Source organism: Ahaetulla prasina, chromosome 3 (genome assembly GCF_028640845.1).
Source record: "Ahaetulla prasina isolate Xishuangbanna chromosome 3, ASM2864084v1, whole genome shotgun sequence".
Classification (NCBI taxonomy): domain Eukaryota; kingdom Metazoa; phylum Chordata; class Lepidosauria; order Squamata; family Colubridae; genus Ahaetulla; species Ahaetulla prasina.
The window spans coordinates 110093823-110637438 of record NC_080541.1 but is presented as its reverse complement, the minus strand read 5'-3'; the positions used below and the strand labels follow the sequence as shown (position 1 = coordinate 110637438).

The following is a 543616-nucleotide window of genomic DNA, read 5'->3' as shown; positions in this document are numbered from 1 at the left end:
TGAAGGCAGCAATGTAATAACAGATAATGCACTTATCAAAAAGTCTTTTCATAATTTTATTCTAACTTGTATAAAAGATAGGAGTTAGATATGTCAAAAATAGATGAATATCTTTCAAGACAATAGCTGCCTAAATTATCACAAACTCAGAGACAACTTATGAATGATCTAAAAGCTGCCTTTGACATATCAGAAGCCGTTAAAAAAAGGAAATCTGGTAAAGCTCCAGGCCCAGATGGCCTTACAAGCCAACAGTATAAGTGCTTTGAGTCAGTGGTGGGATTCAGCTGGTTCAATAGACTGGTTGTTAACTTTCTGAGCAGTTTGACAAACTGGCTGTTGGAAGAAATCTCCTTCCAACAGCCTTTTGTTTTTCCCCTTAAGGGGTTAATCCTGTCAGAAGGCAGGAAAGAGAATTCTAGTGTGCCTCTGTGTGTTTTTTCTAGCCTAATCCTGCTTATCTTTATTGCCATGCTTAAGTGTTTTCAGGAACTGCCTCTTCAGTTAAGCATTCTTACTTTGTAACAGTTGTTAAAGGTTCTTGGCAGTACACCCAGACTTTCTGTAGCCTGAGTGGCTTCTATGGAGTTTTTCTTCCTTTGCTGGTACTTTTATTCCAGGGCTTGACCGTTTTTTAAAGGAAAAGGGTTGTTTTAAGCTTTTTACACTGCTTTAGTGGTTCTTGGCACTGTCCTTTTGGAGTGTACTTCCAATATGGCTGAATCCTCTCCCAGCCACTCTTTGCCTCCTCCATCCCCAATTAAGGGTGGGAGGGGGCGATGGGAGGCCTCTTTCTTCCCTGGATCCATAATCTTCTCTAAATGGAGCGATCTGGCTAGTCTTTGGCTTTTTTGTTTGTTTGTTAGTTACAAAAAAATAGGGCTTTGGGAAGACTCCCTCCCCCCACTGATGGGAAAGCGATGAGGTAATCTTTTCAGACCACCGCTCCTGCTTGATCGAGTTAAGCAATGCTGCCTAAAAAAAAAAAATTTTTCAAGCTGTGTCTTTCCCTCTTCCCTCCAACACAATCTTTCCTTAAATCTGGATGATTTCCTTAAGATATCTTGTGAGGTGAGTGAGACCAGCTGGTATTTTTAAGTGGTGCAAATGGATCTAAGGATTGCTTCTCCTGGGTGGAAAAGGGTGCTTTGTTAGTTCACTGAGGACAGGAGTCTCTTGTCTATAGGGTTTCTCCAGTCATCCAGGTCATGGTTGTCCCAAAGGTGCTTTTTTCAAGAGGCAACTGAACTTTCTTGGTTTCCAGAAAGTCCAGTTGCCTCTTGAAAAAACACTTTTGGGATAGGAGTCTTTTGTATTGCTTCGGAGTGGCCAAGGCACATGATTGCTCACTGATAGTAAGATTAAAAGAAATAGGAGGTAGGGGTATGGATCCTCCTTCCAATTTGTTTTAATTTTCTCTCATGATAATAAGACTTAGTAACATGGCACCAGGCTTGAAGTTCATTTAGATATCTGTGGCATGTACTAATTTTATTTTGATCCTGACAAACTTGGGAGGGCAGAGACTTGAACCTAGGTCCCCTATATACTTTATTAATTTGTCTCTAGCTCAATTTTGTAGCCCAAGTATGCCCACCCATTTTCTGGAGAGCTTAAATGACCTTTCTGCTAAAGGGTTTCACTTTATGAGCAAGAGTTGGCTGTTGATAGCTATTCATTTTAACTATTTTAATTCCTCAAGGTGCTCTGGCACCTTGCCTGATTTGTAACTCTGGGTTGCAGGTATTGCTGATGAAAAGGAAAGTATTCAGACAGAATGGTTTAGGTTTCCATTATGGCTGTGACTCATTGATCTTTAGTATGTATTCCCCCATTTCTAATCTAATGATTGGTATTTAGGGCAGCTCTTTGCAAACAAAGAAGCTATTTGTATTTTTGTACAGATAATCCTTGACTTACAACAGTTCATTTAGGGACCATTCAAAGTTACAATGGCACTAGAAAAAGTGATTTATGATTGTTTTTCACACTTATGACTGTTGCAGCATCCCCACAATTTTTATGTGATAAAAATTCAGATGGTTGACAACTGTCTCACATTTAGGATGGTTGTAGCCTCCCAGGGTCATGTGATCCCCTTTTGCAACCTTCTGGCAAGCAAAGTCAATGGGGAAGCCAGATTCATTCAACAGCCATGTTACTAACTTAACAACTGCAGTGATTCACTTAACAAATATGGCAAGAAAAGTTGTGAAATGGGGTAAAATTCACATAATAAATTTCTCACTTAGCAACATAAATTTTGGGCTCAGTTCTGGTCATAAGTCAAGGTGAGGTGTGACAAGGAGTGATTGGGAGGGGAGGGGAGGTTGAGGCAGAGCTAGGCCGGGCATGGCGAGGAGAGGAGAGGCCAGGCAAGGCAGGGCACCCCTCGACATGAGTGATGTGGAGTTGGTCACGCCTACCGAGATCATATGACCATCCAGCCATGCCTTTCCAGATGGACATCGGGGCAGACAACCAGGTATTCAATTATTTGAATCCCACCACTGCTTTGAGGATGAACTTATTCAAGCATCAAAAGATACAATGAATGATATATTACAGAGGGGAAAGATACCTCAAATGTGGAAGGAAGCTAATATTGTGTTGTTACCAAAGGTGGGTCAAAGAATTACAGACCAATTTAATTATTAAATAAGAACTATAAACTCTTTGCTGAAGTTTTGGCAGAAAGACTAAAGAAGATTTTACAAGCATATATATATATACGAAGATCTATCTGGCTTCCTGTCAAAAAAACAACTAAGAGATAATGTGAGGACAGTATTGAATAATATTGAATATTTACAATATCATAATGAGAAACAGGCAGCTTTAATAATTTTAGATGCAGAGAAGGCCTTTAACAATTTAAATTGGGCTTTTATATTTAAAATGCTGGAAAATCTGCTTATTTTAGGGGGAAGGGTAATGTCTGTTTGAGAGAGTGAACCATGTGACTGCAGGGAAGAAGGTGCTCCAGCTCTCCTCATTAGTAAATCTGCTTATTTTAGGGGGAAGGAGAGTGTCTGTTTGAGTGAGTGAATCATGTGAATGCAGGGAGGAAGGTGCTTCAGTTCACCACATGAATGAATCTGCTTGTTTCTAGTAGGAGGGGAGAGTGGCTGTTTGATTGAATGTAAGTGGGAACTCTTGTTTGCTATGTGTGTGGGAAAAACCAGTTAAATAGTGTCTGTCAGCCTTGGAAGGTAACTCATGTAGGAGAAGGAAAACTCTGATCTCAAACCTCCACTGCCTTCAGTCTTCAGGAGTCAACCTCAAGGCAAAACCTGGAGCAGGAGTCCTGGAGTGAGGAGGAGTGCTAGAGCAGTAATACTTCTCTAAAAAACCTTGGTCCAGCTGGCCTGGCTGGTAGCACCTCATAAGGGCCCCTTTCCAAGGTTACAGGAGAAGATGGTCAACTGTTTTGAAGGCAGAAGAGGGCTTTATGCCCCAATGGCAGATAAAATGATAGAACCATCTTCTAGGAGAAGGGAAACTCTGATTACAAACCTCCACTGCCTTATGGCTATATCTATTACTGGAAAAGGCTTCAGGAGTCAACGTTGAGGCAAAATCTGGAGCCAGCGTCCTGGAATCAGTTCATGACTGTGTACAATCACATTCTGGTAACTCCTGCGATGCAGCTGGAACTAATCATATCAGCTTTGCTGTTCCATTGGACTATTTCAGCAACATGGAGAGGGGGGATCTGCTGCTTGGGTAACAGTCTATCCTCCATATTAGAATAGAATAGAATAGAATAGAATAGAATAGAATAGAATAGAATAGAATAGAATAGAATAGAATAGAATAGAATAGAATTTTTTATTGGCCAAGTGTGATTGGACACACAAGGAATTTGTCTTGGTGCATATGCTCTCAGTGTACATAAAAGAAAAGATACGTTCATCAAGGTACAACATTTACAACACAATTGATGGTCAATATATCAATATAAATCATAAGGATTGCCAGCAACAAGTTACAGTCATACAGTCATAAATGGAAAGAGATTGGTGATGGGAACTATGAGAAGATTAATAGTAGTGCAGATTCAGTAAATAGTTTGACAGTGTTAATGGAATTATTTGTTTAGCAGAGTGATGGCCTTCGGGAAAAAACTGTTCTTGTGTCTAGTTGTTCTGGTGTGCAGTGCTCTATAGCATCATTTTGAGGGTAGGAGTTGAAACAGTTTAAGTCCAGGATGTGAGGGGTCTGTAAATATTTTCACGGCCCTCTTCTTGATTCGTGCAGTATACAGGTCCTCAATGGAAGGCAGGTTGGTAGTAATTATTTTTTCTGCAGTTCTAATTATCCTCTGAAGTCTGTGTTTTTCTTGTTGGGTTGCAGAACTGAACCAGACAGTTATAGAGGTGCAAATGACAGACTCAATAATTCCTCTGTATTAATCTACGAGACCTCATGCTCTGGAGAGGACACTCCAGCTTTGCATACAGCATTGAAACAACATGGGACATGACAGTTACCGGTTATAAGTCTTTGCTTGATTGGTGTAGAGTGTGATGCCAGGGGCCACTTTTGTCAGTGAGAGAGTTCATTGTACCTCATTGGGCAGATACCACCTGCCTTACGCTGGGCAGCCCCCAGCCAGTAAGGTGCTGCCCCGCCACAGTCTGTTAACCTCAGAGGGTGGGTGGGGTTTAGGGTCAAAGCCAACAAGCAGATCGATAACTTTGCACCATGCAACAAACATAAGAAAACTTTAGTCCTAAAGTTTGGCACCTGGAATGTTCGGACACTGACCTCTGGCCTTTCTGATGATTTACAAGAGATAGATGACGTACGTAAGACAGCTGCCATTGACATGGAGTTGAGCAGACTGCAGATGGACATCATTGCCCTTCAAGAGACAAGACTGGTAGACTCGGGATCTGTTAAGGAGAGAAACTTCTCATTCTTCTGGCAGGGAAAACCATCAAACGAGTCTAGGGAATATGGGGCTGGCTTTGTGGTCAGAAACACCCTACTAGGATCCATTACTCCACCTGCTGCAGGAAGTGAAAGAATTCTGTCCTTACAGCTCCACTCATCTTATTAGCGCAAATGCACTGACATTATTATCTTCAGTAGAATCCAAAGACAAATTCTATGACGATCTGGCTGCTACTATTAAGAAAATCCCTGAGAAAGAACCACTATTTATCCATGGTGATTTTAATGCCAGAGTTGGAGCTGATTATAGTCCTTGGCCTGCTTGTTTAGGTCAATTCGGCATCGGGAAGATGAACGAAAATGGCCAATGCCTGCTTGAGTTTTGCTGCTACTATGATTCTTGCGTTAGCAATACCTACTTTAAAACAAAGCCTCAACACAGAGTCTCTTGGAGACATCCAGGATCAAAGCACTGGCACCAGCTCAACTTGATTCTTACCAGGCACTCCAACCTCCCCAATATTACAATCACACGCAGCTATCAGGGTGATGATTGCGATACAGACCAGTCCTTGGTGTGCAGCAGAATAAAACTGCAAACAAAGAGATTGCATCACTCAAAGAAGGAAGGAAGACCACGAATTGACATCAGCAAGATGTCAATTTTGTCAAGATGTCAAGATGTCAATCAGGGCAAAGTGGAGAAATTTGCATAAGCACTCAAGGAAACTCTCCTAGGCCTGGCTGAAGTAAATGTATCTGAACGATGGGAATACTTCAAGAATGCTGTTTATAAAACCACCTTGTCAGTATTTGGTAAGGAGATCAGAAAGACAGCAGATTGGTTTGAAGCCCATTCGGAGGAGTTGATACCAGCCATCAAGGAAAAAAGGAGAGCTCTAATTGCATATAAAGCCTGTTCCAGTTAGCGCAACCTACAGGTTCTGCAAGCTGCTTGTAGCAAAGTCCAACAGACCGCCAGGAGATGTGCTAATGATTATTGGCTGCAGCTTTGCTCTCGCATCCAGCTAGCAGCTGACACAGGCAACATCAAGGGGATGTATGATGGCATCAAGCAAGCCTTAGGTCCAACACAGAAGAAATCTGCCCCTCTGAAGTCTGCTACAGGTGAGGTTATTCAGGACCGAGCACAACAGATGGCACGCTGGGTGCAGCACTATTCTGAGCTATATTCCAGAGAAAATGTGGTAACTGAAGAAGCATTAAATAACATTAATGTGTGCCTAATGAGTGCCTGCCTGTCTTGGAGGAGCTTGACAGTGAAACAACTTTAGAAGAATTAAATGCGGCCCTGGATTCCCTTGCCTCTGGCAAGGCACCCGGGAAAGATAACATCCCTGCCGAAATTCTGAAGTGCTACAAAGAGAACATCCCCACTGAACTACATGAAATCTTCTGTTTTTGTTGGAGGGAAGGTGGAATACCACAGGACATGAAGGATGCAAATATCGTCACACTGTACAAGAACAAAGGTGACAGGGGTGACTGTAACAACTACCGTGGCATCTCTCTTCTTAGTGTTGTAGGGAAGCTGCTTGCCCGTGTCATACTGAAGAGGCTCCAGGTGCTTGCAGAGAGAGTCTATCCAGAATCACAGTGTGGATTTCGAGCCAATAGGTCCACTACTGACATGGTATTTTCCCCTAGACAGTTGCAGGAGAAATGCAGGGAACAAAGAAACCCACTTTTTGTAGCCTTCATAGATCTTACGAAGGCTTTTGACTTGGTTAGCAGGGACGGCCTTTATAAAATTCTCCCCAAGAATGTCTGTTAACCTCACAGGTGGGGTTTAGGTTCAAAGCCGACAAGTGGTTTGATAACTTTGTACAATGCAACAAACACAAGAAAACTTTAGCCCTAAAGTTGGGCACCTGGAATGTTCGGACAATGACCCCTTGCCTTTCTGACAATTTACAACAGATAGATGACGTACATAAGACAGCTGCCACTGACATGGAGTTGAGCAGACTGCAGATGGACATCATTGCCCTTCAAGAGACAAGACTGGTAGACTCGGGATCTGTTAAGGAGAGAAACTTCTCATTCTTCTGGCAGGGAAAACCATCAAACGAGTCTAGGGAATATGGGGCTGGCTTTGTGGTCAGAAACACCCTACTAGGATCCATTACTCCACCTGCTGCAGGAAGTGAAAGAATTCTGTCCTTACAGCTCCTCAACATCATCAGGTCCTTTCATGAGGAAATGAAGGGCACTGTAGTTTTTGACAGCTTAACATCAGATTCTTTGATATTTGAAGCGGAGTGAAGCAGGGCTGTGTCCTTGCGTCAACTTTATTCAGGATCTTTTTTGCTGTCATGCTGAAACATGCTTTTGGAACTGCAACAGAGGGTATTTACCTCCAGACCAGATCAGACGGAAAACTCTTTAATCTCTCTAGATTGAGAGCAAAGTCTAAAGTCCAGCTGAAATGCTTACAGGATTTCCTCTTTGATGACGATGCTGCAATCACTGCTCACTCTGCTGAAGACCTTCAACAACTTATGGATAGTTTTAGCAAGGCCTGCCAAGACTTTGGACTAACAATCAGCTTGAAAAAAAACACAAGTCATGGGTCAGGACGTGGATTCACCTCCCTGTATTACAATATCTGCACAAGAACTGGAGGTCGTCCATTACTTTGTGTACCTCGGCTCAACTATCTCTGACACTCTCTCATTAGATACTGAGCTGAATAAACGTATTGGTAAAGTGGCCACCACATTTTCCAGACTTACAAAGAGAGTATGGCTTAATAAGAAGCTGACAGAACATACAAAAATTCAGGTCTATAGAGCCTGCATCCTGAGCACACTCTTGTACTGCAGTGAGTCTTTGACCCTTTATGCATGGCAGGAGAAAAAGTTGACTCCTTTCATATGCACTGTCTCCGACATATTTTTGGCATCACCTGGCAGGACGAAGTTCCAAATAGCTCAGTCTTGGAATGTGCTGGAATTTCTACCATGTATACAGTACTAAAACTGTGATGTCTATGCTGGCTTGGGCATGTCGTGAGAATGGCTGATGGTCGGATTCCAAAAGTTCTCCTGTTTGGAGAATTAGTGCAAGGAAAGTGCCTCAGAGGGAGACCAGAGTTGTGATATAAGGATATCTGCAAGAAGGACCTAAAGGCACTGGGAATGGACATTAATAACTGGGAAACTTTGCTCTCCGGTTCTTCAGCTTGGAGGCTAAAGATGCAGCATGGCCTTCTCCAATTTGAAGAGACACTTGTTTGGCAGGCTGAGGCAAAGAGGCAGTCCCAGAACCAGTGAAATCTGGGGACTAGGCAGGGGACAGAATGTATCTGTCCTCAGTGTGGAAAGGATTGCCACTCTCGAATTGGCCTTTTTAGTCACACTAGATGCTGTTTTAGGATCTCTTTCCAGAGCACGATACCATATTCTTTGAGACTGAAGGATGCCAATGATGCTGGAAAAAATGGACTTTGGAGAGAACTTTATTCAAGGAGTTAAACCTGTTTACACATCCCAGAAAGCAAAAATTGTTATTAATGGTGATTTAATTAACTCATATGAAATTAAAAAGGGTACGAGACAAGGATGCCCTTTGTTTCCTTTACTGTTCATCTTAGTGTTGGAAGTTTTGAATAGAGATAGGCAAGATGAGAAAATAATAGATATAACTATCAAGAGAGAATCCCAAAGGTGCTTTTTCAAGAGGCAACTGGACTTTCTGGTTTCTCTTTGAAGACATTTCAGTTATCATCCAAGAAGCTTCTTCAGCTCAAGAGAGATCAAGAGAGAAGTTTAAAAATTGAGGGCATTTGCTGATGATATAGTTATATTTTTGCAAGACCCCAAAAATAATATAGAATATTTGTTGAGGAAATTAAATGAGTTTGAGGCTTTGGTGGGTTTTAAAATAAGCAAACAGAAAACAACATTGATCAAGAATATGTCATCTCAGGACCGTGATACATTGACTAAAAAGTCTAGTTTTAAGGTTGAGAAAAATGTGAAATACTTGGGGGTTATATTGACAAACACAAATATAAAATTGTTTCAAAATAATCATGGGCCTCTTTGGAATGATATTAAAAAGGACTTACAAAGGTGGGACAAATTGCATTCATCACTATTGGGTAGAATCTCTGTAATTAAGATGACTGCTTTGCCAAAGATGCTTTTTCTGTTTCAGACATTACCAGTACTTGCAACTGATAAACCATTTAAACAATGGCAGAGGGACATTTCTAATTTTGTATGGCAAGGGGGGAAAAACTAGAATTAAATACAAGTTAGTGCAAGATGCTAAGGAAATAGGGGGGTTGGGTTTACCAGATTTGAAATTGTATTTTGGTGCATGTTGTGGGTAAACCTCCAGAACAAGAGGCTACTTGATTTAGAGGGCCATGAATTAAGATTTGAATGGCACTGTTATCTATGGTATGACAAAGTCAAAGTTAATGTTGAGTTTGGAATAAATATATAATAAGGTTTTTTATGAAGTTGCCTCTGGGTGTCTCTCCAGGAAGCCTTTTTTAGAAAAGAAAAGGTGGCGAAGTCAGACTGGTGGGCTTATGGTAAAATAATATCTTTCAACTCTTGTGATCCTAAAGTCGAGGGAAGAGCTAGAATCAGAATGTTATGTTTGCCATTGGTTCACATATCAATCATTGAAAGAAAGATTTGAATTTGATAAAAAGAGTTATGGATTTGATTTTGTTAAAAATGAATTGGAAATCTTACTATGCAGCAGCAATAAACATATTATTGCTAAGGTTTATAAAACGCTACTGAAACTGAATTTGGAAAATGAACATGTAAAGCATTGTATGATTCAGTAGGCAAAAAACTTTGGATATAATGTGATGCTTGAGCAATGGGAAAATATGTAGATGAAAGGTTTAAAATCCACATTAAACTATAATTTAAAAGAATAATTTTATAAGATGATGTATTGTTGGTATTTAACACCAGATAAGTTATCTAGAATGTATAAAGGTATTTCAAATGAATGTTGGAAATGTCATAGTAAAGAAGGGACCTTTTATCATTTATGGTGGACATGTGATAAAGCAAAGAAATTTTGGAATAAGATTCATATTTTAATACAGAGAATTCTTAAAATGAAGATGGAGATGAAGCCAGAGACTTTTCTTTTGGGGTTTAATGGAAAAAGACTTGGGGAAAAATTTGGAACTTTTTTCTTATATATGTTGACGGCAGCAAGACTATTGTATGCACAAAAATGGAAGGACACTTTGATTCCCACCATAGACGAATGGCTACAGAAGTTGATGGAGTTTGCAGAAATGGCTAAATTGACTGTTTTGATTAAAGAAAAGAATATAGATATTTTTTTGCTACATGGAGACCACTTCTGGACTTTGTGCTAGAGTTGAGAAAAAATGAAACTTTGATTTTGGGTTTTACTGATTAGATTGATTTGTTATTATAGAAATGGCTAGTTTATATTATTTTGGAAAAGTAAAAAGTTGAGGTTTGACGTTAATGTTTTATTCTACTGCAACAGAGGGAGTCGGAAGTCAACACTTTTTTTTTCTTCCTCCCCTCCTCACTTTTCTTTCCCCATTTCCTCCCCATTGTGTCCTATTATTTGCTTTCTATTTTTGTATTTTATTCTATAATCTAATATAAATGTTTTTTTTAAAAAAAGATGAGGTGACCTTTAACTGAACTGAGTACTGTCTCTCTTTTACAGAATAAAACTGATACAATAAACAGTAGGTCAGTAGGAATCTTATCTGCATGCAGCTGTGTATGTGTAGTGAGTGGTTCTTGCAAAATGGAAAGGGAAATGATAAAAAGAAGTTAGTTAGGGGCGTGACAGATTCATTCCCTCATCTATTGGAAGAATGAACGTGTACAGAAGTTATAAAATGGATTTGCAAGAATATATTTTATTATCTATTTCATATAGATAATAAAATACCTGTTAAAAGATAATAAAATACCTGCTAAGCAAGATCACATCAAATACCTGTACAATTAGCACAGGGGCCCCCCCAAGGCTGTGTGCTCTCCCCACTTCTCTTCTCTCTGTATACCAATGACTGCATCTCCAATGATCCATCAGTTAAGCTACTGAAGTTCGCAGATGACACAACAGTGATTGGTCTCATTCGAGACAATGACGAATCCGCATATAGACGAGAGGTCGAACGACTAGCCTTGTGGTGCAACCAAAACAATCTGGAACTGAACACACTCAAAACCGTAGAAATGGTGGTAGACTTTAGGAAAAACCCTTCCATACTTCCACCTCTCACAATACTTGACAACACAGTATCAACAGTAGAAACCTTCAAATTTCTGGGTTCTATCATATCGCAAGATCTCAAATGGACAGCTAACATCAAAAACATCAAAAAAGGACAACAAAGAATGTTCTTTCTGCGCCAACTCAGTAAGCTCAAACTGCCCAAGGAGCTGCTGATCCAATTCTACAGAGGAATTATTGAGTCTGTCATTTGCACCTCTATAACTGTCTGGTTCGGTTCTGCAACCCAACAAGAAAAACACAGACTTCAGAGGATAATTAGAACTGCAGAAAAAATAATTGCTACCATCTTGCCTTCCATTGAGGACCTGTATACTGCACGAATCAAGAAGAGGGCCGTGAAAATATTTGCAGATCCCTCGCATCCTGGACATAAACTGTTTCAACTCCTACCCTCAAAACGACGCTTATAGAGCACTGCACACCAGAACAACTAGACACAAGAACAGTTTTTTCCCGAAGGCCATCACTCTGCTAAACAAATAATTCCATCAACACTGTCAAACTATTTACTGAATCTGCACTACTATTAATCGTTTCATAGTTCCCATCACCAATCTCTTTCCACTTATGACTGTATGACTATAACTTGTTGCTGGCAATCCTTATGATTTATATTGATATATTGATCATCAATTGTGTTGTAAATGTTGTACCTTGATGAACGTATCTTTTCTTTTATGTACACTGAGAGCATATGCACCAAGACAAATTCCTTGTGTGTCCAATCACACTTGGCCAATAAAATTCTATTCTATTCTATTCTATTCTATTCTATTCTATTCTATTCTATATGTTGAATAGATTTTTGTTTTCTATTATATTTAATCAAACCAACTGAGTACATTTCACAGATTATACAGACTAAAGGTCAAAGAATGTCATTAGTTTTGGTGTAAAATTCAGAATAAGAGAAGAGAGTTTGGAAGTCTTCTATTCCAACCCCCTGCTCAAGCAGGAGACCCTATACCATTTCAGACAAATGACTCTCCAACCGCTATTTAAAAGCCCCCAGAGATGGAACATTGACAACTTCTGAAGACAAGCCATTCATTGTTCTCACCATCAGGAAATTAGTTCTAGGTTGCTTAGTGTCCATCCATTGCTTCTTGTCTTGCCTTCTGGTGCTTTGGAAAATAGGTTGATCACTTGTTCTTTGTGGCAGCCCCTCAAATATTTGAACACTGCTATCATGTCACCCCTAGCACTTTTTTTCACTACATACCCAATTCCTGCAACTGTTCTTCATATATTTTAATCTCCCTCTCTTAATGCAGCCGAAAATGGCATTGGCTTTTTTGGTGGCTGCACCACACTGTTGCTTCATATTTAAGTGATTGTTCACTAGAACTCCAAGATCCCGCTCGCAGTTACTGCTGTTGACCAAAATGTCATCTATCTGTATTGTACATTTAGGGCTTTTTTGCCTAAGTGTAAAATCTTACTTTTCTTTTCCTTGCAGACAGCTAGTCATTTGCATCCCTTTAGAGCACGGGTGTCAAACTTGCTGCGTCATGTTGCCATCACATGCTGTTTCATGACATTTTCCCCATTCGTGGAGCTGGGGTGGATATGGCCTGTGCATGATGCATTCAGCCCATGGAAATCCATTCCTACTTCCACACCATTCAAAGGGTGTTCATCCCAAATTCTATTGGGGCAACCATGACTGAGAATCTCTATAGACTTTTAGCTATACAATTTGGGATGAACACCCTTTGAATGGTGTGGGAGTAGGAATGCATTTCCAGAGAAAATATTGCAGCCTACAGGAGCCAGGAACACCACTCAGGTTTCCCTGAGGACAAGTGCTTCAGATTAGAACCTCCAAGTGCTTCAGATTAGATTAGATTAAAAGAGTTGGAAGGCACCTTGTAGATCATCTAGTCCAATCCCCTGCCCAAGAAGGGGATCCTACATCATTTCTGACAAATGGCAGTCCAATCTCTTCTTCAAAGCCTCCAGTGATAAAGCTCCCACAACTTCCAAAGGCAAGCTGTTCCATTGATTGATTCCATTGATCCCAAGAGGTGGCATGCAGCAAAGAGGAATCTTAGGAGTTTTTTAAATAAGTCTTTTAAAGGGGAGGCAGGGTTAGGATGGGTCGAGGGGGAGACCCATCTGGGATGGGACCAGACCCTGCGAGGGTTCGCGATACAGAGGGTATAGGTTCGGAGGCTGAATTGGGGGAGGGGGCTAGAGCCCGAGTCCATGGGGGCTATTCCATCGGCACGGTAAATGGGAGGGGCAGGTATGGCGGAAGCAGGGGCCTGTATCATGTTCGGGGAGTGCGCCCTCTGTCTTTTCCCGTTCCCCGAGTGGTTGGAATCCCCGGAGCCTGGACCTTCAGCTGATGTTGTGCAATACCAGGTCCGTGATGAATAAAGCCCCCCACCTCTTGTATAAGAGGGGGGTGCGGGCCTGATGGGCATTACGGAGACCTGGTTGGGCATGGAAGGGGGGGTTCCCCTTGTTGAAATGTGCCCACCGGGCTTCCGTGCATTTCATCAGCCGAGGGCCCAAGGTAGGGGTGGGGGGTGGCGGTTATTATCAACAAGAGTCTGGAGCCAAGGGAGGTCACTGTCCCGCAGATAGCCGGGTGTGAATCTCTCTTTGTGAAGTGGAGCCTTGGGATGCACTTGGGCTTGTTGGTCACGTACCTGGCTCCTTGCTACGTGTCGAGCTGCTCGATGTGATAGCCGAGATGGCGGTTGATACCCCCAGACTTATAGTTATGGGGGATTTCAACCTGCCGTCGGTAGGCGAAACATCAGCGAAGGCTCAGGAGTTCATGGCTTCCATGACGGCCTTGGACCTGACCCAGTTAGTGAATGGTCCCACTCACATAGGGGGTAACACTCTGGACTTGATTTTTGTCTGCGGACAGTGGCTGAATGATTTCGAATTAGGGGACTTAGTTATCGAACCCTTGTCATGGTCAGATCATTCGCTCCTTCATCTCGACTTTCGAACCACAAACCCACACCGCAGGGAGATGGAACCAACTCGTTGGTTTCGTCCCAGGCACCTGATGGACCTGGAGAGGTTCCTGACAGAGCTTGGGCTGTTTCTGGAGGATCTAGCCCACAGCTCAGCTGAAGAACTGGTCGCCGCCTGGGAAAGAGTGGCGCCAGGGGCTTTGGACCGTGTCGTGCCTTTACGGCCTCTGACCCGGCGCTGTTCTCAACTGGCTCCCTGGTTTTCTGAGGAGCTGAGAGAGATGAAGCACCGGAAAAGACGCCTAGAGAGCGACTGGAGGGCCAGCCGTTCCGAATCCGACCGAACGCTAGTAAGGTCGCATATTCAGACCTACCTAGTGGTGATAGGAGTGGCGAAACGTGAGTATTTTTCCACTCTTATCGCATTGGCAGATAATCGCCCAGCCGCTTTGTTTAGGGTGACCCGCTCCCTTCTCTCTCAGGGAGCTCAGGAGGACCCCTTGCAAGGGCGTGCTGAGGACTTTGGATTATATCTGCATGATAAAATCTCTCGGATCCGGGACGGGCTGGACACTGATTGGGTAGTGCCAGGCGAGATGACGGAGGTGGTTCTTGAGAATGTTGTTTGGGGAGAGTTCGACTCTGTGACTCCCGAAGACAATGACAGGATACTGGGGAGGCTGAATGTGACCACATGTTTACTGGACCCGTGTCCCTCCTGGTTGGTACTGGCCACATGGGAGGTTACACGAGGCTGGCTTCAGGGAATTATCAACGCTTCTTTAGTGGAGGGTGTCTTCCCAGCCGCCTTGAAAGAGGTGGTGGTGAGGCCCCTCCTTAAGAAGCCCTCCCTGGATCCAACTGTGTTAGCTACTTATCGTCCTGTCTCCAACCTTCGTTTCGTGGCTAAGGTTGTTGAGAGTGTGGTGGCATGGCAGCTTCCCCGATACCTGGAGGAAACTGTCTATCTAGACCTGTGCCAGTCCAGCTTCCGGCCTGGGTACAGCACGGAGACGACTTTGGTAGCGTTGGTTGATAATCTCTGGAGGGCTCGGGACAGGGGTTGTTCCTCTGTCCTGGTCCTATTAGATCTGTCAGAGGCTTTTGATACCATTGACCGTGGTATCCTTCTGCAGCGGTGGGGGGGTGTCTGGGAGTGGGGGGCACCATTTTTCGGTGATTCTCCTCCAACCTCTCTGACCGTTCGCAGACTGTGTTGGCAGGGGGGCAGAGATCGACTGTGAGACAGCTCACTTGTGGGGTGCCACAGGGGTCGGTCCTCTCGCCGCTCCTGTTCAACATTTATATGAAGCCGCTGGGGGAGATCATCTGTGGTTTTGGGGTGAGTTGCCATCTATATGCTGATGATACTCAGCTGTATATCTCCACCCCGAACCACCCCAATGAAGCCGTCGAAGTAATGTCCTGGTGCCTCGAAGCCATACGGGTCTGGATGGGGAAGAACAGACTTCGACTCAACCCATCCAAGACTGAGTGTCTGTGGATGCCAGCATCCCAGCACAGTCAGCTAGCTCCATTGCTGACTGTGGGGGGTGAGGCATTGCTCCCCAGGGAGGCAGTTCACAACTTAGGCGTTCTCCTGGATGTACGATTGTCGCTGGAAGAGCATTTGACAGCTGTCGCCAGGGGAGCTTTTTATCAGGTGCGCCTGATATGCCAGTTGTGTCCCTTCCTGGACCGGGATTTGTTATGCGCAGTCACTCACACCCTCGTCACCTCCCGCCTGGACTACTGCAATGCTCTCTACATGGGGCTCCCCTTGAAGAGCACCAGGAGGATTCAACTGGTCCAGAATGCGGCTGCGTGGGGGATAGAGGGAGCGTCTCGTAGCTCCCATATAACACCTCTCCTCCGCAGGCTGCACTGGTTACCGGTGGTCTTCCGGGTGCAAATCAAGGTGTTGGTTCTCACCTTTAAAGCACTCCATGGCTTGGGACCGGGTTACTTACGGGACCGCCTTCTGCCACCAATAGCCTCCCATTGACCTGTGCGTTCCCATAGGGAGGGCCTCCTCAGGGTGCCGTCAGCCAAACAATGCCGACTGGCGGCTCCCAGGGGGAGGGCCTTCTCTGTGGGGGCTCCTGCCCTGTGGAATGAGTTACCCCTGGGGCTATGCCAACTCCCTGACCTCCGGACCTTTAAGCGCGAGCTTAAGACTTTCTTATTACATCGTGCAGGGTTGGCCTAATTGCAATTTTAATATGGATGGTTTTATTAGGGTTTATTTTATATTTTATTAGTTTTAAATTATTGGGCCAAATTTTGAATTAGATTTTTAATAATGTTCTTAACGTTTGTTTCTGTGCGATTTTATCTTGGCTGTAAACTGCCCTTAGTCTTCGGAGAAGGGTGGTATAGAAATGCGATAAATAAATAAATAAATAAATAAATAAATAAATAAATTGTTCTCATGGTCAGAAAATTTCCTCTTATTTCTAGGTTGAATCTCTTCTTGATCAGTTTCCATCCATTATTCCTTGTCTGGCCTTTGGGTGCCTTGGAAAAGCACTTGACCCCTTCCTCTGTGGCAGCCCCACAAATATTGGACCACTGCTATCATGTCTCCCCTGGTCCTTCTCTTTACTAAACTAGCCATGCCCAGTTCCTGTAACCTTTTTTCATATGTTTTAGTCTCCAGTCCCCTAATCATCCTGGTTGCTCTTCTTTGCACTTTTTCTAGAGTCTCAACATCTTTTTTACAGAGTGGTGACGAAAACTGGATGCAGTATTCTAGGTGTGGACTTACTAGGGCTTTATAGAGTAGTATTAGTACCTCACTTGATTTTGATTGTATCCCTCTGATAATGCAATTTAGGATTGTGTTGGCTTTTTTGTCTGCCACTGCACACTGCTAACTCATATTTAACTGGTTGTCCACTAAGACTCCAAGGTCCCCACACAGTTAGTATTATTAAGCCTGGTTTCATCAGTCTATATGTTTTTTGTTGTTAGTTGCGAAGTTGTGTCTAACCCATTGCAACCCCATGGACAACTTTCCTCCAGGCCTTCCTGTCCTCTGCCATCCTCTGAAGTTCATTTAAACTCATGCCTACTGCTTCAGTGACTCCATCCAGCCACCTCGTTCTCTGTCGTCCCGTTCTTCTTTTGCTCTCAATCTTTCCCAGCATTAGGCTCTTCTCCAGTGAGTCCTTCTTTCTCATTAGGTGGCCAAAGTATTTCAGTTTCATCTTCAGGATCTGGCCTTCTAAAGAGCAGTCAGGGTTGATCTCCTCTAGGACTGACTTGTTAGTTTGCCTTGCAGTCCAAGGGACTCAAAGGAGTCTTCTCTAGCACCAGAGTTCAAAGGCCTCAATTCTTTGGTGCTCAGTCTTTCTTATGATCCAACCTTCACAGCCATACATTGCAACTGGGAAAACCATAGCCTTGACTATACGCACTTTTGTTGGCAGGGGGATGTCTCTACTTTTTAGTATGCTGTCTAGATTTGCCATAGCTTTCCTCCCCAGGAGCAAGCGTCTTTTAATTTCTTGGCTGCAGTCCCCATCTGCGGTGATCTTGGAGCCCAGGAAAATAAAATCTGTCACTACCTCCATTTCTTCCCCATCTATCTGCCAGGAATTGAGAAGGCCAGATGCCATGATTTTAGTTTTCTTAATGTTGAGTTTCAAGCCAACTTTTGCACTCTCCTTCTTCACCTGCATCAAGAGGTTCTTTAGTTCCTCTTCGCTTTCTGCCATTAGAGTGGTATCATCTGCATATCTGAGGTTGTTGATATTTCTCCCAGCAATCTTAATTCCAACTTTTGATTCATCCAGCCCCGCCTTTCTCATGATGTGTTCTGCCTATAAGTTAAATAGGCAGGGTGATAGTATACAGCCTTGCCGGACTCCTTTCCCAATTTTGAACCAATCAGTGGGTCCGTGTCCAGTTCTCACTGTTTACTTTTGGTTTTTCTTGCCTAAGTGTAAGATTTTACTTTTCTCTACATTGAATTTTATTTTGTTAGATAGGGCCCAGTGTTCAAATCTGTCAAAATCCATCTGGATCTTGAGCCTATCTTCTATGATATTAGCTATTCCTACCAGCATAGTATCATCTGCAAATTTGGTACATTCCCCTTCTATTCCCTCATCTAAGTTGTTTCTGAAGATATTGAAGAGTACTGGGCCCATGATGGAAGCTTGTGGTACCCCACTGCTTACTTCCCTCCATGTAGACGTAAACTCATTAAGGACTACTCGTTGAGTGCCGTTTGTCAGCCAGTTATGAATCCATCTGGTGGTGATGCTATCTATCCCACATTTTTCAAGCTTACCAAGAAGTAGATTTTGGTCTATTTTGTCAAATGCGTTGCTGAAGTCTAAGTATATTATGTCCACAGTATTTCGCTGGTCTACTAATTTAGTCACTACGTTGAAGAATTAAATAATTCTTGGCATGATCTGTTTGTCAGGTCTGGAAGCCATCTTTGCATTGGATCTTCAGACCTGCCACATTTAGTGCTGTAGGAAACTGGGAGGGGGAATTGTATGGAGCAGGGAAGATATATAGTCATAATAACATTCCTTTCTCTGAGAATCAAGGACATCTTGCCCTGCACCTGGAGAGGTGTGACTGGGAGGCATCTCCAGTTGGGACAGTGAATTGATTGGGCCATGTGATGGACATGTGGGTGCTGGGCAGGGACTTGGACTTTTCTGTGGGTGGGGAAAACCTGGAAGCTTTCAGATTCGGGTTTTCCCAGATGTGCCAAAATAACATCTCTAATAAAATGGAACTTTGAGGAACTTCTAGCCTCGGAGTCTTCTTTCGTTGAGGGTGTTACTTGGAACCCTGACATTGTTTTTAACAAACCCGTGCTGACTGCTAGTTATTATTTTACTTGTTTTTAGATGTTGGCAGATCTTTTTATTATTATTATTATCTTTTCCAGTATCCAGTATCTTTCTGGGTATTGATGTTAGGCTGATTGGTGTGTAGTTTCCTGGATCTGTTTTTTCCCCTTTTTTGAAGATGGGAACCACATCAGCTCTTTTCCAGTCCTCTGGTAGTTCCCCAGTGCTCCAGGATTTTTGAAAGATGTGATACAGTGGTTCTAGGATGACATCTGCCACCTCCTTTAGAACTCTGCAATATAATCTGTCAGGTCGTAGTGACTTCCCGATGATCAGACAGGTGTTCTCTTACCTTTTTTTTTTTTTTTTGCTTTTTTAGCTTTTATTTCTAGTCTGTCTTTTACAATTATGTTTTTGGTACATTGGGCGATAATTTCTTTTTGCGTGAAGACTGATGCAAAGAATGAGTTAAGCAGCTCTGCTTTCTCCCTACTGCCTGTTACTTCATTGCCATTTTCTCTTGTTTCCTTGACTTTTTTCTTGTTATTAATATGTTGGAAGAAACTTTTTTTAAATTATCTTTGACTTTTGTTGCAAGTCTTTGTTCATTTTGAGCCTTTGCTTTCCTGACTTAATCTTTGCAGATTCTGGCTATCTGCTGATAATCAGCCTTAGTTAAGCATCCATCATTGTTGCCAATAAAATGTTCAAATCCAGTCATTCTATATTTTAAAAATTATATCCTCTCTTAGGTTTCATTTTCTTTTGGATCTATAGTTGCTTTAAACATTCTGAAGAATTGTGTTTTCAGAGTTTCTTTTCTTTGGGGTTTAATCCCTAGTAAAGAAGTTGAAGATCATCTCACCCAGCACCAGTCCACTATTCAAACACCGCTCCAGTACATTTCTTTCTTCAGTTGTTCCAGCTTCCCAGTGGCCATAATGGCTGTCTCTCCTTCCTTGTTGTTGGATAGGAGAGTGAGCCTCGGATCAAGCAGGAGAGTTGCCACTCTCCATGATCTGCAAGGCGTCCCTTCTTTCTTCGTCACCCCTAAAAGGTGACTTTAGCCCTTTAAGGGCCCCCCAGGAAGGAGAGTTCAACCTAGGTTCACGGAGTCCCACTCCCTATGACTGTGTCCAGAAGTCTTTTTTTTCCAATTCAAGTTTTTTTTATTTTATATTGTTTATACATATCAATGCATGAATGGTGTGATACCTGGGTATCATACATCTCAACACAATTAAACATAATATGTTTAGTTATTACATTACATAGTTATGTCCTAGTTATTACATTTCATTTTCATTGTTTCATATTATTTACCCATATCTTTTATTATCGCCCTTCAGTTCTAAACCTTCTTTTTGTTCTTTCATATATCTTAACACACACACATACACACACACACACACACACACACACACACACACACACACGCATATATATACATACTATTCTTCCCCTCTTATTTCTTTCTATTTTAACTTTTTTTCCCGTTCCCATATTGTTATAATATTCAAAGATATATTTTTTATTCATACTTCCCTTAATTAACTCTTCACATCGGTTTATATCAAAATTTCATCCTTCATTCTTTCATTATTCAATGTCTCAGTAGACACTTCTAGTACCAGTCATAATCATTTATACATTTAAAGTACATCTATTCATATTCTTTCCAAGCCTTCAATCCATATAATACACATATTTACATTAAAATATATTCTTTAATTATCTAATCACCCACTGTTTCATTCTAGCATTTCACTGCTAATCATATTTTTATGCATATTTAATAGTACCATCATTCAAATTCTAATTTTCCAATTGTTACTTAATTCTTATTCCCCTCTCTCACGCTTCATATCTGTTTATATTAAAATATTAACCTAATATTTATCACACTACATATAAAATAATTATCCAACCTATATAATTCTAATTCTATTTTTTTCCCCTTATCCATTATTTCTTGCCCATATCTGAACTTTTGATCTTATTTTCTTTTTGGCTTGCCAACCATATTCTTCTTTTAAGTCTTTTACTCCATCTACGTCTATATTCTGACTATGCAATCTAACTTTTTCTCCCCTCTCTACCCTTTCCCAGTGTCTAGTTTCAGAATGGGCAAAGACCAGGACAATGAGGAAAGAATGGAGTCATCAGAAGGAATGGAGGGGAAAGCAGAACTGAGAAACCAGCGAGAAGAAAACAACAAGGAGATTACTAAAATTAACAGTGATGAAGGAACTAAAACAGGAGGAACATACTGTAAAAGACTTAAAAAAGGAATGGGAGAAGCAGGAAGAGAACTGGGGAAAAGAGATGGGGCAAAACCAGAAGTCTTGATGATGCTACTTTTTAAGGGACATTTGATGATGCTTCTTTTCTAGGTGTCTGCACGTTTTCTTCCAGGGAGAATCTATGAAATTGATTGCTCAGCATTAGTGGGGCTGCATCAGAGTGGGTTGGGTGAGACAGGGTTTTTGTACTAGGTTTGTGGTTTTTTTCTCTGAATGACTGGCATGCATGCCGGAGGTTCACCATAATGGCTCTAGACCCTTTACATTTTCTTCTAGTAACTCAATTAGTTTACATTTGGTACATGTATAGTTTGGATCTTCTATGGGCATAAGCGTACATGGAACACATTTTGCAAATCATAATAGTATCAGTTTCTTTTTCCATTATATTTCCAAGATTAAATTTTTTTGTGAAAATGTAGAAGGTTTTATCAGATTTTTAAAAGGGAAAAATGTCCAGTTTAGAAATTTGATATTTAACAAATCATTTAAAAATTTAGGGGGAAATGTTTTTTTTAAAATTTTAAAGTTCTAGCAGTTCATTTAAAACATCAAATTTAAAATTTTTCAGTGTTGAGTGGGCTTAAATGCAAGGTTTGTTCTTATCCTGTAATGGAATATTCTATAATGATCCCTTTCCTCCCTGCCTTTTTGTGATCCTTTCCCTCTCTGCCTTCTTATGAACCGTATATAAATAACTTTATTTATTCTTCTCTACCTTTATATGTTCCGACCTTGCTATTGTCTTCTCAGCTTTGATTTTTTTTGTCTTCTGTTTTGTAGTTGTTGATATTTTATCCTCTCTTCCTGCTTGCTTTTCACCTGCTACTACTGGATATTCAGCTATCCCTGTTTTTCTCAATTCATGTAACTGCCACCCCCATGTCTGTTTGTCTGCCACACTGCTCCATTTCCATTTGCAATCACCAGCAGCGAACTGTGCTGCAATGCTCCAGCGCCAATGACAGCCTCCAATTCATTGCTTTCCATGCTGCTCTCTGCACTGCTCTCAGGGTCTAATTCATTATACTGCCCCTTGCTGCTGGGTCTCCCTGCTATGCTGCTGCTGCTGCTCTTTACTCTGCGGCCACGTGGCTCCCATTTGCTGGTCCATCATGCCAGTATGCTGCTTCCACCAGCAAATAGGACCACATAGGTGGTCCACATTAAGCTCTCCTCTCCTCTTTGTAGCTAGCTCTCCTCCTCCCTGTTCTGCTATCTCATCAGCTTACCTCTTTGTTCTCTGCCAGTCATTGTGCTGCCCTCAGTCAGCTTGCCTCTCTGCCCCACAACTGATTCTCCTTTCTGTTCCACAGCTGGTCCCACTTGTTCACCAGCTTGCTTCTTTGTTCTCCACTGGTGTGTTTTGCTGCCTGCAGTCGGCTCAACTCTCCACTCACCTCACTTCAATGGGCCTCTGGTCTCTTGGGTAGGCCTCTTGGTATAGTTGGGCTTCTCTCAGCAGGCAAAGTTCACTGTGGGTTGCTGCACTTGGTTGCATTTTCCTCCTAATTTCTCCTCTCCTTTTCTTTTCTCCAGTCTTTTTTCCTTTTCTATGACTTATCTTTCCCTCTCCACCTCTCCTCCTACTATTTTATCTTAGTTTAATAGCAATTTTTCTCCATGCAATATAACAATGCTTTCTCTGTTGTTGCCATCTTGGCTACTATATTTCCCATCTTGACTACTATATTTGATTTATCATGGAAGACAAAATTTGTGCATTCTACAAGAAAATTTCTCTGTGGATAGGCCAAGTAAAGAAAGGAAATATTGCATCATTTCATCATGTGTCAGATGTTATTGAACTAAATTCTGTTGTTGACACTGAAGACATTGAAACTGCCATCAAAAATCACTTGGAAAAATTGCACACTGAGTTTGCATTGTATTTTCCATTTGTGTCAAGAGGATATTGACACAAATGCTATTTGTGCTATTAGAATTCACTGGGTTGCATTGTCTTCATTATGGACAAAGCTGTGAACTATGACCTTTCCTCTCAAGAGCAAAAAACACTTCTGGAATTGACATCAGACCACAATTTGAAGGAACTTTTTAATGAATAAAGACTGATCAAGTTCTGGAGCTACATTGCAAAACTGTACCTGGAAGTGGGAGAAAAAGCTATCATAGTGTAACTGCCATTTGGTTCCACATACTTGTGCAAGAAGGTGTTTTCTTTATTGACTTGTTTAAAAACTAAGGAAAGGAATTGTCTTCAGCTGGAATCTGACTTAATTCTATCAGTAAGCACTCTCCAGTCACAATACCCCTGGTATCATTGCCAGCCTGATTTAAAATGCAGATGCTCCATTCCTTTCATGACTTTATTTTTACTTTCTTTTAACTAAAGTTTATTTTTAAATAGTAAAAAAAAGCATCCAGACTTTGCTGCATAACAACATGCAATTATTGCAGCTGATTTCCTCTATCTTCAAATAACTTCCATGCCCCTAATCATTGAAGCTTGAAAAATTAACAGAATACTTCTTTCAGATCAGCTCTACTATGCATTTCCTTTTTTAAAATGCCATTAAGTATCCTGAATAAATAACTCCTTTACTTCATCTCTAATTAGAAAACAATTAGTGAAAAAGATAATAGGAACACTGAAAAGGATGGTAGTGGTACACAGAGCAAAAACTCAATTTAGAATAAGGAATATTTTTCTACACACATGATGGCTAAGTTTATACAATATACTAAATTCTTAACCGACTAAACTACAAATAAGTGCTATGTTCACTCAAATGACTATACTCAAATATGGCTTAATATAATGATCTGATTCACAAAACACAGTGATGATGATTGGTTCCTATTTTATGTTGAATTCAAATTATTTTATTGCATGTTACCTTAATTTATCAAGTTGTGCAAACCAAATCTTACAGTACTGAAATGAAATCTGCAGAAAGAAATGCTTTGAAATAGTTCAGTTGACCTTTGAAATGGATTAGTTCATCTACTGAACTAGTCTAATCACAGACAATAGAAATGGGGTAAGCAGAATACTCATTGTCTAGAGTTGGGCTTCATGCGGACAATGTCAGTGCCAGGGGTTTGCAAGTAACATTCATAATATTTACTAGGACTGCAGATTATTATTGGGCAAGCCATATCTTTTTCATAAATGAACTTTGGAGCAAAAGTAACATCAGTAAAAGATTGTAGCTAATTTATAGGATGACTATATTCATATAATATTAGGGACACGGTGGCTCAGGGGCTAGGACGTTGAGCTTGTCGATCGAAAGGTCAGCAGCTCAGCGGTTCAAATCCCTAGTGCTGCCGTGTAATGGGGTGAGCTCCCATTACTTGTCCCAGCTTCTGCCAACCTAGCAGTTTCAAAAGCACATAAAAATGCAAGTAGAAAAAATAGGGACCACCTTTGGTGGGAAGGTAACAGTGTTCCGTGCGCCTTTGGCGTTGAGTCATGCCGACCACATGACCACGGAGACGTCTTCGGACAGCGCTGGCTCTTCGGCTTTGAAACGGAGATGAGCACCGCCCCCTAGAGTCGGTAACGACTAGCACATATGTGCGAGGGAAACCTTTACCTTTACCTTTTTATGTTCATATAATATGTTCAGAAATTAACTAAATTGTTACAATGCTCTAAATTACAAATTACTGAATGACATTTTATTCCAATTCAGCACATTGGCAAAACCCAGCCTCCAAATTAGTTTTCAAAAGCAGAGAATAGAATCTTGGTGAAATAATATGAAAAAAAATATAAATACTTAAAGGTAACTCAGCTGTTCATGTAATTGGTTATATGCACCCTGCTGAGAGATATCTTCACAACCAGAATTCTTGTGGTACCTGCGAATATTTAACCACTCCCACTGAAAAGACTGGAAAGAGAGGCCTGAGAAATCGGAATTTGCTACTTAAGGATCCACCAGTCAAACAAGCATAATAACGGTAAGTCTTCGAAAGCGACCCAGTCTGTGGATCAGCACAGTTCTCTGAGATATCAGAATTGGCAGGTGGGAAGTGAGGATGAGTAGCAGGAAATTGGCTTTGGGGAATCCTTCTTGAGGATTTGGACCACAATAAACACAACAATACAGACCAGGAACACAAAGGAGACTGCAGCCAAGCAGATCACCAAATACTTGGTCAAGGTTTTATTTTCTTCCGGTTCTTGCACACTGACATCCACCCTCCTCAGGAAGGGATCTGAAAAACCATCCACAAGAAAATCTTAAGCAACTCCGTTGGAGGAAGACCATTGTCTCTGACCAGTATCACCAGCCTCTGCTTGTTTGTGTCTCGCTCATTCAGGGCTCTCCTGGTTTTCACTTCCCCATTCTGTGCTCCTATGCTGAAAAGGGCTGGGTCCGTGGCCTTCAGCAATTCATAGGAAAGCCAGGAGTTTTGGCCAGAATCTGCATCCACTGCAACCACCTTGGTGACCAGATAGCCAGCCTTGGCTGATTTGGGAAGCAGCTCATTGCATGGAGATGTGTTGTTCTGGAGGGGATACAGGAAGAAGGGAGCATTGTCGTTCTCATCTATGATGTGGATTCGGACAATCACTTCTGAGCTCAGGGAAGGAGAACCTCCATCAGATGCCCTCACAGTAACTCTGAAGCCTCTTATCTGCTCATAGTCCAGGGATCGGAGGGCATACATGTTTCCAGTTTCAGAATTGATTGAGATGTAAGAGGGCACAAGGCCATCACTCTTCCCAGACAAAAGTGAGAAAGTCACTTTAGCATTCAGCTTTGTGTCTAGATCCAGAGCATGGACTGAGCCGATGAGCAAGCCTGGAATATTATTCTCCCTGATCTGCATGTCATATGAAGACTTTTCAAAAAGGGGAGGGTTATCATTGACATCGGAGATCTGAACATTAATCAGTCTTGTTGAAGTGAGCCTAGGAGATCCCCAGTCAATGGCAGTGATGGTGATGTTGTACTCAGAGACTCTCTCTCTGTCTAGGGGACTTTGGAGCACAAGCTGATAAAAGTTGTTTGTGATGGGTTTCAGCACAAAAGGGAGATTCATCTGCACGGAGCAGACCGTTTTGCTGTTGTCTCCAGAGTCTGGGTCTCTAAGACTGAAGAGGGCCACCACCTTCTCCAAAGCCAAATCCTCCTTTAAGCTGCTGCTCAGAGATATGATGGACACTTCTGGGGCATTATCATTGACATCTTCAACCTCTATAAGTATCTTGCAGTGCCCTGAAAGTCCTCCTCCATCTGTTCCTCTGATATTTATGCTATAGCTCCTTTCTTTTTCATAATCAATCTGTCCCCTAAGAGTGATTTCTCCAGATCTTTCATTTAAAAAGAACAAACTGTTTATTCTTTCAGGCGTTCTATGGAATGAGTAGGTGACTTGTGCATTTTGTAAGGTCTTGCCTCTCCAAACTTCCCAGGAAAGCAGGACTCTTGAAACTAAAAGTTCCAAAAGGAACTTTTATTGAAAGGCTTGTGATAGCAAGAGGTCTAGGCAGGAACTAAATTTTCCCACTTAAAAACAGCAATTTAAAGCAGTGCAAATGAAACCCCTCCCATTCTACAGCAATGCAGGAAACAGAAACTCACAGCCCAGCAATGCAGGAAACAGAAACAAAATCTTGTATAGAGATCTCTCCAAGCAGGAAATAGAAATAGAAACTTCATACAGAGATCCTTCCAATCCTCCCCCCTCCCACCAGAATACCAGTGTCCCAATAGAAATATATGGGCCTCGACATGCCACCCCCACCCTCAGAAAAGGGCCCAGGGCCCAGCTATTTAGACTGCTGCAAAGATTTTAGAAAATTAGTGGAAAGGTAAACTTTGTCTCCCACTTTGTAAGGTCTAGGTTGTATATGTTTCTTGTCTGCTTGTGCAGCTTTGGCTTTATCCAAGACTTTGTGGACCATTGGCCAAATGGTTTGCAAAGGACTGATCCACTGTTTCAAGGAGGGAGTTCTGGTTCATATGAGAGTAACTCAGGCATAGCATTAAATTCTTGCCCTGTGGCCACTCCGAATGGGGTAAAACTTGTGCTAGTGTGAACTGCATTATTATAGGCCACTTCTGCAATAGGCAATAGCTCAGTCCAGTTTTCCTGCTGATAATTAATAAAACACTGCAGGTACTGACCTCTCAAGAAAAGGGAGGAAACTTCTCACAGGTTTCAAGCAGCTGTGAAAGGAACTGATAGCTGTCAAGGTCAACTGTTCTGGCATACCAGAGAGATGGGGCCCGTCTGAAAAAGAGCCCCACATGACGCCTTGGGGAGATGTGGATTGGACACTTAACCTGGTTCCTTGGGGGGAGGGATTTGGGATTGCTTTCAATATCTAATTTTCACGCCTATTGCCTCAGACCTTGTTTTTCTTTTGTTGCATTCAGTTCATACTCAGTAAAAGTACCTTTCTCTATAAACATGGAGTGTTGGAGTTTTTCTTTCTTGAGTTTTGAACAGAAGCATGCCTGACAGTACTGTTCATTCTATGGCTTTGGTTTGCGGATGATGACTAGAACTAAGTCCCTGTTCTGTTCCAAGTAGGTCCAAAAAGGCTTTCCAGAACTTGGGTTTGAATTGGACCCCTCTGTCTGAAATAATATGTTGTGGGGTCCTTGCAAGCAGTGTACGTGGACCAAAAACAGCTTAGCCAAGGCTTTGGGCCTAGGAATCTTTTGGCATGGGATGAAGTGAACCTGCTTTGAGAAAAGGTCTGTGACAACCCAGATCACTGTGTTTCCAGAACTCTTGGGCAATTCTAAAATGAAATCCATGGAGCTCTCTCTCCATGATGCTGAAGGGTTGGCTATTGGCTACAATAGACCAGGGGTTTTCCCTTGCCTGTGTTTAGCAACAGCACAAATGGGGCAACTTGTTACATAGCTTTCTATGTCTTTTTTCAATGAGAGCCACCAGAATTGCCATTTCAGTAAAAGTAATGTTTTTACAAAACCAAAGTGACCAGCCAATTTGGAGTCATGACAAGCTTACATAGTTTCCCTAGCTGGGATATACAGCTTATTTCCCACTCAAGCTAACCCATCTTTTATTATGTAAGTATTTTATGAGCACTAAGCCACTTATCTGTTTCCAAGGCCTTTTTGAATTCTGTGGTGGTGGCATTGTCTAAGGTGGAGGGGTCATTCTTTGCCTGAGAATGTGTGACAACCTTAGCCACTAATTGGGAGGCTGGGAGCATGGGCTTAATTACTTCTGCCTTGACATTGTTGTATTGTGGTAGTCTGGACAAAGCATCTTCCAAAAAGATTTTCCTTCTCGGTAAATAGTTCAAAGTGAAATTAAAGCATTAGAAGTACTGTGCCCAGTGGACCTGTTTTGGAGACATTTTCTGTGGGGTTTTGAGTGCTTCCAGGTTCTTGTGGTTGGTCCATACTTGGAAAGATATTTTGCTTCCTTCTAAGAAATGTCTCCAAGTTTGGAATGCCCACCTGACTGCAGAAGCCTCTTTTTCCCATATTGCCCATCTCTGTTCAGTTTTAGTTAATTTCCTAGAGGTATATGCACATGGTTGTAATTTGCCTTCTTCATTCTTTTGGAGTAAAACGGCACTGACTGCCACATCACTGGCATTGGCCTGGATTACAAATGATTTCTCTGGGTCTGGGTGTTTTAACACAGATTCGGCTGAAAAGAGTCTTTTCAGTTTCTCAAATGTCGCTTGGCAATCCATAGTCCACTTCAGTGGTTGGCTAGGTTTTGGTTTATATACCTCCTTGGTTTTTAACAGATTTGTAATCGGCAACACTATTTAAGCAAAAGAGGGGATAAACTGCCAATAAAAATTAGTGAACCCCAGGAAGCTCTGCAATTGCTTGCAAGTGCCAGGGGTTTCCCACTCGAGGGTTGCTCTGACTTTTGTGGGGTCCATTTACACCCCCGGTGAGAGATTCCGTACCCTAGATAATCTATTTTATCTTAGCAAAACTCACATTTGGAAAGTTTGGCAAACAACTTAGCTGCCCTTAGTTTCTTCAAGACCTCCAGCACCAATTTAACATGTTCAGTCTTAATTTCATTATAAATTAATATATCATCAAGATAAACCAAAACTCTCTTATACAAGTGCTCATGCAGCACCTCATAATCAGCCACATGAACACAGCAGGAGCCCAAATGGTAAAACCTTGAATTGAAAACATTCCAATGGACAATTAAATGCTGTTTTCTGTTCATCCCCTTCCTGGATCTGGATCTAGTAATAAGCCTCCCTTAAATCTGATTTGGAAAAAATTCTCCCCTTTGCCAGTTGGGCCAGCATGTTCTTCATTAGGGGTAGGGGATAAAGATTTTCCTAGCAAATAGCTTTAAAATTTTTATAATCCACACATAAGCATTATAAACCATCCTTCTCCAGGAACAGGACTGGGGTGGCCACCTTGGGTCTCACTGGTTTGATGAGCCCATTCTCAAAGCTTTTGTCTATAAATTGTCACAGTTCACCCAGTTCCTGGGGAGACATAGCATAAAATTTTGACTTAGGTAGTTTGGCCTCTAGTAAAATCTCAATGGCACAGTCTCTAGACCTATGGAGGGAAAGTTCATTTGAGGCTGCTTCGCTGAAAACATCCATCAAGTCTTGATATTCCCTGTGGATGCCCAGTAGGGGTCCATTCACTGCAGTTCGCAACTACCTCCTCACTCTGCAATATTCCAGTCTGGTGGGGTTTCTCACTCTGGATTAATTCATTACTAGGGAATTGGAGGGTCCCCTCCATCCAGTCCACTCTTGGGTTCCACTTCTTTAACTAGGTTAGTCCCATTGTGACACCAGGGGCCAGTCCAACCCTGGTATCACAATGAAAGCAATGTTTCAGAGTGATTTGCCATTGTTAGTTGGAGTGGTTCAGTGGCAAATGTGGCTAGGGTGCCCCCTGCAATGGACTCATCAAGTTGGCAGAACAAGACTGGGGTATTTAGTGGCCTTAGTTGAATGCCCAGTTCCATGACCAGAGTCAGGCTTATTAGGCTTCTCGTGCACTCCAAATCCAGCAATGCTTTAAGTCTCACTTTTCTCCCCATTAATGGAATTAACAGTTCTATAGGGTTGTAGGGAGCCAACAACCCCACTTACCAAAGGGTCTTCATAGTCACTCTCTTACTGATCAGGTTCCTCCACCAGAGAGGTCAGAGTTCCTTACACCATAATTAATTTCAGCAGGAACTCAACGACCGCATGGGTCTATAGGGCGGTGTCTCTGGAATGCGGTGGTGCTTTGAGGGTTTCCCTCTGACCTGCTTATCTCCCTTCTGGGTGGGCATCCTCACATGGCATTCGGCTGTGTGGAGGCCTTCTTTTCTGCAATTAAAGCAGGCAGTTGAGCACGTCGGGGTAGAGCAAAGCTGGGTTTCTTCCCATCTCCCTTCTGGGTGGGCATCCTCACATGGCATTCGGCTGTGTGGAGGCCTTCTTTTCTGCAATTAAAGCAGGCAGTTGAGCACGTCGGGGTAGAGCAAAGCTGGGTTTCTTCCCATCTCCCTTCTGCTGGGGATCACTTCCAGGAGTGGCTTGCGCAGTACTGGTTTCAAGTTTGGTCGATTTCAGCTTCCCAGGTGGACTGGGGCTCCACAGGCCGCCCCCGGTGTTGTACAGGTCATCATTTAAGCCATCTTTGAACTAACTCACAAGTATTTCCTCTGGCCATTCTACATGGCAAGTCAGGTCACAAAATTCTTTGATATACTCGGCGACTGTCAAACTTGCCTTATGCGGTCTCTAGCCTTGAGATCAGCTAGGGGGTCCTCAAATCTCTGTCTCAGAGATGTCATGAAGCAATTGAAGTTGCGGAGCTCCAGTGCATCTGCATTATGGAAGCTCACTATCCAACATTTAGCTGATCCTTGTTGAGCCAGTGTGACAACCCTGACTGTGGCCCAGTGGTGAAGTCTGAACTGGTTTATCACCGGTTTGTTGGCTGAGCATGTGTGCTGCACACCAAATGTGTGCTGCACGTGCATGCGCAGTGCACACCACACACCAAATGAGGTGCCTGTGCACGCACAGTGCACGCCAAAACGAGGCATGGGGTAAGTAGAACAGCATGTGGGAGTGTGTGATCAGCTGTGGCACGTGATCTTCAGAGCCTTTTTTTAACTTTTAAAAGCATTTTTACAGCGTATTTGGCCAAATAGGTTATTTAAAAAATGCTTTTAAAAATTTAAAAAAGGCTCTGACAATCGCACACTACAACTGTGATCATCAGAGCCTTTTTTTTACCTTTTAAAAGGTAAAAAAAAATTTTACAACCTATTCCGCCAAATAGGTTGTAAAAAATGCTTTTAAAAATAAAAAAAGGCTCTGATGATTGCGCACCACAGCTGTGATCATTGGAGCCTCTTTTTTTACTTTTTAAAAGCATTTTTACTATCAATTCCAGAGAACTGGTAGTAAAAAAATGTTTTAAAAGTTTTTTTAAAAAATTCCAACGATCGTGTGTCGCTCACCTGATCATTGGAACTTTTTTTTTTTACATTTTTACTATCAGTTTGGCGAACCAGTAGCCTTTTTTACTACCAGTTCAGGCAAATCAGACCGAATTGGGAGCATTTCACCCCTTCTTTGGCCCCATCTGTAGGGATGTCCCTCCCATACTCCTGCATGTAGGTCAGCATGTGTGTAAGGAAAAATCCCAGTTGCTGGGAATTCCCATCAAACTTGACACCAAGAGTGGGCACCTTCCGTTCTAAGGGTGGAAGGCTCCTCCCATTGAGTCGCAGCCCTTGCTTTGCATTGAGATGTCCCCTGGGTGCATCTTCCATGGTGGCAATGGATTCGCCAGTAGCCCCTGTGATTTCAATAGATGTCCCTGGGGCTGGGGATCCCCTTCGTTCATCTGTAGCCTCTTTTTCCACTCCTGCCTCGCTCACAGTGCAAACCAGGGAGCCCTGGATCCACCTGCCATGGATGGCCTCCCTCATGAGGTTCATAGCTTCCCTCAGGAGCTTTTTCGGCCAGTCTGGGGCTTTTTCCAGTTCTCTGTCATCATAGAGCTTTTCCATCTCCTGCTTCCGGCTGGATTGGTCCTGCCATTCCAGCCTTCCTTCTTCTGAATGCCAATGGACCACCTCGTTTTGGCAGGGGTGCTTGAGGCAATGTTCTCCTTGATCCAGGCATTGAGGGCCTCCTTTGCTTAGGTTTTTTTAGGGGGGGGTTCTCCCCTAGCATTCAGCCTCTTCATGGTTGCCGCCCTGCGCAGACATACTGTGCACAGTCCCCACGGTAGGGCTGTTACCTCTCCAGCTTGACCAGTTTGCAGTTCCAGCCTAATGCAAGGTCTTGTCCCTCAAATCTTCCCAAGAAAGCAGGACTCTTGAAACTGAAGTTGTTCCAAAAGGAGCTTTTGTTGAAAGGCTTGTGATAACAAGAGATTTAGGTGGGAATTAATTTTCCCCACTTAAAAACAAAAATTTAAAGCAGTGCAAACAAAACCCCTCCCACAGTCCAGCAATACAGGAAACATAAACAGAAATTTATATAGAGATCCTTCAATCCTCCCCCTGCCACCAGAATGCCAGTGTTCCAATAGAAATATATAGGACCTGACACATTTAAACCCCAATCAAGATCTGTAGCTTCTACTTTACCCACTGCAGTGCCTGCAGGAAGGTTTTCCTTTATTTTTACCTTATATTCAGATTGGGAAAATTGAGGAGGGTTATTGTTAGGTTTGGGTATTGACGAGGCAGGAGACCAGGTTAGTGACAACAGCTCTTTAATATAGTGTGACCCAGCAAACCTTCTGGAGAAAAACCTCTCCTTATATACACTTCAGCCAGAGGCTGCATCCAATCAGAAGCGAGATACTTCCCGCCTAAAACTCCCGCCAAAACTTACAGTAATACATTACACTCCTTCCCTCCCAGAAGGCACTTTGCCAATATTTACATATTACTTCTCTACGTAGTCCCGCAGGTACGTGGGGCGTCTCCTGACTCTCCCGGACCTGCGCAATTCACTTTCTGGAGTTGAGTCGAGCTTGCCGGAGGGGCTTTTCGTTCCTCTGAGCTCCTCCTCCCGGCCATCCGGCCCTGGATTATTCGCCGGCTCGGACCTGCTGTCCTCTAGAGGGACCGGAGGGTGTCGCTGGACTTCGCCTGACTCAGATAAGTCTCTGTTTGGTTCTACGCTTTCTGTTTGTTCTCGGCTCCAGTCAGCTGTGGGGTTAATTAAATCATAGTCAGGGCTGGTCTCGCCTAATTCTGCCTTATCGCTCAATCTGTTTCTTAATTGATCTATGTGGCGCCCCCAAACTCTGCCATCGTCTATTTCCACTAGGTAAGATTTGGGGCCCGTTTTGTCTATGACTATCCCCCTCTTCCAGCTTGGGCCGTCGCTGTAATTATGTGCCCACACTGAGTCTCCTATGTTTAATTCCCGGATTCTATCTGGTTTTGTTTTGAACCCGCCCTGCACGTAGTTCGGGTGTAGCCGGTCTAGCGGGCACCGTAGCTTCCGCCCCATTAATAGCTCGGCTGGGCTGCGGCCGGTGGCCACACAGGGGGTCCTGTGTTGGACGGTTAGGAATGCGTCGATCTGTGCCTGCCAATCGCCCGGGCCGCTTCGTGATAGCGCTTCTTCGCACTCCGAACAAAGCGTTCAGCAAGGCCGTTCGACGCAGGGTGGAACGGCGCTGAGAGGGCATGTCGGATGCCCTCTTCAGCCAGGTACCCTTCAAATAATGCTGCGGTGAACTGTGGGCGTTATCGGACACGAGGGTGTCCGGTAGCCCGTCGTGGCGAAAAGGTGTTTTAGTGCTGCAATGACAGCTCCAGCGTTGTGGATTTCATTAAGATGATCTCCAGCCATTTGGAGAATGCATCCACCACAATTAGAAATGTTTGGCCGTGGAAGGGCCGCAAAATCAATGTGTATGCGGGACCAAGGGCCTTGGGGTTTCTCCCACTCCAACACTGGGGCCGTGGGTGGTAGTGGTCTGGATTCCTGACATACCTGGCATCGGCCAACCCTGTCACCGATTTCCCTGTCCATTAGGGGCCACCAGACATAGCTCCTGGCTAGCCCTTCATCCTTACAATTCCTGGGTGACCCTCATGCAGTAGTTCCAGGACTTTTTCTCAGCTTCTCTGGAACTACCACCCTATCCCCCAGAGCAGGCACCCCTTGCACAGACAATTCCCTCTTTTCTTTACAAATTCTCTAAAACGGTCGCCGCGCAGCGGCCATCCCTTTGAACCCAACCGATTACAGTTCTTAAAACAATGTCCCGGTAGGAGGCCCGAGCCACTTCCTCATGTGACTGGGCCAGAGTCCCAAGAGTCAATTAGTAGAACGGGGTGCCCGGAGTAGGGTCCTCGATTTCCCGGCAATGGGCATCTGCTCAATGCGTCCGCATGCCCCAGCTCTTTCCAGGTCGATGCTGCAGTTTGTAAGAGTAGGCGGCCAGAAAAATAGTCCATCTGGTCAGCCGGGTGATAGTGCCACTGGCGTTGGGCGGTCGCCAGCCAGTAATCCCAATAGCGGTCTGTGGTCAGTGATAATTTCAAAGTCTCTCCCAAAACGTATTCATGAAATTTTTCACCCTGACACTATTGCGAGAGCCTCCTATCTAGCTGGCTGTAATTCCTCTCAGCCGGGACATCGTCGTGAATAGAACGCTATAGGGGCTTCAGTGCCGTTTGGGAGTCTGTGGCTAAGTACAGCTCCTACTCCATAGGGGACGATCACAAACCAATACTAACGGCAGTCTGTTGTTGTATTGTATTAACAGGCTATCGCTTGATAGCAAACTTTTACTGCCTCAAATGCCCTATTCTCTGACTTCCCCACGACCAAGCAGTGTTTTTCCAAGCAACTTATGCAGCGGTTCAGCAACGGTTGCCTTGTCTTTTAAAAACACGGCGTAAAGTTTACCAGACCCAGGAAAGCCTGGAGTTCTGTCTTGTTTTTGGGTGCTGGGGCTCTCTTTATCGCCTTGACTTTGCTCTCAGTGGGTGAATCCTTTTGTCTATTCTATAGCCCAAAAATTCAACAGATTCGACCCTATCTGACACTTGCTTGCTTTGACTTTTAATCCTGCCGCCCTAAAATTGCCAAAACTTTCCTTAATCGCTTCCCCAGTTCTCTTAAATCTTCCCTGATACCAACACATCATCGAAATAGGGTACGACTCCGGTAACCCTTGTAGGAGCCGCTCCATCAAATTTTGAATAGCCCGGGCCACACTCACCCGAACTGTAACCGGTGCACTTAAAGGCACCCGGTGCTATAATGGTCTGGGCTTCAGCTGTGCTAGCATCTACGGGTAGCTGTTGGTACGCTTGTGCCAAGTCTAATTTGGCGAAAACTTGTCCGTGCCCTAGTGAGTGCAATAAGTGTTGCACTACTGGAACTGGGTAGGCGCTCTTTTGCAATGCTTTGTTCAAGGTAGCCTTGTAATCAGCGCAAATTCTTACGGACCCGTCTGGTTTTATAGGGTGACGATTGGCGCCTCCCATTTGGCATGGTCAACTGGCACTAGTATCCCCTGGCTGACTAATTTATCTAACTCTTTGTCGATTTTAGGTTTGAGTGCAAAAGGAACCCTCCTTGCCTTTAACCTAATGGGAGCTATTTGGGGGTCTAAATTGAAGGAGATAGGGGTCCCTTGTACTTGCCTAAACGGTCCTCGAATACGCCTGCGAATTCCTCCATTAGGGCGTTTTGCAGGTTGCATCCGCTCCGTGGACGCCAGTCACCCCATTCCCAACGCCTGAACCAGTCTAACCCCAGCAAGCTTGGCAAGGTTCCCTCGACTAACGTGATGGGCAGGGTCTTTTCGTATGTCCCAGATTTGACCTCGACGGTCGTTGTCCTCGAACAGGGATGCGGTTGCCCTGGTAATCCTGCACCCGGAGCCGTTGTTTCTGTAGCTTGCGCTGCGATGTGCGGCAAGGCTTTCACAAAAGTGTCCCAGGACATGATTGTGATAGCTGATCCTGTGTCTACTTCCAGTCGGCACGGTACGCCTTCAATTGTCGGGTTTGTGAAGATCTTTTCTTCGATGCGGTAGCTGCGTGGTCTATGGTAACAGTCATTCGGTTTGACTTCGCGCTCTTTCTTTCCTGGCCAATCGCTGGTCGCCTCGCCGATCTCGCTCTGATTGGCTGGTTTGAAATTTCGCGGAATGTGGGGTTTGCATCTCTGACTCAGAGCCGCTCTGATTGGCCGATTTGAATTTTCGTGGAAGGTTGGGGTGCTCGGCAGACTTGAGCCAGGTGCCCTTCCTTTCACACCGCCGCAAATGGCGTCCCTGAACTTACATCTTTGGCGCTGATGTCGCCCGCAACTTCCGCATTCCTCCGGGTCTTCCTTGTCGATTTTCCGTGTAGTGGACTTCTTCCTCCTCTTCGCTGGTTGACTCACGATAGGTTTCTTCGTGGTGGACTGTGCTCGCTTTGCGCCCGCCATCGGCGTGAGTCGCTTTGTAATGTGTCTGCTGCATGGTTGGACATCTCATGGGCTCTGGCTTCGTCCAGAGCGTTTGCCAATGTCAGGTTGCTCTTGGCTAGCAACCGTCTCCTCAAACGGATGTCTCTGACCCCCCGTATAAGTTGTTCCAGCAGCTCTTCGTCCAGATCGCGGTACTGCAATGCTTGGAGGCTTGTCTCAGGGCTGCCATGTAGTCGCTGATAGACTCGCCTTCTTGTTGCCTCGCTCCCAAACTCGTACCGTCGAGCGTATTTGGACGGGCTGGTGCGTAGTGATTCTTCAGGAGGGTCTGAAGGGTCTGCCACGATACGGAGTGTAGCGGTGTTGGCTCCGCTAGAGCTTCTGCGACGGCGATGACTGCGGACCCACAGTGGCTTATGAAGTAAGCCCGTTTGCGGTTGTCGGAGACTCCCTGTAGCTCGTTTGCCTCCAGGAAACTTTCGAAACGGGTCATATATATTCCCCATGTCTCCTGGGCAGGGTCAAACGGAGTGGGTGGCGTGTAGCCGGTCATCGCTGCATTCGCTATCACCTTGCTGGGTTTGATTCTCGTAGTGAGTTCAGCTCTGTTCTGGTGCTCTGCCTCAAGATCCCACCTTCGTCGCCAATGTTAGGTTTGGGTATTGACGAGGCAGGAGACCAGGTTAGTGACAACAGCTCTTTAATATAGTGTGACCCAGCAAACCTTCTGGAGAAAAACCTCTCCTTATATACACTTCAGCCAGAGGCTGCATCCAATCAGAAGCGAGATACTTCCCGCCTAAAACTCCCGCCAAAACTTACAGTAATACATTACAGTTATCATTTATGTCCAGAATATCAATGTTAATTTGAACAGTGCCTGTTTTCTGTGGTACCCCACCATCAACAGCCATGAGGGTGATATTGAGATGTGGCACCTTTTCTCTATCTAGTGATCTCTTTAGAACAAGATCCACGTTGTTAATTCCACCTTTGTTCCTTTGCACATGAAGCCAAAAATATTCATTGGTGCTGAGCGTATAGTTTTGGATGCTGTTTTCTCCTAGGTCCTCATCCTCTGCAGATTCTAAGGGAAGTGCCATATTTGTAGGAACATTCTCAGGAATTTCTATCTCAAATTCATTTTTAGAGAATTTGGGAGCATTATCATTTATGTCGTCTATTATTATTTCAATATTGTATGATTCCAAAGGGTTGTCAAGCACAATTTGAGATAAAAGTATGCAAGTATCTGTCTGGCTACACAGAATGTCCTTGTCTACTTTATCATTTATCAATATATCCCCAGTATGAATATCAAGGGAGAAATACTGCTTTGTGCTTTCAGAAATGAGATGGGCTTTGCGATCAACGAATTCCCGTTCTTCCAGTTTCAAATCCTTCAACACATTAGCTACTTTAGAACCACTTTTGGTTTCTTCTGGTATAGAATAGTAGACTGAAATACATAATGCTCCAGGAAGACAAAGTAACCAAAAAAGATACATACCTTGTTTCCTCCTGATGCATTGTTCCATGATTCAGGACTCTCCCTAATTCTTTAAGAGAATATACATCTCCTTACTTTCATCCAGTTTTTGTCTCTCACAAAGAACTAATTTCCTGCTGCTTTACCTCACAGCTTTCATCTTTCATTAATTAAAATCTTCTTGTCTTCTTGCAGAACCCTAGTCATAACGTTTTGTTCTTTTCGGATCACACCAAAATTCCAAGTTCCCAATAATGTTGGCCTATTCTGCCACCATGTGGCTGCCTGCTTTCATGAATCTCTTCTGAAGGCAGTAAAGGCCTTTACTGTTAAAGGCAATAAACCATAGTTTTGAAGGGTCTCTACTATTCAAAATATGAAGATTGCACAGGAAATGATGGCTCTTAAGGCTGGTGAGATTCCAGTTACCTCATCCACAAAAAATATTATTGTTCAACAGCACATTGAGAGAGAGGGATACAACTCTAGCATTACAATATAATTTTCCCTGAGAGTGCCCAGAAATAAATTGTTTAAATTATATCAGAATAGAACGACAAGAGGAAAGGATCTATGTTAATAGATTTAACATAGATCACATTTTATATTTAGATTTAACTAATTTCAGTCACAGAAAAAGTCCCTATATGTAACTATAAACGTAAAGCTAAAGGTTCCCCTTGCACATATATGCTAGTCATTCTCGACTCTAGGGGGCGGTGCTCATCTCTGTTTCAAAGCCGAAGAGCCAGCACTGTCCAAAGACATCTCTGTGGTCATGTGGCCGGCATGACTAATTGCCAAAGGCGCAAGGAACGCTGTTACATTCCCACCAAAGGTGGTCCCTATTTTTGTACTTGCATTTTTTATGTGCTTTCGAACTGCTGGGTTGGCAGAAGCTGGGACAAGCACTAGGGATTCAAACTGCAAACTGCCGACTTTTCAATCAACAAGCTCAGCATCACCATGTCCCTCTAAAATAGTGTTAGATCTAGTCTAACTTAGGAAGAGAAGATAAGAGGGATAAGAGGGATTCTTTCTGAAGTAAGAGCTACTTTATTCAAAGCCTCTATACTCCCTATCTGTTGCATTTTTCTTTCAAAGTAATTTTTCAAATGCAAAGAATCACATGGAATATGATTGTGACTTCCTCAAAATGGACAGGAATGAAGATTACAAAAGCAAAGTATAAAGAAACAGTGTGAAAGGAAAACAAAAGAAAAAGGTAGCAAGGCAAAGCAAAGAGATTTATTAAGAAGTGCATACCAAACAAAGCAATCTTTTCTAGAATTAATCACAAGACAACTGTTCTATAGTTGGCAACATATTCAAATAATAAAATATTATAAATTAAAATGTAAAACTGTTTGAAATCTTTTAATACTATTCCCATTTTGGACAACAGTTTATCTTCCTTAATATGAGTTTTGGTTTTATGGGAATCTGTTGAATTTCTTGTATGCATTTAGATACAAACAGGATCCATTAAAAAAACAACAACGAGGAAACAGGCCTCATCAAAAATCAACCAGTGCAACCTACCTCATAATTGTATAAGAACTAGGACCGTCACCGTTTGCAAATTATGTTCCAAAATTACATTAGATACAGAATTAGTGCTGCCCATGGATTTCTACCATTTCTGAAATTAGATTACCGCTCCGAATCTGACTGAACACGGTCACATATTCAGACCTATCTAGTGGCAATAAGGACGGCAAAGCAAGTATACTTGGCCGCCCTTATAGCATCGGCAGATAACCGCCCAGCTGCCTTGTTTAGAGCGACCCGCTCCCTTCTGTTTCAGGGGGCTCAGGAGGACCCCTTGCAAGGTCGGGCTGAGGAATTTGGAAGTTATCTGCACGATAAAATCGCTCAGATCTGGGATGGGTTGGACACAGATTGGGTAGATCCGGACAGGATGACGCGGATGCGTCTTGAGAACATTGTTTGGGCTGAGTTTGATCCTGTGACTCCTGATGACATGGACAGGATACTGGGGAGGTTGAATGCCACCACATGTTTATTGGACCCGTGTCCCTCCTGGTTAGTACTGGCCACCCAGGAGATTATACGAGGCTGGCTCCAGGGAATTATCAGCGCTTCTCTGAGGGAGGGAGTTTTCCCAGCCGCCTTGAAAGAGGTGGTGGTGAGGCCCCTCCTTAAGAAGCCTTCCCTGGACCCAGCTATTTTAGCTAATTATCGTCCAGTCTCCAATCTTCACTTTCTGGCAAAGGTTGTAGAGAGTGTGGTGGCTTGGCAACTCCCCCAGTACCTGGAGGAAACTGTTTATCTAGACCGTGCCAGTCTGGCTTCAGGCCTGGGTACAGCACAGAGACGGCTTTGGTCGCGTTGGTTGATGATCTCTGGAGGGCACGGGACAGAGGTTGTTCCTCTGTTCTTGTCCTGTTAGATCTATCAGCAGCGTTCGATACCATCGACCATGGTATCCGGCGGTTGGAGGGCTTGGGGGTGGGAGGCACCGTTTTACGGTGGTTCTCCTTCTACCTCCCCGACCACTCGCAGACGGTGTTGACAGGGGGGCAGAGATCGACCCCTAGGCAACTCACTTGTGGGGTTCCACAGGGGACAATTCTCTCGCCCGTCTTGTTCAACATCTATATGAAGCCGCTGGGAGAGATCATCCGTGGTTTCGGGATGAGCTGTCAGCTGTATGCTGATGACACTCAATTGTACATCTCCACCCCGAATCACCCCAATGAAGCCGTCGATGTGATGACTCGGTGTCTTGAGGCCGTTCGGGTCTGGATGGGGATGAACAGGCTCCGACTCAACCCATCCAAGACGGAGTGGCTGTGGATGCCGGCATCCCGGCACAGTCAGCTTACTCCATTGCTGACTGTGGGGAGGCGAATCGTTAGCCCCCAGGGAATCGGTGTGCAGTTTAGGCATTCTCCTGGATGCACGGCTGTCTTTAGAAGACCACTTGACAGCCCTCGCCAGGGGAGCTTTTCATCAGGTTCGCCTGATTCGCCAATTGTGCCCTTTCCTGGACCAGGACGCATTATGCACGGTCACTCATGCCCTCGTCACTTCCCGTCTGGATTACTGCAATGCTCTCTACATGGGGCTCCCCTTGAGGAGCACCCGGAGGCTCCAACTGGTGCAGAATGCGGCCGCGCGGGGGATTGAGGGAGCTCCTCGTAGCTCCCATGTAACACCTCTCCTGCGCAGGCTGCATTGGTTGCTGGTGGTCTTCCGTGTGTGCTTCAAGGTGTTGGTTATCACCTTTAAAGCGCTCCATGGCATTGGACCGGGATATTTACGGGACCGCCTGCTGCCGACAGTTACCTCCCATTGTCCGATACATCCAGTGCGCACCCATAGGGAGGGTCTTCTTAGGGTGCCGTTGGCTAGTCAATGTCGGCTGGTGGCTCCCAGGGGAAGGGCGTTCTCTGTGGGGGCCCCGGCTTTATGGAATGAGCTGCCGGTGGGACTCCGTCTCCTCCCTGATCTCCGGACCTTTAAGCGCGAGCTCAAGACTTTCTTTTTTCACCAAGCGGGGCTGGCCTGACTGATTTTAGTATGGGGGTTTTAGTGGGTTTTAATAGGGTTTTTACCAAGGTTTTAGTTTTGATAAATTTTAGCTAATATTTTAAGTTACAGTGATTGAATCAGTTTTTTAAATTTGATAATGTATTTTAAATTTGTTGGGATTTTTGTTGTTTTATTGGCTGTACACCGCCCTGAGTCTTTGGAGAAGGGCGGTATAAAAATACGAATAAATAAATAAATAAATAAATAAATAAATTACAATAAACACTATGACAGAAAGCAGAAAAATGGATGAGATGGCAACCAAGCAGATAATCAAATACAGTGTTAGAGTGTGATCTCCTTCCTACAGGACTTCACTTTTAGGATTATCCATAATTTTCATGTAAGGATCAGAGAACGTCCATTAGAAAAATTCTTAGGATCACAGAGGCAGACTGAGGAGGATGCCCATTATCCCTAATTGCCATAATAAGAGTGTGTTTGAAACTGCCTTGGATGTTCACGGCCTGATGGTTTTCACCTCACCATTCTGTGACCCAATACTGTAGAGACTCAGATCTGTATGTCTTCATCATCCATAGATCTAATGCCATACAGATTCCCATTTTCACAATTGATGGAGATGTAAGATGATACAGAACCATCCCCAATCTTCAAAGGCAAAACCAAATGCATAAATTTTGGCATTATGTTTTGTGTCCACCTTCACAGCATGGACTGATCCAATGAATTGACCTTGAATATTGTTTGCTCATAAGTACAAATCATAGAAGCCTCTTTCAAACATTGGAGGGTTATCAGTGAAATTTGAAAATTAAATATTGTCATTAAAGAGAGTCTGGGAGAATCTTGATCAGCAGTTGTATGTTACCATATTTTTCGGAGTATAAGATGCACCGGAGAAAAATAGGAAAAAAAATTCTGCCTACCAGATATTCATCTGGCTAGTGTCTTTAGTCTGGTCAGCTTCAGCATATTAGTTCACTGGTTTTGAGTGTGTGCACTTTTTATCCTCTTGTGGGGATAAAAACCAGCTTCTAAAGCACAGCTGATCGTTGGAGAGAGAAGCAATGAGAAAAGCAGGCGAAGTGCAGAAGATTGCTTCACTTGCTAGCGCCTCGTTAGGGCTGAAAAAATCTTCAAAAAAGCTACATTCGGAGTATAAGATGCACCCAAATTTTCAACCTCTTTTTTGGGGGGGAAGTGCGTCTTATACTCTAAAAAATACGGTATATTTGAGAACATTTGTTTTCTGTCCAATAGCTATTGTGTCACAAACTGGTAATATTTTTCTTTGTGGATTTCAGCTGAAAAGGTAGGTTTCCATCTATGTTGCAGGAAGTTAGGCCATTGTCTCCAGAGTCACCATCTGTGACACTGAAGAAAGTCAGCATTCAGGAGAGTCTTCTGGTAAAAGGTTGGCCGAAGATGATATGATCATGTGTGGAGAATTATTCTCATCCTCAATTTTCACAAGGATCTTACAGTAAGCAGAGTCCTCCTCCAACTATGGTTTTGATGTTCAGTTTATAATTACTGTATTTTTCATATTAATTGTTCCTGCAAGAATAAGTTCTCCATATTTCTGTGTAACTGAAATGATCTGAGTACTCTTTCTGATATTTGGCGAAAAGAATATGTAATATGAGCATTGGTTTTGATGTCTCTGTCACCGGCTTCCACTTTAACAACAAAGGTATCCAACTGTTTTCTCTTAATTTCACTTAGTAAACTGATTGTTCAACATAAGGACAATTATCATTAATGTCTAAAACATCAATAGCTATGTTGTACCAGTTTTAAGTGGAAAGCCTCCATCTACAGCATTAAAATCAACTGTGAAATATTCTCACGATCTAATGATTTGTCTAGTATCAATTCTGCATATTTACTATCATCACTGTTATTTTATGCTTCTAGCCTAAAATATTCATTTTTACCCAAGTCTGTAGTTCTGAACAGAATTTTCTCCTTTTCTGAGAGCAAACAGGTGTTGGTGGAAATTAGCTCAGGTAACTAAAAAAAGAATTCTTTTGGGGTGAATTTGGGATAGTTATCCTTCACACTATCTGTTTCAACATCAATTCTGTAGCTGCAATGGACAACAATTTCAGAGAGTAGAATACAAGGGTCAATCTACCACATAGAATCTCCCAATTAATGTTATTCTTTATAATCACATTTCTTGTATGAGGATCCAGATGAAAATACTGTTTGGAACACTTAGATCTCAGTTGGTTTTTCTGAGAAAAAGGTTCCTTAACATCCACTTTAAAATCTTTTAATATGTTAGCTATCATAGAATAACAGAGTTGGAAGCACTTGGAGGTCTTCTAGTCCAATCCCCTTTTCAAGTAGGAGACCCTATACCATTTCAGACAAGTGGCTCTCAAGGCTCTTCTTAAAAGTGATGGAGTACCCACAAGTTCTGAAAACAAGCCATTCCACTGATTAATTATCCTTACCATTAGGAAATTTCTCCTTAGTTTTAGATTGCTTCTTTCCTTGATTACTTTCCATCCATTGTTTCTTGTCTTGCCTTCTGGCTCTTTGGAAAATCAGTTGAAACCCCCCCCCCCACCCTTCTTTGTGGCAGCCTCTCAAACATTGAAACACTGCTATCATGTCTCTCTAGTCCTTCTTTTCAGTAAACTAGACAAACCCAGTTCCTGCTACTGTTCTTCATATGTTTTAGTCTCCAGTCCCCTAATCATTTTTGCCGCTTTTCTCTGCACTCTTTCCAGAATCTCAACATCTTTTTTTATATTCTGGTGCCCAAAACTGGATGCAGTATTCCAAGTGTGGTCTTCCTAATCAAGAATCCTGTTTTTGTTTCCTCAGGTACTGAATACATAATGGATTCACACATGGCTGAATACATGCAAAGATAAAGAAAAAAAACCCTGCTAAAACTTGCCTGCTGCTGAGATACATTTCCATTGTTTCAGGCTCACCGCAGAGCAGATGGTTGAAAGAACAGGTTTCTAGGTTGTCCTTTTGACATTTTTGACATTTTATAATAGGATTTTCCTCCTCTTATCAGTGTAGATTTTTTGAAACTAAATTCAGCTGTCTTTTTGTGGTTGTTGTCTTATGCCACTCCTTTTGCCATCTGGCTACAGTTCCCTAAGAGGGCAGGTACTCTGTTATTCTGCATTATGACAGCACCACCTTGTGCTTGATTTGGGTACAACTTCCATTAATACTGATCTACACAGAAATATATGTCTTTTGCAATAAATGTTTTTATAATTTAAATGTTACAATGTAAACTTTCAATAATTAAGTATCAAACTACATTTCTCAGTTTAGCTTATTTAATATACAAACTCACTAGCATGATATCTAATATGGCCTCTAGAAGGAACCAAATTAGTTGTTTAAATATAACAAAATTCATAGCATTAACTTGATAAATATTTATTAATATACATCCCATCTCTCAATTATATTTGCCTGACTGAAACAATCAGTTCTGTTAATGCATAAAACTGTCATCAATGCTAAGCTTGTCTCCACAACCCAGATTCTAAAAAGCAGCATAAAAAAGTAGCTGCTGACAGCATTGGCTCCTGTAGCATCTTAGGCATTGTTGACCATAGGTGAGATTGCCATTTGCCATGCTTCATATGATGAAGTAGTAGTATTACCTAATTGTAATTCAGGAGCTTTAATCTATTGTCAATGCCCATAAAGTTCCTAGTTCCATGCTTGGAGGGGTGGGGGAACATAATGAGTAGGTAGTGATATTACGAACTCCTGACTCTGCAATGAGACAGGAAGATCACAGTAGCTGTTATTACAACTGAAGCAATGAGAACCCCCAAACTCCTTCAAAGGAAGTATAAACTCATCCAAAACAGGTAGAAGGTTATCCAAAGAAGAAATGAATTTTAAAAGTTACTTTCCCATCATTACTATTTCTGAAAATGCTGCATTTAATTAGGAAAAATACTGCCAATCTTTACCATTTTTCCATGCCTCGCAAGCATAAAGTAAGGGAGACAAATGGTCCTATGACAAAATATTGTATTTTGCAGAGCTCCTTTTCAGAAACTCAAGTCAGTTCCAAATTGTTCTGTTCCCTTGCTTCCTGTTTCTCAGCCCACCGACCCCTTTCAAAAACCAATCAGAATTCATACACCAGTTAAAATGTCATTCATTTGAATAAGGAACAGCTGATATAGAATCATAGGGCTGGAAGGGATTTTAGAGTTCTAATCCAACCCCCAAGGCAGGAGACCTTACTTCATCCTGGACAAATGGTTGTCCAATCTTTTCTTGAAAACCTCCAGTGATTGAGCACCCATAACTTTCACAGGCAAGCTGTGCCATTGATTAATTGTTCTCACTGTCAGGATATTTCTCCTTAGTCTAGGTTGGAACTGTTTTTAATAAGTTTCCACTCATTGCTTCTTGTCCTACCCTTATATTCCCTATGGACAAGATATATTCCCTATGGAGAATAAGTCAACCCTACATATTCCCTATGGAGAATAAGTCAACCCTCTCTACTCTGTGACAGTCTGTCAAGTGCTGTCAAGCAGTGGGGTAGCACAAGGTTCCATCTTAGGCCCAGTACTCTTCAATATCTTTATAAACGATTTAGATGAGGAAATACAAGGGAAATTTATCAAATGTGCAGATGATACTAAGATGGCAGGAATATCCAACACCCTAGACAATATACTCAAGATCTAGATGGATTCTAACAGACTTGAACACTGGGCTTTATCTAACAAAATGAAATTCAATGTAAGGTAAAGTTAAAGTCTTACACTTAGGCAAGAAAAATCAAAAGTACATATATAGAGTGAGTGAAATCAGGCTTAATAGCAGTAACTGTGAGAGGGATCTTGGAGTCTTAGTGGACAGCCAGTTAAATATGAGCCAGCAGTGTGTGATTGCAGCCAAAAAAGCCAGCACAATCCTAAATTGCATTAACAGAAGGATACAATCAAGATCAAGTGAGGTATTAATACCACTCTATAAAGCTTTAGTAAGACTATACCTAGAATACTGCATACAGTTTTGGTCACCACATTTTAAAAAAGATGTTGAGACTCTAGAAAAAGTGCAGAGAGGAGCAACCAGGATGTTTAGGGGACTGGAGACTAAAATGTATGATGAACGGTTACAGGAACCGTTGTTCCTGGGCATGACTAGTCTAATGAAGAGAAGGATCAGGGGAGACATGATAGCAGTGTTCCAATATTTGTGGGACTGCCACAGAGAGAAAGGGGTCAAGCTATTTTCCAAGGCACCCGAAGGTCAGACAAGGAATAATGGATGGAAACTGATCAAGAAGAGATTCAACCTAGAAATAAGGGGAAATTTTCTGACCATGAGAACAATCAACCAATGGAACAGCTTGCCTTCAGAAGTTGTGGGAGCTTCATCACTGGAGGCTTTGAAGAAGAGATTGGACTGCCATTTGTCAGAAATGATGTTGGGTCTCCTGCTTGGGTGGATGGTTGGATTAGATGACCTACAAGATCCTTCCAACTCTGTTAACCTGTTAACATCAGCCATTGCCAGTGCAAAGGCTGAACCAACAAAAGTATGAGCAGCTTTTGCTGAACAAGAAATAGAAATAAAAAGAGAAAGAGCACAGTTATAAGCTGAAAGAATGCAGCAAGACGCGTCCCTGGAAATGCAGAAAGCATGGTTAGAAGCGAGTCTAGAACTGGTTGCCATAGAGAAAGAAGTGGCAGTTACTACAGCCAAAGTCAAAGCTGTATATTCTGATGCCGAATGCAGTAAACACAGCAATGTGCTTGGGCCAGAAGCTGAAACCCAAGATCCTCTGCAACACACTTCAGAGTACATCTATCAGCACTCTAGGGCAAGCAGCAATGCTCACCTCAATAGGAAAAGCAACCTACAAGAAACAAGCCAAAGATGCTACTCAGCACCACTACAGGCTAACAGCAGACCTCCCACCCAATGTACCTGAGGCTGCAAATCATCTTACAAGATCAGTCTTCATGTCAGAGCAGCATAGAAAGGATCAGCTGAAACCAGAGTCTCCTAAAAGGTATGACTGCACAATACTTTTTCACCACAGCAATGCACAATCTGCTAATCAAGCCACCATAGACCTTGCCAAGTTCCTTGCACAACATGAGCTAGTCACACAAGGACTTGAAAAGTTTAATAATTGTCCTGAAAGCTACAGAGCCTGCCGACCTTCCTTCCAAAATGCCACCAGAAGCTTAGATTTGTCATATAATGAGGAGATAGATTTAATAATTAAATGGCTCGGAACTGAATCTGCTAAGCATGCAAACAAATCAGGACAATAAACTACCCTGAAACAGGTCATAAATCTGTGTCAGATTTTTTTTATATAAAAAACTTTTATTTTTACATTCATATCCAACAACTCATCCAATGTACAGTCATATACAATTAGTCAGGCTTGCCCAGTCACCACCCCCTCCTTTTAACTTTCTTCCCTCTTCTATCTTCTTCTACTTTCCAGACCTTCCTCCCCTTCTCTTATCTACATCCTCTCCTCCCTCCACCCTATACCTTCCTTCTTCCTCTTCTACCCCTCTTCTCCTCTTTCCTACCTCCTACTCTCTCCTCCTTTCTCCCTCCCCATCATTCTAAAATGGTAGCTGGGCAGAACCGACCCTACATTAATTATATTTATACATCTTCAATAATCCCTGTACATGAGAAATGCTTACTAACAGCTAGTGTCGAAATAGAAGATATATAGGAAGATACTGACTAAATGGAAGAAACGAGAATTTTATGATTTATATTTTTTCTTCTTCTTTGGGATTATAGTGATTTAGAAGAAAAGTTTTTTGAATTTTTCTTTTCTAATTTTTTTTTCTTTTTCTTGGTCCGTTATTAAGTTATATTTTTTTTAAAAATGGCTTTTAAGCAAATAGTGCCAAAAGTCATTAAAAACTTTGAAATTTCTTCAGTTCAGATTCAAAAATTAAAAGAAGAAATCAAAAAGGGATTAAGAAATTCTTTACAGGAGTTTTTGGAGAGTCATTTTTTAGAAATAGATCAAAAATTTGATGAAATAGAGAAAGAGATGTTGGATTTTAAGGAAGTGGTGGAAGAGCAGAAGAGGGAAATGAAAATGGTAAAGGATGCAATTGTGCAAATATTAAGCTCTTGTATTCAGATGGAGGATGATCTTGCAGAAATTAATAAAGCTAATTTAGAGTTGCAAAGAAAAATAGAGGAAATTCAAAAAAATCAAAACAATTGGAGCTTAGATAATAAGATGGAAGATATACAGGCAAAGGTAGATAGGACAGATGAAGAAAGAGTAATATTACAATATAGATTAATGGAATATGCTATAAGGGTGAGGGGTTTGAAGCAAAATAGGAAGAAAAATTTAAAAGAGATTTTTACACAAGCCTTTGCTCAGATAAAGGGTGTAGAGCCGGAAGATTTTGAGATTAATATTGAAATAATTTATCGTGTTAATTCTTGGTGGGCAAGACAAAATAGAGTACCGAGGGATGTGGTTATTTATTTTACAACTAAAAAGGTTAGGTATGAAATTTTGCAAGCCTTTTATAAAAATAAATTTCAAATATTGGGACAAGATATAAAAATGATGAAGGAAATTCCTCCTAAAATACCATGGTATCCTGCTGCGCCGGTTGGAGGGATTGGGAGTGGGAGGCACCGTTTATCGGTGGTTCTCCTCCTATCTCTCCGACCGGTCGCAGTCGGTGTTGACGGGGGGGCAGAGGTCGGCCCCGAGGCGCCTCACTTGTGGGGTGCCGCAGGGGTCGATCCTCGCCTCCTGTTCAACATCTACATGAAGCCGCTGGGTGAGATCATCAGTGGTTTCGGTGTGAAGTACCAGCTGTATGCGGATGACACCCAGCTGTACTACACCGACCACTAGCAACTTTCGAAGTGCTGTCCCGGTGCCTGGAGGCCGTGCGGGTCTGGATGGGAGAAATAGGCTCAAGCTCAATCCCTCCAAGACAGAGTGGCTGTGGATGCCGGCATCCCGGTACAGTCAGCTAAATCCGGCTGACCATCGGTGGCGAGTCATTGGCCCGATGGAAAGGGTCGCAACAGGCGTCCTCCTGGATGAACGGCTGTCTCTAGAAGATCATTTGACGGCCGTCTCCAGGGGAGCGTTCACCAGGTTCGCCTGGTACGCCAGTTGCGCCTTTCTGGACCGGGATGCCCTATGCACGGTCACTCACGCACTCGTGACGCCGCGCCTGGATTACTGCAATGCTCTCTACATGGGGCTCCCTTGAAGGGCATCCGGAGGCTGCAGTTAGTCCAGAATGCGGCTGCGCGGGTGATAGATGGAGCCCCGTGGCTCCGTATAACACCATCCTCGCAGGCTGCACTGGCTACCTGTGGCTTTCGGGTGCGCTTCAAGGTGCTGGTGACCACCTTTAAAGCGCTCCATGGCATTGGGCCGGGTTACCTACGGGACCGCCTACTGCTACGAATATCTCTCACCGACCGTGCGCTCTCACAGAGAGGGTCTCCTCAGGGTGCCGTCAGCGCAATGTCGTCTGCGGCGCCCAGGAAGGGCCTTCTCTGTGGGGCCCCACCCTCTGGAATGAACTACCCCCCGGTCTCCGTCAGCTTTCGGACCTCCGGACCTTCCGCCGCGGGCTTAAAACACATTTATTTAATTGTGCAGGGCTGAGCTAAATTTTAAATTTTAAATTACTGGTTTTTAAATTGGCTTTTATTCTATATTTTTAATTTTAAATTAATAGGCGTTTAGAATAAGTTTTTTAACTGTTTTTATATTTCTTACATTGTATTTATGTGTTTTAAATGCCTGTACACCGCCCTGAGTCCTTCGGGAGATAGGGCGGTATATAAATTTGATAAATAAATAAATAAATAAATAAAATAAATAAAATGTTAAGAAAAAGAAGAGAATTTGCTTTTTTAGTGGATGAGTTTAAGAAACATCAGATATATTTTAGATGGGAAGTTCCAATGGGTTTGTCAGTGAATTTTAGAGGCAGAAAGTATTTTCTTAATTCAGTTATGAAAGCGAGACATTTTTATATTAATGTTTTAAAGAGTGGGAATCCTTTGTTGTTAGATGCTAAGTTAATTGGTTTGGAAATGATGGAAAATAGAATGGGAGAGGGGAGGAATGTTTAAGATGTGAATATGATGATTATGGTTAATTTTTGGAATTGATTTGTTTAGGATATAAATTATAGGATTTTTATTATTTGCTATTTGTATGGTATAAATCTATGGGATGATATTATTTAATTGTGACAGATGGAAAGTGAAATATATGAATTTAGATAATGTGGATGTAATGATTTTAACTGTTTACTGTCATATTGTGGATGTAGTTTAAATGATTATTTGTTTTAATTGAGTAGTATTGGAAGATTGGATATTAAATGTTATGACAATTGAAGAAATATATAAGTGATGAAAATTTGAATTTGAGAAGCTGGATTGTAATTTAAGAAATGGACTTATGAAATTTGAAGGAATATACAAATGGGTGGAAAAAAAATTTGAATTTTAGAAGATGGACTAATTTTTAAAATGGACTCTAAGAAGAACGGACATTAAATGTTATGGCAACTGAAGAAATATATAAGTGATGAAAATTTGAGTTCGAGAAGATGGACTGTAATTTGAGAAATGGACTTATGAAATTTGAAGGAATATACAAGTGGAAAAAAATTGAATTTGAGAAGATGGATTAATTTTAAAAATGGACTGTAAGAAGAAGTAATATGTGAAGTTGGTATTGCTTCTTTTCTTCTTTTCTTTTTATTATTCTTTCCTATTTCTTTATTTTTATTGTGAGGGGATCTAAAGTTTTAAATTTTTAAAGGTGGGAGGTTATGTATATTTTGTATACTTTAGCTTGTGATTGTTGGTCATAATACCCGGTATTTGCTCTGGGAAGTCTGGGGGAAGGGGAGGGGGGAAAGGGAAATGATACATGGATTGATTATTAATGTACAGTAATTTTTGAAGATATGAAAATAAAATTTAAAATGATATTGGGGATGCTCGACTGCCATTTCAGAAAGAAAAGGAGAGAGAAGTAGAAGGAGGGAAAAAAGTAGGTAGGAAAGAGTAGAGAAGGAGGAGGGGAATAAGAAGGTTAGATAGGGTAAGAAGGGAGGAGTGGAGAAGGAGGAGAGGAAGTAGTAAAGCAAAGGAGATGAAGGATGTGAAAGTAGTAGAGGGTAGAGAGGGAGGTTGTGAAGAAAGGAAGTGGCAATCGGGCAGGCCTGAATCAGTAATAAATGAAAATTAATGATTAATGATGGATAATAGTTTGCACATAAATATGATGTTGGAAAATGGAAATAAAAATTATTTATATATAAAAATAATAATAATAATAATCCCTGCACATGAACCATCATTCCATCCTCTACCCTCAACCCCACCCAGTTCCCCTCCCCCTTACACCTCCCCCCCCAACTTCCCAGAACAAAATGCAGGGTATCAAAACTAACAATCATAATCCAAAATAAATCTTAATAATAATAATAATAATAATAATAATAATAATAATAATAATAATAATAATAATAATATTTTAATTTTTTGTACGCCTTCCCAAGGACTCAGGAGTTCACAGCCACAATAAAAATACAAGAAAACAACACATACAATGATAAAAACAACCATTAAAAAACTTATTCAAATAGGCCCCATTTAAAATATAATATCAACCCTGTAAAATTTATAAAATTTAAAACCCATAAAATCAATTAAAAAATTTAAAAATTCAAGCCAGTCCAGCAAGATGAAATAGATAAGTTTTAAGTTCGCGGCGAAAGGTCTGAAGGTCAGGTATTTGACAAAGTCCAGGGGGAAGTTCGTTCCACAGGGTAGGAGCCCCAACAGAGAAGGCCCTCCCCCTGGGGGCCGCCAGTCGACATTGCTTGGCTGACGGCACCCTAAGGAGTCCCTCTCTGTGAGAACGCACTGGTCGCTGGGAGATAGAAGATGGCAGTAGATGGTCCCGTAAATAACCCGGTCCTAAGCCATGGAGCGCTTTGAAGGTAGTCACCAATACCTTGAAGCGCACCCGGAAGACAACAGGCAGCCAGTGCAGTCTGCGTAGGATGGGTGTTACATGGGAGCTCTGAACTGCTCCCTCAATCACCCCGCAGCCGCATTCTGGACTAACTAGAGTCTCAGGGTGCTCTTCAAGGGGAGCCCCATGTAGAGAGCATTGCAATAATCCAAGCGAGAGGTAATGAGAGCATGAGTGACCGTGCATAGGGCATCCCGGTCCAGGAAGGGGCGCAACCGGTGGATCAGGTGAACCTGATAAAAAGCTCTCCTGGAGACGGTCGCCAAATGGTCTTCAAAGGACAACCGCCCATCCAGGAGAACGCCCAAGTTGCGCACCCTTTCCATCGGGGCCAATGACTCGCCCCCAACAGACAGCCGCAACTGCAGCTGACTGTACCGGGGTGCCGGCATCCACAGCCACTCCATCTTGGAGGGATTAAGCTTGAGCCTGTTCCTCCCCATCCAGACCCGTACGGCTTCCAGACACCGGGACAGTACTTCGATAGCTTCGTTGGGGTGGCCCAGGGTGGAAAAGTACAGCTGCGTGTCATCAGCCTACAGTTGGTACCTCACCCCAAAACCACTGATGATCTCGCCCAGCGGCTTCATATAGATGTTGAACAGGAGAGGCGAGAGAATCGATCCCTGTGGCACCCCACACATGAGGTGCCTCAGGGTCGATCTCTGCCCCACTGTCAACACCGTCTGCGTCCGGTCAGAGAGGTAGGAGGAGAACCACCGATAAATGGTGCCTCCCACTCCCAAACCCTCTAACCGGCGCAGCAGGATACCATGGTCGATGGTATCAAAAGCTGCTGAGAGGTCTAATAGGACCAGGACAGAGGAGTAACCCTTATCCCTGGCCCTCCAGAGATCATCCACCAACGCGACCAAAGCCGTCTCCGTACTGTATCTGGGCCGAAAGCCGGACTGGAACGGGTCTAGATAGACAGTTTCATCCAGGTACTGGGGTAGTTGACATGCCACCGCACTCTCTACAACCTTCGCCGTAAAGCAAATATTGGAGACTGGATGGTAATTTCCTAAAACAGCTGGGTCCAGGGAAGGCTGATTCCGTCCCAGGCGCCTGATGGACCCGGAGGGGTTCCGGACGGAGCTTGGGCCATTTCCTGAGGGTCTGGCTCACGGCTCGGCTGAGGAACTTGTTGCGGCCTGGGAACGGGCCGCGGCGGGGGCCTTAGACCGGGTCGTGCCTTTGCGGCCTCTGACCCGGCGCAGGTCCCAACCGGCTCCTTGGTTCTCCGAGGAGCTGAGGGGGATGAAGCGCCGGAGAAGACGCCTAGAGAGTTCCTGGAGGTCCAGCCGTTCAGAAGCTGATCGGACACTAGTGAAGTCCTATACTATACTAGGGCTTACCTAGTGGCATTGAGGGAAGCGTAGCTCGCCTCCTCCTCATTGCATCGGCAGATAACCGCCCAGCCGCCCTGTTTGGGTGACCCGCTCCCTCCTACACCAGGGGCGGGATGACCCGTGCAGGGACGTGCTGAGGAGTTTAACGTTATCTATACGATAAAATCGTTCAACCGGGATGGTTTGGACCAAGATTGTGATATGGGTGAGACTGAGGTGGTCTTGGTGACATTTATGAGATGAGTTTGACCCTGTCGCTCCGAGGACATGGACAGGTTGCTGGGAGGCTGAATGCCACCACATGTTTACTGGACCCTGCCTCCTGGTTGGTGCTGGCCACACAGGAGGTGACAGAGGCTGGCTCCAGGCGATTCTGGCCTTGGTGGAGGGTGTCTTCCGCCGCCTTGAAAGAGGCGGTGGTGAGGCCCTCCTCAAGCCTTCCCTGGACCCGGCTGTTTTAGGTAATTATCGTCGGTCTCCAACCTTCGCTTCACGGCAAGGTTGTAGAAATATGGTGGCATATCAGTTTCCCTTGCACCTGGATGAAACTGTCTATCTAGACCCGTTCCAGTCCGGTTTCCGGTTACAGCACGGAGACGGCTTTGGTCGCGTTGGTGGATGATCTCTGAGGGCCAGGGATAGGGTTGTTCCTCTGCCCTGGTCCTATTAGACCTCTCAGCGCTTTGATACCATCGACCATGGTATCCTGCCGCGTTGGAGGGATTGGGAGTGGGAGGCACCGTTTATCGGTGGTTCTCCATCTCCGACCCGGTATCCAGGACAGGTGAGGTCGGCCCAGGCGCCTCACTTGTGAGTGCCGCGAGATCGATCCTCTCGCCTTCTGTTCAACATCTATAAACCGCTGGGTGAGATCATCAGTGGGTTTGGTGTGAGGTACCAGCTGTACGCGGATGACACCCAGCTGTACTTGACCACCAGCGGCTGCGTGCTGTCCCGGTGTCTGGAGGCCGACGGGTCTGGATGGGGAGAAACAGGCTCAAGCTCAATCCTCCAAGACAGAGTGGCTGTGGATGCCGGCGCCGGTACAGTCAGCTAACCGCGGCTGACCATCGGTGGCGAGTCATTGGCCCGGAGAGGGTGCAACTTAGGCGCCCTCCTGGATGAACGGCTGTCTCTAGAAGATCATTTGACGGCCGCTCCAGGAGAGCGTTCTACCAGGTTCGCCTGGTACGCCAGTTGCGCCTTCTGGACCGGGAGGCTATGCACGTCACCACGCCTCGTGACGCCTCACCTGGATTACTGCAACGCCTCTACATGGGGCTTCCTTGAAGGGCATCCGAGGCTACAGTTAGTCCAGAATGCGCTGCTGGTGATAGATGGAGCCCGTGGCTCCCCGTGATAACACCCATCCTGCAGGCTGCACTGGCTCCTGCGCGCTTCAAGGTTTTGTAACCACCTTTAAAGCGCTCCATGGCATAGGGCCGGGTTATCACGGGACCGCCTACTGCGACCAGATACCTCTCACCGACCCGCGCCTCACAGAGAGGGACTCCTCAGGGTGCCGCCAGCTAGGCAGTGTCGTCTGGCGGCGCCCAGGAAGGGCCTTCTCTGTGGGGCTCCCGCCTCTGGAACAAACTCCCCCCAGGACTCCGTCAACTTCCGGATCTTCGAACCTTCCGTCGCGAGCTCAAGACACATTTATTCATCTGTGCAGGACTGGCTTAGATTTTAAATTGAGAGGGGTTTTAAATTGATTTTAATATTTATATTTCTGTTTTTTAATAATTGGGCATTATAATAAGTTTTTTAATGATTATTTTAATTTGTATATTGATGTTTTTATATGCCTGTAAACCGCCCTGAGTCCTTTGGGAGATAGGGCGGTATATAAGTTTGAATAATAAATAAATAAATAAATAAATAAGGCTTCTTGAGGAGAGGTCTCACCACCGCCTCTTTCAAGGCAGCGGGGAAGACCTCCTCCTGCAAAGAAGCATTTGTAATCCCCCGGAGCCAGCCTCGTGTCACCTCCTGCGTGGCCGGCACCAACCAAGAGGGGCACGGGTCCAGTAAACATGTGGTGGCATTCAACCTTCCCAGCAACCTGTCCATGTCCTCGGGAGTCACAGGGTCAAAACTATCCCAAACAGTCTCAACAAGACGAGTCTCGAAACTCTCGCCTGGATCTATCCAATTTTGATCCAATCCGTCCCAAAGCTGAACGATTTTATCGTATAGATAACCGTTAAACTCCTCGGCACTCCCTTGTAATGGGTCCTCCGCCCCTCCTGTTGAAGGAGAGAGCGGGTCACCCAAAACAGGGCGGCCGGGTGGTTATCTGCCGATGCAATGAGGGAGGAAACGTAAGAAAGCTTCGCATCCATCAATGCCACTAGGTAGGTCCTGCTAAAGGACCTAACTAGTGTCTGGTCAGCCTCAGAACGACTGGATCTCCAGGCACTCTCTAGGCATCTTCTCCGGAATTTCATCTCCCTCAGCTCCTCGGAGAACCAAGGAGCTGGTTGAGACCTGCGCTGGGTCAGAGGCCGCAAAGGCACTACACGATCCAAAGCTCCAGCCTGTTCCCAAGCTGTGACTAGTTCTTCAGTCGTGCCGCGGGCCAGATTCTCGGGAAACGGCCCAAGCTCCATCAGGAACCTCACAGGGTCCATCAGGCACCTGGGATGGAACCAACGCATTGGTTCTGTCTCCCTGCAGTGGTGGGTAGCGGTCCGAAAGTCCAGACGAAGGAGAAAATGATCTGACCATGACAAGGGCTCGACAACTAAATCCTTTAAAACCAGATCATTGAACCACTGGCCAGAGATAAAAATCAAATCTAGGGTGCCTCCCCCGATGTGGGTAGGGCCATCAACTAATTGAGTCAGGTCCATGGCCGTCATGGAAGCCATGAACTCCCGGGCCATCGAGGATGCCGCACCAGTTGATGGCAGATTGAAACCCCCCATGATCAACAGTCTAGGGGTTTCAACTGCCAACCCAGCCAGCAACTCCAACAGCTCGGGAAGGGCTGTTGTCACGCAGCAAGGAGCCAGGTACGTGATTAACAAGCCCACCTGAGTCCTACGACCCCACTTCACATAGAGGGATTCACAACCAGCTATCTGAGGCACAGTGGTCTCCCTCGGTTCCAGACTCTCCTTAATAATAACCGCCACCCCACCACCCCTACCTTGGACCCTTGGCTGATGGAATGCTCAGAAACCTGGTGGGCACATCTCTACTAGGGGGACCCCCCCTTCGGTGCCCAACCAGGTTTCTGTAATGCCCATAACGTCCGTGGTCCCCTCCTGAATTAGATCTGAAATCAGGAGGGCTTTGTTAAGCACGGACCTTTCATTACATAACATCAGCCGAAGGCCCAAGTCCCGAGTACTCCGGCCACTCGGGGAATGGGAAAATTCTAGGGGGCCGGAGCACGCGATCGCTCTTAAATAGTGAGGGCGTACCCCCGAAACCTGATGTGCCCCCCCTTCCATCATATCTGCCTCTCCCACTTACCGTATTGATAAGGGCGGTCTATAAATTAAAATATTATTATTATTATTATTATTATTATTATTATTATTATTATTATTATTATTATTATTATTATTATTATAACACAACCCTGATAGACTGGAACGAGACCCTCCCCCGCCACCTTCGGACCTGTTAAATTACTGCCGCGAACCCACATTGGACTTGGCTCCCTCCCCGACGGGTTCCCCCCCACCCATCCTCCCCCACAACCCAGACCCGTCAATTCCCACCCTCCCCTTAAAATTCCCATTAAAACTCCCCTTAAAAAAACGATTAAAACAATTTGTTAAAAATCCCCTAAGCCTCCTAGATTTAGCATGCCACCTCTCAGGTTCCAAAACCCGTCCTCAAGATGGGCCCTCGATAATCTGGAGGGCCAAACCTGCGAGAGAGGGGAGTCTCGCAGGGCAAGAAGGTCCGCAGTTGAAAATGTCCGCATGACAAAAGTTCGGTTAGTGGCCCCATCCTGGCCAGTCAAGATGTCACCACTGGCTCTCCAAATGAGAAGATGATGTTCTCTCCTCCGCCAGCACTAGGACTTAGGTGGCAGGAATGTCAAGATCTAAAGATGGAAACTGACCCAGGATGGCCAACAGTTCTGTGACCATCATTAAATCCGACCATCTAAGTCTCCAAGGGCCCCTAACAGGAAGCCTTTGCCGCCACAGATATACATAGCGGCTACGGCTCCTTCACGGTCTCAAAGGGGGGTCCTTGGCAGAGTCTCATCACAGCAGAACGAGGCTCCCCGGCTGGCAGAATAGACCGTGGACTTCCAGGACTTAAGTTATAATCTCTAGTCACTCCACCCATTATCACACTCTCAATTCCCCTCTCCTTCAAAAATATATCTAATACAAAATATTTCCTAAATTTACTCATATGCTATTCGATATTTTTGCCATTTCTGCCAGATTTGAAACTTTGAGTGTCCATTCTTCAATTGTAGGTAATTCTTCTTCTTTTTTTTTTTAACATTACAAACAAACAAACAAACAAAAAAGAAAAGAAAATACATTTTTCCACCCTTGTGCTATACATAAAAAAAAAAAGGAAGATTTGGGTCTTCGGATATATCCTCATGATTGCCAAAATCCACGTTCTCGAGGTACAGGTACCGAGGCGTCCAATGTTCCAAGCGCATAGTCCACAAATGGTTTCCAAGTCTTCCAGAAAATATCTTCTTTATACACACCACTTCTAATTTTAATATCACATGTCATTTTATCATTTAAGGCTAATTTCCACATTTCAGAATTCCACTCTTCTATTCTAAAAATCACATCTAATTTCCAATATCTAGCTATTATAATTCTACCTATTATAATCATAATTCTAATCAATTCTTTTTCATATTTTGTTAATTCTATTTCCTTAAATACCAACAATAATATAGTTTCCACTTTCAATATTATTACTTTCCCCATCATTTCAAATATCATTTTCTCCAATTGTTGCCAAAACTTTTTAACCTTATCACATTTATACCACATATGTTCATAAGTCCCCGATTCCATCTCACATCTCCAACATTTTTTACTAAATTTTTATCCATTTGTAACAATCTTACTGGAGTCAAATACCATTTCCAAACAACTTTATAATTATGCTCTTTAATCCTTATAGATAAAGTTCTCATAATTCTACTATTCCAATTCACATTCCAATCTGACTCTGGTATTTCAATATTAAGATCTTTTTCCCAATTTGTCCTCATCACTCTTTGTAATTTTTCATCAGAATTTATAATCTTATAAACCCTGCTAACGAGTCCCTTTAGCCCAATTTCATCTTTCATAATCCGAGATACTAAATATTCAAATTCAGTTTCACATCTATTTATCGAATAGTTTTCCCTTAATTTTTTTGTCCATTTTTCTATCTGTATTTTTTCAAACCAGCTTAACCCTAATTTTTCAGTAATTTCTTTGTTCCTCCTTTGATTTTCCAAAACTTTTATCCAATCTCTAATAGTTTCTATATTTTCTTCTTTAATCACTTCATTACGTCTTATATTATTTTTAATCGGCCAATTTCCAGTTGTCTTCCCCAAAAAGATTATATCCGGAATTAAAATTTTAACAAATTTATTCCATATTTTACTTAATCCCTTTAACCAATAACTTCTAATTACACATTTTAAGTTTGCTTTATCTAAAAACCACCTTGATCCAAATTTCTCTATATCCCTTAACTCTAAGTCTCTCCAATAGTTATCCTCACCTTTAAGTATTTTTACCACTATCCGGATACCATATGCACAGTAATAATTAAATAATTTGGGGATTCCTAATCCACCTTCCTTTTGATTTTGATACGTCCCCTCTCCCCCATTCTCTTTATAGAGGCGAAACCGACGAGGATGTAGGAGAAGAAGATTGTTTGTATTTTATTGTTTGTTTTGTCTTTTGTCTTTTTCTGCTTTTTTTATTGTTTTCTTTATGCTAAATGTTGGTTATATGGGAGTTTAATGTTGGGTTTTGGGCACAGAAAGGAAGAGGCGGGGATAGGATTGAAAAATTTACAGTTTAAATGGGAGTCATAAAAATAATGTCATGGAATGTGAAGGGTACAGGGAATCAGATCAAAAGAAGAAGATTGGAATTTAAGATTAAAAGAGATTTACCAGATATTTTATTTCTACAAGAAACCCATCAGAAATCTGAAGATTCAAATAGAATGTATATAAAAGGTATGCAAATATATGAAAAAGCATTTGGAACTTCAAAAGCCAGAGGAGTCGCAACATTGATATCAGATAGGGTGTATTTTGAAAAACATCAGGTAATTTTGGATGAGGATGGAAGATATGTAATAATTGTGGGAAATCTTAATGAGGAAAAAGTGACACTTGTTAATTTATATTTACCGAATGAGAAACAAAGAGAATTTCTTGAAAAAATAACAAAAATTTTGGAGAATGAAAGTGTAGGGAAAGTAATTGTGGCTGGGGATTTTAATTTAATCAGAGATAAAATAGATAGTACTAACCCCACTCGTTGTGGAGGAGCAAATAAAATGGGGATTTTAAATACGTGGGTGCTTCGAAACGGCGTGGTGGATGTGTGGAGAGAGGTCAAAGGAATTGAAAGAGTATATACTTTTTTCTCTAAGATATATAATACATATTCTAGAATTGATTATATTTTTCTTTCTAAAGATTTGCTGAACAATGTGGATAAGGTAGATGTAGGAATTTTTAAAGATTCTGATCATGCAGAAGTTATAGTGGATTTAGATTTTAATTTTGAGAAAAAAAGAAGTTATTGGAGATATGAGGAGAAACTGCATAAAAATGAAAAGGATAAAAAATGGATACTTAAAAAATTGGAGGAAAGTTGGAGACTAAATGATAATGGGGAGGTTAAATTTGAAATTGTTTGGGATGCGATGAAAGCGGTGTTTAGAGGGGAGATATTAAATTATCAAGTAGGAAATATAAAAATTATAAAATTAAAATGGAAAGGGATAAAAATCAGATTAAAGAATTGGAAAATCAATTTTTGTTTACTAAAAAAAAAAAATTCTTCAGGAGCTTAATATGTTAAGAAATAAAATGATAGAAGAGGATACAGAGTTGGTAAAAAGAAATTTGAGATATTTAAATAGGAATTTTTTTGAATTTAGTAACAGAAACTCTAAGTTATTGGCAAAGATGGCGAAAAATAAAAGAGAGAAGAGAGAAATTGGAGCTTTGATAGATGATAGAGGTATAAGATGTTACAAAAAATTAGAGAAATGTGAAGTGGTTAGAAACTTTTTTCAGAATCTATATTCAAAGAAACCAGTTAATCGGGGAAAATTGCAAAGTTATTTAGAAAAATATGTGGTGAAAATTGATCAAACATATAAGGAATTGATGGAAGAAGATATAACACAAGATGAGATTAATGGAGTTATACAAAAAATAAAATTAGGGAAAGCTCCAGGTGAGGATGGATTACCTGCTGAGTTTTATAAAGAATTTAAAGAATTAATAATACCAAGATTGCAAAAATTATTTAATGGAATATTACATGGTGGAGAAGTACCCTCGTCATGGAATAGAACGGTGATATCCCTAATTCCTAAGCCAGATAAAGATTTAGAAAGGATTGAGTCCTATCGGCCCATTTCTTTAATTAATCAGGATGCAAAGATATTTACTGCTATTATAAGTAATAGATTAAGTAGATTTATAGATAGATATATAAGTTACAACCAAGTAGGTTTCGTGAAGGGCAGATATATTTTTTATTTTTTTTTATTGTTCACATTTATATACCGCCCTATCTCCCTAGGGACTCAGGGCGGTTCACAGGCACTTAAAAATACATATAAATACAAACTAAAATAACAAGTAAAAAACTTATTCCATAGCCGAATTGTTAAAACCATATAAATAATAAAACCCATTTAAAACCATAAATTTAAAATCTAATCCAGTCCCGCGCAGATAAATAAGTGTGTTTTTAGCTCGCGACGGAAGGTTCGGAGGTCCGGAAGTTGACAAAGTCCTGGAGGGAGTTCGTTCCAGAGGATGGGAGCCCCCACAGAGAAGGCCCTTCCCCTGGGTGTTGCCAGACGGCACTGCCTAGCTGACAGTGAGGAGGAGTCCCTCTCTGTGAGAGCGCACGGGTCGGTGAGAGGTATTCGGTAGCAGTGGGTGGTCCCGTAAATAGCCCGGCCCTATGCCATGAGTGATATTGTTAGAAGAATATTAAATATTATAGATGTAGCTGAACATAATGGTGATAAAATTGGTATAGTATCATTGGACATTTTTAAAGCTTTTGATTCCGTACAATGGGAAGCTATTAAAGTAATTGTGGAGGCTTTAGGCTTTGGTAACAAGTTTATACATGTTATTTCAAAATTGTATCAAAAAAGTAGTACAAGAGTGAAGGTGAATGGAATATTAACTGAAGAGATAAAATTAGAAGCAGGTACGAGACAAGGATGTCCCTTGTCCCCAACATTATTTTTATTGGCTATGGAAATCCTGACAAAAATGATAGAAAAAGATGAAGAATTAGAAGGATATAAGGGGTATAAGATAAATTTGTATGCGGATGATACTTTAATTATTTTGAAAAATATAGAGAAAGACCTGAAAAAGATATATAAGCATTTGAAAGAATTTGAGGAAATGACAGGTCTGAAAGTAAATTGGTCAAAATCAGAATTATTGATGGATAGTAATGGTAATGAGCGCGAGAATATGCAAGAGCAATTTGGGATAAGGATTAAAAATACATTGAAATATTTGGGTATAGTGCTTTCACTCAAGGTTAAAGAATTGAAAAAACTTAATTATGATGTGGTGATCAATGAAATTGAGAAGAAGATAGATAAATATAAAATGTTAAAGTTGTCTTGGTTTGGTAGAATTGCAATGTGTAAGATGATGTTGCTGCCCAAGTTTAACTTTTTATTCGAGATGCTACCGCTAAATTTGACAGAGAAAGATATTGAAGGATATCAGAAAAAATTGGACAAATTTTGCAATGGTGGGAAAAGACCTAGATTAGTGAAAAAAAATGTAGGTAATTCTTCTTTCTTCCAATATTGAACAATCAAAAGTCTTGCGGCTGTTGTTAAATTCAAAATCAATTTAGTCTCTATAGCTGTACAATCCATAATTATTCCTAGTAGAAAGAACTGTGGAGTAAACTTAATCTTCTTTTTCAGAATGTTCTGCATAATCCACCATACTTTAATCAAAATGCTTTAACTTTTTTACAAGTCCACCATATATGGTAATGTGGCATCTTCACAATCACATCTCCAACATTTAGCCTGTACATTAGGATACATACATGACAACTTTTTGGGGTCTAAATGCCATCTATAACACATCTTATAAAAGTTTTCTCTCATATTTTGCGCTTGTGTAAATTTAACATTCCTCACCCAAATTCTTTCCCAAGTTTCCAACATTATTGGTTGCTGAAAATTTTGTGCCCACTTAATAAATCTGTGTCAGAATTGATGGGTGCTATGGCTCAACAGAAGCATTGGAAAATGCACCGTTCAAAAGACTTTCTCTAAATACCTAACAGAGCCTGTCAGAAATTTATTTATTTATTTATTTATTTATTTATTTATTTATTTAATTTTATTAATTCAATTTATATACCACCCTTCTCTCGAAGGAGTCAGGGCGGTTCACAGCCAAATAAAAACAGATTACTCAAAAGCCGGACTGGAACAGGTCTAGATAGACAGTTTCATCCAGGTACTGGGGGAGCTGTCGCGCCACCACACTCTCAACAACCTTCGCCACAAAACGAAGGCTGGAGACGGGACGATAGTTCGATAAAACAGCTGGATCCAGGGAGGGCTTCTTGAGGAGGGGCCTCACCACCGCCTCTTTCAAGGCGGTAGAGAAGACACCCTCCATCAAAGAAGCGTTGACAATTCCCTGAAGCCAGACTCGTGTAACCTCCTATGTGGCCAGTACCAGCCAGGAGGCACACGGGTCCAATAAACATGTGGTCGCATTCAGCCTCCCCAGGATCCTGTCCATGTCCTTGGGAGCCACAGTATCGAACTCTTCCCAGATAATATCCTCAAGACCTACCTCCGTCATCCCATCCGAATCTACCAAGTCTGAGTCCAGACCATCCCGGATCTGAGCGATTTTATCGTGCAGATATTGTCTGAAATCCTCAGCACACCCTTGCAAGGGGTCCTCCCGAGCTCCCTGATGAAGGAGGGAGCGAGTCACCCTAAACAGGGTGGCTGGGCGGTTAGCTGCCGATGCAATAAGAGCCGAAAAATACTCACGTTTTGCCGTTCTTATCGCCACTAGGTAGGTCTGAATATAAAACCTTACTAGTGTTCTGTCGGATTCAGAACGGCTGGCCCTCCATCCACTCTCTAGGCATCTTTTTCGGCGCTTCATCTCTTTCAGCTCCTCAGAATACCAAGGAGCCAGTCGAGATCGGCGCTGGGTCAGAGGCCGCAAAGGCACGACGCGGTCCAAAGCCCCTGCCACCGCCCTTTCCCAGGCAGTGACTAGTTCTTCAGCCGAGCCGTGAGCTAGATCCTCAGGAAATGGCCCAAGCTCTATCAGAAACCTCTCCGGGTCCATCAGATGCCTGGGATGGAACCAACAAATTGGCCCCGTCTCCCTGCGGTGTGGATGGCGTTCAGAAGTCAAGTTGAAGGAGCGAATGATCAGACCATGACAGGGGTTTGATAACTAAATCCCCTAATTCTAGATCATTCAACCACTGTCCAGAGACAAAAATCAGATCCAGAGGAGGCTCCAGTGACGTCACCCTCCTGCTGGGTGCTCAAACAGAGCACTCCGTGTTAGAAGATTGTAAAAGTCAGTGAAACAGAAAATAAATCACTGTTCACTGAGCTTAGCATAATCTCTGGGTGAAAGAGATTATCAGAATTGTGGAAGAGTGGCAGGTCTGACAGGGGGTTTGCTCTTAAGAGCGAATTTTCCTGGATTTATGACCCCACCGAATTCCACTCCTTCCAACTTCAGCACGCCCCTGTTTTTATCAGGGAAAAGGAGAGGAATGTTGCTTCTGCTCTAGAGAACTTATTAAATTGATTGATATTCCAAGCAGACGGAATTTCACAAGCGTCGAACTTTGATGTAGAATCAGCACGGCAAGTACCGACTCCTTTTGAAATTTGAAACCTTTCTTTGTCTTTGATTAATTGACTTTTAAAATGGCGTCTAAAAGTGAAAGTAAAATTTTTAGTACGATGAAGCAGCGTTACTTGTGGATTGTTACAAACGGAGTTTTTATACTGAAAGGAGGGAAGGAGAGTTATTAAGTTTGAATTCCTGATTCTTTTGAAGACAGAATGGCAGCTAAACCTTTAAAGCCTTCTGGAAGAAGGATCTGAACCAAGTCTTGAGGAAATATTGAAAGAACAATTAAAACTTTCTGAAGATAGGCAAAAGAGATGATGGAGAATTTTAATGCAAAATAAGAGAAGATATTCTTATGGCAGTTCAAGGACTGAGTAAAAAATTGAAGGATTGGAAGTGGAAATGCAACAGATCTCTCAGTCAAATAAGTATTTAGAAGATGAAATGAAAGGTGTTCAGAAAAAGTGGATCAAAATGAAGATCAGGTTGTGATATTACAATATAAACTTATGGAAGGAGCTCTTAGAATTGTGGTATGCGAGAAGAGCGTGGAGAAGACTTAAGAAAAATTATATCAGAAGCATTGGCTGAATTTATTGAAGCGGACCCCAAGAGGTAGCTTACCAAATTGATAAAATATATAGAGTTAATTCTTGGATTGCAAGACAGAGAAAGCTTCCTCGGGACATTGTGGTTTATTTTGTGAAAAGGACTATGAGAAATCAAATTCTGCAAGTTTCATATCAGACAACTTTAAAATTGGAGAACAGGAGTTGAAGGTGTTGAAAGAGATTCCTTCAAAGATGTTAAGAGACAGGAAGCAATTTGCTTTTTACACAAGAACTTAAAAAACATCAGATTCAATTCAGATGGGAGGTGCCAGTTGGACTGACACTATTCTATCAAGGAAGGAGATATAGAATTGACACGGTTTTAAAGGCAAAGGATTTTCTTTCTACAGTTTTGAAAGTCGAAATAGAAGTGATAGAAAAACTCCAAGAGACTCAAGAAGGCGTGGTGACCCAAGAGCCTTTATTGCTGCCAGTATTAGAGGAACCACAAGAGCAAAGGGTGACAAGAGGAGCCCTTAAGCGTAAAGAAGAGCAACAGTCTCAAAGTAAAAGTCAGGATCCCATTATGGAAGCTGTGGGAGGAGCTAGACGGAAGATACCGGAGGAGGAGCTTCCGTTGTCTGCTTCAAAGCTTCAGGAGGCCAGTAATGGCAAATAGAATCTTGTCATGGAATGTTAATGGCTTGAATTCAGCTCAGAAAAGAAGGAAAATATTTCACTACTTGAAACAATTAAAAATGATGTGATTTGTTTGCAAGAGACACATATAAAATTATCAGACCAAAATATTTAATTAATTCAAAATTGGGTAACCATTTTGTTGCATCAGCTTTGGAAAAGAAGCATGGAATTGTTGTATATATCAGGAAGGATATACCAGCTAAGCTAATTGAGGCAGATATTCAAGGAAGATTTATTGCTATTGAACTGGTGATAGATGCAAAAGACTTTGTTGATAGGTATTTATGCACCTAATCAGCAACAAGAAAAGTTTTACAAAATGTTACATGAGAGGTTGACCCTCTGGGATTATAGTTCGTTTATTTTATTAGGAGACTGGAATGGAGTAATTGATACAAGAAGGATAAGAGAACTTCCTCCAAGAAGATACCTATACATGCAAAATTACCAAAATCCTTTTTGAAATGATGGAAGACTTTGAGTTTAGAGATATATGGAGGTTACGGAATCCAGATGAGAGAGATTTTACTTTTTTTCTGATAGGCATCAATCTTTTCACGCATTGATTTTATTTTAATTTCTAATGACTTGCTTTCTAGGGTGAAGAAAACGAAGATATTTCGAGGTGTTTAACTGACCATAGCCCAGTATGGATGGAATTATTACAAGGGAAAAAAGGTGGTAGAACATGGAGGTTGAATGAAAATCTGTTTAGATATGAGGATAATGTAACTTATTGTAAGAAACAGTTAAAAGAATTTTTTGATTTTAATATGTACAAAGGGACACCTATAGGAACTGTGTGGGAAGCGAGCAAAGCGGTTATTAGAGGATATTGATTTTATTTGGACAACAGGCAAAGGAATAATAAACAAAAGCAGCGTAGATATTTGGAAGAAGAAATTCAAAGGAAGCAACAGTTATTAATTCAAAACCCACAAGATCATAAACTTAAAGAGGCTATAAAAATATTACAGAGTCAATTTAATATGTTAATGGCAGACCAGGTGGCAACGAATATACAATATACTAAACATAATACTTTTGTAATGCAAATAAACCTGGGAGATGGTTGGCATATAATTTAAGGAAGAAACAGAAAGCACGTGTCATACAAAAATAGAATATAAAGGTAAAGAGATATATCAACAGGATAAAATTAAAAGGCATTCTCAGAATTTTATACTGCACTATATGCAAAAGACAAAATATTGGATAGGGATATTTATGATTATTTGAAAGATTATAAGGTGAATATTCTAACATTAGAACAGAGGAGGAGCTGAACCGGCCGATAGCTACTGGAGAAATAGTGGAGGCAATTAAACAATTAAAATGGGAAAACCCTGGTACAGATGGTCTTACAGCAACTTATTATAAAAAACACAGGATGAAATATTAGGCCCACTTAAAGAATTATTTAATCAGATACAATTAGGGTGGGAATACCCCGTCATGGAAAACATCTTTTATTTCACTGATACCGAAGAGGAGCAAGACTGCTCTAAACCTGGTAACTATAGGCCGATTTCACTTTTAAATAATGATTATAAGATTTTGTAAAAATAATAGCAAATAGATTAATGTTAGTTTTACAACAAAGAATTCATACTGATCAATCTGGTTTTATAAAAGGGAGGCAGATGAGGAATAATGTTAGACAGATTATTAATATATTGGAATATTTGGAAAAGAAGAATACTTCAGCGGCACTTATTTTTTGGATGCAGAGAAAGCCTTTGATGGATTGCATTGGTATTTTTTTTTAAATTTAAAAGAGAAAATGCAATTTGGAGACTGTTTTATTAGAATAATTAAAGCGATTTATGGAGAGCAAACAGCACAGATTATAGTAAATGGTAGTTTGACAGAAGTTATTAAGATTGCGAAGGAACAAGACAGGGATGTCCTTATCACCATTATTGTTTGTTTTGACTCTGGAACCATTATTAGATAAAATACGAGAATTAATGAAAATAGAGGAATTAAGATTAGACAATATGAGTACAAAGTTAGAGCTTTTGCAGATGATGTAGTGGTTACGTTAATGAATCCTATAAATTCAAGTAGATTTTTGTTGGAAGTAATTGATAAATATGGAAAGGTATCAGGATTTAAAATAAATCAGAAAAAAACAAAAGTGATAATTAAAAATATGTCTATACAACAGAAACAAAAACTAGAGGAAATGACAGGATTTGAGGTAGTAAAAAAGGTTAAATATTTAGGGTCTATATTAGCTCATCGAACAAGAAACTTTATAAGAATAATTATGACTTGCTATGGCAAAAAGTTCAGAATGATATGAATGGCTGGAAGAAATTGCAGTTATCCCTATTGGGAAGGATTGCGGCTATTAAAATGAATGTGTTACCTAGATTTTTGTTTCTGTTCCAGATGATACCTATAATTAAAAAGGATAAAAATTTGGAAGATTGGCAGAGTGGGATTAATAAATTTATATGGCAGGGTAAAAGGCGAGGTTAAAATGAAAATAATACAGGATTCACGGAAAGAGGTGGTTTAAGAATGCCTAATTTTAAACTATATTATGAAGCAGTAACCCTTTCAGTAATAAGTGACTGGTTTAACTTAACAGAGGAAAGAATTTTGAATATAGAAGGTTATGACTTGTTATATGGATGGCATGCGTACTTATTTTATGGAAAAAGTGGATAGGGCTTTTAAGAATCATGTGTTGAGAAGTGCTCTTTATGGTCTGGAATAAATATTCCTATAAATTAGATTAGAAGATTCCTACATGGGCGAGCCCTCGACATGCAATAGAGAATATAAATATAGAACAGAAACAGGAAATGTTTACATATAAAGAACTTTTGTATGCTGAAGGAGGTAGAATGCAATTAAAATCATTACAGGTATTAAATGAAGAAGCGAGGAATTATACTTGGTTTCAATATGGGCAAATAAGTGCTAGATGGAAAGAAGATCAAAAATTGGTATAATGCAAAGGAGGAAAATTTAATAAGGCAATTTAGAAATCAGACGCAGGACCATATAAAGAGAGGGTATAATGTGTTGCTACAAATAGATTCGGAAAAAGATTTGGTAAAGAATTGTATGATAAAATGGCCACAGAATATTGAGGAACCAATAATGTTGGAAACATGGGAGAAAATTTGGGTTAGAAATGTTAAGTTTACACAAGCACAGAATTTAAGGAAAATTTTTATAAGATGTTTTATAGATGGCATTTAGATCCCAAAAAATTATCATGTATGTATCCTAATATCCAAGCGAAATGTTGGAGGTGTGATTGTGATGATGCTACATATTTTCATATTTGGTGGACTTGCAAGAAAATTAAGGTCTTTTGGATAAGAATTTGGTGGATTATTCAAAATGTACTGAAGAAGAAGATAAAGTTCCTGCCACAATTTTTCCTTTTGGGAATTATAATGGATTGTACAGGGATTGAGACTAAACTGATTTTGAACTTAATAACAGCAGCAAGACTGTTGATTGGACAATACTGGAAGAAAGAAGAGATACCTACAATAGAAGAATGGATATTGAAAGTTATTAATTTGGCTGAGATGGCTAAAATCTCAGCGTTTTTAAAAGACAATACGCAGGAAAGATATTTAATTGAATGGAAAAATGGATTGATTATCTACAAAACAGATATCAGATTAAGAAATATCAGATTGCCTTTGAATAATTAGAAAGTTATTTTATGTAATGGGGAGGGGGTTGGGAGACGAAAAGCTTTGGATGTGGTTATTTGGATTGGACTTTACCTTGTGATTGACCCGGGAAGCCGGGGTGGGGAGGAGGGGTGTTTTGTTTTGTTTTTTTTTTTGGGAGGGAGGGGGAAAAAAGGGGGAAAATGTTTTTGTTTTTTTTAAAACTCTTTCAATAAAAAAAAAAAAAAAAAAAAAAAATCAGATCCAGAGTGTTTCCCCCGATGTGAGTGGGACCATTAACTAACTGGGTCAGGTCCAAGGCCGTCATGGAAGCCATGAACTCCCGAGCCAACGCTGATGCTTCACCGACCGACGGGAGGTTGAAATCCCCCATAACCATAAGTCTGGGGGTATCAACCGCCATCCCGGCTATCACATCCAGCAGCTCGGGCAGGGCTGCTGTCACGCCGCAAGGAGCCAGGTACATAATCAGCAAGCCCACCTGCATCCCCTGACCCCACTTAGGGAACTTATTGACTTATTTTTTTATAAAAGTTTTTTATTTTTTTCAAACACACATGCAAACAAACAAACAGTACATTTTTTCTGAACAGAATATTGGCCGAGTCAAAATTTGTACCGCTTTTAGCTTTCTCCAACACCATTTTATATATTTCACTTTTCGCCATAAAATTCTTTCTCTCTAATTTTTGTTTTATTTTCCTTCTATTTCTTCTAATATATAAACAATATTACCATTTGCCCTAATCGCTAATCTTAATCAATTTTTCTTTTTCCACTCCTCCCTTTACTTTTTTCAAATTGAAACCTTTTAAATTGAAATCAGTCATTTTTCTAAAATCTAAATCTAACTCTAAATTATCTTATTCAAATGTTCTCCCATTACTCCCTTTTCACAATATAATATAATTTCACATATTTCCCCTATATTCCATCATTCCAATTATAAATATTTAGTATTCAGCAGTTTTACATATATCCCACTTTTTTTCAGTTTAGTCAAATGGTACAATACTATAAATCCAATTTTCCATTCCTTTTTTATATATTTCCACATATTTTCCCTAAATTCCATTATTCCAGTTATAAATCTTAATTTTCATACACTTTTACATGTAAAACCCATTTCCTTCCTTTTTTCCATTTCTTTTTTTCCAATTTGACCATAATATAATTTCAAATATTTCCCCTAAATTCAATTATTCAAATTATAAATATTTCATATTCATACAATTTTACATATATAATCCATTTCCTTCCCTATTTTCCATTTCTTTTTTTATCAGGTTAACCGAATAATACAATACTACAATTTACTTAAGTATATAAACCCAATTTTCCATTCCTTTTTTTATATATTTCCACATATTTTCCCTAAATACCAATATTCCAATTATAAATCTTGATATTCATACCCTTTTACATGTATAACCCATTTCCTTCCCACTTTTTTCAGTTTAGTCAAATGGTACAATACTATAAATCCAATTTTCCATTCCTTTTTATATATTTCACATATTTTCCCTAAATTCCATTATTCCAGTTATAAATCTTAATTTTCATACACTTTTACATGTAAAACCCATTTCCTTCCTTTTTTCCATTTCTTTTTTTCCAATTTGACCATAATATAATTTCAAATATTTCCCCTAAATTCAATTATTCAAATTATAAATATTTCATATTCATACAATTTTACATATATAATCCATTTCCTTCCCTATTTTCCATTTCTTTTTTTATCAGGTTAACCGAATAATACAATACTACAATTTACTTAAGTATATAAACCCAATTTTCCATTCCTTTTTTTATATATTCCCACATATTTTCCCTGAATACCAATATTCCAATTATAAATCTTGATATTCATACCCTTTTACATGTATAACCCATTTCCTTCCCACTTTTTTCAGTTTAGTCAAATGGTACAATACTATAAATCCAATTTTCCATTCCTTTTTATATATTTCACATATTTTCCCTAAATTCCATTATTCCAGTTATAAATCTTAATTTTCATACACTTTTACATGTAAAACCCATTTCCTTCCTTTTTTCCATTTCTTTTTTTCCAATTTGACCATAATATAATTTCAAATATTTCCCCTAAATTCAATTATTCAAATTATAAATATTTCATATTCATACAATTTTACATATATAACCCATTTCCTTCCCTATTTTCCATTTCTTTTTTTATCAGGTTAACCGAATAATACAATACTACAATTTACTTAAGTATATAAACCCAATTTTCCATTCCTTTTTTTATATATTTCCACATATTTTCCCTAAATACCAATATTCCAATTATAAATCTTGATATTCATACCCTTTTACATGTATAACCCATTTCCTTCCCACTTTTTCAGTTTAGTCAAATGGTACAATACTATAAATCCAATTTTCCATTCCTTTTTATATATTTCCACATATTTTCCTAAATTCCATTATTCCAGTTATAAATCTTAATTTTCATACACTTTTACATGTAAAACCCATTTCCTTCCTTTTTTCCATTTCTTTTTTTCCAATTTGACCATAATATAATTTCAAATATTTCCCCTAAATTCAATTATTCAAATTATAAATATTTCATATTCATACAATTTTACATATATAACCCATTTCCTTCCCTATTTTCCATTTCTTTTTTTATCAGGTTAACCGAATAATACAATACTACAATTTACTTAAGTATATAAACCCAATTTTCCATTCCTTTTTTTATATATTTCCACATATTTTCCCTAAATACCAATATTCCAATTATAAATCTTGATATTCATACCCTTTTACATGTATAACCCATTTCCTTCCCACTTTTTCATTTCTTTCCCCCCCCCCAATTTATCCAAGTACTGCATTCAAATATATTACCACAATTCACTTTAAAGTCATTCCTTTCCACGTCCCTCTAATAATTTCAGTTATTATTGACAGTGTCTTAATCTCTTCATACACTAAACAAATTCAATTTTCATTCTCTCGATACAATATAATTTCAAATGCTTTAGCTGAATTCCATTATTACAATTAAAAAGATTCCAAATATTATAATCACATCTATTAAACTTACTACCATTCATTTATAGTTATAAATCTTACTATCCTTTATCCCATCCTTTTATTTTCTTCTTTTTCCCTTTCCCCCCAATTTTAAAGTCCCTTGCTCTCCTAGTTCGCCCTGTATTTCCAACTGCTTTTCTCCTTTTTCCCCTATTCCCCTTTCTTGCTTTATTACTGTTAATCCCAGCGTAATCATTTGAATTTTTATATTTTGTCTCTTCCCGTCTTCTTTCTCTCCTTGTTTCTTTCCAACCCCTCTATTTTTGTTATTGTTAATCCCAATGTAATCTTTAAAGTTCATCTTCATTTCTAACCTTTTCCCCTTTCCTTTTCTTCCCCTTATTTGTTTCCTTTTTCCAATTAATTTTCTCCTAAATCCCCTCTTTTTTTTATTGTTACTTCCACCATAATCATTTAATTTCATAATCAATGTCAATTCATAATCAATTTTTCATAATCAATTTTTAATATTACTTTCTTGCTTCTCGTTCCTGGTTTCTCCCACTTGGGTATGTTACAGCACAGTCTCTAGTTCATCCAGTTTAGGTTTTCCACGCATCATTGTAATCATTTCATTTATTTCTAATTTGAATGATATGCACATCGTTTTAATCATTTCAATTAGCTCCTGTGTCATCTTGTTGTTTCTGAGTTGTCTTTATTCCAATTTTAAGATTTGTTATGTTCCACTTTCTTTGAATGTCGAAATCAAATAGCTTAAACAAAAACAAATCCTACTCAAAAGTTCCATTGTTCTTATCACTTTAAGAATTTTTTTTCAAAATACAAATTAACAGACTGCATCTCCAATGATCCATCTGTTAAGCTACTGAAGTTCGCAGATGACACAACAGTGATTGGTCTCATTCGAGACAATGATGAATCCGCATATAGACGAGAGGTCGAACGACTAGCCTTATGGTGCAACCAAAACAATCTGGAACTGAACACACTGAAAACCGTAGAAATGGTGGTAGACTTTAGGAGAAACCCTTCCATACTTCCACTTCTCACAATACTAGACAACACAGTATCAACAGTAGAAACCTTCAAATTTCTAGGTTCTATCATATTGCAAGATCTAAAATGGACAGCTAACATCAAAAACATCATTAAAAAAGGACAGCAAAGAATGTTCTTTCTGCGCCAACTCAGTAAGCTCAAACTGCCCAAGGAGCTGCTGATTCAGTTCTACAGAGGAATTATTGAGTCTGTCATTTGCACCTTTATAACTGTCTGGTTCGGTTCTGCAACCCAACAAGAAAAACACAGACTTCAGAGGATAATTAGAACTGCAGAAAAAATAATTGCTACCAACCTGCCTTCCATTGAGGACCTGTATACTGCACGAATTAAGAAGAGGGCCGTGAAAATATTTACAGACCCCTCGCATCCTGGACATAAACTGTTTCAACTCCTACCCTCAAAACGACGCTATAGAGCACTGCACACCAGAACAACTAGACACAAGAACAGTTTTTTCCCGAAGGCCATCACTCTGCTAAACAAATAATTCCCTCAACACTGTCAGACTATTTACTGAATCTGTACTACTATTAATCTTTTCATAGTTCCCATCACCAATCTCTTTCCATTTATGACTGTATGACTATAACTTGTTGCTGGCAATCCTTATGATTTATATTGATATATATATATATATATTTATATTATATTATATTATATTATATTATATTATATTATATTATATTATATTATATTATATTATATTATATTATATTATATTATATTATATTATATTATATTATATTATATTATATTTATATTGATATATATATATATTGACCATCAATTTATATTGATATATATCAATTTATATTGATATATATATATATTGACCATCAATTGTGTTGTAAATGTTGTACCTTGATGAACGTATCTTTTCTTTTATGTACACTGAGAGCATATGCACCAAGACAAATTCCTTGTGTGTCCAATCACACTTGGCCAATAAAAATTCTATTCTATTCTATTCTATTCTATTCTATTCTATTCTATTCTATTCTATTCTATTCTATTCTATTCTATTCTATTCTATTCTATTCTATTCTAACAGTTGTAATGTTTCTTTCTGCCTGTAGATGTCTCTCTCCAAACCTCCAATCAACACGTTAAAAAAATATCCAATTTATTTATTAAATCCACATTGCCAATATTTGCCAATTTCAATCTTCTTATTATTATTTTAATGTTCCCCAAGTTCCAATTTTAAAATCCAGATCCAAATCCAGTTTTTTAAAAAAAAACTCTGTTGCAGGGCCTTTAATTTTAAACTTTTCTTTGTTCTTCCTTCAATGTTCAAAAGTTTTAAAATTATTTCCAATCCTCTTCACCACTACTTTGGGTTTCTTCTTCTAAAGATTTAAATATCTCCAGACAAATTCTAAACCAAAACTCAAGTTCCGTTTCGGACTTTGACACTTTCAACTTCTGCTTTGTTCTTCTCTCTCCATTAACATTTCCCCACCACCCATTAGCTGCTGTTTCTTCACTGGGGCATCTTTTAACAATTTAATTTTTTTTTTACCTGTGAGCTGGCCAATCACTAACCTGGTACCAGTACTCCATTCAAATCACCACTCCTGCTCAAAACTTTAGTCCAGTTGCCCCAGCTTAGTGACCGCCGCCCTGCTGCCAAGTCAAAGAGTTTCCTCCAACCTCTGAGGAACTTACCTGTTCCTCTTGGTCATCTGAGGTGCCTCTCCTTCTTCTCTGTCCCTACAGGACAGATCTGGTCTAAAGACCCTGCCCCCCTGACAGCAGTTTGTCAGCCCGGGTTTTCTCAAGGCTCATCAGAGCCCACTATTTCCCAACTGTATCAGCACAATGCTTCTAGTCGAATCCTAATGCTAATTTCTTGATCATTGCAGAAACTTATTGACTTATTAATGGAACTTCAAGTAGCTAAGTCAGAAGGGGACTTGCAAGGACTTGCATTCTTTGACACAGCTAGAGGTGTCAACCCCATTGTCAAAACAGAATACAATGTTCCATTTCCCCCTTCTCTGTTTATGTGGACTTTGTTTGCCAACAAGCTAAAACAAGAAATGATCCTAGCTTTGACTTCACATTGCCATGTGCTGCTCCTTCAGAATATAATCCTCGTAAGCCTCAAATAGAAGTCCACAGAACTAATGTGTCTCCTCCAGATTCCCTTCACAGGTCTGTCAGCTCCTCTCACATAAGAACTGAGATCAGAGATCCTGGTGAGCAGTGTTGTCTACACCAGAAGCCACATCATCTCCTAAAATGCAGAGCCTTCAGGGAGAAGTCCATAGAAGACTGCAAAACTTTCCTGAAAGCAAACAACATTTGCTACAAGTGCTGCTCATCAGTCCCTCACTTTGCCAACAACTATAAGGTCAGTGTAAAATGTAAATGGAATGTGGCAGCATATGCCACAATACAGCTTTACACCCAGGGTCAGCACCATGGACTTTACAACACAACAATGGCAGTAAACACAGCAGGGAGGAAGAACACACTGCTACAACCACAACAGAAATCAATAAAAAGTGCAGAGAAGTCTGCAAAGAGGTTGCACATGGCAAATCCTGTTCTAAAATTTGTTTAGTTAGAGTCTATTTGGCAGGCCAAAGAGACAAAGCCATTAAGCTTTATGCCATTCTAGATGACCAAAGTAACAGATCTTTAGCCAGCTTAGCCTACTTTGATGCCTTTGCCATTAAAGACCCCAGCACTCCATCCTCCTTAAAAACTGCAGGAATTGTGGAGATGGTGGGGAGAAGAGCATCTGGTTACCAAGTCAAGTCATTAGATGGGAAAACATGCTGACTTTACCAACTCTTACTGAATGCAACCAGATCCCTGACCATAGATCTGAAATCCCTACACCAGATGCAGCAATTCATCACCCACATTTGAACAGCATAGGGCACCTGATACCAGAGCTTGATCCTCAGGCTCAGATAGTCTTGCTCCTAGAAAGAGATATTTAACGAGTCTACAAGGCAAGATCTCAGATCAATGGTCCTCACAATGCTCTGTATGCTCAGAAATTAGACCTAGGATGGGTCATTGTAGGAGATGTCTGTTTAGGAACTGTGCACAAACCAACCTCTGTTAACAGCATGCCTACAAGCATATTAGAGAATGGACATCCTTCTATTTTTCAGCCACAACCAATTCCTCTTAAAGGAACCACCGCACGTTACCCTTGTCCCTTCACAGGCTCCCTTAGTCACAACCTCATCTGTGACAGTGACCAATGTCATTTAAGGTGCACAGTCTTCCAAAAGATGGAAGATGACAATCAGGTGGCAACATCTACTGAGGACAAACTCCCTTTAGGAACTTTAAGAAAGACAGAGCAAGGATTAGTCAAAGAAGATAGTGACAAACAGGTCACCCCTCTCCCCCATAGACCACAGAAACAATGCCTATCTAACAAAAAAGAGCAAACTATAGCATGTTGCCTACCACAGCATCCAGAGTCTGTCTATGCTACTTATACCACAGAACCTGTGGAGAATACTACAGCTCAAAGAGTGCAGCAGCCTACAGCCACATCACAAGCATCAGCAAAGGTCAAAGACAAATTGGACCATTCTTCTGCAGTGTCTTGCATGGTATTTGTTCAAAAGGAACCTCCATTCAGTCAGTCGCAGGAGGATAGAATAGAATAGATAGAATAGAATTTTTTATTGGCCAAGTGTGATTGGACACACAAGGAATTTGTCTTGGTGCATATGCTCTCAGTGTACATAAAAGAAAAGATAGCTTCATCAAGGTACAACACTTACAACACTTAATTATAGTCATAGGGTACAAATTTAACACTTAATGATACAACACTTAATGATAGTCATAGGCTACAAATAAGCAATCAGGAAACAATCAATATAAGTATAAATTGTAAGGATACAAGCAACAAAGTTACAGTCATAAGTGGAAGGAGATGGGTGATGGGAACCATGCTGAGATTAATAGTAGTGCAGGTTTAGTAAATAGTTTGACAGTGTTGAGGGAATTATTTGTTTAGGAGAGTGATGGCTTTCGGAGAAAAATGTTCTTGTGTCTAGTTGTTCTGCTGTGCAGTGCTGTATAGCATCATTTTGAGGGTAGGAGTTGAAACAGTTTATGTCCAGGATGTGAGAGGTCTGTAAATATTTTCACAGCCCTCTTTTTGACTCGTGCAGTATACAGGTCCTCAATGGAAGGCAGGTTGGTAGCAATTGTTTTTTCTGCAGTTCTAATTATCCTCTGAAGTCTGTGTCTGTCTTGTTGGGTTGCAGAACCAAACCAGACAGTTATAGAGGTGCAGATGACAGACTCAATAATTCCTCTGTAGAACTGGATCAGTAGCTCCTTGGGCAGTTTGAGTTTTCTGAGTTGGCACAGAAAGAACATTCTTTGTTGTGGTTTTTTGATGACTTTTTGATGTTAGCTGTCCATTTTGCAATATGGTAGAACCTAGAAATTTGAAGGTTTCTACTGTTGATACTATGTTGTCTAGTATTGTGAGTGGTGGAAGTATGGAAGGGTTTCTCCTAAAGTCTACCACCATTTCTATGGTTTTGAGTGTGTTCCGTTCCAGATTGTTCCGGTCGCACCACGAGGTTAGAAGTTCAACCTCCTGTCTGTATGCGGATTCATCATTGTCTCAAATGAGACCGATCACTGTTGTGTCATCTGCGAACTTCAGTAGATGCAGATTCAAGAGATGCAGTCATTTGTATACAGAGAGAAGAGAACTGGGGAGAGCACACAGCCTTGGGGGTCCCTGTGCTAATTGTACAGGTATCTGATGTGATCTTGCTTAGCTTCACCTGCTGCTTTCTGTTTGTTAGGAAGCTTGTTATCCACGTACAAATCTGTTCAGGTACCTGTAGCTGGTTTAGCTTAGTTATAAGAGTGTCTGGAATGATGGTATTAAATGCTGAATTAAAGTCTAAAAGAGAACCCTTGCATAGGTCTTTGGAGATTCAAAATGTTGTAGGATGTAGTGCAGAGCCATATTAACAGCATCATCTGTTGATCTATTTGCTCAGTATGCAAATTGCAAGGGGTCTAACAGCAGATCCATGATGGTTTTCAAGTGGGACAGCACTAGCCTTTCAATGGTTTTCATGACTACAGATGTTAGAGCCACTGGTCTGTAGTCATTCAGTTCTTTAATGATGGGCTTCTTCAGCACTGGGATGATAATAGAGCATTTGAAGCAGGAAGGAACATAGCCATCCATCATCTTTTCTTTAGTAATTTCTAATGCTTCTGCTAAAATTTCTGTCATTTTTTCTGCCAAGTTTTCTCCCTTCTCTTCTTCTATATTTTGGTATCTAAGGTAAAATTCTGATCTGTCCATCTCCCATCCCAATATTCCAGTCCTGTCTCATTCAACCTCATCTAATCTATTGTCAATATCTCTGATTTTTTTATCTCTTTGTTATTCCTTTTCCTCAATTTTTGGAGTCTATCCTCATATTTCTTCATCATTTGATGTGTGTTCTCCACCTTTTCATCTGTTTTTTCTGTTCTTTGTTCAATGTTTTCTGTTCTCTGTTCAATATTCTCCACTCTTGTTTGTATTTTTTGGATTCCTTGCTAAATCATCTGCAATGTCACTTCTTTGTCCTTTTCTCATTCCTTTTCCTTATCCTGTTGTAACATCATCTGTATTGATCATTGTCCTCCAGATGGAGAAGAGGAAGGAGTTGATGTAGAAGAACCAATAGCTGTTGCCTTTCTACTCATTTCTGTGACGTGAACAAAAATTCAAACAATTTAAAAAAAAAAAGAATCTTCAGGTTCTTCTATACTTTAATCCACATATACAGGACAAATATTCTCCCAAGTAACAGTAAGAAAAGGAAAAAAAGGGGAAAAGAAAAAATCTTCAGACTCTTGTATGCCTTAATCCAATTAACCTGAGGGATATTGACCACATTCACAGTCTCCAATCAAGGAGAAAGAAAAATGCTGAAAAGGAAAAGGAAAACGTTTATTTTGTTAAATCTCAAATAATATTTACAGCTCTCTTTCCAGAGTCACTGCAATCTTCTATTTTCCAATCTCAGACTCCTGCCACTGATAGTTTCCCAGAAGAGCACCTGAATAAACAATCCTGCAGACAGTCTTTGATGCTCTCTCCACTATCTTATCTAAGAATAGGCTCAGAGTCCTTGAAATGTGCGCAAAAAGAAAAAAAAGGCAACAATATTTCCAATCCACTAGAAGGCAATGTTACTTATTTTCTCCACTTTCCTTCCTTTTTATATCCAATACACAATACACAGTAGAATAAAAAAAAAATAGACAAAAAGCAAAACCAGAGAAAAATTGTACTAAAAAGGCACTAAGAGTTTAAAGATTAAATAAATAAAATGGAAATCTTCAATCCAGTCCTGTCCAAGTTAAAAAGTAAAAATGCCCATAGACATCCACATATAAAAATAGGTTAAAAAGTAGGGGAAACTGCCTTGAGTTCAAGCTTAATTCCACCACTTAACTTCTTCTGTCATCAATTTTAATTTTCTTTTAGTCTCAGGGTGTTCTCTCTAATAATCTATTTAAAAGTTCTCTCACCAAACCGACACACTTTCTCTTGATCTCTGCTGTTCCGGAGCTGTCCCAACTTCAGCTTAATGGCTGCCTCTCCGCTGCAGGAAAAAAGGGCTTCTCCTGGATCAACCAAGGACTTTGCGATGTCCCTGGGATCAACAGGATGTGCCCTCCTCTATCATCATCTCTATGGGATGGTGAGGTCCAAAACGGACCGTCCAGTGGTGAAGAAATCGACGGCGATCTTGGAGCTTCAAGATTGCCCATCATACCATTGCAACACCAGCTTCACCCCCCTATGGCATAGACGAGATATTTCGAGTCTATACAAGATACACAATGAGAAATAAGCTACCAAGAGAAGTCCACATAAGGTTTATTAAAAAGTCGATTAAAACGCAAATACTCCAGATTACAAGAGAGAAAACATTGAAATATAAGGATAAGGAAATTATGGTTCTGAAGCAAATATTGAGAAGAGTGAGGGAGATGAGAAGAGAATATCACTTCTTGACTAAAATATTACTTCAGAAAGGTGTGAACTACAGATGGCTGATACCAGAAGGTCTGGTGTTTACATGGCAACAACAAAAATATAGAATAGACTCAATTAAGGGGCATGCATAAGAGCACCAGCATGCCTACCGTTCCTGTCCTAATGTTCCCTTTGGTTGTATCCAATTCATATGGTTATTTCATGCTTATACTTATATATATTGTTGTGTTTGACAAATAAATAAATAAATTGATAAAGCCAAAGCATTCTGTGCAGAATACCTCAGAGAGAAAGAAATGGAGACAAGAAGAAAAGACTCACTGATTGAACTACAAGAAAAATATTTAGAGGCATGACCAGCATTGCGACAAGACAGATGCAAACACTGGGAGCTCCAGGGGGAGCGCCGTAAATCCCATCGTTATGGGGGTCTGTCATGGACCATAGCTGTCCTGCAGGGAAAGCAAAGAAAAAAGGAGCCACCGGAGCAAACAGGGAAGTTGCAAATTCCCTGCAGCACCGGCTTTTTATCCTTTGACTCAGCGATGAGGACTGCAGCCATTACAAGCTGCCAAAGTCAGGACGGCCACAAAAGATTGTGCAGGAGGTTGAAGCGGTGAATTGGACAAATATTGAAGCTGGGTGAGTGAACATCAACTCATGGGGAGGCATTCTCAAAATTGACTTTTGCAACAAATTTACAAAACCTTTGAATAGTGGCTAAATTGACTGATTGTTAACATAATTGATTAAAATGGCTGTACACTGCCCTGAGTCCTTCGGGAGAAGGGCAGTCTAGAAATTTAATAAATAAATAAATAAAATAAATAAATAAATAAAAGAAATGAAAACAGCACCCAAGGACCTGACAAAAATTTGGCTTTGAAATTGAAGTCTAGAGCCTTTAAACAAAAACAGAAAAATAGAATCTATAACTAAAATTGGAACCTGGATAATCTAGAAGTTTTTAACAATTGATCAATGAATATAAAGAAGAGAAAAAGTGGGGTGGGGGGAGAAACTGAGGATTTAAAATTGGACTTGGATGAAACATCTCCGATTTCTTCTACGCTTTATGGATTTGAATTAAGCAAATTATTAAATTGAAGTCATGGATTTTAAATGGGACAAACTGGAAAAAAGGAATATTAAGCTGAGATAAAGCAGGGTGCAGCTCTAAGCAAAGGAAACAAAATGGATACTTTTGCTAATTGTGGATTGGAACTGTGAACTACAAAGCGACATCTAAAGGCAGAAGAAGAATTATAAGTACTTGCTCTTTGTTGTAAACCTTTTATGACTGAGATAAGAATGGTGAGAATTTTGAGGCTCCAGTGACGTCACCCTCCTGCTGGGTGCTCTAACAGAGCACTCCGTGTTAGAAGATTGTAAAAGTCAGTGAAACAGAAAAAAAAATCACTGTTCACTGAGCTTAGCATACCCTCTGGGCGAAAGAGGTTATCAGAGTTGTGGAAGAGTGGCAGGTCTGACAGGGGGTTTGCTCTTAAGAGCGAATTTTCCTGGATTTATGACCCCATCGAATTCCACTCCCTCCAACTTCAACACGCTCCTGTTTTTATCAGGAAAAAGGAGTGGGAATGTCGCTTCTGCTCAAAAGGACTTATTAAATTGATTGATTTTCTAAGCAGACGGGAATTTCACAAGCATTCGATCTTTGATGTAGAATCAGCACGGCAAGTACCGACTCCCTTTTTGAAACTTGAAACCTTTCTTTGTCTTTGATTAATTGACTTTTAAAATGGCGTCTGAAAGTGAAAGTAAAATTTTTTTAGTACGATGAAGTAGCGTTATTTGTGGATTGTTACAAACGGAGTTTTTTTATACTGAAAGGAGGGAAGGAAAGTTATTAAGTTTGAATTCCTGATTCTTTTGAAGACAGAATGGCAGCTAAACCTTTAAAGCCTTCTGGAAGAAGGGGATCTGAACCAAGTCTTGAGGAAATATTGAAAGAACAATTAAAACTTTCTGAAGATAGGCAAAAAGAGATGATGGAGAATTTTAATGCAAAAATAAGAGAAGATATTCTCATGGCAGTTCAAGGACTGAGTAAAAAAATTGAGGGACTGGAAGTGGAAATGCAACAGATCTCTCAGTCAAATAAGCATTTAGAAGACAAAATGAAAGGTGTTCAGAAAAAAGTGGATCAAAATGAAGATCAGGTTGTGATATTACAATATAAACTTATGGAAGGAGCTCTTAGAATTCGTGGTATGCAAGAAGAGCGAGGAGAAGACTTAAGAAAAATTATATCAGAAGCATTGGCTGAATTTATTGAAGTGGACCCCCAAGAGGTAGCATACCAAATTGATAAAATATATAGAGTTAATTCCTGGATTGCAAGACAGAGAAAGCTTCCTCGGGACATTGTGGTTTATTTTGTGAAAAGGACTATGAGAAATCAAATTCTGCAAGTTTCATATCAGACAACTTTAAAAATTGGAGAACAGGAGTTGAAGGTGTTGAAAGAGATTCCTTCAAAGATGTTAAGAGACAGGAAAGAATTTGCTTTTTTTACACAAGAACTTAAAAAACATCAGATTCAATTCAGATGGGAGGTGCCAGTTGGACTGACAGTATTCTATCAAGGAAGGAGACATAGAATTGACACTGTTTTAAAGGCAAAGGATTTTCTTTCTACAGTTTTGAAAGTCGAAACAGAAGTGATAGAAAAATTTCAAGAGACTCAAGAAGGCGTGGTGACCCAAGAGCCTTTATTGCTGCCAGTATTAGAGGAACCACAAGAGCAAAGGGTGACAAGAGGAGCCCTTAAGTGTAAAGAAGAGCAACAGTCTCAAAGTAAAAGTCAGGATCCCATTATGGAAGCTGTGGGAGGAGCTAGACGGAAGATACCGGAGGAGGAGCTTCCGTTGTCTGCTTCAAAGCTTCAGGAGGCCAGTAATGGCAAATAGAATCTTGTCATGGAATGTTAATGGCTTGAATTCAGCTCAGAAAAGAAGGAAAATATTTCACTACTTGAAACAATTTAAAATGATGTGATTTGTTTGCAAGAGACACATATAAAATTATCAGACCAAAAATATTTAATTAATTCAAAATTGGGTAACCATTTTGTTGCATCAGCTTTGGAAAAGAAGCATGGAATTGTTGTATATATCAGGAAGGATATACCAGCTAAGTTAATTGAGGCAGATATTCAAGGAAGATTTATTGCTATTGAACTGGTGATAGATGCAAAAAAGACTTTGCTGATAGGTATTTATGCACCTAATCAGCAACAAGAAAAGTTTTACAAAATGTTACACGAGAGGTTGACCCTCTGGGATTATAGTTCGTTTATTTTATTAGGAGACTGGAATGGAGTAATTGATACAAGAAGAGATAAGAGAACCTCCTCCAAGAAGATACCTATACATGCAAAATTACCAAAATCCTTTTTTGAAATGATGGAAGACTTTGAGTTTAGAGATATATGGAGGTTACGGAATCCAGATGAGAGAGATTTTACTTTTTTTTCTGATAGGCATCAATCTTTTTCACGTATTGATTTTATTTTAATTTCTAATGACTTGCTTTCTAGGGTGAAGAAAACGAAGATATTTCCGAGGTGTTTAACTGACCATAGCCCAGTATGGATGGAATTATTACAAGGGAAAAAAGGTGGTAGAACATGGAGGTTGAATGAAAATCTGTTTAGATATGAGGATAATGTAACTTATTGTAAGAAACAGTTGAAAGAATTTTTTGATTTTAATATGTACAAAGGGACACCTATAGGAACTGTGTGGGAGGCGAGCAAAGCGTTTATTAGAGGGATATTGATTTACTTGGACAATAGGCAAAGGAATAATAAACAAAGGCAGCGTAGGTACTTGGAAGAAGAAATTCAAAGGAAGCAACAGTTATTAATTCAAAACCCACAAGATCATAAACTTAAAGAGGCTATAAAAATATTACAGAGTCAATTTAATATGTTAATGGCAGACCAGGTGGCAACGAATATACAATATGCTAAACATAATACCTTTTGTAATGCAAATAAACCTGGGAGATGGTTGGCATATAATTTAAGGAAGAAACAGAAAGCACGTGTCATACAAAAAATAGAATATAAAGGTAAAGAGATATACCAACAGGATAAAATTAAAAGGCATTCTCAGAATTTTATACTGCACTATATGCAAAAGACAAAATATTGAATAGGGACATTTATGATTATTTGAAAGATTATAAGGTTAATATTCTAACATTAGAACAGAGGAGGAGTTGAATCGGCCGATAGCTACTGGAGAAATAGTGGAGGCAATTAAACAATTAAAATGGGAAAACCCTGGTACAGATGGTCTTACAGCAACTTATTATAAAAACACAGGATGAAATATTAGGCCCACTTAAAGAATTATTTAATCAGATACAATTAGGAGTGGAATACCCCCATCATGGAAAACATCTTTTATTTCACTGATACCAAAAGAGGAGCAAGACTGCTCTAAACCTGGTAACTACAGGCCGATTTCACTTTTAAATAATGATTATAAGATTTTTGTAAAAATAATAGCAAATAGATTAATGTTAGTTTTACAACAAAGAATTCATACTGATCAATCTGGTTTTATAAAAGGGAGGCAGATGAGGAATAATGTTAGACAGATTATTAATATATTGGAATATTTGGAAAAGAAGAATACTTCAGCAGCACTTATTTTTTTGGATGCAGAGAAAGCCTTTGATCGATTGCATTGGGATTTTTTATTTAAATTAATAGAGAAAATGCAATTTGGAGACTGTTTTATTAGAATAACTAAAGCGATTTATGGAGAGCAAACAGCACAGATTATAGTAAATGGTAGCTTGACAGAAGTTATTAAGATTGCGAAAGGAACGAGACAGGGATGTCCCTTATCACCATTATTGTTTGTTTTGACTCTGGAACCATTATTAGATAAAATACGAGAATTAATGAAAATAGAGGGAATTAAGATTAGACAATATGAGTATAAAGTTAGAGCTTTTGCAGATGATGTAGTGGTTACGTTAATCTAATCCTATAAATTCAAGTAGATTTTGTTGGAAGTAATTGATAAATATGGAAAGGTATCAGGATTTAAAATAAATCAGAATAAAACAAAAGTGATAATTAAAAATATGTCTATACAACAGAAACAAAAACTAGAGGAAATGACAGGATTTGAGGTAGTAAAAAAGGTTAAATACTTAGGGGTTTATATTAGCTCATCGAACAAGAAACTTTATAAGAATAATTATGACTTGCTATGGCAAAAAGTTCAGAATGATATGAGTGGCTGGAAGAAATTGCAGTTATCCCTATTGGGAAGGATTGCAATTAAAATGAATGTGTTACCTAGATTTTGTTTCTGTTCCAGATGATACCAATAATTAAAAAGGATAAAAATTTGGAAGATTGGCAGATTGGGATTAATAAATTTATATGGCAGGGTAAAAAGGCGAGGTTAAAATGAAAATAATCCAGGACTCACGGGAAAGAGGTGGTTTAAGAATGCCTAACTTTAAACTATATTATGAAGCAGTAGCCCTTTCAGTAATAAGTGACTGGTTTAACTTAACAGAGGAAAGAATTTTGAATATAGAAGGTTATGACTTGTTATATGGATGGCATGCATATTTATTTTATGAAAAAAAAGTGGATAGGGCTTTTAAGAATCATGTGTTGAGAAGTGCTCTTTATGGTCTGGAAAAATATTCCTATAAATTAGAATACAAGATTCCTATATGGGCGAGCCCTAGACATGCAATAGAGAATATAAATATAGAACAGAAACAGGAAATGATTACTTATAAAGAACTTTTGTATGCTGAAGGAGGTAGATTGCAATTAAAATCATTACAGGTATTAAAATGAAGAAGGAGGAATTATACTTGGTTTCAATATGGGCAAATAAGTGCTAGATGGAAAGAAGATCAAAAAATTGGTATAATGCAAAGGGAGGAAAATTTAATAAAGCAAATTAGAAATCAGACCCAGGAGCATATAAAGAGATTGTATAATGTGTTGCTTGAAATAGATTCGGAAAAGGATTTGGTAAAGGATTGTATGATAAAATGGGCACAGAATATTCAGGAACCAATAATGTTGGAAACATGGGAGAAAATTTGGGTTAGAAATGTTAAGTTTACACAAGCACAGAATTTAAGGGAAAATTTTTATAAGATGTTTTATAGATGGCACTTAGATCCCAAAAAATTATCATGTATGTATCCTAATATCCAAGCAAAATGTTGGAGGTGTGATTGTGATGACGCTACATATTTTCATATTTGGTGGACTTGCAAGAAAATTAAGGTCTTTTGGATAAGAATTTGGTGGATTATTCAAAATGTACTGAAGAAGAAGATAAAGTTCCTGCCACAATTTTTCCTTTTGGGAATTATAACGGATTGTACAGGGATTGAGACTAAATTGATTCTGAATTTAATAACAGCAGCAAGACTGTTGATTGGACAATACTGGAAGAAAGAAGAGATACCTACAATAGAAGAATGGATACTGAAAGTTATTAATTTGGCTGAGATGGCTAAAATCTCAGCGTTTTTAAAAGACAATACGCAGGAAAGATATTTAATTGAATGGAAAAAATGGATTGATTATCTACAAAACAGATATCAGATTAAGAAATATCAGATTGCCTTTGAATAATTAGAAAGTTATTTTATGTAATGGGGAGGGGGTTGGGAGATGAAAAGCTTTGGATGTGGTTATTTGGATTGGAAGGGAAAATTTTATTCTATGTTTGGTTTATGTATAACAATACCTTGTGATTGACCCGGGAAGCCGGGGGGGGGGGAGGGGTTTTTTTGGGAGGGAGGGGGGAAAAAGGGGGAAAATGTTTTTGTTTTTTAAAACTCTTTCAATATAAAAAAAAAAAAAAGAATGGTGAGAATTTAAAGGGAGCTTTTTATCAACAAGCTGCTTGACCTTCATAAGAATAAGAGCTACAACTTCAAAGAATGAAGCAGAGAACGACTTAAAACAAGAGAACACAAATGATCTTCAAGCAAGCAATATGAGAAATAATTATAAGACTGCAGGGAAAATAATGATTTAGGAAAAACTAGAGCTGTTTTTAGCAGTGACAGTGAACAGAGAATATATGATGTTAAAATATAAATTTAAATGACTAAACAGAGGTTGTTAAAGAGATATAAAGAAGAGGGGAAGAGGGAAAAGGAGATTAAACAGAAATATATGATAAGCTAAGAAAATATGGAATTTTAAGCAAATAAATGTTGAATTGAATTAATTTGAGATTAAAACTTCTAATAGATCAGAATATATAAGTATAAACATGAAACTTTTTGAAATAAGAGAAATGTTTACTCCTTCTTAATTTTGCTTTTACATACATAAGCTTGAGCATGATAAATTTTTGAATCTGTATTGATAAAGAAATGATTGATATTTGAACTATGGAAATAAGTAGGATTTATTGAAATATAAGACATATTTTGTTAAAGCAAGGAATTTTAAAGAAAAACAAGAAGGAACTAACACAGGTTAAGATTGAAATATAAAAGAGATGAGAATTAAATGTACAAGAGATTCTTCGGAAATATCAAAGAGATGAGAATTAAATATATAAGAGATCTTCTGAAATAATGAATGGTAGTATTATTTTGTCTTTTTCCTTTGTTTTTGTTTTTGTTTTGATAAAATTAAGATAAATTGTTTTTTTGAAAAAATGTGTTTAAGGATGGAATTATAGATGTTGATGATATAAAGATTGAAAAGAAAACTTCTAATTGGAAATATAGAGTTTTAATTTAGATGGGAGAGACAAGAAGGGGGGAAGGGGGGGCTAGACTTGACTAAAGAGTTAAATTCAGGACAGAGGATTAGATTGAACCTTGTATTAAAGATATGCAAATAGTGAAATTAAAATGGGGGAAGGGAAATACATTTTGAAAAGTATACAAGAGGGTGGTGGAAAATTGAATTGGGTTTGATTATGTACTTGGCTGATATTTTTGTTCAAAAAATATACTGTATTGGTTTGTTCTAAAAAAATAAAAAAACATTCTAAAAAAAAGAAGAATGTTTAGTAATGACTGAAAAAGGAGAAGGTGCAGTGGGTGGTAACATGGAATATAGAGAACAACGTGAACCGAGATTGACGAGAGCAATAAACCCTTCTTATAAAATATGAACATGGAAGAGAAAAAATTGATTACAATAAACATAATTGGACTTAATTTAGCTACCAAAAGAAGGAAAATATTCCATAAATTAGAGAAATTAAAATTTGATATAATCTGTTTACAAGAAGTATATATCAAAAAGCAACATGAACAGTTACTGGTACAGCCAAAGTTAGGGAAAATATTTACTTCATTGCCACAATGCAAGAAAAGAGGAGTAGTTCTATATATTAGAGATATACAGATGAAGATGGCAGAATTTTGATGGTGGAAATAACAGACAATAACAGGAAAATACTTTTAATAGCAATATATGCTCCAAATGACAATCAAGAAGATTTTATAGAAAATTACATATGAAAATAATTGACTTGGACTATGATAATATTTGCATGATGGGAGACTTCAGTGATATAGTGGACGAGAAATTAGATTACAATACACAGAAGACAACAAAGCAAAGTTGAAAGACTCTTCTGAAATCTTTTTTTAAAATGATAGAGGAGATAAATTTAAAAGATGCATGGAAAGAAAGAAATGCAAAAAATAGACAATATACTTTTTATTTAAATAGACATTAATCATAGTCTAGAATAGACATGATATGGATGACAATGGAATTGACTGCTAATATAGGAGAAATTGATATAGAAGCTAATACCTGGGCAGATCATAACCCAATGATGATGACATGGAAAAGACAAAGGAGAAGATCTAGATGGACCCTAAATAATACAGTATTAAAAGAAAAGGAATTTGTACAGAAAATGGAGAAAGAATTGGCTTTCTTTTTTAAAGAAAATAGAAAAGAGGACACATCAATACAAAATCTTTGGGATACAATGAAGGCCTTATGCTAGAGGTCTGATAATAGATTATACAAGGAAAAGAAATATTAAGAAAAGACAAGCTTATAAAACATTAGAGGATGATTACAAGGAACTCGAGAAAGAATTACAGAAATTTTAATAAAAAAGGATATTAAAATAAAATGGACCCAACTAAACATAAAATGGGATTAATAGAAAAAGAGGATTTAACGCAAAAAATTAGAAGTGTTAAACAGAACTATTTTGAACATGCTAATAAACCAGGTAGATGGTTAGCATACAAATTGAAAAAAGAGAGAGAATCAAGGAACATAACACAACTAGTGGACGACCAAGGACAAATTAGATATGGGAATGAAGAGAAGAAAAAAATTATACAAAATTATAGAAAATTGTATGAGCAAGAGAATACAGAGGAGGAAAGTGTTAAACAATAACTGCAAAAAGCGAATCTACCCGAGATTCCTAAAGACACTGAAATGATGTTAGAAGGAAATATAACGATAATGGAATTAACTGAAGCACTTGAAAAACAAAAGAATGGAAAGGCACCAGGCCCAGATGGACTACCAGCGGAATATTACAAGACACTACAGGAGTCGTTGAGTCTCCCATTGTTAGAAGTCATGAATGAAGTTATGTTAAAGATGAAACTACCTAAGTCATGGTCAGAAGCTTATATTACACTTGTTCCAAAGGAGGATACCAACCCACAACAAATCAAGAATTATAGGCCTATATCCTTGCTAAATTCAGATTATAAAATTTTCGCCTCAATATTAACAGAAAGACTTAAAAGATATTTAAATAATTGTATACACTCTGATAAAAATGGGTTTCTGCCAAAAAGACAGATTAAAGATAATATGAGGATAATTCTGGACACTTTGGAATATTATGAGGCACATCCCGAAAAGCAAATGGCTTTGATATTTCTGGATGTGGAGAAAGCCTTTGATAATGTGAATTGGCAATTTATGTTATTACGGTTGGAACAGATGGGCTTTGGTAGAAAGTTTTTTCAAGCAATAGAAGCCATATACCACAAACAAACAGCAAAAGTAATGATAAATGGAGAATTGACAGAGTCTATTGAAATAAAAAAGGAACAACACAGGGTTGTCCACTGTCACCCCTGTTGTTTGTGTTAACATTAGAAGTGTTAAACAGAAATATTAGAGAAGAAAAAGATATAAAAGGTATGAAAATTCAAAAGGAAGAATACAAATTGCAAGCGTTTGCAGATGAACTGGTTTTTATTCTTGAAGAGCCATTAGAATCAATAACTAAATTGATAGACAAGATAGGAGAATATGGAAAAATAGCAGGTTTGAAAATAAATAAAGACAAAACGAAAATTTTGACAAAAATATATTAATAAAACAAAAAGAAGAATTGGCAGAAGTATCAAAGATGCAGGTCACAAATAAGGTTAAGTATTTTGGAATGTATTTGACAGCAAGATGTAGTACACTTAAATAGAATAACTATAGCAAACTCAAACAACAGATAGTGACAGATTTGATAAAGTGGGAAAATTTACAATTATCATTGATACAATTATCAACGATTAAAATGAATACATTGCCTAGAATGCTATATTTGTTCCAGACAATTCCAATTAGGTTGGGGAAAGAATATTTTGAAGAATTGAATAAAATAGTGTTGAAATATATTTGGCAGGGCAAAAAAGCGAGGATAAAATTAAAATTGTTGCAAGATGCTAGAATACAAGGAGGTTTTGGATTGCCTAATTGGGAATTATACTATCAAGCGGCAAATTTGATGTGGATCAAGGAATGGATAATGCTAAGAAATACTAGAATATTGACTTTAGAAGGACATGATTTTTTGTTGAGATGGCATGCCTTCTTATGGTACAAGGAAGCAAAAACACAGGGGTACTTCAGAAGACATTTTATACAAGAGGCTTTGCTGTTAAATTGGGAGAAGAATAAAATACAATATTATTTTAAAATTCCAGACTGGTTATCAACTACTGAAGCATTCTCATATTCAACAACATTTAGAAAGGAACAAATAGTTAGATATAGTGAACTATTGAATGAAAAGGGTGAACTTAAATCTATGCAAGAATTAGAAGTACAAGGTATAAAGATGAATTGGTTTTCTTATTTGCAAATACATTCTAGATATGATAAAGATTTTAAGATAGAAGGTTTTTATAATAATTTGACTAATTTAGATAAAATTTTAACAGGTACTGATGAAAACGTAATTAAAAAATTATACAGATTTGTTAATAATTAGAGGTTAATAAGTAGAAGAACAAGTTAAAGAAACAATGATTGCTGGGTGGAAAATTTTGGACATGGGATTGACTTAGAGAAATGGCAAAAATTGTGGTTGCAAAATTATAAAATGACAATGTAAACTGCATATAAAGAGAATTTGTATAAGATGCTTTACACGTGGCATCTACCTCCAATGAGAATAGCCAGAATACTCAAGAATAAATCCGAAAAATGTTGGAAATGCCATCAAATACCGGGCTCATATTACCATATGTGGTGGATGTGTGTAGAAGCTAAAAGATACTGAACTAAAATCCACACATGGTTGGAAAAAATGATAAAAAAGCACATAGATTTTAAACCAGAGGTTTTTTTATTGGGGATTATACCTGAAACATATAATAGAGAATTGAGATATTTGATTGTGAATGTAGCAACAGCAGCTAGAATTGTGTTTGCTAAAAATTGGAAAAATGAGAAAATACCAACTCAAGATGAAGTTATTAAGAAAATAATGGAATGCGCCAAAATTAGCAAATTGACATTTGAAATTAGAGAACCGGAAGATAAACAATATTATAAGATATGGGACTTACTTTATCAATGGTTAGATAAGAAAATATGGTAACGAAGTTTGGTAGAGATCCTTATAATACAAGAATTGTAGAAATATACAAAATATAACATAAAGATGTACTAATATTGAATTGATTCAGTATGATGAAATGAATGGACAATATAAGTTAGCCTAAATTTTAGAATATTTTGTATGATGTGAGGGAAGAAATAGTTATAATTAAATAAATGATTAATGAAGACAAAAATATTGGATATATATTAGATTGATAAAATGTGAAATTAGGTAATCTACAAGTTATGATTATGGTGAAAATGCACAAAAGATTTGTAACCAACTGACACACTGTTTGTATTTGTAATTGAAGATGGTATTATGCTTTCATGTATTTGTTTAAAAATAAAAAATCCTTTTTTTTTTGGTATGTATTTGTTTAAAAATAAAAAATCCTTTTTTTAGAAAAGAAAGAAGGAACATAGCACATCTCTAGTGATTTATTGAAGATATGGGTGAAGATGGAGGCCAATTGGTCAGCACAGACTTTTCAGCAAGGAGTTATCTTGTCTGGGCCTGGAGCTTTTCCTGGCTTTTGTCTGTGAAATAGGTCTTGCACTTCCTTTTCTGTGATCACTAGGGGTTGTGAACCCAATGGGATGGGATCAGTTGTAGAAGGCTTGGCTGTTGTTAGTGTGGGGGTTGGGGAGATAGGTGGCTGTAGTTTCTTTTCTTTTCTTTTTTTTTTTAAATAGATTTTTTTTTAACAAAAAACCATATACAAATCATTTTTGAACAGGATATCAGTCAGGTACATAGTTAAAAATAATTCAAATTTCACCCCCCCCCCATTGTATTATATCCAATGTATTTCCTTCTCTCTCTTAAAATTTTTATTCTTTGCACATATCTGTCATAAAATCTGCTCCATCCCCCTATCCTGAAATCAATACCATATCAAGTCTATTCCCCATATTTCCCCCCTTTTTGCTCTTCCCTCCTTCATTGCAAAAATAATTACCCCTAATTATGTAATCCAATACCCACATAAAGAACATAAAAGTAAACTAATGAAAACAAAGTAAGATCTTAAAAAAAGAAGAATTCTCTCTTACATTCCATTTCAATTTCAATCTCAAAAAGATTAACATCACCAATAGGAATATTATCAATTCTCAAAGAAGGTGCGGGGGGGGGGGGGACAAAATACAAAGGAGTAAAAATTTCTTATTTCTCAAAAAATTCCATGCTTATATTCACATATTTCATTGGAAGATTTATCAGAAATTATTTCAATTTCATTAAAGGTAAAGGTAAAGGTTCCCCTCGCACATACATGCTAGTCGTTGCCGACCCTAGGGGGTGGTGCTCATCTCCGTTTCAAAGCCGAAGAGCCAGCGCTGTCCGAAGATGTCTCCATGGTCATGTGGCCAGCATGACTCAATGCCAAAGGCGCACAGAACACTGTTACCTTCCCACCAAAGATGGTCCCTATTTTTTTCTACTTGCATTTTTACGTGCTTTTGAAACTGCTAGGTTGGCAGAAGCTGGGACAAGTAACTGGAGCTCACCCCGTTACCCGGCAGCACTAGGAATTCGAACTGTCGAGCTGCCGACCTTTCGATCAACAAGCTCAACGTCCTAGCCCCTGAGCCACCACGTCCCTATAATTTCATTACCTATTTTTAAAAGTTCCTTAATTACTTAACTCAAATTCTTTAACATTCCTTTCCCTCTCTTCTCACTGCTTTTATAATTTTTTTTAAAGTCTTTAATACAGGTTTTAATTTTATTTTAAATCTCATACATTTTATATTCTTCACTATAGTTACTACATGCTTCTCTTAGTTCAGCTATCAAAAATTCCTGCTTATTCTTTAATGTTTTTAAATCAGAGGTCAGCCATCTGGTTATAGGGTCCTTTCTTAAAGCTGTCTTGCACTTGCATAGACATATCCATCTTTCTTGAAACTGTCCTGAGATCACAAAGATATTTGCATCTTGTTTTTCTTCCTCTGCCTCTTAGCATTACTCTTTAATCAACAATTGCAGGTCACAAATCAAAATTTTCTGCTTATTCTTTAATGTTTTTAAATCAGGGGTCAGCCATCTAGTTGCAGGGTCCTTTCTTGAAGCTGTCTTGCACTCACATAGACATATCCATCTTTCTTGGAACTGTTCTGAAATCACTAAGCATTTCCATCTTGTATTTCTTCCTCTGCCTCTTGATATTACTCTTTAATCAACAATTGCAGATCACAAAAAGCAAAGTATCCATTGTATTTCAATTTTGCTTAGGTGTCAATTAGATCTCTTATTGTTCTTAGGTGTTTAAATCTTAAAGGTCAGCTTTCTTATTACACATTCCCCTCTCGAAGATGTCCTGCAGTCGCACTGACATACCCATCTTTCTTGAAACTGTCCTGAAATCACTAAGACAGTTCCTTCTTGTATTTCTTCCTCTGCCTTTAGATGTTACTCTTTAGTTTATAGTTACAGACTGCAAGTAATGAAGTCTCCATTTTGGTTCTGTAGGAACCACACCTTTTCTTTGTTTCCATTTGTTACCTTTTTCCAATTTTTGTCCTGTTTTAAAAATTTCTTTATATTCCTTTAGGTCCAAATTTACAGAGAGTAGAGAGACTTGAAGTGTTCCATTAAAGTCAATTTAAAATTTTCTTAGGGTCCTTTCTCTTTTCCTCTTCTTTTCCCTTTCATCTTGCATATACTTTAAACAGTTGATAAAAACTTTGTTTTCTCAAATAGTCATATAATTGAAAACTTATTCTCCTTTATTTAATTAGGGCTCCAGACTTCAATTCCAAGCCCTCTTTTTCAGAATTTAGGTATCTTTTAAATTATTTCTTTCCGTTTTCACTTTCCATTAAATTTAGCCGCTATTTCAGTATTTCTTCTAAGCTTGTGCCTATTTTCAAAAAGCGCTTCTTCATGAGCTGGTGTCAACTCACCCGACTTCTATAGTCTGTTCAGAAATTGTGCTTTATCCTCCTGTCCGTTCTTGTGGCCGTCCCGACTTTGGAGCAGCTGATGACGGCTGCAGTTCCTCCCCACTGGGTTGGGGGGGGAAAGCCGGAGCTGCCGGGAGTTTGCAACCTCCCTATTTGCTCTGGTGGCTCCCCCATTCTTCGCTGCCTCTGCGGGGCAGCTCTGCTCCAAAATGGACCCCTATATTGGGGCAATTACGGAGCTCACCCCGGAGCTATCGGGGTGCGCATCCGTTTCATCGTGATGCTGGCCACGCCTCTTGGCTGTAGTTTCCTTTCAAACCTGCAGTAAAACACATTCAGGTAATCTGCCAGTTGTTGATTTTCTTCAGCATGGGAAGGAGGTTAGCTGTAGCCAGTGATATTTTTAAAAGTTTTCCACATGTTTGCTGGTTTATTTGTTGAGAACTGATTCTTTAGCTTTCACAGTAGCCTATTTTTGCTGCTCTGATGTCCCTTGTTAATACATTTCTGGCCTGATTGTACAGCATTTTATCACCTTTTCTGTAGGCTTTCTCTTTGGAATGACATAGCTGCTTAAGTTTAGCTGTGAACCAAGGTTTATTGTTACTATATTTGCAAATTCCTTGTCAGTACATATAGGTCTTCACAGAAGCTGATATATGATGTTACAGTATCTGTGAGTTCATCCAGGTCTGCAGAGGTATCTTCAAAAATATTCCAATCAGTGCAGTCAAAGCAAGCCTCTGGCTTTAATTTTGCCTCCTCAGTCTAGGTCTTCATTGATTTAATTGTTGGTTTTGTGGTTTTAAGTCTTTGCCTGTAAGCCGGTACATCAGAGACAATTTCATCCTCAGAAGAAACTGGTTTCCTCATTTCAGAGGAATGATGCCAAAGATTCAGTTTCATCGATCCAAACCAAATGCAAAGAAAGAAAGAGCAGTTCACAGAGGGGCAAATTTCCTGATCTGCATCTGCTAGTGGACGTGTTGTGGCTCCAGCCCCCTCCCCCAGGCCTGGCCCCCTGCCAGAGAGTGACTCAGAGAGTGAAGGGGAAGGGCCATCAGGGCTCCCCTCCACAGGGCCGGCCTCTCTGGCTCAGCTCCAGGAGCCAGAGGCAGGCCAGGTGGAGGAAGTAATGAGGCCTCTTTCTCCTGTATCTCCCCCCGCCCAGGCAATGCTTCCAGACCCAACTGTGAACAATCAATTCTGGTTAGATCCCAGGTTTCATAGACAAGAGAGGCAGGAACAACAGAAGCAGGGGTGGGACTGAGTCACGGAGCCACACCCCACAGGGTATAAAAGCAGGAGGGGCTGCTATATTACTTCATGACGAACAAATCAAACTGCCTGGAGAAAACTTGAGCTAAAGTGCTGTTTGTTCCTGACTTCCTGGTTGACACGCCGGCATCAAGAAAGATAACAAAAAACCTTGGCAGATACTCGCTGGTCCGCTGCCAGAGCTGATAGCTGCCGTGGACTAAATGGCCGGCTAATTGAGTCATTTCTCGTGCCTCTTGGACTGAGGAGTGGGGACAGAACAGGGCGTGGTTTGCAAGCAAGAACATTTTCTTTCTTTCTTTCGTTCTTGTAATTTTTTTTATTTTTTAAACACAGACAACACAAAAACCATTTTTTTCTGAACAAAATATCTGCCAGGTACATATCAAATCAAATTTGTTATTTTCCAACCCTCCCCATGCCTTCATCAATATATTTTTCTCATTTTCCCTTTCCTTGTTTACAATCATCTTAAAAATCTAATCGTCTTTTGGCCCCATCTTTAATCTTTATCTCTAATAATACTTCTTTTCCCCCTTTTACTCTATTGCCATTTATATCAAACCCTTTTATTCCCTCTTGTCTTATGTTCTATTACATCTTCCAGTCAAACATCATCATAAATCATATCTTATGTTACAATAACATTTTTTTGGTTGTGTATCATTAAGAGAAGAGAAAATGGAGAAGAAAACAAACATGAATTCACTTCATAAAGTTTTACAGAATAATTTTTTCAGTATCATTATAACAAAAAATCTATCTTAACCTTCAATTAACTTTTCTCATATTAAACTCCACACTCATAAATAGTATTTTGTTTTGTTTTTGTTTTTCTTCTTTTCCCCTCTTCTTTTTTTCTCCTTCCTCCTCTTAAATTTCTTCAATTCCTTTATTTGCCCTATATTTCCCTCCACTCTCCTTTTCTTCCCTTCCCCCATTTTTTCTTTTCTCCACTGATCTGAATTTTCCACAGTAAAATGTTAGTCAATGTAGTTTCCCCTTCTGCCTGAAGGTGTCTTTTTGGAATCCACAGCCTAATCAACAATTAGCAGAAGTATCCATTTTGTTTCTTTTGTTTAAAATCTCCCTTTGTCCAAGTTCAACTTTTATATATATTCCACTTCGTTCCTAATTGCTTCAATTTAAAATCAATGTTCAAATTTATTTAGGTCCAATTTATAATAGAAGAGAAAGGTCAGAAACATTCCACTTCTTTTTCAAATGTCCCATCTTCTTCTACCCTTCTTCCCCCTTTCTTGTGTTCCAATACTAAATTAAAGTCCCAAATTTTTCCAGCTTTTTTTAAAAAGGTTTCTTTCTAACCCCCCTTTTTTTGAGGTCTCCGCTTTGATTTAAAAAGTTCCAGATTTCCTCCGTTCTTGGGGTAGTGCTTCTATTTCTTTCAGTTCTTTAGTTCTGTATTCCTTCTTAATTTAGCCACTGTTCCACCACCATAAAATTTTTCCTTAATTATCAGATGAATTTATTTTTATTTGAGTTGGTGTTGCTCACTCACCCAGCTTTGACACTTTCGAGTCACTGCTCCTGTTCAAATTCTTTTCCATTGCCCCAGCTTATTGATGGCTGCTGTAGCCCCCGCCCCCGCCACTGAGTCGGAGAGCTTTCCTCTGACCTTCGAGGAACTTGCCAGTTCCTCTTGGTCAAAAAAGATGCCTCTCCCTCTTCACCATCCCTACAGGACGGTTCCGGTCCAAAGACCCCTCAGCAGCGATTCGTCGGCCTGGGGAATTCACCAAGCTCAGTGGAGCTCGCTCTTCCCCATCCGTCCTGCCGTGACACTTCCAGTTTCTCAAAAGAACATTTTCTGAAGGAAGAATGTTCAACACCTCACAGATCCTGGATGAATCTGAGGGAAGCCTCACAGTAACAGAAGCAGTGATGTGTCTCAAAGTCAAGCCACTGTCCAGAAACCTTCTGACATGACTCAGGTCCCATTGCTACAGAATGGTGCTGGATATATATCAGAGGACCTCAGCAATCCTAAGAGAGAAGCTAGCAATGGGATATTATATTCCAGACTTAGATCACTGTCAAGTTCCCAGAAGCCTCATTGGACACTGCAATGGCACCACCTCATTGATCACCATATCAGCAAAAAAGCAATGGCAGCTCACCTAATGCTATCATCTCAGAACTCAAACAATGGTATCAAATGATAACAGGCAGGGAGTGTCATTCCCCAGCATATAACCTTTATATACTGTTGTTGCTCTCTAGTCCCATCTAGTGGCCGGAGAGATAAATACCAAGTGTATTGTTTGAAATGTCAGCCCACACTCTCAAAACAAGTGCATGCTTGGAAGCCAGACTCCATTTTCCTTTAGCATTTGGAGAAGGCAGAAGCACAAAGAAGAATCCACCTTAATCTGTGGCACATGGTCATTCAAGGACAAACTCACAACACACATACAGAGCATTGCTCGTGAGATTGCTTGTATTTATTAATTGTTTTGTTCAGCAGTAACTCAATACTGTCTATCTTGTCTGTACAATATTCTTATTGTATGTATTCCTATTTTCCCCAGTTTCACCATATCCTGTTCTTTCAATAAAGCATTCAGATCTGTTTTATTGGAGGATAGGTGGGTTTAGTTGCACGTCGAGCTGCACACAGACTAATGTGTAGTGAGGACAGAATAGCTTGCTTCAACCTGACTCATAGAAAGTGACATCAAACGTCTAAAAAGGAATTAGCACAAAATATTGGATACTATAGATTTCCTTTTTACCTTCACTGGCTGAAAGTTCTCCTTTTGGGAGCCATTGCCATAATGATCGTGGGACTACTTCTCTGCTTCCTCCACCAGTGCATTTCTATTGCTCTAGTAGTCTGCAAAATCACCTCCCATCTCAACAAAAACCCAAGTAAGGATGCTAACCAAATATCCCTCATGATGCGTGAGGTAGACAAGAAGTACCATTAGGATAGTGGATAGGTTGGACAATATATGTAAATATATATAGCTCAAAAGGGAGGAATTGTGGGAAGCCCCCCTCAGATAATGAAATATTTGGGGGGGGATATTAAAAGAGACAGAATATTATACTTCCCCCAAAAAAGAAGAGAAGAAACATGTTCTTAAAGGCAGAAGGCAGCCCCAGTCTTCCTGCTATAGGAAAACAGCCTCAAGCAGAAGCCTGAAATCTTTAGAAATGGACATTTTGTATCCATTAAGAAAGCCAGGCCACCCTATTCATAAACAAAAAGCCTTCAGTCACAGCTCCCAAAGAAGGCTCAAGATAATGGGATTAAAAAATAGAAAAACAAACTCTCCTAAAATCTACATTCCCCACCCAGCTCCAAGGACAGGGCATGACCTCCCAGCCACAATGGAAGTCAGGCAACAATAATTAGAATACTAAAAAGGCACACTCAAGCACAGGTCAAAGTACATTTCACAATGAACAGATTTCTCAATCAGGAAGCCCCAAAGAATGTGTAAAAGCCTACCTATTTCAACCCCATTTTGTTGGCCACCCCAGAAACATACTGCTGTCACTGAAGTTTTTGGCTACCAAATAAATGGGGACCTTCTTTCCTGCAGCCTGCTTCCATTTTATTTCCAGAGTCTTTCTCCCAGCTTAGAACCAGACCAGATTTTTCTTCCAACATCACTGATCTCTTGTAACTTTTGCTTTCCTGACAAGATTCTACAGCTTTGGGCTACCTGTCTGTACAGTATATATGTATCTTTCCCATTTTTAAATCTTCACTATTTTTTTAGCTTCTTCTGCTGTTCCCCATTTTCCTCCTCATGGAAGCTGTTTACAGTTGGACTTTTAAGAATTTTCTTCTTTAAGAAATTCTCCTCCCCCTGCCATTTCATTAGCTTTTCTTGTCTGCCCTAGGTTAGTATTCATTGTTGTTCTGAGTTCATTACAAGCAGTATTTCAATTTTATTTTCCTCTAATAGTTCTCCTACTACTGCTTCTGCAGCTAATCTTCTCTATTAATTAACAATTGATTAATATCCAGGATAGTTGATTCTCAGTATTCCTCATTGTCAGCAAGCTGAGTCAGAATTTCCTGGAAAGGACTATCTGTGAATATGGCTGATGGTTGACAAGCCCAGAAAATCTTCTCTTTCTGGATTATTGTTTTTTTCAATTTACTAACAGAAGGAATAGGCTTTACTTTCATTTATATGACTTTCCTAGGTTAGAGAGAACTATCTTTAGTCACAGCCTATTACTCCTTTTTGAAGCTCTGAGCCATTTGTATAGTTAAAGGACAAGGAAAAAGGTTGCTGGAGGCAAGCTAAAATAAGGAAGTGTGGTGTATCTTTTCTTCTTAATTCTAACGGGGAAAACATAAGGATAGAAAGATGTGGTTCTATTTCACTATATTTAAATGTAGCCCTGGACTGCTTTATTGTGGGTGACCTATAATTCCCTGATTTTTATGAACTCTGATTGGCAAATAAACAAACAAACAAATATGCCTTTTGACCACTAGAGGGTGCTACAAAGATGCTTAAACCTGAGCTTGAGTTTGTTATTAGGGAAGCCCTTGAAAATTCTTTACAGAGAATTACTCATTTTGTAAACTGAATAGGTACTAAATATATAGATGATATATAAAAAGAGCAAGAGGTGCAATTAGGTGTAGAAAATTGTCAACTCACTGAGACAACTTCACAAATATCTGACAATGCAAATAACTCAACTGCAACTTTGAAATAAAAATCTGACACTTTCTATTACGATGATGGTTTGAATACAATCCTCTCAGTTCAATTGAAACAAGAGTTTCAAGTAAATTCACAACTCTTAAGAAGACAAGTTTGGAATGTTTTCTTCATGGATACTAACAAGGTTGACAATTTGAAAAAAAGAGATCTGATAGACATCTCAGAGAAGATTATTTTATTCTTTGAGGAAGAGCTCCAAGTTAAAGTACAAGTAGAACAACTTTGGGATTTTTTTTTCATGGTTATTAACAAAATCGAAAATTTCTTGAGAAAAGGGACTTGGTAGATATTCTTGAGAAGAAGAAGAGTTTATCCTATGAGGGTAAGCTGGAGGGGGTCACTTAAATTTAATGAGTTAATCAGAGTTATCATAGCTTTTTATAAATCTGACATATTTATTGAAAGAAAACTTTGGTGTAGTTTGGTGTAGTTGTCTAAAAAATGGGTTTGTATACAATGTGTTAGATCGTGGGAGGCAATGAAGAGGCAGGACAACAGACAGTAATTTCAGCTCTTTATTTAAGTAAGTGACTTCTGCAAAGGCTTAACCGGCAGTGCTCCCTTTTAAAGGGAGCTGTCCCACCGATTCAGCTACTGACAATGCTTTACTGTTCCCTCTGTTTGAATCCACCAATCAGCAGTGGGCATGCAAATGTCCAGCTAAAGCTGGACCTGAGTGAATCCTACATCCCTGGCTTCATTCACTATTTACATATGTAACATCCCTCCCCACTGGAATAGTCTTACCCAGTCATTGGGGTCTACAACACGCAGTCAGGTAAGTAGGCAGGGCATTGATGGTTCCTACCTGACCTGCACAGTTCATCCGAGTTAGTGGCAGCAGCTTGGGTAGTCAGGCCTGCTGCTCCTCCAGCTCCCTGGTGTGGAATCGCTCAGAAACTTTCTGTGGGTGTGGCGGACCCAGCCTGGTTTATTTCCCCAGAGTCTCATCGCTGGACGTTTGGCCCTACAGGTGGGTGTGTGGTTTCCCTCAGGCTTGAGAGTAGGTCCCCTGGGTCTGGGTAGTATAGGCTGCAAACTATATTTGTTTTGTATCCTGCTTGTGGCAAAGCACTGTCTATTCCTATGGTTGTTTCACAGTTCGTTTGGGGCTGATTATTTCCGAACTGTCTTAGGCTCGAGTTCCCTATTCGTCCCCAGAGTTGGTCTATGTGCCTTCTCCAAACTTTTCCATCCCCTAGTTCTACCTGGTATGACTTTGACCCCTTAATATTAATTATTTTTGCCTTTAACCAGGCAGGGGTCCCTACATAATTGTGAGCATATACTAGCTCCCCTGCCTGGAAGTTCCTGACCTTACTGGTAGAATTGATGGGGGTGTCTGTGCTATAATTGGGGTGCAGTCTGTCTAACGAGGATCTTAGCTTTCTTCCCATGAGTAGTTCAGCTGGACTCCTATTCGTGGTCGTGCTAGGGGTTATATGTTGCATTAATAGGAATTTATCTATTTTGATTTGCAATCCCCAGGGCCCTAATGCTCTAACCATTTGTTCGGCCTGCCCATTACTGGCCGGTGAATATGGCGCAACCAATGCGAGCCGTATGCCTGTTCAGCTAAAAACACCTCGAATTGTCTGGCAGTGAATTGTGCCCCATTATCTGATATCAAGACATTGGGTAACCCATGAGTGGAAAATACCTTCCTTAACACCCTAACTACTGCCTCGGCATCATATGCTGGGCATCAAATTGACTTCTAACCATTTTGAGTATGCATCTACAATGATCAAGAATGTTTGGCCTTGGACTGGTCCCACTAGATCTATGTGCAATCTCAACCATGGGCCCCTTGGCTTGTCCCACTCTCTTATGGGTGCCTGGGGTGGCACTGGTCTAGATTCCTGACACTGGGTGGACATTGCCACCCACTCCGTAACATCCCCATCCATGTTGGACCACCACACACAACTCCTAGCCAGAGCCTTCATGCATACTATCCCCGGGTGACCCACATGCAGTGCTTCTAACACCTGTTCCCTTAGCTTTTGTGGAATTACCACCCTGTCTCCCCACAATAGGCACCCCTTCTGTACCGACAATTCCAATTTCTTATTTAAAAATGGTTTATGTTCTTCCTCCCATGGTTCCTGTGGCCAACCTCTCAACAACCAGTTCAAAACCCTTGACAGGACTCTGTCCTTAGTCAAATGACTTGCTATGTCCGTTGCTGTTAATGGGATGTCTGTGGAGCCCTTGATAAGTAGAACGGGTACTACTGGTGCTGGATCTTCGATGAGGTGCAGAAGGGGGCACCAGCTGAGAGTGTGTGCATGTCCAGTGTCCTTGCCCGATTGATGTATTAACTAGTAATTGTAAGCCGCTAAGAAAATTGTCCACCTTGTCATCCTTAGTGATAATGTGTTTGGTGTTGGCTGGTCTCCCGCAATAAGTCCCAGTAGTGGTTTATGATCAGTGACCCCAATAAAATCCCTTCCATACAAATATTTGTGAAAATGCTTAACCCCTGCTACCACGGCCAGCACTTCCTTATCTAATTGACCATAGTTCCTTTCTGCTGATGACAGTGTCTTTGAGTAGAACACAATAGGTACTTCTGTTCCGTTTGGCATCTTTTGGATGAGCACTGCCCCTACTTTGAATGGTGATGCGTCACATGCTAGTATTAGGGGCAATGTTTCCAGTCTTCTGAATTGCTGCTGCTGTTCGATCTTTGGCTTCAGCTGCCCGCGCTTCTTCTAAAGCAATTTTGAATGTGAGGTTTGGCCTGGATAGTAATCGCCTTTGCAATTGCAGATCTCTGAATCTGAAAACCAATCTATCCATCACGGCCTCCTCTATGTAATAATAATAATAATAATAATAATAATAATAATAATAATAATAATAATAATAATAATAATAATAATAATAATAACAACAACAACAACAACAACAACAACAACAACAACAACAACAACAATAACAACAACAGTTGGAAGGGACCTTGGAGGCTTGAACCATGTCCAACCCCCTGCCCAGGCAAGAGACCTACACCATTTCAGAAAAATGGTTATCCAACATTTTCTTAAAAATTTCCAGTGTTGGAGCATTCACAATTTCTGCAGGCAAGTTGTTCCATTTATTAATTGTTCTGACTGTCAGGAAATTTCTCCTTAGTTGTTAGTTTATGTTGCTGAATTCACAGTGCACCGCAGTCTTCCTTAGAGCTGCAACATATTGATTGATGGTCTCACCTTCCTCTTGGTTCTGATGGTAAAACATGCTTTTAAACCATCGGAAAGGGTACGGGAGCATAGTGAGCCTGGAGTGCTTCTTACAACATCAGCCATAGCATGGTCTGCAGGTCAGCGGGTTCTGAAATGGCTTTGGCCATGTCAAGGACTTCGGGTCCACAGTTGCTCAGGAAAAGTGCCCTTTTTCTGTTGTCCGAGAGGCCTAGCAGGTCGTTGGCTTCCTGGAAACAATGGAATTGAAGCATGTATTTCTTCCATGTTTCCTTAGCCAAATTGAATGGAGCTGGTGGAGCGTAAGACATCATCCTGGAATCGATGCAGTGGTTCAGCTGCTGGATAATGGCGGATGCCACGTGTTGCTCCTTCTGTTCAGCCTGAGTCATTCGTCCTCTTCAATCCCACCTTCATCGCCAGTGTTAGATCATGGGAGGCAATGAAGAGGCAATATGACAGACAGTAACTTCAGCTCTTTATTTAAGTAAGTGACTTCTGCAAAGGCTTAACCTGCAGCGCTCCCTTTTAAAGGGAGCTGTCCCACCGATTCAGCCACTGACAACGCTTTACTGTTCCCTCTGTTTGAATCCACCAATCAACGGCGGGCCCCGTTTGAATCCACCAATCAGCAGTGGGCATGCAAATGTCCAGTTAAAGCTGGACCTGAGTGAAGCCTACATCCCTGGCTTCACTCACTATTTACATATGTAACACAATGTTTGAATAATTCCCAAAGTTTGTAAAATATTATTGAAATCATATTCAAAAATATGAATGGTTAGAAATATTTTTAAAGAGAACAAAAAAGATAAATTGGAGGGAGAGACTTAAATTTAATGAGCTAATGGGAGTTAGTTGGAATTTTATTGATGTGATATACATAATTGAAAGACAGCTTTAAATCAATTTTGGGGTTTGGGTTTATAAAGTTTGAAAATGAAGTTTTCATGAAAATGAAAAAGTTTGAAAATGAAGGTTTCTTTCCTTTATATAATGTTTCAGTAATTGTTAAATTGTAAAATATTATTAAAAGAAAAAGATGTATTAGAACTTACTGATTTTAAAAATATTTTTAAAGAAAAGTTAACTTTTAAAATTTAGAAAAAGTGGTTTTTTTTACCCTTTATGGTTAAACATTTGAAAAATATAGAAGTCTATTATTTAAGAAGTCTATCCATAAATTATGACAGTATATAAAGATTGAGCAAACAGAAATATATCGTATTTCCCACAGCAAGGAAAAGTAGAGATGGTTAAATTTATTTCTTTATCCAAAGAAGAGAATATATTTAATTTTGTTTCTATTTGGAAATTGCTTCTAGATTTTGTGCTTGTGATGGGGGAAAATGAAAATTTGCTTTTGGTTTTGCTGATTAGATAGGTTTCTTGTTATAGAAGTAGCTAGTTCATTCTATTGTGTACAAGTAAAAAGTTGAGGTTGTAAATGGTATTATGTAGTTGGAAGTCAAAGCTTTTTTTTTCTTTTTCCCTTTCTATTCCACATCTCTTCTTTCCTTTTTCCTTCTCCTGGTTTTCCATTACTTTTTATTTTCCTTTGTATTTTATATTTTGATAAACTAATAAAATTTGTAAACCTCAGGAAATTCCTAGAAATACCAGGATGACTAATTAAAATGTCCTATTTCTATGATTTCATCTCTCTGAATAATCTGCTATTTGTTTAGGAAAGGTATCATCCAAAGTCATCATCCTGTTGTTGTTCTTTGACAACACCAGCATGGTTTTTGTTTCTCTACAGTTTAAGTCAGAATCCCTCTACAGCATTATCAAGTTCTTTTATTTGGATTTTGAGCCAGAATCCACTTTTGTAACATAAAATGCAACTTATCTTCCTTTTCCATTATTTTTGCTTCTTTGTAGTTTAATTACTATATTCCAATCAATGGAAGTGTCAGGCTACCTCCGACGGTAAATAGGAAAGAAATCACCTTGACTCCATTTGGAATGAAAACAAGTACTTTTACTTTTACAGTCTTGGTGGCAGCCAAGCAAAGCTGGAACTGAGACAAAATATGGCTAACATATCATATCCCCCCAATTGTCCCTCCTCCTCCAGGAGGTCAGGCTGGTCTGGTCCAATGCCAACTCCTTCACGGCCCCTCGTGGTAATCTTCTTCCACAGGTCTCTGGATGTCAGTCAACTTAGGAATGAAGTGTCGGTTAGAAAAGCGCGCGCTGATAACACTCAATAGTTAATCATCCCTCCCCCCTGTTATGTCAGCCGACACACATAATAGGCTCCTTTCCCTCACCCTGGACGGAGGCATGATACATCTCATTTCCTTAACAGTTTATAATACAGAAATAAACATTTTACATTCTATCTACTGATATAATCATTCAAAACTATATGAAGATTGGAGTGGAGGCTGACATTCGGCCCTCCTGCAACAAGGACGTCAGTCCTAGAAAGAAAAAAGAGAAGTTAGGGTTTGTCAGGATATTTTTTATAGAATTGTGCTATCTTTTCCGATGCACGAACATCTTCTTTGTTCACCCATTCAGCTTGGGATAACGGGAAATGTTTCCAGGAAATAAGATATTGAATTTTATTTCTATGTTTTCTTGAATCTAAAATTTCTTTTATTTCAAAGTGTTGTTCTCCCTCTATGAGAATTGGTATAGGAGGGGGTGTACGGTTAGGACGGAAAGTAGACGTGTGTTCAGGTTTCAGCAAACTGACATGGAAAACGGGGTGGATTCTTCTAAGTGTTTTTGGTAAATCTAGTTGTACCGTCACGGGGTTGATGATTTTTACTATGGGGAAAGGTCCCACATATTTGGGTCCAAGTTTCTTAGATTTCTGAGTGGTTTGAAGATATTTGGTGGAAAGATAAACCTTATCGCCCACTTGATATTTATTCTCAGGGGACCTTTTTTTATCTGCTTGCTTTTTATGCGCACGGTGAGCGTCGTCGGTCGCTTAAGTAGTCATTTTCCATGTGCTTTGTATTTGATCTATCCATTCTGACAAAGAGGAAACAGTAGTTTCTTCCTTTGGGAGTTCCGAGATAGGAACAAAATCTTGACCTGAAGCTATTTTAAAGGGAGTAAATCCTGTGCTACTATGAATTGAGTTGTTGTAGGCAACTTCAGCAAAAGGTAAGAGATCAGACCAATTGTCTTGCTGGTAGTTAACATAACATCGCAGATATTGTTCTAGTACAGAGTTCGAACGTTCACAGCTTCCATTAGTTTGAGGATGATGGGAGGAGCTTAATCCTTGGGCGGAGCCAATGAGTCGTAAAAATTCTTTCCAAAATTGAGAAGTGAATTGAACTCCTCGATCTGAAATGATGCGATCAGGAACTCCGTGAAGTCTATAAATGTGTTGTACAAACAACTTTGCTAGAGTCTTTGAGGAGGGTATTTTCGAACATGGAATAAAATGGACTTGTTTGGAGAAAAGGTCAGTCACAACCCATATAACAGTATTGCCTGAACTTTCAGGTAATTCCACTATGAAATCCATGGATATTTCTTTCCATGGGGTTCCTGGCCTGGCTACAGTTTGAAGTAGTCCAGGAGGTTTTCCTGGAGGCCTTTTGGATGATGCACAAATAGGGCAACTTGCTACATATGCTTGAATGTCTTTTTTAAGACTTGGCCACCAAAACTGTCTTTTAAGAAGATGCAAAGTTTTCACAAATCCAAAATGCCCTGCCATTTTGGCATCATGGCATCGTTGTAGGATGGTTTCTCTGAGTGATAGAGGAACATATAGTTTTGTTCCAATCCAAGCTAGTCCATCACGGAGTGTGCATTCATGGAATGGGTTAAGTACCAGTCATCGGTGTTTAAAGCTTCTTTAAACGACTTGGTTAGTTCATCTGGGAGTGAGGGGTCAGCTTTGGAGTGGCTTCTAGTTATTGCTGGGGCCGCCAACTGTTGTACGGGAAGTATTGGTTGAACCACCTCGGAGCGAGTGCAATTGTATTGGGGTAAACGTGAGAGAGCATCTGCTAAGAAGTTTTTTCCCCCAGGAATATAATGTAAAGTAAAATTAAAGCGGTTAAAATATTGAGCCCAGCGGGCTTGTTTAGGTGAAAGTTTTCTAGGAGTCTTTAGAGCTTCTAGATTTTTGTGATCAGTCCAAACTTCAAAAGGATGATTTGAACCTTCTAAGAATTGTCTCCATGTGCGTAGAGCCCAATGAACTGCAAATGCTTCCTTTTCCCAAATAGCCCATCGTCTTTCAGTTTCAGTCAATTTTCGAGAAGTGAAAGCACAGGGTTGTAAATTACCATCAGCATTGTTTTGGAGCAGGACGGCTCCGACCGCTACATCACTTGCATCAGCTTGTATTACGAAAGGAACATCCATGTCAGGGTGCTTTAAAATAGGTTCAGCGGCAAAAAGTCGTTTCAATTTTTCAAATGCTGCCTGACATTCCATTGTCCATTCGAGGGGTAATGATGGTTTGGGTTTCGTGTCTCCTTTAGTTTTTAAGAGGTTAGTTATTGGTAAAGCAATTTGAGCAAAGGAGGGGATGAATTGACGATAGAAATTTGCGAATCCCAAAAAACTTTGGAGTTGTTTGCGTGTGCGTGGGGGGGCCCATTCCAAGACAGCTTTCACTTTTTCTGGATCCATTTCTAACCCATCAGCGAAATGCGATACCCTAAGTAGTCTATTTTGGTTTGATGGAAATCACATTTGGATAGCTTGCAATATAGTTCTGCAGATAATAACTTTTTGAGTACAGCTCTTACTAGTTTAATATGTTCTTCCATTGTTTCTGTATAGATAAGTATGTCGTCAAGGTAGACAAGAACCCCTTTGAATAAATGCTGATGGAGTATTTCATTTATTAGTTGCATAAAAACTGCGGGCGCCCCCTGCAGTCCAAATGGCAGTACTCGAAACTGGAAACATCCTAGTGGACAGTTGAAAGCGGTTTTCCATTCATCCCCCTCTTTTATACGAACTCTGTAGTAGGCTTCTCGCAGGTCCAGTTTGGTGAAGAATTTTCCCTTCGCTAAATGTGCTAACATATCTTTCATGAGTGGCATGGGATATATGTTTTCGGCGCACACTGCGTTTAGGTTCCTATAGTCAACTATAAGACGAAAGGAGCCATCTTTCTTTTCCCGGAACATCACTGGCGCGCCACACACGAGGCCTAGCCGGTTGGATAAAGCCCGCTCTAGGTTTTTGTCTATGAATTTACGTAGTTCTCCCAATTCCTTTTGGGTCATGGGATAAGCTTTTGGCTTTGGAAGCTTTACCCCCGGAAGGATGTCTATGGCACAGTCAATAGGCCTATGGGGAGGAAGTACGTCTGATGCTTTCTCACTAAAGACTTCTCGCAAGTCCCAGTATTCCTTGGGTATTCTCTCTTCCCCGTCTATCCGTTCAATCATTGCCCCTAACTTATCCTGGTGCAAGGTCACGGTAGGTCCCTTCTTGGGTTTCCCCTTTTCCCCTTTTAAGGTTTTGGAACGGAAACGTAGGACTCCCGTTCTCCAGTTAATATGGGGGTTCCATTTCCGCAACCATGACAAGCCTAACAACAGGGGTTGGTCCATTCCTGGGGCTACTATGAAGTTCAGAATTTCGCGGTGGTCTCCTATTATCATTTCTATGGGTTCCGTTACGAAATGGGCGGGCCCTCCCCCTGCCACAGAGCCATCTAACTGTGCAAACGCTATGGGCCTACTTAAGGTTCTCAACCTTAGTTCCATTTTTTCTACTAGTTCGGGACTGACCATACATCTAGTGCATCCAGAATCGAGTAGTGCTAGCAGTTCCCCCTTATTACCCGAAGAGGGTACGTGTAGATTAACTGGAATGTCCAAAGGGCCCCGTGCCCAACTCACCAGAAGGTCTTCATCGGACTCTGACGTGGTTTTGCTGTCATCAGTATCGGTCGACACTTCGCCCTCCTCCTTGATGGGCGTGCCCTTCTTGGCAACGGCCTCCCCCACTTTTGCTGGTTTACGCGCCTTAGCCGCTGGCTTCACTGGTTCCATTTCACCACCAGAGGTCGCTCTTGGCATCAACTTAACCCTACAGTCGGCTGCTCGGTGGCCTTCTTTTCCACATCTGTAGCACGCAGACGAACGTGGTCTTCCTCCCTCCAATCTAGGGACGTCCCTATAAGTTCCTTCTGGAAAACGGCCAAGGGATGGCCCTCCAATGCGCTGTCTTCTGCCGCGGTCCTTCACTAACTCGATTTCCATCTCTGCTGCCAGGGTGTACCAGCCATACAGCGTAGTTGGAGAGGCTCGTGCTCGACACAGTTCATAGAGATCTCCATTCAGACCATCTTTGAAAATGTCTACAAGGGTCACCTCCGACCACCCTCTCATCAAGGGAACTAAATCACTGAACTCCTGGTTATAATCAGCCACCGGCCTCCTCCCTTACCTGATGGTTTTCATCCGACCTTTGGCCTTTTGCTCTGCCAGGGGGTCCTCAAACCTCCTCCTCAGTGCAGTCATAAAATGCTCGTAGTTTTGCAGTAAGGGGGAGTGGTTTGTATGTAACGACACATACCACGCAGCTGCTCTTCCGGTCAAATTATGAGTCACAGCTCTCACTTGTGCTGCCTGTGACCAATAATCTTCCCCCCAGTCTATCATGTGGTCATTCACTTTCGCCAGGAACAGTCCCAACTCCTTCGCATTTCCATCAAATTTCTCTGATATGGGGGGAATTTTTGGGTTTTTCCTTCCCCTGCGTGGCCTTGCTTGGTCAGCAGGTGGCGCCCGGCCCTCATCCAATTCAGCCTCCTCTGGGGAAAGAGTTTCCAGCCCTGGCTCTTCCGAAATCTCACCACCCTTAGCTGGCCCCTTTGTATTCTCTTCCTCCTCTTCTCCCTCCCACCTGGAGGACCGAATAGGGGATTCATACCTTTGGCGAGCTGCTTGCCTCACTTTCACTTCACGGAACAGACGTAAGGCTTCCTCCAACTGGAGCTTGTCCCTTATCTCTTGTTCTGTTTCCGAAAGTTTTTCTTTTCCTTTTTTCTTTTTCCTTTTAGTTACTCCAGAGGGAAGCTTTTCGGTGCTTGGTTTCCACCCTTCCTCTTCCAGTTTTAGTTGCTCTGCCCACCGAGCTCTGCAATCTTCCAGCTCAGGGTCGAAAGTGTCAGCAGAAATTCCTCCGGACGCCTCCCCCAGCTCAGCCGGCAGCAGGCCTTCCATCACATTTGGGTTTTCTCCCCCCTCGGTATTGCGATTGCAATCCTGGTTGGTAGACATGATGGGAGTTCCAGCTTAATGTCAGGCTACCTCCGACGGTAAATAGGAAAGAAATCACCTTGACTCCATTTGGAATGAAAACAAGTACTTTTACTTTTACAGTCTTGGTGGCAGCCAAGCAAAGCTGGAACTGAGACAAAATATGGCTAACATATCATATCCCCCCAATTGTCCCTCCTCCTCCAGGAGGTCAGGCTGGTCTGGTCCAATGCCAACTCCTTCACGGCCCCTCGTGGTAATCTTCTTCCACAGGTCTCTGGATGTCAGTCAACTTAGGAATGAAGTGTCGGTTAGAAAAGCGCGCGCTGATAACACTCAATAGTTAATCATCCCTCCCCCCTGTTATGTCAGCCGACACACATAATAGGCTCCTTTCCCTCACCCTGGACGGAGGCATGATACATCTCATTTCCTTAACAGTTTATAATACAGAAATAAACATTTTACATTCTATCTACTGATATAATCATTCAAAACTATATGAAGATTGGAGTGGAGGCTGACAGGAAGTCATCCTGCTAGGATTCCATAATATCTAATCACCACACTATATATGCTTTTCTACAGTAAGAGCTCAAGCTTGTTTATTCTCAGTATACTGGACTTATCTGCATATTTCATAAAAGTTATGAATTCACCCGATAATGTTTTCTTCCTTTCTACTTGCTTTTCATGTTGGTGCCACAAAGGATTCAGTGTATGAATGGTTACAGAACAGAACAGCTCTGAGGATTAAAATATGGTTTCTAGGCTCACGTCAGCATGCATATTTTCCAGTGAAACAAATTGAGACAAGAACATAATTTTATTATGATTTATTCAGAACTTTCTGATTAAAAAGGATTAAAAAGCTTTCGATCCCTTTTATAGTTAACACATCAAAAGAAATTACAAGAGAAAAGTTGATTTTGAAAAGTTGATCCCAGATGGTCAGGACCCTCAGGGCCTGGATCTTCGATTGATGTGCAATGCCCAATCCGTGGTTAATAAGGCTCCCTTGATTTGTGATCTGATTCAGAGGGAGTCCGTGGACTTTGCAGGCATTACAGAGACCTGGTTGGGCACAGAGGTGGGTGTACCCCTGGTCGAACTGTGCCCTCCAGGTTTCCATGCATTCCATCAGCCGAGGGCCCAAGGTAGGGGTGGGGGGGTGGCGGTTGTGATTAAAGAGAGCCTAGAGCCAAGGGAGTCCACTGTGCCTCAGATAGCTGGTTGTGAATCCCTCCTTGTGAAGTGGGGCCATAGGAATCAGATGGGTCTGTTGATCACGTACCTGGCTCCTTGCTGCGTGACTACAGCCCTGCCTGAACTACTAGAGGTGCTTGCCGGGATGGCGGTTGAGATCCCTAGACTTTTGGTCAGGGGGGATTTCAACTTGCCATCGGCCGGCTTGTCATCAACGGTGGTCCAGGAGTTCCAGGCTTCCATGACGGCCTTGGACCTGGTTCAAGTAAATGATGGCCCTACACACACTGGGGGAGGCACACTAGACTTGATTTTTATCTCTGGACAGTGGTTTAATGATCTGGAATTAGGAGATTTAGTGACGGAACCGGTGTCATGGTCAGATCATTTTCTCCTTCGCCTAGACTTTCGGACCGCCGCTCACCATCGCAGGGAGACGGAGCCAATGCGTTGGTTCCATCCCAGGCGCCTGATGGACCCTGAGAGGTTCCAGACGGAGCTTGGGCCGTTCCCTGAGGATCTTGCCCACGGCATGACTGAATAACTAGTCGCGGCCTGGGAACGGGCCGCGGCTGGGGCTTTGGACCGTGTCGTGCCTTTGCGGCCTCTGACCTGGCGTAGGTCTCAATTGGCTCCTTGGTTCTCCGAGGAGCTGAGGGAGATGAAACGCCGGAAAAGACACCTAGAGAGCACCTGGAGGTCTAGCCGTTCCGAGGCTGATCGGACACTAGTGAGGTCTTTTACCAGGACCTATCTAGTGGCAATGAGGGAGGCGAAACGTTCTTACGTTTCCACCCTCATTGCATCGGCAGATAACCGCCTGGCCGCTCTGTTTCGGGTGGTCCGTTCCCTCCTTCATCAGGAGGGATGGGATGACCCCTTACAGGGATGTGCCGAGGAGTTTAACGGTTATCTATACGATAAAATCGTTCAGCTCCGGGATAGTCTGGACCAAAATTGCAATGATCCAAGCGGGATGACGGAGCCTCGTCTTGTTGAGGTTATTTGGGATGAGTTTGATTCTGTGGCTCTCAAGGATGTGGACAGGTTGCTGGGGAGGTTACATGCAACCACATGTTTACTGGACCCGTGTCCCTCCTGGTTAGTAATGGCTACTCGGGAGGTGACACAAGGCTGGCTCCAGGGAATTATAAATGCTTCTTTGGTGGAAGGGGTTTTCCCCGCTGCCTTGAAAGAGGCGGTGGTGAGACCCCTCCTCAAGAAGCCTTCCCTGGATCCAGCTATTTTGGGGAATTACCATCCAGTCTCCAACCTTCGCTTTATGGCGAAGGTTGTAGAGAGTGTGGTTGCATGGCAGCTTCCCCAGTACCTGGATGAAGCCGTCTATCTAGACCAGTTCCAGTCCGGTTTCCGGCCCGGTCATAGTACAGAGACAGCTTTGGTCGTGTTGGTGGATGACCTCTGAAGGGCCAGGGATAGGGGTTGTTCCTCTGCCCTAGTCCTATTAGATCTCTCAGCGGCTTTCGATACCATCAACCATGGTATCTTGCTGCACCGGTTGGAGGGCTTGGGAGTGGGAGGCACCGTTTATCGGTGGTTCTCCTCCTATCTCTCCGACCGGTCGCAGACGGTGTTGACAGGGGGGCAGAGATCGACCGCGAGGTGCCTCACAGGCAACTTTATTATAAAGCAGCAATTTCAGTTTGGTTTAAAGAGTGGATAAATTTGATAAATAAAAGATTACTTACACTGGAAGGACATGATTTAAAAAAGGGGTGGCATGCCTTTTATTTATTTATTTATTTTATTTATTTATTCGATTTGTATACCGCCCTTCTCCCGAAGGACTCAGGGTGGTTCACAGCCAATAAAAATAAAAAAAATACATATAACACAGGTTAAAAACAATATAAAAAACTAATTCAATATATGGCCTAAAATTGGAATAAAATTTAAAACCCCATTTAAAAACCCTATTTAAAAACCTGTTCCTGTCAAGAGTGGTGTTCCTCAAGGTAGCGTTCTTGTACCTACTCTCTTTATAATATACATAAATGATCTTTGTAATCATATCTCAAGTAACTGTGTTCTCTTTGCTGATGATGTCAAACTTTTCAACACCACTGACAATACATCCACAATTCAAAAGGACCTTGATCATCTAACTGCTTGGTCTAAAATTTGGCAACTACAAATCTCAACCAGTAAATGCTCAGTCTTGCATATTGGAAGAAAGAACCCAATCACAAAGTACATGCTTGATGGACATTGCCTCGCAGTTGACCCCCACCCTGTCAAAGGCCTTGGAGTTTTTACATCTAACGATTTAAGTGCCAAAGCCCACTGCAACTATATAGCTAAGAAGGCTCTAAGAGTTGTTAACTTAATTTTATGTAGCTTCTTTTCAAAAAACACCACGCTACTGACCAGAGCATATAAAACATTTGTTAGGGCTCCAGTGACGTCACCGCTCCTGCCGGGTGCTCTAACAGGGCACTCCGCGTTAGAAGATCGTAAAAGTCAGTGAAACAGTATAAATCACTGTTCACTGAGCTTTGCATACCCTTTGGGCATAAGAGGGTTATGCAGAGTTGTGGAAAAGTGGTAGATCTAGACAGGGGGTTTGCTCTTAAGAGCGAATTTTCCTGGATTTATGATCCCACTGAACTCCACTATCTCCAACTTCAAACGCGCTCCTGTTTTTTTTCAGGAAAAAGGAGTAGGGGGTCATTTCTGCTCAAAAGAACTTATTAAATTGATTGATTTTCTAAGCAGACGGGAATTTCACAAGCGTTCGATCTTTGATGTAGAATCAACACTGCAAGTATACCGACTCCCTTTTTGAAACGTGAAACCTTTCTTTGTCTCTGATTAATTGACTTTTAAAATGGCGTCTGAAAGTGAAAGTAAATTTTTTTAGTACAACAAAGTAGCGTTATTTGTGGATTGTTACAAACGGAGTTCTCTTATACTGAAAGGAGTAAAGGAAAGTTGTTAAGTTTAAATTCCTGATTCTTTTGAAGACAGAATGGCAGCTAAACCTTTAAAGCCTTCTGGAAGAAGGGGATCTGAACCAAGTCTTGAGGATATATTGAAAGTACAATTAAAACTTTCTGAAGATAGGCAAAAAGAGATGATGGAGAATTTTAATGCAAAAATAAGAGAAGATATTCTCATGGCAGTTCAAGGATTGAGTAAAAAAATTGAGGGATTGGAAGAGGAAATGCAACAGATCTCTCAGTCAAATAAGCATTTAGAAGACAAAATGAAAGGTGTTCAGAAAAAAGTGGATCAAAATGAAGATCAGGTTGTGATATTACAATATAAACTTATGGAAGGAGCTCTTAGAATTGTGGTATGCAAGAACAGCGAGGAGAAGACTTAAGAAAAATTATATCAGAAGCATTGGCTGAATTTATTGAAGTGGAACCCCAAGAGGTAGCTTACCAAATTGATAAAATATATAGAGTTAACTCCTGGATCGCAAGACAGAGAAAGCTTCCTCGGGACATTGTGGTTTATTTTGTGAAAAGGACTATGAGAAATCAGATTCTGCAAGTTTCATATCAGACAACTTTAAAAATTGGAGAACAGGAGCTGAAGGTGCTGAAAGAGATTCCTTCCAAGATGTTAAGAGATAGGAAGGAATTTGTTTTTTTTACACAAGAACTTAAAAAACATCAGATTCAATTCAGATGGGAGGTGCCAGTTGGACTGACAGTATTCTATCAAGGAAGGAGATATAGAATTGACACTGTTTTAAAGGCAAAGGATTTTCTTTCTACAGTTTTGAAAGTCGAAATAGAAGTGATAGAAAAACTTCAAGAGATTCAAGAAGGCATGGTGATCCAAGAGCCTTCATTGCTGCCAGCATCAGAGGAACCACAAGAGCAAAGGGTGACAAGAGGAGCTCTTAAGCGTAAAGAAGAGCAACAGTCTCAAAGTAAAAGTCAGGATCCCAGTATGGAAGCTGTGGGAGGAGCTAGACGGAAGATACCAGAGGAGGATCTTCCGTTGTTTGCTTCAAAGTTTCAGGAGGCCAGTAATGGCAAATAGAATTTTGTCATGGAATGTTAATGGCTTGAATTCAGCGCAGAAAAGAAGGAAAATATTTCACTACTTGAAACAATTTAAAAATGATGTGATTTGTTTGCAAGAGACACATATAAAATTATCAGACCAAAAATATTTAATTAATTCAAAATTGGGTAACCATTTTGTTGCATCAGCTTTGGAAAAGAAGCATGGAATTGTTGTATATATCAGGAAGGATATACCAGCTAAGTTAATTGAGGCAGATATTCAAGGAAGATTTATTGCTATTGAACTGGTGATAGATGCAAAAAAGACTTTGCTGATAGGTATTTATGCACCTAATCAGCAACAAGAAAAGTTTTATAAAATGTTACATGAGAGGCTGATCATTTGGGATTATAGTTCGTTTATTTTATTAGGAGACTGGAATGGAGTAATTGATACAAGAAGTGATAAGAGAACCTCTTCCAAGAAGATACCTATACATGCAAAACTACCAAAATCCTTTTTTGAAATGATGGAAGACTTTGAGTTTAGAGATATATGGAGGTTACGGAATCCAGATGAGAGAGATTTTACTTTTTTTCCCGATAGGCATCAATCTTTCTCACGTATTGATTTTATTTTAATTTCTAATGACTTGCTTTCTAGGGTGAAGAAAATGAAGATATTTCCGAGGTGTTTAACTGACCATAGCCCAGTATGGATGGAATTATTACAAGGGAAAAAAGGTGGTAGAACATGGAGGTTGAATGAAAATCTGTTTAGATATGAGGATAATGTAAATTATTGTAAGAAACAGTTGAAAGAATTTTTTGATTTTAATATGCACAAAGAGACACCTATAGGAACTGTGTGGGAAGCGAGTAAAGCTTTTATTAGAGGGATATTGATTTACTTGGACAATAGGCAAAGGAATAATAAACAAAGGCAGCGTAGGTACTTGGAAGAAGAAATTCAAAGGAAGCAACAGTTATTAATTCAAAACCCACAAGATCACAAACTTAAAGAGGCTATAAAAATATTACAGAGTCAATTTAATATGTTAATGGCAGACCAGGTGGCAACGAATATACAATATGCTAAACATAATACCTTTTGTAATGCAAATAAACCTGGGAGATGGTTGGCATATAACTTAAGGAAAAAACAGAAAGCACGTGTCATACAAAAAATAGAATATAAAGGCAAAGAGATATATCAACAGGATAAAATTAAAAAGGCATTCTCAGAATTTTACACTGCTCTATATGCAAAAGACAAAATATTGAATAGGGACATTTATGATTATTTGAAAGATTATAAGGTTAATATTCTAACATTAGAACAGAGGGAGGAGCTGAATCGGCCGATAGCTACTGGAGAAATAGTGGAGGCAATTAAACAATTAAAATGGGAAAACCCTGGTACAGATGGTCTTACAGCAAGTTATTATAAAAAATACAGGATGAAATATTAGGCCCACTTAAAGAATTATTTAATCAGATACAATTAGGAGTGGAATACCCCGTCATGGAAAACATCTTTTATTTCACTGATACCAAAAGAGGAGCAAGATTGCTCTAAACCCAGTAACTACAGGCCGATTTCACTTTTAAATAATGATTATAAGATTTTGTAAAATAATAGCAAATAGATTAATGTTAGTTTTACAACAAAGAATTCATACTGATCAATCTGGTTTTATAAAAGGGAGGCAGATGAGGAATAATGTTAGACAGATTATTAATATATTGGAATATTTGGAAAAGAAGAATACTTCAGCAGCACTTATTTTTTTGGATGCAGAGAAAGCCTTTGATCGATTGCATTGGGATTTTTTATTTAAATTAATAGAGAAAATGCAATTTGGAGATTGTTTTGTTAGAATAATTAAAGCGATTTATGGAGAGCAAACAGCACAGATTATAATAAATGGTAGTTTGACAGAAGTTATTAAGATTGCGAAAGGAACGAGACAGGGATGTCCCTTATCACCATTATTGTTTGTTTTGACTCTGGAACCATTATTAGATAAAATACGAGAATTAATGAAAATAGAGGAATTAAGATTAGACAATATGAGTACAAAGTTAGAGCTTTTGCAGATGATGTAGTGGTTACTTTAACAAATCCTATAAATTCAAGTAGATTTTTGTTGGAAGTAATTGATAAATATGGAAAGGTATCAGGATTTAAAATAAATCAGAATAAAACAAAAGTGATAATTAAAAATATGTCTATACAACAGAAACAAAAACTAGAGGAAATGACAGGATTTGAGGTGGTAAAAAAGGTTAAATACTTAGGGGTTTATATTAGCTCATCGAACAAGAAACTTTATAAGAATAATTATGACTTGCTATGGCAAAAAGTTCAGAATGATATGAGTGTCTGGAAAAATTGCAGTTATCGCTATTGGGAAGGATTGCGGCTATTAAAATGAATGTGTTACCTAGATTTTTGTTTCTGTTCCAGATGATACCAATAATTAAAAAGGATAAAAATTTGGAAGATTGGCAGATTGGGATTAATAAATTTATATGGCAGGGTAAAAAGGCGAGGTTAAAATGAAAATAATACAGGACTCACGGAAAGAGGTGGTTTAAGAATGCCTAATTTTAAACTATATTATGAAGCAGTAGCCCTTTCAGTAATAAGTGACTGGTTTAATTTAACGGAGGAAAGAATTTTGAATATAGAAGGTTATGACTTGTTATATGGATGGCATGCGTATTTATTTTATGAAAAAAAAGTGGATAGGGCTTTTAAGAATCATATGTTGAGAAGTGCTCTTTATGGTCTGGAAAAATATTCTTATAAATTAGATTACAAGATTCCTATATGGGCGAGCCCCAGACATGCAATAGAGAATATAAATATAGAACAGAAACAGGAAATGATTACTTATAAAGAACTTTTGTATGCTGAAGGAGGTAGATTGCAATTAAAATCATTAGAGGTATTAAAATGAAGAAGGAGGAATTATACTTGGTTTCAATATGGGCAAATAAGTGCTAGATGGAAAGAAGATCAAAAATTGGTATAATGCAAAGGAGGAAAATTTAATAAAGCAAATTAGAAATCAGACCCAGGAGCATATAAAGAGATTGTATAATGTGTTGCTTGAAATAGATTCGGAAAAGGATTTGGTAAAGGACTGTATGATAAAATGGGCACAGAATATTCAGGAACCAATAATGTTGGAAACATGGGAGAAAATCTGGGTTAGAAATGTTAAGTTTACACAAGCACAGAATTTAAAGGAAAATTTTTATAAGATGTTTTATAGATGGCACTTAGATCCCCAAAAATTATCATGTATGTATCCTAATATCCAAGCGAAATGTTGGAGGTGTGATTGTGATGACGCTACATATTTTCATATTTGGTGGACTTGCAAGAAAATTAAGGTCTTTTGGATAAGAATTTGGTGGATTATTCAAAATGTACTGAAGAAGAAGATAAAGTTCCTGCCACAATTTTTCCTTTTGGGAATTATAACGGATTGTACAGGGATTGAGACTAAATTGATTCTGAATTTAATAACAGCAGCAAGACTGTTGATTGGACAATACTGGAAGAAAGAAGAGGTACCTACAATAGAAGAATGGATACTGAAAGTCATTAATTTGGCTGAGATGGCTAAAATCTCAGCTTTTTTAAAAGACAATACGCAGGAAAGATATTTAATTGAATGGAAAAAATGGATTGATTATCTACAAAACAGATATCAGATTAAGAAATATCAGATTGCCTTTGAATAATTAGAAAGTTATTTTATGTAATGGGGAGGGGGTTGGGAGGTGAAAAGCTTTGGATGTGGTTAATTGGATTGGAAGGGAAAATTTTATTCTATGTTTGGTTTATGTATAACAATACCTTGTGATTGACCTGGGAAGCCGGGGGGGGGGGAAGGGAGGGGGGAAGGGGTTTTTTTGGGAGGGAGGGGGAAAAAAAGGGGGGGAAATGTCTTTGTTTTTTTTAAAACTCTTTCAATAAAAAAATAAAAAATAAAACATTTGTTAGGCCAATTCTTGATTACTGCTCTCCTGTCTGGAACCCATACCATATATCTGACATCAACACAGTTGAGCGTGTCCAAAGGTATTTTATGAGAAGAATTCTCCACTCCTCTGAAACCAATAAAATACCTTATTCCACCAGACTTGATATCCTGGGTCTAGAAAACTTGGAACTTCGTCGCCTTCGACAGGATCTGGGTTTAGCATATAAAATCATCCATTGTAATGTCCTTCCTGTCAATGACTTTTTCAGTTTCAATAACAATATCACAAGAGCTACCAACAGATTTAAACTCAATGTCAACCGCTCCAGTTTAGATTGCAGAAAACACGATTTCTGTAACAGAATTGTATATGCTTGGAATGCATTACCTGACTCTGTGGTTTCTTCTCATAACCCCAAAGGCTTTACTCAAAAACTGTCCACGGTTGACCTCACCACTTTCCTTAGAGGACTCTAAGGGGCGTGCATAAGAGCACAAACGTGCCTACCGTTCCTGTCCTATTGTTTCTTCCCCTATGTATATATATGTTTATAGTACCTCGTTTCTCCTCATATATACGTTCATATATTATATAACCCTTTATGCAACGCTTGTATATATTGTTACGATAAATAAATAAATAAATAAATAAATAAATAAATAAATAAAAAAAAAAAAAACTACATTTAAGCTAACCCTGCGCGCTGAAACAAAAGCGTCTTCAGCTCGCGGCGAAAGGTCCGGAGGTCGGGGAGTTGACGATGTCCTGGAGGCAGCTCATTCCAAAGAGCAGGAGCCCCCACAGAGAAGCCCCCCCCCTGGGGGTCACCAGCCGACATTGTTTGGCCAATGGTACCTGGAGGAGGCCCTCTCTGTGGGAGCGCACAGGTCAATGGGAGGCTACTGGTGGGAGTAGGCGGTCCCATAAGTAACCTGGTCCTAAGCCATGGAGCGCTTTAAAGGTGGTGACCAACACCTTGAATTGGACCCGGAAGACCACTGGGAGCCAGTGCAGGCTGCGCAGGAGACGTGTCACATGGGAACCACGAGGTGCTCCCTCTATCACCCGCGCAGCTGCATTCTGGACCAGTTGGAGCTTCCGGGTGCCCTTCAGGGGGAGCCCCATGTAGAGAGCATTGCAGTAGTCCAGGCGGGATGTAACAAGGGCGGGATGAGTGACCGTGCAAAGGGAAACCCGGTCCAGAAAGAGATGCAACTGGCGTATCAGGCGAACCTGATAAAAAGCTCCCCTGGCGATGGCCGTCATATGTTCTTCTAAAGACAGCCGTGCATCCAGGAGGACGTCCAGATTGCGAACCCTCTCCGTGGGGGCCAACGACTCGCCCCCAACAGTCAGCAATGGAATCAGCTGACTGTACTGGGCTGCCAGCATCCACAGCCACTCGGTCTTGGAGGGATTGAGTTGGAGCCTGTTTCTGCCCATCCAGACCCGTACGGCTTCCAGACACTGGGACATCACTTTGACAGCCTCGTTGGGGTGGTTAGGGATGGAGATGTACAGCTGAGTGTCATCGGCGTACAGATGACAACTCACCCGAAAACCACGGATGATCTCACCCAGCGGCTTCATATAGATGTTGAACAGAAGAGGCGAAAGGACTGACCCTTGCAGCACCCCACACAAGAGGCGCCTCGGGGCCGATCTCTGCCCTCCTGCCAACACCGTCTGCGACTGGTCTGAGAGGTAGGAGGAGAACCACCGAAAAATGGTGCCCCCCACTCAAAGTCCCCCGAGCCGCCGCAGCAGGATACCATTGTCAATGATATCAAAAGCCGCTGAGAGTTCTAATAGGACCAGAGCAGAGGAATAACCCCTGTCCCGAGCCCTCCAGAGATCATCTACCAACGCGACCAATGCCGTCTCTGTGCTGTACCCAGGCCGGAAGCCGGACTGGAACGGGTCTAGATAGACAGTTTCATCCAGGTACTGGGGGAGCTGTCGCGCCACCACACTCTCAACAATCTTCACCACAAAAGGAAGGTTGGAGATGGGATGATAGTTTGATAAAACAGCTGGATCCAGGGAGGGTTTCTTGAGGAGGGGCCTCACCACCGCCTCTTTCAAAGTGGTAGGGAAGACATCCTCCGTCAAAGAAACATTGACAATTCCCTGAAGCCAGCCTCGTGTAACCTCCTGTGTGGCCAGTACCAGCCAGGAGGGACATGAGTTCAATAAACATGTAGTCGCATTCAGCCTCCCCAGGATCCTGTCCATGTCCTCAGGAGCCACAGTATCGAACTCTTCCCAGATAATATCCTCAAGACCTACCTCTGTCATCCCGTCCGAATCTACCCAGTCTGAGTCCAGACCATCTCGGATCTGAGCGATTTTATCGTGCAGATATTGTCCGAAATCCTCAGCACGCCCTTGCAAGGGGTCCTCCCGAGCTCCCTGATGAAGGAGGGAGCGGCGGTTATCTGCCGATGCAATAAGAGCGGAAAAAGGTTCCAGAAAAACCTCTTCTGCATAAAGAAAACTCAGAAGCCATTGTCTTTAAGAGTTCTTTACTAGCATGAGGAAACTGGCACATGATGAGTGAAATTCCAAAACTGAACTTCTGGATTCTTTTCCCAGTTATACAAACCCCAAGAGTCCCACCCCCCTGACCCCTTTGATGGTCACATGGTCCCACGTTCTCCCAGTTCATTCGAATATCTTCTTGCCACTCTTCCTGCAGATGTGAACACCATCCAACCTTGACCGCCTGAAGAATGTTACCATACCCCTCAGCCCCCCTTCTTCCCCTCAGGGGGAAAAATGTGGCAGCGTCTGGAAACCTAAAGTCTAGTATGGTTTCCAGGCCTGACAGGCGTCCCCCCTTGGAAAAGAAGCTGTATCCTAGGAAAGAAAACAAAGAGTTGATAAAGAAGATTGTCAGTGATCCACACTTCCCTTCTACCCCCCCTCCCCTCTCCAAGAGGTTTTTTAGGTTTGTCAGGGAAAGTGTCGTGAAATTGTTTAATCAAATTGTCCGCATTTACTTTTCAACTTTTGACCCAAGTAGATTCAGATAATGGATATCCCTTCCAGTGGATTAAATATTGTAATTGACCTCTGTATAGTCTAGAGTCAAGGATTTTCTTGATTTCATAGTGGGTTTCACCTTGGATTATCAAGGGTGGTGGGGGAGCGGCAGGTTGAGGTCTCAGACCAGACTGTCTAGCAGGTTATAATAAGCTGGTATGGAATACCGGGTATACTTTCCCCAACATTCGAGGGAGCTTGAGTTGGACGGTAACGGGATTAATAATTTTTACAATGGGGAAAGGACCCAAAAATTTTGGACCGAATTTCCTGCTGGGTATTCTCAACCTCAGATACTTCGTAGATAAAAAGACTTTATCTCCAATGCGAAAAGGGGGTTGAGGGGAACGGTGTCTGTCAGCTTGGGCTTTGTAATTCCGAGCTGTTACAGCTAAGGCCTTTTTTGTATTTTCCCAACCTTTTTTTAACAAATTCATCCAGTCCATTAGGGAAACGGAAGTGGGGGGTTGCACAGGGAGTTCAGGCATTGGAACGAAGTCCATGCCAGAGGTTACTTGAAAAGGGGTTAACCCCGTGCTGCTGTGTACAGCATTATTATATGCGACTTCTGCAAATGGTAACAAATCTGACCAGTTTTCTTGTTGGTAATTTACATAACACCGTATGTATTGTTCCACCATCAAGTTCAATTTTTCAGCCGCTCCATTGGTCTCCGGATGAAACCCAGACTAAGTCCTTGAGACGACCCAATGGACCTGTAGGAACTCCCTCCAGAACTTGGCTGTGAATTGAACACCCCTGTCGGATATTATCCTTTTAGGAACTCCATGCAGTCTGTAGATGTGTTTGACGAAGAGCTTTGCTAATTTTCTCGCCGATGGCAACCCGTTGCATGCAGTGAAATGGGCCTGTTTAGAGAACAAGTCCACTACGGTCCATATCACTGTATTTCCCCCACTAGATGGGAGTTCAACAATAAAATCTATGGCAATCTCTTCCCAGAGTCTGGTGGGTTCGGCTACGGGTTGTAGGAGTCCAGGGGGTTTCCCTGGTCTGGACTTCATGGTGGCGCAGGTAGCACAGCTCCGGACATAGTCTTCGACATCTGATTTCATTTTTGGCCACCAGAATTGTCTTCTAGCTAAATGGAGAGTCTTTAAAAATCCAAAGTGACCTCCTAGGCGAGAGTCATGGCTTCTCTGTAGTACAGGCAGCCGCATAGCGACGGGTACATAAATCTTGGTTCCCATCCAGGGTATCCCATCCTTTAAGGTGAGGTGTGGCAAGTTTTCTTTAAACCAAGCATCGTCAGTGAGTGCTGATTTTAATTCCGCTAGTAGTTTATTTGGTGGGATGTTAGTACTACGGCGTGAATGCGGTCGAGTAAGTGCTTGGCTGGCTGGTTCACTATCGGGAATCATCGCATGTATTACCTCTTCGCGTTGGCTGTCAAATTGTAGTTTTCTAGATAGGGCGTCAGCCAGGAGATTTTGGTCGCCGAGGATGTATTTGAGGGTGAAATGGAACTGGTTGAAAAACTGAGCCCATCGAACTTGTTTGGGAGAAAGCTTTCGAGGGGTTTTTAAGTATTCGAGGGGTTTTTGTGGTCGGTCCACACCTCGAATGGTTCTTTTCCCCCTTCAAGGAAGTGTCTCCAGGAGAGGAGTGCCCAGCGCACTGCAAAGGCTTCCTTTTCCCAAACTGCCCATCTGCGTTCAGTGTCTGTCAGTTTTTTAGACACGTACGCGCAGGGCATTAGATTGTTGTCGGTATTTCGTTGTAATAAGACAGCAGCTACTGCTACATCAGCTGGTTGCTGAGTTGTGAAGGGGGGTGGGATTCCCCCTGGCTGCTGAGAAGGAAGTCCTTGAAATGCTTCAGCTGCCGGGGCAAATATCGGCCTGGGGCCCCCAGGAAAGAAAGGTGCTGAACTGGCTGGTTGCCATTGGTATTGGATCCATCCTTGTCCAGGATAAAATGCCCAACCAGGAGGAATAGAAGCAGCTGGAGGCAGCGTAGGCCTCTGTTGGCGGGAAAAGTCAATTGGAGGGGGGAGTTGCGATTCCCCCCAAGTCCCTGGTGCTGCCTGAACTCCCTGCTGTCTGAAGGAGGGAAGGGAGGTCCTCCTGCGTTCATCGGAATGGCTTTGAGCTTCAGTAATTTCTCCCTCTCTGGTGGGAGGGAAGGTGAATTTAGGCTGAGCTAAAGGCTCTCGAGGTGGGTGAGCCGAGCTTATACGAGGCCTCACTTCCAAACGCTCAAAAGTTTCAGGGAGGTCTAATAGGGACTGGGATTTCAGGGGGTTTCTCAGGTCCCAATCCAGTGACTCTCCCGATTCTCCGGGTTTTACTGTCCTCCAGTGAGGTTGAGAAGAGGGAGGGGGCTCTCCATTCCGCCCCGGGGAAATGTTTTCTCCCGAACGACAGCTTACCGATGAATCAGAGTCTTTGGGCCGTGCTCCAAGCTGACAAGCAGGCTCTACCACTTCAGGTTTTGGAGTCATATCTTCCGATGGGAAGTAGGTGATTTCAACTAAATTGTCAGATTCAAGCTTCTCTGCTACTTCTACGTTTTCAGCTTGCTGCCCTTCCATCTTCGCTGGGTCTTTGCACCGCTGTGGAGGTTGCGGAGGCTGGGGCCCAGCACCCCCCTAACGGGCCCCCTCTGAGTGGAGGAGAGGGTACCGTTAGCAAAAGAAAATTATGAGTTTTGGAATAATGTCAAGGTTCCAGAAAAACCTCTTCTGCATAAAGAAAACTCAGAAGCCATTGTCTTTAAGAGTTCTTTACTAGCATGAGGAAACTGGCACACGATGAGTGAAATTCCAAAACTGAACTTCCGGATTCTTTTCCCAGTTATACAAACCCCAAGAGTCCCACCCCCCTGACCCCTTTGATGGTCACATGGTCCCACGTTCTCCCAGTTCATTCGAATATTTCTCGCCACTCTTCCTGCAGATGTGAACACCATCCGACCTTGACCGCCTGAAGAATGTTACCATACCCCTCAGCCCCCCTTCTTCCCCTCAGGGGGAAAAATGTGGCAGCGTCTGGAAACCTAAAGTCTAGTATGGTTTCCAGGCCTGACACTCACGTTTTGCTGTTCTTATCACCACTAGGTAGGTCTAGATATAAAACCTTACTAGTGTTCAGTCAGATTCAGAACGGCTGGCCCACCATCCACTCTCTAGGCATCTTTTTCAGCAACCTCTGTCCCAAGCCCTCCAGAGATCATCAACCAACGCGACCAAGGCCGTCTCCGTGCTGTAACCAGGCCGGAAACCGGACTGGAATGGGTCCAGATAGACAGTTTCATCCAGGTACTGAGGGAACTGTCGTGCAACCACACTCTCAACAACCTTCCCCACAAAACGAAGATTGGAGACAGGACAGTAATTTGCTAAAACAGCTGGATCCAGGGAGGGCTTCTTGAGGAGGGGCCTCACCACCGCCTCTTTCAAGGCAGTAGGGAAAACACCCTCCACCAAGGAGGCATTGACAATTCCCTGGAGTCAGCCTCGTGTAACCTCCCAAGTGGCCAGTACCAGCCAGGAGGGACACGGGTCCAATAAACATGTGGTCGCATTCAGTCTCCCCAGTATCCTGTCCATGTCCCCGGGAGCCACAGTCTCAAACTCCTCCCAGGTAGCAACCCCAAGACCTGTCTCTTCCACCCCACCCAGCTCTACCCAATCTGAGTCCAAACCTTCCCGAATCTGAGCGATTTTATCGAACTGATATTGTCCAAACTCCTCAGCACGCCCATGTAAGGGGTCCTCCACTGCTCCCTGATGAAGGAACGAGCAGGTCACCCCAAACAGGGCGGCTGGGCGATTATCTGCCGATGCAATGAGAGTGGAAAAATACTCCTGTTTTGCCACTCTCATCGCCACTAGATAGGTCTGAATTTGAGACCTTACTAGTGTCCGGTCAGCTTCGGAACGGCTGGCCCTCCAATTACTCTCTAGGCATCTTCTCCAGCGCTTCATCTCTCTCAGCTCCTCGGAGTACCAAGGGGCTAGTTGAGATCGGCACCGGGTCAGAGGCTGCAAAGGCACGACGCGATCTAGAGCTCCAGCAGCCGCCCTATCCCAGGCGGCGACTAGATCTCCAGTCAAGCCGTGGGCTGAATCCTCAGGGAATGGCCCAAGCTCCCTTTGGAACCTCTCTGGGTCCATCAGGCGCCTGGGACGGAACCAGCGAGTCAGTTCTGTCTCCCTGCGGTGAGGACTGGTGGTTCAAAAGTCGAGCTGAAGGAGCGAATGATCTGACCATGACAAGGGTCTAGTAACTAAATCCCCTAACTCCAGATCATTCAACCACTGTCCAGAGACAAAAATCAAGTCCAGAGTGTTTCACCCGATGTGGGTGGGACCATTCACTAACTGGGTCAGGTCCAAGGCTGTCATGGAAGCCATGAACTCCCGAGCCGACGTGGATGCCATCCCAACCGACGGTAAATTGAAGTCCCCCATGACCATAAGTCTGGGGGTTTCAACTGCCGTCCCGGCGATCACATCCAGCAGCTTGGGCAGGGTTTCTGTCACGCAGCAAGGAGCCAGGTACGTGATCAGCAAACCCACCTGCTTCCCCAGGCCCCACTTCACACGGAGGGACTCACATCCGGCTATCTGTGGCACAGTGATTTTTTGTTGTTGTTGTTGTTGTTTTGTTTACATTTATACCCCGCCCTTCTCCGAAGACTCAGGGCGGCTTACAATGTATAAGGCAATAGTCTCATTCTATTTGTATATTTTTTTACAAAGTCAACTTATTGCCCCCCCAACAATCTGGGTCCTCATTTTACCTACCTTATAAAGGGTGGAAGGCTGAGTCAACCTTGGGCCGGGCTCGAACCTGCAGTAATTGCAGGCTCTGTGTTCTAATAACAGGCTTCTCTACTGCCTGAGCTATCTCCCTCGGCTCTAAACTCTTGTTAATAATAACCGCCACCCCCCCCATCCCTACCCTGGGCCCTCGGCCGATGGAATGTACGGAAACCCGGTGGGCACATTTCTACCAGGGGAAACCCCCTCCCGTGCCCAACCAGGTCTCTGAGATGCCCATCAGATCTGTGCCCCCCTCCTGTATAAGATCACAAATGAGGGGGGCTTTATTTACCATGGACCTGGCATTGCACAACATCAGCTGAAGGCCCAGCCTCTGGGGATTCAAGCCACTCGGGGAACGGGAAAAGTCCGGGGGACTGGAGTGCGCGATCGCTCGCAAACAGTGAGTACGAACTCCCCGAACATGATACGGGTCCCCAATTCTGCCATATCTGCCCCTCCCAATTACCATGCAGATGGAACAGCCCTCATGGTTTCGAGTTCTAGCCTCCTCTTCTACCTCCGAACCGATAATGTCCATTCCGTGAGCCTTTGCAGGGTCTAGCAACGGCCCTGATAGGTTTCTCCCAAGACCTATCTTAGCCTTCCCACCCCTACCTGTATTTAAATTATTTAAAAAATTCTTATAAGACAAATTTAAAAAGTCCCTAAGCCTCTTCTTGGCCGCATGCCACCTCTTGGGATTCCAAAATCTGTCATCGAGCTAGGCCCTCGATAGAGGGGAGGGCCATATCTGCGAGAGGGGGGAATCTCCCAGATCAAGGAGTTGCGATTGTGAGTACATCACTGAGTTTTATGAAGAATGGCGGATGGTATAAACCTTAACCTAGTCAGTCAAGATGGTAAACATGATGTCACAGCAGGATTCCGGATGGAAAGTGGGGTTTAACTGCCCGGGTGGAAAACGATGACACCGGGTGACAGTGATGATGCAGGATGGCAGGTCATCACCACCATCGCCGCCATCGTAGACAAGTCCAACCACCATCGGGAAACACCGGCACCATCATCATCATCGTCATCACCCAAGTTCAACCACTCGGGCCTCAGGCCTCATGGAGGGAAGGATAACTACTGCTACCGTCAAAGGGACGGTATGACTTTTTATGGGACAGAGAGAATAAATCTCATTTATTTACTTTTTCAACCTAAAGTTCGAGAAGCTCTAATGCAAATTTGGCAAGAAATTAAAAAAAACTTTATATGAAAATTCCTAGCTGGGTCTCAATGATGGAAGCAATGATTCATCCCAATACCCTGGATATAAGCAAAATGGCCAAATACAATGAAATCCTAGATAGTCAGGGGAATCTAAAAAATAGGCAAGAATTGGAAGAACAGGGAATAAATATAGACTGGTGGCCTTACTTGCAATTAAAATCATAATATATAAAAGATAAAGATGAATATGGAATTGAAATGCTGCCACAACAACTGGATAAAATACTGATTGGCCCAGATGAAAAATTAATAACCAAAATTTACAACTATTTACTAGAATTCAATAGAGCTGAAGTCATAGTAAAGGGAGCTATGATAGCTTGGGCAAAAAATGTTGGGCACAGTATTGAATTAGAGGATTGGGAAACAATTTGGAATAGAAATTACAAACTAACCAGATCGGCAAAATATAAAGAGAATCAATATAAAATGTTTTACTGTTGGTATTTGGCACCTTCTAGACTGGCAAAAATATATCCAAATTTAAATCCCAATTGTTGGAAATGTGGACAAAAGCAAGGTACCTTCTTTCATACATGGTGGTTATACTCTGAAACAAAAAAATATTGGATGAAAATACATAGTTGGATACAGGAAGTAACAGGCTTCCAGATAGAACACACACCAGAATTGGCCTTCATGCAATGCTGGAGAAGCTCAAATATACCCTCTGAAGATTTAATAATTAAAAAAGTATTGGATTGCGCCGAGATGGACAAAATGACACTTGAATTGAAAGGATTGATGGACTCAGATTTTTACGTAATATGGGAGAAAAGGTACAATTGGATCGAAAATAGAAAAAAAAAGAAAATAATAGAACGTAGATTTAGTAAAAACAAATATAGGTGAATGCTAGTGTGATATGTAAATGGTCACAGTCATGCACAAGAGTTGAATAAGAATTGTTTAATTGTAAAAACTCAATAAAACAATTTTTTTTAAAAAAAGACAAAAGTAATCCTTCCTTAGCATAGAAGATCAGTGTCAGGTCTGCCTCCATTCAAAATTCAAGAAGGAAAACCCCCAATTCCATTGAATTAGAGAAGAAGTACTTTTACTAAGTTTGAAAATGACACTTGAATTGGCCGGTTTAGCTCTGCCTGGTAAGGCCTGTTATTAAGAACACAAAGCCTGCAATTACTGCAGGTTCGAGCCCGGCCCAAGGTTGACTCAGCCTTCCATCCTTTATAAGGTAGGTAAAATGAGGACCCAGATTGTTGGGGGGGCAATAAGTTGACTTTGTAAATATATACAAATAGAATGAGACTATTGCCCTATACATTGTAAGCCGCCCTGAGTCTTCGGAGAAGGGCGGGGTATAAATGTAAACAAAAAAAAAAAAAAATGACAGCAGCAAAAGAAAGGCAAGATCTGATTCAAAATGCATGAAGGTTACACACTGAAAGTCATCCCAAATCCCTCTCACCAGGGTCCAGCACAGAGAATCCAATCAATGTCCAGTATGATGTTATGGGAAAGCTCCTCTTCAGGTATTTCTCGCATCTGAAGTCTCAGGATGGTCAGCCTTGATGGAGTATAAACAATTCCACTCAGCAGCGCCATAATTCATGAGTACAAACGTCCCTTCCAGTTCTCATGAGACTACTACACACCAGCTTGCTTCCCCATCTCAAATGCCCATGCCCCCCCTCCCCACTTCTATGGCAGCCAATAGCAAGCACACTGCAGAAATCCATGCTGGAAATTCAGTTGACAACCAGTTACATGGGGTTAAACATATGAGACCACACATAAGTCCATTTACATGAAGTCTAATAAAAGCAGGGGAGTGAAATTTAAGATGTTAAAGAGGGGAAAAAGTCATGTTAATAGAAGACGAACCAGATACCAATTAGCACTGACAAGTTTTCTCTTATAAGGGGACAAACTCCAGATATTCCATCCTATCCTAACCTGGAAAACAAAGACAATTTTTATTTGAAATTTAGGAATGTTAGAAGTTATCAATAAAACCATTAGCATCATGTAAAAAGAAAAAAAAGTCAAATCAAAATAACTGTTTGCAAATACAATAATACTACAAAGTCCAAGTTGTTGGTACTACAAAGTCCATCCTTTGTGACCTCAGCTCTCAATATACCATGTCCCTAGATTTGGGGAGAAGGGGTTGAAAGTCAAAATGGTGGCTACACAAAAAAGGGGCTGGGCTTCGATCAAGAAGTCATAGATAACACCTTGACTTCTTGACACACATACCCCAGAGATAATGGTGAGGACCATTCCACAGTAGGTTATCAGTTGAGCACAGGATCAGTCAGCTGGGTAAGAGAACTCCTACACCTTATCTCCAAAATACTTCCATACCACCATGCTGATAAAAAGGAAAGGAAAATGTTTGTCATTTTTCAAAGTTATGGGAGAATAAAGTTTTGGATATTTAGTTCTTGCCTAAAAACATCTTAGGATTTACTGAGTTTTGATTTAGCTAATTTCATAGTTATAGGTTGGCTTCTGAATAGCTCTACTTTCTACAATATACTTTGAGGAAATAAAACTAATAGCAGGGAAAGCAGAGGAAGAAACAAATGTTTATGAAAGCTGCCTATGCCCAGAAAGTTTCTGTTGTGAAAATATGCATAAAACAGTGTAATAAAATAATACAATAAGTAAATATGTTTTTAAAAAATAAATAATACACTATAATGATATATCATTATAATGATATAAGTATGATTGTAATAATCACATATACTGTAAAATGTAATGTAAATGTAGAATGAGATGTTATGTAATAGACTGTGGTGTTATAATTTAAATATAAACCAAACACTTTATGAATGGATGAATGAGGGGAAATAGTTGCCTCTTGACAAATATATAATTGTACACAAATATAGGCAAATATGAAGATTATGATCAGATTTTATCAAGACTGCCTTATGAACAAAAGCCATTACCTCTACTGAATTTGGAGTCTGATTGCTGCATAGAGTAGAATCCAGTAGTGAGCCACAAGGTGGCAGGCATCCCTCTTGCCTTCTTTCCTGACTTCACAAGTAATATAATAATAATAATAATAATAATAATAATAATAATAATAATAATAATAATAATAATAATAATAATAATAAAATAATAATAATAATAATAATAATAATAATAATAATAATAATAATAATAATAATATAATATAATAATATAATAATACAACCTGAGGTTTACACTAATTGTAAAAAATGTCATTCCTGTCTAATTTATATAAAAGTATTAAAGATAATCAACATTTAAAAATAATAACCAGGAAAGTATTTTAAAGATGATTACCATTCTAGCTCTGAATTTGTGCTTGTATTTTCCTAATATGTAGTTTCCTAGTATGATTTGATTGCTTATTTAGTATCCTATGACTATCACTAAGTATTGTATCTTATGATTCTTGATGAATGTATTTTTATGTACACTGAGAGCTTATGCACCAAAGACAAATTTCTTGTATGTCCAATCACACTTGGCCAATATAGAATTCTATTCTATTCTATTCTATTCTATTCTATTCTATTCTATTCTATTCTATTCTATTCTATAAAAATAAGTTATGAGGGAACAACATGCATTTATTTCTACTTTCTACAATTATATTATTTATTTATTTATTTATTTATTTTGTCACAACAGTATACACAAACATAATATATCAGCAAAAGTATATTAATTTGATATAATGAAAGGGAACAATAGGACAGGAACGGTAGGCACTTTTGTGCTCTTATGCACGCCCCTTATAGTCCTTTTAGGAATGGGGTGAGGTCAATAGTAGACAGTTTTTGGTTGAAGTTTTTGGGATTTTGAGAAGAGACCATAGAGTCAGGTAGTGCATTCCAAGCGTTAACAACTCTGTTACAAAAGTCATATTTTCTGCAATCAAGATTGAAACAGTTAACATTAAATTTGAATCTATTATTTACTCTTATATTATTGCGATAGAAGCTGAAGTAGTCTTTAACAGGAAGGACATTGCAATAGATGATTCTCTGTGTTAAACACAGATCTTGTCAGTTGGCGGAGTTCTAAGTTTTCTAATCCCAGGATTTCAAGTCTGGTGGTATAAGGTATTTTGTTGTTTTCAGAGGAGTGGAGAACTCTTCTTGTAAAATATTTCTGGACACATTCAATTGTATTAATGTCAGAGATGTGGTATGGGTTCCAGACAGATGAGTTGTAGTCAAGAATAGGTCTAGCAAATGTTTTGTATGCTCTGGTTAGTAGTGTAGAGTTTTTGGAAAAGAAGCTGCATAAAATTAGGTTTACAATTCTTACAGCCTTTTTTGCTATGTAGTTGCAGTGGGCTTTGGCACTTAGATCATTTGATATGAAAACTCCAAGGTCTTTAACAGGATGGGGGGTCATCTGTAAGGTAATGTCCATCAAGCTTGTACTTAGTGTTAGGGTTCTTTTTCCCAATATGTAAAACTGAGCATTTGCTGGTTGAGATTTGGAGTTGCCAAGTTTTAGACCAATCGGATACAAAGTCAAGGTCTTTTTGAAGGGTAGAAGTATTTATTTAAAAAGTATTTATTTATTTATTTTATTATTTATTTATTTATTTTATATTTATTTATTTTATTATTATTTTATTATATTATTATTTTATTATATTTATTTATTTATTAAAAAAGTATTTATTAAAAACTTCAGTTCCTTTAAGGAAAAACAGAAAAATAAAATTACAAAGTTAGAACAAAGGGAAGGTGAGGGAAAGGTACAGCTACTTTGGAAGGGACAGAAAGGAGACCACTCAGTGGAGATGAAGTGAGATAACATTCCCCTGCTTTGGCATGACTACTTTGGCAACACCATTGTTTCTGCCCAGATACATCACAGTTATGAGCAATACACAAGAAATGTATTTTGTGATACAGATTGTGAGCTTGATGTAGTACAAGCAATTGATTGATACAGAGAACACACATACACACATACACAGAGAGAGAGGTAGACACAAAGACAGAGACAAAGACAGAAATATACAACAAATATACAACAATAACAATTTATTATTATAGTCTTAGACCAGAGACCAGAACAAATAAAAGCACTCAGTATATATACAACTAAAAATTCTACTGTAAAATAATAAATAACAACTAAAATCTATAATAAAATTCAGTCTGTCAATTATACATGGTCTGACTATATGATAGTTGCAATCCATAAACTGTATGGCCCATTTTAGATTCAATGCTAAAAGGGAAATGACTAAGCAGTGCAAAGGGTTTGCCACAATTATTATATAACATCGCAGAGAAGACACATGTTTGTAATGAATCCCCAGTGTTGCTGTGCAGAATCTGGCCACCTACGCTGTAGTTATTATGGACTGTTCATCCTTAAGCCACCACTGAAGATAGGTAGTGTTGGAAGAGCCAGGATACCTAGCAGTTATTGGCAGAATTTTTTTTCCTAATCTCCATATAAAAGGAACATCTAAGGAGCATGTGACCCACAGTCTCCATCTCTCCTGAGCCGCAGGGACAGAGTCTTTCCATCAATGGTATCCTTTTATACTTGCCATACAGGATGGGCCGATGGAAGCGCATGGCACCATGTGAGTGAAAATGCTTTCCCGTGGTTTGCTGACTCCAACTGATTAAGATAGCTGGCAGGAGCAACAACACATTTAATGGTATCTGGAGCCAGAAACAGCGGAACTTTCCCTAAGTCCACCTGCCTCTCAATGTCCTCCATCCTTCGTCACAAGGTTTGTCTTGCAAGGTCATAGTCCATCTTGAGTATTAAAACTAGGTAGAAGCTTAATTTGGCAAGGTTGGACTTGACAGCCTTGATTCATGATAAAGAGAATTTGTCTTGGAGGATTAATGGAGCAAGACCTTGCGGAAAGAAGTTTTAAGTTTTTTAGCTTTAGCCACAGATTTAAGGACACTATACAGATTCTTGCTTTGACTTTTGTCAATCCTGTCTCCAGGCACAGAAGTGCATTTGAGATATAATTTGGCATCTGGAGAATTTGGATTGAACTATTTCTAATGATGTAAAACACGAAGCTGTTGTTCCAAGCAAGGACCCATAAAGAAGCTGTGCTACCGACTTGGCCACAAAAAACTTAATTGCAGCAGGGACATAATAGCCTCTCTTTGTGCAGAAAAAATTAAGAATGGTGCTCTCTGATCTTTGGCCCAAGGAAGTTGCCTATTCTCCATGTGCTTTTCTTGAACCATTGGCCTGAATGACCACCCCCAGGTATTTGAAGTGGTTAACCGCTCAATTTTGTGGCTGTTAGATTCGGGCAATAACGAGGCAGGAGACCAGGATAGTGACAACAGCTCTTTACTATATGGTGAACCCAGCAGCTCGGGCTGGGAAAACCCTCTCTTTATATACAGTTTAGCCAGAGGCTTCATCCAATCAGCAACGTGCTTTTTCCCGCTCAGTTTTCCCTCCAAACTCTTAAAGATACATTACACTCCTTCCCTCCCAGAGAACACTTTACCAATATTTACATAGAATTAACATCTTATTTCTCTACGTAATCACGCAAGTAGACTGGGCGTCTCCTGACTCTTTCGGACCTGCGCAATTCATTTTCTGGGAGTGAGTCGAGCTGACCGGAGGGACTGTTTGTTCCTCTCAGCTCCTCCTCTAGGCCATCCGGCCCTGGATTATTTGCAGAGTCGTCCCTGCTGTTTTCAGGAGGAACCGGTTGGCATCGCTGGACCTCCTGGAATTCAGATAAGTCCCGCGTTTGCCCCGGGTTTGAGTCAGTTGTGGATTCAAACATTGTATAGTCAGGGCCTGTTTCGTCTGATTCTGATTTACCGGTTATGCGTTTCCTTATTTGGTCTATGTGGCGCTTCCATACCCGGCCATCCTCTATCTCTACTAGATATGATTTTGGTCCTGTTATCTCTAGGATTTTTCCTGCTAACCAGGTCGGGCCCTCGCTGTAGTTGTGTGCCCACACTAGGTCGCCTACTGCCATCCCTCTTGTTTTACCGTGTGCCCCTTTGTAACCGTCTGGTGTGTAGTTTGGGTTTAAACGGTCTAGTGGGCACCTAAGCTTCCGACCCATTAATAGCTCTGCCGGGCTGCGGCCAGTTGTTACACAGGGGGTTCTGTGTTGGACTGCTAGGAATGTATCGATTTTTGTTTGCCAATCACCTGGCCTGATTCTGGACAATGCTTCCTTTGCGCTCCGAACGAAACGTTCTGCAAGGCCGTTCGTCGCAGGGTGGAAAGGCGCCGAGAGGACATGTCGGATGCCCTCCTCTGCCAAGTACCCCTCAAACTGGGTTGCCGTGAATTGCGGGCCGTTATCGGAGACTAAAGTGTCGGGCAACCCGTGGGTTACAAATAGGTGCCGTAGGACTGAAATCACGGCCTCGGCTGTCATGGATCTCATGAGAATGATTTCCAGCCATTTGGAGTAGGCATCGACTACTACCAGAAAGGTTTGGCCGTGGAAGGGGCCGGCAAAATCGATATGGATCCTAGACCAAGGGCCCTGGGGTCTCTCCCATTCCCGAATCGGGGCCGTTGGGGGTAGCGGTCTGGACTCCTGGCAGGCCTGGCATTTCCCTACCCTTTCAGCAATTTCCGTGTCCATTAAGGGCCACCACACATAGCTTCTCGCTAGACCCTTCATTCTCACGATCCCTGGGTGGCCTTCGTGAAGGAGCTCCAATACCTTTCCCCTCAATTTCTCCGGGATCACCACTCGATCCCCCCATAGCAGGCACCCCCCTTGAGCTGAGAGTTCCCCACGTTTTTTCACAAATTCTTTAAAACGCTCGCCCGGCGCAGCGGGCCAACCTCTTTGTACCCAACCCATTACAGTCCTTATTGTAATGTCCTTGTACGAAGCCCGAGCCACCTCTTTGGATGTGACTGGGCCAGAGTCCAAAGAGTCAATTAGCAGAACTGGTGTCCCCGGAGTGGGGTCTTCGATAGTCTCTGGTAACGGGCATCTGCTCAGGGCGTCCGCATGCCCTAATTCCTTCCCTGGCCGGTGTAGTAGTTTGTAGGAATACGCCGCTAGGAAGATAGTCCATCTGGTCAGTCTGGGCGAAAGTGCCACGGGCGTTGGGCGGTCGCCTGCCAACAGGCCTAGCAAAGGTCTATGGTCCGTGATGATTTCGAAATCACGACCAAATACATATTCATGGAATTTCTTTACTCCGGAGACTATAGCCAAGGCTTCCTTATCTAGCTGGCTATAATTCCTTTCAGCTGATGACATTGTTCGGGAGTAATATGCAATAGGGGCTTCTGTGCCATTTGGCAACCTGTGGCTGAGCACAGCCCCCACCCCATAGGGAGATGCATCGCAGCTTAACACTAATGGCAGCGTGCCATTGTATTGGATAAGGAGGCTATCACCGATAGGAGATTCTTTACCCTTGAATGCCCTAGCTTCCGCCTTTCCCCAAGACCATGCAGCCGTCTTTGCTAGTAATTTATGAAGCGGCTCGGCTACTGTTGCCTTATTTCTTAAAAATACCGCGTAGAAATTGACCAGACCTAAGAATGCCTGCAACTCCGTTTTGTTCTTTGGAACCGGGGCCTTCCTGATGGCCCGTACCTTGCTTTCAGTGGGGTGAATCCCCTTCCTGTCTATCCGTAGCCCAGGAATTCCACAGATTCAACCCCGATCTGGCATTTGTTCAGTTTAACTTTGAGACCGGCAGACCGGAAAATGCCCAAAACTTTTCGCAGCCTTACCCCTAATTCCTCTAGATTCTCAGCGGATATCAGTACATCGTCAAAGTATGGTACCACCCCTGGTAGTCCCTGCAATAGCCGCTCCATTAGGTTCTGAAATAACCCTGGAGCCACACTAACCCCAAACTGTAATCGGGTACACTTAAAAGCCCCTCTGTGAGTCACAATTGTCTGCGCTTCGGCTGTGCTGCTGTCTACAGGCAGCTGTTGATAGGCTTGGGCCAAGTCTAGCTTGGCAAAAACCTGCCCTTGCCCCATTGAGTGCAGTAAGTGCTGTACCACCGGGATGGGGTAAGCACTCTTTTGCAACGCTTTGTTAAGCGTTGCCTTATAGTCAGCGCAAATCCGGACCGACCCGTCCGGTTTGACTGGGGTGACTATAGGGGTCTCCCACTTAGCATGGTCAACTGGCACTAGAATTCCCTGGTTTACTAGCTTGTCCAGTTCCCGGTCAATCCTGGGCTTTAGGGCGAACGGGACCCCCCTAGCCTTTAAATGAATAGGGGCAACTTGTGGGTCTAAGTTAAAAGAGATAGGGGTCCCCGTGTACTTGCCCAGGCAGTCTCTGAAAACGTCCCCAAATTCTTTCATGAGTGCGTCTTTGAGGTTGACTTCGTTTCTGAAGATTCCAGTCACTCCCATGCCCAATGCTCGGAACCAGTCCAGTCCCAACAAGCTTGGCAGGGTCCCATCGACTATGGTGATGGGCAGAGTTTTCTTGTATTGTCCATACTCGACGTGGACGGACGTTACCCCTCGAACAGGGATGCGATTCCCTTAGTAGTCTTGTACCTTTAATTTCTGCGGTTTCAGCTTGCGCTTTGCGATGGCGGGTAAGGCTTTCACGAGAGTGTCCCAGGACATGATCGTGATCGCTGAGCCGGTGTCCACCTCCAATCGGCACGGCACCCCCTCAATCTTTGTTTTCGTAAAGATTTTTTTCTCTAGGCGTGTTGCTGCGTGACCCACTCTCACGACAGTCTGATTCAACTTCGCGCCTTTTTTTAATTGACCAATCACGGGCCGCTTCGCCGTTCCTGCGCTCTGGTTGGTCAGTTTGAATTTTTGGCGGGAAGGTTGGGGTGCTCGACAGACCTGTGCTATGTGCCCCTTCCTTTCGCACCGCCGACAAGTCGCATCCTTAAATTTGCATTGTTGTCGTTGGTGTTGCCCTCCACAACTCACGCAGTCACCCCGGTCTTCTTTCTCCGGCCTCCCGGTGTGGAAGACTCCTTCCTCCTCCTCACCGTCCGACTCGGCCTGGACCTCTTCATTGTGGACCGGGGTTGATTTCGCACCAGCCGTTGGTGCGACCTGCTTTTGTAGGGTTTCCGCCGCTTGGGTAGACATCTCATGAGCCCTGGCTTCATCCAAGGCGTTTGCCAGCTGTTGCTTTTGGACAGCAGCCGCCGCAAACGGATGTCCCTGACCCCACGAATGAGTTGCTCCAGCAATGCCTCTTCCAAGTCTCGGTACTCGCAATGGTTCGTGGCTTTCCTCAGGGCTGCCATGTATACGCTGATGGACTCGCCCTCTTGCTGCCTACGCTCCCTGAATTCGTACCGTTGCACATACTTGGATGGCGTTGGTGCATAATGGGCTTTCAATACGGTCTGTAGAGTTTGCCACGGCACCGATTGTACCGGCGTTGGCTCCGCCAACGATTCTGCGGTGTCGAAAACCTCTGGACCGCAGTGGCTCAGGAAATACGCTCGCTTCCTGTTGTCTGAGACTCCTTGGAGTTCGTTCGCCTCGAGGAAACACTCGAAACGAGCCATGTATGACCCCCATTTTTCCTTAGCTGGGTCGAATGGCGCTGGCGGTGTGTAGCTGGACATCGCTGCTTTCCGCCCCTTGTTTGCTGGGTTCGCGTCTTCCTGGTGAATTCAGCTTTTTTCCTGGCGCTCTTAGCCTCGAGATCCCACCCTCGTCGCCAGTGTTAGATTCGGGCAATAACGAGGCAGGAGACCAGGATAGTGACAACAGCTCTTTACTATATGGTGAACCCAGCAGCTCGGGCTGGGAAAACCCTCTCTTTATATACAGTTTAGCCAGAGGCTTCATCCAATCAGCAACGTGCTTTTTCCCGCTCAGTTTTCCCTCCAAACTCTTAAAGATACATTACAGTGGCCATTTAGAAACCATGAATAAAGTTTTGGCCTTTTTGCAAAGGCCATGATCTTTGTTTTCTCATAATTTATGTTCAGTTTATTATAATTACAATACTGGACAAGGGCTCGCAAGGCTCTTTTAAGGCCTACTAGTGTCCTGGAGAGGATCACAGTGTCATCTGCATAGAGCAGGAGGCCGATGCTTTGGTCACCTATTTTTTTTTGGGGGGGGGGGAGTGATTTAATTTGCTTAGCCATTTTACTGTCATTTATGTAAAAGTTGAAAAGCAGGGGGGCAAAGTGCACCCCTGTTTAACCTACTTTTGAGTTTTAACTGACTTCAAGACGGCCCCTTGCATATTACACCTCAGCTTGAGGGCTGTTTTAGTATGTAGGGCATATAATAGATGAAGACGCTGTGGTCAATTGAGGCAGCTTCCAGCTTAACCCTGGTAACCATATCAAAGGCTGCCTTGAGATCTATAAAACCAGCGTATACTGATACAGGTCTATTTGATATGTGTTTTTCAATCAGATGATGAAGAACTAAGCACTGATCTGTGGTGCCTCTCCCCTCTCTAAACCCAGCTTGCTCTTCAGCGATCAAATTCTCAAGATCCAGCCACTCTTTTAGTTTATCTTGGAGGTGTTTGGGGTAGAGTTTGCTGATTTTGTTTAGCAGATTTATTGGTCTGTTATTGTAAGAGTCATCTCTCTTTCCCTTTTAAAAAATTGGAACAATTGCCAAGCCCCAATCTCCTGGTACATAGCCAGTGGAGTTGATACAAGTGAATAGCGCAGCCAGAATTGGCATCCGCCACTCCAAATAGGTATTTAGTAATTCAGCAGTAATGAAGTCAGCTCCTGGGGCCTTCCCAGTCCTGAGTTGGCCAATGAGCAATTTGATTTTGGACTCTAAAACAGTGTGCCATTCAGGTAAGTCCTTCATTGTATACTTTATATTCTCACTGGAGGAGTCTTCATACATTCTCTGAAAGTGAAGTTCCCAGGTTGTAGGAGGTATACGGACATTTAATGGGGTATGAATTCTGTCAAAATGACTAGCTATTAGATGCCAGAATAGTTATTTTGCTTTGCTGCCACAATAAACTTTACAAGGAGAACCTTTTATCATCTCTCTTCTTAAGACCAATCAGTTGCTTAAATTGTTTTTTGAGAGTAATAAGATGTTTAAGACTTTTTTATTACCATTCCCAGTCTTGCATTTGTACATCTTAAAAGTCAAGGTGAAAGCTTTCTTGGCTTCTGCACAATCCTTGTCAAACCATGGTTTGGAGGGGATACTGGCATGCCAAGAATAGGAGACTTAGGGGATTTTTAATTAACTGTTTTAACCGATTTTTAAAGGGGAGTTTTAATGGGAATTTTACGGGGAGGGTGGAAATTGACGGGCTTGGGTTGGGGAGGGAGGGGGAAGAATGGGTGGGGAGGGAAACCCGTTGGGGAGGGAGCCAAGTCCAGTGTGTGTTCGGCATTAAGTTAGGTCCAAGGGAGGTGGGGGAGGGTTTCGTTCCAGCTTATCAGGGTTGTGCTATTGACACGGTAAGTGGGAGAGGCAGATATGATGGAAGGGGGGGGGCACATCAGGTTTTGGGAGTACGCCCTCGCTATTTAAGAGCAATTGCATGCTCCGGCCCCCCTGCTTCTTCCCGTTCCCCTGGTGGCCAGAGTACTCGGGACTTGGGCCTCCGGCTGATGTTATGCAATGCAAGGCCCGTGGTTAACAAAGCCCCCCTGATCTCAGATCTAATTCAGGAGGTGACCACGGACGTTATGGGCATTACGGAGACCTGTCTGGGCACGGAAGGGGGGGTTCCCCTAGTGGAGATGTGCCCACCAGGTTTCCAACCATTCCATCAGCCGAGGGCCCAAGGTAGGGGTGGCGGGGTGGCGGTTATTATTAAGGAAAGTCTGGAACCGAGGAAGACCACTGTGCCTCAGATAGCTGGTTGTGAATCCCTCTATGTGAAGTGGGGTCGTAGGACTCAGGTGGGCTTGTTGATCACGTACCTGGCTCCTTGCTGCGTGACAACAGCCCTGCCCGAGCTGTTGGAGTTGCTAGCTGGGTTGGCAGTTGAAACCCCTAGACTGTTGGTCATAGGGGATTTCAACTTGCCATCAACTGGCACGGCATCCTCGACCGCTCGGGAGTTCATGGCTTCCATGACGGCCATGGACCTGACTCAATTAATTGATGGCCCTACTCACATTGGGGGAGGCACCCTAGACTTGGTTTTTATCTCTGGCCAGTGGTTGAATGATCTGATTTTAAATGATTTAGTTATCGACCCTTTGTCATGGTCAGATCATTTTCTTCTTCGTCTAGACTTTCAGACCGCTACCCACCGCCGCAGGGAGACAGAACCAATGCGATGGTTCCGTCCCAGGTGCCTGATGGACCCTGAGAGGTTCCTGACGGAGCTTGGGCTGTTTCCTGAGAACCTGGCCCACGGCATGACTGAAGAGCTAATCGTGGCCTGGGAACAAGCCGTGGCTGGAGCTTTGGACCATGTCGTGCCTTTGCGGCCTCTGACCCGGTGTTTACATTACCAATAAAACATTACCAATAAAAGTGGAAAAGACTTATTTTGAACACCTTAATAAAATAATAAGAAAATTTATATGGCAAAGAAAGAAAGCGAGAATCAACATAAAAATGCTACATGATGCGAGATTGCATGGAGGATTTGGACTGCCACATTGGGAACTATATTATCAGGCAGCAGCATTGACTTGGATGAGAGCATGGATTGAATTAAGAAATACAAGGCTATTAACCTTGGAAGGACATGACTTACAATTGGGATGGCATGCATTTTGATGGTATGGCAGAAGCAAGATGCATATGAGCTTTCAGAGACACTACGTAAGAAATGCATTGTTATTGGTGTGGGAGAAGGTTACAGACAAATATTATTTAAAAATACCAATATGGTTATCAACAATGGAAGCGCTAATATACCCAAATATTATTATTATTATTTTTAATTAAAAAAGTTTTACAACAATTAAATTTTCCCCCCTCCCCCCCTCCCTCCTAAACCCCCCTCCCCCCCCCCCGGACTTCCCGGAGCAAACACAAGGTATAGTTCCTTAAACAAAACAGTCATACATTAAACTTTTTAAAATCTAACACAATTATAATCTTTCTCTCTCACATAACCTGACTTCTTCCATTAAAATCAAAAATAACATCCTTCATTCAAAAGCAATCCGAAATTTCTTAATCTGATATCTATTTTGAATATAATCAATCCAGTTCTTCCATTCATTTAAATATTTTTCTTGAGTACTGTCTTTCAAGAAGGCTGAGATTTTAGCCATCTCAGCCAAATTGGAAACTTTCAATATCCATTCTTCTATTGTGGGTAATTCTTTTTTCTTCCAATATTGTCCAATCAACAGTCGTGCTGCTGTTATTAAGTTCAAAATCAACTTAGTCTCAATCACTGTACAGTCCGTTGTTATTCCCAAAAGGAAAAATTGCGGTAGGAACTTTATCTTCTTCTTCAGAACATTCTGCATAATCCACCAGATTCTTATCCAGAAAGACTTAATTTTCTTACAAGTCCACCATACATGAAAATATGTAGCATCATCACAATTACATCTCCAACATTTCGCTTGCATATCTGGATACATACATGATAATTTCTTAGGATCTAAATGCCATCTATAAAACATCTTATAAAAATTTTCCCTTAAATTCTGCGCTATGTAAATTTAACATTTCTAACCCAAATTTTTCCCATGTTTCCAACATTATTGGTTCTTGAATATTCTGTGCCCATTTTATCATACAATCCTTTATTAAATCTCTTTCAGAATCTATTTCTATCAACACAGTATACAATCTCTTTATATGCCCCTGAGTTTGATTTCTAATTTGTTTAACCAGATTTTCTTCATTTTGAATGATACCAATTTTCTGATCTTCTTTCCATCTAGCCTTTAACTGTCCATATTGAAACCAAGTATAATTCCTCCCTTCTTCTTTTAATGTATCCAAAGATTTTAGTTGTAAATTTCCCCTCTCATTGTATAACAGATCTTTATAAGTAATCATTTCTTGTTCCTGTTCTATATTTATATTCTCTACTGCGTGCCGAGGACATACCCATATAGGAATTTTATAATTTAACTTATAATAATATTTTTTCCAGACACGCAGAAGAGAAATTCTCAACACATGATTCTTAAAAGCTTTATCTATTTTCTTATCATACAATAAATATGCATGCCAACCATATAATAAATCATAACCTTCTATATTCAAAATCCTTTCCTCCGTCAAATTAAACCAATCACTTATTACCAAAAGAACAACTGCTTCATAATACAGTTTTAAATTAGGCATTTTTAATCCTCCTCTTTCCCGTGTATCTTGCATTATTTTCATTTTGACTCTCGCTTTTTTCCCTTCCCATATAAATTTATTAATTCCAATCTGCCATTCATCCAAATTTTTATCTTTCTTAATTATTGGTATCATCTGAAACAAGAACAAGAATTTAGGCAGAACATTCATTTTTATAGCTGCTATTCTCCCTAACAAAGATAATTGTAATTTTTTCCAAGTATTCATTTCCTTCTGAATTTTTTTCCATAACACATCATAATTATTCTTATACAATTTCCATTTGATGAAGTAAGAAAGACTCCTAAATATTTAACCTTTTTTACAATTTCAAATCCTGTTATTTCCTCTAGTTTTTCTTTCTGGTTCTTAATCATATTTTTGGTTAACACTTTTGTTTTATTTTGATTCACTTTAAACCCTGAGACCCTTCCATATTGATTAATTACTTCCAACAAATACACACTCGAATTTATAGGCTGAGTCAACATAACAACCAAATCATCTGCAAATGCTCTAACTTTATATTCATATCTTCTAATTCTAATACCCTTTATCTCCTTAACTCTCTTATCTTATCCAATAAAGGTTCCAAAGATAAAATAAACAATAAAGGTGATAAAGGACACCCTGCCTTGTTCCTTTCGCAATTTTAAAACTATCTGTCAAACTACCATTAATTATTATCTGAGCTGTTTGCTCTCCATAAATTGCCCTAAGTATTCGTGTAAAACCATTTCCAAATTGCATTTTGTCTGATAATTTAAATAAAAATTCCCAATGCAAACGATCAAAAGCTTTCTCTGCATCCAAGAATATAAACGCTGCCGGAATCTGATTTTTCTTTTCCAAATATTCCAATAAATTCACTATCTGCCTAACATTATTCCTCATTTGTCTCCCTTTTATGAAACCAGACTGATCAGTGTGAATCCTTTGTTGTACAATTTCCATTAACCTATTTGCCATTATTTTTGCAAAAATCTTATAATCATTATTCAAGAGTGAAATCGGTCTATAATTCCCAGGCTTAGTACAATCCTGATCCTCTTTTGGTATCAATGAAATAAAAGTAGTCCTCCATGATGGTGGTACTCCTCCTCCCATCAATATCTGATTAAATAACTCCATAAGTGGACCAACTATCTCATCCTGTAACTTTTTATAATATATTGCTGTAAGTCCATCTGTGCCTGGGGATTTCCCTATTTTTAATTGCTTTATTACCAAAATAATTTCCTCAGAAGTTATAGGCCGATTCAACTCTTCCCTTTGTTCATTAGTTAAACCTTTAACTTTATATTCTTTCAAATATTTATCAATATCCATATTCAATATTGTATCTCTGGCATATAAATTTGTATAATATTCCAAGAAAGCTTTTTTAATTTTATCCTGTTGAAATCGCAGTTTACCCTTGTATTCAATTCCTTCAATAGTACGTGCTTTCTGTCTTTTCCTTAACGTATAAGCCAACCACCTCCCTGATTTATTGGCATTACAAAAAGTATTATGTTTAACATATTGTATATTGGTTGCCACCTGATCTGCCATTAACATATTAAATTGACTCTGTAATATCTTTATCGCTTCAGTAGTTTTTAAATCATGTGGATTATATACCAATAATTGTTGTTTCCTCTGAATTTCCTCTTCTAAATCCCTACGCTGTTTTTGTAGTTTTTTCCTCTGTCTACTATTAATATATATCAAATTTCCTCTCATAAAGGCCTTGCTCGCGTCCCACACCATTTCTATCGAAGTTCCCTTTCCCAAATTATAATCAAAAAATTCTTTCATTTGTTTTTTACATTGATTTACATTATCCTCATATCTAAACAAATTTTCATTTATTCTCCATGATCTTCTTCCACCTTCATATTGCAACTCCATCCATACCGGACTATGATCAGTTAAACACCTTGGAAATATCTTTGTTTTCCTAACCCTAGAAAGCAAATCATTGGTAATTAATATAAAATCAATACGTGAAAAAGATTGATGCCTGTCCGAAAAATAAGTATAATCTCTATCATCAAAATTCTGCCTTCTCCATATATCTTTCAACTCAAAATCTTCCATCAAATCAAAAAAAGATTTAGGCAATTTTGCATGCATAGGAATTTTCTTAGAAAGAGTTCTTTTATCTCTTCTAGTGTCCATTACACCATTCCAATCCCTAATATAATAAATGTTTTATAGTCCCAAAAGTCAATTTTTCATGTAACAGTTTATAAAATTTTTCTTGTTGTTGATTAGGTGCATATATGCCAATCACAAGTGTCTTTTTTCCTTCTAAAATCAATTCAATAGCAATATATCTTCCTTGAATATCCGTTTCAATTAATTTACTTGATATATTTTTCTTCAAATATATAACTATACCATTTTTCTTATTCGGAGCAGAAGAAACAAAATGTTTACCTAATTTGAATTAATCAAATATTTCTGATCTGATAATTTTATATGTGTCTCTTGCAAACATATCACATCATTTTAAATTGTTTCAAATAATGGAATATTTTTCTTCTTTTCTGTGCTGAGTTTAAACCATTAACATTCCATGTCAAAAATTTATTTGCCATCTCTGGCCTCTTGAAGCTTCTGAGCAATTAGCTGAAGACCCTCACTCTTCGGCTTGGCTCCTCCCACAGCTTCAGTAGTAGAATCTCGTTCCTGTCTTTGAAGTCGTTCCTCCATCTCCTTACGCCTAATAGCTCCCCTTGTCACTCTTTGTTCTTGAGATTGTTCTTGAGGTACTGATATCACAGGTGCAGTTTCAGCTTCCCCACTCTGTTTCTCTTGAAGACTTTTATCCACTGTTTCTACATCCACTTTCAATACATTAAAAAGAAAATCTTTTGCTTTCAATTCAGTATCAATTCGATATCTCCTGCCTTGAAAAAATACTGTTAAACCAATTGGAACCTCCCATCTATATTGAATCTGATGCTTCTTAAGCTCTTGTGTAAAAACCTAAAATCCTTCTATCCTTTAACATTTTAGCAGGGATCTCTTTCAAAACCAACACCTCCTGTTCTGCTATTTGCAATTTCTTTTGGTATGTAGCTTGCAAAATCTGATTTCTTATTGTAGAAGTTAAAAGTAAATTACAATATCTCTTGGGAGCTTTTTCTGCCTCGCTACCCAAGAATTAACCCTATATGCCTTATCAATTTGAAAATCAACTTCGAGGGTCCATGCCTAACATTTCAGCTAAGGCTTCTGATATAACTTTTTAAGATCTTCTTCCTTCCGGTCTTGAAGACCCCTAATTCTCAAAGCCTTCTCCAACGCACTATATTGCAATACCACCACATGATCCTCATTTTATCCACTTTATTTTGAAGCTCTCCAACTTTATTATCCAAATACTGATTTGCTTGACTAATTACTTCCACTTTATCCTCCATTACTTCCAAATTTTTGCCAAACCTTGAAAACCATCAATAAATCTTCTCTAATTTTTTATTAGTCTCTTTAATTTCTTCCCTAAGTTGATCCTTCACACCATGAATATTATTCATAATTTCTTTAAATCGCTCTTCAGAAACTCTATTCTGTTCCTTTAATATATCTTCTAAATTAGTTTCAGACCCCCTTCTCGTCATGGGAACTTTTGGTGGCTTAGAAGCCATTTTAATTTAAGTAAAGTCTCTAATTAGAATTATAAAATCTCGAAGTCTCAAAAAGTCTCCAATTAAAGTTGTAAAATAAAAACTTTCACCTTGCCTCCTCTGGAAAGCTTCTATTCAGCTAAAATCCACAAAGACGAACTTCACTTTCTCTCACAAGCAGCCTCCAATCCACTTCCTCTCAGACGCCATTTCTTCCTTCACTAAGTTCAAGTGAGAAAAAGTTTTCCCCTTTTAAAAAGGAGTAGAAGTCAGCTCTCTTCTTGCTTCCCCAGTAATCGATCACTTGTATTTGTCCCCGTCTGCTTTAAGTTATTCAAAACGGAATCAATTGAGCAGAGGTGGGCGTTTTCCTCTTGTCCTGCTTAATTAACAGGATCGAGCCGAGTCTGGAGTGAGGCTGGGTTATGCAGGCAGCCCTCCGAGACTCTGCATAAGAAAGCAGAGCCCCTGGGGCAATCTACCGCTCTCCAGCCGCTCTGGCTAATCTCTTTCACCCAGAGAAAAGCTTTGAAGCTGGCTAACAGCCGATCTCCCGCTGTTTCACCAGCTTTTACAGAATCTCAGTTCGGGACGCCATTCCAGGCGTCCTCCTCGGGGAAAACGAAACCACCGGAAGTCATACCCAAATATTATTAATTTTAGAAATATTCTTAGATATAAGGATATATTAACAGATAAAGGGGAATTGAAAGGCAAACAAGAAATAGAAGAACAAGGGATTGAGATGGATTGGTATACACATATGCAAATACAAACAAGATGTGAATTATATGGTTTTGCAAATTATATGGTTTTTATTTAGAAATGACAGATCTGGATAGGATACTGTTGTGTCTGCGCCCCCCGAGCCGGGCCCCCTGCCAGAAAGTGACTCGGAAAGTGAGGGGGAAGGGCCATCAGGACTTACCTCTGGAACACTGGCTTCCCTGGCTCAGCTCCAGGAGCCAGAGGCAGGCCAGGTGGAGGAGATAATGAGGTCTCCATCCGCTGACTCTTTCCCTCCACAGGCCATGCCTCCAGACCTGGCTGATGGCAATCAGGCCTGGCTGGACCCTAGGTTTCGTAGGCAGGAGAGGCGGGAACAACAGAAGCAGGGGTGGGGCAGGCCTAGGAAGTGCTGAGTCATGGAGCCACACCCCACAGGATATAAAAGCAGCAAGGGCTGCTATACCACTTCGTGGCAAGCAAATCAACTGCTTAGAGGGAGAATTAGAGCTGAAGTCCTGTTTGTTCCTGGTTTCCTGGCCACCTCATTGGCATCAGGAAAGATAACAAGATGTTATCTTGTTAGACACTTGGCATACACTCGCTAGTTTGCTGCCAGAGCTGATAGTTGCCGGCTAATTAAGTCATCGCTCGTGTCTCCCGGACTGCGGAGGGGTACAGAACAGATACTTAAGGAAGAGATGATAAAATAATTTAAAAAATATATAATCACTTACTTAGTAAGAAGAACAGGTAAAAGAAACAATGATAGTTTGGATGAAAAATTTTGGATATTCAATTGAGCTAGACAAATGGCAGCAACTATGAGAAAGGAATTACAAATTAATATTGTCCACATCATATAAAGAGAACCAATATAAAATGTTTTATAGGTGGCATATGCCACTGGAAAAATTGGCGAAGATGTTTAAAGATAAATCAGCTTAATGTTGGAAATGCCATCAGATATCAGGATTGTAATATCATATGTGGTGGACTTGTCTAGAAGCGAGAAATTATTGGACTAGAATTAAAGCATGGTTAGAAGAAAGGCTACAACATTGAGCGAAGGCCATTCTAGCAGCAGTTAATATGTGTAGTATTAAATATTTTAAACTCTTCATATATTTTTTTTGAAAATCCCCAATAAAAAGATTTCTGGTTCTAGATCCAATTGTTCATTCGTGATTTCCTGTAGCCACTCTTTAATTTTTAACCAATATTTACAGGATTCGGGGCAGGACCACCACATATGGTAATATGTTCCCTCTTTATTTTTACATTTCCAGCATATGGGGCTCATTTTAGGATACATTTTCGCTAATCTTGAAGGGGGTAGGTGCCACCTGTAGAACATTTTATATGCATTTTCTTTCTATGCTGCTGATTTTGTTAATTTATAATTTCGGTTCCATATGTTCTCCCAGTCAGATAAATTTATATTATGTCCCATATTTTGACCCCATGCAATCATTCATTCTTTTACTACTTCTTCTTCCAATTCTACTCCCAGCAAATATTTATAAATTTGAGTAATATTTTTTTGTCTGGCCCTAGTAAAATTTTATCTAATTGTTGTAGTTTAAGATATATTCCATATTTTTTTATATCTTGTTTGTATCGATTTTGTAATTAAAGTTAAGCCCACCAGTCAACTCATAGTCCTTGTTCTTGGAGGTCCTGTAACGTTTTTAATTTTCCATGAATATCTAATAGATCTTTGTATTTTAGCATTTTATTCAAATCTAAATTATTTGGGTGAATCATCGCTTCCATTGTGGATAGCCAGATTGGGATTTTTATATAGTGTTTCTTTTTAGCTTTAATCCAATTGTTTATTAGGGAATCTCTAATCAGATGTCTGGGGAAATATTGTTGTTTCGTGTGGCCTGTTTCCCACAGGAAGGCATGCCATCCTCTCTGTAGGTTGTGGCTGTCTATGGCTAATATTCTTTTATTCTTTAAATTGATCCAATCTTTTAACCAAACTAGTGTTGCTGCACTGTAATATAGTTCCCAATTTGGCAATCCAAATCCTCCTCTGCTCTTCATATCTTGTAGATATTTCATTTTTATTCTAGGTTTTTTCCCCTGCCAAATAAATTTTCCAACTGTTTTATTAAGGTTGTTAAAAAAAGGTCTTTTCTAATTTGACTGGGATAGTCTGAAACAAATATAGGAATTTTGGTAGTATAGACATCTTTATGGCTGCTATTATTCCTAATAGTGACAGCTGCATCTTCATCCACAATTCTAAATCTTTTTTTGTTTCTTGTAATAATTTGTTGTAATTATTCTCCTTTATCGCTTTGAAATGCGCTGTCAACCATATCCCTAAGTATTTGATTTTTCTTGTTGTTTGGAGTCCAAGTGATCTTTCCAGTTCTATTGTTTGTGGTTCTGTTAAATTTTTCGGTAGAAGTTTCATTTTCTGTCTATTAATTTTCAATCCTGCTACAGTTCCATATCTTTCTAATTCCTTAATTAGTGCTTGTCCTCTCTCTAGTGGTTCTTCAATGATAAAAGCCAAATCATCTGCAAATGCTTGCAGTTTATATTCTTCACTTCTGGTTTTCAATTCTTTTATTTTTGGGTTTTGTCTAATTAGTTCTAATAATACTTCTAATAGAATAGAATAGAATAGAATAGAATAGAATAGAATAGAATAGAATAGAATAGAATAGAATAGAATAGAATAGAATAGAATTTTTTATTGGCCAAGTGTGATTGGACACACAAGGAATTTGTCTTGGTGCATATGCTCTCAGTGTACATAATGAAAGTATAAAGAGCAGAGGAGATAGGGGACAGCCTTGTCGAACTCCTTTCTCTATTTAAGGTTTGGGTATTTTCTCCATTAATTATAATTTTTGCTTTTTGTATAGAATATATTGCTGTTATGGTATTCTCAAATTTGGTGCCAAAATTCATATCATACACTTGTTGAATCATAAATTTCCAATTGAGATTGTCAAATGCTTTTTGGGCGTCCAAAAAACAAAGGTTACTTGCTTCTCCGGGTGAGCTTCGTAGTATTCTAAACTATCCATTATTATTCTTTTTTTTTAATTGAAAAAGTTTTACAAAGAACAAATTTTTAAACCATTGTTACCCCCCACTTCCCCCTCCCTCCTCCCTCCTCCCTCCTCCCTCTCCCCCCAACCCCCTCAACCTCCTCCCGAGGCTTCCCAGAACAAAATGCAGGGTATAACATTTATCAGTCATAAGCTAAAATGCCACAAAAATCTTAACTCATATTTTTATTTATTTATTTTATTTATTTTGTCACAACATCATACAAAAAGATTATATAGTATATAAACATATAAACATATATAGGAAGAAGAAAAGAAAAACAATAGGACAGGAACGGTAGGCACATTTTGTGCGCTTATGCACGCCCCTTATGGTCCCCTTAGGACTGGGGTGAGGTCAATAGTAGAAAGTTTTTGGTTAAAGCTTTTAGGATTATGGGAAGAGACCACAGAGTCAGGTAAAGTATTCCAAGCACTGATGATTCTGTTGCAGAAGTCATATTTTCTGCAATCTAGATTAAAGCGGTTAACATTAAGTTTAAATCTATTGGTTGCCCTTGTATTATTGCAATTAAAGCTGAAGTAGTCTTTGACAGAAAGGACATTACAACTACATATCAACTCTCTTCCAACACCCCCTTAACTCCCCTTTCCCATTTAAACATATACATTAATATACGCCATTCATAATGTTATTCATAAACTATTTGATACTTTTTAGTCCGATATTTATTTTGAACATAATCAATCCACCTTTTCCACTCCAATACATATTTTTCTTGTGAATGTTCTTTCAAATACACAGAAATTTTTGCCATTTATGCTAAGTTTGATACTTTAAGTGTCCATTCTTCAATTGTAGGTAAATCTTCTCTCTTCCAGTATTGTGCAACCATCCTTCTCTTCCGTATTACGTTCATGCCAAACATCTCTTAATTCCAAGTCTTCCATCATATCAAAAAAAGCCTTTGGCAATTTTGCACGACTTGAAATATTCTGTAATCTTTTTTTATCTTTCCGGGTATCCATCACTCCATTCCAATCACCCATTAATATATATGATTCATAATCCCATTGTACTATTTTATTATGTAAAAATTTTTTAAAAAATCTTGTTATTGATTAGGAGCATAAATTCCAATTAAAAGTGACTTTTTCCCTTCCAGTAACAATTCAATTGCAATATATCTTCCTTGATTATCTGTCTCAATTAACTTCACTATTAAGTCCTTCTTTATATAAACGACTATACCATTCTTTTTCTCTGAAGCTGAAGCAACTAAATCTGTACCCAACCTTGAATTAATCAAATATTTTTGGTCCAAAGATCTAATATGTGTTTCTTGCAAACAAACTATATCATTTTTAAATTGTTTCAAATAATGAAATATTTTTCTTGTTTTCTGTGGTGAATTTAAACCATTAACATTCCAGGATAAAAAACTAGTTGCCATTTTTGGCAGTCGGAAGCGGGAATACCCAATGTAGCTCTGCTTTTTCTTTGGGTCTTGCTCGTCCCACAGCTTCTGTTTTAGTAGCCTCTGCCACTTGAATTTGTTGGAGCTTAACTTCCTGTTCCTTGCGTTTAGTAGCTGCTCTCATCATCCTTTGTTCTTTTACTCCTTCTTTTGGTACTTCTCCCCTTTTAGATATGTCCAGCACTTGTAAAGAATCTTCTTCCATAACTATAACTGCAGCTTGGTCTTGCGACTGCTTCATTGCTTCCCTTTTTCTTATTTCTTTGACATCCCTTATTCTACATTGTGGTGATGATGGATTTCCAGCTTTCAATACACTAACATAAAAGTCTCTTGCTTTCCAAATTGTATTAAGATGATATGGTTTTCCTGCATATTACACAATTATCCCCACTGGGATATCCCATCTATACTCAGTCTGCCTTTTTTTAAGCTCCTCCACCAGAAATGCATATTCTTTTCTGCTTCTCAGCATTTTAGGGGGGAATTTCTTTCAAAATTAATATTTCTTGTCCAGCTGCCTGAATCCCCCCCCCCCTTATATGATGCTTGTAGAATTGCATTTCTCATTCTTCGAGTTATAAAATAGATAACCACATCTCTTGGCAACTGCTTTTGTCTGGCAATCCAAGAATTCACACGGTAAATTTTGTCAATATGATATGCCACTTCATCTGGTTACACTCCTATTTTCTCTGCAAATACTTCAGAAAAAAAATCTTTCAAATCCTCCTTCTTATTTTTCTGGAGTCCCCTAATTCTTAAAGCAAATTCCATAGCCCTATATTGGACCAATACAATTTCATCATCTGTTTTTTCCACTTTAGCCTGAACCTCTTCCATCTTATTTTCCAACTTTAAGTTAGGTTGCTTTATTTCTTCCACATTTTCTTCGAACAAATTCAAATTGGTTGCCAAACCTTGAACTGCTAGCACAAGACTGTCCCTAATCTCTTTGTTCCCTTCTTGAATTTCTAACATCTGTTCTGTCATCTGTTTCAGTTTCTCTTCAATAAGAGAACTTTGCAAATTTATAGAATCCTTTACAAAATCTTTCAGATTTTCCTGTAGTGCTTCTAGATTTAATGCTTTTGTATCGACAGTATGAGCTGGAGAAACTCCTGCGCTCCTAGAGGTTGGTAATTTTGTTTGTTTGGCTGCCATCTTTTAAACTTTCGTTTCACTTTAATCCAAATTAACAAAAGACCTTTTTGTATTTTCTGGGAATACAGTCTTAAAATCTCTTCCTTTTTTATTTAATGACTTCTAACAGCCTCTGGCAGCACTATACACAAAACAATAGCAATTTTCTCACTTTCGCTTTCCACTCGTAAAGTCATTAGGTTAATGGCATCTTTATCAGTCTTGCCTTCAAGTTGCAACAAAACCACAGGGAGTTAAGAAAATTGTTACTAGCATTTACAGACCTCCTGCTTCTGTTCTGTCCGGTATAAAATAAGTTTGTAATCCAATATAGGTCCCAGAGCTTGGACACGGTGATTATTTCTGCCAGAGCAGAAGAGCCTTGGATACAGAGCTTTGCTTCGGGCTAATAGGAAGCTTAGCCATTCAAACCCCTGAAGTCATTTCAGAAGTTTTAGGAACCTTTGCCCGTCTGCTCACCTCCCCCTCTTCTCCCGAGGGGGAGATTTTCCGAATCGCTAGGCTGCTGATTTACGCTGCCTTAGCGATTCTACTTGATCCAAAGGCTGGTGGTTTAAAAGACCGTTGCCATCACCAATGGCGCCAAGTGGAAGTCTCCATTATTATTCTTAAGTTATTTCCAATTTGTCTGTCTGGGAGGAATCCATTTTGGTCTGAGTGTATATAATTGTTCAATGTTTTCTTTAGTCTGTTGTCAATAACAGTGGCAAATATTTTATAATCTACATTTAACAGAGAGATTGGTCTATAGTTTTGTATCAGTCTGATATCCATATCCCCCTTTGGGATTAGCGAAATTAGTGTTTCCCTCCATGTATCTGGCATTTTAGCTGATGTTAATACCTCATTAAATGAATCAACCATTATTGGTCCTATTTGTTCTTCTATTATCTTATAGAATTCTGATGGAAAACCATCGGGGCCTGGTGTTTTATTACTTTTCTGGGATCTAATTGCTTGATTTAGTTCCATCATAGTTATACCCTTAGTCAGCATTTGTTTCAATTCATCTTTTATTTCTCGAGTTCTTTTTTCCCTTAGATAGTCCCTAAACTGATCCTCATTTATTTTTTCTTTCTTATAGAGATCTTCAAAATATTTATGTGCAATCTCTTTTTTTTTCCTATGTTGGTTTTCTCCATTTTCATCTTGTAATTGATAGATGATTCTTTTCTCTCTCTCTCTCTTTTGAGTTTATAAGAGAGCCATCTTCCTGATTTATTTCCTTGTTCAAAGTGTATTTGTTTGGTTGCTTTCAAGTTTCTGACCAGTTCTTCCTGCTCAACTAAATTGAGTTTGTGTTTATAGAGAATCAGTTGTTCTTGCAGTTGGGAGTTTAATGGGCTATTCTGTAGATTAGTCTCTAATTTTTTGATTATTTGAAGTAGATTATTTTGTTGGGCATATTTTTCTTTTCTTTCTTTCTTTTTTTTTTTTTTTTTTGCAGCAAAGGATATTATAACTCCCCGTATCACAGCTTTCATAGTATCCCATAGATTTTGGGTCGATGTATATTGATTATTATTTTCTTTAAAATAAAAATTTAGTTCTTTCTTGATTTTCTTAGTAAATTCCTCATCTTTCAATAATTGGGTATTTAGTGTCCATCTTCTTGTTTTTTTTTTACCCTTCCAGCTACTTCTAAGCAGGTTGTGGTCTGCCCATGAATTCAGTAAGATTTCTACTTCTGTCACTTCTTTTACTAGCTCTCCACATATCCATGCCATATCAATGCGTGACCAAGACTTATGGGGGTTCAAATAAAAGGTGAATTGTCTCTTTTCTGAACACTCTTTAGTGTTCTTCATATATCTATTAAATTTAATTCTTAAGTTGTTTCTACAAATATTTTTGGTAATTCCCTTTTTTCCCCACTTTCTTATTCCCCCCATTGTAGTCTTTTTCATTGTTATCGCATTGAAATCACCTATAATGCAAATATTTTCCTTTTCTAATTCAATAATTTTGTTATATAGGGCTTTGTAAGATTCACTTTGATTGTTATTGGGGGCATAAATTACTACTAGTAGGATTTTTTTGGAATTTATCTGTATTTCTATTGCTAAAATTCTTCCTTTGGGGTCTTCAAATTTTAAATTTGCTTCTATCTCTTCCTTAATGTATTCCTTTCTTTTTCTCCTGATCTGCAGAAGCCATAAAACAGCATCCCTAATTTGGGGCAATTTAAATATTTTTCATCAATTTTTAGAATATGTGTTTCCTGTAAATATATAATATCTACATTTTGTTTTATTAAATTTGCAAAAATCCTTTTCCTTTTTGTCATTGAATTTAGTCCATTTATGTTGATAGATAAGCGTTTCACCTCCTTTTTCATAGCCCTAATTAGCTTTCACTTTTTGTCTTCTAATTGCTCTTATATCCCTTTCTGTTTGTTGTTGATTAGTATCTATTACTTCTTGTTCTTTGTGTTTATTTTTTAGTTGGTCTTGTCTTCTTTGGGGGTTTAGATTTAAATCTTCCTTGCTACTTTGGTCTTCTGACCCCACCAGTTGTTCAAAAAAGTCCTGAGCTTTTTCGAGCATATCTATTTTAATTGTCCTTTCCTCCCAAGTAACCAACATCCCTTCTGGAATCAGCCATCGAAATAGAATGTCTCGTTTATTCAACTGCTTGGCCAGAAATTTATAATCCTTCTCTGCTCTCTCACTCTTCTCAGGATTCGCTTGAGAATCTGAATTTCTTTACCTTTATATGTTATTATTTCTTCTCTGGATATTTTGTATATGATATCTCGCACCTTCCTTCTTGTAAATCGGATATGGACCTCTTTTGGGAGTTTGTTCCTTCGCTCATCGAGGAGGCTGCCAACTACGCAAAGACCCCACCTTGCTCGGCTCCATAGCAATTTTTTTTTAATTTGAATTTATATCCCGCCCTTCTCCGAAGACTCAGGGCGGCTTACATCGTGTAAGGCAATAGTCTTATCCTATTTGTATATTTATATACAAAGTCAACTTATTGCCCCCCCAACAATCTGGGTCCTCATTTTACCTACCTTATAAAGGATGGAAGGCTGAGTCAACCTTGGGCCTGGTGGGACTCAAGCCTGCAGTAATTGTAATTGCAGACAGCTGTGTGTTAATAACAGGCTGCATTAGCCTGGTGAGCCACTTCCCAGCCCAGCAATGCCCTCGGGAGATTGCTTCCCAGCAATGCCCTCAGGAGAGATGCGATGCCCCAGGAACTCGATGGTGGACTGGAAAAACTGAGATTTTTCCAGTTTCGCATACAGATGATTCTCCCGGAGATGTTGCAGGACCTGGCAGAAGTGCTGTTGATGGCTCTCCTGGGAGGGGGAGTAAATCAGAATGTCATCGAGATAAATGATGACAAACTTATCTAAGAGGTCCCTAAAAATGCCATTCATGAAATGTTGGAAGATGGCAGGGGCATTGGTCAGCCCAAATGGCATGACTATATACGCAAAGTGTCCATAACGGGTGACGAATGCTGTCTTCCATTCATCCCTGGGACGGATCCAAACAAGATTATAGGCCCCTCGCAAGTCCAATTTAGTGAACACAGTAGCCTCCCGAAACTGTTCAAGAGTTCAGGAATAAGGGGCAGAGGATACCGATTGCACACCGTGATGGTGTTTAACTTGCAGTAGTAGTAACAAAGCTGCAAGTCTCTGGTCTTTCTTTTTCAACAGGACCGGGGCGGACAATGGCAACGATGACGGTTGGATAAAGCCCCGAGCCAGGTTTTTGTCCACAAAGTCCAATAATGCAGCCAACTCAGGGTCTGACATTAAATACAAACGCCCCATTGGGAATGGCGTGTCCATGATGAAATCAATGGGGCAGTCATATGGCCAGTGCAAGGGCAATTGGTCTGCCTCCTTCTCACTGAAAACATCCGCAAAGTCCTCAAGGTCGGAAGGCAAGTACACTCCAGTTTATTATTTATTTATTTATTTATTCATATTTTTATACCGCCCTTCTCCGAAGACTCAGGGCGGTGTACAGCCAATAAAACGACAAGAATCCTAACAAATTAAAATACAATATCAAGTTTAAAAAACTGATTCAATCACTGTATACTTAAAATATTAGCTAAAATTTATCAAAACTAAAACCTTAATAAAACCCTATTAAAACCCACTAAAACCGACTTCTGGTTGGTGAGGCTCAGACAAACAGAGGTTTGGAGGAGCTAGCTCTGCTCTTCATCCCTGTTTTTTGGTGCTGGAGCAAAACCCAAAAGGGTACACGAAGCCTGTAGGGAAGCGTGTTGAAGTGGGGAGATTCGAGGAGCAGTTTGGTGACAGGCAATCATCAACGCGATGGAGGAAAACCCCGTGGAGCCCAGCAAGCAAAAAGATGGCATTTTTTAATGCTGGCTCCGTAGTCTGACAGCCAACAAAGTGGGAAGCAAGATTATTGACAGCTTGTGGTGAGGAGCAAGGAGAGGTCAGTGCTAAAGAATTTGTGTAACAGAAGATCAACAAAAAAAGAGGTTCGCATTTCATTGTGAAGATTGATTGATCGTAACCCGAGAAGGCAGCTAAGAAGCTGGTGAGAAAGAACGGAGAGTGACTGGGAGTGATTGATAGCCTGAAAAAGGCAGGATGTTTAACAAATAAAATAGGAGAAGATAGTACTCCGGGATATCTTTTGAACATTTGAACATTGAATTTCAGACTCTAAACTTTGAACTTTGAAAAACAGAGAACTGAACACTAGTTACGAGGCTGTGAGCTTTGTTTTTGTTTTTTCATTAGAAGCAGCTGAAGTAACGGAAGTGGAGAGCGACCATAGCAAAGAGCATTACTCAGCAACTTATCAGCATAATAAGGAAGACTGAGTTGATTTTGAGAGACCAATACATTAATAAGAAACTGAGGAATTGGTGACTCCTTTACTTTTTGCCTACTTTTGTTTACTGAATTTGCCAACTGATTTTTTCTCTTACTTTTCTCTTTTTCTACTGGATATAATGATTTGAACGCTTTTTGGAAATCACTATCATTATTTAATCCACTTAAACTATTAATTTATTTGTTAGAAGGCTAACTAACCCAGCCAAAGAATTGATTATAGCTAAATATTCTAATTTAAACATTATATATTAACTGACTGAAAGTGTTATACATTGATACTCCTTTCATGTTTGTTTCTACTCTTTCTTTTTTGTATTCTTTCAACCTATATATATAATTATATATATACCGATTTATAACTTAGATTTATAGATTACCCCATATTTTGATTAATATATCAATATTTATATATACTTGTTAAGATTCATATTTATAACTCAAACTATAAGTTACTGTTATAATTAGTTATAGTCAGATTTGGAAAAAAAACTTTCATATAGATATTTATAGTAAGACACCTCAACCCTCTAATTAATTATGCATTCTATGATTTCTGAATATTGATGTGAATATTGAGATCTATACAAATAATATAATAACATAAAAGTTTATAGTAAGGACTAAATTATACTAATAACAAACTTTCAAAGTAAAGAATTTGAAGGTGTTTAATGCCAATTTGGGACAACGTGTACAATATTCTTAAAAAGCAGAAAGAGATATTAGAAGAGATGACTTCCACAAACATCACACTAACTAAGGCAGGAAAGAAAACTACACTACCTCTAACACCCTCAACAACAACACCTTCAGCAATAACACAAAAAACAACAGAGGGTATGCTGAAAGCCGAGGAACAAAATACTGCCTCCAATATAAATATTCAAATCTCGCTATCTATGTTACAAGAATCAATGGCAAAACTCCAGGAAATAATGGTAAAGAACCATTCAGAGACAAGAGCGGATATTAACGAACTGAAAGAGGAAATGGGGAAATTAAAACTGGAAATGAGATCAGACATATCGAAACTCGATGAAAAAATAGGATCAATCCAACAAGCATTAGAGAAGAATGAACATACAATAAAGGAAGTAGAGAAAAGAACGGAACAAACAGAGAAGGAACTGGAAAAGATGGACAAATAAAAATGGTGAGCAAAGAAATGGGAAATTCCCTGACCTTCATAGAGATGAATAAGGCTGCGTCATATTTAAGATTTCAAAATGTAGTGCAAGAAAAAGATGAAGATTTGGCAGAAATCTTAGCTGAAGTATTAGATAGAGACAAGGAGGAAATGTTAAAGGAGATGGACGATGTTTACACGGTCAGCACGAGTTACGCGAGAAGAAACAAACTCCCAAAAGAGGTCCACATACGATTTACAAGAAGGAAAGTGCGAGATATTATATACAAAATATCCAGAGAAGAAATAATAACACATAAAGGTAAAGAAATTCAGATTCTCAAGCAAATCCCGAGAAGAGTAAGAGAGCAGAGAAAAGATTATAAATTTCTGGCTAAGGAGTTGAATAAACGAAACATTTTATTTCGATGGCTGATTCCAGAAGGGATGTTGGTTACTTGGGAGGAAAGGACAATTAAAATAGATACACTTGAAAAAGCTCAGGACTTTTTTGAACAACTGGTGGGGTCAGAAGACCAAAGTAGCAAAGAAGATTTAGAGCTAAATCCCAAAGAAGACAAGACCAACTAAAAAATAAACACAAAGAACAAGAAGAAATAGATACTAATCAACAACAAACAGAAAGGGATATAAGAGCAATTAGAAGACAAAAAGCGAAAGATAATTAGGGCTATGGAAAAGGAGGTGAAACTCTTATCCATCAACATAAATGGACTAAATTCAATGACAAAAAGGAAAAGGATTTTTGCAAATTTAATAAAACAAAATGTAGATATCATATGCTTACAGGAAACACATATTCTAAAAACTGATGAAAAATATTTAAATTGCCCCAAATTAGGGACGCTGTTTACTGCTTCTGCAGATCAGGAGAAAAAGAAAGGAATAGCGGTGTACATTAAGGAAGAAATAGAGGCAAATTTAATATTTGAAGATCCTAAAGGAAGAATTTTGGCAATAGAAATACAGATAAATTTTTTAAAAATTCTATTAGTGGTAATTTATGCCCCCAACGACAATCAAAGTGAATTTTACAAAGCCCTATATGACAAAATTATTGAATTAGAAAAGGAAAACATTTGTATCATAGGCGATTTTAATGCGATATCAAATTATCAAAAAGATTATAATGGGGAGAATAAGAAAGTGGAAAAAAAAAGAGAACTGCCAAAAATATTTGTAGAAATGACTAAAGAACTAAATTTAATAGATATATGGAGAATACTAAACTCAGAAAAAAGACAATTTACCTTTTATTCGAACCCTCATAAATCTTGGTCACGCATTGATATGGCATGGATGAGTGGAGACCTAGTAGAAGTGGCAGAAGTAGAAATCTTATTGAATTCATGGGCAGACCACAACCCGCTTAAAATTAGCTGGAAGGGGGGAAAAAAACCAAGGAGAAGATGGACACTAAATACTCAATTATTGAAAGATGAGGAATTTACTAAAAAAATTAAGGAAGAACTAAATTTTTACTTTAAAGAAAACAATAATCAATATACATCGACCCAAAACTTATGGGATACTATGAAAGCTGTGATTCGGGGAGTTATAATATCCTTTACTGCAAAAAAGAATAAAGAAAAATATGCTCAACAAAATAATCTACTTCAAACAATCAAAAAATTAGAGACTAATCTACAGAATAACCCATTAAACTCTCAACTACAAGAACAACTGATTCTCTATAAACACAAACTCAATTTAGTTGAGCAAGAAGAACTGGTCAGAAATTTGAAAGCAACCAAACAAATACACTTTGAACAAGCAAATAAACCAGGAAGATGGCTCTCTTATAAACTCAAAAAAGAGAGAGAGAAAAGAATAATTTACCAATTACAAGATGAAAATGGAGAAAACCAATATACAATAGAAAAGAAAAAAGAGATTGCACATAAATATTTTGAAGATCTCTATAAGAAAGAAAAAATAGATGAGGAGCAGATTAGGAACTATCTAAGGGAAAAAAGAACTCGAGAAATAAAAGATGAACTGAAAGAAATGCTGACTAAGGATATAACTATGATGGAATTAAATCAAGCAATTAGATCCCAGAAAAGTAGTAAAACACCAGGCCCTGATGGTTTTCCAGCAGAATTCTATAAGATAATAGAAGAACAAATAGGACCAATAATGGTTGATTTATTTAATGAGGTATTAACATCAGCTAAAATGCCGGATACATGGAGGGAAACACTAATTTCGCTAATTCGGAGGAAGGATGCGGATCCTAGGCTGATACAAAATTATAGACCAATCTCTCTGTTAAATGTAGATTATAAAATATTTGCTACTATTATCGCCAACAGACTAAAGAAAATTTTGAATGATTATATACACTCAGACCAAAATGGATTCCTTCCAGACAGACAAATTAGAAACAATTTAAGAATAATAATGGATAGTTTAGAATACTATGAAGCTCACCCAGAGAAACAGGTAGCCCTTGTTTTCTTGGATGCCCAAAAAGCATTTGACAATCTCAATTGGCAATTTATGATTCAACAAGTATACGATATGAACTTTGGCACCAAATTTGAGAATATTATAACAGCAATTTATTCGATACAAAAAGCAAAAATTATAATCAATGGAGAAAATACCCAAACTTTAAATATAGAAAAAGGAGTTCGACAAGGCTGCCCCCTATCCCCTCTGCTCTTTATACTTTCATTAGAGGTATTACTAGAACGAATTAGACAAAATCCAGAAATAAAAGGATTGAAAATTAGAAGTGAAGAATATAAACTGCAAGCGTTTGCAAATGATTTGGCTTTTATCATTGAAGAACCACTAGAGAGAGGACAAGCACTAATTAAGGAATTAGAAAGATATGGAACTGTAGCAGGGCTGAAAATTAATAGACAGAAAACGAAACTTCTACCGAAAAATTTAACAGAACCACAAACAATAGAACTGGAAAGATCACTTGGACTCCAAACAACAAGAAAAATCAAATACTTAGGGATATGGTTGACAGCGCATTGCAAAGCGATAAAGGAGAATAACTACAACAAATTACTACAAGAAACAAAAAAAGATTTAGAATTGTGGAAGAAGATGCAGCTGTCACTATTATGAAAAATAGCAGCTGTAAAGATGTCTATACTACCAAAATTCCTATATTTGTTTCAGACTGTTCCAGTCAAATTAGAAAGGACTTTTTAAAATGACCTTAATAAAACAATTGGAAAATTTATTTGTCAGGGGAAAAAACCTAGAATAAAAATGAAATATCTACAAGATATGAAGAGCAGAGGAGGATTTGGATTACCAAATTGGGAATTATATTATAGTGCAGCAACACTAGTTTGGTTAAAAGACTGGATCAATTTAAAGAATAAAAGAATACTAGCTATAGAAGGCCACGACCTACAGAGAGGATGGCATGCCTTCCTGTGGGAAACAGGCCATACGAAACAAAAGTATTTCCACAGACATTTGATTAGAGATTCCCTAATAAACAATTGGATTAAAGTTAAAAAGAAACACTATATAAAAATCCCAATTTGGCTATCCACAATGGAAGCGATGATTCACCCAAATAATTTAGATTTGAATAAAATGCTAAAATATAAAGATCTATTAGATATTCATGGAAAATTAAAAACACTACAGGACCTCCAAGAACAAGGACTACGGGTTGACTGGTGGGCCTATCTTCAGTTACAAAATCGATACAAACAAGATATAAAAGAATATGGAATATATCTTAAACCACAGCAATTAGATAAAATTTTACTAGGGCCAGACAAAAAAAATATTACCCAAATTTATAAATACTTGCTAGAAGTAGAATTGGAAGAAGAAGTAGTGAAAGGATGTATGATTGCATGGGGTCAAAATATTGGACATAATATAAATTTATCAGATTGGGAGAAAATATGGAACAGAAATTATAAATTAACAAAATCAGCAGCATACAAAGAAAATGCATATAAAATGTTCTACAGGTGGCATCTGCCCCCTTCGAGACTAGCGAAAATGTATCCCAAAATGTCTCCCATATCCTGGAAATGTAAAAATAAAGATGGAACATATTACCATATGTGGTGGTCCTGCCCCGAATCACGTAAATATTGGTTAAAAATTAAAAAGTGGCTACAAGAAATTACGAATGAACAATTGGATCTAGAACCTGAACTTTTTTTATTGGGGATTTTTTAAAAAAAATATTTGAAGAGTATAAAATATTTAATACTACATATATTAACTGCTGCTAGGATGGCCTTTGCTCAATGTTGGAAACAGCCATGTATGCCTTCAGAGAGACTTATTATACAAAAGATTATGAATCGCGCTGAAATGGACAAACTAACTCTGAGTCTGAAGGGTAAAGAGACATCAGTATTTTATGGTATATGGGAACGGTGGTATGAATGGATGGAAAGGAGATAGGAATATTTAGTTACTAAGCATAATCAATAGATAAAATAAGAATATAAATATGTAGAATTTAATGTTTGTCATTATTGCACGGATTATTGTCAGATGAAAAACACCACAAATAGCTGTTAAATATAAGCTTTTCTTTTTCCTTTTTTTATGCTTTTAATGTAAAAAAGTTCAATAAAGTATATTTTAAAAAAAACAAAAACCCCACTAAAACCCCCCATGCTAAAATCAATCAGGCCAGCCCCGCTTGGTAAAAAAAGAAAGTCTTGAGCTCGCGTTTAAAGATCCGGAGATCAGGGAGGAGACGGAGTCCCACCGGCAGCTCATTCCATAGAGCCGGGGCCCCCACAGAGAATGCCCTTCCCCTGGGGGCCGCCAGCCGACACTGACTAGCCGACGGCACCCTAAGAAGACCCTCCCTGTGGGCGCGCACTGGACGTACCGGACAATGGGAGGTAACTGTCGGCAGCAGGCGGTCCCGTAAATATCCCGGTCCAATGCCATGGCGCGCTTTAAAGGTGATAACCAACACCTTGAAGTGCACCCGGAAGACCACCGGCAACCAATGCAACCTGCGCAGGAGAGGTGTTACATGGGAGCTTCAAGGAGCTCCCTCAATCCCCCACGCAGCCGCATTCTGCACCAGTTGGAGCCTCCTCAAGGGGAGCCCCATGTAGAGAGCATTGCAGTAATCCAGACGGGAAGTGACGAGGGCATGAGTGACCATGTATAACACGTCCCGGTCCAGGAAAGGGCGCAATTGGTGAATCAGGCAAACCTGATGAAAAGCTCCCCTGGCGACAGCTGTCAAATGGTCATCTAAAGACAGCCGTGCATCCAGGAGAACGCCTAAATTGCGCACCGATTCCCTGGGGGCTAACGATTCACCCCCCACAGTCAGCAATGGGGTAAGCTGACTGTGCTGGGACGCTGGCATCCACAGCCACTCCGTCTTGGATGGGTTGAGTCGGAGCCTGTTCGTCCCCATCCAGACCCAAATGGCCTCAAGACACCGAGTCATCAGTTTGACCCTGCAGCTGGCCTGCGCAGACTTGGGAGCATGGGAGAATACAACAGACACTGAGGGACTGAATATTTGGCTGCAAACGCTGTGTCCATAAAGTTAGTTGTAGCTCTGGAGTCCACCAAGTCGCTTTTGACTATTGGACAAGAAGATTTTTGCCGCCAAAATCAGGTGCCGGGGCTCCATGTCCGCTGGGCGTTCCTTAGTTTTGGTGTGTGCCCGATCCAGGGTCTCCCCTAGATCGGGTTTAGAGCATTTCCTGCCAAGGTTTTCTGTGGCTTTGGGGCAGTCACAGGAGCTGGCTCCCCTCGTTGCTTCTTTGGGCAAGAGGCAGCCATGTGCCCAGGTTCCCCACAATACAAGCACAACCCCCTTGATCATCGTCTATGTTTCTCAGCCACCGACAGATGGGGTCTGGCTGCGCCTATTTCCATGGGCTTCTCCCATGGAGCCGGGGTCACACGCCTGACTGGCACCACATGGGTCTCCTGATGGGCACGGTGACTGGTCCATATCTGCAACCAGGCATCAATCCTAAGGCACAGATGTACCAGCGCATTGAGGGTCAGAGGGATATCACCCTGAACCAGCTCATCCTGCAACTCCTCCGATAAGCTACTCTGGAACACATCCATAAGGGCTGCCTCATTCCCGGCTGAATCCTGGCTAAGCTGCCAAAACTCACTGATATATTCCTGCAGTGGTTTCTGGCCCTGCTTCAGGGTCTTCAGTCATCTGGTGGCAGTCTGTGTTTTGATGGGGTCCTCATAGATCAGTCGGAGTTGATCACAAAACCCCCTGAAATCATCCAACAGAGGACTACCCTGCACCAGCAGGGGTGTGGCCCAGCGAGCTGCAGAGCCTGAAAGCAGGCTGAGTACAAACACCACTTTATCCCCGGTCAGTGGGAAAGTCCTCCCACTTTTCAGGCTGATAAAAAGCTGGCATTGTCCAGAAGTTACCAAAACACGGAGCAGAAACATGGAGCTACAATGTTGTTTTCCGGCAAGCTGAAACACCGGTGCTGGTCTGTTATTAAGCCTTATGGGAGGGGCCAATTATTTATTGGCCCTACTCCCGAGTTGTCCTCTCTGCTTGAGCTGCTCTTGCCTTTTGGTAGCTCTTCTCATGTATGCATTAGGAACAGGGTCCTCCAGTTCCTCTTCCTCACTATTATCAGTCTCTGGAGGCTCTGGAGTCCACACCTCACTTCCTGATGGCCCTGGCTGCACCTCAGCCTCATTGCTCTCTGACTCCATTGCTAGCACCGTAGGCTGCTGACGGACCACAACAGGGAGAGAGAGGAGAGAGGGGGAGAAAGAGAGAGAGAAAGAGAGAGGAGGGAGAGTGCCTGAAGGACCCCATCCCGTCAGTGTGTTGTGACCCAGGTTCCCAGACTCGGACTCCTGGAGGAGGATGATTCAGAGAGTGAGGAGGAGAAGCTGGCAAGGCCTGCTTCCCTTGGGCCCTCTCCCTCCCTGGCACCCACCCAGGAGGTGAAGGAGGGGCTGGCAAGGCCTGATTCCCCCAGGCCTTCTACTGATTTGGCAACGCCCCAAGAACAATCTTGGCTTGATGCGAGACTGCACAGATGTGACCGGTGCGTGCAGCAGAGGAGGCGTTGGGACAAGGTCAAAGAATGATGAGTCACGGAGTGACACCCACAGGGGCTATAAAGCAGGAGGCGGAACTTCCTGGCTTTTTGTCTTGGACAAAGCAGTGAATTTGCGCGGGCAAACTGTTTCAATGGAGGGAAGAATATATTTGTGAGTGACTCTTGCCTTATCTATAATTTCCTAGTTATCTCCAGAGACTTGGCAGGTGCATGGGTAGACGTGGCTAGAACATCTCTGTGCCAGAAGGAATCCAGACAAATGTAAATAAACTTGAAAAGAAGGCGTTTGACTGACTTTTTGCTGGGAGTATTGGGAGAGGGGAACAGAACACAGTGGGAGTCCAGGCACTTCAGCAAGTGACACGTTGGATTCGTATTAGTGGTCCACGGGATTTAAAATTATGAACTTGGTGGTCCCTGAGGTCCAAAAGGTTGGGGACCCTGATCTAGATCATTGATGAAGATGTTGAAGAGCATTTGGCCTAAAACAGAACCTTGAGATACCCGACTGCATGCTTCCTGCTATGTGGATGTAGTTCCTCTGAGGACTACTGGTACCTACTGTGTGAGGTTGGTCAGCCAAATGCAAATCCTTCTGGTGGTGGTACTGTCTATGTTGTATCTTTCCAAGAACTAGGTTATAGTCTACTTTATCAAATGCATGCTATAAATCATTCCAGGATGCCTCATATTTTTGAATCGTGACCCCAGCATGTATGGCACATAAAAGCTCTTTCAGAATAAGAGGGAACCAGAAATGAAATATATATCTGTATATAAATCAGTTTTCCCCTCTTATTTTTCCTAATTCAGGAATCTTAATCCAGATTGACTTTACCTGTCCATTTGTGGCATTCAGTTGGTGGAACAGAAATGTGAATCCAAATGATTTTTAAATATGTATATCAATCCTGACCCCCAATTTGCACTCCAGGTTTTCTGACTGCTTCTCTCTGTGTGTTATAAATAGAATCAGATAATATTTGCAAATAATCCCTTGCCCTCATGCTGCTATTCATACACAGAAATGGAATTTGTTTAGTTATTAAACAATTAGAACACCCTATAACTGAAGTTCTCTGAACAGGTTATAAAATATATATGAAAATGATCACATTATTTAATTCCAAATATATGTTTGCCTGCATTGCATTCCTTTGTTGAGGAATACTGTCATTGGTAATTGTATATATTGTTAAAAGAAATGTATACCTTTATTTAGAAGTGTTAAATTTATATTTACCAACAAAGAAATAAAAGGAGACTAGAATAGATTCAAACCCAGGCTACTTACATATTAAGTAGATGTATTAACCTCTAAGCCACAGGCTGTCCTGGTTTTGTAGGCTATGTCAACTATACCAGGGGAGAGATTAAGTGTTTTTTATCAGGGCAACCTATCCAAATATGTTTAGAACTTAGAGTACTGTACTTCCTTTTCAAACTCTGCATATGTGCCATGTGTGTCTGTGTGAAGTCAAAAAATGTCTCTCTTCCACCTACATTGGATTAATATGATAAATTACACTTCATAGCCTTCATTGCCAGCATCTTTGGGCTAACAACAACATGACCAATACTGTAACAACATCCAAGGAAATATTTATAGTAATAAAAATGGCAACAATTCAAAAGAGATTTTTTTAAAAAAATGGTAAGCTGATAAACATTGTGCCCTTATTAAACTAGAAATGACTATATGTCTATGGAGATTCTCAGTCATCCAGGTTATGGTTGTCCCAAAAGTGCTTTTTCAAAAGGCAACTAAACTTTCTTGGTTTTTTCTCTTGAAGTCATTCCCTTCTCATCAATTAAAGATGCTTCTTGGATAAGAAATGAAACATATTCAAGAAAAAAAAAGCACCTTTGGCACAGAAATGACTGTAGTTAAAAAGAAGCCAGCATAGATACATTGCAATAGCTGAAAATAAAAGGGCCAATGAGAAAGAAGTAGAAAAAAAAGAGAACTATAAAGTCTTTCAAATACAGCTTGAGAGATGTGTAACAAGAAACTTTTGATGCTGCCAGACCAAAAGATCTGGAGAAACACTTGGGCACAGTAAAAGTAGATACCGTCTCAAGTTATAAATTATAAAAGCTGCATTTTTGGAACAGAGCATATATTACAATACCTTTAATGGTGCTAAATTCCTGGGAAGGATCCAATAGTCAAATGTAGCAAAATCCTGTCAAGACTACTACACCATGGGTACAGAACAGCAACAGCAAAAATAGTAACCTTTGAAAACCTTTGAAAGGCTAGTGCTTTCCTACCTGAAAACCATCACGGATCCGCTGTTATACCCCTTGCAATTTGCATACCGAGCAAATAGATCAACAGATGATGCTGTTAATATGGCTCTGCACTACATCCTACAACATCTTGAGTCTCCAAAGACCTATGCAAGGGTCCTTTTTGTAGACTTTAGTTCAGCATTCAATACCATCATTCCAGACATTCTTCTAACTAAGCTAAACCAGCTACAGGTACCGGAACAGGCTTGTAAGTGGATCACAAGCTTCCTAACAAACAGGAAGCAGCAGGTGAAGCTAAGCAAGATCACATCAAATACCTGTACAATTAGCACAGGGGCCCCCCAAGGCTGTGTGCTCTCCCCACTTCTCTTCTCTCTGTATACCAATGACTGCATCTCCAATGATCCATCTGTTAAGCTACTGAAGTTCGCAGATGACACAACAGTGATTGGTCTCATTCAAGACAATGATGAATCCGCATATAGACGAGAGGTCGAACGACTAGCCTTGTGGTGCAACCAAAACAATCTGGAACTGAACACACTCAAAACCGTAGAAATGGTGGTAGACTTTAGGAAAAACCCTTCCATACTTCCACCTCTCACAATACTTGACAACACAGTATCAACAGTAGAAACCTTCAAATTTCTGGGTTCTATCATATCCCAAGATCTCAAATGGACAGCTAACATCAAAAACATCATTAAAAAAGGACAACAAAGACTGTTCTTTCTGCGCCAACTCAGTAAGCTCAAACTGCCCAAGGAGCTGCTGATCCAATTCTACAGAGGAATTATTGAGTCTGTCATTTGCACCTCTATAACTGTCTGGTTCGGTTCTGCAACCCAACAAGAAAAACACAGACTTCAGAGGATAATTAGAACTACAGAAAAAATAATTGCTACCAACCTGCCTTCCATTGAGGACCTGTATACTGCACGAATCAAGAAGAGGGCCGTGAAAATATTTGCAGATCCCTCGCATCCTGGACATAAACTGTTTCAACTCCTACCCTCAAAACGACGCTATAGAGCACTGCACACCAGAACAACTAGACACAAGAACAGTTTTTTCCCGAAGGCCATCACTCTGCTAAACAAATAATTCCCTCAACACTGTCAGACTATTTACTGAATCTGCACTACTATTAATTGTTTCATAGTTCCCATCACCAATCTCTTTCCACTTATGACTGTATGACTATAACTTGTTGCTGGCATTTCTTATGATTTATATTGATATATTGATCATCAATTGTGTTGTAAATGTTGTACCTTGAGGAACGTATCTTTTCTTTTATGTACACTGAGAGCATATGCACCAAGACAAATTCCTTGTGCGTCCAATCACACTTGGCCAATAAAAAATTCTATTCTATTCTATTCTAAGCCCACAATCATACATACAAACAGGAAGGTCTATTTTTTTTGTTTTTTAAAGACTTTTTCAGCAAGTTTCCAAGTGTTCTATTCCATGTGTTAGACCAGGGGTAGTCAACCTTTTTATACCTACCGCCCACTTTTGTATCTCTGTTAATAGTAAAATTTTCTAACCGCCCACCGGTTCCACAGTATTTATTTATTTATTTATTTATTTATTTATCGTATTTGTATACCGCCCTATCTCCCTAGGGACTCAGGGCGGTTCACAGGCAAATAAAAAGGTACGTATAAATACAAAGTAAAATAACAGTTAAAAAGCTTATTCTACATGGCCCAATTTTTTAAAAACAATATAAATAATAAAACCCATTAAAACCAATATAAAATTTAAAATCTAATCCAGTCCTGCACAGATGAATAGATGTGTTTTAAGCTCGCGATGGAAGGTTCGGAGGTCCGGAAGTTGACGAAGTCCTGGGGGGAGTTCATTCCAGAGGGTGGGAGCCCCCACAGAGAAGGCCCTTCCCCTGGGTGTCGCCAGACGGCACTGCCTAGCTGACGGCACTCTGAGGAGTCCCTCTCTGTGAGAGCGCACGGGTCGGTGGGAGGTATTCGGTCGCAGCAGGCGGTCCCGTAAATAACCCGGCCCTATGCCATGGAGCGCTTTAAAGGTGGCTACCAAGACCTTGAAGCGCACCCGGAATATGCCATGTATCGTCATCTGTGCATGCCTCTCACGCATCGTGGATTGGGTTTGGGGGTGGGGGCGCTGGCTACCAGCTCTGCTTGTCTGTTACAGCTGGGTGGTATGGGGGGAGATGCGTGAGCTATTCTGGGACGAGGCTCTTTTGTTTGCGGTCGCACTATAGCGCCATTTAGTTTTACTTACATAACATGAAGTAAACTTATCCGCAGGTGATACAAATAGTATATTTTCAAAAATTTAAATTGTCACAGGGAATTTTATGAAAACCTAATGAAAATGTTTTTAAATAATGCTATGATTTTTTTTTAAGTCAATTGAATTTAAAAAAAGGAAAGTGCTTCAGTATTGGACAAAACCCCTACCGCCCACCATGAAAGCTGGAACGCCCACTAGTGGGTGGTAGGGACCAGGTTGACTACCACTGTGTTAGACAGTATTTTTCATTAAGATGGCCAAATCATCCTCTTCATATTGGCTAAATATTTTTTGGATCATAGAACCTGGATGATTTCTGTCCACCAGAAGGGATGATAGAAAACTAGCCACCATCACCCTTAACTTCACCTATAGAAGCTGCCTTTGAAACTAAGCCAAAAGCTACAGCTGGTACTAAATGCAATTATCCATTTTTTGGCTGGTGAAACCCCTTTGATCATTTTATTACCTATCTTGGAGAAGGTGCATTGACTGTTACAGGCTTCCAAGTGCAAATTCAGGTTGCTGGTAAAGACCTGTATAGTTTGGGCCTTGTTACCTTTAGGACCATGATCTCCAGGTGAAAACATTTCTCCTGAAGGGATGTTCCAACTACTCCTTCCAACACCTCCCTAAAGTCAGAAGGATGATTTTTTTAATGACAGCCCCCTCACTGTGTAACAGCTAAAACCCCTAAATCAGATTATTCCCCACTTTAGAAAAATGATGAAAACTGTTTCCTTCTCGTGGGCTTTTGGCTTTACCTAGAGCACGGGTGTCAAACTCGCGGCGTCATGGCAGTGTCACGTAATGTATCGGGACTTTTTTTTCCTTTTGCTAAACCAGGTGAGGTGGATGCATGATGCATCTGGCCCATGGGCCGTGAGTTTGACACCCTTGACCTAAAGTGATGTTTCCTTTACTCCTCCAGCTCCAACCACAGATGATTTTCAATTGCCAGCTTCTACCATTCTTGCCTGCCTTTCTACCCTTGTTGCTTGTTCAGTATCTGATCCACTTCATCAAGCTACTTTGCATAGGGGGTGCTTATGCTGACAGGGTGTGATAAGAAAAGAGGACATTTTTTTCACTGCCATTTTGGGAAGCATATATCAAGAAGACCAGATGACTATTTCCAGAGGTACTGGAGTGTTTTTGAAAAGGAAGCAGATTACCAATTTTCAAGTGGTATATATTCCAGTTAGTATATATTTTCAGTGCAGATATACTACTTCTCATCATAATGGATATTTTAAAATTATTTAAAGAATAAATTAAAAAAACTAAATACACAAACATATATTGATTATAAATTATAGTATAGCTGCCTAGAGACAAACTGGTGATTGAAAAAAAAATCAAGGGGCTCGTACTAGCTTTTCCAACTAAAAAATGTTTTGTTTTGTTTTGTTTTTATAAAAAGTTTTTTTTATTTTAAACACATTAAAACATAAGACAAACATACAACATCTATATACATATCACTGTTTCTTATCAGCTATTCAAAGCGGTCCTTTCTTACTATTTATACATATTTTAATTCTATCTTATTCTACTTTTATATTATCTATCTTCCTTTATTTCATCTACATTCATCTACATTTTCTTTATTTCATCTACATACAGCTTTTACCCTGTTGTTCAATTTTCATTATCTTTCCTATTTTCCAACCATTCATACCATCTACACCAGACCTTATAATATTCTGTATCCTCTTTTTCTTTAATTTCTTTTGTGAGTTTATCCATCTCTGCACATTCTAGGATTTTCTTAATTAAATCTTCTTCTGTTGGTGGGTTCTCCTTCTTCCAATTTTGTGCGTAAGCTATACATGCTGCTGTTAATATGTGTAGTATTAAGTATTGTGTATCATTTGTATAGTTTTCTGTTGGAATCCCTAATAAGAATTATTCTGGCTCTCCCTTTATTGATTCCTGTATTATCTCCTCTATCCACTTTTTGATTTTAGCCCAGAATTGTTTTGCCACCAGACAGGTCCACCAGAGATGATAATATGTTCCATACTTACATTTCCAACACTTTGCTAAGTTACTAGGGAACATCTTTGCTATTCTAGCTGATGGAAGATGCCACCTGTGAAACATCTTCATCTGGTTTTCCTTGTATGCTGTTGATATTGTCAATTTAATGTTTGTTCTCCACATCTTTTCTCACTTCTGTAGTTCTATTGTATGATTAAAGTTTCTTGCCATTTGATCATAGTATCTTTCACTATTTCCTCTTCCATTTTATACCGGAACAGGAAATTATATGTTTTATTAATTAATTTTTGGTCCTTCCCATACATTATTTTATCCAATTCATTTTGCTCCAATATTATCTGATTAGTCTTTGTATCTTCTATATATTTTGATCTAATTTGGAAGTATGTCCACCATTCGACTTCCCTATTCAAATCCTGTTCCAATTCTTGTTTTTTTTTAATTTTCCCAATACATTTTATATATCCCTGTATCTAATTATTTTGGTCCAGTCTATTAAATTTGGATGTGTTAGTGTTTCATTGGGGGAAATCCAAGATGGTATATTCATATAGTGTTGGTTTTTAATTTTATTCCAAATTATTAATAATGATTTCCTAATTATGTGTCTTCTAAAATACCCATGGGTTTTGTACTTTTCACCCCACAAGAATGCATGCCATCCTATCTGTAGATCGTGGCCTTCTATTGTTAAAATTCTTTTGTTTCCCAACTCCATCCATTCCTTTAACCATGTCAGGCATGCTGCTTGGTAATACATTTCCCAATCTGGTAGGGCTACTCTTCCCCTATCTTTGGTATCCTGTAGGGTTTTTAATCTAATTCTAGACTTTCTTCCTTGCCATATAAATTTTGAGGTCAATCTATTTAATAAATCAAAGTATTTTTTTCCTATTCTTATCTGTATAACCTGGAAGAGGAACAAGATTTTGGGCAAGATATTCATTTTTATTGTTGCCACTCTTCCCATCCATGAAATTTGTAAATTTTTCCAATTTTCCAAATCTTTCCCAATTTGCAGTATTAATTTGCCTTAATTATCTTTTTTAATTGAGGAACCGCTTGCTGTTAGCCAAATCCCTAGATTTTATTATTATTATTATTTTTGATGTTGTCTGAATGTTCATGCTATTTTCTAATTCTGTTTCTTGTTTTTTTGTAAGTTTTTTTGTTAGTAATTTGGATTCCTTCCTATTAATTTTCAAGCCTGCCACTATGCCAAATTCTTCTATTTTTTTAATCAGTTTGGGGCCTGATTTTAAGGGTTCCTCAATTATAAAAACCATATCATCTGCGAAGGCTTGCAGTTTATACTCCTCATTTTTTATTTTCAATCCTTTTATCTCCCGATCCTCCCTAATTTTTTTTAAGAGTGGCTCTGATTGTAGTATAAAGAGAAGTGGGGAAAGTGGGCATCCTTGTTGTACTCCTTTTGTTATTTCAAATCTATGTGTCATGTCTTGGTTAATAAGCACCATTGCAGTTTGCTTTGAATCTATTTTTTCAATCATCTTTTCAAATTTGGATCCAAATTCCATTTTTTTAATTTGTTGTATCATGAATCTCCAATTCAAATTATCAAAAGCTTTTTGGGCATCAAGGAAAACCAGTGAAGCTTGTTTCTCTGGGTGTACTTCATAATACTCTAATATGTCAATTATGATCCAGGTATTATTTTTGATTTGTCGACCAGGCAGGAAACCATTTTGATCTGGATGTATATAGTTATCTAAAATTGTTTTTAACTTTTCTGCAATAATTGACATATATATTTTATGGTCAGAATTCAATAAAGAGATAGGCCTGTAGTTTTGTACTAATTGCTGGTCTGTGTCTTCCTTAGATGTAAGTGTAATTAATGCTTCTGTCCATGTTTGGGGTATGTTTGTATGTTGTAACACTTCACTGAATATTTCCAGCATTAATCCTCCTGTTTGTTTTTGAATACTCGTATATAGTTCAACTGGTATTCCATCTGGGCCCACTGTTTTATTGTTTGTTTGTTTTTTGTCTTTTTATTGCCATTCCGAATTCTGTTTCAGAGATTGGCCGGTGTAATACTTCTTTTTGTTCTTCCATCAATTTGCATACATTCATTTCCTCTAAATAATTTTGAATTTCTGCTTCTGTCGTTTCTTCCTGTGTATATAATTTTGAAAAAATAGTAGGTACTATTTGTTTCTTATCTTCTCTTTTGTATTGGATTTTCCCTTCCTCGTCTTTCAAATGTTGAATCGTTCTTTTATCTTTTATCTTTTTTAATTTATAGCTAACCATCTGCTCACCTTTTTTGCATGCTCAAAATAATTTTGTTTGGCCATCTTTATTTTCAATGACGCTTCCTCTTGAATTATCAGATTTAATTTATGTTTAATTATTCTCCTTTCCTCTTTTTTTATTTTATTTTGGGGATCCTTTTCCAGTTCTTCTGCTTTTTTAAGCTCTTCCTGTAGTTTGTTTTGGTGGGACCTTTTCTCTTTTCTTTTTTGTCATATATGCAATCGTCACCCCTCTAATATATGCTTTTAATGTGTCCCAAAGATTTTGGATTGACGGAGGGGCGGATTATAGTAAAGAGGCATCTGGAGACCAAGAGCAAGAAAGTCGATCCCCTGGGACCTCAGATTACAATAGAGGCCAAAGGCCCTCTGCTGGTCAGGCGTTGCCACGCAGGCAGAAGAAACCCAAAATACCCCCCTCCCTGGAAAATTCAATGGAGACCCAAAAGAACTTGGACATTTCTTAGCCCTAGTGTGCAGTCACATGGAGGACTGGGGAGAGGACTTTTTGTCTGCTGCAGCCCGCGTGAGATGTGTGACTAAAGTCCTGGAGGGAATGGCAACTGATTGGTATGTGACCCTTTACAATGAGAACTCTCCACTACTGAGAGATTATGACCACTTCATGGCGGCCCTAAGAGCGAGATTTGAGGATCCTCTGGCTGAGCAGAAAGCCAGGATCCGGATGAAATACATCAAGCAGGGGAGAAGACCAGTAGCCAAATACAACCAAGAATTCCGTGAACTGGTGCCCCACATGAGAGGGTGGTCAAAAGTAGCTTTATTGGAAAATTACAAAGATGGCCTGAATGGGAATGTATATGCACTATGCCGGGCACAAGCGTCCCCCACTACCCTGTATGGTTGGTTTACCCTGGCAGCGGAGATGGAGATCAAGTTGGCCAAGGACCGCATCCCAGGCAGCCATACCTGGAAGCAGACCCCATTCGAGCCCCAGAGAGGGCCTCTGAAGGGCCCTGGTGCAACTGTAAGCGGTAAGCAGAGATCCACGGCGTGCTTCAGAAGTGGAAAATAAGGCCATCGGGCAGTCAACTGTGTGGTCAAGCTGAACCCAAAGACAACCCCTGGTGGTGGAAAATGAGCTGTGAAGCCGATTGCAAAGACTTGAGAGGTCACAAAAAGGAGAGCGGATGTCATCAAGGCTGCTCCTCCCACCAAGGAGGATCTGGGAAGCCCAACTAGCTCTGATGACAGCGGATCTGGATCCGAATCCAATGAAGACCTTTTGGTGAGTTGGAAAAAGGAGCCCCTGACCATCCCAGTTAAATTGCATGTCCCTTTCACTGGAGCCCAGGGGGAGATGTTAGCTCTCTTGGACTTGGGGTGCACAAGGTTGTCATCAGCCCCAAGGTGGTGAAGAAAATGGAACTCAAATTGAAAACTCTAAGTAGGCCCATAGCCTTTTGCCAGCTAGATGGGTCACTGGCAGGGGGAGGTCCTGCCCATTTTATAACTGAACCAATAGAAATTATCATAGGAGATCACCGAGAAACCCTGAACTTTATTGTGACACTGGGGATGGACCAGCCTGTCCTGTTAGGATTGTCCTGGCTCTGGAAATGGAACCCACAGATAAATTGGAGAACGGGAGTATTACGATTCCACTCCAAGCCATAGAGGGTGGAGAAAGTAGTTGCCAAAGGAGAGGAAGCTGTACCCGCCGAACTATTGGGGTCAGTGACAGAATGTTTGGATGGGGAGGAAAAGATTCTGAAGGAGTACTGAGACCTTCAGGAGGTATTTAGTGAGAAGGCCTCTGATGTGTTACCCCCACATAGGCCTACAGACTGTAGCATTGAAATTCTTCCAGGGGTGAAGCTCCCAAAACCGAAAGCTTACCCCATGACACAGAAAGAACTGGGGGAATTGCGGAACTTTATAGATAAAAACTTAGAGTGAGGATTCATTCAACCGGCTAGGCCATGGGTTGCGGCCCTGGTAATGTTCCGAGAAAAGAAGGATGGGTCTTTTCGTCTAATTGTGGACTACAGAAACCTTAATACTGTGTGTGTAGAAAATGTGTATCCTATGCCACTCATGAAGGATATGTTAGTCCATCTGTCAAAAGGGAAGTATTTCACCAAATTGGACTTGCGAGAAGCGTACTACAGAGTGTGCATTAAGGAAGGGGATGAGTGGAAAACTCCTCCAGTGCCAATTCTCATTGAAGGAGAACAACATTTTGAAGTTAAAGAAAGACTTCTGGGTTGGCTCCGTTGGCAATGGAGGTGATCTGTTTGATAACCAATCTCTGGATTGTGTTGGACTGCTAAGACAGCGACAATCAGCTGCCCAGTGGTTCGAAATTCCCCCTCTTTGGGTGAAGAAGAGGAGGTGAGCGAAAGAGGCAGAGGTAGAGCTTCCCTAAAACTCCTGGAAGACACCAGGGGGCTCGAAGGTTTAAGCCCCCTCAGAACTTCAAAGTGCTCCAGATCTGAGGCTTTTTTTCTGCTTTGGCAGACCTAATTGTCACGATCAACTGCCGGGATCGATTTTAGCTTAAAGAAGAAAATACCAGACTGAACAGAAACGGGAGAGCTCTAACTATAAAAGCAAGTAATTAAATCAATTCCCTGTTATTTTTTTTTTTAAGTTTTGGAGCTGACTTCAAAGCGAAAATGGCGGCTGTTCTTTAATGAGTTAATCAGTTGAAAACAAAAGTGTTACAATTCTCACTGTTTGCTGTTTATTGCTGAAGAACTGCTGGAGATTTTTAAAAACATTGTAAAGAGAGGGGGGAAGAGACATTGAGACTGTTTCTTTAAAAGACTTAGAAGATTTATACGTAACATTAAGTTAAAGAGAAATTTTAAGAGATGGCAGCAAAACAATTAAAGATAACTGTAACAAAAACCTCAGGAACATTAACACTGGGAGTTTCTCCAGCACATACAGCAGATACAAAATCACTAAATTTGGAAGCACTTCAGAATAATTTGAAAGATTTTATGAAATAATCTCTTAATGATGCTATGAATTTGCAAACCTCTCAGATAGAAGATAAGTTTAAATTAATTACAGAAGAAATGTCAGAGATGAAAAAACAGATGTTAGAAATTCAAATTGGAAATAAAGAAGTCAATGAAGGTCTGGTGTCAGCAGTACAGGGTTTGGCATCAAATGTGATTTTATTGGAGCAGGAAGTAGAAGAAATAAAGAAAGTTAATTTAAAATTGGAAAATAAGATTGAGGTAGCTCAAAGTAAAATGGATAAAGCTGATGATGAAATTGTTTTGGTACAATATAGAGCTATGGAATTTGCTTTAAGAACACGCGGTCTAAAAGAGAATAGACAAGAGAATTTGAAGCAAATTTTTTCTGAGGCCTTTGCGGAGATTTTGGCAGTTCAGCCAGCAGATGTGGCTTTTTATATTGACAACATTTATCGTGTGAATTCCTGGATAGCAAGACAAAGAAATCTTCCGAGAGACATTGTCATTTATTTTACTACTAGAACAGTGAGAAATGAGATTTTACAAGCTTCTTTTAAAGGAGACAAGATTCAAGCGGCTGGCCAAGATATTGTAATACTAAAGGAAATTCCCCCAAAAATGTTGAGAGGTAGGAAGGAATTTGCTTTTTTGGTGAACGAACTTAAAAAACGTCAGATTGAGTACAGATGGGACATCCCAACTGGTATAATAGTTTACTATGAAGGGAAAGCACATCATCTTAATACAGTCAGTAAAGCACGAGAGTTTTATGCTTATGTGCTTAAAGCTGGAAGTCCACCATCTCCGGATGGTAGCAGAAAGGAAGGCGAAATTAAAGAAAAAGAAGTGATAGTAATGGAAGAAGACCTTTTACAAGTGTTGGATGTGTCTAAGATAGGATCAGAGATTCCAAAAGAGCCAAGGATGACAAGAGCGGATGTCAAACGCAAGGAACAAGAAGAAAAGGCTCAACAGGCTCAATCTCTACTACCAAGACAGAAACAGTGGGAGGAGCAAGGCCCAAAGAAAGATATGATTTGCGGCTGGTGCTTCAAAAGTTTCCGATTGCTGATAATGGCAATTAGACTTTTATCTTGGAATGTTAATGGATTAAACTCACCACAAAAGAGAAGAAAGATATTTCATTATTTGAAGCAATTTAAAAATGACATTGTATGTTTACAAGAAACACATATTAGAACGTTAGACCAGAAAGATTTGATAAATTCAAAATTGGGAATACATTTTGTTGCATCTGCTACAGAAAAGAAGAATGGACTAGTTGTTTATATAAAGAGTAATTTATCTGCAACATTAATTGAGGCGGATAATCAAGGAAGATATATTGCCATTGAACTTTTATTGGAGGGGAGAAAGATACTTTTAATAGGAGTTTATTCACCAAATCAACAACAAGAAAAATTTTATAAGTTTTTACATAAAAGAATAACATCTTGGGATTATAAAACTCATATATTAATGGGTGATTGGAATGGAGTGATGGATATCCAGAAAGATAAAAGAAGTCTTAGAAATATTTCCAATCGTGTAAAATTGCCAAAGGCCTTCTTTGATTTGATGAAAGATTTAGAACTGAGAGATGTATGGCGAGAACGCAATGAAAAAGAGAGAGATTTTACATTTTTTTCTGATAGACATCAATCATTTTCTAGGATCAATTTTATTTTAATTACTAATCATTTGTTTTTCAGAGTGAAGAAGACAAAAATTTGTTCTAGAACTTTGTCTGATCATAGCCCGGTTTGGATTGAGCTAGATCGGGAAAAGGAGGCCAGGAGGTCATGGAGGATGAATGAGAATTTGTTTAAATATGAACAAAATGTAAATGAATGTAAAACTCAAATGAAGGAATTTTTTTCTTTGAATATGAATAAGGGGACACCTATAGAGATAGTTTGGGACTCCAGCAAGGCTTATATGAGGGGAATTTTATTGGATATGAATAATAAATATAGAAATAGATTGCAGAAAAAGCGAAAAGAATTAGAAGAGGAAATTAAAAGGAAGGAGCAGTTATTGGTATGTAATCCAGGAGATAATAAAATAAAAGAGTCAATAAATATATTAAGAGGTCAATTTAATATGTTAATGGCAGATCAGGTGGCAACTAATTTACAATATGCAAAGCATAATTTGTTTAATAATACTAATAAACCTGGAAGGTGGTTAGCATATTTATTAAGAAAGAAACAGAAACGACGTATAATTGATAAAATAGAATATAGAGGTAAGGAAGTATATCAGTAAAACTTGATTAAAAAAGCTTTTTTAGAATATTATACTAAGTTATATTCTAGAGATGTGATTAATGATAAAGATATAGATATATATTTACAGGACCAAGGTATCTTAGAAATTACAGTAGATCAAAGGGAAGAGTTGAATCAATTAATTTCTTCAGAGGAAATAGTGTTTGCAATTAAGCAGCTTAAAGCGAATAAAGCACCAGGTACAGATGGTTTGACAACTACTTATTATAAAAATTTACAAAATGAGATGATTGTACCACTTAAGGAGTTATTTAACAGAATACAAAGGGGAGGAGAAGCTCCTCCTTCATGGAGGACAGCTTTTATTTCATTAATACTAAAGAAGATCGAGATGATGTTAAACTAGAGAATTATAGGCCAATATCGCTTTTAAATACTGATTATAAGATATTTGCTAAGATATTAGCGAATAGATTGATGCCACTGATGACTCAATTAATACATAATGATCAAACAGGATTTATTAAGGGGAGACAGATAAGATATTATTATTATTATTATTATTATTATTTATTAAATTTTTATACCGCCCTTCTCCCAAAGGACTCAGGGCAGTGTACAGCCAGAATAAAAACAAAGATATATACAATTTAAAACAACATTAAAAAGAGCAAATTTTAAAGGCTGATTATTAAAATTTAAGTTAAAAAGTTAAAAGTATTAAAAAACCCAATTAAAATACATCACTAATTATGCCAGTCCCGCTTTAATGAATAAATATGTTTTGAGCTCACGACAGAAGGTCCGAAGATCAGGCACTTGACGCAGGCCGGGGGGAAGTTCGTTCCAGAGCGTCACTGCCCCCACAGAGAAGGCCCTACTCCTGGGGGCCGCCAGCCGACACTGTTTGGCGGACGGCACCCTGAGGAGACCCTCTCTGTGCGAGCGTACGGGTCAGTGGGAGGCAAAGGGTAACAGCAGGCGGTCTCGTAAGTACCCGGGTCCTAAGCCATGGAGCGCTTTAAAGATAGTTACTAAAATCTTGAAGCGCACCCGAAAGACCACAGGAAGCCAGTGCAAGCTACGGAGCAGCGATGTCACGTGGGAGCCACGAGCGGCTCCTGTTACTACTCGCGCAGCCGCATTCTGGACTAACTGCAGCCTCCGGGTGCACCTCAAGGGCAGCCCCATGTAGAGAGCATTGCAATAATCCAGCCTAGACGTAACCAGAGCGTGAGTGACGGTGCATAAGGCATCCCGGTCAAGGAAGGGACGCAACTGGCGAACCAGGCGAACCTGGTAAAAGGCCCTCCTGGCGACGGCCGCCAGGTGTTCATCAAAAGACAGCCGTCCATCCAGGAGGATGCCCAAGTTGCGAACCACCTCCTTTGGGGCCACTAACTCGCCCCCAACAGTCAGCTGTGGGTGCAGCTGACTGTACCGGGATGCCGGCATCCACAGCCACTCCGTCTTGGAGGGATTGAGCTTGAGTCTGTTTCTCCCCATCCAGACCCGTACAGCTTCCAGGCACCGGGACAGCACTTCGACCGCTTCGTTGGGGTGGTCCGGGGTGGAAAAGTACAGCTGAGTATCATCAGCGTACAGATGATAACTCACCCCGAAACCACTGATGACCTCACCCAGCGGCTTCATATAGATGTTGAACAGGGTAGGCGAGAGAATCGACCCCTGAGGCACCCCACAGGTGAGGCGCCTCGAGGACGACCTCTGCCCCCCTGTCAACACCGTCTGCGACCGGTCAGAGAGATAGGAGGAGAACCACCGATAAACGGTGCCCCCCACTCCCAATCCCTCCAACCAGCGCAGCAGGATACCATGGTCGATGGTATCGAAAGCCGCTGAGAGATCTAATAGGACCAAGGCAGAGGAGCAACCCCTGGCCCTGGCCCTCCAGAGGTCATCCACCAATGCGACCAAAGCCGTCTCCGTGCTATAACCGGGTCGGAAGCCGGACTGGAACGGGTCTAGATAGACAGTTTCCTCCAGGTGCCGGGGGAGCTGCCATGCAACCACACTCTCTACAACCTTCGCCACAAAGCGAAGGTTGGAGACTGGACGATAATTACCCAAAATAGCTGGGTCCAGGGAAGGCTTCTTGAGGAGAGGTCTCACCACCGCCTCCTTCAAGGCGGCGGGGAAAACCCCTTCCATCAAAGAAGCATTTATAATCCCCTGGAGCCAGCCTCGTGTCACTTCCTGAGCAGCCAGCACTAATCAGGAAGGGCATGGGTCCAGTAAACATGTAGTTGCATGTAACCGCCCCAGCAACCTGTCCATGTCCTCGGGAGCCACAGAATCAAACTCATCCCAAATAACCTCAACAAGACGTGTCTCTGTCATCTCAGCTGGGTCCTCGCAATCTTGGTCCAAACTATCCCGAAGTTGAACGATTTTATCGTATAGATAACCGTATAATATATATAATATGAGACAAACCGTAAATTTACTTGAATATTTGGAAAGAAACAGCCAGGTCTCAGCAGCACTCTTCTTTTTGGATGCGGAAAAAGCTTTTGATAGATTGGATTGGCAGTTTTTGTTTAAAGTAATAGAAAAAATGCAATTTGGGGGTTATTTTATTCAAGCAATTAAGGCTATATATCGAAAGCAAACAGCTCAAATAATAGTAAATGGTGGATTAACAGAATCATTCAAGATTGAGAAAGGGACTAGACAAGGATGTCCCTTGTCACCGTTATTATTCATTCTAACTTTGGAAATATTATTGAGTAATATACGTGGTTCAGATCGAATAAAAGGAATTAGAATTAAAAATCAAGATTATAAGTTAAGAGCGTTTGCAGATGATCTGGTTGTTACTTTATCTTAACCAATACATTCAGCTGTATATCTAAAGGAGACAATTGATCAGTATAGTAAGGTATCTGGGTTTAAAGTGAATCAACAGAAGACAAAAATGATAATTAAAAATATGAATACACATCAGAGAGAAGAATTAGAAAGAATAACTGGATATGAAGTAGTTAAAAAGGTCAAATACCTAGGAGTATATATTACAGCATCGAATGTAAAGTTATATAAAATAATTATGAAATATTTTGGGGAAAAGTAATTAAAGAAATGGAGAATTGGAAGAAGTTACAATTATCATTGTTGGGAAGAGTGGCAGCTATAAAAATGAATGTTTTGCCTAGATTTTTATTTTTGTTTCAAATGATTCCAATATTGAAGAAAGATGCAAATTTACAGGAATGGCAAAAAGGGATTAGTAATTTTGTATGGAAGGGTAAAAAACCGAGAATAAAGTTAAAAATAATGCAAGACGTTAGGGAAAGAGGGGGTTTAAAAATGCCTAACTTGAAATTGTACTATGATGCAGTTGCTTTAGCTTTAATTTCTGATTGGATTAATTTAACAGAGGAAAGGGTTTTGAATATAGAAGGTTATGGTTTGTTATATGGTTGGCATGCATATGTATTATATGACAAGAAAATTGATAAGATATTTAAGAATAATATGGTCAGAAGTGCTTTGTTGAGGGTTTGGAAAAAATATCAATATAAGTTAGATGGAAAGATACCAATATGGACTATCCCCAGACATATGATAGAGAAAATAAATATATTACAAAAAATGGAGGTTATCACTTACAAAGAGCTTTTGATTATGGAAAAAGGGGAATTACAGTTAAAATGAAGGGAGGGATGAAGGGAGAAATTATACGTGGTTCCAGTATGGACAATTGCAATCTAGATGGAAAATAGATCAGAAAATTGGTATTAGGCAAAGTGATGATAACTTGGTAAAACAAATAAAAGATCAAGGTCAACAGCATATAAAGAGATTATATAATGTATTGGTTGAAATTGATTCAGAAATGGAGTTGGTTAAAGATTGTATGGTAAAATGGGCACAAAATTTTCAACAACCTATAATGTTAGAAACATGGGGAAAAATTTGGGTGAGGAATGTTAAATTTACGCAAGCACAAAATTTAAGAGAAAATTTTTATAAAATGTTTTATAGATGGCATTTAGATCCTAAAAAACTGTCATGTATGTATCCAAATGTGAAAGCAAAATGTTGGAGATGTGATTGTGAGGATGCTACTTATTATCATATATGGTGGACTTGCAAAAAAGTTAAAGCTTTTTGGATTAAAATATGGTGGATTATGCAGAACATTTTGAAAAAGAAGATCAAGTTTGTTCCACAGTTCTTTTTATTAGGAATAATTCCAGATTGCACTGTTATAGAGACAAAACTGATTTTGAATTTAATAACTGCTGCAAGACTATTGATTGCACAATATTGGAAGAAAGAAGACTTACCTACAATTGGAGAATGGATTAGTAAAGTATCAAATTTAGCAGAAATGGCAAAAATTTCTGCCTACTTGAAAGACTATACACAAGAAAAATATATTTTGGAATGGAGGAAGTGGATTGATTATATTCAAAATAAGTATCAGATTAAAAAATATCAATTAGTTTTTGAGTGAAGTTAGGAATTGCTATGTATTAGAGTTTAAGAAAGAAGGGAATTGATAGTGTGATGGTGTGAAATGGAATATGTTTTATGTTATATTTTAGATTAAGTTTGTTAGTTACTATACCCTGTATTCTGTTCTGGGAAGTCTTGGGGAGGGAGGGGGGAAATGGGGGGTGGAAAGGGGAAGATTATAAATTGATTGATTGCCATTGTACATGAATAATGGTAGAATTAAACAAGTTGGAATGGTGTAAAGTCGGGACTGCTCGGTAACCGCTCCGGAAGGGAAAGGGTAAGGAAAGAGGAGTAAAGAAGGAAGAAAGTAGGTAGGCAGGTAGGTAGGTAGGAAAGAAGAGAGGGAGAAGAAAGGATAGGAGGAGAAGAAGGAGTGGAAGATAGAGGGTTAGAAAGGATGGAAGTGAGAAGTGGGAAAGAGGAGGGGAAGTAGGAAAGCGAGGAGAAGGATGGTGGGGAAAGTAGAAGAAGGATGAGAAGGGTAGAAAGGATTAAGGAAGGGAGTGGCGGCCGAGCAGGCCTGATTGAGCATAATCTGAGTATAGGATCGATTGTTGGATAAGTGATTGTATTGTACACTGGTCAAATTGTGGGAATTATTATGGAACATAAAAATTTTTGCAAAAAAAGAAAAAAAAAACCATTTTGAAGTTAAAGAGATTCTAGACTCTAGAAAACACAGGGGTAAAGTCCAATACCTAGTGGCCTGGAAACATTTCTCTTTGTCCCAAGCGGAATGGGTTAACAAGGAGCATGTGCGGGCCCTCAGAAAACTAGCACTATTCTATGAGAAGTATCCTGACAAACCTTAACTGATCTCTCTTTTCCTTCTAGGACTAACGTCCTTTCTGCAGGAGGGCTGAATGTCAGCCTCCACGTGCTACTATTGTTTTATTACTTAGTTAATTGTTTTACTGCTTAGTTAATTGTTATATTGCTTTCTTTAGTGTTAAGTATTGGGAATGAAATAATGTTCCTTTAAAGCTGCTTTGGCTGCCATAAGGGGAAGGGAGGAGTTTTTATCTTGAAACAAAACCCATTAATTCAAATTCCAAGAGCGGGCTCATGCCAACGGATTCTGCATACCAGACAAGTGAAAACCATCGGAAGAAGAACACCACGTGATACCTGAGGAGAAATGGATTGGACCTGGCTGTTTGACCGTTGGAGGGAGGAGGGATGAAGGAGGGATATGCATGTGTAAGACACTCAGAACTTTCAGAACTTGCTTTACTTTCGTTGCTATCAGTTCATGCTCAGTAAAAGATACCTTTCTCTACAAATCATGGAGTTGGGGTTTTTCTTTCTTGAGTTTTGAAAGGAGGCACGCCTGACAAATAGTGAAATTAAAAAGGGGGAAAGGAAATATATCTGATAAAATATGAAAGATAGTGGTGGAAAATTGAATTGGCTTTGACTATGTACCTAACTGATACTTTGCTCAAAAAGTATACTATATGTGGTTTGTTTTGAAAAAAATTAAAAAAAACTTTTTCCAAAAAAGAAAGAAAGAGGCCCAACTAAAGGGAAATTCCTTAATGCCAAGGCAGTAGAGATAAGGAAGAGCTACGCTTCCAAAATATTTTTTTTTTATTAGAAAAGTTTTACAAAAATTTTGACAAACATTCCCCCCCTCCTCCCTCCACCCTCCACCCTCTTCCTTCCCTCCTCCCATTCACCCTTCCCCTCCGCCCCCTGGAACCTCCCAAAGCAAAATACAGGGTATTACATCTAACAATCATAAGCTAGAATACACTAATTAATCATAAACTCCCATCCCCCCTTTGGAACCTTAACTCCCCTTTTCCATAAAAAAACAACAAAGAAGAAAAAAAATTAACTAATACAATACATTCCCTCCTTCATTCATAAACTATTTGATACTTCTCGATCTGATATTTTTATTATTATTATTATTATTATTATTATTATTATTATTATTATTATTATTATTATTATTATTATTATTATTATTTAATTTGCATACCGCCCTTCTCCTGAAGGACTCAGGGTGGTTTACAGCCAGATAAAAATAGCATACATAAATACAATACAATAGAATCAGAATTAAAAAAACTTATTCAAATTGGCTGATAATTCAAATATAAAATACATAACAACATAAAACCCCATTAAAATCCTAATAAAACCCATTTTATGCCAGTCCCGCGTGGAAGAATAGATACGTCTTCAGCTCGCGGCGGAAGGTCCGGAGGTCAGGAAGTTGATGAAGTCCTGCGGGAAGCTCATTCCAGAGGGCAGGTGCCCCCACAGAGAAGGCTCTCGCCCTGGGGGCCGCCAGCTGGCATTGTTTGGCTGACAGCACCCTGAGGAGACCCTCTCTATGGGAGCGCACCAGTCGGTGGGAGGCATGTGGTAGCAGAAGACAGTCCCGTAAGTATCCTGGTCCTAAGCCATGGAGCGCTTTAAAGGTGGTAACCAACACCTTGAAGTGCACCCGGAAGACCACAGGCAGCCAGTGCAGCTTGCGCAGGATAGGTGTTATATGAGAGCCACGAGTGGCTCCCTCTATCACCCGCGCAGCTGCATTCTGGACCAACTGGAGCCTCCGGGTGCTCTTCAAGGGAAGCCCCATGTAGAGAGCATTGCAGTAGTCCAGGCGAGAAGTGACGAGGGCATGAGTGACTGTGCATAGGGCATCCTGGTCTAGGAAGGGGCGCAACTGGCGAACCACGCGAACCTGGTAAAAAGCTCTCCTGGAGACGGTCGTCAGGTGTTCCTCAAAAGACAACCGCCCATCCAGGAGGACACCTAAATTGCGCACCCTCTCCATTGGGGCCAGTGACTCGCCCCCAACAGTCAGCCGTGGTTGCAACTGACAGTACCGGGATGCCGGCATCCACAGCCACTCCGTCTTGGAGGGGTTGAGCTTGAGCCTGTTTCTCCCCATCCAGACCCGCACAGCCTCCAGACACCGGGACAGCACTTCGGCAGCTTCGTTGGGGTGGTCAGGGGTGGAAATGTACAGCTGGGTGTCATCAGCGTACAGCTGGTAACTCACCCCAAAACCACTGATGACCTCACCCAGCGGCTTCATATAGATGTTGAACAGGAGAGGTGAGAGAACCGACCCCTGTGGCACCCCACACATGAGGCGCCTTGCGGTTGATCTCTGCCCCCCTGCCAACACCGTCTGCGATCGGTCGGAGAAATAGGATGTGAACCACCGAAGAACGGTGCCCCCCACTCCTAAGCTCCCCAACCGTTGCAGCAGGATACCATGGTCGATGGTATCAAAAGCCACTGAGAGATCTAAGAGGACCAGGGCAGAGGAATAACCCCTGTCCCGAGCCCTCCAGAGATCATCCACCAACGTGACCAAAGCCATCTCCGTGCTGTACCCAGGCCGAAAGCCAGACTGGAATGGGTCTAGATAGACAGTTTCATCCAGGTACTGAGGTAACTGATGTGCCACCACACTCTCAACAACCTTCGCTACAAAGCGAAGGTTGGAGACTGGATGATAGTTTCCCAAAACAGCTGAGTCCAGGGAGGGCTTCTTGAGGAGGGGTCTCACCACCGCCTCTTTCAAGGCGGTGGGAACAACACCCTCCATCAAGGAAGCATTAACAATCCCCTGGAGCCAGTCTCGTGTAACCTCCTGTGTGGCCAGCACCAACCAGGAGGGACAAGGGTCCAATAAACATGTGGTGGCATTCAGCAGCCTGTCCATGTCCTCAGGAGTCACAGTATCAAACTCGCCCCAGATGATCTCCACAAGACCAGCCTCCGTCATCTCACCTGAATCTACCCAATTTTGGTCCAAACCGTCCCGAAGCTGAGCAATTTTATCGTACAGATACTTACTAAAATCCTCAGCACATCCTTGTAAAGGATCATCCCGCACCTCCTGATGTAGGAGAGAGCAGGTCACCCTAAACAGAGAGGCCGGGCGGTTATCTGCCAACCGCAATGAGGGTGGAAATGTAGACCCGCTTCACCTCCCTCAATGCCACTAGGTAGGTCTGAATGTAAGACCTAACAAGTGTCCGGTCAGCTTCCGAACGGCTGGACCTCCAGGCACTCTCTAGGCGTCTTTTCTGGCGTTTCATCTCCCTCAGCTCCTCGGAGAACCAAGGAGCTGTTTGAGATCTATGCCGGGTCAGAGGCCACAAAGGCACGACACGGTCCAAAGCACCAGCCGCGGCCCATTCCCAGGCCGTGACGAGCTCCTCGGCCGAGTCGTGGGCCAGATCACCAGGGAACGGCCCAAGCTCCGTCAAGAACCTCTCCGGGTCCATCAGGCGCCTGGGATGGAACCAACGCATTGGTCCCGTCTCCCTGCGATGGTGAGTGGCGGTCCGAAAGTCCAGGCGAAGAAGAGAATGATCTGACCATGTCAAAAGTTCAGTGGCTAATTTCCCTAATTCCAGATCATTCAACCACTGTCCAGAGACAAAAATCAGATCCAGCGTGCTTTCCCCGACGTGCGTTGTTTGTTTTGAATATAGTCAATCCACCTTTTCCATTCCAATATATATTTTTCTTGTGAATAGTCTTTCAAATATGCTGAAATTTTTGCCATTTCCACTAAGTTTGATACTTTTAATGTCCATTCTTCAATTGTAGGCAAATACTCCTTCTTCCAATATTGCGCAACCAGTAGTCTTGCTGCTGATATTAAGTTTAAAATCAATTTCGTCTCTATTACTGTACAGCCCATAATTATACCCAATAGAAACAGCTGTGGAGTAAACTTTATCTTCTTTTTCAAAATATTTTGCATAATCCACCAAATTTTTATCCAGAAAGCTTTGATTTTTTTACAAGTCCATCATATATGATAATAAGTAGCATCATCACAATCACATCTCCAACATTTAGCTTGCATATTCAGATACATACATGCCAAATTTTTGGGATCTAAATGCCATCTATAAAACATTTTATAAAAATTTTCTCTTAAACTCTGTGCTTGTGTAAAATTAACATTTCTAACCCAAATTTTTCCCCACGTTTCCATCATTATAGGTTGCTGGATATTTTGTGCCCATTTTATCATACAATCCTTAACTAATTCCATTTCTGAATCTATTTCTATCAATGTATATAACCTCTTGATATGGAATTGACTTTGATCTCTAATTTGTTTTACCAAGTTTTCCTCATTTTGTATAATACCAATTTTCTGGTCTTCTCTCCATCTGGCTTGCAGCTGTCCATACTGAAACCAAGTATAATTTATCCCTTCTTCTCTCATTATATTTAAAGATTTCAATTGTAATTTACCCTTTTCTATAAAAAGAAGTTCTTTATAAGTAACCACCTCCTGTTTTTGTTCTATATTTATATCTCTATTGCATTTCTAGGAATTACCCATATAGGTATTTTATAATCTAATTTATATTGGTACTTCTTCCAAACCTTCAACAAAGCATTTCTAAATATATGGCTTTTAAAAATCTTATCCACTTTCTTATCATATAATAAATAGGCATGCCATCCATATAACAAATCATAACCTTCTATATTCAATATTCTTTGCTCTGTTAAATTAAACCAATCATTGATTAATGACAAAACAGCTGCTTTGTAATATAATTTCAAATTAGACATTTTTAGACCCCCTCTTTCACATGTGTCCTGTAATATTTATTCTCGGTCTTTTACCCATCCAAATAAAATTACTAATCCCTTTTTGCCACTCCTGCAAATTTGCATCTTTTTTAAGTATTGGTATCATTTGGAACAGAAATAAAAACCTAGGCAAAACATTCATTTTTATTACTGCTATTCTTCCCAGCAAAGATAATTGTAACTTCTTCCAATTCTCCATTTCCTTCTGTACTTTCTGCCACAACACTTCATAATTATTTTTATATAGTTTCACATTTGAGGCTGTAATATTAACTCCTAAATATTTAACCTTTTTTACTATTTCATATCCAGTTACTCTTTCTAATTCTTCTTTTTGATGTATAGTCATATTTTTAGTTATCTTTGTCTTTTGTTGATTCATTTTAAATCCAGACACCTTCCCATATTGATCAATTATATTCTTTAAATGTATTGGTTGAGATAAGATAACAACCAAATCATCTGCAAACGCTCAACCTATAATCTTGATTCCTAATTTTTATTCCCTTTATTTGATTTGAACCACGTATTTTATTCAATAAAATTTCTAAAGTTAAAATAAACAATAATGGAGACAAAGGGCATCCTTGCCTTGTCCCTTTTTCAATTCTAAAAGCTTCTTTTAGACTACCATTAACTATTATTTGTGCTGTTTGTCTCTGATATATTGCTTTAATTGCTTGTATACAATAATCCCCAAACTGCATCTTTTCTATTATTTTAAATAGAAATTGCCAATTCAATCTGTCAAATGCTTTCTCAGCATCTAGAAAGAAGAGCACTGCCGGGATTTGGTTATTTCTTTCCAGATATTCCAATAAATTTGCAATTTGTCTCATGTTATTTCTCATATATCTCCCTCTTATAAATCCTGATTGATCACTATGGATCATTTGCCTCATAACTGGCATTAATCTATTTGCTAATATCTTGGTAAAAATCTTGTAATTAGTATTTAAGGGTGATATTGGTCTATAATTTTCTGGTTTACCACAATCTTGTTCCTCCTTTGGTATCAATGAGATAAAAGCCATTCTCCATGAAGGAGGCACTTCTCCTCCAGATTGAATTCTATTAAATAATTCCTTAAGCGAGTCTACCATTTCAGATTGTAGGTTTTTATAATAAATAGCCGTTAATCCATCTGTTCCTGGGGATTTACCTGTTTTCAACTGTTTAATTGCTAAGATAATTTCCTCTGAAGTAATGAGTTGATTCAACTCCTCCCTTTGCTCTAATGTAAGTTCAGAAATACCTTCCTCCTGTAAATATCTATCTATATCTATGTCTGTAATTAGGTTTCTAGCATATAACTTTGTATAAAATTCTAAAGAGGCTTTTTTGATCAAATTCTGTTGATATACTTCTTTTCCTCTATATTCTATCTTGCCAATGGTACGTGATTTCTGTTTCTTCCTTATTACATAGGCTAACCACCTACCAGGTTTATTAGCATTACTAAATGTATTATGCTTAACATATTGCAAATTGGTTGCCACCTGATCTGCCATCAACATATTAAACTGCCCTCATAATATACTTATTGATTCTTTTGCTTTCTTATCTCCTGGATTAGTTATAAGTAATTGCTCTTTCTTTCTTATTTCCTCCTCTAGTTCCATTCACTTTTTCTGCAGTCTATTTCTATGTTTATTATTCATATGTATTAAAACTCCCTCATATAAGCTCTACTTGCATCCCAAACCATCTCTATTGATGTGCTATGCATATTCATAACAAAAAATTCTTTCATTTATTTTTTACATTCTTTTACATTTTCTTCATATATAAACAGATTTTCATTCAACCTCCATGATCTCCGATCTCCCTTTTCCTGATCAAATTCTATCCAGACTGGGCTATGGTCAGTTTCAAGGTTCTTGGGCATATCTTAGTCTTTTTCACCCTAGAGAGAAAATCATTAGTAATTAATATAAAATCAATCCTAGAAAAAGATTGATGTCTATCAGAAAAGAAAGTAAAATCTTTTCTGATATTCCGTTCTCGCCAAATGTCTCTTAATTCTAGGTCTTCCATCATATCAAAAAAAGCTTTAGGTAATTTCGCACGACTTGAAATATTTTGAGATCAGCCTTTTTTATCTTTTCGAGTAGCCAATACTCCATTCCAGTCACCCATTAATATAGACAATTTATAATCCCAATGTATTATTTTATTATGCAAAAACTTAAAAAAATTTCTTGTTGCTGGTTGGGCACATATACTCCAATTAAAAGTATCTTCTTCCCCTCCATTAACAGTTCAATCGCAATATATCTTCCTTGAGTATCAGTCTCAATTAATTTAGCTATTAGTTCCTTCTTTAAATATATAACTATACCATTCTTCTTCTCTGGAGCCGATGCAACAAAATGTGTCCCAAGTCTTGAGTTCATCAAATATTTTTGATCTGAAGTTCTAATATGTGTTTCCTGTAAGCAAATTATATCATTTTTAAATTGTTTGCATTGGCACTTGGGTGAAGAGGGATATGACATCAAAGCTCACAAGTAGGTCGCTGGGCTGTAAGTTTTGTTTCTTTATGATCTCTATGAACTGGAATGAGTTTTTTACGTGTGAGGTGATGGATTCTGCATAGGACTGTAGTTGTTTGGCGAGAAATTTGGCTAAGTTTTGTAGAGGTGAGCCTATGGAGCTGACTATGGATCTAAGTGGGGTTCCTTCTTTGTGTATCTTGGGGAGACCATAGAGCTTAGGGCATCTGAATGATTTCTCTCTGGGAATGATTCTTTGCTGGATTTCTTCGCTGATGGGGGAGGCTTTTATTTTGGATCTAGTGGTTTTTTCTAGGTAGGTGGTGGGGTCTGTGTTTAGGGGTTTGTATGAGGAGTCTTGGAGTAGATTGATTAATTTGGTTTGGTAGTCAGATGTGTTCATAACCACCGTGGTGTTGCCCTTGTCTGCTGTTAAGATTATTATACTAGTGTCTTTTTTCAGGTTAAGTAGTGCTGTCTACTTAAGAAATCCAGCAAAGAATCATTCCCAAAGAGAAATCATCCAGATGCCCTAAGCTCTATGGTATCCCCAAGATACACAAAGAAGGAACTTCATCTATAACAGACAAAAATAGAAACAAATAGAAGGACCACCCATGGGATCACCCCTCTCACCTGTCATTGCTAACCTCTACATGGAACACTTTGAAACCCAAGCATTAGAAAAATCTGATCACAAACCCAAACTCTGGCTCAGATACGTAGATGACACCTTCATAATCTGGCCACACGGGAAAGAAAAACTTGACAAGGAAGTTGTCCTTGTCCTCACACACCTCAAAAGCCTACACCCCAAAATACAGTTCACCATGGAAATGGAAGCTAACAACCAACTTCCCTTCCTGAATGTTTTAGTCTACAGGAAACCCAATGGCTCCATAGGACACACCATCTACCAGAAGAAAACACACACAAACCGCTATCTGCATGCACTCTCACATCACCACCCAGCACAGATCAACTCCGTAGCCAAAACACTCATCTCCAGAACAAAACGCTTAGCTGACGAACAACACCTAAAAACCGAACTACACACTCTCACTAATGTACTCCAATGGATTCCAAAGAAATAAGATTACCAAACTAATCCATAAAGAAACCCCCACTAAAATCCAACACAGAGAACAAGAAAATAGCAAAGCCCTCCTCCCATATATAAAAGGCACCATAGTCAGAATCAGCAAGATCCTCCACAAACACAACATCAAGACAGCATTCTGCACAAATCGAAAAATATCCACCATCCTAAGAAACCCCAAAGACAAAATTGAGTTAGAAAATCAAGGAGTATATGAAATCCCATGTACCGCCTGCAGCAACACATACATCGGACAAACCAACAGAAGAATAAGTGCACACATTGAAGAACACAAGAACTCAGTCAAAAAAGAGGAACCAACTTCTTCCCTGGTCCAACACCTTAAAGCCACAGGACATAAAATTGACTTTAAAAATACCAGAACTGGGCTTCCGGTGGCTCCGCTTCGTTAATGGCGGGCTATTTTAGTCCGCCAGTTCTGTGTGATTCTGTAGAGCTGTTTAGACAGCGTTAATCTGCTGTCAGCAGCTTGTAAATCTCTAACATTAGGCAAAGAGGGGGAGGTGAGCATTCGGGCTGAAGTAGAGCCCCCAAGGAAAGCCCCAGGAAGATTTCTGGTGGTTTGTTGGGAACGCTCCTTCTATAGCTCGAAAAAAGCTCCAGAAGCCAGAACGCTTCTGCAAATGGCAGAACAAAATGCAGCGTCCATCTCCGTGACTGATGGATTACTGAAGGATTGCTAACACGGACAGAGCTGAAAACAGAAGTGCTGGCATTTGATTGTAAGATGATTTTAACTCCCTGACAGAGAAGGTATTCATATTCAAGAGTGGAGATGATGAAAGATGGTGTTTTGTGTATTGAAAGTGAAAGCTAAGCTAAGCGAAAGCTAAAGAAATTGTTCTGTTTCCCTCCCCCCAATACTCCCAGCAAAGAGTCAGTCAGAGGCCTTCTTTTCTAATTTATTTACATAGATAAATGTCCTGGCCATGTCTACCCACGGGCCTGCCAAGTTTCTGGAGATAACGAGGAAATTATAGATAAGGCCAGAATTACTCACGAATATATTCTTCCCTCCATTGATACAGTTTGCCCGCGCAAATTCATTGGTTTGTCCAAGACAAAAAACCAGGAAGTCCCGCCTCCTATTTATAGTCTCTGCAGATGTCACTGCATGACAATCATTACTTGGCTTTATCCCAACGCTGCTTCTGCGCAGTCTTGCATCACTCCAAAACTGTTCTTGGGGCGTTGCCAAATCAGAAGAAGACTCCAGAGAATCAGGCGTTGCCGGCCCCTCCTCCTCCCTTTGAGTGGGTGCCAGGGAGGGAGAGGGCTCAAGAGAAGCAGGGCTTGCCAGGTCTTCTCCCTCACTTTCTGAATCATCCGAGTCCAGGAGTCCGGGTCCAGGAACCTGGGTTACAACAGAAATGTTTATTACAATTGCTGGCGTGGAACCTTTAAGAAGAATATAACAAGATTTTTTTTTTTTTAAAAATGGAATTTTTTTTTAAATCTCTTTTTTTTATTATCTTTTTCTTACAGTGTTTAAGAAGAAAAGCTTATTGAAATTTTTTTTCTTTTCTTTTCTTTTTTTCCTCTCTCCTTTTTTTCTTCTTGGTATTACTTAGTTTTAAAATGGCCTTCAAGCAAAGAGATTTAACCACTTCTAAAATATTGGAAATTTCCTCACTTCAGATACGGAAATTGAAAGAAGATATTAAAGACAGTCTAAGGAATTTTTTACAGGAGCTTATGGAGGCTCATCTTTCAGAAATAGATCAAAAATTTAATGAAATGGAGAAAGAAATACTGGATTTTAAAGATATGGTGGAAGAGCAGTGGAGGGAGATGAAAAAATTAAAGGAATCAATTACCCCATTATTGTTATCTAGTATTCAGACAGAAGAAAGACTGGATGAAGTTAACCAAATTAATTTAGATTTGCAAAGGAAAATAGATGAAGTTCAAATTAATTTGAATTTAGAAAATAAAATAGATGATATTCAGGTTAAGGTAAATAAGGCAGATGAAGAAAGGGTTATATTACAATATAAATTAATGGAATATGCTATAAGGGTAAGGGGCTTAAGAGAATCTAAAGAGGAAAATTTGAAAGAGATTTTTATTCAGGCCTTTGCTCAGATAGGGGGAGTGGAACCAGAAGATTTTGAAGTTAATATTGAAAAAATTTATCGTGTTAATTCTTGGTTGGCAAGGCAGAAGTGTTTACCGAGAGATGTGGTTATTTATTTTACAAATAAGAAGATTAGGTATGGAATTTTGCAAGCATTTTATAAAAATAAATTTCAAATATTAGGACAAGATATAATAATGATGAAGGAAATTCCTCCTAAAATGTTAAGAGAAAAGAACTTGCCTTTTTAGTGGATGAGCTTAAGAAACATCAGATATATTTTAGATGGGAGGTTCCAGCTGGTTTAACAGTGAATTATAAAGGAAGAAAGTATTTTCTCAATACAGTTTGTAAAGCACGAGATTTCTACACTAATGTATTAAAGATTGGGAACTCTTTATTAATAGATGTTAAGTTGAATGGTGAATAGATGATGGAAAAAGTGTAAGACAGAAAAAGGGAAGGGAGAATGTTTAATTCTATTATATATGATTATGATTAATTTTTGTAAATGATTTATTTTGGATATAAATGTGTAATTTTAGGGGTACTATTTGATATATTTCAGGTATAAAGGAATAGGAAGATGGAATATTGTTTAACTTTGGAGAATAGATAGTAAAATTTAGGAATTTGGATTAAATATTATATTTAAGAGATGGATGTAATGTTGTTATATGGCTAATTAGAATTTAATTGTTATAATAGATATATTTTGGATAAGTTATAGGTATAATTTTAATAATGTTATTTGATATAAGCAAGGTAAAGTGAAGATTTTAATTATTACAATTGATATATTGGATATTTGCAATATTATTTGATGTATATAAACGTCAAAGATGTGAAAAGATGGACTATTGTTTACCCTTGAAGGTTGGATAGAAAAATTTAAGAAATTAAGTTGGAAATATGAACTATTTTTGAGAGACTGCTTAAGGAAGAAAGACATTTTAGAAGAACATGGTGAATATTGGAAGATGGAACGTTGTTTTGATATTGATTGATGAAGGTTGGATATTAAAAACTATGTACTTTATTCAAGAACAAACATTAACTCAATCAGAAATTTCTGAGAACTCTAGGAATGGAATGGTCTGATATATAATGGATTGGAAGAAATGTATTTTCTTTGTTTCTGGAAGGGGAGTTGAGGTTTTAGGGGGTGACTATTGATTATGATTTGTGTTATATTTTAATTTTTGTGTTAGTTTTATACCCTGTATTCGGTTCTGGGAAGTGCCGGGGGGTAGGGGGAGGAAGGGGAAGTGAGGGGAGGGGGATGAGGGTAGAAAATGAATTGATGGTCAATGTACAAAGATGATCGAAGATGTATAATTAATGTACGATCGGAGCTGCCTGGCTACCACTTCAGAATGATGGGAAAGAAGGAAGTAGAAGAGAGAAGGAGGTAGGAAAGAGAAGAGGAGGAAGAGGAAAGGAAGGAAGAGGGATAGAAGAGGGAGAAGAGAGGAGTAGGGAGGAAGGAGGAGAGGATGTAGATAAGAGAGGGGGAGGATGGTTGTGGAAAGTAGAAGAAGGTAGAGAAGGGAAGAGAGTTAAAGGAAGGGGGTGGTGACCGGGCAGGTCCAATTATTTGTTTATGATGGTACATTAAATATGTTATTGGATATGAATGTTAAAATAAAACTTTTTTAATTAAAAAAACAAATACCAGAACTATCGCCAAAACTGAACACTTTAACAACAGAATAATCAGAGAAGCCATCGCGATAGAAAAATGGCCACACAGCATGAATAAACGAGATGATACCTCCCACCTACCAGCCATTTGGAAACCCTCCCTTATCGACAAATGAGTCCCTAACATGAAGAATGATGCAAGATCCACACTCACAAGTGCCACACAACATGTCACCACCACACATCCACGCGGAAAGCAAACTCAAACCCACACCGATGATGAAGCACGACCACGGACCAGAAGCCAGACTGTAGCTGCATCATTAGCCATTTCAAACCCCTCCAATCCATACATATAGCAGACTGACACCCACCATGAAGATGTAGCACGACCACGAACATGAAGCCAAACAACAGCAATGCAGCTCACCAACTCAAATCCCCCTGCAACTCAGACTAACCTGAGCACAACCAAGCCCCCCCATCCAAACAGAACACCCCCCCATCCAAACAGAGCACAGCCAACCCCACCATCTAATCAGAGCACAGCCAAACCCCCACCCAATCAGAACACACCTCCACCTAATCAGAACACAGCCAAGCTCCCAACCAATCAGTTCAAACCCCCACTATCAGTTAAAAGGAAGAAACAGCTGCAATCACACATTGCTTCCAGAAGCACGAAGCTGTAAACACCAGCCTGAAGATGACGAATGTGACTTCGTCGAAATGTCGCCAAGACACTTCCAATTTTACGTAGGAGAAAACCCGAATAACCAAAGACATATATATATACACATGCATACATATATACATATACATATATATATATAAGAAAGGTGTACTGTTTTCCTTCACCATAAATCTCCCATTTAAGAAGGGTCCACAAATTCTCAATATAGTTTCGGTCAGGTGAGGAAAGGGGTTTGTCATTATTCTTTCATCTTTAAGGCCTTCACTGGCTAGCCATGCAGTGGAGCACTTCGATGCATGCAATGGAGCATTGTCCTGTATAAAAATCATGGTCTTCTTGAAAGATGCAGACTTTTTCTTGTACTACTCTTGAAGAAAATGTCTTCTAAAAACTGGCAGTAGGTTTGGGAGTTGATTTTGAGTCCATCTTCAACCTGAAAAAGTCCATCCAGCTCATTTTTCATAATACCATCCCATACCAGTACCCCGCCTCCACCTTGCTGGCATCTGAGTCAAAGTGGAGCTCTGTGCCCATTACTGATCCAACCATGGGCCCATCCATCTGGTCTGGCAAGAGTCACTCTCATCTCATCAGTCCATGAAACCTTTGAAAAATCTGTCTTCAGATAATTCTTGGCCCAGTCTTCCCATTTCAACTTATGTGTCTTGTTCAGTTGTGGTCAGGTTTCAGCCTTCCTTACCTTAGCCATGTCTCTGAGCACTGAACACCTTGTACTACTGGGCACTCCAGGTAGGTTGTAGTTCTGGAATATGACAGCACTGGAGAATAATGGATTCCCAGTAGCTTCATGTTTAATTCTTCTCAAATCTTTGGCAGTTAAGGTTTTTTTCTCAATACATTTCTTGCGACCATGATGACTATTTGCAACACAATGCTTGATGGTTCTGTGATCACGTCCCAATATCTTAGCAATTTCAAGAGTGCTGCATCCTTCTGAAAGACTTTTTACAATTTTTGACTTTTCAGAGTCAGTTAAATGTCTTTTTTAGCCTATTTTGCTTGAGGAAAAGAAACTGCCTAATAATTATGCACACCTTGATATAGGGTGTTAATCTCCTTAGGCCACATCCTCCTCATTACACAAATACACATCACCTGATCTGATTATATCTACTAAGCATTTAAGTTTATACAGCTTGGAGGTAGAAAATATACATACAAAGGATGATATGGTCAAAATACTCACTTGCCTAAAAATTGTGCACACGGTGTAATACTCCACTTATGAAGGGTGGTTCAGGGTTCCAAGTAATGTATCCATAACAATAAAAACTCCAAGGCAATTGGATTCCTCAAAGAATCAATTTATTGGATATGTAATATTGGCACGAACTGGTGAAAACCAAGTCTAAATGTTCCCACAGATTTTAATTAATTAAAAATAAATGTTCTTTCACTTTCTCCAAACAATCAGTCACATGGTCCAATCAGGATACAGTCCAGTTGCTAGATGACTCCAGTCCCCTCCTTCTGGACCCCTGGTGGGAATGTCCTTGGTTCCCAGGAGAAAGTATTTTATTTTGGCTACAGCACCCCAGGTATCTCTACTCCCCCCTCCCTTTCCCACAGCTCCAATTATTACAGCACTGAAGCCCCAAAATGCCCATAGCCAGGTCAGCTTCAGGATTGACAGATGCCCTCCCTTAATTGAAAAGGACTTCCTGCAAGAGAAGAATTCAGAGAGTGATTAGTCAAAACCCATCCTAACCACCCCTTCCCTCTGCAGGAGGACTCTAGGCTTTGGGAGAAACTTGACATGAAACTGATTGACCAATCTGTCTACCTTCACATCCCAGCTCTTAACCCAAGTGGCCTCTGAGAGAGGGTATCCATTCCAATGAACTAGATACTGTAATCAACCTCTGTGCAATGTAGAGTCTAAAATCTTTTTTACCTTGGGAGAGGCGTGGCCAGCATCGCAACAAGATGGTCACGAACCCTGGGAGCTCCGGGGGGAGCACCGATATCCCCATCATTATGAGGGTCTGTAACGGATCATAGCTGTCCTGCAGGGACAGCAAAGAAAGAAGGAACTGCCAGAGCAAACAGGGAAGTTGCAAATTCCCTGTAGCACTGGCCGTTTAGCCTTCGACCCAGCAATGAGGACCACAGCCATTACAAGCTGCCAGACTCGGGATGGCCACATAAGATCATGCAGGAGAGTTGAAGTGGTGAATTGGACAAGATATTGAAGCTGGGTGAGTGAACACCAACTCACGGAGAGGCACTTTAAAATTGATAATTGCAGCAAATTTAAAAAACCCTGGAATTGTGCTAAATTGACAAGGACAGTTAATACAATAGAACAAGAGAAACAGAAACAGTACCCAAAGACCTGTCAAAATTTGACTCTTGAAATTAACGCTTAGATCCCTCAAATAAAAAGGGGGAAATGGAACCCTTAACTAAAGCTGGAATTTGGATAATTTGTAGCTTCTAATAACTGGTTACAGTTATTACAGAAAGGAAAAAAGGGAAAAAAACCTGAGGATTTAAAAGTTGATTTTGATGGAATATCTCCAACTTCCCTTTTCCTTTATGGACTGGAACTAAGTAAATTTTAAATTTAAATCTATGGATTTCAAATGGGACTAATTGGAGAAAGTAAAAATAAGCTGAAACAAAATAAGGCGCGGCTCTAAGTAAAGGAAACAAAATGGATACTTTTTGCTAATTGTGGATTGGATTTGTGGACTGCAAAGTGACACCTAAAGGCGGAAGAGGAACTACAAGGATTTTGGTCATTCTTGAAAACCTTTTATAGCAGTGATAAGACTGGTGAGAATTCTAAGGGAGGTTTTTACCAACAAGCTGCTTGACCTTGACAAGAACAAAAGCTACAACTTCAAAGAATGAAGCAGAGAACAACTGAAAATAAGAGAAATGCATATATAATTTTTTAAGCATGGAACACAAGAAATAACTACAAAATTGGACAGAAAATAAGACTTAGAAAAAATAAGAGCTGTTTTAGAATTGGCATGATTTTATGATGTTAAGAATTTATGATGTTAAAGAATTTATGATGTTAAAATATAAACTTAAAGGATTACACAAAGGTTAAATAGAGAGAAATAAAGAAGTGGGGAAGAGGGGGAAAGAAAAAAACAATAGAAATATATGCTAAACTAAGAAAGCATGGAACTTTAAGAGAAAATAAAAATGGAATTGAAATAGATTGAGACTAAAATTTTAAAGAGATAAGAATATATGTATAAGCATGAAACTTTTTGAAATAAGAGAAATGTTTGCTTTTTCTACCTTCTTCTACAAGATAAAGAATAATAATTTTTAAATATTCATTGTTAAGCTAAGAAAATAAGAGCTGTTTTAGAAGTGACAGTGAATAAAGAATATATGATGTTAAAATATAAATTCAAAGGATTACACAGAGGTTAATAGAGAAAAATAAAGGGGGGAAGAGGGAAAAAGGAGACTTAATAGCAATATAAGATAAGCTAAGAAAGCATGGAATTTTAAGCGAAAATAAAAATGGAACTGAATACAGATTAAGATTAAAACTTTCAAGAGATGAGAATATATATAATATAAGTACAAATTTTTTTTGAAATAAGAGAAATGTTTGCTCTTTTTTACTTCTTTTTATAAGATTAAGAATAACAATTTTTAAACCTTTATTGAAAAAGAAATGATTGATATTGATGTTATGGAGATGGGCATAATTGATAGAAACATAAAACATATTGTTGTAAAGCAAGGAATTTAAAAAAAAACAGAAAGGGAATTAACATAGATTAAGAATGAAATATTAAAGAGATGAGAATTAATGCATGAGATTTTTTTGAAATAATGAACTAATAGTTTGTATTATTTTTTCTTTTTTTGTCTTTGTTTTTCTTTTTATAAGATTAAGAATAATGTTCTTAAAAATGTTTATGCAAACTTAATGAGATTATAGATGTTGATGTGACAAAGATTGAAAAGAAAGAAATTAGTAAATGGGAATACAGGGTTCTAATATCGATGGAAGAGATAAGAAAGGGGGTAAAAAGAGGGGGATAGATTTGATTAAGAGCTAAATTCAGGACAGAGGGTCAGATTAGAATGTTATGTTAGAGATGTGCAAATAGTGAAATTAAAAAGGGGGGAAGGGAAATATATTGACAAAATATACAAGAGAGTTGGGGGTAACTGAATTGGATTTGATTGTGTACCTGAATGATATTTTGTTCAAAAAACATACTGAATGTGGTTTATTTTAAAAAAAAATTAAAAAATCCCCCCCCCAAAAAATATATATTTTTTACCTCATAGTGTGTCTCACCCTGCATTACAATTGGCTTGGGGGCTGCCCGATCTAATGGTCTGATCTGGGAGCCTACCACCGGCTTTAGCAGGCTGCTGTGAAAGATCAGATGCATTTTCCCTAGTAAGTGGGGGAGTTTAAATTGCAACATAACAGGGTTAATTACTTTCACTATGGGGAAGGGTCCTATGAACTTAGGACCCAGCTTCTTGCAACACAGACTTAATTTTAAGTATTTTGTGGAGAAGTAAACCTTGCTGCTCACTTGAAACGGCAACTGGGGGAGTGGCATTTGTCAGCTTGGACTTTGGGGTTTTGCCACTTCCCGCAAAGCCCGCTTGGTGTTCTCCCAGGTTTCTTTTAGTGACTCCATCCACTCACTTAATGACATGTATGGGGAGGTTCCCTAGGCAGTTCAGACATGGGGACGAACTCCATGCCACTGGTGACCTGGAAAGAGGTCAGGCTAGTGCTACTATGCACCACATTATTTTATGCCACCTCGGTGAATGGCAGCAGTTCAGACCAGTCGGACTGCTGGAAGTTAACATAACACCTTAAATATTGTTCCACCATGGCATTCGCTCTTTCAACCACAAAATTTGTACTTGGATGAAAAGCCAAGCTAACTCCTTGTAAGGACCCTATGTGTTGTGCCTCGTCTGCTTTCCCCGCAGCCGGGGCCTTCTTATCTCCTTCCGGACACTGAGGAATGTCCTAGCATGCCTCCCGGCCCCAGCCCTGGCTCCATGCCCAGACAGGCCGAGGAAGAAGAAATCTTCCAGCCCCCAGCCCTGGCTCCATGCCCAGGCAAACGGAGCAACTAGACCCCTCCCCCTCCCCCACAGCATGTGAGCCTGAGGAAGGTCAATTACCAACAGCTGCAGACTGGAGTGACCCTCGCTTCAGGAGAATTGATAAGCGGCGTCAACAGAAGGAAGGGAGGGCAGGCCTGGATAAGTGCTGAGTCATGGAGCCACACCTCATGGCCTATATAAAGGATCTGCTTTCTGGCATTCTCTGAGTCAGGCAAAGTCTACCTTATCTTGCTGAAGTCACTTTCTGGTCTCCTGCCTGCCTTGAGAACTTTGCTAGGACTTTGGCAGAGCTGCAGAGGCACGCCTGATTCGGATTTCCCTGACCCGGCCGTCAGCGGAGGAGTGGGACACGACACTATGGCCCACACAAACTCCCTCCAGAATTTAACAGTAAAGTGGACACACACACCCCGTCAGAGATGATTCTATGGGGAACGCCATGCAATCTATAAATCTGCTTTATGAACAATTTAGCAAGCTTCTTTGTGGATGGGAGCCTTGAACAGGAAATGAAATGGGCATGCTTAGAAAACAAATCTATCATGGTCCAAATGACTGTATTCCCGCCACTCTCAGGGAACTCAACTATAAAATCCATGGCAATCTCCTCCCAGGGTTGGAAGGGGTCTGCCACCTGCTGAAGGAACCCTGGAGGCTTTCTAGGTGTTATGGTCCATCAGCAGTCTACGGAGCTGGCAATGGAGTCAGACAGTGATAAGGCTGAGGTGAGGCCAGGGCCATCAGGAAGTGAGGTGTGGACTCCAGAACCTCCAGAGACTGATAGTAGTTTTTTTTTGTTTTGTATTTATATCCCGCCCTTCTCTAAAGACTCAGGGCAGCTTACACTATGTCAAGCAATAGTCTTCATCCATTTGTATATAATATACAAAGTCAACTAATTGCCCCCAATAATCTGGGTCCTCATTTTACCTACCTTATAAAGGATGGAAGGCTGAGTCAACCTTGGGCCTGGTGGGGCTTGAACCCGCAGTAATTGCAAGCAGCTGCTGTTAATAACAGACTGTCTTAGCAGTCTGAGCCACTCAAGGACACTCAGTAGTGAGGCAGAGGAGCAGGAGAAGCCTAATGCAAGCATCAGAAGAGCTGTCAGAAGGCAAGAGCAGCTCAAGCAGAGAGGACAACTCGGGAGTAGGGCCAAGAGATGATTGGCCCCTCCCATAAGGCTTAAAACAGACCAGCACCGGTGTTTCAGCTTTGCTGGAAAACAACGTTGTAGCTGTATCTTCTGCTTCGTCTTCTGCTTCGTATATGTCTTTGTTTTTGTGGCTTCTGGATGTTTGCCAGGAAAGGCCTTTGGCAGTTTGCCTAATTGGATTAAGGCTTGTGAAGAATTTGTGTTGGGAGGCATATGTTTTACTTTGAATTGAACGACACTGGAAATGAAGTAATTCTGTTAGATGATTTCAGGGGGTTTTGTGAGCATCTCAGACTTATGTATGAGGACCCCATCAAAATACAGACTGCCACCAGACGACTGAAGACCCTGAAGCAGGGCCAGAAACCACTGCAGAAATATATCAGTGAGTTTCAGCTGCTTAGCCTGGATTCAGCCGGGAAGAGGCAGCCCTTATGGATGCGTTCCAGGATGGCTTATCAGAGGAGTTGCAGGATGAGCTGGTTTGGATTGAAATCCCTCTGATGCTCGTGCTGGTACATCTGTGCCTTAGGATTGATGCCCGGTTGCAGATACAGACCAGTCACAGTTCCCGCCAGGAGACCCATGTGGTTCTAGTCAGGCGTGAGACCCCGGCTCCACGGGAGGAGCCCATGGACATAGGTGCAGCCAGACCCCATCTGTCGATGGCTGAGAAAAATAGATGATGATCAGGGAGGTTGTGCTTGTATTGTGGGGAACCTGGGCACATGGCCGCCTCTTGACCAAAGAAGCAATGAGGGGAGCTGGCTCCTGTGCCTGCCCCAAAGCCACAGAAAACGTTGTCGGGAAATGCCCTGACCCTGGATCAGGCGTGCACTAATACTAAGGAACGCCTTGGAGCGCCTTAGACATGGAGCCCAAATCCCCCTGGCACCTGATTTTGGCAGCAAAAGTCTTCTTGTCCAATAGTCAGCAGGGGATTCTGGCACACGCCTTGGTGGACTCCAGAGCCACAACTAATTTTATGGATGCGGCATTTGCAGCTATATATTCCATCCCTCAGTGTCTGGTGGGTCCTTCCATGCTTGTGGAGACCATTGATGTCCGGGTGCTTCTGTCTGGGCCTATTACGGCCACCATGCAACCCTTGCGCCTTACCATTGGGTCTCATGAGGAGGCCATTCAGTTTTATATTATCTCCAGCCTGCATTTTCCCATGGTTTTGGGCTTGGCTTGGCTCCTTACACATGACCCGCAGATCTGTTGGTCCCAGAACGTCATCGCTTTTCCGAGCCTGCAGTGTGTAGACCACACCCACCAAGTCTGCACAGGCCAGCTGCAGGGTCCAACTGGGGTGTCCTTGCCTTCCCACCTCGAAGACTTTGAGGATGTTTTCAGTGAGAAGGAGGCAGACCAATTGCCCTTGCACTGGCCATATGACTGCCCCATTGATTTGATCCCAGACATGCCACTCCCAGTGGGGTGTTTGTATTCGATGCCAGACCCTGAGTTAGCCACGTTACAGGACTTTGTGTACAAAAACCTGGCTCTGGGCTTTATCCGGCCTCATAGTCGCCATTGTCCGCCCCAGTCCTGTTCGTGAAAAAGAAAACCGGAGACTTGCGGCTTTGTTACTACTACCGCAAGTTAAACATCATCATGGTGCACAAACAGTATCCTCTGTCCCTTATTCCCAAACACTTTGGGAGGCTACCGTGTTCACTAAATTGGACTTGCGAGGGGCCTATAATCTTGTTTGGATCCGTCCCAGGGATGAATGGAAGATGCGAGGGGCCTATAATCTTGTTTGGATCCGTCCCAGGGATGAATGGAAGACAGCGTTCAGCACCCGTTATGGACATTTTGAGTATACTGTCATGCCATTTGGGCTGACCAATGCTCCTGCCATCTTCCAACATTTCATGAATGACATTTTTAGGGAACTCTTAGACAAGTTTGTTGTCATTTATCTAGATGACATTCTGATCTACTCCCCCTCCCAGGAGAGCCATCAACAGCACCTCTGTCAGGTCCTGCAACACCTTCGGAAGCATCATCTGTATGAAAAACTGGAGAAATGCCAGTTTTTCCAGTCCACCATCGAGTTCCTGGGGCATCGCATCTCTCCCGAGGGCATTGCTATGGAGCCGAGCAAGGTGGAGTCTTTGTGTAGTTGGTAGCCTCCTCGACGAGTGAAGGATGTCCAGCGCCTTCTTGGGTTCACCAACTACTATCGGACCTTTATCCCTGGCTTTGCTGCCTTGACCGTGCCCCTCATTCGGCTTCTGCAGAAAAAGGTCCCAATCCGGTGGGGTACCCCCGAGCAGCAGGCATTCCAGGCCTTGAAACAGGCCTTCATGAAGGAGCCTATCTTGAAGCATCCTGACCCCCATCGTCTATTTGTGGTGGAAGCAGATGCATCGGATGTTGCTGTTGGTGCGGTGTTGCTCCAGGCTCGTGCGTCCAGCGGTACCCTCTTCCCTTTTGCATATTATTCCTGGAAGCTCAACCCTTCTGATCACAATTACACCATCTGGGAGAAGGAGTTACTGGCCATTAAGATGACATTTGAGGCCGGGAGACATCTTCTGGAGGGAGCTCGGCATCAAATTGAAGTCCAGACAGACCATAAAAATCTGGAGTTCCTACAGACTGCCCGGAAACTGAACCAACGGCAGATTCAGTGGTCCCTCTTCTTTGCCCAGTTTCATTTCTGCATGACATACATCCCCAGTGGTTGCAACCAAAGAGCGGATGCACTCCCCCTCCCCACTTCACAGAGCAAACACAAGACGTGTGTCTCCCAGTCTTTTTATTTGCTACAGACCTGATTTCCTTCAGTTGAGGAAATACTTGGCAGTGACTGTGCAAAGGCCTGCCAAGTTCTGAGTCCATTATCTCGTGTCCAAAGTCCATTGCCAAAACTCACTGACAAAGTCCTTTAACCCTCCAACAACTGAGCTGCAGTGCACCCTTGGTAGCTATTTTTGTCCGTCACAAGGGCAACATGGCAGCTCCACCCACTTTTATACCCTGTGGGGTGTAGCTCAGTGACTCAGCAATCTCTGAGCCTGCCACACCTTTTCCTCTGCTGCGCACGCTTATCTTTTCATTGCTGCCTCAGATCAATCCAGGATTGATCGTCAGCAGCTGGGACTTGAGGCATTGTCAGGGAGAAGGAGGGTGCGGGAGAGGGAGGCCTTGTCAGCTCCTCCTCCTGGCCCGCATCTGGAACTTGGGGTGGTGCAAGCCAGGAGGGTCCTGGTGAGGGAGGCCTTGCTGGCTCCTCTCCCTCACTTTCCGAGTCACTCTCCTCCATGAGGACAGGCTCAGGGGGCAGAGTCACAACAGGAGTATTCCCACACCGCAGACCCACTTCCACTCCAGACAGTGTTGCCTGTAGAATCTTTCTCCATGGTTCAGGAACCAGTAGATTTACAGGCTCAGATACGGGAAGCGCAGCAGCACGATGCTTATGTGGAGCAATGGATGGAAGAGGTAGGGCCTGCCACTCCATGGAAGTTTCACAATGAACTTTTGCGATACCGAGACAGGCTCTACGTGCCAGTAGGGCTGCTTCGGGGACTTATCTTGTCACAGTGCCATGATAATCCTGCGGCGGGGCACTTCTGCCTCTTTAAGATACTGAATCAAGTTTCTCATACTTTTTGGTGGCCTTGTTTGCAACACAATGTCCAGGGTTATGCCATGTTCTGTGTTTGCTGCTGATAGGCCAAGTCAGCAACAGGAGCCCCTCCAGGGCTACTCCAGCCATTCCCAACACCAGAGTGATCCTGGGGTGCCATTTCCATGGACCTCTTGACGGATTTGCCTCTGTCTTCTGGATTCACCACCGTGTTCATGGTTGTGGACATGCTGACGAAGATGGTGCATTTCATTCCATGTCATGGGTTACCGATGGCTCATGCCACCACCTGCATGTTTATCCAAAATGTTTTCTGGCTCCACGGCCTACCAGATAGGGTCGTATCGGACCGAGGGGCTCAATTGCCCAGTTTTGGAAAGGGCTGACGACGGCCTTGGATGTAAAGATGTAAAGATCTGCCTGTCATTGGCACATCATCCGGAAACTGATGGCGGGACTGAGAAAGTTATTGGCATTCTGGAGCAATACCTGCACTGCTTCATGAACCAGCAACAAGACAATTGGTCAGAGTATTTGGCAGTAGCAGAATTTGCATTCAACAACTTGCAACACACCTTCATGCAAACAACCCCTTTCCAGGCTAATGTTGGATATCACTCTTGATTCTTTCCCCTCATACAACTCGACTTCCTGGTACCGGTGGCTAATGATTTTCTGTCTGAATTGCAGGCCATCCATCAGTTGGTGCGATAGTATCTAGAGAAAACCAAGGAGGACTATAAAAGAATCGCGGACCGATCTCGATGGACGATGCTGCCATTGGCTGTGGGGGATCGGGTCTGGTTGTCCACCAAGCATCTTCAGTCCAACTGGCAGGTCAGGAAGCTAGACCACCGGTACCTTGGTCTGTTTCCTGTTGAAGCAGTTATTAACCCGGTTGCCTATTGCCTGACCTTGCCATGCTCGATGCGTGTCCACCCAGTGTTCCATAGATCCCTCCTTGTCCCAGAATGGCCTGCCTATCCACTCCACCAACCATCCCCAACCAGCACCACATGATGGAGATGAACCACCCGAGTACGAGGTTGCCAGCATTTCGGACTCCTGGTGGCTCAAAGTATGGTTCCAGTATCTCATTGAATGGAAGGGATATGGGCCTGAGGACTTCACCTGGGAGGAGGCAACCTCAGTGCAATGCATCTGCCTTAATGAAAGCCTTCCATGACCAATTCCCGTCCCAGCTGCATCCGGATCATCAGCTCCTGGGGAAGGGCCCTGCGGTGAGGGATAGTGTTGTTGTCCGTCAGCAACCTATGGAGCTGGCAACAGAGTCGGACAGCGATGAGGCTGAGGTGAGGCTGAGGTGAGGCCAGGGCCATTAGGAAGTGAGGTGTGGACTCCAGAACCTCCAGAGACTGATAGTAGTGAGGCAGAGGAACAGGAGGAGCCTGTTCCTAATGCACGCATGAGAAGAGCTGCCAGAAGGCAAGAGCAGCTCAAGCAGAGAGGACAACTCGGGAGTAGAGCCAAGAGATGATTGGCCCCTCCCATAAGGCTTAAAACAGACCAGCACCGGTGTTTCAGCTTTGCCGGAAAACAACATTGTAGCTGCATCTTCTGCTTCGTCTTCTGCTTCGTATACATCTTTGTTTTTGTGGCTTCTGGACATTCGCCAGGAAAGGCCTTTGGCAGTTTGCCTAATTGGATTAAGGCTTGTGAGATAACTGAAGAATTTGTGTTGGGAGGCATATGTTTTGCCTTGAGTTGAACGATGCTGGGCATGAAGTAATTCCCAGCTGTTTGAATAAAGTTTGTTTTTCCACAGACTAAGTTTATTACTACCTACTTGGGCCTGGGTCTTTTTTTCATGGCTGCACAGGTGGCACAGCTTTTTAAATACTCCTCCATATCTTTCTTCATCTTTGGCCACCAGAACTGTCATCTGGCCAGGTGCAAGGTTTTTAGGTAGCCAAAGTGTCCAGCTTGCTAAGAATCATGGCTTTTTTTTAAAGTATCTGGAGTCACAGGCTGCTAGGCACATACAGCTTGGAACCTTTCCAGGTTCCATTTTTGAGTGTCAATACATCCTTGTTGATGTCGGATCTGCTCACAGCTCATCCTTTAGCTTTTGGGTGAATTTTCTGTTGTGGTGTCTTGTCTCCTACCTTGGCCTTGGGTCATGGCTTCTGATGCTGATTGGGGAAGAGGAATAATGGATCACGTCCTGTCATTTGCTGTTGAACTGTGGTTTTCTGGATAGGGCTCCTGCTAGGTTTTTCCCTCCAGGGAAAAGTTGAAAGTTGAAATATTTGAAGTACTGTGCCCATTGGACCTGCTTAGGGAAGAGTTTTCTTGGGTCTTTTAATGCCTCTAGGTTTTTGGTCAGTCCAGACTTCAAACAAGGCTTGACTCCCCACAAGAAATTGTCTCCAGGTTAGGAGAGCCCATCGGACAGCATAGGCTTCTTTTTCCCACACCACCCATCTTCTTTTGGTGTCAGTGAAGTTTTTAGAGGTATAGGCTCAGGGTTGCAAGTCGCTCTTGGCATTTTTCTGAAGGAAAATGTGGCCACTGCCACATTGCTGGTGTTGGACTGGACCACAAAGGACTGTTTGGGGTCAGGGCTCCTGAGGACTGGTTCCTTGGCGAACAGCTTTTTCAATGTTTTGAATGCTTGCTGGCAGTCCAGTCCAAGGTCCAGTTTAGGGGTTGACTGGGCCGTAGCTTCTGAGACCCTCCCCCCCAGTTTTTAACAGTTTGGTGATAGGTAGGGTGACCTCAGCAAAGGTAGGGATGAATTGCCAGTAGAAGTTGGTGAACCCCAAAAAGCTTTCAAGTTGTTTGTGTGTGCAAGGGGGTTGCCAGTGTAGTACCACTTTGACTTTGGCCAAATCCATTTCTAATCTCTCATTTGAAACTTGGTAGCCCAGGTAGTCTAGAGCAGTCTTGTGAAACTAGCATTTTGCAGTTTTGTGTATAGCTTTGCTGCAAGGAGCTTCTTAAGCACTTGGTGCACTAGTTTGACATGCTCCTCAAGGGTTTTGCTGAAGATGAGAATGTTGTCTAGATAGACAAGGACCCTCTTATAGAGGTGCTCATTATCAGCTGCATGAAGACAGCAGGTTCTCCCTCCAATCCAAAAGGCATCACTTTGAATTGGAAGCTGCCTAATGGACAGTTTAAAGGCAGTTTTCCACTCATCACCTTCCCTGATTCGCACTCAGTAGTATGCCTCTTGCAGGTCTAATTTAGTAAACACCTTTCCTTTGACTGGGTGGACTAGCATGTCCTTCATCAGAGGGAGTGGGTAAGTGTTCTCCATGCACATGGTGTTTATTCCTCTAAAATCCACAGACAGTCTCAACCCATCTTTTTTCTCTTTGAAGAGTACTGGTGGGCTACTCTGGACTTAGCCAGTTGTATGAACCCCCAGGCCAGGTTGGTGTCAATGTACTCTCTAAGTTCCATCATTTTTTGGGGGGTCATGGAGTACACTTTTGGCTTGTTCAGACCCTGGCACCACCTCTATGGCATAGTCCGTGGAGCAGTGGGGGGGGGGAAATGGTGAGTTGCATTCTTCCTTGCTGAATGTGGCCACATCCCAGTATTCCTTGGGGATCTGGAGGATGCCAGGGTGTGGCTCTGCAGTGGTGGCAGCTTTCTCGTTCTGCACAGCGCCAGCCAAGTTAGCAGTGGTTTTTCCCTTTGTCGGGCAAGGAGGTAGGAGGGGACCCAATCCCAGCTTCAGCTTTCTATATCATCTTCCCATGAAATGGTGGGGCCCCATTTGTCCAGCCTCGGTCATTTTTGGCATCACCATGAACAAGATGAGTTCCCAGTGGTGGCCTATTTATAGCCTCACAGGTTCAGTGACCAGGGTGGTGGGGGGTCCCCCTATCAGTGACCCATCAACCTGTTCAAAGCATATGGGATAGGCTAGGGGTTTCATTCTAATCCCTAGCTTCTGAACTGCAGTGAGGCTAATCAGAAAATGAGTGCAACCTGTATCTATGATAGCTTCATAGATATGAGCTGAGGTAGCATAGTGGTTAGAGTGCAGTACTGCAGGCTATTTCAGCTGACTGCTAGCTGCAATTCAGCGGTTCAAATCTCACTAGCTCAAGGTTGACTCAGCCTTCCATCCTTCCGAGGTGGTAAAATGAGGACCCAGATTGTTGGGGGCAATATGCTGACTCTGTAAACCTCTTAGAGAGGGCTGTAAAAGCACTATGAAGCAGTATTTAAGTCTAAGTGCTTTTGCTATTGGCTCCTGTCCTAGGGACTACTATTCTCGATTTAATGGCAAAAGGACAGATGGCTTCACTTACCATTGGGTTGTCCTCACTGTCATCATCGCTGTCACATGCAGCTGTTGACATTGCTTCCAGAGCCAGAGTTCCCTCTTCCCCTTCAGTGGGTGAGGAGATCCTGACGGCTTGGCAGGCAAGCTTCCCTTTCTCTGCAGGTTTCCATGGTGACCTTCTCAGTTTGGCTGGTGCAGGGGACCTTGCTTGGGGAACAGGAGCCAGGGCCAGGCACTCAGATGCACAGTGACCCTGCTGGCTGCATCTGAAGCACTTCATTGGTGACCATCAACAGAAGAAAACAGATCCAACACAGAATCCAAGGGCTTTAATTTTCTTCATTCTGTTAAAATTAGTTGATCCATTGAGTCCTCTTCAACAAAACATGAAGAAAAAAGTATTTGTATGTATCTTGTAAATAGAAATGAAAAAAAAAGAGATAAAATACTTTGTGTAGTCATTTTCAGGGTCTGTTTTTTCTCATGTTTTCCAGAAAAAGAAAAAGAAACCATATATGTATGTGTCCTCAGAAGCACAGGACCTTTTTTTCCCTTCATATGTTTTTTATGAGAAAGCAGATGCTGGATGCTGGATGGATGGATGAATGGATGGAAAGAAGGAAGGAAGGAAAAATGGAAAGAAGGAAAGTGTAAGGTCCTGCCTCTCCTCTCCACTCAAGAAAGTAGAACTCTTGAAATGATTAGCAGTTTTATTCAAAGGAAAGTAATAGCAAGACCAGGAAAGTAGGACCTGATGATTCCCATGCAATTCCGTTAGATTAAAACAGTTAGAGACCCCTCCCCTCAGTCTGGTGTTGAATAAGCCAATCCATAGGTGTGAAGATGTTTTGAGAATTGCAGGCTGAGAAGATGATAAGAAGCTGTTCTCAGGCGTCACTTGCAGAAAGCTTCGGAGATGAGACAAAACAGATGGCCCTTCCCCCTTACATTCCCAGGAAGATAAATCAAAGTGCAGGATAGATAGGCACCAGGAAGAACGTTATAAACTGAGAAATGTCTCCCCCCTCCCCCCGCGAATGACGAATCCCAATAGGGATCTATGGGACCTGACATGCTGCCTCCCTAGGAGAAGGAGAAATCCATCTGGAAAAGAAACACAAGGAGAGATAAAGAGCAATTGTTTTGTTAGGTTTATCAGAGTATTTGGCATGAAACTTTCTTAATAGTTTGGAGGCTCTGATATTCTTTTTAGCTAACCATTTGTTTTGGGATGGAGACAAGTGCTTCCAGGATAGTAAATATTGTGTGGCCCCATGATGTGTGTATGTGTCAAGGATTTCTTTAATCTCAAAATGTTGTTCTCCCTCAACCATAATAGAAGGAGGTAATGCTTTGTCAGGTGGCCTGAGAATCTCTGGTAATCTCTGGTTTCAGCAAGCTGCAGTGAAATACAGGGTGCACTTGCCTGAGGGTTTTTCGTAATAGTAATTCAACTATCACTGTGCATGTGATGGGGAAAGGTCATATGTATTTCGGTCCTAATTTCTTAGCGGATTGTAAGAAGTGTAGAAATTTAATGGATAGGTATACCCTGTCCCCTATTTTAAACGGTTTAGGGTCTGTTCGTTTCTTATCAGCCTGTGCTTTGAATGTGATTCTGGCGTCACTGAGTGCTTTCCTAATAACTGGCCAGGTGTTTTGCAGTTGCTGTATCCACTCCTTAAGGGAGGTTATTGTGGGTTCTTCTGCTGGTAGTTCTGGCATTGGGTTGAAGTCCTGGCTGGTGGCCACTCTAAGTGGAGTGAATCCAGTGCTAGAGTGCACTGCGTTATTATAAGCAACCTCTGTGAAAGGCAAAAGGTTGGTCCAGTTATCTTGTTGGTACTTGATGAAACACCTTAGATACTGCTCTAGAACCCTGTTTGTTCATCCCGCCCACCCCATTTGTCTGAGAATGATGACTAGAACTCATGCCCTGATTAATACCCAGAAGGCTTAGGAAAGCTCTCCAGAACTGTAATGTGAATTGGGCACACACACACACACTATTCAGATATAAATCTCTGGGGGGCTCCATGCAGTTGATAGATGTGGTGCAGGAACATTTTGGCCAGAGTCTTGGCAGAGGGGCTTTTTTGGCAAGGTATGAAGTGGACCTGCTTGGAAAACAGATCTGTGACTACCTAAATGACAGTGTTTCCTGCACTGTCCAGCAGTTCTACTATGAAATCCATAGAGATGTTGCTAATGTGCTAATGGTTCGGCTATTGTTTGCAAAAGCCTTGGGGGTTTTCCCTGCCTTCTCTTTGCAGTTGCACAGACAAGACAATTGGCCATGTAGCTTTCAATGTCTTTCTTTAAGGAAGGCCACCAGAATTACCTTTTTATCAAATGCAGTCTTTTCACAAATCCGAAGTGGTTGGCTAGTTTTGAATCATGGCAAGCTTTCATGACGTTGAGTCTCTGGCTAGCGGGGACATACAGTTTCCCTCCCATACTAGGCCATCTTTTAGCAAGCAAGTTTTCTTATGAGCCTGGAATCAGTCATTGGTGATGAGTGCCTGTTTGAATGCTTGTATAAACTTTAACCTGATTTATAACTGTTGCCTGGCACCAGGAATGCCTGGAGAATTCTCACACCTTGGGAAATGAAAGGGGAAGAGGGAACGAGTGGATTGCAAAACGACCTTGAGAAGCTCCTCTTATCTGTTTCTCAGAGAGGCTGGTACAATTCATCTTCACACTGGCGGATTGATCGGAATCCACATCTGACTGTGGGAAGGGGGTTCCTAATTTCCTTTATCCTGAACTACATGCCCTGAGGGACTCCAGAGCCTGCTTTTAGTTTTGACTTGCTTTCATCCCTTTCAATAAAAGGCTCCTTTTGAAATACAAAGTTCTTAAGAGTCGTACTTTCTTGGAAGTGGAGGGGAGAAGCTGGTCCTTACACCAACTTTATACCAGCTCACCAGGATGTCTTCTGGGCAATCTACTCAGCAGGTGAGATCTTGGAACCCCTCAGTGTACTTAGCTACTGGCCGGCGACCCTGGTTCATGTTTCTGATTCAGTCAGTGGCCTTCTGATCTGCTAATGGTCTTCAAGGGTGACACCTCTCACTATGGGACCTGACAGAAAGTAGGAAAGAATGAAGGAAGGAGCTTCTCAGGCTCTCAAGTTAGATGAATTAACAGTTGAGTGAGAGAGAGAGTAAAAAACTGTCTTCAGAACCTAGCTTTAAACTGATTGCCAACCATCTGTCAAAAGAATAATTTGGGGTTCCAACTGGAGCTGGGGCTGCATAAGAATAAATAAAAAGAGACCCAGACAGCTGTAAAGAAAGAAGAAATATTTATTCCTAAAAGCAAAACAGTTTGCACCTAAGGGCAAGCTACAGAGAAATGGGGTACAGTAGCAGATTTTTATAGGGGGAGCGTGTCTGGGGTGTCACGTCCTGATTCTAGGGTGACACTTCAGAGGGCTGTGAGTGTGTGTGTGTGTGTGTGTGTGTGCACGCGCACGCACGCATGCACACAGGTGTTTATTCTTTGAACATGCCGTTTCTCTGGGAGACATAATTTGCACGTGATTGCGCCACAAATTTGATCCTTTGATATGTGGATTAGGTCTGGATAATTTATTGGGGAGATTAAGAACATTTGAGAAAGGGATTTTCCCATTTGCTATTTTTTACTTAATTAATTTAGTTTCAGCTTGACTGTCAATTATCTAGTGGAGACATTGATTCTCAGACAATTGTGGATTCTGTTAATATTTTAAGGGAAGATGGAAACAGTATAAAGAATAAAATATATTTTGATATAAAATTTCTCACACACCTGTTTAAACCTTCTGGTTGCTTATTATCTGGCAACTGAATATTTTTCTTGCAGCCTTGCAGTATTACTACGGCCTTTCCCTTTCTGTTCTGTTTTTCCTTACTGATCACTATTCATCTTTGACCCAAGCTAATTTCTCTCAACCAGCTAAGACTGCCTGTTTTAGGGTTTTTTTGCTCAGAACATTTTCCAATTATCTAGCTTGTTGCGGCCTCTCCCACTTTCCCTGTGCCAATTTCAAAGAAACTGGGGAAAGAACCAGATCATAGTACATGGCAAATGCTGTTTGCATTGATTTTGTTGGCTTCTACAAAGATTTTGTACTGATGGAATTTGACCCTCATTGCAATTTTTTTCCACAATTATCCAGATAAATGTTGAATGAGTTATAGAGAAATATTCTTCCTGTTTTAGGGGATAATGAAAAAGTATCAGATTTTTTTTGGGGAAAGTATTTGATAAATTGAATGTTATGACTTAAGCAGAGAATTAAATTTTCAGAAAAAATGGGATTATTATGTAGATTTGATGAAGAGTATATGTCAGTGATGGATAACCTTTTTGGCACCGAGTGCCTAAACTGGAGCATGTGTGCATACACACGCACAGATGCTGGAACCCGGAAGAGAGCAGCTGGCGGTGTGCATGCGCACCGGACCACATGTCCGGCGCGTATGCACATGATGGAACCTGGAAGAGCAGCTGGCGAGGGCTGTGTGTGCCACCTCTGGCACGCGTGCCATAGGTTCCCCATCACGGGTATATGCTGTTAAACAGTTAAAAAATTTATTACCCTTTTAACTGTTGGTAGTTAAACTTTTAATTATGTTAAAGTATTTACATAATTTATCATTTACAAATGTTATAATAAAATACGGACAGAACTCCACTCAAAAAATTTAAGACGCTCTTTAAAAAAACTACAAAGAAATCCCTTTGCAGGAGAGGCTTTGTTTGGGGGCAGCAAGGGCCAATTGGGTCTGATAGGATTAGGAAATTACTGTTTAAATCTGGTCATGTCGAAAAGACAGGGAGGAAAAGGTGCAACTTCCATTTTATTTCTGAAATATACAGCATTTTCTCCACTCCATCTGGTATCTTCTCTTGTAATAGGAGCCTCCTATTTCTTATTTTAGATTAGTATCTCTTTGGTGATTTTTAAAAATATTTTATGGGGTAATGAGGATTTTCTTTAGCACTGCAAATATTGAGTGGTTTTTATTAAAATTGCAAAGGAAAAACTATGTTGCTACACAAATCCTGTTCAGTTCTCATATTATTCTTTTTTTTTTTAAAGCAGATCAGACTTAAAGGTTTATTTCTGAATATTCATGACCAAAAAATTAGTATAGGAAAACTATAGTAAGATTTATATAATCTGAAAAGAAATCAGAAACTGTATAAATGAGAAAATGTTGCGATGGACAGTTGAGAAGAATCCCAAACTACCGGTATGCAGAATGTTAATTCTTTCCAGTGAGGTTTCCATGAACATAGCCTGCAAGCAACATCATACGTGACAGATTGGGTCCATGTGCTGCAGTGATTAAAATATTGGAGGAAGACTTGTGTGACACTTGAGCTCAAGTATGCACTCAACCATGCAGCTCCCTGATCACCTTTAGGCCAATCAGTCTTAGTCCCTTATGCTGTAATTTTCTAGGATTGTTACACTGCTGTTACAGTGCTAAATTAGCATATATGCTGCACTGAGTTCTTGGAATACAGGTTGCTAATGAATGTAATAAATATGTATATACAACCATTACATGTCCTCTAAGAATATACAATCACACAGAGATTGTGTAGATTTGGGACCGAACAGATTGCTACTGAAAGGTTCAGCTAGTGTTAACATGTTATGTTACAGTAGGTTACGTTGTTTATGTTATGTTTAAGTCCTCTGGTGTTCTTTTGGATTCCGAGCAGCATTTCTGCCCTTTGAATGCCAGGGTCCTAATTTAGATTGGCTTCTCTTCAGCATGAAGATGCAAAAGTATAGAGGTGCTCTAAAAGTTACAGCACTGTGACTATGATAATGGCATATTTATTTATTTATTTTATTTATTTATTTATTTATTTATTTGTCATAACAATATATACAAGCGTTACATAAAAGGTTATAAATATATGAACGTATATATGAGGAGAAATGAGGTACTAAAAACGTGTATATACATAGGGAAAGAAACAGTAGGACAGGAACGGTAGGCACGTTTGTGCTCTTATGCACGCCCCTTTAGAGTCCTCTTAGGAAAGTGGTGAGGTCAACCGTGGACAGTTTTTGAGTGAAACCTTTGGGGTTATGAGAAGAAACCACAGAGTCAGGTAATGCATTCCAAGTATATACAATTCTGTTACAGAAATCGTGTTTTCTGCAATCTAAACTGGAACGGTTGACATTGAGTTTGAATCTGTTTGTAGCTCTTGTGATATTGTTATTGAAACTAAAAAAGTCATTGACAGGAAGGACATTACAACGGATGATTTTATATGCTAAACCCAGATCCAGTCGAAGGCGACGAAGTTCCAAGTTTTCTAGACCCAAGATATCAAGTCTGGTGGAATAAGGTATTTTATTAGTTTCAGAGGAATGGAGAATTCTTCTCGTAAAATACCTTTGGACACGCTCAACTGTGTTGATGTCAGATATATGGTATATATATTTTGAAAAAAATGGCCATAACATCAAGGAAATTACATTTTAAATTACAAATACAATGTTATGGAAACTTTAATACAAAAGGATACCTCTCACACAGTAGCAACTCAGTTTATCTGAATTTGAAATCTTAATTGAGGGAAAAAGAAAGCTTAGTAAGACAATAAAAGGAAACATAAAAGTACCTCATTGAGGATTTGTTTAAACCCAAAAAGGAAAGTTGTAAGATGACCAAATATAAAAATTCATTGCACAGGACATCAGAGCCTATATTTCAATAGATACATAATTTATTTTTAATTATTTTTAGATGGCTAAAATAAATGAATTTCAATTGGGTAGTAAAAATAGTTTGGTAAAATATGTATCTAAAAACTGTAGAAAATGTTTGGTGAATGTGTTGGCCAAGAGAGGTAGGGGTTCAAATATTACTCTCAATTATTAATAGGCATGCACTTCTCTAATAGTAACAGTACAGGTAGTCCTTGACATATGACCACAACTAAGCCCAAAACTTATGTTGTTAAGTGAGAAATTTGTTAAATGAGATTTGCCCATATTATGACTTTTCTTGCCACCTTTGTTAACTGAATCAATTAACTGCAATTGTTAAATTAGTAACACGGTTGTTAAGTAAATCTGATTTTCCCATTGACTTGGCTTCTCAGAAGGTTGCAAAAGGTGATCACATGATCCCAGGATGTTGCAACTGTCATAAATGTGAGTCAGTTGTCAAATATCTGAATATAAACCATGTGACCATGGGGATGCTGCAATGGTCATAAGTGTGAGAAATTGTTATGTCTACTTTTTTCAGTGCCTTTGTAACTTTGAATGGTCACTAATGAACTATTCATTGTAAGTTGAAGTCTACCTGTATAGATTTCTCATATTTTATTAACGATATATTTTATAGAGTATTCTTGCCTTCCTTGTGGATTTTTTAGGGAGCTTTGTGTGCATCATAATATCAAGGAAATTTATTTTGTTTGCTGTTTAGCTTACATAATAGTCACAGTTCATATAATGGTCTGAGCTCAAAATAATACCCTGCAACTTACTGATTTTTTGATTTAAGAAAGGTATTTTACTTGTGTTTCAATTCATACACAAAAACTGGTCACTAACAGTGCTTAAAAATATTAACGCTACTCCACTTGTTCACAAATGTACAAAAAAATAATAGTAGATTTACATTCAACTACTAAAGCTTAATGTCCACACTAGATAATAGTTGCATTGACATTCACATACATAAGCACAGAATAAATATTTTAGGATGCTTATAAGAGCATGTTGCATACATACAGTACTTTAATTTTACATAATAAGCAATAATTTGAAGGGTCAGAAATTCATAAAATCTTAGGAGAAACTAAACCCAAGAAGATCATGTAGGCAAATACATCAAGACACTGAACAGAGCTAGCAGATTAGTAAAGTTGTTTGGTGAGAAAGAATTCATTTCCTCTTCCCCTGATGATGATGATGATGATTACAAAAGGAATGTACTCAAAGTGCAGAATAAGGAAAGCAAAATGAGAGCAAGAAAATCTTGTATTTCTTTAATGCATGCAAGAGGCAGTCTCCATTCCCAATCTAGTGACCTGATATAATAAAGCGGTGATTGGCAGATATAATACAGTGTTTCAGGCATTTTTTCTAAAGCACTTTATTAGCAGCAATTATATTTTCTAATGGCTGTAAATTTACTTCGGTTTGGGGGTAAAGGACATAATATTTCTTCATTTACAGCTATTCTCCCTTTATAAATATATTAAATCACTAATAACATGGATAAGACTACTTCCTTCTATATTTTTGCATATGTTTTATGGAAATACTCTGATATTTTCAGAGATGCTATGTGCAAAGGAATGTTAAATGGAGTGGAAACAAGGACATAAAGGAAACATCACAGTCATTTACATTCCTGAGATGTCAGCCCTTAATTCCTTTGTTAAACTCTGAGAGCTTGTCAGCATGGTGGTTTCATAATCAGCCTTGGACAATGTCCCCAGAGGGACTTTCAGTTATCTGGATTGTAGACACGTCTATCCACACAGCTGCACACACGATTGAATAAGGAATCCCCACTCTCCAAAGTTACTTGTGTTTTTTTTCCCAAGAGGGAGATTTTCCACACACCTTGTTTAGCTCTACAGTAGTGAGTCAAGGATATGGGAGGTTGCCATGCAGACGTTCCCTGAGGGACATCCTTGCTAGGAGATCAAAGGCCTTGTTGCGGCAATATGGTCAATGGCTTGGAAGCAGACAGACCTCATGGTTTCTCATATGAGTTGTCTGAGTTAAACTTGTTTTTTTTGCTGGAGTGTGCATATAAAATATAGAAAAGCTTGCACTCACAACATACATGGATAAATCTGATGGAATACAAAATAATCACAAATTTAAGGTAGATCCCCGGGCACATTGATTTAACAAGTAATTTGTTCATGTTTTGCGAGCGCTTTTGCATCGTATTAACCTGACCTTGCATCACCTAGCCAGCTATCAGTGCACCAGAATTTTCAATCAGCTAGAGGGTGCACAATAACAAAACTGTTTAACTCTCCACCCCCATATATGTCATCAGGATAGGGTTACAGACTCCAATTTTGCTTGGGATATATTGTGAAAATTTCTTTTCCAGAGGAGGAGAAAAGAAACAGATCTGCTTTTTTTATAATCTGAAAATAAGCCAGGGTAGAGAAAAATAGTTAATGTCAGGTGTGATAAAGCTTTCAAGACAAAACCTGTCAAGCAAAAGACATTGTGAATTCCCTGCAGATTTTTGTAGTCTTGCACATACAGAAAATCAGTTAACAGTAGGAAGAAGTTGGGAGTTGCTACATGGGAGAGCTCTTCCAAATTGCAAAAATTGGCTAAATCAATTGTTCAGTATAAACCCCTCACTGATCACTGTTGTCAGTGGTGCTGTTGGTCTTTTCTTTTTTATCCTGAGCCTTGTTTCCCTTCTTTTTTTTCTTTTTTTTCTTGGTCTCTTCCTTCTTGCCAAAGGTTATGAAGTCACTTTTATCAGTTTGGCTATTTGGTGGATCTTGACGAATGGAGATGATGGCAGGAGATCCTGGGATAATGAACTTGTCTGGCAACTCACTTGGGCCTGGCTGCTTGGAATTGCCAGGCCCATATTTGAAAGTCCAGCTGTTGCTGTTCACGCCAGCTCCCACTGGAGGGGACACTTCACCAGCTTCAGGTTCTAGAGGGAAACAATAAAATAAAATACAATAAAGCATTAAAATATTATTCAGCTAGAAATACATGCAGGTAACTTGCAACTGTTAGTACTATGTCCTAAGAATTATTTCAAATAAGGGTCAAAATGATGTTACAGGTACATATCAAGTTTTCACAGGTGGGATTTATCTTCTCTAATCAAAAGAAATAACATTTCCTTAATGTTTTTTCAAAACCTTGGAAATTTACAACTTGAATTGCCAAATTACAATTAAAAGTAACATTTTTAATTTTATATTTGTATTGAAAAAAACCACCTCATGCATCTATCAAATTGGATTCTAGTCCACAAAGGCTTGTGTCCAATAGGTTGAATATTATAGCACGTTAAAACTACCTCACAAAGATCAAAGCTATTTCATTTGAATTATTAAGAGCTGCGGTAGCACAGTGGTTAGAGTGCAGTACTGCAGGCTACTTCTGCTGACTTCCAGCTACCTGCAATTTGGCAGTTCAAATCTCACCAGCCTCAAGGTTGACTCAGCCTCCCATCCTTCTGAGGTGGGTAAAATGAGGACTTAAATTGTTGGAGGCAATATGCTGACTCTGTAAACCACTTAAAGAAGGCTGTAAAGCACTGTAAAGCAGTATATAAGTTTAAGTGCTATTGCTATTATTTATAATCTTGCATAGCTGATTAGTTAGAAATCAAATCAATATAAAATGGAAGACTGAAAGTGCAATTATTTGCCTTAGCTCCTTGTGCTTGACAGATTTGGATTAAAACAAAAAGCTAAATACCGTATATTTCAGAGTATAAGACGCACCCCCCCCAAAAAAGAGGGTGAAAATCTGGGTGTGTCTTATACTCCAAATGTAGCCCCATCCAGCTTCTCAAATGGAGGTTTCAGAGATTGAAAGAAGCTTCAGAAAAGAAGCCCCCAAACAGAGCTTCAGAGGTTTTTTTTCTGAAGTTCTGTTTCAGAGGTTTTCAGAGGCAGAAATAAAAGTTTTTTCTGAAACAGAGTTTCAGAAGTTTCAGAGGCAGAAAAAAAAAGCAAAAAAAAAAAAAAAAGCAAGGCACAGAGCTCACAACCAAGGAACCTGTTGCTAAAACTCACATCTGGGAACAGCTGATTGGGAGTATTCCGGGAGGCCGATCAATCTGCCAATCAGATTTTTTCTTATTTTCCTCCCCAAAAACTAAGGTGCGTCTTATACTCCGAAAAATATAGTAGTTGGTCTATTGTTTGTCATTAGGCTATAAATAGGGAGAAATTAATTCAGGTTGCATCTGTACATCCTGAACTAGTACATGATACAAACATTCCCCAATGTTTATACTTCTCCAATTTTTGTGATGTGGTTCTCTGATTTTTAAAAAAATATACATGTGTACTATTTTGCTGGATTATAAGAATGGGGGGTGGGAATATATCATTATTTCATTATTCCAGCATATTGTATATAATTCCACCCAGTGACATGAATGATTGGGATGGAGCAATAAGAGAGAAGAAAAATGGAGCCAAATGGAGACCCAAGCATGAATGAGAATGATGATTATGTGACAAGTATTCGCTTAGAAATTTTATTTCTAACAATATTTATTTCAAACAGTGGTTTAAGCATAGGTCTACTCAAACATACAAATAACAATGAAATGGAGATGAATCTAAAAACATTATTCATTTGATTGTTTTTAATAAAAGAATGAAAAGATACAAAGGTGATGGAGATCTGAATGTTGGACAGATCACCTTTTGGGCTCTATGAAATGTGAGTCTTGTGGGATTAAAAATGAATGCAGAAGTAAAAAAAGAATACTGTAAAAATAGACTGACTGCAGGAAGAGAAAATACAAGTCCTGTGGGGGGGGGCAGGGGGGAATTGCAGAATGAATGAAAAGTGAAAAAGAAACATGGAAGCTGCATGGAACAGAGTGAAATATGTGTTACAGAATTGCCACAAAACTGCATGAATGTGCTAATGAGAAATAAGAAAAGGATGGTTTTCTGATCGTTATAAAGACATGACCATAATATTTAAAAGTTTGCATTCCTCTTGTAAGAGAATAAGTGTAACTAATTCCTCTATAACTAAATATTATATTTCTTTCTGTGTTTTAATATGAATTTCTACCGAAATTCTTTTGTAATATAACATTTAATTGTTGCTAATATTACTTTCCAGAGTCCAATGTTTCTGAACTTATTTTAATATTCAAATGTCATAATATATTCAGCCTTTGCTGTACATTGTATAATTCAATATTTTTTCATTGAAAAATATGATTAGTAATATTCAAAAAACCCAATATTAGTTTTTTTCTTATTGAATATAAACATTCATTAAGAAGATTAAGATGCAAAATTCCCTCCACCATTGTTTAAGAAGAAGGGAGTGTCAGTAGATGGACCAGACAGGAAATACAGCCAGATAAGATAATTATACTTTATTGAAAAGCTAGATTAACAAAATCTTGCAATTCTGAAAATGCAATTCTTCCACTGTCTTCACCTTTACAACTTGATAATGTACAGAGGGTCCCTCTTGAGCCTCCTGCTCCAGCCACTATGCACAATGCTATGCTTTCTCTTATCTGACCATTCCCTAAGCAGTATCTCTTTGTCTAGTCTCCCAGGATCATCCCCACATATAAGGAGGCTTGATGAAATTGCTCACAGTAGCTGAGATCATGTCACTGCTCCTGCTTTTATGTGCCAAAAACACAATTACTTTAGTATAATCTTTTTTATGTGGCAGATTCTAGCTAACTATTTTATTCACAGAATCAGCAGAAAAGGTGAGGGAAAAAAGATAGGAGAAGGCAAGGAATTTTTTTAAAAAACCAGGATAGAAGATGAATAGATAGCACAGAATAGATAGGCAGTATGAAAATGTAGTTCAAAATGTATCTGTTTTGAAAAAAGTACAAATTGGGCAAAAATGGGCAGCAAGGAGTTACAGACCTCTATGTCTTTTTGTGGCTACTTTATGCTATGTAGTCTCAATTTCTGCAGCCCAGCCCCGGAAACCCCACCCTCAAGATGGCTGCTTTTCAAAGAAAGAGCAAAGCATGAAGCAGAAGGTTAGCACTGCAGGGTTGTGGGAGCAATGCCAGAAATAGATTCCCCCTTCCCTCGCTGCTCTCCTGAATCTGTCTCTTGAAGGTGGAATAGGGCATATATTTGTCATCTCTGTACAATCCTAAATCCAGTCTGTTATTTCCTAAATAAGGTGAGGCTGCAGCACAGAAATTCTGCTTCAGATCCCTCTGATCTTCTATGAATACCTTTCTCTGTTAAAAAATTGAGCTTTTCAAAATCTGAAAGACTCAGGAACCATCTACGGTAACTGCCATTCCAAGCAGATATATTCTTTAGTTCATTGATTTTATTCCAGAATGCATGTCTCCACATATTTTTTCAAATCATTACATTGTATTCCCTTCTCTGTCTCTTATATTGTTGATATAGCTCCAAGAGGCTATCATCTTCTTACCAAACTACATTGAGAATTATATTAGGTTAAACCATAAACCATTTGAATATATGCCAATATAAAAGTCATTTTTAAATCACAGAGGCAGCAGCAAGCTGGCAGGAAATTGCAAGAACTTGATTTTCCTATTTTTTCATGTTATGCTAGTTCCTGTTTTTTCCTCTGGCTGATATGATGAATATTTATTGTTACAGAGAAGTCATATATTGTTTGCATTAATTCTGAAAAGCTTGGAGAGCATAACCATAGCTGGGAAATGTGTGTGTGTGTAGTACATGGGCAATATGCAAATCAGTGAATGACTTTCTCTGCAAATATTAAAAATAGTCTGACTTTTTCTCTGCTTTTTCTGGTTTAAATTATCCATAAAAACTAGTTGCATATAAAAAAAGTAATAAACATTGCAACTGACAGAAAAGAAGCTAAACATATTACGCTGCAATCTATTCACCCAGCCTTCCTAAAAAAGAGGACCCTTTTTTAAAGCAGGTACTTTCTTCTTTCTTGTGATCTCATGTCTTGTTGCCTGAGTGACAGATGCCCTGAGGCCATATAGCTGCTTATGGGATTACAGGGAATTTCTCCTCTGTAAGCCATCTGGGTCAGCTTTCATGGCAAGGATGCCAAAGGTTAGAGCCTGCTATCAGTTAGGTTTTCACAGTCCTTACAGAAGACCATCCGTGTGATGCTTCAAATCATCAAATAATATTTGAAATAATATCTAAAATATTATGAAAATAATATTTCTGAACAGTTTCCAAGCCTCTCCTTGCCTTATTCTCTCCAAACAAAATGTTCTGCTCACTATTTCATATTAGCAGCATGCATTGGATTGGAATGAAGTTTAAGGTTCAAATTAGAGTGGCTTCTTTGGCACAGATTTTTATTAGGCATCATTCCATTTCAACTCTGGGATTACCGAAAGGTCAGGTAGTTATTGTCAAGCTCTGTATGGTGTTCAAAGAGGGGGAGAATACAAATTGAAAAGAAAAACAGTTACTCTCAACCAAACATTCTGAAATATCTGAATTATTGCTCACCCTAGGAAGCTATTATCATAGTAAATTCATTACACTCTATTTAACAGTAATTAACAGAGATTTAGATTAGACTTCTAAAGCAAGTGCTTCAATAATTCCATAATGATTACTTTGTAATTTGAAGTGCTTATTCCTTTCATAATGATCAGGTTTTCTTAAACAATGCCTATCAGATTCAGGGATGGGTTCTAAATTTTTTTACTACCGTTTCTGTGGCTGTGGCTTATTTTGTGGGTGTGGCTTGGTGGTCATGTGACTGGGTGGGCATAGCTGGGTAATCATGTGACTGGGTGGGTGTGGCCAACTTGATGTCACTCACGTCAAAGGTTGATGTCACTCACGTCAATTTCCCTGTCTATTTATTTACTACTACTGAACATCCAAAATATACTATGAGATCCTATGTATATATGCCATATGTGTACATACATATTACATAGTATAGTGTGTATAGGCACACAAAAAGATACATTATCTACTATATATATACTGTATGTACACACACACACACACACACTTCTTCTAAAACTATACACATTCAACCTCACTTACTACATTTGGAAAAACACACCTAGAGTCCACTTTCTGCCACACATTTAACTATAACTTCTGTACATTTAGAACATTACACATGTTGCAATATTAAGCTATATGAACTCCTTTGTGAAATTGCTTATGTGCAAAGATCAGCATAAGTAACTTTGGCTAATTTTATCACGTACAAAAGAAATAAGCAGAAACTTGTTTTATGTCAGTTACGTCAAGGCTGTAAAGATGTTTGCCTCTACGATGGTGTGAAATGTATCAACACTTTTGTGATTAGCCACAGGACATTCCTTTTCTGATAAGGTTCCTCTCACAAAGCTTCTTAGAGATTTGTTAACATAAAGAGCCAGGATGTACAAGATGTATTTCTGTTTGCTACGTGTAGCTTGAATAGTGTAACTGTAGAACGCCTTAGACACGTGTGGGAGTGATGTCCTTGTAGCCTGTGTAGATTGCCATGCAACTGTCCCACGTAGGCAAAAAGCAGAGAACAAAGAGCAGCCACCTCATGGCGGAGAACAAAGAGCCACCTCATGGTAAAACTCCTCCCAAGAATCACAAGCTTTCTCCCAAAATCATAGGCTTGTGGATGTGCTTGTAGTCACGTGTTCACATGTTGAATATATGCTAATATGTAACCTCCCCTGCTTACCTTTTGTAACCACCCATTTTTACCTAAACACAATAAAATGGGGCTCTGGAATTTGCTCTGGGCTTTTTCATCCCAGACTTTCTCTAGGCTCTCACCCCGAGAAGTCCATGAGTCTGTCATTCGTTAGCAGCCTTCATGAGAAGCCCACCAGATGCTTCGACAAATGGTGACCCCGACGTGATTCTGCCAAAAAGAATACGTCTTCCCTCACGTGGTCGTACAGAAGACGATACGTCCTTCGCGTGATTGCTAAGGCAATACGTCTCTTGGACCTCCTGTGCTCCAAGAATGCTTTCCTTCAATGTGGTTCTGCCAAGAACGCGTTCCTCGGTGTGATTGCTAAGGCGATACGTCTCTTGGACCTCCTGTGCTCATCACCCGGTCTGGTCCGTGCACTCCGGAAACGTTGGTGAAGATGCTTTCCTTTTGTGAGTATGGGAGGAGGGCTCTCTAAGAAGCAGCCGTGCATCTGCAGGAACTTAGGAAGTTAACCAAGACTAATGTTTTTATTTTAAAAAATAATGGAAAAACACTTCCATTATTGTCCAAAAAAGATATTGCTAAATTACTCTGTTATATTTGGAAACAATATCCGGCTTATCCCGAAGGGGGCTCATTAAAAGTGAGCACTTGGAGACAATTAGGTGCATGTCTCCATGGATCTCCCAGAGCCTCCCCAAAATTCTGTCCACATGGCAACTTATCATGGAATGTCTTTTAATCCATGAAAAGGTTCTGCCGGATACGTCACCTACAAATTCTGTTCAAAATTCTCAGTCACCCCCCCTCCCCCCGTATCTGCCTGCAGATGAAACCTTCACGGAGGGTAATGAAAGAAAAAAAACTGACTTACTCCCCCTCTCCGTTCCTTCAGTTCCCATGCTTGCTCCTCCCTTTTCCTCCTCCTCCCCTTCCCCCCCTTCTGAACCTTCAAAGCATACTGAGCTAGAAATTAACTCTGTGCTTGCTGTCCCTTCAGCCCCTTGCCTTGAACTTTCAAAGCATATTGAATCATAAGTTAAACCTATACCTGCTTCTTCCATCCCTGCTTTGAAAACTGCCTCCTTTCTCCTGCCTGCCTCCCTTCCCCCAGAGCGCCCCTCCCTTTCCGCCATGGGTGCGATCGCTCAGACTAACCAGCAACTGATTTGGTTCAATTACTTCCCTATATTTGGAAACAATCTGGAAAAGGACTTGCTCAAAGTGACTACATGGAAAAAATTGGGAACCTATTTCCATGAAAGTCCAAGAGCCCCTGCAAAAATTCTGTCCACGTGGCGCATGGTCCTTGAATGCCTCATTTTACACGAAAAAAGACTTGCAGACGTCACTTAGAGAGTTTGTCAGGACCTCCGCCTTATCAAAAAATGACTCAAAAGGATCCACAATCACATTCATGATTTAAACTGCTGAGTTTTCTCAGACAACTTCCCCAGGTCTGTAAATGTTGTTTGATGATGTGTGTGCGTGTGTATGTATGTATGTGATCATTTTCAGACCTGCATAAGAATTGTAGAGATAATTGTGATGCTTGATTTGCATGGAATGTGTGTATGTGCAAAACTCATTGAGAAGGTGTGAGATTTCTGTGTTGTCTTTTGGATTTGCAAGAAATGTGTGCATGTGTGAGAAATTTTCTCTGCATGTGTGTGTGTGTGTGTGTGTGTGTGTGCAGTGTGTGTGTGTGTGTGTGTGTATCTGTATGAATAAGTTTCGTATGCAAGCAGTGAGTTACTTTTGGATTTTTTTTTCCTCTGTCCTCGCTGGCTTATCTTAACTACCCCCCCTCACTCCCTGTTTGTGCCAGGGAAGGGGGTGGGCGAAGGGGGAGAACCATTCACCCCCACTCCATTTTTTTTTCTTTTTTCTTCTCTGCGGAGCCTGTCTGAGAAGGGAGGGACAAAATAGGCTCTCTGAAGCTTTGCTTTTCACTGGTTTGGAATTTCTCATCTGCATAAAAATTATGGAGATGTATTTTCTTTTCCGCCCTGAAAACACTTTTGATTTTAATTTTTAACCCTGCATACAATTTTGGTTTTGCTTTTAATTTTTAATTTTTCTTTTTTCTGGAACTTTTTGAGGTTTAAACTGCCTGATTAAACCTATACCTTTATAAATGTTTTCAAAGCACAGAGTTTGACTCAAAATGTTTCATTTAGCTTTGTATTTTTGAAGCTGTTAACATACATAATAAGAGTTGGAGGGGACCCTTGGAGGTCTTTTAGTCCAACCCCCTGCCCAGGCAGGAAACCCTACAGCATTTCAGACAAATGGCTATCTTCTTATGTAAGGATGCTTTTTTTTTTTAAGCAGAAATCTGTTTTTTGGAAAATGCACTCAGGTTTTCCACATAAACAGACTCACCCAAAAGCTTGTGCCCCTTTTTTGCTGTTTGTATTGTTTATTTTTCTTTTTTAGCAGCACAATATGTGCCCTGTTTTAGGAACTATTTCAGAGATAAGTTAGAAAGTTACAGGATGTGATAAGTTAGAAAGTTACAGGATGTGATAAGTTAGAAAGTTACAGGATATGATAAGTTAGAAAGTTACAGGATGTGAAGAGAGAGTTAGGAGGATGTTCAGATACTGGTGCTGTGAAGGTTTTAATTTGTTAAGTCAAGCTTTGAATTTTAAGCTTGAGGCATTAATGGAACCACCCATTTTTACCTAAACACAATAAAATGGGGCTCTGGAATTTGCTCTGGGCTTTTTCATCCCAGACTTTCTCTAGGCTCTCATCCCGAGAAGTCCATAAGTCTGTCGTTCATTAGCAGCCTTCATGAGAAGCCCACCAGATGCTTCGATATACACACACTTCAGATGTTCTTCCCTAACTTGCACATGACTGTTAGAGCCAAGAGAGATCATGGATTGAGTAAAATGTGGTGAAACTCACTTAACAATGCTCTTGCTTAGCAACCAAACTTTTGGGCTCAATTCTGGTCATAAGACAAGGACTATCTCTGCCTTCGTCTGCATGGCAGCCTTGTCCTAGTAAACTCCTTCTCCTTTCTGGCAATTTTCCTCCCCGTTAGAGACACCAAAATAATCCAGAGATGTAAGGTTTCCTGCCGGAGGAAGGGGTTGAATTAGATGGCCTCTAAGGTCCCTTCCAGCCCTAGATTGCTGTCCTGTTTCAAAGCATCTTCTGATGCCACGTCTAGTGCCAGGGTTTGTGGTCCTTCCTTCCTCTTCTCTCTCTCTCTCTCTCTCCCTTCCTTTCTTTTTTTTTCTTTCTTTATCTCTTTCTTGTCTCTCCCTTTCTTTCTCTTTTTCTTTCTTTCTCTCTTTCTTCCTTCTCTCCCTTTCATTCTCTTTTTCTTTCATTTTTTCTTTTCTCTCTCTCTCTCCCTCCCTCTTTCCTTCTTTCTTTCTTGTCTCTCCCTTTCTTTCACTTTTGCATTATTTTGTGCCACAAATCAAATTGGATTATTTTGTGCCATCAATCAACCATCCATGAATCAATCTTTCTTTCTTTCTTTCTTTCTTTCTTTCTTTCTTTCTTTCTTTCTTTCTTTCTTTCTTTCTTTCTTTCTTTCTTTCTTTCTTGTCTCTCCCTTTATTTCTCTTTTTCTCTCTTTCTTTCCTTCCCTCTCTCTCTCTCCCTCTCCCTCGCTCCCTCCTTCAAAGTCTAGGACAGGAGTCTGCAAACTTGGCTCCTTAAAGACTTGTGGACTTCAACTCCCAGAGTTCCTCAGCCAGCAAAGCTGGGAGTTGATTGGTCCACAAGTCTTAAAGGAGGCAAGTTTGAAGATGCCTCATCTAGGAGAGTGAGACCAGGAGGCCCGAAAGAAAGTACTAAGCACCCAGAACAGGAGCTTCAGGCAGGGGCCAAAACAGGAGCTTCAGGCAGCGGAGACGGCAGCAGCAGCCGAAATGAGAACTTCAGGCTGTGAGACTTTTGCTGTGGCAAGCCGCAGCAGCAGCGGCCGGATATTCTGGCTCCCGGGGACTTGGCAGCGGTGGCGGCAGTGGCAGCAGCAATGACAGTAGTGGCGGCAGTAATGGCAGAGGCAGTGGCGGTGGCAGCGGTAGCGGCAGGGGGGAGTCCTGTGAACTTTTCCTGCGTGGCTTTTTGCTGTGGCAGGTAGTGGCAGCCATGGCAGGCCATCCCAGAACTTCTAGGGAGTTTTCCTGGGTGGCTTTTGCTGCGGCAGGTAGCAGCAGCCACGGCGGGCTGTCCCAGAACTCTCAGGGAGTTTTCCTGGGCGGCCTTTGCCACGGCAGGCAAGCATGGCAGGGCCGCAGGGAAGGGAATAGGCTGCTAGCTGCCTTTCCGATGGCCGGGCCCCCCCGACATGCTTGCCTGCTTTCCACGCGCCCTTCCTGGGGGTCCTGTGGCAAGCCCGTTTTCCTGCCTTCCTCCCTCACCACTGCCTCTTTGTTCGGCTGCTTACCTTCCTCAGCGGCTGTCAGGAAGGGAAGCTGACTGGGAAGGCAAGTTGACCAGAGTTTTCTGCCGCTGCTAGAAAGCCGCTTTATCCGCCATGTTCCTTGTGCATGTGCATCCAATTAGACTTGCAAGGCAATGGGATGTGCATGCATGAAGAATCTGGCGGCAAAAAACATGGTGGCCGGGGTGAGCGACCGGCGACCGGTTCAGGGGCGTGCCCAGCCATCTATTACTATCGGTTCTGCGAGCGACTAAATTTTTTTACTACCGATTCTCCCAAACCGGTGCGAACCGGTAGCAACCCACCACTGATCAGATTGTGGTGAAAAACAATGCACATTTAAAAGAGACATGGCACATTTAAAAGTCAGATTGCTAGGGACTATCTCTAATTTATTGTAATGTAATTTTATTATTTTATTTATATTCCATCTTTATTATTTTCATAAATAGCTCAAAGCAGGGAGCATATCTCCTATTCCTTACTCCTCCTATTTTTTCAACAAAAATGGGGGAGCTGAGAATGACTGGCCCAAGATCACCCAGCCAACTTTCATATCTAAGGCGGCATTAGAATTTCAAGTTTTCTGGTTTCTAGCCTAGTGCTTTAAGTGCTAGAACAAACTGACTCTCTTATTTAACAGAATTGGCCCCTTACAATTTGGTCTTTCCTGCAAATTTAATTCCATTATGATAAAAAACCCCAGTCCCTGAAATTTTCCCATGAATAAATTATATATCTATAATACTTATCACCAAAGTCTCTGTGTAGGTAAATCAATTCTGCATCATTTGTTCAATATCTTCATAAATGATTTTGATGAGAAGATAGAAGGGGAACTTGTCAGATTTACAGATGACATCAGGCTAGGGGGAATTGCCAACATTTTAGAAGACAGACTCAAGAGAATCTAGACAGACTTGATCATTGGGCCTATCCAACAAGATGCAGTTCAGTGATGAGAAAGGTAAGGTCCTGCACTTAGATAGGAAAAATCAAACATACAGGTATAAAGCAGATGGTACCTGGCTCAGCAGTAATAACTGTGAAAGGGATCTTTGTATCCTAATGAACCACCACTGAAGTAGGAGCTAGCAGTATGCTGCAGCTACCAAAAAAAAGGCAATACTGCATCAACAGAGGGATAGCATCAAGATTATAAGAAATAATAGTACTACTAAAGTCATTCTTGAAATAGTGTATCCCAGAGGTTCCCAATCTTTTTCGCCCGCGGCTCCCCCGGAAATCCGACCTGCAACTGCGCATGCGCACCAGACGCGCCCGCAGCTCCCCGGAAATCCGACCTGCAACTGCGCATGCGCACCAGACGCCCCAGAAATGGCGCATCAGCGCCGGACCCAGCGGGCGCAGATATTCCGCGGCGCCCCCATGACGATAGCGCGGCTCCCTGGGGAGCCGCGGCTCACAGTTTGGGAATCACTGGTGTATCCAGTTTTTGTTGGTATGATACAAAAAGATGCTGAGGCCCTAGAAAGAATGCAGAGGAGAACAATAAAAATGAAAAGGTGTCTGGAGGCTAAATTGTATGATGAATGGTTAAGAGAACTAGATATGCTTATCAAAGAGAATGGTTGGTGTTACATGATAGCTGTCTTCTAGTACTTGAGAGGCTGTCACAGAGAAGAGGAGGGTATTATAATTTCCAAAACACCTGACGGCAGGACAAGAATTACAGATGTAAACCTATAAAGCAAAGATCCAACCTAGAACTAAGGAGACATTTCCTAATAGTGAGAACAATCAATCAGTGGAAGTTATGGGTACTCCATCAATGGAGATTTTTAAGAAGAGATTGGACAGCCATTTTCTAGAATGGTATCGGTTCTCCTACTTAAACAGACGGTTTCAGTAGAAGTCTTCTAAGGTTCCTTCCAACCATGCTAGTCTATGTTCTATGTTCTAATAAATTTCAAAGACAGTTAAACAGATGTGTAATTAAATGAAGCAAATTTCTAATTCTGGTTAATAATTTTAAGTCAAAATTATTAGATACTTTGTTCTGATGTTATTCAGAGTTTTATAATTCCCTGGCTTTACTTCATCACCTCATTTATATGGTGCCAATAAATAGAAAGAGCCAAAGAAATTCTGAAACCCATAAGTACATTTTCAAAAGATGCATAAATAGCATATCTGTAAAATTGCCTCAGTTAAAGAAAAATAGAGTATAACATTCTAGATCTAACTTCCCATATTATTTCCAATGACAACTACTGACAATTTGGCTTAAAATTGTCAGCATAAGACACTTAAAATAAGACATTTTTAGAATAACAGCCTTTATCTTGCCTGATCAACATAAGGCAATTGTTTAATTGTTTTTTGCAATCATTCAGCCAATATTGGCTCCAGTTTATCAGGAAATAAAAATAGTGGATTTTAATGAGAGACAAATGACTGATCCACACTTTGCACAAGAACAGGCCACCATTTTGGGAGAGCAGACATGGATAACATTCTCAGCCTGCTCCTAGCCCAGTAAGAAGGCAATATTTACCCAGTTTTCTGGCTTCAGGTTTTTTATCCTGAAAGGGTCCCCGAAAGGATTAGAGCATATACAGAGGGAGCCTAACTTCAGGGATGAAACCCAACAGGTTATGACAGGTTCTGGAGAACCGGTAGCGGAAATTTTGAGTAGTTCAAAGAACCGGCAAATACCACCTCCGGCTGGCCCCAGAGAGAGGTGGGGATGAAGATTTTTCAATACCCTTCCCCCAGGAATGGGGAAGGAATGGAAATTTTGCAGTATCCTTCCCTTGCAGTGAAGTGGGAATGGAGATTTTGCAGTATCCTTCCCCTGCCACACCCACCAAGCCACGCCCACAGAACCAGTAGTAAATTTCACCACTGTCTAACTTGACCTTTGGCAGAGCTCTGAGTTATATGCCAAAAAATGTATTTTTTTTTATTTGCATTTATATCCCGCCCTTCTCCGAAGACTCAGGGTGGCTTACACTATGTCAAGCAATAGTCTTCATCCATTTGTATATTATATACAAAGTCAACTTATTGCCCCCAACAATCTGGGTCCTCATTTTACCTACCTTATAAAGGATGGAAGGCTGAGTCAACCTTGGGCCTGGTGGGGCTTGAACCTGCAGTAATTGCAGGCAGCTGCTGTTAATAACAGATTGTCTTACCAGTCTGAGCCAGAGAGGCCCCTTTTCCCTTCTAAGGTCTATTGTTTTCAGAGCGCTGAGAAAAATAATGAGGTTGGATTTAATATGAAATAATGTCTGTAGCAATGATAATCTATGCAAGCTGTGTGATCTATAAGAAGTTTGGAAAAGTTTTTTTTTTTTACCCGCCTGCTTTTCTCTCTCTGCCTGCTATTTTAGGTGGGAGACTAAAAAGGGTCACCCAGTTTTGCTTTCTGCAGAAAATAAAAACTGATTATTAGTAGCCTCGTGTTCAGAGTTTCATTGGACTTATCAGATTCTGAGCTAAATCTAAAAAACTTACAATCCTCTGCTGATGCAAGCACAGCAATTTAGTTCACCCACTGTACTTCATTCTGTCCTACACAAATCTCCTTGTTCAATGGTGGGATTGAAATAATTTAACAACTGGTTCTTCCTAATGACTGGCTGGGTAGGCGTGGCTGGGTGGATACGTGACTGAGTGGGCGTGGCCAACTTTATGTCACTCATGTGGGTGGTGACTGTATGGGCCAGGTGGGGTTGGGGAGGGAATCCAGGGGTCTCTGGTGGGTGGGGCGGGAGGGAAGAAAGAATGATCCAACCTCTGTGTTTGTGTGTGTGTGTGTGTGTGTGTGTGTGAGAGAGAGAGAGAGAGAGAGAGCGCACACACATATATATCCCTCTCCTAGAAAGATTGCTAGGCTGAGGGAACGTGCCTGTGCCATGGCATGCTGTGGATGCCCCTCGCTCACACCTTTCCCTGGCTCCCCTCCTCCTGCTGCTTGCACTCTCCCTCCCCAGTCTAGCTTGACAAAGGTGGAAGCTCACAATTGCCCTTTCCAAGCCCGCTGTTGGTGAAGCTGGGCGTCTGTCAGGGCTGGCTATTTGCCTAGGTTTGTTCTGTTTCCCCCTCCCACCACTCCCCACAAAAAAGTCAGTCAAAGGCCTTTTCCCAATTTATTTACATTTGGCTGGATTCCTTCTGGCACAGAGATGTCTCCCCACACGCCTGCCAAAATCCCTGGAGATAACCAGAAAATTATAGATAAAGCACGATTCACTCACAAACAGATTCTTCTATCCATGACACAGTTTGCCCGCGCAAATTCATTGCTTTGTCCAAGACAAAAAGCCAGGAAGTTCCGTCTCCTGCTTTATAGCCCCTGTGGGTGTCACTCCATGACTCATCATTCTTTGACTTTGTCCCAATGCCTCCTCTGCTGCGCACGCCGGTCATGTCTGCGCAGTCTTGCATCAAGCTAAAATTGTTCTTGGGGCGTTGCCAAATCAGAAGAAGGCCCGAGGAAATCAGGCCTTGCCAGCCCCTCCTCCGCCTCCTGGGTGGATGCCAGGGAGGGAGAGGGCCCACGAGAAGCAGGCCTTGCCTGTTCCTCCTCCTCACTCTCTGAATCATCCTCCTCCAGGAGTCCAAGTCCGGGAACCTGGGTCACAACAAGGTTTGTCTGGCTGTTGGGGTGGGGAGAACAGCTTCCTCTCCAGGCTCTAGTCTGTTTCCCCCCTGAAAGCTGGGCAAACCTAGGCAAAAAGCCAGTCCTCACCAGTGCCCAGCTTCAAAAGCAGGCTTTTTTTGACCTTTCACCTGTGTCAAGCTAAACTGGGGAGGGAGAGCGCAAGCAGCGGGAGGAGGAAGGGGTGAACAAGGGGCATTCGCAGCACTCCATCCCACTGTCTCTCAGCTTGCTTGTGGCTGTGCCAAACAAGCACCAGCACAGGGCAACAGGATCGCCTGCCCCCAATCCATCTGCCTCTACCTGCTGCCAGTGCCAAGAAGCAGAAAAAGATGAGAAAAAGTCATGCTGCCAGCTGCGTGCAGTTTGCTCCATTGCCCAGCTAGGAAGGCAGAGAGTGGAGCTATGTGTAACGCCCACAAAACCTTTCCCACTCCTGCTGGGTTAACGTGCAGTTCCTCGCCTCCACTCTTGCTCCCCCAGCCCTCATTGCCCTCCCCCAATCTGGTCCTTTTTTGACTCTTTAGTTCTGCTTCCGCCAGAAAGGAGGTTGTGCTTCACTTTCAGTGCATGGTGCTCTGCCAGCACAGCTGTGCTTGAGGGGTGTAGGCAGTGCTTCCTGCAGCCAGGCTTGTGCACCAGGCAAGCTGATCCTCCAACTTGCAGAATTGGCAGAAGCAGCATGTTTCAATTCCTCAGAAACTACATTTTTGGAACATGGTAGGGTTTTGAGGAGCTTCATCCTCTTCTGCACAGAGAGTTTATTACTGGTAATGAGGCCTTACGGAGGGCAGAGGGACATGTATCAGTTTCCTTTTCATGACAACCAGCTAAAGAGTGCTGGATGTGGAAGAAGAGAGAGAGAAATCCTCTTGATTCCTTTGCATCTCTTTTCACTTTTCACTAAGTTTAAATGTATGTTTGTGTGGTGGGGAGCGGAGCGGAGCTCTTCTAAAGAAGAAATACGGAGATTGCTGTGTATTTTCAGGGCAGCAAAAAGACTCAGGAAGAGCTCCGCTATACACACACATATATACACACACACTCATATATTTATACTTAGTGAAAGTGAAAAGAGATGCATTGGAATCATGAGGATTTCTTTCTTCTCCAACCCACCTGCACTACGCTACTACACACTGATCGGAGCAGGCCTTCCCACCACCACTTCTGCAAAGGAGACACCATGCATGCCTCCATGTTTTGAATTAGCAGAATTTGCACTGCCCAAGGGGTGGAAATGCCAGAGAGGTGGTGTACAAGACTGGTAGTTGGCGAGGGCTCTGCGTCCACCCACCCAGTCAGGTTGCGGGAGAGCCGTGGCTGAAATACAGCAGATGCTATATTGCCATGTCTCCCCCACAGGTAGCCCTTTGGCCGAGTGCAGTGGGCCTGGAGCTGCTGGTCTCCCTTCCCCACCGTCAGCCTTACCTTCTCAGGCCACGTAAGGAGTGGCTGGCTGGGCCTGGGAGGGGAGGGGCAAGAGATGCCCACCGGCAGGCCACCACCCAGAAAGAGGCCACCTGGGTAGCCGCACAGCGCAAGCCGCAGCTCGTGGATCATGGCGTTCCACACGGAAACCGGCTTGCCCGAGCCCCTCTTCGCAGAAGCCCCAAAACCCCCGGCCTCCTTAGGGCAGAGCCGGCTCTGGGTGCTAGACTGTCCCCCTGTGAGGAGTCTAGCCAAGGAGTCACCCACTGCCCACTGAGACACACCTGGACTCCCGCTTATGAGATGGGGTTCTTCAGGTACTTAGCTTGGCCACCTGTTTAGTAGCTCCAGCTCCTCCCTCTGACTGCCTCGTCAGAGCTGCCTTGGGCTTTTGCCTGCACAGACATTGCTTGCTTGGAAGGGGCTGGTAGGCCAGTTAGAGGGGTGCCGAGATGCCAAAATGGCCTCAGGAGAGGCCGGACGAGGCGAAGGGTGCTTGGGAGGGACAACCAGTGGTGGGATCAGCTGGTTCATCAAACTGGGTCCAAAGTTAACAACCGGTTCAGACGAACTGGGCCGCACTGGCTGAATCCCACCTCTGTCCCTGTTCCAATTGGCTGGCTGGAAAGCCTATGCTTTTCGGTAGTTTCATTTCATATTGGGTTTTTTTTTAAGTCAAGTTTTTTAATATATATGTAAGTATTTTGAATACAGTGTATTTTCCGGCCATACCATTTTACAAAAAGGAAAGGGAAAAAAAAAGATAACACATACACTGATAGCAATAATAATAATAATATAACAAAATAATTCTAACCATATTTATAATTATATTCACTTGTTTATGTTTCTATTAAATATATTGGCATACAAATAATTATAAGAAACATTCATATTTTACTTAAACATAACAATACTCTTTCTTCATCTAATTTCTATCTCTTATTGCTAACCATTGATAAAACCTATTCCACATTAAATAGTATTCTGTGTCTCCTTTATCTTTTATTTTCAATGTCAATCTATCCATCTCTGCATACTCCAATATTTTCTAGATTATATTTTCATCTGGTGGGGTGTTGACATGGACCTTCTTGCAAGAGGAGAGGCTGGCTTGACCAATGATTGCTTCTACCTCTGGAGATGGTGAACCAGTCCTCTCCATGATTCTCTTGTCTTTTCTGCATTCTTTTGGGGCAAGTTTCTGGGCTCGCAGTGGTAGTTGTCAGTTGGTTTGCGTGACAGACACTGGCCAAATGTCCTTTCTTTTCACATCTTTGACAGATGGCATTCTTGAACGTACATGCCATTCGTGGGTGATTGCCGCCACAACCAACACATGCAGGTTGCTTCTTTTCTGTGACCACATTCCTCCCCTTGGAGGATTTGAGGCGACAGGCATCATCGTCCTCATCTGCTGATTCACCATGGTTACTATCTTCATGGTGCACATGCTCTTTGATTTTTGAATCTCAGCTGTTGACTAATTGGACATCTCAGCTACTTGTGCCTCGTCGAGTGCCTTCTGCTGGGTGAGGTCTGTTTTTGCAAGAAGGCGCCACTGTAGCTTGATGTCCCTCACACCACAGATCACTCTGTCCAAAAGAGTGTCATCTAAGTCCCTGAACACACAATACAGGGCTGCCTTTTGAAGGGTGGCAACGTATTTGTTGATGGATTCACCTGCAGCCTGACTCCAATGATGGAAGGTATGTGGACATGCAATTCATGAAAGTTTGGGCGCATAGTGAGTCCATAGCTTGCTCTGCAGCACATCCCACAATGCAGACTGAATGGCCAGTGGAGTGAGGAGAGCCCTTGCCATTTCAAAGATCTCTGGGCCACAGGTGTTTAGGAAAAGCACCCTTTTCCTGTTATCAGTGATCTCTGCAAAATCATTGGCTTCGAGGAAGCAGTCAAAACGAGCAAGGTAAGAGTCCCATGTCTCAGATATTGGGTTGTATGTGGCAATTACTGCAGGTTCTAGTCCCACCTGGCCCAAGGTTGACTCAGCCTTCCATCCTTTATAAGGTAGGTAAAATGAGGACCCAGATTGTTGGGGGGGCAATAAGTTGACTTTGTAAATATACAAATAGAATGAGACTATTGCCTTACACACTGTAAGCCACCCTGAGTCTTCGGAGAAGGGCAGGATATAAATGTAAACAAACAAAACAAAAACAAAAAAAGGCAGTAGTGCAGTCATTTTCCAAGAGACCAAGGGGTCTATGGTCAATGAAGTGGCAGCAACTATGGATCAGCTCCGGTGATTCAGCTCTGAGTGGGTCAGCTCTCAGTGATCAGCTCTTTGAAGCCTCCGTTTCCATTCAATCCCACCTTCATTGCCAGTGTTAAGTTTTGGGTAAAGAATGGAGGCAAGGCCAGAGTGATTTCTAACAGTTCTTTATTTAATACTGCCTGTGAGGCAACAAGACTCCCTGGCTGACACAGCTCCTTTATAGGAAACTGATCAGCCAAAGAACCAATTAGTATTTTCCCGCTTCAACAGAGGACTGGAATGAGAACTTCAACTGACAACTATACACTGCATACCAATGATGGCGAACCTATGGAACATGTCCACAACTGGCATGCAGAGCCCTCTCTGCAGGCACGCGAGCTGTCAGCCAGCTCAGCTCCACTGCGCATGCGCGTGCGCCTCCCACCATCCAGCTGATTTTTGGGATGTGCAGGGGGCGCGCGTACGTGCACCCACTTTTGGCATATGAAGAGAAAAAGGTTAGCCATCACTGCTATATACAGTACATAAATTTTCAATTTTATTCTTGCTTTTTTCTCTTGCCAAATATATTTCAAAGTCATTTTATTTAATTCTTCAAAATATTTTTACTCTAGTTTTATTGGTATTGTTTGAAATAGGAAAAGTAACTTCGGTAGTACGTTCATTTTTATAGTAGCTATTCTCCCTATCATTGAGAGTTGTAAGTTCTTCCATTTCTCCAGGTCTGACTTAATTTGTTCCATTAACTTTGTATAGTTATCTTCTTTAATTGTTACACATCTTGCTGTTAGATAGCAATATTTCACTTTCTTTACTCTCTGAAGGTCTACCTTCTTTGCCAATTCATTTCTCTGTTTTTCTGTAAGATTTTTAAGTATCAGTATTATTTTAGTTTTTTATTTATTTATTTTCAATCCTGCAGCTTCTCCATACTCCTCAATTTTCCCTATCAGTCTGGTGCCAGCTTCTAATGGTTCTTCTAATATAAAAACTAAATCATCTGCAAATGCTTGTAGTTTATACTCTTCTTTTTTCCTTCCATTCCTTTTATTTCTGGGTTCTGTCTAAGTTTTCTAGTTAATATTTCCAATGTTAATATAAATAACAATGGGGATAATGGACATTCTTCTTTTGTGCTTTTTTATATGGATTTTTTTTGTCACATCTCCATTCACGATCACTTTTGCTCTCTGGTTTGTGTAAATTGTCTTAATCATGCTTATAAACCTTTCTCCAAAGTCCATACATTTTAGTTGTTGCACCATAAATTGCCAATTTACATTGTCAAATGCTTCCTGATCATTTAAGAAGATTAATGCTAGTTGTTTTTCACAATGTATTTCGTATTGGTTTTTAATAGGTTCAGCAGATGAAGGGATTTTATTATTTTATTTTTAACTGAGTGAACTTGATTGGACATCTGCCAATTTTCTCCTTCTAGCTCAAGTGACAGGTAGAACTGTAAAAAAAAAGTCTTCAAAAAATATGCTCATCGAAAGGAAAGCAATTGGCATTTGTTTTGCTGGCATGGTGAGAAAGAAAAAACGGAAATCCACAATTCAGGGCTATGTTAACTGCATTCTGGGCAGACGCCCAGGTCATCAAAATGGAAAAAAGCCTGAAATCCAGAAACCCTTCCCTGAAGTCAGCTTTACTTCCAGCTGCTTTATGCATGACAGATAAACAGCAGAAGGCTAGAATGCAAAGACTCTAGAAAATTATTTTCTGACATTATTAGCCAAACATTTTCTCTGTTAGCTGACTGTTTTTTTCCAGAGGCATTTTATTGAAGAGCTCTTCTTATAATTCTTTAAATAAAGATTAATTCCTCAAAAAGTAAAGAAGTAAAATCTTTAAGATATTCTGTCCTCGACATTTTGCTCAGATGGTCAAAAAGGGAAAGTTAACAAAAATTTTAGTTGGAATAACATCAGGTGGCAATAAACACCCAAACTATCCTCCATCCTATACATGAACCTTTAATATATATTTTTTAAACTATGTGAATAACTTCAGATTTGTTTGTTTAATTTCATTCTGGTATTGCCAGCATAATAACCTATCAAAGCCATTTTGTATGCTGTAGGGTATGAACTACACACCTAAATTTCCATCATCTCCAAAAATTGTGAAATGTCAATGGGGAACCTATGGTTCCCATGTGACTGGATTCCAACTCCTACATTCACATGACTAGAGATTAAGGATAGTGATAGCTAATGTATGTAGGCCCATAATGCTCTAAAATGAGTTTAGATTAGTAATGTTTAAATTGCCCTGTATTTATTTGAAACAAATCAAGTTATATTTCAGTGGTAACATCACACTCCTTTGCCCTTAAATCTTTTCTAAGATGAGGGAAATTTTTCCATCTGAACTAATAAAACAAGAAAATATTTCTGTTCCATTCAATCCAAATTACAATTCTTTGTAATATTGTATTATTTTGGGCCCTTTCACAAAATAATTTATTCTTTTTCACATTTAAGAAATGGAATGCTAATTTGTAATTACAGCATATTTAGGAATCGGGTCGCCAATCAAAAGAAGTTTACCAACCATAAAAATGTTTCCTTCAAGCAAAAATTCCTCCCCTGAATCTCCCCAAATTATCACCTAATAAGATAGTGAGACTTCATTCAGCCAGTAATCTACTACCTATTATCTCCTACCCTGTTCCTTGCATTACAACCCATTCATTTAGTGACTGTTTGAAGTTACAATGGCACCAAAAAAAGTGACTTATGACCCTTCTAGCATCTCCATGATCACATGACCAAATTCAGATGCTTTTACAGTTGCAATGTCCTGGGGTCATGTGATCACCTTTTTCAATCTTTTCACAAGCAAAGTCAATAGGGAAGTCAGATTCACTTAATAACCATACTACTAACTTAACTGAAGTGATTCACTTAACAACTGTGGCAAGAAAGATCATAAAATGGTGCAAAGCTCACTTAATAACTGTCTTGATTAGCAACAGAAATGTTGGGCTCAATTGTGGCTGTAAGTCGAGGACTACCTGTAGTTATTCATTTATGGACAAACAAGTACATGCTTTTCAAATCAGTTCAAAAGTGCCCTTTATAATAATAAATATATATATAGCATACTATTATTTCCTTACCTGTTGTTGCACTGGATACTGTTGGCCACTGTTGCTCGGGTCCTCCTGATCCAACACGCAGGCCTCCTGTCTCTTCCATGTGTACAGCACTAAACAAATCATAAGGTTTAGATTATACACTTCTAAGAAAAACAGTTTCTTTTGATATAAATACCATATTTTTTGGAGTAAAGACACACCTTTTCCCCCGAAAAAAGCAGGTGAAAATCTGGGTGTGTCTTATACTCTGAATGTAGCTCCGCCCAGCCTCTCAAACGGTGTTGTGTCTTGCCCGCCCTCAGAGCAGCCGGGGCCTTCTTACCTGCTCCCGAACACTGAGGAATGTATGCCTCCCGGCCCAAGTCCTGGCTCCATGCCCACACAAACTGCAGAAGAAGGAGAATCTCCCGGCCCCAGCCCTGACTCCATGCCCAGGCAAACGGAGCAGCTAGACCCCTCCCCCTCCTCCACAGCATGTGAGCCTGAGGAGGGTTTATTCCCAACAGCTGATTGGAGTAATCCTCGCATCAGAAGATTGGATAGGCGGAGGCAACAGAGGGAAGGGAGGGGCAGGCCTTAATGAGTGCTGAGTCATGGAGCCACACCCCATGGCCTATATAAAGGATCTACTTTCTGGCAGTCTCTGAGTCAGGCAAAAGTCGAACTTATCTTGCTGAAGTCACTTACTGGTCTCCTGCCTGCTCTGAGGACTTTGCTAGGACTTTGGGCAGAGCTGCAGAGGCAAGCCTGATTCGGATTTCCCTGACCCAGCCGTCAGCGGAGGAGTGGGACACGACAAACGGAGATTTCAGAGGCTGAAGAAAGAAGCTTCAGAAAAAAAGCCTCAGAGGCTTTTTTTCTGGAGCTCTGTTTCGGAAGCTTTCAGAGGCAGAAAAAAAAGCAAGACACAGAGCTCACAAGCAACAAACCTGTTGCTAAAATTAACCTCTAGGAACAGCTGATTGGGGGTATTCCAGGAGGTCCATCCACTTGCCAATCAGCTTTTTTCTTATTTTCCACCCCAAAAACTAAGGTGCGTCTTATACTCCAAAAAATATGGTAACCAATCTGTATAGTTGGTAACTCTGTGAATCAACAGCTAACCACTTTTATTCTGGCTCAGTTATAGTGCATCTAAAAGAATACCAAAGCTCTCTAGAGCGTGTGCATTTTTCCCCACTTGCAAGAATTATTCTCTCACCAACATTTCTGACTCCTCAAGTTTCAGTTTATTACAGCCATAAGCCAGAACAAATAAAAAACACTCAGTAAATATACAATTCAAGAATAAAATACTACATAACAGATAAAATCTATGATAAAATCCAGTTATCTGTTATGTAACTTAAAATTAAAATACTACCAACATCAATCATGTATAATACCATTCCTATAATTGAAATACATGATCTCAACCAATAAGGTCACTCCCTAATTTACATGTGTGGAGAGCTGTCAAGTATGTGAGTAAATGTATTTTTCCCATAACTATTATATATATATATATCTCCAAAAAGTTGGCATCAGTTGACATCTATAATTCGTTAACCAATTTTTTTTCTTGTGGACATTGCAGCGACACAAAATTTTGCCACTGCACGTGTGGTAGCCGGATTTGAGTCTTGGAGGAGAAAGTCTACATAAAAGTTGACTGTCCTCCCTGGCAATCTCTCTAGTAAGGGGAGAATATATATTGACCTACATACTCTGTATAACTCACAGTACAATAAGACATGTGAGATATCTTCGACTTCTCCTTTACCACATATACATACCCGTTCTGCTATTGGGGTTTTCTTGTACCTCCCCTGGAGAAGTGCTGAGGGGAGAATATTAAATCTGGCTCTGAAGAAAGCTATTCTTTGTTTTGGGGAGATCAGATCATTCAGATATCCTGCTGATTCCCACACATCTTGTTTGATTTTGTCCCTTCTGTGGAGAGGCAACCTGTTTAATTCTTCTTGGAACTCCATATCCTTCATTCTATCAATTACCACTTGCTTTGCTTTGTCAAAGCCTAAGGACATTACAAATATCGGTGAGAGCCTGTAAGAGCACATCTTGTGATCTATTGTCTGTTTCCAGGGGGAGGGGAAGTTGTCTATCAGCACTAGCGGGGACAGTCCCTCTGGAAAGAAATGAATCTTTAGCCAGTAGGTGATCATCATCTTCCAGGCTCTTACCTGAATTTGAGGCATACCTGTCTCAATTCTTAAATAGGCATTTGGAGTTCCTTTGGGTGCAGCTAAGATGGCTCACAGGAATTTGGTTTGTGTAGTTTCTAACAAGTTTTTCTTTGCAAGGATTCTTTACTGTGCCCCAAAAAGAATCTGCGCCAATGTTTTGGCCTCAAAAAGTTTTAAGGCAGCAGGTACTAATTGACCTCCGCCTGTATAAAAGAAGTGCTTAATTGCATTTGAAGACCTATTCGCTGCTTGCAATGTCTGCTCCAGGTGTGCCTTCCATGTCCCTTGCGAGTGGAAGACCACCCCCAGATATCTAAATGTCCTAACCTGTTCCAAACTGTGTCCTTCAATTTTCCAAGAGTATTGCCTGAGTCTTTTAGCAGAAACTAAAATCTTTGATTTATCAAAGTTAAGGACCAACTTATTCTTTCTACAGAAGCCAAGTGTTGCCCTAATTGTTCTCTTCAATCCTATGGGAGTTTGTGAAATAATAGCAGCATCGTCGGCATACAGGAGAATTGGGATTTTGCGTCGTGCTATATTAGGAGGGTGTAGATCAGGGTTCTGTAAAAGATCTATTAGGGGGTTAATATAGAAGTTAAAAAAGGAGGGGGACAGGATGCATCCCTGCCGTACCCCTTTTTGAACCCTTACTGGGCGGTTAAAATCCCTTGAGGATTACACCTCACTTTCAAGATGGAATTGGCATACAATTTTTGTATGAGAAAGAGGAGGCGTTTATCAATTGTAGTGCATTTTAATTTCTCCCATAAGGTGTTCCTGGATAATGAATCAAAGGCCTGCTTAAAATCAAGGAAGGCCACGTAGAGAGAGGATTTTTTTGTGTGCGTATATTTTTGCACTAAATGGTGGAGTATCAGGATATGATCCACCGTAGAACTTCCTTCCCTAAAACCAGCTTGTTCATCCTTGATTATCCCTCCTGAGATTAGCCAATCCTGGAGTTTATAGTTTAGGTGTTTAGCATACAATTTACTAATAACACACAGCAAACTAACGGGTCTATAATTTCCTGGATCATTTCTATTACCCTTTTTATAGATTGATATAATAATTGCTAATCTCCAATCTCTTGGCATATGGCCTGTTTTATCTATAAATGTAAACAGCGATGCTAAAAGTGGTGCCCACCAACTGGTGTTCTTTTTGATTATTTCTGGGAGGACATTATCAGCACCTGGTGCCTTATTAGCCTTAAGGGCTCCGATCAATCAGGCTATCTCTTCTGGTGTAACAGGGGGCCATAACCAGTTTGGTCTAAACTAATTTGGCTCTCCTTAGTTACATAGTCGGGGGCATTTCTGATTCCTGGGATTCAGATCTTTCAAATAGGAAGGTGCTTTGATTTGGTAATTTCTCCTCACAAGAATTCTTTTTGTATTTTACCAGACAAATGCATGCAATAAAACTAGGGAGGGGTGTGTGCAATAATTTTCATTTTAGGTATAGTGGAGTGGAAGGATTTTTCTCAGTGCAGGACCAGCATCAGTTTAGGTTACAGTTCCAGCATTTAAAGAATGGCAGTTTCAAAAGCTATTCCAGATTATCTTTCAAGTGCTTTCAAGGAATTTGGAACTGGAAGTGTTAAACAGGGTGAAACAATTTCAACCTTCTTAAGCTTCATTGGAAAATTAGAGAGGGAGAGACCTAGCTTGCATGCCAGCAGAAATATAAACTGTCAGACCATAAAAATAAAAATCCCTAAAACTGTTTTTTGTTTATGAAAATACCATGTCTCCAAAGATCTGAAGCATTTCAAATTTCTAGCACAATGTATTTCTTGTTATTTTTTTGTTATTATTATTTTTTATTATGCAATTTCCTTTGTAATATATAAAATTTCCATTTCCACAATGGCAGTGTACTGTCTGGGTACAAACTCTTTTAAATACAAATAATAAGTCTTATACACACAATAGTTATAACCATTATTCTCAAAGTCTGTTCACCATGATCTTTACTTATCCTTATTAAACATTTTCTGTTATTTAATTAAACACTCTGTTCAGTTTTGTCTATAATTAGTTAATAATATCAAACATTATAAACATCATATAAACATCACATTTGTAACCATTATTCTCCAAGTCTATTAATCATAATGTTTACTCATCCTAATTATTCAATATTCATTATTTAATTACACACTTCATTTTTATTTACATATCCTCCTTAATTCTAAATTTCTAAATTCTGCTTCTATTTCCTAACCATTGATAGAATAATTCCCGCGTTAAAAAGTATTCTGTTTCCTCTTTATCCTTGATTTTCAATGTTAATCTATCCATTTCAGCACATTCTAGTATCTTCTTTATTGCAGTTTCCTCTATAGGTATATTTTCATTTTTCCAATTTTGTGCATACACAATTCTTGCTGCTGTTACCACATGTAAAATTAAATATGTATTTTTTTTATTATATTTCTCCAATAGGATATCCAACAAGAACATCTTTGGTTTTAAGTCTGTTTGTTGTTTTGTCATTTCTTCTAGCCACATTTTTATTTTTAACCAATATTTTTTTGCCATAGGACAAGTTCACCACATATAAGAACTCAGTATCTGTTTACATTTCCAACATCTAGGAGATACGTTTTGGAACATCTTTGCCATTCTTGCTTGTGGCAGATGCCAACCTATAAAACATTTTGTAAAGATTTTCTTTGTAGGCTGTTGACATCATCAATTTATAGTTTCTTTCCCAGAGTTTTTGCCATTCATCTAATTCTATAGTATATCCAACATTTTTGGACCATACTACCAATTTCTTTTACTTGTTCTTCCTGTTTGAAATTCAATAGATAGCCTTTAAAAAAAATAGTTTGTCAGCCATCCCTAAAAATATCTGATCTAGTTCTGAAGGGTTTTTTTGTAAAATCCGTACATTTCTGCATCTTTCTTGTATCTTGATATTTCTTGTTATTTTTACACAAATAAAAAAGACACATAAAGAGAAAAAAAAAGAATCATTCCTCTTTCACAAGGCTGTTGCTTGTACATTTTACAATCTATTGGTCATCTTCTATGTTCTTTGCCATGTTTATAAAAATGGCACCATTTTTTAAACACTATGTTTCATAAAATTTGCTACAAGCTATTCATCTGAAATGTATCAGGATTGATCCATGCAGGACGACTTCTGGTTTGGCACCGTAGGTGATGGCGGTGATCTTTATGATCACCAACCTCTGGATTATGTGGAATCGCTAGGACAGCTTAAATCTGCTGTCCAGCGGTTCGGAAAAACCCCTCTTCGGGAGAAGGAGAAGGGGTGAGCTGAGGGCAGAGGTTGAATTTCCCTAAAGCCCCTGAGAAAAAAAGGGGTTTGAAGGGTTAAGTTCCCTCCAGTAACCCGAAGTGCTCCAGATCCGAGGATTCTTCTGCTTTGGCGGAACCAATCACCACGACCAAACGCCGAGACTTATTTTGGATAATAAAGGATTATACCGGACAGAACGAAAGTGGGAGAACTTTATGCAAGTAGCTAAGCCGATTCCCCGATACTTTGTAACAAGCTTGAAAACAGCAAGAAAATGGAGGCGAATTGTTAACAAGTTAACGAGTGGAAAGCGAAAGTGATACTTTCAGCGTTTGTCTGCAGTTGGTAATTTGCATGTTACTTGCTGCTTTAACTCTTTAACTCTTTGCTGCCTGCTGATAGAATCTAGGGAGATTTTTAAATATTGCTTTAAAAGACTGTGTTTTTTAGAAGTTAAGAAGATTTAAAGTGAATATTAAGTTGGAAATAAATAAATAAATAATTTTATAGAAGATGGCAGCCAAACAATTAAAGTCTACTGTAACAAAGAGCTCTGGAACTTTATCAGCTGGTGCCTCTCCAGCTCATACAGCAGAGACTAGAACATTGAATTTAGAGGCGTTACAAGAGAACTTAAAAGGCTTTATAGAAGAAAAATTTAAAGTAATAACTGATGAGATGTCTGAAATGAAAGAGCAGATATCAGAAATTCAAGTGGGAAATAAAGAAGTTAAAGAAGGATTTGTAATGGCAGTACAAAGTTTGGCAACGAATGTGATTTTATTAGAAGAGGAGGTTGCAGAAATTAAGCAACATAATTCAAAATTAGAAAATAAAATGGATGAATTTCAAAGTAAAATGGAAAAAACAGAGGATGAAATAGTTTTGATACAATATAGAAATATGGAATTTGCTCTTAGAATCCGAGGTTTGAAAGAAAATAAGGAAGAGAATTTAAGGAAATTTTTCTGAAGTATTTGCTGAGATATTAGCAGCTCGTCCAGCAGATGTGGCTTATCAAATTGATAAAATATATCGTGTGAATTCTTGGATAGCAAGGCAAAAAAAGTTGCCAAGGGATGTTGTTATTTATTTTACAAACAGAACAGTGAGAAATCAGATTTTGCAAGCTTCATATAAGGGGGTGAAGATTCAGATTGCTGGTCAAGATATTTTGATATTAAAGGAAATTCCACCAAAATGTTAAGGGCTAGGAAGGAATTTGCCTTCCTGGTGAATGAACCTAAAAAACGTCAGATTGAATATAGATGGGATATTCCAACTGGTATAATAGTATACTATGCAGGGAAAGTATATCGTCTCAATACAGTTGGAAAAGCAAGAGAATTTTATGTTGAGGTATTAAAGTTGGAAGTCTTCCCCATTGGAAGCTAGAAGAAGGAGGTTGAAGTGAAGGAAGAGAAGTGAAGCAGGTACAAGAACAGATTGTGATGGAAGAAGATTTATTACAAGTATTGGAAATACCTACGATGGGTTTAGATTCAAAAGAACAAAGGCTGACAAGAGCTGCTGCTAAACGCAAGGAACAAGAGATGAAGGCACAACAACAACTGGCAACTACTACAACGGAAACAGTGGGAGGAGCAAGGCCTAAAGTAAAATGTGATCTGCGGCTGGTGTTCCAAAAGTTTCCTTTGGCCGATAATGGCAATTAAACTATTATCTTGGAATGTTAATGGCCTGAATTCACCATGAAGAGAAGGAAAGTATTTCATTATTTGAAACAATTTAAAATGACATTACCTGTTTACAAGAAACACATATTAGATCTTTAGACCAGAAATATTTGATAAACTCAAAACTGGGGTACATTTTGTTGCCTCCTCTTTGGAAAAAAAATGGTTTAGTTATATATATAAAAAGGATATATCAGCAAAATTAATTGAGGTGGATAAGCAAGGAAGATACATTGCTATTGAACTTTTGTTGGAGGAAAGAAGGTATTATTAATAGGAGTTTATGCTCGAATCAACAACAAGAAAATTTTTCAAGTTTTACATAAAAGAATAGTGTTTTGGGATTATAAATCATATATATTAATGGGTGATTGGAATGGTGTGTTGGATACTCAAAAGATAAAAAGTTTAAGGAAGATGTCAAGTAGGGAAATTACCAAAGGTTTTTGAAATAATGGAGGACTTGGAATTAAGAGATATTTGGAAGAACATAATACAGAAGAGAGGGATTTTACCTTCTTTTCTGACAGGCATCAATCATTTTCGAGGATTGATTTTATTTTGATTTCTAATGATTTGTATTCTAGAGTGAAGAAGACTAAGATTTGTTCAAGAACTCTATCTGATCATAGTCCGGTTTGGATTGAAATTGATCGGGAAAAGGAGGCTAGGAGATCATGGAGGTTGAATGAGAATTTGTTTAAATAAGAATAAAATGGAAATGAATGTAAAAAGCAAATGAAGAATTTTTATTATGAATATGAAAAAGAAACATCTATAGAGATGATTTGGGACGCTAGCAAGGCCTATATGAGAGGAAATCTTATACAAATGAATATTAAATACAAAATAAATTGCAGAAAAGAAAAAGGAATTGGAAGAGGAAATTAAAAGAAAGAACAGTTATTGATAAATAGCCCAGGAAATAGTAAAATAAAAGAATCAATAAATATATTAAGAGGTCAGTTTAACATGTTGATGGCAGATCAAGTAGCAATTAATTTACAATATGTAAAACATGATACGTTTAATAATGCCAATAAGCCAGGAAGATGGCTTGCCTATTTAATAAGGAAAAAACAGAAATCACGAATGAAAAAATAGAATATAGGGGTAAGGAAGTTTATCAAAAGAATTTGATTAAAAAAGCATTTCTAGAGTATTATAGTAAGTTGTATACTAGGGATATGATTGATGATATAGAGATAGAAAGATATTTACAACAACAAAATATTTGTGAGCTTACAGAAAATCAAAGAGAAGAACTGAATCAATTAATTACTTCAGAGGAAATTTTGTTAGCAATTAAGCAACTTAAAATTGGTAAAGCACCAGGTACAGATGGTTTAACAGCTGTTTATTATAAAAATTTACAAAATGAGATGGTTGAACCACTTAAAGAGTTATTTAATAAAATTCAAATGGGAGGAGATGTTCCCCCTTCATGGAGGACAGCCTTTATTTCGTTAATACCGAAGGAAGATCGAGATGGTATTAAAGCAGAGAATTATAGGCCTATATCACTTTTAAATACTGATTATAAGATATTTGCCAAGATACTTGCTAATAGATTAATGCCAGTGATGAATCAAATAATTCATAATGATCAGTCAGGATTTATTAAGGGTAGGCAGATGAGATATAATGTGAGGCAAATTGTAAATTTACTTGAATATTTGGAAAGAAACAACCAAATCTCAGCGGCTTTTTTTTTTTTTGGATGCTGAAAAAGCTTTTGATAGATTGGACTGGCAGTTTTTGATTAAAGTAATAGAAAAAATGCAATTTGGGAATTATTTTATCCATGCAATTAAGGCAATATATCAGAAGCAAACAGCACAAATAATAGTAAATGGTGGGTTAACAGAAACTTTTAAAATTGGGAAAGGGACGAGACAGGGATGTCCCCTGTCTCCATTGCTTTTTATTTTAACTTTAGAAATTCTTTTGAATAAAATACGTAGCTCCGATCAAATAAAGGGAATTAGAGTTAAACATCAAGATTACAGATTAAGAGCTTTCGCAGATGACCTGGTTGTTACTGTATCTCAACCAACATACTCAGCTACTGGTTTAAAAGATATAATTGGTCAGTATGGTAAAGTATCTGGATTTAAGGTGAATCAGCAAAAGACAAAGATGATAACTAAAAATATGAATATACAACAAAAGAAGAGTTAGAAAGAACTACAGGTTTTGAAATCGTTAAAAGGTTAAATATTTAGGAATATATATTACAGCTTCAAACGCAAATTATATAAAAATAATTATGAGGTATTGTGGCAGAAGGTATGGAAAGAAATGGAGAGTTGGAAGAAGTTACAACTATCCTTGTTGGGAAGAATAGCGGCTATAAAATGAATGTTTTGCCCAGGTTTCTATTTTATTTCAAATGATACCGGTGTTTAAGAATGATATCAAATTACAGGAATGGCAAAAGGGGTTAATAACTTTGTATGGATGGGCAAAAACCAAGAATAAAATTAAAAATAATGCAGGATACAAGGAAAGGGGGTCTTAAAATGCCTAACTTGAAATTGTATTATGAAGCAGTTGTTTTATCATTAATTACTGATTGGATTAATTTAACTGAGGAAAGAGTTTTGAATATAGAAGGTATGGTTTGTTATATGGTGGCATGCCTATATATTATATGATAAGAAAGTAGATAAAATATTTAAAAATAATATAATTAGAAATGCATTATTGAGGGTTTGGAGGAAATATCAATATAAATTAGATGGAAAGATTCCAATATGGGCAATCCCGAGACACATGATAGAAAATATAAATATATATCAAAAGATGGAGGTAGTTACCTATAAAGAACTTCTTTGTATGGAAAAGGGGGAATTACAATTAAAATCCAGAGAAAAGATGGGGGAAGAAGGGAAAAATTATACATGGTTCCAATATGGACAATTACAAGCTAGATGGAAATTAGATCAAAAAATAGGTGTTAAGCAAACTGAGGATAATTTGTTAAAACAAATGAGAGATCAAGGCCAACAGCATATTAAGAGGTTGTATAATGTATTAGTAGAAATAGACTCAGAGTCCGAACTAGTTAAGGATTGTATGATTAAGTGGGCACAAAATTTTCAGCAACCAATAATGTTGGAAACTTGGGAAAGAATTTGGGTGAGGAATGTTAAATTTACACAAGCGCAAAATATGAGAGAAAATTTTTATAAGATGTTTTATAGATGGCATTTAGACCCCAAAAAGTTGTCATGTATGTATCCTAATGTACAGGCTAAATGTTGGAGATGCGATTGTGAAGATGCCACTTATTACCATATATGGTGGACTTGTAAAAAAGTTAAAGCATTTTGGATTAAAGTATGGTGGATCATGCAGAATATTTTGTAAAAGAAGATTAAGGTTACTCCAGTTCTTTCTTCTAGGAATTATTATGGACTGTACAGCTATAGAGACTAAATTGATTTTGAACTTAATAACAGCCACAAGACTTTTGATTGCTCAGTATTGGAAGAAAGAAGAATTACCTACAATTGAAGAATGGACACTCAAAGTATCAAATTTGGCAGAGATGGCAAAAATCTCCGCTTACTTGAAAGACTATACACTAGAAAAATATATTTTAGAATGGAAAATGTGGATTGATTATATTCAAAATAAGTATCAGATAAAAAAATATCGAATAGCATATGAGTAAATTTAGGAAATATTTTGTATTAGATATATTTTTGAAGGAGAGGGGAATTGAGAGTGTGACTAAGTGTGGTGTGACTAGAGATTATAATTTAGGAATTATTTTAGATTATGATTGTTAGTTTTGATACCCTGCATTTTGTTCTGGGAAGTCGGGGTGGGGGGTGGGGGGTAAGGGGGAGGGGAATTGGGGGGGGTTTTGGCAGAGATGGAGTGATGGTTAATGTACAGGGTTAATTGAAGATGTATAAATATAATTAATGCAGGGTCGGGTCTGCCCAGTTACCATTTTAGAACGGTGGGGAGGGAGAAAAGAGAGAGTAGGAGGTAGGAAAGAGGAGAAGAGGAAGGAAGAGGGGTAGAAGAGGGAGAAGGAAGGTGTAGGGTGGAGGGAGGAGAGGATGTAGATAAGAGAAGGAGAGGAAGGTTGGAAAGTAGAAGAAGGTAGAAGAGGGAAGAGTGTTAAAAAGGGGGGTGGTGACTGGGCAAGCCCGACTAATTGTATATAACTGTACATTGGATGAACTATTTGATATGATTGTAAAAATAAAACTTTTAGGGAAAAAAAAAAAAGGATTGATCCATGCAGAAAGTATCTTGTAGCTACTTTTAATTTAAAACTCAGGGGAAAAAAATCACTGTTTTTTTTTAATTTATATTTTTTTATTTTTTTTAACACAAAACACATAAACATAAAAACATTTTCAATCAAATTACTGTGTGTCAGTGGAGTGGTTACATATCTCTTATGTGCATTCAACATAGAAATATCCTTAATTCATCTAATGTTACATTACTTCCATCTAATATCTGATCTTTTAATTAACCAATGACTATAGCCTTTCATTCTCTCATTCCATATACATGTCCACAAATATATATTTTATCTAATAACATCATTCATGCCATCGTTCTAAAACCATTCAGTTTAATATTTCAGTTAATAATGATCTTCCTCTAATCTTTACTAGGAAAAAAAATCACTGTTATTGACTTAATAAGCAATTTTGTAGCACCTCCATCTGATTTTTTGCCATTAACAGGGCTCTCCTACAGCATTATTGACTTCAGTGTTAGTCAGCAGGAAGTTCAGATTTCTTAATTCGGAATTAGGTGGCCTCAAATGAAAACATTTTTCCAAATTATTATATTTCATATTTGTACCGAGTCTGATGATTGGTACACATTTCTGATTTTCCAAACTTTTGCAGAGAAGCATAGATAGGAGAACTACCTAGGGAATTATTTCATTTAAAGTAACATAATATCCAAAAAATGTTGTAGTACATACCCTTGCATTCCAGCTCGTAAAGATGCAGAATAACGCCAATCAGGATTGGGTGGTTTTGGCTGCAAAGTGAAAACACAAATATCAGTGTAATTTGTACTTGAACATGTTTTAAAGGCCATGCACAGCACACTTCAATTTGATCACTTGTTTCAATTTTTCTTTGCCAAAAGATCAAATAAGTGTACTTACTCTGTTGAGGAAAAAAGCAGCTTTTCTAATTTTTTTAATTCTTTAATTAATTAAATTATTTCTTTCCTCAAATCCATTCTGAAGTAGCTTTCAAAGTACGTAAAAAGAGTTAACACTATTTGAAAATGAACGAAATATTTAAAAGCAGGAATGATAATTTTAAAAAGGACAATCAGCATCTAGTCAATTTAGGCTGATCTTAGAAAAACAAATCAAGCTCAGACATGATTAGCATTTGGATGGTGATGACCAGCAGATTCCAAAATTGTACACTAAATGGAGAAAAGGAAAACCCCAAGCAAAACAAACCATTTCCTTATTGTTGCCAGAAATATTCTGCATGAAACTCAGTTTAGCTCTGGAGCTCAGGGTGCCTGAGGGGTATCTTTAATGTTTTATTCCTATATGTTATTCTTTTGTTTTCAGAAAGGAAGTTGCTAAGAGATCCAGGCAGATCTTTTAAAGTGGTAGGTTTTACTCATCAAGAATCTGCATCAGATATACCATTTTATTTTATTTATTTGTTTGTTTGTTTAAGAAAATAATAAGAATTATACTCCAAGTATCTATAATTTCTTTTTTTTAAAATCAGGGTCCTGTTTTACAATTTGATCATAGGTACAGATAATTCTCAATTTACCACTATGATCTGATATTATGACTTTGTTTGTAGCAGGCATTAAGCGAACCAAACATGTTAATTTTGCTGAAAATTAGAAGTAAATGCCACTTCTCAACAAAACAGTTGTAAAATCTGGTCATGTGACATAGAATGCCACAAACATGCTACATTCAGGATACCACGTGCCCAAAAGTCAATCACATGATGGAGCCGCCGGCGCAGCTCCATCCCAGGTGGCAGTGCTGGCTGTGACCTAGCTAGCTGCCCCCCTGCCCTGCCTGTCTTCTCCTACTCCCTTCCACGCAGCCCACAGCCCTGCCAAGTTTCCCAGCCTTCCCTGCAGCCTTCCTGGTAGTCCCTGACTCCCTGTGGCCAGGCTCATTGCCCATGCTTGCCTAGAGAACGCTGCCCTGGCCTCAGTGTTCCCCCCCCCCCGGGGCTGAAGCAATTTACCTGGCCTGCGGCCTGCTACACTTAGCCAAAGGGCCGTGGGGGGACAGCACAGGTAGGGGTGGCACAGGCACAGGTGAGCTGAAGCGGTTTGGAACCTACCTTACCGAACCATCCATAAAGCGCTGCGGCGGAGAGAAGCAGCTGCTGAGCCAGAGAGCGCATGGAGTCGCTCCACGTGTTCTCTGGCGACCTGTTTTCTCTCCCCTGCTGCTCTTCCTGGGAAAGTGTCTTTTGTAGAGAGAAATTTACTCTAGTAACCAGGAGTTGCTGCTTTGGGTCCTGTAAGTCCCACTCCCATCTGGAAAATGCTGCGGGTGGCAGAAAAAAACAGGTGCTGGCTGCTTCTCTCTGCTGCCCTCAGCACTTTCCCGATGGGAGTGAAGTCGGAAACAAAGCTACATTTCACTGTGTTTTACAAGATGCTTATCCAGCAAAAGCACTAGGGGAGAGAAAAGAGGTCACCAGAGAACACATGGAATGGCTCCATGTGCTCTCCAGGTCAGTGGCTGCTTCTCTCCACCACTATTCTTGCTGGGAGAGCAAGAGCGTCTTTTGCAGCACAGCAAAATTTAGCTTTGGGTCTGACTTTACTTATTCCATTTTTTCTAACCATGATATTACTATTGAATAGCTACTTGACTTGAGTACAAGCTTAAGCATATAGAGACACAGAAAATATGGAAATCATGTACTTATAAAATATCTCTATATATAAACACTGGTGGTACACTAAAAATATGGCAGCATTGATGGAGAACTCTAGAGATTAATCTTACAGGTGGGGTGCAGACATTTCATTTCAGATTTTGGAGGTGGGCCATGCCCACTAAGCCACACCCACCAAGCCACGCCCACAGAACCAGTAGTAAAAAAATTTGAATCCCACCACTGCATGTACTTGTATGTAGACCCAAGATAGGTCTGTCATAACTTTGAACAGTTGCTAAGCAACCAGTTGTAAGTCAAAGAGTACCTGTAAGGTCAAGGATAAAGAGGAATAAAGACATAGAGTAAGAATTAAAAAAATTATTAGAATTTTTTAGAAATTTAAAACATGTATTGTGTATAGAATCACACTAGAGACATATTGTCCTTTCTCACTAGACACAAAGCAAAAAAAATAAATCTGTATTATCTGAAAAGCAATTGATCAACAATTGCAAGATAAAACGTATGGATAGAGCTGATAGGAGATTTTGCCGTTCTTAGAAGCATAGATAGGTACTGAAATGGGGCTTATGTTTTTTAACAATCCAACATCTTACTTTAAGAAGCAAGCAAATATTCAGAATCCCAAGAAATTTAATATCTGTTGGATACAATATAAAATTAGCATTCAAACAAGTTTCTCTAGATCTTTTTGAAGTATGGTGTCTATATACAGTTCCTAAATGCGTGTGTGTGTGTGTGTGTGTGTGTGTGTGTGTGTGAAAGGGGGGGTGGAGGGAGACTGGAACACAGAATTCAAGGTGGGATCTGACTAACGCAAAATAGAATAGAATTATCACTTCCCACAATTTGGATATGATCCTTTAACTGGGACAAGCTTTTTAGTAGACATGTTATATTGCTGACTATCATTTAGTTACAATTCTAAGAAGCCTTTCACACATACTATTAATCCTATACAGACAGTCCTCAATTTATGACCACAATGGGAACTGGAATCTTGGTCATTGAGCAAAGCAGTCATTAAGCAAGACTCCCACATGACTGCTTCGCTCAAAGACCACAACCCCAGTGCCTCTGGCTCTAGTCATTAAGCAATATCCTGCAGTGGTGGGATTCAGCCGGTTCTGTCCAGATCACGCGAACCAGTAGCGGCAACTGTGGGAGGCTCTTCCCATCCACCAGAATGTAATGTGTGACTACTGCGCATATGCAGAAGGCCGTGCGCATGCGCAGAGGTGGCACGTGCGAGCTAAGCCACAAAGCACTCCTTCCAAGGCAATCAGGACTTATACTTGTGAATTTGGTTTCTTTTTCCCAAGAACCGACCATTTATTTCTAGAAATTTTCATTCTGTAGCCTATCCAGATCTTTTATAATTTGTTTCTCTAATCTGGAATATTAGCTATTCTGCTAATATTCTGCCATTGGTTGCTCTAATCAATTTTTAATCAGACACACACAAAAAAAGTTAGCAGTGGGTTCCTCACAATTTTCAAAGAAATTATTCTAGCCCCAGAATTGGGCAGCATATAAATTGGATGAATAAAAAATGTCTATAGAGTGCTACTCTGCCTGTCTTGAAATAATTATATCAAATTATACAGGAGTCCTCGACTTATGACCACAACAGAGTTCAAAATTTCTGTTGCTAAGTGAAACATTTGGTAAGTGAATTTTGCCCCATTTTAAGTCTTTTCTTGTCACAGTTATTAAGTGAATCATTGCAGTTATTAAGTTAATAACATGGCTGTTAAGTGAATCTAGCTTCACCATTTTTTTTTATTTATTTACATTTATATCCCGCCCTTCTCCGAAGACTCAGGGCGGCTGAGCAATTGACTTTCTTGTCAAAAAGTCACAAAAGCCAAGACACTGCAACCATCATAAATATGATTCAGTTGCCAAACATCCTAATTTTGATCTCATGACCATGGGGATGCTGCAGTGGTTGTAAATGTGATAAATGATCATAAATCACTTTTTTCAGTGCCGTTGTAACTTTGAACCATCACGAAATGAACTGTTGTAAGTTGAGAACTATGTGTATTAAGAAATTAAAAGACTTTGAAAGGTAGAAAAACCTACAGCCTTCCTGGTTAGGAATTTGATCAACTGAAGTTATAGATAGTCCTCTACTTACAGTTATTCATTCAGTGACTGTTTAAAGTTACAATAGTACTGAAGGATTGGTGGTTATGACTAATTCTCAGAGCATTCCCCATAGTCATGTGATCATGATCTGAGTACTTGGCAACTTGTTTGCATTTACAATTGGTTATAGCACCCCACAATCACATGATTTGCTACCTATATGAAAATGAATGTATTACCCAAGATAAATTATCTGTTGGTATCAATTCCAATTCCCCAAAAAAATTACACGAATGACAAGAAACTGGTTAGCAAATGTATATGAAACTGGTTAGCAAATGAGGGCCGTGAAAATATTTACAGACCCCTCGCATCCTGGACATAAACTGTTTCAACCACTACCCTCAAAATGACGCTATAGAGCACTGCACACAGAACAACTAGACACAAGAACAGTTTTTTCCCGAAGGCCATCACTCTGCTAAACAAATAATTCCATCAACACTGTCAAACTATTTACTGAATCTGCACTACTATTAATCTTCTCATAGTTTCCATCACCAATCTCTTTCCATTTATGACTGTATGACTATAACTTGTTGCTGGCAATCCTTATGATTTATATTGATATATTGACCATCAATTGTGTTGTAAATGTTGTACCTTGATGAACGTATCTTTTCTTTTATGTACACTGAGAGCATATGCACCAAGACAAATTCGTTGTGTGTCCAATCACACTTGGCCAATAAAAATTCTATTCTATTCTATTCTATATGGAGTAGAAGAAAAAACTAGAGTCAACGAAGAATTTTACAAAAGATGGAGGCAGCCTTGCTCTTCCAAATTTCAAATTGCATTACAGAGCAAACTGTTTGTCATGGTAACAACAAAGTGGATTAAATTCCTGCAGAGTAAAATGTCAATAGTGGAAGGAGCTGGTCTAGTTAACAGGTTCCACAGATATTTATGAAACAGGGACAAAAAAGAGGATAAAAACTTAGAAGAGAAGGGGCGTTGGTCCTACCTGATAACACTTCTTCTCAGGGTGCAGGGAAAATCATCCAGGAATGGGTAGTACTCTGCTTCTCTGCTTGGAGACCACATAAATTTTTCTTGGCCACATCTCCCTTGCCTGGGTCCTCCCCAGTTCAACGAAGGCACAGCAACGATGAGGCTTATGACCTGTGGAAACAATGACCCCTCCCAGACTATGGACCAGACTGTCACCAGGGCGTGGCTGGATGATCTTCCCCGCATCCTGAGAGGGAGCATACCAATGCCTCTTCTCCATTGTGGCAGGGAAGATCATCCAGGAATGGGACTTACCAAAGCCGGTTAGTCGTACGGGCAAGAAGTAGTCTGGTCTCAAATTCCCCGCTCTGCATGAGCCCCTGGAGGATTCACCTGCCCCATGCAGTGCCAACCGAATGGGCATACCAAGAGTCCAGAAGGAGTTCCCAAACCAGATATTGTATGTCCCGTGCCACCAGGGTGACCTCCCCCAGAAGAAGTGCCGTGGTGTCCGAGGTAGTGGATGTTCTGGAAGCCCTTGTTCACTACTGGGTCAGCCCAGCTTCACATCCTGTAAGCGATGGGTCGACCCAGGTGTAGCAGGAGGATATCTGGAAGAAACAAAAGGAACTCTGTTCCCCACGATGGGGAAGACTCCATGAGGCCAATGAGCCAAAGCTCCAGCCGGCCAAGGTGACTCAGGCCAGCTGCAGGTCCAGACTAGGTCGCATCTGAAAACAGTGGAGAGAACTCTGGGTTTAGTGGTCCCCGGAAAGCACCTCAGATATAAGGAGAGTGCTAACGTGACCAGATGCTGGCAGATGGGATGGCCCCCAGTCCTGGCCCAATGGAGAGGGTTGCCAGAAACAAGAACCTGTGGTCGACACGATGACCAGAACCATCCAATCTCCGCCGGGTACCTGTTGGGCTGCTCTAGTCCCCTGGGACCGCTCGGTAACTCTGACCCCAGAGTACCTAAGCGCAATGATCGCTGGAAAGGTAAGTCCAAGCCTAGCTGGCCATATAAAGGACAGGCAGCTTCTGTCCACTGGGGTCAGTCCATCAGGTGCCCAGTCAAAGCCCAGAGCCTGAAGAACCCCCAAAAGGGAAAGTGTAGAACCAGCGTGGAGCCCAATGCCCACGCTGTATTCCCAGGTGAAGGCTGTCCTGACATCCCCGTAGTGCCCGGCCGTTTGATGGTCTTCTAGGGCCCATGACGATCAGAAGTACCCCAAGGGTGGTGAAAGCTGTCCAGGGTTCCCTGGCAACAACGGGCAGATGGCCCTAGCTCGTGGTCCCAAATGAATCGAGATATCAGATGGGTATGAGGGGGAGGATGTCCCCTCCCCATTTGGGGCCCTGAATGGTGGAATGTGGTTGCCTTGCCTTAGATGTGTCCTGCCTGTGGGAAACCCCTATACTCGGCTGTGGTGAAACTAGGCACCAGGTGCTATAGCCAGGAAAGAGGCATGGGGTCGCCCGGCTGAACTGCCAGGACTGGCAGCTCCAGGGCAGCAGTGCGATGAGCTCTGGCTCAACCTGCCCGTCCCAGAGGGCTGAGGAGGTCCCAGTTCCCCAAGGCCCAGTGGGTCCCCATCTTGAAGATTGGAATGGAACTAAGTGGTTCATAAGGGTTGCAGATAGACAATCTGGAACAAGCAAGGCGTCTTGGGCTACACAGCATCCCAGATCCCCTGTAACCTTAAGAGTCCAGCACATAGCCCCTGTCCTGTGAGAGTCGGCCCAAGGTCATAAGACCACTGTTCTTTTACCGGTAGAGTAGAAGATAGTGTCCGAACCTCATCAGATAGTACCCTAAAGGGGATGTCGGGCCCGTTGGGCTTCAGCTTCGTGCTTCTGGGAGCAATGTGTGATCGCAGCTGTTTCTTCCTTTTAACTGCTAGTGGGGGTTTGAACTGATTGGGTGGGAGCTTGGCTGTGCTCTGATTGGATGGGGTTTTTTTCTGTGCTCTGATTGGCTGGAGGTGTGTCATGTGTTGGTGGGGGCTTGGTTGTGCTCAGTCTAGTCTGTGCTGCAGGGGGATTTGAGCTGGTGAGCTGCATAGCTGTTGTTTGGCTTTGTGGTCATGCTACATCTTCATAGTGGGTGTCAGTCTGCTGCATGAATGGATTGGAGGGGTTTGAAATGGCTAATGTTGCAGCTGCGGTCTGGCTTCTGGTCCTTGGTCGTGCTTCATGATCAGTGTGGGTTTGGGTCTGCTTTCTGGGTGGATGTGCGGTGGTGACATCCTGTGTGGACCTTGTGAGTGTGGGTCTGATGTCATTCCTCGTGTTAGGGACTCGTTTGTCAATAAGGGCGGGTTTCCAAATGGCTGGTAGGCGGGAGGTGTCATCTCGTTTGTTCATGCTGTGTGGGCGTTTTTCTATCTCAATGGCTTCTCTGATTATTCTGTTGTTAAAGTGTTCAATTTTGGCAATAGTTCTGGTCTTTTTAAAGTCAATATCATGTCCTGTGACTTTAAAGTGTTGGACCAGGGAAGAAGTTGGTTCCTCTTTTTTGAATGAGTTCTTGTGTTCTTCAATGCGTGCACTTATTCTTCTGTTGGTTTGTCCAATGTATGTGGTGGGGCAGGCGGTGCATGGGATTTCATATACTCCTTGATTTTCTAACTCAATTTTGTCTTTGGGGTTTCTTAGGATGGTGGATATTTTTCTGTTTGTGCAGAATGCTGTCTTAATGTTGTGTTTGTGGAGGATCTTGCTGATTCTGTCTGTGGTGCCTTTTATATATGGGAGGAGGGCTGTGCCGTTTTCTTGTTCTCTGTCTTGGATTCCAAACAAATAAGATTACCAAGCTAATCCAAAAAGAACCCCCCACTAAAATCCAAGACAGAGAACAAGAAAACGGCACAGCCCTCCTCCCATATATAAAAGGCACCACAGACAGAATCAGCAAGATCCTCCACAAACACAACATCAAGACAGCATTCTGCACAAACAGAAAAATATCCACCATCCTAAGAAACCCCAAAGACAAAATTGAGTTAGAAAATCAAGGAGTATATGAAATCCCATGCACCGCCTGCCCCACCACATACATTGGACAAACCAACAGAAGAATAAGTGCACGCATTGAAGAACACAAGAACTCATTCAAAAAAGAGGAACCAACTTCTTCCCTGGTCCAACACTTTAAAGTCACAGGACATGATATTGACTTTAAAGACCAGAACTATCGCCAAAACTGAACACTTTAACAACAGAATAATCAGAGAAGCCATTGAGATAGAAAACGCCCACACAGCATGAACAAACGAGATGACACCTCCGCCTACCACCCATTTGGAAACCCGCCCTTATTGACAAACGAGTCCCTAACACGAAGAACGACACCAGACCCACACTCACGAGGTCCACACAGGATGTCACCACCGCACATCCACCCAGAAAGCAGACCCAAACCCACACTGATCATGAAGCACGACCAAGGACCAGAAGCCAGACCGCAGCTGCAACATTAGCCATTTCAAACCCCTCCAATCCATTCATGCAGCAGACTGACACCCACTATGAAGATGTAGCATGACCACAAAGCCAAACAACAGCTATGCAGCTCACCAGCTCAAATCCCCCTGCAGCACAGACTAGACTGAGCACAACCAAGCCCCCACCAACACATGACACACCTCCATCCAATCAGAGCACAGAAAAAACCCCATCCAATCAGAGCACAGCCAAGCTCCCCCCAATCAGTTCAAACCCCCACTAGCAGTTAAAAGGAAGAAACAGCTGCGATCACACATTGCTCCCAGAAGCACGAAGCTGAAGCCTGAAGATGACGAATGAGACTTCGTCAAAACGTTGCCAAGACACTTCCAATTTTACACGGGAGAAAACCCGAACAACCAAAGACATATATATACACACACACACACACACACACACACACACACACACACACACACACACGCACACACACATGACACTCTCTGAGGTTCCCCAGTACACCCAAGTGAGCCACCACACGGGAGAATACTGGCATGCCTCCATGCACAGTGAGACAGTCTGGTCATGGAACACCAGTAATGGTGGTTGCAATCACTGTCTAGGCAGAAGGACGGAGAATGGCTGCAATAAACTGACCTTCGTGGTACCGACGTCTTCGTGGCTACCCCCAAGGTAAGTAAAGGAGGTTACAACCCCACATGTGGACGGCCGGGGTATTGACGAGAGGTCAATATCCTGTCATCATATGAAAGTGTCGGCCTCCCTAGTCGAATGGGTGGCTGTGAAATGGCCAAGGTTCCCATGCGGGTAACCACAGGGAGGCAAGAAGGGTGAAAGCGACTTTCTGGAGTCAAGACTAACGCAAGTGCCTCCCCAGAGACTGGGAACCTGGAGTAGGAAGGAATGATGCGATCGCTCCAAGCGACCCCCAGGGCTCTGTCCGCCCCCCCCCCCCCATTGTGTGAAGAGGTCGGAGTGTGTGCCAATGTGGTCGACAGATATTCCGGCAGTGGCAGACAAAGGGTTGAGCCCCTTCCTGCCCTGAACCGATACCCTACCCTGCGGGAGGTAGAGATTCCAACCACTACTAGGCTCTCAACATGTCCGCCCCGGCCTGAAGGACAATCTGAATTTAGGTGAACCGGTGCTACCTCTGACTCGGAAGGAGCCCTTATGAGAAGAGGGAGGGAAGCACCAACAGTGTCATCTGTATGAGCAAGGCACGGCCTCATCTCTGCCTGTCAGTGAAGACCGGGTGAAGCAGGCCTCGAGGCGATGGTAACCTTTACTAGGGTACACAGGTTGACTTCCACTTACCTCCACCAATGCCAGCTGTTGATGCAGCCAGTGCAGGGGACTAATCATCATTGAAAGGGGCGGTTGATAAGGTTGTCGGGTGTGTTGCCTTGAAGGCGACTTGGCTGAAGTCCCATGATGGGGATAATGAATGGGGATATTCTGTAAATATTTACAGAATCAGTATACTTCCCCCAACTGTTAGGTCCTCCTTTGACAGACCCTGAAGAATGGAAGGCTGGGTCTATCTTGAACCCCTTTAGACTGAACATCCAGCAGCAGGCATAGGCAGTGTGCAATGCATCCTTCTAACCACTGCGACACTCGAGAAGCACCTCTGCTCTCCTGTCTTCCGTGGGAAAATTGGCCCTCGTGTCTGTCAACAAAAAGGGGTGAGTCTGAGACATCCACCATGGTGTCTGCCTCTAGTTCAGAAGTAAATAAAAAAAAGCTCTTCAGAGAGCTTTTACAGCCATCTCTATAGGTTATGGAGCCAGCATAGTACTGCCGGGAAGTCTGTAGGTACAATATGTAGGTTGCCACACTGATGGCAGGGGATGGGGCCCATCCCTGGGTTGGTTGCCTATGTTTAGGATGAAGGCACATGACCCAGGAAACCCCTATGAACAGTTGGTGTCAACATCGCATATCTGGAGGGCTAACAGACTCTGGAGAGGTGTCAGGGATGCTGGATCTGAACCCAGGCTGGCTGTGGCCAAGACCTGGCAATGGTGCCGGGGCCCTGCACTTTGACTAATGTGAGAACTTGGGCATTGTCATATTAGATGGCCTGCCAACTAGAAACCATGCACAGGAAGACATGTGGTTACCCAGAATGGCCCATGTAATTTCACCTAACCCTTGGAGGGTGGTGTGCTGCAGCTCATGGGTGGTAGCTGGCAGAATTAAAAGGCTAGCAGGCCTGATCCATCCTGGCAGTGCTCCTAACCTTGAACAGAACCACCAGGTTATGGTTGGTGGCACCAGGTCTCCTGAGGGGACCAGGGCCTCTGTTTCTGGCATAAACAAACTGAAACCTGTCAAGACCATACTGTCAAATGCTTTGTTCTGTTGTTTGGTGCCACCTGGTGGCTAAAAACTGATGTTCAAGAGGGACAGTTTCTCCCTGAGAGAAGGAAGATCCGTCCCCTAGGTTTGATGCCTTAGCCACCCCTGCAAGCTCTGATTTAATAAGGGGAGCACTGACTGTTGGCAGAGAGTGCCGCCCACTGGTCTCAGTGACCTGAGGCAGGCTGGAGAGGGCCAGGGAACACCTGTTACCGTGAGTGATTGCCGCCCCTATTTCAGCGTCCAATGATGCAAAGAGGCGGCTCTTACTCCTCTCCAGCTGTTGTGAGGCAGATTAGTTTACAATAAGCCACTGCTGCCTAAGCCAAATTGGCTGGACATCTGGCCCCCAAATTATCCCTGGGTGAATCAGCTAACCTGCCATCGAAGTGGCTAAAAAGGGCACCAAAAATACCTGCTGTTTATCTGCAGGTTTCCTGAGTTATGTCACCGTGGCTCCACTGGTGCAAGGCACATTCCTTGCTCAGTGCATGTGGGAGCAGGCGGGCTAGCACAGGGAAGCTTCCCCGGCAGCGATTGTTATGCCATGAAGTTTGTTTGCCCCTTCACCTCAGGCTGTAAAGCCAGCTGAGTCCCCCACCACGGCAGCCCCATTTGGCTCTGCTGCTGATTAGACTTTGAGAAAAATGGGGGGGGGGGGCAGACCAGCTCAAAAAGAGCTTTCCTGCCAAAGCAACTGTAGCACCTGGCATTCCCGCCACACGATCCCTTCACACAGTGCAGGCTGGCTCAAAGGAGCATTCCTGCCGTAGCTGGTATAACACATGGCATTCCCAATTAAACACTAAATTCAAGGAAACAGGCTCGAAAGGAGCTCTCTTGTCATGACTGCGTAGTGGCTGGCATCTCCGAGATTAGCTCCCAAGACTTGGCAGTCTGGCTCGAAGAGAGCACTCCTGCCTCTGGGGCAATGCCACTGGCGTGGCCACCTTGTTACCTTGTGAGATGGGCAGTCCGACTCACCAGAGCTCTCCTGCTGTGGCCGCAATAGCGCTGACACCGCCATGCTTGGCAGGAAAGGCAGACTGGCTCGAACAGAGTGCTCCTGCTGTGGCTGTAATTGTGCTGTCCACTCCCAAGCTCGATGAGCTGTAAGGGAGGCCTCCTGTCACGGCCGTAATGGTCAGCACTGGTGCCGCGTCTCCATGTGGAAACGGGCAGACTAGCTCACAAAGAGCATTCCTGCTTCATATGGGGTGCCAAAGGCATCAGCCACTTTCCACATACAAATCTGGAAGCCTGGCTCGTCATGAGCGCTCCTGCCGCAGTTCTTGAGATGTCAAATGTACTTGCCGCTGTCACTATGCCTGGATGATGCCATGCAGAGACTGAGTCCCTCTCTGCATATGCAGAAGATTGCCAGGGGCAGCCCATTCCAAGGTAAAAAACCTTCCGCTGAATGCAGGATTGGCAGGGACTTCAGCCGCTTTTTAGGCCAGTAGGGAGTTTCACCAGTGGACCAGTAAATCTCTTGGATCTCTGTCTAGTGATTGCCAAGCCTTGTTCAGCAAGAATATTCCTGTCGTCTTTGAAGTAATTAGGAATGGGTGAGCCTCATTTTCTCAGTCTCATCTTGTGGAAGAATGAATCAAACTGGGGAGGACCCAGGCAAGGGAGGCGTGGCCAAGAAAAATTTACTCTGTCTCCAAGCAGAGAAGCAGAGTACTACCCATTCCTGGATTATTTTCCCCACCAGAAGAACTTCATAAAAATGAAAATATTGATAAAGAGCTTGATAAGGTGAAGCTTGATAAAAGTATGGCACTCCATAAGAAAACTAAATGTTTTTCATGTTGGAGACAAATATATTAAGAAATGTGTAATTACCAGCATGTTTCACCCATGAATAGATTAAAGTCATACAAGAATTACTCAATGAAGACTAGAACACACATTCTATAAACACACATTCTGTAACTTTGTTGCTTGTATCCTTATGAGTTATACTGTAATTGATTGTTTTCTGATTGCTTAATTGTAGCCTATGATTATCATTAAGTGTTGTATCATTAAGTGTTAAATTTGTACCCTATGACTATCATTAAAGTGTTGTAAGTGTTGTACCTTGATGAAGGTATCTTTTCTTTTATGAGAGCATATGCACCAAGACAAATTCCTTGTGTGTCCAATCACACTTGGCCAATAAAATTTTTTATTCTATTCTATTCTAAATTAATACAAGAATTTAATCCGATCTCAAAAAATGAGGGAGGGAAATGAAGAAAAATGACAGAATTTGAAAAGCTTATTTAGAATCAAGACCCCTCTTAGACCACATATTTAAACTGTTATTTAGATATGATACAGAGAAGTAAAAATATGTATGATAAACTGATGCAAAACTTCAAAAACAAAACAAAACAACCCAGTCCCAATACAACAATAAGAAAAACAGTGGGGAAAAAATCTATGGAACAAACCACAATTTATGGTTTGAGAGAGAACTAGAATAAATGTTTTACAGACAATATACAGCTCTGTCAATGATTGCCAGAATAAACAAATCATATACTATACACTAATGCTTGAAGTTTGAGGATCGAACAATGAACTTAAAGTACTAGTATATGATGGCAGATATGATATAGTTGCCATTACCAAAACTTGGTGGGATAAAATTCATGACTGAATGAAAACAACCATTTGGGACTTTCGGGGTGATGTCACGGTGTTGCTATCCAAGAAATGGAGCTTTGTCTTCTCGGATCGAATTTCTGCGCTTGGAAGCCAGTAATGGCGGGAGCTGACCCTGGAAAGATAGGTCCTGTAGAAGGGAAATTCTCAGGGTAACGGGGAAGTGCCCAATCCCCCATTATGAAGGGAAGAACCCCTTAAATTTCAGTGCGCAAGAGACCGGTTGTAATGGTTGGATCCAGAGGCGTGACAGCCCATTTGTATAGAGAAGAAAGCAAGAAGTGGAAAAACAGCTAGAAACATCAGTGATTAGAGATGGAACAGAGTGAGTTACTGGGCTACTTCCCTAAATAGATAGAACTTAAAAGATGTGACAAAGGAGTCTCTAAAAGGAGGAAAAATGGTGCATCGGGCGGTGGAGCGGAACAGCATGAAAGAGGCTGAAGAGAGAAAAGAGGGTGATTGGAGGAATTGAAAGGAAGAGAAAGAAAGAAACTTGAATTCTGGTAAAGATTGGGATTAATTTGATCGGGATTTGAAAGTGAAAGAAGGTGAATTGTGGATACAACAACCTAAATGATGAGGTTTGGAATGTGGATTAGAGTGACAGTAACAGTGACAGTGCATATTAAGAGGAGCAGACATCTTGGATGAAGGATTTAGACAGTAGCAAATGGAAGAGGATTGGAGAGCACAAGAAAGTAGGAGAGTGGAGGACTTGTTTAGAAGCATCAAGAAAACTTAGGCTGGGGAGATTAGAAGCCAGAGGTGTATATTGTGTATATTGTCTGTTTAGAAGTAAATAATATGGTATATGTCTTATTATTGTTATTATTTGTTATCCAACTGATTCTTGAAAATAGTGATATATTATAAAATAGTGTATATAAACAGATAAGTCTAATTGAAAATAGGGGTAAATAATTTATATTTGGAGTAATTATTATTATTGTTTCTTTTAGCCTTGTCTTTTTGCCTATATACCCTTTCTTTTAGCCTTGTCTTTTTGCCTATATACCCTTTCTTTATCTTGAAGTAATATACTCTTGTTTATTTAGGTATTGTTAATTTAATTTAGAGCAAAAATAGATATTGATATGGTTGGAAGATAGAACTAATTGTTAATTATTTATTATTATTAATTATACTATTAATTAATTATCCTATTTAAGTATTTAAGTATTTAATTATTCTAGTTATTGAATTCTAAAAAACTGTAATTGAGGAAATATTTAATACCTAAAAGTAGACAGAAAAAATAAACTCCAGGAGGAGAAAGGAAATAGATTTTTGTATGGTCTTGTAGAAGAATTTTTTTAGGAAATTAGATATGTCGAGTACAGCAACAGTAACCAAAACTGCAAAAAAAGTTACACAAATGACTGCCTCTCCAGCAGGACAAAAACTGATAGGAGATATGTTGGGAGGTGAGAAAGCAGGGACCTCAACAAATCTACAAAGCATGGAGACAACTCTGAATATTTCAGGAGGTACTTCTGAAGACTAAAGAATCGATTGGAAAGAATCATGCGGAATTGAAACATGGACAAAGTGAAAGGTGACATACGAAAATTAGATGATAGAATGGGAGAAATACAAGAGACAATTGTTAAGAACAAACAGAGGATAAAAATAGTGGAGGAAAGAAGGGAACTGACAAAAAAACTGGAGGAGACAGAAAAGAAACTGATGGCAATGAATCGAGAACTTGAAGAGGCAATAACATTTCTGTAAATGGACAAATCTGCGTTTTACTTGCAATTTCAGAATATACAAGAAAATAAAGAAGACCTCCTGAATCTTATGGTAGAGTTGTTGGCTGGTAGTTTGAAGATGAATAAGAGCGAGCTGCAACATGGTATTGATGAGCTGTATAGGGTGCATACTAATTATTATGGCAGAATAAATTACCACTTTCTCTCCTCCCAACTTATTAAATATAAAATCATGTTTCAGTGGCTGATCCCAGAGGGCTTGTGTTGTGACCCAGGTTCCTAGACTCAGACTCCTGGACTCGGATGATTCAGAAAGTGAGGAAGAAGACCTGGCAAGGCCTACTTCTCCTGGGCCCTCTCCCTCCCTGGCACCCACCCAAGGGGAGGAGGAGGGGCCGGCAAGGCCTGCGCTTCAAGGTATTGGTTACCACCTTTAAAGCGCTCCATGGCTTAGGACTGGGATACTTACGGGACTGTCTACTGCCATCTTGTACCTCCCATCGACCTGTGCGTTCTCACAGAGAGGGACTCCTTAGGGTGCCGTCAGCCAAGCAATGTCGACTGGCGGCCTCCAGGGGAAGGGCCTTCTCTGTGGGGGCTCCTACCCTGTGGAACGAACTTCCCCCTGGACTTCGACAACTACCAGACCTTCGGACCTTTTGCCGCGAACTTAAGACTTATCTATTCTGTCTCGCAGGACTGGCTTGAATTTTAATTTTGTAGTTGATTTTATGGGTTTTAATTTTTATTAATTTTATAGGGTTTGATTGTATTTTAAAATTGGGCCAAATTTAATAAGTTTTTTAACGTCTGTTTTTAGTATTGTATGTGTTTCCATTGTATTTTATCTTGGCTGTAAACCGCCCTAAGTCCTTCGGGAGAAGGGCGGTATACAAATTAAATTATTATTATTATTATTATTATTATTATTATTATTATTATTATTATTATTTTTTTTTTTTTTTTTTTTTTTTTTTTTTCCCCCGGGCCTTCTTCTGATTTGGCAACGCCCCAAGAACAATTTTGGCTTGATGCAAGACTGCGCAGATGTGACCGGCGCGCGCAGCAGAGGAGGCGTTGGGACAAAGTCAAGGAATGATGAGTCACAGAGGCTATAAAAGCAGGAGGCGGAACTTCCTGGCTTTTTGTCTTGGATAAAGCAGTGAAATTGCGCAGGTAAACTGTATCATGGAGAGAAGAATCTGTTTGTGAGTGAATCGCGCTTTATCTATAATTTTCTCGTTATCTCCAGGGATTTTGGCAAGCGTGTGGGGAGACATCTCTCTGTGCCAGAAGGTATTTAGCCAAATGTAAATAAATTAGGAAGAGGCCTTTGACTGACTCTTTGTTGGGAGTATTGGGGGAGGGAAACAGAACATTTTGTCCAAGACCCCAACTAAACCATCTTTCACCAAAGATGGACCAGCAGCAGGTACAGCAGCAGTTACAGCAGCTACAAGCAGATCATCAACAGCTACAGCAGCAAGTGGCTCACTTGGCAGGCCAACTTGCTGCCGGGAAGGTGCCTGCAGCCCCCCGCTCCCCGTCCTCCCACTCCTCCTCCTCGTCACAAGTGCCCAATAACCGTGCCAGATAAGTTTTCTGGGCAGCCTGAGATGTTCCCGACCTTCTTGGGACAGTGCCAGCTCTACATGGCTATGCGGCCAGAGGATTTCCCAGACGACCGGGCTAAGGTGGCCTTTGTGATTAACCCTCTTTCTGGCTCGGCTGCCCAATGGGCCACGCCCATCTTGCTCCAAGACAGCCCCCTGCTGGCGGACCAACAGCGTTTTTGGCAGCACCTGCGCATCATGTACGACGACCCCGTTCGGACGCTGACCAGGCGCCTTAAGGAACTCCATCAAGGGAAGCGCCCCCTGCAGGAGTACATTGCCGAATTTCGTCTTTTGTGCCAGGACTCTGACTGGAATGACGCAGCACTGATGGACGCATTCCAGGAGGGACTCTCAGAGGAGCTGCAAGAAGAGCTGGCCCGGGTGGAGGTGCCGCGGACCCTCGACAACTTGGTGCCCCTTTGTCTCTGCCTCGACGTCCGTCTGCAACGGCGACCATCCCGTTGCGCCCCCGGGACCCGCCATCGACGTCTGCACCCCCACTTCCTGCGCCGCCAGCACCCCAGGTTGCCCCATGTTTTGTAACCGCTGCGGAGGAGCCCATGGAGTTGGGAGCGGCCAGACCTCGCCTAACGGCCCAGGAGCGGAACCGGAGGCACCAAGGGGGATTGTGCCTGTACTGCGGGGAGCCCGGCCACTTCGCCGTTTCTTGCCCCAGAAAGCGAAGTGAGGCACGCATGCCGGTACCCGAATCGCAGCATGACCAATCGGGAAACGGAGCAGGCCCGACCTCGGGGAAACCCTAGGTCGGGCACGTACTAAGCCCCCACTGGACGTTGCGGAAGTAGACTCTGGGCCCCCTCGGCATCTGATTCTGGACACACGGGTATGGTTGGGGAACCAGTTGGATGGGCTCCAGGCGCATGCGCTGGTGGACTCAGGGGCCACAACGAACATTATGGACCAGGCCTTTGTGACCCAGTTTGTGGTTCCCATGGTTCCAGTGGACCCTCCAATGCGGGTAGAGACAATTGATGGACGAGAACTGGTGTCCAGCCCCATTAAATTCACCACCCAGCCTTTGCGCCTGGCTATTGGGGACCATGAGGAGGCGATCCAGTTTTATGTCACGGCGGACCTTCATTTTCCCTTGGTCCTTGGGTTGGCCTGGCTTCGGACCCATGATCCTCAGGTGGCCTGGTCGCGGAACGCCATCTCTTTCCCAAGTCTGCAGTGCGTCGACCACATCTGCCACACCTGTGCCGGCCAGAATGTCCCCACCCCTGCCATCTCCTTGCCTCCTGAGCTGACGGACTTCGCCGACGTGTTCAGCGAGAAGGAGGTGGACCAATTACCCCCGCATCGGCCCTACAATTTCCCCGTGGACCTTCTGCCCAACGCACCGCTGCCTGTGGGATGCCTGTATTCCATGTCGGAGCCCGAGTTGGCCGCCCTCAGGGACTTCCTGGTCAAAAATCTGGCCCGAGGGTTCATCCGGCCTTCAAAGTCCCCTCTCTCGGCCCCGGTCCTCTTCATGAAGAAGAAGACAGGGGACTTGCGCTTGTGCTGCGATTACTGCCGGCTAAATGCCATTACGGTGCGGAATTGCTACCCCCTGCTGCTCATCCCGGAGCTGCTGGAGAGGTTGCGGGAGGCCACAATCTTCACCAAGCTCGATCTCCGGGAGGCCTACAACCTGGTGCGGATGCGAGAAGGAGACGAATGGAAGACAGCATTCGGCACTGTGGCAGGAAAGTTCATAAAATAATTCAAAATTCATTTAACAAATGTCTCACTTAGCAACAAAATTTTTGGGCTCAACTGTGGTCGTAAATTGAGGACTATCTGCAAAATACTCTTCAGAGAATCTTAGGGATTAAATTCAAAATAAAACTTTTGTAACGGGGTATATTTCCAGAACATTTCAATAAAGATGAGATATATTTTTTTTAATTATTAAGATAATTATTAAGATGTATGCTTATCCTCTTCATGGATTACTGCCTTGTCGTGGCGAAGGGGCTTGCATAGCTCAATGAAGCTATGAGCTATGCCATGCAGGGACACCCAAGACGGACAGGTCATAGCGGAGAGTTCTGACATAACGTGATCCACTGGAGAAGGAAGTGGCAACCCACTCCAGTATCTTTGCCATGAAAACCCCATGGACAGTACAAAAAGGAAAAAAGATATGACACTGGAAGATGAGCCCCTCAGGTAGGAAGGTGTTCAATATGCTACTGGGGAAGAGCGGAGGGCTAGTATTAGTAGGGGCAGAAAGAATGAGGCCAAAGCCAAAAGGACGCTCAGCTGTGGATGTATCTGGTGGTGAAAGGAAAGACCGATGCTGTAAAGATTTTAAAGCACCTGATAGAATTAACACCAAAAATTGATGTCCTTATCATCATGGGAGATTGGAATGCTAAAGTAGGCAGCCAAAAGATTACTGGAATAACAGGCAAGTTTGGCCTTGGAGTACAAAATGAAGCAGGGCACAGGCTGATAGAATTCTGTCAAGATAATACAATGGTCATAGCAAACACTCTTTTCCAACAACCCAAGAGACGACTCTACACATGGACATCACCAGATGGTCAACACAGAAATCAGATTGACTATGTGCTCTGCAGCCAAAGATGGAGAAGCTCTATAAAGTCAGTAAAAACAAGACCAGGATCTGACTGTGGCTCAGATCATGAGCTTCTTGCAAAATTTAGGCTTAAACTGAAGAAAGTAGGGGAAAGCACCAGGCCACTCAGGTATGAACTAAATCATATCCCTGATGAATATACAGTAGAGGTGACAAATAGATTTAAGGAATTAGATCTGATAGACGGAGTGCCTGAAGAACTATGGACAGAGGTTCACAACACTGTAAAAGAGGTAGCAACTAAAACCATCCCAAAGAAAAAGAAAGGCAAGAAAGCAAAATGGCTGTCTGAGGAAGCTTTGCAAATAGCTGAGGAAAGAAGGGAAGCAAAAGGCAAGGAAGAAAGAGAAAGATACACTCAGCTGAATGCAGAATTCCAGAGAATAGCTAGAAGAGATAAGAATGCATTCTTAAATGAACAGTGCAAAGAAATAGAAGAAAACAATAGAATAGGGAGGACCAGAGATCTCTTCAAGAAAATTGGAGATATGAAGAGAACGATATGAAGGACCAGAATGGCAGGGACCTAACAGAGGCAGAAGAGATTAAGAAGAGGTGGCAAAATTACACAGAAGAACTATACAAGAACAAGCTTAACACCCCTGATAACCACGATAGGGTGGTCACTGACCTTGAGCCAGACATCCTAGATGTGAAGTCAAATGGGCCTTAAGAAATCTGAGCAACAACAAAGCTAGTGGAGGAGACAGTATTCCAGCTGAGCTATTCAAAATCTTAAAAGACAATGCAGTAAAAGTGCTACACCCAATTTGCCAGCAAATTTGGACAACTCAACAGTGGCCACAGGATTGGAAAAGGTCAGTTTACATTCCAATTACAAAGAAAGGCAATGCCAAAGAATGTTCAAACTATCGCACCACTGCACTCAATTTACATGCTAGTAAGGTTATGCTTAAAATCCTACAAGCTAGGCTCAAGCAGTATGTGGAGCGAGAACTACCAGAAGTACAGGCAGGATTTCATAGAGGCAGAGGAACTAGAGATCAAATTGCCAAAATACGCTGGATCATGGAGAAAGCTAGGGAGTTCCAGAAAAACATCTACTACTGCTTCACTGACTATGCTAAAGCCTTTGATTGTGTGGATCACAACAAATTGTGGCAAGTTCTTAAAGAGATGGGAGTACCAGACCATCTTATTTGTCTCTTGAGAAACCTGTATGCGGGTCAAGAAGCAACAGTGAGAACTGGATACGGAACCACTAATTGGTTCAAAATTGGGAAAGGAGTCCGGCAAGGCTGTATACTATCACCCTGCCTATTTAACTTATATGCAGAGCACATCATGAGAAAGGCGGGGCTAGATGAATCAAAAATTGGAATTAAGATTGCTGGGAGAAATATCAACAACCTCAGATATGCAGATGATACCACTCTAATGGCAGAAAGCGAAGAAGAATTAAAGAGCCTCTTGATGCGGGTGAAGGAGGAGAGTGCAAAAGTTGGCTTGAAACGCAACATTAAGAAAACTAAGATCATGGCATCCGGCCCTCTCAATTCCTGGCAGATAGATGGTGAAGAAATGGAAGTAGTGACAGATTTTATTTTCCTGGGCTCCAAGATCACCGCAGATGGGGACTGCAGCCAAGAAATTAAAAGATGCTTGCTCCTGGGGAGAAAAACTATGGCAAATCTAGACAGCGTACTAAAAAGCAGAGACATCCCCCTGCCAACAAAAGTGCGTATAGTCAAGGCTATGGTTTTCCCAGCTGCAATGTATGGCTGTGAAGGTTGGACCATAAGAAAGGCTGAGCGCCAAAGAATTGAGGCCGTTGAACTCTGGTGCTGAAGAAGACTCCTGCGAGTCCCTTGGACTGCAAGGCGAACAAACCAGTCAGTCCTAGAAGAGATCAACCCTGACTACTCTTTAGAAGGCCAGATCCTGAAGATGAAACTGAAATACTTTGGCCATCTAATGAGAAAGAAGGACTCACTGGAGAAGAGCCTAATGCTGGGAAAGATTGAGGGCAAAAGAAGAATGGGACGACAGAGAACGAAGTGGCTGGATGGAGTCCGGTATGAGTTTAAATAGATTCCAGAGGATGGTAGAGGACAGGAAGGCCTGGAGGAACGTTGTCCATGGGGTCGCTATGGGTCGGACACAACTTCCCAACTAACAACAACAATGTTTATGGCTGCAAATGTTTTCTGCAACTCTAGAAAAAAGGCATAGCACTGATGCAAATGAACTTTGAGAAAATATAGCAATAGCAAAACTAAAATTATATACAAATTTAACTAAATTCAAACTAGAGTGACTCCCATGTGTATTACACATCATACAGCAAAGCAAATATAAACATTTAGAGCATGGCTTCTAAAGTTTACACCAATAGGAGAACAAAGGAGAACAAAGAAAGGGAAATTTTAAAAATCCAATATTTATTCATATTTATTTTGTTCTCCCCCTCCTTTCTTTTCTTTTACTATTTATAAATAATAAGACCTTTTGTTACTAAGCTCAAACTTTTATATTTCTCTTTTCCTTTTTAATATAATGAAAACAATTTATTTTGTTTGGTATCTTTTATTAATATTACAGTAAGTACTCTCTTCAGCTTCTTCCTCCTAGTGTTCTGTTTCATCTGCTAGGTACACTTCATTAATATAATCAGGCAGGGTTTCCATCAACATAATCATCTGTAGTCAAAGAAACATGTCATTCCTTTTAAGACTCTCCTCCACCATTACTGTTGGATTAGTAGTGACACAAATATCTCCAAATGCCCATCAGTCGAAGTCTGTGTCCTCACTCTCCACCATCTCTCCACTGCTATATGATCTGCATAAATAGCAAACACGTGAATACTGAGAGTTGGGAAAAATTTCTGCATAACGTTTGAAAATGTTTAAGGAACTGAAATGCAGCTCTAAATTTTCCCCTCAGTTTTAAAGCAGATACTGATTTTTTTCTCCAAATTGCTTTTGATATTCTGCAAATGCAACCTAGCTGGCCTTTCCTAAGAAAGACAACTGAAGATGGCAGCAGAAGAAGGCAGGAGTGGAACTGATTTGTATAATTTTAGATATGCTGTATGATAATATTTCACAATGCATCTTTGCAGAAATCAATAGTTTTAAATGAATTATATTTAAATACTGAAAACTGAATACAATAGATTGAATTACAGCTAACTCTGAACAGAACAGAGCAGAATAACAATATAATATAATATAATAACAGAGTTGGAAGGGACCTTGGAGGTCTTCTAGTCCAACCCCCTGCTGAGGCAGGAAACCCTACACCATTTCAGACAAATGGCTATCCAACATTTTCTTAAAATTTTCCAGTGTTGGAGCATTCACTTCTGCAGGCAAGTTGTTCCACTTATTGATTGTTCTAACTGTCAGGAAATTTCTCCTTAGTTCTAAGTTGCTTCTCTCCTTGATTAGTTGCCACCAATTGCTTCTTGTTCTACCCTCAGGAGCTTTGGAGAATAGTTTGACTCCCTCTTCTTTGTGGCAACCCCTAAGATATTGGAACACTGCTATCATGTCTCCCCTAGTCCTTCTTTTCATTAAACTAGACATACCGAGTTCCTGCAACCGTTCTTCATATGTTTTAGCCTCCAGTCCCCTAATCATCTTTGTTGCTCTTCTCTGCACTCTTTCTAGAGTCTCAACATCTTTTTTACATCGTGGCGACCAAAGCTGAATGCAATATTCCAAGTGTGGCCTTACCAAGGCATTATAAAGTGGTATTAACACTTCAGGTGATCTTGATTCTATCCCTCTGTTTATGCAGCCCAGAACTGTGTTGGCTTTTTTGGCAGCTGCTGCACACTGCTGGCTCATATCTAAATGGTTGTCCACTAGGACTCCAAGATCCCTCTCACAGGTACTACTATTGAGCAAGGTACCACATATACGGTATCTGTGTTTTTGTTTTTTTTGCCTAAATGTAGAACAGTTTGAAAGGACCTTGGAGGTCTTCTAGTCCAACCTCAAGACTATATCATTTAATACTAAAGCTGAGTACTTAAGTACTTAATGCTGAGTGGTAGGAGCAAACCCTTTAGTCTTATGAATGGAGCAAAGCACTGGATATGTGAGAAGCCCAACACTCAGGCAAAACATCTTTCCTTCCCCTACAAGAGATGCAGATTTCAACCTCAAAATGTTTCACTACAGAAGATTTGCCAGAACTTCTTTTCACCTGATGGGTTAATCCTCCCCTGATTCCCCTGTTCATCAACTCTAATTCTGGCATTGCTGTTATCCTGAGTCTTGACTCTGAAGGCTCTGCTGCCTGGTGGATCTTGGCTATCAATGTCTCGAAATGCCTTTTTCTTCCCTTCCCTTTTCTTTTTTTCTTTGCAAATAAGCATCATGGTCAGTCGTGAGTTGCTCCCGGTTCGGTCCGGTTCTTGCAACCCTGTAGTAAAAGCGGCAGGAGGCTCCGCCCACCCCCTGGACGTTATCATGGATGATCTGCACAAGTGCAGAAGCTTCTGCACACGCGCACTCCCATTGCGAACCAGTAGTAAAGATAAGTAGAACCCACCCCTGATCATGGTTTAAGACTATCAGTCACAGACAGATCAAACACTTCAGAACCAATGAATTATATTCATGCCCTGAGAGACATCATCACCAAGAATTCACACACATGCTTAAGAAAGAAAAATATTTCTTCTGCTGTAGTTAATCTAGGATTTAGCGAAAGACAAATCTAATTTGGAATTCTGCAAAACCAAAAATGTTTATTTCAATGATTTTAACACATGCAATTATATATCTAGATACATATTTATTCACATGTATGTATGTATGTATGTGCTTATGTATTTACATTGATGAAAAGTGCAACTCAACATTCAGAGAAGTGTGAAATTGTACTGACAGCTGAATTCGACTCTGTATCTTATTCTAAGGCAATGTGGATTGATGGCATTTTGCAAGTCACCTAAAGCAAAAGCTGGTCTGTTAATTTAGAAACTAGGTCACATCTCAAATTCAAAATGGACCTGGTAGATGGAATTTGGTTGTTAGGATTGGTCCCTAATTCCCTCCAGCTCCAAAATCACAAATGCCATTAGCCCCCATCTCTTTCTCACACCTAGCAATGCTCAATATGAGAGTGCTACAGTAGAAATACTGTGCTAGGTTGAATTAGACAAATAAGGCCTTCTTTACTAGAATTTGCAAGATTCACTTTCCTCACAGCTTCTTGCACCCACCACTCCATTTCTACTCCCCAATCTTTTAAAAACAGTTTGCAAATTACATACACTGTTGCTGATCTAACAATGCTAACAGGGAAAAGCAAAAAAACTCCTTACAGTTCCTGGAGAAACAAGCATTCCTTCTCTCTCTCTCTCTCTCTCTCTCACACACACACACACACACACACACACACACACACAGAGAGAGAGAGACAGACAGACAGACAGAGATGGGAGGGGAGATAGATAAATTGCTTGCAAAACATTTCCCCAATCGATGTCCTTGTTTCACACCGTCCATATTTGCCAGACTAGCCATTTTTCTTGAAAAACTGGAGCAACAGAAGAGCTCAGAAAAGGAATGTGGGATCTGACAATATAATAGTTCCAAGAAGTGGGAAAATGGATTTCTCAGAAGCTCAGTAAAATCACAGCTCTGCAACTCAAATACTACCCTTGTTCCACTGGGGATAAACCAGTGTTGGTCCTAAACTGACACAGATTCTTTGCGTGAAATAAATTGGTGGAGTTAATGTTTGCCTGTGGGATTGGGGTTTTTTTTAGGATTAAGCGAGCTGTAATGACTGAGAAAGCTTTTTACAGGGCATTCAAGCAAGAAAGTCTTCCTAATGGTAGCCGTTGTTTTTATTAACAATGGTTAATGTTTTTTGATTATGAATTATTTTATTATGATTTTATGGAATTTTTTTATTTATTTATATATATATATATATATTGTAACCTGTTTAGAATTACTATTTATTCTGATGTTGGAACTGCTAAATAGGATATTAGACAAGATAATAGAGTAAAAAAAACTACAAATTAAAGCACGTAAGTATAACTCCATACTTTTGCTGTTGATGGTATAAGATTCCCTAGATAATATTAAATATGTTAAGGGGAACATTAAAATTTTGGAGAGATGGCGGTTTAAAAATAAACTAAAAAAGCAATTTTGACTAAATATGTAAGTGGAAGACAAGAAAAAATTGGAATGTAAAACAGATTTTAAAGTTATGAAAAAGCTACAGTATTAGGGGGTGATTCTTACTAATAAAATTTCTATATTATATAAAAAGAATTATGTTAAAATATGGAAGGAGATAAAGTTCGATTTAAGCAGATAAGGAAAACTAGATTTGTCACTGATAGGAAGAATTTCAGTAATTAAGATGAATGTACTACCTAGAATGTTATTTTTATTCCAGACCATACTGATATTGGTTAAAGACTATTTTAAACAGTAACAGAAAGATATATGTATCTAATTTTATTTGGCAAAATAAAAAAATAAATAAAAAAAATAAAGAATTAAATATAAGCTTTTACAGGATGCTAAAGAAAGAGGAGGTCTGAGTTTGCCAGATCTTAAATTATATTATGATGCCTGTTGTTTGGTATTCTTAAAAGATTGGATAACTTTGAAAAACTCAAGTTTGTTAGACCTTGAAGGTTCCAATTTGAGATTTGGGTGGTTAACTAAGTTAATCTTAGTTTTAAGAATCATATCAGTTAGAGTTTAGGCAGTGTAACTAGTATTATGTGATATACCCAGGAGCTATAACAGCACACAGCACACAGAGCCTTTCCTAGTTAACTAACAATGGTTTTATATACAGTGAACTATACAAACATATACATGTTTGTATATGAAATCTAAAAATTTTCCCTACCGGTTCTGTGGGCGTGGCTTAATTGGTGGGCGTGGCTTGGTGGTCAGATGAGTGGGTGGGCATGGCCAATAACAATAAATAATAAAAACAATAAACAAAGTATACAAAACTATAAGAGGTTGTCTTGAAGGGATAATCGGCTGGATTACTTCCAGTCATGCACTATTGTATTGAGGCAGCCTCGAGAGGGCATCAGCCAAAAAATTCTTTCCTCCCGGGAGGTAACGCAGGGTGAAATTAAAATGATTGAAGTGTTGTGCTCACCGGACTTGCTTGGGTGACAACTTCGGGGGGGGGTGTGTGTTAAGGTTTCTAAATTCGTATGGTCTGTCCACACCTCAAAAGGGTGTTTCACCCCTTCGAGGAAATGCCTCCAAGTTAACAATGCCCAACTGACAGAAAAAGCTTCTTTCTCCCAAATCACTCATCTTCGTTCGGTCTTGGACAATTTGTGGGAGGTGTAAGCATAGGGCTGTAAGGACCCATCAGCATTAGCTTGAAGTAGCACCACCCCAACCGCCACATCACTTGCATCAGTCTGGACAATGAAAGGGGCTTCCATGTTGGGGTGTTTTAGAACCAGCTCTGCAGTGAACAGCCACTTAAGCTTCTCAAAAGCTGCCTGATACTCCATAATCCACTCAAGCAACCTACTAGGTTTTGATTTGGCCTCTCCCCTCGTTCTCAGAAGGTTGGTAATAGGTAAAGCAATTTGTGCAAATGAGGGGATAAACTGCCAATAAAAGTTTGCAAACCCCAAGAAACTTTGTAGCTGCTTCCAGGTGTGTGGGGCTGCTCACTCTAAGACTGCCCAGATCTTCTCCGGGTCCATTTCTATCCCCTCATTTGAGATGCTGTATCCCAAATAGTCAATCTTACTTTGATGGAATTCATATTTTGATAATTTAGCGTACAACTGCTCTGAGTTTTTTCAGAACTGACTGCACTAACTTCACGTGTTCCTCCATGGTCTCGGCGTAAATGAGAATGTCATCTAACTAAACCAGGACACACACACACAGAGGTGCTCATGCAATACCTCATTAATCAATTGCATGAACACTGCCAGGGCTCCTTGTAATCCAAAAGGGAGCACCCTAATCTGGAAGCAAACCAGGGGGCAATTGAAAGCAGTTTTCCACTCATCGCCTTCCTTAATCCAAATTCTGTAGTACGCCTCCCTCAAATCCAGTTTAGTAAAAATCTTCCCCTTAGCCAGGTGAGCCAGCATGTCTTTCTTTTCTTTTCTTTTTTAAATATACTTTATTGAACTTTTTTACATTAAAGGCATAAAAAAAGGAAAAAGAAAAGCTTATATCATTTAACAGCTATTTGTGGTGTTTTTCATCTGACAATAATCCGTGCAATAATGACAAACATTAAATTCTACATATTTGTATTCTTATTTTATCTATTGATTATGCTTAGTAACTAAATATTCCTACCATAAAATACTGATGTCTCTTTACCCTTCAGACTCAGAGTTAGTTTGTCCATTTCGAGCCAGCATGTCTTTCATTGGGGCAGTGGGTACACATTTTCTATGCAAATCACATTCAGGTTTCGATAATCAACACACAAGCGAAGAGAGCCATCCTTTTTCTCCCGGAACAAAACTGGGGCAGCCACTCAGGGCCTTGCTGGCTGGATGAAGCCCCGTTTCAGGTTTTTATCAATAAAACTCCAAAGTTCTTCCAACTTGCGAGGGGTCATAGAGTAGATCTTTGGTTTAGGGAGCTTCACACCAGGAAGGATCTCAATGCCACAGTCAGTGGGTCGATGGGGTGATAGTACATCTGACACCTTTTCACTAAAAATCTCCCTGAGGTCACAATATTCCTTAGGGCTGTATTCACATGCCACCACCGCCTTCAAAGTTTTAGCCATGCAAAAAGGTTCACCCCCTTCTTCCCCCGGGGGGTGGGTGGATTGGATGTCCAATTCACCTGGGGGTTCCATTTCCATAACCAAGGCAGTCCCAGCAAGAGAGGTCGTTCCATCCCAAGTGCTACGATGAAACTCAAAGTCTCTCAGTGATCCCCCATCCGCATCTCAACAGGTTCAGTCACAAAGTGGGCGGATTCCCCCCAGCTACTGACCATCCAACTGGCAGAATGCAATGGGTACTTCATCGTTTTTAGTCTCAGTCCCATTTGTCCACCACGTCAGGGCTGATGACACACCTCGTGCATCCAGAATCTAAAAGGGCTAGCATCTTCCCCTGGACACCCGACAATGGCACTCTTAGTTCTACTGGGATAGTCATGGGTCCACCTGTTGACATACCAAGGGGTCATCGTCAGTGTCGGTTTCACTGTCGCTGTCTTCTGTGGTGGTCGGAGTTCTCAACTCCCCTAGGCCTGGGGAAGTGAACTCAACCACTTCCACCCCCTTTAGGGCCGTCTCGCGATGCTTGGCTGGAGGCTTGTCAGCTTTCTTTTCTCCAGGAGGGGTCAGCTGGGAGCCAAGTTTGGAGAAACAATCGACCGCTCGGTGCCCCATAAAATTCCACAATTTTCAATTGCATTACTTTTATTGGTTCTAATTATATAAAATATTGATATGGAACAGATTTTATTTTCTACTTGTACCTGTTTTAAAAAATGGAATCTAAACGGTGGTGAAATCTGAACCGGTTTGCTACTGGTTCGCTGGCTGCGCATGCGCGCTGCATGCCAAGTGCGTGCTACACACATGCATGTGCAGTGTTTGCCAAATGCACATTGGATGTGCATACACAGTGCGCAGAAGACACACACACTGCACACACGCACATGCAAAGTACACACCAATTGCGTGGAAAAGGAGGCTTTGGAAGGTAAGTGTAACAGTGAGGGGGGAACAGCTGTGCTGTGCGATTTAGATTTTTTAAATCAATCTTTTAATTTTAAACCATGTGGCACAGCTTATCATCGGAAATACTGGTTCAGAGGAACCGGTAGGGGTTTTTTTAGTACTGGTTCGCCCAAAACAGTAGTCTTTATCACTACTGGTTCACTCAAACCGATGCGAACCGGTAGGATTTCACTGCTGGTTCTAAATAGATTAATTATAAACAGTTTATTGACTATAATCCTATAGTTTGTTTTAAAATAAGTGCCAACTATTTCAATGAACCTTATATTCCAATAAGTGGCTGTAGGACGTCAGCCTAAAATCAGTGATTATCATTCAATCCATTGAACTCAATGCTAGCTGTAATCAACAAACATTACTGTTTGGTATCATAAGAAACAGAAGAAGACTCTTTATATTGCCAAGAATTAAATTCATCAGTATGTATCACTACAGAAGAGCTTGATCAATTAATGACTGGCTATTGATATTAAACCAGTAGTTTAAAGTTGCTATATGGCATAGCACTCACCAGCACACATGCTGAAATATGTGATTAAACTTTGAAAGACAAGAGAAGAAAAGTGATATGCACCAAGTTGAATAAATACATTAGAATTCAGGATCATTTAAATGCATAACCACAAAGTCTAATCTGTCCCTATTGTGACCTAGAAACCAGAATTTGAAATAAATAACTAAGGCTATACTGCTATTTTTTATTTATTTATTTATTTTATTTGCATTTATATCCCGCCCTTCTCCGAAGACTCAGGGTGGCTTACACTATGTTAGCAATAGTCTTCATTCTATTTGTATATTTATATACAAAGTCAACTTAGCTATGTACATTTGCCTAGAAATAAGCCCCACTAGTAAATAATTTGTATTATAGATTCATTATACTGCATATTCATTGCCTGGCTGTTCCTGCATTGTTTTCCTTATACTTATACCTTACACTAGAGGGATGTGGTGGCTCAGTAGCTAAGACACTGAGCTTCTTGATTGAAAGGTCGGCAGTTCAGCAGTTCAAATCCCTAGTGCCACGTAACGGGGTGAGCTCTCATTACTTGTCCCAGCTTCTGCCAACCTAGCAGTTTGAAAGCATGTAAAAATGCAAGTAGAAAAATAGGGACCACCTTTGGTGAGAAGGTAACAGCGTTCCGTGTGCCTTTGGTGTTTAGTCATGCCAGCCAAATGACCACAGAGACATCTTTGGACAGTGCTGGCTCTTCGGCTTTGAAACGGAGATGAGCACCGGCCCCTAGGGTCGGAAACGACTAGCACATATGTGCAAGGGGAACCTTTAGCCTTTATACCTTACACTGCTGAAAAGTCATTTACCAGAGCTAACATATTAGAAGAAATTTAAAGCCTAACAAAATTTTGCTTACCAAAATTTTGGTAATCTTAATTCTTTTTCACTCTCCAATTTTCCCACAACTCATTAATCCTGAACACTCATTTTTTATGTTTCAAAAGAAAGTTATTTAATTAAAAAAAGCTCATATATACCTTTAAACCTCACCTCATTTGGAGCAATGAGATCACTTTTAAAAATGATACAGTTTGGAGAGCTCAGTCCACTTTCTCCAGTTAGGTGTTAGATGTATCTCTATCATCATGAGGGTTAATTCCTGTGGCCTTCCCTGGAAGGTATGAAGGTATCACTTTCTGAGCCAGCTGACACATAGGTTTTATAGCAGGAAATCTTGGAAAGAGACCCATTGCCTCTCACTTCAACCAAATAAAATTGTGGCATTCCAGTAGCAACACTGCTGTTTGTCTGCTTCAAATGGGCACCTTTCCTTAGAAGTCCTGCCGAAACCTGCACAACAAGGGCTGCTATTTAGACTGTCTTTGTGGCACTTCATCACACCAAGGGCAACAACAGTCAAAAGAAATATAAAAGAGACAGAACTTGGAGCCAGAGTGAGATAAAGAGTTATTTCAGAATAATTTCTGGAACCTGTAATGTATCTTCCAATGTCAGGAATGATTTGGGAAGCCCTGTTCACAACGATGATTGACACAGAGGAAGATAAGGATGGCTCTCCGTTGTCCCTCACTATGATGGTAAGATTGAATGTAGCCTCTGTTGCCTCCCTCAGTTTTTGAGTAGTCTGAATTTCCCCACTGTGAACCTCTACTCTAAAGTTGTCTGGAACAGAGGTTTGGGCTAGATGAAAAACCAGCCATGCATTTTGTCCCGAGTCTCCATCAATGGCTATCACTTTAGTGATTAAGTATCCAGAACTGGCTGAGTGAGGAATCATTTCTATGGCTCTATGAAATTATTCATAAGAGATGGGATACAAAATTTGTGGCACATGATCATTTTCATCCAGCACATAGATGTGTACACTGGCTGTGCTGCTGAGGGATGGCATCCCAGAGTCTTGAGCCTGCACAACAATCTGGAATTCCCTCAGCGTTTCATAGTCAAAGGATCCGACAGCATAAATGTTGCCGGTTCCAGACTGAATGGAGACAAAGAAGGACACAGCTAGCCCCTGAATTTCTCCCATTATCAAAGAGTAGGAAATATAGGCATTTGCATTAGCATCACGATCAATGGCCTTTGTTGTACATAGAGAAGATCCAGGAGCATTGTTCTCAGATATATAAACAGAGTAAAACAATTCTTCAAACTGTGATGAGTTGTCATTGATATCAGAAACATCTATTTTAATTATTTTATGGGAAGAGAGTGGAGGTGTTCCAGCATCTGTGGCAGTGATTGTAATGTTGTAACTAGAAATCCTTTCATGATCAAGGAACTCCTCAGTGACAAGAGTATAAGAATTTTTGAAAGAATTAAGTTTAAAATGAAGATTGGCAGGAATGTTTATATTGACTTGCTTGTTCAGGCTAGAATCCAAATCAATAACACTCAGCAAAGCTACTACAGTTCCAAATTGAGCATCCTCAGAGACTGGGCCGTACAAGGAAGTCAGCACCACTTCAGGGGCATTATCATTGGCATCCACAATGTTAACAAACACCTTATAGTGACCAGTCATAGGAACAGAGCCCTTATCTGTGGCTAGCATATAAATTACATAGGAGATGTCTTCCTCGTAGTCCAAAGATCCATTGACCCTCACCTCGCCCGATACTGGATGCACAGTGAACAGTTGACACACTTTCTGTGAAGTGTGATTGCTAAAAGAATAGAGCAAGTGATCATTGGAGCCCTTGTCTGGATCCAAGGCCTTTAGTTTTACAACTAGCACGCTTGGCTCTATGTTTTCTAACAGGGTCACCATCAGGGTTGAAATCCAGCAGGTTCTGACAGGTTCTGGAGAACCGGTAGTGGAAATTTTGAGCAGTTCAGAGAACCTGTAGCAGAAAATTTAAATAGTTTGGAGAACCGGCAAATATCATCTCTGCTGGCCCCAGAGAGGGTAGGAATGGAGATTTTGTAATATCCTTCCCCCAGGAGTGGGGAGGAAATGGGGATTTTGCAGTATCCTTCCCCTGGAGTGGGGAGGAAATGGGGATTTTGCAGTATCCTTCCCCTGCCACGCCCACCAAGCCACACCACATGCACCAAGCCACGCCCACAGAACCAGTAGTAAAAAAAATGTATTTCACCACTGGTCACCATGTAAATGCTACGATCAAATTCTGGGTGGTTGTCATTGATATCTAAGACCCACACAGAGATTTGGGCAGTGGCAGATTTGGCAGGATTGCCTCCATCGAAGGCTGCTGGTGAGTGCTCTGTTCTCGGTCCAAGGGTTGGAGCAGTACCAGCTCCAAAAGTTTGCTGCCAGGTTTCAAATTCTGCAGATCCAGCCTGAAGTGCTCGCTGGGGGTGAGATGGTAGTTTTGCACTGATTTGGAACCCATGTCGTGATCTTGCGTGCTCTCGATAGGAAAGCGAGACTCCAGCACAGCAGATTCACTGATCTCCAAGTGGTACTCCTGCCAGGGAAACCTGGGGGCATTGTCATTGATGTCCAGCACTTCCACTTCTACATCGTGAACTTGTACAAGCTGCTCGACTACCAATTCCAAGCTAAGGAAGCAAGACGTGCTGAACTCACACAGGGCTTCCCGGTCGATTCGTTCTTTCACCACTAGAAATCCGTGGCTAGGATCCAGAGATAAGTACTGCTTCCCACTTCCTGAAGTCAGCTGGGATCCTCTTGACGCCAGACATCAAGGCTCCAGGGCCAAATCTTCTCATACCTTGCCTACCACGGCACCTCACAGCAGCTCTTCCCTTACCTGGTAGATGATCTGCCCAATGGCGGGTCCCACATGTAGCAGCTGCGGCAGCAGCAGGATAAGCCTAAGTGTTTCCACCCGATGGTGGCACCAGGAGCCGGACATCATAAAAGCGGAGAAGACGCACTCTCAGCAGCCCGAGAGCAGTGAGAGGGGCTCATTAAAGCTTCTGGGCCCCATCTGCAGCCCCTGGCGCTGCTGCCAATGATGCTCTGCGCTGGTGCGCCCAGATCTCTCAGTCCAGCCTGCAGCTGCAATAGTCTCTAAGTCCCTCGATGTCAGCCTGGCTGCTCTCCATTTCCTTCCTTCCTTGGCAGGTGATGCGATTGCTGGCTTGTTCTTTTGCTGCTGCTGTTACCGCTGGGTTTACCAGGAGTGAGCAGAGAGATGGGGTATGTTCAGCTTGGCTGACTCCATTTCAGCATTTGGTCTGGGAACAGAGACCTCAAGGCAGGCGGGAGGCAACCAAGACTGACGATCTGGATCGGCAGTGTGCAGTCGAGATGCAAGGAGGAAAGGCAGGTGAGGTGCTCATTCTCTCACTCTCAAAAAATACTTGGCAGGATCCAGGATCCTGTCTCTCCGCTCACTGTACTTTGCAGGCCAAATTATTCCTAACCTTGGTCCTGGGAAGCTTTTAAGCTACAAACAGCAAGAATTGAAGCAGAATCCTTGCCTACCAAGAGCTTTAGTTATAGCAACTCCATGCTGCAAATCGCAAAAGCCACCTTCCTAGCACTTAAATTGCAATTTTGGGCAGGAGATGCCTGATCTCCAAACATTTCTTGTTCCAGAACCAACTCCAAATTTGGGATTCAGTTAGTACATATTTTCTTTCTATCTTGCATTAGGATACCAATATTAAAGCCAAAAACGTAATATTTCATTTCTGACAGATAATACTTAACAATTAAGGTTCTGGACTAGTATAGAGAAATACAGTTCCAGTTCACTCTTGGCTTTGGGCCATGCACTCTCTCAATCCAACATTTCACGGGGTTGTTAGGGAGAAAAATAGGAGAAGCCTTGAGCTCCTGAATAAAAGTCTGGATATAAATCTAATAAAGAAATAAAATATACATTAAACAGAAACAACACATAGAAAAAGGGAGCATCAAAGTCATTAAAAAAGAAAAAGTATTGAAGTACTGGTATTTACATCTGAAATTGTAAATTTACCTGGTGATGATCTAAATAATAAAAATATAAATTGTTCTTTGAACTGAGCCTTACTACTGGTGATTTCTTAGCAACAGGAAAGGAATAAGTTGCAAACAATTTATTCTCAATTTATTTATTTATTTTACTTTTCACCTAGCTTACAACCCTGGGACTTCCTGGTGGTTTTCTATCCAATAATGAAACAGGCCTGATCCTACAAGCCCCAGCAAGAACAGTCAAATGCTGTCATTGGCCAAGACAGTAAATAATCCAACTTTCCTGCAACAATAAACAACAGAAAAAATAGGCAGACATGTTTATATTTGGTCCATGTTTGTTAACTGAAAGGTAAAGTGCCGGTTTTCCTGAACAATTCCAGAAACAGGACCAGGTTTAGATGGCCTATAAACCTCTTGACTGAACAAGATGGGTCCGGCAATTTTCTGAGCTGAGAATTTGGTTGCAAAGTGAGTCAGTCTATTTTGCAGAACCCTACAACTTTTCAATTCAGAATTCCAAATAAGATAGTTAATGCAAATAAACCTGACAATTAAAGCCATTGGCTTGAGAGCAGCATAAGAAATATGTCAAAAGCAATATGTCAAAAGCCATGCATGATCATGGTTGACTTTGGTCCAGCCACTGTCTCTCAGAATGCGTACCTCACAGTCTGTGTGAAAAAGCTGAATGCCTACTGATGGTCCCCATCTGGGTTCAAAATTGGGTATTAGCTTCCCCGATGAAAGAGTAATTTCCACTCTGGTGGCCTTCCAGAAAGCTTTACAGACTCATATTTATTTAAAGTATATTTTTATAGTTACTATTTCCAGTCTATGACTGCTGCTTTGCTACTTTTGCATATTGCTTACTTACCTTGAATGAACCAATTTATATATTAAATAATAAATATAATAAAAATATTTAAAATATTAAATATTAAATAAAATCCTCAGAACAATTCAGAAATGAGCTTGCTGGCCTAAGTACATATACAAATTGATGACTGGATAACAAGCAAATTATTAATTAAAATTGCACATTTTCTAGTGAAATAACTTTGAAATAATAGAGAACATGTTATATTGTTTGCAATAGAAATAGAAACTCCTTCTGACTGATCCTCAGTTCTATTATAACTTTATAATTCATGGAAGCAAAATGTCATTATTAGAAGGCTTTCATTACATTTAGATAACATTTAGAAACAAATAATCTAAACCTTTCTGTTGCTTGGCCAAGAAAAGCGGCAAGGAAAGCCTGGCATGGAACTGGCTAGGATTGGGTTTTGGCCATATCCCCCAAGCTAGAAAAGACGGATCTCATATAATATTTATAATATTTTCAATTTTTATACCGCCCTTCTCCCGAAGGACTCAGGGCGGTGTACAGCCAAATAAAAAAGCACAATATATACATTAAAACAAGACTAAAACAAAACATATTACAAAATGGCCAAAAATTTAAAAAATTTAAAACATTAAAATAGTTTAAAACCCTAAAATATAAATAACCCCAGTTAAAATTTAATAAAACATCTAGGCCAGTCCCGCTTGAATAAATAGGTGCGTTTTCAGCTCACGTCGAAAAGTCTGAAGTTCAGGCACTTGACGTAAACCAGGGGGAAGTTCGTTCCAAAGCGTAGGAGCTCCCACAGAGAAGGCCCTACCCCTGGGGGCTGCCAGCCGACATTGTCTGGCGGACGGCACCCTGAGAAGGCCCTCTCTGTGAGAGCGTACGGGTCGGTGGGAGGCATAGGGTGACAGCAGGCGGTCCCGTAAGTACCTGGGCCCTAAGCCATGGAGCGCTTTAAAGGTGGTAACCAGAATCTTAAAGTGCACCCGAAAGACCACAGGAAGCCAGTGCAAACTGCGCAGGATTGGTGTTACATGGGAGCAACGGGTTGCTCCCACTATTACCCGCGCAGCTGCATTTTGGACTAGCTGCAGCCCCCGGGTGCACTTCAAGGGCAGCCCCATGTAGAGAGCATTGCAATAATCCAAACGGGAAGTGACAGGAGCATGAGTGACCGTGCATAAGGCATCCCGGTCAAGGAAGGGGCGCAACTGGCAAACCAAGCGTACTTGGTAAAAAGCCCTCTTGGAGACGGCCGCCAAATGATCGTCAAAGGACAGCCGCCCATCCAAGAGGACGGCCAAGTTGCGCACCCCTTCCATTGGGGCCAATAAGGTGGCAGACATTTATTTATTTATTTTTATGTTTTTCCTATCTCTAGTTGTATTAAAAATACTGGGATTTAAGAACAAACTAAGGAATTTAATTTCTCTTCCTTTGCTTTTAATAGAATTTGATGTCCATATTTTGATTTATGAGTGAAAACTTCTCTTTTCTATGTACATAAACCTATTTGGTTCAGTAGGACTCTGCGGACCAAAAGTGTGGCCACTGAGTTTAGGATACCATCTAAATTGATGCCTCTTAAGTACTTAAAATTGTTTTGAAAACTTCCTAAGCATTCAAGAATTCATCATTAATACTCTGCAAGGATGGCAACTTGTTCCTCATTTTGGATTCAGTTCCCACAGATAAATCGAATTTTACCCAAGGGGTTAAATTTTCTAACATTTTATTATCAGAAAATGCCATTCATCTAGACAGGAAGAATTTTTCTGCCTGGTTGCCTTGAAAACCCACTGAGTTGTGCAGTGGCTTAGAAGTGGAATTCTCCCCTCACAATCAGGAGGGTGTGAGTTTGATCCTAGGTAGTGGCAGTTATTTCTCTCTCTGGGGACAGTGAGTAATTATCCGCTGCGAACTCTGCATCGGTGACAGGAAGGGCATCCGACCAGTAAACACTCAGCTCCATTCAGTTGCCCTGATTCCACCCTAATGCAAGTGATTATGGGCTCATTAAAAGACAAAAAAAAATTGCCTTGAAAACCCACTACATTTCTCACATATTTCAATTTAATTTTAACTAAATTGTATTATTTAAAATAGATTTTATTTTATTTGATATCTCTTTGATATCTCTTTGATATCAAAGTGATGAAAAAAGTCAGTATTCTCAATTTTTCATGGTCCATTGCCACATATTTAAAAACATTGACATATCAAAATGTCCTGTTGATTAATATTGCTCTGGAAATATACTTCACTAACTTCTTTAGATATTATTAAAGCATTTGATAGAATGGAAGCTAACTGTGTTTTTAAAAAACTTAGTGGGGGATTGAACGTAAGTTAACTTTTATAAAGGCTTTGTATTAGAAGACTTTCAAGGTCCCTTCTAGCTCCATGATTCCATGATTATATTTAAGCTCACTTATAATAAAATTAACTATATTGCTGGAGATGCATATGATGATGATAATGATATTGACATTTCAGCTTTGTTCCTCTCTTATTGTTTTACTGTATCTCCCAAACTATTTTATTTCTTGTTTTTCTTGAAAAATGTCAGGTGTTCTACTTGCTAGTGTAAATAATAGGAGGAGGAAAGTGTGTTTATATGTTCACCTCCTTGAGTTATTTGTAAAAATAATAAAGAGATATCAACCAATCAATCAATAATAAACACTGAAACAAAATGTCTGATATGCAATTCAGAAGAAATAGTTTAACTTCAGGAAAAAAACCTTCAGGTTAAAAATGTTCAATTTGTGCAAGCAGTGCTGCAAGTTCAAAATCCATCCAAGAGTTATTGTTCAATTGTTTAAAACATCTGTCCAGAAGAAATGGAAACTCCAGACTACCCAATTCTTTTTATTTGATATCTGGAATAAATATGCTTTATTCTTCCTTCATAGAGCTATAAGGAAGTCTAGCACTGAATATGGTCATAAATTGTATCTGGACATTTCAGTGTAAACATTGAAAACCTCACTATAAATTGCTTAGAGGCACACACACAAAAAGGCAAGGAACATGCTGTATCAACAAAACTCATTCCTTTTATTCATAATTCTGCAAATGGCATGTTTAATAATATTTATTTATCTATTTATCATAATTGTCTTTTGGTAATGAATTATAGCAAGAATAAATCAATAATTCATCTAGAAATATATGGTCTGTAGAAGGTATAAAAACTGCACAATCCATGCAAAACAAAATGCATTTCCCACTTATTTTCATGGAAGAGAAGAGCACATGCTAAAATCTGCCCCAGACCTTAAAGCAATGAAAAATAAAAATAAATGAACACCCTGATTCTTGGAGAGATTTAAATATACATGAACACATAGCTCATTAGTCAGATTCAAAAGATTTATTTTAGTCACAGACTATAACAAATGTAAATAAACACAATTGGAATTAAACAAGAAATATGATAATAATACATAAAATTATTAATCTAAAATATATAAATTATAAATAAATAAAATTATCAGTATCATTTCAGTGCCATATATATATAATGATATAGCAACAAAGATACCGAGTAGTGGCAATAAGACACTTTTAATCTTTGTTGCTTGAATACCTTTATACAGATTCACTGTACCACCATCATAATTCACTGTATTTGTTATTAATAACTATGATACTGTTATTATCGTGTAATAATATCAGCACATGGCCTTTTATGATCTTGTTAATCTTGGATTAGCCTTAAATCTACAATTGAATAATAGAAGTAGGTGTAAACTATTTTAATGTAACTGCAATCAGTTAATAAACTAAATCACCAACAACATATTAAAATGTCTTATATGAGTAAATAAGTGCAATGCATGTTAAAAACAAATTTATGTGTCAAATCAATTATGAATTTTTTTGGAAATCCATTTTCTTTGCCTAAGCTTATAAAATGGGGGAGGGCATTAATTTTGAAAAATTTTCATGACTGCAGTAGTAAGGATTATTGAGATTTTTAAAAGCCTATCTTTATTACTTTCAAAGATAAAGCAGTGAACGTATCTAATACTCCTTCCCCTTCCCATTTTCCCCATAACAACATCCCTGGGAGGTGAGGTGAGTCACCCAGCCAGATTTCATGCCTAAGGCTAAACCAGTTTGTAGCCTGATGCTTTAATCACTAGCCCAAAGTGGCTCTCGTTGAATGAAATATTGAATGAAATGTATTATAATACCTTCATTTCAATGCTACAACAGTACTGAGGACAATTCTTATTGCTAGTGTTATCTAACATATTTTATGTGAATATTACACAACCTTATTTCAGTTGTATGGATTGTGATTATACCAAATCTCTTGTTCCACAAGATGACAACTTCAGTGGATGGCATACAACAGACTCTTTAAGGAAGTCAAACTAAGAGTATTAATGTTTTAAAATTATTAATTTTATTTATTTGATTTATCTCTGTTGATGGATGAAAACGCAACCACCAATCCTAGATTGATGCAAATGTGGAAGGGCCTCAAGTTTTATCCTAAACTAGCTATGTTTTAATTTTGTAAAGTTAGTGTTAGTAGACATGATTTTACCAAGGCAACACAAAATTGAAGGATAATCGATTTTTGTTTTATTCAAGCCCTTTATTGATGAAATGTATTTCAACTTTTGTCTGAAGATCTAGAAAAATTGTAACTGCCGAGAGTCCAGATCTAATACTCTGATAATAGCCTGCCTAGCCCTAGATTGGTCTGAGACTGCAACTCATTCCCATTTTTGGAACTTAATTTAGAAAAATGCAACTTCATTCTTGGGAGGATTCTTGCTGTATGATTTAAAAAACCCATCCTCCCTCAGAGCTGTTTCTTTACATTATTCTTCAAGAGAAATCATTGAAGCCCAGTTGCTATATACCCATGATGGTGAACCTATGGCACATGTGCCAGAGGTGGCATGCAGAGCTCTCTGTGGGCATGCGCGCTGTCACCAGCTGGTCTCCTGGTTGCCAGCACCCTGGCCAGCTGGTCTTTGCAGGAGCTGGAGTGCTGGAAAACAGCCAAAAAAATAGGCCAAAAAACAGGCCATTTTTGGGGCCAAAAAAGGCCTGAAAAACAACCTGAAAATGGCCCGAAAAATGGCCTGAAAACAGCCCAAAAAACAGGCATGTGGTTGCCGGCCAGCTGGTCTTCGGGTTTCCGGTGCTCCAGCGAGCGCACATACATACAGAATGCATGCACATTCTGGTTTGGGCACTCGTTGCCAAAAAGGTTTGCCATCACTGCTATATACAGTCAAAATCATTTTTTTTTATCCCTCCTATCCATTTTTTTAAATTAGGAAGTCTTCTAAATCTTCAGCATGAGTGTTGCACAATCTCTCATAAAATCTTGTACTGAAATATTTCCTTGCTGTTTGGCCACAAGAATCTACATGCTTGAATTATATACACAACATTTTCAAAGCAATCAGTAATTGTTTCTAGGTGCAATTTGATCTCTTGTACTACCCAGTATCAATTCTATTATCATAATCTCACCAGCCATCCCAAAGGGTTGGTCTGAGTTACATAAATCCAATAATGAGTAGATCCAATTGCCTTCCCTCCCTTATCCTTCCATCCAAGGAATTTTGATAGGCACATACCAAAATCATGTTGTTGCTGTTCAGTGCCCTGTGACACCAGAAAAACCAAAGTTATCATGTACAACTTTGTAGAAGTTTTTTGAATTGGGGTAGGGCAAGGTGTCATTTGTTTAGCCAACGGACAGTACAAATTTGTTCTGAATTTAGGCTTTGTCTTAAGGCAGAACACAGGCCTACAAATAACCAAAGCCCCTCAAGGAATTGTAAGATGCCTGCTTTGTGCTAGAATATGTCTAGCATTTTTTGGTGGAAGGAAAGGAAGGAGGTAGGTTCACAAACAAAACCCAGGCAACATTTTGGGGAGTGGCCTACCTTGCTTTCTTCCTAGGGCAGAGGGAGGGTTATTGGCTCAAAAACACCCAGCTAGTTTCATGCATAAGGCAGGACTAGAACTCAAGTTTCCCATTTTCCAGCCTGATGATTTAACCCACACATCAAACCAACTCTCTGAAGTATCTGTGGTACCTGTGGTATATATATACCTTTTGTAAATTTGATTTAAGAAGACACAAACATTTTGTTTCTTAAAAAAGGAGCAACTATAACCATCATTTTTAATATAAAATGGCATAGCATACAGCAATTTTCAGTAAAAACCAAGGCAAGAACAGCCTGGTTGGACTAGAACGAGGTTTCATTTAAATCAGTATTTCAAATTGCAAGCCAGATGATACTTGGCAATTCATAAACAGCATGTGATTAAAATAGTTCCTCCACTTTTCTAACCAGCTGCTACTTCTTTGAGAAGGAATCAGTTAATATCTAATGAGAATCCTAAACAGTACTATCATGAAACTGGGGGCGGGGATATAAAGAAGCATATTCTATTCATCACTGGGTCAGTAGAGTAACGATAACATAAGGCCCTAAATTTAATGATCTTATTCTAGTTTGTTTTTCTTGTTTGCAAATTGACTGTTTTGTTGCAGAACGAATACTAAAATGAGCACTTTTCATTATAATCAAACATTAAGTATTGGAAGAACATCTACTCCAACTCTTTGCCCAATGAAGGAACCCCATGCTACAGCATTTCCAAAGGACAATAATACAAACTGGGTTTAAACATCTCCAGGAAAAGAAAATTCCAGCATCTCCCCAAAATAACCCCTACTGTTACTTTTTTTTGTAATTTAAAGCGATTGGTTCTTGGTTCTCTTGGAATAACTCTGAACAATTATACCCCATTTTCAATGACAAGAAACTTCCAGAAACTTAAGATGGTCATTAGGTTTCTCCAATTTTCTTGTTTCCAAGTTGAATATACAAACCATCTTCCTTCTGCGAATGAAATGACATCCATTCCAGTCCTTTTTTCTCTAAATAATTTTCTTAATTTTCATTGTTGACTCAAGACATACTTTTTGGTATTTACTTTCCCATCCCACCCAATACCAAGAGAGACAATAGATATTTGAAAGAGCTGCTTACCACCAGAATGGCATTAAAATGGTCACTCTTCACCTTCTGGACTTGAATGCAGGATGCTGGCACTTGCAATAATCCCGCCCCCTTGGAAAGGTTCCCGGCATCTCTGTTGGACATCAAGTTGTTATTGCTAGTCCCTACACCTAGGGCTGCCCTATATAAATAGGTATGTGTAAGTTTTCCCATCCCTGCAATCTCAACCATCTCTGGGGTAAAATGAGAACTTGGGAGCATGCGCACATTGTATCGGTACTTTTCATACTCATCTGTGGGGCAACAACAATTGCAAGAGGGGTTAGTCCTACAGTGGAAAAGTCGAACAGCAAAAAGGAAAATGATAAATCCAAAAAAGACAAGTGAAAGGCAGCCCAGAGCAATGATCAAGTAGAAGTTCAAACTAGACAGCTGCTGCCCATGTGTTTCCAGGCTGTCATCAAAGTCTGGGAGTGCTTGTGGGAGAGCATCAGCTAGTAGGATGCCCAAAGTTACAGTAGAGGAGAGGGAAGGATCCCCACTGTCTGTCACCAAGATCACCACTTTGTGCTTGATGGGATCACTAGATCTCATTGAACGACTAGTCCTAAGTTCCCCAGAATTTTGTAAAACCTGAAATAGGCTTGTGTCAGAAGAGTGCAGAAGATGGTAAGAAAGCCAAGCATTCTGCCCACTGTCTGGGTCATGAGCCACCACCTTGGTCACTAAATAGTTGGCATCTGCCAAGCGTGGCACAATTTCAACTGCCACTGAAGCATTTCTCACATCTGGATACAAGATGACTGGGGCATTGTCATTTTGGTCTAATATGGTAACACTGACAATAAAAGTAGCAGTCAGAATTGGGAAGCCATTGTCCTTTGCTTCTACTTGGAAATGAAAATTTTGGAGTTGCTCAAAGTCAAAAGTGTCTTTTGCATAGATGATTCCATTGTCTGCATCAATGGCTAAATATCTGGACAAGGAGCTGCCCTGGATATCAATGTCCCTGAGAAAGTAAGATACCCGACCATTCTCCCAGAGGTCTGGATCAGAAGCTGACATCTGGAAAACAGATGCCCCAGGCTTATTGTTCTCTGCTATGTAAATTTCACGCATCTGGTTGAGGAATTTGGGAGGATTGTCATTTACATCCGCAATCTGCACCCACAGTGCTTTCTCAGTGGCAATGGGAGGGGAACCCAGATCAGAGGCAGTGACTGTAATGTTGTATTCACTGACCTTTTCTCGATCAAGAAGACCACTTGTGATCAGGCTGTAGTAATTATCAAAAGAGGACTTAAGTTGGAAGGGGATGTCAACAGGGATCTTACAAATGATTTTCCCATTCTCGCCAGGATCTTCATCAGTAATACTCAAAAGAGCCACCACTGTGCCCAGCAAAGAATCCTCTGGGATGGGGCTGGAAAGCGAAGTGAGTGTAATCTCTGGGGCATTGTTGTTCACATCAGTAATTTCCACCAACAGTTTGGCTACAGTGGACATGCCAAAGACTCCTTTATCCCTTGCCTCAATGAACATCTCGAGCAGGGGCTTTTGGACATTTAAAGCACCGCTGACTTTTATCTCCCCATTCTGGGGGTTGATGCTGAACATCTTCTGTAGCTCAGGGGATGTGCTGTTGCTAAACGAGTAGAAGACCTCTCCATTCTGACCTTCATCTAAGTCTGTGGCTTGCACCCTAGTGACCAGAGTGCCTCTAGGAGAGTTTTCCAACACACTGGCCCTGTAGACAGAATGCTCAAAAGTAGGGGCATTGTCATTTGTGTCCAGGACGGTTACCACAACCTGGGCATGTCCAGACCTCTGGGGACTTCCTCCATCTTTAGCTGTGATAGTAAGCCTGTGTGTGGCCAGCTGCTCCCGATCCAAGGGCTTTTCTAATACCAGTTCAGGATATCGGCTCCCATCCCCGCGAGTCTGCATTTCCAGTCTGAAATGCTGGTTGGGGCTTAGAATGTAGCTCTGGACACTGTTGATGCCTTCGTCGAGATCTTGGGCGACAGGGAGAGTAAACCGAACTCCCGGAGCCAGGAATTCGGCGACATTCACATGATATTCCTCTAGCAGAAAAGTAGGAGTGTGATCGTTCACGTCCAATATTTTAAACTGCAGTTTATAAAGTTCCAGGGGGGTTTCTAACACGAGTTCGTAATTCAGAGAGCAGGTAGGTTCTTGTGCACAGATCTCTTCCCTGTCGATGCGCTCGTTAACAGACAAAGCTCCGGTGCTCGCATTCAGGATGAAATATTGCTTACTTGAACTGGTGATCATGCGGAATCTGCGGGAGGGCAGCCTAGCCGCATCGATACCCAAATCCTGTGCTAGGTTCCCGACGGGCGCGCCGCGCTCAGTTTCTTCGGCGATGGAGTACTCTACTTGTCCACGCACGGTGTAGAAAACAAGGCAGCACACCATTAAATAGACCCGCATTCTTTTTCCCTGGCTTCTTCCCGCTCACCTCCCTGCAGATCGAGTCAGTCGCAACATAATCCCCCGTTTTCAACAAAGAGCTGAAGTAAGAGATGCCGCAGCTGACGGGAGAAAAGGCCAAGCCATGAAGGCCGCTTGCTTAAACGCACGGGGAATGTACGGGCTGTTCCAGGCGCCGGCCGAAGACATGGCTCGCCCTTGGCCCTCCCATGCTGAGCCAGCTCGAACTAGTCCTTAGACAAGGCAGCCGCCGCTGACGCCGCCGGCTCGAGATGAGATCATGTGTAAAGAGGAATGCTGTACCGGAGCCGGCACCACCCTGGGCCACAGCGCCGCTTACAGACCGCTTCCCACAACGGCGAGATCCGTAGCCCTCCCTACTGTATCACGAGGTCTTCCGGAAATGGAGAGGCTTCATAGCAGAGCTAGGCGAGCGGAATCGCCGAATCTGCAAAATCATGGGCTGTGGGAGAGAGCGTCCTTTTCTTCTTCTTCGGAATCGATCGAAAATTGAGCCGTTTTAGAAAAGGAAAACATTTCTCCGACCGTAGGTCCTGGTTGCTTCTTCAGCTGGAAAATAACCAGTCAAATCAGGCTGAGCGGCATGTAGAAGGGACGCTTATCTCGAAGGAGCAGTAGCTCGAAAGATCAGTCTTCTGACAGAATAGAATAGGATAGAATTTTATTGGCCAAGTGTGATTGGACACACAAGGAATTTGTCTTGGTACATATGCTCTCAGTGTACATAAAAGAAAAGATACGTTCATCAAGGTACAACATTTACAACACAATTGATGATCAATATATCAATATAAATCATCAGGATTGCCAGCAACAAGTTATAGTCATACAGTCATAAATGGAAAGAGATTGGTGATGGGAACTATGAAACGATTAATAGTAGTGCAGATTCAGTAAATAGTCTGACAGTGTTGAGGAAATTATTTGTTTAGCAGAGTGATGGCCTTTGGGATAAAACTGTTCTTGTGTCTAGTTGTTCTGGTGTGCAGTGCTCTATAGCGTCGTTTTGAGGGTAGGAGTTGAAACAGTTTATGTCCAGGATGCGAGGGATCTGCAAATATTTTCACGGCCCTCTTCTTGATTCGTGCAGTATACAGGTCCTCAAAGATCAGTCTTCTGACGGGGCTTCGTTCAGAAAAGCTGCCTGAAGAAATAACAGATTTTTTAAAATAAAGAATCTCTGTTTCCTCCACTGTCTGCGGCATATAGTTGATGCCAAAGTAATTACACGTTAAGCCTGAAAGCCAAAAAAGACCATAGGAAATAATAGCTGGGAAAGATAATCCACTCGTTGTAACTATGCCAAAAATGAACTGCTGATAAAAGATAAAAATGATTCTGAAATGGACTGAAATTATCCACAGAAATAAAATTAAGTTGAATTGAATTGCTATTTTTGTTGTATTTTTTAGAAAAAACAGATTCTATTGAGTTAAAAATGGTTCCTTTAAGCCACTGAATTCAGCCTAAGTATCCAAACTGAAGTGTCCCTGACAGTCCAGACTCCAGTGTTTCCAGATACTTGAGGTGGACTGGACAGTCATTTGACTGGGTTGGCATAAGGCTCCTGCCTTGAACAGACAGTTGGACAGAAGATTTCTGCAGTCCCTTCCAGCCCAATGATTCTGTAATTTTATGAGTACATTCATAAGCACATCCAACTAATGTTCAATCACAATCTATTGTTCTGTAACTTAAAATAAATTATTCTATATCCTACCAATCAGAATGAAACAGAACAAGTCTTGGGATCTTTTTCAACTTCCACCTAACACAGCTCCTTGCAAAGTGTTATTTTTTTTCCTGCTGACATGAAACTCCCCTACTTGCTGTTCCAGATGGACGTATTACACACACACACACAAACACATACATAAACAAAACGGGGGGGGGGGAGACTTTGGCACAGAACCAGAGCAACTCACCAGTGTAGCTATTTATCAAAACTTCAACTCCATCCCATGCTAAGGAGAGTGAGATGGGGAATATTTTCTAGCTGGCTGGTGAGTTTAATATGAAGAAAGTGAAACAAAGACAAAGAAATTCACCAATCTCTGTCCTTAATATGCCCTGCACAGAGCAAAGAAGAACAATACTTTTTGTTGGTTTGTGCTGTGAAAAGATAGGGATTACAGTGAAGTAATGAATATTATGCCAATGTAATTTTCTGCCAGCTCAAAGTTAGCACTTTTCAAACAATTCATGAGAAGAGTCCTTAAGTCTTTTAGATCAGGGGTCACTAACCTTTCAGACCTCAGGGACCACAAAATTTATAATTTTAAATCCCACTAATATGAATTTTTTAAAAAGATAAATAGTATTTAGTGCAATATAAAAATGCAAATAATTTTTCTGCGGACCACCAAAATTTTCTTGCGGACCACCAGTGATCCATGAACCACTGTTGGTGACCGCTGTTCTAGCTGACATTGTCACTTGTACCTGAAGACCATCATTCTGTGTCCTGCACTGTGAAATAGGTTATTGAATTGAACAGGTATCTCCGGGGTGTCAAATTCAAGGCCTCGGGGCCAGATACAGCCCGCGGGGTGCTTAGATCTGGCCCACAGGGCTGCCCTGGAAATAGCAAAGGATCAGCCCATGGTGCGTCTGCCAGCAAAAATGGAGCTTGGACATTTTTGTTGGCAGAGGGCTGCAGGACGCTGTTGCAGCCAAAACCGGAGCTCGGGGGCCCATTTTTGCTGGCAGAGCACTTGAGCCACCACAGCCCCCCACATGAGTGATGTCGAGCTGTCCCGCCCACCCCCCCAAAGTCAAACACAACCCTCAGTGAAATCGAGTTTGACACCCGTGAGGTATCTCATCTCAAGTTTCATCTCAACATTCAGTTTCCTAAATATTCTCATAGCAACTAGTTGCAAAATTGCTGATACACTATCATCTTACTTTCATAGTTTGCAAGATATTTTAAATGCAGGAGGAATAGATGTTTGTGACAGATATCTTCCTTTTTAAACTACCACTGAGGGATTTTTTGTGTTTTTACAACGCAAACAAATGCACATAATCACATGTATCAGAAACAAGAACTGGAAGGGCAAGCACTATTTTTTTTTTACTTCTCTTTGTTTCTGCTGCTTTGAAATTAATAGATTGGAGTGGAGCACTAACTAAATGATACCCTTTGCATTTTCCTGTTGGTTAGCTCAATAGAACATTGTTTGGCTCATATTTCCAGATTGATAGGAATGAAGATGATTGTAGTTCAGTTTTAATTTGATTTTGAGGAACTAAAACTGTAAGTAATAGTGTGTGGATGCACCTTTACTTTCCAGTTTACTAATGATCTTCATTACCTTTTTTGCATTCACTTTATCTTAATCCCTCTCAATATGACATCCTTAGAAGTGGCCACAGTATTTGAGATGATCTAATTAGAATAGAATAGAGTAGAGTAGAGTAGAGTAGAGTAGAGTAGAGTAGAGTAGAGTAGAGTAGAATAGAATAGAATAGAATAGAATAGAATAGAACAGAATAGAATTTTATTGGCCAAGTGTGATTGGACACACAAGGAATTTGTTTTGGTGCATATGCTCTCGGTGTACATAAAAGAAAAGAAAAAGAAAAAAAAATACCTTCATCAAAGGTACAACATTTACAACACAAATGATGGTCATAGGTTGCAATTTAACCCTTAATGATAGCAACAAAAAGCTACAATCGTACAGTCATAAGTGGAAAGAGATTGGTGATGAAAACAATGAGAAGATTAATAGTAATGTAGATTTAGTAAATAGTTTGACATTGTTGAGGGAATTATTTGTTTAGCAGAGTGATGGCCTTCGGGAAAGAACTGTTCTTGTGTCTAATTGTTCTTGAGACAAGATCCCAGGAGGCCGCCGCCGCTGCCATCCGGACGGCCGAGGACCCAGAAGGCCGCCGCCGCTGCCATCCGGGCGGCCGAGGACCCAGGAAGTCGCCGCCACTGCAATCCGGGCGGCCGAGGACCCAGGAAGTCGCTGCCACTGCAATCCGGGCGGCTGAGGACCCAGGAAGCCACCGCCGCTGCCATCCGGGTGGCCGAGGACCCAGGAAGAAGCCGCTGCTGCCATCCGGGCGGCCGAGGACCCAGGAAGTCGCCGCCGCTACAATCCGGGCAGCTGAGGACCCAGGAAGTCGCTGCCGCTGCCATCCGGGCGGCTGAGGACCCAGGAGGCCGCCACTGCTATCCGGGCGGCCGAGGATGCAGGAGGCCGCCGCTGCTGCTATCCAGGCGGCCGTGAAGAGGACCCAGGTGGCTGCTGCCGCTGCTATCCGGACTTTTGTGAAGAGGACCCAGGAGGCCATGAAGAAGACCCAGGAGACCGCCGCCGCTGCAATCCGGGCGGCCGAGACGAGGAACCAGGTGGCTGACCCAGAAGACTGCTCCCGCTGCGATCCCCACACTGATTTATAGCTGGACTTAAACCTGGATTTAAAACCCGATTTAACCCGATTTAAAACCACTAAGCCACCAATTGACAGCGCTACAGGACCACTGGTTAGTTCAGAGTTCAGAGGAGACTCCAGTCTCCCAGCTTCTATTGACTATTTGAAATATTGTCTATTTGAAAATTCCGCCATTGTAGCTACCCCTAAAGAGGTTTCTTCAACCATCCAATCTCATCATTTTAAATTTCCCACAGAATTTCACCGTCACCAGTGATTTCCCCATTACCATAACAATTACCAAAGTGATTGACATAGAAAGTTAAAAAAAAAATCAAGGAAAATTGGAGAAATACAAAGAAATACAAAATACAAATTGGAGACATAGAAAGTTAAAGAAAAAAAAATCAAGGAAAATTGGAGAAATACTTCCTCATTACTAAAATTAGAAAGAGTGTGTAATAAAACAAAGAAATAAGAAAGATACTACTTCATTACCAATTACATAAAAACTCAAAATATCATTATGCCAGCCAGAAAATCCAACAGATCAAACATTGACGCTGATAAAATCTTAGAAACAAGATTATTAACTATTGAACAAAACTTAGATAAAAGATTACTAGCTATTGAACAAAACCTAGAAAAAAGAATACAAGATATTGAACAAAACTTAGAAAAAAAAATTCTAACAGTTACTAAACAAAGTTTCACAAACTTGATAAAACAAATTTCAACACTAAAAAATGAAAACTCAAATGATCCAAATCTCTTCCCAACTCATCTATCATTACATAATACACAACCTACAACTCAACCTAGACAACAAATAAATACAACACAACCTAAACAACAAATAACTACTAACCAACTAATCAGAGATGCCATGGAGAGGGGACAAAAAATAAATAATGCAATATTATTTGGACTAGAAAACACCAACAAATCTGATATCAATAAGATTCACAACATCATTGGAAATTATATCTCATCAACCATCTCCCCAAATGAAATAATTGCTGTCTCCAGAGACGGACCAGAATATAAAAACAGTGATGGATCAACAGCACCAAGATTTTGTAGAGTCACATGTATAAATGAGGACAGCAAACGTAAATTCATTTATAGTATAAATGAATTTACGTTTGCTGTCCTCATTTATTCTCAATTTAGCAACTCAACTGCTAAAACCAACCCTGCCTACAGTAAACTTAGATCACGTCCCGATCTATCTTTTCTACAATGGATACGTTCTCATGAACTTCGCACAGAACTTAAACAAAGACAAGACAACGGTGAATCTAACCTATACATTGACTATCGGGCTGATTTGCATAAAAAATAAGACCTACAATCAAAAAATCACCTCCAAACCCCCCATCACCCATAACAATCAACCAGCCATCCCAACATTCAATCAAGTACCCATCACCCTACCATCCATCCAACCAACCACCCAACCAGCCATTCAAACAGCCATTCAGCCAGCCATCCAATCATCCATCCAAACAGCCATCCAAACAACCATCCATCCATCCATCCAAACAGCCATCCAAACAGCCACCCAACAATTCACTCAACCAGCCATCCAACCAGCCATCCAACCAACCAGCCAAACTACCATCCAACCAACCACCCAACCAACCACTCAACCAAACATCTCAATAAACAATCAAGTACCCAACATCCAAACACTCACCTCCCAAAACATCCATCCATCCATCCACCCATCCAACCATCTATACAACCACTTGTTGTACACAACCCCCAAACTACCAACATCCAAAACTAGGTATGCACGCCCCTTACCTCTTCAACACCAATTACTACAGATCTCAAATGCAAATTGATAAATGCGAGAAGCATTGTTAACAAATTACCTGAATTTATCCTCTTGTTAAACAGTGGTACATTTGATATCATTTTTGTTTGTGAAACATGGCTGAATTCATCCCTTCCTAACTCCATTATCTCAAACAAAGAATATCAAGTTCATCGATTAGATCGTGAAATCCGAAGAGGTGGTGGAGTGGCTATCTTTTACAAAAAGTCACTGAATCTAAAAAATATTCAAGTTTCACATAAACTTTCTCTCCCTGAAACTATTGTATGCGACCTATCCCTTAACACCACTCTTCGATTCTTACTATGCTACAGAGCCCCTGACTATGACATTACCCATGCAAATATGCTAACCTCACTGCTAACATGGGCTACCTCTTGCCCATACCCTCTCATCTTCCTGGGCGACCTAAATCTACCTCTCATTAACTGGATAACTAATGAAGGTACAACTGATCCAATCCATACTACACTATACAACGCTGTTACAAACCTAGGTCTTGGAACAACTTGTAACTAACAATACAAGACTCAACAACTGCCTTGATCTCATTTTCTGCAACAACCCGAACTCAATTTATGGACTACAAATTAAAGAACCTTTTTCCAACAGTGACCACTGCATGATTGATTTTTGTCTCAATATACGTCCATACTCAAATCGTCATAACAATAGTATCCCCATCTACAACTTCAAAAAAGCCAACTACAACCTTATAAACAACGATCTTTCATTTCTGGACTGGCAAAATCTGTTTGCAAACTGCATAACTGCTGAAGACCACTATAGAGTTTTCCTACTTGAAATCAATAGAGTCATTAAACTATATGTACCACAAATGACAACCATGATCAGGAAAAGCAAACTACCCATATCAATAAAAAAGCTTCAATCAGAAAAAAAATCCCTCTGGAAAAGAAACAAAAAAGGCTTTGTAGCAAATTTCAAAAACCGCTACAGAAATATATGCAACCAAATAAAAACTGAATGCACAAATTACCACACCAAACAAGAAGAGGACCTTCTGCGCACAAATTCCAATCGTGCCTTTTATAATTTTGTTAACAATAAACTTAAAGATTCAAGATCCATCCCACCACTAAAAGATTCTAACAACAAAGAATGCAATGACGAAACAGTTAAAGCCAACCTCTTCAACATATTCTTTGGCTCAGTTTTTGTTAACAGCGATGACACATATCCGACATTCCACAAACGTACCAGCAATGAATATGATGACTTAACTCATATAGATGTCACAGAAGAAAATGTTGGAAAAGCTCTTCATAACATAAAACCATCGCTATCTATTGGACCCGATGGACTATGTGCCTACTTCTTAAAAAAACTTTCCACTAATATAGCAGAACCCCTAAGCATAATCTTTGATAAAGCCTTCACTACCAGTTCCCTTCCCAAACTTTGGTCACTGGCCACAGTCATCCCTATCTTCAAAAAAGGAGACCCCAGCTTAGTCAAAAATTACAGACCAATCTCTCTATGCTGCGTCACCTGCAAAGTCATGGAATCTATCATCAACCAATCCATTACCTCACACTTAGAAACTAACAACCTACTCTCCAACAAACAATTTGGTTTCAGGAAAAAGTTATCATGTAACTTACAACTTCTCCACTGTAAAAACATATGGACTACAAATCTTGATCAAGGCAAAACAATAGATGCAATCTACATAGACTTCTGCAAAGCTTTTGACTCAGTAGTACACGATAAACTTCTCCTAAAACTAAAATCCTATGGCATTTCAGGACCCCTTCACAAATGGATATCTGCTTTTCTGTCTAACAGACAACAAGTGGTCAAAATTGGCAATGCTCTATCAAATCCTGTTCCTGTCAAGAGTGGCGTTCCTCAAGGCAGCGTCCTTGGACCAACACTCTTCATACTATACATTAATGATCTTTGTGACCATATCTCAAGTAATTGTGTTCTCTTTGCTGACGATGTCAAACTATTTAACACCACTGATAATACATCTATCATTCAAAAAGACCTTGATCATCTAACCGCTTGGTCTAAAACTTGGCAACTCCAAATCTCAACCAGCAAATGCTCAGTCTTACATATAGGAAAAAAGAACCCAAACACTAAGTACACGCTTGATGGACATTACCTTACAGATGACCCCCATCCTGTTAAAGACCTTGGAGTTTTCATGTCAAATGATCTAAGTGCCAAAGCCCACTGCAAATACATAGCAAAAAAGGCTCTAAGAGTTGTAAACCTAATCTTGCGTAGCTTCTTTTCCAAAAACACTACACTACTAACCAGAGCATATAAAACAATTGCTAGACCAATTCTAGAATACAGCTCACCTGTTTGGAACCCTCACCATATCTCTGACATCAATACAATTGAACGTGTCCAGAAATATTTTACAAGAAGAGTTCTCCATTCCTCTGTAAACAACAAATACCTTATCCCACTAGACTTGAAATCCTGGGCTTGGAAAACTTGGAACTCTGTTGCCTTCGACAAGATCTAAGTTTAACTCATAGAATCATCTATTGTAATGTCCTTTCTGTCAAAGACTACTTCAGCTTTAATTGCAATAATACAAGAGCAACCAATAGATTTAAACTTAATGTCAACCGCTTTAATCTAGATTGCAGAAAATATGACTTCTGTAACAGAATCATCAGTGCTTGGAATACTTTACCTGACTCTGTGGTCTCTTCTCATAATCCTAAAAGCTTTAACCAAAATCTTTCTACTATTGACCTCACCCCATTCCTAAGAGGACCATAAGGGGCATGCATAAGCGCACAAACGTGCCTACCATTCCTGTCCTATTGTTAAAAATAGTGTAGAATTATTGCTTCCATAATTTGGAAATCATATTTATTTTAATGGTGCCTAAAACTACATTTCTCTTCATAGCTACAGTATATTATGACTCATATTCAGCTTACAATAAATTACAATTCCAAAAGGTTTTTCACATATGCAGCTATTCTCCTGTATTTCTGCATTCTCTGTAAAATTTCATTCTTTTACTTTATTTCACTTTTAAAAACTTACTAGTTGATTAAATTAATCAAATGAAGATTTTGTTTCTGTCTTCCACAGAATTAGTTATACTGTTCAGTTTTGAATTATCTGCTCCTTGATGTGCATTCCTTCCACTTCCTTACCCAACTCAAAATATTAGGCCAAGAAATAAATCCTCTGGTTCCATATTTGATACTGCATTCAAATTCAGTTAAAATTCATTGATAACCAACCTGTAAGAATGTTTTTTAAACCAGTGAACTGATCTAATTAGTAAATATGTTCACATTGAATATTAGATGTGAGCCCCACAAATGTTAGAATGGCTTTGAGAATAGAAGGATGGGCAAATTTTTTTGATGTAATTCCCCTGGCTGGAACAATGTGTTATATATATATAATAACAGGGAAACGGGCTGCCTAACAGCCCATTTCCACCTATCATTGTGAGGTTACTTTTTAACAAGCATGGAAAAAATGCTATTGTGTAGTAGAGATGCACAATAAAAAATATTTGCAAACCATATTATTCCTGGTGAAAAATTTATAAAAAAGAAATCAAATCTCTCCAGGTAATTTGCATGCATTGTTTAAGCTGGAGGAAGTTAAAAGAACATTCAGTTGATTATATTTTAGATACCTTAGTTATCTTATTTCTCCATTTTGAAAATATATCTCTAATTCAAAATTTATGCTACTGGCATAACAGGTAGCTTTATTTATATGCTATATAATACTTTTGCTCCAACATTTTATAAATAAAAAAGTTTATTATATTTTTATTTTGAATTGTACAAATGCACTTCCTATTCATATTTTTAAATTTCATCCATTTAAATTTTCTCTTTAGTTTTACAGGTGCTCAGCCTTTTCTATCCCAAGAGCTATATGCAAAACCAGGTGATGGAATAAGGGTAGCAAACAGAGGGCCTTTTTGCTAGTATCTCAGGGCAAATGAATTGGTTGGAAAGTGAAATTTTACATGTTTGTTGTAGTGAGATTCCTAGAACAGAGAACTTTTACTTTCAGAGCAAAATCATATGGAGAGGAAGATGCATGAGGAAGGAGAAATAGCTAATCTGAATTGCTTTATCAGGAATCCCATTGTTTTTCTGATGCAATAACCTCTCCAGCAGTTCATCTGATTGTATTTAGGGTGTATCCTCTTGTCCTATAATTTGGCTTATTTATGACTATCAATATCTAATTATTTTTATTAACTCTTTTCATTTTTTTTTATTGGTGTTTTAATGCACTGCTTTGAAATGAGTGAATTAGCAATTTTTCCTTCCTGAAAATTCCAAATTTTTTTTTTTAAAAAAAAGCTTCCTAAACTGTTGGAACAAATGTTGATATTGGCACCAAGGTTCATATAAGAAAGAAATGATTTTTCTGATATCATTAATGAAATTAATTGCACATGAATATCACAGAAACAGAGACAGGCTGTCATTAAATAAGGGCTGCTATTCTAACTGCAGAGCTAGATAGAGAAGGGATTTCCATCCCTTCCCTATCATTGCACTCCAAGGGGCCATCACTCCAATCCCACATCTATTTTTCCATTTCAAAGATCTATTTAGTATTCTAAATAATATAACAGAAGAAGCAACATATTCAAATAATTTTAAGGCCATTACATTTTCTATTTCCTTTCAAAATTATATCCAAGTCTAGTTTACATGAGCTCGAGTCCAGTAATTGTATATTATATCCAATGGCTGTTCTTGTTCTCCCTTGTAGAATGGTTTTTTGATAGAAGAAAAAAACATCCTGCTTAAACAAAGCAGTATTTTAGTCCATTAAATGTTTTTTTTTACTTTAACATAAATTCCTGGGCATGTTTTGAGGATGTTAGATATAAATCCAGGTTACGAGGTTAGAGACTTATTATGGGCAGCAGAGTAGAAACAATTTTCATAGAAAACATTTCTTAAAGCTTCACATTGGATTTCACATCTTTTTCCAGGCATATTTTTAAAAAGTAACCATGTGAAACTTCAGTTCTTGATTTTGAAAGGAAATTAAAACTAAGGGTAGTTAAACATGGATCAAAAAATTGAATTTTAATATAGTCAGATCAGCAGGATTCTGTGGCAGCAGATGCTAATAGGAAAAGAAGCTCAAACGGGGTGCAAGCTCCTAAAGAAAAGAATATCAAAAGCACAAATGCAAAGGTTTTTTTTTTTCCTGGAGATACTGTTACCAAGGTGGTAGGCAGTGGTGGGTTCCAATTTTTTTTACTACCTGTTCTGTGGGTGTGGCTTATTTTGTGGGTGTGGCTTGATGGTCATGTGATGGTAGGCATGGCTTGGTGGTCATGTGACTGGGTGGGTGTAGCAGGGTGACTGGGTGGGTGTAGAAGGGTGTAGCAGGGTTGGTCATGTTAGGTCCTATAGTAGGACCTACCTAGTGACATTGAGGGATGCGAAGCGTTCTTATGTTTCCTCCCTCATTGCATCAGCAGATAACCGCCCGGCCGCTCTGTTTCGGGTGATCCGCTCCCTTCTTCAACAGGAGGGGCGGGAGGACCCATTACAAGGGCATGCCGAGGAGTTTAACGGTTATCTATATGATAAAATCGTTCAGCTTCGGGATGGATTGGATCAAAATTGGGTAGATCGTCTTGTTGAGACTGTTTGGGATAGTTTTGACCCTGTGACTCCCGAGGACATGGACAGGTTGCTGGGGAGGTTGAATGCCACCACATGTTTACTGGACCCGTGCCCCTCCTGGTTGGTGCTGGCCACGCAGGAGGTGACACGAGGCTGGCTCCGGGGAATTACAAATGCTTCTTTGCGGGAGGGGGTCTTTCCCACTGCCTTGAAAGAGGCGGTGGTGAGACCTCTTCTCAAGAAGCCTTCCCTGGACCCAGCTGTTTTAGGAAACTATCGTCTGGTCTCCAACCTTTGCTTTACGGCGAAGGTTGTAGAGAGTGTGGTGGCATGTCAATTATCCCAGTACCTGGATGAAACTGTCTATCTAGACCCCTTCCAGTCCGGCTTTCAACCCGGATACAGTACGGAGACGGCTTTGGTCGCGTTGGTTGATGATCTCTGGAGGGCCAGGGACAAGGGTTACTCCTCTGCCCTGGTCCTATTAGATCTCTCAGCAACCTTCGATACCATCGACCATGGTATCCTGCTGCGCCAGCTGGGCAGTTTGGGAGTGGGAGGCACCGTCTATCGGTGGTTCTCCTCCTATCTCTCTGACCGGACACAGACGGTGTTGGCAGGGGGGCAGAGATCGACCCCGAGGCGCCTCATGTGTGGGATGCCGCAGGGGTCGATTCTCTCGCCTCTCCTGTTCAACATCTATATGAAGCCGCTGAGTGAGATCATCAGTGGCTTTGGGGTGAGGTACCAACTGTACGCTGATGATACGCAGCTGTACTTTTCCACCCCAGGCCACCCCAACGAAGCTGTCGAAGTACTGTCCCGGTGAAGCCATACGGGTCTGGATGGGGAGGAACAGGCTCAAGCTTAATCCCTCCAAGACGGAGTGGCTGTGGATGCCGGCACCCCGGTACAGTCAGCTGCAGCTGCGGCTGACCGTTGGGGGCAAGTCATTGGCCCCGATGGAAAGGGTGTGCAACTTAAGCGTTCTCCTGGACGGGCGGTTGTCTTTCAAAGATCACTTGACGACCGTCGCCAGGAGAGCTTTTTATCAGGTTCGCCTGGTTCGCCAGTTGCGCCCCTTCCTGGACCGGGATGCTCTATGCACGGTCACTCATGCTCTCGTCACTTCTCGCCTGGACTACTGCAATGCTCTCTACATGGGGCTCCCCTTAAAGAGTACCCGGAGGCTTCAGTTGGTCCAGAATGCGGCTGCGCAGGTGATAGAGGGAGCCACTCGTGGCTCCCATATAACACCTATCCTGAGCAGGCTGCACTGGCTACCTGTGGTCTTCCGGGTGCAATACAAGGTGTTGGTTGCCACCTTTGAAGCGCTCCATGGCTTAGGACCGGGGTATTTACGGGATCGCCTTCTGCCACCATTTGCCTCCCACCGACCCGTGCGCTCCCACAGAGAGGGTCTCCTCAGGGTGCCATCTGCCAAACAATGTCGGCTGGCAGTCCCCAGAGGGAGGGCCTTCTCTGTGGGGGCTCCTTCCCTCTGGAACAAACTTCCCCCAGGACTTCGTCAACTCCCTGATCTCCAGACCTTTCGCCGCGAGCTGAAGACCTATCTATTTTTCCACGCTGGACTGGCATAAATTTTTATTATTAGTATTTTAATTGGGGTTTTATGGTTTTATTTTAATTATGGGCCAAATTTAATAAGTTTTTTATCATTGCTTTTATTGTATTGTATTTATTGACTGTCTTTTTTACTTGGCTGTGAACCGCCCTGAGTCCTTCGGGAGAAGGGCGGTATACAAATTAAATTATTATTATTATTATTATTATTATTATTATTATTATTATTATTATTATTATTATTATTATTATTATTATTATTATTATTATTATTATTATTATGTGACTGGGTGGGCGAGGCCAACTTGACGTCACTCAGGTCAAGGGTTAGGGTTAGGGTGCCTGGCCTCTCCTCATCTCAAAAGCCTCAACGAGATAATTCCCCTGTCTATTTATTTACTTAACATCCAAAATATACTAATTAATGCTATGTATATATGCCATATGGGTACATACATGTTACATAGTATAGAGTGTGTATAGGCACATGAAAAGATACATTATCTACTATATATACAGTATGTGTATGTACAAACACACACACACACACACACAGAGCTTTTCTAAAACTATACATATTCAATCTCATTTACTACATTTAGAAAAACACAGTCAGAGTCCACTTTCTGCCACACATTTAACTATAACTTCTGTACATTTAGAACATTATACACACTTTCAGATGTTCTTCCCTAGCTTGCACATGACTGTTAGAGCCAGGAGAGGTCATGGATTGAGTAAAATGTGGTGAAACTCACTTAACAACGCTCTTGCTTAGGAACCAAAATTTTGGGCTCAATTGTGGTCATAAATCAAGGACTATCTCTGCCTTCCTATGCATGGCAGCCTTGTCCTAGTAAACGCCTTCTCCTTTCTGGCAATTTTCCTCTCTGTTAGAGGCACCAAAATAATCCAGATGATGTAAAGTTTCCAGCTGAAGCAGGGGGTTGGACTAGATGGCCTCCAAGGTGCCTTCCAGCCCTAGATTGCTGTCTTGTTTCAAAGCGCCTTCTGAAGCCATATCTAGTGCCAAGTTTATGGTTCTTCCTTCCTCTTCTCTCTCCCCCCTTCCTTCTGCTTTCTATCTCTTTCTTCTTTCTTTCTCTTTTTCTTTCTCTCTCACTCTCTTTTCTCTCTCTTCCTTCCTCTTCCTTCCTTTCTTTCTCTTTCTCTCTCTTTGTCTCTTTGTCTCTCTCTTTTCTCTCTCTCTCCTTCTTTCCTTCTTTCTCTTTCTTTCTTTGTCTCTTTCTTTCTCTCTTTTTCTATTTCTCTCTCTGTCTCTCTTCCTCCTTCCCTTCCCTCCCTCCTGAAATGCCAGCAAAACCACCACTTTGCTCCTAAAGTGGTCTAGGGAAGGGGTCTCCAACCTTGGCAACTTTTAGACTTGTGGACTTTAACTCCTAGAGTTCCTCAGCCAGCAAAGCTGGCTCTCTCTCTCCCATGTCTCTTCTCAGCCTGAGCAACAAGCCCCCACCCGACCTTTGGTCTCCGCAGACCTCCGGGTCACTTGATCCAGCCAACAGCTCCTTTGACCGCTGCTGTACCCCTCCATAACTGGATGAGATGAATCAGTATACAGGGAAGAAATCCAGAAGGTATCCGCATGGTGCTCAAATAACAAATTTGCAACTAAATACTAGTAAGACAAAGGAGATGGTGCTAGATTTCCGGAAGCACAGAGAGGAACCTGCCTCACTGTGTATCGAGGGGGGCTGTGTTAAGAGGGTTTCCTCTTTTAAATTCTTGGAAGTGCTTATTAGTCAAGATCTCACCTGGAAAAACAACACGTCCCTGGTGATTAGCAAGGCCCAACAGAGACTTCATTTCCTTAGAGTCCTGAGAAAAAAATCAGGTGGAAAAACGGCTGATGACATCTTTCTATCGGTCCACGATAGAAAGAGTCCTCACATACTGCATTAGAGTATGGTACGCTGGTTTAACTGCTGCGAACAGAAAGGCACTACAGAGAGTGATCAATCTGGCACAAAAAACCATTGGTTGCCCTCTAACACCACTGAATAACATCCAGTGGTGCTATTCAAATTTTTTAACAACCAGTTCTGTAGGCATGGCTGATTTTGGGGCATAGCTTGGTGGTCATGTGACTGGATGGGTGTGGCTATGTGCATAGGGACTACTCAAAGGGCTGAAAAAAGTCATTTCTGACTGGTCCTTGCACTTATGACCATCCTCACATTTATGCCCATTGCAGCATTTTTAACAACCGTGTCACTCATTTCACAATTGCTTCTCTTCACCACAGTTACAATAGGGTGCAATACATAAAATGTGAAGACAATTGTAAGTGCAAGGACTGGCCAAAAGTGTGAGGACCGGTCAAAAATAACTTTTTCAGCCCTCTGAATAGTCCCTATGCACATAGGGACTACCCAGAGGGCTGAAAAAAGTGATTTCCGACAGGTCCTCACACTTTTGACAGGTCCTCGTACTTATGACCGGTCATCATTTATGCCAGTTGCAGCATTCTTAATAACCGTGTCACTCATTTCACAACTACGGTGCTTCATGTGACTGGGTGAGCATGGCCAGGTGGTCATGTGATATCGCTTCTTTGCCCTAATAACAGTTTGCTGCAATGGTCGTAAGTGTGAAAAATGGTCATAAGTCACTTTTTTCAATGCAGTTGTAACTGTTGTAAATCAATGATTACCTGTACAAAAATACAAAAAGCTTCTTTGCTTGCAAAAAGCTGCCCTAAATACCAATCATTAATTTAAAAATACCTGCAAACTGGAGTTACAAATCAGGCAGGATGCCAGAGCACCTTGAGGAATTAAAATAATTAAAATGCAGTGATAACTATCAGCAGCCAACTCTTGCTCATAAAGTGAAACCCTTTAGCAGAGAGGTCATTTAAGCTCTCCAGAATGAAGCAAAGGAGCAAACAGAGTATCTGTTGCTTGTTAAACCAATTATCAGAACAAATAGACACAGGAACTAGTCAGATTTCTGAAGCTGCTTCTTTTCAGGAACAGAGATTAACTTTTTTCCTTCCAAACAAAGCTGAATAGAGAAAATTATCTCATCATTAAACACAGGATTAAACATCACCAAGCACAGAATTAAACATCACCAAAAACCAGTTTTAGACCAAAAGTCAGAAAGGGTATGTAAACTCACGTTTGAATGTCAATCTTTCTAGCTAGCCAATAAGTCTTGCTGAATGTCACTTATCTTGGTTCCTTATCATTAAAAACTTTTGCTTCATTATTCAATTATTTCTTCAAAGTCTTGTTCATTGCATCCTGGCTGGAAAAACTCCAACAGGGGAGTATTTCCTCCCAACAGTGGTGTAAAAAGCTTAAAACAACCCTTCCCCTTTAAGAAAGTCAAGAAGAAGAAACAACCTCTGAGACGCTCCGAAACCGGAAGCGACAGTAAGTCTAAGCATACTGCCAAGAATGTAATAAGGGTTAACAGAGAGGCAGTTTCTGTAAGCAGTGCAATAAAGATTAGGCTAGGAAACAACACCAGAAAGTTTTAATTCCTTACAGGATTAACCTTGTAAAGTGGAAAAAAACAAAAGAAGATTTCTTCTAACAACCGGTTCTCTGAACTGCTTAACTACTTAAAAACTGGTTCTACTGAACCCGTACGAACCGGTAGAATCCCGCCACTGATGACATCGCCAGGTCTCGCTGCTTTAGCAGACTAAGAAAGATACTCAGAGATGATTCACACCCTGGTCAGTATCTCTTCGTACTTTTACCATCGGGCAGAAGACATCAAAGCATAGCCAGCCGAACAAATAGATTTAAAAATAGTTTCTATCCTTGGCTGTCAGACAACCACAATCACTCCACGCACACATGGAAATGTATGAATACTTTTTCTTTTTCTTTCCTTTTTTTCCCCTCCTTAATTACTTGCATAGGGATTATTCTTTATACTATTTATGTTGTTTGTATTTTTGTCATGGATTGCACCAGTGAGGCTAAAACCAATTTAATTGTATATGTGATATATAATGATAATAAAGGCTATACTATACTACTATATCAATGATATTAATAAAAATATTGAAATATAAAGAACTCAGAGCTAAATCTTGTGGCTCCCCACACATTAACTCACTCCAGTTCAATGTGGAGTGATTGGTGAAAACTTTTTGAATATGATTTTTGAACCAGCTAAGTTTCCATTTCAGTGTTATGCTATCCAGCCATCTGTAAGACAGATAAAATACCAGATATGAGGGTCATTATCCTGATCGTTAGTACCACAAATCTGACTTTCATGCTCAGCCTCTTTGCACTCACCATAATTATTGTTGTACCAGTGTCATGAGTGATTTGGGAAAAATACAGCTATCAGATAAACACCAACATAGAAAACCTACTGATTGTTATACGACCTTACATGTTTTCTGATTGTAAATCGTACCATAAAATCCATCATGGTCAGTTAGGCCCTTTGATTAAAACCACATCTTTATAGTCCAAACTGACAGAGATATACTAAGCAGAGGATGCTAACCTGTGGGCCACAGCCCACTAGTGGGCCAAGAGGGATGAATGGCAGGTGCTTGTGCACGCTGCTCACGTAAATGGAGCAGCATACGCATGTGCTTGCCACTCACATGGAACCATCCCCTCCCACCCACCCATCTGCAAAGCTGGAAATGTTGGGGAACTCTATACTAAAAGATTCAAATTTACATTTATTTATTTATTTGCTTTTTATTATTAAATAAAGACATTTTAAAGACTTTTTAAAAGTATATAAACAATACAAAATGAAATAAAGTCATAAATAAATTTTTAAAATTGCAAAGAAAATATTCAAAGAAAGAGATACAAAAGAAAGGAAAATAGAAATGATAAAGAGGCAGTTTCCAATCTTAATAGCAGTGACAAATGCATTTACCATTTACCTTCTCTTTATCCTTTCTAATCAAATCCGTAAATCACAAGTTAATTTGTGATATAGGAAAAAAATTCCATAACAGGTTTTTTTATAATAATAAGACTCAGTGGTGCAGTGGTTAGGGTGCAGTACTGCAGGCTACTTCTGCTGGCTGCCTGCAATTTGGCAGCTCAAATCTCACCAGGCTCAGTGTGGACTCAGCCTTCCAAGGTGGGTAAAACGAGGATCCAAATTGTTGGGGGCAATATGCTGACTCTGTAAACTGCTTAGAGAGGGCTGTAAAGCACTGTAAAGCAGTATATAAGCCTAAGTTCTATTGCTATTTATTATTTATTTATTGTACTTATAATAAAATTTATTTATTTTTCTTTCCCTAATCAGACAACTGAATTTTGCCATCTCTGCTAATTATGTCATTTTCACCAATCATTTTTCTACTATAACCAATAAATATAGCCAGCAGCCTCAATCACTTGAACCCAAATGTTCTCTGAGCTGGAGGTTGGTGATGTTTAGCTGGGTATCATACCATATTCGTAAAACCACACCACAAATTGACAATTATTCTTCCCCAGCATTTTTATATGCATATTGAAAAGCAGGAGGAAGAGGATTAAACCCTACTGCACTTTGCATTAGGGTGACTACTGGACCAACTGCTTCTCTCCCCTCCCTCCCACCCCCACCCCCACCATCACTGGAACTGAAGCAGAAACACCGCAGAACAGTGTCTTTGATCATCAACCCTAATGGATGAGCTAGGATGATACTTTATTTCATCATGCTTTATTTGAAATACTGTTAAGAGGTCTAACAGAACTAAGAAGTCCTATCATGGGCATATAACAGCAGAGGTTATCAACCCATACTATCTCAATCCAATGTCCATTCTTTAATCATGACTGAAAAGAACCATATAATCCTTTTCTTCAAAGGTTTTTGATAGCTCATTACCATCTACCTCTAAAAATGTTCCCTCAATAGAGTGACTGCAAGGAGAAACTGGAAGTGTCACAGCAATACTGGTTGGGAAATAGTGAAGCTCCAATGAGCTTTGTGAAAACCCAACCAGACAAACCGCTGTTGGGGGTCTTTGGACCGGAACCATCTTGGAGGGACGGGAGAGAAAGAGAGGCCCCTCGGAAGACCAAGAGGAACAGGCAAGTTCCTCGATAGATCAGAGGCAGCTCTTTGTCCCAGTGGCGGTCGTGGCAGCCATTGAAATGGCTGCTACAAGCTGGGGCAATCGGGCTAAGATTTGAGCAGGAGTGGTGACTGAACGGAGTATTGTCGAGTGATTGGCCAACTCACAGGTAAGAAGGAAACGTTTTTAAAGCTTGAAAGAAGTCCCAACCTGAAATTAGCGGCTAATTGGCATGCAGGAATTCAAAGTGAAGGAAAATAAAAAACAAAGAGGAACTTCAAGATTAAAGCCCTAAAAGGAAAACTTTCCATCTGGATTTAAAATTGGACTTGGAAAAAATTAAAAATAATAGAAGAAAAAGAAAACTGAGGAAAAACATTCTTTAACAACAAAAAGATTTAATTGAAGAAGAGGAAGTAATTATCCTTGTGGATTAACAATTGACATTTTGTTGCCAGGGATTTGTGAATTGAAGAGAGACATCTGCTGGTGGAAAGAAAGCATTATATTACTCAGACCACTATGGGAAACTACTGGAGAAGTATTTGTTTTAACAGCTGGAGCACGATTTCAAAAAGGAGTGGAAAGAATAAAGATTCAAACTGGAATGGTTTAAATGAACATCTGAATTGGACATTATTTGGAAAGAAAAAAGAGACATTATATGGACTTGAATTTGAATTATACATAAGCTAAAATAATAAATTCAAAAATCCTTTCTCTTTAAATTGATAACATGGAGAGTTGGGAGCATGAGTATGAGGAACTAAGGGAGATGTTTCAAAAAGTGCAAGAAGTGTTTAAGGGAAATAAAGAAGCAGAGGACTGGTTAGAATGCAAACAAAAAGGAAAAAGAAAATATGAGTGAGCAAGAATACATTGTTGAAAAGGAAATGATTGAAGATAAAAATATAGATGATTACACTGGGATTGACAGAATAAAAATGGATATGGGGAAGTATCTCTCAAAAAAGAATAAAAAGAAGGAAATGGGAAAAAATTGAGGGGAAAAATTAAAAGAGTAAAAAAATAGATGATTACACTGGGATTGGCAGTGACAGACTAAAGAAAAGAGGAGGAAATGGGGAAAGATTGAGAGGGAAAATCAAAAGAGTAAAAATTAGAGAAAGGAGGTGGAAAGGAAGATACAAGAAAGAGTTAAAGGAGAAGATAAGAGAATGGGAGAAAGGGAGGAAAACATTAAGAAATGGAATTTTGGAGAGACCGAAAGAAAATGGTTAAAATGGAAGAAAAATGGATAGCAGAAAGGAAATTAAAACATTAAGGGAAGGATATTAGTAGTAGAAACTGTATGTAAGAAGTAATTTAGAAGAAATATATAGATTATTGTAAAAGGGAAGTAAGCAAGGATGAAATGAAGTGTATGTAAAAAGTAAAAAAGAAGAAATATACTGTTTAGTGTAAAATGGAGAAGTAAGATGAAATGTGAAAGAACAGCCCTTATCAATACTATAAGCAACACCCCCTCTTCATGGAGAGATATAATTCAGCTAATTCATTCCATCCTCCAGCCTCAGAAGGTGTTGTGGCCTGCTCTCTGCCAGCGGAGCTAGCAACAGACTCAGATGATAAGGAGATTGGGGAGGAACTTGGACCAGTCCTAGAGTCTGGGGAAGGCTCTGATGTATACTCTGCATAGGAAGCAGAGAGAAAGCCAGGGCCGTCCAACATTTCCCAGATGCCTTCAGAGTCAGATATAAGTGGGGAAGAAGAATAGCTGGGGTCTCTTACAGATGCTTGTATGCGCAGAGCTGTCAGGAGAGAACAATTGAGTACCAGGCAGGGGTGAAATCCAGCAGGTTCTGACACGTTCGGGAGAACCGGTAGAGGAAATTTTGAGTAGTTCAGAGAACCAGCAAATACTACCTCTGGCTGGCTCCAGAGTGGGGTGGGAATGGAGATTTTGCAATATCCTTGCCCCAGCAGTGGGGAGGGAATGGGGATTTTGCAGTATCCTTCCCCTGTAGTGAGGTGGGAATGGAGATTTTGCAGTAACCTTCCCCTGCCAGGCCCACCAAGCCACACCCACTAAGCCACACCATGCCCACCATGCCCACAGAACCAGTAGTAAAAAAAAATTGGAATTCACCACTGGTACCAAGAGCCGACTCAGAAAAAAAGGCACACATGGACACTAAATGGCCTCTCCCTGGCTAGGGAATAAACAGAAGCTAAAGGGGAATGGCATTTAGTATTTTTAGTATTTTAGTATTTATTGGATTTTTATATCGCCCTTCTCCCGAAGGAATCAGGGCGGTTCACAGCCACAATAAAACAATGACAATATACAGATAAAACAATAGTTTAAAAACTTATTATATGTTTCGCCAAATTAAAACATCTATACCATTAAAACCCCATAAAATTTGTATCAAATATAAATATTAGAATTAAAACTATTTAAAATTTAAAATTCCTAGGCCAGTCCTGCGCGAATAAACAAATACGTCTTCAGCTCGTGGCGAAAGGTCCGAAGGTCAGGCAGTTGAAGCAGCCCAGAGGGAAGTTCGTTCCAGAGGGTAGGAGCCCCCACAGAGAAGGACCTTCCCCTGGGGGCTGCCAGCCGACAATTGCTTGGCGGATGGCACCCTGAGAAGTCCCTCTCTGTGTGAGCGTACGGGTCGGTGGGAGGCGTTCAGTAGCAGCAGGCGGTCCCGTAAGTACCCTGGCCCTAAGCCATGGAGCACTTTAAAGGTAGTAACCAAAACCTTAAAGTGTACCCGACAGACCACAGGTAGCCAGTGCAGCCTGCGCAGGAGTGGTGTTACATGGGAGCCACGTGCAGCTCCCTCTATCACCCGCGCAGCTGCATTCTGAACTAACTGGAGCCTCCGGGTGCTCTTCAAGGGGAGCCCCATGTAGAGAGCATTGCAATAATCCAAGCGAGAGGTAACAAGAGCATGAGTGACTGTGCATAGGGCATCCCGGTCAAGGAAGGGGTGCAACTAGCAGATCAGGTGAACCTGATAAAAAGCTCTCCTGGAGACGGCCGTCAAGTGATCTTCAAATGACAACCATCCATCCAGGAGAATGCCCAAGTTGCGCACCCTTTCCATCGGGGCCAATAATTCGCCCCCAACAGTCAGCTGCAGCTGCAGCTGACTGTACCAGGGTGCCAGCATCCACAGCCACTCCGTCTTGGAGGGATTGAGCTTGAGCCTGTTTCTCCCCATCCAGACCCGTATGGCTTCCAGGCACCGGGACAGTACTTCGATAGCTTCGTTGGGGTGGCCTGGGGTGGAAAAGTACAGCTGCATATCGTCAGCGTACAGTTGGTACCTCACCCCGAAGCCACTGATGATCTCACCCAGCGGCTTCATATAGATGTTGAACAGGAGAGGCGAGAGAATCGATCCCTGAGGCACCCCACAAGTGAGGCGCCTCGCGATTGATCTCTGCCCCCCTGTCAACACCGTCTGCGACCGGTCAGAGAGATAGGAGGAGAACCATCGATAAACGGTGCCTCCCACTCCCAAACTCTCCAACCGGTGCAGCAGGATACCATGGTCGTGTCAGGCCTGGAAACCTTGACAGGTCGATGGTATCAAAATCCGCTGAGAGGTCTAATAGGACCAGGGCAGAGGAGCAACCCCTGTCCCTGGCCCTCTAGAGATCATCCACCAACGCGACCAAAGCTGTCTCCGTACTATATCCGGGCCGGAAGCCGGACTGGAACGGGTCTAGATAGACAGCTTCATCCAGGTATTGGGGTAGTTGACATGCCACCACACTTTCTACAACCTTCGCCACAAAGCGAAGGTTGGAGACCGGACGATAATTTCCCAAAACAGCTGGGTCCAGGGAAGGCTTCTTGAGGAGGGGTCTCACTACTGCCTCTTTCAAGGTGGCAGGGAAAACCCCTTCCAACAAGGAAGCATTAATAATCTCCCAAAGCCAGCCTCGTGTCACCTCCTGTGTGGCCAGTACCAACCAGGAGGGGCACGGGTCCAGTAAACATGTGGCGTGCAACCTCCCCAACAACCTGTCCACATCCTCGAGAGTCACAGGGTCAAATTCATCCCAAACAATCTCAACAAGACGGGTCTCCGCCCTCTTACCTGGATCATCCCCATTTTGATCCAGTCCATCCCGGAGCTGAATGGTTTTATCGTATAGATAACCACTAAACTCCTCGGCACGGCCCTGTAAAGGGTCATCCCACACCTCCTGGTGAAGGAGAGAGTGGGTCACCCGAAACAGGGCAGCCGGGCAGTTATCTGCCGATGCAATGAGGGAGGAAACGTAGGAACGCTTCACTTCCCTCAATGGCACTAGGTAGGTCTTAGTATAAGACCTAACTAGTGTCCGGTCAGCCTCGGAACGGCTGGATCTCCAGGTACTCTCTAGGCGTCTTCTCCGGCATTTCATCTCCCTCAGCTCCTCGGAGAACCAAGGGGCTGGTTGAGATCTACACCGGGTCAGAGGCCGCAAAGGCACGACACGGTCTAAAGCCCCAGCTGTGGCCTGTTCCCAGGCTGCAACTAGTTCTTCAGCCGTGCCGTGGGCTAGATCCTCAGGGAACGGCCCAAGCTCCATCAGGAACCTCTCCAGGTCCATCAGGTGCCTGGGACGGAACCACCGTATTGGTCCCATCTCCCTGCGGTGATGGGTAGCGGTCCGAAAATCCAGGCGAAGGAGAAAATGATCTGACCATGACAAAGGCTCTGTTGCTAAATCTCCTAAATCCAGATCATTTAACCACTGTCCAGAGATATAAATCAGATCCAGTGTGCCTCCCCCAATGTGAGTAGGGCCATCAACTATTTGTATCAGGTCCAAGGCCGTCATGGAGGCCTTGAACTCCCGAGCCGCCGTCGATGACAAGCCGGTCGATGGCAAGTTGAAATCCCCCATGACCATAAGTCTGGGGGTCTCAACCGCCACCCCGGCAAGCACCTCCAACAGCTCGGGCAGGGCTGTAGTCACGCAGCAAGGAGCCAGATACGTGATCAACAGGCCCATCTGACCCCTATGACCCCACCTCACAAAGAGGGATTCACAACCGGCTATCTGAGGCACAGTGGACTCCCTTGGCTCTAGACTTTCCCTAATAACAACCGCCACCCCCCCACCCCTACCTTGGGCCCTTGGTTGATGGAATGCTCGGAAACCTGGAGGGCACAGTTCGACAAGGGGAACACCCCCTTCCGTGCCCAACCAGGTCTCCGTAATGCCCATAAGCTCTGTAATGCCCATAAGGTCCGCGGACCCCGGACCCCCCCTGTATATATATGGCATTGTTGGAAACAACCATTTATTGTGATTCGTGTTTCAGAGCCTGCTTGAGAGAGTTTGATTTACAGCTTTGTGGCCTGAAGCTCCCAGCCTGACAATTATCCAAGGACTGATAAGTTCTGTACTTCAGTTAACCCTTGGAAGGATTATTGCTGGACTTTTCTGTGTGGGAATGCCATGAATTCCCAGTAGCTAAATAAAGAGGATTTTCTTGGTTCTGCTAAGCCTGGGTCAGAAAAAGAAGGATCCAAGGAAGGCAGGGATTGAGTTCACAGATGGCAAAAGTCATACTTGAAATAATTCTTTCCACCTCTGTAGGAATGGAGGCACTAACTACAAGTAGTCTTTGATTTACAACAGTTTGTTTTTTGTTTTTTTTGTTTTTTTTTTGAATAATTTTTATTTCCATTTTCCAACATCATATTTATGTACAAACTATTATCCATCATTAATCATTAATTTTTATTTATAACTGATTACAACAGTTTGTTTAGTGACCATTTGAAGTTACAATGGCACTAAAAAAAGTGACTTATGACTATTTTCACACTTACAACTGTTGCAGTATCCCCATGATCATGTGATCAACATTAAGATGTTTGCCAACTGATTCATATTTATGACAGTTGCAGTGTCTTGAGGTCATGTGATCAGTTTTTGAGACGTTCTGATAAGCAAAGTCCATGGGGAAGCCAGATTCACTTAACAACCGTGTTACTAACGTAACAACTGCAGCAATTGACTTAACAACTGTGGCAAGAAAGGTATAAAATGGGGTAAAAATTCACTTAACAAATGTCTCACTTAGCAGCAGAAACTTGGGCTCAGTTGTGATCATAAGTCAAGGACTACCTGTACAATGAATGCCTCAAAAGGTCAGATGAGTTCTAAAGGGGGCTGGAAGAATTTGTGATTGGTTCCATCCATTATTATACTACTGCCTTGGTTGAAACTTAGAACAGAAAGCTCTTCATTAGGTTAATTGCCACAGGGAACTAAATTTATATGTTGTTAGTTGTGAAGTCATGTCCGACCCATTGCCACCCCATGGACAAAGTTCCTCCAGGCCTTCCTGTCCTCGACCATCCCCTGGAGTCTAAGCTCACGCCTACTGCTTCTGTGACTTCATCCAGCCACTTCATTCTCTGTCGTCCCCTTCTTCTTTTGCTTTCAAAATTTCTTAGCAATAGGCTCTTCTCCAGTGAGTCCTTCCTTCTCATTAAGTGGTCAAAGTATTTCAGTTTCATCTTCTAAAGAGCAGTCAGGCTTGATCTCCTCTAGAACTGACTGTTTTCATCGCCTTGCAGTCCAAGGGACTCGCAGGAGTCTTCTCCAATACCATAATTCAAAGGCCTCAATTCTTTGGTGCTCAGCCTTTCTTATGGTCCAACTTTCACAGCCATACATTGCAACTGGGAAAACCATAGCCTTGACTATACACACATTTGTTGGCAGGGTGATGTCTCTGCTTTTTAGTACACTGACTAGATTTGCCATAGCTTTCCTCCCCAGGAGCAAGCGTCTTTTAATTTCTTGGCTGCAGTCCCCATCTGCGGTGATCTTGGAGCCCAGGAAAATAAAATCTGTCACTACCTACATTTCTTCCCCATCTATTTGCCAGGAATTGAGTGGGCCGGATGCCATGATCTTAGTTTTCTTAATACTGAGTTTCAAGTCAACTTTTGCACTTTCCTCCTTCACTTGCATCAAGAAGCTCTTTAGTGCCTCTTCACTTTCTGCCATTAGAGTGGTATCATCTGCATATCTGAGGTTGTTGATATTTTTCCCAGCAATCTTAATTCCAATTTGTGATTCATCTAGCCCCGCCTTTCTCATGATGTGCTCTGCATATATGTTAAATAGGTAGGGCAAAAGTATATAACCTTGCCAAACTCCTTTTTCAATTTTGAACCAATCAGTGGTTCTGTGTCCAGTTCTCACTGTTGCTTCTTGACACCCATACAGGTTTCTCAAGAGACAAATGAGATGGTCTGGTACTCCCATCTCTTTAAGAACTTGTCACAATTTGTTGTGATCCACACAATCAAAGGCTTTAGCATAGTCAATGAAGCAGAAATAGATGTTTTTCTGGAACTCCCTAGCTTTCTCCATGATCCAGCGTATGTTGGCAATTTGATCTCTAGTTCCTCTGCCTCTATGAAATCCTGCCTGTACTTCTGGTAGTTCTCGCTCCACATACTGCTGGAGCCTAGCTTGTAGGATTTTGAACATAACCTTACTAGCATGTGAATTGAGTACAATGATGCGGTAGTTTGAACATTCTTTGGCATTGCCCTTCTTTGGAATTGGAATGTAAACTGACCTTTTCCAATCCTGTGGCCACTGTTGAGTTTTCCAAATTACTGACAAATTGAGTGTAGCATTTTTTTGCATTGTATTTTAAGATTTTGAATAGCTCAGCTGGAATACTCTTACCTCCACTAGCTTTGTTGTTGCTCAGATTTCCTAAGGCCCATTTGACTTCACATACCAGGATGTCTGGTTTGAAGTCAGTGACCACCCCATCATGCTTATCAGGGATGTTAAGCTCGTTCTTGTATAGTTCTTCTGTGTAATTTTGCCACCTCTTCTTAATCTATTCTACCTCTGTTCGGTCCCTGTCATTTTGGTCCTTTATTATGCCCATCTTTGCATGAAATGTTCCCTTCATATCTCCAATTTCTTGAAGATCTCTGGTCCTATTGTTTTCTTGTATTTCTTTGCAGTGTTCATTTAAGAAGGCATTCTTATCTCTTCTAGCTATTCTCTGGGATACTGCATTCAATTGGATGTATCTTTCTCTTTCTCCCTTGCCTTCTGCTTTCCTTCTTTCCTCAGCTATTTGCAAAGCTTCCTCAGACAGCCATTTTGCTTTCTTGCCTTTTTCTTTGGGATGGTTTTAGTTGCTACCTGTTAAGCCTGGGCAATGAAGAGGCAGGAGTCGATCTTAGTGACAACAGCTCTTTGATTTATTGTGAGACCCAGCAAAAACAACAGGCAAACATCTCTCCTTATATAGTGTTTTGGCTTGGCCATCAGCCAATCAGGAACGTGTATTTTTCCCGCCCAAATTTCCCTCCAAAATTTCAAATACATTACACTACCTCTTGTACAATGTTGCGAATCTCCGTCCATAGTTCTTCAGGCACTCTGTCTATCAGATCTAATTCCTTAAATCTATTTGTCACCTCTATTGTATATTCATCAGGTATTAATTCATACTTGAATAGGCTAGTGCTTTTCCCTACTTTCTTCAATTTAAGTCTAAATTTTGCAATGAGAAGCTCATGATCTGAGTCACAGTCAGATCCTGGTCTTGATTTTACTGACTGTATAGAAGCTTCTCCATCGTTGGCTACAGAGCACATAGTCAATCTGATTTCTCTGTTGACCGTCTGGTGATGTCCATCTCCAAGCGGTCATCTCTTGGATTGTTGGAAAAGAGTGCTTGTTATAACCATCGTATTCTCTTGACAAAATTCTACCAGCCTGTGCCCTGCTTCATTTTGTACTCCAAGGCCAAACTTGCCTGTTATTCCAGTTATCTTTTGGCTTCTTACTTTAGCATTCCAATCCCATGATGATAATCATCCATGATGATAAGGACATCATTTTTTGATGTTAATTCTATAAGGTGCTGTAGGGCTTCATAGAACCGGTCAATTTCATCCTCTTCAGCACCAGTGGTTGGGGCATAGACTTGGACTACTGTGATGTTGAATGGTTTGTCTTGGATTCAAACTGAGATCATTCTGTCATTTTGGGGATTGTATCCCAAACTGCTTTTCCTACTCTTTTATTGACTATGAAGGCTACTCCATTTCTTCTGAGGGATTCTTGCCCACAGTAGTATACCTGATGGTCATCTGAATTAAATTCACCCATTCCTGTCCATTTTAGTTAACTGATTCCTAAGATGTCAATTGATTGATTGATTGATTGATTGATTGATTTATTTATTTATTTATTTATTTTGTGCTCTTATGCACGCCCCTTATGGTCCTCTTAGGAATGGGGTGAGGTCAATAGTAGAAAGTTTTTGGTTAAAGTTTTTAGGATTATGGGAAGAGACCACAGAGTCAGGTAAAGTGTTCCAAGCACTAATGATTCTGTTACAGAAGTCATATTAAAGCGGTTAACATTAAGTTTAAATCTATTGGTTGCTCTTGTATTATTGCAATTAAAGCTGAAGTAGTCTTTAAAAGGAAGGACATTACAATAGATGATTCTATGAGTTAAACTTAGGTCTTGTCGAAGGTGACGGAGTTCCAAGTTTTCTAAGCCTAGGATTTCAAGTCTGGTGGGATAAGGTATTTTGTTGTTTTCAGAGGAATGGAGAACTCTTCTTTTAAAATATTTCTGGACACGTTCAATTGTATTGATGTCAGAGATGTGGTGAGGATTCCAAACAGGCGAGCTGTATTCTAGAATTGGTGTAGCAAATGTTTTATATGCTCTGGTTAGTAGTGTAGTGTTTTTGGAAAAGAAGCTACGCAAGATTAGGTTAACAACTCTTAGAGCCTTTTTTGCTATTGTCGTGTCCCACTCCTCCGCTGACGGCCGGGTCAGGGAAATCCGAATCAGGCTTGCCTCTGCAGCTCTGCCCAAAGTCCTAGCAAAGTCCTCAGAGCAGGCAGGAGACCAGTAAGTGACTTCAGCAAGATAAGTTCGACTTTTGCCTGACTCAGAGACTGCCAGAAAGCAGATCCTTTATATAGGCCATGGGGTGTGGCTCCATGACTCAGCACTCATTAAGGCCTGCCCCTCCCTTCCTTCTGTTGCCTCCGCCTATCCAGCCTTCTGATGCGAGGGTCACACCAATCAGCAGCTGTTGGGAATAAACCCTCCTCAGGCTCACATGCTGTGGAGGAGGGGGAGGGGTCTAGCTGCTCCGTTTGCCTGGGCATGGAGTCAGGGCTGGGGCCGGGAGATGCTCCTTCTTCTGCAGTTTGTGTGGGCATGGAGCCAGGACTTGGGCTGGGAGGCATACATTCCTCAGTGTTCGGGAGCAGGTAAGAAGGCCCCGGCTGCTCTGAGGGCGGGCAAGACACAACAGCTATGTAGTTGCAGTGGGCTTTGGCACTTAGATCATTTGACATGAAAACTCCAAGGTCTTTAACGGGATGGGGGTCATCTGTAAGGTAATGTCCATCAAGTATGTACTTAGTGTTTGGGTTCTTTTTTCCAATATGTAAGACTGAGCATTTGCTGGTTGAGATTTGGAGTTGCCAAATCGATGTTCAGTCTTGTCATCTCTTGTTTGACCACGTCCAGGTTGCCTTGATTTATGGATTTTATATTCCAGGTTCCTATGGAGTATAGATCTTTACAGCATCAAATTTTCCTCTCTTTTTTTTGAATTTTTTTTTATTTCTCATAAACATGTCTTAAATGTACAGTCTCTTATCCATTGTTAATCATACATATTCTCTTTTAACTTTCTTTTTAATTCATTCTTCATCCTAAAAATTTGAGTATACTTGGGGTTGCTCTTCTACCATTCTATCTCCCTTATTTTACAACAATCCTTCTTCTCCTTCTCCTCTCTTTCCTTTCCCTCCCTTTTTCTATCCTCTTTTACTTTCTTCTTTCCTCCTCTCCTTCCCCTTCTCTTTCCCCTTCCTTTCTCCCACTCCTCCCTTCTTCCTCCCTTTCTAACCTTCTTTCCTACTCTTATTTCCCCACCCTTTCTTCCCCTCCTTTCTACTGTTCCTCTCTCTCCTTCCTCTCTTCTCCCCTCCTATCTATCCCTCTACTCCTCTTTCCATTCTCTCTCCATTGTTGTATTCATTATCAATTCAATATTTTCCAAAGTGGTATCTGAGCAACCCCAATTTTCTATTCATATACATTTTATTTTCAATTTCTTTTCTGTTTTGCTGATTTCACACATATCATCATAAATGTACATTTATATAGTAACATTTTTCCTTTTTCTCCCTCCTTCCCTCTTTTCCATTTACACAGGTGTCATCTGGGTTTCTATTCCTTTTTTGTCTTCTCTCTCATTTACTTTTACCCTATCTAATTTATTAATCTCTAATCTTTTATTCATACTTCTTTTCTAACCACTCATAAAAATGTCCCCATGTCTTGAAATACACCAATTCCTCTTTATCTTTTATTCTTAATGTTAGTCTGTTCATTTATGCACATTCTAAATTTTTCTTTATTATCTCTCCTTCTGATGGGATTTTTTCTGCTTTCCAGTTTTGTGCAAACACTATTCTAGCCACTGTCTTTATATCAAATATGTATCTTCTTTGCCATATTTCTCCAGTAAAATTCCCAATAAAAATGTTTCTGGTCCTAACTCTATATGCTGATGTAGCATTCCTTCACCATTCCTATGTTTGTATTGTAACCCAATAATTCTTTGCTTTCTTACATGACCACCAGCGAATGATGACATTTCCAACATTTAGCTGATTTGTCTTTAAACATTTTTGCTAATGTTTCTGGTGGCATATGCCATCTATAAAACATTTTATATAGATTTTCTTTATCTGCTGTTGCCATTGTTAATTTATAATTCCTTTCCCATAGTTGTTGTCATATCCTTTCAACACCAGATACATCCACAGCTGAGTGTCCTTTCAGTTTTGACCCAGTCGCTGCATTCTTTCTGGTGCTACTAGTATAGCCCTCTGCTCTTCCCCAGTAGCATATTGGACACCTTCTGACCTGAGGGGCTCATCTTCCAGTGTCATATCTTTTTACCTTTTGGTACTGTCCATGGGGTTTTCATGGCAAAGATACTGGAGTAGGTTGCCATTTCCTTCTCCAGTGGATCATGGTTTGTTAGAGCTCTCTGCTATGACGTGTCTGCCTTGGGTGGCCATGCACAGCATAGCTCATAGCTTCATTGAGCTATGCAAGCCCCTTCACCACGATAAGGCAGTTGATCCATGAAGGGGTTTATATGATTAGGATGGATAAATTTTTATGTATGACACTCAAGTATATGTCAATCCATTGGGTGTTCTACATTGTATTGCTGGTCTTTGCCTAACATAGCCTGAAACTTTGTTAACAAATTGTAAGAGATACGTTAACAGTATTATAAATATCTCTTGGATGAATAGGAGGTATATAATTCCTTTTTGGTTAAAGGAGATGATCACTCAAGCTTATCTTAAGGATTTTTTTCAGAAATGGGCAACTATAGATAATCTCCAACTGCCTATGTTGGATAAGGTGATCTTGAAAGTGGTAATTTCTCTTTTAGAGGCAACCCTGGAGAAAGCAAATGGACCCATTTCAAAATGGCATTGGAGCAGATTTTAGGAATCAGATTACCTTGGTCAGCCTGGTGGATGATTTTTATCTAGAGTTCAGTGTTCATGTATTTATTAAATTTATATGTTGCCAAATAACAATGACTCTGGCATATTTCTCTTCTCGAGCTTCTGGTGGCATTTAGTATCACTAATTGTGCTATTCTTCTGGATTTCTGGGATATATGTGTATGGGATACATTACTTTCCAGGGGCTCTCTTTTTCCCTTTCAGAGCATAACCACACTACCAAGTTACTCTGCTACAAGCATTAGCTACCACGATCACCTTAAACCACTCAAATGCATAATCAATTATCTACAGCCCATTCTAAATAATAACATCATTCTTTCACAGGCTGGCCTGTATTTGCTCATAGAATTCATAGACACTCCCATTCCTGATACCTCACTTCTTATTGCTGGTGAAAGTACAGTATCTTTATTGGTTTTTTATTGATTGTTCCCTGGAAACTAAACAATTCATCTGATGAAGATATTTCTTGAATAAAAAATTTTAAAACCCTATTAGTAACATTCAGTTTTTACAATTTTACATCAAGTTTATTCTAAGGTAATTGTTGTCAAGTATCCATAAATTGATGAAAACATAATTGAGTCAAACGAAATAAATACAATATCATAGAATGTAAAGGCTTGGAATTGGAGACAACCTGGTCCTACCTCTTTCCCAGTGCAGAAATATACTCTCACTGTAATCGATAGAGAACTGTATAGTACTACTATTACTACTACCACTAGCATTCACTTTACTTCCATTCCAGCAACATTTCTGAACTTGTCATATTGTAGAAGATACAGTGGGCCTCCCAATGTTTTGGATTCCTGTTTCAGAGAAAAAGACATGGAATGAAAGAACATCCATCTATATTATTACCAGTAGCCCCAAATTTAGGACAAACGTTGTTACCCAATGGGACCAAAATTCTCTGATTCTAAGTTTTAATTTTTATTTATGTATTTATAAAATTTGTATGGCTTCCCAACTCAAAATACCAAAACCTAGGCAGCTAACAATATTCAAAAATGGAGTAAAAGCAATATAACAAAGTAGTTCACACTTAATGATTGCCCTGTTTAGGGATGGTTCAAAGTTACAACAGCACTGTAAAGGTTTCTTGCACTTGCAACCATTGCAGAATCCCATGGTCACATGATCAATGTCACATGATGTTTTGCCTAATGACTGCTTCATTTAGCAACCAAAATTGCATTAGAGTCATCAAGAGAGAACTACCTTTACATATTTAAAGCCAGCATGGAAGATGTAAACTGGACTAAAAGTAACGATGGGTTGTTGTTGTTTTGTAATCATAGAAGAAATGGTTGCAGTCAGCACCTACATTTTTTCTCTTCCATGTTAAAGAAGTCAAGTCAGAATTAGTCTGAAGTGCTAAGGTTTGTTTATTTCTAGCAGGAAAATCCTCTCAGTAAGAATGGGGTGCTTTTGGGCAGAAAGGCAATCTATAAATCAAAGAAAGAAAACATCATTTCTATCAAAACTGCATCATAAATTTGAATTTTTAAGTTACTCAATATTTTTTATCACTGATAGATTAATATAGTACCCTGTTTCCCCCAAAATAAGACATCCTGTCAGCATGCCTCAGAGCAATGTTTAAGAAAATAAAGACCCAACTCCATCATTTCGAAGAAATTGGTAATTTTTACTAAACAAGTCTGAAAGCTATGGAAACAAAGCCAGAACTGGAAGTATATTAAAACCACAGAGTCATATCATCTCCTGAACCCTCCCCCTATTAGAGGTCATGCAGTTATAATCCAATGTTGTCTTCCTCCTTGGCCACGTGTAGTTTCACTTCCAATATTCTCCCTCTGTCAATCTTCTGGATGGAATGTGAAGCAGGCAGCTGCCGTTACATTCACGTGCCAAAACAGTTCAAACGTCTATTTAAAAAGGCTATCTCCCTCCCCCACACATGCAATGTCAAGCCGAACACTGGGAACAGTAAAAACCTCCCCCCTCCTCCATAAATCATGTAAGACACTCAGTAAGAGCAAACCTTTAACGAGGTAATAAAACAGTAAAACACTCTAGAATAGAATCGGGCTTTTGAGCACATGGCAATAAGGCCAAGCACTTATTTCAGGGTTTAAAAAAATACAAGACAGGGTCTTATTTTCGGGGAAACATGGTTGTTATTTCCTCCTCCCCATCCATGAAACAAGTTTCTTACTGAAAAAATTCTAACAGGCGGAAGAACTTTGTTTTTGGAGATGAGTTCATTTTGAGCCCAAGTTGATGGGTATCCATAGGAAAAGCTAGGAGATTTACTGTCAGTGACACACTAAATGTGGCTTTGGCATACAGCACTGATTGACCGTGATCTTTCACCAGCACTATTAGATTCTGACTGCTACTGCTTTCCTGTTCATCTAAGTTACTTGTGGTACTGATCACACCATTATATAGCCCAATTTTCCATAGGCTGTTTGTTGCTTGAGACAGCTCATTGCACAGCCACACACTGTAGCCTGCATCAGCATCAACAGCATAGATCTTGCCCACCACACACCAAAGAATATTCTAGTGCAATAGGAATTTTTTCAGATCCAGACACTGCAGGTACATTGTAATTCTCATCCATAACAAAGACTTGCACAGTCAAATCTGCATATAAAGAGGGCAGTCCAGAATCTTTTGCTCTCATCTGGAACTCCATGTGTTTTACTTCCTCATAATTCAAAGGTAGTAAAAAATAGAAGTTCCTGCTCTCTGAATTTATGAAGATGTAGCTGGACTGTGATTTGTGTCATCTGTCCAATAGCTGACCTGAACACTTTCACCCATATCTGGGTCCAAGGCAGATATCTTGAACATGTGAACACCAAGTTGATTGTTCTCCATGAAGGCAATAGAGCTATGCTGTGTGAATGTAGGTGCACTGTCATTTATGTCACTAATGGGCACAATCAGGTTGCTGATGGTTGAAAGCAATGGATTCTCTTCATCTTGGGCCACCGTTATTATGTTGTATTCTGATATCTGTTCACAACCCAGAGGTCCAATCGGCACCAATGAATAGTCATTCTTAAAGCTGGATGTAAGTTTGAATGGATGGTCAGGAGGCCACACAGATCAGTTTACTTGTCCATTGCCACCACAGTCTCTATCAGAAATACTGAGCAGCACCACCAGTATCCCTAGTGGGGAGCCCTCTGATATTGGTACAGACAGGGATGAGATTGATATTTCTGATGCATTATCATTTACATCAAATACTTCAATAAGAATCTCACACTGTGAATTGAGATTTTATATTGAAACAGTTAAAATATATGGAATTTGGTGAAAACTTTATAAATGTGTTTAAAGCAATATACACCAATCAAGAGGCAAGGGTCATAATAAATGGGAAAGTAACACAAAATTTTAAGATTCAGAAGGGTATGAGCCAAGGATGTCTGTTATCTCCACTATTATTCATATTAACTTTAGAGGTATTAACAAGAATAATTCGGAAAAACAAACAAATTAAAGGACTGAAAGAAGAAGTGTACAAACTGCAAGCCTTTGCAGATGATCTTGTATTTATTATAGAAGAGCCATTAAAATCTGGTTAGTGGCTTATAGAAGTACTGAGTGAATATGGGGAAGTAGCTGGGTTGAAGATAAATAAGGAAAAACCAAAATGATAGTTAAAAACATGACTAAAACAGAGAAAAAGGAACTGACAAAGAGAATAAGTCTCCAAATAACAAAAAAAGTGAAATATTTAGGAATACTACTAACGGCAAGATGTATTAAAAAGGACAATAACAATAAACTAAATGATCAAATTAAGGCAGATTTGGAAAGATGGGGAAAGCTGCAGTTCTCCCTTATGGGAAGAATTGACGGTGTTAGATAAAATCTTATTCGGAACGGACGAAAAGGCGATAAAGAAAATTTATCAATATCTATTGGAATATAAAATGGCAGAACAAGAAGTGAAGGAAACTACGGTAAATTGGGCTCAAAATTTTGGGTATAATATTAATATAGATAATTGGTAGGATCTATGGGAGAGAAACAGGAAAGTAACGCTGGCCACTGCATACAAAGAAATACAAATACACAAAATTAGCGAAAATGAACAAGAACTTATCACCACAATATTGGAAATGCAATTTAGTGCCAGGATCTGTCTACTACATGTGGTGGCTATGTAAAAGAGCCAGGGAGTTCTGGCACAAAATTAAGGCATGGTTGGAGGAGATATTAGAACAAAACATAGACCTAAAACCAGAATTATTTCTACTAGGAATCATAAAAGAGAATTATAGCAAAGAATCAATATACTTAATGCTTCATGTGATAACAACAGCAACATTGGTTTATGCACAATACTGAAAAAAGGAAGAAATCCCCCTGGAAGAAGAAATAATAAGGAAGATTTTGACTTGTGCAGAAATGGACAGACTGACACTAAAACTCAAAAACAAGAATGAGACAGAATACTATAAAATCTGGAATAAAGTGTATTATTGGTTGGAAAGGAGAAAAGGAGTTGGAACAAAAAAGATTTAGGATTTGTAGAATAAATACTGGATAGTATTAATGTAAATAGTAAACAAATAGTAAATAGATAGTAAATGAAGACAAGGGATATGTATATAAGAACAAAGTAGCAATGTATGTTAAATAGTAATTATATCTGTTGTTATGGAAAGAATATGTATGGATATGTTAAGACCGGGAAGGTCACACTGTGTCCAATGTTTTTAATGCTTATTAAATAAAAAACTTTTCATTAAAAAGATAATCTCACAGTGTCTTTTCATTGGAAGGGAGCCTTTATCTGTAGCTTGTATCCCAATTTCTCCTAATTTAAGGCTTTCAAAGTCAAGCTCCCCATTTAATCTTATTTGTCCTTTCTTCCATTCCATGCTTCAAACTAAATTAAATTAATCAATGCACTTAAATGGTATGGATTAACATTTCTAATTAAATATCTAGGTGCAAAGAGAAAATATTTGCTGCAAACTCTATGTAGGCATCAGGAAGGGCATCCGGCCAGTAAATATTCAGCTCCATTCAGTAGCCCCGACTCCACCCTGATAAAAGGGGATTACAGGTTCATAAAAAGAAAAGAAAAATGTAAGGTCTTTATTAATGCCTTCATCAAGATCAGTTGCATCAAGATTGATGATTAATGTTCCCTTTTTTGTATTTTCAAAAAGCTTTATTTTATGTACAATTTGATTAAAAATTGGTGCATTGTCATTTGCATCCAGCACATTGATGACTGACAGAGTAGTTCCACTTTGCTCTGGTTTGACTGCATCAGTAGCTGTGACTAATAAATTATATACATGGATTAATTCTCCATCAAGAGATTTCCTTAGCATAAGGTCTAAAGATTCACCATACAGTTCATTGTTTTGAATATGCAAGATAAAATGTTCATTTAAACTGAATTTATAGTTGAGCTAAGAGTCGGGATTTATATCATCATCAAAGGCTCTTTCTAATAAGAATGAAGAATTTGGAAACCTAGATTCAGAAACAATCAGGTTTGATTCAGCTGCTGTAAATATAGGCACATCACCAATGAGCTCTTCAATCTCATTGTATTGTGTTGCAGGAAGCACTTTTTTCTGGAAAGTGTAATTTGAAGTACGTAGAGACAACTTGTGGCAGTCAGTATAAATGCCACACATCTTTATTCATCTCTATGCTGTAATTGTTAATTTAAAAGGAATATGCTCCTATTGCTTTCTAATACTGTGTTTTTCTTTCCAAGCCTGAGCAGCTGGGAAAGTTAATGGATGGATAAATAATATAGCATTATAGAATAATGTTTTTCAGTTGAAATCATGTATATTTGATTATTCAGAATATCTTATATGAAATATAAAAAAGACATCACAACACTTATTTGAGTTGACATTACAAACATTTGATATTCATGTCTGATATTGTCTTGCATTTTTACTACTGAGTCAAACATGTGTGTATTCTAATATTTAAAAATCCTATCTTAATTTGTATTATTTTGTCTGACTAGCCTTGTGGTGCAACCAAAACAATCTGGAACTGAACACACTCAAAACCGTAGAAATGGTGGTAGACTTTAGGAGAAACCCTTCCATACTTCCACCTCTCACAATACTAGACAACACAGTATCAACAGTAGAAACCTTTAAATTTCTAGGTTCTATCATATCGCAAGATCTAAAATGGACAGCTAACATCAAAAACATCATCAAAAAAGGACAACAAAGAATGTTCTTTCTGCGCCAACTCGGTAAGCTCAAACTGCCCAAGGAGCTGCTGATTCAGTTCTACAGAGGAATTATTGAGTCTGTCATTTGCACCTCTATAACTGTCTGGTTCGGTTCTGCAACCCAACAAGAAAGACACAGACTTCAGAGGATAATTAGAACTGCAGAAAAAATAATTGCTACCAACCTGCATTGAGGACCTGCATACTCCATGAATCAAGAAGAGGGCCGTGAAAATAGTTACAGATCCCTCACATCCAGGACATAAACTGTTTCAACTCCTACCCTTAAAACGACGCTATAGAGCACTGCACAACAGAACAACTAGACACAAGAACAGTTTTTTCCTGAAGGCCATCACTCTGCTAAACAAATAATTCCCTCAACACTGTCAGACTATTTACTAAATCTGCACTACTATTAATCTTCTCATAGTTCCCATCACCAATCTCTTTCCACTTATGACTGTATGACTGTAACTTTGTTGCTGGCATTCCTTATGATTTATATTGATATATTGACCATCAATTGTGTTGTAAATGTTGTACCTTGATGAACGTATCTTTTCTTTTATGTACACTGAGAGCATATGCACCAAGACAAATTCCTTGTGTGTCCAATCACACTTGGCCAATAAAAAATTCTATTCTATTCTATTCTATTCTATTCTATTCTATTCTATTCTATTCTATTCTATTCATTCTAGAATCGCAGCATCTTTTTTGTATTGTGGTAATCAGAACAGGACACAGTAATCCAAGTGCGCTTACCAGTGGTACTATCGCTTCTCATGATCTTGCTGTTATCACTTTGTTGAGGTAACCTAGGATTGCATTGCTTTTTTGGCAGCTATAGCACACCGCTGCTCATACTTATATACTTTGATAAGTCCCTCTTCCACCCTCTCATCTAGATCATTTATGAAGATGTTAAAGAGCACTGGGTCCAAGACAGAACCTTGAGGTACTCACTGCATATCTTCCTCCATGAAGATGTAGTTCAGTTGAGGACTACATGCTGAAAGTGATTGATTAGCCAGTTGTGAATCCAACTGGTACTGGTACTGTCTATCCCACATTGTTTTTTTCTCACCAAGAAGTAGAATGCAGTCTACTTTGTCAAATGCTTTACAGAAGTCCAAGTAAACTCTACCCCAGCATTTCCCTAATTCTCTAATTTAGTTACTTCATCAAAGAAGGAAATAAGGATTGTCTGGCAGGATCTGTTTTTAACAAACTCATTCACTTGTTCATTTGTTTACTTCTAGGTGCTCAAAAATCTGCTGCTTGATTATCTTTGCCAGGATTTTCCCAAGTATTGATGTCAAGCATTTTAACACTATTTGGTTTGGTGGTAGCAGTGCCTCAGACAGAAGGTCTATACAGAGAGTGGTAAGAACAGTTGAGAAGATTATAGAAAGCTCACTTCCCGTTATTCGGGATACTGCTTATAAGTGCTATGTGCTTAGAGCTCAAAGCATTGTTAGAGACCCCATACACCCACTTCATTGTCTGTTTATGTTGCTCTCCTCTAGAAGGAGGTTTCAAAGTATTTATAGCCGGATTACTAGATTCTGTAACAGTTTTGTTCCTTATGTCATCCCTCTTGTAAATTTGCAGGATTTTTTCCCCACTATGTATATGTATACATTCAAACTGTAATGTATAATGTATACATTAGACTGTAATGTTTCTCTGTGTCATATATGTGTATGTATATGGGTATATGCATAATGGTTATCCTTTGAGAGCTGAATGCAATGAAATTTCATTTTAATGTATGCTAATTAATGTACATTTAAAGTGACAAAATTCTATTCTATTCTATTCTAAATTGGTCAGCAGTTTCCTGATTCCACTTTTTTCCCCTTCTTGAAGATTGTAACCACATCAGTTCTTTTCCAGTCCTCTGGCAGTTCCCTTGTGTTTCAGGAGCTCTGGAAGATTTTGTCTTAATATCACATTTGCCAATTCCCTCAGCTGGGACGGAAAGCATGTGGCCTATATGATTTGAACTCATATAAAGTGAATAGGTGTTCTTTTATCAATTTCTTACCTACTTTGACCTGCATTCCTGTTCTGTCTCCCACGGTGCCACTTTTGATAGGTTGGGTTAGAGATGCAAGAGGGAATTAAGCAGTTCCGCTTCTTCATGCTGCCAATTACCTTCTTGCCATCTTTTCCCATTAATGCAGTGGTTCCCAATATTTCTGGCTTCACGGACTGCCGATGGTGGAAGCAGGGGGGATAATTTTGCATGTGTAACCTAGATCCCATGCTTACACAAATGAAGCTTAATGTGCTCACCCTGCATGACCCAAATCCCAACAGGCCACAGACTGCTACTGGTCCGCAGATCAGAGATTGGGAACCCCTGCCTTAGTAAACTGATCATTATATCGACTTTCTTTTTGTTCCTTACTTAATGAAAGATACTGGGTTTGTTTTGTTTTTTTGTTACTTTTGGCATGTGTTGCCAACTTAGTTCATTCTGAGCCTTAGCTTTCCTGACTTCATCCCTACAGATTTGGGTTATTTGCTGGTATTCTATTTTAGTTATGCGTCCTTCTTTACATTTTTTTATACTTGTCCTTTTTGCCCCTCAGTTGTCAGTGAGCTCTCTGTGCAACCATGCTGGTCTGTTCTGTTATCTTTTGTTTTTCTTCCTTTGTGGTATTATTTTGTTTGGGCCTTTACTATTTTGTTTTCCAGAGCTTCCTGTGCATCCTGACTGTTTTCATGCTAGAATTTCCATCCATAGAACCCTTCCTAATCTCTTAAAAGATTAACACACCAGTCTGACTTTGTTCAGTAACATGCACCTGCATTATGCTAGTATGACATGGTTACTCTCACCCAAAGTTCCTACAACTTCCACTCTCTCAACTATTTTATCCCTATTAGTTCAGATTAAGTCCACTATAGCTAACCCTCTAGTTCCCTCCTCCACCTTCTGGGTGACAGAGTTGTCAGCTAAGCACATCAGAAATCTCTCACTCACTGCAGAGTCTATTTCCCAGTTGATGTCAGGGAAGTTAAAGTCCCCCATTATTACAGTGGTGTGTGTCCTGTATACCTTTGCTAACTGATTAGCCAAAATTCATCTAGTTCCTCCACTTGATTGGGTGGCCCGTAGAACAGATCTATAGCAATACCATTTTCCCCCCTCTAATATTCACCCAAATGATTTAAAAAACACTTTCATTCCTAGTATTGTAGAGGTATAGTAATTTTGTAGAGGTGTAGGAAGGATACAAACTACAATTTGTATCCTCTAGCAATCTGTTCCAATCATGTGTTCCATCCCACAAATTTTCAGTAATAGCAACAATAACATGCCTGATTTCAAGTACTAAGGATTCAAGTTCTCCGTGTTTGTTCCCCAAACTCTGAATATTAGTGTATTAGGGCTGACTTTGCATTTGCTTCCTAAATCTCCTGTTTTATTCTTGAGTTCCCCTTCCCTCTTACCACTCCATTCCTCATTGTCTTGAGGTTTATGCTTGGGGTTTGGTCCTAAAGATTGGTTTTCTTTCCCTTGCAGTTTTAGTTTAAAACCCTTCAGATGAGCTGGGCCAGTTGTTTTCCAAACATATTCTTCCTTGTATGCCTTTATTTCAGCAAAGTAGTTGACAAAGGATCTCATGGCATTCTGATTACCTGGCTTGATAAGGATGGCCTGACAATTCTCTGATTTGAAAATCATACACAAATATTGTCAATGATTCGTCATTAAATTTAAGGGCTGTTTTCACTTGAGTTCTGTATAGCTGTACTCAATTTTTAAAAAGTTTTTTATTTATACATTTTCCTTTAACATATATGAGTGCTTAATTGATTCTTGACGAATCTATCTTGTCTTTTTATGTACACCGAGAGCATATTCACCAAAGACAAATTCCTTGCATGTCCAATCACACTTGGCCAATAAAGAATTCTATTCTATTCTAATAAGCAGTGTATTGTCTGAGTCAATTCACAAATAGTATAGTAATAACAATAGTACTTATTGTTATATATAATTACTTATATATAATAATATTATTCCAGTTTCTAATTTCTACCTTTATTATCTAACCATTGGTAAAAAAAATCCCAAGTCAAAAACAATTCTATGTCTTCTTTGTCCTTTATCTTTAACGTTAGCCTATCCATTTCTGCATAGTCTAATATTTTTCTAATGATATTTTCCTCTGCAGGTGTTTCCTCATTTTTCCAATGTTGTACAAATACAATTCTCGTTGCTGTCAAAAGATGTAATATTAAATATACCTTCCCTTCATCATATTTTTCTGGCACTATACCTAACAAAAATATTTCTGGTTTTAGGTCTATATGTTGTTTTATCATTTTCTCTAGCCACATATGTAATTTCATCCAAAAATTTTTTGCCTTTGGATATGCCCACCACATATGGCAGTATGAGCTTGGTGTGTAGTTACATTTACAATATTTGGCGGACCTGTTTTTAAACATCGTTGTTAATCTTGCTGGTGGCAAATGCCACCTATAGAACATTTTATATAAGTTTTCCTTATACGCAGTTGCCATTGTCAATTTATCATTTCTATCCCAGAGTTTTTGCCATTTGTCTAATTCTATTGTATATCCAAAGTTTTTTGCCCATACTATAATTGTTTCTTTCACTTGTTCATCTTCCATTTTTAGGCTTAATAAATAGCTATATATTTTCTTTATTAATTTTTCATCTGTTCCTAATAGTATCTGATCAAGTTCTGTTGGTTCTTTATAGAAACCATATGTTTTAATATCTTTCACATATCTTGATTTTATTTGCAAATGTGGCCACCATGCAAAGTCCACACCTTCATTTTGTAGTTCCTGTTTAGTTTTTAATTCCCCTTTCGCATTTAAAATATCTTTATAGGTTACATTTTTTTCCAAATTTACAACATTTGGATGTATCAGTGCTTCCATTGTGGAAAGCCAGACTGGAATTTTCATATAGCTTTTTGCTTTAACTTTTTCCCATATTAAGAATAGAGAATTCCTTACATAATGTCTTTAGAAGTATTTATGTATTTTATTTTTTCCATACCACAAGAAGGCATGCCACTTGGAGGTTATGTCCCTCCAGCAGTAACAATCTTCTATTTCTCAAATTTATCCATTCTTTCACCCAAGTTAAATTTATCCATTCTTTCACCCAAGCCTGGTAATAAAGCTCCCAATCTGGCAGTCTAAAGCCCGCATTCTTCTTTGTGTCTTGTCACATTTTCAATCTTATTCTTGCTCTTTTCCTTTGCCAAACATATTTCAAAATTATTGCATTTAATTGATCAAAATATATGTTCTCTAATTTTATAGGAATTGTTTGAAAGAAGAACAGCAGCTTTGGCAAAATGTTCATTTTTATAGTTCCTATTCTTCCTATCATTGACAACTGCAAATTTTTCCAATTCTCCAAGTCAAGTTTAATTTGTTGTGTTAACCTTATATAGTTATCTTCTTTAATAGTTGTGCATCTAGCACAAAAGGCCTGGTAAGGCCTGTTATTAAGAACACAAAGCCTGCAATTATTAAGAACACAAAGCCTGCAATTACTGCAGGTTCGAGCCCGGCCCAAGGTTGACTCAGCCTTCCATCCTTTATAAGGTAGGTAAAATGAGGACCCAGATTGTTGGGGGGGCAATAAGTTGACTTTGTAAATATATACAAATAGAATGAGACTATTGCCCTATACATTGTAAGCCGCCCTGAGTCTTCGGAGAAGGGCGGGGTATAAATGTAAACCAAAAAAAAAAAAAAATATTTTACCTTTTTAACTACCTGAAGGCCTATTTTCCTTACCAGTTCATTTTTTTATTTATTTGTAAGGATTTTAGCTAGTATTTTTGCTTTTTCTTTATTCTCAGCCCTGCTCCTTCTCCATACTCAATTTTTTCCATTAACTTAGGGCTGGATTCCAATGGTTCTTCTAAAATAAATACCAAGTTGTCTGCAAAAGCTTGTAATTTATATATTTGTATATTTATTTATTTATTTCCAAGCCTTTTATTTCTGGATCCTGTCTAATACCTCTATTTAATACTTCCGTTGTTAATATAAATAGTAATGGGGACAGCGGACATCCTTTTCTTGTGCCTTTTTTATGTTAAAGTTTGCCGTCAAGTCCCCATTCATTATCACTTTTGCCGGTTGTTTGGAGTATATTGTCTTAATCATTTTCATAAACTTCTCACCACACTCCATACATTCTAACTGTTGTAGCATGAATTGCCAATTTACATTGTCAAATGCTTTCTGTGCATCTAAAAAAATCAACGCCATTTGTTTCATAATATTCTAGCATATTTAAGATAACATTGTTCTTAATTTGTCTTTTGGGTAAAAATCCATTTTGATCTGAATGGATAAATTTATTCAAAAATCTTTTTAGTCTTTCTGCTATTATTGATACAAATATTTTATAATCTGCATTTAATAGTGATATAAGCTTGTAGTTCTTTATCTGTGTTAAGTCTGAGTCTTCTTTCAGTATTAATGTAATATTTGCTTCTGTCTACGAGTTTGGCATCTTAGCTTCTAATATGAGGGGTGGGATTCTGCTGGTTCAGACCAATTTGGGCATACTGGTCCGACAATCAGCTGAGACAGAACCAGTTTGCTCCGATGATCAGCTGGAACCGCGCCCCCCTACCCCTGTGCTATACCTACCTATATTTCCTTTGTTTGTAGCCCAGCTGATAGGCGCATCAGAGCAGATTGCCATGCCTCAGCTGTTTTACTTACTGTGGCTGTAGAAGGTAAGCTTTGGAGCTGATTTCAATTGTACTGCTCCTGCGCAGAGTGAAGCAAATCGGTTGTTACAACCAATGAATCCCACCACTGAATAATACTTCATTATAAACTTCTAGCATTGGCAAATTCAGTATATCCTGAAGGTATTCATTCATTTCTGTGGGTAGTCCATCTGGCCCTGGTGTTGTATTATTCTTTTGTCTATTTATTGCCTCTATTAAGTCCATCATCATTATTCTTTCATTTAGCATCGCTCTAACATTTTCAGACATTTTTGGTAGTTTAGCCTTCTCTAGATATTGCTTTATCTTTTCCTCCATTTTTTTTTATCATATAATTTTCCATAGAATTTCTGAATTATTTTCTTTTTGGACTCTTTTTGATACTGTAAAGTTCCTCTCTCATCTTGTAGTTTACTTACCAGTTTCTTCTCTTTCTTCAATTTATATGCTAATCATCTTCCTGGTTTATTGGCGTTTTCAAAAAAAAATTTTTTGCTCTTTTGATTTGTTGTGCCAACTCTTCTTTTTCTATTAGATTTAATTTGTGCTTTATTATTTCCATTTGATTTTTTAAGTTTCCCTTCTGTGGCTCTTTTTGTAATTCTAATTTAAGTTTTTTGTTTTCTTCTTCTAATGTCTTTTTTTTTTTTTGTCTTTTTTTCCTATTTTTTCTCACTAGGTAGGTTATGGCTAGACCCCTAATATATGCTTTGGCAGTATTCCAGTGAGGTCTCTTCTTTTTGATTTTCCTTGAAGAAGAATTTCATTTCTTTAACTGTTGTTTGTATAAATTCTTTATCTTTAAGTATAGATTGAGTCAATGTCCACCTCAACCTTTTCTTTTGCCTCTTCCACCTTACTTTTATTGGATTATGGTTGGCCCATACATTAGTTTTAATCTCTATTTTGTTGCATATTTTTTCTCAATTCCGATGACATCCATATCATTTCAATTCAAGACCATGATTTATGCCTATTTGAATAGAATGTGTACTGGGGTTTCTCTGGATTTACTTCTCTCCATGTATCCTGTATACATGTTTCCTCTACCATTTTAAAGAAAGCCCTCAGAAGGGTCTTCCTTACTTTTTCCACTGATTTGCTACTTCTATAATCAAGTTTCCTATCTACAATTGCATTAAAGTCTCCTACCACACAAATAACTCAAATACTTTGGCCACGTAATGAGAAAGAAAGACTCACTGGAGAAGAGCCTAATGCTGGGAAACATTGAGGGCAAAAGAAGAAAGGAACGACAGAGAATGAGTTGGCTGGATGGAGTCACTGAAGCAGTAGGTGTGAGCTTGAAGGGACTCCAGAAGATGGTAGAGGACAGGAAGGCCTGGAGGAACGTTTTCCATGGGGTTGCAATGGGTCAGACACGACTTCGCAACTAACAATAGCAACCACACAAATTTTCATATTCCATTTCAATTATCTTCTTGTGAAACTTTTTATACAATTATTCTTGTTTATTGTTTGGCACATATATTGCTATCAAAAGTATCTGTTTTTGATTTATTGCTACCTCCACCATCAGGATTCTTCCTTCTTCATCTGTTTAGAATTTATTGTTTCCTTTATATATAAAACTACCTCTCGTTTCTTTTTCTGTGCTAATGAGAAATATAGTTTCCCAATTTTTTGACATTCCAGTAATTTACTATGCTGCGTTTATATATGAGATTCTTGTAGACAAATTATTTCTAGTTTTAATTTTTGTAATCATGTGAATTTTTTCCCTTTTCATAAGAGAATTCAATCCATTTATATTAATTGAGAACATCTCAATTTCCTCTTCTATCTTCTTTACTTATATATAGGTCTTATTCTCCTTTGTTGCCCTTACTTGTCTCTGATTTTTTCCTCTTGTTCTTTCTTGTTCTGCTCTGTTTCACTTTCTTCTTTCTGTATGTTCCTTTGTTCACTTATTGGTTCCTCTCACATCTCTGGATCCTTTCCTCCTTGTACTTCTTGTCCATCATTTAAACTAAAGTAGTTGTCATAAAATTCCAACACTTTGTCTAATAAGCCCAATCTTTATCTTTTGCCAGTTGACTAATATTTCCTTAAGTATCAGCTATCTACAGTTTATCTCACTTTTAATCAGTTTCACGGTCAAAAATTGATATTGCTTCCTTAAGTCTCTAACCCTTCTAAGGATCTGTTTCAGTACCACAACTTTTTTCCCTCTGTAGTGCAGTGCTTCTTTTCTTGCCTTTCCAAGTATTTTGTCTCTTGTTGATTTTTTAAGGAATCTCACATGCATCTCCCTTGGTATTTTATGTCTCCTTGCATAGCTCATATTTCATCTAAATATTTCATCTATCTCCATATCTAATTCTTGTTTTCCAATTTTTAAAGTGTTTGCCAACAACTCTATTATAACTTCGGGGGGGGGGTTCCTCTTTATGTTTTGAAATCTTAAAAAGTAGGCTACCTTTTCATCTCCAACATTATAACGGTTTCTTCCAAGTCTTTATTTTCTTGTGTTAATTTTTGGTCTATCTCATCTCCTTTTTTCTCAGCTTCTTCTGATTTCTTCTCTATTTTCTGGATTCTTTGTTCATTTTTTGTTATCATTTGCTGAAAGTTCCCTAGTCTCTCATCCATGCTATGGATCTGTTCCTTCATTCCTCCCAAGTCTCTGTTCATTTCTCCCAAATCATTTTTCATCTCATTGTGGTTCTTTGTCATGGCCTCCTGAATAGACTGATGTACCATATATATGTCTTTCTGGAATGTATTCATTTTTTCCTGTTGTAACATAGTGTCTATTGTTCTTTGGCTTGATGGGCTTGAAGCAGCTGACTTTGGTGGTGTGGATGTTTTCTTGCCAGTTCTAATTAAGGTCAATACATTTGTCATTTTCTCTTTTCTCTCTATTCTATCATACTCATCCCTTAACCTCTAATCTTAAATCTCTTACATACAGAAAAGACAATAAGTGGTGGAGGAGTCAACATCTCAGCATATGCTCCCAAACTCTCTGCATGTTTGATTAATTTTGATGTCCAACCAGGGGATATTTGGAACTCTAACATGAATAAGGGAATTCCTGTGAGAACATCCTGAATTTCTGGACTTCAAATGTCCATAAGAGGATCCTGATTAGTTGGCCTAGTGTCAGAAGTTACAGTGAATTTTTTATTTTATTGTGGTTTTCAAAGCAAAGAAGGTTTGAGTAATCCTTACAGCATTTTTTAAAAAATAGCTATGGCCCATAACGATTAATATTCTTTGTTTCTGTTTTTTTTTTAAACCTATATCTGTGTTTTTCAACTTTGGCAACTTTAAGATGTGTGGACTTCAGCTCCCAGAATTTTCTAGCCACCTATGCCTGTTTCTTTTTCTCTTACCCATTCAAGTGGAGAGACTGCAGAGGAAGGGATTACAAAAGAGTGGGCTATGCTGGTTGGAGAATTTTGGGAGTTGATGTCCACAATTCTTGCAGTTGCCAAGGCTAAGAAACATTGTTCTATATCATCACTGTGGAAAAAGTTTGGGACTTTTTTTTAAAATTGTGTACTAAACATTCTGTTGGAACTTTTAAAAATGAAGAAGGCCAGCCTTCCTTTAACCCGGTGCCCACCAGATGGGTTGGAGAAGCTTCCATCATCTCCCAACAGTTTAGGGCCATTGTGGTAGCCCAACCCATCTCGCAGGCACCAGGTTGAAGACTGAAAGAGGATGTATGCTGAGAACCATCCTACATTGGTTTGTGCCAGGATACAATGACAACAAATGAACAAACCTTTTGCATCAAGATGGATGCAAAAAAATTGATGCAATGCATCTCAAGAAAGTTAGTTTGTACTTAAAGTATACTTTAAATTTGTGCCTTTGGGTATTTTTTTTTTTTTGAGAAGTTAATTCATTTGGATTTATTTTAAAGTTGTTAGACTTTTTTAAAATAAAAAAATAAAAAGTTACAAGTTTAAAAAAAAGAAAAGAAAAGAAAAGACAATAATCCCAAATCAGGTTCAGGCCACAGTGCTCTAGCAGTCCAAAAAGCTAAGGTACCAAAGATAAAGCACCAAAGTCCAGTTCACTCAGTCACTAAGCATTTCTTCAAAGCCAATTTGTAATCCATAAAATCCAGTCTGTTAAGGGAGTAGGAGAAAAATTCCTTTGAACTCAGCAATTATATTGAATTATATATGAGGACCCAGATTGTTGGGGGCAATAAAGTTGACTTTGTATAATATAATATAGAAATGGATGAAGACTATTGCTTAACACAGTGTAAGCTGCCCTGAATCTTCGGAGAAGGGCGGGATATAAATTCAAATATATATATCCTTGACATTCTGATTGGCATCAGAGCTTTCATTTGGCATTGCAGTGACATGGATGTGGGTTAGCGGGGCTCCATGAAACCCAGCTGATTTCCGCTTGCCAGAAGGTCCTATGGGGCCAAGGCCACCCTGGAGGGCTGGCAAAGATCGGAGGGACTCTTTGTTGATCGCGAGGGAATGGCAGTTTCCTCGCTAGATCCAAAGAAACTCTTCTCACTGGCAGCAGAAATGACAGCCATTACAGCCAGACTGAAGCTGTGACAACCAGGATGAGAAGAAGCATGTACTGATGACATGAAAGCAGTGTACTTGATCTGGGTGAGAACTTTCTATTTTCTACTGTGGAGACCATTCTTCCAGAAAAAAAGCTTTGAAAACTCTTTAGAAGAAGGAGGAAGGGGCTATTCTCCCACCTCCTCAAAGAAAAAACGCAGCGAGATAGAGTTGGATCAAAATGACAGATCCAAAAAGAGTGAATTTTAATGGGAAGATATTAAATCTTAACAACATGGAAAACTGGTCTGGACATTAGCCCAGAAATGGACGTTACTTGTTTCTTCTTGGATAAATATAGTAAATTCCTGATGAAAGCTTAAAAACTTAAACTGGATGGAAATCCTATAAACTCTATGCTATAAGTGAGAACATCTACTGACCGAAAAGGTATTTTACAATTTAATGGACTGTGGGAAAGTGCAGAAGAACACAAGAGTACAAGCTTAAGCCATAACAACAGATGTGGATTTGGTATTTGGAAGTGATAAGAGGACAGCTGTAAAATTATTTTGCTTACTGCTGGGTGACAGAAAGTGAGTGTATGGAAACTCCTTCTCCTTGAACTCCTATGGATTACAAATGCCTTTATTAGAGTGAAACAGTGATAGCTTGGAATTATTTTGAGAACAGGTGAAGCACTTTTTTTTGTTTGCTGGAAAGTTAGACTTGGAGATACTGGGGAATTTGGTGGGCCTCTTTGGATTACAAATATAAATATCTTTCTGGACTATAATCATTATCTGATTACTCCTCATTTTTTAAGATAAATAGTTAAGATGAAGAGCTGAAAGGAATGTCATATAATAAAAAAACAGGAGAGAAAGCTACTACCCTAGAATATTTGCTCTTAACTATAGTGGTTATACAATTTGGTAGTGTAGGTAAAATATATGGAAAGTCTTTAATATAGATCATAATTTATAAATATAATAACAAAATGCCAGTAAGCAGCTAAAAGCTCTTAGATAATGTGTGGGCTTTTAAGACATAAAATATTAAGAAGCAGTGCCCTAGAAGAGATGAGAAAAAACTCATAATTACCTTAGTAGGTTAGAAAAATAAATGAGAATACTGGTGATCCTTGACTTATGACCAGCCTCTTAGCGATCATTTGAAATTACAATGGACCTACCTTGAGACTACTTACGAGCCAAATTGGAAATTCTGATGATCGGATTCTCCCCCCCCAGTCACATGACTAAACTTTGGATGCTCAGCACAGAGCTGCATTTATGGCTGTTTGCAATGTCCCACAGTTATGTGACCATATTTTATTATAGTTTTGCCTATTTCCACTTTTCAGTCCAATGGTTACATGGCTACAGCATTTGCTTAATCAATACTGCAAAAAAAGTTGTAAAATTTGGTTGGTTATGTTTTACAACTTCACAACTTACAACTGTGATGGGCAGGCTCTATTATGGTGGTAAGTCGAGGACTATCTGTAACAAAATTAAATTTAACAAAGACAAATGCATAAATGCAGAATAAGGAATAAAAACTGATAAAAACCACTAATGTAATGTGGCTGCAGAAAAGGTAAATTGTATTTTTTCTTGCATTCAGTTATGTCCAATTCTCAGAAACTGCCTGGATAGGTCCCTGCAGTTTTCTTGGCAAGGTTTTGTAGAAGGAGTTTGCTATTGCCTCCTTCCTAGGGCTGAGAGAGTAACTAGATCAAAGCACCTAACTGGCTTTATGCTTAAAGTGGGACTAGAAATGCAGTCTCCTGGTTTCTAGTGAGATGCCTTAATCACTACACCAAGCAAGCTGTCAAAATAAATTTCAATTAAAAACAAATTTTAGGCTGCATCAAAAATACCACTCCTAAATCACAAAAAAAATATCTTCAGGATTGTATCCAATTTTGGGGACAGCACACTTAGGGAGGGTTCAGACTAACTTGGAGATGGTCAGCAAAGTTGATCATGGGACATGAACTATTTTTTTTCAGAGAAATTGAAAGAACTGGAAATCTTTATTCTTAAAAAAACTAAAGAGAGATATGGTAGTACTGTTCAAATATCTCAAAAATTGGCATCAAGAAGACAACCCTTTTCTCTATCACTGCAGAAGTCAGATAAGAGATCATGATTTTAAGTTTCAGAGAGACATATTTCAGCTGAATATTAGGGAAAATAACGTCTTATTAATGGCAGCAATTCAACAATGGAATCAAATACCTAGAAGAATGATGAGCCAACTTCACTAAATTACTCAAATTGAAGCAAAATAATCATTTGTTGGGATGTTTTAATTTGGATTTTCCGCTCTTAGAAAGGGATGAAACTCATGACTGAATAGCTAATTTTGTCTTAATTAGAACTAATTAAACTGATCATAAGAAAGACAAGAGAAATCCTTACATTTCTAAATTAATACCCAATGAGAACTCTCAAAATGTGGAACAGTAATTTTTTTCCCAATCTTGCAACTGCATTTTACCAAGGAAAAGTATTTAGTACCATCAGTTCATTTAAATAGAGTAAAAAAACTACAAATATATCCATTAAAATAAAAACCAACCTCAGCACTGCCAGGTTGTCCATCATCACCGTGACCAACAAACATTTTAGAGGACAAGAATGGACTATGTCTCCTTTTATTCAACTCCTGCCCATGCAGATGTGATCTCCTGTTCCCTGTTTCAGGAGTATTTTGTCAGCTCGGGTGCTGCCAGCCAATTTATTTTCTTTTAGACCCTTCACTTCAATCTTTTGCAGGGTTAGGAATACTCATCACTTTGTTTTCCCTCCTTTCTTTACTAAGCTCCATTTTTTATTCGTTTATAATGAGATGTTTCTTATTAGCTTATTAGCTTATTAGCTTATTAATTATTATACTCATATGCAGAATGTCCCCATTTTAAAACTCAATTTTTTTTTCTTCTATTATCAACTTTTCGGATGGTGATTTTCTTTTTTCTTTTTTTAAGTTCACTTGTGTGTCACTTCATCATAACGTCAATCACTTGGCTGTTTTTAAAAATTACTATTATTGATTCCCTAGCTGCTGACCAGGGGTGAAATCTAAAAATTTTCCCTACAGGTTCTGTGGGTGTGGCTTAATTGGTGGGCGTGGCTTGGTGGTCAGATGATTGGTTGGGTGTGGCCAATAACAATAAATAAAAATAATAAACAAAGTATACAAAACAATAAGAGGTACAAAAAACCAATTTTCACACTTTACACATACACAACACAACACAACTGACTCACACACAATATAAAAGCAGCTGCACCTCACCCAAAATGGCCCCTGCAACAAGCAGGAACCTCACACAGCCACAAAAAGCTCAAAAACCAACTTTCACACTTTACATACACACAACACAACACAACTGACTCACACACACACACACAAAATGCCACATACAGCTTTGTGAGATTTTGTGTGTTTGTGTAGTTAGAGTGAAACACTACAGAAACACACCAAATCTCAGAAAGCTGCACAAATATTTTTTATTATTTTATTTTTCTTATATTTTTTAGATCAGGGGTCTCCAACCTTAGTAACTTTAAGGTTTGTGGACTTAAATTCCCAGAGTTCCTCAGCCAGCAAAGGAAGATTGAGTTGCTCACCGAGGAGATGGATTGCAGGCAGACAGATTCAGTTTTATTTATTTATTTATTTATTTATCAAATTTATATACCGCCCTATCTCCCGAAGGACTCAGGGCGGTGTACAGGCATTTAAAACACATAAATACAATGTAAGAAATATAAAAACAGTTAAAAAACTTATTCTAAACGCCTATTAATTTAAAATTAACAATATAAAATAAAAGCCAATTTAAAAACCAGTAATTTAAAATTTAAAATTTAGCTCAGCCCTGCACAATTAAATAAATGTGTTTTAAGCCAGCGGAAGGTCCGGAGGTCCAAAGCTGACGAAGACGGGGGGGTAGTCCATCCCAGAGGGGGGGGGCCCCCACAGAGAAGGCCCTTCCCCTGGGCGCCGCCAGACGACATTGCCGCGCTGACGGCACCCTGAGGAGACCCTCTCTGTGAGAGCGCACGGGTCGGTGAGAGATATTCGGTAGCAGTAGGCGGTCCCGTAAGTAACCCGCCCAATGCCATGGAGCGCTTTAAAGGTGGTCACCAACACCTTGAAGCGCACCCGAAAGCCACAGGTAGCCAGTGCAGCCTGCGCAGGATGGTGTTATACGGGAGCCACGGGGCTCCATCTATCACCCGCGCAGCCGCATTCTGACTAACTGCAGCCTCCGGATGCCCTTCAAGGGAGCCCCATGTAGAGAGCATTGCAGTAATCCAGGCGCGACGTCACGAGTGCGTGAGTGACCGTGCATAGGGCATCCCGTCCAGAAAGGCGCAACTGGCGTACCAGGCGAACCTGGTAAAACGCTCCCCTGGTGACGGCCGTCAAATGATCTTCTTGAGACAGCCATTCATCAAGGAGGACGGCTATGTTGCGCACCCTTTCCATCGGGGCCAATGACTCGCCACCGATGGTCAGCCGCGGATTTAGCTGACTGTACCGGGATGCCGGCATCCACAGCCACTCTGTCTTGGAGGGATTGAGCTTGAGCCTATTTCTCCCCATCCAGACCCGTACGGCCTCCAGGCACCGGGACAGCACTTCGAAAGCTTCGTTGGGGTGGTCCGGTGTAGAAAAGTACAGCTGGGTGTCATCCGCATACAGCTGGTACTTCAACCACTGATGATCTCCCCCAGCGGCTTCATGTAGATGTTGAACAGGGGGGGCGAGAGGACCCCCCCCGGCGGCCCCCCACAAGTGAGGCGCCTCGGGGCCGACCTCTGCCCCCCCGTCAACACCGACTGCGACCGGTCGGAGAGATAGGAGGAGAACCACCGATAAACGGTGCCTCCCACTCCCAATCCCTCCAACCGACGCAGCAGGATACCATGGTCGATGGTATCGAAAGCCGCTGAGAGGTCTAATAGGACCAGGGCAGAGGAGCAACCCCTATCCCTGGCCCTCCAGAGATCATCCACCAACGCGACCAAAGCCGTCTCCGTGCTGTAGCCGGGCCGAAACCGGACTGGAACGGGTCTAGATAGACAGTTTCATCCAGGTGCAAGGGAAATTGATATGCCACCATATTTCTACAACCTTCGCATGAGCGGGTTGGAGACCGGACGATAATTACCTAAAACAGCCGGGTCCAGGGACGGCTTAAGGAGGGCCTCACCACCGCCTCTTTCAAGGCAGGCGGAAGACACCTCCACCAAAGAAGCGGTCGAATCGCCTGAGCCAGCCTCGTGTCACCTCTCGAGTGGCCAGCACCAGCCAAGAGGGGCACGGGTCCAGTAAACACGTGGTGGCATTCAACCTACCCAACAACCTGTCCATGTCCTCGGAGCCACAGGGTCAAACTCATCCCAAACAATGTCACCAAGACCGCCTCGAGCATCTCACCCGCATCACCGCAATCTTGGTCCAGACCATCCCGGTTGAACGATTTTATCGTATAGATAACCGTTAAACTCCTCAGCACGCCCTGCAACGGGTCGTCCGCTCCCCTGGTGTAGGAGGGAGCGAGTCACCCAAACAGGGCGGCTGGGCGGTTATCTGCCGATGCAATGAGGGAGGAGGCGTAGCTACGCCTCGCTTCCTCAATGCCACTAGGTAAGTCCTAGTATAGGACTTCACTAGTGTCCGATCAGCTTCGAACGGCCAGACCTCCAGGAACTCTCTAGGCGCCTTCTCCGGCGTTTCATCCTCTCAGCTCCTCGGAGAACCAAGGAGCCGGTTGGGACCTGCGCCGGGTCAGAGGTCGCAAAGGCACGACACGGTCTAAGGCCCCGCCGCGCCCGCTCCCAGGCCGCAACAAGTTCCTCAGCCGAGCCGTGAGCCAGACCCTCAGGAAATGGCCCAAGCTCCGTCCGAACCCATCCGGGTCCATCAGGCGCCTGGGGCGGAACCAACGATCGGCCCGCCTCCCCGCGGTGGTGAATGGCGGTCAGAAAGTCCAGGCGAAGAAGAGAGTGATCTGACCATGACAAAGGTTCAATGACTATTTCCTTTAAGTCCAGATCTCTCAACCACTGACTAGAGAGAAAAATCAAATCCAGAGTGCCACCCCCAATGTGAGTAGGGCCATCAACTACTTGAGTCAGGTCCAAGGCCGTCATGGAAGCCATGAACTCCCGAGCTGCCGGCGATGACGAGCCGGAAGATGGCAGTTAAAGTCCCCATGACTAAAAGTCTGGGGGTCTCAACTGCCACCCCAGCCAGCATCTCCAGAAGCTCGGGCAGGGCGGCTGTCACGCAGCAAGGAGCCAGGTACGTGATCAGCAAACCCATCTGACACCCACGACCCCATCTCACAAGAGGATTCGCACCCGGCAATCTGAGGTACAGTGGTCTCCCTCGGCTCTAGACTCTCTCTAATCACAACCGCCACCCCCCCACCCCTACCCTGGGCCCTCGGTTGATGGAACGCACGGAAACCCGGTGGGCACATCTCAATAAGGGGCACGCCCCCTTCAGTGCCCAACCAGGTCTCCGTAATGCCCATAAGGTCCATGGAACCCCCTGTATAAGATCACAGACAAGGGGCTTTGTTCACCACGGACCGGCATTGCACAACATCAACCAAGGCCCGAGCTCTGAGGATCCTGACCATCCGGGAACGGAAAAGTCCAGGGTCGGAGCGCGTGATCGCTTTCAGACATCGAGCACGCGCTCCCGGAACTTGATATGACCCTCGCCCGCCATGCCTGCCTCTCCACTTACCGTGTCAATAGAACCACCCTCACAGATAGGAACACACCTCCCCTAACCTCCGAACCTGGTAGAGAAAAACCGCCATGAGCATGTGCAGGAACTGGCCCCTACCCGACGGGTTACCCCATTACCCGCCCTTACCCTCCCACCCCTTAAAATTCCTCTCTAAAAACCCCACAGGCTCTTCTTTTCGCATGCCACCTCTGTGGGTCCCAAGACCCGTCATGGAGGCCGGCCCTTGATAACGAGGAGGCCATTCCTGCGGCGGGGGCACTGCAGGCGCAAGAGTTCACAAGCTGAGTAGCGCATAACAACTGAAGATAGACAGATAAAATATAAAATCGGCAATACAAAGGGTCCATCTCCGAGTGGCAAAAGTGTCATGATATGATGGTAATCCAAAATGAGGATGGGCTTCAGATGGAAAAACAAAGCAAAGAGGACAGTCTAGATGGCAGTCTGCCCAAGCCTCATCCAAACATCCTGGAACGGGGGTGGGGTACATCGGTCGTGGCACATGTCCTCCTCTGTCCCCAAGCAAGTCTCACGCCTCCCCCCAATAGCCCAAATAGGGCCAGTCCCAGCCATAAAGATCTCAAATGGCAAGGGGGGAGGCATAGCTGGAATTACAGCAGTCACGAGATGGTTTCGCAGGGACAAATCAAAGATCAAAGATACCTCCGTCGCCTCCCCCAAAGTCCTCCAACATCTGCTTCCAAAAATGGCCAGAAAACTACCGTCCAGGGGGTTACCTCCATCTCCATCTCTAACACCCCCCTAGTAGATCCAACCATCCCGGAAGCCAGATCTCTCCGAAACTTCTCCTTCCAGGAGGCCAAGCCTGTCCAAATGGCTGAGCCTCCCCAGGAGGCCGGAGGATGTGAAGGGGCCAAGTTCGCAAACTGGCAACAGGGGAAAGGCCGGGAAAACCGGAAAAGCCGGAGAAACTCCAACATCGTGGAGGATGGAAAATCCAGGTCGTCCCAGATCGTGACCAAACCTCCCTGCTTGAGAGGAAGCCAACGGCCCGGCTAAAAATCCGGCAGAACTGGAACTCCAGGCTGAAACTCCAGGTCGAAACTCCAGGCCGAAACTCCAGGCCGAAAAGCCGACAGACTGACAAGCTGACTCATCGCCCCACCTCCTTAAGCCTGGAAAACATGGCCGCCGCAGTCCACCGCTCCGCCGTCCCAGCCTCGTTCTCGGCAACCGCGGGTATAAAAAGATCCGAAGACCTCTCCCGCGGCTGCCAGAGAGATGATGCACCGGGCTGGGAAAGGCAGGCAGCTAAGCAGGCGGTCCAGGCGTCGCCATCCTCGGAGAACCGCCCGATCGCCGAAGGTAAATCTTCAGCGCCGCGCCATCTTGCGCACGCGCAGAGCCAGTTGCTAGCTGATGCAACTGATTGCAGCAGCCGAAGCAAAGCAAGGCTTAGCGAGCCCGAAAGAAGCAGCAAGTGGGGACGGGCGATTGGGTAGGCATGGGCGGGGGCTGTTGTAAGAGGTTGTAAAAAAATGATTTTAAAAGCCTGTGATGATCAGGCAACTCAGCTGGGATCGCCAAAGGAAAAAAAGATTTTAAAAGGCTCCTCTGACAATCCCAGCTGAAATTGCCTGATCGCCAGAACCTCTTAAAAGGATTGTTTTAACAACTGCTTCAGCCAAAGAGCTTGTAGAAAACATGTTTTTTAAAGGTTCTGGTGATCAGGCAACTCAGCTGGGATCGCTAGAGGAGCCTTTTAAAAGCTTTTTTTTACAACCTCTTTGGCTGACGATCCCAGCTGAGCTGCGCGATCATCAAAGGCTTTTTTTTTACTTTTAAAAGCATTTTTTGGCTGAAAAAAACAAACCTCTGATGATGGCGTGGCTCAGCAGGGCCAGGGGGTGGGGTCAGGGATTTTTGTTACTGGTTCTCCGAACTACCTGCCGCTATCACTACCGGATTGGGTGATCCAGTCCGAACCAGGAACACTTCACCCCTGCTACTGACTAACCCCTTTGACACTGATCCACTGTTTCATCATTTTCCCATTCATGGGAAATATCCAATAAGACCTGCTAGCAGATCTCAAACAAAGAGCAGGAATCCTCCAGGTGGGGAATATGGTAGTCTGCTTTCCAGATTGAAGTCTTTGCAAAATGTTGCCAAAGGCTTCCGTCAAAGACTGGATTTTGTTAAGCCGATTTAATATCAAGCCAGCATAAGTAGTTTAAGAATTTCTTCTTGCAAACATTCAAATGAAACTGCTGTTTGTTGCATTTCCATCAAAAGTAGAACTAAATTTAAATGTCTCAGGACAAGAAATTTTGTAGGAATCATTGCACTGGACATTTTTTAAAATCAAAATACAATCCAAAATGATACACTATAAATTTATCAAAATTATTACTAGGATCTAATAACATCAATGCAGATTTCTCCCAATTAATATTAAAATCAAACTAGTATTAAAAAATAAGGTTAAATATGGAAACTTCTACTTTATGTATGAAACACAAATAAAAGTACAAAAGTATTTTATGCTTTAATATATACTCTTATTTCTTGGACTAAGATATTAGATTGTATTTGAAATTTAAAATAGCATAAGGAAGATTGAATTTTTTTTAAAGTTAAAAAGAGAATATTATAAAAGGCATCATTGCCATGCACCATATCTTAAAATAAAAAAGAATATGCATTGTTAGTAATCACTAATGATTTCAATAAACTGTACCTGTTCGAAATATAAAACCACTTTTTGACAGAGACAAACTGAATTCTTCAACTATTAGATTAAAAAAAGAATGCAGAAATAAGAACTGGGTATCTTATTTGACACAAGGGTGTAAAACTCGATCACATCACAGGCGGATCATGACGTATCATGACTTTTTTGCCTTTGCAGAGCTGGGGTAGGCATGGCCTGCACAGGCCGGATACGCCAGTTTCACAGGCCTGATCAAGGATGAAAAAAATCTCACTATCAAAGCTCTCAAAGTGAAGACAACAATTATTTTGCAATAGTATAAATAGCTTTCTCTTTGTAGAATATATAAATATATACACATATGGACATACAGTGGTACCTCGGTACTCATTGTTAATTGATTCTGGGAGGTGCAATGAGTTCCAAAAACAATAAGTACAAACACATTTTTGATAAGAATAATGTAGTGAGTAACAAGGCAACTGACAATGACAAGTTCTAGCCTCTGTGTTGAGTACCAAACAAATGATGAGTACCTGGACAAAACTTTTATATCAAAATGCATTGACTACCAAATTTGATGAGTTTCAAAGCAGTTGAATACCAAGGTACCACTGTATTTCAGACAGCCATCTGGGTAAATCATGATTTACTTTGGATTTCTGCCCTGAATGAAAGAAGAGGGATTTGATGACCTGAATTATCCTATGCAACTTTACAATTCTATAGTTCCAAACTACCTTTGTCACCTGAACCAGTACCTAGAGTAATGATATTTATTAATTTATTAATAACCTAAGAGCAATGATAAAATTAATTATTAATAATTTATTAATAATAAAATATTATTCTTTATTAATGGTAAAGAAGAAGTAGGGGGAACATGATAGCAGTATTCCTGTATTTGAGGGGCTACCACAAAGAGAAGGGGGTCAATTTATTTTCCAAAGCACCAGAGGGCAGGACAAGAAACAATGGATAGAAACTAGTCAAGGAGAGAAGCAACCTGGAATTGACGAGAAACTTCCTAACAGTGAGGACAATTAACCAGTAAAACAAGCATGCTTTCAGACAGTGTGGGTGCTTCAACACTGGAGGTTTTTAAGAAGAGACTGGACAGTCACTTGTCTGAAACGGTATAGAATCTCCTGCTTGAGCAGGAGGCAGGACTAGAAGACTGCCAAGATTCCTTCCAGCTCTATTCTGATTTTAATCCTAACAAACAAATCAGAATAATTGCTGTACTCCCAATTGCAACTCATTCACAAATACTGTATAAGCTAAAAAGAAATGATAAAGCAATTCTGTAGAATACTATATTTTAGCTACCCATGTATTTAAAAGTTATCTGTTACAAATCTAACACTAATGACTTCCGGGGTAATGTCACAGTGCTGTGGTTCAGGAAAATGGAGCTCCATTTTCTCAGACTGAATTTTCGCATCTGGAACCTGGTAGAGGCGAGGTCTGACCCTGGAGGTGTCAGCTCTGTAGAGGGGACACTCTTGGGGTAATGTGGAGAAGCGTGATCTCCCATTACAGAAGGAGGAACCCCTTGAATTTCAGCATGAAAGAGACTGGCTGTAACGGTCAGATCCTGAGACATGACAACCTGCTTGAATGGTGAAAGAAGCAAGCAGTAAAAAGCAGCAAAAAGTATCGGTGGCAAGAGACAGGACAGGGTGAGTTACCAGGTTTCTTCCCTAATCTGGCGGAATCTAGAACTGATTGAGAAATGAGTCTCCAAAGAGGGAAAAAGTGGCGCTTTGGCAGTGGAGCAAAGTATTGAAAAGAAGGTTGAAAAGAGTAAAGAGGGTGATCAGAATAATTGAAAGGAAAAGAAAGAACTTTGGAAACTGTGGTAAAGACTGTGATTGAATCTGTGGAGATTGGGAGTGATTGATTGGAGACTGTGGACACAAAACTGAAATGACAAGGTCTGGAGTGTGAAGTGAAGTGACAGTGACAATGCATATTAGCAGGAACAAACATCTTGGACAAAGGACTTAGAAAGTAGAGAACAGAAGAGGTGTGGATGGTATAATGAAGTAGGAGAGTGAAAAACTTACTTAAAATCAGTAGAAAACTCTGGATAGGCAAGATTAGTGGCCAGATGTGTATATTGTATATTTAAGAGTAAAAATTATGGTGTATATTTAGACCTTTTATTAGCTTTGTTTTTGATCCTTGGTAGTATTGATATAATATATGATATAGTATATAATTAAATAAATTTATTAATTGATTAAATTAACTGATTAAGAGAAAAGATTATACTGAATCTGAGTGATAAAAGTTAGTTTTAAATAGTTTTAAATAATCTGTAACTTGATTAAATATTTTTCCTTTTTTCCCTTTTCTTTGAAGTATGACATTTAAGTCTATTTAAATATTGTTAAATAACTCTAGAGTGAATTGGTTAACGATACTGTGGTATAGGGTAGAATTAACTATATTTAATTATTTGATTATCCTATTTAATTAATTGTAAAATTAAATTGATGGTAAATTAGGTTAGTAAGGTTACAAAAGTAAGAGATACCTAATAATTATAACTATAGGATAAGTAGATAAAAGAGAAGGAATTGTTATTAGAAAGATAACCTCGGGGGGGGGGGAGGAACTAGATAGTTTGTAGTATTGTGGAAGAAGTTTTTTGGGAAACTGGACATGACAAGTACAGCGACAACTACATAAACTGTAAAGAAAAATCACACAAATGATTGCTTCTCCAACAAATCAGAAATTGATAGGAGGTATGTTGGGAGGCGAGAAGGCAGGACCTGCAATGAACTTACAAAGTATGCAAACTCTAAATATGATTCAGGAGGTGATTTTGAAAACCCAAGATTCAATTGGAAAGAACCATGAGGAATTAAAGAACGATATGGGTAAAGGAAAAGAGGACATATGGAAATTAGATGATAAAATGGGAGAAATACAAGAGACAATTGCCAAGAACGAGCAGAGAATAAAAACAATGGAAGTAAGAATGGAACAGAAAGAAAAAAAACTAGAGGAGACAGAAAAGAAATTGATGGCAACGAATAGAGAGCTCGAAGAGGCAATAACGTATCTCAAAATGGACAAATCCACATTCTACCTAAGATTTCAAAATATACCGGAAAATAAAGAAGAACAACTCCTGAATCTTATGATAGAACTGTTGGCAGATAATTTGAAGATAAATAGGACTGAACTGCAAAATGGTATTGATGAGTTGTACAGAGTGTATACGAATTATGCATGGCGACATAGGCACCACATGAGGTACATGTTTGATTCACACACACACAAAAAAATAGAGACGAAATTTATAGGAGAACACGGGACTCATCGCTGGTGTACAAAGGGAAAGAGATACTGACTCTTAAACAAATACCTAGGAGAGTAAGGGAGCAAAGGCGAAATTATTACTTTCTCTCCTCTCAATTAATTAAATACAATACAATGTTCGGTGGCTAATTTCAGAAGGCTTGCTAGTAACTTGGCAAGACAAAAAGATTAGGTTGGATACACCAGATAAGGTCCAGGAATTAATAATATAATATAGCAACAGAGTTGGAAGGGACCTTGGAGGCCTTCTTGTCCAACCCCCTGCCCAGGCAGGAAACCCTACACCATCTCAGTCAGATGGTTATCCAACATTTTCTTAAAAATGTCCAGTGTTGGAGCATTCACAACTTCTGCAGGCAAGTTGTTCCACTTATTAATTGTTCTAACTGTCAGGAAATTTCTCCTTAGTTCTAAGTTGCTTCTTTCCTTGATCAGTTTCCACCCATTGCTTCTTGTTCTACCCTCAGGTGCTTTGGAGAACAGCCTGACTCCCTCTTCTTTGTGGCAACCCCTGAGATATTGGAACACTGCTATCATGTCTCCCCTAGTCCTTCTTTTTATTAAACTAGACATACCAAGTTCCTGCAACCGTTCTTCATATGTTTTAGCCTCCAGTCCCCTAATCATCTTTGTTGCTCTTCTCTGCACTCTTTCTAGAGTCTCAACATCTTTTTTACATAGTGGCAACCAAAACTGGATGCAATATTCCAAGTGTGGCCTTACCAAGGCATTATAAAGTGGCACTAACACTTCACGTGATCTTGATTCTATCCCTCTGTTTATGCAGCCCAGAACTGTGTTGGAATTGTATGATCAATGCATAGCAATAGAGGAGGAGAGGGAGAATGGTGAGGAGATAAGAAGACAAGAGTCAGGAAGAAGGAAAGGAGTTGGAAATTGAATTACAGGAGAGGCCTGATAGAGAACAACAGGAAAGAACAGGGGCAAGGTTGAAAATACAAAGAGAAACAAGACTAAGGGAAGGAACTAGGGCCATCAATAAAAGATAAAATGGAAGAAGAAATTAAATTAATCTTGATTCATATCAATGGTTTAAACTCTCCAGCCAAAAGGAGGCAAGTCTTATCCAATCTCCACAAATATAACTTGGTCATTGCATACCTGCAAGAAGTCCATATTAGAAGACAACAAGGACACTTATTAGAAGCCCCCGAGATAAGAAGACTTTATTCAGTTCATGCATAACAAAAAAAGAGAGGAGGAGTAGTATATATTAATATATAGTAGTGGCTCAGGAGCTAGGACATTGAGTTTGTCGATCGAAAGGTCGGCAGCTCAGCGGTTTGAATCCCTAGTGCTGCCGTGTAATGGGGTGAGCTCCCATTACTTGTCCCAGCTTTTGCCAACCTAGCAGTTTCGAAAGCACGCAAAAATGCAAGTAGAAAAAATAGGGACCACCTTTGGTGGGAAGGTAACAGCGTTCCGTGCACTTTTGGCGTTGAGTCATGCCGTCCACATGACCATGGAGACCTCTTCAGACAGCGAAACCTCTTCGGCTTTGAAACGGAGATGAGCACCGCCCCCTAGAGTCAGCAATGTGTGAGGGGAACCTTTACCTTTACTTTTTAGTAATATATATTAAAGATTGGCTACAGCCAAAACAAATTTATGCTGATGAGGAAGGTAGAATTCTATTAATTGAAATAAGAGTAAGACAAAAAAGATATTATTGGCAGCTATCTATGCACCAAATACCAAACAAGGGGAATTTTACTATAATTTACATTAAAAAAACAGAAGAATTGGAAAGTGAAAATGTTTGTTTACTGGGTGATTTTAATGCAGTCATAGACTCAAAACAAGATTATATATCTGGGGGGAAAAATAAGAAGAGGAAGATACTACCGACTACTTTTTTTGACATGATATAAGAATTGAACTTAAAGGATATCTGGAGAGAACGAAATCCATACACACACACACAAAAACCCAATATACTTTTTATTCTAACCTACATGATTCATGGTGCAGGATACACATGATTTGGAATATTTAAAAATAGATATTATTATTAAATAGCAACAACTCTAACACTAACAGGTAGTGATTCAAAATCGGAATCAGAGAAATAGAATGTGGATTGAATGTCAAGCACTAATAAAAGGACCAAAACTTACCTCTTTAGATGCATTATGAGGCAGTTCTGTATCATTTTGAAGTTCTCCATTATTTGCAAAAACAGGAACGTTGGGACTGAAAATCATGAGGTCACTCTTGGCACCACACTCTGTATTCACTCCTGCCAGAATATGGCTGTGGCGATTGGAATAGGACCAACTTCCCACTCCACTGGTACAGACCAGGGTGGCCATGCCAGGGCCATAAACCATGGGTTCCTTTGCCTTGCAGTGGCATCGCAGAGCCACATAGATGAGAGTGGCCAGCAAGAAGAGGCTGGAAACAGAGCAGATGGCAATGATCAGATAGACGTTGATCGAGTCCACCAGGGGCTTGAAGGTCTCCCCTGACCAGTGGAAATGAATATCTGTCCTGATGGCCTGGGAACTTGTCACCAATGACACACTCAGGGTAGCTGTAGTTGAGAGTTGAGGCATCCCATGATCCTTCACCAGAACCAACACACTCTGGATTTTGGTTCCTTCTGACTCATCCAGAGAATATTTGGTACTCACCTCACCACTATACTGTCCCACTGACCATGGGCCATTACTTTCTTCAACCAGTTCATACCTTAGCCATGCATTGTATCCAGAATCTGCATCCAAGGCATGGATCTTGCCTACAATATGCCCAGGCATCACAGGGACCACTAGAAGAATCAGGTTCTCTTCTGATGATCCTGACACAACAGGTGCATTGTCATTCTCATCCAACACAAAGACTTGAACAGTCACATTGCCATACAAGGAGGGAAGCCCAGCATCCTTAGCTCTCACCTGGAACTCCAGCAGTTTCAACTCCTCGTAGTCCAAGGACTGCAAAGCATAAAGTTTTCCACTCTCCGAATGTACAGAGATGTAGCTTGATAATGGCCAGAGCTTCTCATCAATCCAATAGGTGATCAGGGCATTCTCAGCTATGTCTTGGTCTGAGGCAGATATTGTGAAGATGTGAGCACCAGGGGGATTGTTCTCCTTCACAAAGATGGTGTAGGAGGGCTGTGTAAAAACTGGAGCATTATCATTTATGTCACTAATAGGCACTAAGATGGTGATGCTAGAAGACAGTGGTGGAACGCCTTGATCTTCCACTGTCACAACCATCCTATACTCAGTCACCTGCTCTCGATCTAATGGTGCAACAATAATCAGGGAATAGTAATTCTTGAATGTGAACTGAAGTTTGAAGGGTACTCCAGTGGGCCAGAGGAAACAGTTTATTTGTCCATTGTTGCCAGAATCCTTGTCAGAAGCACTGATGATGGCTACCATAGTCCCTGGAGGGGAGTCCTCTGGCAATGGCACAGAGAGAGAATTCACAGATAATTCTGGAATGTTGTCATTCATGTCTAAAACCTCAATGAGAACTTTACAATGTCCAGATAAAGTACCCTTATCTTCTGCCACAATTTGAAGTTCATAGAAATTAATATCTTCAAAATCCAACTTTCCAATTACTATGATTTCCCCAGTATCCGAATTTATACTAAACATATTTCTGACATGTTGAGGTAGGTTATTACTAAAAAAATAAGAGATTTCCCTATTAATCCCTTCATCTAAGTCTGTTGCATTCAGAGTAATGACTAATGACCCACTAGCTGAATTTTCTAGCACCTTTATCCTGTAAACAGATTGATTAAATACAGGAGGGTTGTCATTGACATCCAACACATTGATGACTAGCTGAACAGTTCCTGTGAGTTTTGGTTCACCCCCATCAGTGGCTGTCAGTAGTAAATGATGCACAGGGCTCTCCTCTCTGTCAAGTGGAACTTTCAGTACAAGGACTACAGTTTTACTCTCATCTTCATCATTTCCTGAATCCAGAACAAAATGGTTGCTTGGGCTGAGCTTGTAAGTTAACAGAGCATTCGTACCAATATCTGCATCAGAGGCTCTCTCTAATGGGAATTGGGTACCAGATTTTATCAGTTCAGCCATGCTCAGGATCTGTTCCCTGGCAGAGAAGATGGGAGCATTGTCATTCATGTCTTTGATTTCAACCTCCACATGGAAGAACCCCAGAGGTTTCTCCACAATCACCTCCAGATGAAGGACACAGTCTGCATTCTTGGCACACAGCTCCTCCCTGTCTATCCGGGAATTTACAAACAAGATCCCATTCTGCAGGTTTACCTCAAAATAGTCCTTCTCTCCTTTGGACAGCATCCGGAACATCCGAGGCACCAGCTTGCTTACTTCCAACCCCAGATCCTGGGCAATGCGGCCCACAAAGGTGCCGTGCTGGGATTCCTCCAGCACAGAATAATGGAGCTGGCCGCTCCCCATTTTCCAGGCGGTGTGGAGCAGAAGCAGCTGCAGCAGCCCCTTTGGCCAGGTAAGCATTGCAGACACTGGCACAACACCAGCAAACTCTTCTCTTTTTCTCTAAATATCTTGCCTTAAAGGTGTCAAGAGCAGAGACCATCTACCCCAGCCATTCTGACAATACGTTCATAGGTTGAATCTTGGTTTGTTGAGCTTTCTCTGTTTTTTTTCTTTTTCTTTTGATATTCCCATTGTGGACCTGACTGGGAGGAATGTCTGTCTATTTAAGGGAGGGGCTCTGCATTTCACTTAGTTTCATTTAGAGTATTTCCTTAGGAAACAGTGACCTCTTGTGACTGAATTTCAAAACGTAGAAACAGATTTCCTTCTGTTCATGACAAATTTCTAATAATCATTTCATCTTCCTTCTCAAACAAATAGACCTTTACACAGAGTTCTTGCCTTCATGTATAAATCTCATAAATACATTTATTGTTCTTTCACTCAGTACACATTATATTAATTTACCTTGTACATTTTTGGATAGGTATTTTCATTTCTATATATAGCGATGGCAAGTGTACTTGTTTGCCTTTCTTGTTCCCTCCTCTAGTGCTCAACGTGACTGTGATGCCATTAAAAGAAGACTGGACTGTCTTGAAACATTTGAACCAAAGTTTCAACCAAGATGAGGAACAATGTATTAGTAGTGCCAAATCCAAATTTGTCTCATGCTTCTACAGGAAGTTTAAAAATTGATCAGTACACTTGTCTATGCATATGTATTCATTTCCTTCTTACTTATAATAGTACTTAGAAATGTGACAAATGTTACATAGATATCTCATCTTATATATTATCCAATAGGCTGACATATACTTCAATCCATTTGAGCATATGCACAGTGTATAAATATTATATATATTGGGAAGAAATGTTTTGGAACTTGCATGAGCACAGCACCTCTGTGCCACAGAATAAACTAGCCTATCTTTATTTGGCTTCCTAGCTACTCTCAGAAAGTAAAAGTTGCTTCACAAATTGCATTTCTGATGTTGCTGCATTAATAAGTTTTCCAGGCAAAAATATACAAAAGGTTTAGGGTTAAGTTTATACTAACAGCTTAATTAATCAGAAGTAATGAGTAGCTTTTTTATACATCTCCACTGCTGTATAAATGTGTGCTTTTCATTTGGAAAGCAGAATGGATTTTCTGAACTAAAAAAAAATTAATTCTGAATTATGGCCTGCCCTGATCATATCTCTTTTCCCACTCATGTATTCCCAAGGTTTTGGGTGGAACGGTTGTAATATCAATATTTAAAAAAGATAAAAACAGCAATTTCTAACTACCACCCACTTAGCCTCCTAAGTATAATTTATCATTTTATTAAACTTGTATGTTACCCTATTCCCAAGATTCTGGGTAGCTCACAAGTAAAAATATTAAAACAAGAAAAAAATACAGTAAGAGGCAAAAGTAAAAAAAAAATGTTGGCAAGAATGACAAAAACTAGACAGGAACAAAAGAGAAGCAAAGCCACACAATACAAGTCTGGGCAGAGGCAGGTCTTCCTGTCTGGCCTCTCAGCCCTCAGGACCTACCTCCGTTATCTGTGCTTCCCTCTGAAGCCCAGGCTTAAGCAAAACGAAGCCAAAAGTAGCATCCACACCAAGAACACAGATGTCATAGTTAGTAAACTATATGCAAAACATCTGAGCCACATATTATCAGATTGGCTGGAATTAAAAAATGTACACTTGGGGAGGAACCAGCAAGATTTAGCTAGGAACATTCAAGCAATATATTAGTTGTGTACTATTTTGTAGGAAAAAATGTTTTGTTTAGTTTTTTAAAAATTAATTTGTAGACGTATATGCAGATGTGTTTTTATATAACCTTCTCCAGTTTCATAATTCATATTTGATTAAAGTGACCAGATTTCAGTGATGGCAAAGCGGGACACCATTGACCGGGGGGGGGGTCCGCATGCACGCTGAGTCTCACCACCTGGCTGAAGGAGGAGGAGCGGTGCTGCTTCTCAACTGTTCCAGGCAGGCTCGGCTCTCCTCTCGGCTCTTCCAGGCAGGCTCGGCTCTCCTCTCAGCTCTTCCAGGCAGTGGGCGATCTCGCGTCCCCTTCTCCACCACTCCCCCATCTCCTCCTCCTCCTCCTCCTCTTGCGTTGCCACCTCCCATTTTCAGAATGGGAGTGGAAAAAAAATCAGGACTTTTTTGAAATGCCGCGGGACGGGGGACAAATTATTAAAAAGCGGGACTGTCCCGCCAAAAGCGGGATGTCTGGTCACTATATATTTGATTCAATCTCTAGAGTTATTTGGTAGGAAAAACACAGATATCACAAGTGACTTATTCTTTTTAAGATAGAAATTACATACGAAAGCAACTTTGAAGTGAGATGTAACTCACAGGAGTTTCTTTCAAGATCAATTTCATCACATCAAAAGACTATTCAAGGATGTATTTTGGGACCTTTATTGATTAATTTTTATATCAACTCCTGACTACCATTCAGTGTTATGGGTGAAGAAAAAATGTTTTGCGACTTCTGTATGTGGATGATGCAGCTGTCATCTCCGTCCCAATACATGTTAAAAATTATTGTAAACCTACTGCAGAGAACTATTAATTTCCAAAAAAGCTAAGTAATGTTTGCAAACAGAACTAAAAAAATACAACTAAATAATGGACAGTAACAAGATAAAGCAGCAATATAATTTCAAATAACAAGGAGATGTGCTCCACAATGTGCTCCACTGATCTGGAGCACCCATACACATACAGACAGAGAGTATACTAAGCAACTACATCTAAATCTGCTATCAAGATAAAGAATTTTTTTAATAACAGATGAATAATTAGTTTTAGCAGCTGACAATATTTTATATCAAATGTTTGGCCCAAATTATGTATGGAAATTGGAATATGCCATTATTAGGATGCAATCTCTTAAATATGGCTTTGAACTATAGGAACTTAAAGCTCCTTAAGGTTAAACTTTACCCACATTCCTCCTAAAACCTTCTTTCAAGTCTCTTGATAATTCTCATTTACCTTATTTGCACAAATTTGATAACTGTTTTGTACATAACTGGACATATAGTAGTACTTGAAGGGGGTCTGAGCAATGCCGAATAAATATTACTGCATTTTAGACTGCAAACAGAATAGTATTATTGCTCCCCATAACCTGAAAAATAAACTTATATTATTGCAGTCTAAAATTATATTTCTCATTTTGTTATGACACACTATTATTTCATGTTTACCTTTAAACTGATCACATTTTTGTCCTCTAATATTCACCTGAATCATCTACAAATTTTATTGTTTTCTTTCACCTCCTTGTTCAGATCATTAACAAAAATGTTGAAAAGAAGTAGACCCACATTCAAACTTGGTGGTACCGTACCATCCTTCATGTGAATAGTAAGCCACATTCCAGCATTTCTTAGGGCTGAGTTGAAGTTATATAAATATCTGGCAACAGTTGACTGCACAGCTTTATAAATCATTATTACTGTCTTCAATTAAGTTCTTATTCTAGGTGAAATGTGACTGATGCTTTTGTTAGGTTCTTTCCTAGGAAATAAGTGTAGGAACTTTTATTTTGTAATGGTGATATGCCAAATTTAGGAACTGGTTCCTCCATGAGATTAGGGAGTTATGGGTACTTCCTTTTGTCTGTCTGTTTAAATTACTGCTCTGTAGTGATAAATTTGGGACATGAAGTTAAGAAAAGAAATAAAATAAAAGTCATTCCATTCATTCAAGAGCATATAAATACCGGTAGTTGGAATTGAAAAAAGAAATATGTGGATAACTCCTAACTCACAATAGAACGTAAGAAAGTTACACAGAAGGAAACTGTATAGAGCCGCATATATCTTTAAAAGTTGTTTCTGCTGATTTACACTCTGTCTTACAAAAAGACAGAATTAATGCAGATAAAAACTGTACTGGATAAGGGAAATAATATTTTGTAGATGAAGCAAAGAATTGATTATTCCTTTCACATAATGGCAGACTTAAGTTTTAAATTAAAAAAGAAATCATACAGCTTGACGCTTCTGCAGGCAATATGACAGGTTGAAAATAAATAAGTGACATATTTATTTGTTGCTAACTTCCCAGAAATAATATATTATTTTTAAATATTCCTTACAATGCCAACCAAGATCCATCTATAATTATCCTTATGTAGAACTTCTATTTAAGATTTTCACTTACGGCTAGAATACAAGCTGGGAATTGAAACTGCTTATTAGATATATGTCTGCTCCCATTCGTACAGAAGTCCAGCTTTATTTGGGATAGATTTTTAAGATCTACAATATGGGCTCATATCTTGTATCAAAGCAAGTGGAACTTTCAGTGAAATTTAAAGATGATGATTTTTTCCAGATCTGCTTTCAGCAATAGTTCTGAAATCCAGGACTTAACAAAATGTGTAAATATATCAAACATATATTTTTCTCCATTGATTTTTGTTTATCCCTGGATTCTTTGTCCAGAGCAGTTTATTGGTCTCAGCCATTGCAGTAAAAAAGGAGCCCCTGGGTAGTCCAGGGAGGGTGTTCTACACTATATTTCCAATATATTTGAAGTCAATGTAGAATTAGTTCTTTGTTTGGTTTTTAGCTTCTCTTTTTAGTTTATGCTTTGCATTTTTGTTTTGTATTTTTAAGACTTACCATCACATATTTTTCCATTTAAGAAAAATATCAGTAACATTTGACTATTACAAATTGCAAACAAACCAATATTCCTCAACTAAGATATGCTTTTAAACCTATTAACTAAACTTATTAAACGTAGCAACAATAATATTTTAAAAGTATGTAATCATCCGCATCTCACATCGTGACCACATCACTAATGAAGAGGTACTACAACCAGCAGATTTAGAACACCTATCAAAAACTGTGAATGAATGTCAAATGCAGCTTTAGGTATGTCTAAAGATTGGCATCCAAAAATTGCACTGTTGGATACCTTCTAGAGAAAGGAGGAAACCAGGCTGGCCTTGGCAAACCGGGCACCAAATGCTTAAGAAAGATCTTAAGATTATTAATGTCCCTTGGGGTGATGCTGAAGATGCTGTGAATGATCAAAATAGCTGGAAAAAATTTGCTGCCCAATGTTGTGCTTCACACGTGACCTAATGACAATGACAAATCCCTCTCCAGACACAAATATTGTTTTAAAAAGAGGCATGATTGTCTGTGAAGAAGTTTCTTATCTGAATGAACAGTCTATGTATGGCACAAGTCACGGTGTCACGCTGCCATTGCATGACATATCAGGACGTTTTTCCCCTTTGCAGAGCTAGGGTGGGAGGGGTCTGAGCGTGATGCATCTGGCACGCAGGCCGCCAGTTTAACAAACCTGACCTATGGCATTACTGGGGAGTTCTTAAAGAAATGAAAGAAGAAAGGGTATTATTACTAATATCCCATCAGTTTATTAGATGAAATATAAACAGAAGAATTATTATTTATGTACAGATCAATTTCTTGATTTAAAAAAGAACTGATACATCCAATTTTGGCTATTCATTTATTATCAAGACTTGAAACCTACTTTGTGCAAGTATGTACAGATAATCCTCGTTTAGCAACCAAAATTGGGACCTGCAACTCAATCATTAAATGAAGTGGTTGCCAAGTAAAACCAGGGGTGAAATCTACTTACCTTCCTTACTGGTTCGGAAGTGCACGTGCCGCATGCACACACACAGACCTTCTGCGCATGCGCAGAAAGTAAAAAAAACATTACTTTGTGGTAAAAACCAGGAAGTAATGACACCCAGGCAGGCAGGCGGAGCTTTGCTCCACCATCACTACTGGATCGCTGAACTACCAGCCATGATCACTACCGAATCGCGTGATGCTGTCCAGTCTGGGAGCATTTCACCCCTGAGTAAAATGTACTATCACTGTTGTAGCTGCAAATGGTCATTGCATTTGACAGTCACTGAGGACTCCCTGGAGGGCAAAATCAAAAACTGTGTCCCCATTTGGATTGAAAAGGATTGGGTTTTTTTATTTGAAAGGATTTTAATGTATTAAAAGGTCCTTTTATTACTTAAAAGTATAAAAAGTATCTAATTTAAATTTTTTTAATTATAAAAAAGTAGAAATGACTTTTTTTTAAATGAAATTAATGATGCATCATCTGTTCAGTAGGTGAATAATCAACAAAATATTAAAATAGCAGGGCACAGTGAAGATCTTATTTATTTTTTATTCTTTTGAAAAACCAAACTAGTCGCTGTTAAATAAAATATATTTTTGAAAAGGATCTTTTTCTACCATCCTATTCAAAAAATATTTTCCTGGAAATAAGAATTACCTATTGTGATTTTAAGGATAACAATTATCAAAAAAAAATGCTTTGTATAGAGATGATCCAAAATTGTTAGCCCAAAAATATGATTTTGAATAAATGTCAAAAACTCTAAAACCAGACCAACTCACCTCCATAGATGCATTTGGGGGCATTTCTGTCCCATTCCTAACTTCCCCATTGTCTGCAAAAACAGGAATGTTGGGGCTGAAAATCATAAGGTCACTCTTGGCACCAGCCTCTGCGCTCACCCCCGCTAGGATGTGGCTGTGGCGATTGGAGTAAGACCAGCTGCCCATTTCACTAGCACAAACTAGAGTAGCCATGCCAGGCCCACATACCATGGTTTCCTTTGCCTTGCAGGAGCACTTCAGAGCCATGTAAATGAGAGTGGCTAAGAGGAACAGGCTGGAAACAGAGCAGATGGCAATGATCAGATAGATATTTATTGAGTTCACCAAGGACATGAAGCTCTCTCCTGATACTGAATGTAGATTATAGTTTTTGATGTTCTGTGTACTTGTCAACAATGACACTCTCAGCGTAGCTGTGGTTGAGAGCTGAGGCTTCCCATGATCCATGACAAGAACAAACACACTCTGGATTTTGCTTCCTTCTGACTCATCCAGAGAATATTTGGTACTCATCTCACCACTATACTGCCCCACAGTCCACAGACCACTGCTTTCTTCAACCAATTCATATCTTAGCCATCCATTATATCCAGAATCTGCATCCAAGGCATGGATCTTGCCTACAATATGCCCAGGCATCACAGGGACCACGAGAAGAATCAGGTTCTCTTCTGATGATCTTGACACAGCAGGTGCATTGTCATTCTCATCCAACACAAAGACTTGAACAGTCACATTGCCATACAAGGAGGGGATTCCAGAATCCTTGGCTCTCACTTGGAATTCCAGCACTTTCAATTCCTCATAGTCCAAGGGCTGCAAAGCATACAGCTTTCCACTCTCCGAATGTACAGAGATGTAGCTTGACAATGGCCAGAGCTTCTCATCTATCCAATAGGTGATCAAACCATTCTCAGCTACATCTGGGTCTGAGGCAGATACTGTGAAGATGTGAGCACCAGGGGGATTGTTCTCTTTCACAAAGACTGTGTAGGAGGTCTGAGGGAAAGCAGGTGCATTATCATTTATGTCACTAATAGGTATTAAGATGGTGATGCTAGAAGACAGTGGTGGAACGCCTTGATCTTCCACTGTCACAACCATCCTGTACTCAGTCACCTGCTCCCTATCCAAAGGTGCTCCAACAATTAGGGAGTAGTAATTCTTGAATGTGGATTCGAGTTTGAAGGGTACTCCAGTGGGCCAGAGGAAACAGATTATCTGTCCATTGTTGCCAGAATCCCTGTCAGAAGCACTGATGATGGCTACCACAGTCCCTGGAGGAGAGTCCTCTGGCAATGGCGCAGAGAGAGAATTCACGGATATTTCTGGAATATTGTCATTCATGTCTAAAACCTCAATGAGAACTTTACAATGTCCAGATAAGTGAGAACTGCCTTTATCTTCTGCAACAATAGGAAGTTCATAGAACTTACTTTCTTCATAATCCATTTTTCCAATTACTATGATTTCACCAGTATCAGAATTTATACTAAATATCTTTGTGAGCTGAAGAGCTAAGCTATCAGTAAAAAAAAATAAAAATTCCCTATTAATCCCTTCATCTAAGTCTGTAGCATTCAGATTAATAACTAATGACCCACTGACTGTGTTTTCTAGCAACTTTACCCTATAAGCGGATTGATTAAACACAGGAGGATTGTCATTGACATCCAACACATTGATGACTAGCTGAACAGTTCCTGTGAGTTTTGGTTCACCCCCATCAGTGGCTGTCAGGACTAAATGATGCACAGGGCTCTCCTCTCTATCAAGTGGAACCTTCAATAGAAGTACTACAGATTTACTCTCATCTTCATTATTTCCTGAATCAAGAATAAAATGTTTGTTTGGACTGAGCCTGTGGGTTAACAGAGCATTAGTACCAATATCAGCATCAGAGGCTCCCTCTAAGGAGAATCGGGTACCTGTTATCAGTTCTGATATGCTCAGAATCTTTTCCATGGCAGAGAAGACAGGAGCATTGTCATTAATGTCTTTGACTTTAACCTCCACATGGAAGAACCTCAGAGGTTTCTCCACAATCACCTCCAGATGAAGGACACAGTCTGCATTCTTGGCACACAGCTCCTCCCTGTCTATCCGTGAATTTACAAACAAGATCCCATTCTGCAGGTTTACCTCAAAATAGTCCTTCTCTCCTTTGGACAGCATCCGGAACATCCGAGGCACCAGCTCGCTCACCTCCAACCCCAGATCCTGGGCAATGTGGCTCACAAAGGTGCCGTGCCGGGATTCCTCCAGCACAGAATAATGGAGCTGGCCGCTCCCCATTTTCCAGGCAGTGTGGAGCAGAAGAAGCTGCAGCAGCCCCTTCGGCCAGGTAACCATTGCAGACACTGGGCACAACACCAGCAAGCTGTTCTCTTTTTCTCTAAATATCTTGCCTTAAAGGGGTCAGGAGCAGAGACCGTCTACCCCAGCCATACTAGCAATACATTCATAGGTTGAATCTTGGCTTGTTGGGCTTTCTCTGTTGTTCAATATTTCCCGTGTGGATCTCGCTGGCAGGAATGTCTGTCCCGTTAAGGGAGGGGCTCTGCATTTTCAGTTTCACTTAGAGAGTTTCCTTAGGAAACAGCGACCTCTTGTGACCCAAAATCAAAATGAGAAACAGACATCCATACTTTTATTGATGTGACTAGAATTAATTTTCTAGTTTTGTTTCTGAGTCGTGGCTGGACATGCAGCTCTTGAATCTTTTAGGCAAATGATAAGTAGTGCAAGTTGTCAAAGTCATGTGATATCTTAACTGACTCTGTTCCTGAAATATATTTTTCATATTAAGACAAAAATCGGGGTCTTGCTCAATCTGCCATTGGAAATAGGATTTGTTTTAACTGAGTTCACTTTTCTAAATTAAGAGGTTCGTTCCTATTTTTTGCTATAATGCTGTGAATAATATTTCACAGGCAAGTATCTGATAAGTTTTAGGAATGTGACAAATTTTAGAACAAGAAGCAGGTTTTTTTTTGATGCAATTATATATATTAGTGAAATAGATAATTAATTTTCTGCACTAGTTTGTGTTATATTATAAATATAAATAATATTTCACAAAGGCAAGTGTCTGATAAGTTTTAGGAATATAAATATAAATATAAATAAATAATATTTCACAAAGGCAAGTATCTGATAAGTTTTAGGAATGTGACAAATTTTAGAACAAGAAGCAGGTTTTTTTTTTGATGCAATTATATATATTAGTGAAATAGATAATTAATTTTCTGCACTAGTTTGTGTTTCCAAAGGGTAGTGATTTTTGGTTCTTTCCATTGATTAGCCTGTTACAGCACTTTTTTTTAGTATCACCCAGCTATTGCTGAGTCTAAAAAATGCTGTTCCTTGCCACTATTATATTACTAAAATGATTTTTAGGTGATCCTAGAAGACATTCTAAGTCACTAGTCAGTAAGTTTCTTGCAACAATTGCAAGATTCTGTTAATGTATCCTAATAATAATAAGTACTTCTGGGAATGCTTCTTATCTGCATTAACTTGTAAGAATGACATATCTCTTCCAAGTCTGAAAGTACAATCTCTTCCCCCTTGCCTTTACAATCCAAGAAACTAGAGGGGGTCCCTTTTGAGACATTTGTCATGCCCCCATTGCTTCTGGGAACTCAGTTGGAGTTTGTCTGACCTTTGTCTAATCTATAGCTCTTCTATCTATCTCCTAAGATTATTCCCACATACTATCGGAATGGCATATTTTTTCACTGCATATTTCTTTTTGTTTATAGTCAATCCTAAAAGGTCAAAGCTATCTCTAGTGTCAAAATCTTCATTGTCAACTCCAAGCCTAGTTAATGTACATGTCATTAGTTTGGTCTTCTTTATATTTAACTGTAGATCAATTGTTTCAATATGATTTTCATTGTCAGAGTTTTCAGATGATTCAGCTGTTCAGTTGCCAAAGTAGTGTCATCAGCATAATACAGGTTATTGATCTTTCTTCCTTCAGTTTTAAAACTGCATTTATGTTCTTTCAGTCTGGTTCCAATAATATACACGCGGTCTCTAGATTTAAAAAACAAGGGGAGAATATATAGGTTTGTCTCATTTCTTTCCTAATCTAGAATAAGTCTGTTTCACCAATGCTCCTTCTAGGCTGTGGCTTCCTGACCGGTATAGGTTTCATATGAGGATTCCCATTTTCTTAAGCACATTCCACAGCTAAACATAACTTCAGTGAAGAACGTGTTGCCTTCTTTTTGATATTTTCTGCTTTTTTATTTATCCAGAGCATATCAGCAATAATGTCTCTCATTCTTCAGCCTTTTCTAAAGCCATATTGAACATCTGGCATATCCCTTTCCATTTAAGGTTCTAATCTGGGTCAGATTAGACTTGTTTAAGCATGATTTTCCTAACATGTGAATTAAATGATATTGTGTGATGGTTTGCCCATTCTGTTAAGTCTCTTCTCTTTGGCATTGATAAACAGACTGCTCTCTTTCCATCTCTTGGCCATTGTGCCATTCTTCAGAGTTGGTGCTATAGTTTCATTAGAATCTTTAGAGATTCATCTTCTGTTGCTTACTGTATTTCTAGATACTCTTCAAATATTTCTGTAGCCTTCCACATTTGTAATAAACAGATTGCTGATTTAACTACATCTTCTAGTACTAGAGATTCTTAGAAATAAAGAATATCTTCTAAATATCTTGGATGTAGACATTTCTCTTGCAAGAATGTCAATAGACACTTTCCATCTTTGTTTGAACTGCTGTGAATCAATTTCTCACTGTTCATTAGTATCCTTTGGCATACCAATTCAACGTTAGAACTTTATTTTGAGTTTGAAAAACTTTCGGAAGACTTTCCTATTTTCCCATATCTCTTTCCATCTTCAATATATTTGCAGACGTTATAATATAGCTTGTGTCTTTTAATAGCTTTTTGAAATTCTTTGTTAAGTTCCTTCCTGACATCTTTGTTTTTCTCATCCTTGACTTCTCTTCCCTTTTTGACAATTTCCAGAGTTCTGATATCTATGTTTTCTCATATTTCTTGGTCTTTGGCAGTCTCTTCCCATGCTCATCCTTAACCACTTCTTTGATTTCATTCAAACAGTTCCTCTGCTTCCTTATCAATGAGGATTTTGAAGTGATTCTGGATATTCTACTTGAAAATGGTAGGTTATGATAATATTATGGAAACTGGTTGACTTTCTTCTTCTTTACTTGGAACTTGAATTTTACTTGGAACCTGCAATTTTAATTCTGTGTTCTCTATGGAATGATATTCATGTATATAGGCATCATTTTAACTGCTAGAAGACTATGTTAGCCAAGAAGAAACATTTCGATTGGCAGAAATTGAAAAGTGGCTCTCTCATCATTTTGGTTCCCTAGGCCACATAGTCCAATTGCATTGCTCTTTTTATTTCCAGTTGTAGCATTCCAGTTCCCAACCATAAGCAACACATCTGCTGGAGTTGAGCAGAAGACAAATTTGCTCACTGTAAAAAAACCTAGGATCTATTTGTGACCACTCCCATTTCAAAAACATTTAATCAGAAAGACTATTAGGCATACATAAAGAAACTATTAAGTTGGGAAACAAACTATTACCAGATTTTCAGCAATGAATTACTATAAAATTATATATGATAAAATTTTGGAACATATATTGTAGTGATACTGATGCAAAATTAGCAGCAGGAAAATATGAAGTTGAAAGAATTTCAAGCAGGATAACTTACCTCTCTGGCTGTATCTGGAAGTAGTTCACTCCCATTTCTATGTTCCCCATCTGTAGAAACAGGAATGTTGGGACTGAACATCATAAGATCACTCTTGGCACCAGTCTCAACATTCACACCTCCCAGGATATGGCTGTGGCGATTGGAATAGGACCAGCTGCCCACTTCACTGGCACACACCAGGGTGGCCATGCCAGGACCATACACCATGGATTCCTTTGCCTTGCAGTGGCATCGTAGAGTCATATAAACAAAAATGGACAGCAGGAACAAGCTGGAAACAGAGCAGATGGCAATAATCAAATAGATGTTGATTGAGTTCACCAGAGGCATGAAGTTGTCTCCTGACATAGAGAGATGAACATCTGTTTTGATGGCCTGGAAACTCTTCACAAGTGACAGACTCAAGGTAGCTGTGGTTGAGAGCTGAGGCTTCCCATGATCCATGACAAGAACCAACACACTCTGGATTTTGCTTCCTTCTGACTCATCCAGATAATATTTGGTACTCACCTCACCACTATACTGCCCCACAGTCCACAGACCACTGCTTTCATCAACCAGTTCATATCTTAGCCATGCATTATATCCAGAATCTGCATCCAAGGCATGGATCTTGCCTACAATATGCCCAGGCATCACAGGGACCACGAGAAGAATCAGGTTCTCTTCTGATGATCTTGACACAGCAGGTGCATTGTCATTCTCATCCAACACAAAGACTTGAACAGTCACATTGCCATACAAGGAGGGGATTCCAGCATCCTTGGCTCTCACCTGGAACTCCAGCACTTTCAATTCCTCATAGTCCAAGGACTGCAAAACATAGAGCTTTCCACTTTCCGAATGTACAGAGATGTAGCTTGACAATGGCCAAAGCTTCACATCTATCCAATAGGTGATCAAACCATTCTCAGCTATATCTGGGTCCGAGGCAGATAGTGTGAAGATGTGAGCACCAGGGGGATTGTTCTCCTTCACAAAGATTGTGTAGGAGGTCTGAGTGAAAGCTGGAGCATTATCATTTATGTCACTAATAGGCATTAAGATGGTGATGCTAGAAGACAGTGGTGGAACGCCTTGATCTTCCACTGTCACAACCATCCTGTACTCAGTCACCTGCTCCCTATCCAAAGGTGCTCCAACAGTTAGGGAGTAGTAATTCTTGAATGTGGATTCGAGTTTGAAGGGTACTGCAGTGGGCCAGAGGAAACAATTTATCTGTCCATTGTTGCCAGAATCCCTGTCAGAAGCACTGATGATGGCTACCACAGTCCCTGGAGGAGAGTCCTCTGACAATGGCACAGAGAGGGAATTCACAGATAATTCTGGAATGTTGTCATTCATGTCTAAAACCTCAATGAGAACTTTACATTGCCCTGATAATGGAAAATTACCATTATCTTTTGCCAGAATTGGAAGTTCATAGAACTTACTTTCTTCATGATCCAATTTTCCAATCACTCTGATGTCTCCAGTATCAGAATTTATACTAAATATCTTTGTGACCTGAAGAGCTAAGCTATCAGTAAAAGAATAAAAGATTTCCCTATTAATCCCTTCATCTAAATCTGTAGCATTCAGATTAATAACTAATGACCCACTGACTGTATTTTCTAGCAACTTTACCCTATAAACAGATTGATTAAACACAGGAGGATTGTCATTGACATCCAGCACATTGATGACTAGCTGAACAGTTCCTGTGAGTTTTGGTTCACCCCCATCAGTGGCTGTCAGTACTAAATGATGCACAGGGCTCTCCTCTCTGTCAAGTGGAACCTTCAATAGAAGTACTACAGATTTACTCTCATCTTCATTATTTCCTGAATCCAGAACAAAATGGTTGTTTGGGCTGAGCTTGTAAGTCAATAGAGCATTAGTACCAATATCAGCATCAGACCCTCCCTTTAATGGAAATCGTGTAACTAATGTTACAAATTCAGCCATGCTTAGGATCTGTTCCCTGGCTGAGAAGATGGGAGCATTGTCATTAATGTCTTTGATTTCAACCTCCACATGAAAGAACCTCAGAGGCTTCTCTACAATCACCTCCAGATGAAGGACACAGTCTGCATTCTTGGCACACAGCTCCTCCCTGTCTATCCGGGAATTTACAAACAAGATCCCATTCTGCAGGTTTACCTCAAAATAATCCTTCTCTCCTTTGGACAGCATCCGGAACATCCGAGGCACCAGCTCGCTCACCTCCAACCCCAGATCCTGGGCTATACGACCCACAAAGGTGCCGTGCTGGGATTCCTCCAGCACAGAATAATGGAGCTGGCCGCTCCCCATTTTCCAGGCAGTGTGGAGCAGAAGAAGCTGCAGCAGCCCCTTCGGCCAGGTAACCATTGCAGACCCAGGCACAACACCAGCAAGCTCTTCTCTTTTTCTCTAAATATCTTGTCTCAAAGGTGTCAGGAGCAGAGCCCCTCTAGCCCAGCCATACTGGCAATGTTTTCACAGGTTGAATCTTGGCTTGTTGAAATTTCTCTGTTTGAGATTTCCGTTGTGGATCTGACTGGCAGGAATGTCTGTCCCTTTAAGAGAGGGGCTCTGCATTTTCAGTTTCACTTAAGAGAGTTTCCTTAGGAAACAGCGACCTCTTGTGACTAAATTTCAAAATGAGAAACAATTTCCATTGTTCTTTAACTATTAGATTAATTTAGATTGTTTTGTGCTTCTGTGAAATTGCATTATAATGGAATGGATATCTGTCTGGTTTTCTGGCCATCTTTCCCACTGCCAATATATGAACACCAAATAGATGGGGGAAGTTGAAGTAGTTGCAAACCATTTAAATCAGACTTTTGACCAAGATGACATACATTGGAATATTAATTCCAAAGAAACTCATAACGGTATTCCAATGCTATGAAAGCAGAAGTACTTTTGTAGTTTTATTTCTGAATCTTGGCTTGATATGCAGCTCTTGATTTTTTTAGGCAAATTACTAGCAGGACAAGTTCTCAAAACTCATGAGGTGTCTTAACTGGTTTATTTCTGAAATAGATTACATGTTGCAATTAATCTAACCCCCATATTTGAGTGCATTTCCAGAGGGTAGTAACTTTTGGTTCTTTCCTTGATTAATCTGTTGCTTTCAGTGCCATTGCTAAGTCTATAAAATGTTATTCCTTACCAGTGTTATATTGCCAAAATTATTTTTAGGAGAGTATAATTTTTTTTTACTTTATAGGTTTTTTATCACATTTTTCTACAACTGATTTTCATATGACCCGTTTAGCATGTACTATTTTGTATTAAATGTTTTGAGAAGAAAAAAAGTACAGAAAGTCAAACATTTATTCTTTTATATTTCATTCCTAGTTATAAAGAGTCTTTTATTGAATAACCTCACATAACAATTTTCATTATTTTCATTTCATTTCATGAAAGAAAATTTAATGAACACATTAAAATTTAATGAACACATAGTCAACCCTGAATCAAGAGCGTCTGTCTGATTTTTTTTTACAAAAACCTTTACTGTAGTTTTTTATTGCTTAAGTAGAGTAGCCAGAATAGTAGAGTGTTAAGTAGAGTACCCAGCTGACAATGAATGTTTGTTTGTGCATGTAACAGATAGCAATTATCCCAAAAAAGTTAAATTATTGAAGGGCATACATATGCTATACAAGTTTTAGATTTGCCTCATTTGCATTCTAGTCTAACACTTGTAACTTTGTTACAATGGTTTTGGAAAGAGAAATATGGTTTGAAGACATTTAGAATTATACTGAAAAAATTGAATTCATCACCATATTAAAATATGGATTTATCTTTATTTATATAATATAAAGGCTGGTCAATATTATGTAATTCTACATCATGCCGCATCACGTTGCTGTCACGTTGCTACGTCACGTTACCGTCACGTGATGTATCACAAAGTTTTTTCCCATTGCGGAGCTGGGGTGGGCATGGCCTGCATGTGACGCATCTGGCCCGCAGGCCACCAGTTCTAAAGGATCAAGGATTAATTATTACATTTTGAAGAATAGTTAAGTTTGTTTCCCTTTCCCTTTCTCCATTTTTCCTTTGTTTTAACTATTATTTTCTGATGTGTTCCCTTCCCCCCAACTTCCCTCCCCTAAACTGACAAAAAGGAAAATAAATATAGCTATGTAAAGCTGCGAGCCTTGGAATCTACTATATTAGTTGCGCAAGCTTCACTCTACATACTTGCCGTCAGTTTGATGATTTGCTAACAATAAAAGGATCTTGATAGACTGGAGCACTAAGCTCAAGTCCAACAAGATGCTGTGGGAAAACTAAGCTCCTGCACTTGGGAAAAATTAAATGTACAGCTATAGACTAGATGGTATGTGACTCAACAGTACTAATTGTGAGAGGGATAAGTGTCCTAGTGGTCTTATCCAAGTAAGAGCCAGCAGTGTGCAAAATAAAGCCAATGCAGTCCTAAGATGTATCAAGCAAAGGGACAGCATCAAGATCACAAGAAGTGAGAATACCCCTTAATACCAACCTAATGAGGCCACACTTGAAATACCACATGCAATTCTAGTCACCATACTATAAAAAAAAGTTGTGACTCTAAAAGAAGTGCAGAAAGGAGCAACAAAGATGATTAAGATACTGGAGGCTAAACCATATGATGAACGGTTGAGGTAACTGGCTACGTTTAGTATTTCTTTCGACATATATATTTTCAACATTTCTTTTAACAAGTGAAAAACAAGAAAAAAGTAAAGGAAACAAATGGTCCATAAATGGGAGAAGATGGCAAAGAGATGATATATAGCAGGGAGAAAGGAGGCCATAGAATACAATGAATGGTAGCAGGGACTGGATATGTCTAGTCTAATGAACAGAAGAATTAGGGATGACATGATAGCAAGATTTCCACTACTTGAAGGGCTGTCAGAACAAAGACAGGATGGACTTATTCTCCAAAGTACCAAAAAGCAGGAAGTATGGGTGGAAACCTATTAAAGATACATCCATCTAAGTAGAAATTTCCTGACACTGAGAAAAATTAATCAGTGGAATGATTAACTCCTGCTGCTTGGAGTTGTGGGTGCTCAATCATGATAGCATTTCAGGAATAGAACCACTATTTGTCCAGGATGGTATATGAACTTTTACCTTGAGCAGCCGGTCGGAATAGAAGGCCACCAAGGTCCTTTGCAGTTCTATGAGTCTATGAGTTTTTGATCAGCATTCTTTCAATACATATTTCAAATCAGCTATAGTTCATTGAATTGACAAGGAATCAGGTTCACATTTAACAAACTTCTTAATCAGAAAGTTACAGTTATACTTTGTCAAATGCCTTGATAGAATCAGTATGTAAGATGTTCATACCAGTCCTATAATTTCAGTAAATTGATGCAACACCCAACTGACCTTGGCTAATCTCAAGAAAATTGAACTGTAAGTATATGGATAGGGGAAACACTAAGATATCCCAGGTTTATAACAATAGCAATAGCACTTAGATTTATATACCACATCATAGTGCTTTCCAGCCCCCTCTAAGCAGTTTATACAGTCAGCATATTGCCCCCAATAATCTGAGTTTTCATTAAATAGATTGTGAAGATAAAAATATCTCACAGAATTAAAGGACTGGCAAAGCACATCTATACTGAGAAAATTGTGTGATTAAACAAATAAAATTCCCATTTGACATGTTCTTGAAAAATCCAAGTAGATCTTTAGCATTTACTGCTTAATTGCTCTATGAGCTTCTCAGAATACAACAGGTATTCCTTGAGTGCCTTGAGCGCCGTCATTTTGAGCTATGTAGGTTTGCAGACTCAGAATTCCCTGCAAGCTGCCCTTTGCTGAGAATTCTGGAAGCTCAGGACCACACATCTATAACTTGAGAAGGTTGGGAAACACTGATGAGCCTCCCCAGTACCAATGTCAGCCTTTCAAAACTATAGATCCCCTAAGTTTATTTTGCTGAATGTTGCAAGGATTTCCCTCTTCCAATCATCTATTCTCTCAGATTATTCATTCAGCTATATAAGATAAAGATGGGTTTTCATATGATAAAATCCTTCCCCACTCCCAAAACACATGCTAAGTTGATACCATTCTCAAAGATTTGAATTATAGAATGTAAGGATTGGGAAGGACTTTGCCCTAGGAAGATCACTTGATTCCTTCCAACCTCACAAAGTGTAACATTGCAGGTGTTGCAATAGAAACAGAATAAAGGGATCCACCTAATGGTTGTTAGATTGACAAGACTGCTCCAGTTTGGAGGAGACAGCTCTAATACAAGGTGATATTTCATTATTCCAGGAATAAGACTAACCAGTTATCAATTATAATTTCTGTATGGCAAATATATTACTTCTATCCAACTGTTAACCCCTGCACAATATTATATTTTCTATTTCTAAAGTTATAATATATGAAAAAAGTTATAAAGATCAGTGTATGTACCAGATTAATAAAGTTCAAAGAGTTTCCAAACTATGCAGCAGACATAAATATTGTCACAAAGGAGGCATCACACTGAGAATTGATTCATCAAAAAACAAAACTATCCACAAAATAAAAATCATTCATTGATGACAAAGACAAAGATCAGAAATAGCTTGGCAAGGCAAAATGATGAAGAACCTACTTATGTTTACTGTCATTATAGGACAGATCTACTGTCAAGTAAACTGCAGAGTTTCTTTGCACCTTTTTATAGCTTCTCAATTTGGTAAAATATTTTTTATAAAAAAAGTATTTGTGATTCGTAATTCAATATTTTTTTGCATCATTGTCTAAACCGAACAATTCAAAAACAATAATGTCCTGGACTTCCAGTGGTGCTGTCGGGGTGGCGCAGAGAGAAGAGGACGAGTTCCATCCTTTACTTCTGATTTTTCCATGTTTGGGGACCATTCAAAAGTGTGTGGCTCTTGAAGAGTCACGCGAAGCAGAGGAGAATCCCAGTGATCAGCAAGGCAGTGTGCAATTGCCCCCTGAGGCAAGAGAAACCCTCTAACTCAGTGAGAAGACGTCCTGTCATTTCAACTGATATGGCAGACTCAAGGCCGTGACAGCCCACAAGAGGATCGGAAGAAAATATTGTTGGCAGTGTGTCTATTTTTGCTGGTGAGAAACTCTCTCATGTGTGGTGAATGGACCTGTCAAAGTAGGTAAATTTAAAAATTATTTGGCAAAATTGAAAGAAGCTCTGATAGAAAATTAGCGGCAACTGAAAGAGATGCTCTGTGACTCATCAAAAAAGAAAATTGCCAAGGGAGGAGAGCAAAAAGGAAAGTAAGATTTGAATAAGACTGTAAGTGTGAAAATGAAAGTGGAAAGGTGTAGGATAACAGTGGAAAGAGGCTGCTGGCGTGCCCGACCCCAGGAGTTGTACCTCGCCTTCCTCGGGCCGCCTGGTGAGGCTCCTCGCGCCCACCCCTTGGGCAGGGAATAACGAAGGGAGGCGGAGGAGGCGGCGAGCGGAAAGAGGCTGCTGGCGTGCCCGACCCCAGGAGTTGTACTCGCCTTCCCGGCCGCCTGGTGAGGCTCCTCGCCTCCACCCCTTGGGCAGGGAATAACGAAGGAGTTTCAAGTTCATACCAAATACAAAACAAAGTTAAGATTGGTGTCCAAACTTGGTCTCTTTAAGACTTGTGGACTTCAGTTCCCAGAGTTCCTCAGCCAGCTTTGCTGGCTGAGGGACTCTGGGAGTTGAAGTCCACAAGTCTTAAGGGACCAAGTTTGGACACCCCTGGCCAAGATGAATGAATATGAAACATTTTCCCCCCTTAAATGAAGATGATATCCACATATTGTTGCTTTTTAGTAGACTGACTGTATCCATCTGTATTGTAATGTCCCAGGTTTTCAGGCCTCTGATATAGTCCTAAATATTTACCACGAGTCACCAGAAATGGCAGCACTGAAGAAACGCAAGATAGCAAGTGAGTGTAGAAGATTTCAAACACGGTGGGAAAATGAATATTTCTTTAAAGAAATCAACGGAAAGTGTGTCTGTTTGATTTGCAATGAAGATGTTGCCGTGATGAAAGAGTATAATGTCCGTCGGCACTATGAGACCAAGCATCAGAGCTACGCATCGTACACAGGTGCCAAACGAGCACAGAAATTCAAGCAAATGGCAGCTAGCCTGCAAGCTCAACAACAGTTTTTATTGGCCCGCAGCAAATTCTAAAAGTATAATGAATATGGCCCTTTTCGGCCACCTCCCGGTGCTTGCCCGGTGGTTCGCTGCAAGGCTCGCGGCTCCTCCCCATGGGTGGGGAATAATGAAGGGAGGGGGCGGAGGAGGCGGCGAGCGGGAAAGAGACTGCTGGCCGTGCTCGACCCCAGGAATTGTACCCTCGCCTTCCCCGGGCCGCCTGGTGAGACTCCTCGCGCCTCCACCCCTTGGGCAGGGAATAACGAAGGGAGGGGGCGGAGGAGGCGGCGGCAGCGGAAAGAGACTGCTGGCCGTGCTCGACCCCAGGAATTGTACCCTCGCCTTCCCCGGGCCGCCTGGTGAGACTCCTCGCGCCTCCACCCCTTGGGCAGGGAATAACGAAGGGAGGGGGCGGAGGAGGCGGCGGCGAGCGGGAAAGAGGCTGCTGGCCGTGCCCGATCCCAGGAGTTGTACCCTCGCCTTCCCCGGGCCGCCTGGTGAGGCTCCTTGCGTCTCTACCCCTTGGGCAGGGAATAACGAAGGGAGGGGGCGGAGGAGGATGCGGCGAGCGGGAAAGAGGCTGCTGGCCGTGCCCGACCCCAGGAGTTGTACCCTTGCCTTCCCCGGGCCGCCTGGTGAGGCTCCTCGTGCCTCCACCCCTTGGGCAGGGAATAACGAAGGGAGGGGGCGGAGGAGGTGGCGGCGAGCGGGAAAGAGGCTGCTGGCCGTGCCCGACCCCAGGAGTTGTACCCTCGCCTTCCCCGGGCCGCCTGGTGAGGCTCCTCGCGCCTCCATCCCTTGGGCAGGGAATAACGAAGGGAGGGGGCGGAGGAGGCGGCGGCGAGCGGGAAAGAGGCTGCTGGCCGTGGCCGACCCCAGGAGTTGTACCCTCGCCTTCCCTGGGCCGCCTGGTGAGGCTCGCGCCTCCACCCCTTGGGCAGGGAATAACGAAGGAGGGGCGGAGGAGGCGGCAAGCGGAAAGAGGCCGCTGGCCGTGCCCGACCCCAGGAGTTGTACCCTCGCCTTCCCCGGGCCGCCTGGTGAGGCTCCTCGCGCCTCCACCCCTTGGGCAGGGAATAACGAAGGGAGTTTCAAGTTCATACCAAATACAAAACAAAGTTAAGATCAGGTGTCCAAACTTGGTCTCTTTAAGACTTGTGGATTTCAATTCAGAGTTCCTCAGCCAGCTTTGCTGGCTGAGGGACTCTGGGAGTTGAAGTCCACAAGTCTTAAGGGACCAAGTTTGACACCCTGGCCAAGATGAATGAATATGAAACATTTTCCCCTTAAATGAAGATGATATCCACATATTGTTGCTTTTAGTAGACTGACTGTATCCATCTGTATTGTAATGTCCCAGGTTTTCAGGCCTCTGATATAGTCCTAAATATTTACCACGAGTCACCAGAAATGGCAGCACAAGAAACGCAAGATAGCAAGTGAGTGTAGAAGATTTCAAACACGGTGGAAAATGAATATTTCTTTAAAGAAATCAACGGAAAGTGTGTCTGTTTGATTTGCAATGAAGATGTTGCCGTGATGAAAGAGTATAATGTCCGTCGGCACTATGAGACCAAGCATCAGAGCTACGATCGCATACAGGTGCCAAACGAGCACAGAAATTCAAGCAAATGGCAGCTAGCCTGCAAGCTCAACAACAGTTTTTATTTCGTGCTAACAAAATACAGGAAAACGCCACAGCAGCAAGCTATGAAGTCGCAAAACTTATTGCCCAGCATGGCAAACCGTTCTCAGACAGTGATTTCATAAAGCAGTGCCTCATCAAAGTCACAGAAGTAATGTGCCCGGAAAAGTGCAGGATTTCAACAACGTGACCTTATCCAGAAATACAGTGGTGCGGAGAATCGAGGACTTGTCAGCTAACCTGAAACTTCAGCTGAGAGAGAAAGCTTGTGCTTTTGATTTTACTCGATAGCATGCGATGAGAGCACAGACGCCACAGACACCGCACAGCTTTTAATTTTTATGGGAGTCGATGATAATTTTGCTGTAATGGAGGAGCTGCTTGATATGATGAGCCTAAAAGGCACAACGACGGTGGAAATATTTTTGACGCTGTGTCAGAGGCAGTTGAAAAGATGGGGCTTAAATGGGACAAGCTCTGTGGAGTAACAACGGATGGAGCTCCGGCCATGACGGGTGAGCGCAAAGGAATGGCATCCATGGTGTGCGTCAAGGTAAAAGAGAACGGAGGTGAGGCTGTTAGGATGCACTGTATAATCCACCAAGAAGCACTGTGTGCCAAGACTGTGCAGCTGGGCGATGTGATGAACACTGTTGTAAAAACTGTCAACATAATTCGAGCTAGAGGACTGTACCACAGGGAATTTCAAGCTTTCTTATCTGACGTGGATGCTGAATACGGGGATGTACTCTACCACTCTGATGTGCGCTGGCTCAGCCGCGGCTCTGTGCTGCAGCGGTTTTATTCGCTGAGATCAGAAATCGACAATTTTTTGAAAGAGAAGGACCGACCTCTTCATGAACTGAGTGACCCTCTGTGGCTGGCAGACCTGGCATTTTAGTTGATCTTACTCATCATCTGAATACACTGAACAAGAACCTACAAGGCAAAGAACAGCTGGTGTCACACCTGTATGCACATGAAAGCCTTCTGTGTAAAGCTCCGCCTGTTTGAGACACAACTACGAAGCTTTAATGCTGCACACTTCCCTGCGCTGTCTGAAATCAAGTCTGCTTTTCCAAAGGCAGACCTTTCTGCTAAAAAGGAGAAATATGTTTCTGTAATTACATCTCTCGTGACAGAATTCAACCAGCGTTTTCAAGATTTTTCTGTCATTGAAAAACAAATCAAGCTGTTCTCGACCCCCTTCCTGGTGGATGCAGAAGAAGTGGAGGAGAGTCTGCAGTTAGAACTGATTGAAATGCAATGTGATGATTCTCTGAAGAGTCAACATCAGCTTCTCTCCCTCCCTGACTTCTATCAGAGTTTGGATCATGCCAAGTTTCCTCTGATGAGACGCCACGCAAAAAGAATGATGAGCCTGTTCGGCTCAACATACATATGTGAACAAACATTTTCTCTGTTAAATCAGAACAAAAGCAGACTGAGATCCAGAATGACTGATAGCCATCTCTGTGAAGTCCTTCGTGTCTCAACCACCAAACTTTCTCCTGACATCCCAGCCATCCTTCAATCCAAAGGACAGCATCACTGCTCCCACTGAGAGCAATGTTCTTCACATTATAGGCGAGTTAGAAATACACACAGTAGTCATGTGTCAATATGTCACCTCTTGTGTGTGGCCCGGGCCACACATGAATTTACTAGGCTTATATACTGTTTGTTGTCCAGCCGCATGCCTTTCTGAATAATTATATTTAAAAATATTACATTAAAAATCAACATAACACAAACACACACGTACACAAACATAGAGATACACATGCACATATATATAACTCACACATATAGTATACTTAAGCCTAAACTGCCCAGACGGCTGAAAAAGTGATTTCTGACAGGTTCTCACACTTTTGACTGGTCCTCACACCTACAACTATCTTTACATTTTGCACCCTATCTTGTAACCGTGGTGAAGAGAAGCAGTTGTGAAATGAGTGATGTGGTTGTTAAAAATGCTGCAATGGGCATAAATGTGAGGATGGTCATAAGTGTGAGGACTGGTCAAAAATTACTTTTTTTAGCCCTCTGAGTAGTTTCTATGCCCATAGCCACATCCACTCAATCACATGAGCAGTTAGCCACGCCCACCAGTCACATGACCACCAAGCCACATCCCAAAATAAGCCACGCCCAAAGAACTGGTACAAAAAAATTTCAGCCCCCCCCTCCCCCCCCGTGGCCCGGGCCTTTGCTTATTTTTCTGTATTTGGCCCTCACTCAAAAAACTTTGGACACCCCTGATTTAAAGGATACAACAGTGATTCCCAAACTGTGAGCCGCGGCTCCCCAGGGAGCCGCACTATCGTCATGGGGGCGCCGCGGAATATCTGCGCCCGCTGGGTCCGGCGCTGATGCGCCATTTCTGGGGCGTCTGGTGCGCATGCGCAGTTGCAGGTCGGATTTCCGGGGAGCCGCGGGCGCGTCTGGTGCGCATGCGCAGTTGCAGGTCGGATTTCCGGGGGAGCCGCGGGCGAAAAAGATTGGGAACCTCTGGGATACAACACAGTCTTTGTCTCATGTGGAATATCAATAAGGCTGTCATATTATAGACAGTGACTACTACCTTGGAAATAGAAGTTTTCCCTTCCTTTGAAGAGTACTCTTGGTATTGTTTTCATATTTGATATTGTTCTTGTAGTGAAATTATACTTAAAAATACATAGATCAAGTATTATCAGTAATTATTGTTTAAATAGATTATAGTGAAGAGATTATATTAGAGGTATATTTAACGAAGAAATATCTATAAATTTTCATAAATTGAATATGCAAGAGTAGAGACACCTATTATATCTATTATATTTAACTTAGTTTAATTTAGTATGATTAATTAAAGGAATAAATTAGGAGGAGTAACTATAAAGGAGTAACTATAAAGAACAATTTGTAATTGGATTGTAATTGTATAGTATTATACACTTTGCTACTGGTATATAAAATGTAAATTCTTGGCTAAGTAATTAAGGATAATAGAATAGAAATAGAAACTAGAGTGTAATAAATACAAACTATAAATAATAGACAAGCAATTCAGTGGATGGTAATCTGGGCAAGAATTTATAAAATCTTGGGAGAACAAAGCAGAATCCTAAAAGAAATGACTAGCATTACTATCACAACTTTAAGAACAGGGAAAAAGGCAGCATCAAACCCGATGCTGGCGACAGCCTCTCCATCGAGCCAGAAAATGATTGACATGATGCTCCCAGTAGAAAAATTGAGTACCAACTCATTTGTTCAAATGTTGCAATCTACCTTGGTAACAAAACAGGACACCATGATGAAACTTCAAGAGACAATGGTTAAAAATTATGGTGACCTGAAAACTGATATACAAACTCTGGATAATAAAATAGACTCAATTCAACAGGCAATACAAAAAAATGAACAAAGAATTCTATTGGTCAAAATGAAAACAGAACAAACTGAAAAAAAATTAGAACAGGTAGACCAAAAATTTTTGGCGGTAAATAAGGATTTGGAAAACTCTCTGATAGTTCTCGAAATGGACCGAGCCTCTTTCTACTTGAGGTTTCAAAATGTAGTAGAAACAAAAGAAGAGAATTTAGGGGAGATAATGGCGGAACTGATTGCTGAAGCCCTACAGAGAGATAAAAGAGAGATTAAGAATGAGCTCGATGAAATTTATCAAGTTCAAACTAACTATACAAAGCGTTATCATCTCCCAAAAGAGGAGATGATATTAGATTTGCACATAAAAAAATCTGCGATTATATGTATAAAACTACAAGAGAGGAACCAATATTCTATAAAGGAACAGAAATCAAAACACTAAAGCAGATTCCTAGATGGATATGAGAACAAAGGAGGGATTATAGATGTCTATTGAACACAAGGAAACTTCTATTTAGGTGGATCACTCCAGAAGGAATGATAATAACTTGGCAAGCCAAAAAAATTAAAATTAACAACTTAGACAAAGCCCAAGAAATATTTGACCAATTGACAGGAGTGGAGGAAAGTTCAAGGAGTAGAGAGCAATTGGAGACAGCTAGCACAGAAGAACAAATACAAGAATCTGGAAGTGAGGAAGTGGAAGAGGGAACTAAGCTGACAATGGAAAATTGAGATGAAGGAAAGGAAAGTAAGAATAGACCACAAAGAACCACTAGAACCACTAGAACCACTAAGAATCAGAAATTGGCAGATAAATAAGAAAATAGGAAAAAGAACCCAATTACTATCAATAAATTTAAATGGACTGAACAATCAGATAAAAAGGAAAAAGATATTTTCAAATATCTTTCATTCCATCAACCGAGGGCCCAAGGTAGGGGTGGAGGGGTGGCGGTTGTGAGTAGAGAAGGTCTAGAGCCGAGGGAGTTCACTGTGCCTCAGATAGCCGGTTGTGAATCCCTCCTTGTGAAGTGGGGCCATAGGAATCAGATGGGTTTGTTGATCACGTACCTGGCTCCTTGCTGCATGACTACAGCCCTACCTGAGCTACTGGAGGTGCTTGCCGGAGTGGCGGTTGAGATTCCCAGACTTTTGGTCATGGGGGATTTCAACTTGCCATCGGCCGGCTTGTCATCAACGGTGGTCCAGGAGTTCCAGGCTTCCATGACGGCCTTGGACCTGATTCAAGTAACTGATGGCCCTACACACATTGGGGGAGGCACACTGGACTTGATTTATATCTCTGGACAGTGGTTTAATGATCTGGAATTAGGAGATTTAGTGACGGAACCTGTGTCATGGTCAGATCACCACCACAGGGAGACGGAACCAATGCGTTGGTTCCGTCCCAGGCGCCTGATGGACCCTGAGAGGTTCCTGACGGAGCTTGGGCCGTTCCCTGAGGATCTTGCCCACGGCACGGCTGAAGAACTAGTTACGGCCTGGGAACAGGCTGGGGCTTTGGACCGTGTCGTGCCTTTGCGGCCTCTGACCCGGCGTAGATCTCAATTGGCCCCTTGGTTCTCTGAGGAGCTGAGAGAGATGAAATGCCGGAGAAGACGCCTAGAGAGTACCTGGAGGTCCAGCCATTCCGAGGCTGATCGGACACTAGTTAGGTCTTTTTCTAAGACCTACCTAGTGGTACTGAGGGAGGCGAAACGTTCTTACGTTTCCACCCTCATTGCGTTGGCAGATAACCGCCCGGCCGCCCTGTTTCGGATGACCCGCTCTCTCCTTCATCAGGAGGGGCGGGATGACCCCTTGCAGGGACATGCCGAGGAGTTTAATGGTTATCTATATGATAAAATCGTTCAGCTTCGGGATAGTTTGGACCAAAATTGCGATGATCCAAGTGAGATGACGGAGATGCGTCTTGTTGAGGTTGTTTGGGATGAGTTTGATTCTGTGGCTCTCAAGGATGTGGACAGGCTACTGGGGAGGTTACATGCCACTACATGTTTACTGGACCCGTGTCCCTCCTGGTTGGTGCTGGCCACACAGGAGATGACACGAGGCTGGCTCCGGGAAATTATAAATGCTTCATTATTGGGAGGGGTTTTCCCCGCCACCTTGAAAGAGGCGGTGGTGAGACCCCTCCTCAAGAAGCCTTCCCTGGACCCAGCTATTTTGGGAAATTATCGTCCAGTCTCCAACCTTCACTTTGTGGCAAAGGTTGTAGAGAGTGTGGTGGCAAGGCAGCTTCCCCAGTACCTGGATGAAGCTGTCTATCTAGACCCGTTCCAGTCCGGCTTCCAGTCCGGATATAGTATGGAGACAGCTTTGGTCGCGTTGGTGGATGACCTCTGGAGGGCCAGGGATGGGGGTTGTTCCTCTGCCCTGGTCCTATTAGATCTCTCATCGGCTTTTGATACCATCGACCATGGTATCTTGCTGCACTGGTTGGAGAGCTTGGGAGTGGGAGGCACCGTTTATCGGTGGTTCTCCTCCTCTCTCTCTGACCGGTCGCAGACGGTGTTGACAGGAGGGCAGAGATCGACCGCAAGGTGCCTTACTTGTGGGGTGCCTCAGGGGTCGATCCTCTCACCTCTCCTGTTCAACATCTATATGAAGCTGCTGGGCGAGGTCATCAGTGGCTTTGGGGTGAGTTACCAGCTGTACACTGACGACACGCAGCTGTACTTTTCCACCCCGGGCCACACCAACGAAGCTGTTGAAGTACTGTCCCGGTGCCTGGAAGCCGTACGGGTCTGGATGGGGAGAAACAGGCTCAAGCTCAATCCCTCCAAGATGGAGTGGCTGTGGATGCCGGCACCCCGGTACAGTCAGCTGCAACCGCAGCTGACTTTTGGGGGCTAGTCATTGGCCCCAATGGAAAGGGTGCGCAACTTGGGTATTCTCCTGGACGGCTGTCGTTTGAAGATCATCTGGCGGCCGTCTCCAGGAGAGCTTTTTACCAGGTGCGCTTGGTCCGCCAGTTGCGCCCCTTCCTTGACCAGGATGCCTTATGCACGGTCACTCACGCTCTTGTCATCTCTCGTTTGGATTATTGCAATGCTCTCTACATGGGGCTACCCTTGAAGTGCACTCGGAGGCTTCAGTTAGTTCAGAATGCAGCTATGCGGGTCATTGAGGGAGCCATACGTTGCTCCCATGTAACACCGCTCCTGCGCAGACTGCACTGGCTACCTGTGGTCTATCGGGTGCGCTTTAAGGTTTTGGTTACCACCTTTAAAGCACTCCATGGCTTAGGGCCCGGGTACTTACGGGACCGCCTGCTGTTACCTTATGCCTCCCACCGACCCGTACGCTCACACTGAGAGGGTCTTCTCAGGGTGCCGTCCCCCAAGCAATGTCGGCTGGCGGCCCCCAGGGGAAGGGCCTTCTCTGTTGGAGCTCCTACCCTCTGGAACGAACTTCCCCCTGGCTTGCGTCAATTACCTGACCTTCGAAACTTTCGCCGTGAATTGAAAACACATTTATTTATTCAAGCGGGACTGGCCTAAATTTTTAAATCCTAAATAGTTTTAATTGGAGTTATTATTTATGAATTTTATGGGTTTTACATTTGATGGTTTTAAATCTCGGCCATTTATTGAATATGTTTATTTTAAGTCTTTGTTTTAATTTGTATATTGTACTGTTTTATAATTTGGCTGTACACCGCCCTGAGTCCTTCGGGAGAAGGGCGGTATAAAAATCTAAATAAATAAATAAACAAAATTAGCAAAGCAGAATGTAGATATGTCTACATGACAAATTATATGACAAAAATATGGGGGAAATATTGGAACTGATACTCTTGGATTTATACAATGAAGTATTGTTGGAAGGAAAAATGCCCATCTCATGGAGAGAAGCATATATTACAGTCATCATGAAAGAAGGTACCGACCTAAATCGGATTCAAAACTATAGACCACTATCTCTTTTGAATACCGACTACAAGATTTTTATGACCATTAATGGCAGGAAGGATGAAGAAAATATTAAATGAAATTATCTATCAGAATGCCTTTCTCTCATTGAGGCAAATTAAAGACATTACAAGGACAGTTTGGAATATATTAGAATATTATGAGGTGCATCAAGAGAAACAAGTTTTTCTGGATGCGCAGAAAGCCTTTGATAACTTAAATTGGAAATATATGATAAAACAAATTAAAGAAATGAAATTCGGTAATAAATTTGAACAGATGATTGAAACAATTTACTCCGCCCAAAAAGCAAATATTATAATCAACGAGGAAATCACAAAATCATTTGAGATAAAGAAAGGAGTTCACCAAGGATGTCCATTATTACCTCTGCTTTTTATTCTGACATTAGAATCATTATTGAAAAATATCAGGGCAAATACAGAGATTAAGGGGGCCAAAATTAAGAGAGAAGAATACAAATTAAAGGCATTCGCAGATGACCTGGTGTTTTTCATTGAGGAGCCAAAAGTTTTACATTTAACTGCTTTTATCTAAAAATATAAATAAAATAAAATAAAATAAAATAATAAAATAAAATAAAATATTTGTGCAGCTTTCTGAGATTTGGTGTGTTTCTGTAGTGTTTCACTCTAACTATACAAACACAAAATCTCACAAAGCTGTATGTGGCATTGTGTGTGTGTGAATCAGTTGTGTTGTGTTGTGTTGTGTGTGTGTGTGTAAAGTGTGAAAGTTGGTTTTTGAGCTTTTTGTGGCTGTGTGAGGTTCCTGATTGTTGCAGGGGCCATTTTGGGTGAAGTGCAACTGCTTTTACATTGTGTGTGAGTCAGTTGTGTTGTGTTGTGTGTAAAGCGTGAAAGTTGGTTTTTGGTACCTCTTATTGTTTTGTATACTTTTTAAATTATTTTTATTATTTATTGTTATTGGCCACGCCCACCCAGTCACCTGACCGCCAAGCCACGCCCACCAATTAAGCCACGCCCAAAGAACCGATAGGGAAATTTTTTAGATTTCACCCTGGACCATACCCATAAAATTAAATAATAATTTTTTATAGAATTGAACCAAATTACAAAAAAAAAAATATTGGCTGGCAGAAAAGCATGAATAAAATTAACAGACCTTCAAGATAGCAGAAGCAGAGGTGGTCTAGGGCTTCCAGATTGGTGACTCTATTACAAAGCAGCAATTTTAACATGGCTTAAGGAGTGGATAAACTTAAGACATAAAAGATTACTCATATTAGAAAGGCATGATTTCCAAAAAGAGTGGCATGCCTTTCTTTGGGACAAAGAAAATAAATCCCATTCGGACTTCTGATGGCTCCGCTGGTCGTTGAGGATGGTCTTTTTAGACCGCCAGCCCTGGATCGCGTAGAGCCACTAAGACAGCGAAAATCAGCTGTCTAGGGGCTTGGAAACCTTTCCCCTAGCTGAAGAGGAAAAGGTGAGTGATCAGGTGGAGGTAGAGCTCCCCCAATAGCACCAGAAATGATCCTGGAGGCTTGAAGGGAAGAGCTCCCTTGGTAACCTGAAGAGCTCCAGATCCAGGACGCCTCTGTCTTTTTTGGCAGAGCAAAATGCCGCGACCACATCTGCGATCAATATTGAGTTTAAATGGATTTTTGACTTAACCAGACAGAGTAATGTCAGGAGGCAAGGTAGATGTAAGTACCAGACCTCAACCCCGTGTGTGGATTCCGTTTGAGAAGAAAGGAAATGGCGTCTGAATATAATAGGCGTGAAAGTGAAAGTGAAAGAGGTGCTTATTAACATTGTTACCGTTTATAACTTTGCTTAAACTTGCTGGATTTTATGTTTATATGAAGAAACTATAAAGTGAAAGCTGGAAAGATTATACAACTGATTTATTCAACTTAAATACTGTGTTTACGAAAAGATTGGACTTTGTTTCAAATTATAAAATCAAAGTAAGATGGCTTCTGTACAAATAAAGCCTGCTGTCTTCAAGGAAGTTGGAGCCCCGCTAGTTCAACTACATAAATTACAAGAGGAGCTGAAGGAATTTCTGAAGGCTCAAATTTTTCCTCGGGATAAAAAAAATTAAGGAAATTGAGGAGAAAATATTGAAAATTAAAGATTCTGTTGCAGCTGAGAATGAAGAGATCAGAGAAGGTGTGGTGGCAGCAGTTAAGACTCTGGCTGAATGTATAAAACAATTGGATGAAAAAGTGGAAGAGACTGATCAAGTTAATTTGAACTTAAAAAGCAAAATAGAGGAGTTTCAGACCAAGGCGGAGAATATAAAGCAGTTGGATGATAGAGTTGAAGAAATTAATCAAGTTAATTTGGACTTAAAAAATAAAATAGAGGTGCTCCAGATCAAGGTGGAGAGAGCAGAAGAAGAGCGGGTTTTATTGCAATACAGAGTTATGGAATCTGCACTGAGAGCAACCTGAAAAAAAATAAACGAGAGGATTTAAAAAAGATTTTTGCAGAGGCTTTTGCACAGCTGATTGGACAGAAACCAGTGGACTTTGAAATCCAAATTGAGAAAATTTACCGTGTTAATTCATGGGTTGCAAAGCAGAGACACCTGCCAAGAGATGTAGTAATTTATGTTACATCTAGGAAGGTTAGGAATGAAATTTCACAAGTTTCTTATAAAAACATTGGTATTGGTATAGAAAGAAATTCCTTTTAAAATGTTAAGAAATAGAAAAGGCTTTTTTGGTGGATCAGCTTAGAAATCTCCAGATACCGTATAGATGGAATGTACCAGCTGGATTAACAGTAAACTATAAGGGAGGGAAATATTGTCTTAACACAGTTTTTAAAGCAAGAGATTTTTATACTAAAGTATTGAAGGTTGGAAGTTTACCACTGTTAGAAGTTAAGATGAAAGGAGAGGTGGGAATGGTTAAAAAAGGGGAAAAGAAAGTAAAGTAAATAAAACTGGGGCTGTAATTTTTGGAGAAGAAACACAGAAAGCCACAGAGAGGATCAAAGAGAGGATTGTAACTATTAAACGTAAAGAGCAAGGAGTAAAGAAGTAATATTTTCAAATGAAAAGACTTTCCTTTCATAGGATAGGGTAAACTATAAGGGATATTTTTGAATATTAAAAGTAGAAAGAATAAGTCATATTTACTTTTAGCAAGGATAGTTAAACTAGATCGTATAAAAGTTCTTAGGGTATGATAGATATATAATGAGGGACTATAAGATATATTGAAACCCTTTGATAGTGTAATACTGTGTGGGGATAAGAAATGTAATAAGTTATGGATTGTATGATAAATGGGGTGTGAAATGTTTAGAAATTTATAGTGTGGGGAATATGGGGAAGAATATGAGGTGAATGTTAAATTTATATAAGCTAAAAAGATGGTATTTATTATTATGTATGATGGATATACATTGATGGATTATAAGGTATACTGAGGAATAATTTTTGATATTACAACATTGGAAAATCGGATATTGTTTATTACAGAAGATTGGACTTTAAACTTAATGGATTTAGATGAAAAGGTAGAATTATCAGTGTATTTGAAAGATTACTTTCGAAAGATATATATAATGGAGACGGTTTGATTTTTAAAAATTGGACTGAAATAACAAAATACTAAATAGCTTTTAAATGAATAGAATGTAATTGCAATTGTAATTGTATTAGTATTAACATTTTCCCTTTTCTTCTTTTTTATGGAAAAGGGAAGTTGAGGTTCAAGAAGATGGATGGGAGTTTATGTTAATTAGCATATTTTAGCTTATGATTGTTAGATACGATACCCTGTATTTGCTCTGGGAAGTCGGGGGAGGGATGGGGAAGGAGGAGGAGGAGGAAAGGGTTAGGGTTGGGGGGAGGGGGGATGTATGGGGAAAAAATTTTGTAAAACTTTTTCAATAAAAAAAAAGAAAAGAAAAGAAATCCCATTCATATTTTTTTCATCATAAAATACGAGAGGCCTTAATGCTAATATGGCAAGAGACCAAGAAAAAACACTATATGAAATGCTTGGGTGGGTGTCGACAATGGAGGCAATGATTCACCCAAATGCTATGGATATATACAAAATAGTCAAATATTGTGAAATTTTAGATGCCCAAGGAAATTTAAAAAGTAGGCAAGATTTGGAGAAACAAGGAATTTACATTGATTGGAAGCCTTACCTAAAGTATAATCGCAATATTTAAAAGATAAAAGAGGAAAATGGAATTGAACTGGTCCCACAACACTTAGACAAATTACTGATTGGCCCGGATGAAAAATTAATAACTAAATTGTATAAGTATTTTTTGGAATTTGACAAAGCAGAAGAAATAGTAAAGGGAGTGATGATAGCATGGGCAAAAAATGTAGGATACAACATTGAATTAGAGGAATGGGAAACAATTTGGAACAGAAATTATAAAATAACAAGTTCAGCAAAATATAAAGAAAATCAATACAAAATGTTCTAAGGCTGGCATTTGGCTCCCTCAAGATTGGCAAAAATACATCCAAATTTAACCCCAAATTGTTGGAAATGCGGACAGAAGCAGGGTACTTTCTATCACTTATGGTGGCTGTGTCCAAAATCGAAAAAATATTGGAAAAAAATAAAAAATTGGTTACAGGAAATAACCAGTATTCAACTGGAATATACACCGGAATTATTCCTTCTGGGGATAATGAGAAAAACTTAAGATAAGAAAACAAGAAACATGATTATACATATAACAACTGCGGCAAGATTGGTCTTTGTGCAATGGTGGAAGAATGTAAAGATGCCCTCTGATGACTTAATAATTAAAAATTTTTTGACTGTGCTGAAATGGACTAACTATCATTGGAATTGAAAGGAATGACAGACTTGGACTATTATGAATCATGGGAGAAATGGTACAAATGGATTGAAAACAGAAAAACAAAACAGACTCAGACATAATAAAATTTGATAAAGTAAAATATATAGAGTATAAAAACTTTGTAGTGATATGTCATGTAAATGGTCACAGTTCTGCACAAAAGTTTTCTTTTTTGTATTTTTCTATTGCTGTATTTATGTTTTTGTTTTTTGTTTGTTTAAAAATTAATAAAACATGTTTTTTAAAAAAAATATTGTCCCAAGACTAATCCCAAATTATAAGCATAGAAATAAGATTCTGAGCAGATGACAAGAACTCCAAGAACTAGACTCACCTTTTTAGCAGAATCTGAAGGCACATCCACCCTGTTGATAAGTTCCCCATTATCTGCAAAGACAGGAATATTGGGACTGAAAATCATGAGATCGCTCTTGGCACCAGCCTCTGCACTCACACCAGCCAGGATGTGGCTGTGGCGATTGGAATAGGACCAGCTGCCCACTTCACTGGCACACACCAGGGTGGCCATGCCAGGGCCATAAACCATGGGTTCCTTTGCCTTGCAGTGGCATCGCAGAGCCACGTAGATGAGAGTGGCCAGCAAGAAGAGGCTGGAAACAGAGCAGATGGCAATGATCAGATAGACGTTGATCGAGTCCACCAGGGGCACGAAGGTCTCCCCTGACCTTTGAAGATTAATATCAGTTTTGATGGTCTCACTGCTTGTCACAAGTGACACACTCAAGGTGGCTGTGGCTGACAGTTGAGGTTTTCCATGGTCCTTCACAAGAACAAGGACACTCTGGATTTTGCTTCCTTCTGATTCATCCAGAGAATATTTGGTACTCACCTCACCACTATACTGCCCCACAATCCATGGACTATTGCTTTCTCCAACTAGTTCATATCTTAGCCATGCACTGTATCCAGAATCCGCATCCAAAGCATGGATCTTGCCTACAATATGCCCAGGCATCACCGGGACCACTAAAAAAATCAGGTTCTCTTTTGATGATCTTGACACAACAGGTGCATTGTCATTCTCATCCATCACAAAGACTTGAACAGTTGCATTGCCACACAAGGAGGGCATTCCAGCATCCTTGGCTCTCACCTGGAACTCCAGCACTTGCAACTCTTCATAGTCCAAGGACTGCAAAGCATAGAGCTTTCCACTCTCCGAATGTACAGAGATGTAGCTTGACAATGGCCAGAGCTTCTCATCAATCCAATAGGTGATCAGGGCATTCTCAGCTATATCTTGGTCTGAGGCAGATATTGTGAAGATGTGAGCACCAGGGGGATTGTTCTCCTTCACAAAGATGGTGTAGGAGGGCTGTGTAAAAACTGGAGCATTATCATTTATGTCACTAATAGGCACTAAGATGATGATGCTAGAAGACAGTGGTGGAACGCCTTGATCTTCCACTGTCACAACCATCCTGTACTCAGTCACCTGCTCCCTATCCAAAGGTGCTCCGACAATTAGGGAATAGTAATTCTTGAATGTGGACTCGAGTTGGAAGGGTACTCCAGTGGGCCAGAGGAAACAGTTTATCTGTCCATTGATTCCAGAATCCTTGTCAGAAGCACTGATGATGGCTACCACAGTCCCTGGAGGGGAGTCCTCTGGTAATGGCACAGAGAGGGAATTCACAGATATTTTTGGAATGTTGTCATTCAAGTCTAAAATCTCAATGAGAACTTTACAGTACCCTGATAATTGAGAACTGCCTTTATCTTCTGCTACAATAGGAAGTTCATAGAACTTACTTTCTTCGTAATCCAATTTTCCAATCACTCTGATTTCCCCAGTATCAGAATTTATACCAAACAATGTTGTGATATGAAGAGCTAAGCTATCTGTAAAAAAATAAGAGATTTCCCTATTAAGCCCTTCATCTAAGTCTGTAGCATTCAGATTAATAACTAATGACCCACTGACTGTGTTTTCTAGTAACTTTACCCTATAAGCAGATTGATTAAACACAGGAGGGTTGTCATTGACATCCAGCACATTGATGACGAGCTGAACAGTTCCTGTGAGTTTTGGTTCACCCCCATCAGTGGCTGTCAGTACTAAATGATGCACAGGGCTCTCCTCTCTGTCAAGTGGAACCTTCAATAGAAGTACTACAGATTTACTCTCATCTTCATCATTTCCTGAATCAAGAATAAAATGGTTGTTTGTGGTAAGCTTGTAATTTAATAGAGCATTAGTTCCAATGTCTGCATCAGAGGCTCCCTTTAAAGGAAATCGGGTACCAGATGCTGTTATAAATTCAGCCATGCTCAGGATCTGTTCCCTGGCTGAGAAGATGGGAGCATTGTCATTCATGTCTTTGACTTCAACCTCCACATGGAAGAACCTCAGAGGTTTCTCCAAAATCACCTCCAGATGAAGGACACAGTCTACATCCTTGACACACAGCTCCTCCCTGTCTATCCGTGAATTTACAAACAAGATCCCATTCTGAAGGTTTACCTCAAAATAGTCCTTCTCTCCTTTGGACAGCATCCGGAACATCCGAGGCACCAGCTCACTCACCTCCAACCCCAGATCCTGGGCGATGCGACCCACAAAGGTGCCGTGCTGGGATTCCTCCAGCACAGAATAATGGAGCTGGCCGCTCCCCATTTTCCAGGCGGTGTGAAGCAGAAGCAGCTGCAGCAGCCCCTTCGACCAGGTAACCATTGCAGACCCAGGCACAACACCAGCAAGCTCTTCTCTTTTTCTCTAAATATCTTGCCTTAAAGGTGTCAGGAGCAGAGCCCCTCTAGCCCAGCCATACTGGCAATGCTTTCATAGGTTGAATCATGTCTTGTTGAGCTTTCTCTGTTGTTCAAGATTTCCCTTGTGGATCTGGCTGGCAGGAATGTCTGTCCCTTTAAGGGAGGGGCTCTGCATTTTCAGTTTCACTTAGAGGATTTCCTTAGGAAACAGCGACCTCCTGTGACTGAATTTCAAAATGACAAACAGACTTCTATTCTTTATTGACAGTCTGCGATAGTTTTTCCTTCGAGGGCTTGCTATTCCTTCATGTATCTCTGATGTGTAGTTTTCCTTCTTTTGTTCTTTAAATATTATATTAATTTAAATCTTATATTGATGCCTTGGTACTTCCTGGCCATCTTTTCCACTGCCAATAGATGAACACCAAATAGATGGGGAAAAGTTGAAGTAGTTGCAAACCATTTAAATCACACTTTTGACCAAGATGACGAAGATTGGAACATTAATTCCAAAGAAACTGTACAAGCAGGGCAAGTTCTCAAAACTCAGGTGATGTCTTAACTGCTTTATTTCTGAAATAGATTACATGTTACAATTAATCTAAACCCCATATTTTAGTGCATTTCCAAAGGGTAGTAACTTCTGGTTCTTTCCCTGATTAATCTATTGCTTTCAGTGCCATCACCAAGTCTATAAAATGTTATTCCTTACCAGCGTTATCGTGCCAAAATTGTTTTTAGGAGGATAGAAGATGTTCTAAGTCATTAACAAAGTCCCTGCCTCAGAATCAATAAGTAATTAGGTAGTGAAACCAGTTTCAAAATTGTTTTTGTGTATCCCTTGAAAATTATATTGCATTGGTATAAAAACTATGTATCTATGTCTCTGTTTTTGCATTAGCATTCTCTTTTTTTATTTAGTTCCCTTTTTTATTCTGCATCGCTTTTTTATTTTCATAGATTTTTTTAATCACTTTTTCCATAACTTATTTTCAGATTTTTAACTTGTACTGTTCTGGACTAAATCTTTTGAGAAGGAAAAAGTACAGAAATTCAAACTTTTCCATTTGTATATTTCATTTCAAATAACTTAATGAGTCTGTCTCTAAATAACCTTACATAATATTTTTTTCACTGTTGTTTCCTTTATACACACAAATATGCAGACACACTGAACATCTAACCATCGTAAAGGAAATTGTGCCTTTATTTTTTATAGCTCAGAAGAAAACAATGGCAAACCTATTAACCTCATTAGCCTGGTAGAAAAAATCATGAACACAGTATCCACTAATCAACCTTTAATCTAGAGGGTCTATCTGCTGAGAAAGATTGAGGGCAAAAGAAGAAAGGAACGACTGAGAATGAGGTGGCTGGATGGAGTCACTGAAGCAGTAAGTGTGACCTTAAATGGACTCCAGAGTATGGTAGAGGGCAGGAAGGCCTGGAGGAACATTGTCCACGGGGCCGCAATGGGTTGGACATGACTTCGTAACTAACAACAACAACAAATCTGGGTTTGTTTTCACAAACCACCTGACAAGAAATGTTTTATTTATTTATTTTATTTATTTATTAGATTTTTATACCGCCCTTCTTCCGAAGGACTCAGGGCGGTACACAACCAAGTAAAAACAACAAGCACATAGACAAAATTAAAAAGCATATTAAAAAACTGATTATAAAATGGCCAATTAAAATTAAGATTAAAGTAAAACAATCCTAAAACCCCACTTAAAATTTCCTCAAGCTAGCCCCGCACGGTGGAACAAGAAAGTCTTGAGCTCGCGTTTAAAGGACCAGAGGTCGGGGAGTTGACGCAACCCCGGAGGCAATTCATTCCACAGGGCTGGAGCCCTATGGAATGCATGCCCATGCATGCATATAAAAGATAGTAATTATCCACTGTTCTATCTCCTCCACCCTGTGATCAAAAAAACAAGTTAAAGGCTTCACTATATTACCCATGAAAAATAAGCCAAGAGCCAATGTTGGTATTTACATTAACACTCAACAATCAGTTTCTTGCTCCACAGAGCTGAGCTGGAATGGGAGTGTTTGCTATGGCAAACAAATCATATTGAATAGTGGTTGGGATCTCTATGGTTCTCCACCTTTATAATGCAATCTGTTTAATAGGAGCTGCTTTACAGATTGGTAGGCAAAATCATCCCAAAATTTGTTAATGCCTTTCTGAGCCACCTCAATATCCTTCTAATATTGAGGAAAATGCTCCCCCATTGCTTTTAACAAGTGCCAATATTCTTTTGCATCTGCAAATGCTTGCTTGTTGTGTATAGGTCCAAAACAAGGAAGGGGACATCCACTACCCCAACAACTGCATCATATGTCATGTTAGCTTCCTGCTGTTTGCCCACCTTTTCATACATCTTAATCAATTGACTGCATCCAGATGGTGTTGCTCTATGTTCACACCAAAAATGAAGTTCAATGCTTTTGGCTCCTTTAGTGCTGCTGTTTTGCCTCCCTGATCATCTTTTTATCATCTGCCTCTCTGCACATACTTATTGCTACATCTCGAGGCTGGCGCAGCATAACCCTGGATTCCCTGGTAAGATCTCCTTCCAACCACAGCTCTAAAGCATGGGCTTTGCTTTCTGCTTCTTTGCCTTCTCTTCCACAATCCAAGGCACATGCTCTGCTTTCTTCACTTCTTGTTCTGCTTGAGTCTTGAAGTGCTTGGAGTACACTTGTCCACTCCAGCTCAATCATCCAAAAAGCACAGCATGAATCCACTTTAAAGGTCATCATGATTCTCAGTAAAGATACATATTCTTATGGAATTTGCATCTCTTGCATTATCTACCAATTCACCAAAGACTCCAAACAAGAATTCATGGATGGTTCATCTGTCAGCCCCACAGATACCTTTTCTCCTTGGGCATATGGGTGATTTAAGGGGCTTCAATTACTGTGGTTCTGCTCCCAACAATCGAAGGCCACCAAGAGTTACACAAAGAACTATAGCTTAATTAATCTCTGCAATGTATATGGAGATTCTCAATCATCTAGGTCATGGTTGTCCCAAAGGTGCAGGATTGTCAGAGCCTCTTTTTTACCTTTTAAAAGCATTTTAACCTATTAAAGCAGTCGAATAGGTTGTCAAAAAATTCTTTTAAAAGTAAAAAAAAAGGCTCTGTCGATCACGCAGCTCAGCTGTGATCATCAGAGCCTCTTTTTTTACCTTTTAAAAGCATTTTTTAAAAGAAGCGGGAAGCAGGGAAGTGGGTGACCGGGCATTGGGTGGGCATGGTGGGCGGGGAGGCCAGGGATTTTTGCTACCGGTTCTCCAGACCACTTGCCACCATCTCTACCAGATCAGCTGATCCATTCCAAACCGGGACCATTTCACCCCTGGTCCTAGCCAAGATAATGTGTTTAGGGACTTCTACTTGGTAATGGTGATTTGGGAGTTTATAGCCAGTCCCCAGAAATTAAGTGTGTCCTCTTGTCTCTGGAAGCTCGCCGCTGGGCCCCACACTGTAAACTCTGCATGCCAAAATCCTGCTTGGATTTTGTGATGGACCTTTTTCGGTCAGCTCTCAGAAACGGGAGAGTTCTATTGACAGGCAGTAGTGGCTTTTCTCTCCATCACTGAACTTATCATTTACAATACTTTGAAGATGTACATTCATAGTTATTATAATATTGCATGCAGCAACCATTTCCAAAAAAGATAAAATATTGAAGGACACACATATCCACATGATTTAGGCTTGTCTCACTATTATCGCATTTTGGTTTAATGCTTGTTAAACCATTCTTACAATGGTTTTGGAAAGAGAAATATGGATTAAAGATATTTAGAATTATATGCAAAAAGCTGAATACATCACCATATTAAGAAATGTGGATTTATCATCTTTATATACATAATATAAAGTTGTAGATTTTATATACTATATAATTGAAAATTAAATATTAGAGTTTCAAGTATATTGTTTTCATTTTCTTTTTTTCTTTATTTTAAATATTATTTTCTTCTGTGCTCTCTCTTTCTCCCACTCCATCCCTTCCTTAAAATGTCAAAAAGGAAAACAAATATAGCCATGTAACGTTGGGAAACTTGGGATCTACCACCAAATATAAGCCACAGAAGTTCGACTCTACATATTTGTCTTCAGTTTGATGAGTTGCTAACTCTTTAGAAGATAGACTCAAGATTCACAATCTTGAAAGACTTGAGCCATGGGCCCTATCCAACAAAATGCAGTTCAGTGGTGAGAAAAGTAAGATCCTACACTTGGGCAGGAAAAGCCAAATGCACATGTATGGAATAGTCGGTATCTGGCTCAATAATAGTAATTATGAAATATATCTTGGTGTCCTAGTGGACTATCACTTACGTATGAGCCATCATTGTCCTGCAGCTGCCAAAAATGCCAATGCAATCCTAGTCTGCATCAACAAAGGGAGAGCATTTAGATTGTGAGAACTGATAATATCAAACAGAATAACAAAATTGGAAGGGATCTTGGAGGTCTTCTAATCTAACCCCTGCCCAAGCAGGAGACCCTACACCATTTCTGATTGATGACAGTCTAGTCTCTTCTTGAAAGCTTCCAGTGGTAAAGCTCCCATAACTTTTGAAAGCAAACTGTTCCATTGGTTGATTGTTCTCACTGTCAGAAAATTTCTCCCTATTTCTAGGTTGAATCTCCAGATAGTTCAGAATGCGGCTGCGCGGGTGATAGAGGGAGCCCCTCGGGACTCCCACGTAACACCTCTCCTGCGCAGACTGCACTGGCTGCCTGTGGCCTTCCGGGTGCGCTTCAAGGTTTTGGTAATGATCTTCAAAGCGCTCCATGGCATAGGGCCGGGCTATTTACGGGACCGTCTGCTGCTACCGAATACCTCTCACCGACCCGTGCGCTCTCACAGAGAGGGACTCCTCAGGGTGCCATCAGCTAGGCAGTGCCGTCTGGTGACACCCAGGGGAAGGGCCTTCTCTGTGGGGGCTCCCACCCTTTGAAATGAGCTTCCCCCAGGACTCCATCAACTTCCGGACCTCCAAACCTTTCGCCGCGAGCTTAAAACTCATCTATTCATCTGCGCAGAACTGGACTAGATTTTAGATTTTAAATTTAAATTGATTTTTAATGGGTTTTATTATGTATACTGTTATTTTTAATTATTTGGCTATTTGGAATAAGTTTTTTAATGGATGTTTTATTTTGTATTTATATGTATTTTTATCTGCCTGTAAACCGCCCTGAGTCCCTAGGGAGATAGGGCGGTATATAAATACGAAAAAAATAAAAAAAATAAAATAAAATAAATCTCTCCTTGATCATCCATTATTCCTTGATCATCCATTATTCCTTGTCTGGCTTTCAGGTGCCTTGGAAAATAGTGTGACGCCTTCCTCTCTATGGCAGCCCCTCAAATATTGGAACACTGCTATCATGTCTCCCCTGGTCCTTCTCTTCACTAGACTAGCCATGCCTAGTTCCTGTAACCATTCTTCATGTTTTAGGGTTGGGTTTTAGGACTCCAAGATCCAGGTTTTAGGACTCCAAGATCGCTGTCACAGTTACTGCTTTTGTGGCCAGTTTCAGTTAATCTTTTCTGTACATCTGATCTTTCTTGCCTAAGAAAATCTTAATATTAATATTAATATTCTCTTCATGAATTTCATTTTGTTAGATAGGGCCCAGTGTTCAAGTCTATTGAGATCCATCTGGATTTGTAACCTTTCTTCTGGGGTGTTGGCTATTCCTGCCAGCTTAGTGTCATATGCAAATTTGATGAGTTCCCCTTCTATTCCCTCATCTAAATCACTTATACACACACACACACATACATATAGATCCATAGATGTATGTAGATACATGCATAGATACATATATAACCAAGATGGAGCCGCTGAAGGCTGCCTCAGTGAAATGCTCTCTAATGGTTTCTTTATTTTTAATTATTTTCTGTGACTTACTACGGATTACTTATGAGACATCTGCTAAAAATTAAGCAATGTTTCTTTACGGAGCAGCTTTCTGTGATCTCTCTCTCTCACACACAAACACACACACACCGTCTTTACAAACACGGAGGAGATTCTAACACAGGAAGAAGCAATTTCCCTGAAGCCATGGATTACCCAAAAAACCAAACGGAAGAAGCAAAAAAAAAAGAGGTAAAAGGACGGGGATCTTAAACAGATTAAGGAATAAGAGAAACAAAACTCTTCTGTCTTCAATTTTCCTAACCAACGTACATTCACTTGCTAATAAGATGGATGAAATACTCCTCTTAAACAGATACAATTCTGACTTTTATAATTTAGCAGCCCAATGCTTCTCTGAAACCTGGTTAAATGAATCAATTGATGATAGCAGCCTGCATATCCCAGGGTTTCAGATTCAACGATCAGACAGAATTGCAGAAACATCTGGTAAAAAGAAGGTAGGAGGCTTATGCTTATATATCAACAACAGCTGGTCTCAGGATATAACTATAATATATAAATTCTGTGACGAAAACTTAGAGACATAATTATCAACTGCAAACCATACTATTCGCCTCGTAAATTTTCCTCATTTCTTCTAATTGCTGTTTATGTCCCACCATATGCTTGTGTAAACAAGGCATTACAAACTTGTACAAGCTAACCAAATTATGGAGGCTGAAGCCAAATACCCCGATTCACTGGCCATTATTTTGGGAGAACTAAACAAGGCAAATTTAAGGAAAGAGCTACCAAAATACTTTCAGCATGTCAATTGTCCCACTAAAGGCAAGAATACCTTAGACCATTGCTACACAACACTAAAAGATGCTTATCAGTCCTTATCACGAGCAGCTGTGGGACACTCTGATCATTGCATGATTCACCTTGTACCTGCTTACAGGCAAAGACTTAAAACCACAAAACCAACAATTAAATCAGGAGGAGGCAAAGTTAAAGCTATAGGCCTGCCTTGACTGCACTAATTGGAATGTTTTTGAAAATACCTCTGCAGACTTAGATGAACTCACAGAGACTGTAACATCATATGTCAACTTCTGTGAAGACCTATGTGTACCCACCAGGAACTTGTGAATATACAGTAACAACAAACCTTGGTTCACAGCTAAACTTAAGCAGTTATGTCGTTCCAAAGAGGAAGCCTACAGAAAGTGATAAAATGCTGTACAATCAGGCCAGAAATGTATTAACAAGGGACATCAGAAAGGCAAAAAGAAGCTACTCTGAAAAGCTAAAGAATCAGTTCTCAACAAATGGACCAACAAACATGGAAAACTCTTAAAAATATTACCGACTATGGCAAACCTCCTTCCCAGGCTGAAGGAAATCAGCAACTGGCAGATGACCTGAACATGTTTTACTGCAGGTTTGAAAGGAAACTACAGCCACCTATCTCCACAATCCGTATCTCAGACACACCAACAACAGCCAAGCCTCCTACAACTGACACAATCCCATTGGGTTCACAACCCCTAGTGATTACAGAAAAGGAAGTGCAAGACCTATTTCACAGACAAAAGCCAGGAAAAGCTCCAGGCCCAAACAAGATAACTCCTTCTTGCTTAAAAGTCTGTCCTGACAAATTGGCCCCCATCTTCACCCATATCTTCAATAAATCACTAGAGATGTGCTATTATGTTCCTTCTTGCTTCAAATGCTCAACTATTATCCCAGTGCCAATGAAGCCCACCATCAAGGAACTGAATGACTACAGACCAGTTGCTCTAATATCTGTAGTCATGAAAACCTTTAAAAGGCTAGTGCTGTCCCACTTGAAAACCACCACGGATCCGCTGTTAGGCCTCTTGCAATTTGCATACCAAGCAAATAGATCAACAGATGATGCTGTTAATATGGCTCTGCACTACATCCTACAACATCTTGAGTCACCAAAGACCTATGCAAGGGTCTTCTTTGTAGACTTTATTTCAGCATTCAATACCATCATTCCAGACATTCTTCTAACTAAGCTAAACCAGCTACAGGTACCTGAACAGACTTGTAAATGGATCATAAGCTTCCTAACAAACAGGAAGCGGCAGGTGAAGCTAAGCAGAATCACATCAGATACCTGTACAATTACCACAGGGGCCCCTCAAGGCTGTGTGCTCTCCCCAGTTCTCTTTTCTCTGTATACAAATGACTGTATCTCTAATGATCCATCTGTTAAACTACTGAAGTTCGCAGATGACACAACAGTGATCGGTCTCATTCGAGACAATGATGAATCCGCATACAGACGGGAGATCTGTATGCGGAAAACAACTAGCCTCATGGTGCAACCAGAACAATCTGGAACTGAACACACTCAAAACCGTAGAAATGATGGTAGACTGTAGGAGAAACTCTTCCATACTTCCACTTCTTACAATACTAGACAACACAGTATCAACAGTAGAGACCTTCAAATTTCTAGGTTCTATCGTATCGCAAGATCTAAAATGGACAGTTAACATCAAAAACATCATCAAAAAAGGACAATAAAGACTGTTCTTTCTGCGCCAACTCAGAAAGCTCAAACTGCCCAAGGAGCTACTGATATAGTTCTATAGAGGAATTATTGAGTCTGTCATCTGCACCTCTATAACTGTCTGGTTTGGTTCTGCAACCCAACAAGAAAGATACAGACTTCAGAGGATAATTAGAACTGCAGAAAAAACAATTGCTACCAACCTGCCTTCCATTGAGCACTTGTATACTGCACGAATCAAAAAAGAGGGCTGTGAAAATATTTACAGACCCCTCACATCCTGCACATAAACTGTTTCAACTCCTACACTCAAAACTATGCTACGGAGTACTGCACACCAGAACAAGTAGACACAAGAACAGTTTCTTACCGAACACCATCACTCTGTTAAACAAATAATTCCCCAACATTGTCAAACTATTTACTAAATCTGCACTACTATTAATCTTCTCATCGTTCCCATCACCCATCTCCTTCCACTTATGACTGTATGACTGTAAATTTGTTGCTTGTATCCGTACTATTGATATTGATATTGATTGGTTCCTGATTGCTTATTTGTACCCTATGGCTATCATTAAGTGTTATACCTTAGAATTTTTGATGATCTTTTCTTTTATGTACACTGCGAGCATATGCACCAAGACAAATTCCCTGTGTGTCCAATCACACTTGGCCAATAAAAAATTCAATTCAATTCTATTCTATTCTATTCTATTCTATTCTGTTCTGTTCTGTTCTGTTCTGTTCTGTTCTATGTGTGTGTATGTATATATTATAAATGTACTACGTGTGTGTGTGTGTGTGTGTGTGTGTGTGTGTGTCCAGGCCAGAAACCTGACTGAAAGAAATTCAAATAATCAGTTGCCTCCACAACCCTCTAGAACAGGGGTGTCAACTCAAGGGCTGTGGGCTGGATCCGGCCCACCAAGTGGTTAGATCCAGCCCATGGGGCTGCCCTGGAAACAGTGAAGACTAGCCCCTGGCACCTCAGCCCCAGCCCAGGCCAGCTAGCTGCTGATCTACAACTTGCTGGGGGCCATCCAGGCTGGAACATAGTCAGCCTGAGATCTGCAGTGCTGCCCAGGAGCCAGCAAGGGGCCACCCCCACCTCGCCCCGTGGGTGCATGCTGGAGTCAATGGATGCCCCAGCCCTGCCCAAGCCACCACAGGCATCCCCCCATGAGTGACATCAAGCTGGCCATGCCACCCCAGCCACACCCACCCAGTTTGCTGTGACCACCTGGCCATGCTCACCTGGCCCCCCAAGATCAACCGCAACCCTTATGTGGCCCTTACAGAGGAATTATTGAGTCTGTCATTTGCACCTCTATAACTGTCTGGTTCGGTTCTGCAACCCAACAAGAAAAACACAGACTTCAGAGGATAATTAGAACTGCAGAAAAAATAATTGCTACCAACCTGCCTTCCATTGAGACCTGTATACTGCACGAATCAAGAAGAGGGCCGTGAAAATATTTGCAGATCCCTCGCATCCTGGACATAAACTGTTTCAACTCCTACCCTCAAAACGACGCTATAGAGCACTGCACACCAGAACAACTAGACACAAGAACACTTTTTTCCCGAAGGCCATCACTCTGCTAAACAAATAATTCCATCAACACTGTCAGACTATTTACTGAATCTGCACTACTATTAATTGTCTCAAAGTTCCCATCACCAATCTCTTTCCACTTATGACTGTATGACTATAACTTGTTGCTGGCAATCCTTATGATTTATATTGATATATTGACCATCAATTGTGTTGTAAATGTTGTATCTTGATGAACGTATCTTTTCTTTTATGTACACTGAGAGCATATGCACCAAGACAAATTCCTTGTGTGTCCAATCACACTTGGCCAATAAAATTCTATTCTATTCTATTCTATTCTATTCTATTCTATTCTATTCTATTCTATTCTATTCTATTCTATTCTATTCTATTCTATTGAAATCGAGTTTGACACCACTGCTCTAGAATTGTAGCACTACCACCTTCTCATCCTCCTCTTGAAAACTGGCCCAAACTGGTCAAGTACAGATGTATCTAGTGTAGCTTCATCAAAACAATGGAAAACACACTGCTATGAATCCTTTCACTTTTGATTGGGTTCTTTGAATCAGTTACTATCTCCCCATTAGTACAATTCAAAGTTGGAACCTCCTTTTGAGTTTGGACACCTTTTGAAAGATATTCTCTTTTTCTCCATATCTGTTTGCATTTACATGTTCCCACAGATCTTATAATACTGATTCTGGTCATTTATAGAAGTTCTCTTTCTTGGCTCTGGCTCATTTTCTGGGAAATTGCTATTTTTGTTCTATGGAACTGTTCCATAGTTTCTTTGAGGTTCAGGGCTTCAAAGCAATTCTGTTCTAATGGTATAGTCAGCCTCTGGCCAAATCTTTGTTCTTATAACTGAGTTATTCCAGCTCCTTGTATCTATGATAGTCAATTCAATTTCTGCATACTCCATCCGGCCAGGTCAATGTATATAGCTTTGAAGGTGGTGAAAGTTAAAATGTGTTAAGGTAAAAGTTTCCCTGACCAGTCATGTCAACACTTAAGATGCGGTGCTCCTCTCCGTTTCTTGGCAGAGGGAGCCAAGACTGTGGTCAGTGGTTATGTGGCCAGCAATATACCAAAAGGCATGGAATGCTGTTACCTTCCCAACAAAGTGGTACCTATTAATCTACTCACATTGGCATGCTTTGAACTGCTAGTGGAGCTAGGGCAAGTAATAAAAGCTCACCCACTCACATAGTGCTTGGGTCTCAAACAGGAATTCATCCCATTGCAAAGAGCTAGAGTCTCAATCCCGGGCTGTTAGGTTTCTAGCTGATAATCTCAGTGTCTTTAATATCTGGGGCATTGCACCTCCTATGTAGTATGGCAGGCTAATTCTGCCCACTATCAAGATTTCAATCCTGAAGGGCTCAAGGTTGATTCAGCCTTCCTTCGTTCCAAGGTCAGTGAAATGATTCATTAAATTGGCAATGTTTCAAGTTCACCTTTAACAGGTTTATTAATCAGAAAGTTACAGTATACTTTGTCAAATGCCTTGGTAAAGTCAGTATGTAAGCTGTTCATATCATTCCTACAATTTCAGTAAGTTGATGCAACAACCAGCTGACCTTGGCTAAACTCATCTCACGTAGATGAGAAACCACCACGACCACTTATAAAATAGATTGTGAAGATAAAAATACCTCACAGAATTAAAGGACTGGCAAAGCACATCTATACTGAGAAAATCGTCTGATTAAACAAATAAAGACATGTTCTTGAAAAATATAAGCAGATCTTTAGCATTTACTGCTTAATTCTCAGAATACAGCAGGACTTCCTTGAGCTCCATCATTTTCAGCTATATAGGTTTGCAGACTCAGAATTCCCTGCCAGCTGCCCTTTGCTGAGAATTCAGAAAGCTCAGGACCACACATCTACAACTTGACAAGGTTGAAAAGCACTGCTGAACCTCCCCAGTTCCAATGTCAGCCTTTCAAAACTATAGATCCCCTAAGTTTATTTTGTTGAAGGTTGCAAGGATTTCCCTCCTCCGATCTGCTCATATATCTATTCTCTCATATTATTCATTCAGCTACATAAGATAAAGACCTGGGTTTTCATATGATATAAATCTTTCCCATTCCCAAAACACATGCTAAATTGACACCATTCTCAAAGATTTGAATTATAGAATGTAAGGATTGGGAGGGACCTTGGCTTAGGAAGATCATTTGATTCCTTCCAACCTCACAAAGTGTAACACTGTTGTGTTGCAAAAGAAACAAGATAAAAGAATGCACCTAATGTTAAACTGACAAAGGGCTCCAAAGGGCATTTGGATTAGAGGGCTCTAGCACAAAGTAATATTTGATCTTTTTATGAATATGACTATCCAGTTATCAATTATAATTTCTGTATTACAAACATATTATTTCTATTCAATTGTTAACCCCTGTACAATATTAGAATTTCTATTTCGAAAGTTACCAATATATTAACAAGATATAAATTTCCGAAACTTACAAATAACGTTCTGTGTCATCTAGTAGATTAATAAAGTTTTAACATTTGCAATTTATGCTAGCCATGAATATTGTCACAAAAAGAGGCAGTATATTGATAACTGATTCATTAAATAACAAAACTATTAACAATAGAAAAATCATTCATTATTGCTCACCTATAATTTACTGTCAAGTAAATGACAAACATTTTTTCAATCTTTATATAGCTTCTCATATTAGAAAAATATTTTATATAAAAAAAGAATTCATGATTTGTAATTCAATATATTTTCCATCAGTGTCTAAACCTAACAATTCAAAAATAATATTGTCCCAAGACTAATTGTAAATTATAAGCATGGAAATAGGATGCTAAGTGGATTACAAGAACTCTAAGAGCTAGACTCACCTTTTTAGCAGAATCTGGGGGCACATCCACCCCATTGGTAAGTTCCCCATTATCTGCAAAGACAGGAATATTGGGACTGAAAATCATGAGGTCGCTCTTGACACCAGCCTCTGCACTCACCCCTGCCAGGATATGGCTGTGGCGATTGGAATAAGACCAGCTGCCCACTTCACTGGTGCACACCAGGGTGGCCATGCCAGGGCCATAAACCATGGGTTCCTTTGCCTTGCAGTGGCATCGCAGGGCCACGTAGATGAGAGCAGCCAACAAGAAAAGGCTGGAAACAGAGCAGATGGCAATGATCAGATAGACGTTGATTGAGTCCACCAGAGGCACAAAGTTTTCCCCTGACCTTTGAAGATTAATATCCATTTTGATTGTCTGACCACTTGTCACAAGTGAAACACTCAGTGTGGCTGTGGCTGATAGTTGAGGTTTCCCGTGGTCCTTCACAAGAACCAGAACACTGTGGATTTTGTTTGCTTCTGATTCATCCAAAGAATATTTGGTACTCACCTCACCACTATACTGCCCCACAGACCATAGACCATTGCTTTCTTCAATCAGTTCATATCTTAGCCATGCATTGTATCCAGAATCTGCATCCAAGGCGTGGATCTTGCCTACAATATGCCCAGGCATCACAGGGACCACTAGAAGAATCAGGTTCTCTTCTGATGATCTTGATAAGGAAGGTGCATTGTCATTCTCATCCATCACAAAGACTTGAACAGTTGCATTGCCACACAAGGAGGGCATTCCAGCATCCTTGGCTCTCACATGAAACTCCAGCAGTTTCAACTCTTCATAGTCCAAGGACTGCAAAGCATAGAGCTTTCCACTCTCTGAATGTACGGAGATGTAACTTGACAATGGCCAGAGCTTCTCATCTATCCAATAGGTGATCAGACCGTTCTCAGCTATATCTGGGTCTGCAGCAGACATTGTGAAAATGTGAGCACCAGGGGGATTGTTCTCCTTCACAAAGATAGTGTAAGAGGGCTGTATGAAAGCTGGAGCATTGTCATTTATGTCACTAATAGGCACTAAGATGGTGAGACTAGAAGACAGTGGTGGAACACCCTGATCTTCTACTGTCACAACCATCCTGTACTCAGCCACCTGCTCTCGATCAAGGATTGCACCAACGATCAGGGAGTAGTAGTTCTTGAATGTAGAATCAAGTTTGAAGGGTACTCCAGTGGGCCAGAGGAAACAGTTTATCTGTCCATTGATTCCAGAATCCTTGTCAGAAGCACTGATGATGGCTACCACAGTCCCTGGAGGGGAGTCCTCTGGCAATGGCACAGAGAGAGAATTCACTGACATTTCTGGAATGTTGTCATTCATGTCCAATACTTCAATGAGAACTTTACAGTGACCTAATAATGGAGAACTGCCTTTATCTTCTGCTACAATTGGAAGTTCATAGAACTTACTTTCTTCATAATCCAATTTTCCAATCATTCTGATTTCCCCAATATCAGAATTTATACTAAATACCTTTGTGACATGTGGAGGTGCTTTATTACTAAAAAAATAAGATATCTCCCTATTAACCCCTTCATCTAAGTCTGTAGCATTCAGATTAATAACTAATGACCCACTGACTGTATTTTCTAGCAACTTTACCCTATAAGCAGATTGATTAAACACAGGAGGGTTGTCATTGACATCCAGCACATTGATGACTAGCTGAACAGTTCCTGTGAGTTTTGGTTCACCCCCATCAGTGGCTGTCAGTACTAAATGATGCACAGGGCTCTCCTCTCTGTCAAGTGGAACCTTCAATAGAAGTACTACAGATTTACTCTCATCTTCATCATTTCCTAAATCAAGGATAAAATTGTTGCTTGGGCTGAGCTTGTAAGTTAACAGAGCATTAGTACCAATATCTGCATCAGAGGCTCCCTCTAAAGGGAATAGGGTACCAGATGCTGTTGTCAATTCTGCTATGCTCAGGATCTGTTCCCTGGCTGAGAAGATGGGAGCATTGTCATTAATGTCTTCGATTTCAACCTCCACATGGAAGAACCTCAGAGGCTTCTCTACAATCACCTCCACATGAAGGACACAGTCTGCATTCTTGGCACACAGCTCCTCCCTGTCTATCCGGGAATTTACAAACAAGATCCCATTCTGCAGGTTTACCTCAAAATAGTCCTTCTCTCCTTTGGACAGCATCCGGAACATCCGAGGCACCAGCTCACTCACCTCCAACCCCAGATCCTGGGCGATGCGGCCCACAAAGGTGCCGTGCTGGGATTCCTCCAGCACAGAATAATGGAGCTGGCCGCTCCCCATTTTCCAGGCGGTGTGAAGCAGAAGCAGCTGCAGCAGCCCCTTTGGCCAGGTAAGCATTTCAGTCACTGGCACAACACCAGCAAGCTCTTCTCTTTTTCTTTAAATATCTTGTCTCAATGGTGTCAGGAGCAGAGACCATCTACCCCAGCCATACTGGCAATGCTTTCATAGGTTGAGTCATGGCTTGTTGAGCTTTCTCTGTTGTTCAAGATTTCCCTTGTGGATCTGGCTGGCAGGAATGTCTGTCCCTTTAAGGGAGGGGCTCTGCATTTTCAGTTTCATTTAGAGAGTTTCCTTAGGAAACAGCGACCTCTTGTGATGAAAATTCAAAATGAGAAACACACTTCCTTTCTTCATTGAGCCTCTGTGATATTCTTTCCTTAATTCTTCAAGGGCTTGCTTCAATCCTTCATGTATCTCTGATGTGTAGTTTTCCTTCTTTTTTTCTTTGACTATTATATTAATTTAGATCTTATATTGATCCCTTGGTGCTTCCATGGAAATGCATTATAATGGAATGGATATTTGTCTGGTTCTCTGGCCATCTTTCCCATTGCTCCCAATAGGTAGATGGGGGGAAGTTGAAGTAGTCGCAAACCTTTTGAATCAGACCTTTGAACAAGATCACAAACATTGGAACATTAATTCCAAAGAAACTCATAACGGTATTCCAATGCTATGAAAGCAGAAGTACTTTTCTAGTTTTATTTCTGAGTTTGGCTGGATATGCAGCTCCTGAACCTTTTAGGCAAATGACAAGCAGGCAAGTCCTCAAAACCCATGTGATGCCGTAACTGGTTTGTTCCAGAAATAGATTACATGTTGCAATTAATTTAACCCATGTATTTATGACCCCTATTTAATTTTGTACTAAATCTTTTGAGAAGGAAAAGATACTGAAATTCAAACATTTACTCTTTTATTTAATTTCAAGTGACTTAATGAGTCTCTCACTAAATAACCTCATATAAGAATTTTTCAGTTCTTTTCTTTATACACACACACTTACAGACACACTGAACCCCTAAGCATTATAAAGGAGTTATAATGGGGTGAAATGCTCCTGGTTCGGACCGGATCACCCGATCTGGTAGCGATGGCGGCTGGTGATTCAGAGAACCGGTAGCAAAAATCCCTGGCCCCGCCCCCTACTGAGCTGCACCATCATCAGAGGTTGTTTTTTTTTACTTTTAAAAGCATTTTTTTCTTCAGCCGAAAAAATGCCTTTAAAAGTAAAAAAAAAACTGATGATCCTGCTGCTCAGCTGGGATCGTCAGAACCCTTTAAACTCTTTTTTTTTAACAGCCTCTTCAGCCGAAGAGGTTGTAAAAAAAAGCTTTTAAAAGGCTCCTCTGGTGATCCCAGCTGAGTTGCCTCATCATCAGAACCTTAAAAAACATGTTTTTTACAAGCTATTCGGCCGAAGAGATTGTTAAAACAATCTTTTTAAGAAGTTCTGGCAATGAGGCAACTTCAGCTGGGATCGTCAGAGGAGCCTTTTAAAATCTTTTTTTCCTCTGGCGATCCCAGCTGAGTTGCCTCATCACCACAGGCTTTTAAAATCATTTTTTTACAACCTCTTACAACAGCCCCCGCCCATGCCCACCCACTTGCCTTATTGCTGCTCCTTTCGGGCTCGCAAAGCCATGCTTTTCTTCTGCTGCTTTGCAATCAGTTGCATCAGCTAGCAACTGAATCTGCCTGCCTGCGATCCATCTCCTTGGTGAGCAACTCAATCTGCCTTTGCTGGCTGAGGAACTCTGGGAGTTGAAGTCCACAAACCTTAAAGTTACTAAGGTTGGAGACCCCTGATCTAAAAAATATAAATAAAATAAAATAACAAAATAAAATATTTGTGCAGCTTTCTGAGATTTGGTGTGTTTCTGTAGTGTTTCACTCTAACTACACAAATACACAAAATCTCACAAAGCTGTATATGGCATTTTGTGTGTGTGTGTGTGAGTTGGTTGTGTTGTGTGTGTGTAAAGTGTGAAAGTTGGTTTTTGAGCTTTTTGTGGCTGTGTGAGATTCCTGCTTGTTGCAGGGGCCATTTTGGGTGAAGTGCACCTGCTTTTACATTGTGTGTGTCAGTTGTGTTGTGCGTGTGTAAAGTGTGAAAGTTGGTTTTTTGTACCTTTTATTGTTTTGTATACTTTATTATTTTTATTATTTATTGTTATTGGCCATGCCCACCCAGTCATCTGACCACCAAGCCACGCCCACAAATTAAGCCACACCTACAGAACCAGTAGGGGAAATTTTTAGATTTCACCCCTAAGTTTGTACCTTTACTTTTCATAGCTCAGAAGAAAACAGTAGCAAATTTGGAGCTGGCTGACAAACCATACTCAATGAGTAGTGGTAATACTCAGTGGTAATACTAATAATGGTACTACATCCACATGGAGAGATGTAGTGGGGTACCACAAGACTCCGTCTTAGACCCAGTACTCTTCAATATCTTCATAAATTACTTAGATGAGGGAATAAAAGGGGAACTCTTCAAATTTGTAGATGACACTAAACTGGTATGAATAGTCAATATCCTAGAAGACAAGTTCAGGATCCAAAAAGATATTGACAGACTTGAACAATGGGTCCTATGCAACAAATTGAATTTTAATGTAGAGAAAAGCAAAGTTTTACACTTAGGCAGGAAAATCAAAGGTATAAGTACAGATTAGGCAAGACCTGGCTCAAAAACAGTGACTGTGAGAGAGACCTTGGAGTCCTAGTGACATCTCTCAGATACAGAAGATTATCTAGAAAGTCACAATCTCCAATTAGGATGGCATGCTTTTTTATGGTATGTTAAGAATAGAATTAATAGATATTTTCAAAGACACTATGTAAGGAATGCGCTACTCTTAGTATGGGAAAAGGTGAAAGCTAAAATCTAAATGAAAATACCAGATGGCTTTCAACAATGGAAGCATTTGTTCACCCAAATTTAGCAAATCTTGAAAAAAATTTAACGTATAAAGATATTTTAAATGTGGAAGGGGAACTAAAACCTAATCAAGAACTACAGGAACAGGGTGTTGATTTATTTTGGTGGCCACAAATGCAAATAAATTTGAGGTATGAAAAAGACATTAAGACTTATGGCTTTTATAAATAGCAAACAATATTTAATCAAATACTGTTAATGGTAGATGAAAAGCTAATTAAGAAATTATATAATTTTTTGTTAAGCCTAAAAGTGGAAGATGAACAGGTGAAAGGGACAATGATAGTTTGGGCAAAAAAAATTGGATATAACATAGAATTAGATAATTGGCAAAAACTTCTGGAAAGAAACTATAAATTGACGATGGCAACTACGTATAAAGAAAATTTGTATAAAATGTTTTATACAAATGTAGCATTTGGCACCGGCGAGATTAGCAAAAATGTTTTAAAACATGTCCACCAAATGATGGAAATATAATCAAATACTGGGCACATACAAAATGTGATGGATGTGCCCAAAAGCGAAAAGAAATTGGATGAAAATGCATACATGGTTAGAAAGAATGTTAATACAGCATATAGACTATAAGCCAGAACTATTTCTGTTAGGCATAATAGCAGAAAAATATGATAAAAGGAATTTATATTTGATATTACATGCCTTGACAGCAGCAAGAATTGTATTTGCACAATACTGGAAGAACAAGGAAACACCTACAGAAGAAGATATAATTAAAAAAAATACTAGACTGTGCAGAAATGGACAGATTAACACTGAAAAGGAAGACACAGAGTACTATAGAATATGGGATTTGTTTTTTCAATGGTTGGATAAAAGATAGAAATTAGAATTTTAAAAAGTCTTACTATGTAAGCAACTGACTCAGACAGTACGCTGTTCATTAAGCACTTACTGTATGTAAAGAAAATATATATAAATAAATGGGAGGGAGAATCAAGATCATGTGAACTATTACTACTGCTTTATAAACTTAGTGGGACCACACCTGAAATACTGCAACCAATTTTGGTCACCATACTATAAAAAAATATGTTGAGACCTTGGAAAAAGTTCAGAGAAGAGCAACTAAGATGATCAAAGGCACGGAGACTAAAACATATAAAGAACGGTTGCAGGATTTGGGTTTGGCTAGTCTAAAGAAAAGAAAGATTAGGGGTGACATGATAGCAGTATTCCAGTAATTGAGGGGCTGCCACAACAAGAGGGGGTCAAATTATTCTAAAAAGCACCAGAGGGCAGGACAAGAAACAATATTGGAACTGATCAAAGAAAGAGGCAACCTGGAATTAAGGAGAAACTTCCTAACAGTGAGGACAATTAACCAGTGGAATAGCTTGCCTTTAGAAATCATGGGTGCTCCATCACGGGAGGTTTTTAAGAAGAAGCTAGACAGCTGCTTATCTGAAATAGTATAGGTTCTCCTGCTTCAGGAGGGGGATGGACTAGAAGACCTCCAAGGTCCCTTCCAGCTCTACTCTATTCTATCTATTAACCTCATTAGGGTGGGGGTGGGGGGGAATTCATGAAGTCAGAATCCATTGCACTATTTCCTCTCCCCCCCCCAACAAGAAAGCAAGGTGTCTTCTGTATGATATTCCTTCAGCTTCTTTAAGGATGCACAATATCAAGCCTTCTTATCTCAAGGTTAAACATTTTTCAGTTTGTCTTTTCTTTCCACACCCATATCCTTACTGCCCTTATTAGTACTTTATTTAATTTATCAGAAACTATATTGCCCAACATTAGATATCGTGTTTGAGAGGGCTTTAAATGTAATGCAATTATTACTTTCTATAATTTAGAAAATATATGTATTTTGATGCAGAATAAACTTTTGTTTGCTTTTTGGGAGGAAGATACCTGGTACTGAAGCAACTCTGTGGTACTATATTACATGTGAAAAGTAAGCCAAGAGTCAGTGTTGGTAATTATGTTAACATTCAACAATCACTTTCAAGGCCACAAACAGCTACACAAAGAATTTGTTAATTCATGAGAAGGGGAAGCTAAACATCTGAATCACTGCAGATAGAAGACCAACTTACATTGTAGGCAGTCAGCTGTTTCATATGGCTTAATTATAATTGCAATGAAGTTTCCTATCTGGCTGAACCAGGACTGTGACATTTCTGTGAAATATATTTTTGGGGTTAAGTTATTGCCTTCACCCTGTTTAAATTGACAGTTTATAGTGATAAACAATGATATTAAGAAAAAAGGAAAAGAAAAATCATCCCATTCATCCACAGTGAAACATCTTGTTTGAGTTGAAGAACTGTAGAAACATGGTTTTTCTTCCTGCCTCACAACTGAAGATGGTAGAAAAAGTTGCTGTAAGAATTGCCTCTCCCTCTAACTTAAGAAAGTGAAAACTCTTGAAATGTAGTAGTTCAGAAGGAACCTTTTATTAAGCAGAAGTGACAGCAATGAATTCAAAGCAATGTCTGAATACCCTTAGGCAATACAAGTAGGATTAAAGTAGTAGAGACCCCTCCCTTTAGCCAGAAAGCAGATTTTAGCCAATACACAAGTCTGAAGATGTTTTCTTTACCAGCTCCCCTGAGAACCAGACAAGCATCCATTCCCATTGCTATCCTCCATTATCCTTTAAAGTGAAACAATCACATGGCCATCACAAACATTCCCCAAAGGTAAGGAGACCTCAGGGTGCTTCGGCACCAGGGTATAGATTGTAAAATATCTGTTGACACAGGCAATGCTAATAAATCAAATCCAGGGGGGGGCCTTCTCCCAATTGAATGGCAGTATCACTTTTAGGGGTCTGACATGCTGCCTTCGTTAGAAAAAGAAAGAGTTCACCTGTGAAAAGATATAAACAAAAAATAAATCCATTATAATATACTAACAAAGTTTGTTTGGGTATTGGGAGTGAAATTTTCTCAGTAAGGCAGGAGCCGTAACATGGTGTTTAGCGACCCATTTGTTTTGGGATGAGGGTAAATGTTTCCAAGATACTAAGTATTGGTTTTTTCCTCTGTGGATCCTAGAATCAAGGATTTCCTTGATTTCAAAATGCTGTTCACCTTCAATCATGATGGGAACAGGTGGTGTAGATGCAGGTGGTCTGAGTGAAGAGATTACCTCTCGTTTGAGTAAACTAATGTGAAATACTGGGTGGACTTGCCTGAGTGTCTTTGGAAGGAGTAGTTCAACTGTTATTGGATTGATGACCCTGGTGATAGGGAAAGGTCCAATGAAATTTGGCCCTAGTTTCTTTGATGGCTGTAATGATTTCAGGAATTTTGTAGATAAGTATATCGCCAACATGGAAAGATTTGAGTTCCATTCTTTTCTTGTCAGCTTGAATTTTAAAAGCCTCTCTAGCTTCCTTTAAAGCTAATCTAACTATTGACCCTGTGTTTTGTAAAGTATCCATCCACTCCTTAGATGAGGGGATAGTGGGTTCTTCTGTGGGTAGTTCAAGCACGGGGCTGAAATCCTGGCCTGTTGCTACTCCAAAAGAGATAAAACCAGTACTTGAGTGTACAAAGTTTTAAATGCAACTTCAGCAAAAAGTAAAAGTTCAGTCCGGTTATCCTTTTGAAAATTAATAAAACATCTCTCACAATTTCCATTAGTACATGTGTGATGCGATGAGCTCAAACCCTGGGTGGTACCAAGTAAGCTCAAGAATGCCCTCCAAAATTTGGAGATGAATTGAACCCCTCTGTCAGAGATAATTCTTTGTGGAGCTCCATGAAGCCGATAAATGTGTATTAGGAATAATTTGGCTAAAATTTTAGCAGTTGGGATGTTTTGGCAAGATATAAAATGTGCCTGTTTTGAAAACAGGTCTGTCACAATAAAATACATAGCAATCTCTCTCCAGGGCGCTGAAGGCTCGGCTACTTTCTGTAAGAATCCTGGGATTTCCCACTGACGTTTTTTTTTTTGCTGCTGCACAAATGGGGCAGCTAACTACATAGCTTTCTATGTCCTTTTTTAGTGACAGCCACCAAAATTGTCTTTTAATTACATGTAAAGTTTTCACAAAACCAAACTGTCCAGCTAATTTGGAGTCCTGGCACCTTGCCATTAAGCATAGACTTTGGCTGGCTAGAACATACAACTTTCCTCCCACCCAAGCTAAGTCATCTTTCATCAGCCAGCTGGATTTGTGGTTCAAAAACCATTCATCAGTGGCCAATGCTTGTTTAAAAGTTTGGGTGATGTCACTGTCCATCAATGTTTCTTGTTTTGCTTGGGATCTGGTGATTACTTTAGCAGCCAGTTGATTGTTTTGTACTATGGGTTTGATTACATCTGACTTCGCACTACTGTATTGCAATACCCTGGGGAGGTATTTGAAAGTAAAGTCAAATTGTTTAAAGTACTGAGCCCTTCGTACTTGTTTTGGGGAGAGTTTCCTTGGGGTCTTTAGGGCTTCTAAACTTTTATGATCAGTCCAGACTTCAAAAGGAATCTTACTCCCCTCTAGGAAATGCCTCCAGGTTAAAAGTGCCCAATGAACTGCATAAGCCTTTTTTCCCCAAATGGCCCACCTTTGCTCAGTCCGGAATTCTTCAATATACTCTGCCACTGGCCATATCGATCTCGCCTTCTTTGGCGGTGTGGTACCATTCATGTAGGTGATTCAGTGCACCTCGGGCCACACTGGAATTGTATAGATCATCACTCAGCCCATCCTTGAAACAGCTCACCAAAATATCCTCTGGCCAGTTCACATGAGGTCCCGGAATTCTTCAGTATACTCTGCTACTGGCCGTCACCCCTGCTTTGCCACCTTGATGCAGTCGCGTGCTTTGCGATCTGTGAGGGGGTCCTCAAACCGTTGTCACAGGGCCATCATGAAACAGTTGAAATCCCACAGTTCTGGTGCATTGGCATTATTCAGGGTCACCATCCATCTGGCAGCAGCACCCTCTAGGGCTAGGTTCACAACTTGCACTCGGGATCGTTAGGTTTGGTAATCACGCCCGTACTCTTGCATGTAGATGAGCACGTGTGCCACAAAGAATCCTAATTGTTGTGGATCCCCATAAAACTTCACCCCAAGTGAGGGAATTTCTCTTTCCAGTTGTGGGACTCGGGGCTGGTTGGGAATGGGCACCAGTGTGTGTGCTGCCTGGAGGGAAGGGTTTGCTGGGTCTTCTCCCACTGCTGCTGCACCATCTGCTCGATAGGCAGGCTCCAGAAGGGGGCTGCCTCCCTTGGCATCATCCGCAACTGCTGCCCTTTCAGCGCTCCTTCGCTGTCGTCCTGGCTCCCCTTGGATGTTAAGATTTTCCAAAGTTTCCATCACCAATTGGGTTATATGCTTCTTCAGACAATCTTCCCTCAGTGGTGCTTCAGTTAGTTCCCCCTGGTCAGCGAGGGCTTCTACTTCCAGTTTCCACCCCAGTTCTCGGTTACCGCAACTGAGAGTGACTCCTCTGGTTCTCTCCTCCCAGCTATCTTTCTTCCCGATGTCAATTGACCAGCAGGGTTTTTCAGGATTCTCCAGGGTTATCTCATCCTCTCCAATGGGGTGTAAGAAACAGCTCGGTGATGGTTGATGTCTCCCCCCAGCATTCGGCTTCTCCCTGTTCCCGGCTTCATTCCGACATGGTTTGCAAGGTCCCCTCAATAGAGCAAAGATTGCTTCTCTGGGTTGACTGTTTTGCAAAGGTTGTTTTCTATAAGGATTGCTTCTCCTTCCAACTTAAGAAAGTAAAAACTCTTGAAATGTAGTATTTCAAAAAGAACCTTTTATTAAGCAGAAGTGACAGTAATGGATTCAAAGCAATGTCTGAATACCCTTAGGCAAGGCAAGTAGGATTAAAACAATAGAGACCCCTCCCCTCAGCCAGAATGCAGATTGTAGCCAATACACAAGTGTGATGATGTTTTCTTTACCAGCTGCCCTGAGAACAGGATAATCATGTATTCCCATCATTATCCTTTAAAATAAAACAGCCCACATAGCTGTCATAAACATTCCTCAACATTAAAGAGATCTCAGGGCACTTTGACGCTGGGATATAGGTTGTAAAATATCTGTTGATACAGGCAATGCTAGTAAATCGAATCCAAGTGTCCCCCTTTTCCCAATTGAATGGCAGTATCACTTTTAGGGATCTGACAGCAGCAGTCCTCATGCAAGTATGAGCGATTTTCTGAAGAACTTCTTAATCCAGGTGTGATGTCTCCGTTGGACAACTCCCTAGATTCTTCCTCTGCTCAAGGGAGGATGAGATCATTCCTGGCATGTCAGGAATTAAGTTGATTAATGGCTCCGAATGGCCAGCTGAAAGAGAATTGGAGGAGGCTTCAGCTGGGGAAGTCTTGCAAGGGCAGATGGCCAGTGAAGAGAAGAAGAAACTGCCTTCTGTACCTGATCTGAGAGCACACAATGCAGAGAAAAGGCAGGAGCAATCGAGGTCAGTCAGACTACTCGGGAGGAAAAGGCCCTGCCCATCTGGATGGGCGGTACCAGAAAGCTGGCTATTTATGACAGCAGGCAGAGAGAAGCGTTGCTGGGAACAACATGTTGGTTTGCTGACTGTTTAATCTTCATGCTTCCTGTTTTACCATGTTTGGAACTGTGCCATGGACACACTGAACATTTCTTGCCAAGTGAGCTTTCATGTGTGTATTTAAGTTTTGCCTGGTGGATGTAAATTTGTTTGGTGGAGCTATTTGTTTGAACAACTTTTACTATTCACTTACCTTCACTACTAGTTTGCAAATGTGAGTGTGCATGCACATAGCATCAAAAATGTGGATACATGGGATGTGATTACATCTGAGTGGGTGGGCAGAGCCACCCACAGCCGCCACTACCAGTTCACCTGAATCGGATAGAACCGGCTGAATACCGGTTCTGCTCTTGACCCATTGCTTTGTGGATTAATTTTGGCATGTTTGTGGCTGGATTTATTTGGGCCAATTCTGAGTCTTGGTGAAGGGAAATTGCTGGGGAACATTAATAAACTCACTAAACCAGAGTTACATGTGTGTGAGAGAGAGAGGGGCAGCACACCAGGTAATTGGCATACAAGTTGGATTTCTCCTAAGGTGTGCATCTGCCACCAGATCCTTAAGCAGGAGTTGTGAGTCCTAGAAATTCCCAAAGGGGTAAGGACTATAGGTGGTTCTTTATTTACTACCACCCAATCTTTGTTGTTGAGTGAAGCAATCATTAAGCAAGGCATCATGACACCATTTTATTCAACAACAGTAATATTGGAATCCCAGTTGCAGTCATTAAGCAATATTGTGAGTCATTAAATGGAAAGAGTCCCTGACCTCACAGGCTATGCACAAGTGTCTCACTGTTCCAGAGTTTAAAATCCCTATTAAATCCAAGCATAATTTTTATTCCTTAAGCAGGGAGATATTTGCATGCCGCCAGCACTAGACCCTGCCATATCTCCCAGGGCCTCTCCCTGTGAGGTACTCTGCATTCCTTATTTTAGTACTCGTTTCTCCACTGTGGGGCTGAAAATCCTCCATGGCTAAAAATCCTACTTGGTTTTTGGGATGGACCTTTTTCAGCCAGTCTCAGAAAAGAGAGGGAGTCCTCTTGGCAGGTGGTAGAAGCTTGCAACCTTCCCTGCTGGCTTCTGTTCTGAATTTCTGGGGGATTGCATCAGGAAAGATTGCAAATGGTGATGACATGATCATGGGGCACTTGGCAATCAGTTGTAAGTGTGAATGTGTTACCAAGCACCCAGATCAAAATCATGTGACTGTATGGGTGCTACAGTAACTATAACTTTCGGCATGAATTGTAAGTCCTTTCATTCAGCACCATCACAATTCTGAATGTTAAATGATGACTTGTAAAAATGAAACATTTGCAGCTTCAGATTGTCCCCAAATTCTTAGACAAGTAGTTTTATCAGGGTTGAGCCTAAACCTTTTTTCTTCCCATCCAGTCCCCCACAGCCTTCAGACCATAGTGCCTGATCAATCTGGGATCATGTTAAATAATTGGCTTTTATCCATATATTGATGATATCTCACTGCTAATCATCAGAGGACCTCACCCACTGCCTTCATTTAGATGTTAAACCAAAGGAAAAATAGTATACAGTAGAGTTCTGAGGTACCCAATCCACCAAGGGCTTCAGATTCAATTTCACCTCTCATGTCCACACCAACTGAACCCAACTACAGGGAAAGGAGGAGACCCTTGCAACTTGTACCACGCAGCACCAATCCTTTCAGGCAGGCCAGAGGGATGCTATGATTGATGCTAGCAAAATGTAGTGAGCATTTAAGAACAAGTATGAGACCAGTAACTACCTTTGAAATATCAGAAGCTATTAAAAAATGAAAATAGGTAAAGCTCCAGGTCCAGATGACCTCACAAGCCAGTATAATAAATATTCATTATACTCTACAGCCACTAAAAGGTACAATGAATTGTATACTACAGGATGTAAATATGCCTCAAACTTGGAAAGAAGTTAATATTGTTTTATTACCAAAGGAGGATCAAGATGTTCTGAGGATAAAAAATTATACACCAATTTCAATATTAAAACAAAGAATTGTAAATGTTTTACTGCAATACTAGCAGAAGAATTGAAGACATTTCTACAGTCATACAGTCACAAAGGCTAATTTGACTTTTTGCCAGAAAGACAATTGAGAGACAATGAATAAGTACTATTTTAAGTGCTATTGAATATTTACAATTTCATAATGAAAAGCAAGCAGCTCTAATATTTTTGGATGCAGATAAAGCTTTTGATAAATTTAATTGGGACTTTATGTTTAAAGTTTGGAAGACATGGATTTTGGAGAGAAATTTATTCAAGGGGTTAAGGCAATATAACCATCATAGCAAGCAAATGTTATCATTAATGGAGATTTAATTACAACATATGATATTCAAAAGAATATGAGACAAGGATGTCCTCTATCTCCACTGTTATTTATGTAAGTGTTGGAAGTTTTGAATAATGATGTCTGAGAGGATGAATACATAATGGGCATAAAAATCAGAAAAAGAAGTTTCTAAATCAAGAGTTTTCACTGATGACTTACTGTTCTGGCCCAGCCTTAGCAAACAATGAGAAACCACTTACTCACAACTCCCTTTTTAAACACAGGGCAGGAACAGTCTTTATTCACATTGGATAGACAAAATCAAAAATAATTAGTCACAAATGAGACTCTTCTCCTCTTCTGAAAAAGGCACTAACAGTCTCTGTTCACATGATAACTCAAGATAAAAAGTCCTTCAATGATTAAGCCAAGCAGAAATAGTCCCTGTTCACCCCAGGTGAGGCAAATTAACTACCTATTATTTCCCAGCAGAGAGACACAGTTGGCACCTCAAATACAGCACAATTAGTCTTGACAAACCTGGTTCTGGTTCCCAAACCTCTATTAATTATTTCCCAGCCAGAGAGGGGCTGTCTAGCATCTACAACTTCTTTTCCCTGAGAGCCGGCTTATTGCTTTCCTTTGCTCTCCTCTCTATGCATATGCCAGCAGTGGGATTCGCTTACCTTCCCTACCGGTTTGCAAATGTGAACGCACGCGCATCGTCTGCACATGCGCACAGCCTTCTGCGCACACGCAGTGCTCGCACATTACGTTTGGGCAGGTGGGCAGAGCCTCCCGCAGTCGACACTACCGCTTCGCCCAATCCGGAGAGAACCAGCTGAATCCCGCATACATTCATCTGGGATGGGCCCCATCTGTTCCTCCCCTTCACTCAGCTCAGGCCCTGAAGTCAACTGCCTTTCCACCTGGGGGCAGACAGAAGGACCAGGCTCTGCCTCTGCCTCTGATTCTGCTTCCTCATCAGAGCTTCCCAAGGCTATGAAGCTGGGCCAGGCTCCCCCTCCCCCTCCTCGTCTGACTCTGACTCCGACTCTGCTACTACCTCTGCTGGCAGCCAATGGGCCACAATACTTACCGCAATAGTTTTGCAAAATCCTAAAACTTACATAGAATACTTGATGAAGAAGCTTAATGGTTTTGGAGCCATTTAATGGTCTTAAAAATAAATAAACAGAAAGCAAAAATACTTGTTAAGAATATGGCTTCTCAAGATTATGAAAAGTTGAGGGAGTCAAGGGAATCAGTTTTAAGATGGAGAAAAAGATTAAGTACCTTGGAGTTACTGTGTTTCCCTGAAAATAAGACCTGGGCTTGAAAATAAGCACTCGGACTTATTTTCAGGGAGGTCTTTTTTTTTTAAGTGGAGGAGGCGGTGAGCGTGGAGGCCAACAGAAGTGGGAGTGCAGCTACCACTGGCCTTGCCCTCTTCGTTCCACCATTTGTTTGCCTGCAGCTGCAACGGCCTCCACCCACCCTGCCTGCTGGCCCAGCTGCTGCTAGGACACTTCTCAGCTGCAGTGGGCATCGTGCTGGCCGCCAAGTGGCTGCTCATGCAGCTGCTGCCTCGCAGGGGCTTGGTGAAATGAGGACCCAAATGGTTGGGAGCAATATGCTGACATTTGTAAACTGAGAGTATTGTAAAGCTATGGAGCAGTGTATAAGTCTAAATGTTTTCTGTTGTTATTGGAAGATATTATCACCATCTTTGGACTAACAGAAATTGATATATGGTTCTCTTATTTTATTTAAATTTTCTAGGCCATAAAGTCCAACTCTTATTTTCTTCCTCAACTTTTCTAATTTTGGCATCACAGTATCTGTAAGCAGCGCATTCTGCTTGCAAGTTCTATTAGACATGGCTATAAAACATATTAACGTCCTCATCTTCTGCATCAGTTTTGGGAGCATAAACATGAATAATTGTCACATTAGAGAAGTGATAGCAAACCTCTGATATGTGTCAAGGATGACACATCACAACGTTTTGGATGACACATCAGCAATCACCAACTTCTGACAACTATTCTTGAAAACTTGCCCCCTTCTTACACAAGTTTTGGAGGCTGTGGAGGTTGAATGAGAATGGGGTGTGCTCTTCCATTACTTTTGACCTTCCAGAAATCACGTGAGAAATATGTGCACAGCCTCTGGAACCTCCAAAAATCATATGAAAATGGGGCATGGTGTGGTTTTTGGAGGCTACAGAGCACTGGTGCGCAGTGTGCAACCTGCACCAAATGCAACATGTGTGTACATGCAGACAGTGCAAACCAAAAGGAGGCTTGGGTAAGTAGAACAGCACACGGGGGGTGATCAGGTGTGGCGCACGATCTTTTTTTTTACTTTTAAAAGCATTTTTTACAACCTATTTGGCTGAATAGGTTGTAAAAAAATGCTTTTAAAAGTTAAGAAAAGGCTCTGACGATCAGACAGCTCAGCTGGGATCAACAGAGCCTTTTTTTTACCTTTTAAAAGCATTTTTTACAAGAAGCGGCAAGCAGGGAAGTGAGCAACCATGCATTAGGTGGACGTGGGGGGGGGGCAGGGATTTTTGCTACCAGTTCTCTGAACCACCCGCCGCCATCGCTACCGGATCAGCCAATCCAGTCCAAACTGTGAGCATTTCACCCCTGCTACAGAGGCTTCAGAAGAGCCTTTTCTGAAACCACTTCAATAACGAAGCTCTGTGTGTCTGGATCAGCTTTTGGGCAGGCCACAGGGGCCCATCTACTGAAAAAGAACACTGTTGGAAGGTACATGGCACATGGCAGATGCTGGGGAATACTGGGTCGTAGAGAAATCATACTGTTCCCGAAGTCTAGGACATCTTTGGGACAGTGTTAAGCAGCCTTTTTGAGTGGCAATGGGGGCATTAGGGTTAAAGTTGAGGCCATGTTTATAATTAAATGGGGGGAAATGAATTCATCATATGGATATATCTTATTTATTTACGTAATATAAAGTGTAGTCAATATTATATTACTGAATACAATCAACAATTAACTACTGAAGTCCTTGTTTTCCTGTTTTAAATATTAATTTCAGATGCGCTCTCTCTCTCTCTCTTGCTCTCTCGCTCTCTCTTGCTCTCTCGCTCTCTCTCGCTTTCTCTCGCTCGCTCTCTCTCGCTTTCTCTCTCACCTTCTCCATCCCCCTTCCCCGCTTCTCCTCCCTCCTTAGCTAAAGAAATACAAATTTAGCCACTAAAGTTGAGAGTCTTGGAATCTACTGCCAACTATTAGCTAGCCATAAAGTTTTGACTTTTCATACCTGCCTACAGTTTGATGAGACTTTTGATGATCATGCTTTGAATATATATTTCAAGTCAGCTATAGATTCATTGAATTGGCAAGGTATCAAGTTCACATTTAACAAGTTTAATTAGAAAGTTACAGTATACTTTGGCAAATTATTATGTAAGATGTTCATATCATTCCTATAATTTCAGTAAATTGATGCAACACTCGGCTGACCTTGGCTGAATTGTGAATACATAAAGGGGGGATATAAAGGCTTATAAAATAGATTGCAAAAATAAAAATACTTCACAAAATTAAAGGACTGGCAAAGCACATCTATACTGAGAAAATTGTCTGATTAAACAAAGACATGTTCTTGAAAAATACAAGCAGATCTTTAGCATTTACTGCTTAATTGCTCTATGAGCTTCTCAGAATACAATAGGAGTTCCTTGAGTTCCATCATTTTCAGCTATATAGGTTTCCAAACTCAGAATTCCCTGTTAGCTGCCCTTTGCTGAGAATTTGGGAACTCGGAACCACACATCTACAACTTGACAAGGCTGAAAAACACTGCTGAGCCTCCCCAGACCAACCTCAGCCTTTCAAAACCAAAGATTTCCTAAGTTTATTTTCTTGAAGGTTGCAAGGATTTCCCTCCTCCAATCATCTATTCTCTCAGATTATTCATTCAGCTATATAAAACAAAGATTTGGGTTTTCATATGATATAAATCTTTCCCTCTTCCAAAACACATGCTAAGTTGACACCATTCTCAAAGTTTTGAATTATAGAATGTAAGGATTGGGAGGGACTTTGGCTTAGAAAGATCATTTGATTCCTTCCAACCTCACAAAGTGTGACACTGCAGGTGCTGCAATAGAAACAGGATAAAAGAATCCACTAATGGTTGTTAAACTGACAAGGCCATTCCAGTTTGGATTAGGGAGCTCTAGTACAAAGTAATATTTGATCATTTTATGAATATGACTATCCAGTTATCAGTTATAATTTCTATATTACAAATATATTACTTCTATCGAATTGTTAACAATATTATACTTTCTATTTCTAAAGTTACCAACAACATATGAAAAAAATGTATAAAGATCTGTGTATCTAGCAGATTAATAAAGTTTTAAAAATTTCCAAACTATGCAGCAGACACAAATATTATCACAAAAAGAGGCATCCATTGAGAACTGATCCATCAAATAATAAAACTATCAACAAAAGAAAAATCATTCATTAATGTCAGTGGTGGGCTGTCCCCAGTTCAGACCGGTTCTTGCGAATTGGTAATAAAACTGGCAAGAGGCTCTGCCCACTGACCCTGACATCATCAGGAATGAGCGAAGCGCATGAACGTAGCGAGCATGCGGTCCCGTTGCGAACCGGTAGTAAAGGTAAGTAGAACCCACACCTGATTAATGTCCATCTGTAAAGAAGACAAAGATCAAGAATAGCTTGGCAGGGCAAAAGATAATATCAGGGGAAGAGCCTACTTATGTTCACTTTCATTATAAGACAAAGTTACTTACTATAAACTACAAACTTTCTTTGCACTTTTCCATATCTTCTAAAATTTGAAAAATATTTCTTCATAAAAAAGTATTAATGATTTGTAATTCAATTTATTTACCATCGGTGGCTAAGCCTAAAAATTCAAAAATAATATTATCCCAAGACTAATCCTTAATTAAAAGCATGGTAATAGGATGCTAAGTGTATGACAAGAACTCCAAGAGCTGGACTCACCTTTTTAGCTGAATCTGGGGGCACATCCACCCCGTTGATAATTTCCCCATTATCTGCGAAGACAGGAATATTGGGACTGAAAATCATGAGATCGCTCTTGACACCAGCCTCTGCACTCACACCTGCCAGAATGTGGCTGTGGCGATTGGAATAGGACCAGCTGCCCACTTCACTGGCACACACCAGGGTGGCCATGCCAGGGCCATAAACCATGGGTTTCTTTGCCTTGCAGTGGCATCGCAGGGCCACGTAGATGAGAGTGGCCAGCAAGAAGAGGCTGGAAACAGAGCAGATGGCAATGATCAGATAGATGTTGATTGAGTCCACCAGGGGCACGAAGGTCTCCCCTGACCTTTGAAGATTAATATCTGTTTTCATTGTCTGACCACTTGTCACAAGTGACACACTCAAGGTGGCTGTGGCTGATAGTTGAGGTTTTCCATGATCGTTCACAAGAATAAGGATATTCTGGATTTTGCTTCCTTCTGATTCATCCAGATAATATTTGGTACTCACCTCACCACTATACTGCCCCACAGACCATGGACCATTGCTTTCTTCAACCAATTCATACTTTAGCCATGCATTGTATCCAGAATCCGCATCCAAGGCATGGATCTTGCCTACAATATGCCCAGGCATCACAGGGACCATGAGAATAATCAAGTTTTCTTCTGATGATCTTGAAATGGAAGGTGCATTGTCATTCTCATCCATCACAAAGACTTGAACAGTCACATTACCACATAAGGAGGGAAGTCCAGCATCCTTAGCTCTCACCTGGAACTCCAGCACTTTCAATTCCTCATAGTCCAAGGACTGCAAAGCATAGAGTTTTCCACTCTCCGAATGTACAGAGATGTAGCTTGACAATGGCCAGAGCTTCTCATCTATCCAATAGGTGATCAGGGCATTCTCATCTATGTCTAGGTCCGAGGCAGATAGTGTGAAGATGTGAGCACCAGGGGGATTGTTCTCCTTCACAAAGACAGTGTAGGAGGGTTGAGTGAAAGCTGGAGCATTATCATTTATGTCATTAACAAGCACTAAGATGGTGATGCTAGAAGACAGTGGTGGAACGCCTTGATCTTCCACTGTCACAACCAAACTGTACTCAGACACCTGCTCTCGATCTAGGACTGCATCAACAATCAGGGAGTAGTAATTCTTGAATGTGGACTCGAGTTTGAAGGGTACTCCAGTGGGCCAGAGGAAACAGTTTATCTGTCCATTGATTCCAGAATCCTTGTCAGAAGCACTGATGATGGCTACCACAGTCCCTGGAGGGGAGTCCTCTGGCAATGGCACAGAGAGAGAATTCACAGATAATTCTGGAATGTTGTCATTCACGTCCAATACTTCAATGAGAACTTTACAGTGCCCAGTTAATTGAGAACTGCCTTTATCTAGTACTACAATTGGAAGTTCATAGAACTTACTTACTTCATAATCCAATTTTCCAATTACTCTGATTTCCCCAGTATCAGAATTCATACTAAATATCTTTGTGACATGTAGAGGGGCACTATCATGAAAAGAATAAGAGATTTCCCTATTGATCCCTTCATCTAAGTCTGTAGCATTCAGATTAATAACTAATGACCCACTAGCTGTATTTTCTAGCAACTTTACCCTATAAGCAGATTGATTAAACACAGGACGGTTGTCATTGACATCCAGCACATTGATGACTAGCTGAACAGTTCCTGTGAGTTTTGGTTCACCCCCATCAGTGGCTGTCAGTACTAAATGATGCACAGGGCTCTCCTCTCTATCAAGTGGAACCTTCAATAGAAGTACTACAGATTTACTCTCATCTTCATCATTTCCTAAATCAAGAGCAAAATGGTTGTTTCGCCTGAGCTTGTATGTTAACAGAGCATTAGTACCAATATCTGCATCAGATGCTCTCTCTAAGAGGAATTGGGTACCAGATGCTGTTATCAGTTCAGCTATGCTCAGGATCTGTTCTCTGGCTGAGAAGATGGGAGCATTGTCATTAATGTCTTTGATTTCAACCTCCACATGGTAGAACCTCAGAGGCTTCTCTACAGTCACCTCCAGATGAAGGACACAGTCTGCATTCTTGGCACACAGCTCCTCCCTGTCTATCCGGGAATTTACAAACAAGATCCCATTCTGTAGATTTACCTCAAAATAGTCCTTCTCTCCTTTGGACAGCATCCGGAACATCCGAGGCACCAGCTCGCTCACCTCCAACCTCAGATCCTGGGCAATGCGGCCCACAAAGGTGCCGTGCTGGGATTCCTCCAGCACAGAATAATGGAGCTGGCCGCTCCCCATTTTCCAGGCGGTGTGAAGCAGAAGCAGCTGCAGCAGCCCTTTCGGCCAGGTAAGCATTTCAGTCACTGGCACAACACCAGCAAGCTCTTCTCTTTTTCTCTAAATATCTTGCCTTAAAGGTGTCAGGAGCAGAGACCATCTACCCCAGCCATACTGGCAATGCTTTCATAGGTTGAGTCATGGCTTGTTGAGCTTTCTCTGTTCAAGATTTCCCTTGTGGATCTGGCTGGCAAGAATGTCTGTCCCTTTAAGGGAGGGGCTCTGCATTTTCAGTTTCATTTAGAGAGTTTCCTTAGGAAACAGCGACCTCTTGTGATGAAAATTCAAAATGAGAAACACACTTCCTTTCTTCATTGAGCCTCTGTGATATTCTTTCCAGACTTTCATTTTATATTCACAGCAGATTTCTAATAATTATCGAGTTTTCGTGAACAGATACATATACCTTTTCAATGCAGTGCTTGAGTACATTCATGACCATATATATAAGAAGTAACCCGAATTGCTAGATTTATTATACTATACTAAAAGTTTGGAATAAATACAAAACAAGGTTTTGTACAAAGTTGCCTCTTTGGGTTTCTCTCCAGGAAGTTTTTTTAAGAAAAGAAAAGGTGGCGAAGCCAGACTAGTGGACTTATGGTAAAATGATATCTTTCAACTCTGGTGACCCTACCCTAAAGTAGAGGGAAGAGCTAGATTTAGAAGGTTACATTTGCCATTGGTTCACATATCAATAATTGAAAGAAAGATTTGAATTTGATAAAAAAGAGTTATGGATTTGATTTTGTTAAAAATGAATTGGAAATCTTACTACGCAGCAGCAATGAACATATTATTGCTGAAGTTTATAAAATGTTACTGAAACTGAATTTGGAAAGTGAACTGTATGATTCAGTGAAAATGAATTGTATGATTCTGTCGGCAAGAAACTTTGGATATAATGTGTTGCTTGAACAATGGGAAAATATGTGGATGAAAGGTTTAAAATTCACACTAAACACACTAATTCACACTAATTTTTTAAAAAAATTATAAGATGATGTATCGCTGGTATTTAACACCAGATATGTTATGTAGAATGTATAAAGGTATTTCAAATGAATGCTGGAAATGTAAAAGTCAAGAAGGGACCTTTTATCATTTATGGTGGACATGTGATAAAGCAATGACATTTTAGATTCATATTTTAATACAGAAAATTCTTAAAATGCTGAAACCAGAAATTTTCTTTTGGGTTTAATGGAAAAAGACTTGGCAAAAAAATGCAGAACTTTGATTTTATATATGTTGATGGCAACAAGACAAAAATGCACAAAAATGAAAGGACACCTTGATTCCCACCATGGACAAATGGTTACAGAAGATGATGGAGTTGGAAGAAATGGCTAAATGGACCATTTTGATCAAAGAAAATAATGTAAGTACTTTTGCTGCTACATGGAGACCACTTCTGGACTTTGTGCTAGAGGTGGGAAAAAATGAAACTTTGATTTTGGGTCTTACAAATTGTTATGTTGTTACAGAAATGGCTAGTTTATATTATTATGGAAAAATAAAAAGTTGAGGTTTGATGTTAATGTTTTATGGAAGACAATACTTTTTCTTTTCTCCTTCTCCTCCGTACTTTTCTTTCCCCTTTTCCTCCCCATTGTGTCCTATTATTTGCATTTTATTTTTGTATTTTTTTCTATAATCTAATAAAATGTTTTTAAAATAAAAAAATAAAAAAGAAATGAGACATGTAAATTATCTGTAACTTTTGTGATCTCATCCATTGTTCACAGATGTACAGTACCATGGTGCCATTGAAGGAACATTGAATTGGCTTCAAACCATGTGAGCTAGTTATGAGCAAAATGAAGTATAATAAAATGTCAGTACCAAGGAGATACATAAAAGGTAGAGATAAATACGAAATACTGTCCGTCTTAATTTTCTGTTTTTTGCCCAGGGTATGAAGTTCTTAAATAATTTACATAGATGAAAAGCAGAGCAACATATGAATTTCCAAAACATTTGATGTATAAATGTGTCTTTCATTGAGAATATTTTTAAATTATTCCCTTTTTGCTTGCAGTAATGATACTGACATAATTTCAACAGCAATAAAACAACTTAACTGACAATACTCACTATTGAGGACACTATCAGTCCTCAAAATTTACAGCCTTGGATCAATGGGTTTTATATTGTTTTTCCCCTTCATGTATAACAAATGAATTTTAAAAAATGGAGACTAGTTTAAACCATATAAAATCAGGAGTGCTCTTATTTTCCTGCCAAGTAGTGGTCATGGGAGCCGAATCTTTCATATTTGCCTCCAGTCTGATGAGTTGCTGTTGATCAACTTCTTTAAATTAAAGGTTTCAAGACAGCTACAGAGTCACTTAAATAGGCAGGCCATCAAGCTCACATTTAAGTAGTTTGTCAATTAGCCAGTTTAGTGTTATGGGTAGCTATATCAGATGCCTCCAGATCAGCAATGTGGCTAACTCCAATTATGACCTTTATTGCTTTACCTTGCTGCACAGTTACTATTTTGGAACATAGCAGACTGGCAAGTGAAATAAATTGAGCCCAATTTTATCTGTACAAGTTTGATTTAGAATTCTTGGAACCAGATAACCTCTGTACATTTTTTTGTCTCTGCAACATACAACCAGAAAAGTAGACAATCTCTTGGAAAGGTCAACATTCTTATTTCCTCCATATTCTGTACCTGATCTCCATCCATCCATCCATCCATCCAAGCATTCATTCATTCATTCATTCATTGGGACTTTTTAGTGCTGGTTGTTGACTTAAAAAATTGGGCCCCTAAATATTTTTCTAATCAATGTATATTTTCCCACCTTACAGAAAGATTGTTAACAGCTGTTGTACCTGTGATTATAGAAGACATAGAAATCCATGACTCATATGGCTGGAAGGGACCTTGGAGGGCTTCTAGGTCAACCCCCTGCCAAAGGCAGATGTTATTGCATCCTGGACAAATGGTCGTCCAATCTTTTCTTGCATATCTCCGGTGATAGAGCACCCACAACTCTGGGGGGCAAACTGTTCCTTTGATTAATTATTGTCACTGCCAGGAAATTGCTCCTTAGTTCCAGGTTGAATTTTCCTCTGATGACCTTCCATCCATTGCTTCTCGTCCTATACTCAGATGCTTTCTAGAATAAGTCAACCTCCTCATCTCGCTGACTGCCCCACAAATACAGTAACTGTCCAAATGGAAAGTCCAGTGCACAAACTCAGAAATAATAGCATCCAGTAATTCTCATTTTAGTACGGAATTCAGTGATTAGTCTGTTCTTCAACATTTGAACATCCCACTTTCTTTTTATATTATTAGACCACTCATTTTATTCTGCAATGCTTCAAAACCTAAGGCATTAGCCCTGAAGGCTGGAGATTATTCCACCTGGAGGTGGTATTTGGGTTCTAGGTACTAAAAGGCTTGACTCCAGGGGAGATATTGAGAGAACTTACTTCCAGCCAGCAGAGTGGCAACTACCGTTGATTGTATGTTAATATGAGAAAGACTTGTTGCCTATTATGGAGATTTTATTATTGATTCCCATATACAGTAGACAGTGACCATCTTCCATCTTTCATCATTTAATCTTATCCTGAAGGCGGATAGTCAGCCTCACCAAGACATGGCTGAACTTTTATCTGAGAGGTACCTGACTTATAGTCTGGTTATATCTTTTATAGTCTTTTCTGCAACCCATGTTGGCCTTTACAGATTTCTAGAAGCCTTAATGCATTTGTTGAGGAAAAAATAGAAATTGGTCTTGTAAAACAGAAGTCCCAACTTTCACCAAAAAGCATTTTAATTTTTTCCATAATTGAAATGTTAACAATAGATCTATTGAGCAAATGCTGGGATTTACTTCCAAACATTGGCCTTCCATAGCCATCAAATAAATGAACTTCTGACAAAAGGCACAACAAATTAATTAGATTTGCAAATCATAAAGGCAATACTTACATGTCTTCAGCAATTAAGTGTTGAAGGCCAAGATCTTAAGCCTCATGCTGTATGGTACTCAATTCATTGTGTAAAAGGATTCGTCTATTTAAGAAATGATTCAATCCACCTTTTTTGAGAACATTTTTTTTATTTTCCTCAATCATCAGGAGATAGCCTTGAAACTATATCTCCCAAGATTTCACACATTTTCTATTGGAAGCCTATGGGTTCTCCATTTGTTGCATTTGGATATTTTGAGTATTTGGATTAAGGACCAACTGGAGACATCTGGGTTATGGGCTGAATTGGGAAGCTAAGAAAATTTAGCCAAAGGCAATGAAGGAGCATATCTATATTGTTCTCAAGGAAACCTAATGGAACATTACCTATTCCCACCAATTTACTGAGGAACTTATTTAATTTTTTAAAAAAGGTTAGCCTGGTAAAAATTATCCTGAAAAACTCCATTTGGATTTCTAGAATGTATTGGTTGACTGCTTCATGAGCTACAGATTAGTATTTCAGTTCCCAGCCTTGGCAGCTTAAAAGGGTAGGGGCTTCATTTCCAAATGTCCTCTTTCTGAGAATTCTGGGAGTTGAAGTCCACAGATCTGAAAGTTGCCAAGTCTGAGAAACATTGCAAGAATCAGTATAGAATTAATATAAGAACATTAGAAGAATAAAATTTATTTATATTTATATCATAAAAGGTAAAGGTTCCCCTCACACATATGTGCTAGTCGTTCCTGGCTCTAGGGGGCGGTTCTCATCTCCATTTCAAAGCCGAAGAGCCAGCGTTGTCCGAAGACATCTCTGTGGTCATGTGCCTGGCATGACTAAATGCCAAAGGCGCATGGAACGCTGTTATTTTCCCACCAAAGGTGGTCCCTATTTTTCTACTTGCATTTTTCACATGCTTTCGAACTGGTAGGTTGGCAGAAGCTGGGACAAGTAATGGGAGTTCACCCTGTTATGTGGCTCTAGGGATTCGACAAGCTCAGCATCTTAGCCACTGAGCCACCGCATCCCTATTTATAACATACAGACTATTATTATTATTTATTATTTTATTATTTATTTGATTTTTATACCGCCCTTCTCCCGAAGGACTCAGGGCGGTGTACAGGCAGAATAAAATGAACAATACAAAATACAATTAAAACGGAATTTAAAAAACTTATTCAAATTGGCCTGAAAATTTAAAAAATTTACCAAACGCTAAAACCCCATTTAAAAGATAAAATATGATTTTGAAGCATTTCTTTGAATACCATTATCATTCCAAACCTATTTACTTACAAAAAACATTATAGATTTGTAACTCAATATCCTGATTTAGCAAATGCATTATGAGCTCACGTTTTTAGGTATTACTGTTATTGTAAATGTAAAATGAGTGAGATAGATAGATAGAATCCATGAGCTAACGTGGATATACTTCAAGTTTTGCCCAGGGGGGCTTTACGTTCATTTATTGGACTCAAAGTTTGAGCAGCTTGCTATTTGTGTTGTGGACTAATTAGCCATTGCCTGGGGAAATAATCTGTGCTTGTTTGTGGCTGGCTTCGGTTGGGACAGTTATAAAGCTGGGTGAAGAGAACTGCTGAGGGAAGACAAATAAAACCCTCCATAAACCATACTAATGTATGAGTGTGAGTGAATAGGGCAACACAACATGAAATTTAGCTCTGGTGCCTCCCATTGCTCTTCATCATTGGTGACATTTTTCTATATCTTGATTGTAGTTGACCTGTGGTAAATTAAATTGATTGGATATGATTTGGAAAGGCACACACCTCTCTATAAAAGGCCTCACAGCTGGCAATGTATACTGTAGCCATGTAAAAGCCATGAGATCAAAGGAACTTCCTGCAGAGCTCAGGGACAGAATTATTGCAAGGCACAGATCTGGGGAAGGCTACAATAAAATTTCTCTTGCACTGTAGGTTCCTAAGAGCACAGTAGCCTCCATAATTCTCAAATGGAAGATGTTTGGCACAACCAGGACTTTTCCAAGAGTTGGTGGCCCGGTCATACTGAGCAATCAAGCAGAAGGGCCTTAATAAGAAAGATGACCAAGAACCTGATGGCCACTCTCTGAGTTCTAGAGATCCTGTGTGGAGATGAAACAGATTTCCAGAAGGAAAACCATCACTGCAGCCCTCCAACAATCTGGCTTTAGGGCAGAGTGGTTAGACAGCAGCCTGCCCTCAGGGCAAAACACATGAAAGCCCACTTGGAGTTTGCAAAAAAGCACCTTAAACTATGTGGAACAAGATTCTCTGATTCAAAGAAACCAAGATTGAACTGTTTGGCTTCTATTCTAAATGTTATATCTTGAGGAACCCAGGCACCACTCATCACCTGCCTAATATCATCCCAACAGTGGAGCATGGTGGTGGCAGCATCATCATGCTGTGAGGGTATTTTTTAGCAGCAGGGACTGGGAGACTGGTCAGGGTTGAGGAAAAGCTGAATGGGCCGAAGGTTCGCTTTCCAACATGACAACGATCTAACCACACAGGAGTCACATGGCTCTGTGAGTGTCTTAAGAGTAGCCCAGCCAGAGCTCTGGCTTGAACCCTACTGAATATCTCTGGAGGGACCTGAAAATGGCTGTCCACCAACTGTCACCATCCAACCTGACTGAGCTTCTGAGGATTTGCAAGGAACAATGGCAGAAAATCCCCCAATCCAGGTGTGCAAAGCTTACCATGTCATACTTAAAATGATTCTATGCTGTAATTGCTGCCAAAAATTATTTAACAAAGCATTGAGTGAAATGCCTGAATGCCAATGTGATATTTCTGGTTTTTTTTCCAATGAATTTACAGATATTTCTAAAATTCTGTTTTCACTTTATCATTATAGGATACTAACTGTAGATTGATGAAAAAAATAAAATGAATTTCAACAATTGTAGAATCAAGCTGCAACATAACAAAATTGACAAAACTGAAGGGTATCTGAACACTTTCTGAATATACTGTAGATAGAGAAATACCAAAACTGATCCTAAAGTGATAAAACAAAAATACAATTTTGAATGACTATCAACTACTTCAAAACCAGAAACTCACCTCTTTAGCTGAATCTGGGATCAATTCTGTCCCATTCCTAAGTTCCCCATTATTTGCAAAAACAGGAATGTTGGGACTGAAAATCATAAGGTCACTCTTGGCACCAGCCTCTGCACTCACACCTGCCAGAATGTGGCTGTGGCGATTGGAATAGGACCAGCTGCCCACTTCACTGGCACACACCAGGGTGGCCATGCCAGGGCCATAAACCATGGGTTCCTTTGCCTTGCAGTGGCATCGCAGGGCCACATAGATGAGAGCGGCCAGCAAGAAGAGGCTGGAGACAGAGCAGATGGCAATGATCAGATAGACGTTGATCGAGTCCACCAGGGACACAAAGGTCTCCCCTGACCTGGGGAGGTTAATATCTGTTTTCATTGTCTGACCACTTGTCACAAGTGACACACTCAGGGTAGCTGTGGCTGAGAGTTGAGGTTTTCCATGGTCCTTCACAAGAACCAACACACTCTGGATTTTGCTTCCTTCTGATTCATCCAAAGAATATTTGGTACTCACCTCACCGCTATATTGCCCTACAGTCCATGGACCATTGCTTTCTTCAATCAGTTCATACCTTAGCCATGCATTGTATCCAGAATCCGCATCCAAGGCATGGATCTTGCCTACAATATGCCCAGGCATCACAGGGACCACGAGAAGAATCAGGTTCTCTTCTGATGATCTTGACACAACAGGTGCATTGTCATTCTCATCCATCACAAAGACTTGAAGAGTTGCATTGCCACATAAGGTAGGCATCCCAGCATCCTTGGCTCTCACCTGGAACTCTAGCAGTTTCAACTCCTCATAGTCCAAGGACTGCAAAGCATAAAGTTTTCCACTCTCCGAATGTAGAGAGATGTAGCTTGACAATGGCCAGAGCTTTTCATCTATCCAATAGGTGATCAGGGCATTTTCAGCTACATCTGGGTCCATGGCTGATACTGTAAAGATGTGAGCACCAGGGGGATTGTTCTCCTTCACAAAGACTGTGTAGGAGGGTTGAGTGAAAGCTGGAGCATTATCATTTATGTCACTGATAGGCACTAAGATGGTGATGCTAGAAGACAGTGGTGAAACACCTTGATCTTCCACTGTCACAACCATCCTGTACTCAGCCACCTGCTCCCTATCCAAAGGTGCTCCAACAATTAGGGAGTAGTAATTTTTGAATGTGGACAGTATTTTGAAAGGCACCTCAGAGGGTTGTAGAACACAGGTTACTTGTCCACTAATTCCAGAATCCTTGTCTGAAGCACTCAGGATAGCTACCACAGTCCCTGGAGTGGAATCCTCTGGCAATGGCACAGAGAGAGAATTCACAAATACTTCTGGACTATTATCATTCATGTCCAATACATCAACAAAAACTTCACAATGTCCTGATAATGGAGAACTGCCTTTATCTTCTGCAACAATTTGAAGTTCATAGCAATTAATATCTTCATAGTCCAATTTTCCAATTATTCTGATTTCCCCAATATCAGAATTTATACTAAAAATCTTTGTGAAATGTAAAGGTACTTCTTTACTAAAAAAATAAGAGATTTCCCCATTTACCCCTTCATCTAAGTCTGTAGCATTCAGAGTAATGACTAATGACCCACTAGCTGTATTTTCTAGCAACTTTACCCTGTAAACAGATTGATTAAACACAGGATGGTTGTCATTGACATCCAGCACATGGATGACGAGCTGAACAGTTCCTGTGAGTTTTGGTTCACCACCATCAGTAGCTGTCAGTATTAAATGATGCACAGGGCTCTCCTCTCTGTCAAGTGGAACCTTCAATAGAAGTACTACAGATTTACTCTCATCTTCATTTTTTCCTGAATCAAGAATAAAATGGTTGCTTGGGCTGAGCTTGTAAGTTAACAGAGCATTAGTACCAATATCTGCATCAGAGGCTCTCTCTAATGGAAATCGGGTACCAGATGCTGTTATCAGTTCAGCCATGCTCAGAATCTGTTCCCTGGCTGAGAAGATGGGAGCATTGTCATTAATGTCTTTGATTTCAACCTCCACATGGAAGAACCTCAGAGGCTTCTCTACAATCACCTCCAGATGAAGGACACAGTCTGCATTCTTGGCACACAGCTCCTCCCTGTCTATCCGGGAATTTACAAATAAGATCCCATTCTGCAGGTTTACCTCAAAATAGTCCTTCTCTCCTTTGGACAGCATCCGGAACATCCGAGGCACCAGCTCACTCACCTCCAACCTCAGATCCTGGGCAATGCGGCCCACAAAGGTGCCGTGCTGGGATTCCTCCAGCACAGAATAATGGAGCTGGCCGCTCCCCATTTTCCAGGCAGTGTAGAGCAGAAGCAGCTGCAGCAGCCCCTTCGGCCAGGTAAGCATTGCAGACCCAGGCACAACACCAGCAAGCTCTTCTCTTTTTCTCTAAATATCTTGTCTCAATGGTGTCAGGAGCAGAGACCATCTACCCCAGCCATACTGGCAATGCTTTCATAGGTTGAGTCATGGCTTGTTGAGCTTTCTCTGTTGTTCAAGATTTCCCTTGTGGATCTGGCTGGCAAGAATGTCTGTCCCTTTAAGGGAGGGGCTCTGCATTTTCAGTTTCATTTAGAGAGTTTCCTTAGGAAACAGCGACCTCTTGTGATGAAAATTCAAAATGAGAAACACACTTCCTTTCTTCATTGAGCCTCTGTGATATTCTTTCCTTAAGGCTTCAAGGGCTTGCTTCAATCCTTCATGTATCTCTGATGAGTTTTCCTTGTTTTGTTCTTTAACTACTATATTAATTTAGATCTTATATTGATCCCTTGGTGCTTCCATGGAAATGCATTATAATGGAATGGATATTTGTCTGGTTCTCTGGCCATCTTTCCCATTGCTCCCAATAGGTAGATGGGGGGAAGTTGAAGTAGTCGCAAACCATTTGAATCAGACCTTTGAACAAGATCACAAACATTGGAACATTAATTCCAAAGAAACTCATAACGGTATTCCAATGCTATGAAAGCAGAAGTACTTTTCTAGTTTTATTTCTGAGTTTGGCTGGATATGCAGCCCCTGAACCTTTTAGGCAAATGACAAGCAGGGCAAGTTCTCAAAACTCATGTGATGCCGTAATTGGTTTGTTCCAGAAATAGATTACATGTTGCAATTAATCTAACCCATGTATTTATGACCCCTATTTAATTTTGTACTAAATCTTTTGAGAAGGAAAAGATACTGAAATTCAAACATTTACTCTTTTATTTAGTTTCAAGTGACTTAATGAGTCTGTTGCTACATAACCTCATATAAGAATTTTTCATTGTTTTTTTTTCCTTTATACACACACACATACAGACACACTGAACATCTAAGCATCATAAAGGAGTTTGTACCTTTACTTTTCATAGCTCAGAAGAAAACAGTAGCAAATTTGGAGCTGGCTGACAAACCATACTCAATGAGTAGTGGTAATACTCAGTGGTAATACTAATAATGGTACTACATCCACATGGAGAGATGTAGTGGGGTACCACAAGACTCCGTCTTAGACCCAGTACTCTTCAATATCTTCATAAATTACTTAGATGAGGGAATAAAAGGGGAACTCTTCAAATTTGTAGATGACACTAAACTGGTATGAATAGTCAATACCCTAGAAGACAAGTTCAGGATCCAAAAAGATATTGACAGACTTGAACAATGGGTCCTATGCAACAAAATGAATTTTAATGTAGAGAAAAGCAAAGTTTTACACTTAGGCAGGAAAATCAAAGGTATAAGTACAGATTAGGCAAGACCTGACTCAGAAACAGTAACTGTGAGAGGGTCCTTGGAGTCCTAGTGACATCTCTCAGATACAGAAGATTATCTAAAAAGTCACAATCTCCAATTAGGATGGCATGCTTTTTTATGGTATGTTAAGAATAGAATTAATAGATATTTTCAAAGACACTATGTAAGGAATGCGCTACTCTTAGTATGGGAAAAGCTAAAATCTAAATGAAAATACCAGATGGCTTTCAACAATGGAAGCATTTGTTCACCCAAATTTAGTAAATCTTGAAAAAAAATTAACATATAAAGATATTTTAAATGTGGAAGGGGAACTAAAACCTAATCAAGAACTACAGGAACAGGGTGTTGATTTATCTTGGTGGCCACAATGCAAATAAATTTGAGGTAGGAAAAAGACGTTAAGATTTACGGCTTTTATAAAGAGCAAACAACATTTAATCAAATATTGTTAACAGTGGATGAAACGTTAATTAAGAAATTATTTTTTTTTGTTAAGCCTAAAAGTGGAAGATAAACAGATGAAAGAGGCAATGATAGTTTGGGCAAAAAAAATTGGATATAACATAAAATTAGATAATTGGCAAAAACTTCTGGAAAGAAACTATAAATTGATGATGGCAACTATGTATAAAGAAAATTGGTATAAAATGTTTTATAGGTAGCATTTAGCACCGACAAGATTAGCAAAAATGTTTAAAAACATGTCCACCAAATGATGGAAATTTAATCAAATACCAGACACGTACAAAATGTGGTGGGTGTGCCCAAAAGTGGAAAAAAAATTGGATGAAAATCCATACATGGTTAGAAAGAATGTTAAAAGCCTCTCTAGCTTCTTTTAAAGCTAATCTAACTACTAACATGTGTTTTGTAAAGTATCCATCCACTCTTTAGATGAGGGGATAGTGGGTTCTTCTGTGGGTAGTTCAGGCATGGGGCTGAAATCCTGGCCTGTTGCTACTCTAAAAGAGATAAAACCAGTACTTGAGTGTACAGAGTTATTAAATGCAACTTCAGCAAAAGGTAAAAGTTCAGTCTGTTTATCCTGTTGAAAATTAATAAAACATCTTAAATATTGTTCTAGCACTGAGTTCACTCTCTCACAATTTCCGTTAGTACACGTGTGATGCGATGAGCTCAACCCCTGGGTGGTGCCAAGTAAGCTAAAGAATGCCCTCCAAAATTTGGAAGTGAATTGAACCCCTCTGTCAGAGATGATTCTTTGTGGTGCTCCATGAAGCTGATAAATGTGTATTAGAAATAATTTGGCTAAAATTTTAGTAGTTGGGATGTTTTGGCAAGGTATAAAATGTGCCTGTTTTGAAAACAGGTCTGTCACGACCCAAATGACAATATTCCCCATACTTTGTGGCAGTTATACAATAAAATCCACAGCAATCTCTCTCCAGGGCGCTGAAAGTTTGGCTACTTTCTGTAAGAGTCCCGGGGTTTTCCTCTGATGTTATTTTGCTGCTGCAGAAATGGGGCAGCTAGCTACATAGCTTTCTATGTCCTTTTTTAGTGATGGCCACCAAAATTGTCTTTTAATTAGGTGTAAAGTTTTCACAAAACCAAAGTGTCCAGCTAATTTGGAGTCCTGCACCTTGCCATTAAGCATAGACTTTGACTGGCTAGAACATACAACTTCCCTCCCACCCAAGCTAAGTCATCTTTCATCAGACAGCTAGATTTGTGGTTCAAAAACCATTCCTCAGTGGCCATTGCTTGTTTAAAAGTTTGGGTGATATCACTGTCCATCAATGTTTCTTGTTTTGTTTGGGATCTGGTGATTACTTTAGCAGCCAGTTGGTTGTTTTGTACTATGGGTTTGATTACATCTGACTTGCACTATTGTATTGCAATTTTCTGGATAATGCATCTGCCTACAAGAATACCTACCCGGGGGGAATTTTTTCCCCCAGGGTAGGTATCTGAGAGCAAAATCAAATCATTTAAAGTACTGAGCCCTTCGTACTTGTTTTGGGGAGAGTTTCCTTGGGGTCTTTAGGGCTTCTAAACTTTTTTGAACAGTCCAGACTTCAAAAGGGATCTTGCTCCCTTCTAGGAAATGCCTCCAGGTTAAAGATGCCCAACGAACTGCATAAGCCTCTTTTTCCCAAATGGCCCACCTTTGCTCAGTCTCATTCAACTTTTTGGATGTGTAAGCACATGGTTGTAGTTGGTCTTGCTCATTTTTCTGAAGCAGGACTGCTCCTATTGCCACATCACTGGCATCTGCTTGTATGATGAATGGTTTCTCCGTGTCCAGGTGTTTTCGAATTGGTTCTGCTGAGAACAGCCGTTTAGGTTTTTCAAATGCAGCTTGGCATTCCAGTGTCCAGTTTAAAGGCTGTTTCAGTTTTGGGTTGCCCTCCCCTTTCATTTTTAAGAGCTTGGTAATGGGGAGGGCAATCTGAGCAAAAGCGGGGATAAACTGGTGGTAAAAGCTGGTGAATTCCAGGAAGCTTTGTAACTGTTTACGGATGTGGGGTGGTTCCCAATCAAGCACAGCCTGCACTTTTTGAGGGTCCATTTCTAATGCCCTGGTGTTAAATGCGGTACCCCAAATAGTCATTTTTTTCTTGGTGGAATTCACATTTAGAGAGTTTAGCATAAAGTTTGGCAGAGCAGAATTTGTTTAAGACAGCCCTGACTAGTTTTACATGTTTTGCTTTGGTCTCAGTATACACTTACATTAAAATGTTGTTCAAGTAGACCAGGACCCCTTATACAAATACTGATGTAGCACTTCATTTATTAATTGCATAAACACTGCAGGGGGGGGGCTTGCAACCCAAAGGGGAGCATTTTGAATTGATAGCACCCAAGGGGGGTGTTAAATGCAGTTTTCCACTTGTCCCCCTTCTTAATACTGATTCAATAGTAAGCCTCCCTTAAATCCAGCTTTGAAAAAAAAATCCCTTTAGCGAGATGTGCTACCATATCTTTCATAAGGGGGAGGGCAGGGGTGAAATGCTCCTGGTTTGGACCGGATCGCCTGATCTAGTAGTGATGGTGGCAGGTGGCTTGGAGAACTGGTAGCAAAAATCCCTGCCCCCACCCCCCACCCCAGCTGAGCTGCGCGATCATCAGAGGGCTTTTTTTTTTTACTTTTAAAAGCATTTTTTCTTCCACCAGAAAAATTCTTTTAAAAGTAAAAAACAAGCCTCTGATGATCATGCAGCTCAGCTGGGGCCGGGTGGGGGCATGGATTTTTGCTACCAGTTCTCCGAACCATCCACCGCCATCGCTCCTGGATCAGGCAATCTGGTCCAAACCAGGAGCATTTCACCCCTGCCCTCCCCCTTATGAAAAATATGGTAGCACATCTCGCTAAAGGGAATTTTTTTTCAAAACTGGATTCCCCCCTGCTATTGACCCATCTAGTTGGCAGATGATGGCAGATGTTGAGATTTTCCAAAGTTTCCATCACCAATTGGGTTATATGCCTCTTCAGACAATCCTCCCTCAGTGGTGCTTCAGTTAGTTCCCCCTGGTCAGCGAGGGCTTCTACTTCCAGTTTCCACCCCAGTTTTCGGTTACCACAACTGAGGGCGACTCCTCTGGTTCTCTCATCCCAGCTATCTTTCTTCCCAAAGTCAGTTGACCAGTGGGGCTTTTCAGGATTCTCCAGGGTTATCTCATCCTCTCCAATGGGGTGTATGAAACAGGCATCTGGCTGGGTGGTGGTTGATGTCTCCCCCCATCATTCGGCTTCTCCCTGTTCCCGGCTTTGTTCAGACATGGTTTGCAAGGTCCCCTCAGTAGAGCGAAGGTTGCTTCTCTGGGTTGACCATTTTGCAGACATTGCTTTCTGTAAGGATTGCTTCTCCTTCCAACTTAAGAAAGTAAAAACTCTTGAAACTTAGTATTTCAAAAGGAACCTTTTATTAAGCAGAAGTGACAGCAATGGATTCAAAGCAATGTCTGAATACCCTTAGGCAAGACAAGTAGGATTAAAACAGTAGAGACCCCTCCCTTCAGCCAGAATGCAGATTGTAGCCAATACACAAGTGTGAAGATGTTTTCTTTACCAGCTGCCCTGAAAACCAGATAAGCATGTATTCCCATCGTTATCCTTTAAAATAAAGCAGCCCACATAGCTGTCATAAACATTCTGTCAGTTTTGGAAGGCAATTTTCTTTTTGCTTCTTAACTGCCACGTATTTTAGCTGTTGAAGTTAGGAGGGGGTTGTTGTGGGAGTTGTAGAAAGTTAGTCATAACAACATTCCATATTCAAGGACATCCTGCATCTGATGGAGACTGCCTGAAGATTTTATTCAATTGAGTGTAAAGAGTTGATTGGACAATGTGATGAACTTGTGGGTGTGGGGCAGGGCTGTGAACTGTCAACTGAGCATGGAAAACCTGGAAGCTTTCAGTTTTGGGTTTTCCCAGCTGTGCCAACATGACATCTCTAATAAATTGGAACTTTGAGGAATCTCAAGTCTCAGAGCTTTATTTCGTTGGGGGTGTTCCTTGGAACCCTGACTTTAACCCGAAACTCCTAAATAACTAAGCAGCACCCTGAAAGGGGGCTGAATGGGGTGCTGAGCCCCAGCACCAACCTAAAGCTTGGGTGGTGTGAAGACTCAGCGAAGATGGGAAAGAGAGAGGAGATTGCAGAAGGAGCCATGGGAGCACACACTGGAAGGTTTATTGAGACCCAGTATTCTCCTTCTGAAGGCGTGGTACGAGGCCTTGAAGCTGCAGAGATGATTCAAAGCCTAGGTGCTCGGTCCAGGAAAAGTTGCCAGCATGATCCAACTCCAGAGATGGGACCAAAAGAGCGATCGCCTGGATGTCCTTCCATATCCAGCCCTCATCAACTTGCCTTCATGCTACCCCCTGCGGAATTTATCCCCCCAGGCTGGGGATTCTATCCTGGCCAGGGGTGGGTCCAGTGCCAGTGGATGCCAGCAATATCTGCTCCCCCACTTGGATCACCAAGGGTCCATTTTGCCGCGATGATCCCAGCACTGCCATGGGGTCTGATCCAGCAGCCAGCAGTGCTGCTGCCACAGGTTCCAGTTCAGTCGCTGGCATTCACCCTGCCACCCATTGCAGCATCCCAACAAGTCCCTGCCTCACCTCCAGTCGCCGTGGTGATTCCGCCAGCAAGGACCCTGCCACCACAATTTAGAGTGACGTTTGACGGTAAGCCTACCAAACTGGCCTATTTCCTCAGCTAAGTATGGGCTCATATAGATCAGTATGAAAAACAATACGAAACAGATTGCAACTTAGTATCTGCAATCTCAGAGGGGATAAATGAGGGAGATGCTGCTGACTGGATAGCCCAGCTGCATAATGAGGGGGTTGCTGAATTGAATAATGCTGAAGGTTTTGCTGAGCTGCTCCAGGCCAGATTCGGAAACCAAGACTGAATCAACGAGGGTGAAGCCAAGATAAAGGTGATGAGGCAAGGAAATTGACCCATATTTCGTATGGAACTTTAGACAGGTCACGGGGAACCTATGTATTATTTTAAAGAAACAATTGATCAAGAAGTCAGGACCGCTGACTGTGGAATCCAGGGGGTGCCAGAGCGACTGCAAGACTGGTATACTATGTCAACAGCTCTTGATAGAGAAGTTCACCCATGCCACAACCCCTCAGCTGAGAGGTTCCCAGGGAGAACTTTTGCTAAACATCCTCTGACAAACCCTACTGAAACCCCTCCTGATCAATCTTCAGGGGTGATCAAATGCTACCATTGTAGACAAGTGGGTCATTGAGCTGAGGAGTGTCTGGCACCTGCGCTGGTTCCACAACCAGGCCCTGCCATGTCATCTCAAGGCAGAAGGGACCCACAAAAGCCTTTTGATGCCAGCAGAATTGCCCGGCAGGCAGTCGAGACTTCCCCTCCCCCTGGAGAGAGTGAAGAGACCTTGATCAAAGACCTGCTGCCCACGCCGGCCAGCAATAGCAGCGGCGAAGATGACCTGATGGTAAGTGGGACCATCCACCCGTTTGTGGTCAAGATCAAGCTGACAGTGCCAGAGACAGGAGTGCATGGAGAGGTAGCAGCAATAATAGACACCGGCTGCACCTGTTCCTTGATTAGCATCCCCATTGTTGAGCAGCTAGGCATAAAGACACACCTCTTAAGCCGCCCCATACGCTTTCAGCAACTAGACGGGACTTTAATAGGTGGCACCCCTGCTACATGGGTCACTGAGCTTGTCAGATTGGAACTGGGGATCCACACAGAACTCATTCGATTCGTAGTAGCCTCAAAAATGTCCCTCCTGAAGCCAAACCCACTGAGATGAGCCCTCAGGGGCCTCACCAACGAGAGGCAGCATGGTGGCCATCGAAGCCCTACCTGGGACTCCCCAGGTCGCCAAGGAATACAGGGACCTGGCTGAAGTATTCAGTGAGGAGGAATGCAATATCCTTCCCCCTCATTGCCACACTGTGTGATCAAGATCGAGCCTGGAGCCAAACTCCCTAAACCAAAGATGTACTCAGTGACCCCAAAAGAGATGGCTGGGCTGAGGAAGTACATCGATACTAATTTAGCCCGAGGGTTCATCCAAGCTGCAAAATCCAGAGTAGCTGCCCCGGTGCTGTTTAAGGAAAAGAAAGATGGGGGGATGAGACTCTACGTGGATTTTCGTGGAATAAATGTGGTATGCGTGGAAAACACCTACCCCCTTCCCCTCATGAAAGATCTACGGAACTACCTTTCAAAAAGCAAAGTGTTTACTAAACTTGAGAGAAGTCTACTACAAGGTGCGCATAAAGAAAGGGAATGAATTGAAGACTGCTTTTAACTGCCCATTAGGTAGCTTTCAATTCAAAGTCATGCCCTTTGGTCTCCAAGGAGCCCTGCAGTATTCATGCAATTGATTAATGAAGTGCTGCATGAACATTTATACATGGGAGTTCTCGTCTACTTAGACGACAATTCTCATATTCAGTGAGACATTAGAAGAACATGTGAAACTAGTTCGACAAGTACTAAAGAAACTGTTAGCTGCAAAACTTTATGCAAAGCTGTCCAAATGTGAGTTTCACAAAACTTCTCTGGACTACTTGGGCTACCAAGTGTCGAACAAAGGTATAGAGATGGCTCCTGGGAAAGTGTGAGCTGTACTTGACTGGCAACCTCCTCAAACCAGGAAACAACTGCAAAGTTTCCTGGGGTTTGCTAACTTCTACTGGCAATTCATCCAGCCTTTGCAGAAGTGGCTCTGCCGCTTACTGAACTGCTAAAGACAGGACCCACCTCTGAAAAGCCATGGCCGATGCAGCCACTAGCCTGGACGCTAAGCTGTCAAAAAATGTTTGAAAGCTTGAAACAGCAGTTTGCAGAGGACCCCATCCTTCAGCACCCAGATCCAGATGGACAGTTCATTGTCCAGGCTGACGCCAATTACGTTGCAGTGGCAGGAGTGCTCCTCCAGGAAGACCCCCAAGGACAGCTGCTTCCCTGTGCATATGTGTCCAAAAAACTTACAGACACTGAGTGGAGATGGGCAGTATGGGAGAAGGAAGCCTTTGCTGTTCGTTGGGCTCTTCTATTATGGTGGCACATCCTAGAGGGAGCCAAGAACCCCTTTGAGATATGGTCAGACCATAGAAACCTTGAAGCCTTAAAGACCCCATGAATGCTTTCCCCCAAACAGATCTGTTGGGTGAAGTACTTCAAGCGGTTTGATTTCAAGCTGAAATACATGCCAGGGGGGGAAGAATCTGCTTGCAGACGCCCTGTCAAGGAAACCCCAGTATGACAGCCAGAGGGAGGATGTTGTGCATGCCATCATCCCAGACACACAGACTGCGGTGCAAGTCACTACACAGAGTCAGGCCAGCAGGCAGACTGACCCCATCGATAGGAAACTAACTGCCGACTTGAAGGCAGCACTATCTACTGATCCATGGCTAGCCGACAATCGAGACATGTTGACGACCCATGATGGACTAGCTTGGAAAGGTTCGAAAATTTACATCCCCAATAGCATGAGACTCTTGGTGCTCCAGCATAGCCATGATTCTCAATTGGCTGGTCAATTTGGATTTCTAAAGACCCTTCATCTGATTAGACGGCAGTTTTGGTGGCCAAAGATAAAAGCTGATGTGGAGGACTATGTAAAAAGTTGTGCCATGTGTGCCAGCAATAAGACAAGACCGGGGAAGCCTCCCGGCTTGCATCAACAGATAGCTGAGCCCAGCTGCCCATGGGAAGAAATAGCTATGGACTTTATCGTAGAGCTCCCAGAAAGCGTGGAAATACGGTAATATTTAGATTTAGATTTAGATTTTATTAGATTTTTATACCGCCCTTCTCCCGATGGATATGGACTGTGATAGACCTGTTCTCCAAACAGGCCCATTTTATTCCTTGTTCTGGACTTCCCTCGGCTAAGAGATTAGCCAAGATACTTGTCAAACAGATCTACCGGCTGCACGGAGTTCCACGATGGGTGATCTCCAATCGAGGAGTTCAGTTCACTGCTAACTTCTGGAGGGAGTTCCTGAGGTCCATTGGGTCATCTCAGAGGCTTAGCTCAGCTTTCCATCTGAGTACAAATGGAGCCACAGAACATACTAATGCCATGGTGGAACAATACCTAAGATGTGCTGTGGATTACCAGCAAAATAATTGAGCTGACTTGCTTCCTTTCACAGAAGTGGCATACAATAATGAGGTGCATAGTAGTACGGGACTGACGTCTTTTCAGATTACAAGCAGCATGGAATTTGTCCCTATGCCAGAACTGCTGAGAGAATGGCCTTCTTCCATGACTCTGAATGAATAGATGGAGTCATTAAAGAAAGGCTGGGGGAATACCAAAAGACCCCTGAATGAAGTGGCCGAAGCATACAAAAAGCAAGCAGACAAACACCAATCTCTCCAACCCCCCTTTCGGGTGGGAGATCGCATGTATCTTTCCAGCAAATACATACATTTGAGTTTGAAGAGTAAGTTGGGACTTAAATAGTTAGGCCCCTTCCCCATAGTGAAAGTGATTAATCCAGTGACTGTACAGTTAACTCACCCCCGCATGCGGGGAAAAATTTATCCTGTTTTCCATTGCAGCCTATTAAAGCCTGCTGTGAGACCTCAACCTGCTGCTGCCCAAAGGTTGATTGTGATGCAGGGTGAGACTTGTTATGAGCTGAAGAATATTTTGGACTCCAGATTGCACAGGGAACATTTGCAATATTTGGTTCATTGGAAGGGATACCCCGTGTCTGAAGCCACGTGGGTGAAGAGTTGGGATGTTCAGGCAGACACCTTAGTTAGGCAGTTTCATGATAAATTCCCTGATAAGCCTAAGGGTCTTCCTGGAGGGGGGAGAGGTGGTTAATGTGCTAATTGTGTTAACCCCTGACTTCAGTCTCGTTCCAGGATTCGTTCCTTTCCTGAGGGGGGAGGAAGCCTGTCAGTTTTGGAAGGCAATTTTCTTTTTGCTTCTTAACTGCCACATATTTTAGCTGTTGAAGTTGGGAGGGGGTTGTTGTTGGAGTGGTAGAAAGTTAGTCATAACAACATTCCGTATTCAAGGACATCCTGTGTCTGATGGAGACTGCCTGAAGATTTTATTCAATTGAGTGTAAAGAGTTGATTGGACAATGTGATGAACTTGTGGGTGTGGGGCAGGGCTATGAACTGTCAACTGGGTGTGGAAAACCTGGAAGCTTTCAGTTTCGGGTTTCCCCAGCTGTGCCAACATGACATCTCTAATAAATTGGAACTTTGAGGAACCTCAAGCCTCAGAGCTTTATTTCATTGGGGGTGTTTCTTGGAACCCTGACACATTCCTCAACATTAAAGAGATCTCAGGACACTTTGGCGTTGGGATATAGGTTGTAAAATATCTGTTGATACAGGCAATGCTAGTAAATCGAATCCAAGTGTCCCCCTTTTCCCAATTGAATGGCAGTATCACTTTTAGGGATCTGACAGCAGCAGTCCTCATGCAAGTATGAGCGATTTTCTGAAGAACTTCTTAATCCAGGTGTGATGTCTCCGTTGGACAATTCCCCAGATTCTTCCTCTGCTCAAGGGAGGATGAGATCATTCCTGGCATGTCAGGAATTAAGTTGATTAATGGCTCTGAATGGCCAGCTGAAAGAGAATTGGAGGAGGCTTCAGCTGGGGAAGTCTTGCAAGGGCAGATGGCCAGTGAAGAGAAGGAACTGCCTTCTGTACCTGATCTGAGAGCACACAATGCAGAGAAAAGGCAGGAGCAATCGAGGTCAGTCAGACTACTCGGGAGGAAAAGGCCCTGCCCATCTGGATGGGCGGTACCAGAAAGCTGGCTATTTATGACAGCAGGCAGAGAGAAGCGTTGCTGGGAACAACATGTTGGTTTGCTGACTGTTTGATCTTCATGCTTCCTGTTTTACCATGTTTGGAACTGTGCCATGGACACTCTGAACATTTCTTACCAAGTGAGCTTTCATGTGTGTATTTAAGTTTTGCCTGGTGGATGTAAATTTGTTTGGTGGAGCTATTTGTTTGAACAACTTTCACTATTACTTACCTTCACTACTAGTTTGTAAGTATACAACTTACCTTCACTACTAGTTTGCACAGGCTATGCACAAGTGTCTCACTGTTCCAGAGTTTAAAATCCCTATTAAATCCAAGCATAATTTTCATTCCTTAAGCAGGGAGATATTTGCATGCCGCCAGCACTAGATCCTGCCATATCTTCCAGGGCCTCTCCCTGTGAGGTACTCTGCATTCCTAATTTTAGTACTCGTTTCTCCACTGTGGGGCTGAAAATCCTCCATGGCTAAAAATCCTACTTGGTTTTTGGGATGGACCTTTTTCAGCCAGTCTCAGAAAAGAGAGGGAGTCCTCTTGGCAGGTGGTAGAAGCTTGCAACCTTCCCTGCTGGCTTCTGTACTGAATTTCTGGGGGATTGCATCAGGAAAGATTGCAAATGGTGATGACATGATCATGGGGCACTTGGCAATCAGTTGTAAGTGTGAATGTGTTACCAAGCACCCAGATCACAATCTTGTGACTGTAAGGGTGCTACAGTAACTATAATTTTCGGCATGAATTGTAAGTCCTTTCATTCAGCACCATCACAATTCTGAATGATTGTTAAATGATGACTTGTAAAAATGAAACATCTGCAGCTTCAGATTGTCCCCAAACTCTTAGACAAGTAGTTTTATCAGGGTTGAGCCTAAACTTTTTTTCTTCCCATCCAGTCCCCCACAGCCTTCAGACCATAGTACCTGATCAATCTGGGATCATGTTAAATAATTGGCTTTTATCCATATATTGATGATATCTCACTGCTAATCATCTGAGGACCTCACCCACTGCCTTCATTTAGATGTTAAACCAAAGGAAAAATAGTATACAAGAGAGTTCTGAGGTACCCAATCCACCAAGAGCTTCAGATCCAATTTCACCTCTCATGTCCACACCAACTGAACCCAACTACAGGGAAAGGAGGAGACCCTTGCAACTTGTACCACGCAGCACCAATCAGGCAGGCCAGAGGGATGCTATGGTTGATGCTAGCAAAATGTAGTGAGCATTTAAGAACAAGTTTGAGACCAGTAACTACCTTTGAAATATCAGAAGCTATTAAAAAATGAAAATAGGTAAAGCTCCAGGTCCAGATGACCTCACAAGCCAGTATAATAAATATTCATTATACTCTACAGCCACTAAAGGGTACAATGAATTGTATACTACAGGATGTAAATATGCCTCAAACTTGGAAAGAAGTTAATATTGTTTTATTACCAAAGGAGGGTCAAGATTTTCTGAGGATAAAAAATTATACACCAATTTCAATATTAAAACAAAGAATTGTAAATGTTTTACTGCAATACTAGCAGAAAAATTGAAGACATTTCTACAGTCATACAGTCACAAAGGCTAATTTGACTTTTTGCCAGAAAGACAATTGAGAGACAATGAATAAGTACTATTTTAAATGCTATTGAATATTTACAATTTCATAATGAAAAGCAAGCAGCTCTAATATTTTTGGATGCAGATAAAGTTTTTGATAAATTTAATTGGGACTTTATGTTTAAAGTTTGGAAGACATGGATTTTGGAGAGAAATTTATTCAAGGGGTTAAGGCAATATAACCATCATAGCAAGCAAATGTTATCATTAATGGAGATTTAATTACAACATATGATATTCAAAAGAATATGAGACAAGGATGTCCTCTATCTCCACTGTTATTCATGTAAGTGTTGGAAGTTTTGAATAATGATGTCTGAGAGGATGAATGCAAAATGGGCATAAAACTCAGAAAAGAAGTTTCTAAATCAAGAGTTTTCAGAATATGGCTTTAAGCCATATGGTTTGAGAATATGGCTTCTCAAGATTATGAAAAGTTGAGGGAGTCAAGGGAATCGGTTTTAAGATGGAGAAAAAGATTAAATACCTTGGAGTTACTGTGTTTCCCTGAAAATAAGACCTGGGCTTGAAAATAAGCACCTGGACTTATTTTCAGGAGGTCTTTTTTTTTTAAGTGGAGGCGGCGGTGAGTGCGGAGGCCAACAGAAGTGGGAGTGCAGCTACCACTGGCCTTGCCCTCTTCGTCCCACCATTTGCTTGCCTGCGGCTGCAACGGCCTCCACCCACCCTGCCTGCTGGCCCAGCTGCTGCCAGGACACTTCTCAGCTGCAGTGGGCACTGTGCTGGCCGCCAAGTGGCTGCTCATGCAGCTGCTGCTTTGCAGGGGCTTGGTGAAATGAGGACCCAAATGGTTGAGAGCAATATGCTGACATTTGTAAACTGAGAGTATTGTAAAGCTATGGAGCAGTGTATAAGTCTAAATGTTTTCTGTTGTTATTGGAAGATATTATCACCATCTTTGGACTAATAGAAATTGATATATGGTTCTCTTATTTTATTTAAATTTTCTAGGTCGTAAAGTCCAACTCTTATTTTCTTCCTCAACTTTTCTAATTTTGGCATCACAGTATCTGTAAGCAGCGCATTCTGCTTGCAAGTTCTATTAGACATATTAACATCCTCATCTTCTGCATCAGTTTTGGGAGCATAAACATGAATAATTGTCACATTAGAGAAGTGATAGCAAACCTCTGATATGTGTCAAGGATGACACATCACAACGTTTTGGATGACACATCAGCAATCACTTGCTGACAACTTCTGACAACTATTCTGGAAAACTTGCCCCCTTCTTGCACAAGTTTTGGAGGCTGTGGAGGTTGAATGAGAATGGGGTGTGCTCTTCCATTACCTTTTGACCCTCCAGAAATCACGTGAGAAATATATGCACAACCTCTGGAACCTCCAAAAATCATATGAAAATGGGGCATGGTGTGGTTTTTGAAGCTACAGAGCACTGGTGTGCAGTGTGCAACCTGCACCAAATGCAACATGTGTGTACATGCAGACAGTGCAAACCAAAAGGAAGCTTGGGTAAGTAGAACAGCACGTGGAGGGGTGATCAGGTGTGGCGCATGATTTTTTTTTTTTTTTACTTTTAAAAGTATTTTTTTACAACCTATTTGGCCGAATAGGTTGTTAAAAAATCCTTTTAAAAGTAAAAAAAAAGGTTCTGACTATCGGGCAGCTCAGCTGGGATCACCAGAGCCTTTTTTTTACCTTTTAAAAGCATTTTTTTAGAAGAAGCGGCAAGCAGGGAAGTGAGCAACCGTGCATTGGGTGGGCGTGGGGGGGACAGGGATTTTGCTACCAGTTCTCCGAACCACCCGCCACCATCGCTACCGGATCAGCCAATCCAGTCCGAACCGGGAGCATTTCACCCCTGCTACAGAGGCTTCAGAAGAGCCTTTTCTGAAACCACTTCAATAACGAAGCTCTGTGTGTCTGGATCAGCTTTTGGGCAGGCCACAGGGGCCCATCTACTGAAAGAGAACACTGTTGGAAGGTACATGGCACATGGCAGATGCTGGGGGATACTGGGTCGTAGAGAAATCATACTGTTCCCGAAGTCTAGGACATCTTTGGGACAGTGTTAAGCAGCCTTTTTGAGTGGCAATGGGGGCATTAGGACTAAAGTTGAGGCCATGTTTACAATTAAATGGGGGGAAATGAATTCATCATATGGATATATCTTATTTATTTACGTAATATAAAGTGTAGTCAATATTATATTACTCAATACAATCAGCAATTAACTGCTGAAATGCTTGTTTTCCTGTTTTAAATATTAATTTCAGATGCGCTCTCTCTCTCGCTTTCTCTCTCTCTCTCTCTTTCTCTCTCACCTTCTCCATCCCCCTTCCCCGCTTCTCCTCCCTCCTTAGCTAAAGAAATACAAATTTAGCCACTAAAGTTGAAAGTCTTGGAATCTACTGCCAACTATTAGCTAGCCATGAAGTTTTGACTTTTCATACCTGCCTACAGTTTGATGAGCTTTTGATCATCATGCTTTGAATATTTGTTAAAGGTTGCAAGATTTCCCTCCTCCAATCATCTATTCTCTCAGATTATTCATTCAGCTATATAAAACAAAGATTTGGGTTTTCATATGATATAAATCTTTCCCTCTTCCAAAACACATGCTAAGTTGACATCATTCTCAAAGACTTGAATTATAGAATGTAACGATTGGGAGGGACTTTGGCTTAGAAAGATCATTTGATTCCTTCCAACCTCACAAAGTGTGACACTGCAGGTGCTGCAATAGAAACAGGATAAAAGAATCCACCTAATGGTTGTTAAACTGACAAGGCCATTCCAGTTTGGATTAGGGAGCTCTAGTACAAAGTAATATTTGATCATTTTATGAATATGACTATCCAGTTATCAGTTATAATTTCTATATTACAAATATATTACTTCTATCGAATTGTTAACAATATTATACTTTCTATTTCTAAAGTTACCAACAACATATGAAAAAAATGTATAAAGATCTGTGTATCTAGCAGATTAATAAAGTTTTAAAATTTTCCAAACTATGCAGTACATACAAATATTGTCACAAAAAGAGGCATCCATTGAGAACTGATCCATCAAATAATAAAACTATCAACAAAAGAAAAATCATTCATTAATGTCAGTGGTGGGCTGTCCCCAGTTCAGACCGGTTCTTGCGAATTGGTAGTAAAACCGGCAAGAGGCTCCGCCCACTGACCCTGAAATCATCAGGAATGAGCGAAGCGCATGAGCGGAGCGAGCATGCAGTCCCTTGCGAACTGGAAGTAAAGGTAAGTAGAACCCACACCTGATTAATGTCCATCTGTAAAGAAGACAAAGATCAAGAATAGCTTGGCAGGGCAAAAGATAATATCAGGGGAAGAGCCTACTTATGTTCACTTTCATTATAAGACAAATTTACTTATTGTAAACTACAAACTTTCTTTGCACTTTTCCATATCTTCTAAAATTTGAAAAATATTTCTTCATAAAAAAGTATTAATGATTTGTAATTCAATTTATTTACCATCGGTGGCTAAGCCTAACAATTCAAAAATAATATTAACCCAAGACTAATCCTTAATTAAAAGCATGGTAATACGATGCTAAGTGTATGACAAGAACTCCAAGAGCTGGACTCACCTTTTTAGCAGAATCTGGGGGCACATCCACCCCGTTGATAATTTCCCCATTATCTGCAAAGACAGGAATATTGGGACTGAAAATCATGAGATCGCTCTTGACACCAGCCTCTGCACTCACACCAGCCAGGATGTGGCTGTGGCGATTGGAAAAGGACCAGCTGCCCACTTCACTGGCACACACCAGGGTGGCCATGCCAGGGCCATAAACCATGGGTTCCTTTGCCTTGCAGTGGCATCGCAGGGCCACATAGATGAGAGCGGCCAGCAAGAAGAGGCTGGAAACAGAGCAGATGGCAATGATCAGATAGATGTTGATTGAGTCCACCAGGGGCACGAAGGTCTCCCCTGACCTTTGAAGATTAATATCCGTTTTGATTGTCTGACCACTTGTCACAAGTGACACACTCAAGGTGGCTGTGGCTGATAGTTGAGGTTTTCCATGATCGTTCACAAGAATAAGGATATTCTGGATTTTGCTTCCGTCTGATTCATCCAGATAATATTTGGTACTCACCTCACCACTATACTGCCCCACAGACCATGGACCATTGCTTTCTTCAACCAATTCATACTTTAGCCATGCATTGTATCCAGAATCCGCATCCAAGGCATGGATCTTGCCTACAATATGCCCAGGCATCACAGGGACCATGAGAATAATCAAGTTTTCTTCTGATGATCTTGAAATGGAAGGTGCATTGTCATTCTCATCTATCACAAAGACTTGAACAGTCACATTACCACATAAGGAGGGAAGTCCAGCATCCTTAGCTCTCACCTGGAACTCCAGCACTTTCAATTCCTCATAGTCCAAGGACTGCAAAGCATAGAGTTTTCCACTCTCCGAATGTACAGAGATGTAGCTTGACAATGGCCAGAGCTTCTCATCTATCCAATAGCTGATCAGGGCATTCTCATCTATGTCTAGGTCCGAGGCAGATAGTGTGAAGATGTGAGCACCAGGGGGATTGTTCTCCTTCACAAAGACAGTGTAGGAGGGTTGAGTGAAAGCTGGAGCATTGTCATTTATGTCACTAACAGGCACTAAGAGTGTGATGCTAGAAGACAGTGGTGGAACGCCTTGATCTTCCACTGTCACAACCATCCTGTACTCAGTCACCTGCTCCCTATCCAAAGATGCTCCAACAATTAAGGAGTAGTAATTCTTGAATGTGGACTCGAGTTTGAAGGGTACTCCAGTGGGCCAGAGGAAACAGTTTATCTGTCCATTGTTACCAGAATCCTTGTCAGAAGCACTGATGATGGCTACCACAGTCCCTGGAGGGGAGTCCTCTGGCAATGGCACAGAGAGAGAATTCACAGATAATTCTGGAATGTTGTCATTCATGTCCAAAACGTCAATGAGAACTTTACAGTGCCCAGTTAATTGAGAACTGCCTTTATCTAGTACTACAATTGGAAGTTCATAGAACTTACTTACTTCATAATCCAATTTTCCAATTACTCTGATTTCCCCAGTATCAGAATTTATAGTAAACAACTTTGCAACATGTAGAGCGACACTATCATGAAAAGAATAAGAGATTTCCCTATTAATCCCTTCATCTAAGTCTGTAGCATTCAGATTAATAACTAATGACCCACTGACTGTGTTTTCTAGCAACTTTACCCTATAAGCAGATTGATTAAACACAGGAGGGTTGTCATTGACATCCAGCACATTGATGATTAGCTGAACAGTTCCTGTGAGTTTTGGTTCACCACCATCAGTGGCTGTCAGTACTAAATGATGCACAGGGCTCTCCTCTCTATCAAGTGGAACCTTCAGTACAAGGACTACAGATTTACTCTCATCTTCATCATTTCCTAAATCAAGAGCAAAATGGTTGCTTGGCCTGAGCTTGTATGTTAACAGAGCATTAGTACCAATATCTTCATCAGATGCTCTCTCTAAGAGGAATCGGGTACCAGATGCTGTTATAAATTCTGCTATGCTCAGGATCTGTTCCCTGGCTGAGAAGATGGGAGCATTATCATTAATGTCTTTGATTTCAATCTCCACATGGAAGAACCTGAGAGGTTTCTCCACAATCACCTCCAGATGAAGGACACAGTCTGCATTCTTGGCACACAGCTCCTCCCTGTCTATCCGGGAATTTACAAACAAGATCCCATTCTGCAGGTTTACCTCAAAATAGTCCTTCTCTCCTTTGGACAGCATCCGGAACATCCGAGGCACCAGCTTACTCACCTCCAACCCCAGATCCTGGGCAATGCGGCCCACAAAGGTGCCGTGCTGGGATTCCTCCAGCACAGAATAATGGAGCTGGCCGCTCCCCATTTTCCAAGCAGTGTGGAGCAGAAGCAACTGCAGCAGCCCCTTCAGCCAGGTAAGCATTGCAGACCCAGGCACAACCCCAGCAAGCTCTTCTCTTTTTCTCTAAATATCTTGCTTTAAATGTGTCAGGAGCAGAGCCCCTCTAGCCCAGCCATACTGGCAATGCTTTCATAGGTTGAATCTTGGTTTGTTGAATCTTTCTCTGTTGTTCGGAATTTCCCTTGTGGATTTGGCTGGCAGGAATGTCTGTCCCTTTAAGGGAGGGGCTCTGCATTTTCAGTTTCATTTAGAGAGTTTCCTTAGGAAACAGCGACCTCTTGTGATGAAAATTCAAAATGAGAAACTCACTTCCTTTCTTCATTGAGCCTCTGTGATATTCTTTCCAGACTTTCATTTTGTATTCACAGCAGATTTCTAATAATTATCGAGTTTTCGTGAACAGATACATATACCTTTTCAATGCAGTGCTTGAGTACATTCATGACCATATATATAAGAAGTAACCTGAATGTAAGAGGTTAATCCCCTAGTCATTAAAAAAGTGTAATTAAATATTATATTAAGTCACCCCATTTATTTATTGTTTAGAACTTTCATTTGTATGGATAGGAATGAGACATTAGGAGAGGGACATTTCCAAGTTTATATGTCAAGGGAAAAACCCTAGAATTAAATACAAGTTAGTGCAAGATGCTAAGGAAAGAGGGAGTTTGGGTTTACCAAACTCAATTTTCATAAGATTTGACATTGTATTTTGATACATGCTACCAGGCCTGGTTAAAAGAAAGGATGAACCTCCAGAAAAAGAGGCTACTTGATTTAGAGGACCATGAATTAAAGTTGGATGGCACAGTTATCTATGGTATGACAAAGTTAAAGTTAATGTTGATTTTAATAATCACTTTGCTAGATGTATTATACTAAACTAAGAGTTTGGAATAAATACAAAACAAGGTTTTCTAAAAAGTTGCCTCTTTGGATTTCTCTCCAGGAAGCTTTTTTAAGAAAAGAAAAGGTGGCGAAGCCAGATTGGTGGACTTATGGTAAAATAATATCTTTCAACTCTGGTGACCCTTCCCTAAAGTAGAGGGAGAGCTAGATTTAGAAGGTTACATTTGCCATTGATTTACATATCAAAAACTGAAAGAAAGATTTAAACTAAAGAGTCATGGGTTTCATTTTATTAAAAATGAATTGGAAATCTTACTGTGTGGTAGTGATGAGCATATTATTGCTGACGTTTATAAAATGTTACTGAAACTGAATTTGGAAAGTGAACTGTATGATTCAGTGAAAGTGAATTGTATGATTCTGTGGGCAAGAAACTTTGGATATAATGTGATGCTTGAACAATGGAAAAATATGTGTATGAAAGGTTTAAAATTCACACTAAACTATAATTTAAAAGAAAAATTTTATAAGATGATATATCGCTGGTATTTAACAACGGATATGTTATGTAGAATGTATAAAGGTATTTCAAATGAACGTTGGAAATGTAAAAGTAAAGAAGAGACCTTTTATCATTTATGGTGGACATGTGATAAAGCAACGAAATTTTAAATATTCATATTTTAATACAGAAAATTCTTAAAATGAAAATAAAGCTGAAACCAGAAATTTTCTTTTGGGTTTAATGGAAAAAGACTTGGAAAAAAAATGTAGAACTTTGATTTTATATATGTTGATGGCAGCAAGACAAAAATACACAAAAATGGACAGACACCTTGATTCCCACCATGGACAAATGGTTACAGTAGAGTTGGAAGAGATGGCTAAATGGACTATTTTGAACAAAGAAAAGAATGTAAGTACTTTTGTTGCTGGAGACCACTTCTGGACTTTGTGCTAGAGGTGGGGGAAAATGAAACTTTGATTTTGGGTCCTACAGATTGCTTTGTTGTTATAGAAATGGCTAGTTTATATTATTATGGAAAAATAAAAAGTTGAGGTTTGATGTTAATGTTTTATTCTACTGCAACAGAGGGAGTTGGAAGACAATACTTTTTCTTTTCTCCTTCTCCTCCTTACTTTTCTTTCCCCTTTTCCTCCCCATTATGTCCTATTATTTGCATTTTATTTTTGTATTTTATTCTATAATCTAATAAAATGTTTTTAAAATAAAAAAATAAAAAAGAAATGAGACATGTAAATTATCTGTAACTTTTGTGATCTCATCCATTGTTCACAGATGTACAGAACCATGGTGCCATTGAAGGAACATTGAATTAGCCTGAAAAAAAATTGCCCTGAAAAACTCCATGTGAATTTCTAGAATGTATTGGTTGACTGTTCATGAGCTACAGATTAGTATTTCAGTTCCCAGCCTTGGCAGCTTAAAAGGGTAGGGGCTTCATTTCCAAATGTCTTCTTTCTGAGAATTCTGGGAGTTGAAGTCCACAGATCTGAAAGTTGCCAAGTCTGAGAAACATTGCTAGAATCCATATAGAATTAATATAAGAACATTAGAAGAGTAAAATTTATTTATATTTACATCATAAAAGGTAAAGGTTCCCCTTACACATATGTGCTAGTCGTTCCTGGCTCTAGAGGGCGGTTCTCATCTCCATTTCAAAGCCAAAGAGCCAGCGTTGTCCAAAGACATCTCTGTGGTCATGTGCCTGGCATGATTAAATGCCAAAGGCGCATGGAACGCTGTTACCTTCCCACCAAAGGTGGTCCCTATTTTCTACTTGCATTTTTCACATGCTTTCGAACTGGTAGGTTGGCAGAAGCTGGGACAAGTAATGGGAGTTCATCCCGTTATGTGGCTCTAGGGATTTGAACTGCTGAATTGCTGACCTTTCGATTGACAAACTCTGCATCTTAGTCACTGAGCCACCACATCCCTATTTATATCATACAGACTATTAGATAAAATATGATTTTGAAGCATATCTTTGAATACCATTATCATTCCAAACCTACTTACTTACAAAAAACATTATAGATTTGTAACTCAATATCTTGATTTAACAAATGCATTATGAGCTCACATTTTTAGGTATTACCATTATTGTAAATATAAAATGAGTGAGATAGACAGGTAGATAGATAGATAGATAGAATCCATGAGCTAACGTGGATATACTTCAAGTTTTGCCCGGGGGGCTTTACGTTCATTTATTGGACTCAAAGTTTGAGCAGCTTGCTATTTGTGTTATGGACTAATTGTGGCTGGCTTCGGTTGGGACAGTTATAAAGCTGGGTGAAGAGAACTGCTGGGGGAAGACAAATAAAACCCTCCATAAACCACACTAATGTATGAGTGTGAGTGAATAGGGCAACACAACATGAAATTTAGCTCTGGTGCCTCCCATTGCTCTTCATCATTGGTGACATTTTTCTATACCTTGATTGTAGTTGACCTGTGGTAAAATAAATTGATTGGACATGATTTGGAAAGGCACACACCTTCTATAAAAGGCCTCACAGCTGGCAATGTATACTGTAGCCATGTAAAAGCCATGAGATCAAAGGAACTTCCTGCAGAGCTCAGGGACAGAATTATTGCAAGGCACAGATCTGGGGAAGGCTACAATAAAATTTCTGTTGCACTGAAGGTTCCTAAGAGCACAGTAGCCTCCATAATTTTCAAATGGAAGATGTTTGGCACAACCAGGACTTTTCCAAGAGTTGGTGGCCCGGTCATACTGAGCAATCAAGCAGAAGGGCCTTAATAAGAAAGATGACCAAGAATCCGATGGCCACTAACTGAGTTCTAGAGATCCTGTGTGAAGATGGAACAGATTTCCAGAAGGAAAACCCTCCACCAATCTGGGCTTTAGGGCAGAGTGGTTAGACAGCAGCCTGCCCTCAGGGCAAAACACATGAAAGCCCACTTGGAGTTTGCAAAAAAGCACCTTAAACTATGTGGAACAAGATTCTCTGATTCAAAGAAACCAAGATTGAACTGTTTGGCTTCTATTCTAAATGTTATATCTTGAGGAACCAAGGCACCGCTCATCACCTGCCTAATATCATCCCAACAGTGGAGCATGGTGGTGGCAGCATCATCATGCTGTGTGGGTATTTTTTAGCAGCAGGGACTGGGAGACTGGTCAGGGTTGAGGAAAAGCTGAATGGGCCGAAGGTTCGCTTTCCAACATGACAACGATCTAACCACACAGGAGTCACATGGCTCTGTGAGTGTCTTAAGAGTAGCCCAGCCAGAGCTCTGGCTTGAACCCTACTGAATATCTTTGGAGGGACCTGAAAATGGCTGTCCACCAACTGTCACCATCCAACCTGACTGAGCTTCTGAGGATTTGCAAGGAACAATGGCAGAAAATCCCCCAATCCAGGTGTGCAAAGTTTACCATGTCATACTTAAAATGATTCTATGCTGTAATTGCTGCCAAAGATTCTTGGAGTCCTAGTGGATAACCATTTAGATATGAGCCAGCAGTGTGCAGCAGCTGCTAAAAAAGGCAACACAGTTCTGGGCTGCATAAACAGAAGGATAGAATCAAGATCACGTGAAGTGTTAGTGCCACTTTATAATGCCTTGGTAAGGCCACACTTGGAATATTGCATTCAGTTTTAGTCGCCGCGATGTAAAAAGGATGTTGAGACTCTAGAAAGAGTGCAGAGAAGAGCAACAAAGATGATTAGGGGACTGGAGGCTAAAACATATGAAGAATGGTTGCAGGAACTCGGTATGTCTAGTTTAATAAAAAGAAGGACTAGGGGAGACATGATAGCAGTGTTCCAATATCTCAGGGGTTGCCACAAAGAAGAGGGAGTTGGGCTGTTCTCCAAAGCACCTGAGGGTAGAACAAGAAGCAATGGGTGGAAACTGATCAAGGAAAGAAGCAACTTAGAACTAAGGAGAAATTTCCTGACAGTTAGAACAATTAATAAGTGGAATGACTTGCCTGCAGAAGTTGTGAATGTTCCAAAACTGGAAATTTTTAAGAAAATGTTGGATAACCATCTGACTGAGATGGTGTAGGGTTTCCTGCCCTGCCTGGGCAGGGGGTTGGACTAGAAGGTCTCCAAGGTCCCTTCCAACTCTGTTGTTATATTATATTATATTATTCTTTAATAAAGCACTGAGTGATATGCCTGAAAGCCAATGTGATAGTTCTTTTTTTTCCAATGAATTTACAGATATTTCTAAAATTCTGTTTTCACTTTGTCATTATAGGATATAAACTGTAGATTGATAAGAAAAAAAATGAATTTCAACAATTGTAGAATCAGGCTGCAGCATAACAAAATTGACAAAACTGAAGGGTATCTGAACATTTTCTGAATATACTGTAGATAGATAAATACCAAAACTGATCCTAAAGTGATAAAACATAAATACAATTTTGAATGACTATCAACTATTTCAAAACCAGAAACTCACCTCTTTAGCTGAATCTGGGATCAATTCTGTCCCATTCCTAAGTTCCCCATTATTTGCAAAAACAGGAATGTTGGGACTGAAAATCATAAGGTCACTCTTGGCACCAGCCTCTGCACTCACACCTGCCAGGATGTGGCTGTGGCGATTGGAATAGGACCAGCTGCCCACTTCACTGGCGCACACCAGGGTGGCCATGCCAGGGCCATAAACCATGGGTTCCTTTGCCTTGCAGTGGCATCGCAGGGCCACATAGATGAGAGTGGCCAACAAGAAGAGGCTGGAGACAGAGCAGATGGCAATGATCAGATAGACGTTGATTGAGTCCACCAGGGACACAAAGGTCTCCCCTGACCTGGGGAGATTAATATCTGTTTTCATTGTCTGACCACTTGTCACAAGTGACACACTCAGGGTAGCTGTGGCTGAGAGTTGAGGTTTTCCATGGTCCTTCACAAGAACCAACACACTCTGGATTTTGCTTCCTTCTGATTCATCCAAAGAATATTTGGTACTCACCTCACCGCTATACTGCCCTACAGTCCATGGACCATTGCTTTCTTCAATCAGTTCATACCTTAGCCATGCATTGTATCCAGAATCCGCATCCAAGGCATGGATCTTGCCTACAATATGCCCAGGCATCACAGGGACCACGAGAAGAATCAGGTTCTCTTCTGATGATCTTGACACAACAGGCGCATTGTCATTCTCATCCAACACAAACACCTGAAGAGTTGCATTGCCACACAAGGTGGGCATTCCAGCATCCTTGGCTCTCACCTGGAACTCTAGCAGTTTCAACTCCTCATAGTCTAAGGACTGCAAAGCATAAAGTTTTCCACTCTCCGAATGTACAGAGATGTAGCTTGACAATGGCCAGAGCTTCTCATCTATCCAATAGGTGATCAGGGCATTTTCAGCTACATCTGGGTCCATGGCTGATACTGTGAAAATGTGAGCACCAGGGGGATTGTTCTCCTTCACAAAGATTGTGTAGGATGGTTGAGTGAAAGCTGGAGCATTATCATTTATGTCACTAATAGGCACTACGAGAGTGATGCTAGAAGACAGTGGTGGAACGCCTTGATCTTCCACTGTCACAACCATCCTGTACTCAGTCACCTGCTCCCTATCCAAAGATGCTCCAACAATTAGGGAGTAGTAATTTTTGAATGTGGACACTATTTTGAAAGGCACCTCAGAGGGCTGTAGAACACATGTTACTTGTCCATTGATTCCAGAATCCTTGTCTGAAGCACTGAGGATAGCTACCACAGTCCCTGGAGTGGAATCTTCTGGCAATGGCACAGAGAGAGAATTCACAAATACTTCTGGACTATTATCATTCATGTCCAATATGTCAATAAAAACTTCACAATGTCCTGATAATGGAGAACTGCCTTTATCTTCTGCAACAATTTGAAGTTCATAGCAATTAATATCTTCATAGTCCAATTTTCCATTCACTCTGATTTCCCCAGTATCAGAATTTATACTAAAGAGCTTTGTGACATACAAAGGTACTTCTTTACTAAAATAATAAGATATTTCCCTATTAAGCCCTTCATCTAAGTCTGTAGCATTCAGATTAATAACTAATGACCCACCATCTGTATTTTCTAGCAACTTTACCCTGTAAACAGATTGGTTAAATGAAGGATGGTTGTCATTGACATCCAGCACATTGATGACTAGCTGAACAGTTCCTGTGAGTTTCGGTTCACCACCATCAGTGGCTGTCAGTATTAAATGATGCACGGGGCTCTCCTCTCTGTCAAGTGGAACCTTCAGTACAAGGACTACAGATTTACTCGAATCTTCATTATTTCCTGAATCAAGAATAAAATGGTTGCTTGGGCTGAGCTTGTAAGTTAACAGAGCATTAGTACCAATATCTGCATCAGAGGCTCTCTCTAATGGGAATCGGGTACCAGATTTTATCAGTTCAGCCATGCTCAGGATCTGTTCCCTGGCTGAGAAGATGGGAACATTGTCATTAATATCTTTGACTTCAACCTCCACATGGAAGAACCTTAGAGGCTTCTCCACAATCACCTCCAGATGAAGGACACAGTCTACATTCTTGGCACACAGCTCCTCCCTGTCTATCCGGGAATTTACAAACAAGATCCCATTCTGCAGGTTTACCTCAAAATAGTCCTTCTCTCCTTTGGACAGCATCCGGAACATCCGAGGCACCAGCTCGCTCACCTCCAACCCCAGATCCTGGGCGATGCGGCCCACAAAGGTGCCGTGCTGGGATTCCTCCAGCACAGAATAATGGAGCTGGCCGCTCCCCATTTTCCAGGCAGTGTGGAGCAGAAGCAGCTGCAGCAGCCCCTTCGGCCAGGTAAGCATTGCAGACCCAGGCACAACACCAGCAAGCTCTTCTCTTTTTCTCTAAATATCTTGTCTCAAAGATGTCAGGAGCAGAGACCATCTACCCCAGCCATACTGACAATGCGTTCCTAGGTTGAATCTTGGCTTGTTGAGCTTTCTCTGTTGTTCAAGATTTCCCTTGTGGATCTGCCTGGCAGGAATGTCTGTCCCTTTAAGGGAGGGGCTCTGCATTTTCAGTTTCATTTAGAGAGTTTCCTTAGGAAACAGCGACCTCTTGTGATGAAAATTCAAAATGAGAAACACACTTCCTTTCTTCATTGAGCCTCTGTGATATTCTTTCCTTAAGGCTTCAAGGGCTTGCTTGAATTCTTCATGTATCTTTGATGTGTAGTTTTGATTCTTTTGTTCTTTAACTATTATATTAATTTAGATCTTATATTGATTCCTTGGTGCTTCCATGGAAATGCATTATAATGGAATGGATATTTGTCTGGTTCTCTGGCCATCTTTCCCATTGCTCCCAATAGATAGATGGGGGGAAGTTGAAGTAGTCGCAAACCATTTGAATCAGGCCTTTGAACAAGATCACAAACATTGGAACATTAATTCCAAAGAAACTCATAACGGTATTCCAATGCTATGAAAGCAGAAGTACTTTTCTAGTTTTATTTCTGAGTTTATGCTGCTCCTGAACCTTTTAGGCAAATGACAAGCAGGGCAAGTTCTCAAAACCCATGTGATGCCGTAACTGGTTTATTCCAGAAATAGATTATATGTTGCAATCTAACCCATGTATTTATGACCCCTATTTAATTTTGTACTAAATCTTTTGAGAAGGAAATGATACTGAAATTCAAACATTTACTCTTTTATTTAATTTCAAGTGACTTAATGAGTCTGTCGCTAAATAAACTCATATAAGAATTTTTCATTGTTTTTTTTTTTCCTTTTATGCAGGCACATCTACAGACACACTGAACATCTAAGCATCATAAAGGAGTTTGTACCTTTACTTTTCATAGCTCAGAAGAAAATAGAAGCAAATCTATTGACTTCGTTAGGCTGGTGGGGGGTGGAATTCATGAAGTCAGAACCCACTGCACTATTTCCTCCCCCCTGGGAACAAGAAAACAAGATATCTTCTGTATGATATTCCTTCAGCTTCTTTAAGGATGATATTAGATGCACCCTCAATCAAGTCTTCTTATCTCAAGGTTAAACACATTTTTCAATTTCTGTTTTCTTTCCACACCCATAATCCCTGCCCTTATTAGCACTTTTTTTAATTTATCAGAAACTATATTGCCCAACATTGGATATAGTGCTTGAGAGGGCTTTAAATGTAATGCAATTATTACTTCCTATAATTTAGAAAATATATTTATTTTGATGCAGAATAAACTTTTGTTTCCTTTTTGGGAGGAAGATACCTGGCACTGAAACAACTTTGTGGTACTATACTACATGTGAAAAGTAAGCCAAGAGTCAGTGTTGGTAATTATGTTAACATTCAACAATCAGTTTCAAGGCCACAAACAGCTACACAAAGAATTTGTTAATTCATGAGAAGGGGGAAGCTAAACATCTGAATCACTGCAGATAGAAGACCAGTTTACATTATAGGCAGTCTGCTGTTTCATATGGCTTAATTATGATCAGCAATGAAGTTTCTAATCTGGCTGAACCAGGTCTGTGACATTTCTGTGGGATCCTAAGTTACCACAAAATATATTTTTGGGGTTAAGTTATTGCCTTTTTACCTTGTTTAAATTAGCAGTTTATAGTGATAAACAATGATATTAAGAAAAAAGGAAAAGAAAAATCATCCCATTCATCCACTGTGAAATGTTTTTTTTCGAGTTGAAAAACTGTAGAAACATGGTTTTTCTTCCTGCCTCACAACTGAAGATGGCAGAAAAAGTAACACAGAATGGAAGTTGCATAGAGTTGCTTATCTCTTTAAAAACTATTTCTCATTATTTACAGTTTTTTAAAAGGACAGAATTCATGCAGATAAAAACTGCAGCAAATGAAGGGGAAAAAAATCACTCAACTTGAAATTTCTGACAGACAGTACAGCCTCATTGAACAAATGTTGAACATAAATAAAAATGTTCAAGATGAACTGACCACTTATAGTTAATTTCACAGAAATAATTTATTATTTTAAAATATTCTTTATAACATTGAGCAATAGTCTACAATTATCTTTATTTAGAAACATGAACGTATAATGTATGTATTTTCAGTACAGCTAGCATACAGGTTGGAAATTACTACAACTATGATGTAGGCCTTTGTATCTATTCAATACAGAAATCTATTTGGAGGACATATTTAAGTTCTACTAAGGACTGAACACCTTGTACTTCTGGGCACTCCAGGTAGGCTGCAGTTCTGGAATATGACAGCACTAGAGGATAATGGGTTCCCAGTAACTTTATGTTTTATTCTTCTCAAATCTTTGGCAGTTAATATATGTCTTTTTTTCTCAACACGTTTCTTGTGACCCTGTTGACTATTTGCAACAAAACGTTTGATAGTTCTGTGATCATGCCCCCAATATCAAAGTAATTTCAAGAGTGCTGAATTCCTCTGAAAGACTTTTTACATTTTTTGACTTTTCAGAGTCAATTAAATCTCTCTTTTTTTTTTAATTTACATTTATATCCCGCCCTTCTCCGAAGACTCAGGGCGGCTTACAGTGTGTAAGGCAATAGTCTCATTCTATTTGTATATTTACAAAGTCAACTTATTGCCCCCCCAACAATCTGGGTCCTCATTTTACCTACCTTATAAAGCAGTGATTCCCAAACTGTGAGCCGCGGCTCCCCAGGGAGCCGGGCCCCCGCCACAAGGGAGCCGCGAAGAAGCAGCGTCCGCTCCACCGCGGTGCCGAGATCCCAGACGCACAAAGCCGGACACGGCCGCAGCGACGGGACTCGCACACCGCAACTCGGGACAACTCCAAAAGCCAAGGGACCCCGCAGCCGCACCCACCCCCGCGGGCAGGCCACAGCAGGCAGGAAGGCGGCAGGCGCCGGCGGCGGACCAAAGGAAGCGCGAGCTCCGGCCCGCCCGCCCGCCTGAACCACAGCGCCCGCCCAGACCCGCCGCCTGGCGAAACAGCGGCACCTCCTCCAGTCTGCCCGCGACGCCACTGGCCTCCCAGACCACCCGACACGCTGCCCAACACGGCGCGGCCACCACGCTCGGCGGCATCGGGAAAGAGGGCTGCGCGAAAATAGCAAAACCACCCGTTAGTTCCTCCCAGGTGAGCCAGGCTGGGCGAGAACAGCCACCTCCTCCACAAGGCGGAGACCCGAGGAACAAGGGGATCGCGAGGCCAAACTCCGAGACCGAAGCAGGGACCCCCACGCCTGGGAAAGTTCCACAGAGGCCGCTCCCATCAAAGGAGACGGCGCGTCCATCAGCAAAACATGAGTATGCCAAACACTTTGTAGAAACAGACTTTTTGATTAAACTCACATACCTATGTGATATCTTTGAAAAGTTGAATGTGTTGAATCTCTCTTTACAAGGAGGCAATATGCACATTTTAAAGTTAACAGAAAAGATTTCAGCTTTCAGAAAAAAATTCAGAAAAAAAGACAAAAAAAAAAAAAAAATCGGATGTACCTATTAAGGGAGCCGCGGAAAAAATCCGAAGTGTTATGGGAGCCGCAAACCGAAAAAGATTGGGAACCTCTGTTATAAAGGATGGAAGGCTGAGTCAACCTTGGGCCTGGTGGGACTCGAGCCTGCAGTAATTGCAAGCAGCTGTGTTTTAATAACAGGCTATCTTACAGCCTGAGCCACCACGGCCCTTTTTGACCCATTTTGCCTGGGAAAAGGAAACTGCCTAATAATTATGCACACCTTGATATAGTGTTGATATCCTTAGGTCATACTCTCCCTCATTATACAAATATACTTCAGCTGATATGCTTATATCCACTAAGCATTCAAGTTTATACAGCTTGGAGATGAAAAATATTCATAAAAATGATATTATTTTCAAAATACTCACTTGCCTAATAATTGTACATACAATGTAGGTTGCTTCCCTCCTTGATTAGTTTCCATCTACTGTTTCTTGTCCTGCCCTCAGATGCTTTGGAGAAAAGCTTGACTCCATCTTCTTGTGGCAAACCTTGAGATATTAGACTGCTATCATGTCATCCCAAGTCCTTTTTTTCATTAAACTAGATATACCCAATTCCACCCCTACATGGATTACTGCCTTGTCAAAGGCGAAGGAGCTTGCATACCTCAATGAAGCTATGAGCTATGCCATACAGGGACACCCAAGATGGACAGGTCATAGCAGAGAGTTCTGACAAAATGTGATCCACTGGAGAAGGAAATGGACACCCACTCCACTAACTTTGCCACGAAAACCCCATGAACAGTACAAAAAGGACAAAAGATATGACACCGAAAGATGAGCCCCTCAGGTCGGAAGGTGTCCAATATGCTACTGGGGAAGAGCAGAGGGCTAGTACTAGTAGCGCCAGAAACAGTGAAGCAACTGGGCCAAAGCCAAAAGGATACTCAGCTATGGATGCATCTGGTGGTGAAAGGAAAGTCCGATGCTGTAAATATTTTTTCTCCATAGGAACCTGGAATGTAAGATCCATGAATCAAGGTAAGCTGGACATGGTCAAACAAGAAATGACAAGACTGAACAACGACATCTTAGGAATCAGTGAACTAAAATGGACAGGAATGGGTGCATTTAATTCAGATGACCATCGGGTATACTACTGTGGGCAAGAATCCCTCAGAAGAAATGGAGTAGCCTTCATAATCAATAAAAAAGTAGGAAAAGCAATACTGGGATACAATCCCCCAAAAGACAGAACAATCTTAGTTCAAATCCAAGGCAAACTATTCAATATCACAGTAATCCAAGTCTACGCCCCAACCACTGGTGCTGAAGAGAATGAAATTGACTGGTTCTATGAAGCCCTACAGCACCTTATAGAACTAACACCAAAAAATGATGTCTTTATCATCATGGGGAATTGGAATACTAAAGTAGGAAGCCAAAAGATAACCGGAATAACAGGCAAGTTTGGCCTTGAATGAAGCAGGGCACAGACTAATAGTATTCTTTTTTATTTATTTATTTATTTTTAATACAAACAAGCATAAAAACATCTTCCATCCAAATACAGTGTGTCAGTAGGTTGATTACAAATCTTTTGTGCAATTTCAAAACATGCATATCATTGATTTATCTAATCTTACATTTTATCATCTGATATATATCCCAGTGTTTTGATTTCATATGAGTTATTCTAAGTCAATATCTTATCTTATTACATCATTTATTCCATCATCTTAAATCAATTGTATCATTCAATAATTCTTCCCTTGTAAGAAACTCCAATCTTTTTTAACATATTTTCCCTTCTAGCCATTGATAAAATAAATCCCATATCTTATAATAATGCTTATCTTCCTGTTCTCTAATTTCAAATGTCAATTTACTCATTTCTGCACATTCCATTATTTTCTTAATAATTTCATCTTGCGGTGGTGATTTCTCACTTTTCCAATTCTTATCAAATACAATCCTAGCTGCTGTTACTACATTCACAATCAGGTTTCTCAATTCTGTATTGTAAGTTTCAGATATAATCCCTAATAAAAAAACTTCTGGTTTAAAGTCTATATGTTTTTTTATCATTTTTTCCAACCATGTGTGGATTTTAGTCCAATATCTTTTAGCTTCTGCGCATGTCCACCAGATATGGTAATAAGAACCAGGTATCTGATGACATTTCCAGCATTTTTCAGATTTATTCTTGAACATTCTGGCTATTCTTGTCGGGAGTAGGTGCCACCTGTAAAACACCTTATACAAATTCTCTTTATACACAGTAGACATTGTCATCTTATAATTTTGTGTCCACAGTTTCTCCCATGCCTCTAAATCAATCCCATGCCCAAAATTTCCCCCCACCAAGCAATCGCCTCTTTAACTTGTTCTTCTTCTAGTTTAACCTCTAATAAGTATCCATCTAATTTTCTAATTAAATTATCATCCGTACCTGTTAAAATTTTATCTAGATTGGTCAAATTATTATAAAAAGCTTCTATTTTGGAGTTATCATATCTGGAGTGTATTTGCAAATATGAAAACCAATTCATTTTTATACCTTGTGTTTCTAGTTCTTGCATTGTTTTTAGTTCACCCTTTTCATTCAACAATTCATTAACAATTTGTCCTTTCTAAATGTTATTGAATATGAGAATGCCTCAATAGTTGATACCCAGACTGGAATTTTTAAATAATAGTTTTTCTTAATCCTTTCTCAGTTTAATAACAAAACCTCTCTTATAAAATGTCTTCTGAAATACCCGTTTTAGCTTCCCCATACCATAAGAAGGCATGCATCCTAACAGTAAATCATGTCCTTCCAAAGTCAATATTTTAGTGTTTCTTAAAGTTATCCATTCTTTAATCCACATTAAATTTGCGGCTTGATAATATAATTTCCAGTTTGGCAGACCAAAGCCACCTCTTATCCTTGCATCTTGCAATAATTTTAATAATAATTAATAATTTTAATTTTATTGTTTTTTTACCCTGTATTATTTCAGCATTATCTTATTAAATTCTTCAAAATATCCTTTCCCCAATTTAATTGGGATAGTCTGGAACAAATATAAAATTCTAGACAATATATTCATCTTAATCATTGATATTCTTCCAATCAATGATAGTTGTAAATTCTCCCATTTTGCCAAATCTGATGCAATCTGTTGTTCAAGTTTACTATAATTATTTTCTTTAACTATACTACATCTTGCTGTCAAATATATTCCCAAATATTTAACCTTGTTTGTGACCTGCATCTCTGATCGTTCTGCCAATTCAGCTTTTTGTTTTATTAATATGTTTTTGTTAAAATCTTCATTTTATCTTTATTTATTTTCAATCCTGCCACTTTTCCACATTCTCCTATCTTGTCTATCAATTTAGTTATGGATTCTAATGGAACTTCAATAATAAAAACCAGGTCATCCGCAAATGCTTGTAATTTATATTCTTCCTTTTGAATTTTCATACCTTTTATTCCTACTTCTTCTCTAATACTTCTATTTAGTACTTCCAGTATTAATACAAACAACAGAGGTAACAGCGGGCAACCTTGTCTTGTTCCATTTTTTATTTGAATCGATTCTGCCAATTCTCCACTTTGGCTGTTCGTTTATGGTATATGGCTTCTATTGCCTTAATAAACTTTGTACCAAAACCCATCTGTTCCAATTGTAGTAGCATAAAACACCAGTTCACATTGTCAAAGGCTTTCTGTGCATCAAGAAAGATCAAGTATGGGCCTCATAATATTGCAGGGTATTTAAGACTATCCTCATATTATCTTTAATATGTCTTTTAGGCAGAAATCCATTTTGGTCAGAATATATAAGGTAAAGGTTCCCCTCGCACATACGTGCTAGTCGTTTCCAACTCTACGGGGCGGTGCTCATCTCCGTTTCAAAGGCAAAGAGCCAGCGCTGTCCAAAGATGTCTCCATGGTCATGTGGCCGGCATGACTCAACGCCAAAGGCGCACGGAATGCTTTACCTTCCCACCAAGGTGGTCCCTATTTTTTCTACTTGCATTTCTATGTGCTTTTGAAACGGCTAGGTTGGCAGAAGCTGGGACAAGTAACGGGAGCTCACTCCGTTACACGGCAGCACTAGGGATTCGAACCGCTGAGCTGCTGACCTTTCGATCAACAAGCTCAACATCCTAGCCCCTGAGTCACCACGTCCCCTTTCAGAATGTATAAAGTTATTTACATATCTTTTAAGTCGTTCTGCCAATATTAAAGCAAAGATTTTATAGTCTGAGTTTAGCAAGGCTATAGGTCTACAATTCTTAATTCACTGTGCATCAGTATCCTCTTTTGGGATAAGTGTAATATAGGATTCTGTCCATGTCTCAGGCAGTTTCTTCTTTAACATCACTTCATTCGTGACTTCCAGTAGTGGGAGACCCAACGACTCCTGAAACGTCTTGTAATATTCTGCTGGCAACCCATCCGGGCCCGGTGCCTTCCCATTTTTTTGTTTTTTAAGTGCTTCAATTAATTCCATCATTATGTTTCCTTCCAACATCATTTCAGTATCTTTAGGAATCTGTGGTAGGTTCGCTTTCTGTAAATACTGCTTAATATTTTCCTCCTCTATATTTTCTTGCTCATATCATTTCCTATAATAATCTTGTACAATTTTTTTCTTCTCTTCATTCTCATATCTGGCCTGACCTTGATTATCCACTAACCGTGTTATTTTCTGGGATAGAATTCTGTCAAGATAATACGATGGTCATAGCAAACACTCTTTTCCAACAACCCAAGAGAGGACTCTACATATCGACATCACCAGACGGTTAACACAGAAATTAGATTGATTTGGCTCTGCAGCCAAAGATGGAGAAGCTCTATATAGTCAATAAGAACAAGACCAGGAGCTGACTATAGCTCAGATCATGAGCTTCTTGTTGCAAAATTTAGGCTTAAATTGAAGAAAGTAGGGAAAAGCACCAGGCCACTCAGGTATGAACTAGAATAGAATAGAATAGAATAGAATAGAATAGAATAGAATAGAATAGAATAGAATAGAATAGAATAGAATAGAATAGAATTGAATTTTATTGGCCAAGTGTGATTGGACACACAAGGAATTTGTCTTGGTGCATATGCTCTCAGTGTACATAAAAGAAAAGATACGTTCATCAAGGTACAACATTTACAACACAATTGATGATCAATAGTAGTGCAGATTCAGTAAATAGTCTGACAGTGTTATTAAGATGTGATAATTCTTATTGATGTCTTACCAAAGATGTTATTTGCATTTCAGATTTTACCAATATTGTCACACAGCACTCCATTTAAACAATGGCAAAAAGATATTCTAACTTCATATGGCAAGGGAAAAAACTAATAATTAGATACAAATTACTGCAAGATGCCAAAGAAAGAGGAAGTTTAGGTTGACCCAATTTGAAATTGTACTTTGATTCCTGCTTTGATTCTTATGAAAATGGGTAACTCTCCAAATAAAAGAGATTACTTGAATTAGAGGGCCATGAATTAAGTTTTGGAAGGCATGCCTACTTATGGTATGACAAGGTTAAGGTGAATGTTGACTTTAAGGATTATTTGGTTGGCATGCCATCCTAAGGATTTGTAATAAATATAAAACAGGATTCTCTATGAAGATATCACTTTAGGTGTCATTCTGGCTTTTTTCAGAAAAGGAACATTGGTGAGCTGAGACTGGTGTACTTATGGTCAAATAATAACTTTCATTCAAGGTGAACATACTCTTAAATTTAAATAGAAATAGACTTATATACTGCTTTGCAGTGCTTTACAGCCCTCTCTAAGCAGTTTACAGAGTCAGCATATTGCCTCCAACAATTTGGGTCCTCATTTTACTGACCTTGGAAAGATAGCAGGCTGAGTCAACCTTGAGCCGGTCAGGGTCAAACCACTGTGCCACCATGGCTTTTTAGAAGAGTTAGAGTGAGAAGAATGTGTCTGTCATTGGTTTACTAATATACAATTAAAAGAAAGATTTAAGCTAGACAAAAATATGAATTTCAAATTGTATTGTGTGGTAATGATGAACATAACATAACATAACATAACATAACATCAGAGTTGGAAGGGACCTTGGAGGCCTTCTAGTCCAACCCCCTGCCCAGGCAGGAAACCCTACACCATCTCAGTCAGATGGTTATCCAACATTTTCTTAAAAATTTCCAGTGTTGGAGCATTCACAACTTCTGAAGGCAAGTCGTTCCACTTATTAATTGTTCTAACTGTCAGGAAATTTCTCCTTAGTTCTAAGTTGCTTCTTTCTTTGATCAGTTTCCACCCATTGCTTCTTGTTCTACCCTCAGGTGCTTTGGAGAACAGCCCGACTCCCTCTTCTTTGTGGCAGCCCCTGAGATATTGGAACACAGCTATCATGTCTCCCCTAGTCCTTCTTTTTGTTAAACTAGACATGCCCAGTTCCTGCAACCGTTCTTCATATGTTTTATCCTCCAGTCCCCTAATCATCTTTGTTGCTCTTCTCTGCACTCTTTCTAGAGTCTCAACATCTCTTTTACATCGTGGCGTCCAAAACTGGATGCAATATTCCAAGTGTGGCCTTACCAAGGCATTATAAAGTGGTACTAACACTTCACGTGATCTTGATTCTATCCTCTGTTTATGCAGCCCAGAACTGTGTTGGCTTTTTAACAGCTGCTGCACACTGCTGGCTCATATCTAAATGGTTATCCACTAGGACTCCAAGATCCCTCTCACAGGTACTACTATTGAGCAAGGTACCACATATACGGTACTGGTGCATTTTGTTTTTTTGGCCTAAATGTAGAACCTTACTTTTTTCACTGTTGAATTTCATTTTGTTAGATAGCGCCCAATGTTCAAGTCTGTCAAGATCTTTCTGTAACTTGAGCCTATCTTCTGGAGTGTTGGCTATTCCTGCCAGCTTGGTGTCATCTGCAAATTTGATGAGTTCCCCATCTATCCCCTCGTCCAAGTCATTGATGAAGATGTTGAAGAGTACTGGGCCTAAAACAGAGCCTTGGGGTACTCCACTGCATACTTCCCTCCATGTGGATGTAGTTCCGTTGAGGACTACACGTTGAGTGCGGTTGGTCAGCCAGTTACGAATCCATCTGGTGGTGGTGCTGTCTAACCCACATTTTTCTACTTTATCTAGTAGTAGGTTATGGTCTACTTTATCAAATGCTTTACTGAAGTCCAAGTAAATTATATCAACTGCATTCCTCTGGTCTACTAATTTTGTCATGTTATTGGCAAGGTTTATAAACTTGTCATTGAAATTGAATTTGGAGAATGAATATGTGAAGCAATGCATGATTCAATGGGCAAAGAATCTGTGGTGTAATATAATGCTTGAACAATGGGAACACATGTGAAAAAGGATTTGAAATTTACATTGGAAAAAATAAATTGAATTATATATACTTTTATAAAATGATGTACCATTGATATTTAATATCTGATAATTGTCAAAGATGTATAAGATGTCAGATGTTAATTCTAATGTTAAAATGTCAGAAGTTAATGCTTTTTTCTTTTCTCCCCTTCATCCTACAATTCTCTCTTTTTCTGTTCCCATTTTCCCAATATTTTCATTTGTATTTTATACCCTAATAAGTTTAATAAAATTATATTATTAAAAAAAGAACAACCAGTTTGATTGTACAACCACCATCCCGGTTCCATCAAAGATCATATACCAGCATAGACAACCTATGTCCAGGCTAGAAACCTGACTGAAAGAAATCCAAATAATCAGTTGTCTCCAGAACTGTCTAGAATCATAGTACTACCACCTTTATTTTTATTTATTTATTTATTTATTTTGTCAAGAACATATTAGGTAATAAGTATAAGCATGAATTGGATACATAAAATAGATACAAATAGAGGAAACCTTAGGTAAGGGACAGTAGGCACACTGGTGCTCTTCTGCACACCCCTCCTCATCCTTATCTAAGAAACTGCCCCCAAAATGGTCAAGTACAGATGGATCCAGTGAGGCTTCCTCAAATCAGCGGAAAACACACTGCTATGACTCCTTTCACTTTTGATTGAGTTATTTGAATCAGTTACTATCTCCCCATTAGTACAATTCAAGGTTGGAATCTTCTTTTGAGTTTGAAGACTTTTTTAAATATATTCACTTTTTCTCCATGTCTGTTTGCATTTACATGTTCTCGCAGATCTTGTAATACTGCTTCTGGTCTCTTCTAGAAGTTCCTTGAAATTTCTTGTTAAGTTTGGTCCTGACAACTTTCTCTTTCTTGGTTCTGGCTTCTTTTTGGGAAATTTCTATTTTTGTTCTATGGAACTGTTCCATAGTACCTCTGACATTCAGGGTTTCAAAGCAATTCTGTTCTACTTTGAAATGGTACAGTCAGCCAAGTCTTTGTTCTTATAACTGAGCTCTTCTGCCTCCTTGTACCAATGATATAGTCAATTCAATATCTGCATACTCCATCTGGACATGTCAATGTATATAGGCATGGAGGTGGCAAACGGTGGAATGCAGTAAAGGTTTCCCTGACCAGTCTTGTCAAAACTAACATGCGATGCTCCTCTCCATTTATTGGCAGAGGGAGCCTGCATTGTCTGAAGTCATTTTCCGCTGCCAGCATGGCTATACACCAAAAGTGCAAGGAATGCTGTTACCTTCCCACTGAAGTGGCCAAGTCTTTGTTCTTATAACTGAGCTACCTCCTTGTATCTATGATATAATCAATTCAATTTCTGTATACTTCATCTGGGAAGTATGAATATAGCGTTAGGAATTTTTTTGCTGCTGTTGGAAGAAGGTATTAGCAAGGAAAAAAATCTTTGGACTGACAGAAAATGATAAAATTTGGTTCTCCTACTTCATTTCCGATTTCTAAGCCATACTATCCAATGCAATTTTCTTCCTTAATTTTTCCAGCTTTGGCATCCCAGTATTAACAAAGAGCACATCTTGCTTGCAAGTTCTATTGAATTTCAAATTGAATATGAGTATAAAACTTGTTAACCTCCTCTTTTTCTGCATCAGTTTTGTGAACATAAACTTGAGTAGTCATCAATTAGAGAATGATGGGGAACCTATGATACGTCTTCAAAGATGACATACAACATTTTGGAGACATAATAGCAATCACCAATTCCTAACAATTATTTTTGATATTTTTGGAGGCTGTGGAGGTTGCATGAAAATGGGGTGTGCTCCTTCATGACCTTTGAACCTTCCAGAAGTAGTGTGAGAGGTAGGTGCACTTGTGCAACCTTTGGAAACTCTTATTTGGAAATAAGAATGGGGCATGCTTTGGTGTGGTTTTTGGAGGCTGCAGAAAAACATTTTCTGAAATCACCTCAAGAAAGAAGTTTTGTGTGCCTTGAACATCCTTAGGCAGACCACAGGGGCCTGTCAACAGAAAGAGAACACTGCTGGAAGGTACACAGCATATGGCAGATGCTGGGAAGTGCTGGGTCACAGGGCAATCATACTATTCGCCAGGTCTTGATGGCCTTAGGGACAGCATGACACAGCCTTTTTGAGTGGCATTGGTGGTGTCAGAGTTGAAGTAGAGGTCTTGGCCTCTTATTTCAAGCTCAGCCTTGACATTGCTGCAAGGTGTTACTGTTCAGGGTGGCCTAGATGCCCCACAAAGATATAGAATTTTTCTCTTTTGTTTGTGGGGGGAAGGGGAACAGAACTGCAAAGTCAAGTTAGACATTTTCCAGATTTTGACATACCTGAGCATTGAAGGGTTGTCCATGACATTTAATTGATGTTATTTGGTCATTGGTTGAGTGTAACTAAGTAATGTTCTTCTTATATTCTTCCTGACTATGAAAGCAACTTTCTTTTTCTCTGTTTTGCATATCCTTAGTAATAACTGTATGATTTTGCTGATTGAACATGTTCAATTGCAGTTCATTTCAATTCTCTATTGCCTAAAATGTCAATGTGTGGTTGATCTATTTGATCTTTTACTGTTTTTTTTTCTTCTGATGTTACATGTTCCCATTGTAAGTTTCTCTTTAGACATTGGATTTCTTTTCCTGCATGGCAACATCAGCAATTCGATATCATGGATTCTTTAATCTAGTAACACCATAAACAGCATTTATTATCCAAAAGACACTCAGCTAGCTAAGTAGTTTGCCAAATGCCATCCAACATAAGCGGCACAATAAATGGCACTACATCATCAATCATTATTGGCCTTGTTTATAACTCCATTGTAGGGAAGAATGAGCAATAGTATATAGCTTGGTACCAAAGTACATATGACTTGAGCTTGCCTCACTATTATTGCATTTTGGTTTAATGTCTGAAAGTATGATGCAATAGTTATGGAAAAAGTAATATGGCCTCAAGATGGGTAGAATTATGTGAAAAACATAAATTCATTATCATATTAAAATATGGATCTATCATATTTATTTGTATAATATAAAGGCTGGTCAATATTATATTTCTGATGATCTCCCTCCCTCCCTCCTTCCTTCCTTCCTTCCCAGGTTAAAGGGAAACAAATTTAGGAATATAAAGTTGAGAGACTTGAGATCTACCATGTTTCCCCAAAAATAAGACCCTGTCTTATTTTATTATTTTTTTGAACCCTGAAATAAGCGCTTCGCCTTATTGCCAATATGCCCAAAAGCCTGATTGGGCTTATTATCAGGGGATGTCTTATTTTGGAGGAAACAGGGTATTGACAAGTATAAGCCACAGAGGCTTGACTGTTCATATTTGCCTACAGTTTGATGAGCTTTTGATGATCATGCTTTGAATATATATTTCAAGTCAGCTACAGATTCATTGAATTGGCAAGGTATCAAGTTCACATTTAACAAGTTTCTTAATCAGAATGTTACAGTGTATTTTGTCAAATGCCTTGGTAAAATCAGTATATAAGATGCTCATATCATTCCTACAATTTCAGTAAGTTGATACAACACCAAGCTGACTTTGGCTGATCTCAAGAAAGTTGAACTGTGAGTACATAGATGGGGGACCACCAACATCTCAGGCTTATAAAATAGATTGTGAAGATAAAAATACCTCACAGAATTAAAGAACTGGCAAAGCACATCTATACTGAGAAGATTGACTGATTACACAAATAAAATTTCCATTTAATGTTGTTGAAAAATCCAAGCAGATTTTTAGCATTTAATGCTTAATTGCTCTAAGACAGTGATAGCTAACCTTTTTGCCATCGTGTGCCAAAAGCGGGGGGAGTGTGTGGGGGGTTGTGTGCATGTATACCCACACCCATAATTCTATGCACCCTGGCCCTGCGCATGTGCGTGTTATCCCCCACCCCCCCGTACTCCCCTCGCTTTTGGCACGCAATAGTAAGGTGGGCCTGGTAGGCCTATTTTTTTCTCTCTCCAGGCTCCAGAGCCTTTTTAGGAGGCTGGGGAGGGCAAAAATGGCCTTCCCCACCCCCCCAGAGGTCCTCTGGAGGTCGGAAACGGCCTGTTTGCTGACTTCCGGTGGTACCAGAAGTGCCATTTTTTGCCTTCCAGAACCTTTCTAGGAGGCTGGGGAGGGCAAAAACAGCCTTCCCCACACACCCCCAGAGGCCCTCCAGAGGCTGGTCCCACCAGAAGTCATCAAATGGGCCATTACTAGACTCTGGAGGACCTCGGGGGGTAGAGAAAGCTGTTTTTGCCCTCCCCAGCCTCCTAGAAAGGCTCTGGAGCCTGAGGAAAGCAAAAAACGGGCCTTCTCCACATACACCCAGGCACTCTGGAGGTAGGAAACAGCCTGTTTCCTTACTGCCGGTGGGCCCAGAAGGCCCAAAAATTAGCTGGGGAGCTGAGCTCATGTGCCCAGCTACGCAAGCCACCTGTGGCATGCATGCCATATTCATGGCTCTGTGAGCTTTTCAGAATACAACAGGTATTCCTTGAGCTCTACCATTTTCAGTTACATAGGTTTGCAGACTCAGAATTCTCTGCCAGATGCCCTTTGCTGAGAATTCTGGAAGCTCAAGACCATACATCTACAATTTGACAAGGTTGGAAAACACTGCTGAGCCTCCCCAGTACCAATGTCAGGCTGTCAGAACTATAGATCCCTAATCTTATTTTATTAAAGGTTGTAAGGATTCCACTCCTCAAATCGCCTCATATTTCAGCTATTCTCTTGAATTGATTGAATTATATAAGATAAAGACCTGGGTTTTGATATGACATAATCCTTCCCCACTTCAAACACATGCTAAATTAATGCCATGCTCAAAGATTTGAAGAGAATTATAAAATGTAAGGATTACGGAGGTCCTTGGCTAGGAACATCATTTGATTCCTTCCAACCTAAAAAGAGTAACACTGTAGATGTTGCAATAGGATACAAAAATCCACATATTGATTGTTAAATTGACAAGGCCATTCCAGTTTGGATTAGAGAGTTCTAATACAAGGTAACCTTTGATCATTCTAAGAATAGGACTACACAGTTATCAGATATCATTTCAATATTATAAATGTATTATTTCTACCCAGCTGTTAACCCCTTTACAATACATTCTATTTCTAAATTTACCAACACTGTATTAACAAGATAGAAACCCGGAAACCAACTTACAAATAAAGTTATGTGTATATAGCAGATTAATAAAGTTCAGCAAGTTTGCAAACCATACTATAGCCATAAATATTGTCACAAAAAGAGACATTACATTGAGAATTGATTCATCAAATAACAAAACTATCAACACAGGGGAAATTATTAATTAATGTTCATCTGTAAACAAGAAGAAACTAGTTTGGCAGGGTAAAATGATAAAATAAGATGAAGAGCTTATTTATGTTTCAATAGCAATAGCCCAGACTTATATACCGCTTCACAGTGCTTTACAGCCCCCTCTAAGCAGTTTAAAGAGCCAGCATTTTGCCCCAAACAATCTGGGTCCTTATTTTACTGACCTCAGAAGGATGGAAGGCTGAGTCAACCTTGAGCCATTGAGGATCAAATTCCTGGCAATGGACTGAATTAGCCTGCAATTCTGCATTCTAACCACTGCACCAACATTGCTTACATTTATATGTTTACTATCATATAAGATGGATTCAATTATTGTCCAGTAAATGAAAAACTTTCTCTACACCTTTCTATAGCTCCTCATTTTTGAAAAATATTTTTAATAATAAAAGTATTAATGATTTGTAATTCAATTTATTTACAATACGTATTTAAATCTAACAATTCAAAAACAATATTGTCCCAAGACTAATTCTAAATTATAACCATAGAAATAGGATGCTAAGTAGATGACAAGGACTCTAAGAGCTGGACTCACCTTTTTAGCAGAATCTAGAGGCATATCCACCCCATTGATAAGTTCCCCATTATCTGCAAAGACAGGAATATTGGGACTGAAAATCATGAGATCGCTCTTGACACCAGCCTCTGTGCTCACACCAGCCAGGATGTGGCTGTGGCGATTGGAATAGGACCAGCTGCCCACTTCACTGGCACACACCAGGGTGGCCATGCCAGGGCCATAAACCATGGGTTCCTTTGCCTTGCAGTGGCATCGCAGGGCCACGTAGATGAGAGTGGCCAACAAGAAGAGGCTGGAAACAGAGCAGATGGCAATGATCAGATAGACATTGATTGAGTCCACCAGGGGCACAAAGCTCTCCTCTGACCTTTGAAGATTAATATCCATTTTGATTGTCTGACCACTTGTCACAAGTGAAACACTCAGTGTGGCTGTGGCTGACAGTTGAGGTTTCCCATGGTCCTTCACAAGAACCAGAACACTGTGGATTTTGCTTGCTTCTGATTCATCCAAAGAATATCTGGTACTCACCTCACCACTATACTGCCCCACAGACCATAGACCATTGCTTTCTTCAATCAGTTCATATCTTAGCCATGCATTGTATCCAGAATCTGCATCCAAGGCATGGATCTTGCCTACAATATGCCCAGGCATCACAGGGACCACGAGAATAATCAGGTTTTCTTCTGATGATCTTGATATGGAAGGTGCATTGTCATTGTCATCCATCACAAAGACTTGAACAGTCACATTACCATACAAGGAGGGCATTCCAGCATCTTTGGCTCTCACCTGGAACTCCAACAGTTTCAAATCCTCATAGTCCAAGGACTGCAAAGCATAGAGTTTTCCACTCTCTGAATGTACAGAAATGTAGCTCGACAATGGCCAAAGCTTCTCATCAATCCAATAGGTGATCAGGGCATTCTCAGCTACATCTAGGTCCACAGCTGATACTGTGAAGATGTGAGCACCAGGGGGATTGTTCTCCTTCACAAAGATTGTGTAGGAGGGTTGAGTGAAAGCTGGAGAATTATCATTTATGTCACTAATAGGCACTACGAAGGCGATTCTAGAAGACAGTGGTGAAATGCCTTGATCTTCCACTGTCACAACCAAACTGTACTCAGACACCTGCTCTCGATCTAGGACTGCACCAACAATCAGGGAGTAGTAATTCTTGAATGTGGACTCGAGTTTGAAGGGTACTCCAGTGGGCCAGAGGAAACAGTTTATCTGTCCATTGATTCCAGAATCCTTGTCAGAAGCACTGATGATGGCTACCACAGTCCCTGGAGGGGAGTCCTCTGGCAATGGCACAGAGAGAGAATTTACAGATATTTCTGGAATGTTGTCATTCATGTCCAATATTTCAATGAGAACTTTACAATGCATTGATAATGGAGAACTCCCTTTATCTTCTGCTACAATTGGAAGTTCATAGAATTTACTTTTTTCATAATCCAATTTTCCAATTACTCTGATTTCCCCAGTATCAGAATTTATAGTAAACAACTTTGCAACATGTAGAGCGACACTATCATGAAAAGAATAAGATATCTCCCTATTAATCCCTTCATCTAAGTCTGTAGCATTCAGAGTAATGACTAATGACCCACTAGCTGTATTTTCTAGCAACTTTACCCTATAAGCAGATTGATTAAACACAGGAGGGTTGTCATTGACATCCAGCACATTGATGACTAGCTGAACAGTTCCTGTGAGTTTTGGTTCACCCCCATCAGTGGCTGTCAGTACTAAATGATGCACAGGGCTCTCCTCTCTGTCAAGTGGAACCTTCAGTACAAGAACTACAGATTTACTCTCATCTTCATCATTTCCTGAATCAAGAGCAAAATGGTTGTTTGGATTGAGCTTGTAAATTAACATAGCATTAGTACCAATATCTGCATCAGAGGCTCCTTCTAATAGGAACTGGGTGACAGACGTTTTAAGTTCTGATATGCTCAGGATCTGTTCCCTGGCTGAGAAGATGGGAGCGTTGTCATTCATGTCTTTGATTTCAACCTCCACATGGAAGAACCTCAGAGGTTTCTCCACAATCACCTCCAGATGAAGGACACAGTCTGCATTCTTGGCACACAGCTCCTCCCTGTCTATCCGGGAATTTACAAACAAGATCCCATTCTGCAGGTTTACCTCAAAATAGTCCTTCTCTCCTTTGGACAGCATCCGGAACATCCGAGGCACCAGCTCACTCACCTCCAACCCCAGATCCTGGGCGATGCGGCCCACAAAGGTGCCGTGCTGGGATTCCTCCAGCACAGAATAATGGAGCTGGCCGCTCCCCATTTTCCAGGCGGTGTGAAGCAGAAGCAGCTGCAGCAGCCCCTTTGGCCAGGTAAGCATTGCAGACCCAGGCACAACACCAGCAAGCTCTTCTCTTTTTCTCTAAATACCTTGTCTCAAAAGTGTCAGGAGCAGAGACCATCTACCCCAGCCATACTGGCAATGCTTTCATAAGTTGGATCTTGGCTTATTGAGATTTCTCTGTTGTTCGAGGTTTCCCTTGTGGTTCTGTCTGTCCCTTTAAGGGAGGGGCTCTGCATTTTCAGTTTCACTTGAGAGAATTTCCTTAGGAAACAGCGACCTCTTGTGACTCAATTTCAAAATGGAGAAACAGACTTTCCTCCTGTGTTCATGACAAATTTCTAATAATTATCCAGTCTTCATGATCCATGTAGTGTTTGGGTACGTTCTTGACGATACATATAAAAACAAACCCAAATATAGGAGTTTAATTAAACAGCATACAGTCATTAAAAAAAGAGTAATTAAATTTTATAGTAAGTCACCACATATTGCCTAGTATCTTTATTAGTATGGACAGGAATAAGATGCGTAATTAACTGCAATTTTTATTATCTTATCCATTGTTCAAAGATACGTGTCAACTCGCATGAATTAATTAGGGCATCTTTCAGAAACCTGACAATGTGACTATGATGCCACCGAGGGAATACTGAATTGGCTTCAAACTATTTGAGCTAACTTTGAGCAACATGACCGCGCAGAGGTACATAAAAGATAGAAATAAAAATGAAATACTGTCCTTGTTACTTTTCTGTTTCTTGTCAATTGTATGGAGCTCTGAAATCGTTCAAATAGATGAAAAGCAGAGCAAGATATCAATTTCCAAAATATTTTGATTTGATGTCTAAATGAGTCTCCCACTGAGATCATTTTTAAATGAGGAATTGAATAATCATAGAAATCTATTCCTTTTTTTGCTTGCCATATGATACTGACATAATTTCAATAGCAATGCAAATAAAGCAACTTATTTGACAAGACTTAGACAACTGATGAACTGTGTTGCTCTAAAAAATGAATTTGTTACCACTAACTACTATGTTTTGCCACTCATGTCATCAGTTTTATATAATATATTTCTGCACAAACAATTAATTAGATTAATCATTAATAGAGCTACTGTATTCACACTTCAGAAATGTTTGGGAAGAAGTTCCTTGTTCTAAAATAGTTGCCATATTTCTTGCAGCCAATATTGCTGTGAGAAAATTGCCTAGCAATCTTGATAATTTATTTTTCATAAACTGATTTATATGTTTTTTTTCTTTTTATGCTCTTTATATATTCTCCTGTTTTAATATAAGTGATCTATTTTGCTTTGTATCCTTCAACTTATAATCATTTAAACTATCATAATGTTTACATTTTCTCTTTTCCCCTTTGTTTTCAGCTGTGATCCGTCCCCCTCCGCAGTCTGGGAGACACGAGCGATGACTTAATTAGCCAGCAACTATCAGCTCTGGCAGCAAACTAGTGAGCGTCTGCCAAGTGTCTCTGTTATCTCTCTTGATGCCGATGAGTCAGCCAGGAAACCAGGAACAAACAGGACTTCAGCTATAATTCTCCCTCTAAGCAGTTGATTTGCTTCCCCTGCCCAAATGCCATGAAGTGGTATAGCAGCCCTTGCTGCTTTTATATCCTGTGGGGTGTGGCTCCATGATTCACCACTTCCTAGGCCTGCCCCACCCCTGCTTCTGTTGTTCCCGCCTCTCCTGCCTACAAAACTAGGATCCAGCCAGGCCTGATTGCCATCAGCCGGGTCTGGAGGCGTGGCCTGGGGGGGAAAGAGTCAGGGGACGGAGGCCTCGTTATCTCCTCCACCTGGCCTGCCTCTGGCTCCTGGAGCTGAGCCAGGGAAGCCGGTACTCCAGAGGTAAGTCCTGATGGCCCTTCCCCCTCACTTTCCGAGTCACTTTCTGGCAGGGGGCCCGGCTCGGGGTGCGTAGACACAACAAGCTGTCTGAAGTGGACTCTATTGTGTTATAATCTAAAAAAACAATCTGAAAAATCTAATTTAGAATCACAGGACTGGGCGGGACCTTGGGGGGTCTTCTAGTTCAATCCCCTGCCCAAGGCAGGAGTTTTCAGATCATCTTGGAGCACCCTCAGCTCCAGGAGGGAAGCTGTTACACTGGTTAATAGTTCTGTCAAAAATTCTTTTTATTTCTAAGTTGGCATCCTCCCTTGCCACAGTATTTTGCATTTTGTTTTAATATCCATATTTTATCTAATGTGGCTTGGAAAAAGAGTAATATAATTTCAGGGGTGCGCAGTGGCTCAGTGGTTAAAGACACTGAGCAATAGCCGATGTCCGAGACCAAGCACTGTGTGATTCGGTGAGTTCTCATTACTTGCCCTGGTTTCTTCCTATTTAGTGGTTTGAAAGAATGAAAATGCAAGTAGATTAATAGGTACCACTTCATGGGAAGTAACAGTGTTTGTCATATAGTAGTGCTAGTCACATGACCACGGAAATTTCTTTGGACAATGTTGGCTCCCTCAGTTAAGAAACAGAGATGAGAACGGAGATGAGCTCCATAGAGTCAGACATGACTGGATACGGAAAACCTATACCTTTAATATGGTTTTGATATCTGATTTTTAATTATACCATATTTTGATAATTTCTATATGTACAAAGAATTATACATTTCTGAAGTGCGAGACATATTGAAAGAGATTACAGAGATCTTTTACAGTGGCAAAATACTTAAAATTTAAAACTTTCAATCAGTGGATTCTGTATTTTTTCCTCTTCATACTATACTAAATGGATAAAAAAATGGAGACTAGTTTAAACCATATAAAATCAGGAGTGCTCTTATTTTCCTGCCAAGTAGTGGCCATGGGAGCTTAATCTTTCATATTTGCCTCTGGTCTGATGAGTTGCTGTTGATCAACTTCTTTAAATTAAAGGTTTCAAGCCAGTTACAGTCACTTAAATAAGCAGGCCATCAAGCTCACATTTAAGTAGTTTGTCAATTAGCCAGTTCAGTGTTACCTGTATGCCTCCAGATCAACAATGTTTTATTTATTTATTTATTTATTTGTCAAACACAACAATATATATAAGTATAAGCATGAAATAACCATACGAATTGGATACAACCAAAGGGAACATTAGTACAGGAACAGTAGGCACGCTGGTGCTCATATGCACGCCCCTTACAGACCTCTTAGGAATGGGGTGAGGTCAACAGTAGATAGTATTTGGTTAAAGCTTTGGGGATTTTGGGAAGAGACAACGGAGTCAGGTAGTGCATTCCAGGCATTAACAACTCTGTTACTGAAGTCATATTTTCTACAATCAAGATTGGAGCAGTTCACTTTAAGTTTAAATCTATTGTTTGCTCTTGTATTGTTGTGATTGAAGCTGAAGAAGTTTTAAACAGGAAGAACATTGCAATAGATGATTCTATGAGTTAAACACAGGTCTTATCGAAGGTGGCGTAGTTCTAAATTTTCTAAACCCAGGATTTCAAGTCTGGTGGCATAAGGTATTTGTTGTGATCAGAGAAGTGGAGAACTCTTCTTGTAAAATATTTCTGGACACGCTCAATTGTATTAATGTCCGAAATGAAGTGTGGGTTCCAGACAGGCAAGCTTACTCAAGAATTGGTCTAGCAAATGTTTTGTATGCTCTGGTTAGTAGTGTAATCTTTCTGGAGAAGAAGCTACGCAAGATTAGGTTTACAAATCTTAAAGCCTTTTTGGCGATGTAGTTGCAGTGGGCTTTGGCATTTAGATCATTTGATATGAAAACTCCAAGGTCTTTGACGGAGTGAGGATCATCTACAAGGTCATATCCATCAAGCTTGTATTTAGTGTTCTGATTCTTTTCTCCAATGTGTAAGACAGAGCATTTGTTGGTTGAGATTTGGAGTTGCCAAATTTTTGACCATTCCGACACAAAGTCAAGGTCTTTTTGAAGGGTAGCCGCATTGTTGGTAGTGTTAAATAGTTTAATATCATCGACGAAGAGAACACAATTACTTATAATATGGTGGCAGCGGTCGTTAATGTATAATATGAAGAGTGTTGGTCCTAGAATGCTGCCTTGGGAGACATCGCTATTAACAGGAGCAGAATTTGATAGGGCACTGCCTATTTTGACCACTTGTTGCCTGTTTGACAGGAATGCAGTAATCCAATTATAAAGGGGTCCGGAGATGCCGTAGGATGTTAGTTTTAGAAAAGGTTTGTCATGTACCACTGAGTCAAAAGCTTTACAGATGTGAAAATGTGGCTAACTCCCTCTCCTCCTCACTTTTCTTTCCCTTTTCCTCCCCATTGTATCCTATTATTTGTTTTTTATTTTTGTATTTTATTCTATAATTTAATAAAATGTTTTTAAAATAAAAAAAAGAAATGAGATATGTAAATTATCTGTAACTTTTGTGATCTCATCCACTGTTCACAGATGTAAAAGTACCATGGTGCCATTGAAGGAACATTGAATTGGCTTCAAACCATGTGAGCTAGTTATGAGCAAAATGAAGTATAAAAAAATGTCAGTACCAAGGAGGTTCATAAAAGGTAGAGATAAATATGAAATATTCTCCATCTTACTTTTTTGTTTCTTGCCCAGGGTATGAAGTTCTTAAATAATTTAGATAGATGAAAAGCAGAGCAACATATGAATTTCCAAAACATTTGATGTCTAAATGAGTCTTTCATTGGGAATATTTTTAAATTATTCCCTTTTTGCTTGCAATAATGATACTGACATAATTTCAACAGCAATGCACATAAAACAACATAACTGACAATACTCACTATTGAGGACACTATTAGTCCACAAAATTTACAGCCTTGGATCAATGGATTTTATATTGTTTTTCCTCTTCATGTATAACAAATGAATTTTAAAAAATGGAGACTAGTTTAAACCATATAAAATCAGGAGTGCTCTTATTTCCTGCCAAGTAGTGAACACAAGAGGCTAATCTTTCATATTTGCCTCTGGTCTGATGAGTTGCTGTTGATCAACTTGTTTAAATTAAAGTTTTCAAGCCAGCTACAAAGTCACTTAAATAAGCAGGCCATCAAGCTCACATTTAAGTAGTTTGTCAATTAGCCAGTTCAGTGTTACTGTATCGCATGCCTCCAGATCAGCAATGTGGCTAACTCCAATTACGACCTTTACCTTGCTGCACAGTTACTATCTTGAAACATAGCAGACTGGCAAGCTAAATAAATTGAGACCAATTTTATCTGTACAAGTTTGATTTAGAACTCTTGGAACCCGATAACCTCTGTACATTTTTTTTTCTCTCTGTAACATGCAACCAGAAAAGTAGACAAACTCTTGGAAAGGTCAACACTCTTATTTCCTCCAAATTCTGTATCTGATCTCCATTCATCCATCCATCCAAGTATTAATTAATTAATTAATTCATTCATTCATTGTGGCTCTTTAGTGCTGGTCGTTGACTTAAAAAATTGGGCCCCTAAATATTTTTCTAATCAATGTATATATGTATATCACAGAAAGATGTCTAACAGCCATTGTACCTGTGATTAAAGAAGACATAGAAAACCATAACTCACTTTCTGTGCAGAATGATTTCCAGAGCTTGGGGTACGAATTTAGTAGTATAGGTTGTAGGCTTATCTTTTCAGAGGTTTTACCAGTATATAAGGAACAAAAAGGTAAAGGCAAGCGTATAATGGAGTTTAATGTGTGGCTAAAGGAGTGGTGTAAAAGGGAAGGCTTTGGTTTTATTAGTCATGATGTCTGCAACTGGTCCAATGAAAAACTATACAAAAGAGATGGATTGCATCCATCAAAGAACGAGTCTGAGTTACTTAGCAATAAACTCATAGATTTTCTGGAGAAACATTTAAACTGAACAATGGGGACAGAGAATTAATTGATACAGAACATTTCTGTCCCCAGCAATCCAAAATTAATAGGGTTATCAGTGCATGTAACATAGATGTCTGTGTAGATAAGATTATCAGCCCTGCTATCAAGCAAAACCAAGCATTTAATAGTGAGTGCCATACCAAGTGCACTAATCAAACAGGTGACAAGAAAGTAGGGGCAGTCATGCACAACACAGGTTATGTAGACAGTAAACACAAGGTCAATCAAAATGGACTCAAATGTCTATACACCAATGCACAGAGTATGAGGAATAAACAGGGTGAATTAGAAATTCAAGTAAATGAGGACAGATATGATATTCTTGCCCTTACGGAAACTTGGTGGGATGAAACTGACAAATGGAACATACAGCTAGAGGGATATAAATTATTTAAAAGAAATAGACCAAATAAAAGAGGAGGTGGAGCTGCACTATATGTAAGAAATAACTACATCTCTACAGAAATAGAGCACAACAATGATGAAAATTATCTTGAATGCATTTGGGTCAATATTAAAGGGAGGGAAAATGATATTGCCATAGGCATATACTATAGGCCACCCAACCAAACAGAGGAAGTAGATGAACTTTTTGCTAGTCAGCTAACTAAAGCATGTAGGAAGCACATTACAGTAGTAATGGGGGATATTAACTACCCTGACATCAACTGGGAGACAAACTCTACACCAAGTAGAAAATCCAACAGGTTCTTAACAAACCTAGCAGACAACTTTGTTTCCCAAAAAGTAGAGAAGGGAACAAGGGGATCAGCCATATTGGACTTAATTATCACTAACAGAGATGAAATGATAGAAGGTGTTGAAGCTATAGGAATCTTGGGGGCAAATGATCACACAATATTGGAATTCAACATTATGCAAACACAAGTAGTAGAACAAAGTCAAACTAGAGTCTTGGACTTCAAGAGAGCTAATTTCAATAAACTCAGAGAGAGCTTGAGAAGGATTCCATGGATGAGAATCTTCAAGGGGAAAACAACTCAAGAAGCTTGGGAAATTTTGAAAAGTGAGATTATAAAAGCCCAGTCTAGCACAATACCAATGAAGAAGAAAAATAATAGATCTCAAAAGAAACCAGCATGGATGCATAAAGAACTATCTGACAAGTTGAAAGACAAAAAGGACAAATATAAAAAGTGGAAGGAGGGGCAAATAACTAAGGCAGAATATCAGCAAATAGCCCAAGCCTGTAAAGATGAAGTGAGGAAAGCTAAAGCTCACAATGAACAAAGGCTAGCGACAAAAGTAAAAAGTAACAAAAAAAGCTTCTTCCAACATGTTAAAATTCTTCTGCGCATGCGCGTAATGGCGGCAGCGATCTAATCTTCATGGAGACAGTGGCTAGGTGTTCCCAGCTGAGATGCCATTTGGTCGCCCGCTGGGCTGCGTGGACTCTGGCCCCAGGTTGGTTATCATGCCAGCAGCCGAGAGCGAGGTCTTTAGGCCTCGGTGGGTTCTCGGCTGCTGAGAGTGGGGCCGGAGTTCCGGGTGAGCAGCGGATGGCGGTGGCCATTTTGGGGTGGGGAAGCTGTTCTGGACTGGCCTAACTTGATTCCCGGCCGTATGCAACATCAGCGGCAGCGTGGTGGGCCGTTCAGGTCGGAATACTCAAGGGCCCGAACATCGGACGTTTCTCTCCCCCCCCAGCTGACTTTCGGTCAGGCTTCGCCTCTGCCGCAATCTTCATCAGCGGCATGATTTTGGCCTTGATTTCTATCGGCGGCACATTGGCGGTCTGGCCTTGATCTCCAACAGTGGCACGCTGGGGCATGAATTTAGCATGGATCCAGCGGTATTAATGGCGGCCTTAGGAGTGGCGGTGGCACTGACAGCATTGGGGGTACTGAGGCGTGCGGTGTTCCATTTGACCACCGAGCTGCATGAGCCCCTTTCCCAGGATGGAGTTAACCCGGGATTCCGAGGGAGACTTTTCCATCTAGGCGGTCGGCAACCGAGGAGGATATTATTGTACCATCTTCTGAGGGGGAGGCCATTAGACTTGGCTGGACCTCCGGACCCTTTGGTTGTCTCCTGGATCATCTGGATTTGGGCCGATTTTTTTGGTTCCCCGGAATTCAACGGATTGTGGGTTGGCATCTTAGCCTCCCTTTCTCCATCTATGATGAGGAAAGGAGTGAAACAGACAATATGGTGGTCTACGTTTCCAAGACCCGATGTCTATGGGGCATTGACCCAGGGGCTATTTTGAAATCTAGTAGCCTATGGGAGATTGCATCTGCCCATATTGTTTACCATCTTATTGCGGGTCTTGATGGACTATTAGAACGCGTTTAACATCTGGGATGTACACTTTTTGCTGTCTTAATCAATATTCTTCCATGAGATATTTGTCCACCGATTTATTATGACTGCGAGGTTCCCCTGCCTCGCAGGAATGGCCCTCCAGGTTATCGAGAGCCTACCTTAACGAAGGGTCTTGGGACCCAGAGAGGTGGCATGCAGCCAAGAAGAATTTTTGGGGGTTTTTAAATAGGTTTTTAAAGAGGTTAAATAGGTTTTTAAAGAGGGGTTTTTTAAGGGGGGGGAGGGATACGACGAGTGGGGGGAATAACCCATCGGGGAGGGGTCCAGCACCCGTGCTTGTTCGCGGCACTACACCATCTGGTCCGAAGGCAGAGGGGGAGGGGTTCGTTCCAGGAGTAGAGAGTCATTCAATCTGTACGGTAAGTGGGAGAGGCAGATATGGCGGAAGCGGGGGGCCATATCGAGTGTTGGGAGCACGTGCTCACTGTCTCAAAGCGATCACGTGCTCCGGCCCCTCAGTCTTCACCCGTTCCCCGGGCGGTCATGGTTTTCAGAGCTTGGGTCTTCGGTTGATGTTATGTAATGCTCGGTCCGTGGTAAATAAGGCTCTCCTGATTTGCGATCTTATTCAGGGGGAAGCCGCAGACCTCATGGGCATTACGGAGACCTGGTTGGGTCCAGAGGGGGGGGTTCCCCTTGTGGAGTTGTGCCCTCTGGGTTTCCGAGCATTTCATCAACCAAGAGCCCAAGGTAGGGGTGGGGGGGTAGCGGTTGTTATTAGGGAAAGTCTAGAGCCGAGGGAGGCCACTGTACCTCAGATTGCCGGCTGTGAATCCCTCTTTGTGAAGTGGGGCCATAGGAATCAGTTGGGTTTGTTGATCACGTACCTGGCTCCTTGCTGTGTGACTACAGCCCTACCCGAGTTGATGGAGGTGCTCGCTGGGGTGGCGGTTGAGACCCCTAGATTTATAGTCATGGGGGACTTTAACCTGCCATCGACCGGCTTGTCATCGACAACGGCTCGGGAGTTCCAGGCTTCCATGATGGCCTTGGACCTGATTCAAGTAATTGATGGCCCTACGCACACTGGGGGAGGCACACTGGATCTAATTTATATCTCTGGACAGTGGCTAAATGATCTGGAATTAGATGAGTTAGAAACAGAACCGGTGTCATGGTCAGATCATTTTCTCCTTTGCCTGGACTTTCGGACCGCTACCCACCACCGCAGGGAGATGGAACCAATACGTTGGTTCCGTCCCAGGCGCCTGATGGACCCGGAGAGGTTCCTGTTGGAGCTTGGGCCGTTTCCTGAGGACCTGGCCCATGGCACGGCTGAAGAACTAGTTGTGGCCTGGGAACGGGCCACGGCTGGAGCTTTGGACCGTGTCGTGCCCTTGCGGCCTCTGACCCGGTGTAGATCTTGGCCGGCCCCCTGGTTTTCTGAGGGGCTGAGGGAGATGAAACGCCGGAGAAGACGCCTAGAGAGTGTTTGGAGGTCCAGCCATTCCGAAGCTGACCGAACACTAGTTAGGTCTTATTCTAAGACCTACCTAGTGGCAATGAGGGAGGCGAAGCGTTCTTACGCTTCCACCCTCATTGTGTCGGCAGATAACCGCCCGGCCGCCCTGTGTCGGGTGACCCACTCTCTCCTTCATCAGGAGGTGTGGGATGACCCATTGCAGGGATGTGCCAAGGAGTTTAGTGGTTATCTATACAATAAAATCGTTCAGCTCCGGGATGGCTTGGACCGAAATTGGGATGATCCGGATGAGAGGATGGAGTCGCGCCTTGTGGAGATTGTTTGGGATGAGTTTGACCCTGTGGCTCCCGAGGACTTGGACAGGTTGTTGGGGAGGCTGCACGCCACTACATGTTTACTGGACCCGTGCCCTTCCTGGTTGGTGCTGGCCTCACAGGAAGTGACACGAGGCTGGCTCCAGGGGATTATCAACGCTTCTTTTTTGGAGGGGGTTTTCCCTGCCGCCTTGAAGGAGGCGGTGGTGAGACCCCTCCTCAAGAAGCCTTCCCTGGACCCAGCTATTTTAGGTAATTACCGTCCGGTCTCCAACCTTCGCTTTATCGCAAAGGTTGTAGAGAGTGCTGTGGCACGGCAGCTACTCCAATACCTGGATGAAGCTGTCTATCTAGACCCGTTCCAGTCTGGCTTCCGACCCGGATATAGCATGGAGACAGCTTTGGTCGCGTTGGTGGATGATCTCTGGAGGGCCAGAGACTGGGGTTATTCCTCTGCTCTGGTCCTGTTAGATCTCTCAGCGGCTTTTGATACCATCGACCATGGTATCCTGCTGCGCCGGTTGGGGGGGGTTGGAAGTGGGAGGCACCGTTTATCAGTGGTTCTCCTCCTATCTCTCTGACCGGTCGTAGACGGTTTTGACAGGGGGGCAGAGGTCGACCGTGAGGCACCTTACTTGTGGGGTCCGCAGGGGTCGATTCTCTCGCCCCTCCTGTTCAACATCTATATGAAGCCGTTGGGTGAGATCATCAGTGGCTTCGGGGTGAGATATCAGCTGTACGCTGACGACACTCAGCTGTATTTTGCCACCCCGGGCCACCCCAATGAAGCTGTCGAAGTGCTGTCCCGGTGTTTGGAAGCCGTACAGGTCTGGATGGGGAGGAACATGCTCAAGCTCAATCCCTCCAAGACGGAGTGGCTGTGGATGCTGGCACCCCGATACAGTCAACTGCAGCCGCAGCTGACTGTCGGGGGCGAGTTATTGGCCCCAAGGGAAAGGGTGCGCAACTTGGGTGTTCTCCTGGATGCATGGCTGTCGTTTGAAGATCATTTGACGGCCGTCTCCAGGAGAGCCTTTCACCAGGTTCGCCTGGTTCGCCAGTTGCGCCCCTTCCTCGATTGGGATGCCTTATGCACAGTCACTCATGCTCTCGTTACCTCTCGCCTGGATTATTGCAATGCTTTCTACATGGGGCTCCCCTTGAGATGCACTCGGAAGCTTCAGTTGGTCCAGAATGCAGCTGCGCGGGTGATAGAGGGAGTTCCACGTAGCTCCCATGTAACACCTCTCCTGCGCAGACTGCACTGGCTACCTGTTGCCTTTCGGGTGCATTTCAAGGTTTTGGTTACCACCTTCAAACCGCTCCATGGCTTGGGGCCTGGGTACTTATGGGACCACCTGCTGTTACCTCATGCCTCCCACCGACCCGTACGCTCACACAGAGAGGAACTTCTCAGGGTGCCGTCCGCCAAACAATGTCGGCTGGCGGCCCCCAGGGGAAGATCCTTCTCTGTGAGGGCTCCTACTCTCTGGAATGAACTTCCCCCTGGTTTACGCCAAATACCTGACCTTTGGACCTTTCGCCGTGAATTGAAAACACATTTGTTCATTCACCCGGGGCTGGCTTAAGTTTTTTCTTAAACTGTCTAGATTTTAAATTTTAAATTCTATTTATGTTTTAAATTGGAATTTTTAGATTTTAAATATTTTTAATTTTTTGGCCAACTGTATAATAAGTTTCTTAATTCAGTTTTTAATTGTACATTGTTTATGTTTTACCCTGGCTGTACACCGCCCTAAGTCCTTCGGGAGAAGGGCGGTCTAGAAATCCAATCAATCAATCAATCAATCAATCAAATAATAATAATAATAATAATAATAATAATAATAATAATAATAATAATAATAATAATAATAATAATAATAATAAAAAAAACAAGAAAAAAGTCAAGGAAACAATTGGCCCATTGCTGGGAGAAAGTGGCAAGAAGGTGACAAGCAACAGGGAGAAAGCAGATCTACTTAACTCATATTTTGTATCTGTCTTTACACAAAAGGAAAAAACAATCCAATCTATCAAAAACAGCACCACAAAAAACAGATTAGGAACACAAGTTAAAATAGGGGGAAAAATGGTAAGTGAACATCTGTCTACCCTAGACGAGTTCAAATCACCAGGACCGGATGGATTACACCCCAGGGTTCTGAAGGAACTGGCAGACGAAATCTCAGAACCACTGAACTATATCTTTCAAAGATCCTGGAGCACAGGGGAATTGCCAGAGGACTGGAAAAGAGCTGATGTAGTTCCCATCTTCAAAAAAGGAAAAAAAACAGATCCAGGAAACTACAGACCTATCAGCCTAACCTCAATACCAGGGAAGATTCTGGAAAAGATAATCAAGCAACGAATCACCGAACACCTAGAAGCAAACAAAATAATAACCAAAAGCCAACATGGGTTTGTCAAAAACAGATCATGCCAGACTAATCTTATTGCATTCTTTGACAAAGTGACAAAATTAGTGGATCAGAGGAATGATGTCGATATAATTTACTTGGACTTCAGTAAAGCATTTGATAAAGTAGACCATAACCTACTACTAGATAAGTAGAAAAATGTGGGTTAGACAGCACCACCACTAGATGGATTCGTAACTGGCTGACCAACTGCACTCAACGTGTAGTCCTCAATGGAACTACATCCACATGGAGGGAAGTATGCAGCGGAGTACCCCAAGGCTCTGTTTTAGGCCCAGTACTCTTCAACATCTTCATCAATGACTTGGACGAGGGGATAGATGTGGAACTCATCAAATTTGCAGATGACACCAAGCTGGCAGCAATAGCCAACACTCCAGAAGATAGGCTCAAGATATAGAAAGATCTTGACAGACCTGAACATTGGGCACTATCTAACAAGATGAAATTCAATATTGAAAAAAGTAAGGTTCTACATTTATGCCAAAAAAACAAAATGCACAGGTACCGGATATGTGGTACCTTGCACAATAGTAGTAACTGTGAGAGGGATCTTGGAGTCCTAGTGGACAACCATTTAGATATGAGCCAGCAGTGTGCAGAAGCTGCCAAAAAAGCCAACACAATTCTGGGCTGCATAAACAGAGGGATAGAATCAAGATCACGTGAAGTGTTAATACCACTTTATAATGCCTTGGTAAGGCCACACTTGGAATACTGCATTCAGTTTTGGTCGCCACATTGTAAAAAGGATGTTGAGACACTAGAAAGAGTGCAGAGAAGAGCGACAAAGATGATTAGGGGACTGGAGGCTAAAACATATGAAGAATGGTTGCAGGAACTCGGTATGCCTAGTTTAATGAAAAGAAGGACTAGGGGAGACATGATAGCAGTGTTCCAATATCTCAGGGGTTGCCACAAAGAAGAGGGAGTCAAACTATTCTCCAAAGCACCTGAGGGTAGAACAAGAAGCAATGGGTGGAAACTAATCAAGGAGAGAAGCAACCTAGAACTAAGGAGAAATTTCCTGACAGGCAGAACAATTAATCAGTGGTACAACTTGCCTGCAGAAGTTGTAAATGCTCCAACACTGGAAATTTTTAAGAAAATGTTGGATAGCCATTTGTCTGAAATGGTGTAGGGTTTCCTGCCTGGGCAGGGGGTTGGACTAGAAGACCTCCAAGGTCCCTTCCAACTCTGATATTATTATTATTATTATTATTATTATTATTATTATTATTATTATTATTATTATTATTATTATTATTATTATTATTATATGGCTGGAAGGGACCTTGGAGGTTGTCTAGGTCAACCTCCTGCCAAAGGCAGGAGATGTTATTGCATCCTGGACAAATGGTCGTCCGATCTTTTCTTGCATATCTCCAGTGATAGAGCACCCACAACTCTGGGGAGCAAACTGTTCCGTTGATTAATTATTGTCACTGTCAGGAAATTGCTCCTTAATTCCAGGTTGACTTTTCCTCTGATGACCTTCCCTCCATTGCTTCTCGTCCTATACTCAGATGCTTTCTAGAATAAGTCAACCTCCTCATCTCGCTGACTGCCCCACAAATACAGTAACTGTCCAAATGGAAAGTCCAGTGCACAAACTCAGAAATAATAACATCCAGTAATTCTCATTTTAGTACGGAATTCAGTGATTAGTCTGTTCTTCAACATTTGAACATCCCACTTTCTTTTTATATTATTAGACCACTCATTTTATTCTGCAATGCTTCAAAACCTAAGGCATTAACCCTGAAGGCTGGAGATTATTCCACCTGGAGGTGGTATTTGGGTTCTAGGTACTAAAAGGCTTGACTCCAGGGGAGATATTGAGAGAACTTACTTCCAGTCAGCAGAGCAGCAACTACCGTTGATTGTATGTTAATATGAGAAAGACTTGTTGCCTATTATGGAGATTTTATTATTGATTCCCATATACAGTAGACAGTGACCATCTTCCATCTTTCATCATTTAATCTTATCCTGAAGGCGGATAATCAGCCTCACCAAGACATGGCTGAACTTTTATCTGAGAGGTACCTGACTTATAGTCTGGCTATATCTTTTATAGTCTTTTCTGCATCTTAAGTTGGCCTTTACAGATTTCTAGAAGCCTTAATGCATTTGTTTAGGAAAAAATAGAAATTGGTCTTGTAAAACAGAAGTCCCAACTTTCACCAAAAAGCATTTTAATTTTTTCCATAATTGAAATGTTAACAATAGATCCAGTGGTGGGATTCCAGTAATTTAACAACATTCTCTGCCCTAATGATTTCTTCCAACAACCAGTTTGCCAAACTGCTCAGAAAGTTAACAACCGGTTCTCCCGAAGTGGTGCGAACTGGCTGAATCCCACCACTGAATAGATCTATTGAGCAAATGCTGGGATTTACTTCCAAACATTGGTCTTCCGTAGCCATCAAATAAATGAATTTCTGACAAAAGGCACAACAAATTAATTAGATTTGCAAATCATAAAGGCAATACTTACATGTCTGCAGCAATTAACTGTTGAAGGCCAAGATCTTAAGCCTCATGCTGTATGGTACTCAATTCATTGTGTAAAAGGATTCGTCTATTTAAGAAATGATTCAATCCACCTTTTTTGAGAACATTTTTTTATTTTCCTCAATCATCAGGAGATAGTCTTGAAACTGTATCTCCCAAGATTTCACACATTTCCTATTGGAAGCCTATGGGTTCTCCATTTGTTGCATTTGAATATTTTGAGTATTTGGATTAAGGACCAACTGGAGACATTTGGGTTATGGGCTGAATTGGGAAGCTAAGAAAATTTAGCCAAAGGCAATGAAGGAGCATATCTATATTGTTCTCAAGGAAACCTAATGGAACATTACCTATTCCCACCAATTTACTGAGGAAGTTATTTAATTTTTAAAAAAAGGTTAGCCTGATAAAAATTGTCCTGAAAAACTCCACGTGGATTTCTAGAATATATTGGTTGACTGCTTCATGAGCTACAGATTAGTATTTCAGTTCCCAGCCTTGGCAGCTTAAAAATTGGGCTTCATTTCCAATAATTCCTGTTGCTGAGAATTCTGGGAGCTGAAGTCCACAGATCTGAAAGTTGCCAAGTCTGAGAAACATTGCTAGAATCTGCATAGAATTAAAATAAGAACATTAGAAGAATAAAATTTATTTATATTTATATCATACAGACTATTAAATAAAATATGATTTTGAAGCATATCTTTGAATACTATTATCATTCCAAACGTATTTGCAAACTATGTACAAAAATATTATAGATTTGCAACTCAATATCCTGATTTAGCAAATGCATTATGAGCTCACATTTTAGGTATTACCAACTGTTACTATAAATGTAAAATGAGGGAGGGAGGGAGGGAGGGAGGGAGAATTCAGAAAGTATTCAGACCCCCTTCACTTTTGTCAAATTTGTTATGCTGCAGCCTGATTCTACAGTTCTTTAAATTCTTTTTTTTAATTAACTTATACCAGGAGTGTCAAAATGGTGGCCCATGGGCCAGATGCATTACACGGAGGCCACACCCACCCTGGCTCCACAAAGGCAAAAAATATTGTGATACCTCACCTGACGTTACCTGACACGATTGAGTTTGACACCTGTGATCTATACTCAGTACCCTATAATGACAAAGTGAAAACACAATTTTAGAAATGCCTGTACATTAATTAAAAAGAAAAAACTGAAATATTACATTGGCATAACTATTCAGACCCTTCGCAACATGTGAAATTTAGCTCTGGTGCCTCTCATTTCCCTGGATCGTTGGTGAATGTTTCTACACCTTGATTGGAATTGACCTGTGTTAAATTGATTGGACATGATTTGGAAAGGCACATATTTCTGTATAGAAGGTCTCACAGCTGGCAATGTATACTGTAGCTGAGTAAAGGCCATGAAGTCGAAGGAACTTCCTGCAGAGCTCAGGGACAGGATTATTGCAAGGCACAGATCTGGGGAAGGCTACAATAAAATTTCTGTTGCACTGAAGGTTCCTAAGAGCACAGTGCCTTCCATAATTCTCAAATGAAAGATGTTTGGCACAATTAGGACACTTCCAAGAATTGGTGGCCCGGTCAAACTGAGCAATCGGACAGAAGGGCCTTAGTAAGAGAGGGGGCCAAAAACCTGATGGACACTTTGACTAAGTTCCAGAGATCTTGTGTGGAGATGGAACAGAGTTCCAGAAAGACAACCATCACTGCAGCCCTCCACCAATCTGGGCTTTAGGGCAGGGTGTCTAGAGTCTAGATGGATGCTTCTCCTCAGTGCAAAACACATGAAAGCCCACTTGGAGTTTGCAAAAAAGCACCTAAAGGACTCTCAAATTGTGAGGAACAATATTCTCTGATCTAATGAAAACAAGATCGAACTGTTTGGCCTCAATTCTAAATGTTATACCTGGAGGAACCCAGGCATTGCTCATCACTTGCCCAATACCATCTCAACAGTGAAGCATGGTGGTGGCAGCATCATTCTGTGGCTGTTTTTCAGCTGCAGGGACTGGGAGACTAGTCAGGATTGAGGAAAAGCTGAATGGAGCAAAGTACAGGAATATCCTCAATGAAAACTTGCTCCACAGCACTCAGCACCTCAGACTGGGCCGAAGGTTCACCTTCTAATGATCCTAAGCACATAGACATGACAACACAGGCGTGGCTTAGGAATACTCTGTGAATGTCCTAGAGTGGCTCAGCCAGAGCCCAGACTTGAACCGTATTGAACATTCTGGCGGGACCTGAAAATGGTCTGTCCACCAACTGTCACCATCCAACCTGACTGAGCTTGTGAGGATTTGAAGGAACAATGGCAGAAAATCCCCCAGTCCAGGTGTGCAAGGCTTATCATGTCATGCTTAAAATGATTCTATGCTGTAATTGCTGCCAAAGATTCTTTAACAAAGCACTGAGTAAAATGCCTGAATGCCAATGTGATAGTTCAGGGGTTTTTTTTCAATGAATTTACAGATATTTCTAAAATTCCGTTTTCACCTTGTCATTATAGGGTACTAACTGTAGATTGATGAGAAAAAAAATGAATTTCAACAATTGTAGAATCAGGCTGCAGCATAACAAAATTGACAAAACTGAAGGGTATCTGAACACTTTCTGAATATACTGTAGATAGATAAATACCAAAACTGATCCTAAAGTGATAAAACAAAAATACAATTTTGAATGACTATCAACTACTTCAAAACCAGAAACTCACCTCTTTAGCTGAATCTGGGATCAATTCTGTCCCATTCCTAAGTTCCCCATTATTTGCAAAAACAGGAATGTTGGGACTGAAAATCATAAGGTCACTCTTGGCACCAGCCTCTGCACTCACACCTGCCAGAATGTGGCTGTGGCGATTGGAATAGGACCAGCTGCCCACTTCACTGGCGCACACCAGGGTGGCCATGCCAGGGCCATAAACCATGGATTCCTTTGCCTTGCAGTGGCATCGCAGGGCCACATAGATGAGAGCGGCCAGCAAGAAGAGGCTGGAGACAGAGCAGATGGCAATGATCAGATAGACGTTGATCGAGTCCACCAGGGACACAAAGGTCTCCCCTGACCTGGGGAGGTTAATATCTGTTTTCATTGTCTGACCACTTGTTACAAGTGACACACTCAGGGTAGCTGTGGCTGAGAGTTGAGGTTTTCCATGGTCCTTCACAAGAACCAACACACTCTGGATTTTGCTTCCTTCTGATTCATCCAAAGAATATTTGGTACTCACCTCACCGCTATACTGCCCTACAGTCCATGGACCATTGCTTTCTTCAATCAGTTCATACCTTAGCCATGCATTGTATCCAGAATCCGCATCCAAGGCATGGATCTTGCCTACAATATGCCCAGGCATCACAGGGACCACGAGAAGAATCAGGTTCTCTTCTGATGATCTTGACACAACAGGTACATTGTCATTCTCATCCATCACAAAGACTTGAAGAGTTGCATTGCTACACAAGGTGGGCGTTCCAGTATCCTTGGCTCTCACCTGGAATTCCAACAGTTTCAACTCTTCATAGTCCAAGGACTGCAAAGCATAAAGTTTTCCACTCTCCGAATGTACAGAGATGTAACTTGACAATGGCCAGAGTTTCTCATCTATCCAATAGGTGATCAGAGCATTTTCAGCTACATCTGGGTCTGAGGCAGATACTGTGAAGATGTGAGCACCAGGGGGATTGTTCTCCTTCACAAAGATTGTGTAGGATGGTTGAGTGAAAGCTGGAGAATTATCATTTATGTCACTGATAGGCACTACAAGGGTGATGCTAGAAGACAGTGGTGAAAGGCCTTGATCTTCCACTGTCACAACCATCCTGTACTCAGCCACCTCTTCCCTATCCAAAGATGCTGCAACAATCAGTGAGTAGTAATTCTTGAATGTGGACACTATTTTGAACGGTATCTCAGAGGGTTGTAGAACACAGGTTACTTGTCCATTGATTCCAGAATCCTTGTCTGAAGCACTGAGGATAGCTACCACAGTCCCTGGAGAGGAATCCTCTGGCAATGGCACAGAGAGAGAATTCACAGATATTTCTGGAATATTATCATTCATGTCCAATACGTCAACAAAAACTTCACAATGTCCTGATAATGGAGAACTGCCTTTATCTTCTGCAACAATTTGAAGTTCATAGCAATTAATATCTTCATAGTCCAATTTTCCAATCACTCTGATTTCCCCAGTATCAGAATTTATATTAAAGAGCTTTGTGACATGTAGAGGTAGGCTATTACTAAAAAAATAAGAGATTTCCCTATTAATTCCCTCATCTAAGTCTGTAGCATTCAGAGCAATAACTAATGACCAACTAGGTGTATTTTCTAGCAACTTTACCCTATAAACAGATTGATTAAACACAGGAGGGTTGTCATTGACATCCAGCACATTGATGACTAGCTGAGCAGTTCCTGTGAGTTTTGGTTCACCCCCATCAGTGGCTGTCAGTACTAAATGATGCACAGGGCTCTCCTCTCTGTCAAGTGGAACCTTCAGTACAAGAACTACAGATTTACTCTCATCTTCATCATTTCCTGAATCAAGAGCAAAATGGTTGTTTGGACTGAGCTTGTAAGTTAACAGAGCGTTAGTACCAATATCTGCATCAGAGGCTCTCTCTAATGGGAATCGTATCCTAGATGTTATTAGTTCAGCCATGCTCAGGATCTGTTCCCTGGCTGAGAAGATGGGAGCATTGTCATTCATGTCTTTGATTTCAACCTCCACATGGAAGAACCTCAGAGGTTTCTCTACAATCACCTCCAGATGAAGGACACAGTCTGCATTCTTGACACACAGCTCCTCCCTGTCTATCCGGGAATTTACAAACAAGATCCCATTCTGCAGGTTTACCTCAAAATAGTCCTTCTCTCCTTTGGACAGCATCCGGAACATCCGAGGCACCAGCTCGCTCACCTCCAACCCCAGATCCTGGGCGATGCGGCCCACAAAGGTGCCGTGCTGGGATTCCTCCAGCACAGAATAATGGAGCTGGCCGCTCCCCATTTTCCAGGCGATGTGGAGCACAAGCAGCTGCAGCAGTCCTTTCAGCCAGGTAAGCATTGCAGACACTGGCACAACACCAGCAAGCTCTTCTCTTTTTCTCTAAATACCTTGTCTCAAAAGTGTCAGGAGCAGAGAGCATCTACCCCAGCCATTCTGGTTCATACGTTGACTCTTGGCTTGTTGGGCTTTCTCTGTTGTTTGATATTTCAGAGAATGTCTGTCTCTTTAAGGGAGGGGCTCTGCATTTTCAGTTTCACTTAGAGGGTTTCCTTAGGAAACAGCGACCTCCTGTGACTGAATTTCAAAATGGAGAAACAGACTTTCCTCCTGTGTTCATGACAGATTTCTAATAAACTTCCAATACTGATGAGCATATGAATATATGTTTCCATAGACTGCTTGGAGTTAACTCATATAGTACTCCTTTACTGTAACTTTCCGTGTCATTTTTCTCCTAACCATTGACTCAGCCATAAGAAGCATAATAGCTAAGTGTCAGCATAATGATTCAATACTGATGCAAAATTTTCAAACTGTTAAGAAGTATCTATTGAGAGCAAAAATTGACAAGACACTACAGAGAGAAATGTGAGTCATATCATATATACAATGGCTACTTGATTTCCCCTTATTTGGAGATCCGGTAGATCAGAGATTGTGGGAAGAAATCCTCAGATCGAAGGGTATGCAGGATATTTAGAAACATCTCAAAATTAAGATATTGTTGATACAATTGCATACTATTCCCATGAGAAGAAAAAAGAGGAGTAATTTAGAAAAACATTGTGGATACATAGGAAGCTTTGGACTGAAATAATAGCTAAAAGAACATGTATAGAAAATAGAATGTTGGCATTATCATCAAATAGGTGTATTGTCAAGTAACCAAATCTGTTAAATGAAAATAAGAAAGGCTAAAATTTAAAAAGAATCTTAAAAGGACAACTAAGAGCAACAAAAATCAGTTTTGGTCTACATCAGTAATGCATGAAAGGAAAGGGAGGATCTGGTGTTGTGACATGATGGTAAAACAGTAACTAGTGAGAGGGAGAGCTCAGAGCTCAAAGAACTGAATGTAGAGTAATTGATATAAGAATGAAGTGACAACCTAAGAAAAATAAAGAGAAATTTAAAGAGTATTTAGCAACCAGAAACAAGTTTAAGTCTCCAGAAGCAAATTAATTACATCTGATAATCTAGAAGGAGCTTGATGATGTCTCTTGATGGAGCTCTTTCTATGATCTTTGAGCAGTCAGAGCAATAGATATAGTTCCAGATAAGTGAAGAAAGGCCCATCTTCAAAAAAAAAAAGGAAGAGGACTGGTTAACTGGACTGGTAAGAGGACTGGTCACTTTGACACTGATAGTGGGCAAAATTCTAGAATAAATGATAGTGAGCATTTAGAAAATAATGATTTGGTTTGCAATAGCTAGCCTAACTGCGCACGCAGTGCATGCACTTCCAAGCTGGTAAGGAAGGTAAGTAGATTTCACCCCTGTTTAGTATCAACCATCAATAATAAAAGAACAAATATTCAAAAAATAAGCCTTAGACCAGCATTTGATAGGGTAACCATGAAGGTCTTGGAAAAGGTATTCAAATGCTGTGATGTGTCCATAGCTGCAAAAATCAGACTCATGCAAGCCATGGTATTCCCTTTGTTGCTGTATGGAAAGGAACATTGGATTTTCAAGAAGCAGGACTTTTGATGCTAGATAAGACTCCTGAGAATATTATGAACATCCAACAAGTAAACAGATCTCTGAACAAATCATCCCAGAGTTCTCACTTATGGCACAAATAACTAGGTTCAAATTATCCTACTTCAGACAGATTGTATGAAGACCTAACTCTCTGGACAAGATTCTAATGTTGGGTAAGATGGAAGAAAAAGTGGAACAAAAGTGACTAAATCAGTGAATAAAGGATATGTTGTGGATATACTTTATTTGGACGTCAGTAAAACATTTGACAAAGTAGACCAAAGCCTACTTCTTGATAAAATAGACTAATGTGGGATAGAAAGTACCACCACCAGATGGATTTGGAGTTGGCTGACCAATCACACTTAGCATGTAGTCCAGTGGTGATTGCCCCCGTTTCGGACCAGTTCACAAGAACTGGTAGTAAAACCAGCAGGAGGCTCCACCCACCAAGCCAGATGTCATCAGGAACGATCTGCGCTTCCATTGTGAACTGGTAGTAAAGGTAAGTAGACCCCCATCCCTGATATAGTCCTTAATGGAATCTTCATGGAAGGAAACACGCAGTATGGTGTTTCAAGGTTCTCTCTTGGGCCCAGTGCTCAACAGTTTGAAGATAAATTATTTAGGTGAGGAGATGGAATTTGCAGATAATACCAAACTGAGGGAGAAATTGCCAACATTTTGGAAGATAAACTCATAATTTAGAAGCATCTTGAGCAATGGGCCCTATGCAACAAGGCACAGATCAATAGTGAGAATGCAATCCTAGATCAACAGTGGAAAAGCATCAAGGTCACAAGAAGTGATAGTATTGCTGTATACTGCCCTACTGGGTCACACCAGTTGTGGTCACTACACTAAATAAAAATGCTGAGAATCTAGAAAGAATATACAGAGCAAAAAAGATGATAGCTAGAGGTTAAACCATATGATAAACAGTTGAGGGAACTAAGTATGTCTAGCCTAACAAAGAGAAGGATTGAGGAGACATAATAGCTGTGTTCCAGTACTTGAGGGGTTGTCACAGGAGAAGGGGGTCAACTTATTCTCCAAGCAACTGAGAGCAGAACAAGAAACAATGGGTGGAAGCTCAATAAAGAGAGATCTATTCTGGATAAGGAGAACATCCTGACAGTAAAAATAATTAATCAATGGAACAATTTGCCTTCCAGAATTGTGGGTACTCCATCACAGGAGTCTTCCAGAAAAGCTTGTAAGAGTTGTTCAGCAATGGAGGCACAGCTGGAGGTGTAAATGCTTGTTTACTAGAAGTATATAAGCAGAGTCAAGATGGTCATATGTATGAATGCTGTAGTAATGTATCCATGGTGATGCTGAAGTGAGGGAAGGAGTGAAACAGCTGAGTAGGCTTGAGTCCCTTTTAAGTGCTGAAGGGAGATCTCGACTAATACTATAAAGTATTTACTCTAGTAAATACTTTATAGTATTACTATCATTTCTGGTTCCTTGGCACCTAATGGTATCTTTGCATTAGTTTATCTAATTATTTCCAAGGTCTTTCCTATAAGTTATGTCTCTTTGATTCATAGACTATGTTTATTAGAGCTTTACTTATAACAATAATACAATCTTCTAGCAAATAATTAACTCTACAATCGTTCAGGTTTGTCTCCATTCTCTTTTCTAAAAGATATGCCAAGACCATTTTTATTGGTCTACTAATAAAATTGTGGACACTAACAGCAAATTTTCCTAAAGGTGATCAATATTACCCCAAATTCCATTTTATCTGCAATTAGCTCATTTCACTTGTGTTCCGTTCTTTGCACACTTTAAGAAAGATTAGATAAACTTAAAGAGATTGAGAAGAAAACAAGGATGATCATTGATTACAAGCTAATTAAAGCTAATTAAAGAAACTGGGAAGCCTTAAAGAAGGGAAGATGGAGCAAGAATATGATAGTTAACAATTAGACTGTTATATGTGAAAGAAAACATAAAAGAATGTAAGGGCCTATTTCCTATCATTCAGACTGCAAGACATGGTAAACTATGTTTCAGATACATGAAATACTCATCCAAACAGAAATACTAATTAAATTACTGAATTTCAAAATTGAAAAGAAAAAAATCATGAAAAAGAACCACACAAACAAAATAATTTTAAGGAAATGTTAAATATGACCCCAATTTAATTGTTTTAAAAGTAAAAACTTCCACAAAATAAATAAGTATAAATATAGACAGCAGCCATGATGATTAATCATCTAGTAATAAAACCAAGTAATGGCTCACATATTCGAAGCCCCAGGCCTGGGTACATAGTCAAGTTTTTAGAGCTTTGCAAAGAGCTAACAAGGTTGGGACCATTTTAATCTCTGAGGAGAAGATATTCCATAAGGCAGAAAAGGCCAATCTTCTAGTTCCTGCCTGTCCGCACTCTTTGGCTTACAGGTTCTGTAGCATGCCAAGTCTGTTGGATTGGATTGAATGGGTAGAAACTCTTGGAAAAAGATGGCCCCTCAGGTAACCTGATCCCAAGCTATGCGGGGCTTTAAAGGTGACAATCAGTACCTTGAATTGCACCCAGAAATACATTGGCAACCAGTGCTGCTCAGAGTAGAAGTGTTACATGTGCCTTATAGTTTTTATTACCCATCCAGCCACATTTTGCACCAGCTGAGGTTTCCAAATGGTCTTTAAGGACAGCCCCATGTAGAGCCCATTATAGTAATCCAAGGAGATTACAAGAAACAATATTTTGATTTTATTAATTATTATTTTCGTTTCCTGAACAAGCTAGTTTTCCTTCTGGGCTTTTCGTTTAAAAATCACAGAGGCACTGTTTATCAAGGTAAATTATTTCATTCACAGTTGAGCTATTGAAGCAATTACAATCAAACAGAACTTTGCTAAATTGTTGAAAAAATTAAATTAGAACTTTCATTTTGATCTAGCCTTCTCAATGAATAAAAAATTGGGCTATGAATTCTGCACGTCATTTGCAATGAAGTGGAAAGTGAAGAAAAACATATACTTATACTTGCAGTACTGGAATAACTGCAAAAATGTCCTGTATAAAGAAATACTATTGTATCTCCTTCCATCAACACAGAATGTACATCAGAAGGATTTTGACAGACTTGAATACTGAATCTTATCCAACAAAATGAAATTCAATAGTGAAAAAAGTGAACTTTTGCACTTAGGCAAGAAAAATCAAATGCATAGGTGCAGAATATGTGGTACGTGGCTCAACAAAGTAACCTGAGAGGGATCTTGCGGTCCTCTGAACAACCACTTAAATATGAACCAAGTGTGCTGCAAATGCCAAGAAAGCTAATGCAGGCCTAGGTTGTGTTAACAGAGATATAGTATCAGGATCACATGGTCGCGTTATAATGTCTTGGTAAGACCACACTTAGAATATTGCAGCCAATAACTTTGAGTATCAACAACATATGAAAAACATTAGAAAGTCTAAGAGCAAACTTAAGGAAGTCAAAATAAACTTAAATAAACTTAAAATTGATGTACACAGCATGAACACTGGTTTGAAAAGAAGAATCAAATTAAGAATCCATTCAACATGAAGAATAATTTAAAAATAAAATTATAAAATTATGCTTAATTTAATATGATTTCTAATAATAAGATATAGTTACCAGATAAAATACATGTAGCAGCAACAATCTACAATGAAAACATCTGTTTCTGCTTTGCTTTTCAAATTGTATTATTTAATTTATTAATTCCTTCCAATTGATAACATATTTACGAGCAATGTTCTTTTAAAAGTTTGCAATACATGCATCAGCCATAAATATTGTTTTTAAAAACCCATCCGACTGAGAATCCATTCTTTATTCATTAAAGAATAAAATCATTCACAAAGGCAGAATCATTATTAATGTTCCATTTGTTTAGTAAATGTATCATTGTCAAAAACAGTAAGTTGCAAAACATAATAAGTATTCAGAGTGACTTTTGATGGAGAGATGCCATATTAAGTAAAATAATGCTAATAAGCTTACTTATTTTTCTATTATAGAAACAACTTTGATAACTATTAAACAAACTACAAATTCAACATGTACTTCAGTTGCCACATATATTCCAAAATTTCTAAGAATTAATGACTTTTAAATCAACTGGAAGAGGTTCACTGCCAAGACTACCTTTTTAAATTTAACATTTCAATGAAACAATGTTTTGTATTGAGATGAATCCTAAATTAGAAGCACAGGTATTGAGTGTTGACTTAATGTCAAAGACTCCACAATGAGCACAACTCACCTCATTAGCTGAATCTGGGATCAATTCTGTCCCATTCCTAAGTTCCCCATTATTTGCAAAAACAGGAATGTTGGGACTGAAAATCATAAGGTCACTCTTGGCACCAGCCTCTGCACTCACACCTGCCAGAATGTGGCTGTGGCGATTGGAATAGGACCAGCTGCCCACTTCACTGGCACACACCAGGGTAGCCATGCCAGGACCATACACCATGGATTCCTTTGCCTTGCAGTGGCATCGCAGGGCCACGTAGATGAGAATAGCCAGCAGAAAGAGGCTGGAGACAGAGCAGATGGCAATGATCAGATATATGTTGACTGAGTCTACCAGGGGCATGAAGGTCTCCCCAGAACTGGGGAGGTGAATTTCTGTTAGGATGGCCTGGGCACTTTTCACCAGTGACACACTCAGTGTAGCTGTAGATGAGAGTTGAGGCTTTCCATGATCCTTCACCACAATCAACACATTCTGGATTTTGCTTTCTTCTGACTCATCCAGATAATATTTGGTACTCACCTCACCACTATACTGTCCCACAGACCAAGGGCCACTACTTTCTTCAACTAGTTCATATTTTAGCCATGCATTGTATCCAGAATCTGCATCCAAGGCATGGATCTTGCCTACAACGTGCCCAGGCATCACAGGGACCATGAGAATAATCAAGTTCTCTTCTGATGATCCTGACACAGCAGGTGCATTGTCATTCTCATCCATCACAAAGACTTGAACAGTTGCATTGCCACATAAGGATGGCATTCCAGCATCCTTGGCTCTCACTTGGAACTCCAGCAGTTTCAACTCCTCAAAGTCCAAGGACTGCAAAGCATAGAGTTTTCCACTCTCTGAATGTACAGAAATGTAGCTCGACAATGGCCAGAGCTTCTCATCTATCCAATAGGTGATCAGAGCATTCTCAGCAACATCGGGGTCCGAGGCAGATACTGTGAAGATGTGAGCGCCAGGGGGATTGTTCTCCTTCACAAAGACTGTGTAGGAGGGCTGTATGAAAGCCGGAGCATTATCATTTATGTCACTGATAGGCACTACAAGGGTGATACTAGAAGAAAGTGGTGGAATGCCTTCATCTTCCACTGTCACAACAAACTTGTATTCAGACACCTGCTCTCGATCTAAAGTTGCGCCAAGAATCAGGGAGTAGTAATTCTTGAATGTGAATTCGAGTTTGAAGGGTACTCCAGTGGGCCATAAAAAACATCTTACCTGTCCATTGGTGCCAGAATCCTTGTCTAAAGCACTGATGATGGCTACCACAGTCCCTGGTGTGGAATCTTCTGGTAATGGCATAGATACAGAATTGACAGATACTTCAGGAATATTGTCATTTATGTCCAGTATGTCAATCAGAACTTTACATTGTTTGGACAATGGAGGACTGCCTTTATCTTCTGCAACAATATGAAGTTCATAGAAATTTGTGTCTTCATAATCCAATTTTCCAATCACCTTGATTTCCCCAGTATCAGAATTAATACCAAATGTGTTTTTAAAATGTAGAGGTACTTTATTACTAAAAAAATAAGAGATTTCCCTATTAATTCCCTCATCTAAGTCTGTAGCATTCAGAGCAATAACTAATGACCAATTAGGTGTATTTTCTAGCAACTTTACCCTATAAACAGATTGATTAAACACAGGAGGGTTGTCATTGACATCCAGCACATTGATGACTAGCTGAGCAGTTCCTGTGAGTTCACTACCATCAGTGGCTGTCAGTACTAAATGATGCACAGGGCTCTCCTCTCTGTCAAGTGGAACCTTCAATAGAAGTACTACAGATTTACTCTCATCTTCATCATTTCCTGAATCAAGAATAAAATGGTTGTTTGGGCTGAGCTTGTAAGTTAACAGAGCATTAGTACCAATATCTGCATCAGAGGCTCCTTCTAATAGGAACTGGGTGCCAGACGTTATGAATTCTGCTATGCTCAGGATCTGTTCTCTGGCTGAGAAGATGGGAGCGTTGTCATTCATGTCTTTGATTTCAACCTCCACATGGAAGAACCTCAGAGGTTTCTCCACAATCACCTCCACATGAAGGACACAGTCTGCATTCTTGGCACACAGCTCCTCCCTGTCTATCCGGGAATTTACAAACAAGATCCCATTCTGCAGGTTTACCTCAAAATAGTCCTTCTCTCCTTTGGACAGCATCCGGAACATCCGAGGCACCAGCTCACTCACCTCCAACCCCAGATCCTGGGCAATGCGGCCCACAAAGGTGCCGTGCTGGGATTCCTCCAGCACAGAATAATGGAGCTGGCCGCTCCCCATTTTCCAGGCAGTGTAGAGCAGAAGCAGCTGCAGCAGCCCCTTCGGCCAGGTAACCATTGCAGACACTGGCACAACACCAGCAAGCTCTTCTCCTTTTCTCTAAATATCTTGCCTTAAAGGTGTCAAGAACAGAGCCCCTCTACCCCAGCCATACTGGCAATGCGTTCAAAGGTTGAATCTTGGCTTATTGAGCTTTCTCTGTTGTTTGATATTCCCACTGTGGATCCTGCTGGAAGAAACCTCAGTCCCTTTAAGGACAGAGCTCTGCATTTTTAGTTTCACTTGAAGATTTCCTTAGGAAACAGCGACCTCTTGTGATTATAATTATAAATGTTTCCATTGTGAAAAAAGATTTCTTTTTTGTACACCTACATGTTATATTAATTTGTTTCCTTTTATATATAGATACTTTTATTTCTATTCCTTGCAGAGAGGTGTGTGATTGTTTGCACAAGGGGCCTCGGTATCAGGATTAAATAAACTAATAAATTCCATTTCAAAGATTGTTGCGAAGTGCCCATCGTTCACTCATATAAAGTATGTATATTATTGTACATTTGTACCTCTACACATTTTATTTTCTTTTTGCTTTTCTTTTGTTTTTTCATTCCACAATATTTCAGTTTTTATGGTTGCAAGTTTTTCTGACATTTATTTTATTAAACAAAAGCAAAGCATTTCTCATTTTTTAAAAGTTTTATACATCACTTTCTCTTTTTTCCACATATATCGCCTGTTTTGCATCAGATGCAGCTATATGAAGACAATATTTTGAATAGTTAATACTGAATATTCTTCATTAATATTCCTCATCTACTTATTTCTTACTTATTCATTTTTGATTGCCACTCATTTACCACGCAAGCTGGGATGGCTAACATCCATTTAAAAGTAACAAAAAATTAAAACAAATTAAAAGTACATGCTGTTTTAAATTTATGTCCTGTGCTCATGCTGACTTGATTTTAAGCTGATTTTTAAAAATCTATTTGGATTGATAAACCTAGTGACAAGTTTGTAAGGTATTCAATCCTTCCACTGGACAATTCTGCCTTTCTGTTCCCCCAAAAACCCCTTCCTCTATATAGAAATGTTATATATGTGTACAAATATTTATACATACAAACATATTTTTACAAAATTAAGTTTCTATATACACAAATCAATATTAACATACATGTGTGCACAAGCTTCATATTTATTAACAAAACTCTTTTTACTTGTCCCAAAGGTGCTTTTTCAAATGGCAACATCTTCAAGGAAAAGCAAAGATATTCCAAATGACTTTTGAAAAGCTCCTTTGGAACAACCATGATCTGGATGACTGAGAATCTCTATAGACATACTGCCATTCTTCTAGACTTATTCTTTTTTTTTCTGCTGTAATAGCACAATAATTATAACTTTTGGCTTGCAAATAGAAGGTTTCTGGTTTGAAATTTGGCAGAAAGTTCTTTAATTACTTTTTTCTTTCTTTCCTTCCATCCTTCCTTCCTTCCTTCCTTCCTTTCTTCTATTTATATATCTACTCATCACACAAACATGACTGGCATACAATAAAAAACAAGATACAGAATGAACAACATTAAAAACATTCTACAATCAACAAAGCAACATTACTGATGATGTTACAGCGATGATAATGATGATGATAATGATGATGTCACATTGATGATGTTACAGTACTGATATGTTACCTAATTTGGGTAATGAAACTTCTGCAAGAAAACAGCTAAACTCAAAGAGCACCAAGGACCCCTCAAACAACATGAAAAGATTAAAGGTAAAGGTTCCCCTCGCACATACTTGCTAGTCATTGCCGACTCTAGGGGGTGGCGCTCATCTCCGTTTCAAAGCCGAAGAGCCAGCGCTATCCGAAGATATCTCCGTGGTCATGTGGCCGGCATGACTCAACACCAAAGGCGCACGGGACGCTTTTACCTTCCCACCAAAGATGGTCCCTATTTTTTTTTACTTGCATTTTTACGTGCTTTCGAAACTGCTAGGTTGGCAGAAGCTGGGACAAGTAACGGGAACTCACCCCATTACACGGCAGCACTAGCGATTCGAACCACTGAGCTGCCGACCTTTCGATTGACAAGCTCAGCGTCTTAGCCCCTGAGCCACCACGTCTCTTATTAAAAGATTAAGAGAGTGCAATTTCAATGTTATAGGCAATATATAGCCTATATTCACAATTTTCTTAAGATTGCCAAGTTTGTTGATACTACCATGTTTAAAAGAACTTCCAAAAAGATACCAAGGATGGGACAAGTTTCATCTTGGTGAGGAATGATGTTCCATGAGGCAGATGCCATAGCATCAAAGGACCATCTCCTGGGTCCTGCCAGATGTAACTCCTTGACAGGACCCACAACATACCTCTTCTGCCAGATCTAATGGAACGGGAAGATGAAACTGGGAAGAGGCAGTCTTTAAATAACCCTACTCTGTGGCATGATAGACTCTAAGGATCAAAAGCAGCACCTTGAACTGGATCCATAAGCAAAGTAGTACCCAATGCAATTCATGTAGTAGAAATGCAGCATATGCTGTTCTAGAGGCACACGTAACTGCCCATGGCACTGCATTTTGCATCTGCTGAAACTTCCAGATATTTTCAAGGGCAATCCCATAATTCGAATTTGAATAAATATAGTGCATCACAGCACTCCAGCCAGGTTGTAACTAAGGCATGAATGATGATGAGCTCCTCCTGATCTAGGAACAGATGCAGCTGGTTGACAACATGAAACTGTGCCAAGCCTTTATATTTCCTTACTTTTAGATTCATGAGTCAAATGTTTCAATATTTTTCCATTCATCCATTGTAGAAGAGTTTTACCACCAGCTTTTAAATAGTCCATAATTTATTTGGCTGAAAGAAAATCAAAATGCAAGAGTATTTCTACACTGCTTTCTGTAAAGGGGTTCTTAAATCAGAGAAGTTGCTGTTTGTTAGAAAGCAGGTTGGTTGTTTCTAAGTGGGGGGTAATGGATTGGTTTATGATTGATTCCATGACTTTGCAGGTGGCACAACATAATGAGATTGTTCTATAATTTTCAACTAGGCTGGGGTCTCCCTTTTTAAAAATAAGTATGACCGTGGCTAATGACCATAAGTCGGGCAAGGAGCTGGTCCTGAAAGATACCTCATAGATTGTGCTTAGAGGTCCAGCTAAGGCACTGGCAAGCTTTTTCAAGAAGTAGGCATATAATCCACCAGGGCCAAGAGATGGCTTTAGGTTGCATAGTGCTGTTTCAGTGTTAACTGCTGTAAAGTCAGTATGTAGAAGTCGTTACAATTTGTTATGGTGTGACTGAGAAATGGGTGGCAGTAGCCGTTGCTGTTGACAAAGACTGAACTGAAGAACATACAGTCTTCCCCGTTAGGCCCTTTTAGGGGTAGGATAGATTTTGAGTCTTTGAGTTTGGCATTGACAAAATTGTAGAAGGCTGGGGGGGGAGTTGGAGTTTAACAGCTCCTCCTCCTGTCTGCAATGGTGATTGATACATTTGGCCTTTATATGGTGGCATAAGGTTTTATAGCAGTTTTTAAAGCTGGCTACATAGCTAGTTTTATTTTTACACCAAAGATATTTTTTATTGCAGCTTTCCTCTTGTTATGGGTAATTTGTTTTTATTTTTGATTTTAGGGGTTATTTTTGGTACATATAGATTAATGACTCTATTAACTTCGAGCAAGAAAGTGTTATAATGGTCTTCTGCAGTAATACAAACTGTGAACAGGAGGTGCCAATCAAGAGATGAGAGGTCGGCTGCTATGAGATCATAGTTGGCTTTTTTATAGTTATAAAAATTTGGAGTCCGACTTCCGGTGGTTTCGTTTTCCCCGGGAGGACGCCTGGAATGGCGTCCCGAACTGAGATTCTGTAAAAGCTGGTGAAACAGCGGGAGAACGGCTGTTAGCCAGCTTCAAAGCTTTTCTCTGGGTGAAAGAGATTAGCAAGAGCGGCTGGATAGCAGAAGATTGCCCCAGGGGCTCTGCTTTCTTATGCAGAGTCTCGGAGGGCTGCCTGCATAACGCAGTCCCACTCCAGACTCGGCTCGATCCTGTTAATTAAGCAGGACAAGAGGAAAACGCCCACCTCTGCTCAATTGATTCCGTTTTGAATAACTTAAAGCAGACGGGACAAATACAAGTGATCGATTACTGGAGAAGCAAGAAGAGAGCTGACTTCTACTCCTTTTTAAAAGGGGAAAACTTTTTCTCACTTGAACTTAGTGAAGGAAGAAATGGCGTCTGAGAGGAAGTGGATTGGAGGCTGCTTGTGAGAGAAAGTGAAATTCGTCTTTGTGGATTTTAGCTGAATAGAAGCTTTCCAGAGGAGGCAAGGTGAAAGTTTTTATTTTACAACTTTAATTGGAGACTTTTTGAGACTTTGAGATTTTATAATTCTAATTAGAGACTTTACTTAAATTAAAATGGCTTCTAAGCCACCAAAAGTTCCCATGACGAGAAGGGGGTCTGAAACTAATTTAGAAGATATATTAAAGGAACAGAATAGAGTTTCTGAAGAGCGATTTAAAGAAATTATGAATAATATTCATGGTGTGAAGGATCAACTTAGGGAAGAAATTAAAGAGACTAATAAAAAAATTAGAGAAGATTTATTGATGGTTTTTCAAGGTTTGGCAAAAAATTTGGAAGTAATGGAGGATAAAGTGGAAGTAATTAGTCAAGCAAATCAGTATTTGGATAATAAAGTTGGAGAGCTTCAAAATAAAGTGGATAAAAATGAGGATCATGTGGTGGTATTGCAATATAGAGCGTTGGAGAAGGCTTTGAGAATTAGGGGAAGAAGATCTTTAAAAAGTTATATCAGAAGCCTTAGCTGAAATGTTAGGCATGGACCCTCGAGAAGTTGATTTTCAAATTGATAAGGCATATAGGGTTAATTCTTGGGTAGCGAGGCAGAAAAAGCTCCCAAGAGATATTGTAATTTATTTTTTAACTTCTACAATAAGAAATCAGATTTTGCAAGCTACATACCAAAAGAAATTGCAAATAGCAGAACAGGAGGTGTTGGTTTTGAAAGAGATCCCTGCTAAAATGTTAAAGGATAGAAGGGATTTTAGGTTTTTTACACAAGAGCTTAAGAAGCATCAGATTCAATATAGATGGGAGGTTCCAATTGGTTTAACAGTATTTTTTCAAGGCAGGAGATATCGAATTGATACTGAATTGAAAGCAAAAGATTTTCTTTTTAATGTATTGAAAGTGGATGTAGAAACAGTGGATAAAAGTCTTCAAGAGAAACAGAGTGGGGAAGCTGAAACTGCACCTGTGATATCAGTACCTCAAGAACAATCTCAAGAACAAAGAGTGACAAGGGGAGCTATTAGGCGAAGGAGATGGAGGAACGACTTCAAAGACAGGAACGGATTCTACTACTGAAGCTGTGGGAGGAGCCAAGTCAAGAGCGAGGGTCTTCAGCTAATTGCTCAGAAGCTTCAAGAGGCCAGAGATGGCAAATAAATTTTTGACATGGAATGTTAATGGTTTAAATTCAGCACAGAAAAGAAGAAAAATATTCCATTATTTGAAACAATTTAAAAATGATGTGATATGTTTGCAAGAGACACATATAAAATTATCAGATCAGAAATATTTGATTAATTCGAAATTAGGTAAACATTTTGTTTCTTCTGCTCCGAATAAGAAAAATGGTATAGTTATATATTTGAAGAAAAATATATCAAGTAAATTAATTGAAACGGACATTCAAGGAAGATATATTGCTATTGAATTGATTTTAGAAGGAAAAGACACTTGTGATTGGCATATATGCACCTAATCAACAACAAGAAAAATTTTATAAACTGTTACATGAAAAATTGACTTTTTGGGACTATAAAACATTTATTATATTAGGGGATTGGAATGGTGTAATGGACATTAGAAGAGATAAAAGAACTCTTTCTAAGAAAATTCCTATGCATGCAAAATTGCCTAAATCTTTTTGATTTGATGGAAGATTTTGAGTTGAAAGATATATGGAGAAGGCAGAATTTTGATGATAGAGATTATACTTATTTTTCGGATAGGCATCAATCTTTTTCACGTATTGATTTTATATTAATTACCAATGACTTGCTTTCTAGGGTTAGGAAAACAAAGATATTTCCAAGGTGTTTAACTGATCATAGTCCGGTATGGATGGAGTTGCAATATGAAGGTGGAAGAAGATCATGGAGAATAAATGAAAATTTGTTTAGATATGAGGATAATGTAAATCAATGTAAAAACAAATGAAAGAATTTTGATTATAATTTGGGAAAGGGAACTTGATAGAAATGGTGTGGGACGCGAGCAAGGCCTTTATGAGAGGAAATTTGATATATATTAATAGTAGACAGAGGAGAAAACTACAAAACAGCGAGGGATTTAGAAGAGGAAATTCAGAGGAAACAACAATTATTGGTATATAATCCACATGATTTAAAAACTACTGAGCGATAAAGATATTACAGAGTCAATTTAATATGTTAATGGCAGATCAGGTGGCAACCAATATACAATATGCTAAACATAATACTTTTTGTAATGCCAATAAATCAGGGAGGTGGTTGGCTTATATGTTAAGGAAAAGACAGAAAGCACGTACTATTGAAGGAATTGAATACAAGGGTAAAGTGCGATTTCAACAGGATAAAATTAAAAAAGCTTTCTTGGAATATTATACAAATTTATATGCCAGAGATACAATATTGAATATGGATATTGATAAATATTTGAAAGAATATAAGGTTAAAGGTTTAACTAATGAACAAAGGGAAGAGTTGAATCGGCCTATAACTTCTGAGGAAATTATTTTGGTAATAAAGCAATTAAAAATAGGAAATCCCCAGGCACAGATGGACTTACAGCAATATATTATAAAAAGTTACAGGATGAGATAGTTGGTCCACTTATGGAGTTATTTAATCAGATATTGATGGGAGGAGGAGTACCACCATCATGGAGGACTACTTTTATTTCATTGATACCAAAAGAGGATCAGGATTGTACTAAGCCTGGGAATTATAGACCGATTTCACTCTTGAATAATGATTATAAGATTTTGCAAAAATAATGGCAAATAGGTTAATGGAAATTGTACAACAAAGGATTCACACTGACCAGTCTGGTTTTATAAAAGGGAGACAAATGAGGAATAACGTTAGGCAGATAGTGAATTTATTGGAATATTTGGAAAAGAAAATCAGATTCCGCAGCGTTTATATTCTTGGATGCAGAGAAAGCTTTTGATCGTTTGCATTGGGAATTTTATTTAAATTAACAGACAAAATGCAATTTGGAAATGGTTTTACACGAATACTTAGGGCAATTTATGGAGAGCAAACAGCTCAGATAATAATTAATGGTAGTTTGACAGATAGTTTTAAAATTGCGAAAGGAACAAGGCAGGGTGTCCTTTATCACCTTTATTGTTTATTTTATCTTTGGAACCTTTATTGGATAAGATAAGAGAGTTAAGGGAGATAGAGGGTATTAGAATTAGAAGATATGAATATAAAGTTAGAGCATTTGCAGATGATTTGGTTGTTATGTTGACTCAGCCTATAAATTGAGTGTATATTTGTTGGAAGTAATTAATCAATATGGAAGGGTCTCAGGGTTTAAAGTGAATCAAAATAAAACAAAAGTGTTAACCAAAAATATGATTAAGAACCAGAAAGAAAAACTAGAGGAAATAACAGGATTTGAAATTGTAAAAAAGGTTAAATATTTAGGAGTCTTTCTTACTTCAACAAATGGAAAATTGTATAAGAATAATTATGATGTGTTATGGAAAAAAATTCAGAAGGAAATGAATACTTGGAAAAATTACAATTATCTTTGTTAGGAGAATAGCAGCTATAAAATGAATGTTTTGCCTAAATTCTTGTTCTTGTTTCAGATGATACCAATAATTAAGAAAGATAAAAATTTGGATGAATGGCAGATTGGAATTAATAAATTTATATGGGAAGGAAAAAGCGAGAGTCAAAATGAAAATAATGCAAGATACACGGAAAGAGGAGGATTAAAATGCCTAATTTAAAACTGTATTATGAAGCAGTTGTTCTTTCGGTAATAAGTGATTGGTTTAATTTGACGGAGGAAAGGATTTTGAATATAGAACGTTATGATTTATTATATGGTTGGCATGCATATTTATTGTATGATAAGAAAGTAGATAAAGCTTTTAAGAATCATGTGTTGAGAATTTCTCTTCATGCGTGTCTGGAAAAATATTATTATAAGTTAAATTACAAAATTCCTATATGGGTATGTCCTCGCACGCAGTAGAGAATATAAATATAGAACAGGAACAAGAAATGATTACTTATAAAGATCTTTTATACAATGAGAGGGAAATTTACAACTAAAATCTTTGGATACATTAAAAGAAGAAGGAGGAATTATACTTGGTTTCAATATGGACAGTTAAAGGCTAGATGGAAAGAAGATCAGAAAATTGGTATCATTCAAAATGAAGAAAATCTGGTTAAACAAATTAGAAATCAAACTCAGGGGCATATAAAGAGATTGTATACTGTGTTGATAGAAATAGATTCTGAAAGAGATTTAATAAAGGATTGTATGATAAAATGGGCACAGAATATTCAAGAACCAATAATCTTGGAAACATGGGAAAAAATTTGGGTTAGAAATGTTAAATTTACGCAAGCGCAGAATTTAAGGAAAATTTTTATAAGATGTTTTATAGATGGCATTTAGATCCTAAGAAATTATCATGTATGTATCCAGATATGCAAGCGAAATGTTGGAGATGTAATTGTGATGATGCTACATATTTTCATGTATGGTGGACTTGTAAGAAAATTAAGTCTTTCTGGATAAGAATCTGGTGGATTATGCAGAATGTTCTGAAGAAGAAGATAAAGTTCCTACCGCAATTTTTCCTTTTGGGAATAACAACGGACTGTACAGTGATTGAGACTAAGTTGATTTTGAACTTAATAACAGCAGCACGACTGTTGATTGGACAATATTGGAAGAAAAAAGAATTACCCACAATAGAAGAATGGATATTGAAAGTTTCCAATTTGGCTGAGATGGCTAAAATCTCAGCCTTCTTGAAAGACAGTACTCAAGAAAATATTTAAATGAATGGAAGAACTGGATTGATTATATTCAAAATAGATATCAGATTAAGAAATTTCGGATTGCTTTTGAATGAAGGATGTTATTTTTGATTTTAATGGAAGAAGTCAGGTTATGTGAGAGAGAAAGATTATAATTGTGTTAGATTTTAAAAATTTAATGTATGACTGTTTTGTTTAAGGAACTATACCTTGTGTTTGCTCCGGGAAGTCCGGGGGGGGGAGGGGGGTTTAGGAGGGAGGGGGGGAGGGGGAAAAATTTAATTGTTGTAAAACTTTTTTAATAAAAAAAAAAAAAATTTGGAGTCCCATCATTATGACCCTCTTTGCAGGGACACAAGTTGAGACAAAAATCAATAATGCTGTAATCACTGTTGGAAAAAGGTTCTTTAACATGTAGGCCATAAATCGAGTTTAAGCTATTGCAGAAGATGAGATCTAAGCAATTGTTGAGCCTAGTGTTGTTCGTTACCAACTTCTCCAGCCCCAGAGTTGTAACAGCATTATACAGGGTTGCATGTACCGGTTCAGTTGAACATTCATTTAGAGTCCAATTAATAAGAGGCAGATTAAGGTCACCAAGAAAGATAAGGGGATACGGGCAGGAAGCTGCCCATGTTAGTAGTGCAGTTAGCTTGTTCATATGACCAAGGTCATAATCAGAGGCTCTATAACATAGCAAGAAACGAAGTGGGGTATTTAAAGACAGTTCGCAGACAATAGTCTGAGATGGAGCAAGCTCTTGAGTTACATTAATCTTATTCAGACCTAGGGACTTTTTATAGAAGATAGCAACACCACCTCCTCTATGATTGTCGCGGTTAGAACGGAAAATGTGATAGTCACTTACTGTAATAATGGAATCTGGAAAGGATACATTCAACCACGTCTCGTAGACAAAAATAAGGTCGAATAGAGCCGCATTTAGGAGTAGGAGGAATTTGGGCATTTTGTTTGCGAGGCTTCTTGCATTAAGTAGCTTGCATTTAAGGCCTGTAGTGGAGGACCTGGAGGAAGTTGGCAGCATGCATGCCTCGTTTTGGTTGTTGGGGAGGCAGTTGTTGAGAAGCGGGCCATTGGTCATGTGTTTGATATAGTCAGCACGGTAGTCTATGTACAGGTCGGTCTCTCCTTGGTCTTGACGTCATTTGAGTGCCGAGCGGAGTTTGTGAGCACAGACGCTTTGCAGTATGGACAGCTCGGGCTGGGAGTAAAGTTTCCTGTGGTTAGCACAGCTTCTGGCAAGTGTATTTATTCTGGTAATAAATTTGCATTTGCTGCTTTCACTCTTGCAAACGGCTCTGCAGAAATGTGGGGCCAGTGAACCATTGCTGTTGTTGAACTCAGGGCCATTGCAGGAAACATTGATGATTTCATTCGAAGAGATGGTTGATGCCTGGAAGTTGTTGATAATGTCACACACCTTTGCCATGTCATTTGATTTCTTGGTGTCCTCAAGTCCAAATAAGATAGCATTGGGATGCTTCTACTCATGTTCAATCGCATCTTTAACAAGGATGGAAATGTTATTCGCACAGTTAGTGGATTCTTGAGGCTGGGGTAGTTGGGTTGGGATAGGATTTTGGGATGTTAGAGCTTCGCTTTTCTGAGTTCTTTCTTTTCTTTTGAGGGATGATAGTTGCGCTTCTATGGTGTCAACCCATTCGAGTAGAACAATAAATTTGTCCAGTCTGGGCTTGCATCATGGGCAGAGTAATGAAAAGGCAAACTGGGAAGCTTTCACTGAAGCTGCTTGAAGGAACTGGGAACTTTGGTTACCCCCAAGCATTTGTGGTGAGCATACATGTCACATACAGAGCACTTCACGGTACTCTCATCCCCCTCGATGCTTCTGTGCAAAGAAAGCACATGCAGGGATCGTGTGGATCATCAGTAGCGAACTCCTTCTTTTTGGGTGGGGTTTTGGCAGTAGTGTGTTTGCCTGGCATGGTAGGATTGCTATGGGAGTTTCTTGCAGGTTAACTTTTTTATTTTTTTTAATTTTATATTTCTATTATTTATATACATATACATATACATATACGTGTGTGTGTGTGTGTGTGTGTGTGTGTGTGTGTGTGTGTGTGTGTGTGTGTGTGTGTTGTTTAGGGGGCTCCCCAGCTTACCCTGGCTTTCCTTATTGAGTGCTTCCAGTGGGGAATTTGTAATCCATCTATTAGCTTCACTAACAGACCTTCCGGATCAACTCTCCCAAGCTGGCTCCAGCTTTCCTATGTATTTGCTGGCCAGCTAATACCCGTGCCATTTGCCTGGGTTTGGAGGACCTCCCCGGATCAAGTTACTCCCCGCTAGTACTGGCCTATCTGGGTACTTGCCTCCAGTAGATTATGCCTTAGGTAAACGTGCCTCTGGTAAATTAAACCTCTAGTAGTGTTTCATTCAGGGGGCTGTTTGGAATCTGGTGGGGGCTGCTGGTCGGCTATCTCTCATGTCATTTACTTGGGTTTGGAAGACCTCTCCAGATCAGGTCTCTCCAGCTATTCTTGGCTTACCTAGGCACTTGCCTCAGTAAATTGTGCCTCCAGTAGTGAGTTGTTCAAGTTGATCAAGGGGTTGCATGGGATTGCCAGATTTTTTTCCAGTCGTTGGACTTCGGATCTCCGGGTCCACATGGGCAGTCTGAGACTTCTTGGATGGGATGTTTTTTTCTTTTTTCTCAGGCTTCGCTGGTCCCAGACTTTTGGTTGTTATTATATGAATTTTTAGGACCTGATCTATGTCTATTTTCTTTGTTTTGCTGCTTCTATTTCTATTACTATTTTAGATTTTAAGTCTTTCCCCTACCCTAGCAATGTGGCTAAGTGTCTGCCTTGGCCGCCATCTTACCAGATGTAAGTTCTTTTATTATTCTTTTATATTTCTTTTATTGTTTTTTGCCTACAAACAGAAACTTGCCAGACTGAAGTAATGATCTGCAATAACTATAGATAACAATAGTAATAGCAGACTTATATACCACTTCACAGTGCTTTACAGCCCTCTCTAAGCAGTTTACAGAGTTAGCATATTGCCCCCAACAATGTGGGTCCTTATTTTACCAACCTCGGAAGGATGGAAGGCTGAGTCAACCTTCAGCCAGTGAGAATCGAACTGCTGGCAGTTGGCAGAATAGATATAGCCTGTGAATTGCTAGGAAAGGTTTGACCTTGCTTTCTTCCTGCCTACCAGACATTCCAAGTTTTTCAATCTCTTTGCCCTTTGAGAAAGAGCCCTTCCCTTCTGCAAATCCTAACTACATTTTATTATAATGTAGATCTCTAGCTACTGATGATCCACACGATCCCTGCATGTGCTTTCTTTGCACAGAAGTGCTAGTTGGAACCATTTCATCCAGATGAGGAAAATATTTGTTTATGGCAAATGGTTAGACATAAGTCTTTCAAATCCATGTATTAAGCAACCATTCTGAGATTAAAAGCAAGGTTAGCATATGACTGCCTGCATGTATCAGGACAAACCGATAGTTATCATGAAGGATATGAACTGCTGAGCTTTCCCAAACATGGACCATGGAGATTGAACTCACCCAAAGGCAAAAGGTATGGGGACTCTAATACTTGTTTCAAGACAAGATTCAGGAGCTCAGGAAGAAGGATGACCCTACTCCGATGGCTGAAAATGCAATTGACCTGGAAGCTTATTAAGTCAAGGAACACAGTGAAAAACATGTGGTTAAGATTAAATATGAAAAGGACCAAACTAACGACAAGTACAGCAACTAGCATTATAATTGACAGTTAGGATACCGAATTGATAGATAGGTTCTGCCTTTAAGGATCAAATAAAGGAATCCACAGGCAAGAAATATGCTACAGACCACCCCTTGATAGGGAAGCAATGAAGTTCTTGGAAAAGATGCTCCAATGTTTGATATGTCCATGATCTTCCCTGAAGAATTATATGGAAGCAAAAGTTGGACTTTAAAGAGGAAAGAGTATTGGCATTTTTGACCACTGGTATTGAAGAAGGCTCTTGAAGATACCTCAGATAGCCAAGAAAACAAGCAAAGCCAAGGCTGCCAAGAAAACAGAAATTCAAAGCAATTTCTAGTGTTTTCATTAAAAATGGTGGGTATAAATTCAAGATCATATAATGGAAATTTGTGGGCTTTCTTCTTTCACTTTAGTTTGATTTGGAACTTACACATGAGGACTTCATGATAAATAATAATGATAATATTGGTTATTTTGAATTCTTTGCCTCCTTGTACCAATAATATCAATTTGATATTTATGTACTCCATTTTGTGATGACTGTATATAGACATTGTTTTAACTGCTGAAAGTATTAGCAAATGAAGAATTGGCAGACAATTATAAGTTATTCTTCTGCTTGATTTCTATTTATTAGGCCATTGAGTCCAGCTATGTTCTCTTTCTTACAATTTCTGACTGTGGAGTTCCAGTCTCCAAGCTCAGGCACCATACTTTGCTTGCATGTTTTATTGTTTTCAGATTGAACATGACCATAAAACTCAGCAAACTTGTTTTCTTCTGAATCGATTGGAGCATAAACTTGGATAAGCATCATATTAACTTGTAACCCCTGATGGGATATCCAATACATTCATTGTGATTTTATTATGTATATTTTAGATAATTTTAAACTGTTCCAAGACAAATGTTCTGGTGTTATATACTTTACTTTTCTAAGAAAATCATAGTGCCAATCCAGAACTATCATATGTGAGTCGGCACATATAATCTTGGGCTGATAGACTACTTATGAAGTTGTCTTTTATTGATATAATAGAAAGGTTGGTTGATCAATATTATTTTACATAGTCTAGCATTAGTGTTTTGTTTAAAGCATGCCTTGTGTGTATGTGTTTTGAATGATTTTCCTTTTTTTCTTTTTCTTTTCTGTGCTTCTTTTTCTCTTTATTTCTGAATCCTAAAGCAATTTTTAAAGGAAATATTTTCAGCTATGTAAAGCCTAGAATCCTTACTATCTACTTCCATATATTGGTCAGTAAAGCAGGCTTGGATCAGGTGAGTACTTGGATGGAAACCACCAGGAGGCCATCTCAGTGTTGGAGGCTTAATAGGAATATTGAAAAATGATATCAGAAGAAAGCAGTGGCAAAACACTTCTGCAATGCTTCTAAAAAAACTTCATTGACATATCCATGTACTCACCTCTATTTGAGAGAATCTAACTATTCCTACTAATCTACTGAAGAAATAATCTGATTAAAAATTTAGTTTCTTCTTGAAAGGTCCGTGCTTATTTTAATACATTGATTGGTTGATTATGAGCTATTCAAGTATAGCATTTTTTTAACCTCAGAAAATTCCAGGTATATGGACTTCAGCACCCAGACCTCCCTTGCCAGCATGCTCATTGCTGAGAATTCCTCACATCTGTAAACTGAAAAGATGGGAAAATTTGCTAAAATCTTCATGCTATTGGTTACTCAAATCCTAATGTTTTGAACATTGCTATATTTTTCCTTCTTCAGTACCCTCATACTTCATACCATCATACCTGGATAACTGGATTTGAGCTACATATTATAAACATTGGGGGTTTTTTGTAGCAGAATAAGGCCATATTACACTGAAAACATGCTCTTGTATGAATAGAAAAAAATATAACAGGAGGGGTCTTGCCAAAGAAACATCTACTGATTTCTTCAACACATCAAAAAAACCGTGGAATTTCAGATGTGGCAACAGCATTATGATTTAACAATCAACACCATGTATGTGCAATATTTAAAAAGCCGTTTAAGATAGTAAATTGGGCATTTTTCACCAGTGACACTCAGAGTGGCTGAGAGTTCAGGCTTCCTATGATTCTTCACCAGAAACAGCACATTCTGGATTTTGCTTCCTTCTGATTCATCCAGAGAATGTTTGGTACTCACTTCATCACTATACTGCCCCACAGACCATGGACCATTGCTTTCTTCAAACAGTTCGTATCTTAGCCACACATTGTATCCAGAATCTGCATCCAAGGCACGGATCTTGCCAGGGCATCACAGGGACCACTAGAAGAATCAGGTTCTCTTCTGATGATCCTGACACAGCAGGTGCATTGTCACTCTCATCCATCACAAAGACTTGAACAGTTGCATTGTCACATGAGGGAAGTCCAGCATCCTTGGCTCTCACCTTGAACTCCAGCAGTTTTAATTCCTCATAGTCCAAGGACTGCAAAGCATAAAGTTTTCCACTTTCCAAATGTACAGAGATGTAGCTTGACAATGGCAAAGCTTCTTATCTATCCAATAGGTGATTAGGGCATTCTTAGCTACATCTGGGTCCAAGGCAAATACTGTGAAGATGTGAGCACCAGGGGGATTGTTCTCCTTCACTAAGACTGTGTAGGAGGGCTGTGTGAAAGCCGGAGCATTGTCATTATCACTAATAGGCACTAAGGCAGTGATACTAGAAGAGAGAGGTGGAATGCCTTGATCTTCCACTGTCACAATAATCTTGTATTCAGCTACTTGCTCCCGATTTAGAGATGCACTAACAATCAGGGAATAGTGGTTTTTGAATGTGGACTCTAATCTGAAAGATAGTCCAATGGGCAAAAGAAAGCAGCTTACTTGTCCGTTGATCTCAGAATCCTTGTCTGAAACACTGAATATAGCTATTACAGTCCCTGATGGTGAGTTTTCAAAAAGGGGTATTGAAAGGGAATTCACTGATACTTCAGGAATATTGTCATTTGTAACTAGTATTTCAAGAAGAACTATACAGTGCTCTAACAATGAAAAATTCCCTTTATATTCTGCAACAATTTGAAGGTCATAGAAATTAATGTCTTCATAATCCAATTTTCCAATTACTCTGATTTCCACAGTATCAGAATTTATATTAAATAGTTTTGTGACAATTACAGTTATGCTATGACTAAAACAATAAGAAATTTCTCTATTTATCCCTTCATCTAAGTTTGTAGCACTCAGATTAATAACTAATGACCCATTAGCTGAATTTTCTAGCACCTTTATCCTGTAAACAGATTGATTAAATACAGGAGGGTTGTCATTGACATCCAGCACATTGATGACTAGCCGAACAGTTCCTGTGAGTTTTGGTTCACCCCCATCAGTGGCTGTCAGTACTAAATGATGCACAGGGCTCTCCTCTCTGTCAAGTGGAACCTTCAGTACAAGAACTACAGATTTGCTTGTCATCTTCATCATTTCCTGAATCAAGAATAAAATGGTTGTTTCGGCTGAGCTTGTAAGTTAGGAGAGCATTAGTACCAATATCTGCACTCTCTAAGGCGAATCGTATGCTAGATGTTATGAATTCTGCTATGCTCAGGATCTGTTCCCTGGCTGAGAAGATGGGAGCGTTGTCATTCATGTCTTTGATTTCAGCCTCCACATGGAAGAACCTCAGAGGTTTCTCCACAATCACCTCCAGATGAAGGACACAGTCTGCATTCTTGGCACACAGCTCCTCCCTGTCTATCCGGGAATTTACAAACAAGATCCCATTCTGCAGGTTTACCTCAAAATAGTCCTTCTCTCCTTTGGACAGCATCCGGAACAGCCGAGGCACCAGCTCACTCACCTCCAACCCCAGATCCTGGGCAATGCGGCCCACAAAGGTGCCATGCTGGGATTCCTCCAGCACAGAATAATGGAGCTGGCCGCTCCCATTTTCCAGGCGGTGTGGAGCAGAAGCAGCTGCAGCAGCCCCTTCGGCCAGGTAAGCATTGCAGACCCAGACACAACACCAGCAAGCTCTTCTCTTTTTCTCTAAATATCTTGTCTCAAAGGTGTCATGAGCAAAGACCATCTACCCCAGTCATACTGGCAATGCTTTCATAAGTTGGATTTTGGCTTGTTGAGATTTCTCTATTTTTCGAGATTTCCCTTGTGGATCTGGCTGGCAGGAATGTCTGTCTCTTTAAGGGAGGGGCTCTGCATTTTCAGCTTCACTTAGAGAGTTTCCTTAGGAAACAGCGACCTCTTGTGACTGAATTTCAAACTGGAGAAGCAGACTTTCTGTATTCATGAAAAAATTCTAATAATCATTTAGTCTTCATGCTCACATTCTTTTTCTACATAGTTTTGACAGGTACACATCTCCTGTAGATACAAATAAAAATGCATATGAACTGAATTAAATATTGTGTACTTATTAAAAGAACTACTAGCTTATTTAATTCATTCATATATTATCAATTGGATTTTTTATTTGTATGGACAGGAAATATGTAACTAATGATTTCTAATGATTTCTTCTTATGTGGGATTTGAAGGCAACGAATCTAAAAGATATGAAAATAATTTTGTAGGAATGATAAGTTTTGCAATATTATTCATTACTGGGATGTTTATTATAATAAATAACTACTTTATAATACTGAATAACAATTCTGGAAAAACGTATGACATAGAAAAAGTTTTATTCAACTTATTGGAGAGGAAAACAAATTGATTACTTTTATTCCTAAACAATTGTCCATAGGATTGTGAGACTTAGCCCTAATGACACTTTAAGAAAATTAATTACAGTTTGAAAAAATTATTGAAAATTGGATTTATCTAATTAGAATAGAATTGAATAAAATAGAACTTTTTTATTGGCCAAGTGTGATTGGACACACAAGGGATTTGTCTTGGTGCATATGCTCTCAATGTACATAAAAGAAAAGATACCTTCATCAAGGTACAACACTTATAACACTTAATGATAGTCATAGGGTACAAATTTAACACTTAATGATACAATTAATTAATTCATTTTCCAGAGTTTGAAGATAGTGAAGGATTTGTTTCAACATTATAGATTGCTTTGAAATTTGCAGAAAATAGTACAATGAAGAGAAATTACCTTTCTTAATTTGTTTTTTAATCTTGTTAAAGCTTGCTAGGAGAAAACCTGAATTTATTTCCTTGTCTCTTATCCCCTGTGCCATCTTCTCACATTTTAAAAAATTAAAAATCTTGCTGAATTATCCTGAGGATAACAGATGAAAAGACGGCCAGCTTGGTGTGGTGGTTAAAGGATCAGGCTAGAAACTGAGTGATTGTGAGTTGTAGTCCTGCTTTAGGCACAAAGTCAGCTGTGTGACCCTGGGCCAGTCACTTTCTTTTAGCCCTAAGAAGGAGGCAATGGCAAACCACTTCTAAAAAACCGTGCCAAGAAACTGCAGCTCTTTGCCTAGGAAGTCTCTGAGAATCAGACACAATTGAGAGGAAGAAAAACAAAAAGCAAAGCAGAAATTAGTATTTGACTTTTAAATAAAATCTATCTCTAATTATTCATTAAATTAACATCAACACAGTTTCTAATGATACATTTTCAATAACTAATAATTTAAATCGAGCAGCAGGTTTTGAAATCCTTTGCTTTATAAGTACTTTTAGAAGTAGTTATTAGTAGCTATTGCAAGAAAGGATTCATATTAATTACCTATTAAATATTCAAGTCTATAAAAATCCACATGATTATGAAAATATGTAATTCAGCTCCAATCATT

General features: G+C 40.4%; 3 protein-coding genes and 2 pseudogenes across 41 annotated transcripts; all 5 read right to left on the bottom strand.

Moving 5' to 3' along the window:
• Window positions 1-25053: 25053 nt before the first annotated feature.
• Window positions 25054-38166, bottom strand: LOC131194989 (protocadherin beta-16-like; annotated as a pseudogene).
• A 184491-nt stretch (window positions 38167-222657) lies between these two features.
• On the bottom strand, window positions 222658-496857 carry LOC131194158 (protocadherin alpha-5-like). 33 transcript variants are annotated; one of them, XM_058174840.1, is made up of 6 exons: window positions 448347-450997; window positions 404599-404651; window positions 367836-368112; window positions 258467-258525; window positions 246360-246448; window positions 222658-224816 (listed from the first exon to the last, which is right to left on the bottom strand). In XM_058174840.1, exons 1-6 carry the CDS (start codon window positions 450705-450707, stop codon window positions 224506-224508), a joined length of 3150 nt encoding a protein of 1049 aa, XP_058030823.1. In that variant the 5' UTR covers window positions 450708-450997; the 3' UTR covers window positions 222658-224505. The 33 variants fall into 33 exon arrangements, with proteins under 33 accessions (XP_058030823.1, XP_058030825.1, XP_058030822.1 ...); XM_058174842.1 differs by lacking the exons at window positions 367836-368112; window positions 448347-450997 and adding exons at window positions 382341-382614; window positions 419886-422771; XM_058174839.1 differs by lacking the exon at window positions 448347-450997 and adding an exon at window positions 419886-422771.
• LOC131194162 (protocadherin alpha-C2-like) lies at window positions 284686-291013 on the bottom strand. Its single transcript, XM_058174881.1, has one exon. It carries the CDS (start codon window positions 290899-290901, stop codon window positions 289927-289929), a length of 975 nt encoding a protein of 324 aa, XP_058030864.1. The 5' UTR covers window positions 290902-291013; the 3' UTR covers window positions 284686-289926.
• On the bottom strand, window positions 446986-516947 carry LOC131194161 (protocadherin alpha-5-like). Of its 7 annotated transcripts, none has more exons than XM_058174878.1 (3): window positions 514445-516947; window positions 512801-512853; window positions 446986-447016 (listed from the first exon to the last, which is right to left on the bottom strand). In XM_058174878.1, the coding sequence occupies exons 1-3, from the start codon at window positions 516800-516802 to the stop codon at window positions 446995-446997; spliced, it is 2433 nt and encodes an 810-aa protein (XP_058030861.1). In that variant the 5' UTR covers window positions 516803-516947; the 3' UTR covers window positions 446986-446994. The 7 variants fall into 7 exon arrangements, 6 of the variants coding, with proteins under 6 accessions (XP_058030861.1, XP_058030862.1, XP_058030857.1 ...); XR_009154114.1 differs by lacking the exons at window positions 446986-447016; window positions 512801-512853 and adding exons at window positions 482795-487140; window positions 511715-511798; XM_058174876.1 differs by lacking the exon at window positions 446986-447016 and adding an exon at window positions 497138-497206.
• Window positions 516948-522215: 5268 nt separating this feature from the next.
• On the bottom strand, window positions 522216-541989 carry LOC131194988 (protocadherin alpha-6-like; annotated as a pseudogene).
• Between the last annotated feature and the right edge of the window lie 1627 nt (window positions 541990-543616).

Bases quoted from the DNA above. Each gene is read 5' to 3' on its own strand.
- LOC131194162 (XM_058174881.1), bottom strand. From the start codon at position 290,901: ATGGTGACCCTGTTAGAAAACATAGAGCCAAGCGTGCTAGTTGTAAAA.
- LOC131194158 (XM_058174840.1), bottom strand. From the start codon at position 450,707: ATGCTTACCTGGCCGAAGGGGCTGCTGCAGCTGCTTCTGCTCTACACT. The intron at 404,652-448,346 runs GTGAGTTTCTGG...CTGTCTTTGCAG, and splicing joins TCCCAGATTCAGCTAAAGAG to ATAATGGGGAACTTATCAAC. The intron at 258,526-367,835 runs GTAAGTTTTGGT...TTCACTTTGCAG, and splicing joins CTCATAATGCATCTAAAGAG to CCAAAACCACCCAATCCTGA.
- LOC131194161 (XM_058174874.1), bottom strand. From the start codon at position 516,802: ATGCTTACCTGGCTGAAAGGACTGCTGCAGCTGCTTGTGCTCCACATC. The intron at 482,228-514,444 runs GTGAGTTTCTGG...CTTACATTCCAG, and splicing joins TCCCAGATTCAGCTAAAGAG to GTTCCTATGGAGAAAAAATA.